At 34.7% G+C, this 576,716-nt stretch overlaps 3 protein-coding genes across 7 annotated transcripts; 2 read left to right on the top strand and 1 right to left on the bottom strand.

Annotated features, from left to right (window-relative positions):
• Positions 1–89,519: 89,519 nt before the first annotated feature.
• LOC111056339 (protein fem-1 homolog CG6966) lies at positions 89,520–147,351 on the top strand. 2 transcript variants are annotated; one of them, XM_039435622.1, is made up of 8 exons: positions 89,520–89,701; positions 94,019–94,219; positions 106,746–106,964; positions 125,777–125,966; positions 131,582–131,742; positions 134,677–134,877; positions 137,687–138,035; positions 142,185–147,351. In XM_039435622.1, the coding sequence occupies exons 1-8, from the start codon at positions 89,527–89,529 to the stop codon at positions 142,525–142,527; spliced, it is 1,839 nt and encodes a 612-aa protein (XP_039291556.1). In that variant the 5' UTR covers positions 89,520–89,526; the 3' UTR covers positions 142,528–147,351. The 2 variants fall into 2 exon arrangements, with proteins under 2 accessions (XP_039291556.1, XP_039291555.1); XM_039435621.1 differs by lacking the exons at positions 89,520–89,701; positions 94,019–94,219 and adding an exon at positions 98,234–98,482.
• A 14,302-nt stretch (positions 147,352–161,653) lies between these two features.
• Positions 161,654–502,946, top strand: LOC111058703 (fibrillin-2). Its single transcript, XM_039435620.1, is given in 55 exon segments — positions 161,654–161,735; positions 179,638–179,833; positions 217,559–217,641; positions 220,364–220,468; positions 236,040–236,231; positions 238,778–238,873; positions 244,036–244,230; positions 247,498–247,758; positions 252,812–252,967; positions 258,254–258,544; positions 262,795–262,914; positions 266,233–266,355; positions 271,245–271,502; positions 273,990–274,109; positions 277,214–277,429; positions 278,824–279,020; positions 304,729–304,909; positions 306,200–306,369; positions 308,066–308,201; positions 314,315–314,532; positions 317,379–317,529; positions 322,425–322,550; positions 325,800–325,925; positions 326,641–326,766; positions 329,931–330,012; positions 332,801–332,967; positions 337,226–337,428; positions 340,794–340,928; positions 342,228–342,405; positions 346,495–346,608; positions 348,516–348,650; positions 354,086–354,304; positions 357,230–357,364; positions 360,354–360,410; positions 360,413–360,466; positions 362,895–363,053; positions 366,674–366,877; positions 370,913–371,041; positions 372,907–373,155; positions 377,935–378,080; positions 379,944–380,052; positions 384,120–384,284; positions 388,254–388,361; positions 410,340–410,519; positions 460,628–460,740; positions 461,544–461,676; positions 464,130–464,227; positions 466,592–466,760; positions 471,402–471,749; positions 472,845–473,087; positions 475,805–475,977; positions 477,705–477,908; positions 486,842–487,120; positions 498,495–498,758; positions 501,390–502,946. Coding segments are annotated over 54 exon segments (8,994 nt in total). The 5' UTR covers positions 161,654–161,735; positions 179,638–179,678; the 3' UTR covers positions 501,630–502,946.
• LOC111061361 (odorant receptor 43a-like) lies at positions 412,641–442,249 on the bottom strand. Of its 4 annotated transcripts, none has more exons than XM_039435619.1 (6): positions 442,171–442,249; positions 434,674–434,850; positions 421,576–421,675; positions 418,500–418,601; positions 414,782–414,937; positions 412,641–412,771 (listed from the first exon to the last, which is right to left on the bottom strand). In XM_039435619.1, exons 3-6 carry the CDS (start codon positions 421,627–421,629, stop codon positions 412,703–412,705), a joined length of 381 nt encoding a protein of 126 aa, XP_039291553.1. In that variant the 5' UTR covers positions 421,630–421,675; positions 434,674–434,850; positions 442,171–442,249; the 3' UTR covers positions 412,641–412,702. The 4 variants fall into 4 exon arrangements, with proteins under 4 accessions (XP_039291553.1, XP_039291551.1, XP_039291552.1 ...); XM_039435617.1 differs by having other exon boundaries at positions 442,047–442,218; XM_039435618.1 differs by lacking the exon at positions 434,674–434,850 and having other exon boundaries at positions 442,047–442,218.
• Positions 502,947–576,716: the final 73,770 nt, after the last annotated feature.

The raw sequence follows: 576,716 nt of genomic DNA, 5'->3' as shown, positions 1-576,716 counted from the left end.
TGCCTTTCAGTTTAAATTCTATTGCAGCACGTCAGAAACACCATCTATTATAAATAAATTAATATCATCCCGTATTCTGAATTCAAGGTCTTTATTCAAAAGTATACAGACTCCTCCTCTACTTTTAGATTTTCTGCAATAATGAGAAGCTAATAAATAATAATAATAATATTATTATAATGAGAAGCTATCTGATACTTGGGCAGTGTATTCAGAAGAAAAATATTAACAGAAGTCAACCAATGTTCTGTCAAAGTAACAGCTAAAGGACTAGTTTGACAAGTGAACAGCTGTTCAAGATCCTCAAGTTTGTTGCTTACTCCCTGTATATTCCAAGCGTTTTCTCAGCTTTATCGAGAACAAATGAACAGAAAATGTTCAAATTTAGTACAGAAGCTAAGCTAGGGTGTAATAATATTGTGTTAGAAGGAATTTGCAATAACGTCAAAGATACGCCCAAAATTAGCGGTTTTCCAGCGTTTTTTTTTGCTTTTTCTTAGATTTATCAAGAACCAATGAACAGAAATTGTTCAAATTTAGTACAGAAGCTCAGCTAGGGTGTAATAATGATTTGTCAGAAGGAATTTGCAATAACGTCAAAGATACGCCCAAAATGAGCGGTTTTCCAGTGTTTTTTGGTTTTTCTCAGATTTATCGAGAACCAATGAGCAGAAATTGATCAAATTTACTACAGAAGCTCAGCTGGGGTATAATAATGTTGTGTTAGAAGGAATTTGAAATAACGCCAAAGATACGCCCAAAATATGCGTTTTTTGCTTTTTCTCAGATTTATCGAGAACCAATGAACAGAAATTGTTCATATTTACTACAGAAGCTCAGCTGGGGTATAATAATGTTGTGTTAGAAGGAATTTGAAATAACGCCAAAGATACGCCCAAAATTAGCTGATCTCACTTTTGGACGATCCAGTCGGGGGTCCAGACGGATATGGCGAGCGAAGCGAACCCGCTGATCTCACTTTTGGACGATCCAGTCGGGGGTCCAGACGGATATGGCGAGCGAAGCGAGCCTGACGGCTAGTAATAATAATATCATCACTATCAAACCTATAAAGGTGCATTTTCGTTTGTGTGTAAACCTCCTTAGTCGACGACGTCAAGCATTGTTGACATTCATATTGTCCAAATTTCAAGTGTGCTAAAACAGCTGATCAAATAACTTTTCATTATTTGTGTTCATTATTCAAAAATCGAACATTTCTAATAATATCAACATAATGCCATTTAAAAATATGAAAAAGTTTAAACTCAACCTCCCCCATTAAAACATAATTGAACATAGATTACTTAGAGAAATTGAAATGTACCCAATCTGAGATCCTCTCCCTGTCGTGGTTGACGACGGCATTTACCCAGCTTTACAGGGGTCTACTCGCAATAGATTTTCAAAACTATGCTGTAATGAGGAATTTATGCAACGACTTGTACACGGTTTTCGATGCTGGTGGCATCAACATTGAAACACGGTTTGTGATACTGGCAGAAGGTTTCAGTATTTCCAATTCCCATTTCAACATGTTTCAGTTTATCAAGTTTTCAGTTCATCAAGTTACCAGTTTATCAAGTTTTCAGTTCGTTATGATTTCAGATTTTCAATTCTTCAAGTTCTCAGTTTATAAAGATGTCAGTAGGTCAAGTTTTCAATTTGTTAAGATCTCAGTTTGTCAAGTTTTCAGTTTGTCCACTTCTCATTTCGTCAAGCTTCAGTTCTTCAAGTTTTCAGTAAGTCATGTTTTCAGTCTATCAAGTTTTTAATTTTTGTTGTTTTCAGTATATCAAGTTTATTGCTCACTCTTTGAGTAGCTTTTTACCTATGGTTATTTCAATCTTTCTACCGTAGGAGCTAGTTGGTTTATGTGTAACCCTTACATTACAGTAAGTCAGCAATGTGATAATTTGCAACAGTGATCATAGATACAATAGTATATACAGGGTGTTAACGAACTTGCTACCAATATTCCTGAGTAAGAAACATTATCTAAATACAGCATATTTAAATTGTCCGGAAGTCTTCAGTTAGATTTGATCAATCAGCTTGAAACTTTGACAACAGCGTGCAATTTATAACAATTTTTCCATTCATTCATTCATAACATCAGCTGACGCTATTTGGAAGCTATCACACAGATAGACCTTCATGCGCTGACACATGATTTCAGCTGGTTAATTAATATACAAAATAATTATTTACAACTTTCACATCAACAAACTGATAAGGGTTGAGATATCAATGTGCGGGTTTCGCCATTCATTTTTAATTGAAACTCTGTATCGAGATCATCCATCACATTACCACCTTCCCATTAAAAAAAAAAAGAGAATTTTGATTCATATGAGGGACAGATATGTTGAAGCAACAGAGTAATTTTCATTTCAAATAGGATCCCCAATTGTCAAATTATTCTCGTAAAGGACATATTTAGCAGTCTCCATAATTTCCATCAACTCTGTATAATCAAAATTTGCGGGTTCTAAAGATTACGATACAACCGTTCTTGAGCGAGTTCTCCAACTGAGGGGGTCACTAGTATAGAATATTTCCAACTAGTTGATTTGCCACTCTATCTTTGTGATTGCTGAAGGTCGTCCCAATTTTAGTTGCTGTTATTTTAGTTAATTTATTTTAGCAGTGAGCTGGATGTTAGCAAAAGCAAACAAGAGTTCATTAACTTATCGGGTGGTAAGCATTTACAGCGTCATCTGAATCGTGTTTACAGTCTTTATTAGCGCCGCTTGTGAATTGGGCTTCCAGCCAAACTACCTGTTTCCAAAATAGATGCAAGTACTGTACTGAAAAATGAGAATATTTAACATTTATCTATCAAATGCGAGTATAGTTTAAAACATCACATATCTTCCTTTCAGAATCGATATAGACTACTGAACTTGAATAATGATACTTATTCTACAATTCATGTTTATATTTAGAAAATAACTAGTAGTTCTGTGAACAGTAAACCTCGCGCAGTTATAAACCACAGCCTCCTCTTATACTGTCCATCAGAGTAAATCCTGTCTGTATGTCGTGTCGGCGAGATATCGCTGTGAAAACGGGTAATGGCTGTTGGGTTTGCTGTGTCAAAAATGCTAACATCAAAAGCTAATCTCCTTCAAGTCATACTGACAACAGGTCAGCCCGAGTTGAAATGAAAGCAGATAAAGGTCGAGAGAAAAACTGTTACTTTGAGTTATTAATTGAATGCGTCATTGTATGCGATTAATAGTGCATTTAATACTATATAAAAATTTCATGCAATAACGCATGCGATTAATAATCCACTCGACTGATTTATGATGAATAACTCTATAGTCTGATTTTTACGGTAATATTGGCGTCCGAAGGAGGCTCCTTTTCCTTTTGTATTATCCATAAAATGCAAAATTTCAAAAAACCTTATAAATTATATACGTCGACGCGAAATTCAAAAAGGGACATACATGTCAATTTTCATAACATTTATTGCCGCGTTTAGTCGTAAATGCGGATCATATATAAACATGAAGGGAAATACAAAACCGTTGACTTGAATTTTAGCCCTCGGTCTACAAAACCAGCTGCATAATACATTGATGAATAGAACACGATAGAACGGATTGATTAATCTTGAAAAAATCATTAACAGGATGTAACACAAGCATTATCTTTATCTTTATATTATCTTGAAAATAAATGAATGAATGAATAAATAAATAGGTTAATAAATTCTATTTTCCATCAGACATAACACAAAAAAAAACAATCTTTCATAGCATAAAAAATGTGATAGGCCTAATATGAATACAACTTTTCATATTACTAGATTGCCAAATTAGGAGCATAAGAATTAAGAACCATAGATAATTCAGCATTCTAATGTTGACAATACCTAATATAATTTACTGATATGACAATACATATTCTTATTATCTTTGACTAGCAGGTAACCCGTGCTCCGCAAGGGTTTAATTAAGAACTTGACGACTGAAATCATGTAGAGTGTAAAATAGGCCTATAACCATCCTCGGTAAATTAAGAACCTATATGCAAAATTTAATTAGTCCAGTAGTTCAAGTAGTTCAGACGTGATGATGCGTCATTCGTGAATATTTCCTATCCCTTACGTGTTTAAGGGAAGTCAGTTCTTTCCTTTATTTCAAGATAGATAGTACTTTGTAGGGTGAATTTTGGCTGTAGTTCGATGGATTTCAGTATGCTCTGAAATAGCTTCGAACTTTTAGGACCTGTAAAGATGCATTGAAAAACTGTTGTCAATCTTTAATATTTCAATAGCAATCATTTGTATTGGTGGATTGGTTAGTTAATTTATCAGATTCATAGTGGCAGGTAAGCTAGTGATACTCAAAATGCTGCCCCGTTTTTTGAACCTTCAATCTACATCTTTGAATTAGAATTGATTGGATGGTTAAATTTAAAAAATGTTGAATAGACAGACTTGAAGTGTTCACAACTACTATTGTTTAAGGCTAAAAATAAACTTACTATTGGTGATATTTTTCAAAGTTTTTCTATTTGTAGTCTATATCATCATCAAGCTATGAAAATGAAATAGTTTTCTCAGGAAAACATTTTTCCGATTATTACTTTTCGAGATATGAGCGGCTAAAGTTTAAATTTTTGGGACAGAACATTTCGAATTCGGTAAGAGATAAATCCATGAGATTTTGAGGATAAATTCTCCATGATAATTTTGATTAAATAATACAAAAGTTTCTGAGAATATCAATTTTGAGGAAGTTATTCAATTTACTAAAAATGACCAAAAATAACTCTTAGTTAGTCATTGAAACTTTTAAGTTATCTTTGGTAAATTTAATAACTTTCTCAAAAATTGATATTTTCTAAAGAATTTTGTTTTATTCAATCAACAATATTTATCCTCTCAATCTCACGAATTTAATAACTCTTACAGAATTTGAAATGTTCTCTCCCAAAAATTTTAACTTGCGCTCATATCTCAAAAAGTAATGATCGCAAAAAAATGTTTTCTGAGAAACCTTTTTCATTTTTATAGCTTGATGATATATACAAATCAAAAACTTTGAAAAATATACCAGTAGAAAGTTTATTTTAGCCTTTAAAAAACGGGAAACTTGTTTTCATTTTTGTTGCATTATCAATTCAGTAAACCGTATTTATAAACGATTCTCAATAACGAATTTAATAAGCTTGAGGTGTAGTCTTGCCTCAATAGTAAGTAGTAAAAAATAGGCTACAGCCGATTATGCGATAGTATGTGTCACAGAAACTGGTACTGTGTGAAAATATTCAAAATTGAACACTGTTCAACAATGACTTATTTGCACCGTAATTTGTATATTATTTAGTAATCAGTCACAAAACAACTTACTATTGTTAGAACAGAAACACCCGAAATCGACTAACGGAAGCTAGCTTACTAAAGAGTCTTTGTGATTTGGATTTGGTGTAATGAAATTAATTCGCCTGGTGAAGAAAATAATGCTTTTTTTCCACAATAAGGAAGTAATTTCATTGACGGCCATCCTGGTGCTATTTCTATTTCTAGTGAAGACCGGTTGCAATGGAACGTATAAAGAGACATGTGACTGTATGTAGGAGGAGGGGGAGGCGAGTGAAGAAATTATAAGCAGGCTAGAATCACGAAAAAGGAGGGAATGATGTGGTGTGCTAGTACAGCATAAGGAGTGAAAGAGAAGGAGAAGAATGAGAATTGCTGAAAGTGGAGGTGAGGGTCAGGAAGGGATTTAGCGAGTCAAGTTCAACTTTGGACTGGTATGGAAATAAGGTATTTCATCCAGGTAATAAAATGTGTGAGTGAGAGCGTGACAAGAGAGAGAGAGAAAGAGTGGGAGAGAGTTTATGCAGTGAACGAGAGCATGAGAGTAAAGAAGAAACGAATGGAGAAATAATAAAAGGAAGGGCCCGTTATACAGTCAATATGATCATATGATCATATAACATAAGTCACATAAATACATTTGACCAACTTTTATCAAAGCTTTGATTTTCGCCCTATTACCATAGGTAAGGAAACTATTGCTTTCCGAAAAAAATTGAGGTACCCGTACCCCAATTTCTAAATTTCTATACGTTTCAAGGTCCCCTGAGTCCAAAAAGTGGTTTTTGGGTATTGGTCTGTATGTGCAATATTTATTGTAGTTCTGATTTTTTGATATATTATTTGAATACATGAGAGAAGTCCAGAACCAATTTCTTCATGCAAAATTTTCTTGTGCTAAATACAGGATGGCCCAAAGACCTCGTATTTTTGGTTCATTTTCCAGTTTTCAGCTGTTTACGCCAAATCCAGTAATCGGACGGAAAAATTTGCTCTCGCCTTTTTTTAAGATTAATAAATTCTGAATAAAATTAGATCATTCGGAACTCTCATCTCTAATAAGTACTGAGTTATGATTTTTCAAAAATGAGTGAAATTTTAAGAAAAAAAATTTTGATGTATAAAAATTTTTGATCAACAATATCTTCCGATTGTTACCATTTAGATGTATAATTCCAAGTCCCTCTAGGCGTATTTTTGTGCTCTACAATCTGAGATCTCTATCTCATATAGATTTCCAGGTACACTTGACAACAATGCTTCTTGTATAGTGAAAAACACCTAATTTTCAGCTTCAACCATCATCACCAACTACATTGACCTCACATTGATATTCCGCACAATGACATAAGTTCATGAGAATCACCCGTTAGATGCACTTAATTTCAGTATTTCCTAGTCGAGAGGCGCGCATAAGGACAGCTCAAGGATCAACATTTCAAACACTTATAACTTTTGACACAATGTTCAGATTTCATTGTACTACGCTTCATTCTTCTCGGCTCGTCAAGGCGGTCCAAAATCATGCATCAGCATAACTCAAATTCGGTCGAAAAATGGAAAATTTATTGTTAAGTGTATTCAAGCCCAAATTCCAGTACACAAAAATGGCCAATTTCAATATTCAAAGCTGCATATCTTGTGAAATACTTGTGATTAAATTTCTAAATTTAGTGAGGATATGAAAATTTTTCCCCTCTTCCCACTTAAATAATACTTTAGATTCCAATACCATTCGAAAGTTACAAAAGATTTTAAAAATGGCGATTTAAGTTTTTTATTTTTTTTCGTGATTCTATCGTTAATCAAGAGTTTCTAAAACGAGTCTGATACATCATAGAAACTCACGATTGATTCCAAATAGTATATAAATTCATCCTCTACGAGCTCAGCTGCTTAAAATCCATTTTAAATCACTTTTGCATATCATAGAACTGCAAAGACCGTTAATATGAGGAAAATTTCTACAGTTTCCGGATTTTTCCAACAATCGAATCTTAATCTACGAACGTTTCTTTTCATGGAAAGATTACAGCAAATGAAAGTGAAGATTCTATTGTACATTCCAAGATCAAGTAATGTTTTTTATAATAACGGGTTACCGATATACATAGCTTTTAATATAGAAATAGGTATTTTCTCTGTATATTGAAATACCGGTTGAAGTACTCTCAAAAATTAATTTCCCATTTTCTCGACCGAATTTGACCATGATGCATGAATTAGAACCGCCTTGACGAGCTGGGAAGAATAAAGTGTACTAAGATGAGATCCGATCATTGTGTCAAAAGTTATGAGTGTTTGAAATTTTGATCCTTGGTGTGTCTTCATGCCCGCCGCTCCAGGAAATACTGAAATGAAGTGCATCTAACGGGTGATTCTCATAGGACATGTGTCCTGAAATCATAATCTAGGATTATTAAATTGCTGATTTCATTATTAATAGAAAAATTCATTTATATTGCAAATATTCATTAGAAAATGCGATAAGAAGAAGATGAAGAAAAAGAAGTAGAAGAAGAAGAAGAAAGTGTACTGGAATCTGACTGATGGGCCACATATTCAAATCAACCAAACTATTGCAGTGCATAAATTACATTTTCGCCACACTGCACAGAAAGCAGCTGTTTTCCAGTCCCTACGTGGATCTGAAAGACATAGTTTGCAGACGACTCTCGTCTGACGTAAGAAACAAGAGTACCCTTTCCGGCCGCTAACATGGAACTAAGAAAGGTGAAAGAGAAATGGTCTTTAGCATTGGGAGCTAATGTATTGGATTTTCGGATAGAAATGCATCTATTTATTGTCTCTTTTGATTTAAAAATCATCACCTAAGCCAAGCTAGATGGCAACTCTACTTGACAACATCAGCTGTTGGAACGCAAAAGAGACCCACGAAACCGCCTAACTTTTTGGCGTCAGCTATACCTGTAGTGTGGCGTTAAATATCATACGCGACTCTCTCAGAAAGGTGTTTACGGTATTCGGATAACATATTCCCGGGCTCGGCAAGCCTCTATCCTCATACCGTAAACACTAATTTTCTGTGCTTGTAGCGTGATATACTATTACGATTAATTATAAAATTGTACTTATCCTATTTTTCCTGCAGAGAATCCCTATTGCCAGCTTAATAATTCGTGGAAGGAAATGTCAATTCATGAGTTATTCTATCATTTATAGAAGATTCAGTTCTTATCTTCCATAAGAGATTGAAATCGGGGGGATTTGAAAATTACAATGAAAAGCTCTGGACAGATGACGAGCGTTCGTTCAAAGCTGGTATGCTAATAATATAAATAATGTATGCTATGGATAGAATCAATAATCATGAAAGAAAAAATCTTCTAAAACTCATATTATGGAATATTGTAAATAGATTACAACCCGAGATTTTAATAGATCAGTTGATAGAATATCAAATATATCAGCGACATTTTGAGCGAGCCCTTCAGCCCGGGGACTCAGTAGTGGTATACAGCATCATAACTCTATCATTGAGACAGTGTCTCTCGAGATTATGATGTTTTTGAGATTTTTTCTCGAATAAACCTTCAAAGATATAGAAACTCGTGATGAGATTCTATAAACGTGAAAAAATCACGAGATTTAGTCAGAAGGCCATTATTATCAACATGGACAGTTTTGAGATAAACTTGAAGCATGTGTTGCGTAACCAATCACTTACTAATTCATTTGCGTTCAATGTTCGCTATTATTAGTCGTTAATAGGTTAAAAAGCAACAATGCTATTTTTGTTTGTGTTTTCTTTGATAAAAGATTTTTTCAACGATGGAAATAGCTCAACTCACTCGAGAATTTATATGATGTTGCGTATTGTCTAATAACGAATTATCGTACTCTGTGTTAATTTAGATGTGGAATACTTTATTATGTCAATCATATTCTATAAATAATGATCTTGGTAATTTTCCATTGACATTGTATCTGTATCAATCAACTGATGCGATTGATGTTTTTTGTTTCGATTATTATCTTGGAAATATTTTTCAGTGGTATTAACTTTCCCAATAAAGTAGTCAATGTTTTTTTTAGATGGGTGTGTCGGACATCTGGTATCCATTTGTAGTCCACATGACATCTGATTTTTAACCAAGTTACATTGAGATATTAATTGCATGCGTCATTGCAATCCTCTTGACAGCTGATTTATTATGAATAATTCTAAAGTCTGATTTTTACGGTAATTTGACATTCGAAGAAGACTCCTTTTCCTTTTATATTATCCTTAAAATGCAAAATTTCAAAAAAAACTTTATGTATATGTCGACGCGAAATTCAAAAAGGAACATACCGGTCAAATCTCATGAAAATCCATTGCTGCGTTTCGCTGTAAACGCGGAACTTAAATATAAACATAAAACATAAAGAGAATGCAAAACCGTCGACTTGAATCCTAGACATCACTTCGCTCGGTCAATTAACTACTTCAACAAATTCTTCCGAGATTATAATACACATTTACACATTTAAACAATAAACAAACACGTTAATCTTGTGCCCTCGAGGCCCGAGGCTACCTCTGGATTTTTAATCTCTTTCGATTGGCGGCTTCATCCAGACTAATCTTTCCCACGCAAATTATGTTCCCAATCCACCAACGAGACAACGGTCCACGTGGAGACGAGCATAATTCCGTGGCAAAGGAAAATAAAGCAAGTTTGAAATACTCCCAAACACTCTTGTATTTTCCATCGTTAACGGAAATACAGTTCCGTGAGAATACCTGAACCCTGCATAAAATTTTAGTTTTCCAGGACGCAAGTTAGCAAAATCTTAATGTGAGTAAATGATTTTTCAACAGAAAAATAAATTTCTCATGACAAAAAAAGTCACACTGAAAATTTAAATAATAGAGCACAAGAGTATATGATTGAAAAAGTGCTAATTCTTCTTCTTCTTCTTCTTCTTCTATATGCCGGCTCCCACTCTCTCAGGTTCTTTAACCAGGATGTTTTCCTTCTTCCAGGCCGGCGTCTTCCTTCAATCTTGCCCTCCATGATCAACTGCAGGAATCTGTACTTCTCATTGCGCATCACATGTCCAAAATACTGAAGCTTCTGACTCTTAATACAGTAGAGAACCTCCACTGTAGTCCCAATTCGTTCTAATACCTCAGAATTCCTCACCCTTTCTGTACATGAAATACGAAGAATGCGCCGATACAACCACAGTTCAAACGCCTGCAGCTTTGCCTCCAATCCCTTCGTTAATGTTCTTCCCTCATGCCCATAACACAACACTGGAATGATGTAGCACTTCAACAAACGAATTCTAGTCTTGAGAGCAAGGTTCCGATTGCATAATACCCCTCTCATTCTGAAAAATGTTGCCCTTGCCTGCTCTATCCTACTCCTTACCTCCTGGTCGAAACTCCATTTCTCATTGACACAACATCCAAGATATTTGAAGCTTTGTACACGTTCCACCAACTTACCAGCAATTCTCACTGTTGCCTCAACACGTTCTCTGCTAACAACCATGAACTTTGTTTTGCGTACATTCATACACAATCCATGCTTATTGCTGGTTGTATTCACATGGTTCAACAGCAGTTGGAGATCATCTGCACTTCCAGCCAACAACACTGTGTCATCCGCATACCTGAGATTATTCACAACTTCACCGTTGACAACCAGTCCACATGTGCATCCATCAAGAGCCTCAGAGAGGATAGCTTCTGAATATAAATTGAATAATGTTGGTGATAACACACAGCCCTGTCTTACCACTCTATGAACTTCTACTTCTTTTCTACACCTGTCTAAATGAACCCAATCAATACATTTATTTCAATAATCATCATCATTACAGTGGTATTAGTAACAGTAGTTGAATTACTACCATTGTATTTATGTATGTGTCATGCTCATCAACGTGGGCTCCATTATTCAAATTTCCAGGGTAGCGTTTCACATCAAGACATTGTAAACTATGGCTTTATCCTCTATCATTGTGTTATCCTGTTACTGCATCCTGTTACTGTTGCTGAGAACCTATTATATAGTAGGCGTACCTGTAATTGGATATCGGATACATAGTTTGATCATTTGGTATTGGTAGGTCCTACAATTACAAACTCCAGTAGGGCTTGGAGCTCTGAACAATTAGTGGAACTAGCCTCAAACAGCGACCGCACTGGTTGGATTAGTAGGTTTGGTTGACCTCAAAGGCGGGAAAGTGCTGCTACACGCAACACACTAATTATGCACTAACCGAATTATCATAGACCATCATCGAGGAAATCGATGATTCTAGTCTAGTCAAAGGTCTGCTCTGTGATTGCTAACAATGTCTTTGTTGTAGGCACTTAAGCCAAAGCAAGGAGCTCTCTCAACCTCTCCCATCAAACCACCTCCCTTGTCGCGTTCCCCTCTTCATTACTGACCCACATCACAGAATAGCATCTTGGGCGGATATCTCGTTAGATGTTGGTGACAACTACACACTTTCAAGAGCGAATAACTCGAAAACTGTTGGAAATATCACAAAACTAGTAGGATATCTATCAAGCTTCTTTTATGTATGGTTTGTCAAATCAAATCAATTTATTCTCACAATTTACAAATAATACAGTTACAGTACATTTATATATAGGTACCCTTACGTTGTGAGAGTCTCACATGTAGGCTTAAGCCTGTGTTTGTGAGGGCCTGGCGTAATTCGCTGAATTTGAAATCAATAAACTAAATTACGAAAATTAATATTATATTAAACTAAATTTGAGAAAAATACAGATTAAAAATATATGAGGTGATATGTCATGACGTTAGAACATGTTGTTCTCAAGATATAAACATGTAAGCAAAAAACATCTCTTGAACCACCCTCTAGCATAATATAGGGATGAAAATTTTTAATATATGTTCACCTCCTTTTTAGTCTTATGAGGTCAAAAAGAGAAAAACGTTGGAAGCAAACTTGTTTTTATTTTCAAAAATTTCACACCTCAAAGAGCAAATGTATATGAAACTTCAAATTATATGGGAAAAAGTGTCAGATGAATTTTGCAGAAAATCTTGTAATCTCCAATTTTGTGTGAAATATTATGTTTGGATATCAGGCTGTGATATTTTGAAATATTCAATATTGGATTTCAGTAAGAAGGCAGAAGAAGCGTTGAGCTTGAAAGGAGAGTTGTCTGTTAGATAGGAAAGTATCAATAAATTCCAGAACGAATTGGATGGGCTTAGAGAATCTAAAATCAACATGCAGATGATTATTTATATTGTAATGAATGATTTATTGGAAAGTGAATTGGAATAGTAATTAATGATGCTTAAGCAGCACGGCCGTATGTGGTGAAGACCAATAGCGAAGAGAATTGAGGAAAAATGAGGTTTTCAAGTGGAAGATGATACGTAAAAAGTAGTCGTCATCTCTCATCATCATCCCTCTCACTTATTACCCACGCACAAGCCTAAGAGCTTATGTGGATATCACCCTCAGTATTATTATTATTTTTATTGAACCAAAGGAAGAGGTTGATAAGGTCAAAAGGGGGAAGATTTGTTGATTAGTTTGTTAAGTTTGTGTTTACAAGTTGTTGATTAATAAAAAAGTAAATTCGTATGGCTTTTGTTGATGGGGAGTCTCTTGCGGGAAGGTCCCAGCGCCTGAGTATATAATTTAAGCCGTCAATGGGCCTTACGACTGTCATACTTCAGCCGGGGCCAACTGTCTAACGTGCCCACCCGATAACACGGGCGTGATCTGGTTAAAAAACTTCTGTTAACGAGAGGGTTTGAACCCGGGATCTCTATGCTGCTATGCAATCACTCTATCCACTAGACCACGGATCACTCCTGTTGATTAGTTTTAGTTTGTTATTTAAAGTGATTAAAATTGTTCAATTGACCGAACGCGTGAGGTCTATGTTTTAACTCGGATTTTCTTTCGTCTGTATGTCTGAACGCATTTACGGCCAAACGCGTTGATAGAATTCTATGAAATTTGACAAGAACATTCCTTTTTTAACTGGAATATTCCTTTTTTAACTGATGTATAAACAACGTTTATTGAAATTTTGCATTTCAAGGATAATATGAGAGGAGAAGGAATTTCCTCCATACTTCGATATCACTATATATATCATGTAATCTGAAGATAGGATTAATCAGACCACGGTATATAGAAGAAGACGGTTGGTGTCACGCGCATGTTTGTGCTAAATTTCAGTTGTAGCTTTTGTCATTTTATATCCAATCATCTGTTTTTAACAAATAGGTTTTCCTCCACCCACTGTCTAAAGTACCTACTTTACTCCCTGAAACATAATACTAAAGTGTCACTTTTTCGCTCTCGGTAGTAAAAAACAGAAAAACTCCCTAGCGAGGAAAAGTAATTCCATTTAAATAACATGAGAAGCATCTCTATTTTAAAAACTTACATTGTAATAGGTTAGAATGTCCAAGCTCAGATGAGGAATCATATAGAGTAGTCAGTCATTGAGCCAACTAAATTCAATACCTCAACCAGATATGATCAACATATGAAATATATGTTTGTATGCTAAAATTATTACAAACTCCATATCACTATACTAAAAAAATGTATGAATATTTTTTTTATATTCCATGCTATACAAAATACCAGCCAACGAATATTCCTTATTAACTAATCAAATTTGAAACGGGTAACTTAATCATAGTAATTGTAGTTGTGGCGGCCATTGTTGTTACAACTTTTGCCGACAGGTAGCGCATAGCGCAGTCGGCGGAGAACTGTGATTGCAAGCCAGCCCAGCTGTTTTCATTTTAGATTAGATTACGTTTTTAAAAATGATTTTATTTGCAGTTTTTATAAAAAATGTAGGTGGAGGAAAAATGTGTATATCACGAGTGAAAAATGTTTTTTCTCTCTCAGGAAAATTGTTGCCCTCGGCTTCGCCTCGGGCTTCAAACTTTTCCCTCAGGGAGAAAAAACAGTACTTTTCACTCTAGATATACAAATAACTATTTATAAATTGCCAGTAGGAGTTGAAAACGTCGGTTGGTGGCGATGACGCAATCTAGCTGGCTGGCCACTGCGCACACATTTCGCGACCCTACCGTTTCCATCTAAATACCGTGAATCAGACTATAGAATTATTCATAATCAATCAGCTGGCAAGTGGATTATTCATCGCATGCATTACACATATGTCTGGAGAAGCCGGTGAACAGGTGACATCAGATACTTGTGGATGAGAAAACTGCGTGAGGTCTACTGTTCACAGAACTACTAGTATTCAAAGTGTTGATTTAGTCTGTTACACGAAGTGAGTCAGAATTTATCAATACATTTGAAACAACCCGAAAAATAGTACCATTAATCCATCCCTACCCCCTTATCACATTGGGTCATCACAGTGCTCTATCCAATATATAAATATCGGGGCACCGAGCTTCGCTCGTTATTTTTATTTATTGATAAACAGAACACAATTCTCTAAAATGATCGTGTTTATATTTCACAGCTGGCTATACGTCATCTTATTAATTTCGAGGATGCGATATTTTGATTTTTAACATACTCACTTTTTTACTATCCACAGCTGTTTCAGCCAAGGATGAATTATCCTTTTAATGTCGTTCAGCGAGTTTTCCCAAAGCTGAGACCTAGAGCAATCGAATCTTTATATCATAAACCTACTATGTTCCAAATCTCGTGAAAATCGTTAGAGCCGTTTTCGAGATCGGTTAAACATAAATAACCAGATATAAAAATAACCAGATATATAAAATAATACAGAAATTTCTCGCTTAATATAATAAGATAAGATATTGGTGTTCACCAGTTGGTAAGATTTGTAAGTTATTGGTGCAAATCTTCCTATAATCAAAATTGGAATTTTATATAGTTAATTCACACCAACAAAATAATATGCAAATTATTTTGAATATTATAAAAATAATGAAGTAAATTTGCTTTCCAACACAACGCATACAAAAATACACTATAAAACACAATAGGCACATTATCCAACTTCAATATATTCAGAATCGCCGTTATCTAAAAGAAAATCGATTTTCCATAAACTTGACTCAAATTTGAGTTGTAGACAACTGCATTCACTCCTGCAGTCGTTTCCTGTTTGGTACTGTTTATGTGGCTCGGATGGCGATTTGCTGTATCTCATTTCATATCCTGCATATCACTATTATAGGGTGGTTACAGGCCTATTTTTCATTCAATTATAGTCATCACATTGAATGATTTAATAAAGCAACCTGCGAAAATCCAATTCACATATGACTCAGTGTCGAAACAATTAATTCAGTCTAATTTTTCCCTCCTGTTACTTTCTCTAACCAGTTAATCGAAAGTTGATAAAACAAGAATAACTAATTGTCCTTGACTTTTGGTATCGATCCCAGTGTCTGAAATAATTCAATAGGTTTTGCCGTCTGCAGTCGTTCACTTCTGAATAATTCCATTCTATTTTTACTGAAGCATTTACAAGTTGGAGAGACTCGTAATTTTTCACAGGTTCAAGAGCAACAAAGTCCACCGTTTTCGCAGACATCGACTTCATATTATAGTATAGGCTAATATAACCACTGAGACAAGCCTTGTTTGTGATTTAACATTCAGAAACATCACTTTTCAGATTTAATTTTCAGATTTAAATCTGTGGATGTCGATGATCAATTAGCTCCAAACATGTTTTTTCTACAATACTAAACATTTCACTGATAAAACTGTACATTTCACGTAGCATTCCTTTCTTATATCATTTTTCCTGGTCAAGAATGGAAATTGATAATATGTTCAAACTTCTCCGTTCTATTTAACAAATGCTATCCGGTCTGACTCGTATCGCGCAATATTACATAATAGCCTAACCATCATATTATTACATATATCATCTTCTTACTATTGGAAAAACTCTTCAGTTTTTACTTCAATGGAATTATTGTCTATTTCGTTTAGTGTCATGATGAACTACTTTACATCTTCATCTATTATACTCCCATGTACTTTTCTGTATCTAAGTTACTAGTAGTTCTGTGAACAGTAGACCTCACGCATTTTCTCATCCACAAGTATCTGGTGTCACCTGTTCACCGGCTTCTCCAGACATCTGTGTAATGCATGCAATGAATAATCCACTTGTCAGCTGATTGATTATGAATAAATCTATTGTCTGTTTAATCCTATCTTTAGAGTAGATGATTATAGTGATATCGGAGTATGAAAGAAGTATTCCTTTCTTTCATATTATCCTTAAAATGCAAAATTTCAAAAACCTTGTGTATATATTGACGCGCAGTTAAAAAGGAATATTCGTGCCAAATTTCATAGAATTCTATCAACGCGTTGTATACATACATACAGACAGACGAAAGAAAATCAGAGTTAAAACCTCACTGCGTTCAGTCAACTAAGTTTCCGTATCTTCCTATCTTTTGCGTCTTCCCCTCTTTATCATCTTACTAATCTCAACAGCAAAACACTTACAAGACTTACAAAACGCACAGTGCTGCAAGTCTTGAGGATCCCGTCTTCACTATAGTAACGACTTATTGTTCAATAATAATTACTATTTAATGAGTGTACTACTTAGATTGAGTGCAGTGGTTGGAGTTAGTACCAAGTTACTTACTTCAGTTGGAGTTTTACGAATCCGCGCTGTTGTCTATACTTCACTGCGGATTTTATGAACGAGTACGGCTTCACATGAGTGCAGAAGCGATTAAACGAGTGTGTTTTGACGCCATTACCCGATATCAAATATTAACAAATGATAATTGAAATACCAAACTGTTCAGAAAGATACGAAGAACGTTATCAGCTCGGAACTTTCATATCTCTACTTTAGCTCTTTTCATATTATCTCTACAAAATCTTATCAACATAAACTTGTATATTAGCTACAATATAGTATATTCACGCACCACATATTTCCATATTCAATCTATGATGAAGATGTTTATAAAGATTAATTTATCAAGAACTGCCATTTTTATTTTGATTGGTCAGAATCAGAGTTACACCAATTACATAGTGATTATCCCATTATATTTCTGTATTAAGGTTATCTGGTTATGTATGTTCAACGGACCTTGAAAATGGCTCCAACGATTTTCACGAAATTTGGAACATAGTAGGTTTATGATATAAAAATTCGATTGCACTAGGTCTCATCCCTGGGAAAACTCGTTGAAGGATATGAAAAGGATAATAATTATTCATCCTTGGAAAAACAGATGATAATTTCGTCGTCTGTCGATAACAGAAGATGTGAGTGCCTGTGTGGAAGAGAGACATAATTATGTACCCCCTGTGTTAAAGAACTCGCTCATGAACTGTTGTATTGATCTCTGAGATCTTTTACAAGTATGATAATACAGTAGTAGGTTCCATGGGGATCCCATTCTAATTGAAAAAAAAAACTTATTGTCGCTTCAAAACTTTTGTCCGCCATCTTGGATACGGCATATGTATCCAACTTCATGTCGAATCTTGCTTCATTTTAAATCCAACTTCATTTTATTCAAATGGGAAGGTGGTCATGAGATACATGATTTCGATACAGAATTTTAAAGGAAAATTAATGGCGAAACCCGCACATCGATATCTCGAACTGCTTCATTGATCTCAACATTTGAAGACACTAATAAATTATACAAAAATGAAATGAATGAGTACCTACCTATACATTGAATAATCAAGTGGGAGTCCTATTATATTAAGCGAGCAATTTGTATATATTTTTGTATCTGGTTATTTATGTTTAACGGATCTCGAAAACGGCTCTAACGATTTTCAGGAAATTTGGAACACAGTAGGTTTAAGATATAAAAATTCGATTGCACTATGTCTCATCCCTGGGAAAACTCGCTGAAGGACATGAAAAGGATAACAATTATTCAGCCTTGGAAAAACAGATGATAATTTCGTCGTCTGTCGATAACAGTAGATGTGAGTGCCTGTGTGGAAGAGAGACATAATTATGTACCCCCTGTGTTAAAGAACTCGCTCATGAACTGTTGTATTGATCTCTGAGATCTTTTACAAGTATGATAATACAGTAGTAGGTTCCATGGGGATCCCATTCTAATTGAAAAAAAAAACTTATTGTCGCTTCAAAACTTTTGTCCGCCATCTTGGATACGGCATATGTATCCAACTTCATGTCGAATCTTGCTTCATTTTAAATCCAACTTCATTTTATTCAAATGGGAAGGTGGTCATGAGATACATGATTTCGATACAGAATTTTAAAGGAAAATTAATGGCGAAACCCGCACATCGATATCTCGAACTGCTTCATTGATCTCAACATTTGAAGACACTAATAAATTATACAAAAATGAAATGAATGAGTACCTACCTATACATTGAATAATCAAGTGGGAGTCCTATTATATTAAGCGAGCAATTTGTATATATTTTTGTATCTGGTTATTTATGTTTAACGGATCTCGAAAACGGCTCTAACGATTTTCAGGAAATTTGGAACACAGTAGGTTTAAGATATAAAAATTCGATTGCACTATGTCTCATCCCTGGGAAAACTCGCTGAAGGACATGAAAAGGATAACAATTATTCAGCCTTGGAAAAACAGATGATAATTTCGTCACCTGTCGATAACAGAAGATGTGAGTGCCTGTGTGGGAGAGAGACAGAATTATTTCCAGCTGTGTAATCAATCAGCGAGAAATTTTATCTAGTTAGACAATTTAATCGACTTGATCATCATAATCTGATTTGTTGACATGACATGATAATCCTCTTAAAATGGAGTGTATATATATATATATTATATATATATATATATATTATATATATATATATATATATATATATATCATAATTTTCAAAGTTGATCATTATTTGACAATTTTAAGTGATTAGTGAGTGTTATTTTGTTATTCAATTTGGTTTGTAAATAATCTAAATTGGAACTTTTTTGTTTTCAAATGTCTGAACTGAAAATTGAACCTAAATTCAAGTGTAACATAACCTACTTTCCGGACTATTTATAGTGTATAAATAAAAATTCAGTGAATAAACAGATTTAGGCTGTGCCTGTGAGTCCTTCCCCATTCATTTTAAAGAATTGTGTTCGGTTCATCAAAAGTCAATAAATAAATAACGAGCAAAGCTGGGTGCCCCAATATTTGGATATTAGTTTGTCCGTTTGGGCATCACCATCAGCAAAACATCTAACTTTGCTATACGAATTCCATTCTTTAGTATTGGTATAATTAGATTCACACAAGCATTGGTGTTATTTATAAGGACAGTCTGGAGTGTATCTTTCTGTTGTTTAATAGATAATGATTGATAATGGTGTAACGACCGGAAATATCATTCCAAATGGTTCCATAAATAATGTTTTTTTACAAAATAAAGTCGTTGTCATTCAATATGATGTGAATTTCACGATAGGTCCATCAAAGGAAATGAAGTTACTCTACGGCACTTACTCTGATATAAAAATTCGATTACACTAGGTCTCATCCTTGGGAAAACTAGCTGAACGATATTAAAAGGATAATTCATCCTTGGCTGAAACAGCTGTGGATAGTAAAAAAGTGAGTGAGCGAGTGAGTATGTGAAAAATCAAAATATCGCATCCCCGAAATTCATAAGCTGACATATAGCCAGCTATGAAATATAAACACGATCATTTTAGAGAATTGTGTTCTGTTTATCAATAAATTAATAAAAATAACGAGCGAAGCTCGGTGTCCCGATATTGAACACTTATTATGTAGTAGCTTCTACTCCGATTATATCTTCTAGCTTCTAAAAATCGATGTGTGTGTGTAACTTACCTCAGTCGCGGTTAAGATCAATACAACTAATTTCTTTGGTAGTCCAGTTGATATAGACATATTTAGAGGGATTTTGAATTATACATCTAAATGGTAACAATCGGAATATATTATTGATCAAAAACTAAAATTGATCACAATAAAAATCAATTATTGATTTTTTCTTGAATTTTACTCATTTTTGAAAAATCATAATTCAGTACTCATTGGAGATAGAGAGTTCCGAATGATCTCATTTTATTCAGAATTTTATAATCTAGAAAACGGTAACATAAAATTTTCCTGTCTGATTACTAGATTTGGCAGAAATGGCTGAAAACTGTAAAATGAACCGAAAATACGAGGTTTTTGGGCCACTCTGTATCTAGAACAAGGAAATTTTGCATGAAGAAATTGGTTCTGGACTTCTCTCATGTATCGAAATGATTTTATTAAAAAATCAGAACTACAATATAAATTGCAAGCACCAATGTATATAGTGACTGGACTAGTTGAGATAAGAGACGAAGATTTTCACAGTCTGATCTCACAAGACTAATTATCTCATTCTTTGTAGCTAACTCCTGTCTCAGTGTAAGCTGACTTGCTTTCAACGTCTTTATTTTTGATTCAAGGGATTTTATTTTTTCTTCATCAGCTAATTAATTCTTCGCAGTGACTTCAAAATGTTGCTTTGTTTTGTGTTTGTTGTCTTTGTTTTGTCTTCACCAGCGACTGATTTTCCTCAGCCATATCCTTGACATAATTTTGTAAGTCATATTATCCACCTTCACCGTCGCATCGTATTTGTTGAAAAGTGACGTAATTTCAGGCACTATAGGTCAATTATTGCTTTGCTTGAGTATTTATCACATATCATAGATAGTCCCGTGAACAGTTACTGCCAATTCCACTACTTCTTGGTTAATAAGGTAATTCTTCATATTATTTAAAATTTAGCCATCTATTTTACTATCCATGACGAACTGCAAGTTAATAATCCGTTCCATGTAAACTCACATGTGAGTACTAGTTTTTAATAACTAATATTCAAAAAGTAGACTGTAGTGTCGTCGATAATAGTTCAATACTGATTTAAATTTTGATGTATGTTACAACTCGCCTTGTCACATATGAGCTGAACTCTACATAAATTGACCTGACCGTTCTGTTCAAACCCTCAGACACTGTGATAGCAAAAAACTTATGCTATATTTTCTCTTTGCTGATATCAACTTTAATGATACTAGTTACCAGGATCGCTTTGTTCGCCCGATCCATCCCCTGGCCCTCGCATATCTTGTGAAATACTTCTGATAAAATTCCTAAATCTAGTACGGATGTGAGAAATTTCCCTCTCTTTCCACTCCAATAAGTAATACTTTCGATTCCAATACCATTCGAAAGTTACAGAACGTTTTAAGAATGGCGATTTCAGTTTTTAAATTTTTTCGTGATTCTACTGTTGATCAAGAGTTTCTGAAACGAGTCTGATACATCATAGAAACACACGATTGATTCCAAATTGTAGATGAATACATCCTCTACGAGCTCAGTTGCCTAAAATCCATCTAGAATCATTTTCCCCTATCATAGAACTGCCAAAACCGTTGATATGAGAAAAATATCTACAATTCTCGTACTTTTTTCAACAATCGATTACGAACATATTTTTCCATGAAACGTTTACAGCAAGTGAAGGAGAAGATTCTATTGTACATTTCAAGATCAAGTAATGTTTTATATAATCACGGGTTACCGAGATACATAGCTTTGAATATAAAAATTGGCCATTTTTTGTGTATTGGAATATGGGATTAAATACACTCAACAATAAATTTTCCATTTTATATTTTCGCTTTGTTCGCCCGATCCATCCCCTGCCCTGGCCCTCGCCTAATTCAGCCAGTAGTAGTGTATTGGAATATGGGATTAAATACACTCAACAATAAATTTTCCATTTTATATTTTCGCTTTGTTCGCCCGATCCATCCCCTGCCCTGCCCTCGCCTAATTCAGCCAGTAGTAGTGTATTGGAATATGGGATTAATACACTCAACAATAAATTTTCCATTTTATATTTTCGCTTTGTTCGCCCGATCCATCCCCTGCCCTGCCCTCGCCTAATTCAGCCAGTAGTAGTGTATTGGAATATGGGATTAATACACTCAACAATAAATTTTCCATTTTATATTTTCGCTTTGTTCGCCCGATCCATCCCCTGCCCTGGCCCTCGCCTAATTCAGCCAGTAGTAGTGTATTGGAATATGGGATTAAATACACTCAACAATAAATTTTCCATTTTATATTTTCGCTTTGTTCGCCCGATCCATCCCCTGCCCTGGCCCTCGCCTAATTCAGCCAGTAGTAAGAGCAGCTAGTACTCTTCGCTCACCTGAATGCTTCCTTACGTCTTCTAATACAGTCAATTGAGACTCTCAAGCTTGATTCAATCACTGCTTGATTTGAACTAGGCTGCTCAGGTCTGTCTGTCTCTGTCTGTCGTTTATTCTAATTAGATTGAATAAAAATATTACTTCTCACATCATTGAGATATTAAAGGATTATTGATTTGAAATTTAGAAATTTGAGATAGAATTAATGAAGAGAACTTACAAAACATTCATATCTTTCATCTTGAAGCTGAAAATCCTGTAAAAAACTTGATCCAAACGCAAAAAATATTGGTAATATTTTGAGCGTAATTTGACAATCCAACCTTTGCTGGAACTGTTTACCAAATTCCAACCATCTGCCCATTTTCTCTGGAAAAAGCAGAGGAAACGCAGAGAAATGTTGAAAAACACCGATTTCACGCATTCTTGGCGAATGTGCAAGCCTCCTCAACAATAGTTATTTGTGTATCTAGAGTGAAAAGTACGACTTTTTCTCCCTGTGGGAAAAAGTTTGAAGCCTGAGGCGAAGCCGAGGGCAGCAATTTTCCTGAGGGAGAAATAGTTATTTGTATATCTAGAGTGAAAGTATTACTTTTTCTCCCTGAGGGAAAAAGTTTGAAGCCTGAGGCGAAGCCGAGGGCAGCAATTTTCCTGAGGGAGAAATAGTTATTTGTATATCTAGAGTGAAAGTATTACTTTTTCTCCCTGAGGGAAAAAGTTTGAAGCCCGAGGCGAAGCCGAGGGCAACAATTTTCCTGAGGGAGAAAAAGTATTTTTCGCTCGTGATGTACACAATATTTTTCCTCCATCTACATTTTTTTATAGAAACTGCAAATTAATCATTCTAATAACTTACGTATTGGTGACAATGTTTCCTAACAACATAACCTAAAAACTAAAACCTAAAAACTGGTCGTCTGATAGGCACTGCTGATTGCGCTATCTATCGCCAAAGTTGTAACAATCATATCAGCTGAGCTACCAAAAATGGCTGACTCAGATGGCTGACGCGGTTCAGATTTGAATTGCAGAATGCAGATCAAAAATATTTGTTGGCTGGTATTTTGAATAGAATAAAATATTTTAAAAATTGTATAAATTTTTATCGTCTACCAATATTAAGAATATAATATCATACAAACATATATTTCATGAGTTGATCAAATTTCTGGTTGTGGTATTGAATTCAGTTGACTCAATGACAGACACCTCTATTACGCTTTCTCATCTGAGCTTTAGACCTTCTAACCTATTACCATGTAAGTTTTTTAAATAGAGTTATTTAAATGGAGTCACTTTTACTCCCTAGGGAGTTTTTCTGTTTTTTACTACCTAGAGCGAAAAAGTGACACTTTAGTATTATGTTTCAGGGAGTAAAGTAAGTACTTTAGACAGTAGGTGGAGGAAAAAGTATTTTTCGCTCGTGATGTACACAACATTTTTCCTCCATCTACATTTTTTTATAGAAACTGCAAATAAAATCATTCTAATAACTTACGTATTGGTGACTGATTCCCAACAACATAACCTAAATCTAAAACCTAAAAACTGGTCGTCTGATTGGCACTGCCGATTGCGCTATCTATCGGCAAAAGTTGTAACAATTATATCAGCTGAGCAGCTACCAAAAATGGCTGACTACAGATCACGCGGTTCAGATTTGAATTGCAGATCAAAAATATTTGTTGGCTGGTATTTTAAATAGAATAAAATATTTTAAAAATTGTATACATTTTTATCGTCTACTAATATTAAGAATATAATAATTATCATACACACATATATTTCATGAGTTGATCAAATTTCTGGTTATGGTATTGAATTCAGTTGACTCAATGACAGGCACCTCTATTATGCTTTCTCATTTGAGCTTAGACCTTCTAACCTATTGCAATGTAAGTTTCAAAATAGAGATGCTCCCCATGTTATTTAAATGGAGTCACTTTTACTCCCTAGGGAGTTTTTCTTTTTTTTACTACCGAGAGCGAAAAAGTGACACTTTAGTATTAGGTTTCAGGGAGTAAAGTAAGTACTTTAGACAGTAGGTGGAGGAAAAATATTGGTAATATTTTGAGCGTAATTTGACAATACAACCTTAGCTGGAACTGTTTTCCAAATTCTAACCATCTGCCCATTTTCTCTGGAAAAAGCAGAGGAAACGCAGAGAAATGTTGAAAAACACCGATTTCACGCATTCTTGGCGAATGTGCAAGCCCCCTCAACAAAAAATGTTTTGATTATCTGAACCTCTTCACAAAATTTGAACGTTTTCTGTTCATATCTCGACTTGTTCAGATGTCGGAACTAAGTGCGCATGTGCATGACCGTGGAATACAGATACTGTTTAAGGCTGTGCAAAGGCTAAAAATGAACTTTCCACTGGTGATATTTTCCAAAGTTTTGCGATTTGTATATCATCAAGCTATCAAAATGGAAAAGTTTTCCCAGGAAAATATTTTTTTCTCGATCATTACTTTTTGAGATATGAGCGCCTGAAGTTTAATTCTTTGGGACAGAACATTTCAAATTCAGTCAGAGATAAATCCATTAGATTTAGAGAATAAATTCTTCATGGTATTGCTAATTGAATAAAACATTTTTTTTAAATATCAATTTTTGAGAAAGTTATTCAATTTACCAACTGAACTGAACTCAAGTGAAAGTTATTTTTGGTCATTTTTAGTAAATTGAATAAGTAAAAAAATTGATATTTTCAGAAAATTTTTGTTTTATTCAATCAGCGATACCATGAAGAATTTTTCCTCCAAATCTCATGGATTTATCTCTTACCGAATTTGAAATGTTCTGTCCCAAAAATTTAAACTTTAGGGGCTCATATCTCGAAAAGTAATGAACGGAAAAGAAGGTTTTCCTGATAAAACTTTTCAATTTTGATAGTTTGATGATATACAAATCGAAAAGCTTTAAAAAATATCACCAGTGAAAGTTTTTTTTAGCCTTTGAACAGTATCAGTAATCTCTGGATTGACTAACTCGTGTGCAGTGTGAGTTCCAACTATCTATTCCAAATAATCCAGTTGTAGATAGTTCTCACATTTTTGTATTAATTTATTTACGAAAAAAATATCTCGTAAGAAGTGTGAGCGCGGCCTAGGACTTGGAGTAGAAGGAAAATAACAAAAATGACTAATACATTTGTTGCAACCAACTAATAACCAGAATTCCACAAAATCCAAACAAAATAGCGACATTATTATAGCATTTATCAGTGTATGTGTGTTGGAGCGGTTAACCTTGTGAGATGTTAATTTGGAGGTCAGCCGTATCAGAACAAAAACTGGATTAGCAATTGCTTTTTTATCGTTCAAATTGAAAACTGAGAAGTGAGAACAAAACTTTGATGTGTTTGTTTTCAGTAATTTCGCTGTTCTAGTGATACACATGATACGACTTGATTCAAATAAAATTAAAAAATGTCTTTATTAGGCGGAGTTAGGACTTTACGCCCTCTCTACCACTCAACCTCGACAATGACTTACACAATAACTAAGCTATTATTTATTCTTTCTGAATTGTTTGATTATTGTAATATCTATAAAATAATAATCATATTTTTGTTCAATATTTAATATTTGATAAAATAGCCTGTATCTATAAAAGCGAAATGGCACTGATTAAATAAATAAATAGCATTTTATTGCCATGGAACAATCAAGTCAGTTAAGCAACGTCAATAATCAATACATATCACAGAGTATTCATTAAACATACAATAAACAAAAAGCATGCAGTAAAATTAAAACATAAATTAGGATCCAATATGTTTTGGATATCAATTGTTGGTAAATTCACTTCAGCAATAATATGACCTTGGATTATATAACTAGCCAGTCATATAATTCTTTCTTAAACTTATTCGTATTTACATTATTTTTTATTTCCGCTGGCAGGTGATTATAAAGTCTAAAGGTGCGTACAGATTTACGCGCCGCGAACATGAGCAATTCACTTTTAATCAGCTGATGCCAAGCTTTTTATATCTGTATCTTACCGTTTCTGTAAAAATACAGATATAGTCAGCTGATTGAAAGTGAATTGTTCATGTTCGGGGCGCGTATATCTGTACGCACCTCAAGGCCTAAAGTGAGATATACATTCATTGACGTAGATAGCCTTTGATAGGGGTTATCCCGATGTTCTCTACTTCTAGTGTTGTGCGTGTGAATATTACCTCGTTTCTTCCAACTATCCATATTTTGTCGGACATAGAGTATGACATTGAAGATATATAGATTTATAACGTTCGGTATCTTCATATTTATGAATAAGGGACGGCAGTGATCAAGATAACCTGAATTGGATAGTAATTTGATTGCTTTTTTCTGTAATAAAAAAAATTGTGAATATGTTTGCTATTGCCATATATTAATAAAACCATATGATATAATACTTTGAAGAAATATTCATCTAAAACAAAATAATAAGTTAGGAGAGAAAATTTGCTTCTTGCGCTCGCTAGAAATAGCTTCGTTGCTTATTACCAGAGGATAAGAAGGTTTTAAGTGTTTACATGCTATTCTCTGCGTTATTTCCTAAGCCGTTTAATGACAGGGAAGGTAGGAACTTGAAATAAGAATCACTAGCCTCCAGCATCCACCCCTCTCTTCTTTCCTTCTCCGTAAGCAGTTGAAGCAAATCATATTCTCATAATAATGATGTTTGCATATCGTAGAAACATTGAATTTTCTTAAATTTTCACTTCTGCTTCTTCACCCTCAACCCCCTGATTATCTTCGTTGGAAAACGCTTATAGCTCCATCTATTTGAAAGTTTTAAGAATCACTTGTACAGGATAATTGTTCCTAACAACTAATTGTTTATTGCTCCCTTCGTACTTCAGCTTTTGAGATTATCAATCATTATTATTTCTACAGTATTTGAGAACATTGCATGGTACGAGGAATTACTAATTGAGTGATTTGAAAGTCTCATTATACTTTTTCAACAAATGAAAAATAATAAATCCCGATTTAATAAACTAGTAAGTCCCTCATGCTGAAGAACTTGATGTTAATTTCAGGATATAGACGACTCATTTATAGCTTAGTTTTCGTCAATTCTGAGAGAAGAATATAACAAAGAATATCTTCTTGAAATGTATGAATTCAGGGCTACTCTCTTGTATTTATAAAATATAAATATTGGGGCACCGAGCTTCGCTCGATATTTTTATTTAAAGTTTTTCTAAACAGAACACAATTCTCTAAAATGATCGTGTTTATATTTCACAGCTGGCTATATGTCATCTTATGAACTTCGGGGATGCGATATTTTGATTTTTCACATACTCACTGGCTCATTCACTTTTTTACTATCCACAGCTGTTTCAGCTTTTAAAGTCGTTCAGCCAGTTTTCCCAAGGATGAGGCCTAGTGCAATCGAATTTTTATATCATAAACCCACTATGTTCCAAATTTCGTGAAAATCTTTGAGCCTTTTCGAGATCCGTTGAACATAAATAACCAGGTATAAATATATAAAAATACAGAAATTGCTCGCTTCATATAGTAGTATTATAGTATTCTATGAAATTAATAAAATAATAATTGTATTCTTATTCTATCTACTATTATTTTTATAATTCTATTTTATAAGCAACTAGCCGTCAGGCTCGCTTCGCTCGCCATATCCGTCTAGCTCCGCCCCCTGGACCCCCGACTGGATCGTCCAAGAATGAGATGAGCAGGCTCGCTTCGCTCGCCTGCATTTTTCATTATTTGAGCATTTTTATCATATGTTAGGACAATCCAGTCGGGGTCCAGACTAAACGTCTGGCTAAACGGATATGGCGAGCGAAGCGAGCCTGACGGCTAGTAATATAATATTTCCAGGATTGAAGTAGCAGTGCCCAATCAATTTTTCCGCGATAAATGCATTTAAATCTTCAACTTGGTGCCAACCTAACAAAGTCAACTCAACTTAATGCCAACCTGACAAAATTATTAATTTAGTTGCCAGTTAACAACTGTTTCGAAGAGGTACTCTATCTAGATTATAGCTCTATAGTAACATATGATATATGATATGGAAATTCAATTATAATGAGAGATTGGGAGAAGAAGAATATACATGCTAAAAGACGAACTTTGAACCCTTAAAAACACCCTTAGAGTTAAAATATTTCTTAGTGCGCCTCTAAAGAGCCAACTGAACATACCAAATTTGAACGTTTTTGGTCCGGTAGATTTTTAGTTCTGCGAGTGAGTGAGTGAGTGAGTGAGTCAGTCAGTCAGTGAGTGAGTGCCATTTCGCTTTTATATATGTAGAAGAGCTAGTTTGAATACATGACAAAACTGACATTTTTGATGAAGTACATAGATGTGTTATTGTTATGCATGATTATCGAATGATAAAATTATAATATCATAATGATACTAATATGATTGTTTCAATAATGATAAACATTCAATTATTTTAAATGGTTAATGGGAAACTCATATTGATTATTATTGCTATGTTTTAAAAAATCTGATAGATTCTAATTTTTTAATCTCATTTAACTCGATTGAGATGTTTTGTATACCCTAAGTGAATTCCATGAATGCTTCACTATTCATTTAATAAAACGCTTGAACTATTCAAATTTCAAAATTATAAAATCATTGAAAATCAATAGTTGTTGGATGAAATCGCTCTGTTTTATAAGTGCTGTACAGGGTCAGTGTCGTAACACTGAAATTTACTTTTTTTCCATTAATATTTACGTTTCTCAACCGTTTGATTCATTACCAATAAAGGAACGGTCAATAAGTGAATAGAATAGAACGTATGTTGGTTAATTTATACTTGCAAATCAACACTTCCTGTGAGTTTTTGTTATGAAATGAGAGAGAGTGACACACCCGATATATCTAGTTAGCCAATATAATCCTTTTGTACTGTAATTTCAAACACCTCTATCCAATGAAGATTTTTCGTAATCTCCTCTGTTATTGGAATACTTTTTCTCCATTCGTGTGCTTGTGTCAGCTTGTGTCAATGCTGATATTTCGTACCGATGGTGATTGAATCAATTGCATTTTATTTCAAATCTACTTCAGTCTATAAAGACTTTGTTCCCAGTTAAAAAGAATCAGTTGAATCTGCAAGTTCTCTGTGTTCAGTTCAGGAAGTTTTAGTGATCGCAAATTTCATTGTGTCAAGTTTTCAATAAATACATTACAAGTGAGAGCTGACAACGTTCACATAGTTGTTGAGGAGTTTTGCGGTGAGTCTGTCATCTTTCTTCGTTATTTATTTGTTTATTGAAGGTTTTTTTCAGTTACCAATTTTTCAATGTTATTTTTATCGATATTATTTTTCTGATCCATAGTAACATACTGATGGCAACGATAGATACAATTTAGGGTGCAGAATGGGATTGCCTGAACCTATTATCAATTGAGTAGAATAACCTCAATTATTTTCTATCGAATATAATTATGGGCTAAATTGCAAAATATATGTTCTGAGTATGATATAAGTTATAAGTAGTATGCTTCATATTCCCTTGATACACAATTTTCTTTCAGCTGGTTTATATGAATATAGTCTCTATTATATGAAGAATAGTCTCTCAACTATTTTTACTTTCCTTGCCCTATTATAGGTAAGGAAAGTACCCAAATTTCTATATGTTTCAAGGTCCCCTGAGTCCCATATCTGTTGAAATTTCAGGAGCTCCGCCCCATCTATGCAAAGTTTGATTTTAGATTCCCAATTATTAGGCTTGAGATACAATTTAAACCAAAAAATTCAAGTGGAGAAGATTGAGCATGAAAATCTCTACAATTAATGTTCAGTAACATGTTCACCTGTTAAGCTAGAAATTTGAGAAAATGTGATTATTCAATATTGCAAACTGTTGGCAACTGTTGATTTTATTAAATCATTCACTATGAAGAGATAGCAGACCTCGTGTGTCTCCAGCGTTATTGTCCTGTCACCAGCTGGCTCAGATCTTTGAATAAGTAGAATTGAGATGCGCGTGAACACTAGCTTCAGGTGATCAATTTTTATAACGGGAAAGAAAGTTGTGTGAGTGCGCCACACCAGATTTTTTTGTTCTGATTCCTCTTCAATAAAAATAGGCAGTTTTACCAACAAAATCGTCGTCCTCATGGCTTAGGTTTCAATTAGCTGAACCTGTTCCGGCGCCACCTCTTCCTTGGTCTACCAATGCTCCTCCTCCCTATTCGTCGTCTATGGGGTAGACAATCCCGCGACATTCTTAAAACATGTTTAGAGCACTCTTCCATGATCATACTTAATAGCGGTTGTGTTCCGCATTCTCTCCTTATCAATTCATTTCGAGTATGATCTTCCCTAGAGCACCCCTTTACAGGTCTAGGGCCCGGTTGCACAAATGCCGGTTAAATTTTAACCGTGATTAATTCCACGAGAACCAATCAGAGAAGGCTTTTTTGAAAAGACGGCTGCTCTGATTGTTTCTCGTGGAACTAATTACGGTTAAAATATAACCGGCTTTTGTGCAACCGGCACTAAGAAACTTCATTTCAGTCGCCTGAATATTTTATTCTTGTTTCTTAGACCATACTCATGCTTCGCTTCCATAAGCTAAGGTAATCACATCCATAACTTTATAGAATTCTATAAAATTCTATTATTTTAAAAACAAAATTTTAAATGTCACAAAACGAGTGGTATCCTTTAAGAAAAATTAAGTATTTAATAGTTCTATTCAGCTTTTTGAACCCTCGTTAGATGCTTCTTGAATGAATCTCGTAGTTTAAAAGCTCTTAAGGACCGCCGCAAAGTAGACCCACGCTAATCCACGAAAAGCAACCCACGCCGTGGGATGTTTTGTAAACCATTGCTATAGAATTATTCATAATCAATCAACTGACAAGTGGATTATTCATTGCATGTATTATCATCATTACAAAGATGTCTGGAGAATCCTAGCAATGGTTTACTAAACATCCCACGGCGTGGGTTGCTTTTCATGGATTAGCGTGGGTCTACTTTGCGGCAGGTCTTATAATGAATGGTTGGGTGAAAAACAATTATTGTTATGAAGTTTGAGTGAAATTGCAATATTTTCGGAGATTATTCTATAGTGAGGTCCACGTTATAATGTCAGTAATTGATCAACTTTGGTTTTGCTATCCTTGTCTATGATTTGACAAAGCCGGTGGTACCATCCTTTTCCAGGTCCACAACGATGCCAATTATGTTTTTGACAGTGTAAAAATATAATTAATTAATGCAGAGAATCGGCATCGCTATTCTTCTATATTTATCCACTGCCATTATAACGTGGACCTCACTACATATTCTGGTATTCCATGTTGGATCATCCCAATTTTTCACTTATTTTCAATAAATTAATGTACAGGTGAATAAAAACAACCGTTCTATAGAATATTTTTAAGATTTATCTTCTTATTTACTCTGAATCTTATAAAATTGTAGTATCAATCTACAGTTCTGCTTAGAAATTAAGAAAGCTCCAACCAAACATTATTTGATGCCAGTTAATTTGGTTGAAGTGCTCGAAAGAGCTTGTGAGCGGTTCCATGTAAAATTTCAGTAAGAAATCCGATGTTGAAGATAAAATCATCTCAATTATTGGAAATGGCTCTTCATTTTGATCCATGAATATAACTCGGCATCTGCTTGTTGAAGTACATAATCCTTTCTTGACTCAAAATTGGGCATACTTCTGGACTGAGTTTTCCTCCCTGATGGAGAAAATTAATCTGAGGAAAACAGTTTAGAAAACACTTTAAAACAACCGTTCTATGAAATATTATTAAATTGCTCTTATAATTTACTACAGGATCTGATAAAATTGTAGTATCAATCTACAGGATCTTCGATTATTAGTGTGTTAATAACTGTGTTACTATAGCTGTCAATAGATTTAGAGTCGAGTACCTACTCTTCAAATATATCTCATAAAAGCGATCGCTTTTGGAGAGGATTCGCTCTCCTTCAGAACAAAGTCAATTAACAAGGGTAGGCTATTACCTTCCGGTACAGCAAGCATTATTGATTGCAGTGAGATTCACGTTGTAATGGCAGTGGAGAATGATAGGAGACCAGCGTTGCGCATACTCTGCTTTGCTACTGCCTTCTATAGAGGATGGCTGATACCGGTATAGGGCCTAATCAATAATATTTTATTATTCAAAAAAATTAAATGTTCAATGACAAAGGGCCAGTTGCACGTCCGTCTGTTGAATATGGACATTAACGTCGATTAACAAATCAGCGTTAGTTTTACGGATTCATTTCTGTTCCACCAAGATCGGTTAGTTTTTAATCCCGATTAAGTTTATCGGTTAACTAACCAAGATTTTAACGGTTTCACAATCCAGCAACACTGTAATTTAACTGACACAAAATAATTAAGGTTATGTTATTGAAGCGGTGAATTTGAAACTGAAAAAATATTAACAAACGAGATCATGATCCAATATTATTAGACAAAGAAAAAATGAGTTTGACTTCAATTCTAATGAGAGAAAATATTTACATAATAGAAAACTGATAATGATAGGTATGTTTCAAGGTAAAAATGAGGTTATGTTATTGAACCATTCAATACAGAGGCATGCGCCATAAGAATGCTCTGTCTGTCGCCAGTGTCAAGTGCTATGCTGCTAACAGACGACAACAGAACTAACCTCAAAAATCAGAATCTAATTTGAATGCTAATATCAGCTAAATACACTTCTCTATTTTATTAATGAATGAAATTCATTCATATATTTAGCCCATACTTTGATTTTTTTAGATTTTTTACCAAAAACTAATTGGAAGACAGCTATCAGTAGGTACCTAACCGGCGTTAGTTGGATTTAATTCCCCGTGAATGGCCTGTTAAAAATCTTTTACGTCGATCAGTTTAACCAGCGTTATTTTTCGATTTTTACCTTTGTGCAACCAAATTTTCTTCGTTTCAACTAATCGCGGTTGAAATGGTGCCAACTAATCAGAATTAAAAATTGTTTACGCCGGTTAGTTTAATCGCTTGAAATTTATGTTTTGTGAAACCAAAATGCATCGGTTATCACTAATCTTGATAAAAGTACAGCATTTAATCGTGATTAAACGTTAACCGACGTACGAAAAACTGGGGGTAAATAATGCATTTTAAGAATTGAGATTAAATATTTCAAATGATGGACAACGATAGCAACATTAATGTTAATCATATATATATATATATGTCATTATAACGTGGACCTCACTGTAGTTAATTAATAGTATATATACATAGCCTATCTGTATTGACGATAAGGTACTGAATACCCATAAAGGATTATGAATGAGTTTGTGTAAAGCAGGTTAAAATTATAGCCTTAGTAAAATCTTAAACGATCTCCATGCAAAATTTCCAATAATAGAAAGAATGTAGCGAGCTCTTACGCCTTTTTCAACTGTATTTGTGTTTTGAGGAAGTATTGATTCAATTTGAGAAAAAAATGATTAGATATTAATTATTGCATTCTGAAATATTCAATGTTTTGTACCTTATTATCAGCATCAGCATCAACTGTAGCAGAAAGCGATCCTGTATTCAGTATTCCTATTAATGAATTCAGAATATTGAGTCTTAATTACATTACAACTGACATCTACTCAATTGAAAATCTCATATTCTCAAATTGAAAATTATACCTCCTCAAATACAATTCACTTTCTCAATTACATTGTGTTAACTTCTCAAATACAAGTTCTGATAACGAAGACTGTACTATTTTAAAGCTGAATTTTTTTCAAATTCAAATGACTATTCTCAATAATTACTTACTACTATTACTGTTCACATCGTAGTTAGAAAATTTAGCTGGTTTACAATTAAGTTTTGAAGTTGATCGCTTCATTCCTTTGAAAATGTGAAAATGACAGAAATCTTTACAGTAGATTGAACATTAATAGCACAGCAGTGATATGAGTATAGTCTAGATTTTAATTATGTCCTATACTCTCTGTATACAACACGGTTTCATTGGCTTATCAGTAAACGTTTCCCACGGCTTTGAACAAATGTGTCAAGCGCACTGGAGACTGGACTTTGTGAGTTCCACGTTATACGGACAGATTTTGATTAACTTTGGTGTTGTTATCGTCTATTATTCGACAAAGCAGACAGCGCTTACCTTCTCTAGCTCCGCAATGTTGCAAGATCTATTTTCAACTTGATAGAAATATAATTAACAAAATACAGGGTGCGGCAGCGAAACTTCCTTTTTTAAGTAAATAAAACTCTTTGTATAGATCAGATAGTTTGTATTTATTTGTTGTAATGTAGACACATATATAACGTTCTGTTTCAATTAGTTTTTTATATTAAATCAGGTAGGTGACGTCCCCAATTCTCCATACACTGATGAGTTAACAGATTCTGGCGTTTGTCATGACTCCTGACAGCATTGCAGGCGTTAAGTTAGTAATTTTTCCCCGATATTGGTTTTCAAATCTATTAGGGTCCTTGGATGGTTCACGTAAACAAGGGACTCCAAAAACCCCCATAGAAAAAAATCACAAGGGTTCAAATCGGGCTGGCCATTCCAAATCGCTTCTAATTGAGATGTGGCGTCCTGGAAAGTGTTCTCTCATTTGAAGTCACGTTAAGAAAGTTCCTGCAAAATTGCCATCTTCTATGGATGGAAATGAAGATAGTTGTCTCACAGAACGATCGGAAAGTCCAAGAGCAGACTTATGTTTGCGCGCAGAACGCTGTGGTGATCGCAACATTGAAACTCTCACTGCCTCGACGTTCTCAGGTGACCTAATGGGCCGAGGGTCTTCAGTTCTTCGTCTTGTCGCACTTGCAGTTTCTCTGAACGTAGTGACCCACGTAAAAATTGATTTTATCTCCGTGACAGTAGCCAAAGGGGCTACTATATATATTATAGCGATTTCTGAATGCGCGCTGATCATAAAACATCGCTGGAAGAATAAGTCTCAGCGGCAAACGCACGCTTCTTATTGTTCCATTGCATGATGGAAACTGAACATGTCGGGAAAAAACTTTATGGTTTGGCCTCTCTAACGAGACCAAATTTGCTCTACTACGAAGCTGACTGAATGGCGTCACTTTAAAAAAGGAAGTTCTGCTGCCGCACCCGGTATTTAATCACTGAAATTATATTTTCTTGACGAATAAAATGTAATATTATTTTAAACAAGAAAGAACAGTTAATATCACATCAAATATATCGGTATCAGCTATCTTATATAGAAGACTGCAAAGAATCGACAATGCTGCTCTGCTATCTTTCTTTACTGCCATTATAACGTGACCTCACCAAAGTGTACCTATTATAATCGCAATTGCACATTCATTCTATAGTGTACGTGTGGTAATACGTCAAGTATTGGATGTCATAGTGATTTCGAATTCGCATAAATAAATAGCTACAGATGGAATTAAATAGAGAATGCATTTATTCAAATGCTAATTAATATATAATTATTATTTAACGAAAATCCTAAATAAATGCTGCAAATCACCCTGAAGAACTCTGCTACTGCAGACATTGACAACAGGGTTAACAGCTAGATGAAAATTCGATGAGAACTACTAGGATAAGGATTTTCGTTAAATAATAATTATATATTAATTAGCATTTGAATAAATGCATTCTCTATTTAATTCCATCTGTAACTGGTTGGCCGCTGTGGCTTTGTATAAAATGAGCGCTGCTATCCAGAGATTGTCAGTTTGGTGTAAGGGCAAGCATACCTGACTGGCAATTGGGAGGTACCGGGTTCGATTCCGGCTTTGAGCGTGTGAACTGGCATAATAATGACATTGATAATAATGGGAAGACAAATTCAAACCTGTCATACGCTATGAATATTTCCATAGCTTTGTTTGAAATAACTTTGCTGACTAAACTGTAATGGTGTGAGCATACCAGTGAGTACAGAATGTTACTCTGTGGGCCACACCAGTCTCTAGATGAACGCTATGCAATCACGGTGCTTAATTATGTATCGATCGCCTGCCGTGTTTGGAATATTGCCTATATCAGCATGATAGCAGCAGGTTCGTTTATGCTCTCCCGCTGTCAGACGTCTGCACTGACCTGACGCAATTATTACTCGCTTAAACCAACGTGTCGCTGGGATTGACACCGCTTTGTGTCTGGCGTTAACAGCGACACGTCTTTGTAGGTTAATAATTGATGAACGGAAACGACACGTCTTTGTATTAACTGATGAAAGGTAGCCACATCGCTGATTGGCAATCATGAGCTGTAATCGAACCCCCGCAACTAACTTGTTTTAGAAAATCGTGCAGGTGTAAAATCGGCGTCGAACGAGACCCGAATTACGATTTAGCGGATTTAGCGAGGTGTGAATTATATTCGCGAAATATCGCTTCACTGCAACAACAACGTTGTTCCAGCTTTGTCACTTGTTCTCTGAAAAGTTCACTTTGAAAATGTAAGAGTCTGGCGCACATCCGGCAGGTTATCCTCGTTCGGCCAACTTGTTTCTGCTGGAACAGTTGCAATACAATACAATAATATACAATTGTATATTGTATTATTTGCTGGGTCACTGATCATACAGCAAAATTAATGCAAGTTACGGTAACTAATTTCGTCGACAGAAACTGTTGTGTGCTCTTCATTATAATGACAGGTTGATCGTAGTTGCTATCCTTGTCTATCTTTCGGCAAAGCAGATAGCGCTATTCTATTCGTCGACAGAAACTGAAGTGAGGTCCACGTTATAATGGCAGTATTCAATGAACATTGGTGTTGCTATCCTTGTCTACCATTCGTCAAATCAGATAGCGCTATCCTATTCGTCGACAGAATCTGAAGTGAGGTCCACGTTATAATGGCAGTATTCCATTAACATTGGTGTTGCTATCCTTGTCTATCATTCGCAATGCAGATAGCACTATCCTTTTTTACGAAATTTTACAAGTTACTGGTATTATTAGCTTGTATTTTCTCATGCAAAAGGCTTCTGATATACCGCTATCAGCTATTTTTTTATAGAAGGAGGAGGCAACGCTGACGTGGATCTCACTATAGAACAATATCTTCTCATCAGTTTTTTCGTCAAAATCAATTCATTTTTCATCCCTACTGAATCTCTTTTTCAATTATACTTCCATTCCAGTTGGTCGTTATATGTACTTGTCTAATTTTCCTCATTCTCCTCCTCATCCTCCTTCTCCTCCCTACCCTCCACCCCTCCTCTTCCCCCAGCCACTACCCTCATAGGCCACTCCCACAAACTCGGGCCTCTCCACCTCCTTAACCCGTCTCGCCATCACTCCTTCACCTACCCCCCGTCCTAACTCGTCGTGATCCCCCCCTTTTGTTGAAAAAGGAATTCAATTCAATTTTCCGTTCTCAATGATTTCAATTAGTTGAATGTAATAATATGCATAACAATAGCATATTGCTATCGGATTAGAGTTTTCACTAATTGAACTGACGTTGCTGACGGGAGAAGGAAAACGAAACAGATCCATGAAGAATGATTTTATAATTAATTGCATTGCTGTAGGCTATTGTCAATTCATATGGTTATTAGCTTTAATGTTTTATGCTTAATCATGTCGGTGGATGCATTGTTTCCAAGATGAAAAGTACAAGCTTAATAAAATGAACTTCAAAAAAGCTTAAGGTCCTTTGCACACTGGGCCACCATGGAAGCGCTTCCACTGAAGCTTCCATGGAAGCGCCACTAGCAAAATTTGATAGCATTGCACACTAGAGCCACCACCACGCAGCCACCACTTGACTCATCACTCCAGTTCACTAGTTAACTCATGATCATCAGTTGAAAAATGGACGTGGAAGAAGCACGACTATTGGCATATGTTGAATAATATTATAATTAATAATGCTCAAGAAAAGTGGTTATATAACTTACCAAATTCATTTTGTTCATTTTCTGTGGGGTTATATTTTTCAATGAAAATATTTACCAGCTCCCTCCAAGAATTTTTCTTTACATCCCGGTCTGCATATAATTTTGAAGACATGTCCCATATAGCTGGTCTGCTTTCAACTTCAAGAATGAACCTTTCTGTATCTAATTTTTCACTATTCATTACGACGACTTCAACAGACAACTGTACTGAACTTGATTTGAATTGAAACTGAGCTGGAGATGATTTTATGGTGGTTCTAGTGTGCAATGACAGATAATACTCAATGGTATGACGTGGTGGCGCGACAGTCTGGTGGCGACACAAAATCGGCGGCTCGAGCCGCCACATTCCTGGAAGCTCTGCTGGTGGCTGTTGGCCGGTGGGTGGTGGCTCTAGTGTGCAGTGATAGATAAGAGACAATGCTACCACGTGGTGGCGCTTCCGTGGAAGCGCTTCCATGGTGGCCCAGTGTGCAAAGGACCTAATAATATACCAATTATAAATTCTCAGACCACCAGCTTCCAGTCCATGTGTGGAATAAAAATTGAGTTTTTTTGAAGACGATGGTACAATATTAGAGAATGATAAACAATGATTAAATACGATTGATTGAACGATGTCGAGAGAAGAACAAGATAGAAAAATAAAAATATGATAGAAAAAGAAGAAGAAGAAAGAGAAAAACAGGAACGAGCTATATTGCCAGCCCTTCCCGGGTTGAAAGTAGTTTCGAGGTGGATTAAATGTTGTAAAGATTTAAAAAAATTTTATGTTGATTGTCATAAAACTAGTCTCAGAGTAACCATCAATTTTCATTCCACTATAAGACTCAACTCACACTATCTTACGCGACTCAGGTCGAGAAGAGACTCGACTCTAGTCGAGAGCATGTGATTCCAAATGATGACACTTAGACCAGTCGATTCTAGTCTCCGCGACGTCACCATTTCAAAAACACATAGTCTCGACTACAGTCGAGTCTCTTCTCGACCTGATCCATTGATCCATTGATGGTCCAAGTAGTTCTCAAATTTTGAGAACAGTAGAAATGATATAGTCTGCGTACCCTATCACAAATTGATTTTGAACTAGTTCACGTTCATGTTGTAAAGATGTGTCATTATTGTCACATCCTCTGACATTGACAAAGTACTGAAATGCTTAATTCTGTCACATTGAAATCGATTGTATGTTAATGAGTTAGAATAATTAATCTTGACATATTGACCAATTGATTGCTAATTGATCGACTTGTTAATTGAACAGTTCGACTGTGAAAGATTTAAAGGCATATCGTTGACATATCACCTAAGTATTCAAGAAAATTTAATGTCATTCGACTGGCTACCTGAAATCCAAAATAGTTCATCTTTCATCTTCTTCTTCTCCTACTTCTTCTTTTCTTATTCCTCTTCATTTCTTTTTTTCTTCATCATCATCATCTTATTACTAGTAGTTCTGTGAACAGTAGACCTCACGCAGTATTCTCATCTACAAGTACCTGATTGAAACTATAGACCTTGTGGAAATACAGTAATAGACTGGCTTCTCCACACATCTGTGTAATCACTTTTCAGCTGATTTATGATGAATAATTCTATAGTCTGATTTTTACTTTCCTTGCCCTATTACCATAGTAAGAAAGTATTGCTTTCCGAAAAAAATTAAGGTACCCCAATTTCTAAATTTCTATACGTTTCAAGGTCCCCTGAGTCCAAAAAAGTGGTTCTAGGGTATTGGTCTGTATGTGTGTGTGTGTTCGTGCGTCTGTGTACACGATATCTCATCCCCCAATTAACGGAATGACTTGAAATTTGGAACTTAAGGTCCTTACAATATAAGGATCCGACACGAACAATTTCGATCAAATGCAATTCAAGATGGCGGCTGAAATGGCGAAAATGTTGTCAAAAACAGGGTTTTTCGCGATTTCCTCAAAAACGGCTCCAATGATTTCGATTAAATTTATACCAAAAGTAGTAATTGATAAGCTCTATCAACTGCCACAAGTCTCATATCTGTAAAAATTCCAGGAGCTCCGCCCCATCTATGCAAAGTTCGATTTTAGATTCCCAATTATCAGGCTTCAGATAAAATTTAAACAAAAAATTTTGAGTAGAAAAGATTTAGCATGAAAATCTCTACAATTAATGTTCAGTAACATTTTCACCTAAAATTGAAAATAAGCACGAAATTCGATAAAATGTTATTATTTCAATTGCAAACTGTTGGCAACTGTTTTGTAATTAAAAAAACAATTAAATGATTCACTATGAAGAGATAGCGACCTCGTATGCTCCCAGCGTTATTGTCCTGTCACCAGCTGGCTCAGATCTTTGTTTATAAGTAGACTTGAGATGCGCGTGCACACTAGCGTCAGGTGATCAATTTTCATAACGGCAAGGAAAGTTGTGTGAGTGCGCCACACCAGATTTTTACACTAATATTGGCGTATGACGGAAGTTCCTTTTTCCTTTTATATTATCCTTGAAATGCAAAATTTCCAAAAACCTTGTATATACGTCGACGTGCAATTAAAAAAGGAACATACCTGTCAAATCTCATGAAAATCTATTACCGCGTTTCGCCGTAAATGCGCAACATATAAACATACATTTAAACATTAAGAGAAATGCCAAATCGTCGACTTGAATCTTAGACCTCACTTCGTTCCGTCAATTATTATTATTATTCTCCTTCTTTTCTCATTTATCTTTCTCCTGCTTCTTCTTCTTTGCAGTTTAAACTAGTTGATAACGAATTCGGCAGCTGGGGGCTCCACCTTAGTTACTACGTAGGCCGGTTGTAGACATTGTAGGGCCGGTTTCCGAGCTCGGGATTTGGAAAAGTTCTAGACTTTAAGCAGCTGGAGTCAGAAAATTGGCTTTCCGAAACGGGGCGTAGTCGTAGTCATTGTCATAGTCTCGTTCGAATTGAATTTCGAAAAACTAGAAAATTGAACACAAAATAAAATAAAAAGAGAATAGTGTACATTTTGATTTTCATCAGCTGATGCTTTGCTATATTACTGTCCCTGTACAAATACATAACTATACAGAGTGAGTCATATGTATTGGAACCCTTCAATAAATTGGAGACTGTTGTGGATATAATACTATAACTTCCAGGATAAGTTATTGGTCAAATACTCTATACCTTTTGACATACACCTTATAAGTGGTTGAAATTCAGTTGTACGTCAAAAGTATTTGTCCAATAACTTATCCTGAAAGTTACAGTATTATATTCACAACAGTCTCCAATTCATTGAAGGGTTCCCATACATATGACTCACTCTGTATAAAAAGCATTATCATCAGCTGATGAAAAGAAAAATGCGTTTGTTGGTCGCGCTCAAGTCTGTACGCTCATTTTACACGTTACCAGTGCTTAAGGATTCTGCTGATAATAAAGAATCATTCCATTTTTATGGATCGTTCTCACTACTCACATGAAATCACACAACACACAGTATCTCCAAGCATTCTGGAAGTAGCATTAAGACTGGATTGCAATCAAAACATAGATCCGAAGATTGAATTTCACATCCTCGGAATTGTATGATTACACATCTCGAACGTTTTTCATTACACTGAGCCAGAACCTCGAGTTATCACAGTGACGGAATAGTATATTTCGCACCTAGGGCCGAAAATGAGACTTTTCTGGCTCGAAATCGGTTTTCAAGTCCGAGGCCGTAGGCCGAGGACTAGAAAAGATTGAGAGCCGGAAAAACATTTTTGCCCATGGTGAGAACGTAATTTTTCGCCACACAGAAAAATAAACAATATATATATGAGAATAATAATATTATTCTCATTGTCTATTATAAGCACTTCCGAAAGCAAAAGTGGAAGGTCATAGCTCTAGCAAATCTGAATATCAAGAAATTGTCCAAGTATTTTTATTTTTTATTCTGATCTGTCTAAATAACCTAAAATATTATGTTCAATTATGTAAGAGGTTGAGTTTATACTTTTTATTCTTCCAAATGACAATAAGATGATATTATTATAAATGTTTTAATTATTGAATGATAAACACAAATAATGAAAAGTTTTTGATCAGCTGGTTTATCACACTTGGAAAAAGTTTTTGATCAGCTGGTTTATCACACTTGAAAAAGTTTTTGATCAGCTGTTTTGGCACACTTGAAATTCGGCCAATCCGATGTGATCTGAATGTCAATGGAAGTTTAGGTTAGAAGTTCTATCCATCTATGAAAATCGAATTATTTGAATAGTTTATAATCTTATCTGTATTTTATTCATTTAAATAAAATGATAGTATATTATTACAGAATACTTTATTGAATTCTAGAAGCATAAAATGATTCCGTTTATCCACCATGTTCCGTGATAAACGCTTTACTAGGAGGTTTGAGGTTAGATTCTATTATACTCTGAAAATTGAATTTGAATAGTTTATAATATCTCATTTGTATTTCATTCATCCAAATAAAATGATAGTATCTTATTGCAAAAACTTTATTCAATTCTAGAAGCATAAACTGATTCCGTTTCATAAACTATTTTGTAAACATGTTCACATCAAATCAGAATCAGCTGACTTCAAGGTTATTTTACAGCCCTAGGGCCGTAAAAATTTTACCGGCCTGGTCAGAAAACAATCACTTTCGGCCTCCATATGACGCACGTAAACCAGCTCATTACATCCAAGTGGGGCGAAAAAGGAGTTATTCTCAAATGACTCTGTGGACATGATTGTAATTGGAATCGAAGCGCCAAGATTGTATTTTTCAATCATGAAGTCTAGAAGACCTTATTCGATTGGAATTTCATTTGCTATATATCATTTCACATAACGTTCCCACTAGTAATGAAATCCTTTTTACCTCGATGTTGGTCTGTGTGTGAACTTATAGAAATGGAAAATTGAGATGAAAGAGAACTGCTGCCACCTCTTCAATAGGTAACTACCTAGTAGACGTGCGCCTACATCTGCACCTGACTGCTATCAAAACACTTTTCATCCTTTTTCTAAAACACACAGTCATGCGAGAATGCAACGGAAATTGCAACGGAATGCAACCGAGTTCATTCAATTATTGAATCAAACATCGCGGTTCCACCAGTCAGTATAGAATGTAATTAACTGCATAGAATGTAATTCTATACTATTGCATTCCATACTCACTGGGTTCAAAATTATCTATTGTTGCAAAATTGAACGTTTCACCCCCCACATTCTTCTTCTTCTTCTTTGGCTGTGCCTTATGCCATTTAAATGGGGTAGGCATTCCTCTGCCGGGTGTACACTAAAACGATATTTGCGCAAACTTGACTCAAAGCCAGGCTTACGCAAATCTGGCTTTGAGCCAAGTTTGCGCAAACCTCTGTTCACACGACACCAACTTTAACACAAACCTTTATTATAAACTAAATCATATATAAATTCTATACGAAGTCTTTGAAGTAACACAAGCCTCCTCCTCCTCCTCCCCCCCCACTTCTGCTTCTCCCCAATAATAATAATCAAGAATACTGCTTATCAAGTGAAGAGTGAATAACTATATCTATCACATTACTATAGAGTAAATAAGATCTTCCTTGAGTAAAAAAATCTTCCTTGTTTTTGAGTATTTTTGAGAATTGACCTTTCACATATTTAATTTGAGGGTGCTGAATCTGAATCTGAAATCGCGAATTCTCTATCTTCATTTTGAAGCGAATTAGGTTTTGTTGGATAGATGAGACATAATCGTTTCCTAGAAAAATTGACGCAAACCTGGCTGAGATTGATCGAAGAAAGCACAAACCTTCAAACCTCAGAAATTTACAACGATCTCAAACCTGCCAGGTTTGCGCTAATATCGTTGTCGTGTAGACCGGGCATTAGTCTGCCTCTCCACAAAGCCCTATCCCCTATCCAATGCTTCCTCTCTCCTCCAACCACTCTCCCGCAAGTCAGCCGCTATTCTATCTCCCCACCTCATCCGAGGTCTACCTCGTCTTCTCATTCCATTTAATCCTGCACTCTTCGTCCAACATAATCCTCCTCCCGTCGCCGCACATGCCCAAACCACCTCATACTACTTGTCTCCTGCATTTTCTTTCCCAGTGGTCCAACTTTTACAGTGCCTCTGATCAATTCATTTCTTATTTTATCTTTTCTTGTAACCCCACACATCCATCTTAACATTCTCATCTCAGTCACTTCAATCTTACGTTCCTGTTTCTTTGAAATGGCGCATGTTTCTGTTCCTCCACATTAAACCTGCTTTATCAATGAGAAGAAAACATGATACATTGAAATCCATACTATAAAAAAGGAAAGAACTGGCTTATACACGTACGGGATAGGAAAATTATGTTTGACACATCATCACGTCTGAACTGCTCAACTGATTAACTTGAAATTTATACGCATATAGATTTTCAACTAACCAAGGATGGTTAAAGGCCTATTTTCAATTCTCCAAGATTTCATTATGTGAAGTTTTCAGTTTATCAATTTTTCAATTCGTCATGCTTCCAGTTTGTTATACTTTGCTTGATAGTGGTCATAGATAAAATGGTGTATTCAATGGTTTCATTTTCTATCTTCTCATTCTTCTTCTAAATCGATACAGATTGGAAGACTGTATATGACAGGGAGTCATATCTCCACTATACAGGATGGTTATAGGCCTATTTAGTCTAGTCACTATATACATTGGTGCATGCAATTTATATTGTAGTTATGATTTTTCAATATATTATTTTGGTACATAAGAGGAAGTCCAGAACCAATTCCTTCATGCAAAATTTCCTTGTGCTAGATAGAGGATGGCCCAAAAACCTCGTATTTTCGGCTCATTTTCCAGTTTTCAGATATTTCTGCCAAATATCTTAATAGGACAGAAAAATTTGCTCCCGCCTTTTTTTTAGAATATGGAAATCTGTATAAAATGAGATCATTCGGAACTCTCTATCTCCAATGAGTACTGAGTTATGATTTTTCAAAAATGAGTGAAATTTGAAGAGAGAATCAACTTTTATGAATTTTAGATTTAGATCAACAATATCTTCCGATTGTTACCATTTAGATGTATAATTCAAAATCCCTCTGGGCGTATTTTTGTGCTCTACAATCTGAGATCAGGTAGAGCGCTCTATCTCATATAGATTTCCAAGTACACCTGACAACAATGCTCCTTGCATTGTGAAAAACACCTAATTTTCAGCTTCAACCTTCATCATCAACTACATAGTCTTCACATTGATATTTCGCACAATGACATAAGTTCATAAAATTATGTTCTATGAGAATCACCCGTTAGATGCACTTCATTTCAGTATTTCCTAGTGGAGAGGCGCGCTTAACGACACCTCGTGGAACTATATACAAGGTTCTTATATAGAACTAGAAAACTAAAATTTAATAATAATAATATCGAGTGACCTGGCTGGCTCAGGACTGGTGTCAAAGTTTTTTGCTAGAAAACTGCTAGTACAAAACCAAAATTTATGAATTACAAGAATAAAAAAGCATTCAAGAGAAAATAATGCTCAAAGAATGAAAAATATGAAAATGAACAGTACTCGTTTATAGAAAATTTAGCTCAGAATTAAGTTGGGAGGTTGGACCACCACATATTCCGAAATATAAATAGTTTCAAGTGCATCAAAACATAGCCTAGATAGTGTAGACACATGTTACTATTTTGAACGATTTCAAAATTGATTCTATCAACTTTATTTTCAGGTTTGAAAGACCTTGACCAATATTCAGAATTTGCATAATGCAAGATGACACAACGAATTCACATAATAAAACATGGACATTCTCATATATTTACAAAAGAAATATGCTTGTCATGTTCAGAACGGCTTTAAACAGTAAACTGTGATACACTGATTTGATGTTTCAATTCTTGAGATTCAATTTTAGGATCAATACATTTGTAATGATCAAAATATAATTATGTCAATATGTAGAGTGTTTCTAAAATATATTATTTTAGGTGACGGTAGTAAATATTTAGTAGTGGCTGAGAAAGCAATGTTAGCTCTCAGCAGTATGTAAGAAGTTGATCTATTTTTGTCTTGAAATCTTGGCTATCTTGTAAATTGTATTGCATTACGCGTCTTCTCTACATTATACGAATAAGACGAGTTCAACTATAAAGGTTCGTACAGATATACGCGCCGCGAACATGAGCAATTCACTTTTAATCAGCTGATGCCAAGCTTTTTATATCTGTATCTTACCGTTTCTGTAAAAATACAGATATAGTCAGCTGATTAAAAGTCAATTGCTCATGTTCGCGGCGCGTATATCTCTGTACGCATCTTAAGATTAGCGTATACTGGGTTGGGCAATTAAATATGGAAATAATTTAATCATTATAATTTTTTTATGGAATAATTGTTACGGGCTTATTTGTGAAACAAATTTGAACTTTATCATGGAGATGTGTTGCTTAAACTATACTATTTAAAGTAAGAGTAAAAAAAATTGTTATGGAAGTAGCCACTATTCAACTTATTTATTGTTACTATCAAATTTTTTAAAACTTTAAAGTGAAAAAAGCACTCACATTCTTTGATGTAGCTGTTTATTTTGTGCTTTGATTATTTTATTGGTTATCCACAATAGATGACAAATTTTATACATTTTCCTCTCTTTTTACATGTAATGACAAATCTCAACTACACATTGTAGAGATAAAATTCGAGTTTGTTTGATGAATAAGCTCGTGACATATATTTCAAATTATCCATACTTCTTTGTTCATCTCTCCATCTCTGTCTATGATATACTATGAACCAAGGTACCTAGAATACATGTATTCTAAGTTCATTTCTATGAACTATCACATTTCAATCTTATTCCCGGTTTTAAGTCAATCGATTGATGATTCACTATGTGATTGAATTGGAATTGCTATGTAACTGTTCCAAGTCCCGCAGAGTAACTTTATATCCTTTGGATCGTTGATGGACCTATCGTGAAATTCACATCATATTGAATGACAACGACTTTATTTTGTAAAAAAACATTATTTATGGAACCATTTGGAATGATATTTCCGGTCGTTACACCATTATCAATCATTATCTATTAAACAACAGAAAGATACACTCCAGACTGTCCTTATAAATAACACCAATGCTTGTGTGAATCTAATTATACCAATACTAAAGAATGGAATTCGTATAGCAAAGTTAGATTTTTTGCTGATGGTGATGCCCAAACGGACAAACTAATATCCAAATATCGGGACACCGAGCTTTGCTCGTTATTTATTTATTGACTTTTGATGAACCGAACACAATTCTTTAAAATGAATGGGGAAGGACTAACAGGCACAGCCTAAATCTGTTTATTCACTGAATTTTTATTTATACACTATAAATAGTCCGGAAAGTAGGTTATGTTCCATACATTTCAGGTTCAATTTTCAGTTCAAACATTTGAAAACAAAAAAGTTCCAATTTAGATTATTTACAAACCAAATTGAATAACAAAATAACACTCACTAATCACTTAAATTTATTGAGATCTTTCAACCTTTACTGTACGAATTACTCTCCAACTAGGTATGAGTCATGTCTTGATAATGTAATTACAAATATATCTGCGGATTATTTTAGAGTAACGCTTTTAGAACAAGGTTTAATATCTGACCATTCTGGTGTTTGTGTTTCGTTTGATCTAGAAAGAAAGTCATCTTCAAAAATCTCTAATGAATGTAATAAATTAAATAGAGACATGACTATAAGACTTCTTACCAAGAAAAGATTGCTACATTTGAGAAAGTCTCTTATAAATATTTGTTGGGAGAAAATTTATAAAACTGACAATAATGTTGATATGGCAGTTAATAGTTTCTTAAATATCATAGTTGAATCCTTAAATCGCTCCTGCCCTAGAGTTTTGGTGAAAAATAAAAGTAAAAAACAATCCTCTTCAAAATGGCTCTCACCTGAACTGGAAAAAATACACATTCTATTATTGATTTCTTACAGTAGATTCAAGAATACACTTAGTGAATATGATAAAGAAGTCTATAAAAATATAAGAAAGCACTACCGATTCAAGTTGAAACAAGCGAAAATAAAGGTAAATAGTGAATTTATTGCAAATGCTAATAATAGGTGTAAGGCTGCTTGGTCAATAGTCAAGAGAGAATCTAATCTCATGCCTGCTTGTAAAAAACCAATACCAATCTCTCCAAATGTATTGAATGAGCTCTTTGTTAATGTACCAACCAGAAGGTTGGATGATAGACAGGACCAAATTGATACGTCATTTCAAAATTTCTGATTAATGCTCCAAAGCCTTCACACAATTTTAAACTTAAGACAATTGATAAGTTAACCGTTAAATCCATTGTTAATAGAATGAGTAATTCTCGTAGTGAGGATGTGTTGGAATGTCTAATTACTTGATCAAAGAAATAATTGACTCAACCTTGCTTCCTCTAACATACATTATAAATTTTATTATTGTCATGGGCTACTTTCCGGATTGTTTGAAAGTGTCCAGTGTTACACCTGTTTTGAAAAAAGGAGATCCAAAAAATCCTGAAAATTACAGACCAATTGCTCTTGTGCCTATCATCAGTAAAATAATAGAATTTTGTCTGCTAATGCAACTCTATGAATATTTCATTTTCAATGGCTTATTATATCCCATCAATATGGCTTTAGACCAGGTCACTCTACAATAGACGCTGTTGAGAAAATTGTAGACTTTGTACATCAATGTTTTGAAAATAAATGTGCAGTAGGGGCAACCCTGTTAGACCTTAGCAGAGCATTTGAGAGAGTTTCACATGTGATTCTCTGCAAAAAACTGGAGCATTATGGCATAGTAGATAGAGAGTTAAAGCTATTGAAAGGTTATTTGGTTGGCAGAAAACAAATGGTAAAGTGTGCAGGTAAATGCTCTGATGTATTGAACATAAATACAGGTGTACCTCAAGGATCTGTCCTTGGGCCCTTCCTTTTTCTGGTTTTCGTAAATGACTTCAGTTTCAATATACCAGGTCTTTCTGTATTGTATGCTGATGACACCTCAATAATCCAATCAGATGCTGAAATCGAAAAACTTCAGGATAAACTTGACATTTCCTTGAATCAGGCAAAATCATGGTATTTATCTAATGACCTAGAATTAAATGAGCAGAAAACAGAGAAAATAACATTTACATTAGGGCATACTCTGAACCACAATAATCTTAAGCCTGTCAAATTACTAGGTGTAATATTGGATGGTAAACTCTGTTGGGAGGAACATGTGAATAGTCTCTGTAAAAAACTTTCAAGGGTAACATACCTCCTCAAGAGATTAAATAGTTCTGTTAATCTGCAAGTATTGTTGATGACCTATCACGGACTTTTCCATTCTCATCTTAGTTATGGGATAAGAATGTGGGGCAATTGCCCAACACATAAAAAAGTTTTCATATGGCAGAAAAGGGCAGTTAGAGCTATTTTGAACCTTTCCCCAAGAGAAACTTGCAAGCCTCACTTCATCAAACTGGGTATACTGACTCTGCCATCTCTATATATATATTCCAATTTGATAAGTGTAAAGAAGAATTCTAACAACTTTCACAAACATAATGAATATCATGCTTACAATACTAGGAATAGGGAAAAAATTATGAAACCAAATCTCAGATTGAGTAAGAGCATGAAAAGCTACCCCTATTTACAGTTGTTATTTTACAATAAACTACCAATTGAAGTTAAGAACCTGCCACAAGAAAAATTTAAAGTTGCCATTTCACAAATGCTAAAAGAAAAGGCTTACTACTCTACTGAAGAGTTTTTAATTGATAGCATATAACGTTTTCTACTTAGAATAAAAATGTGACTTACATTGTAAGAATAGTATTGTGATTACTATATGTTATGACTTTATAATATAGTAGTACTAGTTGTAGTGTTAGTCTTTGTGTTACTCTTTTAATATATTACGAATTGCTATTTATCTATATGCTGTGTAAATGTAATGTTTCGAAATATTTTGCTATACCTACTGATGTTATTGAAAATGTTCATTCAAGTTTTATTAAGAATAAGATGTTGACGAAAAATGTATTTATGCTAGTGACTTACATCATGTAATCTTGAACTTTTGACGAGGCCTGAAATGTACTGTACAAATGTATTTATTGGTCAAAACAAAAATTGTCAAATAATGATCAACTTTGAAAATTATGATATATATATATATATATATATATATATATATATATATAATATATATATATATATATATAATATATATATATATAATTATACTCCAGTTTAAGAGGATTATCATGTCATGTCAACAAATCAGATTATGTTGATCAAGTCGATTAAATTGTCTGACTAGATAAAATTTCTCGCTGATTGATTACACAGCTGGAAATAATTCTGTCTCTTTCCCACACAGGCACTCACATCTTCTGTTATCGACAGACGACGAAATTATCATCTGTTTTTCCAATGATGAATAATTGTTATCCTTTTCATGCCATTCAGCGAGTTTTCCCAGGGATGAGACCTAGTGCAATCGAATTTTTATATCTTAAACCTACTATGTTCCAAATTTCGTGAAAATCGTTAGAGCCGTTTTCGAGATCCGTTGAACATAAATAACCAGATATAAAAATATAAAGTTTACAGATATACAGTAATTGCTCGCTTAATATAATAGGATATCGGGGCACCGAGCTTCGCTCGTTATTTTTATTTATTGATAAACAGAACTCAATTATCGAAAATGATCGTGTTTATATTTTACAGCTGGCTATACGTCAGCTTATGAATTTCGGGGATGCGATATTTTGATTTTCCACAGACTCTTTCGCTCATTCACTTTTTTACTATCCACAGACGACGAAAGTCTCAGCTGTTTCAGCAATGAGAGACAAAAAGGATGAGACCTAGTGCAATCGAATTTTGATATCATAAAACCTACTATGTTCCAAATTTCGTGAAAATCGTTAGAGCCGTCTTGGAGATCCGTTGGACATAAATAAATATAACCAATTAATATGAATAACCGAATATATAAATATATACAGATATACAGAAATTGCTGGCTTAATATAATAGGATATGGCCAGGCTTGTGTGTGGGTAATCAGACGGATGATGATTGATTGATTGATTGAGTACTTTATTTATGTAGATTACAATATATACTGTCTTATACACTTATATACAATAGCTTACAATACAGCAAAATTATAGATGAATTTACATGATATAGACTAAGAAAATAATTATTGAACTGTATATGATAATGATGAGAGATAAGTAGACCTATAGCTTTAGGTGGGTTCCGACAGCTAGGAAGCGATTTCTAAATTCATAAATAATATTTAGAGGAGACTGCTCCACAAGTGGTCACTCTACCAGAGTGAGAGAGAGTAGCAGAACTTAGCTAATCGATATAGTGAGGTCCACGTTATAATGGCCATGCCATTGCTATCCTTGTCTATCATTCAACAAAGCGGATAGCGCTATCTCTCTCTATCTCGCTATCTCTCTAAAATCTTTGTTTTTAGGGTTGTTTTGTGTGCATGTGTGAGTGAATGGCAACTTGATTGGATCTTCATTATCTTCATTTCTGATAGGTTTTCCTATAGGACTTATCTAGTGGATTTTGAAATATTGTTTCCAATTGTATTAATAAATTAAGTTTCAAATTATCTTTTATTATATGTTATTGTATTTTGATTAAGAGTTTTATTTACTTATGTAAGAATCTTATTACATGATATGTAATCTATTTTTACTTTCCTTGCCCTTACCATAGGTAAGGAAAGTATTGCTTTCCAAAAAAAATTAAGGTACCCAAATTTCTAAATTTCTATACGTTTCAGTGTCCCCCGAGTCCAAAAAAGTGGTTTTAGGGTATTTATTGGTCTGTATGTGTGTGTGTGTGTGTGTGTGTGTGTGTGTTTGTGTACACGATATCTCATCTCCCAATTAACGGAATGACTTGAGATTTGGAACTTGAGGTCCTTCCCCTATAAGGATCCGACACGAACAATATCGAACAAATCCAATTCAAGATGGCGGCAAAAATGGCGAAAATGTTGTCAAAAACAGGGTTTTTTGCGATTTTCTCGAAAACGGCTCTAACGATTTTGATCAAATTTATACCTAAAATAGACTATCAACTGCCACAATTCCCATATCTGTTAAAATTTCAGGAGCTCCGCTCCATCTATGAAAAGTTTGATTTCAGATTCTCAATTATCAGGCTTCAGATACAATTTAAACAAAAAATTTCAAGGGGTGGAAAAGATTGAGCATAAAAATCTCTACAATTAATGTTCAGTGACATTTTCACCTAAAATTGGAAATAAGCTCGAAATTGGAGAAAATCTGTTTATTCAATAATGCAAACGGTTGGCAACTGTTGATTCTATTAAATCATTCACTATGAAGATATAGCAGACTTCGTGTGTCTCCAGCGTTATTGTCCTGTCACCAGCTGGCAGATCTTTGAATAGTAGACTTGAGATGTGCGTGTACACTAGCGTCAGGTGATAAATTTTCATAACGGCAAGGAAAGTTGTGTGAGTGCGCCACACTAGATTTTTTCTGTTTTCTTATGTGAATTTGTCTTCTTTTGTAAAGAGTTGTGTGGCAGAGAGGACCAGGAGTCCTAACTCCGCCCTAATAAAGGCATATAATCAATCGCTTTGCTTTGTTGCCAGATCGGCTTTTAACGATGTAGAATTAATAATTAATTAACTAAATATTTCATCTTAATTATGAAAAATCATTATGAAGTTATTGAAAAATAAAATTCCTTGCTTAATAAAATATAATTGATTATTTTAAACGAGAATGAATCTTTAATATTACATCGATAAACCTATATCAGCTACCGTCTATAGAAGACATTGAGGATCGGCAACGTTGTTCTCCTATCTTTCTCCACTCCCATTATAACGTGGATCTCACTATAGCTTACAGCTCAGTCACAGAAGCCACCGCTCTTCTCCAGTTATGATCCATGTACGGCAGGTGGAAACTTATAATAGAAATTTAATAAATAAAAGTATTATAAATAACAAGGGCGTTTCTTCTAGTAATGAAAATAGTTCCATTTTCAAAATACTTTTCTCTTCTTGAAAAAATTCGTTCAATTATTATCCAACGAATTAATTCTTCAATGTTTTTATAATTCAAAGTTTGTTGCTTTTCAAAAGAAGTTTTTTCTTTAGCACTGCAACCCAATATGAGCTTTGGCCGCCTCTACTACAGCTCTCCACGTTTCTCGGTGCTCAGTCATTTGTCACCATCCTCTACATCCCATTTTTCAGAGATCTCTCTCACTTCATCCTCCCACTTTATGCTCGGTCTTCTTCAAAAGAAGTAGAAGGTGGCTTCAAAAAAGAGGGTAATATTTTTTTATTAGAAATGATATGTACAATCGGCAGTAACTATGTTCTAATGAACCGTTGATTGCTATGAAATGTATGTAAAATACGAAATAACTATGTTATTCAATAACCTAGTTAACATTATAGAAATGCGCATGTGATAGTTAGGTAGTGCTCATATTGGGATCGAATTCACAATAAACGCATTTATTCTCTCGAATTCTCATGTGATGTCGACAATTGTTTATAAAAGAACAGGAATGTTTCATGGATTGAATTCTGGGAATGAACGGTGGTGGAACGACAGAGAATGCAGCCCTCTTTCTGTCAAGAAAAAATATTGCAGGAAAAATATTTTGCAGGTAATTGAGGTATGCTGGTATCGTCCAGCTTCCATTGTTTCAATTAAGCCAATTTTCCATCTCATCGATATATGTGATATTCGTTACGAGGGGATTTTGAAAACATCGGAAACGCACGATTATCCTGTAGTACTTCGAGGAATTATTGTGAAAGAAATGAGGAAGTAAGGCATCAATTTTAAATTGGCAAGTACAGGGATTCTGTGTATCAAAAAACGCCAAATATCTCTTCATATATTGTCTCTTCAACTGTAAAAATGGAATAGCGCATTTTCTATCAATCCCTTGTTCCCAAACATTAATTGATTAAATGAACAAAATGAATAGTAGCTTTCAATAAAACTAGGAGAATATTCAAAAAAATCTGGTGCGGCGCACTCACACAACTTTCCTTGCCTATATGAAAATTGATCACCCGACGCTAGTGCTCACGCGCATCTCATGTCTACTATCCAAAGATCTGAGCCAGCTGGTGACAGACCAATAACACTGGAGACACACGAGGTCCACTGTCTCTTCATAGTGAATGATTTAATAGAATCAACAGTAGCCAACAGTTTGCAATTGAATAATCATATTTTCTCGAATTTCGAGCTTATTTTCAATTTTAGTTGAGAATGTTACAGAACATTAATTGTAGAGATTTTCATGTTCAATCTTTTCCACTTGAAATTTTTTGTTTAAATTGTATCTGTAGCCTGATAATTGGAAATCTAAAATCAAACTTTGCATAGTTTGGGCGGAGCTCCTGAAATTTTTACAGATATTGGACTTGTGACAGTTGATAGAGCTTATCAATTTGGTGTAGGTATAAATTTGATCAAAATCGTTCGAGCCGTTTTCGAGAAAAACCCCTGTTTTTGACAACATTTTCGCCATTTTGAATTGCATTTGATCGAAATTGTTCTTGTCGGATCCTTATATTGTAAGGACCTATACATATATTGTATTGCACACACACACACACACACACACACACACACACACACACACACACACACACACACCACACACCACACACACACACACACACACACACCACACACACACACACACACCACACACACCACACACACACACCACACACACACCACCACACACACACACACACACACACACCACACACACACACACACACACACCACACCACACACACACACCACACACACACACCACCACACACACACACACCACACCACACACACAACACACACACACACACACCACACACACACACACACACACACACACACCACCACACACACACACCACACACACACCACACCACACACACACACACACACACACACACACACACACCACACACACACACACACACACAACACACACACACACACACACACACACACACACACACACAAGTCAATTTCACTATTAAATCAATTCATAAGAGTAATTCAATAATTTGTAGTATTTGAGAACTGAAATACTGTAATTTAACAACAGGTTTGTGCAGTTCCCAAAGATGCATCTTCATCTTCTTCCAAGTAAACAAATTCAATTTCGAGTTGCTCTCTAATCTGTTAGCATTGGTTGGATGACAACTTCGCTTTGCGTCGCGTGATAATTGTTTTGCGCGAGCGATAAAGTCGCGCATTACGCTCTTAATACATAAATAGCTATTTTGGACTCTTCATGAACTCGGGCAAAATACATTAATGATTGACCCCATCTGTATTGGAATTTCTATCATTTACGACGTCACGTCGGCTTCTTTATCGCAGCTGTCAAATTGAAATAATCTGATCACTGAATAAATGAAATACATAAATCAGATAACTCCAACAATATTAAATATGCTAGTGACCCCCCGGGGTTGGAGAACTCGCTCAAGAACTGTTATATTGTAAATCTTTGAAACCCGCAACTTTTCATCATACAGAGTTCGTGAAAATTATGGAAACAGCTAATTATTTGATAGTGGTTTTCATCGAGGATCCTATTTGAAATGGAAAATTACTCTGTCGCTTCAACATTTTCGTCCTCCATATGAATCCAAATTCATTTTTTCAAATGAGGCTTGTTTTTTACATAAAGCTGTAAGCCTCTATAATATGTTGTAATTTTTATATTGATGTAAATAAAATGAGAAGGTGGTCATGTAATACATAATTTTGATTCATAATTTGCGAAAACCGCACATTGATATTTCAACGCAGTATCAGTTTGTTACACGCTGTAATCATGTGTCAGCGCATCGTGAAATCATGTCTGTGTGATTTCCTGTCCTCCCCTGTCCGCCTCAGCTGCAGTAATGCAATGAATTCATGCAATGAATTCTTCAGCTGTCTAAATCACAACAAATTTTTTTCTTATGTAGGTGCTTTCAATGTTATTTTCATATCCTGAAAAAGGACGAAGGAGTGAGATAATGTTCGTTGTCCAACGAACTTGACCTGTAGGAAGGTTCGAAGAATACGTGTTCAAAATTTGAAGCCGATCGATCAATTCTCTCTAAAACAAACAGATGGACAACGACTTTGGCCTTCAGTAAGTCCAAAGTAAGAACTCGCTAACGCTCGTTCCGTAAAAATGTTTATTAAAATGAGCTCACTTCGATTTATGATTGTAAGGTTGATTTCACAAACACTGTTCACAAGAAAAATGTTGTACCAAGTGGAGGCTGTATTGAATTGTGGCCTAATTTCTTTATTTGTTGCCGCGATATTGATTATCCGACAAAGGGCAGATGCCCATAGCCACTAGACAAGTCTTCTGGAAAAAGTTCCTACCCCAACCCTCCTTGCTACCCCTACAGAACATCTTCAGAGTTCCACTCTGCAAAGGCTTCTTAGACGTTGATATATTAGCTACTAGTAGTTCTGCGAACAGTAGACCTCGCTCATGAATACAACTTTCAATCTAATGAGAAGGGCCAGTACAGTTAGTACAGTATATTGTGAAGATTCAGCCATGTCATCTATTATTTTCTCCATTGAAAGTGCTGGAGACACTGTTTGCAGGGACACCGGACTTATCAAGGAGGTACCTTTATATCGTCTCCATATATACAATATAAACATATATTACAACTTTTCTAATAATTAATTATAAGAAATCGGTCAACTGACGGAAAAATGGAATATGCAGTAGTCAATTTAGAGGATGAATCGTCTCACAGACGATGGTGAGATGGAAAATGACCCTAAATAAGATGAGTTTGTTGGTGACAATGCCATTAGGTCGCTAATGATGTTTTTCATGAAAAGTGGATTCAATGTTATGGCTTGTTATGCCTATGCAGAATGTTAGTGCTTACAAATCGGTTTCCGATCTCATACCTAAAGGAAAACAAAAGACTTGACACTATAGAGCGACACAAAAATGCATACAATAAAATAATCATTGTACCTGAGTAGGAACATGAATTGCTGTATCTTCAGTTAGTTAGTTTACGGGTTTTTAAATATTACAAAAAAACCGGAGGTCTTACCAAAAACCGTTTCACATACGTTTTTGCGCCTTGTTTCAAAGAACTTGTATACCAAATTTCATCCAAATCGGACAATAACTGCGACTGTAACTGCGGTACAAACAAACAGACAAACGCCGATCTAGTCGAAACTAAGACCTAAGCTTCGCTTCGGTCAATTAATTGAGTTATCGACCTGGATTTGATTCCTTTTTACTCTCAGTGTAATGAGGCACCAAATAGAAATCAACAGCAGATATAGTCACTGCAGAGCAACTGATTCAATCGCCTTTACATTCACAACTTGAACGCATAGTGAATTTGCTATTTCTAATCAGTACTATAGCTTTTATTTAGCTACTGTTTCTATACATATGTTTGTATATACTCATAACTATGGAGTCTCAATGTTTGTGATTTATATTCTCTGATTTGCTAAAGAATGTTTATAAATTCAATTGTAATGGCTTTATATGTATAAAACATGAAAACATAAACACAATCAACTTGAAAGAACTCACTCTCCTCTCACAGACTCAAGTCTTTGTGGAGACTATTCACTGTTAAATGTTTGAATGAATTTCATAAATTTGTATTATGCTTTTGAGAATAAAAAGCTATTTGATTTTATTTGAGTTTGATATATGAAGGAATATTGTTTTTCTGAAGGTACATTATTATGTTAAAAAAAACACGGAAGTGAATGTGCTACCAATAGTACTGATATACCATCTTTTCGTAGTTCTCAACACTTTTTTATTAATGTATTTTTCAAATCCACCCATTCTACATGTGTGAACACTCGCATAAGAACAAAAGAGAATCTTTCTCTGCCCGGCCAGGCAGAATTCGTAGGGTAGCAGTCATTCAACAAGTTGGTAATCAATACTCTGTGAATTCGGCGGTGCATACCGATGAAACGCGATTTATGAAACCGAGCACAGGAAACGCTAAATTCGGTCCTAGTAAAACCATAGAGAAAGGATAGCAAAAGCTATTTCATGCTATGTTATACTTACGCTATGTTATGCTTATACTATCTTAGTTTTCTACTTTCCTTGCCCTATTACCATAGGTAAGAAAAGTATTGCTTCCCCAAAAAAATTAAGGTACCCTTATTTCAAGTATTCTATACGTTTCAAGGTCTCCTGAGTCCAAAAATATGATTTTTGGGTATTGGTCTGTGTGTTTGTGTGTATGTCTGTGAACACGATAACTCCATTCCTAATTTAACCGATTGACTTGAAATTTTAAACTTAAGGTATACGATGAGGATCTAACAATAAGAAATTCAATAAAATTCAATTCAAAATGGCGAATAATTACTAAAAAAACCATGTTTTTCACGGTTTTCTCGAAAACGGCTTCAACGATTTTCTTCAAATTCATACCATGGATAGCTATTTATAAGCCCTATTAACTGACATGTCTCATTTCTGGGAAAATTGCAAGAGCTTCGTAATATTCTTGAGAAAATGGCGAATAATTACTAAAAAAACATGTTTTTTACGATTTTCTCAAAAATAAGTTGACCGATTTTTTTTTCAAATTCTTACCCTGTATAGTATGTGTATATTCCCTGTATATTTATCTGCTCTATCAACTGGCATGAGTCTTTTTCCTGGGAAACTAATGGGGGCTCCATCCCATCCTTGAGAAATGGACTGTGTAACCTCCTTCTCGTGCATGTGGTAGGTAGGTGAGCAGTTTATAAAAAGGAAACATATAGTCGAGATATTTCATCTGTTGAACAGCTTTTTTGACGACTTTAAAAAAATCATCGAATTTCACAATTTACATAAAGGAAAAAGTACTCTAAAACAATTATAATATACACGTAATACATTAGTCTGATCGTAGTTGCAAATATGTTGCCGCCAATCGTCATTATGTTATTCTCCTAAATTATTCTCGTTTAAGAATGAGGCTTACAGTTCAATGAGCAAGGAAAGTTGTGTGAGTGTACCACACCAGATTTTTTATGCTACAGAACCGATGCATAAGATTAAACCAGAAGAGTGCACATGAAACAACATTTCTTGGATCGCATTGCAAGGAAACTTGATCATCATCATCATCATAATCATCTTCTCGTTGAATTCTTCCACCGAATATTAGCAATCATAATGGATGTTTATATGCACCTTGTAAACTGCTGCTCTGGATTTGATAAGCATTTCTTTGAAATAATTTCTATTACTACTGCACATTCAATGAACCTGGAGCCATTTAAAAGCAAAACTCAACCTAACTTAACCCTAACCATTCCTTAACTTCATCTACATCTTTAACATGTTGAATAAGTAACGTTTCCCCAAGCTCATTTACATTCAACATGTTAAATAAGTAATTTATTGTCAGAAACATAAAATGATGTTTATACAATATTAGACTAGTAGTTCTGTGAACAGTAGACCTCACGCAGTATTTTCATCCACAAGTAGGCAAGTACTTGATTGAAACTATTATAGTTTATAATAGGTCTATAATAGACCTTATGAAAATACAGCAATAGACTGGCTTCTCCACACATCAGTGTAATCACTTGTCAGCTGATTCATGATGAAAATACAGCAATAGACTGGCTTCTCCACACATCTGTGTAATCACTTGTCAGCTGATTCATGATGAATAATCTAGTCTGATTTTTTTACTCTAATATTGGCGTATGAAGGAGGCTCCTTTTTCCTTTTCCTTTTTCCTTGGAATGCAAAATTTTCAAAATTCTTGTATATACGTTGACGCGCAATTAAAAAAGGAACCTACGTGTCAAATTTTATGAAAATCTATTACAGCGTTTCGCCGTAAATGCGCTACATATAAACATTTAAACATTTAGAGAAATGCCAAATCGTCGACTTGAATCTTAGACCTCACTTCGCTCGGTCAATTAAATATTACGGTACATTTCAATCAAATTTTATTTCTGTTAAAATTATTATGATCTTATTTTCTAATTAAATAGAAAATTATACTATATTGAGGTCCACGTTATAATGGCAGTGTTTGATTAGCAATGGTATTGCTATCCTTGTCTATTCAAATTCAAATTCTTGATTAGCAATTTAAAACATCTATCATTCAACAAAGCAGATAGCGCATCTCTTTTTCGCTTTGCTCTGTTGCCAAATCGTCCTTTAACTATGTAGAATTAATAATTAATTAACAAAAAATTATCTCAATTATGTAAATTCATTATGGAATCATCAAAAATATAATTTCTTGCTTAATAAAATATAATTGATTATTTTAAACGAGAATGGACAGCTAATATTACATCAATAAACCTGTATCAGCTACTCTATAGAAGGCATTGACAAGACAGAAGATCGGCACCGTTTCCTCTTATCTTCCTCCACTTCCATTATAACGTGGACCTCGCTATAGGTAGGTACTGTTAGTCAGCTCTTGTGCTTGGACTGTGCCGTCTATTAGGCTACATAGGCTTTTGTTTGTTTCATTTGAAGGCTTGTCACTGATGGTAGCCCATCACTGATGGTTAATGGGTAGTCCATTAAGATGGTCTAGTCTAGGTCAGTCGGTGATCCTGTTAGTTAATGGATGCAATGGCTGGTTCCCATGCAAGGAAAACTAATACACTTGTCAAATATCATTTAGTCGAGTGAGACAGTATTAACATCCTGAACTGATGTTAGCCTTATGTTAGCCTTTCAAATCTGAATCGAATGCTCTCAAGCAGGCGTATTCATCCACTTAACATGTAGTTCATCCTATTATGTTGTTTTATAGCTACTCTATGTTTCCATCAGACTAGATGTTCTAGTCTGTATTACATTTGCAACTTTGTACACGGTGGCCCCATATCCTTCAATCAATTTCAATATTGACCAAGTTCTTGTCACTCTTTATCAACTATTTTAGGAGAGAGAGGGTTTCAGACATTCGAGGAATATTACATGGTAAATAGGCTCAGTGGCATATGCAAACTACTTCTAGGAAAATGTATTGAGAGGGTATTCGAATAACCTACCCCAACCCAACCCATCCTAACCTAGCCTAAAGTACCATTCGGGTAGCGAGACTTGTAAATAGCCCTTGTAGGAAAAGTTTCTTGAAATTAATAGAAATGAAATATTGATTTCATTCATTATTAATAATGAAATATTGATTACTCAGATGGATCTTGGAGAAACTTTTATTCTCCAATCGTGTCGATGAATTCCAAAATCTCTTATTGTGAATTTTTCCTGTTTTAATTCTGTTCTGTCCTGAGTATAATAAAACCTGATTCAAAACTCCTCGATCCCCGGTCACCGTTTGATTGGACTCGTTTTTCATTTATTTAAACTTTGTGACTTCTTTAGTTTCCTATTTTTAAATGTGCTTATAATCAGCATATTATTATTCAAAAATAAATTATATCACTTGTGTTATAATTGGTTGATTATCAAAAAGATTACACCCATTGCCTAATCCAGAGGTTCCCAAACTGTGCGCCGCGGCGCCCGGGGGCGCCGTAAACCAAGGTCTATAAAATACAGGTCATTACACAATCCCGTGATGCATTGCAAAATCGTCATTTTATGGGGTCCAAGTTCACCAAATTTCAAATTTATCAGCTGTTATGATTATAGATTGAACAACATGATGTGTTATTTTGTTACATTGTTCAAGAAATTTTGTTCGGCTTTGAATTGTAAAATAAATTTTCCCCACAGAATAATAATATTTAGATTCCAACTAGTAACTGAATTTTTGATTTTTAGATTGGGAACTTCAAACTCTTTTTGAGGTTAGCTTTTTGTCCCAATGCCTTATGAATATCATAACAAGTTACAAGAATAAGAACAATAATTTAATGATAAAAATGAATTATTGAACCATTTATTATTGAAATTTCATTATTAAAAAATCGAAAACCTGAATTTACATATTATCTGAACCAGAATATTGTTTTTAAAAAGCATAATGCATGATTTTGTTATGAGCAGATTGGAATATTTCAAATGTACCGCCATAAAGACCCCACAAAATGGCCGATCCATAAGAAACACGAGTGTCATGACCTGTATTTATAGACCTTGCCGTAAACTAGTCTCAGGTGCTGCGCCGCCGTTGTCTATCAAAGACTCACACTACAAATCAGTGCGGATCAGTCTGTGTGTGTGCCGTGAAAAAATATTAACAAACTTTCGTAAAGTAAGTCAATAATAAATTACTATAAAGAATATAAACTAAAAAAAAATGATTATAATAAATAATGCTATGCGATATAAAAAAATGATACTAGGTGCACCGCCAAGCCATATATCTGTTTTCAAAGGGAGCCGTGGGTCAAAAAAGTTTTGGAACCTCTGGCTCAATCAATACCATATTTCATTATTCAATACAATATTGATCTCTCATGTTTATTACATTTTATTGTCATTTCTTGCTTCATTTTTTTTGTTATCTCTGCATATTTTGTATTGTATTGTTTGCTAACGACGTGGTTAAGTGGAAGAGTGGACATTATTGTCCAAACTTCGCCACGTCAACAAAAATAAACAAGTCATTCTCACACCTCTCCAAAAACCCGCAGAGTTGCTTCTCTTTAGTCTCGTTAAAAAACATAACCTTTTTTTTTGGACATGTTATTCATTATCAAAACTTGGGAATAGAATAGTTCTGGGCCAACCCTGCTTTTCTTTCTAAATCATATAAATATATTCTGTGATTGTATCCACAGATAAATAAAATAAAAAAGACGCATCATTTCAGGAAGTGAACGCGGTTCTCCACGATATCGAATTGAAGATCAAAAACAATATAATCGTTGTTACAACTTGCAAATTTTCGTGATCTTGAAGCTGAAATGGATAATACTGATGAACTTGTTAAAACAGCTTGCGCGAAAATTATTAACTTGAACATGGATGAGTTGCATTTATTGATTATCGACTGCTCCCACCGTCTCGGCAGGAGGCAGGGTCTCCCCCCTCCCCACCCCGTACAGGCTACAGACCACAATCACGCCTCAAAACGCCCCTTCACGCCCCCAAGTCCGTCCCACCAGGGACGCAAACGGCTCGCAAACGGGTGCGATATTTCCCATATGAAAGAGACAACATCCTTCGTAGTAAAAGAAGATCTCACAAAGAAACCAACTGTTAATATGTTTCAAGGTTTTTGCATTTGGATACTATCGAGTTATCAGAATAGAAAAAGTTTCACAGGAAGAACTCTTTTCTGATTATTACTTTTCCATATATGAGCGCTTAAAGTTTAGACTTCCGAAACAGATCATTTCAAATTCGATGAGAGATAAATTCATGAAATTTTGAGGATAATAATTAGCAAGTATAAAGTTTGAGGATCATTGAAGTTTTATACATCTTTTGGAAAAAGAGTTGGAATATTTGAAAAGAAAGCAAATATGATTATAATATACTCCTTCATCTCTTTCATCATTTTTCCCTTTTCTCTTTGCTCCCCTGTAAATTCATTGATTCTTCTCATTTTTCAGCTCTTCTTTTCCTCCATGGATATTGGTAATTGGAAGGATATGTTCATCTTTCTCTGATTCTTCTAGTGAACTCTCGATTATTTTCTCTTTTTTTTTGTTCATTGTCTATGTTTTTCTTGTGTTTTTCATAGACATGAGCTCCGTGAATCATCGTAAATTGAGAAAATATAGAAACGTTAACAAGGAAAAGTTTTAAGGGAGAAGAATAGTCTTTAAAACAATGTAACATATGAAATTGAAGAGCATGTATCAGAATTTTCGTAATTTATTGTTGAATGGACCAATAATAGGATTTAAACAAAGATTATAGAATCAGAATGTCACTTACAAATTGAAATTGAAATTATCTTTATTCTTCTTCTTAGAAAGTACAAACAATATACATTATACAAAACTAGAAGAAGTCTGTGTGCGAGGAAAAAATAAAATCCATTTTTTACAAAAATAGAAATTGAATGTCATTTACATCCTATACTGTCTGGATTCAACCTATTGCACAAGCGCAATATTCTTCGATGGAAGCAATGACCTACATTTCATCCGAACCATACCATTTTTTCCATCATGCCGTTTTTCTCTTTTCCCCCAAGTCGTCAGTTTGTAATTGGCTTCTTGACTTGCTAAGGCAATTGGATTAAATGCTATTTTGAACGGCTTGCCTGAGGAAGACATCCTCTCATGCAATTATTGATCGGTGCATATATCCTGCATGTAACACCCATGACAGCTAACTCCAGATTCTCCTGGACATGCCGTAATCTGATTTGCCTCTAGAAATGTTCCACCTCTTGAATTTATTAAAAATTCGTCAATATCTCTTTTAAATCGTCATTCTCTTTATCTTCCACTTCTTTTTTCTCCCTCTTCATTTTCTTTTATCTTCCACTTCTTTTTTCTCACTATTCATTTTCTTTTTTCGTCTTCCTCTTCTTTTTCCTCCTCATTTTCATCCTCCTTGCTATTTTATTCTTGCTTCTTCCCCTTCTTCTTTTTTCTTGATTTTTTCCTTTTTCTTCTCCTTTTTCAAGTTTCTCTTATCATATTTCTTGTTTTTTGACCGAGCGTAGTGAGGTCATTGTTTTAACTTGCTTTTAAATTGCTTTTATATGTTAGTACGAGTATTTATGTCACGCATTTCGGTGAAACGCTCGTGTGAATAGATCTCCATGAGATTTGGCTAGAATGATCTTTTTGAATTGTGCGTCGACGTATTTGTGAGGTTCTTTGAAATTTTGTATTTGTATTGGATAGTATAAAGGAAGAGGAATTCACTTTTTGTGTAGTTGAGAAGTTGATATTGTGGTAATTATTCATATTGAATGAAAAAGACTAAGAAATTGTCAAAAAACCACTGATTTATTGATAATTAGAAAGACCGGTTTCGGTAATTACACCATCACTGATCTCTGATCAGAGATTGACAATGGTGTAATAACCGAAACCGGTCTTTCTAATTATCAATAAATCAGTGGTTTTTTGACAATTTCTTAGTCTTTTTCATTCAATCGAAGAGGAATTCCTTCTATACTCAAACTCCAATATTATCTTGCAGGGTTGGTGAAAATTATGGAAACAGCTTATTACAAGCATAATTTGACAGTAGGTTTCATTGGGGATCCTATTTGATTGAAAAAACTACTTTTCTGTGCTTCAAAATTTTGACCGGCATCTTGGAACCGCCATTCTGACTTGAACTTATTTTTTTAAATGGGAAGTTGGTCATATATGATGATTTCGATACAGAATTTCAAGAGAAATTCAATGGCGAAAACAGCTCATTGATATCTCAAACCACTCAGAAGATACTAATAAATCGTACATATAAATGAAATAAATAAGTAGATCAAACTTTTCTGTTAAACGTGTTAAAAATGTGAGTTGTTACTATAAGAGTGTTTACTTAAACCATAGAATAAAACAATCTTAAGCTACGTTTACTCCAAAGTTATTGACAAAATGTTTTTATTTCTCCGTCCTTAAAGATCTAAACGGAGCTTGACAAACACATATGCACATCGTGTGTATGATAAGTTATGTTCAATATTATAGAATCTGTAAGGATGGGAATAGTATATTACAAGCACAAGCACAGAAAGTTAGTGTTTACGGTATGAGGATAGTATGAGGAATATGTTATCTGAATACCGTAAACACCTTTCTGAGAGAGTCAGGTATAGCTGACGCCAAAAGTTAGGCGGTTTCGTGGGTCTCTTGTGCGTTCCAACAGCTGATGTTGTCAAGTAGAGTTGTCATCTAGCTTGGCTTAGGTGATTATTTTTAAATCAAAAGAGACAATAAATAGATGCATTGCATCAGCTGTGGGTATGTTACACCATTTGACCCACGAAGCCGTCTAACTTTTTGGCATCAGCTATATAAGAATAATAAATTGAATAAGAATGTTTCATGAGGGGTGGAGGAAACTTTGATGTCTCATATCTCAAGAAGCAGACGTCGTTGGGTACTCAAAGTGGGGTGGAAATTTCCGATCTCACCCTCCTGAACACAATGCACCATATGGCACAGTTGTCCAAACACATTTTCAAAAAAGTTTTTCGCAAATGTAGACTATTTGTAAATTGTATTAATTTGAATTTTTAATGCGTAAATGTATTATATATATAATCATTAGGCTATAAACCTTGATAAAAAAACCAAGATCATGAAAACTCTTTTCTCTTTCACCTTTCTTAGTTCCATGTTAGCGCCCGGAAAGGGTACTCCTTCCGGCCTTAGCCGGAAAGAAACCTGTTCTGACGTCAGACGAGAGTCGTCTGCAAACAATGTCTTTCAGATCTACGTAGGTACTGGAAAGCAGCTGCTTTCTGGGCAGTGTGGCGAAAAATAAACATTTTGTTTATCACTTTGGTGTGAACGCAGCTTTAGAATGAGAATAATCTTTAAAAAGGAAAATATGATGGTTTCGATCTCAGCTGATCGCGATTTTTCTGTAGCGGGCCATGTAGAGCACTTTTGAGTTATAAAAAATTATTATTTAATGTTTGAAAAATGTATTTTTTTTTTTTTTACTAATAAAATATAATTCATTATTGTACAAGAATGAACAGCTCATATACCGGTATCAGCTATCCTCTATAGAAGGCAGTGACAAGGTAGAGAATCGGCAACGATTTTCTCCTATCTTCCTCTATGAGCCTTTCTAATCTATCATGGACTCACTTGTACTGTATAAGCTATAGTTAGGTTCACGTTATAATGGCAGTGGAGATAGAAAGGAGAAAAACGTTGCCGAACCTCTGTCTTGTCAATGTCTTCTATAGACGGTAGCAGATACAGATTTATTGATGTAATATTAACTGTTTATTCTCTTTTAAAATAATCAATTATATTTTATTAAGCAATACATTATATTTTTAATAATTTCATAATGAATTTACATAATTAAGATGTTAATTGATTATTAATTATACATTGTTGAGAGACGATCTGGTAACAGAGCAAAGCGAGAAAGAGATAGCTCTATCCGCTCTGTTAAATGATAGACAAGGATAGCAATACCATTGCTAATAATCAAACACTGCCATTTAAACGTGGAGCTCACTATAGTAAATCTGTGTTTGACGTATCGTATGGTGATGTTACTACAACATTGCTCCGAAGTGATGTCTATGTCTAAATGAGGCAGATATCTTTTAAAAATGATGGTGTACCTGACCTTATACCATATATAGAGAGAATAAGGCCGACTTATGGCAAGCTACTTGTTTTCCTACATCGTGACTGAACAGAATCCAAGTAAATTATTATCCACTTCCTTGTAGTTGGTGAGTCAGAGACTCGAATTATGTGTGGAATTAAATTCTAGTCGGGTTTAATTTAGTTTAAAAAATGTAGATCTTAACTTAAGAAGACGAAGGAGAAGGGGAAAAGAAAATGGAAAAGTAGAAAAGAGGGAGAACAATAAGATGTGGAGGAAGAAGAAGAAGAAGAAGATGATGATGATGATGATGATGATGATGAAGTACCCCACAATGCTGCACCAGCGGACTAGCGCTTATCTTAAATCTCAACTTGATTTAGTTATCACCGTCCAATCCTACTCTGTCTGGCTTTCTATATCATTCCCTCATTGACCGAACGTAGTAAGGTCTATGTTTCAACTCGATTTGCTTTTGTCTGTCTGTATGTAACGCGATTACGGCCAAACGCGTAGATAGAATTCAATGAGATTTGGCAGGAATATTCCTTTTTCAACTGCGCGTCGATGTATACAAAACTTTTTGAAATGTTGCATTTTAAAGATAATATGAAGAGAAAAGGAATTCCTCCATACTCTGATATTACTATATATAATCGACTTTGAAGATAGGATTATCAGACTATAGAATTATTCATAATCAATCAGCTGACAAGTGGATTATTCATTGCATGCAATACACAGATGTATGGCCGTGTCTATTTCTATAAGATAGGGCTTCAATATTTTTTAATGATGCCTGCCTGCCCATCAGTATCAATATTCTCACATTTGAATAACGAATTTTAATAGGTGAGTGGAACTAAAATGAAAAATCATTAAATGAACTGAATAATGCTGAAGAAATTATAATATTTTTGATTGAAAAAAATTAATTTTTAAATAGTTGAGAAATATTTCTATCATGAGAAAGATTATCACGAAACTGCATAAATCATCATATGGGATACAAATTCAAACGTGAACTGAGTTAATTAACAATATCGGGAACCGAGCTTCGCTCTGGAGTACAAAAGCATAAAAAATTATTACGAAAGAATAAATTCATAACATTCATACAGAAATGTTCTATCTGATCACAGTAAATTGAGATTAATTCCCAGAGGAATGCAAAATTTTCCCTCCCAAAGGCCCAGTTTCACAGAAGCCGGTTAAATTTTAATTCTGATCAACTTCATGTGAACCAAATCAGAGAAGACCATTTTAAAAAGATTGATCCACTGGAATTGATCAGGTTTGAAAATAACCCGGCTTTTTTGCAACCGGCACTAAGTACCAGATTGAATGATTACAAAAGTTCAACAGCTGAGTCATAATTTTGACACATTCCCACACACATGAACTCGCTCACTCCCTTCCATCACCAACATACGACGAAATAATTATTATCAGCTGTTTTTCCAAGGGTGAATAATAATTATCCTTTTAATGTCCTTCAGCGAGTTTTCCCAGGGATGAGACCTAGTGCAATCGAATCTTTATATATTATAAACCTACTATGTTCTGAATTTCGTGAGAATCGTTGGAGCCGTTTTCGAGATCCCGTGAAATACAAACATATAAACATCTAAACAGAAGCTGCTCGTTCAATAGATTAGGATAAGTGAGTTTCTGATCTTGGAGAAAAAAAATAACAATTTTTAAGAGTAAATTATTATTCAACTGTGATTTGTGATTCAAGTGAATCAACTAGAACAGGTGACATCAGATACTTGGTGATGAGAAAATTGCGTGAGGTCCACTGTTCACAGAACTACTAGTATTCATACACCTCAAATAAAGAGACTTGTGAAACATGACAGGAACCAAAATATATCATCCTGGAGAGAGTAAGACATCACAATTGAAAGAGATGGATAGAAAAAAGAATAGAGTTGACGATTAGCCCAGTTGCCTATTGTTGGATTCACGGCAGCATTTCTCATAAAATGACACCATAGCTTCAAGCAACGTTGACAGTTTAAAGTTGATCTTACTATATAGTGAGGTCCACGTTGTAATGGTATTGCTATCCTTGTCTATCATTTAACAAAGCGAATAGCGCTATCTCTTTCTCGCTTTGCTCTGTTGCCAGATCGTCTTTTAACAATGTAGAATTGATGATTAATTAACAAAATATTTCATCTTAATTATGAAATAATTGAAAAAAATAACTTCTTGCTTAATAAAATATAATTGATTATTTTAAACGAGAATGAACAGTTAATATTACATCAATAAACCTGTATCAGCTACCGTCTATAGTAGGCATTGACAAGAAACGATCGGCAACGTTTTTATCCTATCTTTCTCCAATGCCATTATAACGTGGACCTCACTATAGTTGTAAATGGTTAGCTGAATTGGTTGTATATATAAAAATAGCAAACGGTTAGCAGCGGTAGTCTCAGAGCTTGTGAGTTCAAGGTGCGCTCACTCTACTATTGGAGCTCAGCTAATTTTATTTATTGATTGAAGGTCATTTCCTGCATTCGCCATTTGCCACTCCATATACTCTCTTGTATCGACTCTATTTCAGATTTCGCGCCATTTCCTGTAACCCGTTGACACTTTTGGCGGGAAACAAAGCTAACCTTGCTATGAGATTCACGTTATAAAGTTATAGTGAGGTTCAAGTTATAATGGCAGTGGAGAAAGATAGAAGAAAAACGTTGCCGATCCTCTGTCTTGTCAATGCCTTCTATAGACGGTAGCTGATACAGGTTTATTGATGTAATATTAACTGTTGATTCTCGTTTAAAATAATCAATTATATTTTTTATTAGTTATTAGTTACTTTACTTTATTTTTTTCAATTATTTCATAATTAAGATGAAATATTTTGTTAATTAACAATTCTACATTGTTAAAAGACGATCTGGCATCAGAGCAAAGCGAGAAAAAGATAGCGCTATCTATATTCACACGACAGTTGATTTTACTAAGTTACATTGAGATATTGATTGCATGCAATCCACTCGACAGCTGATTCATGATAATTTATAGTCTGATTTTTACGGTAATATTGGCGTTCGAAGGTGACCTTAAAATAGAAAACTTCAAAAAACCTTATATTTAAAACCTTACCTTTTCGACGCAAAATTCAAATGCCTGTCAAATTTCATGAAAACCTATTGCCGTATAAACGCAATTTGCCGTAAATGCGGAACATAAATATAAACATAAAGAGAAATGCAAAACCGTCTACTTGAATCTTAGACCTCACTTCGCTCATTTACCATACCTTTTGATGTAAAACTATTTTTAACTCCTCATAAGGGGGTGGGTTTGTTTCGCAAACATTATTGAGGAGCTCAGGGAGAAACATTTTAAAACGTTTGGACAATTTGGACGGACCACCGTTTTTCCAAACATTTTCTGAGTTGACAACTGTAAACAACTGTAAAACATAAGACCTGTTCTTCCCACTTACAAATATTCTGTTTGGTGACGCGTCCACACTGGCCACGGGCAAACATTGTTTGTCAAACATAATAAAATTTGCCCAAACTTTTTCAACAAACATGTTTGTCGAACATTTATTTGTTCAGTGTGGACACGGCTTTAGACCTCACTTCGCTCGGTTAACTAGTTTAACGAACACCACAGTCAAGCTTTTTGAATAAAATTTATTTTATTCCCTACTAGTTCTCACATGTGGAGCGCTTTCGGATCCGGAAGTGCTCCACATGTGAATACTAGTCTTAATAACTTCAAGGCTCAACTCACACTTACGCGACTCAGGTCGAGAAGAGACTCGTCTCTAGTCGAGAACATGTGTTTTCAAATGGTGACAGTCGCGGAGACTAGAATCGATTGGTCTGAGTGTCACCATTTGGAAACACATGTTCTCGACTAGAGACGAGTCTCTTCTCGACCTGAGTCGCGTAAGTGTGAGTTGAGCCTTGAAGTTATTAAGACTAGTATTCACATGTGGAGCACTTCCGGATCCGAAAGCGCTCCACATGTGAGAACTAGTAGGGAATAAAATAAATTTTATTCAAAAAGCTTGACTGTGGTGTTCGTTAAACTAGTTAACCGAGCGAAGTGAGGTCTAAAGCCGTGTCCACACTGAACAAATAAATGTTCGACAAACATGTTTGTTGAAAAAGTTTGGGCAAATTTTATTATGTTTGACAAACAATGTTTGCCCGAGGCCAGTGTGGACGCGTCACCAAACAGAATATTTGTAAGTGGGAAGACCTGAGTCGCATAAGTGTGAGTTGAGCCTTATTCAAAAACCTTGACTGTAGTGTCGTGAAAAGTATTTCAAATACGAATTATAAACTAGAAGCTCGTCATGTAATGTGAAATGACCATTTTTGATTTTAAAAATCGTAGTCAACTTGCAGAAGCTGCATAATGCCAATCTCATGGAATTATGTGTTATCACTCGCAGACAGTCAACACTCGACTATGATGATTGTTGACAATTGACAATCTATTGTTTTCATCCAGTTGAAATGAATGTGGGATTAGTGAGGCAGTCTACAGCTCTGTACTGTAACATAATTATCATATATGTCACGCTGGGCGTTCTAGGATTTAACGAACTGAAAACTTGTTGTACTGAAATCGCCACCCGGAATGATTATTTATCTACTGAGATATCGATGAAGTGAGTGTCACCCAAATTATTCTGTGTGCAATGAATTTAACGCGCTAATCAAACGGTAACTGCATTATAGTGTATGTGACACCCACTTCAAGTTTTGTTGATCCAATCTGCAGACCAACATCTGTTGATCAACATTTCAAGCTCTTCACATCCAGTTAACAGCTTAGGTTTACATCCAGTTAACAGCCGGCCACCAATCACGTATCATTCTCAATATCGGCACACCGAGCTTCGCTCCGGAGTACAAAAGCATGCAAGCATAAAAGCATAGTTTGTAATATTCATTTATTGATACACAGAACACAATTATTCCAATTGATTGGGGAAGGACCAACAGGCACAGCCCGATACTGTTTCTTCCCCGAATTTTTATGTATACACTATAAAGGTATGCGATAATCCAAAACGTAGGTTATGTTCCATACACTTTTGAATTCCAATTTTCAGTCCAAACATTTGAAAACAGAAAAGTTCGAATTTAGATTTTTCACAAACCAAATTTAATAACAAAATAACACTCACTAATCACTTAAAAAAGTAAAATAATGATTAGCTTTGAAAATTTTGATATAGGTACTCTAATTTAAATTAAAAAATACTGGATCTTGAATAAAATCAAATCGTTGGTCATGTCAACAAATCAGATAATGTTGATCAAGTCGGTTTATCTATATTGCCAAATAATACTTCTCATGAGATCCGGCCGCTGATTTATTGCAATAGTTCAACAGCTGAACATAATTCTGTCTCTCTCCCACACAGGCACTCGCATCTTCCGTTATCAACAGACGACGAAATTATCATGTGTTTTCCAAGGTTGAATAATTATTATCCTTTTCATCACCTTCAGCGAGTTTTCCCAGGGATGAGACCTAGTGTAATCGAATTTTTATATCATAAACCTACTATGTTCTAAATTACGTGAAAATCGTTAGAGCCGTTTTCGAGATCCGTTGGACATGAATATAATCATATACAACCATATAAATAACCAAATACTTGAATATATACAGAAATTGCTCGTTTAATATAATAGGATTACGGCTACAGTTTCACTGACGTTGAAACTGTATTACAAATAGCTGTATTTGTATTACAAATCGAAAGGTATAGAATAGTATTTACCCATCCATTTTTGCACAGTTTATATTAACTGAAAATATTTTCAAATTCATTATGACTACTTATTTCAGAAACGTTATGACTACTTGAATATATGAGGTAGATCCATAGATGGATGGTTCATCCACACATAAAAACATTTGAAAGGTTTTCTGAACTAGCTCTTTATCAGAGACTGGATTTCAATAAAAGGATTAGCTCTAATCAGAGAGTATAAAATGATACATTCTATACTCACTGGCTCTAATGGATCTTGTAGCGTGTAACTGGATATTATTAATTATTTGATCACGTCAGCTTTCTATCTACTGCTAGCCTAGCCAGTGAGCCTAGCATCCCATGCCTACATGAATCTGTCATCCAATCTAATATCTTATAATAAGGTAATTTAATCCACCTGATGGTCTTCGTCCCAAAGCACGTTAACAAAAGCACGTTAGCGTTCACTGATACCTTTCACATTGCACAATAGACGTGAATAATAATTGCAAGAATGAAACGTTGATTGGATTAGATTACTCTATTCATGTAAATAATTACAATGTATGCTTGTTCATAACCCAACTGACAATGTAGCAAACTATTGGATCTATTTTACTAATGACCAGACGTCCAGGAACCATGATGCTCTGGTCGCTGTCAGAGATTGTATTTCATTCATTGACATCCTATATTATCCAGAAAGTATGAATTACACTCTATACTGTCAGATATTCTCTGGCCTCTATTTGGCTCTCAGTAAGGAGTTATTGATCGGAATGCAATTCTAATCTGATATTCTATTGTAACTACAGTACATAAATTGACGGAGGATCCAAGATGGCGGACCAGATTTGTAAAATCATAGTAAAGTAGTATTTTAAATTTGAGTAAGATTCCCAATCACATCCACCATCAAATAATTACCTTTGTGTATGAGATATTAAGCCGTTCTCGGACTTTTTTCTCTCCTTTCTGCTTTAAATAATATCGATTTATAATGTGAATATTTTCTAAACGGTTTAAGATATTGATGTGCGGTTTTCGTCATTAATTTTATTTTTTCTTGAAATTCCGTATCGAAATCATGTATCGCATGACCACCTTCCTATTTTAAAAAATTAAGTTGCATTCAATATGGTGGAACAGATTTTTAAAGTCATAGTAAAGTAGTATTTTCAATTTGAGTCCCAATCACACCCAGCGTCAGATTACCTTAGTGTATGAGATATTGGCCATATGAATAAAACCAGAGCAAATGCTCATGAGCAAGAGCATGGAGCATAAGGTTTTGCTCATGAGCAAAAGGTAGAAGCAAAAGCATTTGCTCATTTTTATATGAATAAGCTTTACCTTATACTCTTACCTTATGCTCCTGAACTCTGGAGCGAATGCTCATGTTGTATTTTATGATTTTTCATCAGCTGATTCGCTTTTATAGCCTTAGTTTGTTTTTATAGCTCACGGAAGCGCTAAATATGCAAGTAGGGTGCACCGCTTGTGTTTGCGTCGTATTCTCTGTTTTCTATTTATGAATAGAGTTTTAGGTTAGTTGAGTTTAGAATTTTGAAATAATAGCGTGAAAAAATGTCATCTCTATAATAATTTTCAGCATATTCTTATAATATCAATAGCCTTTTTATAATCGTCTACACTCTCATCTTCTTAAATGCCTACTTCCTATTTTGTGATGGCTATCTTTATAACAGGTATCTTTTGTTTTCATTCTTTTGTAGGGATAATGGTGATATATATCATGGTTGAATCTAAAAAGAGTTTTATAGTTCTCAACTATTGGTTGTGATCGTATCTGGTATAGTTTCCTCTTCCTCATACGAATTAGTTGAGCCATTTTACTATGAGCAAAAGGTGATAAGCTGCTCTAGACTAGACTCACCTTTTTTGAAGCATTTGCTTCAAAAGTTGAGCAAATGCTCTAGTTTATTCATACAATTTTGAGCAAAAGCTTTTACTTTTGAGCAAATGCTCAAACTATTTTTTTGATGAGCATGAGCAAAAGCTTTTGCTCACGTTTATTCATAGAAAATGAAGCAAATGCTCCATATTTTAGAAGTATAAGCAAATGCTCAACTTTATTCATATGGCCTATTGAGCCGTTCTCGGACTTTTCACCCACTCTGTATATAATAAGCACAGCATCAGCTGATGAAAAATGAAATTCGCGTGTTCGCACAAGTCTTCACGCACCTTCATGGTGCGGGTGTTGATGGGCGACTCGGTATATGAGTTCAAAATTTGAAACCGATTGATCAAAGCGCTCGAAAGCTTTTGTAGAACATACAAACAGACGGTCAACGATTTTGGCCTTGAGTCAAAAGTAAGAACTCGCTAACGCTCGTTATCAAATCAAATCTTTATTTGGCCCAAAAACATAATCGACAAAAATGGTTATAAAAGAAAAAAGTAAAATACAATATGAAATGAAAAATACTATTAAATATAGGATTATACATTAAACTATATTATTAAAAACGGGAAGTCCCTGCAAGGTTCGAAGGAACCTGAGCGCAGAGGCTGAGTGTTCAATGATTAACATTAACTTACAAGAATATAATAATGGGATATTATTAAGAAATCGGGAAGAGAAAGAGCAGAGTGAAGGCATATGGGAAAGTAAAGAATAGTTGAAAATTACATAAAAAACATGAGAAGTCTTTATACTAAGCTATGAGGAAATTTCTCTAGATAAAAGCTACTTATACCAAAACTACATTGTTCGAGATTATCCATGTATGAATTTCAATTAGCAGTTTCAAATTCAAAGTGATAAAATGGTTGGGAAAAACATTGATGAGCTTTGATACCTTATATAAAAATATTTTTTTCTACAAATTGATAAAACAGTATCTTTAATTTGAAAATTAATAGATGAGGGAATATCGTTCAATGATATTCGTGTGTACTTCATTCTTATTTCATTGGTAGGAGTCCTTGACCGAAGTTCGACCTCTCCTATACATTATTTCAATTATCAAGCTGTATTCTGACTTGTACGCCACTAACACAAGCTGCTTTCCATCAGTTAATGATACGCTCATATTAAATCAGTATCTGTACAGATACTACAGATGCAGTGGGATACAGCATTAGCCGATTAAAGCGTGGTGTGTGTTTGTGTGTACACATCCTTATTTATACAGGCTTATTGTTTATTTCTCAATTGATTGCTTATCCAACTATTCAGAAATATTAGTGAACACTGTGATGCCATTGAAAATGATCGAAGCGAGATCCAACTCCTACTGATACTATAGTGAGGCCCACTTAATAATGGCAGTGTTTGATTGGCAATGGTATTGCTACCCTTGTCTATCATTCAACAAAGCGGATAGCGCTATCTCTTTCTCGCTTTGCTCTGTTGCCAGATCGTGTTTTAACAATGTACAATTAATAATTTAATTAACAAAAAATTTCTTACTTATGGAAATTCATTATGAAATTATTGAAAAATATAATTTCTTGTTTAATAAAACATAATTGATTATTTTAAACGAAAATGAACCGTTAATATTACATCAATAAACCTGTATCAGCTACCGTCCATAGAAGGCATTGACAAGACAGAGGATCGGCAACGTTGTTCTGCTATCTTTCTCCACTGCCATTATAACATGGACCTCACTATTGTTGAAGACCTCGCTCATGAACGGTTTTATATTGATCTTTGAAATCCGAAACTTTCAAATTTTATGTTGTGCATCCATAAAATCAAAATTCACAATCCCGAAACTAATAGTACTAAAGTTGTCATTGGAACAGCTATCACAAATAGTAAATTTAGTATTATTAGCTAATACTTCTATGAACAGTAGACCTCGTGCAGTTATTTTAAACCACAGCCTCCTCTACAGAACATATTCAAATAATCAATCATATTTTATTATACAATAAATTATATTTTTCAGTAATTTCATAATGAATTTTCATAATTGGGATAAAATATTTTCTTAATTCTACATTGTTAGAAGACGATCTGGCAACAGAGCAAAGCGAGAAAGAGATAACGCTATCCGATTTGTAGAATGATAGACAAGGATAGCAATACCATAGCTAATCAAACACTGCCATTATAACGTGGACCTCACTATAGAGGCTCGAGTCGCGTCCGTTAGGCCGCGGCTCCACTGGCTGTAGCTGATCGCGCTACAAAGTGCGGTTGGTAAGTCAGAGAAATGAGAAGGCAGGAAACAAAAGGAGGTGGCTTCACTAGCGACAGTCTGCAGCGTGAAACATTTGACGGCGCGCCACAGAATGTAGTGTCGCGCGCAAATGGAACCCGTCCTATTTTACTGCTACATTTTGCCGCCACTACCTTGGCGCCACTAGCTGTAGACTGCAGCGTTGGTTGCGTCTCAGTCCAGTGCCAACTACCGACCAAGTAGCAAGGATTTTTGAGACATTAGATAAAATTCAAAAAACTTGTCTGAATACTTTTATAACTTGCTATGCAACGTGTGGAACATGCTTTCAGACATCCTGTTGCTTAATATTGGATGAATCCACCATTTTCTCTTCTGTAACCGGCGTCGTCTCTAAACTAAAAGTAAACTGAGTACTACATTACGAATGTTAATGTGCGGCATGATCGTTCGTTGGTACCGGCACACTGACTGACTTCTACAGCAGCTTCTCTTTGTCTCAGAAACAGAGTAACAGCCAGCAACAGTCACAGTTATAACATAGTTATTTAAAAGTATTCTTTGAGTATGTATAGTGAGGTTCACATTATAATGGTAGTGTAGGATTTGCAATGGTGTTGCTATCCTTGTCTATCGTTCAACAAATGTGGAAGAGTTTGGGGTTAGTTTTTATTTAGGTTATATTAAATAATGTTTTATTAGGATAGGTTAGGTTTTTGCTTTAAAATTGCAATATGCTAGAAGGGGCTAGGGTCTAGGTAGAGTTATGTTTTTTGATGTTTCAAAGGTAAAAGGATAGGTTAGGGGGTTGGGATTTTGCTTTGAACCACATTTTTTTGAACATGTTCATGAAATGAACCACATGTTTATGTTTTGTTCTAAAGATGACGAATAAATCTAAAGTATCAAATGTGAAAGGGTAAGAGGTTAGGTTTTATTTAGGTTATATTTAATAATGTGTTATTGGGATAGGTTAGGTTTTTGCTTTGAAATTGCAATATGCTAGAAGGGGCTAGGGTGCAGTTAGAGTTATGTTTTTTGATGTGTCAAATGTGAAAGGATAGGTTAGGGGGTTAGGATTTTGCTTTGAAATCTAAATTATTGAATGTGAAGGGGTTAGGGGTGTTAGTGGTTAGGTTTTTTGGATTATATTTAATAATGTTCCATAAGGTGAGGTTAGGTTTTTGCTTTAAAATTGCAATATGCTGGAGGTCCAGGTAGAATTATGCTTTTTGATATTTCAAAGGTTAGATAGGTTAGGTTTTTGCATTGAAATTGCAATATGCTGGAAGGGATTAGAGGTTTTTCAAATAGTTATGTTTATTGATGTCTTAAATGTAAAAGGGGAGGTTGAGGGTTCAGTTTTTGTTTTGAAATGACAATATGCTGACTTAGTTATAGTATTTTTCAACATCAGTTGAATAACAACTGTTATATTTTATTAATTATATTTTTCAAAAGTACTCTCTCTTTTATTGAATAAAATGATAATATATTGATTATTATATTGAATTTAACGATAAATCATCATTGGATAATAATATCTTCATCAAATAGAATGACGATTGGCTCCAGTTACAGTGCTCGGTAACCATCATCACAAAGAACGTTACATTCAAAGATCTGACTGAATGGAACGGGAAAAACCCGTTGTTAACGTATGCGCGATACGGTGCTGTCTGAGACAGAGAGTGGTTTGTACTTCTACTGCTAGTGAAGCCACGGCGGCGCGACGGATTGCAGTTCGTTCTCTGTTGCCCGTGGAGCCACCGAACTGTCGCGTATAGCGCGCGAAAATTACGGCGCGATCAACTACGGCCAGTGGAGCCGCGGTGTTAGACGTTCCAATCAATAACTTGGATGTGGCTGGTAGTGTAGAGAGATTCCCTTTGAATAGTCACTAGGCCTATCCCTTCATTAATAACATGAATGCTTTTAATCCAACCAAAGCTAACCGTTCAAAGTGCCTTTCCGTAGCAAGTAGCAAGCGCAACACCGTCTGATCAATCAATTAAGTACAGTTTTTATATTTGAAATTCAAATGAAACGATGTAAAATAAATAAGCATTGGATTCTTATTTGTTTAAATAAAAGAAAATCAAGGATTTCTTACCAATTAATGTCTCTGACTATTTGAATTTCTTTCAACAGATAACTGAATATTTTATATTTATCTTACAATGTTGTCAACTACTTGATCATCCCCATCATCATTATCATCATCATCCTCCATCCTATGAATCAGCTCAGACACTGCTATGAATTGAGAATTTGACGTTGTGCTTCCTCATGTTTTTTAGATCTGCCAAGCCGGTTAGCTTTTTGGCCTGCTAAGTTTTGTGTTGACCTATCCAGCCGTAATTCGTTAGTGAACGGTTAATTATACAAGTTTAACTGCTAATTTTGTTTTGAAACGAGTTAGTTGCTGTGTTGATTTAAGTCTCAGACTACTTCTTTGCAATTAGTCAGTGAGACAAATAATAATAATACCTCTGTTGCTTTGAACTATCCAATTCCCTCAATCGCTTATATCTCTTCCAAGTTTTGTTCTGATGAATCCGTTTATCTGTCTGTTTGAACAAAACTCCATTAATAATATTCCTCTCTCTATAGTGAGGTCCACGTTATAATGGCAGTGTTTGATTAGCAATGGTATTGCTATCCTTGTCTATCATTCAACAAAGCGGATAACGCTATCTCTTTCTCGCTTTGCTCTGTTGCCAGATCGTCTTCTAACAATATAGAATTGATAATTAATCAACTAAATATTTCATCTCAATTATGAAAATTCATTATGAAATATTTGAAAATTTCTTGCCTCGTAAAATATAATTGATTATTTTGAACGGGAATGAACCGTTAATATTGCATCAATAAATCTGTATCAGCTAGCGTCTATAGAAGGCATTGACAAGACAGGGGATGCGCAACGTTTTTCTCCATTATAACGTGGACCTCACTATAGCTTCCTTCGCCGATCGCCGGATTCTATCCTGCTCTTCCCTCACTACATATATTCTGTACTACTTCTTTCCAGTTAGGAACTGTTTGACTTTTAATCTCATCTGTGTCTCTGATAGCTTTTTGATTTTTGTTCTGAATTCGTCACGCATTATCCCTCAGCCCATCTTTGAATGCTTTAAGGCTGTACGCCACGCCAGTACGAACTTTTTATTGGTGACATTTTCCAAAGTATTTCCATTTGGATAATATCAAAGTTACCTAAATGGAACACATTTTTGAGGACAAACTTTTTTATCAGTTTTACTTTTTGTGATATAAGCGCCTTAATTTTAAATTTTGGGGTGAGTTATTGCCAAATTGGTAGCAAATAAATTAATTAAATTTTGAGGATACTGTTCCAAGATCTCCAAGATATTGTTTATCTCTATCACATATTTTATTCCCCAGGATATCAATTTTAAAAAATCATTCAATTTTGAAAAACTTACTGCATTTAAGCTTTTTCCAATTATCCCAAGCCAGCAATATCTGTATATTTATTTATTTATGTCCAACGGATCTCGAGAACGGCTCTAACGATTTTCACGAAATTTGGAACATAGCAGGTTTATTATATAAAAATTTGATTGAACTAGGTCTCATCCCTGGGAAAACTTGCTGAAGGACATGAAAAAGATAATAATTATTCATCCTTGGAAAAACAGATGATAATTTCGTCGTCTGTCGATAACGGAAGATGCGAGAGCCTGTGTGGGAGAGAGACAGAATTATGTTCAGCTGTTGAACTATTGCAATCAATAAGCGGCCGGATCTTACGAGAAGTATTATCTGGCAATTATTATAGTTAAACCGATTTGAACAACATTATCTGATTTGTTGACATAACCAACGATATGATTTCATTCAAGATCCATTATTTATTTAAATTTAAGTACTTATATTAACATTTTCAAAGATAATAATTATATTACAGTTGTAAGTGATCAGTTGTGTTATTTTGTTATTTGAACATAACCTACTTTTCGGACTACCGTATTTATAGTCTATACATAGAAATTCGGTGAAGAAACAGTTTTGGGCTGTGCCTGTTGGTCCTTCTCCAATAAATTGAAAGAATTGTGTTTGTGTATCAATAAATAAATAAACTATGCTTTTGTACTCCGGAAGGAAGCTTGGTGTTCCGATATTAAATACTGAAATGATTAATGGAGTTTGAATGAGGAAACATTATAATTATAATAATTATAACTGAAATGTGGGCGGTGGTATAGTAATGTTATTCTCTTGAATTTGTCAGTATACTTTATATTATAACATCAATGCTTTCAGTTCAACTGATTCTGACAGTTGAAGGTGAGTTTTCTCCCTAGCAAGTAGCATTCGTGAGACCTCTGATTAATTAAGTACAGATTGTAATTTAAATATTTGTAATTCCAATGAACCGATGTACAATAAGTAAGCATCGAATCTAACTTTTGTTTGAAGAAAATCAAGGCTCCATTTACCAATTGATATTTCTGATTATTTGAATTTCTGTAGACAGATGAGTTAATATTTGATCGTTATATTATTGCCAACATTATCCTCATTCCCATCCACATTCGAGTGCTCATTTGAAGCCAATATGAATCGAGTTGTAAACAGTAAATTGATGATTGTCAATATGGTTTAATATGATAAATTGTGTGCGTTCATTCAACATTGAAAACGGGAACAACGGTTTATGTTATTATTTCAACGGGTTTGCCATTGTTTCAACGATTTTTAATTGAATTCAACTACTTTAGTTTGATATCTGTTGTGAAATCGTTTTTGAAAAAGGCACTCGAAGCCATCTGTATGACGAGCATGCCATTGCCATTGTCAAGTTCACGACTGATTGAGTGGTTGGCCGCCGCTTGACATGTTTTTGTAGCTACGACTCAAATCAATGTTTTGTCATCTATGTTATGGAAAAGTTGCAATAGTAGTAACAGTCATCGATGCCTCTGCAAAAATCACTGAAAATACTCTGCTTTTTTTAAAGTGATGCACTTTACCTATTCCAACAGTTTTTCACGTTGAAATGTAAAGGTTGGGGAAATGTTACGATTCCTCTCAATTAGTGTGTCCTTTGATCTCTATTTCTGTTATCCATGAGAGGGCACTTATCGGTATGTGTAATATGTTGAAAGGTGGGCAAGAGTTTCTAGTCGTTCTGAAAAAAAAAACTATGGAATGTCGTATTTTGAAAAAATATGGAAAACTAATATTACACTTTTCAAAGGTGAAAGGTGCCTATCGCTAGGTACTTACTTCCGTTGAGGGTGCTGTAGTTTGGGTTAGGTTTCCTTTAGAGGTAACCTTCAGACAACCTTCAGAGGTGTCGTCCAATTAGCGATCTCCGATGAGCAATCAGGGAAAAAGTAGTCCACTGAGCATTCCATTGTTCGGAATAACAGTAAGGTTGAATGTGAGGACTTGGGTGTCATTAATCATCAGGGACAGTGACGGAGGAAGGCCACAAGCGTATGTGTATACTCTGATGATGATTCAATCAGTACCTACCACCTCACATAAAAAGGGATCTCTGTTAAAGAATATTGTATTCAATGAACAATATATTTACAAACTGTTGAAAATTTCGAGGAAGGACAGTGACCTTCCTCTGGCACTGTACCTGATGATTAATGACACCCAAGTCCTCCCATTCATAGCTCAGTGGACTGCTAACCCCAAAAATTGCTCATCGGAAATCGCTCATCGGACGTAACCATTTCAGATGCAGTATCAGTAAACGATTTTTGAAACTAAATTCACCCAAGCAATACTTATTTGCTGGCAGCTAAGTACTATAGTGAGATCCACGTTATAATGGCAGTAGACAATGGTGTTGGTATCCTTTTCTATCATTCTAGAAAGCAGATAGCGTTATCCCTTTCTAGCTTTGCATTGTTGTCAGTTTGCCAGGAATAGTTCATTTTTTATTCTGTTAGTGACTGTGCAGAAGTAAACTAACAATATGCAGGTCATCCGTTATGTTTTATTTTGATTCTTATAAAACTAGTAGCTCTGTGAACAGAAGACCTCACGCAGTTTTCTCATCTACAAGTATCTGATGTCATCTGTTCTAGTTGATTCAGTTGAATAATAATTCACGGTTGAATCATGATTTACTCTTAAAAAATGTTATTTGTTTTCGCCAAGATAAAAAAGAAACTCACTTAATGTTAATAAACTCAGTTCACGTTTGAATTTGTATCCCATATGATGATTTATCCAGTTCCTTGATAATCTTTCCATCTGATATAGTTATTTGTGCAACTAGTGCGCAAAGTGACAGTTTGCTGCACCGAAAGGAAACGTTTACGCCCGAGCCGTAGGCGAGGGCGGAATGGTTTCTTGAGTGCAGCAGAGGAACTTTGCGCACGTATTTCACATTAAGTTTTTCCTACAGTTACCATTGAATATGAAAAGTGGGTAATTATGGGTAAAATTGCCTGAAATGCATCAAATGTTTTTTGTGTAATTTTATTATTGATAAAAACCTTAATCCTAAAATCCAAAAGTCCTCGTTGTCCTTGGTTATAATATCTACTTAATAATTTGCTCGTTGTGCTTCGTTGCACCTCTGCTCACTATAGCAGCCCAGTCACTGTTACCAACTTCATTTTGATTTTGCTGCACTGTTGCTCCATATAACATACTAAGTATTTTGCGTTGCCATGTTGCAAATCTGGAGTGCAGAAAAATTTTTCCCGCACTAGAGCGGAAAAGTGATTCTTTGCGTTCTGTAATCAGTGCAGCAATGGCCACTTTTCAACGTAACTGTAGGAAATAGTATATTTCGCACCTAGAGCAGAAAATGAGATTTTTCCAGCTCGAAATCGGTTTTCAAGTCCGAGGCCGTAGGCCGAGGACTAGAAAAGATTGAGAGCTGGAAAAACATTTTTGCCCGTGGTGCGAACGATATTTTTCGCCACACTACAGGTATTGCTGACAAAATAAATAAAGAATACAAAATAAAGAATACTCGTTAAGCTATCGTACCTATCTCTTGATTTTAGTGGTAGAAGATTTGCAGTCAGGATTTCAGATTCTTTTAAAATTTCACTTGGAATACCACAGTCATCTTCAAGCATTTTTGAAAATTCGGAATGCACTAATCAACAATAAATAATTGAATAAAACTGGTTGCGAAGCGAATTAGTTTGATTCGAAACTGGAACTAAAATCATGGCGACTTCAGCTTATTATGAAAGTGGACACATGCCCGATCTAGCGGATGACTTATTAATAATAATTAGCGCGTTGTTTCCAGCCATAAGCGGCTGGAAAGAGACAACTTTCTGGCCTAGACCGGAAAAGAAACCCTTTTCTGACGTCGTCTGCAAACAAGGTCTTTCAGATCTACGTAGGGACTGGAAAACAGCTGCTTTCTGTGCAGTGTGGCGAAAAAATATTTCTCAACTATTTAAAAAATTTTTTCCATCAAGAATATTATAATTTCGTCAGCATTATTAAGCTTATTTGATCAATTTTTATTCTATTTTCAGTCACCTATTAAATTTGTTTTTCAAATGTGAGAATATTGATACTGATGGGCAACCATCATAAAAAATATTAAAACCCTACCTTATAGAAATAGACACGGCCAGACATCTTTGTAATGCATGCAATGAATAATCCACTTGTCAGCTGACTGATTATGAATAATTCTATAGTCTGATTAATCCTATCTTCAAAGCAGATGATATATAATATAGTAATATCATAGTATGGAGGAATTCCTTTTCTTTTCATATTATCCTTAAAATGCAAAATTTCAAAAAACCTTGTGTATACATCAACGTGCAGTTGAGAAAGGAGTATTCCTGCCAAACATCATCGAATTCTATCAACGCGTTTGAACGTAATCGCGTTACATATAGACAGACAAAAGCAAATCGAGTTAAAACATAGACCTCACTACGCTCGGTCAATAATAATAATTATTAAACGAAAATCCCAATTTAATGTTGTCAATCACCCCGAAGACTTCTGCTAGTGCAAATATTGACAACAGGGTAAACAGCTAGATGGAAATACGATGAGCGATACTATTCAAAAATTATTTGTCAGCCCGGGAATCGAACCCGGTACCTCCTAATTGCCAGTCAGGAATTCTAACCCTTACACCAAACTAACAATCTCTGGATAGTAGCTCATTTCCATTTAGCTGTTTACCCTGTAGTCAATATTTGCAGTAGCAGAAGTCTTCTTCGGTGTGATTTACAGCATCTAATTTGGATTTTCGTTCAGTGACTTGAAATACTACATCAATGTTTTTTATTAGAAATAAAAAACATTGTATTTTCAAGAGCATTAAAATCATTTTCTCTTGAAATTCTATATCGAAATAACGTGTATAGTTTCAAAATGAAAGAAAGAAAGAAATTGCAGACCCGGGATGGTGGACCGTAGTTTTAAAGCCACATTAAGTTAATTTTTTAAATTACAATAGAATCCCTAATCAAACCTACAGTAAAATTATCCTTGAAAAAGGAATATTTCGCCTTTTCCATCACTCACATCAACATTGGATATCATAATATAACATGAAAATATCTGATATTCTATCTACCTTGATACATGATATCACTAATCATGCGAGGAAACATCATGTGATGACATACTGTTAATATCTATTACAACCAGAGATTTCGCTTGAAATCTGTCGGAATATCAGCGCGGAAGATCTCCATCCCGGGGGCTCATTGGCTCAATTACCACATATCAAATAAGGCAAGTCATATTGTCTGACAGCTTTCCGGGAAACCGGACTTCCCCTATTCACTCACACTCAGCTTTACCTGTAACTTGAGCAAACACTACAATCAAAACCCTTATTCCTCTCTGAATCAACTTAATTACTTTCAACTGGTTTATTCATCTACAGTACTAGTAATTTTAACTAGTTTATCGAAACGGCAGTTCAGTTTCGTTCCAGATGATTAAGTTTCGTTGACTGGAAGAAGTTAGGATTTTGAAATCGACTCCACAAATTTGAAAACCTAGTTAATTTCGACTCCAGAAATTTGAATTGCTAGTTGAGTTTATTATTTTCTCTATCCCATTGTTCTCTTCTTCCATTGTATGCATTGGAGTATTCTAGTGTATTGCGATGATTACAATAATGCAGCTTATAGATTGACCGCCGTCTCGTGGAAGCATGTAAACACTGCGTTGTAATCAAGTACAAACTTTGTATGATTTTTTATAAAATGAAAAAGTTGTTATTAAATGTAATATTTCCATTTCATTATTTTACATTTACAATGAAAAGGGAATAACACTGATTAAAAAACACTTATAAGGTTCAACTAGAAGATAATTTTTTAACACGCTTCAGTTAATGAAGTGTCAATGAAAATTATGAAAACAGCTTATTATTTCTTTTATAATATAATTTGAAATATAATTTCATATATTTAACAATGTTTGATAATATAATTTGAGATGAATAAGAAGAATATTGAGGATCTAAATGAAATATCGAATTTTACTTCACTAAGTATTAGGAAACACTTATGCTGGGCATACACCGGTTAGTCAAGACAAGACGATCAGACACGTTTAGTCACAATACTTCACATAGTTGCTTTTGAAGACATGTCTAATAATTTATTGCAATGACGATCAGTCACAATACTTCACATAGTTGCTTTTGAAGACATGTCTAATAATTTATTGCAATGACTAATCAGTGTGAGTTGCGTCATAAACAGTGAAGTATTGTGAAGTATTATGATTAAACGTTTCTGATCATGTCTTGTCTTGTCTTGACTAACTGGCACACACCAGTTAGTCAAGACAAGACAAGAGACATGATCAGACACACAATACTTCACATAGTTGCTTATGACGCAACACACACTGATTAGACATCAATAATCGATTGTACAAGAAAAAACAATTCGAATTTGTTGTTATTGTAGTCTCTCTTGTCATTTCCATATGATTCGAAGTCCACATTCTAATTTACATTCCTCGTTTATTCCTCGAGATTCATTAATTGAGTTTTTTATCTCTAAATATCACCAATCATGAATATTATCATTCTAAAAAATTAATTATTCTAGCTAAATTCGTTTGTTTCTTTTTTGAGGAATTGATGTTTCAATATTCCATATCAACATTATTTTTATGTAAAAAATTGAAGATTGTCAGTTCCAGTGATGGAATTGAATCACTTTATACTTTCAGCCTTCATGTTTTCTACATTTTAATCCTGTTTCAATTGGAATGATGAAATATAATTTTTGGAAAATAATTTATCAACGTAAACGGGTTTTTTAAACGTACAACGATTTATAGGAACGGTATGGATTATAAAATTAACACAATTTCGGTGATGTGATAAGGAAAAGATGAGTTTCTAGAATTGCGATGGTCATTCTCTGCTTTGGTGCCGACGGCAATGTTTTTCAACCTCAAATCTTTCATCTGCAGAAATGATCCATTAATTAGTTCTCTAGAGAATATTTCATTAATGAATGCTCTGAGGCATTGAATTTAAATGATTTTGAATGAATTTAAGAGGGTTTTAATTAATTCCAGTTCCACGAATGAACTTGAGTATGTGTAGGAGACAGTTCTATTATATATATGAAATGAACAAATTAATACTATTCCGGAAACCTTCCTTTCGAACAGTTTTAAGTGATACAGGATTGGATAAAATATGGTATATGAAGCTACATATATCTTCAATTTTTTTCTCTCTTTCTCCGATCTTCTTTTTCTCTCTACTTCTTCATTGGTTAACATTTGTTGGGTTGGTTGGCAGCAACTCTATATGCGTAAACTTGTGAAATTATACATCAAATTGAAGAAAATTTGATGCTCTATAAGCTTATAATCAGCATGGATTTTTCCATCGATATTTAAAAGTTAAAATAGCAAAAAAATTAAGGGAAATGTGCTTTTTCAAAAAATGTCACACCTTTAAGAGCGTATATCTCGAAAAGTAAAAGAGATAATATAGAAATGGTTGTGGAACAATATTGTGGAAAATGATGTAAGCTTTAATTTTGTGTAGAATAGTCTTATCCATAAGATGCATAGTTTTCTAGTTATATGCGAGTAACCAAAAAATGGTACCTTTGAACCACCTCCACCCCCTCAGCACAGGGGTAGTGGTGGAGGCTTTTGATATGTTTACCTCCTCACTACCCTTAACAAAACTGCGGGGTCAAAAATTGTCTTCCAAACTTTTCTCTGTATACCCTTTTTTGAGCATCCACTTGCCTGGCCCATAGCTGGGTCATAAGAGAATCTTTATTATATTAAGGCTGTGCAAAGGCTAAAAATAAACTTTCTACTGGTGATTTTTTCAAAGTTTTTCGATATGTATATCATCAAGCTATAAAAATGAAAAAGTTTTCTCAGGAAAACATTTTTTTTTCAATCATTACTTCTCGAGATGTGAGCGCAAGTTTAAATTTTTGGGACAGAACATTTCAAATTCGGTAAGAGATAAATCCATGAGATTTAGAAGATGAATTCTTCATGGTAATTTTGATTAAATAAAACAAAAATTTCCTGAAAATATCAATTTCTGAGAAAGTTATTCAATTTACTAAAAATGACCAAAAATAACTTTTAGTTGAGCTATTTTTGGTCATTTTTGGGTAATTGAATAACTTTCTCGAAAATCGATATTTCCAAAAGATTTTTGTTTTATTCAATCAACAATACCGTGAAGAATTTATCCTCTGAATCTCACACCGAATTTGAAATGTTCTGTCCCAAAAATTTAAACTTTTGGCGCTCATATCTCGAAAAGTAATGACTGGAAAAAAATGTTTCCCTGAGAAAACTATTCCATCTTGATAGCTTGATGATATACAAATCGAAAAAAATTGAAAAATATCACCAGTAAAAAGTTTATTTTCAGCCTTTGCAAAGCCTTAAAGCTACAAATGACTAAAAATTCACAGCCTGTTTTTTTTTAATTAATTGTTAATGAGTTGTATGTATGTGATGCAGGCTTTCCTCGACCACCGCAGCTCTTACGAGGTCCTGATGCTTGTAGTCAGCGAAACAAACGGAGCCACCCCCGTGCTGATGGCCTGCCGCAACGGTCACCTGGTGGTCGTGCAGTACCTTGTCGACAAATGCAACGCCGACTTTGAACAAACTGGTTCTGGTCAGTTACCTTTGCATACATCACCTATTCATAGTTGTTATTATTAAACGAAAAACCAAATTAATTGCTATAAATCACCCCGATGACTTATGCTACTGCAAATATTGACAACAGGGTAAACAGCTATAGTGAGGTCCACGTTATAATGGCAGTGAAGAAAGATAGAAGAAAAACGTTGCCAAGTCTCTCCATTTTGCCACTGACTGTACACAGCTGTTACTCAATTCATCCCATTAAATTTAATCTAATAATAATTATCATTTCCTTGATAAAATAATCAATTTAATGTCAAATTGACCAAGAAAATATATTTTTTCATAATTTGATTCAAAAATTTGCTTTCAAGACTGAGATCAGATTTTTATTTTTATACAAACCTGAAATGGCGGCTAATTTAAAAAGCTGTGATACAACAATCTGAATTTCAAAACAACATAAATTGAGTTATTTGGTAGATATTCTATTCCAATTTCCTTTAAAAATAATAGAAAAATAGAAATCCTATTTAGAAATAAGTAATTTCAATGGATTAATTCTGAAATAACTTTTCAATATTATTTATACCGGTACGAGTAGGTGTAACCTATACGGGTAGGCTAACTGAAGCATGGATGAAGTCTAGGATGGTTGGTTATCAACTTCTAAAATGTTATTTCAGGTATTTTAATTTGTGTTTCTCATACGGTAATCTCTAAAAATTATTTCATTGTTTCAAAAATACATTTTAAAACAATTATACGACTTGTGTACCAAAGTATTTTGATAGAATGAAAAATCAAATGGTGGCTGAGAATTGTTTGTTTAATTTTGTACAGTCACTGTCAAAAGTAAAAATAAAATATTGGCAAACTGACAACATTGCAAAACTAGAGAGAGATAGCGCTATCTGTTTCGTTGTATGATAGAAAAGGACAGCAACAGTATCGTCAATCGTACACTGCCATTGTAACGTGGACCTCACTATAGATGGAAATTCGATGAGTGCTATATCTGTGTACAGTCAGTGGCAAAATGGAGAGACTTGGCAACGTTTATCTCCTATTTTTGTTCACTGCCATTATAACGTGGACATCACTATAGTTTGCACGAGATTCCTCCTCCTCCTTCTCCTTCTCCTTCTTATCCTCCTTCTCTTCCTTCCTTCGTCCTTCCTTCTCTTCTACATCCTCCTCCATGTCGCTAGAATATCCATGTTGTCAAATTGCGCGAAATTCCAATCTCTTCTTGCAAGTTGCAAACCCATATGTTAAATGGATATCTATCAATCAGTCAATCATTTTATTCAGTAAAATGCATTACAAAATTGGTCCTGCTAAACATAAAAGATTCTACAGCAGGTGCCTACAAATAATAGAATACATAAAAAGAATGATATGCCAACTTTAACAATAGACTATGTAGATTTTACAGCAGGTGCCTACAAATAATAGAATACATAAAAAGAATGATACGCCAACTTTAACAATAAACTAAGTAGAACAAAATTTTTTCCCATGAAACTGGGTGTTTAGGAATTTTAAAAGGAGTGTGAGGTATTAGATGGTCTAAGGATGATTAATAGCACTAATAGGGTATAGGGTTAATGGAAATTGGAAAAAAAGGAAAACTCAAAAACTTCAAATCATAAAACTAAATTAAAATCAAAAGAAAATAGACTTGATACTCTATAGTAAGTAAGAAACAAAAGATATTAATTTACTTCAAAAGTAAGGACAGTACTAAACAAAAAAATACAATAAGTGATAGGGAGTCTCAAACGTTAATTATATATCCATAAAAATTAGTCACTCTAAGGCGGCGGTGTTTCAGAAATACTAAAATTAAAATTAAACAATATATTAAGGTACGTACAACAATAATTCTTAAAACAATATTTTCACTGAACTAGATACGAACACTGATACTGATACCAGAGAATCTGGCTTTATTTTCTATTGATAAGTTAGCAGCTCTCTTTAAAACTTTCCACAAGATACCTGAAAAGAATACATTTCATCTTTCAGTTTTTTTAGAACCTATTATAGTTTATAGCTGTTCAGAAATAGCTATAGCAATGAAAACTTACGATAAAAATTCCCAAATCTTGTCAATTATTTTTCCCATACATGGTGTGTTGCAAAACAATCATTCATCAATTCAAATGAAATATGTACTGATTTCATTAAACTACAATCAACAAGATCATATATTGAAAATACTCAATTCAATAATAGATAGAATTTCAAGTAGCTCATATATCATTATTAATGTGAATGTCTCCTGAGTGGGTTGAGGGCAGCTGTGCCCTGTGCCTGTTATTGTTTAGGGCAGCCGAGTCCGAGGACTTATTGTGTCCAACCGACACTTGAGAGAGGCAAATAGCAATATTCTACCGAACTTTGTTTACACTTGAGCATATTTGTAAACGCAAGAGTATATGTAGCAACCTATCGAAGCGTGCAAGACAATAGAGGGATTCAAAATCAGCGTCAAGTATTATATCGAGATCTCCTACACTCGACCCTCCGACCCTCCTCCAACCCTAGACCCTTGGACCCTCTTGTCAGTCTGAAAGGTGCTTAACAGGGAGAGGTTCTTCCATTTGAATTTACAGTTCAATTGGCTTGATCCATATTAGAACAGATGGACGACGATACACGGAAAACCGACGAGAAATACGACGAAATCAAATCATCGACCACTACAGTGCACACATCTTCAACTTCAAGAAACAAACACATTATTTCTATTCAGTCCTGATTCCCTGGCTGAAGATATGGATATTTGTACTTGAGATGATATGGCGAAGATATATTCGAAGAGCAAGCACGTGTAATATTGAATATTATTCAATTCTTGAGACATCATAATAACAGTGACCTAATCTATTCTGCTACATGAATGATGCGCGAATTTATCCAGTTGGGTGGGGATGGACCCTTATGGATAATTCATTTTATCATGTATCGAAACGTTTTCTTGAATTTTCCCTTAGTCCTTCAAATATTTCTCAAAGTTTCCCTGACCTCGAATTAAATATTCACAAATATTTATGACCCTTAGTTTCTTCTATTAAATAAGAGCTATTCTAAGGGAGCTAACTATAGAGAGTTGACTCAAGTCAATGCTCACTGACTCAACACTCAGATTCATAAATAAAAAACAATTTTGAAGTATTTTTGACTAAGCATTCTTCGGTGAAACAATCAGAACGATTCCATAGTACCTGAACTAGTTTAAATACATAGTGTATAGCCTGGAACCGAAGAGAGCCCATCGTTACATCGCTTACGACCTTCCCGAAGTTTGAAACTATCTGCAATGGTTTCATAAAACAAGTATATCTCGGCTCCAAATCAATATATTGATCATACTTTGATTAAATCCTTACAAGGATAAATAGATGATATGACAATTAATGTCATATAACATGCAATTGTATATCTATTGTTCAGGAAGGTATTCCCATACAAAACCAGAAAATTCGGAAATTCTCACCTTTCAATTTAGTCTAATAGAAGTTTACGCTTCCGTTTTTCAATAGAATTGTTGCGCTAAACCCTGTTCTTTGTCTTCTTCATTGACTGGGCTGCTATTTCACAAAATTGAGCCGTGTGATAAAGTGAGAATCAGAAAGTATAAAAATACTTTTGACAAGGGATACTCAGCCAATTGGACAAATGAACTGTTTACAGTAACACGTGTGGTTTTTTATCGAATGCATGGAGTTATAGTTTGTGTAAAATGAGTTGAGACTTCCATCTGAAGAAATTACAAGGTTGCCAATTCGTGTAAAATTGCAATTTTCTCAAATTTCCAATTCAACGTCAGAATTGGATATAGAATATCATCCCCGATATCCGAGTAGAGCTAAAAAAGTTTCAGGGTTGGAGGATTAAAAGGAAATTTAAATTTTATGATCAAATTGGAAACATTGCGAAGATTTGTTTTTCTTTTTAATAGCACTCCTCTCAAAATCATTGGGCGTCCACACCAATAGAAAAGAGACATTCTCCCCGTTGATTTGATATAAAATTGTTACGCATTACGACGCCCAATGATTCTGAGAGAAGTGATATTAAAAAGAAAAACAAATCTTCGCGATGTTTCCAATTTGATCATAAAATTGAATTTCCTTTTAATCCTTCAACCCTGAAACTTTTTCAGCTCTACTAGGATATCGGGAATGATATTCTACATCCAATTCTGACGTTGAATTGGAAATTTGAGAAAGTTGCAATTTTACTCGAATTGGCAACCTTGTAATTTCTTCGGATGGAGGGCCAAGTCTCAACTTATTTTACACAGACTATAGTATGAGATGTGTTGTGATTTCAGTTGTATTCGAGGGCGAGACGATAGAGGGCGCGCCCCCACTGTGGTGTGCTGCAGCCGCTGGACACCTGAGCGTTGTGCGTTTCCTGGTGCAGCGAGGGGCCAATATCAACGCCACCACACGCACGCACTCCACACCCCTGCGTGCGGCTTGCTTCGACGGTCACTTCGAAATTGTCAAGTTTCTCATCTCGAACGGAGCCAGTAAGTTGCATCTCTCACCTTCTAAATACAAAACAATCATGTTTTTGGACTCAGGGGACCTTGAAACGTATAGATAACTTCAAATTAGGGTACCTTTTTTGGAAAGCAATGTTAGTAGGTTGGGCAAGGAAATTAATAATAGATTTGTAAATGTTTTTAATGAAATAAAGTCGAGCTTCCTACTGACGAGAAGCCAAATGGCGTCATTGTAAATAAAATATAAGTTTACCAAGTAGCCTATGTTCTATATCATCAATAATCTCCGAAGAAGTAATTCGTTATTGTTTTTCATCTTCATAATATTGAGATGATAAAAATTTATACAATTTTAAAAATATTTTATCTATTCAAAATACCAGCCAACAAATATTTTTGATCTGCATTCTGCAATTCAAATCTGAACCGCGTGATCTGGAGTCAGCCATTTTTGGTAGCTCAGCTGATATGATTGTTACAACTTTGGCCGATAGATAGCGCAATCAGCAGTGCCTATCAGACGACCGGTTTTAGGTTTTAGTTTTTAGGTTATGTTGTTAGGAAACATTGTCACCAATACTTAAGTTATTAGAATGATTTAATTTGCAGTTTCTATAAAAAAAATGTAGATGGAGGAAAAATGTTGTGTACATAATGAGCGAAAAATACTTTTTTCTCCTCAGGAAAATTGTTGCCCTCGGCTTCGCCTCGGGCTTCAAACTTTTTCCCTCGGGGAGAAAAAGTTGTACTTTTCACTCTAGATATACAAATAACTATTTCCTCCACCTACTGTCAAAAGTACTTACTTTACTCCCTGAGACATGATACTAAACTGTCACTTTTTCGCTCTCGGTAATAAAAAACAGAAAAACTCCCTAGGGAGTAGAAGTGACTCCATTTAAATAACATGGGAAGCATCTCTATTTTAAAAACGTACATTTGGAATAGGTCAGAAGGTCTAAGCTCAGATGAGGAAGCATATAGAGTAGTCATTAAACCAACTAAATTCAAAACCTCAACTAGACATTTGATCGATATATAAAATTTATGTTTGTATGCTGAAATTACTATTACAAACTTCATATCACTATACTAAAAAAATGTATATATTTTTTTTCTTTTACTCCATGTTATTCAAAATATCAGCCAACGAATATTACTTATTAACTAATGAAATTTGAAACGGGAACTCTCTCATCATAGCTGTAGTTTTGGCTGTCATTGTTGTTACAACTTTAGCCGACAGATAGTGCTGTCGGAGGAGAACTGTGATTACAAGCCAGCTGTTTCTGTTTACTTTTTAGATTTGTTGTAACACATTGTTTGGTCACATACGTTTTTAAAAATTATTTTATTAGCAGTTTTTATAAAAATGTAGGTGGAGGAAAAATGTTGTGTATATCACGAGTGAAAAATGTTTTTTCTCCCTCAGGAAAATTGTTGCCCTCGGCTTCGCCTCAGGCTTCAAACTTTTCCCTCAGGGAGAAAAAACAGCACTTTTCACTCTAGATATACAAATAACTATTTCACTCGTGATATACACAACATTTTCCTCCACCTACATTTTTATAAAAACTGCTAATAAAATAATTTTCAAAAACGTATGTGACCAAACAATGTGTTACAACATGTCATAATCTAAAAAGTAAACAGAAACAGCTGGCTTGTAATCACAGTTCTCCTCCGACAGCACTATTTGTCGGCTAAAGTTGTAACAACAATGACAGCCAAAACTACAGCTATGATGAAGCTCCCGTTTCAAATTTGATTAGTTAATAAGTAATATTCGTTGGCTGATATTTTGAATAACATGGAATAAAAGAAAAAAATTCCCAAATCTTGTCAATTATTTTTCCCATACATGGTGTGTTGCAAAACAATCATTCATCAATTCAAATGAAATATGTACTGATTTCATTAAACTACAATCAACAAGATCATATATTGAAAATACTCAATTCAATAATAGATAGAATTTCAAGTAGCTCATATATCATTATTAATGTGAATGTCTCCTGAGTGGGTTGAGGGCAGCTGTGCCCTGTGCCTGTTATTGTTTAGGGCAGCCGAGTCCGAGGACTTATTGTGTCCAACCGACACTTGAGAGAGGCAAATAGCAATATTCTACCGAACTTTGTTTACACTTGAGCATATTTGTAAACGCAAGAGTATATGTAGCAACCTATCGAAGCGTGCAAGACAATAGAGGGATTCAAAATCAGCGTCAAGTATTATATCGAGATCTCCTACACTCGACCCTCCGACCCTCCTCCAACCCTAGACCCTTGGACCCTCTTGTCAGTCTGAAAGGTGCTTAACAGGGAGAGGTTCTTCCATTTGAATTTACAGTTCAATTGGCTTGATCCATATTAGAACAGATGGACGACGATACACGGAAAACCGACGAGAAATACGACGAAATCAAATCATCGACCACTACAGTGCACACATCTTCAACTTCAAGAAACAAACACATTATTTCTATTCAGTCCTGATTCCCTGGCTGAAGATATGGATATTTGTACTTGAGATGATATGGCGAAGATATATTCGAAGAGCAAGCACGTGTAATATTGAATATTATTCAATTCTTGAGACATCATAATAACAGTGACCTAATCTATTCTGCTACATGAATGATGCGCGAATTTATCCAGTTGGGTGGGGATGGACCCTTATGGATAATTCATTTTATCATGTATCGAAACGTTTTCTTGAATTTTCCCTTAGTCCTTCAAATATTTCTCAAAGTTTCCCTGACCTCGAATTAAATATTCACAAATATTTATGACCCTTAGTTTCTTCTATTAAATAAGAGCTATTCTAAGGAAGCTAACTATAGAGAGTTGACTCAAGTCAAAGCCTCACTGACTCAACACTCAGATTCATAAATAAAAAACAAATTTTGAAGTATTTTTGACTAAGCATTCTTCGGTGAAACAATCAGAACGATTCCATAGTACCTGAACTAGTTTAAATACATAGTGTATAGCCTGGAACCGAAGAGTGCCCATCGTTACATCGCTTACGACCTTCCCGAAGTTTGAAACTATCTGCAATGGTTTCATAAAACAAGTATATCTCGGCTCCAAATCAATATATTGATCATACTTTGATTAAATCCTTACAAGGATGAATAGATGATATGACAATTAATGTCATATAACATGCCATTGTATATCTATTGTTAAGGAAGGTATTCCCATACAAAACCAGAAAATTCGGAAATTCTCACCTTTCAATTTCATATTAATTTAGTCTAATAGAAGTTTACGCTTCCGTTTTTCAATAGAATTGTTGCGCTAAACCCTGTTCTTTGTCTTCTTCATTGACTGGGCTGCTATTCCACAAAATTGAGCCGGGTGATAAAGTGAGAATCAGAAAGTATAAAAAGACGTTTGACGAGGGATACTCAGCCAATTGGACAAATGAACTGTTTACAGTAACACGTGTGGTTTTTATCGAATGCATGGAGTTATAGTTTGTGTAAAATGAGTTGAGACTTCCATCTGAAGAAATTACAAGGTTGCCAATTCGTGTAAAATTGCAATTTTCTCAAATTTCCAATTCAACGTCAGAATTGGATATAGAATATCATCCCCGATATCCAAGTAGAGCTAAAAAAGTTTCAGGGTTGGAGGATTAAAAGGAAATTTAAATTTTATGATCAAATTGGAAACATTGCGAAGATTTGTTTTTCTTTTTAATAGCACTCCTCTCAAAATCATTGGGCGTCGACACCAATAGAAAAAAGACATTCTCCCCGTTGATTTGATATAAAATTGTTACGCATTACGACGCCCAATGATTCTGAGAGAAGTGATATTAAAGAGAAAAACAAATCTTCGCGATGTTTCCAATTTGATCATAAACGTTGAATTTCCTTTTAATCCTTCAACCCTGAAACTTTTTTAGCTCTACTAGGATATCGGGAATGATATTCTACATCCAATTCTGACGTTGAATTGGAAATTTGAGAAAGTTGCAATTTTACTCGAATTGGCAACCTTGTAATTTCTTCGGATGGAGGGCCAAGTCTCAACTTATTTTACACAGACTATAGTATGAGATGTGTTGTGATTTCAGTTGTATTCGAGGGCGAGACGATAGAGGGCGCGCCCCCACTGTGGTGTGCTGCAGCCGCTGGACACCTGAGCGTTGTGCGTTTCCTGGTGCAGCGAGGGGCCAATATCAACGCCACCACACGCACGCACTCCACACCCCTGCGTGCGGCTTGCTTCGACGGTCACTTCGAAATTGTCAAGTTTCTCATCTCGAACGGAGCCAGTAAGTTGCATCTCTCACCTTCTAAATACAAAACAATCATGTTTTTGGACTCAGGGGACCTTGAAACGTATAGATAACTTCAAATTAGGGTACCTTTTTTGGAAAGCAATGTTAGTAGGTTGGGCAAGGAAATTAATAATAGATTTGTAAATGTTTTTAATGAAATAAAGTCGAGCTTCCTACTGACGAGAAGCCAAATGGCGTCATTGTAAATAAAATATAAGTTTACCAAGTAGCCTATGTTCTATATCATCAATAATCTCCGAAGAAGTAATTCGTTATTGTTTTTCATCTTCATAAATTTTAAATGTTTGAAATCGTATAAAAAATGGATATTGGTTCGATTGAATAAAAACTATAGTGAGGTCCACGTTATAATGGCAGTGTTTGATTAGCAATGGTATTGCTATCCTTGTCTATCATTCAAGAAAGCGGATAGCGCTATCTCTTTCTCGCTTTGCTCTGTTGCCAGATCGTCTTTTAACAATGTAGAAATAATAATTAATTAACAAAATATTTCATCCTTATCATGAAAATTCATTATTAAATTATTAAAAAATATAATTTATTGCTTAATAAAATACAATTGATTATTTTAAACGAGAATGGACAGTTAATATTACATCAATAAACCTGTATTAGCTACCGTCCATAGAAGGCATTGACAATACTGAGGATCGGCAACGTTGTTCTACTATCTTTCTCCACTGCCATTATAACATGGACCTCACTATAGAATCACAAAGAAAAGAGAAATCATAAAAAGTTATCTCATGGTATAGTTTATGTTCCTTATTTCATACCGATTTTCTGTTAACTCAAGCTTATTACAGTCGACTACTGTCCATTTCCGTTTTTGCTGGGTGAGAGTGTAAGAACGGCACAGAATGAGTACAGTGACAATATAGCCTCTGTAACTATGAGAGACTACCAGTGTGACATAGCTTCACGAAAACGACTATCGGCTTGAGTTGAGAGTGAAATTTGGAGTTCAGAGTGAAACATAAACTATACCATGGTATATCTTCTTATGCTACTTTTTCTGTTTTCTCTATGCTAGAATCTAGTGATTAGAAACTAGTCACTAAAAATAATCCATATAATATAATAAAGGAAAGAACTGGCTTATCCATGTACGGGATAAGAAATTCACGAATGACGCTATGTCACGTCTGAACTAACTGGACCGATTAATTTGGAATTATGCATAATATAGATTCTTAATTTACCGAGGATAGTTAAAGGCCTATTTTTAATTCTTCAAGATTCCATTACGTCAAGTTTTTAGTTTATCAAGTTTTCATTTCGTCATGCTTCCAGTTTGTTATACTTTGCTTGAAAGTGGTTTTATTTTTCATCTTAAGTATGGAAACAGCCGAATATTAAAAGGGGAATTTGATGATAGTTCTAATTGGGGATCCTATTCCGATAGAATTAACTACTTTTCTGTTGCATCAAAATTTTGGTCCGTCATCTTCAAACCGTCATTTTGAGTCAAACTTCATTTTATTTAATTGGTAGGTGGTCATAATGATATATGATTTTGATACAGAATTCCAAGACTGAATGAATGGCAAAAACCGCATATCGATATCTGAAACCGTTAAAAAGTTATTCAAATTCAAATATATTTAATAAATCATTTATCATCTATCCAAAATATAATAATATAATGAAGAAAGCAATTAACTCATTCATGTACGGGATAGAAAATAAACGAATGTCGCATTATCACCTCTGAACTACTGAACTGATTAACTTGCAATTTTGCATGACGATTCTTAATTTAAGAATGTTTATAAGCCGATTTCAAATTCTTCAAGATTTCATTATGTCAAGTTTAGAATTCGACCCTTGCGGAGCACAGTTTACCAGCTAGTGATAAATAAATTTCATTTCCTTTGAAATAAAACAAGCAATGAAATTATGAAAATATATAATCATAATCCTATTATATTAAGCGAGCAATTTCTGTATATCTGTTTCTATTTTTCTATCTGGTTATCTATGTTCAACGGATCTCGAAAACGGCTCTAACGATTTTCACGAAATTTGGAATATAGTAGGTTTATGATATAAAAATTCGATTGCACTAGGTCTCATCCCTCGGAGAACTCGCTGAAGCACATGAAAAGGATAATTCATCCTTGGAAAAACAGATGATGATTTCGTCGTCTGTCGATAACAGAAGATGCGTGTGCCTGTGTGGGAGATCAGCTGTGTAATCAATTAGCTTACCGTATCTCGCGAGAAATCTATAATTTTTAACTGACTCGATCAAAATACAGTAATCTGATTTGTTGACATGAGATATGGTATATATCATAATATTCAAAGTTAATCATTATTTTTTACAGTTTCAAGTGATTAGTGAGTGTTATTTTGTTATTCAATTTGGTATGTAAACAATCTAAATTAGAACTTCTATGTTTTTAAATATTTGGACTGAAAATTTCACCTGAATTCAAGTGTATGGAACATAACCTACTTTATGGAATATTTATAGTATATAAATCAAAATTCGGGGAAGAAACAGTTTTGGGCTGTGCCTGTTAGTCCTTCCCCAATCATTTTAAAGAATTGAGTTCTGTTTATCAATAAATAAATAACGAGCAAAGCTCGGTGCCCCGATATTATTTAAAAATTATACAATAACATTTACAAAAAAAGAAAAACATTATAGAATATAACATTCACAACAGAAGTAGAGAAAATGTTATTCTTCCATAATTAACCCACTCACCTATGGGAAACCCTTGTACTAGGTGTTTGTAGCAGCAGCTTGATAAATTTTGGGTGGGGTGCAAATGCATTAGGTAAATTGACTCACATATTTTTCGAAATTATGTTTTCTATACAATGTCTTCAAGATAAAAATCCAGTTTTCAACGGCGCTTTTGAATTTTCTTGGGTTTTCTATTATTTTGAGGTGTGCAGTGATTATAGTGAGGTCCACGTTATAATGGCAGTGGAAAAAGATAGTAGAACAACATTGCCGATCCTCTGCCTAGTCAATGTCTTCTATAGACGGTAGCTGATACAGGCTTATTAATGTAATATTAACAGTTCTTTCTCGTTCAAAATAATCAATTATATTTTATTAAGAAAGAAATTATATTTTTCTATTATTTCATAATGAATTTCCATAATTGAGATGAAATATTTTGTTAATTAATTATTAATTGTACATTGCTAAAAGACGATCTGGCAACAGAGCAAAGCGAGAAAGAAATAGCGCTATCTGCTTTGTTGAATGATAGACAAGGATAGCAATACCATTGCTAATCAAACACTGCCGTTATAACGTGAACCTCACTATAGCTAGGTCAGCCGCCTAGTCAGAGTCGAGTTGGAACGTGAGGAGGGATGTTTGGTGGAAAAGCGTTCGTAGCGAGACTGAAAGATCCATCCTCTCCTACCCATGATGCTGACGTCATCGAGCATTCTATTCCTTGGTATTCGATATCATGCCCGTCAAAACATTGCCCGCCTTTGAAATTGTAATGTCAATAGGATTTGCTTACTGGAAGCATAATACACATGTCGGGATCAATAATTGGGTTTTACATCAATGGAACTGGAATGTCTACTGTATTATGAGTTATGATCAATATTACATCTTTCGTGGAAATTAATAAACCTGATCATTCTGGTGCAAAGCCTTTGATCTCATGTACCAATAATATAGAATTCAATAGGGAGCTCTACCTAAAGGAAAACTATTGCCGTATAGTGAATGGAATACCAGGATAATCAGGATAATAGACTGATTAGTTTTGGTCTCGTCATCAATCCAAGTTGAAATCCTATTATATTAATACTATTTTATTAAGCGAGCAATATCTATATATCTATTTGGCTATATGGGTTTATGGTTAATATCGGGGACCGAGCTTCGCTCTGGAGTACAAAAGCATAAACAATTTATTACGAAAGAAGAAAATATAATAACATGCATACAGAAATGCTCTATCTAATAACAGTAAATTGAGATTAATTTCCAGAGAAATGCAAAAATTTCCCTCACAAAGGCCCAGTTGCACAAAAGCCGATTAAATTTTAATCCTGATTAACTTCACGTGAACCAAATCAGAGAAGACCATTTCAAAAAGGTGGATGTACTGGAATTAATCAGGATTGAAAATAACCCGGCTATTTTTACAACCGGCACTAAGTACCTGATTGAATGATAACAAAAGATCAACAGCTGAGTCATAATTTGACACAGTCCCACACACATGAACTCGTTCACTCATTTCCATCATTAACAGACGACGAAATAACTATTATCAGCTGTTTTTCCAAAGATGAATAATAATTATCCTTTTAATGTCCGTCAGCGAGTTTTCCCAGGTATGAGACCTAGTGCAATCGAATCTTTATATTATAAACCTACTATGTTCTGAATTTCGTGAGAATCATTAGAGCCGTTTCCGAGATCCGGTGAAATACAAACATATAAACATCTAAACAGAAGATGCTCGTTCAATAGTATAGGATATATTTATGTCCAACGGAACTCGAAAACGGCTTCAACGATTTTCACTTAATTTGGAACATAGTAGGTTTATGATTAGAAAATTTGATTGCACTAGGTCTCATCCCTGGGAAAACTCGCTGAAGGACATGCAAGATAATAATTATTCTTCCTTGGAAAAATACATGATGATTTCGTCGTCTGTTGATAACGGAAGATGCGAGTGCCTGTGTGGGAGAGAGACAGAATATTATGTTGAGCTGTTGAGCTTTTGCAATCAATCAGCGGATCTCACGAAAAGTATTATCTGGCAATATAGATAAACCGACTTGATCAACCTTATCTGATTTGTTGACATGTCCAACGATATAACTCTATTCAAGAACCATTATTTTTTATTTAAATTAGAGTACCTAAATCAAAATTTTCAAAGCTAATCATTATTTTAAAGTTCTAAGTGATTAGTGAGTGTTATTAAATTTTGTTCGTGAAAAATCTAAATTCTAACTTTTCTGTTTTAAAATGTTGGAAAATTGGGTTGTGTTCTGTGTATCAATAAATAAATATTATAAACTACCCTTCTATGCTTTTGTACTCCGGAGCGATATCAAAAACTACCTGTCACAATGTCCTCTATTATTTGAATTTTCCATGTTCATTTTATTTCAAATCTTGGGAATGAGTTCTTCAAAAAAATGAATTAATTCCAATTACATTGATGGAATATAACAATTGGAAAAATAATTTATCAATGATAAATGTTTTTGTTGAACGTACAACGGTTTATAGAAACGTTATGGATTATAAGTGCAATACAATTTTGCTGCAATAGAATTAGCTCTGAGCTTTATATGAGTAATAAGTGTGAGATGAGAAGAGATTCAATAACTTCAGGTTGGTTCCAAGCTGACGCGAATCAATATTACAAGCGCTTGTCTCTCATCCTATCTGATAAATTAAAGATATGAAATGAAAAGAAACAACTTTATTATTGCCTTCGAATAATACACCAATAAAGGTGTTCAAGTCCAAGCAGTTTAATAACTGAACTTTGATTATTAAATTCCAGTAGGTGTAGGCTGATTCACTTCATCTGCGAAACAATCATTTGGATTGCCCAGTGGGGCTGACGGAACAATAGATTGGTTGAGTAGGGTGGGGTGGTTTAGCAAGCAGCCTCTGCGTTTTGCGCTCAGTGGGGTGGCGGGGAGTGACTCGATCCCCTTGTAAAATATCTCAGTGTACAGAACAAAGGGTATTGATTATTAATATTAGTAGCGGATTCCAGTTTATATCCAACGTTTTCTCGAAATGTGATTTTTCACAATATGTCTTTGTAATAGTCGATGTATCAAATAATTCCATGATTCACTCTTTTCTAAAGTTCGGACGCGTTTCGTAGCACTGCAACCCATCCTCAGCGTGCGAACTCATCTAGTAAATTAATTAGGAGTGAAAAGAGGGAAACATAAGAGTATTTATCTACCAATAGTTGAATTTGGGATGAAAACCTTAGAAGAATTCAATTTATTGTTGTATTGCAGACATAATTTTACATCACATTTCAATATGTAATATCGGGCACCGAGCTTCGCTCTGTATGTTTTTGAATGGGTAGTATTATAGTCAACTGTCTACTAACAATATTGGGGACCGAGCTCCGCTATGGAGTACAAAAGCATAAAAAATGTATTACGAAAGAAGAAATTATAATAACATTCATACAGAAATGTTCTATCTAATCACAGTAAATTGAGATTAATTCCCAGAGGAATGCAAAAATTTCCCTCACAAAGGCCCAGTTGCACAAAAGCCGATTAAATTTTAATCCTGATTAACTTCACGTGAACCAAATCAGAGAAGACCATTTCAAAAAGATGGATGTACTGGAATTAATCAGGATTGAAAATAACCCGGCTATTTTTACAACCGGCACTAAGTACCTGATTGAATGATTACAAAAGTTCAACAACTGAGTCATAATTTTGACACAGTCCCACACACATGAACTAGCTCACTCACTTCCATCACCAACAGACGACTAAATAATTATTATCAGCTGTTTTTCCAAGGATGAATATTAATTATCCTTTTAATGTCCTTCAGCGATTTTTTTCAGGGATGAGACCTAGTGCAATTGAATCTTTATATTATAAACCTACTATGTTCTGAATTTCGTGAAAATCGTTAAAGCCGTTTTCGAGATCCGGTGAAATACAAACATCTAAACATCATAAAGAGAAATTGCTCGTTTATATAGGATTAATTTTTTAATTCAATTTATAATTGCATCCTAAACATCTGATGATCAGACAGAGGATGAATAAAAATAGAGGAACCTTGGGATGGCTCTCAACCCATATCACAATCACAATGGTAAAATACTGTAATAGTCACATAAAATATATCAAATTCATCAATTTGTTGGCTGGGAAATATGAATTTCAAAACCACTGAGTTATCACAACAATTTGAGATACTATTCTCGGTTGATAGGTTATTTTCAAGATGAAATGTCTATGTTAGGGTCGAAACTAGTTGTTGAACTATTTTAAAGTTTTTAAAAAATAAAGGGTACTTCAAGATTTTTATATTGTTTTATTAATTTTTTAAGAAGTAGACCATATGAGTGAAGTGTTTTCAGTTTCGGTTGATACACCATGATGTATCAATTAGCTAGTTTAAGCTCTCAGGTTTCTAGAGAATAATGAATGATAATCGAAACTAGTATCTCGAATTGTTTTAATAAAAAGAAGTTTCGACAATATCAAGTAGTTCTCATTCAATATGGATATCTATCTACCACAGAAATTAATTTCAAAACCAATCAGATTATAGTGTAGTCTTGTGCATTTGATATGTTTGCAAAGCTTCTGGGCATAACATTGAATTAGAAGCTCACATGGATATCCCCACATTGAAAGTGTCTGCTCAAAATTAAGTAGGGTTATATTTATCTCCTTCGTAGTCTCAAGGACTTCAAATTATTGGAGAATGTGCTACTTTGCCTTTTTTATATGTATGGTTTAGTCTTGTGGGGCTGCGCCCCAGAGGTTCAAAAAGTATTCTTGCTTCAGAAAAAGGCTCTAAGAATTATATGCTATGTTGCTTATCTGTAACATTGCAAGACTTTTAGAAGATTGCAAGATTTATAAAACAGAAAATCCAAGTTTACAGCATGGTCGCTTTCAAACTTCTCCTACAAATAAAAATGTATTTAGGATCATATAGGTGCAGAACTGACATTCTCAGTCTTAACACTAGGAACAAATCAAAAATAGATGTACCATATACTAGATTAGATAGGATAGCAACCAGCCCGAATCATATATCATTGAAATTATTCAATAAATTGCCTATACTAGCCAGGAATCTACCAACTTAAGTTTATAAGCAGAACATAGAGCGCATCCTATTAGACAAAATCCACTGTACACTCACTTTCACATTTCTTTAATCTATCATTTGACAAATATTTTAATTGAAGCAGGGAAGAATATATCATTAAGTATAAGTGTTCTCAGTATTTTTTTATGTTTTTGATGAATTCTTTATTTTATTTTTCAATGACTATATTCTATTATGTTATATGACTTTATATTGTTTGGTGTATATTCTTTATTCTATTCAATGATACCTTGTATAGATAAATTATCATTATATTATGTACGTTTTACTATTGTGAGATTGAAACCTGAAGTTATGTACGGTATTATTATCAAGTTAACGTTTCCGATAGCATTGTTCAAGCATTGAAGGAATAAAAATTATTGTTATTCTTTGCAGACATAGAGGTGTCGAACCGACATGGGCACACGTGTCTGATGATCGCCTGCTATAAGGGCCACTACAAGATCGCGCAATACCTGTTGAGTCTCGGTGCCAAAGTGAACACCAAGAGCGTCAAAGGCAATACGGCGCTCCATGACTGCGCAGAGTCCGGCAGCCTCGACATTCTCAAAATGCTCATCCGGTTCGGAGCGACCATCGACGTCGACTGTTATGGTAACATTCTTATCATTTCTTCTATTAACATCTCTCTCAAATTGATCAATTATTAGGTGTAAGTTAGTTAACATCCAGCTCTCGATCCCTCACCACAATTTGGAGAGGCTGTTCAAGCTCCAAGAAAAGGCTGTTAGAGCAATCAAACATTTAGAGTCCTGCAGGAACCACTTCAAAGAATTAGGCATACTAATCGTCCCATACTGTATCTATATCTATGAGGTGATTATGCATGTTAAAGAAATGACTAGAAATGCTGATTCGCATGGATACAATACATGAAATAGAGGAGACTATGCTTCACTGTATCATAGAACAGCTCTTTTTGATAAAAAAACCAACACATATGGGCCTCAAATTTATTAGAAGGCTTCCTACTTATTTGAAAAATTGTGAAGATATCAATGTTTTTGAGAAGGAGTTGAAAAGCTTTTTGATGGTTGGAGTATTCTATACCACGGAATAGTTCGTGTGTAGAGAGGGTTCCTTTGTGTAATTTTTTTCTGTGTTACAACTCCTATACTCTAATTAGAGTCTCTGGGACGCTTTAAAAACAAAAAAAAATAGTTTTATTTGTATCTTTTTGTAGTCTTCTTCGTAATTCAATTCTATTTTTAGCTGATTTGTTCATTTCAAGGAGTGAAATCTGTTGTTTTCATTGTTAGCATTTCATGTATAGGCCGTGACATATAACTTGAACCTTCGACTCTCACCACATCAGACACAACTGTGAATTTTTGGGAATCTGCCCAGCTTTCAGAATGTGTTTGGGCACTCATAGATTGAACGTCCATGACGTCATCATGAGTGATTCGATTTCGCTCTCACTAGCAGCCGAGGATGCTTCAAGCAAAACACTACAATACGTTGTATTACGACAACGTATTAGCCTACTTAATGATATACAGATTTCTAACCTGTAATTCAATTTGAATTGATAATAAAAGATTGGGCTAGAAACATGATTGTACGATCAATCATTCATTAAGAATCATCTTCAATGAATGATCACTGTCAAATTGGTTGAAGCAACATATTGTCTCAATCATTCATTCTAATGTTTTGATTTTTCATTTTATTTGTCTTTATGACAGAGACAATGTGAAAAAATTATTAATTTGAACCATTATACAGATTGAGTTCGTTGTTCAAAAAAATTGTCTCACTCCTTCAAATTTTTTTTAGAAAATTACAGAAAGAACTAGACTCCATTACAAAAATTATCATGATATCTTAATCATGGTGTTTTATTACTCCATTTTTTATGAAAAAGGGAAATTACGCAACCGTATGCTGCACAATTCAAATCAACCGCCGATTCAATCAAGCCTTAAAGTATCTAATAAAAAAATGCTGGCGAGCGAAGAAGTCTGCTGGTCTTATTTCTAGATAATTCAGCAAGAGGTCTTGTTTGAAAGGATAAGGCGAATAGGGAGGAATGGTTGTTATACAGCGGATGGTTATCGAAAAGCATCTCTTCGACATAGAGAGTGAATGAGAGCGGGGCAAATAATGGGACTGGCAGTAATGACGTCACTACGTGGACAGTGTACTTGTGTAAGGGAGCCATGTATCACTCCCATTTGACCGCTGGGCGCAACTTGTGTATGTCCGAATTTTTAGGGTGGTGGAAGAGTTTTGGTGAGTTTGCTCTCGGTAGCCGGCCGGTCCCCTCACTTACAACATTCTCTCTATACTGGCCCTGAGAGGGGATGATGTGTGATTGATTGATTGAGTACTTTATTTATGTAGATTACAATATATACTGGCTTATACACTTATATACAATAGCTTACAATACAGCAAAGTTATAGATGAATTTACATAATATAGACTAAGAAAATAACTATTGAACTGTATATGATATGAAAAAGCAATTTGTAATATAATAACTATAGATAATAATCATATTGTTATGCATCTACATAAATTGGCGGAGCTTTGGACATATCAATGTCCATTCTTTGGGAAGAATATTAAAATATCCTCCCCACTAACTCTCTACCAAAACGTTAATTTCGTTATTTAAACTAAGGATTTATTTATTAATGGAAATATTGTAAAAGTTTTAATCAATATGAATATTGAAGAGAAAAAAACAAAAAATTGATAAAGTAAAATAATTATATAGGTAGATAAGATCAAATAATTGATTAATAAAATGAAGTAGGCTGAAAGTAGATCAGGGTTATCAAATTTCAGTAATATACAGCAGTATGCAGTGGATAATTGAAATAACATGAGTTTATATAATATATATATATACAATTCGTTCTATAACATGGTTTAAAGGTTTATATTGGTGGAATGGGTGAGGGATGGTTGTCATGTGATCGTTCTAGGGCCGGACAGTTTCAGTCATTTGTTCCAAAATATGTTTTTTTAAAGTCAGGTTGAAGCTCGCTCGGCTCTCGATAGACCTGATAGAAACAGGAAGTGTATTCCATGCACGACAGGCACAGACTAAGAAGTATTTTGTGAAAATAGTAGTTCGATGATTGGGTATCCTTAAAGTACTTTCTCCGGTTCTAGTATGTGAAGCATCTATCCTCCTACCTTCAGAGACAAATTTGAAATCATCTTTAAAATAGTTCGGATTACCGTATTTCAAGATATCTCTAACAAGCTTGACTATTCGAAAAAGCCTCTGATCGGGAAGCTTCAATGTTGAACTAGCAATGTGGGCTGGGGTGATATGATCATGGCGTTGGAGAGAGTAGACGAAACGTAGACAATAATTTTGGCAACGCTGTAGTTTATCATTCAGAGTGACTTGCATATCATTAAGAACAGAATTACAATACATTAAATGTGGGAAGATGAGAGATTGAACCAATAATAATTTAATGTTTCTAGGGAGGATATCGTGCATTTTCTTCAATGCATGCATGTGAAAGAGACATTCCGACCCCCTACACCCCTTCCACGTCAACCACTCTTTCTAGGTTCATGTAATAATAGTACTATATTGGGTGGCTCGTTGGAGTAAGTGATATCGCGCCAGTTTGATAATCAAGAGAACCGGGGCCAAAAGTTTTTAACACAGCACAAAGGCATGAATACGGCCACCCTGTCTTTCGGAGGAGGCGGCGATAAACCATCGGTCCCGACTACCTAAAAAGTAGTTGTCATCTCTCACTCATTACCTACGCACAAGCCTGAGAGCTCATGTGGGCATCACCCTCAGTATTATAATAACTCACAGTCTAAATCAAGGAGACATAAGGAGAAACTTGTTGTCTTCATTCCTGTAAATAAATAGTTGCCTGTAAAGTTGGTATACGGGCGAAAGTTTTATGTGACAACGACTTTGAGTGGTAAAATAATTTTAATGTGAATATTCATTCCTATAGTAGGAAGAAGGATGAAATAATAGTAACAATTTAAAACATTTATTTATACAAAGAATTATATTTAAAACATTAATTTATACAAAGAATCTCGCACTGAATTTCATATTAACAAAATTTTATTTTTACCTTCACACATCCTCAACAAAATCACTCTGTCTCTCTCGCTCTTAGGCGGGCTAACTGTGCTCGATTAAATTTTTTACATAGCAAGTCGCGCTCATTTTTTCAAGTTAAACAAATTATTATTGGCTGAGAAACGATTTATACTACTTTTGTGATTGAAAACTACCACAACATTGTGATTACTACAACATAACCTATTCACTTATACCTATTATACTTACACTTATACCTATTCACTTATACCACAGAATACAATTATAGGAGTTTTCTATAGAGATAGACATTATTATAGGAGTTTTCTCTGCTTATACTTATTCACATAACCTATTCACTAAGTAGTGGCACAGTCGCATGAGATTGCTCCGTTTCACTCTCTCTCCAGGTTGCTGCTGCGTTGCTCGCCACTGCTCCTATTCGTGCTCTTTCCAGACGACCGTGAACCGAAACGAACGCTCTCACTCGCTCTCATTGTGAGCGCATAACGTGGGAACGTAACGCAGTTTCTTGAAGTGTCACCCGGCAAATCAATTTATAAGACGTTGTCACGTAAATAAGTAAATAAAATGGATACACGCCAACCACATTAGCACAATAAGCTTACATCCGATTGCCCAAAATTATGACGAGAATCAATAAGCAAAAATTAATTTAACAGAAATTAATACGTGTCTGTAGCAATAGTAACATAACCTAAAAGGAAATGTTTTAAATGTAAAATATGAGGTTAGGGGTTAGAGGTTTTGCTTTTATGCTAATATTGATATAGTGAGGTCCACGTTGTAATGGCAGTGTTTAATTAGCAATGGTATTTCTATCCTTGTCTTTCATTCAACAAAGCGGATAGCGCTATCTCTCTCTCGCTTTTCTCTGTTGCCAGATCGGCTTTTGACAATGTAGAATTAATAATTAATTCACAAAATATTTCATCTTAATTATTAAATTATTGAAAAATATAATTTTTCTACAACTACGCATAAAAAAGAATTTACATACTCAATTCTCCTCGTAAAACAGCTTATTTCTGAGGAGAATCTACTTTTTCGCTCGCTAACCATCGGCGCATGGGCAGTAGATTTTCTTTGTCTTCATTGTTATCCAATTAGAGAAATTGATGTTGAGGGGTATTGTTCAGAATTGCATAATTAATTCGCCTGTGTGATTCTTCCTGTGCGGAGACTTGTTATATTGGCTGTATATCGATCACCAAATGGTGATTTGGGTTTGTTCTTTGCCAACTTTGACAGGCTCTTAACATCACTAGCTAAATATCGACCCGAATATGATTTGTTGTGGGGGGTGACTTTAATATAAATGTAATCGATTCTACTGCTAGGGAAACAATTGATTTCAGAAACACTTTACGCTTGCTAATCATTCGCGCATGCGCAGAAGAGTTTCTTTACGCTCGCTAATCAGCTGATGGTAAGCAGCTTGCTAAAAGCAGTGAACTCTATACTAACTGGAACGGGCTGTCCAATGCTAAGCTACAGCCAAAAGTGTGTAAGGCGGAGTGAGTGAGACAAGCTCACCGTGTGGGATTCCCTTCTCTCTTGTACTCATACATTTAAGCAGGTTGTTGCAGTTCTTGAGTACGATTTTTCATTTTTAAAGTTGAAAAACGGATTTGAATGAGTATTAGGGCTATCAGTATTAGATCACAACCTTTTCTCTTGAATATTGTGATGTATTTGCAAAATGCATAGAATTGAATAAAAATACGACCGAGAAATGGTGATGTATTGTGTTGCATTTGGATGCAAGAATGGGCATGTTGAAGGAAATGAAATATCATTTCACAGGTAAGTCAAACATTTTTAATCTATAAATTAATTTGAAGAAACCTTTCTGTTTTACATACATTTCCAATACTTTTTTCTATATTGATCAGTTTATTTGACCAAAAATAAAACAACAAATTTGTTACAAAAAAACAACAAACACAACAAAAATAGTTTCTAAGCTAATTGAAAATTTAGGCCTACTTTATAGCATCTGAAATAAAGAAACATAGTTGAAGAACAAATTAATCCTTATTGAGAAAAGAATAAATACAAAAAAAAAGATTAATAATTTTGTGTTATCATCATGAGATGACATAATTTATTTCAGGTACCTACTTTTATTTTGAAAAATATGATATTGCTTTCAGCTGAATTTTGATTAATTTTTGAAACCTTTCTGATTCAAATAAATAATCGTTCAATTTACAATATTATAATAATTATTTAGCATATTTTACTGTTTGCTTATCATATGGTCATAATTATAATACAATATTAATATAAATGTTTCTTCATAGATTTCTTTGCATCATTTCTGAAACTCCCACACTTACATGATTTGAAATGTAATCAGACTGTACCTAGTATATTGCTATCATTATATATTCAATAATCCTGTGTTATTGAATCATCATGAGTCCACATAATTCATTTTATTTACCTACTTTTATTTTAAAAAATATGAGATTTTTATCAGCTGAATTGTAATCAATTTTTGAAACCTTTTAATTTCAAATTGTTCATCTTACTCTGGTAATTATGTAGCATATTTTACTGTTTGCTTATCATAGTCATATAATATAATAAAATGTTTCTTCATTATTCGCTTCATTTCTAAAACTCCCACTCTTACATGATTTGAAATTACACCAATGCACACCTACCTAATTCTACATTCATAGCCTGCTGTAAGTAGGCCTATATTATTAAATTGAGATATTTTCTTAAACAATAAATCATAAATCTTTCCTTTAACAATAAATCATATAATCCAAAAAACAATAGTATATCCTATCAAAATAAATATGAGACTGTGTTTAATAGTTTCAATTAAACACAGCCCTCCTTTGGACTGTGTATGAACAAAATTCGGGATTGGAATAATAAGGACTATGAGCCTGTTTTTTCATTCCCAATCATTTGATGACAGTTTATTTTGTTGAATAAATAAAAATAAATAAATGATACGCTTCTCTGAAATCTGGCCCAAAGTTATTCCCTTGCTTGTGAAAAGTTGACAATACTAAAACTACTGCAGTCACAAATAAAAAAATCTTTTCTTTATTCATATTCAACCTATTTCATTATTTTTGCTCTCAAAAAGTTAACAATGAACTGCTTAATTAAGGAAAAATAACGCTTCCATGGAATAAGACATACAATATAGAAATAAAATAGAAATTGAAACTGTGCAATGCATTTTTCCATAAGAGCCAATGTGTTACAAAATGACGAATCCCACAGCAATGCGGGTTGCCTATCTTTACCAGCTGCCTCACTTTCTTTGTGTTGCTAGTCCATTCCAGTTAGTATAGAGTTCAGTGGCTAAAAGTAGGTCAGATCTTAACCTAAAAAGTCGGTAATTGTAGCGGTTCTGCACTATGCAGCCATGATGGATATCAGTGAAGACGAATTATTATTAACTCCGCCGATATAAGTAATTAACAGGTTTGGGCAGTTGTAGAAAAAAAATTGTATGTAATTCGCGCGTAATGCTTCTCGTAATCGATTCAATGTACATAAAACTCCGCTTCGCGTCGCGTGATAACTGTTTTGCGCGAGCGATAAAGTCGCGCATTACGCTTTCAATACATAAATAGCTATTCTTGCTCAATAAAATATAATTGATCATTTTAAACAAAGATGAGCAATTAATATCACATTAATAAACCTGTATCAACAATGCCAAGAAGGCATTGACTAGATAGTCAGGATCGGCAACATTGTTCTCCTATCTTTCTCCACTGCCATGCTAACATGGACCTCAGTATAGAAATGTTTGGATAATTTCAGAGCATAAACGCAAAACAGACCAAAAACAGGAATGTTAACCTCCAACGAAATCGTCAAATGTGTTTGCTTATTACTATTACAATGCATTGATGCCTATATATCCTTGTCATATACCCTGTTCATATTTCAATGAAAATAACTTGAATACGGTTATTTCCCAAATCGATATAAAAATACATTCTCCAAGTAATGAAAATTACTGACTTATTACTATTGATGACCGAGAGAAGTGATACTATGAAAAAGAAATACTATAAACCGACTATAGTTTGTATGATTCAAATGTTGCTGCTTACGATATTCGTATAATTCAAATGAAGATAAAACCAAATCTATTAGCCCAATTGAGGAAGATTATCAGATAGATTCCTATTGAAATTGTATTTTCTTTAGAAAGTATTGCAATTTTCAAAGGCTTACGCAACAAACTAATTATATTTTTCAATCCATCTCATTATGGAATCTAGTAGCTCCCTCCCTCTCTCTCTCTCTCTCTCTCTCTCTCTCTCTCTCTCTCTCTCTCTCTCTCTCTCTCTCTCTCTCTCTCTCTCTCTCTCTCTCTTTCTCTCTTTGATGTTTCAAATAATGATGTTCAATATAAATCGGTGATTCACTAGAAATCCTGTGAATTTGTTGAAAAATCATTTGACCATTTTTCCCGTACACATCTCTGAAGCCCATCAATAAATTGGACTATCGACCCGTCAATTGTATTCAGTCCAGTTGTTTTCCAAGCCAAATCAATCCAACGAACCGTTTTAACGATTCAATGGACATAATATTCCCCCTTCTATGTTACACACGTTCTTTGAAATGTAGGCTTTTGTAAAAAACTGATAGATTTGAAATAATAATTGGTATCAATTCGTAGGTTCTATGGCTTTGTAGTGTCCCATGAAAAACACCTTTATAGCTTCCAATTGAAGGAAAAGAAACGTATAGCTCGTTATTGTTGTTCATGTTTGTGAGGTTATCTGTTTGTTGAGAATACTTTTTTCATAAAGGACGGCAGAATAAATTAACACAAAGATATGAGTAGAATACTCGACTAGTGACAAATGATCACTGATTGACAATGTCCTGTCCTGATCAATCACTGGAAGTAACATATCAATTGAATCACTCGTTGGAAAAAGGGGTTGAGTTCACTGAATCCAATTTCCGGAAAAGAAAGAGCATGAAGCATGTTTGACATTTTTCATCATTTTTAATTTCTATTGATAGCATGCTGAATTGTTTTGATATTTGCATTTGAATCTCTTGGACCCATTCCCTTCTTCATGAACGTTAATTTGTACCAACTTCTTTCCATTAAATTAAGTTAATATTGGAAGTAATTGTGTTGGAAAGTCATTTGATTCAAACTGAGAACTGTAATTGAACTAAAATTATTCAAGAAGAATGCTACATACATGTCAATCGGAATTATCAAATCAATTGTACGAGCGTTAGCAAGCTCTCACTTTCGACTTACCAGAAGCCAAAGTCGTTGTCCGTGTGTTTGTATGTTCTACAAATAATTTAGAAAGAATTGATCAATCAGCTTCAAATTTTGAACACGTATTCTTCGAACAGGTCAAGTTCGTTGGACAACAAAATTTATTCTCACTCCTTCGTCCTTTTTCAGGATATGAAAATAAAAAAGCTGATGCTATTTGGGAGTTATCACACAGACTGACAGACTTTATGCGCCGAAACCTGAATAATACACAACATATTCAATTTATAAGTTCTCGCTTCCGTTAACGTCTGTCTGCCTGTCTGTAACATACGCGTAATTAATAATACTGCTTGTTATAGCAGTTGCTATGACGTTGACAAATTTGGTATGCATATTTTTGAGTTCAAAGTGTTGAATGTGTGAGTAGAAGCTACTATTAGTGTTCATTAACACTTGATTATCCATTAACACTTGATTATCTCATTTATTCCATTTTTGTAAAATTTATCAGTATATTTAAATGTTGAGATCATTGAAACGGTTCGAGATATCGATTTACGGGTTTTGCCATCAATTATGTATCACTTGACCACGCCTCTCATTTGAGAAAATGAAGTTGGATTCAAAATCAAGCTGTATTCCAAATGAAGTTGGATTCAGGATGGCGGACAAAAGTTTTGAAGTGACAGAAAGTTTATTTACTTTCCTTGCCCTATTACCATGAGTAAGGAAAGTATTGCTTTCCAAAAAAAATTAAGGTACCCTAATTTCAAGTTTTCTATACTTTTCAAGCCCCCTGATTCCAAAAACATGATTTTTGGGTGTTGGTCTGTGTGTGTGTGTGTAATGTGTGTATGTCTGTGATCACGATAACTCCATTCCTAATTAACCGATTGACTTGAAATTTTAACTTAAGGTCCTTATACCATGAGGATTCGACAGTAAGATATTCAATGAAATTCAATTCAATATGGCGGAAAAAATGGCGGATAATTATTAAAAAACCATGTTTTTCACGGTTTACTCGAAAACGGCTCTAACGATTTTCTTCAAATCTATACCATAGATAGCTTTTTATAAGCCCTATCAACTGACATGAGTCTCATTTCTGGGAAAATTGCAGGAGCTCCGTAATATTCTTGAGAAAAATGGTGGATAATTACTAAAAAACCATGTTTTTCACGGTTTTCTCGAAAGCTGCTCTAACGATTTTCCTCGAATTCATACCATTGATAGCTATTTATAAGCCCTATCGACTGACATGAGTCTCATTTCCGGGAAAATTGCAGGAGCTCCGTAATATTCTTGAGAAAAATGGCGGATAATTACTAAAAGAACCATGTTTTTCACGATTTTATCAAAAATTACTTTACAGATTTTTTCAAATTTATACCCTGAATAGTTATTTATCAGCTCTATTAACTGGCATGAGTCTCCTTTCTGGGAAACTGATGGGGGGTCCACCCCATCCTTGATAAATGGACAATCAATCCTTCTCGTGCATGAGGTAGGTAGGTAGCGCAGTTCATAAAAAGAACACATAGTCGAGATATTTTATCTGTAGAACAGCTGTTTTGACTACTTTAAAAAAATGAGGACTAAAAAAATCATCGAGTTTCACAATTTACACAAAGGAAAAAGTACTCTGAAAACAATTATATATGCACATATATAGAAGTCTGATCGTAGTTTCAAATATGAGCAAGGAAAGTTGTGTGAGTGCACCAGATTTTTTCAATTGGAATAGGATCCCATGAAACCTACTGGCATATCATTCTTGTAAAAGAGATATTCAGCTGTTTCCATAATGATTCTCACCAACTCTGTATAATTACATACAAGTTGCGGACTCAGAGATCCATACAACAGTTCATGAGCGAGCTCTTCAACCCAGGAGGTCGCTAGTTACTAGTGACCCCCTGAGCTGTAGAACTCGCTCAAGAACTGTTGTATTGTAATCTTTGAAGCCCGAATTTTTCAATCATACAGAGTTGATAAAAATCATGGAAACAACTGAATATTCCTCTAACAAGAATAATTCGACAGTAGGTTTCATTGAGGATCCTAATCAAAACGAAAAATTACTCTTCAAAAATTACAAGATAGCCTCAGCTGATGTTATGAATGGAAAAACTGTAGTAATTGCATGCAATGGATTCTTCAGCAGACTAAATCACAATTAATTTTTTTCTTATGCAATTTCAATGTTATTTTATATCCTGAAAAAGAACGAAGCAGGGAGTCAATTTTGTTTTACAACGAACTTGACATGTAAAAAGGTTTGAAGAATAAGTGTTAGAAATTTGAAGCTTATTGATCAATTCTATCTAAAGTTACTGTAGGACATACAAACGATTAGTTGCTGTCTACTGCCTACGCAAAATTGGATACTATGAATTGTATAAGGGAAAAAAGTAGTAAATATGAAATGTTATAACAAGTTAATACGATTAGATAATCAGCAAACAAAATATCACAGGAAGCCGACTATTCATAAACCAAGCCGCTATTGAGAGAGTTGATCACTGCAATTATCTAGGAACCATTATTAATGAGGACTGGAGCAATGCACAGGAAATAAAAGCACGCATAGGAAAGGCAAGATCTACCTTCAATTGCATGAGTGCCTTCTTCGAAAGTCACAACATCACCCTTGACACTAAATTGAGACTCCTGCGATGCTATGTCTTCTCCGTTCTCCTTTATGGTGCAGAATCCTGGACGCTTAATGAAACCACAACCAAAAAGATCAACGCTTTCGAGATGTGGCTATACAGGAGAATGATGAAAATCCCTTGGACTGCCAGGGTGACAAACGTAGAAGTTTTGAGGATGGTGAAAAAGGATCTGGAACTGATGAACATAATCAAGGCACGTAAGTTGGAATACCTGGGTCATATCATGAGAAACGAGGAGAGATACAGTTTGCTGCAGACAATTATGCAGGGGAAGATCTTTGGACGAAGAGGTCCAGGAAGACGCAGGGTATCGTGGCTTAAAAACCTCAGGACCTGGTTCAACAAAACATCTACCCAACTGTTCCGGATTGCTGCAAACAAAGCACGGATCGCTATGATGATCGCCAACATTCGTAACGGATTGGCACCCTAAGAAGAAATACGATTAAATTGAAGGGAAAAAAAATGCTTTCGAATAATTTTGTTGTATGTTTGCGTATCTCGTGATAGGATGATTGATGATCGAACCATCGAAAATATTTGTAATTTCGCAATGGTTATGAAGCGAGTTAAAGAGCAATTGGGAGAACATGCATAATACGGTGGGAATCTACCGATTGCGCCCAGCGGTCAGAATGTGTATTGCCACTCACATATTGAACGTAACAAAGTGAACGTCCGTGAATGACGTCATCACGAGTGAAGTCAATTCGCTCTCACTAGCAGCCACAGAGAAGAATTCCTTCTACTTTTTACTAGCAGCCGACATTACGTTCCCCGACTGAAGGAGTGAAATTCAAATTCACTACAGTATCCTAAGGAAGCTTCAAGCATAATACTACTGTATTATGACAACATTTTAGCCAAGTTAATGAGATACATATTTCTATCCTCTAATTCCATTCTAACTGATATTAAAAGAATCATGATTATATTAAGATACAGTCATCTTGAATGAATGATCTCTGTCAAATTGGTTCTAGCAAACACAACATCGTATCAATCATCATTCATTCTAATGTTTCGACTTTTCATTTCTGAATTTGTTTCAATGACAGAGACAATGTGATGGATATAGATATATTTTTGAAAATTTAAAACCATCAAACACTAATAACTTTGAACCTCCGTCACTCAGCATTGCAAACATATCACCACTGTTCTTATTCTCACTTTATGGTGACAGACTGAAAGAGTCAATATGTTCTAATTATCGAAAAGTTGATGGGGTGGTGTGGTTTTGACTAAGCGGGGGATTCCCTGTCGTTAACCGGTTCAACATGCTGTCAATCTAGCTCCGCACTGCACCTAGCTCCGCAGTGCAGGCTGGATGCTTGTCTGACTCGGAGTAGGCGCTGAGACAGCAAATAATAGCAGCGTTGGTGGGAATGCGAGCGGCCGCAGTAAGCTCTTCCACTCAGCAATGGTCGGCGTAGTTCCGCCTAGTGGACAGACGGAAGATCAATCCAGTCGGTTGTTTGATCCCTCCAGCCAGGCTCAGCCAAGCAGCCGAGACAATAGAACAATGGAGTGGCGGTCTTATTCGCGTTCATCAGCAGTTTTCTTTCTCACGATTATTTTGATTTTTGTGTTACATATAATCAATAATAACTCCAGTCACCAGTAAAAATTTTCCAGAAACGTGGTGTACTACCATATTAATGACTTTCCATGATGATTTTCAATGATTTAAAATTTGTTGACATTCTGAGCCTTCAGGCTAAACTTGGGGTCGCTGAGAACGAATCTGCAATCAGAATTTATCTATTACGAAAAATAACGAAAAAAACCCAGCTGTTGATCTTCCGGCAACCGTTAACAGTCATCCTGCAATGATGATTCAAGTTCATATATTACATCCCCTGATTAAGCTGATTTACGACTCACACTGGCGCACAAGGAATCTTCCTTTTGCCGGTGTTTTTGCCTCACCTACTGTACTTATGCATGTGATCATAAATTGAATTTTCATTTTAAAACTATTGTTTGTAATGTAAAGGATATCATTTCGTTATTATATCTAATTAAATAAATGTATGTATCTTGGTTTAAGTGCAGTAGCATATACTTATATTTATTTTTTGTAAAGCTTTTTTGTATTTTTTTTTTGGCAAATAAATTCATTCATTCATTCATTCATTCATTCATCCTGCAATGCGGCGGAAACACTTCCAAGCCAGACACCCATCTCAAATGACACCAACGCCAAGCTGTGAGAAACCATCCTGCACTTCGGCGCTAGGTTAAGAGTCGAATAGGAAGGAATGGTTGTTATAAAGCAGATGGTTATCGGAAAGTATAATTTTTATACCGTTATCACTTAGAGAGAGAGTGGGTGAGTGAGCGGGACAAATAATGATGTGTTTAGCAGTGATGACGTCAAGACGTGAACAGTGTACGTGTGTAAAGGAGCCATGTATCACTCTCATGTGACCGCTGGGCGCAATCAGTGTATGTCTAATATGGTAGCTTGGAAAAGAACGCGAAGATCCGAACAAAACGGAGAGGAGAAGAACGAGTTGACGATTTAGCGCCGGGAAAATAAATAGCAGGCTACTGAATCTGATGCTACGGACGGACGTACGATGCGAGAAGCCAATAAGAAGAAGAGAAGGAGACAACCGATGACCAACGGAAAAGCGTGTGAAAGGGAGAGCAAGAGAAGATCACTCAATGCGCCGGCTGGCTGCGCGGAATAATTTCCCTCTGCGATTGAAAAATTCCCTCCGGCCAGCGCTCAGGGAATTCCCTCCAGTGTGGTAAGAAATTTCCCTCCGCTTCCTGGGTAGGCTGCGGATAGTGAGGTCCACGTTATAATGGCAGTTATGAAAGATGGGAGAACAAGGTTGCCAAATCTCTTATGAGATTTCTATATTGGCTCCATTGGAGCTGTTACTCAATTCATCCCATTACATTATTTGATCTATTAGTTTTCATTTTATTTGACATTTATTTACATTCATTACTAAAATATCCTTTTTCATAATTTGATTCAAAACTTTGCTTTCTAACTGAGATCAGATTTTTATTCTCATACAAACCTGAAATCTTAACGGGTAATTTAAAAAGCTTTTATATAACAATGTAAACTTCAAATCAACAGAAATTAAGTTATTCTATAGGTATTCCATTTCAATTTCTCTTAATAATAATCAAAAATTGTTTATTTCATAAAATCGCTTTGAAATATGATCTATTCCCGTTTATTTAAAGTTTTTATCATCTTTTTTTCTGGGAGTTATGATTTTTTATGATGATTGTCATAAAAGCCGCTGAGTCAAGTAATTATAATTTAAAACTGAACTATAAAATCTATTTTTTCACAACTACTTGATGATAAATACTTGAAAATTGTCTCAATATATTCGTTACAACTTGCCAAATTGATGATGAAAGAAACAAAAATATTTTTCATATTATTTGATGAATTGAAGATGGCGGTCATAAGTGACAAAAACTTTTACATCAATTACTTTTCAGTTACAGAGATATCGGATCGATTCTACTATACATTATACAACATATTTTGGAATTCCCCTACTAGACTATCCATCTGTGTGTAGTGGGGGGGGGGGAGGTTAGTTCCACGTTATTACATAATCTTAATCTGCTCTTAGAAGTTAGAAGTAAATAATAGAGAAATGGACTACACAGCTCTGATAGCAAAGAATGCTAGACAAGCAAGCTGGGGGATAGGAAGAAAATGAATAGAAAAAGAATCTATCTGGTGTGGTACACTCACTCAAAACAATCCTTGATCATTGAACTGTAAGCCTCATTCTTAAACGAGGATAATTTAAGGGAATAACTTGATGACGATTGGCGGCTACACATTTATGTGTAGTATATGATCAAACTAGTGTATATATTGTTACATTGTATTGAGTTCATTTTTCTTGTGTTAATATTGTGAAACTTGATGATTTTTAAAAAGTCATCAGAACAGCTGTTCTACAAATGAAATATCTCGATTATGTGTTCTTTTGAATAAACTGCTCTATCTATCTACCTACCTACCTCATGCACGAGAAGGAGGTTACAAAGTCCATTTCTCAAGGATGTGGTGGACCCCCTGTTAATTTTCCAGGAAGGAGACTCATGCAGTTGATAGAGTTGATAAATAACTGTACAGGGTATGAATTTGAAAAAATCGGTCAAGTCATTTTTTAGAAAATCGTGAAAACATGGTTTTTCAGTAAATATCCGCCATTTTTCTCAAGAATATTACGAAGCTCCGGCAATTTTCCCAGAAATGAGACTCATGTTTATCTAAATCATAATTAAATAATAACTTATCATCATTTAATAATAAATAATGTTTATTTTCTATTGACAGTAATAATTATTTCAACTATAAGCAATGAGAAATGTAGCAAACACACATTATGAAATTCGAATTTTCAGGTTAAATAATTACCGTTCGAAATTCATGTCAATAAAATTAATAAAATAACATTAGAATATACTACAATAAAATATTTTCCGTTGTCTAGGCTATGTTATTTTATAAATATTTTTTAGTTTACTTATATTATGTCTCGGTAATTTAGTAAGTTAACCATGTCTAAATATCTGAATACTGTTTTTAGTTGGATGAAACTAAGTTAGGTACGATTCTCCCGCTAGGTCGCGCGCTTGTCGGCTCAGCCATTCTGCAGTCATCCCAATTTTGAATGCGAATTTTTTGTTTTATCTGTATTTTTTCTGATTCTTGAATGAATAAAGATGATAACTTTGGCTGAGAATTTTCAACTTCAATTGGATTGTTAATTTTTAAATGAATTTAAAATAAGCTAAAATTAGCTTCATGGGGTAGCCACAAAATCTTAATAATAATAGGAGATCTAAATTAATTCTTTCAGTTCTTACAGTTATCATTATTATCGTTATTATTATATTATGGAGATCTAAATAGATTCTCACGACATAATTATTTGATAAATATAAGATGTTATTATTTTATGATCAATCCATTGTAAACTATCATATTATGTAATGTGAGAAAAAATTGAATAAAAAAAAATTAAGGTTGTTATTAATAACAGCATCACACACACAAACATTTGATGGATTTCAGCCATCATTTTATCCATAATTACCCACTTTTTATATTCAATGGTAACTGTAGGAAAAATTAAATGTGAAATACGTGCATAAAGTTCCTCTGCTGCACTCAAGAAACCATTCCGCCCTCGCCTACGGCTCGGGCGTAAACGTTTCTTTTGGTGCAGCAAACTGTCACTTTGCGCACTAGTTGCACAAATAACTATTTTCAGTTGTATTTTATTTTTCTCCATCAGTTTATCAGGGACTACCAACTATAGGGACACTGAGCTATCAACCAGGTTTTCAGTCTTGTCCTAAAAATTGTCTGTGTTTGAGCCTCTTTCAAGTGGTTCGGCAACGAATTAAATACTTTCTTACCCATATGCTGTGAGCTAGATAGCTAGCCTAGAAAGTACAGCCTGGCCACCGACTTGGCAAGCCACTGGGCCAACGTGTATGAGGTACAGGGTACAGATATAATAATTATCGTAGCATCAGCTGATGAAAAGTGAAATACGCGTGTGTTTGTGGCGCTCAAGTCTGTACGCAGCCTAAGATAGATCAGGTTGGGGCAACCATTAATTTGTTGAGTGTTTTAGGCGGTTCAAGTCATGCATTGGATTGTAATGCAATTATGTTGAGTAAACCAAATTATGTTGAGTAAGGCTCAATTCTTACTTACGCGACTGAGGTCGAGAAGAGATTCGACTCTAGTCGAGACCATGTGTTTCCAAATTGTGACACTCAGACCACTCCGCGACTGTCACCATTCGAAAACACATGCTCTCGACCTGAGTCGCGTAGGTGTGAGTTGAGCCTAAAGTAATGTTCACATCAAACTCGGCAGCTCTGCAGAGTCTGTGAATGGATGGATGGAAAAGGATCTGTCGCCGGCTTAAGCAATGCAGTTGTTCACATCGCCCTCTGCGTATCTACCGATATCTGCCAGCTGACGTTTCCAAGAAAACTCTGCTGGCATGCAGATGTTTTCAAATCGCTCTGGGAGCGATTTTCTCCAGGCATCCGAGCGGACGTTTTCGATAAAGTTCTCTCATCAAAAACCTAAATCGCGTAAAAATGGAGATAGAAAAATTCTAATTTCAGATTCGGATTCAGCGCCTTGAAATTGATAACTTGGCTGGCGTTTGCTTGAAAAAATGAAAAATGAGGAATCGGCAGAGATCTTGAAGAAACGCCTTCTAAACATTACTACAACCATTACTATAAAGGATAAGCATAAGTTTCTTGTCTATATTTCTTGTCTCTGCTACAACTGAGAACAGAGCGAAAAGCTCTGTCGGTCTACGGATGTTTTTTGATGTGAATACAAACTCTGCGGACGCTCAAATATCTGTACTCTGTTGCTCTGCCACTCTGCTGGTCAAAATAGGTTGGTGTGAATAGATCATATATGTTTGTAAACCAAATTTGTTGAGTTGTTTTGACGGTTCAAGTCAATGGCCCATATGAATAAAACCAGAGCAAATGCTCATGAGCAAGAGCATGGAGCATAAGGTTTTGCTCATGAGCAAAAGGTAGAAGCAAAAGCATTTGCTCATTTTTATATGAATAAGCTTTACCTTATACTCTTACCTTATGCTCCTGAACTCTGGAGCAAATGCTCACGTATTTTAAAGATTTTTCATCATCTGATTCGCTTTTGTAGCCTTAATTTGTTTTTATAGCTCACGGAAGCGCTAAATATGCAAGTAGGGGGCACCGCTTGTGTTTGCGTCGTCTGCTCTGTTTTCTATTTATGAATAGAGTTTTAGGTTAGTTGAGTTTAGAATTTTGAAATAATAGCGTGAAAAAATTTCATCTTTATATTAATCTTCAGCATATTCTTATAATATCAATAGCCTTCTTCTAATCATCTACACTCTCATCTTCTTAAATGCCTATTTCCTATTTTGTGATGGCTATCTTTATATCAGGTATTATTATATCTTTTGTAGGGATAATGGTGATATATATCATGGTTGAATCTAAAAAGAGTTTTATAGTTCTCAACTATTGGTTGTTATTGTGTCTGGTATATAGTTTCCTCTTCCTCATAGGAATTAGTTGAGCCATTTTACTATGAGCAAAAGGTGATAAGCTGCTCTAGACAAGACAAAAGTTGAGCTTCAAAAGTTGAGCAAATGCTCTTGTTTATTCATACAATTCTGAGCAAAAGCTTTTACTTTTGAGCAAATGCTCAAACTATTTTTTTGATGAGCATGAGCAAAAGGTTTTGCTCACGTTCATTCATAGAAAATGAAGCAAATGCTCCTTATTTTAGAAGTATAAGTAAATGCTCAACTTTATTCATATGGCCCATTATTTGAGTGTTTTATTGATTGTATGTAATGCAAGTATGTTGTGGTGCTGTCCCTAGGTATGACACCTCTTCTAGCGGCCAGTGTCACCGGCCACACCGACATCGTGGAGTACTTGATAACACACGAGGATAGAGTCACCAGGCAGGAGTGTATTGATGCTTTGGAGCTATTGGGAGCAACCTATGTAGATAAAAAGCGAGACATGTTTGGCGCACTTGAGTTGTGGAAGAGAGCCATGCACCTAAGGTGAGTTTGGTTCCAGTTCACAGTTGATTTTCTTTACAGTAACTGATGAACGCTTTAAATAATTCACCTTAAATTTGGAACATGAATTCCTGGAAACACCCAATAGATCAAGTTTGTTGGCCAAAGAAATTAATTCACTCCTGCGAGGATATAACTGGAAAACATTGAAATTCTATGAGAAAAAAAATTGTAAGATATCTCATCTTTTGTAATCTGATATAGCATAAGAATAGAATAGAATATTTTATTTGTATTTGTTCCCATGAAACATACAAAGAGGTTGGTATACAATCAATATATTAATTGCAGTGTCAATGTGAATTGTGAACTTGAAAAGCAGAAGTATATCACTGCCAATTTAAATTGAAAAATAACATGCCAAAGCTAAGCCATCCAGAAAGTTTTTCCAGTTCAAATGTTTATAATCGTCTCTTGAGGATTTAAATCATTCAAAAATTACTGAGATATTGCAATTACAATTATTCAAATGCTATTGAATTAATTATTATTATTCAACGAAACTTTAATTATTATTATTCTTCAGGGTGAATTACAGCATTTAATTTGGATTTTCGTTTAATAATAATAATTCATTCAAAAATTGTATCCAATTTGGTAGCCGAGTCAATAAACAATAGATTTCCTTAGTTCCTCATTCCCTGACCCTCTTAAAGATAGATATTCAGCCCAGAACGTCCTTCTGCGATGTACAACCTACATAATTTCTCACAAACTTGCTGCTTTCAATAGCATGGTCTATAGAGCACTAACAATACCTATGAGCCATCATGATTTTGATATTGAGATCACTAAAATTAAACTGATAGCTGTCACAAATGGGTATGAAGAAAGTATGGTGGACAGATTATTGAGTAAAATTAATAGAAAAATTTCAATCAATTCTAGCTTTGTAGATTCAAACTGTGAGAAGAAGACTTGGATAACAATCCCATATTTAGGCCTTGTATCTGATAAGATAGGTAGGGAATTGAAGAGGAATGGATTTCATGTTGCTTTCAAGACTAAACCGATTTTAAATAGTCTATTTAGCTGGAGTAAAGACAAAATTGATATTTGGGATAAAAGCGGGGTGTACAAACTTAAATGTGATGATTGTAATGCTTGTTATGTGGGTCAGACTGGTAGAAGTTTCAAAAGTAGAATTAAAGAACACATCAGAGATTGGAATAAACAAAATGGGGAATCTAACTTTGCAGAACATTTGATAACAAATAATCACAAGTTCACAGTTGAGGAGAATGTTGAGTTTCTGCATGTTAATAACAAAGGCAGATCTTTGAATATTGTAGAGGCTTTAGAAATAACAAGAGTAATTAAGGAAAATTCCCAATATAGTTTAAATGGCCAGATTCATTTCAACCAATACAACACTACGAATTTAGTTTTATCATAAAATTGTAAGCATACATTAGTCAATAGTTTTTCCATTTACATATTTGTTTTATTATCTTTGTTTTCATTTACACTTGTTTTCTTGGTTCTTATTCTGTACTGAAAGTAAATTTTATTATCATGGCGATTCTGTTGCTTAAGCCGCCATTTTGTCACACCGTTGAGTGGGAGGAGACTGTCTAGCTAGGCCAATGGCAGGCGTTCATGCCCTCGACCAATAGAGGGCAATAGGGCTACTCACCTACTAGTATAAATTCTGCTGCTCTTGTTTTTAGTTTTATTTTATCAGAGATTGACAATGGTGTAATAACAGAAACCGGTCTTTCTAATTATCAATAAATCAGTGTTTTTTTTGACAATTTCTTAGTCTTTTTCATTCAATTTTTCATTCAGTATATCTCCTTGTTGTTGATTTTCCCGTGCAAATTCTAAATTTGCAGCATTTCGAGTTCTATAACCAAAGTTTGGACGTCGTTCATACCGCGGCATTATTAAGAATCAAAATTTTGTGAATTAGTAGAAAGAAAATTGAAAAACAGATCTACTGACGGCTGTTGGATGACGCAATGATTATAACAGCTGATTTTTATTTTTGTGTGTGGCCATCACAAATCTTCTCCCATAAAACTTGGTTTTCCTTTATGCGTAAATGCCGTCGTCGATCACGACAGGGAGAGAATCCCAGATTGGGTAGATTTCAATTTGTCTACATAAGCTAAAATATTATGTTCAATTATGTTTTAATGGGGCAGGTTGAGCTTATACTTTTTATTTTTAAATGGCAATATGTTGATATTATTAGAAATGTTTAATTATTTAATAATAAAGAAAAATATTGAAAAATTATTTGATCAGCTGTTTTAGCACACTTGAAATTTGGATAATGTGAATGTCAACAATGTTTGTCGTCGTTGAATGCGGAAATTTACGCATAAAGGAAAACGTAATATACATAAGGATAATATACAAAACGATAGATACATACAAAAGTTACTAATAATAAACTTAGTCGTAATCATGATACCCACTATAATAATATGCGTTGGGGTGATCATAATATTCTTTCCTAAAACATGTATGATACATTTAGTTAGTAATTTTAGTTATAACGGTTAGTTAGTTATTAAAGGTAGAATATAATACTTATAAGTAGCCTATATTATAAAAAGATGACAGTAGTTTACCCTATATCCTATTTACAATGAGCTCTTCAGTATGGTAGGTTCCAGTATCATATAACTAATTTCGTTCTGCTCTTTTGAATATATTTATACTAGCCGTCAGGCTCGCCATATCCGTCTAGCCAGGGGGCTCCGCCCCCTGGAACCCGACTGGATCGTCCAAAAATGAGATCAGCGGGCTCGCTTCGCTCGCCCAACGCTGGGAGAGCGCGGACTTTGGGCGTATCTTTGGCGTTATTTCAAATTCCTTCAAACATTCTTACACCCTAGCTTAGCCTCTGTACTAAATTTGAACAATTTCTGTTCATTTGTTTTTGATAAATGTGAGAAAAAGAAAAAAACGCTGGAAAACCCCTAATTTTGGGCGTATCTTTGACGTTATTGCAAATACCTTCTAGCACAACATTATTACACCCTAGCTGAGCTTCTGTAGTAAATTTGAACATTTTCTGTTCATTTGTTCTCGATAAAGCTGAGAAAACGCAAAAAACGCTGGAAAAACGCAGATTTTGGGCGTATCTTTGGCGTTATTTCAAATTCCTTCTAACACAACATTATTACACCGTAGCTTAGCTTCTGTACTAAATTTGAACAATTTCTGTTCATTTGTTTTCGATAAATCTGAGAAAAAGCAAAAAACGCTGGAAAACCCCTAATTTTGGGCGTATCTTTGACGTTATTGCAAATTCCTTTTAACATATTATTACACCCTAGCTGAGCTTCTGTACTAAATTTGAACATTTTCTGTTCATTTGTTCTCGATAAAGCTGAGAAAACGCTAAAAAACGCAGATTTTGGGCGTATCTTTGGGAATTTTTCCAAATCCGTTCTTAGTGCGCCTCCAAAGGGCCAACTCAACATACCTACCAAATTTGAACGTTTTTGGTCCGGTAGGTTTTTAGTTCTGCGAGTGTGTGAGTCAGTCAGTCAGTGAATGAGTTCCATTTCGCTTTTATAGGAACCTATAGATTTATTTCGTCCTCTGCGATCTGCTGGATTTTATCGTAAATTCAAGAACCTAAATATTGTACAGATCTGTTACCAAAAGCTGTGTTCATTCTGGGAACGTGAAGAAAATTCAGATTTCTAATTCTGGTGTTGTGGCTACGGAAAGTTTTATCAGTAAAATTTGTATTCTTCTTAATATAAGTTACTAAAACTAATACATATAAGTAGACGCTGAGAATCTAGACAGAATATGTATTTTAGATTCCTTGACAGAAGGTATTATGGATGTGAACAATTTTATAGAAATTGTGTTTATCTATATTATCTAATAAAACTGAGGAGAATCAAGAGAAATTAGTTTTGTGAGATTCTATTCTATGTCTCTTTGAAGACGTGTATATGTTTAAGGGCCCCATACACTAGGGAACTTGGTTCTTGTGAACTAAGTTCCTCTTTATATGTGAAAAATTGGCGAACCGCGAACCAAATTCGTGACGAATTTGGTTTTCAATCTGGATTGAAAACTTTGTTTGGTTTGTTGCGCTTGGGGTGATATTGCACATGTAAATTTCAGATCCTCCAAGCTCCTTCCAGTAGCTAGGTAGCGAAGTGTAGCTACGAGGCGGTCTTCAGGTGATAAAGCTGTTCTAAGTAGTGTAGTCTATCTCTCTTACTTATTGGAGGCGTTACAAGACCTAACAAGTAGTTAAATTCACTCTCACTCATTCTCAAATAATTGTTAAAGTCTCCTACGTTATTTTCTTCAAGATGGTGTAAAAGTTTCAAATGTGACCACTCCTCTCTCTCCCACAACCACCCTTTCGACCACTCACCTCTTCTCTTTCGCTTCCTCTTGAACACTCTACACTCATCTAAAACTAACACAGCAGCTGTAAACTTTGAAACACTCATCTCTAGACCTCGAAAGACACTGAAGTAACGAACGGTTGTTCGCTCTCCACACTACAGTGTGTGGGCAAATCCTACACAAACTTGGTTCGGGGATCCAAGTTCGCCGATCCAAGTTCCCTTGTGTATGTGGTCTTTTAGGGATCAAATCTCAGTACCGTATTTTAATTGGATGATATATAATTATGATTATAGGTTTTTTTGTTAAATGGATTAAATTTTTTTCAATATGAATGGGTTAGAGCATTGAAAGACCAAAGATAATGATCTATCTAGTTCATTCAAAAACATGAATCTATTGTTGTGGTGAATAAAGCATTGTCATGCTATCCTATTATATTAAGCGAGCAATTTCTGTATATTTTTATATCTGGATATTTTATATATGGTTTATGTTTTACGGATCTCGAAAACTGCTTTAACGATTTTCACGAAATTTGGAACATAGTAGGTTTATGATATAAAGATCCGATTGCACTAGGTCTCATTCTTTGGAAAACTCGCTGAACGACATTAAAAGAATAATAATTCATCCTTGGAAAACAGATGATAATTTCGTCGTCTCTCGATAACAGAAGATGCATGTGCCTGTGTGGGAGAGAGACAGAATTATTTCTAGCTGTGTAATCATAATCAATCAGCGAGAAATTTTATCTAGCTAGACAATTTTTAATCGATTTGATCAACATAATCTGATTTGTTGACATGACATAATAATCCTCCTAAACTAATAATTTTCAAAGTTGATCATTATTTGACAATTTCAAGCGATTAGTGAGTGTTTTTTTTTTATTCAATTTGGTTTGTATATAATCTAAATTATACATTTTTTGTTTTCAAACGTTTGAACAGAAAATTGAACCTGAATTCAAGTGTATGGAACATAACCTACTTTCTGGACTATTCATAGTCTATAAATCTAAATTCGGGAGAAACAGTTTTGGGCTGTGCCTGTTAGTACTTCCCCAATCATTTTAAAGAATTGTGTTCGGTTTATCAAAAGTCAATATATAGATAACGAGCGAAGCTCGGTGCTCCGATATTTGTTATAGTCAAACCAACTTGCCGTACTCAATACATTACTTATGATAATCAACTATGTTGACTTTTATATAGTACATTTCAATAAATAACGTTTCTAAACACGATGATTGTATACTTCAGATCAGACGAGAGGATGCCGATTGCAAAACCAGCACAACCGGTCACAGTGGAGGCCTATGAACATTCACGTGAGATCCGAACCCTGGAGGAACTGGACGACTTGCTGGCAGACCCAGACGAGATGCGAATGCAGTCACTGCTCATCAGGGAGCGCATTCTCGGTCAGTCCATGTTATCATTTATGAGTTTGAAAATTGTTTCTCTGTGGTTCGGAACACACCTTTAGCTGTAGGTCCACACATATCTCCGTCTCATTACTCACACATAAACCCAGAGCTTTAATATGTGGGCATCATCTTCAGCAAAAAAAAATTATTGACCGAACGTAGTGAGGTCTATGTTTTAACTCTGGTTTTCTTTTGTCTGTCTGTATGTAACGTGATTACGACCAAACGCTTTGATAGAATTCGATGAGATTTGGCAGGAATATTCCTTTTTCAACTGTGCGTCGATGTATACACAAGGTTTATTTGAAATTTTGTATTTTAAGGATAATATGAAAAGAAAAGGAACTCCATACTCTGATATTACTATATATATAATCTACTTTGAAGATAGGATTAATCAGGCTATAGAATTATTCATAATCAATCAGCTGACAAGTGGATTCATTGCATGCATGACACAGATGTCTGGCCGTGTCTATTTCTATAAGGTAGAGTTTCAATATTTTCTATGATTCATCAGTATCAATATTCTCACATTTGAAAAACAAATTTAATAGGTGAAAATAAAATAGAAAATGATATAGAATAAATAAATATAAAATATAATGATAAAGAAATTATAATATTCTCGATTGTAAAATAATAATATTTTATGAGATGGAAAGATTATCAGGGAACTGGATAAATTATCATATAGGATTCAAATTCAAACGTGAACTGAGTTTATTAACATGAGTGAGTTTTTGATCTTGGAGAAAACCAATAAAAGTTTTTTAATAGAAAAAATTATGATTCAACTGTGAATTGTGATTCAACTGAATCAACTAGAACAAGTGACATCAGATAAAGAAACCTTGTGCTATTTCTCTCCCAAATTTTAGATAACACATAGTCCGAAATAGGTTGAGTCTTGTAGTTCTTCAATTCACTAAATTTTCAGTCCTCAAGTATTTTCACAAAGTAGGTTTTCAAATTTAGAAGCTTCATAACTGAACATATAGAAGAAATATTTCACATTATAACTAAAATAGGAAATATTCACTTATAAAAAATATAGTTTTGAAGAATTACCAAAAAACAAACTTAATTCTAAAATCACAGGAACTTATATTGTGAATAATGAATAACATGTCCAAAAAAGTAGGTTATGTTTTTACTGTAGAGACTTATTGATTACTAGCTGGCCCGGCGAACTTCGTACCGCAAAATAGTTAATGCATCTCATGACAAACTTTAGCTGGATGCACACCTGAGGAGGCGCGATGCGGCATTTTGCATCCAGGTGCTTCTTGCTTATTGGTTTCAATGGAAGCACTCACACGCACTGAATCGGGCATTGCGTGGAACGGTGTGATAAGGCAATCTCCATAAGATCAACACTTTTATCATTAAGCCGCGCCTCCTCAGGTGTGCTTAGCCTTAGCTTAATTTGATGCACTATATTTCTATGAAAAATATCCAAAAATCAGTAATTACTTTTATATTTCAAAATGGACTTCCTATGTGCTTAGTTAGTTGTGCGACAGTTTGTATTTTTAGATATAGTTGAGTTCAGCTTGCTGGGAATTGGATGGTATATCTCCTTGCTACTGATTTTCTCGTGCATATTCTAAATTTACAGCACTTCGAGTTCTACGACCTAAGTGTGGACGTCGTTCGTACCGCGGCATTATTAAGAATTGAAATTTTGCGAATCAGTAGAAAGAGAATAGAAAAACAGATCTACCGACGGCTGTTGGATGACGCAATTATTATAACAGCTTATTTTTATCTCTGTGTGTGGTCAGCTCACAAATCTTCTCCCATGAGGATCTCAAGTAAACTTTGAAGGACCGTAGAAAAGAGTCCTGAAGTCGGATCATAAATTTGATAGGCCATAAACCTGGTCCTGAACATAACGAACACAACTAAAAATATCATCAAATTCGGTGTAACATGAAAAAGTTATTGAATTTTAAAAATTTGAGGATCAATTTTTATTTATATTGATGTCTAATTTTATCATTTTTTACTTTCCTTGCCATATTACCTTAGGTAAGGAAAGTATTGCTTTCCAAAAAAAATTAAGGTACCCCAATTTCTAAATTTCTATACGTTTCAAGGTCCCCTGAGTCCAAAAAAGTGGTTTTTGGGTATTGGTCTGTGTGTGTGTGTGTGTGTGTGTGTGTGTGTGTGTGTGTGTGTGTGTGTGTGTGTGTGTGTGTGTGTATGAGTGTATGTGCGTCTGTGTACACGATATCTCATCTCCCAGTTAACAAAATGACTTGAAATTTGGAACGTGAGATCCTTACACTATAAGGATCCGACACGAACAATTTCGATCAAATACAATCCAAGATGGCGGCTAAAATGGCAAAAATGTTGCCAAAAACAGGGTTTTTTGCGATTTTCTCGAAAACGGCTCCAACGATTTCTATTAAATTCATACCTGGAATAGTCATTGATAAGCTCTATCAACTGCAACAAGTCCTATATCCGTAAAAATTCCAGGAGCAAAGTTTGATTTTAGATTCTTAATTATCAAGCTTCAGATACAATTTTTAAAAAAAATTTTTAGTGGAATAGATTGAGCATGAGAATCTCTACAATTAATGTTCAGTAACATTTTCACCTAAAATTAAAAATAAACTCGAAAATCGAGAAAATGTGATAATCCAATTGCAAACTATTGGCAACTGTTGATTCTATTAAATGATTCACTATGAAGAGATGATAGCAGACCTCGTGTGTCTCCAGCGTTATTACCCTGGCACCAGCTGGCTCTAATCATTGAATAGTAGACTTGAGATGCGCGGGAACACTACCGTAGCGTCAGGTGATCAATTTTCATAACGGCAAGGAAAGTTGTGTGAGTGCGCCACACCAGATTTTTGTAATGTGAGATGCTTCATTTGAGATATTATTTGATTTGTTGATGAATTGATGTAGGACCGGCACACCCAGATACCAGCTACTACATCCGTTATCGCGGCGCTGTTTATGCTGACGCCGGAAAATTCTCTCGCTGTATCTCGCTGTGGTCTTATGCGCTGGATATGCAACAACAGATGCTCGACTCTCTCAACCCAATGACGCAATCTTCACTCTTCTCGTTCACCGAACTTTTTTCCTACATGATGGGCGAAGAAGGTATCAATTAACTTATAATTTGAAACTTACAAAAATTTAAACTTTAGGCGCTCATATCTTAAAAAGTAACGATCAGAAAAATTTTTTCCTGAGAAAACTTTTGATATACAAATTGAAAAATATCACGAGTAGAAAGTTTATTTTTAGCCTTTGCACAGCCTTAAACAGCTGGAGTCAGAAAACTGACTTTCCAAAACGGGGCGTGGTCGCAGTTTTTATCACAGTATTCACAGTTTCTATTTTCTCATTTCTATAATTGGAAACGTTTTTCCTTCACGATATTTAACATTCATCAATAATTCTAAATAGCTGAAACTTTATTCTCTTTATTTTATTTTGTGTTCAATTTTCTATTTTTTCGAAATTTAATTGACAATGACTACGACTAAGCCCCGTTTCGGAAAACCAATTTTCTGACTCCAGCTGTTTATAGTCTGGAACTTAGCTAAATGCCGAATTCGGAAACCGGCCCTAAGAAGCATAACAACATTAACAATGTATCACAGTAAGCTTCAGACTTAGACAAGAAGCTCTCTCATAGAATACATGCACCGTTCCAGCAGCAAAGCCCTCAAGTGAGTTTTGTATTGTAGAACGTTTAGCTTTACCGATGTGTATCTCCAATTTTTTTGAGAGCTTGTATATTGATTTCTCTCAATTTTAACATTAAGGCTGCCTTGTGGGATAACTTTGGATATCACTATCGACTCTAAAACTACACAGGTGCTTTTTAACATATAAACAACACGAAAGCACATAAAGAGAAGGCAGAGTCAATAACCTTAATTTACGGAATAGTGCTCTACATGAAGCTAGGGGTGGTTAATTACAGATAATTTGTTCATTACAGACTTGAATTATCAATTTAGGAAAGAAATAAACTGATCATTAGTCCTAGTACTAGTAAAAGATATATTCAACTATAAAAAAATAACTATGTTCTATTCCACAGATCAATTAAGAAAGAATGGCCTAGAAAGAAAAATAAAAATCTCAGTACCCTTTATGAATCACAACATGTTTCGGCCATTTTCAAGTGATATGAAGTAAAAAACATATAATTTTACTTCATATCACTTGAAAATGGCATCAATGTCCGAAACATGATGTGATTAAATAATTCATAAAGGGTACTGAGATTTTTATTTTTCTTTCTATTTCTATAAAAAGTAGCCCTATACAGAAAAGAGATAAAGAATGGCCTCAATTATCAAACAATTATATTGATTTTAAAAACGATGCAGACAAACAATTCTCACATAAAATTACTCACAGAAGAAGCATCAAGTTCAGTACAAAGGCACAAAGCTACGTTGAAAAGTACAAAGTACAGGGATTCATATTGGGTCCCTCCTTTTGTTGATTTACATAAATGACCAAGCATCTAGCAAAATCAGTTGTCTTCGCTGACGATTCAATTTTTTTTTAACAACAGCTAACGATACTGATGAACAGGAAACTGTGTCGTTTGTGAGGTGGCTCGTTGGTGCAGGGCAAACATGTTGTAGGTGAACATCACAAACACTTTTGAACACTTAAATTATGACATGAAAGTCTGATTTTTAAACATAAAAACTATTAGCGTCTACTTACGTTTGAAGAGCGTTTTCGGACACTAGGCCACTAGTAATTCATGTGTTCAAAAGTGAACAAGCAGTTCGTAATGGAAAAAACATTGAAGAGTATCACAAAGACCTTCTTATTCATTGAGTCTCAAGTACAGCGATTACTGCTCAGCTCCTTCCAATTTGATATTGACGGTGGGGGGGGGGGGTGCAAACCCTAATCTCAGCAGGTTCTCTAGGACTAACTCTCGACCAGGGTTTGGCATGTGGAATCACTCATCAAGAAACTAAACTCGGCATCTTTCATTATTCCAAGCCTCTTTTGGGTTCTGATCGGAGATGCTGTGATTACTACCTAGGGTATTTTGAGCCACTAAACTTGACTATCCGATGTACTTTCTCTGAAACGTGTAGTCTTACCATAGTATTTGACTTGTATTCAGAAAAAAATCCACAAATCGGATAAATATTTATTTTACAGCAGAGAATTTGTTTTATCCAATAAGAGCATGTTGTAATGCACACATCAAAACATCACAATCAATATCCTGTCTAATAGAATCAATCATGGAGAATAATAAATTAGTTCTATGTTAAAATTTCCATACTCTTTCATTCTTATTTTCTTCATTTTAATGATTTTCCCCATTTTTGACACCCCGTATTGGAAAGCCAATTTTCTGTCTCCAGCTGTTTAAAGTCTAGTACTTAGCTAAATCCCGAGCTCGGAAACCGGCCCTTCCCATTTCAAATTTGATTAGTTAATGAGGAATATTAGTTGGCTGGTATTTTGAATAACATGGAATATAAAAAATATTTATAAATTTTTTCATATGAAGTTTGTAATAATTTCAGCATACAAACATAAATTTCATAATATTGATTAAATGTCTGGTTGAGGTATTGCATTTAGTTGGTTTAATGACTACTCTATATGCTTCCTTATCTGAGCTTAGACCTTCCAACCTATTTCAAATGTACGTTTTTAAAATATAGATGCTACCCATGTTATTTAAATGAAGTTACTTTTACGCTCTAGGGAGTTTTCCTGCTTTTTCCTCCCGAGAGCGAAAAAGTGACACTTTAGTATCATGTTCCAGGGGGTAGTCATTAAAGTAAGCACTTTAGACAGGAGTTTGAGGAAAAGTTTATTTTTAGCCTACGTTCAACCCGTGCGTTAAAGATACTCATCATAAAACAGTTTTATGAACTACAAATATATAATTATTACACTGTGTTTGCAGGTAGGTCGAATGCTCGCGGCAGACGCGTGCCAACCGTGACGTTCGAGGACATAGTGCAAGTGCTGGAGCGAGCTGTGCGCGAGGTAGGCGCAGGTGTTCGCGCCGCAACCAAGCCAGGTGCCTCAGCCGACATCACCCAACACCTGAATCGGGTGCTGGTGATAGCGCTGCACCTAGCGTGTCTGTTTGGTCGCCTCAGCACTCCCATCACCAGCGACCAGCGTCACCTGGCGAACAGCTTAATATATCAGCTTGTCAAAATGAACGTCCGCGGTCTCAACGGGCAGACACCATTGCACATCGCCTGTAGTTCGGAGGCCACCCTCGTCGGACGATATCCTGCTTGCAGGTAGGTTCTAATTCATATTGCAGTCATTCCAATTTCAATACAATTCACAACTAGCTGGCCCGGCGAACTTCGTACCGCCAAATAGTTAATGAATCTCATGACAAACCTTAGCTGGATGCACACCTGAGGAGGCGCGATGCGGCATTTTGCATCCAGGTGCTTCTTGCTTATTGGTTTGAATGGAAGAACTCACACACACTGAATCTGGCATGGCGTGGAACGGTGTGATAAGGCAATCTCCATAAGATCAACACTTTGTATCACCAAGCCGCGCCTCCTCAGGTGTGCTTAGCCTTAGCTTAATCTGATTTACTATATTTTTATGAAATTTATCCAACAATCATTATTTACATTCATGTCTCAATATGGACTTCCTATGTGCTTAGTTAATTGTGCAGCAGTTTGTATTTTTAGTTATAGTTGAATGCAGCTTGCTGGGAATTGAATGGTATAATCTCCTTGCTGCTGATTTTTTCGTGCATATTCTAAATTTACAGCATTCGAGTTATAGGACCCAAGTTTGGACCTCATTCGTACCGCGGCATTATTAAGAATTGACATTTTGTAAATCAGTAGAAAGAAAATTGAAAACAGATCTATCGACGGCAGTTGGATGACGCAAATGATTATAACAGCAGATTTTTATTTCTGTGGGTGAACAGCTCACAAATCTTCTCCCATAAGGATTACCATGTGAACTTGAAAGGACTGTAGGAAAGAGTCTTGAAGTCGGATTATAAATTTGATAGGCCATAAACCTGGTCCTGAACATAACGAAAACAACTAAAAAAATCATTAAATTCACACATAAAAAAGTTATTGAATGTCAAAATTTGAGGCTCGATTTATATTTATATAGATTAGGCTCAACTCACACTTACGCGACTCAAGTCGAGAAGAGACTGCGACTCTAGTCTCTTCTCGAGGCAGCATGTTTTTTTCAAATGGTGACACTAGTCTGCGTGACCTCACGACTGTGAGACTGAGTCGAGCGTCGACTCGACATGTTGATCGAACCTCGACTTGAGTTTCATAGTATCGTGCATTTTTAATGAAAGTGAGGTTATGTTTTATGATGCTTTATCATTTCAGATTAGACAATAATAAGATTTGAATAATACAATATATTTATAGTAATTATTATACATTTTTTCTCATGCTAAGTAGTGACTAATTAGATTTTATATTTTCAATAAAATAAGGTTTGAAAATGGAGTAGCATGGAACTGAAGTAGTGACAATGAGCAAGAAAGTCGTAAGATCGAAAGACTAGAGTCTCTTCGACTGGAGTCGTACGATTTTAGTCGAGCCAGTGTGAGTTGAGTCTTACAGTAGTTCGTTTGCCTCCGTGACTTTGAAACGGCATATGGACAAGGTATGGTACGCGGGGTAATATTCCTACTTTTACAAAAACATATGGTTCCAGAGTACCTAGATCCTCAGATGGAGGAAGCTCACTACAGAGCTTTGTTGAAGGAAGCTCCATGCACATAGAGATTCTTCATGAATGACCAACGTTTCACCAACAATGGAAAAAGCATGTTGAACTAATGTCAGCTGATAGGCTTTGTTGTGCTAAAAGGACATAACTTCAAAAAGCTCCTTGTGTTTTTTATGCAACACTTTGCTTTTGAGAAGATACAAAAGTGCATATCTGTTGCTTATGAAAAGATACGTTGAAGCTCCTTGTGTATAATTTCGGATGCAACACGTTGCTTTTATGAAGATACAAAAGAGCTTCTGTTGCTTTTGGAAAGATACATTTTCAAAAATGTTGGATTGTAGTCTAGTGGCCCCTTCGCCGATAGGTAAATCTACAGGACGCAGACTGAACAAGCTATAGGATATCAAAATCACACGAAATGAAAAAAGAAGATAATACAGTGTAACCTGGTTATTGCGGCCTCGGTCATAGCGTCAACACGGATATAACGTCATTTATTTATAGGTCTCGCCAAACTTTGAGTAATTTACATTGTGAAATTACCGTCAGTAAATTATAAAACCTGTTATATAACGTCTTATAAATTTGGCCAAGAACTGAGAAGCAGCTCATCAAACATCTAAACACGACGGAGAAAATGATCTGTTTCTCTCAGAGGACTGTTCAGAAGAAAATTACAGACTAGGCCTACTTGTTTGTGCAGTAGGACTTCCTATGATCGTGCTGATGAATTGTGAATTGTTATTTCCATATTTGTACTTATCCTTCGGTAGTCGCGCCCTACTCAATCACACGAGCAGTCGCGTGATTGAGTAGGGCTAAAACATCCAATTTTTCAAGTGTTATCTGTTTAATTTCAAAACATATTAATTAAATGTATAATTACTTTTTCCATCTCCTTGGACTATTTTACGCCTATAAACATTTGAATGATTACCATTTCACAGCTCAATAATGTACACCAAGCAAAGCCATCAATTCTGTGTTATTGGTTCGTTTACAGTCCCCGTATACAGTCTTCCCCTATCTTATGCACTGTCGCGACTAAATGGCACCTAAAGACTTAACCATTGCTCGGTTGATACTGCAACTCAGTGGAGTGATGGGGGGGGGGGAAAGCTTTGGAATGCATAGGTGACTCATTCACTGACACCACCCCATTCAATAGTTTTGTGCAGCAAAAAACTGACACTGTTGTACTTTTTACAACAGCGCGACTGCCGGAAGGTTATACGTGTTTGTGTTTATGTTTGTTTATTTTAACCTAATTTTTATCTTTAAACTTGAGTTTTTAAATATTTATATTAATACAATAAGATATATTGGAATAACTCAATAATATTTCTTTCTAGCCCAATTTCGAATAATCGTTTCAATAATTACCTATTATTTGTACTTTCAACAGTTTTTGAGATAATATTCTTAAGTAATCTAAATAATGGAAAGAATTGGATATACACGTACGGGATAGGAAATTCAGGAATGACGCATCATTACGTCGTAACTACTGAACTGATTAACTTGAAATCTTTCATATAGATTCTTTATTTACCAAGGATTGTTATAGGTCTATTTTTAATTCTTCAACATTTTATTACATCATTTTTTATTTTGTCGAGCTTGAAAGTGGTCATAGATAAAATAGTATATTCAACGGTTGTATTCTCTATCTTCTCATTCTTCTTCTATCTATATATCCTCTTTTTCATATCTACATCTTCTGCCTTGTCAACTCTGGCCATATCACTTTTGGCCTTGAGTCAAAAGTAGGAACTCGCTAACACTCGTTCAATTAAAAAAATATTCATTCTCAATTATGAAAATTTATCTTTTAGTCATTGAAAAATATTTTTTTTAGACGAATATAATGTGATTAATAATTTGAAACAACAATGAACAGATGATATTAAATCAGGTATCAGCTATCCTCTATGCAAGGCAGAGAATCTCCTATCTTTCTCCACTGCCATTATAACGTGGACCTCAGTATAGGACAGTTAAATTAAATTGTTTATTAAAATGATTGAAGTTTATTTCCTTTAGGATAAATTTTTGAAAATTATAATTAACTAGCCGTCAGGCTCGCTTCGGTCGCCATATCCGTCTAACCAGGGGGCTCTGCCCCCTGGATCGTCCAAAAATTGGATCAGCGGGCTCGTTTCGCTCGCCAAAAGTGCAGATTTTGGGCGTATCTTTGGCGTTATTTCAAATTCCTTCTAACACAACATTATTACACCCTAGCTTAGCTTCTGTACTGAATTTGAACATTTTCTGTTCATTTGTTCTCAATAAAGCTGAGAAAATACAAAAAAAAAACGCTGGAAAAACAGTAATTTTGGGCGTATCTTCAACGTTATTGCAAATTCTTTCTAACACATTATTACACCCTAGTCTGAGCTTCTATAGAAAATTTGAACATTTTCTGTTCATTTGTTCTCGATAAAGCCGAGAAAACGCTGGGAAAACGCAGATTTTGGGCGTAGCTTTGGAAATTTTTCCAAATCCGTTCTTAGTGCGCCTCTAAAGGGCCAACTGAACATACCTACCAAATTTAAACGTTTTTGGTCCGGTAGATTTTTAGTTCTGCGAGTGAGTGAGTCAGTCAGTCAGTGAGTGCCATTTCGCTTTTATATAAATATAGATTAATATTATATCAATTTCAATGAATAAACTCAACCTAACCTAACCTAATCTGAATGTTGCAGTTTCCCTTCGGTGCAGCTGGTTAAAATGCTGATGGCTGTTGGGGCAGAACCGAACGCGACAGACGACCAGGGGAATACACCACTCCACATAGCCGCGCGACTGCAGCCGTGCTCCACAGCGCTGGCCAAGGCACTTCTGGACGGGGGAGCCCATCTGGACACCGTTGACCAGTCTGGACGCACCTTCCGCGACTACCAGCCCACCATCTACAACAGTGTGCAACCTCTCAACTATCTCAGGCTCACTTGTCTCGCCGCACAAGCCGTCAAACGCAACGCCATCAGCTGCACAGCCAACGGAGAGCTGCCTGTCACGTTGCTTTCGCTCTTGCATCACCACTGAATCACCGTTCAACAACTTTACCAACTCTCAATATCCCTTCAATCCAACTTACAAATCCCTTAATCAATTAGGTATCAGATTATCAACTTTAGGGCAGTTAAGAGACAATAGAAATCAACATGTGTGAACAGTTCAACACAGTGGCTGGATCCAGGATTGGCCTAAGGGGGGGCTAGGAGTTTGGGGGGTATGGATACCCCCCAGCAAGGCGGGGGGTCCGGGGGAATTGTCAAAATTTAAGTGTAAAATGACACATTTTAGACCGTTTTTAATTCTTTATTGACCTGAGTTTAGAGGCAAAAAATTATGGTTTGACTAAATTGAATAAAAATAAAAGGATTTTGAAGCCATTAGAATGTTTTTGCATTAACATATCATATCTGACCCTTTGACCATAATAATTTGAACGTTGAAAGCTATTACCTTTTCATTTCATGTACGGACATACTTTAAGTACTGATATTACTTTTTTGCAAATGATTAAGTTTTGAAAATAAACCTGTATGTACATTTTTAGTTATTCTACCTTATAATAAGTTCTTATAATGCATCACTTATTATAAAAGTATTGTGTAAGTTTTAGCTGGTTTATTCTTATCTTGAATTTAAAAGTTTACTGTTCAAAACAAAGAAATAAGTTGAATATTTCAAAGGGCAGTAAAAATGTAACAAAACGTATTCAAAAGAAACTTTAATGTTACATCCTTTGGCAACCGAACAAAACAAATTACCCATTTTATCTGCCCCCCCCCCTAGCCCCTCTTTGAATCCGCCACTGATTGAACATTTTAGAAAGAAAAATGGAAGTGCTAAAAAAACGGTTTGAAATGAAAAAGGGATTATGTAAGGAGGCTGAGTTGTATGTTAATTGAACTTTATTACAAAATCAGCATCGAAAATGGGAACTCTATTCAGCTTTGAAAAACTATAAAGTGTGTCATCAGAAAGCAGTTATGGTAAAAAAGTGCTTCAGGCGTTGTAGAATATTCAGCAAGGAAAAACATTCTAAATATGGCGTGATGTTGATTTCTGGACTAGTATGTATATTATTTTAATAATAAGTATATATCGATGTATCAAATTTTTTTTTATCATTGTACTATTTCTGTCTTTCATGTTTTGTTTTTTTTTAGTTTCATTTCAATAATAAATTATTGTTATTTTCATAACATATCATAAATCTTCATATTAAAATCAAACCACTCATATAATTTACTTTTCTAGTTTGTTTCTGAATTGATGCATCAAATTAGTTGCCATCACCTCATCTTTTTCTCTGATTATTACAGGAAAAATTCTTTAAAAATTATGATTGTTTATAATTTTTGGAAGAAAATGTTAATTTTACAGATTATATCACATATCAAAAGTTCATCAACCATCATAATAATATCAATGTATGGTAGGTCGCGTTTTCAGCGATAGGCTTACGGTAATAAAACGCTTTAAATGTAATTTAGAGATAGTACTGTTTGTTCTCCTGCCATGCTTCTGTCCTGACACTTAACACCCTTGATCAGAAATAGTTTAATCTATTGTCGATCCTATGAATAAAACCGCACGTATTTCACAATAAATTTCTCCTACAGTTACCATTGAATATGAAAAGTGAGTTAATATTGGGTAAAATGTCCTGAAATCTATCAACTGTTTGTCTATGTAATTTTGTTATTTATAACAACCTAAATTTAATTATGGATAATCCAATTGAAAATTCATAATTTATTTCAATTAATAATTAAATTAATCCTATCAATTTGAAAATTTAAATAATTTTCAATTTCTTAATAATTTATCAACCAATCAATTTATAAATAGAAAAATATTACTTGAAGTAATGAATAATTAATAATATTAAAAATGTATAATAAAATATTTATAAAAATAACAAAGACAACAGAGAATATTTATTGTAGTATTCTAATGTTTTTATATTATGTTTATTCACATGGATATCAAACGGTAATTATTTAACCTCAAAATTATAATTTAATAGAAGCATGTTGTTGTATAAAGCTAAATGTTGAGTTATGGATGATAAAAAAATTAATCTACGGTTGAATATTATAAAATTATTGTTGATAAAACACTTTGAACTCTGAATACACTTAGAATTCTCAACACTTACTATACATTTTGAATTCTTAAAACGTTACTATTCACAATTTGAATTTATTAAACACTTACTAAACTCTTTGAATACTAAAAAAATCTAATAATTTGAATCTCTATTACATCTTAAATAATCAATATTATAGAATAATAATTAATCAATTATAAAACACGTAAATATTATAAAGCCCGTGACATTTGTAAACAAACTTCACTTAACAACAACAAAATACTAAAAACTGATGACAGAATATCAGTGTCAGCTGAGTTGAGACTCCACCAACTATCGTCGCCATTTTACCTAGATTTTCACACAGGTGCAGGTCCGGTATTTAGGAGGTCCAGATACAACCCATCAACTATTTTGGTGTTGCAAATCTGGAGTATGTAAAGTAATCACTTTGCACACTAGTAAGGAAAAGTGATTCTTTGCATTCTGTAATCAGTACAGTAATGATCACTTTTCAAGGTAACTGTAGGAAAATAAAATTATTGTGAATAAAATTTACAATCATGGTAGAATACATTCGATATTCTGTAAAAAAATCAATATAGAATATCGAAGTAAATATTATAAAAACCCCATTTCTAAGGAATTGTAGTGAAAAATGTTATATTTTATTGAAAAATGTTATATTTTATTAAAAAAATGTTATATTTTATTAAAAAACTCCATTTCTAATAAATTGTAGTGAAAAATGTTATATTTTATTAATAAAATATTATATTTTATTGAACGAACGTTAGCAAGGCCACTATATAAAAACTATATATCTATATAAATAACTGTAATGCATATTTTTTTTAGGAGCAAATTTAATTAGATTGGATTTTCAAATTAGGGGGCCTTGAAGACCACATAAAATGTCCCGTCCTTAGACCGGTTATAGAATAGACACGCCCCATACTGAAAGTCGATGAAAGCAACATCTACTGCCATATCGCCCCATCGTTACGTCAGCATCATATAGAAAACTTTTCTGTAGAGTTTGTTTACATTAATAAAACAATATAAAATCTTATAGCACCCTTTATTTTTAAAAACTACTAGAGTTCTCGACTTTGGAGCGGATGTTGTTCCTCGGTTCGAATCCCGGCTCCATCCAATTTTATTTGTACTTGATTTTTTCCCTTAGAACGTATTATTATAAATTATTTTTTGATTGAAGTTGTTTTCAGTATGATTGAACTTAGATTTCATCAAATAATTATTTAATGTAAAATTTGCAACCAGTACAAATGAAATGGACATAGCATATGCTGTATCAATGGAATTCATAAGAAAAACATGAATAGATCACAATAAAATTAGTAATAATTTATATTCTTCAGTTATAATGTACTATCAGACACAAATTCGGAAACGAATATTTATTTATTTCTTACAAAAACGAGGAAGACTACAGGCATTAAGCCCAAAACAGTCTTCAATTTAGTATTGTAGGTTTTTTGTTAGGTACCGGTATTTGGGAAACAAATGGCTACCTGATTCAAATTAAGTAGGATCTAATCGATACTAAAATTGATGTATTGAAAAAAAATAATATTATACTGTTAGGTTTTCAAGTATTATGTCTTCTTCAGTTATCTATTAGATAATAATGGAAAGAATTGGCTTATACACTTATTATACACATACGGGATAGGAAATTCATGAATGACGCCTCATCTTGAAAATTTGCATATAAATTCTTGATTTTTACCAAGGATGATTGAAGGTCTATTTTAGATTCTTCAAGAATTCAGTAGCTCAAGTTTTTAATTAGACCCTTGCGCAGCACGGGTTACCTGCAAGTATATTATATAATGCTGACGTCACAATGGGGCGATATGGCAGTAGATGTTGGCTTCATCGACTTTCAGCATGAATATACAATGGGGCGTGTCTATTCTATAAGTGGTCTAAGGTCCCGTCAGAGCTAGTGGTAGCGCTGAGCTACTCCGATCCGATGTTAGGTAGTTATTTCTGTCGCTCCTTGTAAGAATTGTTTTTTCATTATAATAGTTCATATTTTTGTCAATAGAATATCTGATTTGTTGTTAATCACAATCATGTATGTGCAAGATGATTCAATTTCGTTGTTTCGTAAAGAAAAGTCAATCGTGGATTCAAAAAAGAAACAAGTGCTACAACTTTTGCCTGTCTACTTTAAATCATCTGAAGTCTGGATCATGGCAATTCAGCCATCTTTCCATCAATATTGATCACTTGGTTATTGTACAAGTCTCTTCATCAATATGTTAGCATTTTTGATGAAGATCTTCTCCAGGTAAAATAACTATTAAACCCCGGATAAAATCATTTCTGGTATTCCTATTATAACGCACATATTTTTATTAAATCCTTAATGCTACATTGCATAATTATTGCGGTATTATTCTACAGATAATTATACTTCTGTAGTCGGTTATCTCTATGGAAATAGAGAGTGCGCTTCTATGTTTTGATAAATAATTCAATAGAATCAACTACACAAATTTATGGTTATTCATGGCCATCAAGTTTTTCAAGTTTGACCCAAGCGAAACAAATGTTGGATCATATTGTACACCACTTGGCACTTTTATGATTTATGTAGTGCATTTTAATTATCATTAGTGTAAGTCGCTCGGGTCCATCCCGTGGCTTTATTTTGTGTAGACTATATATAATAAAATACCTAGTAGTATAGTGGATTATCTTCAATAAATATTCACTTAATTATCTTCAATAAATATTCACTTAATTATCTTCAATAAATATTCACTTAATTGATGGAAAAATATAAAATATTATCATCAAATTGTCTTTTTACTGTCCTTCCCCTATCACCATAGGTAAGGAAAGTTTGCTTTCCAAAAAAATTATGGTACCCTAATTTCAAGTTTACTATACATTTCAAGGTCTCCTGAGTACAAAAACACGATTTTTCGGAGTTGGTCTCTCTCTCCAAAGTTTGCTTTCCAAAAAAATTATGGTACCCTAATTTCAAGTTTACTATACATTTCAAGGTCTCCTGAGTACAAAAACACGATTTTTCGGAGTTGGTCTCTCTCTCCAAAGTTTGCTTTCCAAAAAAATTATGGTACCCTAATTTCAAGTTTACTATACATTTCAAGGTCTCCTGAGTACAAAAACACGATTTTTCGGAGTTGGTCTCTCTCTCCAAAGTTTGCTTTCCAAAAAAATTATGGTACCCTAATTTCAAGTTTACTATACATTTCAAGGTCTCCTGAGTACAAAAACACGATTTTTCGGAGTTGGTCTCTCTCTCCAAAGTTTGCTTTCCAAAAAAATTATGGTACCCTAATTTCAAGTTTACTATACATTTCAAGGTCTCCTGAGTACAAAAACACGATTTTTCGGAGTTGGTCTCTCTCTCCAAAGTTTGCTTTCCAAAAAAATTATGGTACCCTAATTTCAAGTTTACTATACATTTCAAGGTCTCCTGAGTACAAAAACACGATTTTTCGGAGTTGGTCTCTCTCTCCAAAGTTTGCTTTCCAAAAAAATTATGGTACCCTAATTCAAGTTTACTATACATTTCAAGGTCTCCTGAGTACAAAAACACGATTTTTCGGAGTTGGTCTCTCTCTCCAAAGTTTGCTTTCCAAAAAAATTATGGTACCCTAATTCAAGTTTACTATACATTTCAAGGTCTCCTGAGTACAAAAACACGATTTTTCGGAGTTGGTCTCTCTCTCCAAAGTTTGCTTTCCAAAAAAATTATGGTACCCTAATTTCAAGTTTACTATACATTTCAAGGTCTCCTGAGTACAAAAACACGATTTTTCAGTAGATGTTGGCTTCATCGACTTTCAGCATGAATATACAATGGGGCGTGTCTATTCTATAAGTGGTCTAAGGTCCCGTCAGAGCTAGTGGTAGCGCTGAGCTACTCCGATCCGATGTTAGGTAGTTATTTCTGTCGCTCCTTGTAAGAATTGTTTTTTCATTATAATAGTTCATATTTTTGTCAATAGAATATCTGATTTGTTGTTAATCACAATCATGTATGTGCAAGATGATTCAATTTCGTTGTTTCGTAAAGAAAAGTCAATCGTGGATTCAAAAAAGAAACAAGTGCTACAACTTTTGCCTGTCTACTTTAAATCATCTGAAGTCTGGATCATGGCAATTCAGCCATCTTTCCATCAATATTGATCACTTGGTTATTGTACAAGTCTCTTCATCAATATGTTAGCATTTTTGATGAAGATCTTCTCCAGGTAAAATAACTATTAAACCCCGGATAAAATCATTTCTGGTATTCCTATTATAACGCACATATTTTTATTAAATCCTTAATGCTACATTGCATAATTATTGCGGTATTATTCTACAGATAATTATACTTCTGTAGTCGGTTATCTCTATGGAAATAGAGAGTGCGCTTCTATGTTTTGATAAATAATTCAATAGAATCAACTACACAAATTTATGGTTATTCATGGCCATCAAGTTTTTCAAGTTTGACCCAAGCGAAACAAATGTTGGATCATATTGTACACCACTTGGCACTTTTATGATTTATGTAGTGCATTTTAATTATCATTAGTGTAAGTCGCTCGGGTCCATCCCGTGGCTTTATTTTGTGTAGACTATATAATAAAATACCTAGTAGTATAGTGGATTATCTTCAATAAATATTCACTTAATTATCTTCAATAAATATTCACTTAATTGATGGAAAAATATAAAATATTATCATCAAATTGTCTTTTTACTGTCCTTCCCCTATCACCATAGGTAAGGAAAGTTTGCTTTCCAAAAAAATTATGGTACCCTAATTTCAAGTTTACTATACATTTCAAGGTCTCCTGAGTACAAAAACACGATTTTTCGGAGTTGGTCTCTCTCTCTCTCTCTCTCTCTCTCTCTCTCTCTCTCTCTGTGTGTGTGTGTGTGTATGTGCACAATTTGATTCATGGGAAAATAACTTTGCAAGTCAGAGTAGTACTTTACTACAGAGTGGTTTAGATATAGTTGAAACTGTCAGAATTCCTTTTTATGAATAAATCAATACCACTACTTGACACAGTAGGCTACTTTCAATCCAACTAAAGCTGAAAGTATTAGTGAGGTACCGTAGTATCACTCTACGATTAATAGTATCTTAAGTCACAAGGACAGGAAGGGGCCTTTTGCAGGTGAGAATGCCTCAACTAGAATTTCATTCGAGCACTGCAAAAGACATTCACGTCCCAGTAACTTACACTATTTTTTGTCATAATAATCTAGAAAAGAATAATTGATAAACAGAAAACATTATACCTGCTTGTGCTGACATTACTACATGCATTCTATAAACATAAACTAGTTTAGAAGTTGAATCATGAATTTCTTGATTGTAGTTGACAAAACTTCCACCTGGAGCGTTAAAAGGCGGTTTTTTGTACCAGTTTTGCTGTTCCTAATTCGGAACTAGGAAATATACTCAACTGTAAAAAAACTTTATTTTATTACAATATAGTATGCTGTAATAAGAATCATGTTTATTTGTTCTACAATAAGCTGTTCACTGGCTTGATTTCATGGATGTAAAACAGCTGAAAATGTTTTTAAAAAGTGTTTTTGTCATAGTCATTCAATCTCAGCTGTTTTCCGTACAAGGAATCAAGCCGCTAAACATCTGTTGGCAGAACAAAGAAACCATATGTTTTCTTCACAGTCCAGTATGTTTCCTAGTTCCGAAATAGGAACAGCAAAAAACCACCTTCAGCACTCCAAGTGGAAGTTTTGTCAACTTTCACAAAATTCCTGATTCGGAATTTGTAAACTAGATTATGTTTATAGAATGCATGTAGTAATGTCAGCACAAGCAGGTAATGTTTTCTGTTTCTCAATTATTCTCTTCTAGATTATTATGACAAAAAATGGTGTTATTTACTTGGACGTGAATGTCTTTTGCAGTGCTCAAATGATATTCTAGTCTTGCCTCAGCTAGAAACATCATTCTCGCCTGCAAAGGGCCCCTTCCCGTCCATGTGACTTGAGATACTACTTTGTCATAGTCATTCAATCTCAGCTGTTTTCCATACAAGAAATCAAGCCGGTAAACAGCTGTTTGCAGAACAAATAAACATATGATTCTCATTACAGCATACTCTACTGTAATGAAACCATAAGTTTTCTTTTCAGCTAACCTCTCGACTAGAAACATCATTCTCACCTTCAAAAGGCCCCTTCCCGTCCATGTGATGTAAGATACTATTTTTTCTACAACCGCTTCTATAGTTCTTCTTTATGAACCGAGAACTCATCATAAAACAGCTGTTTTGTGAGGAGCAGCGAGAATCTATTTTACACTTGCCAGCTGTTCACTTTATGCTCGCTAACTGCAGCTCATGCGCAGTAGGCTACATTTTTTGTGTAAGCTAGATGTTAAGGTTATCATTATCTCAAGTCAACAATGAATTTACATTGATTTATCAAAATAATTAGATAGATTATTTCAAAATAAAATTATTTATTGTAATTCGAGCGGAAAGCTTCTTTATCACTCTCTTCAAAATTACCATGCTCCACTACACATCGCATGGTAACTGTTTTGGCTGGAGTGATAAAGTCACGTTTCACGCTCTTAATGCATAAATAACTATAGTTGTTTCTTTCCAAGTGTAAAAATCACTGTGAAAAATGTATTGAAGTTGGTTGAAGCATTTTGAACTTTCAAGTTTATAATCTAGGTGTAGTGTAAATATGTTTTCAATTGAATTGCAAAATAGATAAATCATAAATTTGCTAATTTGCTTCTATTTAACAAATATGAGGGTCATTTTCCCAACCGCCGATTGACCATAAATAATAGACAAATAGATGAATTAAAGATAATGCTTTTCTCACTAAAAGTTGCCTACAATTATGATTATTCTCTAACATAATTGCCGTGAAAGTTGGAGTATTTGACATACCAGTGGACCAGCCTACCAAAACCCTCTTCATAAAAATTGCCCGCCAAATGAGTTCCAGTGGGCTATGGCGTTGTTTTGGCGCTCCTTGTTAGTTTGGGAGCTCTGCCCTCGAAATCATGTCTGAGTTTGGAGAAATGGTCAGAGTAGATAGAAACTTTGTGAACATATTTAAGGACTAAAAATTTTGTCAAGTGAAGAACTACAAGACTTAACATACATTGGACTATATGTTACCCTATCTAAATCTGGGAGAGGAATAACAAAAGGTTACCTCATTTTCTCACTCCCTATCATTTTGATGATGTACTTATTATATGATTGATTGATTGGATAAAATATAGTGACCAAGTCAGGAGTGTATGGTGGGTGATCGAAATTATTATGGAGATGGTGTTTGGTTGCACCAGCACTGTAAGGCCGAGTTACCATCATTGATCATGACGATTCCTTTTAACTGACGTCTTAAATTTTCCAACACACAAAATCATCACCTATAACATTATGCACAAAATCATCACCTATAACATTTCCTAAATCATCACCTCTAACATTACACACAAAATCATCACCTATAACATTTCCTAAATCATCACCTCTAACATTACACACAAAATCACCACGCATAACATTTCCTAAATCATCACCTCTAACATTACACACAAAATCACCACGCATAACATTTCCTAAATCATCACCTCTAACATTACACACAAAATCACCACGCATACATTTCCTAAATCATCACCTCTAACATTACACACAAAATCACCACGCATAACATTTCCTAAATCATCACCTGAGTACAAAACACGATTTTTCGGAGTTGGTCTCTCTCTCTCTCTCTCTCTCTCTCTCTCTCTCTCTCTCTCTCTCTGTGTGTGTGTGTGTATGTGCACAATTTGATTCATGGGAAAATAACTTTGCAAGTCAGAGTAGTACTTTACTACAGAGTGGTTTAGATATAGTTGAAACTGTCAGAATTCGTTTTTATGAATAAATCAATACCACTACTTGGCACAGTAGGCTACTTTCAATCCAACTAAAGCTGAAAGTATTAGTGAGGTACCGTAGTATCTTAATAGTATCTTAAGTCACAAGGACAGGAAGGGGCCTTTTGCAGGTGAGAATGCCTCAACTAGAATTTCATTCGAGCACTGCAAAAGACATTCACGTCCAAGTAACTTACACTATTTTTTGTCATAATAATCTAGAAAAGAATAATTGATAAACAGAAAACATTATACCTGCTTGTGCTGACATTACTACATGCATTCTATAAATATAAACTAGTTTAGAAGTTTCGAATCAGGAATTTCTTGATTGTAGTTGACAAAACTTCCACCTGGAGCGTTAAAAGGCGGTTTTTTGTACCAGTTTTGCTGTTCCTAATTCGGAACTAGGAAATATACTCAACTGTAAAAAAACTTGATTTTATTACAATATAGTATGCTGTAATAAGAATCATGTTTATTTGTTCTACAATAAGCTGTTCACTGGCTTGATTTCATGGATGTAAAACAGCTGAAAATGTTTTTAAAAAGTGTTTTTGTCATAGTCATTCAATCTCAGCTGTTTTCCGTACAAGGAATCAAGCCGCTAAACATCTGTTGGCAGAACAAAGAAACCATATGTTTTCTTCACAGTCCAGTATGTTTCCTAGTTCCGAAATAGGAACAACAAAAAACCACCTTCAGCACTCCAGGTGGAAGTTTTGTCAACTTTCACAAAATTCCTGATTCGGAATTTGTAAACTAGATTATGTTTATAGAATGCATGTAGTAATGTCAGCACAAGCAGGTAATGTTTTCTGTTTCTCAATTATTCTCTTCTAGATTATAATGACAAAAAATAGTGTAAGTTACTTGGACGTGAATGTCTTTTGCAGTGCTCAAATGATATTCTAGTCTTGCCTCAACTAGAAACATCATTCTCGCCTGCAAAGGGCCCCTTCCCGTCCTTGTGACTTGAGATACCATCACCTATAACATTTCCTAAATCATCACCTATAACATTTCCTAAATCATCACCTATAACATTACTCACAAAATCATCACCTATAACATTTCCTAAGTCATCACCTATAACATTTCCTAAATCATCACCTCTAACATTACACACAAAATCATCACCTATAACATTTCCTAAATCATCACCTCTAACATTACACACAAAATCATCACCTATAACATTTCCTAAATCATCACCTATAACATTACGCACAAAATCATCACCTTTAACATTTCCTAAATCATCACCTATAACATTTCCTAAATCATCACCTATAACATTTCCTTCATAGAATAATTGAATAATTCTTACTTAGATTTATGCTTACCTATTTCCTTTTGCTGTCATAAACTAATAACGCTGCGCCATACTATAGTGAGGTCTACGTTATAATGACAGTGGTTAAAGTTATGAAAACAATGTTGCCGATTCTCTGTCTTGTCAATGCCTACTACAGACAATAGCTGATACAGGTTTTTTGATGTAATATTAACACTGTTCATTCTTGTTAAAAATAATCAATAATAATTTATTAGGCAAGAAATTATATTTTTAAATGATTTCACAATAAAGATTAAATCATTTTGTTAATTAATTATTAATTCTACATTGTTAAAAGACGATGTGGCAACAGAGCAAAGCGAGAAAGAGATAGTGCTATCCGCTTTGTTGAATGATAGACAAGGATCACAATACCATTGCTAATCTAACACTGCCATTATAACGTGGACCTCACTATAGCATACTCGATTGAGGCGGTCATGTTTGGGAGTCTATAGCTCGACAACAATATTGACGATCTGGCCGCACTGATCACAGGGTGCTTGGTGGGGATGACAAGCTGTTCAGCTCTGTGAAAATCATCCCTCTACCGCTTGCCTGTGTCTTATGATAATGTGATCGGAGGTTGTAAAAATGACCCTTCTTTCCCTTCACTGTATGTCTTGAATCCATTTTAACGGTCGAAAATGCCAGAGAAACATTCATAATAAGGAAATCTAAATTAGGAAGTGCGTCTGGAGATACTATGTCCTAGGACTCGCCATGATCACTGTCAATATGACAACAAGTGAACAAGCTGAATAACTAAGGGTTCGTTTATGTCGGAGCTGTGATAAACGATCCTAGCAACGATGAGAGAAGCGATGCTAGTAGGGAGTAGCGCTCAGCTTCTATCGACTGTTCATGCCGACAGTCGTGCTTAAAGCTTGATTCGTGAGTTCATGTTTTGAAAAACCAATTTGTGTATGCTATAATGAGTGATTCTGATGAAGATTTTTTTTGCATCGAATACAGTAAAGCATTACTTACTAGGTTGTAGAGAACGTGAATATTATGCACATACTATCAATGTGGAGAGGAATGTATTTGGGGAGTATCATCATTTGTATAAAGATTTAAGACAGCATCCAAAAAAATTTTCAACTATATGAGAATGGAAATAGAAACTTTCGACTACATTTTGACGAGAGTTTCCAATAATCTCCAAAAGGACTGGAATAATTATCACATAAGTCCTATCATGGCAGAGGAGCGATTAATGCTAACATTAAGGTAAGTAGGTTTATACAAAAAAGTTATATTCTTTGATAAAATAGAAACAATTGAATTTATTCTTGAAATGCATACATCAAGGTCTATATTATGTTTCATTATTATCATTGACAATAAGATAGAATTTTGTAATTGAATAAGAAATAGTTTAATAAAGTAAAGAAAATGTCACTTGCTTACGAAACTCCACATATAAATCAACCCAAATCATGAAAAAATATTGGTCCATGTTTGTACTTTGTAGTTTACAACTCGATACTAGCCTCGATACTAGCTTCGAAAATGGACCGAGCCATTATCGATGGTCAGGACCCAAGATCGATTTTCATCGCAGCTCCGACATAAACAGGCCTATTAGAAAGCACGTTGGTATTATCTACGCGTTGCTAGAATCGCAGCTTTTATCACTAATCGCAGCTCCGACATAAACGTACCCTTAGAAACGTTGTGACCACTGACCAGCCTGAGCACTAAGAATGAAGACTGACTTTTGGGTTGGTCGGTGGGTGAGTGACTTGTGTGTGGGGGTGGAAGGTGCCTGAGTGACGTGTGGATCGGGTGGAGGGTAGGAGCGCATGAAAAATCATAGAGATAAAACTTGTAAATATGATTTCAATGGAACCACTGGTTCGATCTTCAAGCTGAAAAATGGTCAAATTTTTTTCTCATCAAATCTTCAAAATGACTATACCTGTTTTTCTTGAAAAAATTGTTCCCTTTGAAATTAAGAAATTTATTTTTGTTTAAATAAAAAATAAAAATAGATCGACATGGAAGCGGCTTGGAGATAGATATTAGAAGAATAAATCAGTTTTCAAAACAAGTTCAACTCTAATAGTAAGCGAGTAATAGCATGAAGTATTTTACATGATTTTAAAGTGCTACGTGGTGGCAATTTTTACTTTCCTTGCCCTATTACCATAGGTAAGGAAAGTATTGCTTTCCGAAAAAAATCAAGGTACCCCAATTTCTAAATTTCTATACGTTTCAAGGTCCCCTGAGTCCAAAAAACTGGTTTTTGGGTATTTGGTCTGTATGTGTGTGTGTGTGTGTGTGTGTGTGTGTGTGTGTGTGTGAGTGTATGTGCGTCTGTATACACGATATCTCATCTCCCAATTAACGGAATGACTTGAAATTTGGAACTTAAGGTCCTTTCACTATAAGGATCCGACACGAACAATTTTCGATCAAATGCAATTCAAGATGTCGGCTAAAATGGCGAAAATGTTGTCAAAAACAGGGTTTTTCGTGATTTTCTCGGAAACGGCTCCAACGATTTTGATCAAATTCATACCTAAAATAGTCATCGATAAGCTCTATCAACTGCCACAAGTCCCATATCTGTAAAAATTTCAGGAGCTCCGCCCCATCAATGCAGATAGATTCCCAATTATCAGGCTTCAGATACAATTGAAACAAAAAAAATCAAGTGGAGTAGATTGAGCATGAAAATCTCTACAATTAATGTTCAGTAACATTTTCACCTAAAATTGAAAATAAGCTTTAAATTCGAGAAAATCTGATTATTCAATTGGAAATTATTGTTGATTCTATTAAATCATTCACTATGAAGAGATAGCAGACCTCATGTGTGTCTCCAGCGTTATTTCCCTGTCACCAGCTGGCTCAAATCTTTGAATAGTAGTCTTGAGATGCGCGGGAACACTAGCGTCAGGTGATCAATTTTCATAACGGCAAGGAAAGTTGTGCGAGTGCGCCACACCATATTTTTGAACTAGGGCCTGCGGTGTTTCGCCTTAAACGGTACCTACTCTGTAAACTCACATGAACTCTGAGAAGTGGTGTACCCACTTCCAGCGTGAGTTGAATGGGAGGAAATCAGTTGAATTAATGTTAATTATTAGGAATGATGAAAGTGTCAAGTGAATCTCAATATAGTGAGGTCCACTTTATAATGGCAGTGTTTGATTAGCAATGATATAGTTATCCTTGTCTATCATTTAAAAAAGCGGATAGCGCTATCTCTTTCTCGCTTTTCTCTGTTACCAGATCGTCTTTTAACAATTTAGAATTAATAATTAAATATCGGGGCACCTAGCTTCGCTCGTTATTTATTTATTGACTTTTGATAAACAGAACACAATTCTTTAAAATGATTGGGAAAGTACTAACAGGCACAGCCCAAAACTGTTTTTTCCCGAATTTTGATTTATACACTATAAATAGTCCAGAAAGTAGGTTATGTTCCATACACTTGAATTCAGGTTCAATTTTCTGTTCAAACATTTGAAAACAAAAAATTTTTAATTTAGATTATATACAAACCAAATATTGAATAACAAAATAACACTCACTAATCACTTGAAATTATGATATACTCTAGTTTAGGAGGATTATCATGTCATGTAAACTAATCAGATTATGTTGATCAAATCGATTAAAAATTGTCTAGCTAGATAAAATTTCTCGCTGATTGATTATCACAGCTTGAAATAATTCTGTCTCTCTCCCACACAGTCACACGCATCTTCTGTTATCGAGAGACGACGAAATTATCATGTTTTCCAAGGATGAATTATCCTTTTAATGTCGTTCAGCGAGTTTTCCAAAGAGTGAGACCTAGTGCAATCGAATCTTTATATCATAAACCTACTATGTTCCAAATTTCGTGAAAATCGTTAGAGCAGTTTTCGAGATCCGTAAAACATAAATAACCAGATATTATTATACAGAAATTGCTCGCTTAATATAATAGGATTAACAAAATATTTCATCTTAATTATGGAATTATTGAAAAATATAATTCCTTGCTTTAATAAAATATAATTGATTATTTTATACTAGAAGTTCTGTGAACAGTAGACCTTGCGCTTAGTAAGTTACATTGACCTGTTGTTATGTTTTCTCAAAAATCAATGAATGATTTATCAATTTAAAATGTCTAGAGAAAATCCTAAATAAACATAGAGCTTTCTGTCCTATCGTACCGTGACGTGTCGTCCCGGAGTGTGAGTGTGAGCGCTGTTATCAGGTCTGGCTGCAACTGTCTACAACGTTGATGGAAAGATACATTTTCAAGATGTTCGATGTTTTTGAATGGGTAGTATTATAGTCAACTGTCGTCTACTAACAATATTGGGGACCGAGTTTCGCTCTGGAGTACAAAAGCATAAAAAATTTATTACGGAAGAAGAAATTATAATAACATTCATAAAATTCATACAGAAATGTTCTATCTTATCACAGTAAATCGAGATTAATTCCCAGAGGAATGCAAAAAATTCCCTCACAAAGGACCAGTTGCACAAAAGCCGGTTAAATTTTAATCCTGATTAACCTCACGTGAACCAAATCAGAGAAGACGATTTCAAAAAGATGGATCTAATGGAATTAATCAGGATTGAAAATAACCTGGCTTTTTTGCAACCGGCACTAAGTACCTGATTGAATGATTACTAGTAGTTCTGTGAACAGTAGACCTCACGCAGTATTCTCATCCACAAGTACCTGATTGAAACTATAGACCTTATGGAAATACAGCAATAGACTGGCTTCTCCACACATCTGTGTAATCACTTGTCAGCTGATTTATGATGAATAATTCTATAGTCTGATTTTTACGGTAATATTGCCGTTCAAAGGAGACTCCTTTTCCTTTTGTATTATCCTTAAAATACAAAATTTCAAAAAACCGTATATATACGTCGACGCGGAATTCAAAAATGAACATTCATGTCAAATTTCATGAAAATCTATTGCTGCGTTTCGCCGTAAATGCGCAACATATAAACAAAAATATAAACATATTAACATAAAGAGAAAAGCAAAACCGTCGACTTGAATCTTAGACCTCACTTCGCTCGGTCAACAAGAATGAACAGTTAATATTACATTAATAAACCTGTATCAGGTACCGTCTATAGAAGGCATTGCAATACTGAATTTTTTCGTTGTTTTCCTATCTTTCTTCACTGCCATTATAACGTGGACCTCACTATACAGCTGAACTTTGGTAAAGTACTACTGTGACTTATTGTTTAATTTGAGTACTTCAACATAGGATTACCACACGTGACCTAGAAAAAATGTTTGTCACAGTCTACGTTGAGACTGTGTAACTGAAGAAGAAAGGACACAATAATAAATGAAGCAGAGAACGATATTCTAGTTTCTCCCGGCCGATGACTGTCTAGTTCACTGTACCTGTACCATTCTCGACAGTACATTATGTTGATCGAGTCGCATATGATTATATGCTGCTCTCCAACATATATTACCGTTTAATTTATTCACATCCGAAGGCTGAAATAAAAGGAGACCGTCAACCGATGAAAGGATGTGACGAAATGCTGTATGCTGAGCAGATGGATGGAAACTATTCTATTCTATTCAGGAGAAGAAGAACTCCTTAGAATAATAAGTACGGTATAGCTTATAGAATAGGGTACGTTGTCCTTTAAAATAATAGGATAACAGAAGAAGAAAAACAGTGATACGGGGAACAATTAGATAAAGGAGAGTAGGTGATAATATTATATCACTGAAAAGAGTTTACAATTAAAGAGTTACAATTAAAATTAATGGTAAAAGGTAGTAATAGAAATCTTATGCGAGATTCCAGTTGCAAGTCAGTTATCATGTAGCCTTATTCCGAGCGCAAATCTACTTCTGTGGTCATTATTTGCAGGTAGTAACCGTGGAAGATGTCTCAATTTGAGTTATATATGATAGACATTAGAACAGCGTATATGATCTGGTAAAAAAATAAACAGGGAATGTATTATTTTTTGTTGATGTATTATTTATACAGGATTGCATTTTCAACTATCCTTATGCATTATAGGCCTACATTCATAACCCTATACAACGCTCCATGCGAATTTACACAATTCTGAGCTTACAGAAATGGGAAATGTTTCCAACTACCGGTAGGCAGTGGAGAAAGATAGGATAACAATGTTGCCGTACCTCTGTCTTGTCAATGCCTTCTATGGACGGTAGCTGATACAGGTTTATTAATGTAATATTAACTGTTCATTCTCATTTTAAATAATCAATTATATTTCATTAAGCAAGAAATTATATTTCTCAATAATCTTATAAATGGATTTACATAATTTGTTTATCAATTTGAGATTTGTTTATTAATTCTACATTCTTAAAAGATGATCTGGCAACAGAGCAAAGCGAGAAAGAGATAGCGCTATTCGCTTTATTGAATGATAGACAAGGATAGCAATATCATTGCCAAACACTGCCATAATAACGTGGACCTCACTATACCTATGTAGCCAATGCATCTTTGCGAACTTCTATCTTTATTTGTATTCATTACTGAGTAGGTTACGGTTCTAGATAAGATTCTCATTTTTTTGGTACACCTTTATTTTTATGTATAAACTGTTTGGAATAAGGTCCGGATCAGGGCCGGATTCATAAACGATTTTAGGAACAGTGTTGATAAAAGCACTTGCAACCAATCAAGTGTTTGGCTTCATGATTAGTTATCGCTAAGGTAAGGTAAGGTAAGTTGTGAAAGTCAAGTTATTAGGGTAAGGTAAATAATTGAGAAACATGCGCCTGCTTTTCTCGTTGGACGGGTGAGCTCTTGAGGAGCAGACTCCGTTGAATATCAATATGAGTTTGAAAATCGCTTCCTGGTGGGTGGTTCGGAACCTACCTGAAGCTATGGGTCCCACCAGAATTCACCCTATTAAACCCACTACTAAACCTGGAGCTCAGGTATAGCTTTATCGTGGGTAGCCGTCAAGTTCTCCCCCCCGACTACTTGACACCTACTGGACCAAAGGTGCCAACTAGTCATGACCGTAAACGACTACTTGACACCCCAACTACTTGTCCCCTTTTAAACCTGTTTTTAGGGGACAAGTAGTTGGGGTGGCACCTAGTCGCGTACCCTTTATCGTTCACACTTGATTGCAATATAAATCAAATAAGAAACTGGAATAAGACAAAATTAATAAGATAATAATTGATTATAAGTCAATGAAAAATGTACCAAGACACTCTTACAAACCTGATGTTCTCGTCAAATGTTTTAGTGGTGAGACGAGGTAATGGTGTTCGGAGAAGTATTTATTTAAGTGTAATTTGAAGCACGATTTTTCATGAGTTTCAGGTGGTGTTCGATAAAACTACAGTTACTACTGTTGTTGCAGAAATAGTATCGTGACCTTTGCACTTTAATGAACAATTTCAAAAATCTAATTAATATTAACAAATAATGCTTTTTTTAAACTTGAACAATTTTACGGGTGGGGAGAGTCGAACGGGGGGGACCACCTCAATCAACCCCCCCCCCCCAAGGGTCCTGGATCCGCGCCTGCCGTTCAGGGCTGTCTGATACTCTAATTTTCCCGTTTTTGGATAAGTCTCAAGTTTTTCTTGGAACACACTCATCCCAGACCATGTGAAAATGATAGAAAAAGTCAGTCGCAATAATTATTATACCGAAACTGGAAGTAATTCGTATGTAAAATACAGTGGAAGGCGTGTAGCGCAGAATTGAAAGGGAAATTTCAGTCTGAAAAAGGGAAAAAAGTTGCCGAGGAGCGAGTGTTTCAAATCAAAAGTGACTTCAGTCTTTGACTTGGCGCGCCTGAAGTGCTTTGTGACAGTAAAGTGTTTTGGATCTTTTTCGGAGATCGTTCTGAGTTGACGTAAGTGACAACAATCAAATAATTCTATCCTTTTAGTAGACATATATTGTTTAAATTGGAATGAGATCATTCTCGCCTTGTTCTTTACAAACTTACTAAAAAAGTGTACAGTGTATTTCTAAAAACTATATCATTTACAGCTACCAGGACTTTGAGAGCCTGGGGGCAGTTACATATGAAATTCATTATTCATAAAAGCATGTTTTTTCAATTTGTGAACGAAGGTCATTATGATTTATGGAGAACTATCATGAAAATATTTCAAGTTATATTATGGACATTGCTGCATATTATAGACATTTAATTTATACTGTTCGCTTAAATTTAAAATTTTTATTTTTTATTGAAAATTTTCAAGTATTGTTTTACATTAGGTAAGCATAATGCTAATAAAAGTGGCTTCAGCTATGTCAGCATAGTTTTGGATTTTATGTGCTTCAAATTCATTCCACTTTAATGGCACACAAGTTCTTACAACATGAATCAAATAATGGCAAGGTTGAATCTACTATCTTTCAAGTCAATAAATAGTTAACAGTCATGATTGTACAGTAACATTAGCGTAACTTTCATTCTTTTATAATAAATTGTTGAACTCTGAAATAAATTACTCTACATTATACTCTATGAATTGACTTATGAGAAGTCATTTTTATGACTTTGTTTATGAAAGTTGTCCAGCTTCTACGAACGTTGCTTGGATGTGAAAGCGTCGCAAAGTCCCAGATTTGACTCTGATTTTATCTCGTATGTTCTACGATAACTGAAGAAAGCTTTGCTCAATCGACATTATTCTTGGAACGATTCTACAGATTAAGTTCATCAACCAACAAGAATATTCTCACTCTTTCGTTCATAACAGGATCTTTCCATATAACAGGATCACACTTGTACTTGTATGTGTGTGTGAAAATAAACTGAACGAGCATTGAACGTTTATAAGAAAAAATAATTATCAGTTGAACCAGTGTACGGTAGTGAGTTATTGTACTGATGATTTAGAGCCTCGAGTCGTCTGTTTGTTGGTTTGTTCTACGATTAGTGGACTTACTTTCAATTGCTTTCAACTTCGAATGTTCAACACAAATTCTATAAACAATTATAACATTGAGTTCGTTGGCCAACGAACTTCTTTGTCCTTGTTGAGGATTAATTTGTAGTGCTTTATCATCAAGCTGACTGCTGATTTGTATTTTGGGAGTTATCACTCTGACTGACTGCCCTTTATGTGCCGACAAGTGATTGCAACTGCTTTTTGGCATTCTGATTTATTTATCCATACTAAGTAAACTTATATTTCTATTGATTCACATAGTATAATTACAAATTGCGAGTCTCAAAGCATTAAACTAGTTTATGGGCGAATTCTGCAGGGCTCACTATAGTATGAATAGACTGTAATGATACTCTTTACTTTAGAAATTCCTAGTTAGAGATAATCCCTTGTTAATACATAGGGCTACTTAGTGCGAGTTTGGTGTTACACACTTTAAACTATAGTGTGAGGTCCACGTTATAATGGCAGTGGAAAAAAAGGAGAAAAACTTTGCCGATCATCTGTCTTCTATAGGCGGTAGCAGATGCAGGTTTATTGATGTAATACTAACTGTTCATTCTCGATAAAAATAATCAATTATATTTTACTAGTAGTTCTGTGAACAGTAGACCTCGCGCTCAGTGAGTTACATTGACCTGTTGTTTTGTTTTCTCAAAAATTGATAAATAATTTATCAATTAAAAATGTCTAGAAAAAATCCTAAATATAGAGATTTCTGTCCTATATTGTACCGTGACGTGTCGTCCCGGAATGTGAGTGTGAGCGCTGTTATCAGGTCTGGCTGCAACTGTCTACAACGTTGATGGAAAGATACAATTTTCAAGATGTTCGATGTTTTTAAACGGGTAGTATTATAGTCAACTGTCTACTAACGTTAATTGAAAGATATATTTTCAAGATGTTCGATGTTTTTGAACGGGTAGTATTATAGTCAACTGTCTACTAACGTTAATGGAAAGATACATTTTCAAGATGTTCGATGTTTTTGAACGGGTAGTCATATAGTCCACTAGACAGCTGATTTATGATGAATAATTCTATAATCTGATTTCTACTCTAATATTGGCAAATGAAGGAGGCTCATTTTTCCTTTTATATTATCCTTAAAATGCAAAATTTCAAAAACCTTGTATAATTGTCGACGCGCAATTTAAAAAAGAACATACCTGTCAAATTTCATGAAAATCTATTACCGCGTTTCGCCATAAATGCGCAACATAAAAACATATAAACATTTCAACATTTAAACATTTGAAAATTCAAATATTTAAACAGTATTAATATAATATTTAAATCATTAAGAGAAATGCCAAACCGTCGACTTGAATCTTAGACCTCTTTTCGCTCGGTCAATTAAGCAATAAATTATATTTTTCATAATGAATTTTTATAATGAGGATGCAATATTTTGTTAATTAATTATTAATTCTACATTGTTAAAAGACGATCTGGCAACAGAGCAAAGCGAGAAAGAGATAGCGCTATCCGCTTTGATGAATGATAGACAAGGATAACAATACCATTGCTAATCAAACTCTGCCATTATAACGTGGACCTCACCATATCAGCATTGCTGGTTAGGGAAGAGCTTATGTTATTCATTGGGAATGCTGACTGATTCAAGTGAACCTTATTGAAGCAGTTATGGAAGCATCAAAGACCATACAATCAGTACACTCTGTGTGTCTGTGAGTAGCGACAAACGTTTGGGTGTTTCCTTTGAAATTTAAATAGAGGAACAAGAAAGAGACTAGCAGGAATGAGAGAGAGAGAGAGTACGAAGGAAATAGAGTGAGAAATAAAGAAGGAAGATCACGCACGTGGCCTTGCAATGTCAAAGGAAAACTGAAAATTACTTATAGTTTGTGTACCATTCTCACATCTCAGGCTGGGCGTGGTGACTGTCTAAATAACTAATTAAATGCAAAACTGGACAATTTTATTTGCTCATGAATAAGCAAACTATATACTATAAAATATAATATACAGTAGAGTGAGTCATATGTATGGGAACCCTTCAATAAACTGGAGACTCAGGATAAGTCAAATACTCTATGTACCTTTTGACGTACAACTGAGTTTCAACCCCTCATAAGGGGTGACTTAGGGGATGTAAGTCGAATATTTTAAATGCAAAGAACCGTTGTTTGGTACATCATTTTAAAGGTCTTTCTGAAACAAGAAAGATGACACCAATAAAAATGTTCTATAATACTTTTATCCAAAATGGCGGCTGATTGAAGTTTTAGTTTTCAGAGAAATAATTGATAAATTTCAATGAGCCGCCATTTTGGATAAAAGTATTATAGAACCTTTTTATTGGTGCAATCTTTCACATTTTTAAAAGGCATTTGAAATGATGTACCACACAATGGGTATTAACAATCAAAATATTTGAGTTAAAACCCCTCATTTCTTTAAAAACTAAAACTTCAATCAGCTGCTATTTTAAATATAAGTATCATAGAACATTATTTTATCAATGCCATCTTTCTTGTTCTAAAAAAGCCTTTAAAATCAATTTGATATATCGCACAATGGGTGTTTACATTTAAAATATTCGACTTGCAGCCTTAAGCACCCACCTAGGAGGGGTTGAAATTCAGTTGTACTTCAAAAGGTATTGTCATAATTTGATAGTTAAACTACTACCTAACTGTCCTTTTTACTTTTTCAAGTTGATCTACATAAAGTAGCCTGCTGTGAAGTATGAAGAAGGCATCATGTATCTATAAATTATCGTTTAGATTCTAGAATGCAATTTATCTAGAGTCCACAGTCCATTTCTGGATGAAAAATGTGTATGGTATGATCCAGGAAGTCATAAATCATAAGTAACTCAGGGCCTACTTAGTTTGGAAGCTGAAATTCAATGAATATTGTTTATATAAGTTACATAAATAAGTGAATTATTTAAATGAGGTAGGTCTATTAATGTTTTCAATTGGCATTCAATAAAGGATATTGCTTATAACACTATAGAAATAATTCAAAGGAAACGAGGGGAAATAAATTCAGACACGTGGAATGTAGAAAGATTGATGAGTGTTGTAAATAAATATAGTAGACTAAAAATAATCGCAATGACAGTTAGAGAAAGCAAAAAGAACCTTATGTATAAAATAATATAAATTATATTTATATATATGTATGTTGAAAACAGTTTTCGAAACTGTTTTGCGCTCAGCGCGGACTTGTAAAAGTAAAACATCGATATTTAATCACATAATCGATAAAGTACATGTTATCGACTCTTGAAGAACAGAAAGGGTGACTTTCATATGAGCGACATCTCAAAAGTGCGAGTATTCTAAGTTATCATTATAATTTGCGTTTATGATCCAAAGTTAGTGAAACATTTTGCGTTTTCAAATTGTTCGCGTTTTCAAATTTGATCAATATAATTATATTGTCATTCAAAAGTCAAACCTCTACCTCTCCTTTCACCTTTAAATCCTAATTGAACAGTATTTTAGGTTATGTTTAACCAGTGGACATTTTCAAACTAGAGGATATGAAGCAATCACAAATCGAAATCATAAAAGTGAGGTTATAATAGAGAAATAGAGGCTATGCAATGCTTTGATTTAGTTTTAGATAACGGTGTGTTTGTGTTTGCTATTATTATTTGGAGAATGAATTTCCAAGATAAATTAATATTAATATTGCTGTGATTATTTTTGAAGATGTTTTAAGTTCTGCAGTCATTATGGTTCGCGAAACTCTATTATTACCGGTATTCGATTCTATGGATTAAAGCGATTTTTAGGTAGGTATCTGTGAAAAAACACAAATAGATTGAATTAGGCCTATTAATTCATACGAGGGTAATCTTTGGGGGGCACTTTAGTAGGCCTATATAGGCCGCGGAATCTAGCATTGAGACCTAAATAGATTGATAGAGGAGGTCAAGACAAGATCAACTATGTATAACATTGTTGTCGATTTCCAAGGATTAGCTGAAAAAACATGGCGGAAAGTTCACAATTTTTATATCAATTTTAATTTTTTATAATTTTTCTATGGCTACAATATGTGCAATCTTATGTAAAATTTGACGAGAAATTCACTGAAACCGGTTTCAGGTTCGTACCTTCAGTAGTTTTTGAGATATTGCAGAAAAAAGTGCAAATTTTTGCTTTAAAAGAGGTTACCCTATTTTTATGGTAATTGATAGGTATTTAAAACAATTGGATTCAGTAGAATAATAAATTCTAAAGAAAAAATGATCAGTCACTTCATAGCCTAAACTCAAAATTGTTCGAGATATTTGGGAAAAAAATTGCACACTCAATACTTTTCAATTTTCGTATTTAATCATTTTTTACTAATTTCAGTGAATATTGAATTGATAAAATCTTATTTAGATTTTTGCAGGGAAACCATTGTAATAGATTTGAGGTTAGAAGCTTTTATAATTTATTAAGATATTTGAAGAAAATGTAGTATTGTAGCTTTAGAAGAGTTCAATATGTTTGCATAGGCATAGTGCAGACCGATTGTGGATCACATTCTATTCAGCTTTCAATCCAATGCAGAAGCTTTAAAAGATAGTAAAAATAATTAAAGTAAACCAAACTTTTCCTAACCTAAGCCTTTTTGTAATCTAAGCTTTCCTTAATGTAAACTTTACCTAACCCTAGCTTTTCCTAACCTAAGCTTTCCCCATTCTATGCTTTTCCTGGTCCAAGCTCCTTGTAACCTAAGCTTACCCTAACCTGAGCTTCCCCTAACCTAAGCTTTTCCTAACCTTAGATTTTCCAACCTAAGCTTTTCCTAATCTAAGCTTTCCCTAACCTAAGCTTTTCCTAACCTAAGTTTTTCCTAACCTAAGCATTTCCTAACCTAAGCTTTTTTGTAATCTAAGCTTTTCCTAACCTAAGCTTTCCCTAACCTAAACTTTACCGGACCCTAGCTTCTCCTAACCTAAGCTTTCCCCATTCTAAGCTTTTCCTGGTCTAAGCTCCTTGTAACCTAAGCTTTCCCTAACCTAAGATTTTCCTAACCTGAGTTTTTCTGAACCTTCGATTTTCCTAACCTTCGATTTTCCTAACCTAAGCTTTTTCCTAATCTAAGTTTTTCCTAATGTGAGCTTCTCCCAACTTAAGCTTCTTCCTAATCTAAGCTTTTCCCAACCTAAGCTTTTCCTGACCCTAGCTTCTCCTAACCTAAGCTTTCCCCAACCCAAACTTTTTCTGACTCTTTCCCCAATCTAAGCATTTTAGAACCTAAGCTATTCCTAACCTGAGCAATTTCCAACCTAAGCTTTTTCACAATCTAAGCTTTTCCTAACCCAAGCTTTCCGTAATTTAAGCTTTTCCTAACCTAAGCTTTTCCAGACCATAGCTTCTCCTAACCTAAGCTTTTCCTAACCTCAGTTTTCCCTAACCAAAGTTTTTCCCGACCCTAGCTTCTCCTAACCTAAGCTCTCCCTAATCTGAGCTTTTCCTAATTCAAGCTTTTCCTAACCTGAACTATTCCTGATCCAAGCTTCTCCTAACCTAAACTTTTCCTAATCTAAGCTTTTCCCAACCTAAACTTTTCCTAACCTAAGCTTCTCCTAACCAAAGATTTTCCTATGTAGCAAATAGCCTAATAGAGTTGTAATATTTTTATTTGCCCAAATATCTCGAACAATTTTGAGTTAAGGCTATCAAGTGACTGATCATTTTTTCTTTAGAATTTATTATTCTACTGAATCAAATTGTTTTAAATATCTATCAATCACCATGAAAATAGGGTAACCTCTTTTAAAGCAGAAATTTGCACTTTTTTGTTCTTTTTTCTGCAATATCTCAAAAACTACTGAAGGTACAAACCTAAAAACGGTTTCAGTGAATTTCTCGTCAAATTTTACATAAGATATTGTAGCCATAGAAAAATTATAAAAAATAAAAATTGATATAAAATGTTTGAACTTTCCGCCATGTTTTTTCAGCTAATCCTTGGAAATCGACAACAATGTTATACATAGTTGATCTTGTCTTGACCTCATCTATCGATCTATTTAGGTCTCAATGCTGGATTCCGCGGCCCATATACTAAAGTGCAGCCATTTTTTTCAACCTCCGATTGGTCATAGATAAAAGACGAATATATAATATATTTCTATTTTGAGATAGCCTTCATATGATAGTACAAGGATAATATTCCATAATTGCTCTCTTTAACACAGTCATAATTCAAATAATAAGCTACAAATGCACAATTAAAAATGCAACATTTTATACAAGAATTAATCTGTAATTCATGTATTTTATATAATTAAATAACAATTAAATAACACAAAAAGCCTTTTTATGAAATGCTGCCGTCAAATTAGTTTAGGAGTGGGCCATGCCATAACGTTGTTTTGGAGCTCCTTGTTAGTTCAAAAGCTCTCAACCATAGTGTTCTCAAACTCATGTCTTGAGTTTGGGGGAAAGCTATAAATTAATTACTTGCTGCCAAGTCTGGTTTATATGATGGGTGATCAAAATTATCATCGCACTATTTTCGTTCGGTTGACTACGTGCACTTTTCGGGAGAGTGTGGCGGTCCCATTTCTGGGTCTATAATATAATCGACCACAATTCTGGCCGCACCAATCACAAGGCATTTGGTTGAGATGACAAGTTGTTCATCTTCTTGAAAATAGCCCCCCTTCTGATTGTCTGCCTTATGATAATTGATCGGAGATTGAGAAAAATGGGCCCCCGTAGCTCCATGGTGAAAATTAGAAATATGATTCTCTCAAAAATGAAATAAATAAATTGAAATTATTCTATCTAAATAGGCCTAGGTAAGTTGTACAAAAAAACAACGTTGCCGATCTTCACTGTCTTGTCAATGCCCCTTCTTGACGGTACTTGATACACGTTTATTAATGCAATGTTAATTTTTCATTCTCGTTTAAAATAATACAAAAAACAACGTTGCCGATCTTCACTGTCTTGTCAATGCCCCTTCTTGACGGTACTTGATACACGTTTATTAATGCAATGTTAATTTTTCATTCTCGTTTAAAATAATAAAATTTATTTTATTAAACAAGGAATTATATTTTTCACACACACACACACACACACAAATCATGTTTTTGACTCAGGGGACCTTGAAACGTATAGAAATTTGTAAATTGGGGTACCTTAATTTTTTTCGGAAAGCAATACTTTCCTTACCTATGGTAATAGGGCAAGGAAAGTAAAAATTGAATTGAATAATAATAATAAATTATATTTCCATTTATATACAAACAAGCAATCTAATCAATAAAATGTACATAATATTCAAAAATACAATATATGAATTTAACTACAAATATAAATAAATTGAATTTTTTAGGAAATTAACCCACTCAACTATGGGAAACTCATGTACTAGAGCAGGTGTAGTAGTAATACATTAAATTTAGAGTGGGGGAACAAATACATTGGGTGAGTGAGCCACATATTGTTCGAAATTATGTTTTCTATATTACCTATGTCTTCCAGTTGTTGTGATCCAGTTTTTAGCGGCGCATTTAAATTTTCTTGAGTTTTATATTATCTTGATGTGTACAGGAAGTGAATTGTGGAGTTTTGGTGCTAGGTGGTTGAAGTGTCGTTGGTATGTTGCCTTCCTAGCCACGTTCGTGATAAGAAGGCTTCTATTTCTTGTGTTGCAACAGTGGTTTTGAAAGCTTTCTGGGTTTTTGTGTAGTCTGCAAATAATTTCTAGGGAGTAGAGTTGTCTTGCGTCCATCACACCAAACTTATTGTAGAGCTGGTCTGATGGATAACGAGGTGGCTTCTGTTTGATGATTTTAATTATTAGTTTTTGTACTTTTATAAGGGGGTCGAGGTGAACGTAGTTTGTTCCTCTCCATCCTACAATTCCATAGGTAAGCAAAGACAACTAAGGAATAGTAGACCATCTTCATGTACTTCTCGTCTATAATTGTTCTCAGCATTTTCAACTTTAATATTTTTTTCTCAGCTTCTCCGTTCAATTTGATTCAAAGAACTAATAAATATAGTCTATTTCAATTGAATATAATATGAACATTTTTTGATATGTGAATTTTATATTTGAAAACTGGGGATAAATCAATCCAACTTTATTCAATCGTATTCAGCTTTTCAATACCAATCCACTGGCCTTTATAAACCAAGGCGAACTAAACTCACCAATTTTATAGAAGTACCGTATTGTACTCTTGCAGGAGTTGAATAAATTCCACACATTCAAGTTGGAACGCAATCCAAGTCTGTGCATTTCAATTGAATAGTCGTTCGACTATTTTATGAATGAATGGCTGCATTGATGAATGAAGTAGCGCACATTCCATTCAGTAAATGAGCTTTGAATGAGTAATAGCGTAATCTTAATGCGCTAGTGATTTATGTGGGCTTAAATGGGGTCGAAAAATTATTATATCATATCAAACTAGTTCCTGCATAGACTGCTACTTGCAGAATGTGACATTGTCGACTTTTCACTGTCCCTCTTACTCCAATCTTCTCTCTCTCTCTTACTCTTCCACTAGCTCCCTTGCTCTTAGTTTCTATTCTCTCTCTCTCCCTCTTCTCCATATTCTTTTCATCCCACGCTTCTACATTGCCATAGTATTTGATAATGAAAAATGTTCTTAAATCATTCAATGCAATTCATCTGATACTTCTAAGCATCATAGTCAAACTCTCTTCTCTTATCAGGAATTATAGTTATTAAAATCATTAATTTAGTTGAAGATTAAAATAATTTTAGATTGATCCCCCAAACTCATACAGTTAAAAAAAAAATTCAATGAAACCGTGAATTTATTCTAGATCAAAAGTAGGGTAATATTTTTGTGACCGAGGTTAAAATGGGGGAGATTTAGATTGTACATTAAATTTGACCACAATTTCAATTTTTTGTATTCTTAGCAACCTCATTCTCCTATGAAAATAATTGAACTTGTGTGAAGTTTGCTGATAAATCTAAAGCTGCGTTTAAACCAGAGTTATTAAAAAAATGTTTATTCCTCCGTCCTTATAGATTCTATTAGATTGAACATAACTTATCATACACATGATGAACATATGTGTTTGTCAAGTTCCGTTCAATCTAATAGAATCTATAATGACGGAAAAATAAACATTTTGTTAGCAACTTTGGTGGAAACACAGCTTTATGTAACCAAAGTTTGCAACACAAGTAACGATTGCAATAATGTATTTAGCAAACTGCTTAAAAAAACTATTCTTAAAAAATTAAATTGATTAGTTTATTGATAACCCGCTATTTTTTAATGGATGAATTCGCAAATAATTCTATCCTGTAGTGCAGATAAGAAGACTATGATTAACCATTTGAAGCGCTATTTGCTCAAGGAAAGGATAAATCACTTGAAAAACTGAAGCGAAAGATTGGATAAAAATAGAAATTGCATCAAGAGTTGTGGGGAGGTGCAGCTACAATCAGTGGAGAGTGCATTCAATTTATAAAAATGCACTTCCGTTGCATTAGTTACATTGAACTCATCAACTGACCCGTCAAATGTGGCTCAAAATCTAGTCTATTTTCTTCTTCGATTATGTTATCAGTTACAGTTAATTCTTTCACAATCAATTTTTTCTATCCTATTATATTAAGCGAGCAATTACTGTATATATTCATTTATTTATTATATGGGTATATAGGTATTTATTTATGTCCAACGGATCTCAAAATCTAATGATGTCCAACGGCTCTAATGGTTTTGATGAAATTTGCTATATAGGAGGTTCTTGATATAAAAATTCGATTGCACATGGTCTCATTCCTGGTAAAACTCGCTGAAGGACATGAAAAGGATAATAATTATTCATCCATGGAAAAAAAAGATAATTTCGTCGTCTGTCGATAACTGAAGATGCGAGTGCCTGTGTGGGAGTGAAACAGAGCTATGTTCAGCTGTTGAACTATGGCAATCAATCAGCGGATCTCACTTTCAGTATTATCTGGCAATTATAGATAAACCGACTAGATCAACATTATCTGATTTGCTTACATGATCAACGATATGATTTTATTCAAGATCCATTATTTTTTTATTTAAATTAAAGTAGCCTACATATATCAACATTTTCAAAGTTAATCATTATTTTACAGTTCTAAGTGTTTAGTGAGTGTTATTTTGTTATTAAATTTGGTTTGTAGAAAATCTATATTTGGGCTGAAAATTGGACTTAAATTCAAAAAAGTATGGAACATAACCTACTTTTTGGACTACCGTATTTATAGTGTATACATAAAAATTCGGGAAAAAAGTTTTGGGCTGAGCCTGTTCGTCCTTCCCCAATCAATTGAAAGAATTGTATTCTGTGTATTAATAAATAAATATAAACTATGCTTTTGTACTCCGGAGCGGAGCTCGGTGCCCCGATATATTTGTATCTAAAGCTGCGTACAGACAGTGCTGCGTACAGACAGTGCTGCGTACAGGCAGTGCTGCGTACAGACAGTGCTGCGTACAGACAGTGCTGCGTACAGACAGTGCTGCGTACGCGCATTAAATATGACGTGTATTCCACTGTTCATCAGCTGATGATAAGTTTATCCAAGGTAGATGGATAAAAGATATAACACTCGTTATCTGATCATAGCTTTTCATGGTCGATTTTATTTTGTGTGACATCAAATTTTCCCGGTTTCAATCTATCTACAGAGTTGGTGAAAATTATGGAAACTGCTTAATATTTCTTGGCAAAGGAAATTGGCCGACAGGTCTGATTGAGGATCACATTCTATTAAAAAAACTACATTTCGCACAATTTTGCACCACCGACATTTTGAATTCAAATTAATTTTATTAAATGAAAAGGTGGTCATATCATACATGATTTCGAAACAGAAAATGAATGGCGAGAACCGTCCGTCAATATCCCAAACCGTTTTAAAGTTCACAGATGGAAATTAATGAGAAATTTCATTTATTCAAATGCTAATTGATGAATAATTATTGACCGAGCGAAGTGAGGTCTAAGATTCAAGTCGACGGTTTTGCATTTCTCTTCATGTTTTTACTTTCCTTGCCCTATTACCATAGGTAAGGAAAGTATTGCTTTCCAATAAAATTAAGGTACCCTGATTTCAAGTTTACTATACGTTTCAAGGTCCCCTGAGTCCAAAAACATGATTTTTGGGTGTTGGTCTGTGTGTGTGTATGTGTGTGTGTGTGTGTGTTGTGTGTGTGTGGTGTGTGTGTGTGTGTGTGTATGTGTGTATGTCTGTGAACACGATAACTCCATTCCTAATTAACCGATTGACTTGAAATTTTAAACTTAAGGTTTTTATACCATAAGGATCCGACAATAAGAAATTCAATAAAATTCAATTCAAGATGGCGGATAATTACTAAAAAAACATGTTTTTCACGTTTTTCTCAAAAACGGCTCTAACGATTTTCTTCAAATTTATACCATGGATAGCTATTTATAAGCCCTATAAACTGACATGAGTCTCATTTCTGGGAAAATTCCAGGAGCTCCGTAATATTCTTGAGAAAAATGGCGGATAATGACTAAAAACCATGTTTTTCACGGTTTTATCGAAAATGGCTTCAACGATTTTGTTCAAATTTATACCATGGATAATAAGCCCTTTTATTCATAAGCCCTATCAACTGACATGAGTCTCATTTCTGGGAAAATTGCAGGAGCTCCGTAATATTCTTGAGAAAAATGGCAGATAATTACCAAAAAACCATGTTTTTCACGATTTTCTCAAAAATTACTTGACCGATTTTTTTCATATTCATACCCTGTATAGTTAGTTATTCATCAGCTCTATCAACTGGCATGAGTCTTTTTCCGGGGAAACTAATGGGGGGTCCACCCCATCCTTGAGAAATGGACTTTGTTACAAAGGAAAAAATCTGGTGTGGTACACTCACACAACTTTCCTTGCTCATATTCGAAACTACGATCAGACTTTTGTATATGTGTATATATAATTGTTTTCAGAGTACTTCTTCCTTTGTGTAAATTGTGAAATTCAATGATTTTTTTTAGTCGTCATTTTTTTAAAGTCGTCAAAACAGCTGTTCTACAGATGAAATATCTCGACTATGTGTTCTTTTTATGAACTGCTCTACCTACCTACCTCATGCACGAGAAGGAGGTTACAAAGTCCATTTCTCAAGGATGGGGTGGACCCCCTTAGTTTCCCAGAAAGAGACTCATGCCAGTTAATAGATCTGATAAACAACTATACAGAGTATGAATTTGAAAAAAATCGGTCAAGTTATTTTGAAAAAATCGTGAAAAACATGGTTTTTTAGTAATTATCCGCCATTTTTCTCAAGAATATTACGGAGCTCCTGCAATTTTCCAAAGAAAAAACTCATGTCATTTGATAGGACTTATGAATAGCTACCCATGGCTTGAATTTGAAGAAAATCGTTAGAGCCGTTTTCGAGAAAACCGTGAAAAACCTGGTTTTTGGTCATTATCCGCCATTTTTCTCAAGAATATTACGGAGCTCATGGAATTTTCCCAGAAATGAGACTTATGCTAGTTGATAGGGCTTATAAATAGCTATCCATGGTATAAATTTGAAGAAAATCGTTAGAGCCATTTTCGAGAAAAACGTGAAAAACATGGTTTTTTAGTAATTATCCGCCATTTTTTCCGCCATCTTGAATTGAATTTTATTGAATTTCTTATTGTCGGGTCCTCATGGTATAGGGACCTTAAGTTTAAAATTTCAAGTCGATCGGATAATTAGGAATGGAGTTATCGTGTTCACAGACACACACACACACACATACACACATACACACACACAGACCAATACCCAAAAATCATGTTTTTGGACTCAGGGGACCTTGAAACGTATAGAAAACCTGAAATTGGGGTACCTGAATTTTTTTTGGAAAGCAATACTTTCCTTACCTATGGTAGTAGGGCAAGGAAAGTAAAAGTACTCTGAAAACAATTATATATAATTATACACATACACAGTAGTCTGATTGTAGTTGCAAATATTTTTCCACCAGTCGTCATTATGTTATTGCCCTAAATTATTTTCGTCTAAGAATGAGGCTTACAGTTCAATGAGCAAGGAAAGTTGTGTGAGTGTACCACACCAGATTTTTATGTTTATATGTTTCGCGTTTACGGCGAAATGCGGTAATAGATTTTCATGAAAGTTGACTGGTATGTTCCTTTTTAATTAAATTGCGCGTCGACGTATATAAAAGGTTTTTGGAAAATTTAAATTTCAAGGATAATATAAAAGGAAAAGGACCCTCCTTCATACGCTAATATTAGAGTAAAAATCAGACTAATTTGTAATTTGTAATTTTTTTATTTGCCAAATAATTTTACAGACATAAATCTACAATCACAAAATAATAAAGTTAACAAAAGTACAAAATTTTAGAAGTATACAGTACAATAATGAAATTAATAATATCATAAGTAAATAAATTTATATAAAAAGGCACTACTCGCATAAGTGGAACTTGTTCGCCAGCAGTGAGTGCGATTGAAAAATACAAATATTATAATATTAATAAATACTTAAAGTGGATATATACTATAATACCTATCGTACAGAATCAAAAAAAACGTACTATAACAGACGGATTAAGTGGATATATACTATAATACCTATCGTACAGAATAAAAAAAAACGTACTATAACAGACGGATTATACACTATGTTCTCAAAATTATTACAAAATTATAATTTCATACACTTTTCTTGAAATAAACTCTAGCTTTTACCCTCTCTTCTATTTCACTACTTAGTTTTCTTATTATTCTATTGTTTATAAAGTGATATGGGACTATATTAGCAAAGTATTCCATGAAGTATGTGAATTGATGTTTATTTATAGTTAATCTTGTAAAGTTTCGAGTATAAGGATTGAGTACAGACGGACGAAGGTTGTGTAAATGTGTATTCAAAGTAAGATGCTGCTTATTTCTATTGGCATGTGTAATGATTTTCCCTACAAAGACCTGTCGTATAGCGTTGGAACCCCAAATTCAACAAACAAATTCCTGCTAGGATACAGTCTAGGCCGTTTAAGAGCGGCTCTAATTAAATGCTTTTGCAGGGTAAATATTCTATTAAAGTGCGTGTCAAAGGTACCTCCCACCATAATTCTATTCCATATTGGAACAAGGAGTGAGCGTATGCATGATATATGGTTCTTATGATTTTGATATCCTTTAGAGTATTAATTCTATAGAAAATTTTATATTAATATTATTAATTTTATTATATAAAATTATTTATAATTTATATTATAATTTTTTTATATTATTATTTTATATTATATAATTTATATTTTCTATAGAATATATACTTTAGACTATAGAATTATTCATCATAAATCAGCTGTCGAGTGGATCATAAATTACATGCAATGACGCATGCAATTCAATATCTCAATGTAACTCAGTGAAAAAACAGCTCTTGTGTGGACTATTAATTGCATGCCTCATTGAATGCAATTTTTATACACTATTGAATGAACTATTGATTGCATGCAATAACGCATGCAATTGATAACTTGAAGAAGCATAGTATTTTCTCCCGACTTTTCTCTGCTTTCAACTCGGTAAAGCACCGCACACACACAACGATTTTTGTTCGCAGGATATTTTGCCGTCCTTATAAATTGTAATTGATCAAATAGATGATTTGAAACAAATGACGTTTGTTAAGTTCCGTTTAATCCAATATAATTCATAAGGATGGCAAAATATCGTACGATCAAAAATCGATGTGTTTGTGCGGGGCTTTAGCTTTTGATGATAGTAGCATAGCTGTTTACATCAAATTATTAGAATTGTCGATACAACAACCCAAACAGCCATTAGTCGTTTATACACTGATATCTCGCCGACACTACAGGACATGAAAAAGTGTACTCTGATGGACAGTATTAGAGGAGACTGTGGTTTATAACTGCGCGAGGTCTACTGTTCACAGAACTAGTAGTTATTATTATACAAAAATCCAAATTATTCACATTTAAAATTAAAAAAATTAATCTTCCAAAAATGAAACAAAGGAGTACATAGAAAACCTAAAATATTAAATTTCACTTTTTTATGTGTTAGTAAACACTATCTTATAGTAGCCCAATCATGGGAAAATAATTATATTATCTTGATGAATAAACTATTGTGATTGAGTTGATCATAATAAATATCGGGGCACCGAGCTTCGCTTGTTTTTTTATTTATTGATAAACAGAACACAATTCTCTAAAATTATCGTGTTTATATTTCACAGCTGGCTATACGTCATCTTATGAATTTCGGGGATGCGATATTTTGAATTTTCACAAACTCACTGGCTCACTCACTTTTTTACTATCCACAGCTGTTTCAGCCAGATGAATTATCCTTTCAATGTCGTTCAGCGAGTTTTCCAAAGAATGAGACCTAGTGCAATCGAATCTTTATATCATAAACCTACTATGTTCCAAATTTCGTGGAAATCGTTAGAGCCGTTTTCGAGATCCGTTAGACATGAATAAAATTAGCCAGATATAAAAATAACCATATATAAAAATAACCATATATAAAAATAAACAGATTTATAAATACAGAAATTGCTCACTTAATATAATAGGATTACATCAGATATACCAGAGTAACTTGAATCACAGCTATCCAATACAGAAGGCTGTGGTTACACAAATCAACAATTTAATACTTGAATCACAGCTGCTATCTAATATACAGAGTGTTTCAGAAGTAGTGTCGAACATTTTAGGATATTGTTCCTTGATGATAGGAGACTACAAATGACATATTTGAAGTGTCCAAAACTCAGCGGTTATCCTTAAAGCTGCCATTTTTTTTCACTTATAAATTTTTATCTCAATAACGAAAATGTTATATTGATCTGAAATTTGGCATGAATATTTATGCTATAAAAACTCAACTTTAAAAAATAAAATGAAAAAAAATCGATGTACATATTCAAAATGGCAGTCATTTTTAATTTTTGATTGCAAATTTCACGAAAACCGTTCACTTTACAGAAAATTTACAACAGGCAAAAAAGTTAGCAAATTTCTTCAAGATTTCAAAGATACCTCATCTATTAAGATTGGTCTGAGAATAACAGAGAAATTAATCATTTTCGTACAGCATGCATGACCTTGAACAAAAAAGATCATCTGAAAAACATTGTAAAATCAGCTGGATGGCCATATGGAGCCATACCGAGTTTCAAAGCTTCATCTTAAATACAATTGGAATTAAAATTTAATATTAATGTTTTAATTGTGAAAAGTGGGCATGCATGCAATACGAAAATAATTAACTTCTCTGTTTTTATTTGAACATTCTTAATAAATGAGATATTCTTGAAATCTTGATAAAATTTGCCAACTTTTTTGTCTCTTGTAAATTTTCTGTCAAGTGAACGGTTTTCGTGAAATTTGCAATTAAAAATTTAAAATGGCCGCCATGTTGAAAATTTACATCGATAAGTCTTTATTTCATTTTTTGAAGTTTAGTCTTCATAGCATAATATTCATGCATTTCAGATCAATGCATCATTTCTTTCTTGAAATAAAAATTCCAAAGTGATAAAACAAAATGGCAGTTATAAGGATAACCGCTGAGTTTTGGACACTTGAAATACGACATTTGTAGTCTACTATCATCCAGGAACAATACCCTAAAATGTTCGATACTACTTCTGAAACACTCTGTAGAAGGCATTCATTGCAAAAATAGAACCGGCAATCCTGGTGCACTATCTTTTCCACTGACATTATAATGAGAATCGTTATAATGTGGTGGGAAAGTTATTTCGTTTACATTATTATTTTCAAAAAATATTATTGATTAATAGTGTAATCACTTGAATTTTGCTATTTGACAGGGATTGGCTGACCCCATGTGCAAGGTGAAGTGACCAATAGAATGAGAGCTCGACGAAAGCTCCATTCTGCTATGATCAGCGCGGCAGACCTCCTCACTTGGTCGGCCATTTTGTATTGTCTGTTACCGTCGTCTGCTGATGCCGCCAGTCCTGTTGCAGACGCCAATCATCTGCAGTCACCTGTTCCGGTTGGAGGGTGAGTATTAGGCCTACACTACTTATATTCATGCGTGTTATCACTTGCAAATCCTGAACTGTTCACTTATAAATATCTCGGGAACCGAGCTTTCTTCGATAGTACAAAGGGATTGAAATTTAGCATTCCTTCGTTTTACTCCAACTTCATGAAGATATTCAGGCCTACCTACAGTGTTGGGCAAAGAAGTTTGGGAAAGTTCTTTCATACTCATTTTTGAACAAAACTCAAATGACTTTTCCAGTATGTAGTACCTACCTTGGATGTTGCCATTTTGATAATTTGAGGGCAAAAAATTATGCACGAGAAATAACATCTGTTAAATTCTGTAAACATTATGAGAAATTGTCAGTAGGTTGTAGGTCAGTAGGTAAGTTGTGAGTAGTTGAAATAAATCAATATTTCCACTCTTCTGAAATATTGCTTGATTTTCTTGTGTTATTACCTGATCCAGGGGTTCAAATGTACGTGTTTTTCTTATGTATTCACATGCCTTTAGCGAGCCCATAATAGTATCTTACGTCACGTGGACGGAAAGGGGCCATTTGCAGGCGAGAATGATGTTCCTAGTCGAGGCGTTAGCCGAGACTAGAATTTTATTCGAGCACTGGAAACGACATTAACGTCCAAGTAACGTACACTATTTTTTGTCATAATAAAAGAAGAATAATTGAGAAATAGAACAAATTTCCTGCTTGTACTGAAGTTACTACATGCATTCTATAAACTTAACCTAGTTTACAAATTCAGAATCTGGAATTTTGTGGAAGTTGACAAAACTTCCACCTGGAGCGCTGAAGGTGGTTTTTTGCTGTTTCCTATTTCGGAACTAGGAAACATACTGGACTGTAAAGAAAACAATGGTTTCATTAGAGTAGGGTATGCTGTAATGAAAATAATATGTTTATTTGTTCTGCAAACAGCTGTTCACCGGCTTGATTTAATACAAGGAAAACAGCTGAGATTGAATGGCTATGACAAAAAAATAGTTACAAGTCAGCACAAGGTGACAGGCTCGGTAATCGAAGATACCGCTTCCACGTAACGACCTGGGAAGGTCTGCCTAAGAAATTCTGTAGTTTCTCTGGAAGAATGACATATTGGAACCATACGGTATTGAGGTTGATATTTCATCTTCTAAATTGTGGCAGAAAAATTACGCAGCATTGTTAGATGAAAATCTGAATTGACAATGACGTTTTCTCGGAAAAGTAAGGGCCAACGATGAAGTTTTGACTAATGCCTCACCAAATAGTCACTTATTCGCCATTGCTACAAAAACAACAATTACAAACACAAAACACCCAACCTTCAACCACCAAGGTTCCCTCCACGGAAGATGCTGCATGGTCAAGGTCTGTCGGCTCTTTAGGGATCTTGCGGCATAGTTATCTCTTGCACGGCACTCTGTCATCAACTTCTTAGTCGCCTTTTCTCTGTCATCAACTTAATGATAAAGATCAATCTCACTAAGTCTACAGAAGTGTTTCGACCGAAACGGAAACCACTTCGTATATGTTATTTTTGTTATATAATTAATTCCACTAGGATTTTTCCTCTATGATTATTATAATGGCATCATTTGAGCTACAGACTAGGTGAAATAAAATCAGTTTCGTTCAAAAATGAGTGTGAAACAGCTATTCCAAATCCTCCATACTTCATTGTCCAACTTTGCCGTCCAGACGCTCAACTTTAGCTTCAGTCTTTTGCTCAAGCAAAAGTCGGAGCATGTAAGTCGTTGCGTCTGGACGGTGAAACTGATGGGTCTTCAAGCTTAAGTCGTCAAACTTAAAATGTATTGGACGGGAATCTTTTTCCATCAAACTGTCCGTCTTTTGCCTATCCACCAAAACCTAAATCGCGTAAAAATGGAGATGGAGAAATTGTGATTTCAGCGCCCTCAAATTAATAAAATGCCTCGCAAGTACTTGAAAATAAGAATTTTTTTTATCGGTTGTATGTAACGCCGTTTAACCCTTCTTTTTCTTTCTTGATTCTCATGATACTATCAGTATTTGATGTTGGTATTATGATTCACTATCATGATATATTAAGATGTACTATATTGTTGATAACAATACTATCTTCAAAATTTCAATCCATTTACAACCACTGTGTCTCGAGATATTACATGTAAACAAAGCCATTTAGCGATTAACAGTAATATTTTTATCATTATGTTGTTAAATATAGCATTATCCAGTTGAATCAGCGAAAAAATACGATAGAATTATCACTCATCTACCGTATATATGACAACCGTACCGTATACAATTCAGACTCAATGAACCATATCAAGCCCGATTTCCATCGGTCAGTGAGCACAAAAATAGGAAAACGGACGACATAAGACGGATGCGTGTGGACGCAATTTTACATCCGTCTTTTGCTTGAACCAAACGATCCGTCTTTTGCTTGAGCAAAACACTGATGGTAAACTTGAGCGTCTTGATCGGGCTTTATGAAAATATTATAGTCTTCTATGGCTGCGTACATACAGAGATCAACTCGGATATAGCAATGCAACAGAAACTATAGCAACTCTGGTTCTAACATCAATCAGTCGATTCCTTCAATCTCACCATGTAGAAAATATTCAACTCAGTTGTGAAGGAGCAACTCAAATTTGCGTAGCGTTGCCCTCTCCCGGTATGCATAGGCCAAAATGGCCTATATAAAGTTTCAATTTCAATTCAATTTATTTCACCAAAACACAAAAACTTTACAAAGATGTGACAATCAGAAAAAAAACAATAATTATTATTCTAAATATCTATATCATCTATCTGTAAAATACGGCTGGAGGTGAAGAACTACTGGCATAAGTGAAACACTTGTTCGCCAGTAGGAGTAGAGACTTACCGTAACTGTTTCTTAATCTTCAATAAAGCTAATAATTTAAAATGGAATATTTTTATTCAAACAATGGTAAGTATATTTAAAATAAATGCTATTAATTGTGAATTAATCCAGACAATAATAAAAGTAGGCTAGAGTCTTGGTACTAGAACGGCTGATACTACTAACCACATTGAAAACATTGTCTGCTACTCTACTAATCCATTGCCACGATTCCAAACACTCTAGTGATAGAATCAATTCGACATCTCTCACTATAACTGGATAGCAACCGGTATAGATAATTCTACAAATATTTTGGTCGCAATCCTTAACTTGTCAATGATGACGAATATGTTTCCATCATACAAATGTTTATTCGGCGTATTGTTAGGAAGAGGTTAACACCATTTGAAAGACTTCATTATGAAGTAGTCATCGAAAAATCGATTTTATAGTTCTAGCTTGTTTCCTTATGCATATGGAAAAACTCACCACACACCATGTAAAGTTTTCTTTGGAGAGCGCTGGAGAACACATTTTATTGACGTACAGCGCATGAAGACATATCATTTTTCAATTCAATTCATTATTTTACACACACACACACATACAAGTTTTATAAAGATTAACAAAAAGAATACATGCAAACAACAACAATACACATTAAATAAAATAAAAAGAAACTGTGCAAAAAAATCTGGTGTGGCGCACTCAAACAACTTTCCTTGTCGTTATGGAAATTGATCACCTGACGCTAGTGTTCACGTGCATCTCAAGTCTACTATACAAAGATCTGAGCCAGCTGGTGACAGGACAATACTGGAGACACACGAGGTCTGCTATCTCTTCATTGTGAATGATTTAATAGAATCAACAGTTGCCAACAGTTTGCAATTGAATAATCAAATTTTCTCGAATTTCGAGCTTATTTTCAATTTTAGATGAAAATGTTACTGAAGAGATTTGTTAATTGTAGAGATTTTCATGCTCAATCTTTTCCACTTGAAATTTTTTGTTTAAATTATATCTAAGACCTGATAATTGGGAATCTTGAATCAAACTTGCATAGATGGGGCGGAGCTCCTGGAATTTTTACAGATATGGGACTTGTGGCAGTTGATAGAGCGGCCGTACCTCGGTACGGGCTCGGTGCGGTTGTATGTCAATCAATCAATCAATCAATCAAGAATCTTCTTTATTCCACAATACAGCAAATACAAAAATGATGAATAATATGAAATATGGAATACAAATTATTAAGTACTTAGATTAGGGTCATATTATACATTACGGAATGAGCCTACATGGGCACTGTGGCCTGTGCTTAGAATCGAGTTGGTATTCCAAGTAGAGTGAATCTCATGAAGGGGAAGAAGAAGGAGAGCCTAAATGAATTTAATTGATGAGGGTAATTTCATTCAAATGATTGTCATAGTTTCGTATTTTAGAAAGTCATTCTATATTGTTATGTCAGTCTGTAACGTATATAGCCAGTCTGTATCGTAAAGTATCTTGAAAATTGCAAAACAATTTGTTGTTGAGAAGGATCTCGTCAGCTGGATAGTTCTGATCCCAACTGTGGCTGCAAATCTCGTGTTATGAAAATGTAAAGATGGTAGGAAAATTGAACCAAAATGTTTATAAACATGAATGAGTAAATCCTTTATGTATAATTTTTTCATAGTTAAAACTCTAATTTCCTGAAATAGTAAAGATGAGGGATATCTTCGACATCTACGAAAGCCAGCTTTAAGGATTGCTTTTTGAATAACTTCTATTCTTCTTAGATGGGTGCGGTAGGCTGCTCCCCATGCTAAGATGAAGATGCCATATGAGAGGCGAGACTGTACAAAGGCAAAATAATCTGGTGTGGCGCACTCACACAACTTCCCTTGCCGTTATGAAAATTGATCACCTGACGCTAGTGTACCCGCGCATCTCAAGTCTACTATTCAAAGATTTGAGCCAGCTGGTGACAGGGAAATAACGCTGGAGACACACATGAGGTCTGCTATCTCTTCATAGTGAATGATTCAATTGAATCAACAATAATTTGCAATTGAATGATCACATTTTCTCGAATTTAAAGCTCATTTTCAATTTTAGGTGAAAATGTTACTGAACATTAATTGTAGAGATTTTCATGCTCAATCTACTCCACTAGATTTTTTTTGTTTCAATTGTATCTGAAGCCTGATAATTGGGAATCTATCTGCATTGATGGGGCGGAGCTCCTGAAATTTTTATAGATATGGGACTTGTGGCAGTTGATAGAGCTTATCGATTACTATTTTAGGTATGAATTTGATCATGAAATCGTTGGAGCCGTTTCCGAGAAAATCACGAAAAACCCTGTTTTTGACAACATTTTCGCCATTTTAGCCGCCATCTTGAATTGCATTTGATCGAAATTGTTCGTGTCGAATCCTTATAGTGAAAGGACCTTAAGTTCCAAATTTCAAGTCGTTCCGTTAAACGTATGAAACGTATAGAAATTTAGAAATTGGGGTACCTTAATTTTTTTTGGAAAGCAATACTTTCCTTACCTATGGTAATAGGGCAAGGAAAGTAATAAGCTACTCGTTCGTTAAAATTGAGAATTTCTCCAAGCTGCCTGAATGCAAATATATATTTAAGTATTTATTTGTCCCGAGCTTAAATCGTATGACCGCGGAGTCCTTTGTAATACATTTGCGCCTGAGTCTTGTCTTCACATCTTTAGTTTCAGTTGATTCTTCCCTGCCATATAAGTCATTAAATTATGTTATCTCAATTTTTCTTTCTCATTATCTTTTGGCTGTTTTGTTGAATAATTATCCCTCTGTACTACTCTCTTGTTTTCATTAAGAGATTTGTGTGTACTGTGTCTTTATCTTCAACAAATTAGAAGTTTATATCTTTCCTTAATTCATAATGGTGAATGACAAATATTGAAAAAAATGACATGTTTGCAACGGTCATTGGACAAAGTGACTCTAGCTTCTTCCAATTCTGCACCATTGCCAATCTGCCAGCAACGTTTGTAGACTACATACAAATATATTCTCTCTTTCTTTATAAGGCGACTACAATAATTAATAAAATGAAATGAAAATCATCTGGTAGCTATAGTGAGGTCCACGTTATAATGACAGTGGAGAAAGATAGCAGAACAACGTTGCCGAACCTCTGTCTTGTCAATGCCTTCTATACATGGTAGCTGATACAGGTTTATTGATGTAATATTAACTGTTCATTCTCGTTTTAAAAAATCTGGTGTGGTGCACTCACACAACTTTCCTTGCTGTTATGAAAATTGATCAACTGACGCTAGTGTTCCAGCGCATCTCAAATCCACTTTTCTGACTCCAGCTGTTTAAAGTCTAGAACTTAGCTAAATCCCGAGCTCGGAACCGGCCATAAGATTCACGATTTAAAATCAGTGGTTTCTTAGGAGAGTATACTTGTCACGTATCATTTTCCACTGCCTTAGATAAGATAGTTGTTAGTATTTGAATCATCTATATCTGATCTAATATTAATATTAATGATTGTGTTAATAATGATCAATTACGGTACACCTCAAATATATTTATTCGTAAAAAATCATATTTGTCATGATTTAATGATAAGTTTTTATAATTTAGATTAGGCTACATCTTATATTCCAGTAGATCATATACCTACATTTTACATATTGAAATACAATGTAAATGATCTAGTACCTTCTCTATTATTTTATTAATGCAAAACATGACTCATTAGAGCTATTTTCAATATAAAATCAAATTTAAATATAATGGCTCTCATGATTTGAAATACAAGCATTAATAAAAAAACTATAAAAAAGTATTAGCCTACAATGAAGTCCCCGTTATAATGGCAGTGTTTGATTATCAATGGTATTGCTATCCTAGACTATCAGTCAACAAGCGGATAGCGCTATCTCTTTCTCCCTTTTTCTGTAGAAAGAGATAGCGCTATCCGCTTTGTTGAATGATAGTCTAGGATAGCAATACCATTGCTAATCAAACACTGCCATTATAACGTGGACTTCATTGTAGGCTAATACTTTTTTATAGTTTTTTTATTAATGCTTGTATTTCAAATCATGAGAGCCATTTATATTTAAATTTGATTTATATTTGAAAATAGCTCTAATGAGTCAAAGCATGTTTTGCATTAATAAAATAATAGAGAAGGGTACTAGATCATTTACATTGTATTTCAATATGTAAAATGTAGGTATATGATCTACTGGAATATAAGATGTAGCCTAATCTAAATTATAAAAACTTATCATTAAATCATGACAAATATGATTTTTTACGAATAAAATATATTTGAGGTGTTCCGTAATTGATCATTATTAACAACAATCAACAATATTAATATTAGATCAGATATAGATGATTTAATTGCTAACAACTATCTTATCTAGAAGGCAGTGGAAAATGATACGTGACAAGTATACTCTCCTAAAGGTGCGTACAGACTTTCGTTCCGCTCCAAGACCGAACGTCACTCCAGCAGAGCGATTGATGATCGACCGGCGAGCAACAATGGTTCGACCGGGGAACGCGAGAAGATCTACCATCTTCCGTAACGTTCATGATCGGTGCGAGTAGAGAGCGGAGGCGGAGCGATTGCTGTGCGATGGTGGTACGTGGGCGGTACGAGGGAGGAGCGTGCTCGGTGCGGGTTGGAAGCACGAGTATGTGTACGCAGCTTAAGAAACCACTGATTTTAAATCGTGAATCTTATGGCCGGTTTCCGAGCTCGGGATTCAGCTAAGTTCTAGACTTTAAACAGCTGGAGTCAGAAAAATGGCTTTCCGAAACGGGGCGTACCGCAGTAAATAAATAGTTGCAGCAAAATAAATATTTATTTTCTTATTCTATAATACTGGAAACGTTTTTCCTTAACGAAATGAAACATTCCTAAATAATTCAAATTGCTGAAACTTTACACTACAATTTTTCTAGTTTTTCGAAATTCAATTTAAACGTGACTTTGACTATGACTACGACTATGCCCCGTTTTGGAAAGCCAATTTTCTGACTCCAGCTGTTTAAAGTCTAGAACTTAGCTAAATCCCGAGCTCGGAAACCGGCCCTTAAGGCTGTACAAAGGCTAAAAATAGACTTCCTACTGGTGATATTTTTAAAAGTTTTTAGATTTTTATATCATCAAGCTATCAAAATGAAAAAGTTTTCTCAGAAAAACATTTTTTATCCGATCATTAATTTTTGAAATATGAGCGGCTAAAGTTTAAATTTTCGGGACAGAACATTTCAAATTCGGTAAGAGATAAATTCATGAGATTTGAAAGATAAATTCTTCATGGTATTGTTGATCTAGAAAAACAAAAATTTTCTTAAAATATATCAATTTTTGAGAAAGTTATTCAAATTACCAAAAATGACCAAAAATAACTCAACTAAAAGTTATTTTTGATAAATTGAATAACCTTCTCAAAAATTGATATTTTAAGAAAATTTTTGTTTTACTAGATCAACAATACCATGAAGAATCTATCCTCTAAATCTCATGGATTTATCTCTCACCTAATTTGAAATGTTCTGTCCCAAAAATTAAAACTTTAGGCGCTCATATCTCAAAAAGTAATGACCGGAAAAAGAATGTTTTCTTGTGAAAACTTTCTCATTTTGATAGCTTGATGATGTAAAAATAGAAAAACTTTGAAAAATATCACCAGCAGAAACTTTATTTTTAGCCTTTGCACAGCCTTAATGTAGTAAGATGATAAAAATCATATCCACAAAGAGCTTTAAAAAGCAAGAAGAAATCTCTGTGTGGTCATCTGTTGAGAGTTGAAATGTATGGGAAAAACTATGGTTATCGTAGATGTTTAGTTTGTAATGAATAGTTTTTTCATTCGGTCTATTAGTTAGGCGACTGCTAGACTATAACAGGAGAGGACGATGATGATGGGATGAAAGATACAGTGAGAGTGAGTGAAGTAAAACGAGAAAGAAAAATAAGGTGCAGAGATATAGAGGATGAAGAAGAGAAAAAGCTGAAGACAGATAAGCGAAGAGAAGAAGTGAAGGAGTGGAGAAGCAGTGAAAAGAGAGAAGTCGATGTAGAAAAAGAGAGATTAAGCAGATGGAGAGAAAGAACAAGAATTCTTAGATGAGAAGAAGCGTGATGAAGAAGATGTTGTTGGAGAGTGAGGAGGAGGTGATGAAGAAGAAGAGAGAAAAAAAACAGTAGTAGTAGGATGATGATGATGATGATGGGATTGATGATTTGATTTTTAAATGGTGGCTACTGGCTGGCTCAATTGACATGTGTCAAATCAGATTGGCCCTGTTAAGAATGCAAAGCAGCTATCGGGCATACAACATTCATCATATTGGAAGCAAACAAATCGTTATCTCAACATAACTATGATCCAATCTCAATCCTCCATCTTTGATTTGATTGGGTGGCTAGAATCGAGTTATAGTTTTGTTGAATGACAAAGTTGATTTAAGGCTGTTTGGTACACTTTTCTCTATTTAAATTGGATAATCTTTCTCAATATAATTGTTAAGATCATTCATTATAAGAGTGAGAAAAAGTGGCAACTGAAATTTTCAAGTGGTCTAATAAGCGAGTTATGGGTTGTTGAAATGCTAACTCCATTTTCTTTCCAGATCATGAACGGTTTCGACTATATTAACAGAACTTCTCTTAAAATTCAAAAAATGTATCTATCCAAACTAAAACATTTTATTCCCCATATCGTTCATAAAATAATAAAAAAGTAACATTTTTTGTAAATTCGATAACTTGTTTATTTTGGCATAAACCGCATATTAGAACAAAGCCAAAATTATTAAAAAAACTCCAATGAAAAATTCGAAACTGTTTATGATCTGGAAAGAACAGGTTGGCTCTGAATTCGAACAAAACTAAGTATATGTGCTTTTCCTTGTCTACCTCGGTTGACCTCCCTACCCCGCTCAGGTATCATGATATGGATTGCTTGATGGGGCAGCGGAATTGTAATTGTGATGTTGTCTGCCGGACCAATTCTATCAAGTACCTGGGTTAATTTTAGATGATACTCTAACTTGGAGGCTCCATATCAAGAAGCTGAAGCAGGTTCTCTTTCTGATGCTGCGGAAATTCTATCACATAAGGCATCTGTTTCCCGTAATGTTGTCTCTAATATGTACTATGCATTTGTGCAGTCCAGACTTGGGTATGGTATTTCGTGCTGGGCATCCACTTATATATCTCATTTCTTGCCTTTGATTAGGCTGCAGAAGGCAATTATCCGTGTTATTTGCGGTGAGGGTGGGCGAGTCCACTCATTCCCACTTTTTAAAGCAAGATCCATCCTGCCGTTGAGATATCTGTATGTCTTCAAGGTTCTGGCACTATTTTATAAGAAAAGTGGTAACCATGGACCTGATGTAGGCCTACCCTATTACACTAGGAATGCTGAGAGGGGTTCATAACATTGCCTCGTTCTCATTGTACTTTGTTTCAGAAGAGCTTCGTTTTTTTGGGCCCGAAATTTTTCAACTGTCTTCCCACTGAAGTCAAAAATGTAGCTAGTATTGCTTCTTTTAAATCTAGATTAAGATTGTGGTTGATGAATCGTTCACCGGGAGAGATTGAGGATCTTTATGGAATTTTAATCTGAACTTTATTCACTCGTTCTTCTTTTTTTTTGATACACCATTGGAAGGTGTAAGCTATGATTTAACAAAATCAGCTCCATGTTGTATGAGTGTGTGTGTGGTTTTAATTATTTATTATATTTACTATTTGGTATCATTCATGTTCATTGTCATTATTATTTTATTCCCATTATTTTCAGTTTATAATATCTCATGTGTGTACGCTAAGCGAATTCCCTATTTTATTTTTAATTGTGAGATATGCTCCTGTTTGCAGACAAAGTTCACTCTTTAGCAAACAGTATTGTATTCTTTGACTGTACACTAAGCATTTTTGTTGAATTCAATATTTGATTATTGTTATTCTGTAATGTACTTGTCATAGAATAAAGATTTATTTATTATTTATTATTTATTATTTATTATTTATTATTTATTATTTATTATTTATTATTTATTATTTATTATTATTTATTATTTACAATAGTATAATCTTAGTTTTAAATAATTAGCCGCCAATCGGTATTATGTTATTCCCCTAAATTATTCTCGTTCAAGAATGAGGCTTATTAGATGAGCAAGGAAAGTTGTGTGAGTGTACCACACCAGATTTTTATTTATAGTGAGGTACAAGTTTTAATGGCAGTGGAGAAAGATAGAAGAACAGCGTTGCCTTGCCTCTGTCTTCTATAGGGGATAGCTGATACCGGTATAGGCCTATCTGATGTGATAATAACTGTTCATTCTTCTTTTAAATATTATATTTTTTCGTCAAGAAAATATATTTTCCAATTATCAAATATTAAATTTTCATAATTGAGGTTGAATATTTTGATAATTAATTATACCGTGTGTTTGAAAAAGAACTCTCTAGTTTAAGGGCCGGTTTCTAGGGTCCCGATTTCCGGGATTTAGCTAAGTTCTAGACTTTAAACAGCTGGAGTCAGAAAATTAGCTCTCCAAAACAGGGCGTAGTAGCAGTTTCTATAACAGTAGTCGCAGTTTTTATTTTTTCATTTCTATAATTGGAAACGCTTTTCCTTGACAAAATTAAACATTTCTAAATAATTCAAAATAGTTGAAACATTACACTATTATCTCTTTATTTTATTTGATGTTCAATTTTCTAGTTTTTCGAAATTTAATTGAAACGTGACTTTGACAATGACTACGACTACGCCCCGTTTCGGAAAGCAATTTTCTGACTCCAGCTGTTCTAAGTCTAGAGCTTAGCCAAATCCCGAGCTCGGAAACCGTCCCCGAGCTGTGTCATAGAATCTGTAAAAAGTGATATACACTATTCTTGTTTGTGGTGTTTGATTCAGCAACTGTCCAAGTTTTTCCCACTGCATCTGTAGGCTTCCAAGATGGCGCCCCTCCTCATTACAGTAACCATGTGCGCGCGGCTTAACTTTCGTATCAACAAAATTTGAAATCAAGAAAACTTGTAGAGGGGGTTACATTGGTCAAGTGGATTCAAGTTTCTGTCGTTCCTTGATTCAAGAAAACTTGACCAATTTAAACCCGCTTTAGAGTGAATTTCTTACGTGTAATATTGTAAGATCTTGTGCTTAGACATAATTATTATTGTAATCGTTTTCATAGGCTACCTGTGAAGTCTTATAAGATCTTTGAGTTTACACATAAATATTATTATAATTAAGATGAATAGATGAATATGATAAATTGCGGCTAAAATGGCGTAAATGTTGTCAAAAATAGGTTTTTTGCGATTTTCTCGAAAACGGCTCCAATGATTTTGATCAAATTCATACATAAAATAGTCATTGATAAGCTCTATCAACTGCCACAAGTCCCATATCTGTAAAAATTTCAGGAGCTCCGCCCCATCTTTGCAAAGTTTGACTTTAGATTCCCAATTATCAGGCTTCAAATACAATTTAAACAAAACTTTCAAGTGGAAAAGATTGAACATGAAAATCTCTTCAGTTAATGTGCAGTAACATTTTCACCTAGTATTAAAAATAAGATCGAAATTCGAGAAAATGTTATTATTCAATTGCAAACTGTTGGCAACTGTTGATTCTATTAAATCATTCACTATGAAGAGATAGCAGACCACGTGTGTCTCCAGCGTTATTGTCTTGTCACATCACCAGCTGGCTCAGATCTTTGAATGAATTGTAGACTTGAGATGCGCGTGAACACTAGCGTCAGTCGATCAATTTTCATAACGGCAAGGAAAGTTGTGTGAGAGCGCCACACCAGATTTTTTAATCTGATGATTAAAATTGCAACAAAAAATATTAACGGTATTGAAAAGAAATTGATTTCTAAAATCAAGAAAAGTGAGAAATGAAGTTTGTATAAAATCAGCATTATGGTAGTTTATTTTTTCAATTTCAACACACCGATTTTCCGCCAACACGACAACACAGAATGTTTTCTGATGGGTTGATTGGATTGGCGTATCGACGACAGCCAGACCTGATAACAGCGCTCACACTCGCATTCCGGGATGACACTTCACGGTACGATAGGACAGAAAGCTCTATGTTTATTTAGGATTTTTTCTAGACATTTTAAATTGATAAATTATGTATTAATTTTTGAGAAAACAAAAATTGATATACCTCAATATCAATAAGATACCTCTTATTGACATATAAGAAAAATATACTTCTTATAAATATACTTATTGACATATACTTCTTATTGACAATATATTAAAATTGATATACCTCAATATCAATAAGATACCTCTTATTAAGATTTAAGAGATATACCTCTCATTGACATACCTCAATTAATTAAGGTTAAGTGTAAGAGAGGGCCGACTGCGCCCTAACTTCGCCCTCCTAGGTCAAAATAAAGGCAGTCATTCAATTCAATTCAACAGGTCAATGTAACTTACTGAGCGCGAGGTCTACTGTTCACAGAACTACTAGTTTAAAATACTCCAGATGTGCTTCTCTAATCGTCAGTTACTTAGTCAAGTTTGAGATGTATTATGAAGGTGAATAGACAGACCCAGATTTGGTGCTGTTAGCACGGCTATTGTTGAAATGTGGTTGGGCTAGGTGTAGCATGCGTCTGAGGAGCTGCCCACTGCCCACGCCCCACACACTGACACTCCAGCTGCCTATTAGGACATGGAACCTGATACCATTGCTACTATCAACACACGCGCCAAATAGTTTTTAGGGAGTCCAATCCCACGTCTCTAATATCAGATGATAGATCACTATAGTGAGGTTCACGTTATAATGGCAGTGGAGAAAGATATCAGAACAACGTTGCTGATCCTCTGTCTTGTTAATGTCATCTATAGACGGTAGCTGATACAGGTTTCTATATATATATATATATAATATATATATATATATAATATATATAATATATATATATATATATATATATATATAAAAGCGAAATGGCACTCACTCACTGACTGACTGACTGACTCACTCACTCGCAGAACTAAAAATCTACCGAACCAAAAACGTTCAAATTTGGTAGGTATGCTCAGTTGGCCCTCTAGAGGCGCACTAAGAAATCTTTTGGCAATATTTTAACTCTAAGGGTGGTTTTTAAGGATTTAAAGTTCGTCTTTTAGCATGTATATTCTTCTCATTCTTTTAATTATAATTGAAAAAAGCCATACCATATGTTAATATAGAACTATAATCTAGAGAGAGTACCTCTTTGAAACAGTTGTTAACTGGTAACTAAATTAATAATTTTGTCAGGTTGGCATTAAGTTGAGTTGACTTTGTTAGGTTGGCACCAAGTTGAAGATTAAAATGCATTTATCGCGGAAAAATTGATTGGGCACTGCTACTTCAATTAGAGCTATTCCTGGGAATATTTTATTACTAGCCGTCAGGCTCGCTTCGCTCGCCATATCCGTTTAGCCAGACGTTTAGTCTGTACCCCCGACTGGATCGTCCTAACATATGATAAAAATCCTCAAATGAAAAATGCAGGCGAGCGAAGCGAGCCTGCTGATCTCATTCTTGGACAATCCAGTTGGGGATCCAGGGGGCGGAGCCCCCTGGCTAGATGGATATGGCACGCGAAGCGAGCCTGACGGCTAGTATCAATATAATATTAACTGTTCATTCTCGTTAAAAATAATCAATTATATTTTATTAAACAAGAAATTATATTTTTCAATAATTTTGTAATGAATTTTCATAATTAAGATGAAATATTTTGTTAATTAACTATCAATTCTACATTTTTAAAAGACGATCTGGTAACAGAGCAAAGCGAGAAAGAGATAGCTTCAAAATACAATTATTTACGCTCTTAAATACTCAGATAACGAGCAAATTTTGAATCAAATAGATTACTGAAAAATCTAGAACAGTAACTTGATAATTATTTAAAAAGTCTAAATTTTGAATGAAACTAGACATTTTTGAGCTAAAAACTACACACTATGCAGAAAACTACAGCTATTAACGGTTCATTCTCCTTTAAAATATTCAATTACATTTTTTCAATAATTTAATAATAAGTTTTCATAATTAAGATGAGTATTTTGTTAATTAATTATTAATACTACATTGTTAAAAGCCAATCTGGCAACAGAGCAAAGTGAGAGTGAGATAGCGCTATCCGCTTTGTTGAATGATAGACAAGGATAGCAATACCATTGCTAATCAAACACTGCCATTGTAACGTGGACCTCACTATAGCTGAGAAGTGCAGTTTGCACAGTGCCTGTTTAAACGAAATTTCATTTTAAACTGGATTTAATCCATATCAAGTCTCGTTTGATATAATGTGGTTCATTTTATGTCTAGCCACCAGCTGATTCATTTCATTTTAAGCTTTCACTGTGTAAACGGCCTTAATTGAAATTCCACTCTGAATATAACACCAAGTTGAGAGATTGGTACAAAATATCCTTTTGGCTAAACTAGTGACCCCCCTGGGTTGGAGAATTTACTTAGTTTTTATATATCAATTGAATTCAATTACAAAATAACAATTGCAGATTCATTCACTCGTGAGTTTACCACATTACTTAGAAACAAGTGGCTACTTACTTTTTCTCAGATAATAATCTGAGATTTGACAGGAATATTCCTTTTTTAACTGCGTGTCGAGTTACAAGGCTTAAAACAGAAGGTTTTTTGAAATTTTGCATTTTAAGGATAATATGAGAGGGAAAGGAATTTCCTCTATACTCCGATATCACTTAATCGTTGGCATACAAGGAAAATCCACTACGTCCATAAAAGTAAATTTGTCAGGAAATCAATAATTTCTAATTTCTAACATCAATCATAATTTCCTTATAATGCTTTTTCACAAAGTAATTCATACTGCAAGAAATTAAATATTCCTCATTATTTGTTTGATAGTTAATTTTAAAATTCATAGTTTAAATCAAATCATAGTTTATATAATTAAATTAAAAACTAATGGAAAAATCGACGTTTGGAAAATTGGACTTAGTGCATTTTCCTTGTACCCCCTTATCATCTACTCTGAAGATTAATCCAAAGTTAGTAGACAGATACTTAGTTAGTCTGTCTATTAACGTTGGGATATCAGACTATAGAATTATTCATAACGATAATTAATCAGCTGACAAGTGGATTATTTATTGCATGCATTACACACAGATGCCTGGAGAAGCCGGTGAACAGGTGACACCAGTCACTGCGTGAGATCTACTGTTCATAGAACTACTAGTCATTTTTAATCTACTACCAGTATATATCTTCGGAGTGATCCTATTGGAATGTGTAATAATTATTCAAAAAACCTGTGGGCGTGATTTGACACAATGCTCTATCTCAGATAGATTTCCAGGTACACCTGATATCAATGACCATTGACATTGAAAAAATGTCCAGGTAATTAAAAGTAGGGAAAAAGAAAAATTGAAAGAAGAAGAATAAGAAGATATAGGAGGAGTAATGGAATCTTACTTGGAATATGAAAATGGATTTATCCAATATTGAGAGTGTGAGATCAAAAGCTGATAGTCCAAAAGTTTTGAAAATTTAGTTTTATGCTTTTCTTCATATTTTCTCAGTCAGCTGCCTATAGTGAAGTCCACGTTATAATGGCAGTGTTTGATTAGCAATGGTATTGCTATCCTTGTCTATCATCCAACAAAGCGGATAGCGCTATCTCTCTCTCGCTTTGCTCTGTTGCCAGATCGGCTTTTAACTATGTAGAATTAATAATTAATTAACAAAATATTTCATCTTAATTATGAAAATATTGGAAAATATAATTTCTTGCTTAATAAAATATAATTGATTAACACACTTTTTTCTATGTATTTCAACACGACATGCAGTCAAATATTTAAGTAAATAATAAAAAATCAACACTGTTGAAAATGATCGCGAAACGGTCGAAAGTACTGCAGTCAGTGAGTAAAAATTTTTGATTATTCACTTAAATATTTGACTGCATGTCGTGTTGAAATACATAGAAAAAAAGTGTGTTAATTCATGGCAGCTCGTAATGGATCAAGAACCATCACCTATAATTGATTATTTTAAACGAGAATGAAAAATAATTAATATTACATCAATAAACCTGTATTAGCTACCGTCAAGAAGGCATTGAGAAGACAGTGAGGATCGGCAACGTTGTTCTCCGATATTTCGCCACTGCCATTATAACGTGGACCTCACTATAGTTTGCTTGTCCCTCCAATCCGGCTCTGTATGAAGTAATAATAGAATATAAATCGGTTTAGAATGGGCTAGGGTTGAGAGAGCATTCTTACTTTCCTTGCCCTATTACCATAGGTAAGGAAAGTATTGCTTTCCAAAAAAAATTAAGGTACCCAAATTTCAAGTTTTCTATATGTTTCAAGGTCCCCTGAGTCCAAAAACATGATTTTTACTTTCCTTGCACTACTACCATAGGTAAGGAAAGTATTGCTTTCCAAAAAAAATTAAGGTAACCTAATTTCAAGTTTTCTATACGTTTCAACGTCCCCTGAGTCCAAAAACATGATCTTTGGGTGTGTGTGTGTGTGTGTGTGTGTGTGGTGTGTGTGTGTGTGTGTGTGTGTGTGTGTGTGTGTATGTGTGTGTGTGTATGTGTGTATTTGTGTATGTCTGTGAACACGATAACTCCATTCCTAATCAACCGATTGACTTGAAATTTTAAACTTAAGGTCCTTATACCATGAGGATCTGACAATAAGAAATTCAATAAAATTGAATACAAAATGGCGGAAAAAATGGTGGATAATTACTAAAAAACCATGTTTTCCATGGTTTTCTCGAAAACGGCTCTAACGATTTTCTTCAATTTCATACCATGGATAGCTATTTATAAGCCCTATCAACTGACATGAGTCTCATTTCTGGGAAAATTGCAGGAGCTCCGTAATATTCTTTTGAAAAATGGCGGATAATCAAGTTTTCTATACGTTTCAAGGTCCCCTGAGTCCAAAAACATGGTTTTTGGGTATTGGTCTGTGTGTGTGTGTGTATGTGTGTGTGTGTGTGTATGTGTGTATGTGTGTATGTCTGTGAACACGATATCTCCATTCCTAATTAACCGATTGACTTGAAATTTTAAACTTAAGGTCCTTATACGACGAGGATCCGTCAACAAGAAATTCAATAAAATTCAGTCCAAAATGGCGGAAAAAATGGCGGATAATTACTAAAAAACCATGTTTTTCACGGTTTTCTCGAAAACGGCTCTAACGATTTTCTTCAAATTTCTACCCTGGATAGCTATTTATAAGCCCTATCAACTGACATGAGTCTCATTTCTGGGAAAATTGCAGGAGCTCAGTAATATTCTTTTGAAAAATGGCGGATAATCACTAAAAAACCATGTTATTCACGGTTTTCTAGAAAACGGCTCTAGCGATTCTCTTTAAATTCATACCATGGATAGCTATTTATAAGCCCTATCAACTGACATGAGTCTCATTTCTGAGAAAATTGCAGGAGCTCCATTATATACTTGAGAAAAATGGCGGATAATTACTAAAAAAAAACATGTTTTTCACGGTTTTCTCAAAATAACTTGACCGATTTTTTTCAAATTCATACTCTGTATAGTTATTTATCATCTCTATTAACTGGCATGAGTCTCCTTTCTAGGAAACTAATGGGGGGTCCACCCCATCCTTGAGAAATTGACTTTGTAACCTCCTTCTCGTGCATGAGGTAGGTAGGTAGAGCAATTCATAAAAAGAACACATAGTCGAGATATTTCATCTGTAGAACAGCTGTTTTGACGACTTTAAAAAAATGTCGTTAAAAAAAAATCATCGAATTTCACAATTTACACAAAGGAAAAAGTACTCTGAAAACAATTATATATATACATATACAAAAGTCTGATCGTAGTTTCAAATATGAGCAAGGAAAGTTGTGTGAGTGTACCACACCAGATTTTTGGGTGTTGGTCTGGGTGTATGTGTGTATGTCTGTGAACACGATAACTCCATTCCTAATTAACCGATTGACTTGAAATTTTAAACTTAAGGTCCTCGAAAACTGCTCTAACGATTTTTTTCAAATTCATACCCTGTATAGTTATTTATCAGCTCTATTAACTGGCATGAGTCTCCTTTCTGGGAAACTAATGGGGGGTCCACCCCATCCTTGAGAAATGGACTTTGTAACCTCCTTCTCGTGCATGAAGTAGGTAGGTAGAGCAGTTCATAAAAAGAACACATAGTCGAGATATTTCATCTGTAGAACAGCTGTTTTGACGACTTTTAAAAATATCATCGAATTTCACAATTTACACAAAGGAAAAAGTACTCTGAAAACAATTATAATTATAGTCTATACACATATACAGTAGTCTGATCGTAGTTTCAAATATGTTGCTGCCAATCGTCATTATGTTATTCCCCTAAATTATTCTCCTTTAAGAATGGGGCTTACAGTTCAATGAGCAAGGATAGTTGTGTGAGTGCGCCACACCAGATTTTTTTTTACATATTCTATGCCTATTCCTATTTTTTGTCCTTCTCAACAATCCTCTAAATTAATATGTAGCTGTTTGAATCGAAGACCCTCAGAAGCAGAGGCGTTAACGACATTACTTTCACGACCATATCTACTACCTCACTGAGTATATAGATATTTAGAAGGCAGGCAACGTCAACGCCTATAATTAAGAGTCAATCATCGACTCGCTTGTGGGCAACTCGCATATAAAATACTTGTTTGTTGAGGGAAGTGTCAGTCGAACTGGTTCCACTTTGAACTGTCACTGTTGTTTGAATTTACTGGAATCTCACTGAATTTACAGCATTACTGGAATTTTCTGAATTTACGACATAACTGGAATCTCGAAGAATTTAAAATACTCTTCTATAACCATCCTCCGTAAATTAAGATTCAATATGCAAAATTATAAGTTGATCAGTTGAGTAGTTCAAAAGTGATGATGCGCGTCATTCTTGTATTTCCTATCCCGTACGCGTGTATAAGCCAATTCTTTCCTTTTATAGATCTAAGGGATGGTGAAAGTTTTATAGCTGAATAAAAGTTTTTGCAATTGCAATTTTCGGGCAAAATAGGCTCAGTGAAATCTACTTGTATACCTTTGTTAACTTGTTATTCATTTATTGTTCACTTTATTAACCTTGTATATCTTCTAACTAATTTGATATAGGCCTACTAATGTCCGCCCGGTTCCATCAATATTGAATGAATAATTTGACTCATTCATCATCTTCTATAATCTACAGTATAATACAGGCTTTTTCTAAGTGATGGACTATAGACCCATTTTCAAAGAACTCATCTTTACTAAAGTACTGATCCAAATAGTCCAGTCACTATATACATTGGTGCATGCAATTTATATTGTAGTTCTGATTTTTTATATATTATTGGGGTACATAAGAGAAGTCCAGAACCAATTTCCTCGTGCTAGATACAGTGTGGCCCAAAAACCTCGTATTTTCGGCTCATTTTCAAGTTTTCAGCTATTTCTGCCAAATCTCGTAATCGGACAGAAAAATTTGCTCCCGCTTTTTTTCTAGAATATGACATTCTGAATAAAATGAGATCATTTGGAACTCTTTATCTTCAATGATTACTGAGTTACGATTTTTCAAAAATGAGTGAAATTTGAAGAGAAAAATCACTTTTGATGGATTTTGGTTTTTGATCAACAATATCTTCCGATTGTTACCATTTAGATGTATAATTCAAAATCCCCTGGGCGTATCTTTGTGCTCTACAATCTGAGATCAGGTAGAGCGCTCTATCTCATATAGATTTCCAGGTAAACCTGACAACAATGCTCCTTGTATTGTGAAAAATACCTAATTTTCAGCTTCAACCATCATCACCAACTACTTAGTCTCCACATTGATATTTCGCACAATGACAGAAGTTCATAAGATTATGTTCTATGGGAATCACCCGATAGATGCACTTTATTTCAGTATTTCCTAGTGGAGAGGCGCGCTTAAGGACACCTCAAGGATCGAAATTTCAAACACTTATAACTTCTGACACAATGCTCAGATTTTATCGTGCTACACTTCATTCTTCTCGGGCGGTCAAAAATCATGCATCATAAGTAAAATTCGGTCGAAAAGTGGAAAATGTATTGTTGAGTGTACTAAAGCCCATATTCCAATACACAAAAAATGACCAATTTATATATTCAAAGCTATGTATCTCGGTAACCCCTTATTATAAAAATCATTACTTGATCTTGAAATGTACAATATAATTTTCTCTTCCATCTGCTGTAAACGATTCATGGAAAAATATTTTCATAGAGTGAGATTTGATCGTTGAAAAAAATCCAGAAATTGTAGATATTTTCATCATATTAACGGTTTTGGCAGTACTATGATAGGGAAAAGTGATTCAAGATGGATTTTAGACAACTGAGCTCGTAGAGGATTAATTTATCTACAATTTGGAATCAATCAAGAGTTTCTATGATGTATCAGACTCGTTTTAGAAACTCTTGATCAACAGTAAAATCACGGAAAAATGTAAAAACTGAAATCGCCATTTTTGAAATCTTCTGTAACTTTCGAATGGTGTTGGAATTGAAAGTATTATTTATTTGAGTGGGTAGAGGGGGACAATTTTCACATCCTCACTAGATTCGGAAATTTTATCAGAAGTATTTCAAAAGACATGCAGCGCCTATCCACTAGGAAATACTGAAATTAAGTGCATCTATCGGGTAATTCTCATACAAAATAATCTTATGAACTTATGTAATTGAGCGAAATATCTATGTGAAGACTATGTAGTTGAGCGCGCCTCTCCACTAGGAAATACTGAAATTAAGTGCATCTATCGGGTGATTCTCATACAAAATAATCTCATGAACTCATGTCATTGAGCGAAATATCTATGTGAAGACTATGTAGTTGGTGATGATGGTTGAAGCTGAAAAATAGGTGTTTTTCACAATACAAGGAGCATTGTTGTCAGGTTTACCTGGAAATCTATATGAGATAGAGCGCTCTACCTGATCTCAGATTGTAGAGCACAAAAATACGCCCAGGGGATTTTGAATTATACATATAAATGGAAACAATCGGAAGATATTGTTGATCAAAAAATAAATTTCATCAAAATTGATTTTTCTCTTCAAATTTCACTCATTTTTGAAAACTCGTAACTCAGTACTCATTGGAGATAGTGAGTTCCGAATGATCTCATTTTATTCAGAATTTCATATTCTAAAAAAAAGGCGAGAGCAAATTTTTCTGTCCGATTACGAGATTTGGCAGAAATAGCTGAAAACTGGAAAATGAGCCGAAAATACGAGGTTTTTGGGCCACTCTGTATCTAGCACAAGGAAATCTTGCATGAAGAAACTGGTTCTGGACTTCTCTTATGTACCCCAATAATATATAAAAAAATCTGAACTACAATATAAATTGCAAGCACACCCCTTTTTTTATGTCTATATTGACTGGACTAAAAATAAAATTAATAATATTCATACCAATGGAAAGAAAAAAATCCTGTTTATCTTACAATAATATTTATGTTTATTATCTAAGGCCCGGTTGCACAAAAGCTTGTTAACTTTCAACCGTGAGAGGTTAGAAACAAACCATTCTCTGATTTGCTCTTGTTGAATTTAATCAAGATTAAAATTTAACAGGCTTTTATGCAACCGGACCCAGCACTATCAAAACATTTAGAATAACACTAGTTGTTCTGTGAACAGTGAACCTCACGCAGTTTTCTCATCCACAAATATCTGGTGTCACCTGTTCACCGGCTTCCCCAGACATCTGTGTAATGCATGCAATGAATAATCCACTTGTCAGTGATATCAGAGTATGGAGGAAATTCATTTTCCTTTAAATGCAAAAATTCAAAAAAACCTTGTGTATACATCGACGCGCAGTTGAAAAAGAATATTCCTGCCAAATCTCATAGTATTCTATCAACGCTTTTGGCCGTAAATGAGTTACGTACATAAATACATACATACAGACAGACAAAAGAAAATCCGAGTTAAAACATAGACCGAATGTAGTGAGGTTATCTTTTTAGGTTATCTAGCCTTATTTTTCTATTAGACAAATTGAAATCTAGCCGATCTGAGATCCCCCGACCGGTGTTAGCCAAACACAAAGACTACAGTATAAGAGAAGACTGGAGAGATTATGTGTGTTGTATAATAATTTGATTATGTTGTTGCTGGATGGAATATATTATCCTGTAACATGTTTAGTGGGTAAAAGACGTCATCTAACAGAACATCAGCGGTCAACTGTTTATCTCAAATTCCTATCTCTATAGTGAGGTCCACGTTATAATGGCAGTGGAGAAAGATAAGAGAACAACGTTGCCGATCCTCTGTCTTTTCAATGCCTTCTTGACGATAGCTGATACAGGTTTATTGATGTAATATTAATTGTTCATCCTCGTTTAAAATAATCAATCATAATTTATTAAGCAATAAATACTATTTTCATAATGAATTTCCATAATTATTAAGATGTAATATTTTGTGAATTAATTATTAATTCCATATTGTTAAAAGCCGATCTGGCAACAGAGGAAAGCGAGAAAGAGATAGCGCAATCTGCTTTGTTGAATGATAGACAAGGATAGCAATACCATTGCTAATCAAACACTGCCATTATAACGTGGACCTCACCATAGTGAGATTCACTTTGAACTGTCAACATCTTTTGAGACTTACATCAATGCTTTCCGTTCACCCAATGCTGACATTTTGAATTGAATCTCACCCACTATAGCAGATTGCCATTACCCTACCAACAAAACATGTAATTTGTCTTCTTCTACTCCTATTATTTCCTTAAGGTTCTCATATTTTCCCTCTCAGTTTATTCTTCAGCCTCTTTCCATCTCGCTTTTCATATTTCTCAGAGCAGTAACCAACCTCCTCTATTCACCTATAGCATAGAGAAACGATAGCGTAAGTAGATATCCCATGGTGATATGACATGAACGCCCTATGTCGCAACTTTTACTGTTATCTCAAGCCGATTACTGTCGATTATTGTCGAATTTTACTGTTATGTTGGGGTGAGAATGTATGAACGGCACAATATGAGAGACTACCAGCGTCACCCAGCTTCACGGGAAAGAACTACGTGGACTATCGGCTTGGGATAACAGTAAAAGTTGCGACATAAACGCCCTATACCATGGGATATCTACTTATACTATTGTTTCTCTATGCCTATAGTGAGGTCCAAGTTATAATGGCAGTGTTTGATTAGCAATGCATGGTATTGCTATCCTTGTGTATCATTCAACAAATCGAATAGCGCTACCTCTCTCTCGCTTTGCTCTGTTGCCAGATCGGCTTAAACAATGTAGAATTAATAAATAATTCACCAAATATTACATCTTAATTATGAAATTATTGAAAAATATAAATTATTGCTTAATAAAAATATATAATTGATTCTTTTAAACGAAGATGAACAATTAATATTACATTAATAAACCTGTATCAGCTACAAGGCATTGACTAGACAGTGAGGATCGGCAACGTTGTTCTCCTATCTTTCTCCACTGCCATTATAATCTGGACCTCAGTATAGGGTTGTATCAGTATCGAGAAATGAATTGATCTCAACTTGACATCCTCCAAGCTTAGTTGAAATATCAGTTGCATAACTTTTATATCGATGTCCCGAAAATGTAAAAAGGTTTGAAGAATATGTGTTCAAAAATTTGATGCCGATTGATCCAAACGTTTGAAAGTTATTTTAGAACATACAAACATAAGTAGAACGATTTTGGTCTTGAGTCAAAAGTAGTACATGGGGACTTGCGTATACATGTAGTCGGGGGAAAAACCTGATATGAAATTCAAGTTAACACATTTACTGGTGAACCTTTGAAACTCCCACATCATTCATATGTTTTTAATGTACATTAAAAATTTAATTTATTTGCTAGTTGTCTGATATAAATATGAGTGATTTACAAGTGAAAATACAAGTGATTTACAAGTGAAAATACGACTGATAATACGAGTGATTAACGAATAAAAATACAAGTGGAAAAATGAGTGATCCACGAGTAACAAATCAATTGATACACGTGTGAAAATACAAAATGATCACGAGCTAAAATACGAGTGATTTACGAGTGTAAATACGAATTATTTACTAGTAAAAAACAAGTGATTCACGAGTTGAAATGAGTAATTCATGAGTTGAAATGAGTGATTTTACTAGTGAACATACTAATTATTCATGAGTAAAAATAGAAGTGATAATACGAGAGAGAATACAAGTGACAATACGAGTGATTCACGAGTTAAACAAGTGAAAATACGAGTATTGAATAAAATACGAGATTTTTAAAAGAAGGATAGTTTTCTAGGAGAATGAGTTACATTCTAATATGTGAACATTAAATATTATTAAAATAATTATATTCAGGAAAACCTAGTAATAAACTCAACAGCATATGTAAGCTATAAATAACTTTTCAACCTTATCAACTGAATAAATAATAGCATCCTAAAAATATCTTCAAATCTAAATATTATAAACGCCAATACTTCAATTTTGTCTAGAAAAAAATCTGAAAGACTAGCAACTAGATAATATGTGTGTTTAATTATCAAGAGCTGCAACATATTGACTTCTTATTCACTACATAATGTAGGTGTAATGTTGCCCTTAAGTTGCAACTTATTGCAACATATTGCCCTCAAGAGATGCAACATATTGACTTCTTATTCACTACATAATGTAGGTGTAATGTTGCCCTTAAGTTGCAACTTATTGCAACATATTGCCCTCAATAGATGCAACATATTGACTTCTTATTCACTACATAATGTAGGTGTAATGTTGCCCTAATGTTACCGAGGGCTTCAGGATGATAGCAGATTTTACAGGTACTGGTAGATACAATAGGCGTGCCCATAGGCTCAGCTTCCTGTGGCTTGCACATTTTCCTTTCTTTCACTCATTCACACACAAACATAAACACACTCTCTCATTCGCTCTCTTTTTCCAGTTTACTCCTTTCTCAATGAACTTTTTCAAGTGGGATAGAGTGTAAAACGGCTTCCATACTATTCTATAGACCACTACTTAATGTACACATATACGTTAGCACAGTTCTGTGACGAAGCTACCCATTGTGCCCGCAAATAGTATGTATAGTATACTAATAATAAATGTATGTATACATAATATGTATATAGTCAACCGCAGCTTATCAATTGCATCAAAGTGGTCGCCACCACACACGCCCTCAAACCGAATTATCATCATCATCATCATCACTGCATCATCAACATCATCATCATCAACACCATCATCACTGCATCATCATCATCATCATCAGCATCATTGTCATTTCATTTCATTTATTTATCGTCACATTACATCAATTTTTGAGTAACACTCATTTGACTGGTGACATGTCAATACTAGAACAAAATTATATTTAAAAGACTTAGTTCTAACTTCTTGAAAGTAAAATAAATAAATACACTCTATGATGTATCTCATCAAATTCACATAAATGAAAGTCACAAAAAGTTAAGTTACACTCTACAGCCCCTTTTCACAAATTAAAATTCGGCAGCAGAGTATAGGGCTTTCTCTACTAGCATTTTTCTGACTGTTAGTTTGAATTTGTTTATTGAATCTAGATTTCTGATGGCTGCAGGTAATTTATTAAAATAACGTATTCCAGAGTAGAATGGAGTTTTTTCTAGAGCTGTGTGCCTATGTACTGGAAAAGCAATGATACTACTATTACGTGTATTATACCCGTGATTATCTGTACAGAATTGAAATTTATCTAAATTCTGTTTAACAAAAACCAACAATTGATAGATAAAAATAGATGGCAGCGTTAGAATGTTTAGGTTTTTGAAGAATGCTTTGCAAGAATCTCTTGATCTCAATCCACAAATGACTCTTACTATTTTTTTCTGGATTATAAAAATTTCACCGCTATCAACAGAATTTCCCCAGAAAATGGTTCCATAGCTCAGATATGAGTAGACATATGCGTAATAGACGGCCAATAGGGTGCTTTTGTCTAGTGAGTGAGAGAGGGTGAGAATTACAAAATAAGCTTGATTTAGTTTTTTTGCAAGGACCTGAATATGCTCCTTCCAAGTGAAGTGAACTCTGATCTATTATAAGTCCCAGGAATTTTGTTGAAGAGGACACTTTAACACTGTCTTCAATTATTGGAAGATGTACTCTGTTCACTGCTGTTTGATTATGAGCAGAGCTAAATTGAATAAGATGGCTTTTATTATAGTTTAACGATAGACAGTTTGCTTTAAACCACTTTTACATTGCTGACAGTGCACTTTTCAATTTACTTGCAAGAGTGATGTGATCGGGGCTTGTTGTCAGAGCAGTTGTGTCATCTGCATACATAATTAATCTTATATCAGGTGCAGCACCTGTCAGATCATTAATATATACTAGGAAAAGCAAAGGTCCTAGTACGCATCCTTGAGAGACTCCATTTGGGACTATAGCATATGAAGAAGATTTAGCGGACAATTTATCTCTCACACATTGTTGCCTATTATAAAGGTATGAGCTGAACCATTTTAGAGCGGTGCCATGTGTACCATAAAAGCTTAACTATCATCGTCGTCGTTGACGTCATCATCTTGATGATGAAATCGTTGACTTGAAATAGTTTGGTGGTTGACGATTTCAGTACGAACTAAACAAAATGAATAAGAAATATGCTCTAGTAGTTGAAAGGTGGGATTTCGTTTTCAGCACAAGCATGACCGATATGTAGCTGGATTTGATCAACTCATTAACTATAGAAAGGTCAACGTTATCATGGCAGTGGAGAAAGATAGGAGAACAACGTTGTCGATCCTCTGTCTTGTCAATGCCTTCTACAGGTTTATCCTATACTATTAAACGAGCAACTTCTGTATATATGTTTAGATGTTTATATGTTTGTATTTCACCGGATCTCGAAAACGGCTCTAACGATTCTCACGAAATTCAGAACATAGTAGGTTTATAATATAAACATTCGATTGCACTAGGTATCATTCCTGGGAAACCTCGCTGAAGGACATTGAAAGGATAATTATTATTCATCCTTGGAAAAACAGCTGATAATAATTATTTCGTCGTCTGTTGGTGATGGAAGTGAGTGAGCGAGTTCATGTGAGTGGGACTATGTCAAAATTATGACTCAGCTGCTGAACTTTTTTAATTCAATCAGGTACTTAGTGCCGGTTGCAAAAAAGCCGGGTTATTTTCAATCCTGATTGATTCCAGTAAATCCATCTTTTTGAAATGCTCTTCTCTGATTTGGTTCACGTGAAGTTAATCAGGATTAAACTTTAACCGGCTTTTGTGCAACTGGGCCTTTGTGAGGGAAATTTTCGCATTCCACTGGGGATCAATCTCAATTTACTGTGATTAAATAGTACATTTCTGTATGAACTATGAATGTTATTATAATTTCTTCTTTCGTAATTGTACTCTAGTACAAAATCGGTCCTCGATATTTGATGTAATATCAACTGTTCATTCTCGTTTAAAATAATCTATTATATTTTATTAAGCAAGAAATTATATTTTCAATAATTTCATAATGAATTTTTATAATTAAGATAAAATATTTTGTTAATTAATTGTTAATTCTACATTGTTAAAAGACGATCTGGCAACAGAGCAAAGCGAGAAAGAGATAGCGCTATTCGCTTTGTTGAATGATAGACAATATAGCAATATCATTACTAATCCAAATTGCCATTATAACGTGGACCTCACTAGAGTACCTGATGAAGTGAATTCCTGATGATCATATTGGTTAATCCGGATTATCCGTTGATCCGTCCTGCCGTCGGGTCGATTGTGCACATGTTTAACTAAGAACTTGAAATAGTGTTTAGGAATAAGATTCTATACGTTCTTAGGTACCGTTTTTCAAGGCCGATCTGTCCATAAATGCTCATATTCCATGTTTGATTCAATTGAGGATTTGGTAAGGTTGGGTCGAAGCGTTTGGAGATTTGCACTAGAAAACTATATTATGGCAATATTTTGTTATTATGACGCTCTTCAAATGTAGGTGGGCCGTCCACTAGAACCGTTTCTGTCCGAACTAGCATCAGCCGAAAACTACCGAACTCGTCCGAACGATCCCCCAACAAAGAAAGGAACAGATGCTCGTCCATTGCAACAGGTTCATACGGCCGTCTCCGGCCGATCAATTTTTTGTTCCAAATGAATGGAATTTTCCGGCTCTATCCGGCCGAACTAACTAGTCGAGCTGAGACAACAAAGTGTTCCTAACCTAAAATTGTTTCACAGTCTTATTTGTTTTTTGAAGTTCTGTTTTATAAAGTTGTAACTATGAACAATGAATAGTCGATAAGTTTGGTTCAAGAGAATGTTCCATTGTGGGTATGCGAGACAAAAGATATCAGATTTCATAGAAATCTGTGGACAAAGATTGCTGAACAAATAGGATCTGAAGGTAAAATTATTGTAACGAATAACTAATTTAGTGGATATTTGTTTATTCAATTTTCAAAATCTCAATATAATCATTGTTTATGAAAAATTTTGGTGGCTATGATAGTAGTTAATTCAATAATTGGCAACCAGCTAACTTCTGAACTAGATTGACGTAAACGGTTCGAATGGACAACCATATTCGGCCGAATTAACGGCAGGCAGATTCGTCCGATCCAACGGCCGAACGGATCGGTTGAATACGGTTCCAGTGGACGGTTACCTTTATGTGGTTGAAAACCAAATACTAAGGCGAGCAAAGCGCCTGTTGGTCTATCTAACATTTGAATTTTTAACCCTCCACGGATAAAAGACTGGGGTGAGTCTAGTCAGTATTTGAACTGGAGATGCTGGTAACTTCCTTTCCTTCATGGAACATATAGAATACGGACGACCCACCACAAAACCACAGGATAATTATTATTATTATTGTGATATTAGCTTATTGGGGCTAACAACCTGACACTCAAAACCGAGTTCATTTATTGCATAATAGTCAGGTGACCTACTTCGTTATTATCAACCTAGTTCATGAAAATTGTCGTGCAATACAAAGACAAAAACCCACTAGGCGTTTGGGTGTGCATTTAACAATTATTATTTCATTTGTCGAATAGCAAACAAATTAACTTTGTAGTCTGATGTTATGAACACATTTTATTCTCCATATTTTCTTTTGCTGATGGTGATGCTCATATCAGCTCTAGACTTGGGCATGAATGTTAGGAAGGATTACGATGAGTAAGGAATCACAACTCACAGCTTCATGCCTTGCGCACACCACTGCGAATTGCATGACGGTGACGGGGACAATTTCAACCATCTTGTCATGGAAAATGTTTAGAGAAGTATCGATATTCAGCGCATATATCTTGGTAACTAACAAAATTAAATGTAGAAAATGTAGGCTTTTTTATAAGCATTCATTTCTACGGCCAACCGTTCTCAAAATTTAAATTTTGTACTTTCGGAGTTTTATTTAGCAAGGAGCACGAGATTCAATGTGTTTGTTACAACCTTCTATCTCTCTCAAAAGCATGGTCTCCAGGTTTGGCATCTTGCAATTTTTTCAACAATTTACGTCAAACCCCTCAGCCATGTTGATCGATTACGGACCATAACACTTCACAAGAACAATATTTAAACGCCGTTGCTAACGTCTCGTCTACTATGCTGCAAAGAATATTGAGAACAACTAGTGGAATCGACTCAATAAGTTCATGCATTAAAAAACTTAGTATTAGAAACTTGAAAATATTAAAAATTCTTATCATATTGATAAAAATCTCCGCTATGTCTTTGCAAAGTTTTCTATTCCCAGGTAATTTGCGGAATACCTTTTGCTACTTTGCGGAAATGGGTTTTTCGTACAGCTCCAACGGCCAGAAAATAAAATAAAATTCAACCTCCGTTAAGTGATGTCACCTAATTGAACCAAGTTCATGAGAAGGTGTTGACGTAATTTCACGATGGTTAAATCCATTGAGATTTTCTTAACCCGCCAAAATACTGTTCTTTTAAAAAAAATAATAGCTGTTTTTATACCTTCTAGATTTAGTGCCGGTTGCACAAAAGCCAGTTAAATCTTAACCGTGATTAATTCTACGAGAACCAATCAGAGAAGTTGTCTTTTCAAAAACGCCTTCTCTGATTGGTTCTCGTGGAATTAATCACGGTTACAATTTAACCGGCTTCTGTGCAACCGGGCCTTTATCATTTAAAAGTAGTACACAAACTCTTCTTACAATATAAAATTAATAAAAGTGTCTAGTTCTTATTCCTTGTGATCTGGGTATCTAACTTGCTGCCAATTATTTGATTCCGTAGGATCTGTAAGTATGTGTATGTGTGTTGAGTTATCCAAAAACTTTGCTAAGTTTGAACAGTGTGCGTTTGCCCAAAATATTGTCAAGTAGTTTCATAAAATACAGCATGAATATAATGTTGTAAATCACAACTCACGCACTACCTCAGCTCTACCCACCTGGTTTATTTGACAATATCCGGCACTGTATTTTATTTTCTGTACTGTTCGAACATAGAGTGATTAATTTATCACTTAACACCTCTTTCTATACTGCCGTTTTTCTGTCTCATGTTTACCGTACAATACATGTATAGCGTACTAAATTATGTAATGCAATGGAACTGTACATTATCGTCTGCTGTGTGAATAAATTATTTGAGTGGAACCTAATCAGAGCTATGCTAATCAACATCTTGCCAACAGAAGGCACATTGTGTAGGATGGATAGGACTTGAAAATCTTGTTCTCAACTCGATCTTGTTCTTCCATCAAACTTGTTATTAATCAAACATCTGGTAATATTTTCATGTGTAAGGTTAAGGATAATCGTAGGACTAATAGAAGTTGATATGGTATTAAGTGCACAAGCCGGCCTTTGTAAGGAAATGGAATAAGAGTCCTATATAGTCCGTACAAAATAATTTCTGACTTGGAGGAATATGTGGTGCAGAGAAATGCAGAGAGAGTTGCACAAAAGCCTGTTAAATTCTAATCATAATTAAATTCCACGATAACCAATCAGAGACGGTTTTTTTAAAAGAAAGCTTCTCTGATTGGTGGTTTAATCGGGATTAAAAGGTAGCAGACTTTTGTGCAACCGGGTTTATGTTTAGGCCACAGTGAATTCCACGTTATAATGGTATTTTTTATTGCCGTCCTTGTCTATCATGCAACAAAGCGGATTTCTCCGCTCTTTCTCGCTTTGCTCAGTTGCCAGATCAGCTTTTAACAATGTAGAATTAATAATTGATTAACAAAATATTTCATCTTAATTATGAAAATTCATTATGAAATTATTGAAAAATATAATTTCTTGCTCAATGAAATATAATTGATTATTTTAAACAAGAATGAACAGCTAATATTACATCAATAAACCTGTATCAGCTACCGTCTATAGAAGGCATTGACAAGACATTGGATCGGCAACGTTGTTCTTCTATCTTTCTCCACTGTCATTATAACGTGGACCTCATTATAATATGAATAACACAGACTAAATTACGTTCAGGTTGAATTTTCACAGTTCAACACAATCTCTAGTCAAAAACTTAATATACAGAATTGTTAATTAAAATTCAAATTCTACTAAATTTAATTATTATAGTAGAATAACATCTGAAACATGTAGCCCAATATTGAGTGCAATATTCCAATATTTTTTGGTTTTTAATCCATTCAAATTCTAAATGTTTGGATTTTTCGGGGCTCAAAATTTCATTCATTGATTAAATTGATTAAATGAAGGATTATGATATATTTTCTGGAAATATTCCTATAAAAATTATGGAAAGATATGTTCTGGGGCTGTTGAGTCTATTGTCCCTTTCTAAATAATTCTTATGATTTGTGTATGTTAAATGTATGAATTATTATTGAACGATCGAAGTGAGGTCTAAGATTCAAGTATACAGTTTTGCATTTTTCTTTATGTTTATATTTTAGTTTAAATATGTTTATATGTTCCGCATTTACAGCGAAACGCAGCAATAGATTTTCATGAAATTTGACAGGTATGTTCCTTTTTGAAATTAGCGTTACGTATACATAAGGTTTTTTGAAATTTTGCATTTTAAGGATAATACAAAAGGAAAAGGAGTCTCCTTCGAACGCCAATATTACCGTAAAAATCAGATTAGAATTATTCATCATAAATCAGCTGTCGAGTGGATTATTAATCGCATTCAAGTAATATCTCAATGTAACTTGGTAATAAAATCAGCTGTAGTGTGGACTATTAATTGCAAGCAATATTGATAATTCGAAGTAGCTTATTATTTTGTTTACGGAGGTATTGGATGGAGGCTGTGGTTATTAACTGCGCGAGGTCTACTGTTCACAGAACTGCTAGTTATAAGTTTCGCGTTGCTGTGGGATAGGAACGATATCAAGGATATCGTCCACGTCTTGTGTGTGGGAATTTCATTTTGTGTTGTTTGTGTTCTGTACGGTTTTAACATTTCTTAAACCAGGCCTAGTTGAATAATGGTATTTTTTATACTGGCATATTGTGTGGTGTATGGTTTTTAGTTGACTTCTTTGGTAACGAGTTTGAAAAACATCGAAACAAACTAGATTGTATCAAGAGCTAATTGAATGTTCAGCCTGTCATCATTAGTATAAGTGGTTTTCTACATTAAAGGCGACCATGTGATTAGCATGTTGGATAAATGCCTCTTGAACTAATGAAACCAAAAAGAAACGATTTGAAAGACTTTTGGAGAGCTGATAAATTATAGGGCGCTTCAGTTAAATCAAATGCTCACCGAGGATCCAGCAATGGAAAGAGACTACTATCTTATTAAACTCCCACTCGATACTCTGTTAGTACAGTTTAATGAGTTGGTTCCACTCTTGTTTGATTATTGAGTATTTCGTTTTGTCAGGCTGGTCACCCTGATCTTATTCCAACTGCTAACTTTCTCAATTTCAATACGTAATAAATGTCAACAAACATACAATAGTATAGCAATGTGTAATAAATAAATATAATTTTATTGCCATAACATTCATAGAATAGAAGACAACGTCAATACACAAAATATAATCACTAATATAAGTGAGATATCACAGCTTACAGCATGATCTGTGACTCTTGACCACAAACTAATAATAGCTAAAAGTGCATGAATACAAAAAGCAAAAAATAAATACAACAAAGTATATATAAGATAAACATACACATACATTTATAAAGCTTGGCTTTCGTTTGTTCGTAAATGCCGTCGTCGACCACGACAGGGTGAGGATCTCAGATTGGATAGATTTCAATTTGTCTAAATAATCTAAAAGATTATGTTTTAATGGGGAGGTTGAGTTTATTCTTTTATATACTTTAAAATGGCAATATGTTGATATTATTAGAAATGCTTTGATACTTGAATAATAAACACAAATAATGAAAAGCTATTTGATCAGCATACTTGAAATTTGGACAATATGAATGTCAACAATGCTTGTCGTCGTCGACTGCTGAAGTTTGCGCACAAACGAAAATGCACCTTAACAGGTCACTAAGCAATGATTATTGGTTTTTCAAGGAATTCAGTTATACAATGAAAAGGATTCAATAACAGCCAATTTGCTAACCTACATTTAATTTTTTTCTCTGTCTCCAATATTAATGTAATGTGTTCGAAGGTAGTTTATTGTACATTTTGATACCGATAGTGTCATAACTGTTTGCTGTTTTGGATAGTCGATGGTAGGGAGTGTCAATTCTATTACAATTCCTTGTGTTGTAAGAATGTCTATCAAGTCTCAATTTCAAATTTGATTAATTTTTCTTTGCGTGTAATAAGACTGTATATATGTAATAATTGACTACTGTCATTATATTCAGATCAATAAAAAGGAGCTTAGCATTTGCTAATCTATCAGAACCCGTTAATACCCTGACCTCCCTTTTTTGTAACAATAAAATTATTTCAGCATGACAACTATAACTCCACATAAGTATGCCATAAAATAAAATCAAATCAAAATTTTTATTCACAATCCAAACAGTTGAGGGTCCTGCCAAACCCAAAGGTTTTTCGGCGGGTGCCCAGTTACAGGAAAAAAATGAGTTACAAAAGATAAATAAACTTAGACAAAATAAATATTACACTTCAAAGATTTTAAGTAAAAAATGAAAGAAAACTGATACAAAATGCAAAAATAAAATAAGAAATATACATCAGATTTTGATACAGAATTACAGTAACGAAAAAAGGGAAAAATGAAAAATTAATTAGAAAGGAATGAAATAATAGGAAAAGGGAAAAATTGTAGCATTACTTTGAAAGAAGGGTATAAACCATGCCCAGTGAAGCAAATCCCCCAATTTCAGAACAATTTAGCTTATTCCTCCTCCATGGAAAGGTCGTTAGTCCTCATGTTACACACCGCCGATGATTTTTGGGGCACCCACTTTCTGTGTATTATCGTAATACCTGTTGGTCTCAATATTATGTTGATCTCAATATAACAATTAAGATCATACTGCTATAAAATGATTCGAATTGAGTTGGATAAGAAAGCGAGCGAAGTGAGTACTGGCTATTTGAGCTATAGTTTAAGTTGATTTTCTTTATCTGGCGCTACAGCCCTAGGTGAGCTCTGGCCTCCTTCACAACACACCTCCATTCTTCCCTGTTCATGGCTCTTTCCTTCCATCCTCTTACCCCCATCTTTCTCAGGTCATCCATCACTTGGTCCACCCACCAGTTCCTTGGCCTACCTTTCTTTCTTCTGCTGTGCAACTTGCTATTAAAAACTATTTTCGGCATTCTAGCCTCACTCATCCTCATCACATGCCCCAACCACCTTATTCTTTGGGCTTTAATGAAGCGTACTATATTTTCTCCTTTTATTAATGCTTCTATTTCCTCATTTTTTCTTATTCGCCACTGCTGCTCATTAACCTGAACGGGACCGTAAATTCTTCTTAGTATGGATCTTTCAAAGATTTTTAACGCATTTTCGTCAGCCATATTCATCACCCAAGTTTCTGCCGCATATGTTGCCACTGGACGCACCAATGTTTTATATATTGTTATCTTGGTGCTCCTGCCGACCAACTTACTTTTAAATAATCTAACATCGGCATAGTAGGCCCTATTAGCTGCTTGAATCCTTTCTTTTATATAAGCATTATTACCTGTGGCATTTATTGGGCATCCTAGATACTTGAAGTTCTCTACACCTGCAAACTTTTTGTTATTCACGTAGATATTTCTTGGTACTCTGGACTTGACTGCTGACACACACAGATATTTACTCTTGTTCTCATTTACAACCAGTCCGACTTTTTGTGCTTCAATTTCCAGGATTTTATAAACTTCTTTCAAGCATGCCACACCTCTAGCCATTATTACCACGTCATCCGCATATGCACATACTTGATGCATCTTGTTGAATATGGTACCTCTCTGATCCACCCTTTCAATAGCTTTCTGGAGAGCAATGTCGAACAGTACTGCTGAGAGCCCATCACCCTGCTTTACACCAGCATTAAAATGAAAGCTTCTGCTCAGCCTATTTCCCATCTTCACTTTGGCTGTAGTAGCAGCCATTATCATTGTGATGAGGTTAACAAGCTTACTCGGAATACCAAAACTCTTGAGTATCTGACACAGCTTAGGCCTGATGAGACTATCAAAGGCAGTTTAAGTTGATACGATCACTAAACAGACGGACCTCATGTTTCTCTGCTTGACCGCTAATGTCCTGTTCAAAACTCATAGGCCCGGTTGCACAAAAGCCGGTTAAATTTTATTCGTGATTAATTTCACGAGCACCAATCAGAGAAGGCGTTTTTGATAAGACGGCTTCTCTGATTGGTTCTCGTGGAATTAATCACGATTAAAATTTAACCAGCTTTTGTGCAACCGGCACATACTCTTCGTCATGAATCACGTATTCACAAGCCATATATCTATATGATATAGTTATGATTGGGAAATAACATGCTAAGCCAAAACTATTATCCTCCAAAATTTAGTCTACATAAATAGTAACATGTGCCGAATGTTTTCATTGCTTGGAATGTCTGTCCTAAGGTACATAGAAACTAGAGATTTTGATGTTGAGTATGAACATGGCACCTTTAACGTGGGCCACTTTGTGTTGAAATGTATTCATATTTTTACTGTGTAATAGTTATTGCAAATATCCAATGAACGCTATAATTGGATATTTTAAATCTGGATATTTTATATTTCATTTTAAACAATACAGTATTTAAAATATATTTATCAAGTACTTGACTATTGATAAAATTCAACATCCATAGATTATCATCCATCAACAGAATTGTATCAATTGTACTGGCATAGAGAAACAATAGTGTAAGTAGATATCCCATGGTATAGGGAATTTATGTCGCAACTTTTACTGTTATCCCAAGCCGATTACTGTCGATTATTGTCAATTTTTACTGTTTTGTTGGGGTGATAGCGTATGAACGGCACAATTTGAGAGACTACCAGCGTCACACAGCTGCATAGGAAAGAACTACGTGAACTATCGGCTTGAGATAACAGTAAAAGTTGCGACAATACCATGGGATATCTACTTATGCTATCGTTTCTCTATGGTACTGGTGTTATTCGATTTATTTCTTATTTTTAGAACTCGTGGCTGGAGCTCAAGGCTTCTTTTTTCAGTCACGCCAAAAACTATTGTAATTTAATGATTATTTTGTTTGTAAAAATATTTCTTGTATTTGGCAATAAATTCATTATTATTATTTAAATAATATTTTTTTATTTTGATTGATGAATTTTTGACAACTTTTTCAATTTTTTCAGGCCGAATGTCTGTAGGAGTAGGTATCGCAATTACTGCTGTCCTGGCTGGAGTCTCAAACAAGCGACTGGCCTCTGTATTATACGTAAGTGGAAAATCATATCAAATGTAAGTATGAAAAAGATAAAAAACAGTTGCATGATTCTAAGGTGAATTTTTGAAATTATTAATCATTTACATTCCTAGCGTGATAGACAGTCACTATCAAGAGGATTGTATGCAGGTAGAGTAAGCAGAATATTCAAAAACACATTCTCATGGGTAGCATAAGTACCATAGTGAGGTTCACGTTATAATGGCAGTGTTTGATTAACAATGGTATTGCTATCCTATCATTCAACAGAGCGGATAGCGCTATCTCTCTCTCGCTTCGCTCTGTTGCCAGATCGGCTTTTAACACTGTAGAATTAATAATTAATTGACAAAATATTTCTTCTTAGTTATGAAAAATCATTATGAAATTATTTAGAAATATAATTCCTTGCTCAATAAAATATAATTGATTATTTTAAACGAGAATGAACAATTAGTATTACATTAATAAACCTGTGACAAGACAGTGAGGATCGGCAACGTTGTTCTCCTATATTTCTCCACTGTCATTATAACGTGAACCTCCCCATAGTATTTTTCCGTGAGGATTTTAGTAGGTCGAACAAATGTTCGACATGCATGTTTGGCAAACATGTTTGTTGAGGAGGTCAGGGACAAACATCTTAAAAGTTTCGACAATCATTGTTTGTCAAACAAAAAATTAATGTTTTTCCTAGCATTTTCAGTGTTCACAGCTGTAAAACATAAAACCTGTTCTCCCCACTTGAAAATATTTTGTTTGGTGACGCGTCCACACTGGCCACGGGCAAACATTGTTTGTCAAACATAATAAAATTGCTATAACTTTTTCAACGAACATTTTGTAGAGCATTTGTTCAATGTGGACACGGCTTTAGTAGTAGCATAATTGAAAAATCCAGTAATTGTTTTTTATGAAAAATAATAATAGTTTCCATAGTTTCACAAAACTGTTTACATAGAGAAAAATGTATTTTGTTTTAGTACATTACGTTACCAGTGCCCTGAGCTGGTGTTCACGGTACGAGTCCAGTAAAGTTCTATATTTTCCATCATACCAATCTATAAAATATGAATCGAAAAAAAGCAATGTGTAATCATTTCCTGAATATTATTAGCTGCATTTGTTTATTTTTGGGTTAATTTCATGTCCTCTATTCCTCAACCGATTTGATTCTTTATTGTCAAATGATCAAAAAATTATCTTCATTCTCCAATTTAGCAAGAAACTTTTTGAAGACTCTTTTTTCCCTCAGTTTTTCCTTACAATGCATCACCAGGTAATTTTTGCTGAAATAATTCCCAAACTAGCAAATAAATACTGAAATATCCCTTCTAAACCTTGATTTAAAAAAAACTGAGTGCCCCAGAACTTCGAAATTTACCTTCCTTTTTTATTCATGTGGCCTAATTCTCTAGAATCATTGCATGAAAAATTTAGATCACTATTGACTCCCAAAACGATTTATTTTGTACCTGGTGACTATAATTCACAATACGAGTATAATATTTAATAAATATTTGTGTCAAAGTGAATAATAATAGGTAATATCCCAAAGTGATATCTTGTCAATGTGAGTGTAGAATAATTGTCGCTTACTGAGCAAAGTTCTTTTTTCTATTCAAGTTATGGTGCAATGGACAAAACAAAACAATCAGTTACAAAAAAAAAAAAAATGAAGAAATATAATCAGGTTGATTAAAACAACAGAACTATTGTTATTCATTGTTTTATTGTGTGTAATGAATTATTTTTATACACACGTCAAATAGCTTACAGCTAGAGGAAAACTATCGCACTGTTGTAAGATTCAAATAAAATAAATATGTTCATGAATATCTATATAAATAAAAGTTGAGCCTCAAATTTCGACATTCAATAACTTTTTATGTGAGCACCGAATTTGATGATTTTGTTTAGTTGTGTTCGTTATGCTCATGACCAGGTTTATGGCCTATCAAATTCATAATCCGACTTCAGGACTCTTTCCTACGGTCCTTCAAAGTTTACATGTAATGCTTATGGGAGAAGATTTGTGAACTGGCCACAAACAGAAATAAAAATCAGCTGTTCCAATCATTGTGTCATCCAACAGCCGTCGGTAGATAGTAGACAAGAGTGTGTGCTGCTCCATAAACGCCCATATTTTATTCTAAACGCCCCGACTAAAAACAAAAGTGACTGTTTTGTGTGTAACCATCCAGCAGTGCGGCCTCAGGTTAAAGACTCATGCTCTAAAGACATTGCTTTGTTTCAAATAAGTGTGCTGTTTTCGGTGTTCAGAATTAGGTGTGCATCCAGCTAAAGTTTGTTATGATATGCATTAACTATTTGGCCGTACGAAGTTCGCCGGGCCAGCTAGTAGTACAGTATAATATAATTTGAAATTATGTATATGAACTTTAATGCAATTATTGCATGTTTTAATGTTTCAGAATTATTCTGCTGAAATTTATTTATTCAATCATTCAATCATTAATGATTTATTAAATTAATTTGAATAATACAACTTTTAGAAAAGTACCACAGCGGCTCAGCCTAAAACGGTTCCAATTCTAATTAATATAACTACAGTCCAAATATGTAGGTAGCTAGTTTAGGTGTCACTTTTAAATTTTTTAATCAAATTCCAAAACAACAAAAACACAGAATTTGAATTTGAAAAAAAAAATCAAAATGAATTAATACTATTACGAACAATGTATGAAGTATTAACTTTGAAATTTTTTTTCAGCCGTATGTACAAGAAAATGTGGCAAGGGACGTTGTATCAAACCAAATATCTGCCTTTGTGAAGATGGAAGACTCTCTCCGTCCTGTCCAGGCTCTAGTCATGGAGGTTAGTTAATAAAATAAACAAATTTTTGCATGATAAAATATTATACAAATAGAAATGAAATCTATCTTAATACGAAGATACTTTTGGTAGCATGCTTTATTATGTCTTGAGATACCTTCAATTTATATAATAATAGAGAGTAGGGTTGTGATTGTTCGTTTGTTCGCATCAAAACATGTCAACATTTGAATGTTAGTGTAGGTTCAATATCTGTTAATGAGACTATGACCGCTATAGGTGCCTTAAGGTCTGGCTGCTTTGAGGGCCCTGATGCAATACTCACGTTCATTTTAAAAGGTTGTGCTCCTGTTCTTGTGAAACCTCTTCATAATATTTTAAATCTATCTGTAAAATCTGGCAGATTTCCTCAAAAGTGGAAAACTGCTAGAATAACACCTTTTTTTAAGTCTGGTAAAAGAACTGATATTGTAAATTACAGACCAATTTCTATCTTAAATTGCTTTTCAAAAATATTCGAAAAAATTTTGCACTCAATTATATTTAGGCAGGTCAAGAGTACCATATCGGATGAGCAACATGGATTCTTGCCAGGTCGCTCGACGGTGACCAACCTAATGACTTTCAGTAATGAAATATCACAGGTATTGGATGGAGGAGGCCGTGATGTGTAATCTATACCGACTTGTCCAATGCTTTCGTTACTATTAGTCATAGGCTATTGTTGAGGAAGCTTGGGCAGATGGGTTTCAGTAATAATTTAGTGAGCCTTCTGCAGAGTTATCTACAATCAAGAATATGCATTATGTTAAAATTGAAAAATTAAATCTAGATTGTTCAAGTGTGCATCTGGGGTGCCTCAGGGTTCCAATCTTGGGTCCCTTTTATTCCTTATGTATATAAATGATCTCCCTTCTATTATTGAAAATTCCTCCTGCCTAATTTATGCAGATGATCTTAAATTGTATAAGGAGATCAGGAATGTGGATGATAGACTTGCATTGCTGGGTGATATTGACAATTTTTCCCATTGGTGTGAAGTTAATGAACTTAAAATAAATGTTCCAAAATGCAAATTCCCAAGTTTTAATCGCCAGATAAATCCACAGATAAATTCATACTACATAAACGATAGGCCATTGGAACAGGTGATGCACTTCAAAGACCTTGGAGTTGAGTTTGCTTTAGACTTATCATTCAACTTGCATATTGATTCAATGGCTTTTAGAGCTAATCAACAAATAGGTTTCATCCTTAGAACCTGTTAGCCGTTTAGTGATATGACCTTCTTGATTTTGATTTATAAGTCACTGGTGAGAAGTCTGCTTGAGTATGCATCCGAGATATGGAATCCATACCATGTGGATAGAATAAGTACTCTGTAACGGTTACAGAATAAATTTTTACGAACCATGTACTTCAAAAAATTCAATCATTTTTGTCCATTTGACTTCCCAACAGAGTCATTAAGAAGTTTATTCCATGTGTCATCCTTGAAAGTAAGGCGTGATGCTAGAGCGCTTATTTTCCTCTTTGGAATCTTAAATAATGAAATTGATTCACCATATTTACTCTCCAAAATGAATATAAATATATTTCACCAGTGACTCGACGCTCTGAGTTTTCTTTTTCGGTTCCTCGATCCAGAACACTTTGAAATTACAACTCTCCTCTTAATGCAAACAACTTATAACAGTTTGTCTGGGCGCCTAGATGTCTTCTGGTTTTCTCGCGCTAAATTCCAGAAAGCGTTATATGATAATCTTGTGTAAGCATGATCTGATCAAATAAATAGTTGGTGTGTCAGTGTGGATGTGCATATGGTTTCGGACGTCGTTCAGTTATAAATGTTATTTATTCTATTGATAAAAGTTTTGTTCATTATTTGTTGTTATTATATTCTTCAATTTTTATAAGTTTTTGAATTTTGAATTCTCAATTTGTTTTATTTTCATTTTTTCATAAGTATTTGAAATCTTTGAATTTTTCATTTTTGAATTAGGTGGTATTTATTTTTGTTTGTATTAGCTATTATTGCATAAGTTCGTAATCATTATTTTTCTTTTTTCATTTGTATCTGTACAATTTTTATTGTCAAGGAGACATATTTGGGGAAACCCGTCGTCTCCATTGTGAATAAATAATTAAATAAATAAACTTGTGGATTGCATACCGGATAAACGGGAATGATTTGGATCTCCAAATTTTGCACATAGATTCTAAAAATATCAATCTCGTGCACTTTTTTCTCGAAATTTCAATTTTCGGGGGGTTTGGTTTGTTTGTGTTTGTTGTAATGATGAAAATTTGAAATTCTCCTCCATTATTATCACAGTAATAAAGCATTTTAGGACCCTCACTTATTAGAACATTTTTGTTTATTTTGATGCAAGGAAACACCTTACCAAGTTTGACGGTTTGTTTCAGAAACACTCTGTGTAGTTTTTCACCAAACAGTGTAGAAATCAAAAGACACATGTCGTCATTCACTTTTAATTGATATGTAATCACGTCTCAATACTTTTCTGATGAATGAATCAGCTTTAAAACGTCAGGTTTGTCAACTACTACTCCATTCCTCTATTCCACTCTTTCTTCTAATTTGTTTCAATGTGATATACGGTTTAAAAAGTTATTTTTATTTTAAAAATATAAAAAAAACTTCGAAGTTAAAGATAGAAAATAGAATATAGCATTTAAAATATGGAACTTGCAAGAGCAAAACTCTGAAATGCTAAAACGGGACAAAGAAGCGTCCCGAGAGGTCTAGTGGGGACAACGGACAAGTCTCCAGAAAAACGGGACTGTCCCGTTTAAAACGGGACGTCTGGTCACCTTATATATATTGCCACTGAAAGCTCGTGTGAAAATGCCCGATGGAATGGGGGAATCAAACCCATGACCAGAAAAGCGATGGTAGATTCAAGTCTACCTCCATCGTCTCGCCAAGTCTATTAGGATATGAATATTTCCTATTTTAGTGATAATAATAACAATATTCGTATGGCTTTTATTGGTGGGGAGTCCCTGACGGAAGTTCCACCTCCCCTGACATATCATTTAAGCCTTACGTCTGTCATACTTCAGCCGGGACGGGCAGTTAAAGTGCCCATCTGATAACACTGGAGTGACATGTTCAAAAACCTTTGGTGGTGAGCGGGTTTGAACCGGGGATCTGTAGGCTCTGCTATGCAAGCACTCTATCCACTAGACCACGGATCACTCCATCTTAGTGATAAATATCGGGGCACCGAGCTTTGCTCGTTATTTTTATTTTCCTTGCCCTATTACCATAGAGAAGAAGATAATAAAGAAAGTATTGCTTTCCGAAAAATTAAGGTACCCCAATTTCTAGATTTCTGTATGATTAAAGGTCCCCTGAGTCCAAAAAAGTGTGTGTGTGTGTGTGTGGTGTGTGTGTTGTGTGTGTGTGTGTGGTGTGTGTGTGTGTGTGTGTGTGTGTGTGTGTTGTGTGTGTGTGTGTGTGTGTGTGTGTGTGTGTGTGTGTGTGGTGTGTGTGTGTATGAGTGTATGTGCGTCTGTGTACACGATATCTCATCTCCCAATTAACGGAATGACTTGACATTTGAAACTTAAGGTCCATGCAATATAAGGATCCGACACAAACAATTTCGATCAAATGCAATTCAAGATGGCGGCTAAAATGGAGAAAATGTTGTCAAAAACAGGATTTTTTGCGATTTTCTCGGAAACGGCTCCAACGATTTTGATGAAATTTATACCTAGAATAGTCATTGATAAGCTCTATCAACTACCACAAGTCCCATATCTGTAAAAATTTCAGGATCTTCGCCCCATATATGCAAAGTTTGATTTTAGATTCCCAATTATCAGGCTTCAGATACAATTCAAACAAAAAGATTGAGCATGAAAATCTCTCCAATTAATGTTCATGAACATTCCCACCTAAAATTTAAAATAAGCTCGAAATTCGAGAAAATGTGATTATCCAATTGATAAGTTGACAATGATAAAGTTGACAACTTTACTGTTGATTCTATTGAATGATTCACTATTAAGAGATAGCAGACCTCGTATGTCTCCAGCGTTATTGTTCTGTCACCAGCTGGCTCAGATCTTTATTTATAAGTAGATTTGAAACGCGCGTGAACACTAGCGTCAGGTGTTCAATTTTCATAACGGCAAGGAAAGTTGTGTGAGTGTGCCTCACCAGATTTTCATTTATTGATAAACAACACAATCCTCTAAAATGATCGTGTTTATATTTTACAGCTTGCTATACGTCAGCTTCTAAGAATTTCGGGGATGCGATATTTTGATTTTCCACAGAATCACTTGCTCACCTACTTTTTTACTATCCACAGACGACGAGAGTCTCAGCTGTTTCAGCCAAGGATGGAAATTATCCTTTTAATATCGTTCAGCGAGTTTTCGCAAGGATGAGACCTAGTGCAATCGAATTTTTATATCATAAACCTACCATGTTTCAAATTTCGTGAAAATCGTTAGAGCCGTTTTCGAGATCCATTGGACATTAATAAAAATAAATAAATATATATAACCAAATATAAAAAATAATTATAAATAACCAAATATAAAGATATATACAGAAATTGCTCGCTTAATATAATAGGATAATGTGAAATATTTTTTCTATGTTTGGTTTTGAAGCATCTATATTTGAAAATCTATGTTGTGAATATAATTAAGGACTGAGAAGTGAACAACTACAAGACTCAACCTATTTCGGACTTTGTGTAAACTTATCTAAATTTGGGAGAGGAATAGCACAAGGTTACCTTATTTTTCCTCTCCCTATCATTTTGATGATGTACTTATTGTATCAATCAATAAAGAATAAAGAATTTGTCGAATTGAAAATGAGTAGTCGATCATAGTTCATGTTTCATTCTCTGTCGTGAAAATAGTTAACCGTTAGAAAGAAAACAAGTAAAAGTCTGCTATAGTGAAGTCCACGCTATAATGGCAGTGAAGAAAGATAGCAGAACAACGTTGCCGATCCTCTGTCTTGTCATTGCCTTCTACAGACAGTAGCTGAAACAGTTTTATTGATGTGACATTAACTGTTCATTCTCGTTAAAAAAAATCAATTATATTTTATTAGGCAAGAAATTATATTTTTAAATAATTTCATAATTAAGATGTAATATATTGTCAATCAATTATAAATTCTTCATTGTTAAAAGATGATCTGGCAACAGAGCAAAGCGAGAAAGAGATAGCGCTATCCGCTTTGTTGAATGATAGACAAGGATAGCAATACAATTGCTGAACAAACACTGCCATTATAACGTGGACCTCACTATAGTTGACGGACTTTTCTACATTCTTCAGTTCAATTGCTGACTTCTCTGACAAAGGCTGTCTCATTTGCATCTACTTGAAATGTGAGCTGTTACCTACATCATGTAAATCAAGCCTGCTATTATCAACAACAAATTCCAATGTGTATCAGATCTATCTACTCTCTACAAATCTTGTTTCTGTTTCACGTCTGATTCAGAAGGAGATAAAGAAGAAGAAGAAGGAGAAGAAGAGGGAGGAGAAGGAGAAGAAGAAGAAGAAGAAGGAGAAGGAGAAGGAAGATGAGGAGAAGTAGAAGGAGAAAAAGAAGAAGAAGAAGAAGAAGAAGAAGAAGAGGGAGAGAAGAGGAAGAAGAAGAAGAAGAAGAAGAAGGATGAGGAGAAGTAGAAGGAGAAGTAGAAGGAGAAGAAGAAGAAGAAGAAGAAGAAGAAGAAGAAGAAGAAGAAGAAGAAGGAGAAGGAGGATGAGGAGAAGTAGAAGGAGAAAAAGAAGAAGAAGAAGAAGAAGAAGAAGATAAGAAGAAGAAGAAGAAGAAGAAGAAGAAAAGAAGAAGAAGAAGAAGAAGAAGAAGAAGAAGAAGAAGATGATGATGATGATGATGATGATGATGAAGAAGGAGGATGTGAAGGAGGAGAAGGAGAAGGAGAAGGATGAGGAGGAGAAGTAGATGAAGGAGGAGGAGGAGGAGGAAGAAGAGGAGAAGGATAAGGATGAGGAGGAAAACTAGATGACGAAGAAGGAGGAGGAAGAGTAGGAGGAGGAGAAGAAGAAGTAGAAGGAGAAAAAGAAGGAGAAGGATAAGGAGGAGGAAAAATAATTAAATATATATGATTGAAGAATATGATGATGAAGAGAAGAGGAAGGAGGACAAAAAGCAGTAATAGGAGGGGGAGATAAAGAAGATTCAAGGAAAATAAATTGAGTGTGGAAAAAAGTTGAATAATTGGTAGAAAATTTTTTTGATAAAATATAGGTAGAAATGAATGTAGGTTAAAAATAATAGTAGAAAAAAGTTGAACAATTGGTAGAAATATTTGCTGATAAAATATAGGTAGAAATGAATGTAGGTTAAAAATAATAGTAGAAAAAAGTTGAACAATGGTAGAAATATTTGCTGATAAAATATAGGTAGAAATGAATGTAGGTTAAAAATAATAGTAGAAAAAAGTTGAACAATTGTAGAAATATTTGCTGATAAAATATAGGTAGAAATGAATGTAGGTTAAAAATAATAGTAGAAAAAAGTTGAACAATTGGTAGAAATATTTGCTGATAAAATATAGGTAGAAATGAATGTAGGTTAAAAATAATAGTAGAAAAAAGTTGAACAATTGGTAGAAATATTTGCTGATAAAATATAGGTAGAAATGAATGTAGGTAAAAATAATAGTAGAAAAAATTTGAACAATTGGTAGAAATATTTGCTGATAAAATATAGGTAGAAATGAATGTAGGTTAAAAATAATAGTAGAAAAAAGTTGAACAATTGGTAGAAATATTTGCTGATAAAATATAGGTAGAAATGAATGTAGGTTAAAAATAATAGTAGAAAAAAGTTGAACAATTGGTAGAAATATTGCTGATAAAATATAGGTAGAAATGAATGTAGGTTAAAAATAATAGTAGAAAAAAGTTGAACAATTGGTAGAAATATTTGCTGATAAAATATAGGTAGAAATGAATGTAGGTTAAAAAAATAGTAGAAAAAAGTTGAACAATTGGTAGAAATATTTGCTGATAAAATATAGGTAGAAATGAATGTAGGTTAAAAATAATAGTAGAAAAAAGTTGAACAATTGGTAGAAATATTTGCTGATAAAATATAGGTAGAAATGAATGTAGGTTAAAAATAATAGTAGAAAAAAGTTGAACAATTGGTAGAAATATTTGCTGATAAAATATAGGTAGAAATGAATGTAGGTTAAAAATAATAGTAGAAAAAAGTTGAACAATTGGTAGAAATATTTGCTGATAAAATATAGGTAGAAATGAATGTAGGTTAAAAATAATAGTAGAAAAAATATATCAGGAAGATAAAGAATATTCAAGGAGAAGGAATAGGATGTGACAAAATTATTAAAAAATTAAAAAGTTAAATAAATGTCAGAGAAAAAATGCTATAAAATGAGATAAAAGTACAAATTAGCTTATCATAATAATTCAGTAGATTTCCAATTATCCGAATTAATGGGGAACGGGACACATTCGGATAATCAGAGTTTTTAAAAAAAATTGTCATTGGAGAGAAAAAAGGTACGTTTTGATATTGCACTATTTTTTTATTGAATTAAATGAAAGAAACATGATATTTTCACATGTTTTAAATATAAATAAAATGTACTTATGTACAATGGAAGGACAATAGTGAGCGAACGCGGAAAACACTGGTATCGCGGGGGGGGGGAAATAATAGCGCATAGCCTTTTTTTAGACACATTTTTTTCTGAAAGGGATTCGGATAATCGGCGATTCGGATAGTCGGAGTTCGGATAATTGGAGTTCCACTGTATTTATCATATATTCTAATAATGATTTGTGATTGTCAATTAAATAAATAAATTTGCGTGTATGTGAACTGTTTTGGCTTAATAAACTTTATTTGAAATAATTAATTCCTGTTATAACTTTATGAAGATGAAGTGAAATTCTATCATGTTCATAATTTATGTTGTTGAATCCAAATAAAACGGTGAAGTTTGGGCACATTTTACTCTTTTAGACACTATTAAACTAAAAATGAACAAAACTAAAAATAACAAAGACTACGGTATAAAATATTATTATTGTTATTATTATTATTATTCAAAACGTTGAATATTCGGAAGAAAAAATCCTACATCTATTTATTAAAAATACAGAGAGTATGAAGAATAAATTACTGTATTTAACCCAATATTGTACATATTGATTGTTAGCCAATTTCCCTAAATCATAGACAAATTTTGAATTTATAAGACCTAAAAACGCTTTATTCAACTACGCGGTATAAAGAATATAGGCAAAAACCAATCACATTTTACTCTTTTTTTTTTGAAATGAAATGAAATTTATTGCCAAAACAAAATTACAATATATTAAGTTACAAAGTGTTAAACAAATAAGCAAAACTCAAACTTAATTATTAGATCAAAACTTAATTTATCTTTATTTTGGCGACTGCTGGCATAAGTAAGAACTTGAGAGCCAGCAGTGAGTTTACATTATTAGATTAAAAACGTTTAGCGCTTAACTAAAATTTGTAGAATACTTATTCTATTTGGCTTTTTAAATAATTATATATATATATGATTGAACATCATCAAAAACTTACGAATAACTAAAGAATACTTAAGAGTAACTAAATCTATTGTAGCGTTAATTTAAAAAAGAAATTCCTGTTTATCCACTCTTCCACAGTTTTGTGATATTTACCAGTTGGTTTTTCTATAATGAAATTTGACGGAACTAAGTTGATAAAAGATTACAGTAATAAAAGAATTGATGCCTACATGTAGTGAGCTTGATCAAATGCATATTGTATCTATTGAAATGATTTACTCGCATATTGTAAGGGGTAGTGCGAGCTGGAAATAGAGAGTGATTCTTGTTTATGTAGAGTATTACGGTTTTCATGAACGTTTGCCTTAATGTTGGTACATCAAGTTCAATAAAAATATCTCGGCTTGGGTACAAACGTGGTCTCCCTAGAGCTGCTCTTATAATATGTTTTTGTAGGACAAACAGTTTTCTCAAGTGCGTAGAGAAAATAAACACTAAAAATTTAGACTTTTACACACTAAAATAAACTAAAAATTAACAAAATTAATGAACTGAAAATAGCATTAAGAATATCCAATACTACTCAAAAAGCCTACGTCTACTCACTTGAAATATAGAGAGTACTAGCCGTCAGGCTCGCTTCGCTCGCCATATCCGTCTAGACAGGGGGCTCCGCCCCCTGGACCCCCGACTGGAACGTCCAAGAATGAGATCTGGATTTTTCATTTAAGCATTTTTATCATATGTTAGGACGATCCAACCGGGGGTCCAGACTAAACGTCTGGCTGAACGGATATGGCGAGCGAAGCGAGCCTGACGGCTAGTAATATAATATTCCCAAGAATAACTCTGATTGAAGTAGCAGTGCCCAATCAATTTTTCCGCGATAAATGCATTTCAATCTTCAACTTGATGCCAACCTAACAAAAGCCAACTCAACTTAATGCCAATCTGACAAAATTATTAATTTAGTTACCAGTTAACAACTGTTTCGAAGAGGTACTCTCTCTAGATTATAGTTCTATATTAACTTATGGTATGGACATTTTTCAATATCATAATTAAAAGAATAAGAAGAACATACATGCTTAAAGACGAACTTTAAACCCTTAAAAACCACCCTTAGAGTTGAAATATTGTCAAAAGATTTCTTAGTGCGCCTCTAAAGGGCCAACTGAACATACCTACCAAATTTGAACGTTTTTGGTCCGGTAGATTTTTAGTTCTGCGAGTGAGTGAGTGAGTGAGTCAGACAGTCAGTGAGTGAGTGAGTGCCATTTCGTTTTTATATAGATAGATGAAGAATAACTATAATAAATAAATTACTGTCTTTAATACATATTTATTGATGACCAATGTCAAATTGAAATTATCATTCTCGACAAATTATTGGGGGCTCCGCCCCCCCCTCTCAATTAAATTTTTTGAGGGGGGGGGGATAGAGCTTCTCTGGCACCATGGAGTCGGTGCCTATGGCCGCATGTAAACGTTCATTCTTGAAGCATTAACACTCGGCCGTGATAAACGAAGAGAACAGAAGATAAATGAAGCTGCAGGGGAAAAAGAAAATGGAAAAGAACAACAAACAAGAGAAGAAAATACAGAATGAAAGGAAGTAGAAGTGACTGACAATGATTTAGGGAAGAAGAAGTAATGAAGATGATGATAAAGTAGACAGGATAAAAAAACCGTGACATTGTACTGGTAAGTTGTAATTCCGTTTTCTGGTTGGCATTCTCCCAAGCATTCCAAGTTTATTGCAATTTATAGGCAAAACATTTCAATAGTTACTGTGACCATAAATACGGTATTCTCATAGTTGAAATCTCCATACTTGTAGTTGATAGTTAAGAAGTTAACTATAGTGAGGTCCATGTTATAATGGCAGTGGAGAAAGATGGGAGAAAAACGTTGCCGATCCTCTGTCTTGTCAATGTCTTCTATAAACGGTAGCTGATACAGGTTTATTGATGTAATATTAACGGTGCAGTCTTGTTCAAAATATTCAATTATATTTTATTAAGCAAGAAATTATATTTTTCAATCTTTTCATAATGTTTTTCATAACTAGTAGTTCTGTGAACAGTAGACCTCACGCAGTATTCTCAGCCACAAGTACCTGATTGAAACTATAGACCTTATGGAAATACAGCAATAGACTGGCTTCTCCACACATCTGTGTAATCACTTGTCAGCTGATTTATGATGAATAATTCTATAGTCTGATTTTTACTTTCCTTGCCCTATTACCATAGGTAAGGAAAGTATTGCTCTCCGAAAAAAATTAAGGTACCAAAATTTCTAAATTTCTATACGTTTCAAGGTCCCCTGAGTCCAAAAAAGTGTTTTTTGGGTATTGTTATGTGTGTGTGTGTGTGTGTGTGTGTGTGTGTGTGTGTGTGTGTGTGTGTGTGTGTGTGTGTATGAGTGTATGTGCGTCTGTGTACACGATATCTCATCTCCCAATTTACGGAAAGACTTGAAATTTGGAACTTAAGGTCCTTACACTATAAGGATCCGATACGAACAATTTCGATAAAATGCAATTTAAGATGGCGGCTAAAATGGCGAAAATGTCGTCAAAAACAGGGTTTTTCGCGATTTTCTCGAAAACGGCTCAAACGATTTGGATCAAATTTATACCTAAAATAGTCATTGATAAGCTCTATCAACTCCCACAAGTCTCACATCTGTAAAAATTTCAGGAGCTCCGCTCCATCTATGCAAAGTTTGATTTTAGATTCTCAATTATCAGGCTTCAGATACAATTTAAACAGAACATTTTAAGTGGAAAAGATTGAGCATGAAGATCTCTACAATTAATTTTCAGTAATATTTTCACCCAAAATTGAAAATAAGCTCGAAATTCGATAACATTTGATTATTTCAATTGCAAAGTGTTGGCAACAGTTGATTCCATGAAATCATTCACTATGAAGAGATAGCAGACATCGTTGGTCTCCAGCGTTATTGTCCTGACACCAGCTGGCTCAGATCTTTGAATTAGTTGACTTCAGATGCGCGGGAACACTAGCGTCAGGTAATCAATTTCCGTAACGGCAAGAAAAGTTGTGTGAGTGCGCCACACGAGATTTTTACTCTAATATTGGCGTATGAAGGAGGCTCCTTTTCTCTTTTATATTATCCTTGAAATGCAAAATTTCCAAAAACCTTGTATATACGCGACGCGCAATTTAAAAAAGAACAAACCTGTGAAAATCTATTACCGCGTTTCGCCGTAAATGCGCAACATATAAACATTTAAACATTAAGAGAAATGCCAAACTGTCGACTTGAATCTTAGACCTCACTTCGCTCGGTCAATTAAGATGAACTAGTAGTTCTGTGAACAGTAGACCTCGCGCTCAGTAAGTTACATTGACCTGTTGTTATGTTTTCTCGAAAATTAATAAATAATTTATCAATTAAAAATGTCTAGAAAAAATCCTAAATAAACATAGAGCTTTCTGTCCTATATCGTACCGTGACGTGTCGTCCCGGAATGTGAGTGTGAGCGCTGTTATCAGGTCTGGCTGCAACTGTCTACAACGTTGATGGAAAGATACAATTATTTCGAAGATGTTTGATGTTTTTGAACGGGTAGTATTATAGTCCACTAGACAGTTGATTTATGATGAATAATTCTATAGTCTGATTTTTACGGTAATATTGGCATATGAAGGGGGCTCCTTTTTCCTTTTATATTATCCTTAAAAAGCAAAATTTCCAAAAACCTTGTATATACGTCGACGCACAATTTAAAAAAGAACATACCTGTCAAATTTCATGAAAATCTATTACCGCGTTTCGCCGTAAATGCGCAACATAAAAACATTCAAACATTTAAACATTCAAACATTTAACCATTAAGAGTTATGCTAAACCGTCGACTTGAATCTTAGACCTCACTTCGCTCGGTCAAATATTTTGTTAATTAATTATTAATTCTTCATTGTTAGAAGATGATCTGGCAACAGAGCAAAGCGAGAAAGAGATAGCGCTATCCGCTTTGTTGAATAATAGACAAGGATAGCAATACCATCGCTAATCAAACAATGCCATTATAACGTGGACCTCACTATAAATAGTTAACTATTGTTCAAGGCATAGTGAATTATTCATTTCTTAAGAGCTATCATTCAACTTAAGCTGTGACTTATTGTTGTTCATTGAACATTACTATTAAAATCACTTTGCAAGATCTATGCCATTTCTCATAGAAACTTCACATTGGTTGATGCATCTCTATTTTTATTCCAAGTTCAAAGCAATAAAACACTTGGTATTTATTGAAAGATTGGAACTGTTCATCTAACAATTGCTCTTGGTTTGTATTATTACTACAAATGCCTTCTCTATTTATTGTGATATTCGTACTTTATGTTTCAATTTTGCTTAAGTTTTTCTTCCTTATCAGTAGTGAAGTTCACGTTATAATGACAGTATTTGATTAACATTGGCATTGCTATCCTTGTTTATCATTCGACAAAACAGATAGCGCTATCATTTTCTAGCTTCGCAAAGATTCCAGATCGTTTTTTTAACAATGTAGAAATATAAATAATCAACAAAATATCCAATGTCAATTAGGCTTTGTATTGAAAACAAGAAATGAACAGTTAATATAACATAAGTTATACCAATATCAGCCATCCTCTTTAGAAGGCAGTGGCAATGCAGAGAATCGGCAACGTTGTTCTTCTATCTTACTCCACTGTCATTATCAAGTAGACCCCATTATACTCGTCTACATGATCAATAATGTTTTTACTACTTTCCTTGCCCTATTACCATAGGTAAGGAAAGTATTGCTTTCCCAAAAAAATTAAGGTACCCTAATTTCATGTTTTCTATACGTTTAAAGGTCCCCTGAGTCCAAAAACATAATTTTTTAGGTGTTGCTCTGTGTGTGTGTGTCTGTGAACACGATAACTCCATTCCTAATTAACCGATTGACTTGAAATTTTAAACTCAAGGTCCTTATACTATGAGGATCCGACAATAAGAAATTCAATAAAATTCAATTCAAAATGGCGGAAAAAATGGCGGATAATGGCTAAAAAACCATGTTTATCACGGTTTTCTCGAAAACGGCTCTAACGATTTCCTTCAAATTTATATTCTAGATAGCTATTTATAAGCCCTATCAACTGACATGAGTCTCATTTCTGGCAAAATTGCAGGAGCTCCGTAATATTCCTGAGAAGAATGAATTTTGTTAAATTTCTATCACGATTTTCTCAAAAATGACTTGACCGATTTTTTTTCAAATTCATACTCTGTATAGTTATATGTCAACTCTATTAACTGGCATGAGTCTCCTCCCTGGGAAACTAACAGGGGGTTCACCCCATCCTTGAGAAATTTACTTTGTAACCTCCTTCTCGTGCGTGAGGTAGGTAGGAGAGCAGTTTATTCAAAATAACACTTGTCGATATTTTATTTGTAGAACAGCTGTTTTTAAAAAATCCTCAAATTTCATAATTATTCAAAGGAATGTGTACTCTGAACACAATCACAATAGTATAATCGTAGTTTTAATTATTTAGCCGCCAATCGGCATAATGTTATTCTCTAAATTATCCTCGTTAATGAGGCTTATAGATCAATGAGCAAGAAAAGTTGTGTGAGTGTACCACACCAGATTTTTTATGAATGCACTAAAGTCCGAGAGATATTACTTTAAATTGAGGGTAAACCGATTTCTCGTTGCACAGTTTGTAGCATGGACAGAGAGCTGAGTGGGGAGGAGTAAGCATACTGCACACAATTGGATGCTAACACAAATGTAGGGAGAATGCTGTTAGGATAATTAGGATATTTTCTTAATTAACCATATTTCTACATGTTTGAAAACCGATCTGGCAATGTTGCAGAGGTAGAAAAAGATAGCGCTCTCTGCTTTGTCGAATGATAGACAAGGATAGCAACATCAGTGCTAATCAAATACTGCCATTATAACGAGGACCTAACCTTCCATGCCATATTTTTGATGAGACATGCCTTTGTAAATAGCATGCTGGCGCTAACGGTCAGACTAGTACGGTAGTTCTGTGAACAGTAGACCTCTCGCAGTTATAAACCACAGCCTCCTCTTATACTGTCCATCAGAGTAAATCCTGTCTGTATGTCGTGTCGGCGAGATATCGGCGTGAAAACGGCTAATGGCTGTTTGGGTTGGTGAATAAAAAATGCTAACATCAAAAACTAATCTCCTCCAAGACATACTGGCAACAGGTCAGCCCAAGTTCAAAGCAGAGAAATAATATTATGTTACTTTCAGTTATTAATTGCATGCGTCATTGCTTGCAATTAATAATCCACACGACAGCTTATTTACTGAGTTACATTGAGATACAAATTGCATGCATCATTGCATGCAATTAATAATCCACTCGACAGCTGATTAATCATGAATAATTCTGTAGTCTGTCTTTTTTCGTTAGGGCTCAGGGGTGCCCACAGCATGTTTTATGTTGCAAGTTGCGACATGAAGCTAAATTTTGGGGGGATTTTTAGAAAAAAAATAGAGAAAGTGGGGGGACTTTCTTAATTAACCGTTTTTAAGTGACTTTCTAGGAATTTGAGTATGGGAGGATGTGCACTCCTGTTAGGGCTACTCTTGAATAAAAAATATCTAATTCTAACAATTTTGAAAAATCATGTTTTTGGACTCGGGGACCTTGAAACGTATAGAAAACTTGAAATAGGGGCACCTTAATTTTTTTGGAAAGTAAAAAGGGTAGGCTACTTAGATTTTCATTTCCCATTTATGTAATCTGATTTTCACGGTAATATTGGCGTATGAAGGAAACTTTTTTCTTTTATATTATCCTTAGAATGCAACATTAAAAAAATTCTATATATCTACATCCACGCCCAATTCAAAAAGGAACATACCTGTAAAATTTCATCAAAATCTATTACAGCCTTTTTGCCGTAAAAGCGGAACATATATAAACATACATAAAGAGAAATGCTAAACCGTCGACTTAAATCTTAGAACTCACTTCACTCGGTCAATGATGTTTGTTATAATGTTTGGCAGGTGATAACCACACATCGAGCACAGCGCATGCGCTGACAGGTGGAGAGAGGAGTGAAGTGCACCATCGCGGGGACATTCCGTCGACACACGACGGTGACGTCATCTGTCGGCCGCCCTGTCTCAACAATGGCACCTGTCACAACGGGAAGTGCGTCTGTCGCCAAGGATACCAAGGCGACAATTGTGCCCAGCGTCAGTCACATTCAATTTATTTATCAAATAAAATAAGCATACAATAATTATATGAACAAGTGAATTCAAATCAAATCAAGTTATTCTCTCAATTCACAAATCATAGAGTAGGCTACAGTAACAGTACATTTATATATACCCTTACGTTGTGAGAGACTCACATGTAGGCTTAAGCCTGTGTTTGTGAGGGCCTGGCGTAATTCGCTGAATTATCAAATCAAATCGTTTATTGCACAAAAATATATACAGAATACAACTGAATGAAATTGACAACTTTGTGCTACACGTCGGCAAAAGAAAACTTGTACGCCGACGTGGAGTCTTAATATAACTTATTCACTTATACATTAATATTAATATATAAAATGATCCTACAATATTATAATATAGGCTAACAGTAATTAACATTCAACCAACTAAATATTCCATTCTAAGAAATAACAATAAATTAAAGATATACATAAAGCTGAATTTAAGATTCATACAACATCAATCAATATTAAACCAAATCATTAATTGAATAAAAATAATTTTCTTTCACCCAGGTATGGAAATCTTTTATTTTAGGCTTCTTTAACAACCATCCTCTTGGAACTTTATTATAGAGTTTATTTCTCAAATATGAAATACTTCTACGGGATAGGGTGCTATCAACTCTTTCAATTGTAATTAAGTTTTGAGCGACTTGTCTAGTTACTCTTTGAAAATTTTGAATATTTTTTAATTTGAGCACATATTTCTTAATAGTCTTTAAAATGAACAATTGTCTTATAGTGAACAGATTGGAATTTTGAAACAATGTGACACTTGGGAAATCTCTCGGATACCTCATTATTGTTTTGATAACTAACTTTTGTAAAACAAATAGAGGTTTTAAAGTTGAATCAAAAGTTCCTCCCCATATAGAATTACCATACTGAACTAAGGATTGGAATAGAGCAAAATAAACAGATTTTAGTAATTTTAGACTCAAAATACTTCTAAGCATGTACATTTTTAAATTGACCACCCTTAATTTTCTACAAAGGTAGCTAATCTGAGGTGACCAGCGTAGATGCTTATCAACAAAAATACCAAGATACTTGTAATTGTTGACACTCTCAATAACCTCATTGCAAGAATCACATGGATACCTGTTACAAGCATTATTCAAACAAAGCCTGTTCATATCTAGATCTCCTCTTGTTGTTGGACTGAAGGTCATACATTTTTAAAATCTATAAACTATTAAACTAAATTTGAGAAAAATACATATTAAAAATTTTGATAAATAAATGTAAATATTATAGAAAAAAACAGCCAGTTATAATTAATGACAAAAAATTTAGTAAAACTAAAAAAAATAGATACACTATACCAATGCAAATAATTAATCGCCCATACGGACGTCAAGGTCTGTATTTGGGTTGACGGGAAAGTAATCGATCTTGAGTTTCAGTAAACACTTTCGATATCATCTTCAACACTCTGAACAGTATAGTATCATCAGTAAAATTTTTAATGTAGTTAGCCCACTTGTTTATTTGCGTCTCTTGACCTACAGCCGTGGAAAAAAGACATACCGTTTTCAACTAAATGTAATTTTAAAGCTTTGGAAATATTCTACAAAAATGTCTGAATAATATGAGTGTTTGTCTGCTGCAAATACATTTACAGGTTGGAAAGTGTAATTTTGTCCTCGAAATTGGAAATCCGGCCAATTATAGCCGCCATCCACAGTTCATAGATTCAACATTTTACTGCATTTCTTGTACAACAAAATTTATAAGAGAAAGAAATTTGAGAAAATGTAGGAAAATATGTTTTGTAGGTAATAACTAATAAAATTAGCGTTTTAAAGGAAACCTTCTCATTACAATAATTATAACTGGAGATAAAGGTTTTCGGAATATTTTGGTGCAAAGAACAGTGATATATCATTAACGGTTATAAAAAAAACAAGTGATATAAAAAACCCTGAAAGTTTTTGCGCACATCTTGTTTCCGAAGTGTTTGCGTGTGATTTCGACTCATCATCATTGTGTTCCTCATTATAATAGTCCTAACGCATGAATTGAGACATCTTCCACGGTTGTTACCAAAAAATGACCACGGAAGTACATTTGCGCCTGGACTATAAGTAGTGAGACGTAGTTCGTAGTTCCTCAAACACTTATGTGTAGTACTTATGTACTGTGATGCATGCATACTGATAGGTTCAGTATTCTAGAATTAAAAAAACATAACAATCTAACGAAACCAAACTCACTGATTTAGGGCCGTTTGCACCGTGACAGTTCAAACTAAATTTCATTTTAAACTGAATTAAATCCGTATCAAGTCTAGTTTGTTATAATGTGTTTCATTTTGAGTTTAAGCCACTAGCTGATTAAATCGAGTTTAAGCTTTGACTGTGCAAACGGCCCTTACACAGCTCACTAGCTTTAATAGTTATATGTACAACTGTTGATCTTTTATGAGCTCCAACTACTCTCTTTTGTAACCGTGACACTTGTGTCCAAATCCGGATTAAATCCGGAACACGGATTAATTTGTGTTGTTTGCAGCGCACTGTCGTGAGCCATGCCTGAATGCGGGGAGATGCATTGGACCAGACAGGTGTGCCTGTGTCTACGGATTCACTGGACGCCGTTGTGAAGCAGGTAAACATATCAACTGAACATTCATTATTAATCTAATTATATAAAAGATGTCTACAAATAGATATCGGAGTTTCAAGGTTTCAACTCTCTATAATACTTGTTACATTGAAACTTCAGGTATTATAATATAGAGTGCGGCAGTGAAGTGGGTGATTTTCAAACCCTGCAAATAATCTATTGATGTCATGGTAGTGGAACGCGATTACTGCCATTGTGTAGCTCGTACACCACCATTTAGGCCCGCCGCAAAGTAGACCCACGCTAATCCACGAAAAGCAACCCACGCCGTGGGATGTTTTGTAAACCATTGCTAGGCTTCTTCAGATATCTGTTTAATGATAATAATAAATGCAATGAATTATCCACTTGTCAGCTGATTGATTATGAATAATTCTATAGCAATGGTTTACAAAAAATACCACGGCGTGGGTTGCATTGGCGTGGATTAGCGTGGGTCTACTTTGCGGCGGGCCTAAGTTCCGTCTGAACTAGTGTTGAAGATAGACTTGAATTTTCTCATGATACAGCCTTTTACTGTCACAGTTCGGGCAGTTTTAAAAAAAGTAGTAGTATTAGTGAAGACAGGTTTGAACCGACTCATTAGTTCAGATATTTTGATCTTAATTGTAAAATCGCCTAAACTATCAGTGGAGCCAAGCTGAGGGGTATCTCGAAAGGTAGGTGATTTTTATGATCAATTCATTTTATTTCCGACCACAAAAATTGAAATCTCGAAACTAAGCGAGTAGCGTTTTATATTTTGTTTGATGAGATGTTATTTCTTTATTTAAGAAACTTAAAGGCTAGTTTTTTGTGTAATTGATTTTAAAATATATTTTTCTACAACCGCTAGTAAATTTCTTCTTTACGAACTGAAAACTCATCATAAAACAGTTGTTTTGTGAGGAGCGAGCGATAATCTACTTTACGCTTGTAAAATTGTTTACTTTACGCTCGCTAACTATGCTACATTTTAGAAAAATGCAATTCCAATAAGTTCATGTCCCTACTTTTATGCTCAATTCCAACAGTCACGGTGGCAAATACAGATGGAGCGTTCACTTTCACGCTGAAGGACCCAGGTTCAAATCACAGTCCTACCAAATCTTTTTTGCAAATGTTTTATCTTATTCTAATAATAAATTACTATGATTAGATAGAATAATTAAGTTGTATCATTTTATTATTATTATATTGATTTATCAAAATAATTAATAAATTATTACAAAAAAACTGTTTATTGTATTGGAATCCAATACCGCAGTTGTAGAAAAGATTTTGTATGTAATTCGAGCGGAAAGATTTTTTATTGTTCTCGTCAAAGTTACCACGTTCTGCTACACGTCGCGTGGTAACTGTGACTCAAGCGATAAAGTCACGTTTTACGCTCTTAATACATAAATAGCTATTTTCATTTGAAATAGCCTAATTTTATCATTATTAAAAGTGTTAGTTATTAGTTTTTTTATTATTGTTATAATTTGCACTCACACATAAAACGAGTAATTTATTTCTTGTCGCCCATAGATATATTTGGAGACGCTTATTCCTCCATTACAATATGCACTCAAATGCCAACAAAAAAATTAGAAACTTTCGAAGAGTCAATAACTTGTTTGGTCTATGTAGCCGGGAGACATTGCTGTGTCTGGCCTGCAAAAACTGAGCTTCAAATTGATAATTAAAAATTCACTCATCATCTAATGCAAAATAAACACTGAGGTTGGAATACATCCGTGATCTTGACTTTCAAATCTCTTCGTAACCCTAGAACTGATCAATGCCGCCGTTGGCGGCTTATCTAGGACCTTCCTTAAGTGATAGGACCGCCCGCAGCGTTTTTTTAACATCGATCTTTTAGAATCAATTTTTCACCCTTAAGATTTGCTCAAAAAGCTTTCTACAATATATCGATCGATAGTCGATATTCCAATGCTTCTTTCCATACCATTTGCATAGACTGCCAGGTAACTAGACTGCCTTCTAAATGATTTCGAAGACAGCTGACTTTCTGGACTGAAAAACGGGCCATAAAAAGCCGGCCGGAAAGAAACATTGATCATCTATAATAATTAGTCCAGTCTAGGAAAGGTTATAGAGGGAAAAGTTGGGAAGACAATTTTTGACCCCCCAGTTCTGTTAAGAGTAGTAAGGAGGTAAACATATCAAAAGACCCCACCCCTACCCCCTGTGCTAAAGGGGTGGGGGTGGTTTAAAGATACAATTCTTTGGTTTCTCCCATAAAACTCAAAAACTATGTATCCTAAGGACTTGAATGTCATGTAACAAATTAAAGCTAACATAATTTCCTGCAATATTCAATCTACAACTTTTTTATATCTCCTCTATTTTTCGAAGTATCCGCTATTGAAGGTGTGACATTTTTGAAAAAACACGTTTGCCACCAATTTTTTTCTATTTTTGCTCTTATAACTTTTCAAACAACGATGGGAAAAATCCATGTTGATTATGAGCTTATAAGGCATTAAATTCTCTTCAATTTGATGCATAATTTCACACTCTCACGAATTTCCAAACACCTTTTGCAACAGCTTTAGTGTTGAGTGTGAAATCTCCATTATTGCAACAATAGACCAGTTGACAAGGGAATTTGGAGGAAATGTTTTTAAAAAAAAATTTGACTTGGCAGCTTTTTTGAGACTAGTAAGGAGGAGAACATATCAAAAGTCCCCATTCCTAACTCATATGCTAAGGGAATGAGGGTGGTTTAAAAGTTCAAAGTTAAACATTTCCTCCAAATTCCCTTGTCAACTAGTCTATTGTTGCAATAATGGAGATTTCACACTCAACACTAAAGCTGTTGCAAAAGGTTTAGGGAAATTCGTAAAAGTGTGAAATTATACATCAAATTGTAGGGAATTTAATGCCTTATAAGCTCATAATCAACATGGATTTCCCCCATCGATTTTTCAAAAGTTATAAGAGCACAAATAAAAACAATTAGGTGGCAAACGTGTTTTTTTTTAAATGTCACACCTTCAAGAGCGGATATCTCGAAAAATAGTGGAGATATAAAAAAGGTTGTAGAATAAATTTTGTGGAAATTTATGTTAGCTTCAATTTGTTATATGTCATTCAAGTACTTAAGATACATAGTTTTTGAGTTTTATGCGAGAAACCAAAAAATGGTACATTTAAACCACCCCCACCTCCTTAGCACAGGGGGTAGGGGTGGGGACTTTTGATATGTTTACCTCTTTACTACCCTTAACAGAACTGTGGGGTCAAAAATTGTCTACCAAACATTTCCCTCTATACCCTTTTTTAAGCATTCATTGCCTGGACTAAATTTATTCTTCACCCATAAGATATTATGCTCTATGAGATATAGTCCAGTCAATATAGACATAAAAAAGGGGGTGTGCTTGCAATTTATATTGTAGTTCTGATTTTTTAATATATTATTTGGGTAAATAAGAGAAGTCCAGAACCAATTTCTTCATGCAAAATTTCCATGTGCAAGATACAGGGTGGCCCAAAAACCTCGTATTTTCGTCTCATTTTCCAGTTTTCAGCTATTTCTGCCAAATCTCGTAATCGGACAGAAAAATTTGCTCTCGCTTTTTTTAGACTATAAAATTCTGAATAAAATGAAATCATTCGGAACTCTCTATCTCCAATAAATACTGAGTTATGATTTTTCACAAATGAGTGAAATTTGAAGAAAAAAATCAATTTTGATGAATTTTAGTTTTTGATCAACAATATCTTCCGATTGTTACCATTTAGATGTATAATTCAAAATCCCTCTGGGTGTATTTTTGTGCTCTACAATCTGAGATCAGATAGAGTGCTCTATCCCGATTTCCAGGTACACCTGACAACAATGCTCCTTGTATTGTGAAAAACACCTAATTTTCATCTTCAACCATCTTCATCAACTACATTGTCCTCACATTGATATTTCGCACAATGACATGAGTTCATGAGATTATGTTCTATGAGAATCACCCGTTAGATGCACTTCATTTCAGTATTTCCTAGTGGAGAGGCGTGCTTGAGAACACCTCAAGGATAAAAATTATAAATAAATAAACTCTATAGATAAAAACTTATATCATGATGCAAAATCTTAATGTGATGACAATGGAGAATTCATTATTAAAATTTTCATTATCTAAAAAAAGGCAAAAATAAGTTTTTGTGTCAGGATTTGGCGGAAATAGCTGAAAACTGGAAAATGAACCGAAAATAAGAGCTTTTTGGGCCATCGTGTATCTAACACATGGAAATTTTGCATGAAATAATTGGCTCTGGACTTCTTTTATGTATCCAAACAATAAACAAACAAACGAGCTTGTCTGTTCTGCTTTTCCTGACTTGAATTTGTTATTTAAATTGTAGCCTTCCTCGCTATTCCTTGGTTTTCATCATCTTTTATTTCTAAATTTAAAGTTATTTATAATTTATTTTTCCACTTTTTTATCCCTTCTTAATGCATGGGGATTATAGTTTCATTATTGAAAATTATTTTAATGTAGTTTAGATCTCTAATAAAAATTGAGATCTCTCTTTATAATTTATAGATATAACGCATATTGTTATGATAACTCGAGCTTACGCACAGGCCTTTGTTGCTTATGTAAGCTCTTTCCTATCTGATGCAAGAATTTTATACAAGAATAAAATTGTGATAGCTCAAGAGTTTTATTGTTTAGTATAGTTCTATATTTTGTTGTTTGTTTTTAGTAAGTATATTATATCGTTTCTTGAATTGTATAAACTCTATTGCTCAAGATTCTATGTAACAGCTTTGAATTGTATTCAGAAGGAAAAAATAAATTGAATTGAAATTGAATATTGAAAAATCAGAACTACAATATAAAATGCAAGCACACCTTATTTTTCATGTACATATTACCTGTACTTAAGTAACTGTAAATTTTTCAAACACCACTCGGAAAGTGATGGGGGGGGGAACGGAGCGATCGCCCCGATCCCCCCCCCCTGAATCCGCGCCTGGTGCGGCCTAGGGAAAATTCACGTTAAAAAAGTTTGTTCTCAATCCTTGAGAACTAGCTGATAAACGAATAATTATTTTAGATAATACACACAAGTAATGAAAAAATGGAATACAGAACAAACTGAAATACAGAATAAAAGGAATGTCACCCAATTTATTGACTGATGTTGGATTGTAGACTACCGCACGGGGCCCTGCTTCATGAGGATCGCCAACGACATGTGTCAAGGTCAGTTGCCGGGCGTGGTGTGTACCAAACAGCTGTGCTGTGCCACTGTGGGTCGAGCCTGGGGTCACCCCTGTGAGAAGTGTCCCTCACAGCTGCCCTGCGACGAAGGCCATCTCAAGAACATACACAGTGGACAGTGTGTCGGTAAGTCATTCATGTATTTATTTATTCATAAATCTATCATCTATGTTTTTCTATTTATTCATTCACAGAAAACATTTGATGTGAACTTCAAATTTTGCTTCACCTACGATCTAAAAATCTGGTGTGGCGCACTCACACAACTTTCCTTGCCGTTATGAAAATTGATCACCTGACGCTAGTGTTCCCGCGCATCACAAGTCTACTATTCAAAGATTTGAGCCAGCTGGTGACAGGGCAATAACGCTGGAGACACACATGAGGTCTGCTATCTCTTCATAGTGAATGATTTAATAGAATCAACAATAATTTGCAATTGAATAATCACATTTTCTCGAATTTAAAGCTTATTTTCAATTTTAGGTGAAAATGTTACTGAACATTAATTGTAGAGATTTTCATGCTCAATCTACTCCACTTGATTTTTTTTTCAATTGTATCTGAAGCCTGATAATTGGGAATCTATCTGCATTGCTGGGGCGGAGCTCCTGAAATTTTTACATATATGGGACTTGTGGCAGTTGATAGAGCATATCGATGACTATTTTAGGTATGAATTTGATCAAAATCGTTGGAGCCGTTTCCGAGAAAATCACGAAAAACCCTGTTTTTGACAACATTTTCGCCATTTTAGCCGCCATCTTGAACTGCATTTGATCGAAATTGTTCGTGTCGGATCCTTATAGTGAAAGGACCTTTAAGTTCCAAATTTCAAGTCATTCCGTTAATTGGGAGATGAGATATCGTGTACACAGACGCACATACACTCATACACACATACAATACCCAAAAATCAGTTTTTTGGACTCAGGGGACCTTGAAACGTATAGAAATTTAGAAATTGGGGTACCTTAATTTTTTTTGGAAAGCAATACTTTCCTTACCTATGGTAATAGGGCAAGGAAAGTAAAAAAATCTGGTGTGTCGCACTCACACAACTTTCCTTGCCGTTATGAAAATTTCCATTATAATTTAAAATCAATCAGCTGACGAGATCAATTCTGCTATCTCTCCGTGAATCTTCTTCTCTTCTATACATAAAAGCGAAATGGCACTCACTCACTGACTGACTGAATGACCTACTCACTCGCAGAACTAAAAATCTACCGGACCAAAAACGTTCAAATTTGATAGGTATGTTCAGTTGACCCTTTAGAGGCGCACTAAGAACGGATTTGAAAAAAAATTTCAAAGATACGCCCAAAATCTGCATTTTTTCAGCGTTTTTTAGCGCTTTCTCAGCTTTATCGAGAACAAATGAACAGAAAATGTTCAAATTTAGTACAGAAGCTCAGCTAGGGTGTAATAATGTTGTGTTAGAAGTAATTTGAAATAACTCCAAAGATACGACCAAAATTAGCGTTTTTTTGCGTTTTCTCAGTTCTTTCATCAAGTAATAGACAGAGGTTTAGGTTAGGTAGGGTCTAAAAATGTTGTGATGAGGTGACTTTAATATTTCATCAAAGATACGCCCAAAATCAGCGTTTTTCTCAGCTTCTCTGCGTTTTCTCAGTACTTTGACTTTCTGATGGAATGAAGCATGCTCAAATGAAAAATGCAGGCGAGCGAAGCGAGCCCGCTGATCTCATTTCTGGACGATCCAGTCGAGGGTCCAGGGGGCGGAGCCCCCTTGCTTGACGGATATGGCGAGCGAAGCGAGCCTGATGGCTAGTTATTCAATATAATCAACCAATGTATCTAGACTTACATTCTAGGCAACGTTAGTAGACAGAAGGTTGATCACTCACAGGTGTAAGATTCAGTGGTGGGGGGAACGCCAGCGTGACGTCACGTGTAGTAAAAAAGTGATAGAGTAACCACACTGATCACACAGTTTATTCACTGTAGCTTCAAATAGATCGTCGTTTAATCCCCTTAAGATTAACCTAGAACTTGAAAATTCTCCGTACTTATAGCGAATGAATTATCGATTCTAATGATGTTGTTAAATATATTTTAAGTTCATTCAACTTGTATGAATAAAATGAAGTTGAAGATTTTCAAAAATTCAAAACCGTGACATGAAAAAGTTGATACGCTGGAAAAGCGTCAGTAGACCACGTTATACTGTTATAATTTCAGATTAACCCATGAAACAATCTTGATAAACCAATGAATTGCAATAAACCGATTATCCGATCCCGATAAATCCGATGCATTGCATTCATATAAATGCACTTAACACATGCGGGTATCAAGCACTTGTTCTATGAGAATCAAGATATCTTATCCCCGAAATTCACAAGCTGATTTGTAGCCAAACTACAAAATATAAACACGACCTAGAAGATGAAGAAACCTTAAAGGTTTGAAAGGGTAGGTTAGGAGGTGAGGTTTTTGCTTTTAAATGGCAAAATGCTTGTATTATTCAAATGTTTTGATAATTATTGTAAAGCTGAAACAGAAAGCTTGCATGTCAGAACATGTTTGTATTAAGTTGATTAGATTTTCAAGAATGCGATATTCTGACTACTTTGTACTACAGCCTACGTCACGGCTGCAGTTTCCCCACTCCAATTGCATGATAACTTGAATTCAATAGATGAGTGACCAATCTTCTGTCTACTAACTTTGCATTCTAGGTACATTGGAATCAACAGTTGCCTCTCTCATTAAGTTATCATTTGAATGATAACATTTTCTCGAATGTCCATGCTCAATCTTTTCCACTTAAAATTTTTAGTTTAAATTGTATCTGAAGCCTGATGATTGGAAATCTAAAATCAATCTTTGCATAGATGGGGCTGAGCTCCAGAAGATTTTACAGATACGGGACTTGTGGCAGTTTATAGAGCTTATCAATTACTATTTTATGTATGAATTTGATCAAAATCGTTGGAGCTGTCTTCGAGAAAACCGCGAAAAACCCGGTTTTTGAAATAATTTTCGACATTTTAGCCGCCATCTTGAATTTTATTTGATTGAAATTGTTCGTGTCAAATCCTTATATTGTAAGGACCTTAAGTTTCTAATTTCAAGTCATTCCGTTAATTGATATCGTGTACACTAGAGAATTTATGAACCCAGAGTAAGGTCCCTCGACTCAAATGACTTTGGATGAATGCAAAATAGACCGTTCTCAGTACCTTAGAACTCACACACAGTCTTAATCTGTGAATCAGGAATATGCCTTTACTGATTTTGATTCAATTTTCATAATGTTTTACTCCCAATCCAGATTATCATCATAAATCCTAGAAAATTCACAGAATGACTAACAGATTTCATTACAGTGTATTTCATTTAATGTGGATGTTTTATTTGGCACAGACATAGACGAGTGTGAAGCGATTCCGGGCCTGTGTGTCGGCGGCAAGTGTCGCAACACTGTCGGCTCGTTCGAGTGTGAGTGTGCGGCCGGACATCAGCGTGACCCGGACAACAACGAGTGTCGCGACATCAACGAGTGTCTGCTGTCGTCCGGCCCGGACGCAGTCTGCGAGCACGGCCGCTGCGTCAACACCGATGGCAACTACTACTGCATTTGCAATGCCGGCTACATACCGTCGCCCAATCGCAAAAGCTGTATTGGTAAGAATCAAAACATAGTGAAACGTTATGCAGAGTGAGTCATATGTATAGGAACCCTTCAATAAATTGGATACTGTTGTAGTTATAATACTGTAACTTTTAGGATGAGTTATTGGTCGAATACTCTACCTTTTGACGTACAACTGAAATTCAAACCCTCATAAGGTGACTTAGGGGTTGTAATTCGAATATTTCAAATGTAATATGATACTTGTATCCATAATGGCGGCTGATTGAAGTTTTAGTGTTTTAGGAAATGAGGGGTTGTAACTCGAATATTTTGAATGTAAACATCCATTGTGTGGTACATCATTTTAAAGGCCTTTCCAAAACAAGAAAGATGACATCAATGGTATGTTCTATGATACTTTTATAAAAAATGGCGGCTGATTGAAGTTTTATTTTTTGAAGAAATAATTGATAAAATTTAATCAGCCGCCATTTTGGATAAAAGTATTATAGAACATTTTTATTGATGTAATCTTTCACATTTTTAAAAGGCCTTTCAAATGATGTACCACACAATGGGTGTTAACAATCAAAATATTTGAGTTACAACCCCTCATTTCTTTAAAAACTAAAACTTCAATCAGCTGCTATTTGAATACAAGTATCATATAGAACATTATTTTATCAATGCCATCTTTCTTGTTCTAAAAAAGCCTTTAAAACTATATACAGTATCGCACAATGGGTGTTTACATTTAAAATATTCGACTTGCAACCTTAAGTACCCCCCTAGGAGGGGTTGAAATTCAGTTGTACTTCAAAATGTATCGTCATAATTTTATAGTTAAACCACTACTACCTAACTGTCCTTTTTACTTTTTCAAGTTGATCTACATAAAGTAGCCTGCTGTGAAGTATGAAGAAGGCATCATGTATCTATAAAAAATGTGGTGTGGCGCACTCTCACAACTTTCCTTGCCGTTATGAAAATTGATCACCTGACGCTAGTGTTCCCGCGCATCTCAAGTCTACTATTCAAAGATTTGAGCCAGCTGGTGACAGGGCAATAACACTGGAGACACACGAGGTCTGCTATCTCTTCATAGTGAATCATTTAATAGAATCAACAGTTGCCAACAGATTAAATTGGTTATAAGTATCATAGAACATTTTTATCTATGCCTTCTTTCCTGTTTTAAAAAGTCCTTCAAAATGATGTACCACACAATGGGTGCTAACATTTAAAATATTCGAGTTACAACTCCTAAGTCACCCCCTTTATGAGGGGATGATATTCAGTTGTACGTGAAAAGGTAGAGTATTTGAACAATAACTTATCCTGAAAGTTACAGTATTATAGCTACAACAGTCTCCAACTCATTGAAGGGTTCCATACATATCACTCACTCTGTATATACCGTCGCCCAATCATAAAAGCTGTATTGGTACGGTTCAAAACAGAGTGAACAGTTAATAATTACATCAATAAACCTGTATCAGCTACCGTCTATATTTATTTATTTATTAGGTTAGCAAAAACAATACAACGATTGGGAAAGAAAAAACAGGGTTTGCCCAAAACTTCTTCAATTTCCCAATTTAGTTTCAAATTGTCCAATAATATTATACAAAGGTTACGTCTATTTCAATTTATACACCATCTCATAATCTGAAAATATAAATGTTTTGAACTAGTGGATGGCACAAAATTCTTAGGCCTTTATATTGATCAGTGGCGGCTCGTCCTATGTGTTCAATGGTTCATTGAACCCCTATAATTGAATCAACTTCCTATACAATGATGAATTTGCAACTCAAATAATTATATATTTTTTTATTTTATACTCATGAAATTACATCACAACATTTTCATCTACGTAAACTTAACGTCGATGTTTTGCGGCTGGTGCCTGAGAGCCCGGAGTGGCTTGCTTGAAACAGCATCGAATGGCATGATGAGACGTGTGGTGGTGGAAAGCAGTGTTCATTCCCCGATGTGAACCCAAAAACAGGGCTGGGTGAGGTAGTGGAGCAGAGGAGGGGAATCGGTTTGCTAGCACGGATTTGGTTCACAATCCTGTCTGAACCAAGTTTGCACGAGTTCATCCGAGAGTAGTAGCCGAACCTAGCCGAGGCAAGTGAAGCATTCGGTAATCCTCGGAATGAATCTTGAGTATTCGTGATACGGATACAGTGCCATCTTGAACTTGCTTATAACCAATATATTCAAATTTGGTGGCAGTAAACAGTAAAAAAAAGGTAAACAAGAAGTAGCCTAAGTGTGACAGTTTTGAGGTTATACGGTATGGTTTTGGGTATACACTGTATACAGTTTTGATAGATTTCACTGAATTTTACGTTATATAAATTTGTTTTGCGTGTAGAAGAATATAGTAATTTCTAGTGTGTCCATTTTCTTTTAGTGAGAGTGTGAATATAATTTGTTGTGTTACCGTAACAGCATTTTGATGAAGAAATATGAATAATTATGCAATAATCATATACAAATATGAATATTGTTAGTATTTGTTAAATACGAACAATATTAATATTGAGAATAGGTGTAAAATAAAACATAATGGTAGACCAACTCTCGAAGTAAAAATCAAACAAGAAAAATATGAACAGGACAAAAAATTTATATCTGTAGAAAATATGCTCAATCTTTTGGGTGTAATTCCTTGAAATTATTATTGATCACCTTTATACTTGATTATGCTCAATACTCTATATCCTCTTGACCTTTGTCCCCGATAGATCATGAGGTTGAACCCCCAAGCTAGAAGATCACGAGCCGCTACTGATATTGATAGCAGCTTATCATGGGATAAACATGTTTCTCAGGTTGTAAAAAAGATATCCCCCGACCTTTTTGCTTTGCGGCAATTGACAGATATCTGCAGTATACAGACAATGAAATCCCTGTACCACTCTTTAATACATTCTCATCTGGCATACGGACTTGCTATCTATGGAAGTACAACCAAGAGTAACCTCGATAAGATACTATTACAACAAAAAAGAGCTCTCAGAATAATAATGAAGTTAAAAAGATTAGACTCAGTAAAACTCGTTTTTCCACAGTTTGGAATCTTAACAATCTATGGGCAATATATTTTTGACGTAGTCATGTATTTAAAAAAATAATCGTCAACAGGATCAAGAAACGAAACACATGGCTACAACACCAGATTTGGAGGGATCGAGGAGAAGCATAGATTGGATTTCTTTAAGAAAAAAATACTTTTTATGGTAAGCTGATCTCCTGGTGACAAATGATTTTGTCGGAGAAGGCTTAGTTGTTGAAATTGTGCTAGGCCCTGAGGTCTGCGGACTTGAATCGTATCAATAAAGTTATCCTAATTCTAGTGGTTTGAGGGTCTTGGAAATAAAAACATAGATATGCGGTTGACTGACTGCTCTTATAATAATGAAAATAATATAGAAAATATTACAAAATAAATCTTTACATGGATAATCAAATAATCAATATGTCTTTAAGAGACCAACACAACATGTATTTAAGAGATCAAATACAATACGTCTTTAAGAGACCAAATACTCATGTCTTTAAGAGACCAAATTTACGGGGGCACATCTGATATTGCAGTGGGGGGTATCAAGTACTTATCTAAGATCTGTCGTCCTCGAGTCCGGTGTCCAGAGGGGATGGATGAGGGTGAAGGGTGATGGCCTCCAGGCATCGGCCTAGTGGCGTCAGATCGAAGATCGTCTTTCAGCCCCGCACGGCAAGGTCAGATGTCCGATATCACCGGCCATCTCGGTCGGCGAATTCGTCAGCCCTCTTTCGACAGCAAGGCATATTTACAGCTCGATCCTCGAATGAGTATTCAAGAATACACATACACAAACAAAAAAAAACCCTTAAATGGGTTTTCGACTGTTACTAATCCATAACCTACAATAATAATTAAGTGCAGCAGTCAACCGCTCTGAATGGAAATCAACTACGCCGTTAATAATAATTTAATAAAAATATTAGGGATTTCAAAACTGATCGGATAAATGATTCCGAATAATATCTTTAGTCTCCAGGAGAGAACAAAAAACAAAACGAATATGTCATGATTAAATCAGATAAGAAATAAATCAGCTCAGAAAATGATGTCTGTACTCTACAGAATCTACAAGCGGTCTCCTGTTCAGGTCTCCAAGTCGACCGAATCAGGCACAAAAAATAGGTATCAGGGCTAGCAATGAAGCCAAAAAAAATTACCAATTACAAAGACGTGGTGGGGACGACAATAAATTTCCCTCAATAGAGCGAGAAAGGAATAAAACTAACAAGGACAGAATACAGGAAAATTCCCTCAGTCAAAGTAGAGGACTCAGCAATAGAATGGACGTTAATCCGATTTTTATGATGATTTTGCGTCTACAACAATTCTAAGTACTCAGGGAAAAAGTTGGAAAACAATAGAGGAAATATTAGAATTTAATTACGTAATGTGCTGAATTACATCATGAAACCACTCCGATACCGTGAGAATCGCAAGTTAATCCAGCACTCTAATAAAATTTTATCTTGGAAAAGTTATAATTTAAAAAAATTTAAATTTCGGCACAATGGGGAGAAAATTTTTCAATATACTTCCTAGAGAGTTGAAAGAAATAGAGGAGGTTGAATACCTACAAAAAAAAATTAAAGGAATATTTGGTGGGACTATACTCCCTATACTCTTTGCAGGAGTATGTCAATTTGACTGTAAGATTTTAGAATCTTGTTTTTTATCAGAATTTTTGACTTCTGTATGTGTAAAGGATGATTTTGTGACGATATTAATAATTCTTGTTGTAATTTGACCCTGTTCAGATGTATTTTGTGCATTTTGAAGAATAAAGAAATTTTCAATTCAATTCAAATTAGAATAGAACAAACAATTTTGAATTTTGATAGATTGATAATAAAACTTCCGTAAAAACATATAGAAGGCATTGCCAAGACAGAGGAACGGCAACGTTTTTCTCCTATTCTTCTTCACTGCCATTATAACGTGGACCTCACTATAGGCCTATATGATTTGTTCTGTACAAGTACCATTACTATCTCAAAAGTTTTAATTCATTCATTTTTCATTTCCAGATGCAAGACAAGGCAACTGCTATACAACCGTTTCCCGAGGAGGAATATGCAGACAAAGCTTGAGCATGAGACTCTCGAAGAAAGATTGCTGCTGTGGCATAAATATGGGTAAAGGGTGGGGTGATGACTGTGAAAAATGTCCACTGCCTGGAGAGAGTAAGTAGAGAATTCACATTTTTTTCCTTAAATCCCTAATATTTAAAATTATATTTAAAAAATTCACATTTTTTTCCCTAATGTATGTAAAACATACATTAATTTTGAATTATATATAAATATGTCGTATGGATACAGTGGCAGAGACAAATAATAATAGAAAGAGATGAAAACAATTCATACAAGTATTTTCAAGTTTTTGAGCCAGAGTATGGCCTCGTCATCTGCTACATGCAATTTCTGTAGCCCTCCCTGGAATCTTGACAAAGAACACTCCGTAATGATGTGGTTAATACTTTGCTCCTCACCACATTCATAGAGAGGGGTGTCTGATATGCCCCATCGATGCATGTTTTTTGGCATCTCCCTTGTCCTGTTCTAAATCTGTTCAGTCTCACCCACAACTGTCGAGACAGCTCAAAACCATTCACCCTCCTAGTTGGATCATCAACTATTTCCTTGTTTCTCACTGAAACAGATTGCCAAGCTTCGGTCCACAGTTGATGTGTTTGAGGGTTTTCTGCCTGTGGGGGGATTTTCCAAAAAGGTTTTCTGGATTTGAGCCTCAGTGGAGTAGGCAAATCCAGGAGCAGATCTTTGTGGATTGGGAGCTCGCTTAGCTTGCATATCTTGCTCATTTCTTTGCTAGCTAACTCTTGCCTCCTAGATGTGGTGGAGAAATGTTACTGAGAACAGGGAGCCAGTCTGTCTCAGTCTGCATCAGGCAGCCAGTTATCACTCGTTCAAGGCTGCATCAATCTGTCGAGTGTGGCAGCTACCCAACCATACAGGAGCTGCATACTCAGCAGCACTGTAGATGACAATTTTGAATTTATTTATTTATTCATCCAATAGTAAAAAATCACAAATTATCAGATAGCCATATACATAATCTTGGTTTGAATGAAGATTGATCAAACCTTGAATGTAACACATTATAGCAAGACAACTATAGAACAGACCCCAACACTTGAGACGTTGAGGGTTGTAAACAAATCTATATAATAAGAGAGAGTAGGGTTGTGTTTGTTTGCATCAAAACATGTCAACTTTTGCACATAGATTCTAAAAATATCAATCTCTTGCACCTCGAAGCCAAAATTTCAAGTTTTAGTTTCAGAATTAATGTTCAAATTTCATTCATGGGACATGAAATTTCATACAGCACATATTGTTGTAAAATGTGTGTTTTTTTATAAGAAGGTTATAACGTTGTTACAAGACAATTAATATTTTGAGTGGAGCTCAAAAGTGTAGTGGTAGAGCACTTGACTTTGGAGCGAATGTCTCTCGGATCAAATCCTGATTCAATCTTTTTGTTCTTAATTTTTCCCTGGAAATGTATTATTATTAATTTCTTGAAGGAAGTTGTATTCATTACGATTGAACTTGGATTTCATCAAATAATTATATAATGTAAAGTTTTGCCACCAGTAAAAATGAAATGGACATAAGTTAAATGCTGTACCATTGGAATTCATAAGAAAAACATGAATAGATCACAATAAAATTAGTAATAATTTTTATTCTTCAGGTATAATGTACTATCAGACACGAATTCGGAGTGAAACGAATATTGTAGGTATTTTGTTTGGAATTGGGGAAACAAAAGGCTACCTAATTCAAATTGAGGGGGATCCAATCGATACTAAAATTGACGTATTGAAAAAATCAAGATGATACTGTGAGATTTTCAAGTATTATGTCTTCCTCAGTTATCTATACTATAAAATTTTTAAGATTGGGAAAACAAATCAATATAAGTTCAACTATAATAAAGGAAAGAACTGTCTTATACATGTATGGAATGGGAAATTAATGTTTGAAGCATCATCACGTCTGAACTACTCAACTGATTATCTTGAAATTTTGCTTCTAGATTCCTAATTAACCGAGGATGGTTATAGGCCTATTTCAATTCTTCAAGATTTAATTACATCAAGTTCGTGAAGTTTTCAATTTGTCATGCTTCCAGTTGTTGTATAGAAACAAGCTGAACGTATAGAACAAAGCTGAAACAATCTTTTAAAAGGGAGATTAGATGATAGGTATGATTGGAGATCCTATTCGAATAAAAATAACTGTCACATTTTTCTGTCGCATCATCATTTTGGACCACCATCTTGGAACCACAATTTTGAATTCAACTACATTCTTTTGAATTGAAAGGTGGTCATATGATACATGATTTTGATACGGAATTTCAAGAGAAAATGAATGGTGAAAACTGCACATCGATTTCTCAAACCATTAAAGGTATTCTCATTCAAAGATCATCCATAAATCATCCATCTATCCATAATCTATTCTATAATAATGGAAAGAACTGGCTTATACACTTACAGGATAGGAAAATAATGTTTGACGCATCATGTCTGAACTACTGGACTGATTGACTTGAAATTTTGCATAAAGATTCTTTATTAACTGAGGTTGGTTATAGAACTGTTTTCAATTCTTAAATATTTAATTACGTCAAGTTTTCAGTTTGTAAAGTTTTGAAATAGACCCTTGCAGAGCACGAGTTACCTGCTAGTACTGCATAATCCAGATAGCTACCAATTGACCCAACTCCCATTTATCCCAATCTATCAGCTGATCAAAATTGTAATCTGGATTATGCAGTATTTATTTATGACTGGTTCCATCTTGAATCAAAGGTTGGGGTCTGTTCTATAGTTGTCTTAATTATAATAAATGCAACCATTTGCTCATGTATACCTGGTTAGGGTTGAGCTTGGCCTCCTGTGGGTTGGGGGAGCTTAGAGTCGATCATCGTACTCAAGAATGTGTTGAAAACCAGAATTCACCCACAGTATTCATGCTTGTCGTAGGAGGCGACTAAAATGGACCTCAAGGCAACTCCAGAAGTTGCCTTGCCTTCAAACCCACGGGATTTGCCCCATCAGGGCAGTTTCGGAGGGGCAAAAAGAAAAACCCAAGAGACCAGAGGTGGGTGAAACTCCAGGCACAAATGAAGGTCAAGAGGCTAAGTCGAGGATGGCCGGGTGCCCTAGAGGCAATTTGGCGACCCCTCCTTCAGCGGAAGGACCTATAAAGAAGCTAGGAGTGAAACTCACGTTGGTCACGAGTTTGTGGGTGGAGAGACCAAAACTCACCACTGCTCAGAGAAAGGCGGCTATTCAGGCGAAACGTCTTGGGAGAGGTGAAGCTTCTGACCCTGCAGAGTTTCGGTGGGGCAAAAAGAAAAACTCAAGAGACCAGAGATGGGTGAAACTCCAGGCACAAATGTGGGTCAAGAGGCTGAGTCGAGGGTGGCCGGGCGCCCTAGAGGCAGTTTGGCGTCCCCTCTCTCAGTGGAAGGAGCTACAAAAAGGCCAGGAGTGGAACTCACGTAGGTCACAAGTTTTGGGTGGAGTGACCAAACCTCACCACTGCTCAAAGAAGGGCGGCCATTTAGGCAAAACTTCTTGGGAGAGGTGAGGCTTCTGACCCTGCAGAGTTTTAGAGGGGCAAAAACAAAAACCCAAGAGACCAGAGATGGGTGAAACTCCAGGCACAAATGTGGGTCAAGAGGCTGAGTCGAGGTTGGCCGGGCGCCCTAGAGGCAGTTTGGCGTCCCCTCTCTCAGCGGTAGGACCTTCAAAGTAGGCCAGGAGTGGAACTCACGTAGGTCACGAGGACAAATCAGTCTGAAGAGACTGCCAAGCATATCACACTGGATTGCAACAAGCAACCGGGTGATGGGATGTTAGTATAGGGAAAACTCCTGGTTCTTGTAAAGAACACAGGTACTGGTTTGCCCAACTAACATACTACTTGGGAACACAATAAGCTTCGGTTGACGTGTGGGGTTCTTTGAACCTTTGGATCCTTTAATCCATCCCTTCAAAAACAATAAACAATAGGGTTGAGCTTTTTTCAATTCAAGAAAAGGAATTGGCACTCCATGTCAATTAAGTCTTATAACTCTCCACCAGATACACATGACTTGTCACAATAATGTAGGTGTAGGTCAATTTCTGTATATTTTATAACATGAATCATTTACATATTTTCATCAATGCATTCAGTCATAAGTGATTTTCCTGATAGACCTATTGTATTAGTTTTCTCAGGTGATATACAGGGTGTTTCAGAAGTAGTGTCGAACATTTTAGGGTATTGTTCATGGATGATAGGAGACAACAAATGTTGTATTTTAAGTGTCCAAAACTCAGCGGTTATCCTTATAGCTGCCATTTTGTTTTTTCACTTAGGAATTATTATCTCAAGAACGAAATTTTGTATTGATCGGAAATTTGGCATGAATATTTATGCTATGAAGACTCAACTTTAAAAAATAAAATAAAAACTTTTTGATGTAAATTTTCAAAATGGCGGCCATTTTAAATTTTTGATTACAAATTTCACGAAAACCATTCACTTCAAAGAAAATTTACAAGAGAAAAAAGTAAGCAAATTTTATCAAGATTTCAAGGATACCTCATTTATTAAGATTGATTGAGTACTTTATTTATGTAGATTACAATATATACTGGCTTATACACTTAAATACAATAGCTTACAATACAGCAAAATTATAGATGAATTTACATAATACAGACTAAGAAAATTATTATTGAACTGTATATGATATGAAAAAAGCAATTTGTGATAACTATATATATATTATTGTTATTCATCTACATGGATTGGCAGAGCTTTGTACATATCAATGTCCATTCTTTGGAAAGAATATTCAAAATATCCTTCACACTAACTCTCTACCAAAAGATCAGAGAACAACAGAGGAATTGATTATTTTCTTACAGCATGCATGGTCATTAACAAACAAGATCAACTGAAAACATTGTAAAATCAGCTGGATGGCCATATGGAGTCATACCGAGTTTCAAAGCTTCATCTCAAATACAACTGGGATTGAAAATGTAATATTGATGTTTAAATAATTAATAATTGATAAATAATAATTTTCCCAATGATTGCGAAAAGTGGTCATGCATGCAATACGAAAATGATTAATTTCTTTGTTATTCTCTGATCAATCTTAATAAATGAGGTATCCTTGAAATCTTGATGAAATTTGCCAAGTTTTGTGTCTCTTGTAATTTTTCTGTAAAGTGAACGGTTTTTGTGAATTTTGCAATTGAAAATTTAAAATGGTGGCCATTTTGAAAATTTAAAATTAGACACTCAAAATACAACATTTGTAGACTCCTATCATCCTGGAACAATACCCTAAAATGTTTGATACTACATCTGAAACACTCTGTATAATTCATCCATTCTATTAATTGATTGAAACATTTATTCATTTTTCAGATGAGCACCGCAAGCTGTGTGAAGAGATCAGCAGCAGTGGGAGTGTGGGTGGGGGTGGTATCGGAGGCCTCACTCCTGGTGGTCTATCTTCAAAATCCGGCCCAGAGGGACCATTTAATGGCACTGCAACCGGTGCATCAGTGGGTCCTGTGCACCGGATGACACCTGTTGACGAGTGTGCCCTGCGCCCAGACATTTGTGGCACAGGGGGCCGCTGCCTTGACACACCTGAGGCCTACATATGCGAGTGCTATCCTGGATACTCGCAGGCCAGCTCACATGTGTGTGAAGGCCAGTTTACAACCATATAACATACAAGATAATTTTTTGTTCAAATCCAAACAGGATTACTGTAGACATCGCCAGTTTTATCAAGATATAAACTATTATAATTCTACAACATAGTACAGAATAATATTATACTATAGTTGGGTTCACATTATATTGGCAGTGGAGAATAATGTTGCCAATCCTCTGTCTTGTCAATGCCTGATCTGGCCATGTTCAAATAATGTCTAGACCGAGATTGGTGAAACTGAGCATCTTGGTGAGTCATCTTTCTTGATCAGGTAAGCTCATGAAAAGGGCATGCATCTATAGTGAGGTCCATGTTATAATGGCAGCGTAGAAAGATAGGAGAAAAATGTTGCCGATCTTGTCTTGTCAATGCCTTCTATAGATGGCAGCTGATACAGGTTTATTGATGTAATATTAACTGTTCATTCTCATTTAAAATAATCAATTATAATCCTTTGAGCAAGAAATTATTTTTTTCAATAATTCCATGATGCATTTTCATAATTAAGATGAAATATTTTGTCAATTAATTATTAATTCTACATTGTTAAAAGACGATCTGGCAACAGAGCAAAGTGAGAAAGAGATAGCACTATCAACTTTGTTGAATGATAGACAAGGATAGCAATACCATTGCCAATCAAACACTGCCATTATAACGTGGAACTCACTATAGAATATACCAATGACCAGTACAAGAATACAAGATGCCTCAAATTGAAACAGGCCTAAATCAGTCAATGTAAATTTTATAAAAATATTTTTCTTTATTCCTATTATTTGACACTGGAAATGAATAATTATCTACAGTATTTGATTCTGAAACAAGATTCTATAATAGACATTCCATCAAGCATATAGGGATAAGATAGGGAAGTGATTGTCTGCGTGGTCATGCTGACTTAAGTTTGTACTCTGATGAGTTGAGATTCATGCTCTTGCTACTCCCGTTGGATGGGTGACCACTCCAACAATCAACTCTGCTAGATATAATATATGAGTTTGAAGTTGGTTGTTTGGAGTCCACCTGAAGCTGTAGGTCAGTGTCCACTCATTTCTTAATATCATCATAATACTTACCATAACCCCCTTAACCCATGCCTGTGCTAGAAAATCTAGCCACTATGCACACCCTAGATGCCCGGGGTGAGAGTGCCTGCCAGTGGAGATGGCTCAACTCCCCTTCAGCCACCAGCTATAAAAGCCAACATGCTCAGACAGCATCAATCCGCTTCTACCCTTCCTCAGTACGTGAGAACCCCTGTCTGCGACCTGCTCTCTTCCTTGGAAGCGCAAGACCACCTGTCATTGACCTCTAGCCCTCCTCAAAATGCCAGACCTCCTGTCAGTGACCACTAACACCTACTTAGGATGAGAGACCTCCTGTAAGCGACCACTAAGCACTAACACTTACTTATGGCGCAAGACCTCCTGTCAGTGACCACTAACACCCACTCAGGACATGAGACTTCCTGTAAGTGACCTGCTCTCTTCCTTGGGGGCGAAAAACCTCCAATCAGCGACCACTAACACCCACCTGTCAGCAGCCTGTTCTTATTCTAGGAGACGTGAGACCTCTGTCAGCGACCTCTAAGGCGGGCTATACACTGGTCATGTCTTACACACATGATGTCTACGACAAATCTCATGTCCGAGGCATGTCGCCTATGAAACCAACCTGTGTTGTAAAATCAGAGCATACTCACTGCTTGCGACAGATGTTCAAAGCATCGCCTGTGTATCGGACAGGTGTCGCACGGAACCGGTTAGCCGGTTAGCCAGGTGTTGCTGGATGGTCTTTTAACAATGTAGAATTAATAATCAATTAACATAATATGTTTTTCTTAATTATAAAAATTCATTATAAATTATTGAAAAATATAATTTCTTGCTTAATCTATATATATATAAAAGCGAAATGGCACTCACTCACTGACTAACTGACTCACTCACTCACTCTAACTAAAAATCAACCGGACCAAAAACGTTCAAATTTGGTAGGTATGTTCAGTTGGCCCTTTAGAGGCGCACTAAGAAATCTTTTGGCTATAGTTTAACTCTAAGGGTGGTTTTTAAGGGTTTAAAGTTAGTCTAAAAGACTATGTATATTTTTCTTATTCTCTTAATTATAATTGAAAAATGTCCATACTATATGTTAATATAGAACTATAATCTAGAGAGAGTACCTCTTCGAAACAGTTGTTAACTGGTAACTAAATTAATAATTTTGTCAGGTTGGCATTAAGTTGAGTTGACTTTGTTAGGTTGGCACCAAGTTGAAGATTGAAATGCATTTATCGCGGAAAAATTGATTGGACACTGCTACTTCAATCACAGCTATTCCTGGAAATATTATATTACTAGCCGTCAGGCTCGCTTCGCTCGCCATATCCGTTTAGCCAGACGTTTAGTCTGGACTTCCGACTGAATTGTCCTAACACATGATAAAAATGCTCTAATGAAAAATGCAGGGAAGCGAAGCAAGCCTGCTGATCTCATTCTTGGACGATCCAGTGATCCAGTCGGGGGTCCAGGGGGCGGAGCCCCCTGGCTAGTCGGATACGGCGAGCGAAGCGAGCCTGACGGCTAGTAAAATATAAATTGATTATTCTAAACAAGAATGAACCGTTAATATTACATCAATAAACCTGTATCAGCTACCGTCTATAGAAGGCATTGACAAGACAAGATCGGCAACGTTTTTCTCCTATCTTTCTACGCTGCCATTTAAACGTGGACCTCACTATAGATGCATGTCCTTTTCATGAGCTTACCTGATCAAGAAAGATGACTTACCAAGGTGCCTAGTACCATCAAGCTCAGTCGAGACATTATTTGGACATGGCCAGATCAGGTATGCTTTACAACAAATACAGTGGAACATATGATTTCTATGATGATAGTTACTATTGATAACTCCAGTGCACACTTGTAAAACGTATCTGGCTTGACCTTAGACGAGTTATAGAATAGACACGCTGTGAAGTCTAGCCTCTGAAGCTAACATCTACTGCCATATCTCCAAATCTTGACGTCATCATCGGATAGAAAACTTTCAGATTGTGTCTATTTCAGAAGGATGTAAATTATTATTTATTAAAATGGTAAACTTCAGCTGCGCTCCTGCTGAAATAGACACAATCTGCTATGGAAAACAATGTAAACAAACTCTACAGAAAAGTTTTCTATCTGATGCTGACGTCACGATTTGGAGATATGGCAGTAGATGTTGGCTTCATCGACTTTCAGTATGAATATACAATGGGCCGTGTCTATTCTATAACTGGTCTAAGGGCTTGTTCAAATGTATTGAACGAGCTTAGTTAAACCGGGCATGAATGTTTTTAATCTATAAATTGCGTTTTCAGTATAAATAATTATTATAATAATCATTATTATGGATAAGTATATACATAAATAGAAATACAAATCTCAGTACCCTTTCAAATCATTTTATCACAACATGTTTCGGACATTAATGCCATTTTCAAGTGAAATTAAAAAGGGTACTGAAACTTGAATTTCTATTTATATTACATGTACCGTAGGCCTAAAGAAAAAAGACAATAAAATAGAGTATACACATCTATGTAGCCTCAATACTGTACATACACAATATACAGATAATTCAGGCCTTGAAGAATGCTTCTTCAAGGTCCATAACTATTTCTAGAAGGCTATGTTTCAACTTACACTGTGCAAACGATTCAATATCCACAAATAGGTTTGTTATTATTCCATATCAAGTAACAAGTAACACAGTTGAAAAGAAATATCAAGTCACAAAAATTACAATGTCAGCATATTTCAATTGGAAATGATTTGTTCAATAGGTTTTGTGTTAATGGGTTTGTTATTTTTCCATATCAAAAGTAACAAGTCACACGATTGGAAAGAGATATCAAGTCACAAAAATTACTATTCATGTTAGCATATTTCAATTGGAAATGAATTGTTCAATATGTTTTGTGTTAAATGGGTTTGTTATTTTTCCATATTAAAAGTAACAACTCACACAGTTGGAAAGAAATATCAAGTCACAAAAATTACAATGTCAGCATTATTTCAATTGGAAATGAGTTGTTCAATATGTTTTTTGTTAAATGGGTTTGTTATTTTTCCATATCAAAAGTAACAAGTCACACAGTTGGAAAGAAATATCAAGTCACAAAAATTACTATTCATGTTAGCATATTTGAATAGGAAATGAGTTGTTCAATGTGTTTTGTGTTTGGCTTTTGCAGATGTGGACGAGTGTAGCAAAGGTTTGTGTATGGGTGGTCACTGCACCAATACTCCTGGCAGTTTCAAATGCGAGTGTCCTGTAGGCTTTGATGTTTCCTCGGATGGGCGGCTTTGTATCGGTTAGTTGAACGAGCGAAGCAAACTTCTAGTTAAGAGTTGATTTTCTCACACCGATTTTTGGACTTACGATTTATTTTATTTCTATCAGATTAAACGGAACTTGACAAACATCATCTGTATCTATATATATATAAGCGAAATGGCACTGACTGACTGATAGAATGTAGAGTATACTATTCCAAAAGTTACCAAAGGTATTTTTATGTTAAGAAAGTTGAAGGAAATAGTATCTTTGAAAACATTATTAAACGTTTATTATAGTTATGTTCATTCTCATCTTCTTTATAGGACTATATTATGGGCGAATGGCAGCCATTCTCAATATTTATTTGTATTACAAAAAAGAGCTATTAAAACAATGTGTAATGTGCCTCCTTTAACTCACTGTAAACCGTTGTTCATTAGATTGGGAGCTCATGAGCTTACCTTGTATTTTTATGTTTAATTGTCTGCTTTTTGTAAAGTCAAATCCACATTTATTCTCAACTCATGACAACATTCATTCTTATAACACAAGGAATAAATCGAATCTGAGGAATGTACTGCTCTTACAAATCCAGCCATACGAGTTTTAAGGCCTTTTCAATAAAGTTTTATAACCATTTACCACCAAATGTTCGAGGTTTGACGCTCTGGCAATTTAAACTAAGAATTAAGAGTTTTTTTTTATAAAAAACTGTTTTTATAGTGTGGATGAATATTTCAATGTTAACATGGAGGCTATCTAGATTTTTAGGTAATTGCTATTGTTGTATGATCTCTAATATAGTTTGTAATATTGACGTGGCCGATACAAATTGTAAAGTGTTTGTCTGTGGCAATAAATTGAAAAAAATAAAAATAAATAAATAAAAAATACGCCCAAAATCTTCGTTTTTCCAGCGATTTTTTTTTGCTTCTTCTCAGATTTATCGAGAATAAATGAACAGAAAATGTTCAAATTTGGTACAGAGGTTTAGCTAGGGTATAAAAATTTTATGATGAGGTGATTTTAATATTTCATTAAAGATACGCCCAAAATCAGCGTTTTCCAACGTTTTTTTCAGCTTTTCTGCGTTTTCTCAGTACTTTGACTTTCTGATGGAATGAAGCATGCTCAAATTAAAAATGCAGGCGAGCAAAGAGAGCCCGCTGATCTCATTTGTGGACGATCCAGTCGGGGGTCCAGGGGGCGGAGCCCCCTGGCTAGACGGATATGGCGAGCGAAGCGAGCCTGACGGCTAGTAATCTAATAAAATGTATAGTGTCGGCAAAAAATAGTATGTCCAAAAATCGATGTGTGTGTAACTATAGTGAGGTCCACGTTATAATGGCAGTGTAATAGCAATGGTATTGCTATCCTTGTCTTTCATTCAACAAACCGGATAGTGCTATCTCTTTTTCGCTTTGCTCTGTTGCCAGATCATCTTTTAACAATGTAGAATTGATAATTAATTAGCAATATATTTTATCTTGATTATGTAAATTTATTATGAAATTAATAAAAAATAAAATTTATTGCTTAATAAAATATAACTGATTATTTCAAACGAGAATGAATAGTTAATATTACATAAATAAACCTGTATCAGCTACCGTCTATAGAAGGCATTGACAAGACAGAGGTTCGGCAACGTTTTTCTCCACTGCCATTATAACGTGGACCTCACTATAGCTGACCTATGCTTTGCCTAATCGACTTCAAATTCATAGCTGAACGTTATTTTGTTATGCTTGCGTTCACTGTCAATATTAGAGTACCGTATACATTTTTTGACCCTCTGTATATTTCTAAGACATCATCAATCCATATTTTATGACCATCTTGAATTTGCACAAAAACCACTTCTATCTATGAAATGAACACTTTTTTATTTAACATGACTTATTATTTACTTCCACTACATTATTTTGCAAAGGAAGAATCAAACAGAGTTAGCTCTGTGAGTGTTTTACTTTACATTGATATTTTTATATATTTTAGGATCGTGGAAGATATAAGTAAAAGTAGACAAAACATGTAGCCTATATTTGTCCGTATACTACACCTTTTCCAACTGTATTTGAGAAAGTATCAATTGTAATTGAGAAAAGTCATTTGTATTTGAGAAACATTAGATGTAATTGAGAATAGTCAATTGAATTTGAGAAGTCATCACTTGTAATTATTGAGAATAGTGAATTTTATTTGAGAAAGTATCATTTCAATTTGAGAACATGTGATTTGAAATCGAGAAGTTGTCAGTTGTAATTGGGAAATGATTTTAAAAAACCAGTTCTTCCAGTACTTATATTTTTCATAACTGTACTCATTTAAAATAATATAATATTTAATATTCCAATAAAACGTTTAGTTTTTTAATAAAACATTATTTTCAAGTCCAAAAATCCATTGAAGAATTGCCGAATTGTTTGATCAAGAGATTCAATTGATTGATGATAAAGTTCAATTGCGCCGTAAACGTACAGAATTTGATCTTCATCAAGTGCAATGTTTCACAAAATGTTTGGAGACAAAAGTCGCGTTGCCAATACATACATAGAAATAATACTCATTAACCATAATACTTCCACCATTAAAAATATCAATTTTCCACCATGCAAAGCCTATGGTAGTAATTGGAATACTGTGTATGTAGTACAGTATTCTTTCCTGATCAAATCAAACCTGTACTGTAGGCTACAGAAGAGTTACGACATGTCAATTGGAAAATTTTCTCATTTTCAATTGATATGTTCTCATTTACATTTGACGATTTCTCAAATACAATTCACTACTCTCAATTACATGTGATGACTTCCCAAATATAATTGACTTTTCTCATCTACATCTGACATTCTCTCTATGACAAGTGACTATTCTCAAATACAATTGATAATTTCTCAAATTAACTTGATACTTTCTCAAATGAAATTGGAAAAGGTGTAGTCAAGTATATAAAATATCAGAAATGCATTGTTAGACTGCATAGTGAATATAATATTGTCCAAGTCGAATGTAAGCTATTTTTCACTTAGTTTCAGTTTTTTTTATCAGTTTTGTAGTAGAAATAGTTCAAAACGGATTATTACTTACAGTACGTAATGGATAGTAAAATAGATGTTTTTTTTTGAGTTTTATAGTCGTTGTATGGTAACTGACTAAAATCCAATCCAGCATACATTGTGATCCAAGACTACCGTACATCAATAAACTGTTATACCCTGCTTCTGATCCACAGTTTGAATAGCTTCTCAATATCTCAATTCTTTCTCCCTCTGCTTTGTTCTTGCTTGATCTATTTAATTATTTACTTTACTACTTGTTCTTCATTATTTCCAATTGTTTTCAATTGCAGATCACGATGAGTGCAGTCAAACCGGAATGTGTGCTAATGGTTTATGTATCAACATGGATGGTTCTTTCAAGTGTCAGTGTAAGCATGGATTCATACTCTCTCCAACCGGCCATGCTTGTATTGGTGAGTCATGTCGAATTTCTTTTTGGTATTTAATAATATTTATCTGAGACATTTTCAACAAATGCAGAGTGTCCCACTAAAAGTGTAACAAAAGATCAGAGATTCTTCATGAATTTGCAACAAAAAATGTCCAGTGAAATTACCTTATATCGACCATAGTTTTCGAGATTTATGAAGATTTTTTGATATTTTTGTAAAAAGGTCAATAACTAGAAATCTATCAGTCAAAATATAATTCCAAGGATATGGTTGAAAAGAGGAAGAAGTTTCCAATGAGATTTATAATTTGTTATTTTGTTTGACATTTTTGAAATTTTTTATGGGCGTTCAGACTGTTTGTAATTTGGCTTTGAACTCGAAGAATGTATTTTTTTAACTTTGAGCGCTCTTAAAAATTTCAAAAAACAACAAACAAAGGAACAAATTATGCAAGATTAATTGGAAATTTCTTCCTCTTTCCAATGATACTTATAATTAGATTTTGACTGATAGATTTCTAGTTATTGACAAAAATATCGCAAAATCTTTATACTGTATCTCGAAAACTATGGTTGATATAGGGAAATATTTGTTGCAAATTTCATTTAGAATCTATGGTCTTCGGCTGTTACACCTTTCTCATAAATTCTCATTACACTCCTTCACAACTCATTAAACAACTTTCTCATTACACTCTTTCTTTATATATTTTTAATTCAAAAACTTTTGATTTTAATTTGAGAATCATTGAAGCCAGAAGGAAACTTCACATTTCACTCTACAGTGCAGTTTTGGAAATGCATTGCGAAAATACACCTTCTATGGCATTGAATGTGATGTTGTGATGTTCACATTATAGTTTATAGCATAGAGAATTATTTTAGGCTGATCAATAATGGTAGAGCATGAATATGCATAATCGCAAACGGTAGAACATGCATATGAATAAAACATATGTTTATCATGCACATACACTTGTTCATCATGCCTGTTTTGCCATAAGCAAGATGCTTCCAACCTAAAATAAGCAACCAATAACAATGAATAAACCCCTGGAAAATTATTTAACCTCACATAGAGCAGTGAAGAAAAATAAAAAACAAAAATTCGGAGATACAAAAAACTACATTGTTATGCTTCCAGCATAAAATAAGCAACCAATAACAATGAATAAACCCCTGGAAAATTATTTTTCGCCACACTTGGATGTAATGAGCTGGTTTACGTGCGTCATATGGAGGCCGAAAGTGATTGTTTTCCGACCAGGCCGGTAAAACTTTACGGCCCTAGGGCTGTAAAATGACCTTGAATAACAGCTGATCGTGTCCGATCTCACAAAAATCATAGAGATAATCTCATAACGACTGTAATAATCTATATAATTATGTATCGTGAATCGCGGTATCATGTCTATAATATATTTTATGAATTACTGTTTCATAATTTAATATTTATTATTGTGTTTTTGATATCAAACAATAGAATACGATGATATCTCCATAGCCTCAACAATATAATGTTGGCTGCATTGTTTATTGTCAGAAAGGTAAGTATCGCAAGTCTTTAAAAGTGAAGAATCGAATTTGAAATCAAAGTACTATAATTGTATCAATATTTAAAAGTGAGGTAGAGTAATAATTGTTTCTTTTTTATTATCGAATTCCACTTCTTAATGCAATACAATCAACAATAATAATAGGAAAATACAGCAGAGATCTAAAGTTTAAGGTAAGCCTACTGGTGAAACTCAGCCTTGACTGAAAAATTCCTAGTAATTTTTCCGTAATTCATTATTAAAACTTTTAGATAATTTTTCTTCAATATCAAACCATATAGAGAAAACATTCGAAGATTCAATCTTGAGTGGGCCTAATGTTATATGAAATATCTCATTTTCGGCCCTAGGTGCGAAATATACTATAACATCACATAGAGCAGTGGAGAAAAAAAATCTGGTGTGGCGCACGCACTCACACAACTTTCCTTGCTCATTGAACTGTAAGCCCCATTCTTAAACGAGAATAATTTAGGGGAATAACATAATGACGATTGGCAGCAACATATATTTGAAACTACGATCAGACTACTGTATATGTATATTTGTAATTGTTTTCAGAGTACTTTTATTTTTGTGTAAATTGTGAAATTCGATTATATTTTTTAATAGTCGTCAAAATAGCTGTTCTACAGATGAAATATCTCGACTATGTGTTCTTTTTATGAACTGCTCTACCTACCTACCTCATGCACGAGAAGGAGGCTACAAAGTCCATTTCCCAAGGATGGGGTGGACCCCCATTAGTTTCCCAGAAAGGAGACTCATGCCAGTTAATAGAGCTGATGAATAACTATACAGAGTATGACTTTGAAAAAAATCGGTCAAGTCATTTTTGAGAAAATCGTGAAAAACATGGTTTTTTAGTAACTATCCGCCATTTTTCTCAAGAATATTACAGAGCTCCTGCAATTTTCCCAGAAATGAGACTCATGTCAGTCGATAGGGCTTACGAATCCATGGTATAAATTTGAAGAAAATCGTTAGAGCCGTTTTCGATAAAACCGTGAAAAACATGGTTTTTAGTAATTATCCGCCATCTTAAATTGAATTTTATTGAATTTCTTATTGTCGGATCCTCGGTATGAGGACCTTGAGTTTGAAATTCCAAGTCAATCGGTTAATTAGGAATGGAGTTATCGTGTTCACAGACATACACACATACACACACACAGACCAACACCCAAAAATCATGTTTTTGGACTCAGGGGACCTTGAAACGTATAGAAAACTTGAAATTAGGGTACCTTAATTTTTTTTGGAAAGCAATACTTTCCTTACCTATGGTAATAGGTCAAGGAAAGTAATAAACAACAAAAATTCGGAGATACAAAAAACTACATTAAAAAATTTCTCTGTGATCAAGCCTTTCGTTGTGATGACATAGAAATGCATGTCGACTTCGTATCATGCCTGTTTATCATGCATGTTCTACCGTTAGTGGCCAGCCTTAAGCTATCTTTCATCCATGATATAGCATGGTCGTAGATGAACTACTATAACTGAATTATATTCAACAAACAACACAAGATAAAAAAACAACACAAGATAAAAAACAACACAATAAAAATACAAAATCAGGCTTTATGGTAGGGTGTGCTGAAATGAAAGAGAGAAGGGAAATACCCAATCAACTATGATTTCTCATGTAATAGACTTGTAGAGGGTATAAAAGTAAGGAATAAAGGGAGAAGAGGAGCGAAAAAGGGAAGTATGGGAGAAAAAGATGGGCAAAATGTGTAAGCTAGTCCACTTCTAACAATATATCTAAAAAATGGCATTGCAATCAGTAGTTTGAGCAGAAATCTCGAGCCACATATGTCGATATGGAAGAAAAAATTACTGTAGGTCCATTTTTTATATCCAGTCTAATTTTTTCCTGATCTTTGAGTCTGTAAGTGGTCCGGAATAAAGGTTTTTTAGTTTAGTACCTACAAATCTAGGGTTGTTTAGAATATATTTTAATGATCAGTTTTTTGCTTCAACTAATTCCTCAATATGACAGTTGAAACAACCCCCCCCCCCCAATAATTGATTTAACTAGAGCATGATATACCATTTCCAAATTTTTCTTATTTAGAATTATGATTATTTGGTAAAATTTGTAAAATAAAAGTCCAATTCTTCTACAGACGGACTTTATAAGTACATCCCACTTTATATGATAATCTATTATGATTCCCAAATATTTAAGGCTGTGCAAAGGCTGAAAAAACTTTCAAATAGCGACATTTTTCAAAGTGTTTGATTTGTATACTATCAAGCTATCAAAATGAAGTTTTTTCTCAGGAAAAAATTGTTTTCTGATAATTACTTTTTGAGATATGAGCGCATAAAGTTCAAATTTTTGGGACAGATCATGTCAAATTCGGTAAGAGATAAACTCATGAAATTTCAAGGATTAATTTTTCATTTGTCATTTAATTATTCAATTTACCCAATTACTGCAGGTAAATTACTTTTAGTTGAGTTATTTCTTGGTAAATTGAATATTTTTCTTTAGAATTTATATTTTCAGAAAATTTTTGTTTTATTCAATCAACAATACCATGAAGAAATTATTCTCAAAATTTCATGGATTAATCTCACACCGAATTTGAAATGACCTGTCCCAAAAATTTCAACTTTAGGCGCTCTTATCTTCAAAACGATTGAAAAAAAAATGTTTTCCTGAGAAAACTTTTTCATTTTGATAGCTTGATAGTATACAAATCGAAAACCATTGAAAAATCACGAGTAAAGCTAGGTTCTCGTTTGTGCGTAAATGCCGTCGTCGACTAGGACAGGGTGAGGATCTCAGATTGGATAGATTTCAATTTGTCTGAATAACCTCAAATATTATGTTTTAATAGGGGAGGTTGAGTTTATACTTTTAAATGGCAATATGTAAATATTATTAGAAATGTTTTGATTCTTGAATAATAAACACAATTAATGAAAAAATTAATAAAAAAACACATAATAATTAAAAAACACAATTAATGAATTGAAATTTGGGCAATATGAATGTCAACAATGCTTGTCGTCGTCGACTGCGGAAGTTTACGCACAAACGAAAATGCAACTTTAAAAGTTTCTTTAGCTTCTTGCACATTAGTGAATTTTTTTATTATTATAGTCATTTACTTTCAAAGGCAACTCTCTATGAGTATTTTAGTATGATGAGGATATAAATAATAATACCATAAAAACATTTCTATTTCATTCATTTATTGTATAAAGCATTATAATCATAATACAATTATGACATTATTATACAATTATATATTATATTTCTAATGATTAATAGAGTTGATAAATAGATGAAATTAATTTTTCTTTTAATGAATGGTTTTTCCATATAAATGAATTGCAGACGTAGACGAGTGTTACGAGAATCCACGCATCTGCCTGAACGGACGCTGCGAGAACATAGACGGCTCGTACCGGTGCGAGTGTGAGGCGGGCTTCACGGCGTCGGCAGACGGTGCGTTCTGCGTCGACGAGGACGAATGCAGCCGGCGTCACGACGCAGACGTCTGCCTCAACGGCAAGTGCGTCAACACAGACGGCTCGTTTCGCTGCGTCTGCGACTCGGGCTTCCGTCTGTCGCCCGACAGAAAAACCTGTCAAGGTTCGTTCAAAAACATTCATCATTGTCATTATATATTTTCAAAGATGAGAAAATAATTTCATCATGACGTGGAAATCGAACTAATAAAATAGTGTTATCGGATGTCACGTTAAACGTCTATTATACTATAGTGAGGGCCCCGTTACATTGGCAGTGGAGAAAGATAGGAGAAAAAAGTTGCCGAACCTCTGCCTTGTCAATGCCTTCTATAGACGGTAGCTGATACAGGTTTATTAATGTAGCCTAATATTAACTGTAAATTCTCGTTTAAAATAATCAATTATATTTATTAAGCAAGAAATTATATTTTTGAATAATTTCATAATGAATTTACATAATTAAGATGAAATATTTTGTGAATAAATAAATAATTCTACATTGTTGAAAGACGATTTGGTAACACAAGCAAAGCGATAAAGATATAACGCTATCCGCTTTGTTGAATGATAGACAAGGATAGTAATGACATTACTAATCAGACACTGCCATTATAATGTGGACCTCACTATAGTTGAACGAGCATTAGCGAGTTCTCACTTGTGTTTTACTGAAGGCCAAAGTCGTTGTCCGTCTGTTTGTATGTTCTACAATAACTTTAGAAAGAATTGATCAATCAGCTTCAAATTTTGAACACGTATTCTTCAAACCTTTTTACAGGTCAAGTTTGTTGGACAAAAAAAATCTACTCCCTCCTTCGTCCTTTTTCAGGATATAAAAATATCATTGAAAGCGCAAAAAATTGTTATGATTTATCATTTAGTCAGCTGAATAATATTCATTGCATGCAATTAGTACAGTTAGTTTTTCCAATCATTCATTCATAACATCAGCTGAGGCTATTTGGGAGCTATCACAGCGCTGTCACATTATTTAAGCTGATTAATATACAACATAATTTACAACTTCTACATCAAAAAAGTGATATGGGTTTATGTTTATGTTTTGAAGGGACGGATTCAAAGATCCAAAGGTTCGAAGAACCTCACATGTCAACCGAAGCTTATTGTGTGTCCCAAAAGTATGTTAGTTAGGCAAACCAACTCCCGTGTCCTTTACAAGATCCAGGAGTTTCTTCCATATACCAACATCCCATTCCTCACCTGGTTGCTTGCAGACAAACAGAGCACTTCTTCTAGCTCCAAGACTTTCGCAATCCAGTATGATTTACTTAGCAGTCTCTTCAGACTGATTACAAAGCCTACACATCTGGCTTTCATTTCTGAGTCCAATTGTGTAGAGATGTTTCCTGAAGTGGCCATGTCCAGTTATCAGGGCAATTACCTGCTTGACCTGACCTCTACCCAGACTCACCAGCCACCTGGTGGAGCGAGGGCTTGTGTCTGCCAGCAGTCTTTTGCCAAGTGCTCGACCAGGGTGACCCTGCCATTGCTGGTGGTATAAGTCCCTGGACCATTTATTTATTGTGTGGAAGGCAGTTGTTTTACTTATGCCACAGCCCGGTTCTGGGCCAAGGAATGGCATACTAGAACCCCGCTTAGCAAGCTCATCTGCACGCTCATTACCTCCTATGCCTACATGGCCAGGTACCCAACCAAGATGCACAGAGTTGAGCGTTGCAAGCCTGCTGAGCGTTTTGTGGCACTCCCACACCAATTTGGACTTGATTTCGTTGGAGTCAAGAGCCTTGAGGGCTGCCTGGCAGTCTGACAGGATTACTATATGCTTATTGCAGTAGCGCCTGGCAATGCCTATGTTGGCACAAGCCATGATGCCCCAAATCTCTGCCAGAAAGATGGTGCAGTGTTGTCCCAGACTTGCATAGACTTGTGTTCTAGGTGAATCACTGTACACCCCGTAGCCAGATTTCCCTTCAATGAGAGAACCGTCTGTGTACCAGACAAGGGCCCTATTTGAAGTGGAAATTGGACTTTTTGAAGTGAGAAGTGAAATCATAAACTCATTATTTTTTGAAACTTTTATTTGTAAAAATTTGGGAGAAGACAGTTTTGAGCTATGCCTGTTGTCTCCTCCCAATCATATTATATTGTAATTATGATTTGAAATAATTAAAAGTTGCGGGTTTCAAAGATTACAATACAAATTTCTTGAGCGAGTTCTCCAACCGAGGGTGTCACTAGTATTATACTAGTAGGCCTCGCGCAATTATAAACCACATCCTCTTCTAATACTGTTGTCCATTAGAGTAAATTTTTTCCTGTCCTGTCGTGTCGGCAATATATCGGTGTGAAAACGGCTAATGGCACAGCTTTGGTGTGAAACCCCACTAAGGCTTTATTCAAATAATATTAGTAACTTGATATTATGTTATTAATCCATATTAACTTGTTCCTCTTAGATAATTCTAATTTATTACCTTTAAAATTTGAATTTAGAACATTCATAATAGTACTGTAGTGATAATAATTGCTGTAAGATGACGTTTAAAGTGAATGTAATATACAGTACACCTTTGTAATACTGTTTTTGTAGACTATAATTTAATATTGAGTACGTTGATGTTCGCAGATATCGATGAGTGTTTGAGTAGTCCATGCCAGAACGGACGCTGTGTCAACACTATTGGAAACTTCCGCTGTGAATGTCAACCAGGATTCATTCTCGGCCTTGATGGAAGATCTTGTCAAGGTAATAATAATTTTCTTATTCTTGTTCTCATAAGATAGATTTAGCTTGTACATGTTAGGCCGGTTGCAGACGAACCACAATCGCATGTGGGATGTGGGACCGACATGCCACAGAACAAAAGCAGAGAGTACACACTACATTTGAGAAAATGCTCATTAGTGCGATTGTGGTATAGAAGCTAGGGGAAGCGAGGTGATCAAGCTAGTGGTACCACAATCGCAAAGGATATAATCGCTACCACAGCGTGCAACGCCATGTGGAAGTATCATTCCATGCCTGCCAATGCATTCCATATGCGCTGCGTTTGTGGTACCACAGAAACAAATCTGGTGTGGTACACTCCCTTGCTCATTGAACTGTAAGCATCATTCTCAAACGAGAAAAAGTTAGGGGAATAACATAATGATGATTGGCAGTGTTTTATTAGCTATCCTTGCCTATCATTAAACAAAGCGGATAGCGCCATCTCTCTCTCGCTTTGCCCTGTTGCCAGATAGTCTTTTTAAAATGTAGAATTAATAAATATTTAACATAAGATTTCATCTTGATTATGAAAATTCAATATTAAATTATTCAAAAATATAATTTCTTGCTTAATAAAATATGATTGATCATTTTAAACGAGAATAAGAACAGTTACATCAATAAACCTATATCAGCTACCGCCTATAGGAGGCATTGACAATACAGAGGCAACGGCAACATTGATCTCCTATCTTTCTGCACTGTCATTATAACGTGGACTTCACTATAGTAATCTATACCTTTTTCCAAACTCAAGACTTGACTTTGAGGGCAGAGCTTCCAAAACATTTTAATTGCTCACTTGTTGATTTACTTTAGTGTTGAAAAATTGACGAAGTCCATGTTTCATGTGAATTTTTTACGACCAATAACATTCTATTCTACTTTAACTCATTTGGCGGCAGCATTTATGAAGAGGTATGATATTATGGTTTCTGGACTTAGCCAAAGCATTTGATACTGTCCCACACATCAACCTGCTTGAAAAACTTGAAAAATATGGATTTCGTGGTCCGCAACAATGTTGGTGAACTTTCCCTGTACCATGAGGACTATGTCATCAGCATAGCCCTGTACAAAGACACCTTTACTTGTGAGTTCATTAAGGAGACCATCGACCACAAGGTTCCACAGAAGGGGTGAAAGCACACCTCCCTGCGGACAGCCCCTCGCAGGCGCAATCACCATCGACTCACCTTGAAGATCAGCCATGATCCGCCTGGAGCAGAGCATGACCTCAACCCAACTACATATGGCAGGCTCAAGACCACGCCCCTGGACCGCTTGGACCATGGCCTTGTAAGTGACATTGTCAAATGCGCCCTCAATGTCCATGAAGGCACACAAGGCAATCTCCCTGGCAGCAAGGCTGTCCTCCACCCTGCTCACAAGCTGATGCAGGGCTGTTTCACAGGACTTGCCAGGCTGATAAGCATGCTGATTCCTGTGGAGGGGAGTGTCTGAAAGCACTCCCTTCCTTAGATGTCTTTCCACCAGTCTTTCCAGCGTCTTCAAGAGAAACGATGTGAGATTGATGGGACGAAATGATTTTGCAGTTGAGTAGTCTGCTCTTCCTCTTCCTCTCTTTGGAATGAAGAGATATGGGTTGATTTATATCAATGTACGAATTTCGCCATTTATTTTTTCTTGGAACTCTGTATCGAAATCATGTATAACATAACCACCTTCTCCCGGGTTCAAACCCTCTCATTATCAAAAGTTTTTTTAACCAGATCACTCCCGTGTTATCGGATGGGCACCTTGAACGGTCGGTGCCTGCTGAAGTATGACAGTCGTAAGGCCCATTGATGGCTTAAATTATATATTCAGGAGAGGCGGGGCCTCTCCACAAGGGACTACCCACCAACAAAAGCCATACGAATTCACTTTTTACCTTCTCATTGAAAAAATTAATTTTAATTCATTTGATGGTCAAAGATGTTGAAGCGACAGAGTAATATTTGAAGAGTATTTTTTCATTTCAAATAAGATCCCCAATGAAACTTATTGTCGAATTACTCGTATTCTTGTAAGATAAAAATTATTTATATGTTTAGATAATTTTCATCAACTCTCTATAAAATCTAAAGATCAGCTGTGCTAATAGTGAAGTTGTTTCTTTTCTGGCTCAAAATTTTGCAAAATTACTCAAAAATTTTCAATTTGTAGAGATTTGAGTGAAATATTTTTGGCTTTTAATTAGTTGTTAAATACAGTAACAAAATTTAAAATTTTTAGTTCAGTCATTAGATTTGAAGTGGAAATTGGACTTTTTGAAGTGAGAAGTGAAATCATAAACTCATTATTTTTTGAAAATTTTATTTGTAAAAATTTGGGAGAAGACAGTTTTGAGCTATGCCTGTTGTCTCCTCCCAATCATATTATATTGTAATTATGATTTGAAATAATTAAAAGTTGATATTACATCAATAAACCTGTATCAGCTACCGCCTATAGGAGGCATTGACAATACAGAGGCAACGGCAACATTGATCTCCTATCTTTCTGCACTGTCATTATAACGTGGACTTCACTATAGTAATCTATACCTTTTTCCCAAACTCAAGACATGACTTTGAGGGCAGAGCTTCCAAAACATTCTAATTGCTCACTTGTTGACTTACTTTAGTGTTGAAAAATTGACGAAGTCCATGTTTCATGTGAATTTTTTACGACCAATAACATTCTATTCTACTTTAACTCATTTGGCGGCAGCATTTATGAAGAGGTTTGATATGGCAATTATGTTGAAGAATAATGATAAGTGTCAGTAACTTTTGGTGAAAAATTATTCTTTTATATAAATTCCTCTTTCATTTAGATAATAAATAATACTCCAAATAGTCTCATGAATCACAAAATTACCAAATATGTCACATCCAATGTAAAAAACTGCATAATAATACTTCGGCTACTATTTCAATATTTACATAATTTAGACTAGATTATTTATCTGATCCACTATTTTTTCGATAAATTTTTGTTAGAATAGGGTTTACTGCACTTGAATGAACTAGGTTGAAAAAAATGACCCTCTTATAATGTGAAATTGTATTTATCATTTGGCAATGACTGTGCAGATTCGAGACGAGACCTGTGCTATGCTGTGTATAGAGACGGCCAATGCTCGGGCCAGTCATCGACACCAGTCACCAAGTCCAGTTGTTGCTGCTGCACCGTGGTGCTGGGCCAGCCCCTTGCCTGGGGCACGCCCTGCCAGCCCTGCCCCGCTCTCCACTCCCCCGAGTTCAACGCCCTCTGTCCACACGGACCGGGACTCACCTACAGCGGAGATGGTAACTGTCAACCCATCATTTCGGTTTAAGGCTGTGCAAAGGCTAAAGATTAACTTTCTTCTGGTGATATTTCCTGATGAAGTTTTTCGATTTGAATATCATCAAGCTATCAAAATGGTAAAGTTATCTCAGGAAAACATTTTTTTCGAACATTACTTTTTGAGATATAAAGCGCCTCAAGTTTAAATTTTTGGGACAGAACATTTCAAATTCGGTAATAGATAAAAATCCATGAGATTTAGAGGATAAATTCTTCAAGGTATTGTTGATTGAATAAAACAAACATTTTCTGAAAATATAATTTTTTGCGAAAGTTATTCAATTTACTAAAAATTACCAAAAAAAACTTTCAGTTTTTGGTAAATTGTATAACTTTCTCAAAAATTGATATTTTCATTTTTTTTTTTGTTTTATCTCTTACTGAAATTCTTATCACATTTCACTAAACTGTTGTGGGGGGGGGGCAAACACCAATGGGTAAGGAAAATAATATATTAAAAGATGTAGTTACATGCTTCATTTTTCCTATTTGAAGTTTTAACAGTTAAATATCGGGGTACCGAGCTTTGCTCATTATTTATTCATAAACTATTGATAAACAGAACACAATTCTTTAAAATGATTGGGGAAGTACTAACAGGCACAGCCCAAAACTGTTTCTTCCCCGAATTTTCATTTATACACTATAAATAGTCCAGAAAGTAGGTTATGTTCCATACACTTGAATTCAGGTTCAATTTTCAGTCCAAACATTTAAAAACAAAAAAGGTTCTAATTTAGATTATTTACAAACCAGATGAATAACTAAATAACACTCACTAATCACTTAAAATTGTCAAATAATGATTAACTTTGAAAACTATGATGTACTGTAGTTTAGAATGATTATCATGTCATGTCAACAAAAATCAGATTATTTTGATCAATTCGATTAAAATTTCTAGATAATATTTCTCGCTGATTGATTACACAGCTGGAAATAATTCTCTCTCCCTCCCACACGCATCTTCTGTTCCACGTAATTATCATATGTTTTCCCAAGGATGAATAATTGTTATCCTTTCCATGTCCTTCAACAAGTTTTCCCAGGGATGAGACCTAGTGCAATAGAATTTTTATATCATAAACCTACCATGTTTCAAATTTTGTGAAAATCGTTAGAGCCGTTTTCGAGATCCGTTGAACATAAATAACCAGATAACCAGCTATAAAAATATAAACAGATATACAGAAATTGCTCGCTTAATATAATAGGATATTACATCAGATTTACCGGTATCAGCTATCTTCTATAGAAAGTAGAGAATTGGCAACACTGTTTTCCTATCTTTCTCCACTGTCATTATAATGTGGAGCTCACTATTATAGCTGTACTAATAAATGCACTTTTGCAGACATAAACGAGTGCGCCCAAAACCCGAACATCTGCGTGAACGGTGCGTGTGAGAACCAGATGGGCTCCCACCGGTGCGTGTGCAACGCCGGCTTCGAGGCCGACCCGTCCGGCAAATTGTGCCTCGACATCGATGAGTGCCGTGACGAGCTCGTCTGCAGTGGTGGACAGTGTCGCAACACGCCCGGAAGCTATCAGGTCAGTCACTCTTCTATAGTGAGGTCCGTGTTTGATTACCAATGGTATTGCTATCCTTGTCTATCATTCAACAAAGCGGATAGCGCTATCTCTCTCCCCGGTCGTGTGTTGATGGGAAGGATATTATTTTATATCCTTCTTATAGAATCGACAATTATTTGTTGAAACACCGCCGAATTATGATGTTACATTAAAATTTTATATTATTGTTATTCTAATTGCATTTTAGTTATTTGTGCAACTAGTGCGCAAAGTGACAGTTTGCTGCACCGAAAGAAACGTTTACGCCCGAGCCGTAGGCGAGGGCGGAATGGTTTGTTGAGTGCAGCAGAGGAACTTTGCGCACGTATTTCACATTAAGTTTTTCCTACTGTTACCATTGAATATGAAAAGTGGGTAATTATGGGTAAAATTGCCTGAAATGCATCAAATGTTTTTCTGTGTAATTTTATTATTGATAAAAACCTTAATTTTATTGTCAAATTGAATAAAAATGTTGTCTTTGGTTATAATATATAATAGTAATAATTAGCGCGTTGTGCTTGGTTGCACCTCTGCTCATTATAGCAGCCACAGCAGTCACTGTTACCAACTTCATTTTGATTTTGCTGCACTGTTGCTCCATATAACCTACTAAGTATTTTGCGTTGCCATGTTGCAAATCTGGAGTGCAGAAAAATTTTTCCCGCACTAGAGCGGAAAAGTGATTCTTTGCGTTCTGTAATCAGTGCAGCAATGGCCACTTTTCAACGTAACTGTAGGAAAAATCTTTATTCTCATTGATTAATTTTTTATACTTTGTAAAATTAGTTGAATAATTAGCAGTACCGTCATTTAATGTAAATTAGTGTATTTTTATAAGCCATTAATTATTGTAACATACATAAATAAATAAATCCAATCCAATCTAATCTCGCTTTGCTCTGTTGCCAGATCGGCTTTTAACAATGTAGAATCGATAATTAATTAACAAAATATTTCATCTTAATTATAAAAATTCATTATTGAAAAATATAATTTCTTGCTTAATAAAATATAATTGATGATTTTAAACGAGGATTAACAATTAATATTACATCAATAAAGCTGTATCAGCTACCTCCTATAGAAGGCATTGACAAGACAGTGGATCGGCAACGTTGTTCTCCTACCTTTCTTCACTGCCATCATAACGTGGACCTCACTAAAGTGTCTTGCGTTACGTCCTACTTTCTCGGGTTCAATTTTTTATACATGTTCTCTTAAGGGGGATAAAGACTAAATCTCTTATTGTCGGAGCGTTAGTGAGTTCTCACTTTCAACTCACTCAAGGCCAAAGTCGTTGTCCGTCTGTCTGTATGTTCTACCATAGATAAACAATAGCATAAGTAGATATCCCATGGTATAGGGCGTTTATATCGCAATTTTTACTGTTATCTCAAGCCGATAGTCCACGTAGTTCTTTCCTGTGAAACTTCATGACGCTGGTAGTCTCTCATATTGTTCCGTTCATACACTCTTACCCGGTCAAACCAGTAAAAATCGACAATAATCGGCTTCAGATAACAGTAAAAGTTGCGTCATAAACACCCTATACCATGGGATATCTACTTACGTTATTGTTACTCTATGGTTCTATAATAACTTTGGAAAGAGTTTATCAATCAGCTTGAAATTTTGAACACGTATTCTTCGAACCTTTTTACAGATTTTTACCTTTTTCGCTGGAAAACAAAATTGACTCACTCCTTCGTCGTTTCTTCTGGATATAACAAAGTTCATAAGAAAAACAATTGTTGTGATTTAGTCAGCTGAAGAATTCATTGCATGCAGTCACAACAGTTTTTCCATTCATTCAAAACATCAGCTGAGACTATCTGGAAGCTATCACACAGATAAAGATGTTGAAGTGACAGAGTAATTTTTCTAGATCTTTTAAAAATTTGTATTAGAGGTGGCTATGCTAGGCACAACAGGCCTATGCTCAAAACTGTCCCTTTTCAAATCTATTCTACAGTCCAAATCAAAATCTAGATTAAATAACACTTATTAAAGTTTGCATGCGGGCTACTCATCCCACACTATCTTTTGACAAAACATAGAACTACAATGCAAAGTAAGATTCCTAGTTGTTCTCTTTTACGTTCACAGTAAATCAGTGAAGGCTATACATTTTTCGGTCCCCTCTAGGTTGTAAAATAGTTTTAAATTCCATGTTAAAATAAAGTTTCACAAGAAATTCGAAAATTCACACAATGTATTATTGAGATTTTATCAATTGGGACTAATAACTTAGAAACTGATGATTTCAACTTTTTTTACTCTGAAATTCGATTAATTTGAGGGACTCAGTCGAACTGAGCGTTATTGAATTCGTTCCTTTGTAGTTATTTGAATCTGCTGATTTGATTTTCAAATAATTTGGCTCTGAGTTCTGCTTGTAGTATCTGTAAAAGTAAAACAAATATTGGATTAAACAATAGTTACGGTACCGTACTCTAAACCAACTAACATTTTACAGTTACTATTATATATACGGAGTTAAGCTGCGTTTATACCGGAGTTAATAACACAAGTTTCTAACATTTTTGTTAGCAACTGATGTTGATTACAAAAGTTAATAACATCATGTTGTGTTGCGTTTACATCGGAGTTGATAACATGAGTTATTAATAAAAAGTTGTCAACTTGACTGAATCCACAAAAAATTCTCTTGAAAAAAGTTGATAACTCGTGTTTTCAACAGAAAATTCCTTGTTATTAACAAGATTCATGTTATCCATCGAGAGTCGGTAACTTTTGTTATAGTTGGCCAAACGAAAATGGGTCCCTCAAGGTCAAAGCTTGCTCTTGACACCATCACCCGTCTCTACCAACACTGTTGCCACTTTGTACTAAGGATGGCTAGTAAGAGAGAAAGTGAATGTGTGTGTGTGAGTGTACATAGGTACTAAAATAATAAACCTCATTCCAAATCACTTTCTCATGGACAATAAGATCAGCGGAAAAATTAAACTGGATATAAAAAACTGGACATACAGTAACTTCTTCTTCCATTTAGATATATGACTCGAGATTTCTGCTCCAGCATTGTTTTTTCATTTTTTAGTGGACTCGCTTACCTTTATTCTGAGTACCTATTCCTCTGTTTTCTTCCTTCCCCCCATTTCTCCCTTACCTTTTTCCCTCATTACTTCTCTTCTCTTCTTTGCCTGCCTATTACATGGGAAACCATAGTTGGCTAGGTATCTTCCTCTCTTTTTTTCTCTTCTCCAACACACCCAACCACAAAGCCCATGGTTTTTTATATTTGTAACATTTTATTGTGTTTTATTTGTTTCATAATTCTTTGTAATTTTGTTTTGTCTTGTTTTGTGTGTTTTTAATAAATTGAATTGAAATTGAAAATTGAATTGAGAGGGCGTGATAGTGAAGTATTGTTATTGTGTGGAGTTTTGTTTGTCTTCTCTGTCCAAAGCCTGGATGAAGTGTGATGGGAATCAAATGAGAATTCATGCAAATTGAAAATTGCAGAGTGAAGTGGGCACTACAAGAATATTGACTAAAATAAATAAAATTACATCACTCCACTTCCAATTGATTATTATAAAAGTCATCAAGTAACCTTTATGAAATAATAGCTCAGTTTATAAATAGTTGCATTTATAAAAAAAATCTAATCATCATTATAAAATTGGATTTCTTGATGTCATGACTCAAGAAAGAGTTATACATTATATATAACAATATTCTTTCCTTCATTTCATGATGTTGAAGAATATAGCGGATGATGGGAGGAGGTAACGGGGGATGTTATTGTTCTAACTTCAAAGAATGACACAATAGAACTTTTGAACCTGACGTGCTCAAAAGAATTTGTGACAGGTAGTGACGGAAAAGAGGAAGAGGGAAGGTATGAGAAGGAAAGAGCGATGTTCAGGGTGCAGAAATATAGTCAATGTATATAGACTGGTCGAGTGAGAGGTGGCCACCAGTGGCAACATTGCAGTGGCCTTGAGAGACCCATTTTCGCTTGGTCAACTATAATAACAGGTTACTATCTTCCCCGCAACCCCCTCGCCCAGGATCCCTACCCTACAACTACAGCTGTTCCCTAATAACTACAGATGCAGACAAAACACGTGACAAAGTTTTGTTGATAACAAAACTAGCTGCCAAAAGAAAATGTTATTAACTTATGTTGAAAACTTTTGTTTTAAACTCTGGCGTAAACACATTATAATTTATTTACATTAGATCAGATGAAGATAATTATTTTAATGATCACACACATGTTTTAATTCAAATTTGAAGACAATTTTTTGCTTTTTATTCCGGCTAATAATATATCATAATGAATACTCTCGTTAAATGAAATCATATGGAAGTCAATTATATTGATAACAATATGTTGTTAATAACAAGGAATTTTCTGTTAGAAACATGAGTTATTAACTTTTGTCAAGTGAAAATTTTGACGATTCAGTCAAGTTAATAACTTTTTGTTAATAATTCGTGTTATCAACTCCGGTGTGAACGCAGCTTTAGTGAGAACTATTTTGGAAACAGCTAAATATTTTTTACAAGTATGATATGACTGTAGGTTCTATGGGGTACTAATAAATTATGCAAAAATGAATTAAATGAGATTGAATAATCAAGTGTTAGTGAACTCCTACTCACAAATTTTACACTTTGAATAACAAATTTTTCATAGAAAATTTTTCAACGTCAAAGCAACTGCTATCACAAGTAGTATTAATAATCACGCCTATGCTACAGATAGAGAATAGACAGACAGACAGACGTTTACGGAAGCGAAATAATATAGAACTTATAAATGAATATGTTTTGTATTATTCATCTGAAATCATGTGTCGGCGCATAAAGGACAGCATCAGATTTTTAAATTAATGGAAAATTACAGAAATGGCATGCAATTGATTCCAGCTGACTAAATGATAAATCACAATAATGTTTTACTCATGCACTTTGAATGTTATTCATTTTTATATAATTAAAAAGGACGAAGGAGTAAGTTGATTTTGTTGTTTAACGAATTTGACCTGTAAAAATGTTCGAAGAATACGTGTTAAATATTTGAAGCTGATTGATCAATTCTTTCTAAAGTTATTGTAGAACATACAAACAAACAGAACAGACACTTCACTTATATGAGCTACTTTTTAACAAATTAATATTATTATTATTCAAACATAAATAGAAATGCAAAACCGTCGACTTGAATATCAGACCTCACTTCGCTCGGTCAATAAAACTTGTAGTACCCTTTATTATTAAAAAGTAAAAAATATTTTAACGAGTAGTTTCGATATAGGTCATTTTCATGTTAAAATTCCAAGTTACATTCGTCTCAAGAACAGGATATACAACAAGGATATACAGAACAAGAATATATTAATATATTAATTAATATATAATATTAAATATATTATATGAAATATCTCACCTGGTACAGCAGTTCTTCAATGCCATCAAATTTTTGTAAACGAAAATTATGATTGGAACAATAAAAATAATTAGCAATAGCACTGTACTGAATAAAGTTACTATTCCGATGCGACCAATCAATTTCTGCCATATTTGTGGTTGTTGGTCAGATTTGATTGTTTGATTATTTTGAAAAATCAGCATTTTGCTGTGCGCTCTCACAGCGATGTCATGCTCCTCCTCAGCTGAAGTTTGTTGTTGTTCATGGAACTTATTCATTTCGAAATCATTATTGTTGATGGAGTCTGCAGAATAAGTTGAAAACTATATAAATATAAATATATTGAAAAAATAATACAATGTAACAAGACAAATAAGAAATTGTACAGTAGAATTTCGATAATCTGTCCGTCTTCTACATTATGGGACGGGAGGCTTGACTGCAAAATAAATAGATGACCGAACGTTGTGAGGTCTATTTTTTAACTCTTATCTTGTTTTGTCTGTATGAATTTCTTTATGTAACGCAATTATGGCCAAACGCGTTGATAGAATTCGATGAGATTTGGCAGGAATATTCCTTTCCAACTGCGCGTCGATGAATGCACAAGGTTTTTTTGAAATTTTACATTTTAAGGATAATATGAAAATAAAAAGAATTCCTCCATACTCCGATATCACTATATATATATATATATATATATATATATATATATATATATATATATATATATATAATATATATATATATAATGTTGTATTCTGAAGATAGGATTAATCAGACTATAGAATTATTCATAATCAATCAGCTGAACAGTGGATTACACAGATGTCTGGAGAAGCCGTGTCTATTTCTAAGGTCTATAGTTTCAATCAAATACCTTAAAGAGGTATGCATCTTTAAGGTTTTTGGTTTCAATATTTTGTTTTGCAGTCATGGTATTATTATGCGTGCCCATCAGTATCAATATACTCACATTTTAATAAACTATAGGTAACTTCAATGGGTGATTAAAAATAATAAAATGAGCTAGATAATGCTGAAACAATTATAATATTTTTTATTGAAAAAATTAATTTTCATCAGATGGAAAGATTATCACGGAACTGGATGAATTATATTATTATTATGGAATACAAATTCAAACGTGAACAGAGTTTTTTAACATTTCAAACAGGTGACATCAGATACTTGTGGATGAGAAAACTGCGTGAGGTCTACTGTTCACAGAACTACTAGTATCGATTGTCACATCAATTAGTTTTCTGCATAGAAACATACATCAATAAATGATCAAGAATACTCAAATTGATTGTAGAAGCATACATCAGTGGGATGTTAGGATATTCCTCACAAAGCCGAACAAATTAATAGGAGAATAAGAAGAAGAAAAAAGGAAAGAACTACAACAAGACAGAAGATGGTGATGATGATGATGATATTTATTTATTTATTTATTACAGAACAACTATTACAGACTACAGGCATTAAGCCCAAAACAGTCTTCACTACCATTTACAATCGAATAAAGTAAGTTACTAAAAGAAATAAAAATGAGAGATACAGTTCATGCAATTCACAAATACATAAGAAAGATGATAAGTATGAGTAAATCATTAGTAATTGTAAGTAGTCTAAGTATAAATAAAAAATACAGAATAAAACTAATCTAACTTATCCAAACTTATCTGAAACTTATCCAATAAGTTATAAAAAGAATAGGCCTACAATTGAGCATAGAAAAAGGTTAAGGGAAAACATGTGCCACTGTGGGAAGAAAATTGATGAAAGCAGAGAAGAAAAAGAAAAAGTTTTAACAACAAATATTCAAGTATAAAAGTTGAGTGATTTTAACTGTAGGTTTGATCAACTCTATAAAATTAATAAGAATCACGGACATCATATTAATTGAATCAATTCAGAAACTGAATTCAAATTCAATTATGAATAGCCTCAATAATGCGCCTTCTAACCTCACTAACGGGGTCATGCACATCAACACCTTCACAAACGCTATTGAATAGCCTCAGAACCCTATTAAGTGGAGAGCAGAAGTTATGAAGGGTCCTTGATCTTGGTACATGAAAGGTCCTAACTCTTCTGACATTGAACGTGGGTACCTGGAAACCAATCCTAGAGAGAAGAGCGGGTGAATTAATGTAATTTTTCAAAAGTGACACCACAAACATCAATGATGATGATGATGATGATGAAGTAGATAGTGTAAAAATAATAATAAAGAAAAACTAATAATAAGAAAAACCAGAAGAAAAAGATGGAAAAACAAGAACATCAACAACGATAAGAAGAACAAGATAATTAGGTGGAAAAATAATAATTTTATATTTTAGTAAGAACCAAAGTCAGCTCTGAACTTTGTTCTTTGTGCAACTTGAGGGAAGAAGAGGATATTGTTCATTTCATTGGCAGGTGCCCTATTCTTAGTTTCCACAGGCGAAAGCATCTGGGAAAATCGTGTCTTCCTTGGTCAGAGATGAAAACGCTTTTGAATGGTGAGAACTGGCTGAAAGTGAGTGGGTACTGTGCGGATGCATGGAAATATAGACATTTTCTGACAACTGAATTCAATTATTAGTGCCTAATTTCGAAATTGTGAGAGACTTTATTCATTGAAAAATTTATTTCTTGTATTAAAGGAAGATTTACAAAAAACTCTTTAAAAGTCATGTATACATCTCAACTCACCCTGACGGTCAAGTACCAAGGGTTATCAGCTTGCATTTGTTTATTATAAATTTATTTACTTGTATAATATTTGCTCAATACAATAAAAGCTATTCTATTCTATTCTATTCTATATTCAAAGTCAGCTCTGATTAAAATAATTGGGTTGTTATCCTTATCAGTAATTGGACGAAGAAAATAGTGTAGCTCTAAGTTATTCCTACTCTGCACTGTTCCAAACCAAATTCATACAAAAGTTTTTAGACAGTCGAAGTATTAAAATGAACTACAGTAGTACCAGTCTACCAGAAGAGTATTTTATCTCAATCTTAAAATATATATTCTCTTGATGAATAAAATATACATGAGGTTTAATAATAACATTACTAACAAGAATCAACAATAACTAGTAGTTCTGTGAACAGTAGACCTCGCGCTGTTAAAATCCACAGCCTCCTCTAATACTGTCCATCAGAGTGAATAAAATTATCTCCTGTCCTGATGTGTCGGTTTTGGTGTAAAGTTATATATAGCTTTAAAATTAAAAAGGAAAACAGAAGAAAATAATATCGCATTTTATTAAATATTTACAACGATTCAGTATAACTAATAAGATTAGAAGGGAACGATATTTGAGTTAGATTCAGGAAAGTTAGTGAAGGGATATGAAAAATATGTATATACAAAGAAAGAAGAAACAATTAAAAAAAATAAAGAGTTAGTAGAGCTCAAAAATAATAATTTAATCATCAATTGAGCAGCATAATTTTTCGCAAGATTTTTTTCACCAAGAAGTCTTGGTCTATTGCATGGAACATGGAAATTTTACAAAATGATTACTGGCATGAATATATTATTATTTAGAATTTCATATAATACGGTAACATTAATGCTCTAATGGATCTTCTGGTTTTTAATTCTTGGACTTTAAATGATAACCTCGAAATTTCAGTGGAAAAAGCTATTGGACAAAATGTATTATACTTTTTGAAATAAAGATACCTCAATAACGTATTTTGAATAATCTCCAAATCATTAACGGCAGTGCTTGACAGCATATCGGTGTGTAAATAACTAATGGCTGTTTGGGTTGTTGTATCGACAATACTGTAATTTGTTGTAAACAACTATGCTACTATCATCAAAAGCTTACCAAGTTGAAAGCAGAGAAAAGTCGGGAGAAAATCAATCAATAAATCATTTATTTCTTTCCAAAACATACATGAAAAAGTCAAAAACTAAAACTAACTTAAAGCTAAAGAGAAATTAGTGACTGTATAAAATTCATTTTTTTACAGTAAACTCGTTTATACTGTAGCATGCTAAATCCATCAAATATGCTCTCAGCAATTCCTTAAATTTTGATCTATCAGGTTCATGTCTTATGCAACCTGGGAGACAACCAATAAATTTTATTCCCATGTACGTTGGACTTTGTTTATATTTTTCCTTATTGTGTTTCTTTACTGTAAAATTATTTTTATTTCTTGTGTTGTAATTATGTATATCTACTTGCCGTGGGAATCTAGATTCGTTAGTTTTTATATATAATATTGTCCTATAAATGTACAGGCTTTACACCGTCATGAACTTTAACTTACTGAAGAATGGCTTGCATGATTGCTCTCTATCAAGATTTAGAATTATTCTTATTGCTTCTTTTTGTAATAGGAATATTTTATTTAAGTTTGAGATGCTTGTTCCTCCATATATTTCAATTCCATATGAAATGTGGGAGTGGATCATTGCAAAGTACACTGCTTTTAACGTTTCTAAGTTGGAAATTTTTGCTAGTCGTCTCAGCGCGAAAATTCCTGAGCTTAATTTTTTACATATTTTTTGAATGTGAACGGACCAACTAAGTGTGTTTTCAAGATATAGGCCTAAAAATTTAATTTCTTTCTTATTATCTACGGAATTAAGTTGTTTTACCTCTGAATTTCTACAAGTAAAATGGAGGAACTTTGTTTTGTTATCATTAAGTAGCAGATGTCTGTGATTTAGGTACTTTTTAGTTAATGATATAGAATTGTTACATTTAATTTCTGTTGTGTTCCAGTCCTTATCAGCAATGCACAGACTTATATCGTCAGCGTATAAGCATAATTTACTATTTTCAACTAAATCGCACATGTATTTAGGCAACCCCCCTAAGTAGCACAGAAACAAAAATGGACCTAACACCGATCCTTGTGGTACAGAATAGTTATTACATTTTAAGTTTGATCCAATATTGTACTGATTTTATTGCTTGTATACTTTATATTTACATACTGTTGCCGTCCTTCTAGATATGACTTGATCCAGCTAAGCTCTTTACCTCTAATTCCGTAATTTTGAAGTTTATTTAATAATAATTTATGATTCACACTGTCAAATGCTTTGGTTAGATCCAGGAATGCTCCCACAGTATTTAATCCCTCATCTAAGTTTTCTAAAATGTTTTCTATGAACTCTATCAAAGCAGTAATGGTTGACCTGTTTTTTCTATAGCCATGTTGTTCTTTGTCAAGTATACCATTAGTTTCAAAATAATCAATTAACTGAACTAGTACACACTTTTCAAATATTTTAGATAGGGCAGGTTGGATGGCCAAAGGTCTGTAGTTGAGAGGGTCAGATGGATCTCCTTTCGTATATGCTGGTATTACTTTTGATATCTTTAATTCGTTTGGGTACACTCCAGTTATAATTGAGGCATTGATTACGTGCAAAAGAGGTTTGATGAGTGATGAATTAGTATCCTTCATTATTTTTATTGGTATGTCATCATAGCCGGCTGACCATTTTGGTTTTATCGAATCTATTATTTTACTTAAGTCCTTCTCTTCAATTGTTTTACATCTAAATGATAATTTTGTAACTTTTTCATTTTTCTCATCTGTTACGTCACTTTTGGTTAGATAAGGGATGACATGAGTGTCAACCATCCCTACAAAATCATTGTTTTGTATGTTTGAAATTTTATACGGATCATCTATGTCTATACCATTCTCTTTAAGTACAATATTTTTAATAACTTTCTTGTCCTTTTTGTTTGTTGTTTCATTGTTAACTATTTGCCATATTGTTCTGTTTACATTTGTTGATTTTTTTATTTTTGAGTCAATATAATTCTTTTTTTTGTAGAGGATAATTCTTTTTAGATGCTTTTTATGTGCTTTTATAGTTTTCTTTAAGTTTATATTACTTTGGCCTTTCCTGTATCGCTGATGCATTTCAATTAGCCTTTTATGTTCGTCTACAATCTCATTATCAATCCACTTATTACTACATTGTTTCGCTCTTACTATTCTACCAAACGGAAAGTGAAGATCAAAATAATATTTGAGCAAATTGTAAAAGTATGAAAATTTGTTTTCTACAGGACTCTGATAAAGTTCAGTCCAATCCAATTTATCTAGATCATTTATAAAGCGCTGAATTTGGGACTTCCCAAACTTCCTACCCATTGTTTTAGTCTTTAAGCCTTCACCCTTATTATTTGTGTTTAAAATAATATTCTTATTCTTGTCATAATTTATTGTATTTTCCAGTTTTATTGACAGCCCAATAGCGAAATGATCTGAGAAAATTGTGTTTATTATTTTACTTTCCCATCTACTAAAATGAATGGGAAAAATTCTACTAAAATAATATTCAACTTTTACTTATCAATTGATCGCTTGCAATTAATTAATTGTCCACACGACAGCTGATTTTTACCAAGTTACATTGAGATATAAATTGCATGCGTCACTGCATGCAATTTATAATCCACTTGACAGCTGATTTACGATGAATAATATTCTACCGTGAATTTTTACGGTAATATTGGCGTTGGAGACTCCTTTTCCTTTTATATTACCCTTAGAATGCAAAATTTCAAAAAACCGTGTGCATACATCGACGCGCAGTTGGAAAAGGAATATTCCTGCCAAATCTCATCGAATTCTATCAACGCGTTTGGCCGTAATTGCGTTACATAAAGAAATTCATACAGACAAAACAAAATCCGAGTAAAAACATAGACCTCACTACGTTCGGTCAACTATTTTATTTACCTGTCAAATTACATGAAAATCTATTGCTGCGTTTCTCGGTAAATGCGGAACATAGATATAAACATAAAAACATATAAACATGAAGAGAAATGCGAAACCCGCGACTTGAATCTTAGACCTCACTTCCCTCGGTCAATTAATATTAGGACTTTATCAGATATATCGGGATGACTTGCAGTCTTGGATGACAGCAGGTCGATTTGAATCATATCTATAGTGAGGTCCACGTTATAATGGCAGTGAAGAAAGATAGGAAAACACGTTGCCGATCCTGTCTTTTCAATGCCTTCTGTAGACGGTAGCTGATACAGATTTATTGATGTAATTTCAAATGTTCATTCTCGTTTAGAATAATCAATTATATTCTACTAAGCAAGAGATTATATTTTTCAATCATTTTATAATGATTTTTCATGATTAAGATGATTAATTTTTCATGGTTATTTTGTTGATTAATTATCAATTCTACATTGTTAAAAGACGATCTGGCAACAGAGCAAAGCGAGAAAGAGATAGCGCTATCCGCTTTGTTGAATGATAGACAAGGATAGCAATACTATTGCTAATGAAACAGTGCCATCATATCGTGGACCTCACTATCCACTATAGCAGGCGGTGGAAAAATAAATTATGTGAACCATGCGTTCCTATCATTTCAACTAAAGGTGGGTTTTCGTATGTGCGGATCTGCGTCCGGCTGCATATAGTCAAAATAGCAACTTTCCCAATCAATTAATTGTATCTATTAGTATCATTGACCGAACGAAGTGAGGTCCAAGATTCAAGTCGACGGTTTGGCATTTCTCTTAATGTTTAAATGTTTATAAATTTATATGTTGTGCATTTACGGCGAGACCCGGTAATAGATTTTCATGAAATTTGACAGGTATGTTCCTTTTTAAATAGGTATTGCGCGTCGACGTATATACAAGGTTTTTGGAAATTTTGCATTTCAAGGATAATATAAAAGGAAAAAGGAGCCTCCTTCATACGCCAATATTAGAGTAAAAATCAGTCTATAGAATTATTCATCATAAATCAGCTGACAAGTGTTTACACAGATGTGTGGAGAAGCCAGTCTATTACTGTATTTGTATAAGGTCTATAGTTTCAATCAAAGACATTAAAGAGGTATGCATCTTTAAGCTGGGTTTACACCAAAGTTATTAACAAAATGGTTATAACTTAATCCTTATAGATTCTATCAGATTGAACGGAAGTTGACAAACACATATATGTGTATGATAAGTTATGTTCAATCTAATATAATCTAAAAGGATTGAGTTATTAACCATTTTTTAATAAATTTCGTCTAATCGCAGCTTTAAGGTCTTTGGTTTCAATATTTTGTTTTGCAGTCATGGTATTATTATGCGTGCCCATCAGTATCAATATTCTCACATTCGAAAAAACTAATTTAATAGTTGAATAAAAATAAACAAATGAACTAAATAATGCTGGAGAAATTATAATATTTTTGATTCTAAAAAATTAATTTTCATCAGATAGAAAGATCATCACGGAACTGGATGAATGATATCATATGAAATACAAATTCAAACGTGAACTTAGTTTGTTAACATTTAAAACAGTTGACATCTGGTACTTGTGGATGAGAATACTGCGTGAGGTCTACTGTTCACAGAACTACTAGTATTCACTCAGTTGATATCGTACGTGGTTCCATTCAATATAAAAGTAATTTCAATACTGAATACGATATCAACTGAATGGACATGATACAAATAGATACGATTTATTGTTTGGGAAAGTTGCTATTTTGACTAATCGCATACGCAGCCGAACGCGGATCCGCACAAACGAAAACCCACCTTGACTTTAAAAAGTGTAGGCTATCCCACTTTTTATGTGCGTTGAAGTGGTGTTGAAAAATGATGAAATCCACTGGCCTTTGGAATGCTTAGAGATTGTGATGAGAATCCTGTACAGTCCACTGAACGCCGGATACCATTCAACACCTGTGTGAAGATGCGGTACTACCTGAAAGCAGACATTTGACAATGTTACCAATTAAGACAAATTACATTCGTCACAAGGACAGTGTAATGGTAGTTACTGTAAGGTTATTTTACTGTATAGGTATGATTATCTATGGCATACACGAAGTTGGGGCTAAAATTATAATATGCTTACAGTAAAGACATCAAGTCATTGAACAAATTGTTGTCCAACTTCTATCTAACTTTGAATATTAGTCGTCTAAGAATCATCAATTGAATTAAAAAGAAAAACTACTTGGAGATCATAGCATTTGACAAATTTAGAGATGGATGTGGCTCAATATTGGGGCACCGAGCTTCGCTCCGGAGTACAAAAGCATAGAAGCATAAAATCATAGTTTATATTTATTTATTTATCGATAAACAGAACACAATTCTTTAAGATGATTAGGGAAGGACTAACAGGCACAGCCAAAACTGTTTCTTCCCCGAATTTTGATTTATACAGTATAAATATTCCAAAAAGTAGGTTATGTTCCATATACACTTGAATTCAGGTCTAATTTTCAGTCCAAACATTTGAATCAAAAAAGTTCGAAATTAGATTGTTTACAAACCAAATTGAATTAGGAAAGAACATTAAAATTGTTACGGCCACCGAGGTGGGCGCAATAACAAATTATGATTAGCTTTGAACATTTCGATAAACTTCAATTTAGAGTGATATACCATGTTTGCTACAATATTTGTTAATATAAATAAAAAATAATGGATCTTGAATAAAATCATATCGTTGGTCATTTCAGATCATATTAGATATTTTGATCAAGCCGATTAAAATTTCTAGATAATATATTTCTCGTGAGATAAGCTGATTGATTGCAATAGTTCAACAGCTGAACATAATTCTGTCGTACTCCCACACACGCACTCCCATCTTCCGTTATCGACAGACGACGAAATTATCATCTGTTTTTCCAAGGATGAATTATCCTTCAGCGAGTTTTACCAGGGATGAGACCTAGTGCAATCGAATTTTTATATCATGAACCTACTATGTTCCAAATTTCACGAAAATCGTTAGAGCCGTTTTTGAGATCCGTTGGACATAAATAAATATATACAGAAATTGCTCGCTTAACATAATAGGATATTAATTTGTTCAAATTTATGAAATTTAATAGAATTTTTCACTCATCTAGAACACAATTATTTTCAAGCCGTTTTTGAGATCCGTTGGACATAAATAAATATATACAGAAATTGCTCGCTTAATATAATAGGATATAAATTTGTTTAAATTAATGAAATTGAAATTAGAAAATTTCCACTCATCTAGAACACAATTTTCGTCGATATTAGTACTTCCAAATACCACTTACATTTTTCACCATCCAGCTTCTGAAAGTGTTATCAAAGTCTGCCACCAAACTGTTATCGTACCAATCACGAGACAACCGTTTGAGACAAACTGTGCTTCGAATGTAGTACTCCAGCAATAAGTTGTGTCCATTTTCGGTGGTTAAGCTGGCAAATCGGCGCTCTTTCAAAGGGAGGATGACCGCTTTGGGATGCATGTAGTTGTCGAATATTGGCAGAGGTATTGGAAAACTTCCTCCCCGCCTCGATTCATTATACATTTCAAATCCTCCATTAGAAGCTGTTGAAATAATAATAAACAATTCTCTCAGTAGACGTGTCCAGTACAGGGAGAATATTATTCCTAAAGGATTTATAAATTCACTGTACCATTTACTAACTATGATACTCAGGGCCGGTTCCCGAGCTCGGGATTTAGCTAAGTTCTAGATTTTGAACAGTTGGAGTCAGAAATTTGATTTCCGAAACGGGACGTAGTCGCAGTTTTTATGATAATCTTTATTTTATAATTTCTATAATTTGACCGGGTACAACATGACAAAATGATGGAAATACTAAAGAATACAGGTATTGATACAAGGGACCTGAATATAATAGGTAGTTTGTACTGGGGTCAGTCCGCAACAATGAGAGTTGGCAGTGAAACAACTGAGGCCGTCAAAATAATGCGAGGAGTGAGGCAAGGATGTGTGCTCTCGCCCCTGCTATTCAACATCTACTCTGAACAGATATTCAAAGAAGCACTAGATGAAGAGGAGGAGTGAGAGGGAGGCATCTCAATAAATGGGAAGAAGTTGAGTAATATAAGATATGCGGATGACACCATTGTGTTTGCTGATAGCCCACAAGCACTGCAACGACTTATAAACAAAATAGCAAGAGTTAGTAAGGAATATGGATTGCACATGAACATACAAAAGACCAAAATCATGGTTATCAGCAAAAACAAGATTGACAACATCCAGCTATTCATCAACGATCAGCCAATAGAGAGAGTTAAACACACCACATACCTGGGAACATGCACAAATGAGAACTGGGATACAACTCAAGAAATCAAATCACGAATTGCCAAAGCCACAGCCGCCTTTAACAAAATGAGTAAACTCTTCAGAAGCCATGATCTTGCTCTTGAAACAAAGGTGAGACTTCTGAGATGTTACATTTTTTCTGTTTTCTTGTATGGAGCAGAATCTTGGACACTCAATGAAAACATATCCAAGAGAATAGAAGCCTTTGAAATGCGACTTTATCGAAGAATGCTAAGGATCTCATGGACTGAACATGTCACTAATGAAGAGGTACTTAGAAGAATGAATAAACAAAGGAAAATTATGAACACTATCAAGATCCGGAAACTGCAATATCTGGGCCACATCATGAGGAACGACTCCAGGTACTTTATACTACAGACAATCATCCAAGGAAAAATCGATGGAAAAAGAGGTCCTGGAAGGAGAAGAATATCTTGGCTGCATAACCTTAGAAAATGGACGGGAAAAACATCAGCTGAACTCTTCCGCATGGCTGTGGACAAAATTAGGCTTGCCATGCTGGTTGCCAACATCCGAAACGGATAGGAACTACAAGAAGAAGATAATTGGAAAGGGTTTTCCTTGACGAAATGGAACATTCCTGAATAATTCAAAATAGCTGGAACTTCACACTATTTTCTATTTATTATAAAGGGTGACACAGAAAAACGGAAACTTTCAAAAACGCCATAAAACATTAGTAGGAAGGGCAAAAATGATTTTATTCAAACTAATATAAAGTTCAAGACTTGCCATTTGAGAATTATTAATAACATCTATCACTTTTTGACAATTACTTCTTCAAGATGGCTTCCTCCTGCACGAATACACTCTTGAAATCTGTGTTGAGATTCCAGAACGATTGCTGCAACATTTCAGCGGGGATATTGTTAATTTCATTTTGAATTGTCTGTTATGATTAAACCACAGTTATTGGTCAAGTTGTGAAACGTTTGATTTGAGATAGCTCCACAAACAGAGAATCGCAGGTGGACAGATCATGGGACCAGGAAACGCAGATGTTGCAGCGGACAATGTATTCGTTCAGGAGGAAGCCATCTTAAAGAAGTAATTGTCAAAAAGTGATAGATGTTATCAATAATTCTTAAATGGCAAGTCTTGAACTTTACATTCTTTTGGATAAAATCATTTTTGCCCTTCCCACTAATGTTTTATGGCGTTTTTAAAAGTTTCCGTTTTTCTTTGTCACCCTATATTTTGTGTTCAATTTTCTAGTTTTTCCGAAATGTGATTTAAACGTGGGCTGCGACTACGTCCCGTTTCAGTTGGAAACGGGATGGAAATGCAGATATTTTGGATAGATGGAAATGCAATTTCTCATTGATTTCCATCTGTAATTCTTTTATTTGAAATGGTGTACGGTATTCCGTATTGGTTCTATAATTGATTATTTTCAAGATCCAATAAAAATAGGTCTGGACACCTGGCCATATTGAGAGGTTAATAACTTGCCTGAGCTGATGAACAGTAGAAAATGTATTATTAGTATGAACATAAAAACATTTAGGACCAGTTTCCAAGCTCGGGATTCAGCTAAGTTATGGACTTAAAACAGCTGGAGTCAGAAAAATTGGCTCTCCAAAACATGGCATAGTCGTAGTCCACGTTTAAATTAAATTTTTAAAAACTAGGAAATTGAACACAAAATAAAATAAAGAGAAAATAGTGTAAAGCTTCAGCTATTTTGAATTATTTAGGAATAATTCGTTTCGTCAAGGAGAAACGTTCCTAATCATAGAAATGAGAATATAAAAATATCATAAAAACTACGACTACGCCCCGTTTCGGAAAGCTAATTTCTAACTTCAGCTGTTTAAAGTCTGGAACTTGGCTAAATCCCGAGCTCGGAGACGGGCCCTTAGTAAAAAAGGATAGTGGGCTATACTGTTCAAAGTATAGTGTTTTTAATTTAATAAAATATAGTTCAAGCTTCCAGGAATTAGTATAAATCCTGATTTGAGACTCAATACGGCCGTTCCGTAATTAGCATTTGTAAGTGGTGTCCTGACCTCTTTATATAGACATTGTTTGAGAAGGGAGTTTCCAGAAAGTGAAACATTCTATAGTGAGGTCCACGTTATAATGGCAGTGGAGAAAAATAGGAGAAAAACGTTGTCTATCCTCTGTCTAGTCAATGCCTCTACTATAGACGGTAGCCGATACAGGTCTATTGATGTAATATTAACTGTTCATTCTCTTTTAAAATAATCAATTATATTTTATTAAGCAAGAAATTATATGTTATAGTGAATTTTCATAATTAGGATAAAATATTTTGATAATTAATTATCGATTCTACATTGAAAGACAATCTAGAAACAGAGCAAAGGGAGAATGAGATAGCGCTATCCGCTTTGTTGAATGATAGACAAGGATAGCAATACCATTTCTAATTTAAAAATGCCATTATAATGTGAAACTCACTATAGGATTTGAGTTCTATCTATTCAACTACAATATTCTATATAGTTCAAGACCTAACAATTCTATTTTATCCGAATACCTATATTTCTATAGTAAACACTTACATTCTCTCGGGTCTCTTAGAAATACGTTGGTGCATGGCTTTTCTCTCCCTTCATTGACTGTCATATTCAGCTCTCTCACTTTCGTCAAAGTGTTCCTGAAAGCTACAGGTGGAGACCATTTCAATCCATCTGTGTTCAGAAGAATTTTCAACTCATCCTGCATCCTAAAACAGTTATCGACAGATTTGAAGTCGATATTTCCTTCGTAACTCAACTGTTTCAACAGTGGCAGACCATATGTATGCTGGTATCCTCCAAACATGTCAGCCATCACCTGTAAAATGCATCGTTGAGGATTAGGTGTAATAAAGGCTTACTATAGTAAGATTCAAAAAAGAAAAAATGTGGAAAGTGTGTTGATGAACTAAAAAACAGGATCTTCAAAAAATAGGCTTAGAAGTTGAGGATGCCATTGAAAATGAACTTACTTTAAACGCACATACAGAGTGATTCACATAAGGTGTAACAATAGGTAACTTGTTAACCGTTCATTTTAAAGAGAACTTTAAATGGGCAACTTCCCATAATTAATTTGATTATTTCAACTGTGTAAATGCTTTTTGCTTTCTTCTCTTTTATTTACTATATTTCATAATGTTAAATTGTTGTTTCATTTACTTGTGTAAATAAGGCTCTTTATGGATTTCTGTGAGCCTTTGTATGTAAAGAAAATGAATAAATAAATATTTACTTCAGTTACCATTGTATTGAGTTTCCAAGTTCGCGGAGTTTGGAACACCTGACCATGTGTGTGCATATACCCTGAACACTAATTCTACAAAATTTGGTATGTTTTAAACATGATAGATACTTCAGGGTTAAAATTTACCCTCAATACAGCAATCTTCACAGAAGTATCATTCAGCTCTAGTTTGGTGGTCTCTATACACAGTCTGATAAAACTGTACAACAATGCCGCATTATCAGTTGTCATTCTCACAGGAAGAAGATCTTGTAGTAAAAGACGAGTGTGAAGTTTTGCGATTTGAATTCTTGACCAACATCTAATAATCAAATAGAAAGTAGATTGAATAGGAAGCCTAACAGTGCCTACTGTTACCATCAACATTTATTTATTATAATATATATAATAATAATAATGTTTTATTAACTCAAGAGCTAAATACATAGAGTTTCGTCATACAGTAATTTAGAGTCAATACAATATTAATATAAGTTCCATTCCATAGTATATTCAATATAAATCTTATCACAGCTTATTTGTTCCACTGCTTAATCAGTCTAGATCATAATTCAATTTAACTATAACAGAAAAACAACAACAACATATCTATTAATGATTAAAACAGTACCAATTGATAACATTTATATCACAGTCAGTTAAATGAATATCAGGAAATTTGATATTTATCTACAATGCAAATACACAGATATATGCATCTACATGTAGATAGAATAATAAGGTAGTCCTTGTGCTATTTTTCTTCCAAATTTATTGGTGGAAAAGTCCAAGATAAGGTTAGAATTTCATGGTATTCTCAAGATGATAATTCCCTATGGATACTTTCAGAATGGTCTTACTGTAGTGAGGTCCACGTTATAATGACAGTATTTGATGTTGCTGTCTTTGTCTATCGTTCGACAAAGCAGGTAGTACTATCCTTTTCTAGCTCCACAACAAAGCCAAATCTGTTTTTGACGATGTAGAAATATAATTAATTAAGGCAGAGTATAGGCAACGCTGTTCTTCCATCTCTATCCACTGCCATTATAACGTGGACCTCACTATAATACTTTATGGCATTTTTCTATAGTAAGATTCATGTTTTGGAGTCAGTGGATTTTATAGGACAGCATGCATAGTTGCAACGTTTCCTTTTCCATTACCTTCTATGATACATATCTGTATTCAAGTTATCCTGATAAATTTATGTGATATCGATAATTGCTTATTTTATTTCTCAATAATTGTAATTGTAGGCCTCAAAAATTCAGATGGGTGAAACTACAGGCACAGATGTGGTTCGAGAGGCTTAATCGAGGGTGGTCAAGTGCCCTAGAGGCAATTTTGCGACCCCTCTCTCAGCGGAAGGACCTACAAAGAAGACCAGGAGTGGAACTAAGTATAGTCCGTACAAAATAACGTTCGACTTGGGATGGACATTCGTAGCAGAGAAAGCATACAGCGGGAGGGATACAAAGGCGCGATGTTGCCGTTTTGAAGCGGCCAGCGTTCTCCAACTTCTAGTGACTGTTCATGTGCTCATGCTACACATGCGAAGTTTCCTGTCTGAAAGCAGTCAGACGACTGACAAATTGGCAACTGCGCCTCTACTTATTACTCTATTAATCAATGTAATTGGCTGATCTCCCTCCATTTCTCTGCGCAGCATATTCCACCAAGTCAGAAGTAATTTTGTACGGACTATAGGACCAATCAGTCTGAAGAGACTGCCAATCATATCATACTTGATAAACTAGGGATAAGGAAAGGGGGTCTGTTTGGCTGCAAGCAACCAGGTGATGAATGGGATTTTAGAATATGGGGAAAAACACCTGGATCTTGTAAAGAACACAGGTATTGATTTGCCCAACTAACGTACTTTGGACACATAATAAGTTTCGGTTGACATATGAGGTTCTTTAAACCTTTGGATCCTTGAATTCGTCCCTTCAAACATGAATGAATAACATAACATCTCAAAAATGATATACCAATTACTGATATTATATTGATCAAGGTTATTAAATCTCAATTATTAGCCCAGTCAACGAAGTGTTATAGAGGGAAAAGTTTGAAAGACAATTTTTAACTCCGCAGTTCTGTTTAGGGTAGTGAGGAGGTAAACATATCAAAAGTCCCCACCCCTACCCCCTGTGCGGGTTTTTTTGGTTTCTCGCATAAAAGTCAAAAACGATGTATCTTAGGGACTTGACTGTCATATAACAAATTAAAGCTTACATAATCTTTTACAAATTTCTAACAACTTTTTCTATATCTCTTTCACTTTTCGAGATATCCGCTCTAAAAGATGTGACATTTTTGAAAAAACACATTTTCCTTTAATTTTTTGCTATTTTTGCTCTTATAAACTTTTTGAATATCGATGGGAAAAATCCATGCTAATCATGAGCTTATAGAGCATCAAATTCTCTTCAATTTGATGTATAATTTCACAAGTTTACGCACATGTTGAGTGTGAGATCTTCAGTTATGCAAAAATAGACCAATTGACAAAGGAATTTGGAGAGAATGTTTTGAACACAATTTTTGACTTCGCAGCTTTGTTGGGACCAGTTAGAGGGTGAAATATCAAAAGTCCTCATCTCTACCCCTTGTGCTAAAGGGATGAAGGTGGTTTAAAAGTTGCACTTTTCAATATTTTACTTGCACGCTCATATCTTGAGAAAAATGAGTTCAACCGACATGACTAACTATTCGGAAATGAAGCTTGATAAATTATCTACAATATTTGTTCTCTGGTGATTCGTCATATCTCTAACAGCTTTCGAGATATACGCTCTTAAAAGTGTAAAATTGTTAAAATAACAGCTTTTAATCCTATTTTTTTGTTGTTCCAGGGCCTACAACTCTCCAACAATGCATCGTAAAAATGAATGCTAACTTTAGATTTATAGAGCTTTGTTTTCTCTTCAATTTGATTATTTCATTACTTAATGTTCTCCTTCTATTATTAAAGCAGATTCAATGTGGGGGGTGAAATTCTCAACTCTGCAACAAGTGTCAACTTAGCAGTTGCACACCTTCAATAGACGGGCTAGAGATGCGTATTTTTGCTATGTTCAACTTCCAACTAGTCTTCATTAAGCTACAAAGTCAAAAATTATTGACTCAAATTACATTGTCAAGTGATCAATAAATTGTTACAAAATTAAAATTTCAACCCCCACATTGAATCTGCTATAACAATAGAAGGAAAACATTAAGTAGTGGAATAATACATCAAATTAAAGAGAAAACAAAGCTCTACAAATCTACGGTTAGCATTCATTTATACGATGGTTATTAAATAAGTTACCAATTTTAACCATCTGTTTTGAAGAGGTAGTTTCTCTATATTATAGTTAGGCCTATATAAGATATATACGATATGGTATGTATTCATGTTCCATGAATAAAATTTAAATATTAATTCTAGAAAATCTAGAAGGAGGATTAAAATTTGGGCTTGGAGGTGCACGATATATTTTTAAAAGGATATATTTAGATCTAAATCTGGGTTTACACCAAATTTATTAACAAAATGTTGAAAACTTAATTCTTATCGATTCTATCAGATTGAACATAACTTATCATACACATGATAAACATAATGTGTTTATCAAGTTCCGTTCAATCCAATATAATCTATAAGGATTCAGTTATTAATTTTGTTAATAACGTTGGTGTAAACCCAGCTTAAATCATTCCCGTTTTTCCGGTATGCAATCCACAAGTTGACATGTTTTGATGCAAACAAACACAACTCTCTTGTATTATATAGATGCCAGAATCACTCGACTCACAGCTATTTACTACAGAAAAAAGGAACATGGCAACAGTTTCTTGTGCAACATTATGCCCTGTGGTGTTCTATTTTTTCCACTACTTCAAAACGTGAACCTCACTACGGTATAGGTTATGACACAACAGCAAACCTTTCTGAGTTCAATAAACTTTCATCGAACAGAACACTTGTTATTATCGGCTTCCCAAAAGAGTAGCTGTCACTTATATTATTATTAACATCATTGCTCAATGTATCACACTTAACAAAACAGAATTGCAATGTTATGATAAGAAGTGCGTCTTCAAATTTTGAATTCAACAGAATCATGACAGTGGCAGGCTACTAGATCTAAAACAAAACTTATTCTAGTAGCTTATCATAATATTATCCATCTGTGTTAAATCATCTGATGATAAATACTCAATACTGAAGCCGCGTTTACAAGAAAGGTATTAACAAAAAGTTTATTTCTCCTATCTTATAGATTCTATTAGATTGAACTTAACTTATCAAACACATGATGAGCATATGTGTTTGTCAAGTTCCGTTCTAATCCTATACTATCAAACGAGCAATTTCTGTTTATATGTTTGTATTTCACCGGATCTCGAAAACGGCTCTAACGATTCTCACGAGATTCGTAGGTTTATAATATAAAAATTCGATTGCACTAGGTCTCATCCCTGGGAAAACTTGTTGAAGGACATTATTAAAAGGATAATTATTATTCATCCTTGGAAAAACAGCTGATAGTAATTATTTCGTCGTCTGTTGATGATGGAAGTGAGTGAGCGAGTTCATGTGTGTGGGACAGTGTCAAAATTATGACTCAGCTGTTGAACTTTTGTAAACATTCAATAAGGTACTTGGTGCCGGTTGCAAAAAAGCCAGGATATTTTTAATCCCGATTAATTCCAGTAGAAACATCTTTTTTTAATGGTCTTCTCTGATATGGTTCACGTTAAATTAATCAGGATTCAAATTAACCGGCTTTTGTGCAACTGGGCCTTTGTGAGGGAAATTTTTGCATTCCTCTGGGAATTAGTCTCAATTCACTGTGATTGGATAGAACATTTCTGTATGAACTAAAAATAATATTATAATTTCTTCTTCCGCAATACATTTGTTATGCTTTTTTACTCCAAAGCGAAGCTCGGTCCACGATATTAGAATAAATGAGGACGGAAAAATAAACATTTTGTTAATAAGTTTGGTGTAAACGCAGCTTGAGGGATTCACGTTTCAAAGTCAGCATCTGATTAAAATTGGTTTGCTTTATTGTCTGTCACGATAGTGAGGTCCACGTTATAATGGTAGTGGAGAAAGATGTTGCCGATCCTCTGTCTTGTCAATGCCTTCAACAGACGGTAGCTAATACAGGTTTATTGATGTAATATTAACTGTTCATTCTCGTTCAAAATAATCAATTATATTTTATTAAGCAAGAAATTATATTTTTCAATAATTTCATAATGAGTTTTCAAAATTAAGATGAAATATTTTGTTAATTAATTATTAATCCTACATTGTTAAAAGACGATCTGGCAACAGAGCAAAGCGTGAAAGTGATAGCGCTATCTGTTTTGTAGATTAATAGACAAGGATGGCAATACCATTGCTAATCAAACACTGTCATCATAACGTGGACCTCACTATACCGCTGAAGAAGTGTTGGTATCAAAATGATACTGCGTCCTGTGTTCAAATTTAATGAATGTAGATGTGACAAAAATAAAACTCTTTGTTTCTTCAATAATGCAGAAATTCCACAATATCAATTCCTATTGAAGAAATGTTATCGAGATTTCATAAGTTGGTAGTCCATTAAGTTTCTAAATAGTTAAGAGGTTTCTATTTGTATTTATGAATTTTTCAAAGGCTCGAATCGTGCTTTAAGGAATATGTTTTGTGCATTCAAATGAATTGATTACTGTATTTGAAAATCTAATTGACTTACTGTTCACTTACTGTATTATTTTTAAGACTCAGTAATGTAATTTATGTGTGTACAGTTGCTGTAAAACTCAATTATATCTTTCGTCTTACTCTATTCAATATTTGAATTTATCTATTGTTCATAACGGCAATAAAATCATATTTATTTTATTTATTCAGTTATATATTGAAGTGTTGCATGTGAACGTCTGTTGCAGTGCATCTGCCCTGTGGGCACACGGCTGAACGCGGAGAGGCAGACGTGTGAGGATGTGGACGAATGCCGTGAACTGGGGCCTGACGCCTGCTTCAACGGAGAGTGCCTCAACACGCTTGGCTCCTATGAGTGCGATTGTCCTCCCGGCTCCATTGTCGATAACACCGGTCGCATCTGTCTCGGTAACAATCTTAAATCGAATTAAATTTAATTGAGTCGCACATAACCTTCATTTGGACAATTTATTTTATGAAATGGGGACGAAAAGAAATTTTGGACTGTAGTCTGTTTCTTTGTCCTTAAGTTGATTGTAAATGATAAATAATTGAATTTATTGCCAAAAATCACATACAAATACTTGTACAATACAATCATTAGAGTATTCAATACAAATAGACATTGATTGTAACTTTCTCTCCCACACACGCATCTTCTGTTTCGACAGACGACGAAATTATCATCTGTTTTTCCAAGGATGAATAATTGTTATCCTTTTTATGTCTTTCAGCGAGTTTTCCCAGGGATGAGACCTAGTGCAATCGAATTTTCATATCATAAACCTACTATGTTCCAAAGTTAGTGAAAATCGTTAGAGCCGTTTCTGAGATTCCTTGGACATAAATAAATATAAATAACCAAATATAAAAAAATAAACAGATTCACAAAAATTGCTCGCTCAATATAATAGGATTGTCCAAAAATAGGTTATGTTTATACTTCATGATTTTTGTCCAATTTCGAGTCCAAAAATATAATCTATATATATAAAAGCGAAATAGCACTCACTCACTGACTGACTGACTGACTGACTCACTCACTCGCAGAACTAAAAATCTACCGGACCAAAAACTTTCAAATTTGGTAGGTATGTTCAGTTGGCCCTTTAGAGGCGCATTAAGAAATCTTTTGGCAATATTTTAACTCTAATGGTGGTTTTTAAGAGTTTAAAGTTCGTCATTTAGCATGTATATTCTTCTTATTATCTTAATTGATTATAATTGAAAAATATTAATATAGACTAGAACTATAATCTAGAGAGAGTACCTCTTCAAAACAGTTGTTAACGGGTGACTAAATTAATAATTTTGTTAGATTGACACCAAGTTGAAGATTGAAATGCATTTATCGCGGAAAAATTGATTGGGCACTGCTACTTCAATCAGAGCTATTCCTGGGAATATTATATTACTAGCCGTCAGGTTCGCTTCGCTCGCCATATCCGTTTAGCCAGTCGTTTAGTCTGGACCCCCGACTGGATCGTCCTAACATATGATAAAAATGCTCAAATGAAAAATGCAGGCGAGCGAAGCTAGCCTGCTGATCTTATTCTTGGACGAACCAGTCGGGGGTCCAGGGGGCGGAGCCTGACGGCTAGTATATCTATATTATAAACTAGGAATTTATAATTTAGAAAAGTTGAAAACAAAAATAAATAAGAATACTTGACTGGACTATCAGTGATTTGTTGACAGACAACCGGCGAGGCACGTGCTGGTCGCGACTGGTGGCTGGTCGCTGCGAGAGCAATCTGCCCAAGCTGACTCTCAAGTCGGAGTGCTGCTGCTCCATCGGCCTCGCCTGGGGAAGTCCCTGTCAACTGTGCCATCCACAGGAATGCGACTGTCCCAAGGGATTCGCCAAGGTACCAACCCAAAATGCCAGGCCTTCATGATGCACACTTCAGAAAATCTTTTTCCTCCACCTACTGTCTAAAGTGCTTACTGTACTCCTTGGAACATAATACTAAAGTGTCACTTTTTCGCTCTCGGGACCAAAAAACAGAAAAACTCCCTAGGCCGTTATAGTATATTTTGCACCTAGAGCAGAAAATGATACTTTTCCGGCTCGAAATCGGGTTTCAAGTCCGAGGCCGAGTTAACCAAAACTTTATGCGAGACTTGTTTTTACTATCTGTGTTGTAGTAAAGGTTTTTTGACTTCTCACATGATACGATGAAATGAATAATAGGCCTACTCCAGTAATGACTCACAAGCTCATATAGTGCTATTTATTTCATTGACAATCACAAATCATAGTTATAATATATAATATTATTGAGAGAAGACAACAGGCATAGCCCAAAACTGTCTTCTCCCAAATTTTTACAAATAAAATAAAAGTTTCAAAAAAGAAATATAAGGTTGAGATTTCACTTTCCACTTCAAAAAGTCCAATTTCCACTTCAAAACTAATGACTAAACTAAACATTTCAATTTTTTGTGTAATTGAGAAGTTGATATTGTGGTAAATTATTCATATTAAATGAAAAAGACTAAGAAATTGTCAAAAAAACACAGATTTATTTATACTTAGAAAGACCGGTTTCGGTTATTACACCATTGTCAATTTCTGATAAACCCTCATATGGTTTATCAAAGATTGACAATGGTGTAAAAACCCTCATATGGTTTATCAGAGATTGACAATGATGTAATAACCGAAACCGGTCTTTCTAAGTATCACTAAATCTGTGGCTTTTTGACAATTTCCTAGTCTTTTTCATTCAATAAAAATTCTAAATATATTTAAACGTATATTTAATGCATCTTTCTTTATTTTGATTGTATTTATTCGAAAGCTTCTCAAGTGCAGCAATAATAGTTTTCACAAATAACTCTTACCTACAGCTATAGTGAGGTCCACGTTATAATGGCAGTGTTTGATTAGCAAATTGCTATCCTTGTCTATCATTCAACAAAACAGATAGCGCTTTCTCTTTCTCGCTTTGCTCTGTTGCCATATCGTCTTTTAACAATATGAAATTAACAATTAACAAACTATTTCATATTAATTATTATGAAATTATTGAGAAATATAATTTCTTGCTTAATAAAATATAATTGAATATTTTAAACGAGAATGAAAAGTTAATATTACATTAATAAACCTGTATCAGATACCGTTTATAGAAGGCATATTTTTATTCTTAGTTCAAGTCACTTAGTTGATTAATTTAATTAATTTGATTAATTAATTTGATTAATTTTTGCTCATAATTTCCAATTTCTTATTCTATTAGTTATTTTTTAGCTACTAGATTTTTATAGTTTTCAGTATCAATAAAGTATAGTTATGATTGAAAAATATAATTTCTTGCTTAATAAAATATAATTGATTATTTTAAACGAGAATAAACCGTTTATATTACATCAATAAACATGTATCCTGTATCAGCTACCGTCTATAGAAGGCATTGACAAGACAGAGGATCGGCAACGTTTTTCTCCTATCTTTCTCCACTGCCATTATAACGTGGACCTCACTATGTAGGAAAAACATTTGTATTGTTTTGATAATTATTTGTATTACTGATTTGTGTGTTGTGTGTGTGTTTGCAGGTGGACGGGCGTGTGTGCAGTGACATCAACGAGTGTGAGCTGAATGCGGGCGTGTGTCGTGGTGGGGGAACGTGTGTCAACACAGACGGCTCCTACACGTGTGTGTGTCCACCTGGGCTTACACTTGACTCCACTGGTCAGCTGCTTTATCAACTTTATCAACATTTAGGCTCTATCACTTACACTTACGCGACTCAGGTCGAGAAGAGACTCGACTCGAGAGTCGAGAGCATGTGCTTCCAAATGGTGACACTCAGACCAGTCGACTCTAGTCTCCGCGACGTCACCATTTGAAAACACATGCCCTCGACTAGAATCTCTTCTCGACCTAAGTCGCGTAAGTGTGAGTTGAGCCTTATTCTTTTTCTCCTTTTTCGTCTCATCCTCTTTCTCCATTTTCCTCCTCAATTAGATTATGCGAGAACATAGTCACGGCCAAGTTGCATACATTATTACATTCATTGAAAATTCCTCCACCTACTGTCTAAAGTGTTCACTGTACTCCCTGGAACATAATACTAAAGTGTCACTTTTCGCTCTCGGGACGAAAAAACAGAAAAACTCCCTAGGGCGTAAAAGTAGCTCCATTTAAATAACATGGGAAGCATCTCTATTTTAAAAACTTACATTTGAAATAGGTTAGAAGGTCTAAGCTCAGATGAGGAAACATAATAGAGGTGTCTGTCATTGAGTCAACTGAATTCAATACCTCAACCAGAAATTTGATTAACTCATGAAATATATGATATATTTAATGAATAATCATTTCATTCAAATGAATGTGATAGTCCAATAAACTGCACCTGTGAAAAATTTCAGAAGCACCCCAAGTTAAATATCTAGGTATTATAATTGATTCCAAGCTTACTGGAACCAACAAATAATTAAATTGAAGAGGGAATTACGTGTGTATGCAGAAAATTTTACTATAAAAATTTATGACCCGAATATGTCATGGAATCGCTGTACTATGCACTCGTAAACAGTATACTACATATGGAATAGCGGTATGGGGAGGAGCTTATTTTAAAACATTAAACCTCTTGTCACCGGGCAAAAATACATATTGAGGACCATAGACAAAAAACCAAGATTATTTAGCTCTTTGCCAATTTTCAGAAAATGGGGATTTCTACCACTAAGGTATCTGTATTTCTTCAAAGTATTGTCAATTTTCTTTTTAGAAGTGGGCAAGTGAACGTTGCTAACCACGAATATTATCTCCGATCCGCAAGTAATTTAACCAGGCCAAGACCACACAAGAAATCTTTAAAAGTTTTTATTATTTTAGCCCCAAAAGTATACAATGAAATTCCATTAGCATAAGGCAGCAAAAAATCCGAGAAGTTTCAAGTTTTTTCTGAAGAATTGGTTATTGGAAAGCAGGATGTTGAAGTGTGTTTAGAGATCTCAGATAAAAACTTAATAATATTGCAATAGAAATATAGTTACAGGTCATTTAAAGAAATCTATTCAATGTGTGAAATATTCAAATCTAATCTTGGTAGGTATTTGTTTCTGTTTGTGATGTAAATAGATATTATTATTCAAGGTAAAACAACCCAAGTTGGAAGTGTAGATATATGATTAAGTGCCCTAAGATTGCTCTGGAATAGATAGATGGCAAGGGATACGTTGAGTTGAATTTTCACCTTATGATGAATGGATATAAGTGGAAGAGTAATTATATTGTTTGTTTCTAAATAGAGAAGACAAGTTTTGTTGATTCTAGTACCTAACAGTTTTCTTCGCGACAGGGATGTAGTAATTATTATTTATAGGTTTATAATTTTTCTAAATGACTAAAACTATTTGCTGGTAACTCCCATAAAGGAATCCTCGGGAGTAAAATGGAGTGAAAAATGTTTTTTCTCCCCAGGGAAATTGTCTCTAAACTTTTCCCCTCAGGGAGAAAAATGACACTTTTCACTCTAGATATAGACCTACCAATAACTATTACTATCAAACGTAGAATTTAGTTTGTTCATACAATTAACACAGACCAGTGCACGCCGAGCTAAATAATATTCCGGTACCAAGGAAAATTATTAAACGAAAATCCCAATTAAATGCTGTAAATCACCCCGAAGATTTCTGCTACTGCAAATATGACAACATGGTTAACAGCTAGATAGAAATCCGATGAGCGCTACTATACAGAAATTATTTGTCAGCCCGGGAATCGAACTCAGTACCTCCTAATTGCCGGTCAGGAATGCTTACCCTTATACCAAACTCACAATCTCTGGATAGCAGCGCTCATTCAATACAAAGCCATAGCGGCCAGCCAGTCTACAGATGGAAATAGATCCATCCATAAATACATCCATCAGTGATTTACAGCATTTAATTGGGATTTTCGTTTAATAATAATTATTCATTAATAAGCATTTGAACAAATGCAACTTCCAATTTATTTCCATTTGTAGACTGGCTGGCCGCAATGGCTTTGTATTGAATGAGCGCTGCTATCCAGAGATTGTCAGTTTGGTGTAAGGGTAAGCATTACTAACCGGCAATTAGGAGTTACTGGGTTCGATTCCCGGGCTGACAAATAATTTGCTGTATAGTAGCGCTCATCGGATTTCCATCTTGTTGTTTACCCTGTTGTCATATTTGCAGTAGCAGAAATCTTCGGGGTGATTTACAGCATTTAATTGGGATTTTCGTTTAATAATTTTCCTTGGTACCGGAGTATCATTTAGCTCCACATAACTGCTGTAATAAAATGCTGTTCTGGTAAAATCATTCAGCAGATGTCATTCGCAATTACCAGAATCCTACAAGTATTAAAAACTGTTTGTTATACAGTTGTGTGTTGGCTACTTTATTGCTTTTAAGATTCATATCCATTCACTAATCAAATCTGATTAATTTATAGGTTGTGTTCTAGCCTGGAGTCTGTATTAGCAGCTAAAAGTTCTGTAAACCATTCAATATTAATATCGTTAGGACAATTTTGAATTTTTGAAAGAAGATTAAATTGTGTACTGTGATTAGTGACCCATCTTTTTCATCGGAATACATTGTAAAACTGAAGTAGGCCTAAATAAGGTTTCTTCGGTGTGTATGCGTAGGCCTAGATGTAATGGTTTTATCATACGGATGGAAAATAAAGTTAACCAAAACTTTATGCGAGTCGTGTTTTTACTATCTGTGTTGTAGTAAAGGTTTTTGACTTCTCACGTGATACGATGAAATGATTAATAGGCCTACTCCAGTAACGACTCAGAAGCTCATATAGTGCTATTTATTTATTTATTTTATTGACAATCACAAATCATAGTTATAATATATAATATTAAGAAAAGACAACAAGCATAGCCCAAAACTGTCTTCTCCCAAATTTTTACAAATAAAATAACAGTTTCAAAAAAATAATTATAAGGCTAAGATTTCACTTTCCACTTCAAAAAGTCCAATTTCCATTTCAAAACTAATAACTAAACTAAAAATTTCAATTTTTGTGTAGGTAGTTGAGAAGTTGATATCGTGGTAATTATCCATATTAAATGTAAAAGACTAAGAAATTGTCAAAAAACACATATTTATTGATACTTGAAAAGACCGGTTTCGGTTATTACACCATTGTCAATCTCTGATAAACCCTCATATGGTTCATCAGAGATTGACAATGATGTAATAACCGAAACCGGTCTTTCTAAGTATCACTAAATCTGTTGGTTTTTTGACAATTTCCTAGTCTTTTTCATTCAATAAAAATTCTAAATATATTTAAACGTATGTTTAATGCATCTTTCTTCATTTTGATTGTATTTATTCGAAAGCTTCTCAAGTGCAGCAATAATAGTTTGCAAAAATAACTCTTACCTACAGCTGTAGTGAGGTCCACGTTATAATGGCAGTGTTTGATTAGCAAATTGCTATCCTTGTCTATCATTCAACAAAACAGATAGCGCTTTCTCTTTCTCGCTTTGCTCTGTTGCCATATCGTCTTTTAACAATATGAAATTAACAATTAACAAACTATTTCATATTAATTATTATGAAATTATTGAGAAATATAATTTCTTGCTTAATAAAATATAATTGAATATTTTAAACGAGAATGAAAAGTTAATATTACATTAATAAACCTGTATCAGATACCGTTTATAGAAGGCATATTTTTATTCTTAGTTCAAGTCACTTAGTTGATTAATTTAATTAATTTGATTAATTAATTTGATTAATTTTTGCTCATAATTTCCAATTTCTTATTCTATTAGTTATTTTTTAGCTACTAGATTTTTATAGTTTTCAGTATCAATAAAGTATAGTTATGATTGAAAAATATAATTTCTTGCTTAATAAAATATAATTGATTATTTTAAACGAGAATAAACCGTTTATATTACATCAATAAACATGTATCCTGTATCAGCTACCGTCTATAGAAGGCATTGACAAGACAGAGGATCGGCAACGTTTTTCTCCTATCTTTCTCCACTGCCATTATAACGTGGACCTCACTAGTGTGAGCTGAATGCGGGCGTGTGTCGTGGTGGGGGAACGTGTGTCAACACAGACGGCTCCTACACGTGTGTGTGTCCACCTGGGCTTACACTTGACTCCACTGGTCAGCTGCTTTATCAACTTTATCAACATTTAGGCTCTATCACTTACACTTACGCGACTCAGGTCGAGAAGAGACTCGACTCGAGAGTCGAGAGCATGTGCTTCCAAATGGTGACACTCAGACCAGTCGACTCTAGTCTCCGCGACGTCACCATTTGAAAACACATGCCCTCGACTAGAATCTCTTCTCGACCTAAGTCGCGTAAGTGTGAGTTGAGCCTTATTCTTTTTCTCCTTTTTCGTCTCATCCTCTTTCTCCATTTTCCTCCTCAAATTAGATTATGCGAGAACATAGTCACGGCCAAGTTGCATACATTATTACATTCATTGAAAATAGAAACTATGTAAAACCATAACCTGCTGGATTGGAGTCTATGAAGCTTTAAACCTGTTGACCTGTTGTAACAGCGCAGCAGCACTTCATGAACTATAGTCAACCACTCAAAAATAGTCCGATGGAAATTGGAATGGCTGAACACCTCCTCAGACCCCCCCCCTACCATAGACATTGCCAATTCGTCAGGTGATAATTTACTTCCTCTTTATAATGTGGATAAATTCTAATTTATCATCTGTGGGCAACGTTGATCATCTCTCATCTTTTCACATTTCAATTGGACTACTTTCGTGCGGTTGACTATAGAAATAGGAAGGGCATGAATGGATTCGCAAAAACATTTTATAGTGAGGTCCACGTTATAATGGCAGTGTTTGGTTTGCAATGGTATTGTTATCCTTGTTTATCATTCAACATTCAGCTATCTCTTTCTCGCTTTGCTCTGCTGCCAGATCGCCTTTAACCATGTAGAATTAATAATTAATTATCAAAATATTTCATCTTAATTATGTAAATTAATTATTTATTGCTTAATAAAATATAATTGATTATTTTAAACGAGAATGAACAGTTAATATCACATCAATAAACCTGTATCAGCTACCGTCTATAGAAGGCATTGACAAGACAGAGGTGCGGCAACGTTGTTCTCCACTGCCATTATAACGTGGACCTCACTATAGAGTCTATACTGTACAATCAGCTGTTTAGGATTTTTTTCAAACATCTGTTCACCTACTTTATGTCATGTTTGTGAAACAGCTGAGTTACTTACTTGTTACTTGTTCAGTCTTCTCCACAATCAGAGACCAGGGAATCGTCATTTTTGCCTCAGTATTGAACGATTATGACGAGAATTAGGCCCGCCGCAAAGTAGACCCACGCTAATCCACGAAAAGCAACCCACGCCATGGGATGTTTTGTAAACCATTGCTAGGCTTCTCCATACATCTGTGTAATGATAATAATACATATGCAATGAACAATCCACTTGTCAGCTGATTGATTATGAATAATTCTATAGCAATGGTTTACAAAACATTCTACGGCGTGGGTTGCTTTTCGTGGATTAGCGTGGGTCTACTTTGCGGCGGGCCTTAGGCTAGGCGCACACTATTTAGTCCAGACAAGACATGATCAGACACGTTTAGTCACAATACTTCACATAGCTGCTTGTGACGCAACTCATACTGATTAGTCATTGCAATTAGACATGTCTTCATTAGCAACTATGTGAAGTATTGTGACTGAACGTGTCTGATCATGTCTTGTCTTGTCTTGACTAACTGGTGTGCGCCTACCCTAAGTTGAAATGCGAGTTATAACAATTTCAGGGTCGACATGCATCGACGTGAGACAAGAGGCATGCTTCACAGAGGTGCGGCCCGGCGGATCGGTGGCCCTAGGCAAAGGTCACCTGGACGGCATATATTCGCGCGCCGTCTGCTGCTGCTCAATGGTGGGCCGCGCCTGGGGGGGACCGCCTGATGGGTCGCGCTGTGAGCTGTGTCCCCGCCAGGGCACTAACACTTTCAACGAGCTCTGTTCCAAGGTAAACCATTCATTTTTGCTAATTCAATAAAATTATTGATTGATTTTGTCTTCAAAAAACCAATACAACATGAATCAATCAATCAATCAAATTATTTATTTACACATTGTTATACAAAAAGTTGATTGTATCAAATAGTGAAATGTCAAAACATATAACATTTATATGCTATACAGTTTAGGCCACTACATCAATCATGTATAGTATGAGTAATTTCTTATATTATTGTAAGGTTCCATTATCAAAGAACTCGTCAACACTATAAAATGCCCCTTTTATCAAAAAAAGAAAATACTTATTTTTTGAAATATCTGCGATTTCTACACTTGAAATACAAACAAACAAGATCCTTTTCAATGACAAATTGCTTTTACATGTCTCATATTTTATTCCGAAATTTCCTTCTCCGTTCCAACCAGAATATATTGTTGGATGTAGTTTCTAACTCTGCGTTCAAGTGGCACTTGAAGAACTGGCTGTTTGATATCAGTGAGGGATCATGCCGTCTCACTCATTGTTACTGGGGGGTGCGCGTGTTTGATTCAATTTGGGCGCCTTGAGAGAGATTTTTTTCTGTTCTGTCATGCTTGTCTGTTCTGATTTTCCTGACTTGAATTTGTTATTTAAATTGTAGCCTTCCTCGCTATTCCTTGGTTTTTCATTATCTTTTATTTATAAATTTTAAGTTATTTATAATTTAGTTTTCCTCTTTTTTTATCCCTTCTTAATGCATGGGGATTATAGATTCATCATTGAAAATTATTCTAATGTAGTCTAGATCTCTAATAAAAATTGAGATCTCTCTTTATAATTATAGATATAACGCATATTGTTATGATAACTCGAGCTTACGCCTTTGTTGCTTATGTAAGCTCTTTCCTATCTGATACAAGAATTTTATACAAGAATAAAAATGTGATAGCTCAAGAGTTTTATTGTTTAGTATAGTTCTATATTTTGTTGTTTGTTTTTAGTAAGTATATTATATCGTTTCTTGAATTGTATAAACTTTATTGCTCAAGATTCTATGTAACTGCTTTGAATTGTATTCAGAAGGAAAAAAAAATAAATTGAATTGAATTGAAAAATTGATTGCAGATGGCAGGTGATTAAAGAGCTTGACTCCCATGTAACTAGGCTTCTTCTCAAAAAGCCTTAACCTATGTGAGACAACACACAAGTTACCCCTGCCTCTAGTATTGTGTTGGTGAACCTGTGAGTTTGTTGAAAACTTTCCTTTATTATCATATGTTAGCAAGAGTAATAAAATTGATAAATATAGATGCAAGGCACAGTCAGAATACCCTGAGTTACGAAAGCTCAAGTCCAGCAAGGCATCTAACAGCTTTTTTCTGTATGAGAAAAATTTTATCTAAATTGTTTTACTGGCGCTACCCCAGAGTTCAATGCCGTAACCCAAATAAGAATATATTAACGAGTAGTATAAAGTTTTTCCAGTACAAGTGGAGTATTACTTTCCTTGCCCTATTACCATAGGTAATTTAGAAAATCATTTTGGAAAAATTGAGCATGAAAATCTCTACAATTAATGTTCAGTAACATTTCCACCTAAAATTGAAAATAGGCTCGAAATTCGAGAAATGTGATTATCCAATTGCAAACTGTTGGCAACTGTTGATTCTATTAAATGATTCACTATGAAGAGATAGCAGACCTCGTATGTCTCCAGCGTTATTGTCCTGTCAACAGCTGGTTCAGATCTTTGTTTATAAGTAGACTTGAGATGAGCGTGAACACTAGCGTCAGGTGATCAATTTTCATAACGGCAAGGAAAGTTGTGTGTGCGCCACACCAGATTTTTTTATTAAAGTGCGTAACAAGAATATACTTTTGAGATTTTACTAATGAGATTCTTTATATGTGGCACGAAAGTGAACTTGCTGTCCAGAAGCATTCCATGTATCTTCACTACACATTCGAACTTTCTATAGGTTGAGATTGTTTGCAGCCGGTCCGATTATTGGGGTTCACTCTTGATGCCAAGTTACTGTGGAAACCTCATATAGACATGGTGTGCTCCAGTCGCAGCAGCAGCAGCAGCAGCATTGTCTATCTACTGAGAAGGCTGATGTCTCAACTGCCAATTTCGGTGGTCAGACAGGCCTATTTTGTTTTTTTTTTCATTCGAGAATGAGTTATGGTTTGAAATTGTGGGGTCATGCATCCAGCACTTCTAAAGTGCTGTTAATTCAGAAGAGAGTGGTCCGGGTGATTTCTGGCGCGGGCTATCTCGATCACTGTAAGCCCCTTCTTTCTAAAAATGGCATTCTATCCGTCATTAATGAATTCATCTACCAATAATGTTTGAAGGATGTACATCATCAGATACAGGATAGGCCATTCACAGTCACTTCACAAGAAACCGTGAGAGTGTATTTATTCCAAGATGCAGACTTGAAAAGTCTTAGTCGAGCTACCCTGTAATAGGCTACAAATTCCATAACTTGCTTCCAGCTCAAGTTAAATCCTTACCAATTAAACGTTTTCTCCAAGTTCTTAGATCCTGGTTGATTGTTAATCCATTTTATTCAGTGGAGGAATTCATTACTGCTGATCACAACATCCTAGTCAATTTAATATAATGTTATTTTTTGTCTATTAATATCCACTAAATTATCTGATCTAATTGTAAATTTGCTTCAACTGATCTGTTTTATTTATTATTGTCTATTATATTTGTAGTACCATTGCAATTTATTGTATGTTTCTTTAATGTGAATTGTGACTTGGCTATATGTAACTTCTATGTTCAACTGGCCCAATAAAAACTTGAAACTTGTATGATGGAAATAAGTAATTGATTTGTTTATGATGTGGGTGGTCAGGGTCCGGGCTTTGTGGACCGCAAGGACATCAACGAGTGTACTGAATTCCCCTCGATGTGCAGCAATGGCCGATGTCGCAACACGATTGGTGGCTTCAGCTGCAACTGCAACCAAGGCTATGCACTCGACGAGAATGGCATCCGATGCAACGGTACAGTAAATGCAATATTCACTAATATTTATTTATCGACAAAGTTTGTAAAGTGAATATTGTGATTATTATATACAGGGTGTTTCAGAAGTAGTGTCGAACATTTAGGTTCCTGGATGATAGGAGTCTACAAATGTCGTATTTCAACTGTCCAAAACTTAGCAGTTATCCTTATAGCTGCCATTTTGTTTTTTCACTTAGGAATTTTCATATCAAAAACGAAATGTTGTATTGATATGAAATTTGGCATGAATATTTATGCTATGAAGACTCAACTTAAAAAAATATAATAAAATATTTTCTATGTACATATTCGAAATGGCAGCCATTTTAAATTTTTGATGGCAAATTTCACGAAAACTGTTTACTTTACAGAAAATTTACAAAAGACAAAAAAGTTAGCAAATTTTATCAATATTTCAAGGATACCTTATTTATTAAGATTGGTCAAAGAATAACAAAGAAATTAATTCTTTTCGTACTGCATGAATGCACAAGATAAATAAGATAATCTGAAAAACATTGTAAAATCAGCTGGATGGCCATATGGAGACATACCGAGTTTCAAAGCTTCATCTTGAATACAATTTTAATAAAAAAATTAATATTGATGTTTGAATGGTGAAAAGTGGTCATGCATGCAGTACAAAAATATATAATTTCTCTGTTATTCTTCGACCAATCTTAATAAATAAGGTATCCTTGAAATCTTGATAAAATTAGCTAACGTTTTTGTCTCTTGTAAATTTCCTGTAAAGTGAATGGTTTTCGTAAAATTTTCCATCAAAACATTGAGATAAAAATTCCCAAGTAAAAAAAAACAAAATGGCAGCTATAAGGATAACCGTTGAGTTTTGGACACTTCAAATACGACATTTGTAGTCTCCTATCATCCAGGAAAAATACTCTAAAAGGTTCGACACTACCTCTGAAACACCCTGTATATTATTTGGATACATGAGGGAAGTCCAGAACCAATTTCTTCATACAAAATTTCCTTGTGCTAGATACAGAGTGGCCCAAAAACCTCGTATTTTCGGTTTATTTTTCAGTTTTCAGCTATTTAATATAATAAATCGGCCATTTGTTGTGTATTATAATATGCGCTTAAGTACACTCAACAATCAATTTCCCATTTTTCGACCGAATTCGACTCATGATGCATGATTTTGGACCGCCTTGACGAGCCGAGAAGAATGAAGTGTAGTACGATAAAATCTGAGCATTGTGTCAAAAGTTATAAGTGTTTGATCCTCGAGGTGTCCTTATGCGCGCCTCTCCACTAGGAAATACTGGAATGAAGTGCATTCAATGGGTCATTCTCATAGAACATGATCTGAAGAACGTATATCAATGTGAGGTTAATGTAGTTGGTGATCATGATTGTCGCTGAAAATGAGGTGTTTTTCACATTACAAGGAGCATTATTGTCAGGTGTACCTAGAAATCTATATGAGATAAAGCGCTCTACCTGATCTCAGATTGTAGAGCACAAAAATACGATTTTGAATTATACATCTAAAATTCTAAATGGTAACAATCGGAAGATATTGTTGATGAAAAACTAAAATTCAACAAAATTGATTTTCTCTTTAAAATTCACTCATTTTTGGAAAATCATAACTCTGTACTCATTGGAGATAGAGAATTCCGAATGATCCCATTTTATTCTCAAATTTTTAATCTGGAAAAAGGCGAGAGCAAATTTTTCAGTCCGATTAACGGATTTGGCGGAAATAGCTGAAAACTGGAAAATGAACCGAAAATGGGAGGTTTTTGGCCACTCTGTATCTAGCACAAGGAAATTTTGCATGAAGAAATTGGTTCTGGACTTCTCTCATGTATCCAAATAATATATAAAAATCAGAACTACAATATATATTGCAAGCACACATCCTTTATATGTCCATATTGACTGGACTATTGTGAGCTGAGAGTGTAGAGACTAAACTAAGGGGCAGAACGTTTAGAAGTGCGCTAGAGGAAGGTTGTGTGAGAGAATCTGTATTAGAGATGTGATTGAAGTAAAGCCGTGTCCACACTGAACAAATGTTCGACAAACATTTTCACTTCCCTTGCCCTATTACCATAGGTAAGGAAAGTATTGCTTTCCAAAAAATTTTAGGTGCCCTAATTTTATGTTTTCTTTAAGTTTCAAGGTCCCCTGAGTCCAAAAACATGATTTTTGGGTGTTTGTGTGTGTGTGTGTGTGTGTGTGTGTGTGTGTGTGTGTGTGTTGTGTGTGTGTGTGTGTGTGTGTGTGTGTGTGTGTGTGTGTCTGTGTCTGTCTGTCTGTGAACACGATAACTCCATCCATAATTAACCGATTGACTTGAAATTTTAAACTTAAGGTCCTTATACCATGAGGATCCGACAATAAGAAATTCAATTCAAAATGGCGGATAATGGCTAAAAAACCATATTTTTCACGGTTTTATCGAAAACGGCTCTAACAATTTTCTTCAAATTTATACCCTAGATAGCTAGCTATTTATAAGCCCTATCAACTGACATGAGTCTCATTTCTGGGAAAATTGCAGGAGCTCCGTAATATTCCTGAGATGAATGAATTTTGTTAAATTTCTATCACGATTTTCTCAAAAATGACTGGACCGATTTTTTTCAAATTAATACCCTGTATAGTTATTTATCAGCTCTATCAACTGGCATGAGTCTCCTCCCTGGGAAACTAACAGGGGGTCCACCCCATCCCTGAGAAATTTACTTTGTAACCTCTTTCTCGTGCGTGAGGTAGGTAGGTAGAGCAGTTTATTCAAAAGAACACATGTCGATATTTTATTTGTAGAACAGCTGTTATGACAACTTTTAAAAAATCCTCAAATTTCATAATTCAAACAAAGGAAAATGTACTGTGAAAACAATATCAATAGTATAATCATAGTTTTAATTATTTAGCCGCCAATCGGCATAATGTTATTCCCCGAAATTATCCTCTTTTAAGAATTAGGCTTATAGATCAATGAGCAAGATAAGTTGTGTGAGTGTACCACACCAGATTTTTTTTAAAGTTTGGGAAAATTTTATTATGTTTGACATACAATGTTTGCCCGTGGCCAGTGTGGACGCGTCACCTAACAAAATATTTGTAAGTGGGAAGAACAGGTTTTATGTTTTACAGCTGTCAAAACTGAAAATGTTTGGAAAAACAGTAATTTTTGTTTGACAAACAATGATTGTCCAAACTTTTTAAAATGTTTGTCCCTGAGTTCCTCAACAAGCATATGTTTGCCGAACAAGTATGTCGAACATTTGTTCAGTGTGAACACGGCTTTATAGTAGTATTCTTAGGAAAGAGAGTAGTTGTGACTATAATGATATTTAATAATAGAGGGTCTTCGAATTCGTAAAGTTCGTGATATATTTCTTAAATTATCTATAATATAATTAAGGAAATAATCGGCTTATACACACGTACGGGATAGGATAATCATGTTTGACGCATCATCACGTCTAAACTACTAGACTGAAATTAACTTGAAATTTTGCATATAGATTATCAATTTACCGAAGATGGTTATTGGTCTATTCTTTATTCTCTAAGATTTTAGTAGTTCAAGTTCTCAGTAGGTCAAGATTTTAATTAGACCCTTGCGGAGCACGGGTTACCTGCCAGTCTTATATAAAGTAGCAGGACCCAGGACCGTGAAAACCTGGTGGTGGGAGCACTACTGGAGAGCACTGTCATGCTCGCCACATGTATTACTTTAGAGGTCACTTCCTCCAAAACGTTCAACTAATGCACTAGCTTGAACCATCATTTGAATACATTGGAACACAATGATACTAAATCTCTAAATCTTAATAGAGAGCAAGCCATTTTTCAGTGAGTTAAAGTTCATGACGGTGTATAGCCTGTACATTTATGGGACAATATTTAAAAAACTAACGAATCTAAATTCCCACGGCAAGTAGATATACATAATTACAACCCAAGAAATTAAAATAATTTTACAAAAAAAAAATAAAAATAAGGGAAAATATAAACAAAGTCCAACGTACATGAGAATAAAATTTGTTGGTTGTCTCCCAGGTTGCATAAGGCATGAACGTGATAGTTCAAAATTCGAGGAATTGTTGAGAGGATATTTGATAGATTTAGCATGCTACACTATAAGCGAGTTTACTGTAAAAAATGAATTTTAAATTGTCACTTTTTCTCTTTAGCGTTAAGTTAGTTTTAGTTTTGACGTTCATGTACATTTTCATGTATGTTTTAAAAATAACTGATTGATTGATACATCAATTAAACAGGTTTAATACTTGAACTAACTTTGGAGAAAGCGACCCTGGATATACTCTTGTTTTTTTCATGAAAACAATATAAAAACATGAAGTAGCCTACCCTTTTTATTTGAAACATTTTAAAACTTGAAAACATTTCAACAACTACAGTGAGGTCCACGTTATAATGGCAGTGGAGAAAGATAGGAGAAACAATGTTGCCGATCCTCTGTATTGTCAAAACCTTCTATATACGGTAGCTGATACAGGTTTATTGATGTAATATTAACGGTTCTTTCTCGTTTAAAATAATTATATTTTATTGAGCAAGAAATTATAATTCTCAAATATTCCATTATGAATTTTCATAACTAAGATGGAATATTTTGTTAATTAGTTATTAATTCTACATTGTTAAAAAACTATCTGACAACAGAGCAAAACGAGAAAGAGATAGCTCTATCCGCTTTGTTGAATGATAGACAAGAATAGCAATAACATTGCTAATCAAACACCATTATAACGTGGATGGCCACGTTATATTTTCAAGTTTAAATGAAAAAATAAATAAGATGATACTAGATAATATTTTATGTTGTTGTTTTTCATTATTTGTTGGTACTAATATATTTCAAATATAATGTAAATTGCAGATATTGATGAGTGCAACATAATGCATGGCGTGTGTGGTGACGGTGATTGCAAGAACACGCCGGGAAACTTTGAGTGTGACTGCAAGCCGGGATATGAGAGCTCAACCATGATGCAGGTGTGCATGGGTAAGCATCCATTCCAATTGAGAAGTATTCGTAAATAAACTAAATCTCCAAATTAATTCATTCAAGCACATAATTTATGGTCATTAAGGGCCGGGTTCCGAGCTCGGGATTCAGCCAAGCTCTATACTTTAAACAGCTGGAGTTAGAAAATTTGCTTTCCGAACCGGGGCATAAGACAAAATGTCTGCCTATTTTCACCAGAAAACCGAACCAGGGGGGCATGAACTGCGATTGCATGTGTGTGGTGAGCAACGGTCGACTACCTGTAACTGCCGTATTGTTGAACGTGTGGAGGAATTCAGATATTTGGGGGTTATCTTGAATAATAAATTAAATTGGGTACCTCATATCCAGCAAGTCAAAATTAAAATAAGAAGATTACTGTATGCATTCGGTCGAATTAGTCGGGTGTTGACTGTGGCTCAGTGCAGAACCGTATATTATGCATATGTTCAGTCCCTCCTGGAATATGGTATCCTAGCATGGGGTGGTTCATCTTCAGCTGTTTTGAAACCTCTTTCTGTCTCACAGAAGGCTATTATGAAAAAAAATCCTCAAGAAGAGTGCAAGATATCCCATAAACTTACTGTTTCAAGATTTTCCCGTTCATAATATAAGGCAGCTGTACATAGAAAGTCTTGCAGTTTATATATAAAAAACAGCAATATTTTCACAAACATTGAACATAACTATCCGACCAGAAATATATTACATATAGGCATCCAGATTCCTATACTCATCCATCACCTATAATCATCCAATTCTTTTTACCTGGCTCATTGCCTTTGCCGTAACCCTCCCTGGGACGTGTTGCACTCCGAGGGGGCCAGCATTGCTGTCTTTTAAGCGCGTGTTGGGGAGGTGGCTGCTCAGCATTGGACATGATGCCAGCCAACAATTAATTAGGTCACCATATATTTAGTGTCAATCTCTGTTTCTCCTTTACCTTAATCTGAAATTTTCAAATCTCCCTTCTTATTTTCTTCTCCTGTACTGTTGAATAACATATGATAGGTTCTAATAGAATATATTTTTTTATCTGCACACGACAACATAATTCATTAACCAATAAGTTTTTACATAACTCTATAGTGTGATTATAGCCGATTATTTTTTAAATAGTTATAATTTATATACAGACATTTTTCTTAAGTGTTAAGTGCTACACAAATTGATTTATATAATGTATTGTACACGACCCTCCTCACACACAGACTCGTTCTAGGTGAGGAGTACTATTCTTTCAAATTATTGTAAAGTTAGCATTTCAAATGTTTGTAACATTTTGCTTTTTCTGAATAAAAACTTTTTTTATTCATTCATAGTCGCAGTTTTTATGATAATCTTTATTTTCTCATTTCTATAATTAGAAACATTTTTCCTTGACGAAATGAAACATTCCTAAATAATTCAAAATAGCTGAAACTTTACACTACCGTATTTTATCTTTATTTTATGTTCAATTTTCGAAATTTAATTTAAACATGGACTGCGACTACACCCCGTCTCGGATAGCCAATTTTCTGACTCCAGCTGTTTAAAGTCTAGAACTTAACTAAATCTCGAGCTTGGGAACCGGCCCTAATTGTCGCTCGTACAAAAGGTTGGCTCCCATAAGGCCGCTGCAATTTTAAGCGTTTTCTAGTGAGGAGGTCTTTAGAAAGGTCTGGACTTGTGGCCATATTGAGTCTCGTTGAGAAGTTTGTTTAATTTCTGTTCGTCTGAGCTGATTACTAGATAACGTGTTATTAGTATGAGGAATACAGTGTAATATAATACTGTACCATAGTATAGCCTATAGCTTATTTAAATATAATAAAATGTAGTATAAAAAGAAATCCTGATTTTAACCTCAATATGAGCAAATTAACATTTTTGTCCCGACCTGACTGAACAATCTTCACACAGCCCACCTTAATCAACTCAAGAATCATGTCTCAGACCCTCATCTTCAGGACATATAACATGCCATTGTTATGATCATAATTATCTTATGAAATTGATAATATTATATTAAAATATATTGAACTTAACCTAACACATAACCTGTGCTCATTTTGAGTGTGTTCGCTTCAAACAAACATTTGTTTTTCATTTATTGAATGTAGCCTATTTTCAAATTAATGGTGATTTGTTAGTTTTGATTGAACACCATAATCTTCATTGTTTATTTATCTGTTCTAAATTATAAATTTCAAATACATATCTTTTTTGGCAGCTAATTTTGATGTGGAGTGTAATGTGTCTAAACATTATTCCGAACTTATATCAATCTAAATTTGGGAGAAGAATATTAAAAGGTTCGCCTGTTTTTCCTATCCCAATGAGGAAAAAGTATGATATAAGGGAGAAACAGGTGAGCATTTTCTAATATTTCTCTCTCAATATCATTTCACTCAATATCAAGTTATACTATTGAATGAATAAATAAGTCACACATTGTTAAAGTGAATGTAAGTTATCGAATGGACATGTTAAATTGTCGGTCCCGGACGAATTATAGCAATCTCGTAAGACTATAGATTTAAGAATAAATCTGTATAGTAAGAGAAAGTAGGGCTGAGTTTGTTCGCATCAAAACATGTCAACTTGTGGATTGCGTACCGGAAAACGGGAATGATTTATATCTCTAAATTTTGCACATAAATTCGAAAAATATCAATCTTGTGCACCACGAGACCCAAATTTCAATTTCCCTTCTAGGTTTTTCAGAATGTTGTAATTTAATTCATGGGACATACATACCATTCATACCATAATATGTTAATATAGAACTAATATCTAGAGAGACTACCTCTTCGAAACAGATGCTCAAAATTGACAACTTAACTAATAACTAGTCCAATTTTGTCAGGTTAGCATAAGGTTGAGAAAGGTTTCTAAACAAGATTTGAGTTCAGTCACTTTATTAGGTTAGCACCAAGTTGAAAAACTCATCTATACTATAATAAAGGAAAGAACTGGCTCATACTCGTACGGGATAGGAAAATTATGTTTGACGCATCATCACGTCTAAACTACCAGACTGATTAACTTGAAATTTTTGCATATAAATTCCTTATTAACCGAGGATGTTCAAGGCCTATTTCAAACCTGTTCAAGATTCCACTCGGTCAAGTTTTCAGTTTGTCAACTTTCAAAATGAATCCTTGCGGAGCACGGGTTACCCGCTAGTATTGAATAAATAATGAATAACGAAATATTTGCTTTGATTTGTTTATGATGTTTGGTGATTTATGAATGTTGCAGATATAAACGAGTGCGAAAGAGTGCCAGGATTGTGCAGAGGTGGAACCTGCCGCAACACGCCGGGTAGCTTCATTTGCGATTGTCCGCCGGGTCATGAGTTGGCCACTGACAAGAAATCTTGCAAAGGTTTGAAGTATTTCAATTCATCTCATAGATCAAAAACCACAGTTACTCATACGATCGAATTCCTCCAGTTTGGAATGAACCGTGGTATTCAAATCAATTTTAGTTTCTAAACACATATACAGAGTGATCGAAAAGTCGCGCACATCATAAGATATAAAGAAGTATAGTGAGGTCCACGTTATAATGGTAGTGAAGAAAGATAGGAGAAAAACGTTGCCGATCTTCTGTCCTGTCAATGCCTTCTATAGACAGTAGCTGATACAGGTTTATTGATGTAATATTAACTGTTCATTCTCCTTAAAAATAATCAATTATATTTTACTAAGCAAGAAATATATTTTTCAATAATATTCATAATGAATTTTCTTAATTAAGATAAACTATTTTGTTCATTGATTATTAATTCTTCATTGTTAAAAGACGATCTGGCAACAGAGCAAAGCGAGAAAGAGATAGCGCTTTCCGCTTTGTTGAATTATAGGCAAGGATAGCAATATTATTGCTAATCAAACACTGCCATTATAACGTGGACATCACTATAGTATCATCTTGTTTATTTTTGCATTTAAACTTGAAAATGGCCAAAGTAGGCCAGAGTTCGTAAACACTCTGTATTAATAAATATCATTATTTTAGTAATGATAATCTATAAATAAAAATCTCTACAGTTTATCCTGAAACACTTGTAATAATTATTGATGTATTGTTTGACCAGATATCGATGAGTGCTCAAGAACCAGTGGAATATGCTCGAACGGAGTCTGCGAGAATATGATGGGAACTTATCAGTGCATATGCGACGATGGCTATCAGCAAACTGGTCTAAAATCGCATTGCGAAGGTGAGTCAATTTATGAGTCACAAATGAGTCATAAAATCTTATATACTTTTCAGGTACCGTCGACCGTGGTGACTTTGTCCCACCCCGCAGAAAAATATTCAGATCAGTTTATCTCCGATCTCTGTTATCCGAAATTGATGTTCATTATTGATAGCCGTAGCCCTGATCATTATCGAGGTTTTACAATCGATATCTTGTCGAATCTCGATATATTAGTTGAATAATTATCGACATAAAATCTAACTGCTTGCTTCATCTTGTGATTTCGTTGTCGGAAAACTTCATATTGGAATTTTTATTTCTAAAGATCTAATTTTTATATTATATTTCAATTGGTATATCTATAATATCCATAGTTGAACTGGTTAGGGTTCTGTTACTTGTTAAATACAACAAGGTCACTTTCAGGCTAAACTTATTGGGGTGACTTCGTCCCAATATAAAAATTGTGGTATTATGCAGGATATGATGCAAATACAATTACAAATCTGATGAATATCATGTATTCTACCTAATAGAACAAAATAATCACCTTGCCTGAGATTAATACGATGTTAATATTCATTCTTAGTATTAGATTGTGCAGCTGGAGCTAACATGCTTCGACGCTAAAATAGATCTTTAGGCAGCAGAAACTGAAAAAAAAATTCAAAAAATAATTCGCGAGTTTTTGAAGTATATTTCATTATTTGTTTTCAATGTCATTATTCATTTAAAGGTTAACAATTGGTTTCATTTTGTCTAACTCTTGAAAATGAACTTTTTTCCATATATTTTCAAAGTGAGACAGTCACCCCAACCCCTGATTGACGTTGTCTCTTAATTTAAAAAAATATAAGCTATCTCTGTTAAAGTAGAGAAAAATATTAAATTTAATAATGAAAAATACTCTTCAAACATTGTAGAATACAAGAAAAAATATCGCAAGATATTTGTTGCAACTCAAGTATTGATTGCAAGCGGTTTAACATCTCAACTCCCCAAAGCTGGGGCAGTCACTCCAGTTTACCAGTATACAAAGTTTGTTGAATGTTATAAAATGTTCGAAATGCTCTGCTCTGGTGTCACAGTTTTCAGGTCGCTCCTGATCAGTTTCAGGAAATCTTACTGTTCTAACGATTGATTTTAGGCAGCCGTGACCGTCGTTTTAATGTGTCCATCCGAAAAAATCATTATTATCCAACAGCCCACGTTCATTCAACTTGTGTGAAGGTTCATTATAATATTTAGCAGAGAATATTTATCTATCTATTTATTCATAGATAAATAGATACAATTCAGGTGTAAACAACTACAGGCATCCGTCCAAAACTGCCTATTGATTTGATTACAATATATTGAGTTGCTTTCTTCGTCATTATTTTCAATTTTTAGAACACAATTACACGTTATTTTTTATGTACTTACCTGATAATGGGAATTTTCATTTATATACTTCATCAATGGATGGATTTGCACAGGTTTTCGAGGTAACCAGAAGCAGTTTTGGCTGTGATTTTTTTATTGTTAAAATATGTTGAATGAATTGATATCGTGGAAATTCTCCATAATTGAAAAACACAATTTTTATATTGTCACATCCACATTATTTATTTAATTTGTTAACAGGACTGTGGTTTTGTGTCTAATAAATATGTGAATGTGACAAAATTGAAACTTGTTTTTCTTCTAAGGCAGCTCTAATATAGTGAAGATTACCTCTGTTTTGATGCATATCTCACCTGGTAACTAAGGTAATACAGAAAAGATAGCGTTAGAAGATATCCCATGGTATGTTATAATTAGTTTTTGTTCCAATTTTCTAGCCGATTATTGTCGATTACTATCTATTACTATTGTTTTGTTGGGGTGAGAGTGTAAGAAGGGCACAGTATGTGAGACTACCATAGCGTCACTTAGATTCACGATAAATAACTACTAGGACTATCGGCTTGAGTTAACATTGAATTTTGCAACATAAACTCCCTATACCATTGGATATCTTCTATGCTAAAGTTGAGCTTGAGGTCAACTTATGTTAATGAATATACCTATTTATCTTTCACATCACTTACCAGGCTAGTCTAGTTTTCATTGAATCTCCATTATTAAATTTGAACTAATCAATCACTCAGTTCTACGTGATTTATTGCTTAAAGTGATAAAATCACTGCATATTTAAACGTTTCGTTGTGAAATGTGATGAACTAGAATAATCACGTCATAGGCTTGACATCCAATAATTTCAAATTATACTACGATGTATTATATGTCTATAACATGTTTATTCTATAGTGAGGTTCACGTTATAATGGCTTGTGTTTGATTATCCTTGTCCACCATTCAACAAAGCGGATAAAGCTATCTCTTTCTCACTTTGCTCTGTTGCCAGATCGTCTTTCAACAATGTAGAATTAATAATTAATGAACAAAATATTTCATCTTAATAATTATGAAAAATCATTATGAAATTATTGAAAAATATAATTTCTTGCTTAATAAAATATAATTGATTATTTTCTACGATAATTAACAGTTAATATTACATCAATAAACTGGTATTAGCTACCGTCTATAGAAGGCTTTGACAAGACAGATGATCGGCAACATTGTTCTCCTATCTTTCTCCACTGCTATTATAACGTGGACCTTACTATAGTTGTAGAGCCTGATGTTGTAAAGCTGAGTTTACATCAAAGTTAACAAAATGTTAATAACTTAATCCTTATAGATTCTATTAGATTGAACATAACTTATCTTACACATGATAAACATAATATATATATATATATATATATATATATATATATATATATATATATATATGTATGTGTGTGTGTGTGTTTTATAAGTTCCGTTGAATCTAATAGAATCTATGAGGACGGAAAAATAAACATTTTGTTAATAACTTTGGTGTAAACGCAGCTTTAATAGGTCAACGAAGTCAACCATTTTGATATGTAAAAATCAGATCTGGAAAATATTAAATAATAACCAATATTTATCATAGTAATCAACTGATACCTTGTTGATATTGTTGTCTCTAAACAGGGAGAATAATGGTGTATGAAAGAAGTAGTCAATATAATGAAAGCTCCCCTTATCAGGAATGAACTGATTATTTTTGTTATCGTCTTTATTTACTTGATTTTTCCATTTATTTAATCAATTTGTTCATTTTCTAGATGTAAATGAATGCAATGCCCACAATGGCGGCTGTGAGGACATGTGTGTTAATTCACCAGGCAGTTACTCTTGTGCTTGTAGGTTGGTATTTTCTGTTCATATTTTTAGTTTTGGTATATTTGTTCAAATAATCTGTTTTTCTCAATAATTGTAATCATTTTCCCTCTAAAATCAATCTTAATTCATTGTAAATACAACGAAAATATGTTTACTTTTTCCATTCAAGAAGAAAAGTAGGTAACTATAATATTAAACGATCAATAAATAAATAAATAATTTCTGTTAATATGTTTAGATGTTTTATGTTTATATATCTGTATGTGACCGGATCTTGAAAACGGCTATAACGATTTCAATGAAATTTGGAGCATAGTAGGTTTATGATATAAAAATTCGATTGCACTAGGTCTCATCCCTGGGAAAACTTTCTGAAGGACATTAAAAGGATAATTCATCCTTGGAAAAACAGCTGATATTTTAGTCGTTTTTGGATATGAAAATAAGTGAGCGAGTGCGTCTGTGGAAAATCAAAATATCTCATCCCCAAAATTCATAAACTGACGTATAGCCAGCTGTAAAATATAAACACGACCTAAAAGATAAAGAAACTTGAAGGGTTTTAAAGGTAAAATTATTCAAAAATAATAATCATATTTAACATTTTTGGGCTGTGCATATTAGTCCTTTCCCAATCATTTTAAAGATTTGTCCTTTGTTTATCAATAAATAAATAACGAGCGATGCTTCGTGCCCCGATATTAGTATTGATGTAGGCTAGCCCTACATGGATACTTACATGGCCACCTCTAATACAAGGCCCCGACCTACGATATTGCAACGTCGCAGCGTAGGCCTAGAATCTAATACATGATTGGTGAAAAAGATCAGCTGGTATTTTTTTAAAAACTTTTTCACTAATCATGTAAGTTATTAGATTCTAGAGCTGCGTACACATATACGCGCTTCCAACCCGCGCCGAGCACGCTCCGCCCTCGTTCCTCCATCGTACCGCAGTCGCTCCGCCCCCGCTCTGCAGTCGCACCCATCATGAACGTTACGGAAGATGTTAGATCTTCTCGCGTTCCCCGTTCGAACCACTCTTGCTCCCCGGTCGATAATCAATCGCTCTGCTGGAGTGACGTTCGGTTGCGGAGCAGAGCGAAAGTCTGTACGCACCTTAGGCCTACGCTGCGACGTTGCAATATCGTAGGCCGGGGCCTTGTATTAGAGGTGACTATGATACTTATCATGTAAGCACAGTTAGTTGTCCAGGTGACTGTTTTGGCAACCAACTGTTTACAAGATAACAAGTTGGAGTTTCATGAGATATGTTCAAAGATGATGTTGTATTTTATTACTTTCCTTGCCCTATTACCATAGGTAAGGAAAGTATTGCTTTCCGAAAAAATAAGATACATGGCATGTATCTATCAACTGGCATGAGTCTCATTTCTGGGAAAATTTCAGGAGCTCAGTAATATTCTTGAGAAAAATGGAGGATAATAACTAAAAAAAAAAATGTTTTTCACGGTTTTCTCGAAAACGGCTCTAACGATTTTCTTCAAATTTATACCATGGATAGCTATTCATAAGCCCTATCAACTGACATGAGTCTCATTTCTGGGAAAATTGCAGGAGCTCCGTAATATTCTTGAGAAAAATGGAGGATAATGACTAAAAACCATAAAATCCAGTTTTAAATAAAATTGAGTTTAAATTGAAACTTAGCAAACGGCACTTAATGTGCAAACGGTCCTTAAAGCCTAATTTACACATCGCCAATTGGCGAGACAGTTGTCTTTGGACAATTATTGTATGTATTTGTATTGCATGTGGACAATTATTGTCCAAAGACAACTGTCTCGCCAATTGGCGATGTGTAAATTAGGCTTTAAGGACCGTTTGCACATTAAGTGCCGTTTGCTAAGTTTCAATTTAAACTCAATTTTATTTAAAACTGGATTAAATCTATAAGTCTCATTCATTATTATGTGGTCATTTTGAGTTTTAGCATAGAGAAACAATAGCGTAAGTAGATATCCCATGGTATAGGGCGTTTATGTCGCAACTTTTTCTGTTATCTCAAGCCGATTATTGTCGATTTTTACTGTTTTGACCGGGTAAGAATGTATGAACGGCACAATATGAGAGACTACCACTGTCATAAAGCTTCACAGGAAAGAACTACGTGGACTATAAGCTTGAGATAACAGTAAAAGTTGCGACATAAACGCCCTATACCATGGAATATCTACTTATGCTATTGTTTCTCTATGGTTTTAGCCACCTGCTGATTAAATTCAGTTCAAGCTTTGACTGTGCAAACGCGCCTAAGAGCTTAAATTGATCTGAATCAGCTGGATGATTGCAGGTCGTGCGATACCGATTCGCTTGCTCAGCTGACAACAATGAAGTGTGGAACGATCACTGTCATAGCCACCTCTAATACAAGGCCCCGGCCTACGATATTGCAACGTCGCAGTGTAGGCCTAGTATCTAATACATGATTAGTGAGAAAGATCATCTGGTATTTTAAAAAATCTTTTTCACCAATCATGTATTAGATACTAGGCCTACACTGCGACTTTGCAATATCGTAGGCCGGGGCCTTGTATTAGAGGTGGCTATGTCACTGTACTTCGAGAAATGCACGTTTGTCACTCAACGCATTAGTATGTAGAACTAGATGAAAGATAAATAGATTTTTTTATTTATTTATTTTCATTTATTATTTTACAAAGGCGACTTTCTAGAAGTATTTTAAGCCTAGGTGATGATGATGGGATGAATGATAATACAATGAAGGTAGATTTGTTTTGATTTGTTGTTATTTGAAATGAATTTTTGGCTGCCATGAGTGTGCTTCCAGGCCAGGCTATGCACTGTTGCCAGACGGTCGCAGCTGTCACGATTTGGACGAGTGCACACAAAACCCGCGCATCTGTAATGGCGGCAACTGCACCAACCTGGCGGGGGGTTTCATGTGTCACTGCACTGACGGCTTACTTCCCGGCGCTAATCTCACCTCCTGTTTAGGTCAGTACAAAACTTAATGGTAATAATTTGAAGACAGAAAATGACAGAACAGTCAGTTCCTTCTAAATAATACAGTCAAGCCGGGCCCAGACGCTCAAGTTTACCATCTACCATCTTTTGCTCAAGCAAAAGACTGATCGTTTGGTTCAAGCAAAAGACTGATCGTTTGGTTCAAGCAAAAGACGGATGTGAAATGGCGTCCACACGCATCCGTCTTATGTCGTCCGTTTTCCTATTTTTGTGCTCACAAGCTCAGTTCGTCATCAACTATGGAAGAGCAAGTACTCTTGGCCACTCTAGTTTTGACATAATCTGACATAATAAGAATAACTATATAAACCAACTAACTGATAAATAAAATGAAATAACTAACTGATATATAAATACTGATTCACCTCAGTCAATTGTTTAAGATAATAGACCGGACACTTGACAGCTCAATATACACTCACTCATCGAGAAGTTAATGAATACTGGAATCTGCAATAGAAACCAAGTAGGCTACTGTATGTCCTGCGCATGTCATATAATTAAACATTGGCAACAAGCCAAGGGCATTGTACTTATACAATACAAGGGTATTGAGTGGAATGATTTTTATAATTTCATGGTTGGTGTGCCTGTCATCGCTTTGTTTACATATCATATCTCGAGACACAGTAATTTTAAATGGATTGAAATTTTGTAGATAGTATTCTTATCAACAATATAGTACATCTAGTACATGATAGTACATAATATATCAGTATATAATATATACACATAATATATCTAGTACATAGTGAATCATGATATCAACATCAAATTCTGAGAGTATCATGAGAATCAAGAAAAGGCGATAAATCGAATATCGAATACAATCGATAAAAAACTTGCTTATTTTCAAGTACTCGCGAGGCATTTTATTAATTTGAGGGCGCTGAATCCGAATCTGAAATCACAATTTCTCTATCTCCATTTTTACGCGATTTAGGTTTTGGTGGATAGGCAAAAGACGGACGGTTTGATGGAAAAAGATTGCCGGCCGATACATTTCAAGTTTGACGACTTAAGCTTGAAGACCCATCCGTTTTACCGTCCAGACGCAACGACTTACATGATCCGACCTTTGCTTGAGCAAAAGACTGAAGCTAAACTTGAGCGTTTGGATCGGTCTTTAAACCTCAACAGCTCACTTCTGTTCACTTTCATATACAGAGTGTTTCAGAAGTAGTGTCGAATATTCTAGAGTATTGTTCCTGGAAGATATGAGACTACAAATGTCGTATTTGAAATGTCCAAAACTCAGCGGTTATCCTTATAGCTGCCAGTTTGTTTTTCAACTTAGGAATTTTTATCTCAAGAACGAAATGTTGTATTGATTTGAAATTTGGCATGGATATTTATGCAATGAAGACTCAACTTTAAAAAATAAAATAGACAAATTTGATGTACATATTCAAAATGACAGCCATTTTTAATTTTTGATTGCAAATTTCACGAAAACCGTTCACTTTAAAGAAATTTACAAGAGACAAAAAAGTAGGCAAATTCTATCAAGATTTCAAGGATACCTTATTTATCAAGATTGATCGAAGAATAACAGAGAAATTTTTTTTTTCGTACTGCATGCATGACCATTTTTACCATTTAGACATCAATATTAAATTTTTTATTCAAATTGTATTTAAGAAACTGAAGCTTTGAAACTCGGTATGGCTCCATATCGCCATCCAACTGATTTTACAATGTTTTTCAGATGATCTTGTTTGTTCATGGTCATGCAAGCAGTACGAAATTAATTAATTTCTCTGTTATTCTTCGACTTATCTTAATAAGTATGGTATCCTTAAAATCTTGATAAAATTTGTCAACTTTTCTGTCTCTTGTAAATTTTTTGAAAGTCAACGGTTTTCGTGAAAATTGCCATCAAAAATTTAAAATGGCCACCATTTTGAAAATTTACATAGATTTTTTTTATGTTGAGTCTTTATAGCATAAATATTCATTCCAAATTTTAGATCAATACAACATTTCGTTCTTGAGATAAAAATTCCTAAGTGAAAAAAAACAAAATGGCAGCTATTAGGATAACCGCTGAGTTTTGGACACTTCAATACGACATTTGTAGACTCCTATCATCCAGGAACAATACCCTAAAATGTTCGACACTATTTCTGAAACACTCTGTATAACATCAACATTCACTACTTCTGAAACACCCTGTTAATATTACTTTCTACTCTAGCATGTCATGTTCAATTCAAATTCAAATTTCCACTCAGAAAGAATAAATAATACAAATACAAGATGCAATGTGAATACTAAACTAAAAGATTACAAATTCTTAAAATATTATAGTTATCATTCCACATAAACATTATTATTCCATTGAAGGAGTAGAATAAACTGGAAATTGAGAGTAAAATTAATAAAAAAGGTTTAGGAGGAGAATTGCTTCACTATTCAGCTGATTCGAATCTATCCAATCCAATCTATAAAATAATTTAAAATCATGATGTTTTGAGATGAATTATATTCATCTCTCTACTATTCAATTCATTTTCATGCATTATTACGAGTGATAACTGAAACAAATGAAAATTGGTGTTGAACACAACCTCAAGGAGTGCTCTAACAAATGTAGTTCTAACAAAATTTATTTATAAAGAAATTATAGCTGTATAAAAATAGGTAGTGACTTATCAGACACCCCTGTAGTGTAAATATAGTGATGATTGAAACTAGGTTATTCTATTGTATTCAGATAGTTCAAACTGTTTTGTTTACTTGAAGTCATTTTCTTTTTCTAACTTATTATTCTATAACATTTTTTTTATATTTCATCTTGTTATTTATATTTCAATATATTAATTGCTTATTTTCCAATACTTCTGTCTGCAGGCAGAAATTTATTCCTTTGTGCACAGTACATTTGTCACATTTATATTTTCATCATAATCATTTTTACTTTCCTTGCCCCATTACCATAGGTAAGGAAAGTATTGTTTTCCAAAAAAAAATAAGGTACCCTAATTTCAAGTTTTCTATATATTTCAAGGTCTATACATTTCAGAGTCCAAAAAACATGATTTTTGGGTGCTGGTCTGTGTGTATGTCTGTGAACACGATAACTCCATTCCTAATTAACCGATTGACTTGAAATTTTAAACTTAAGGTCCTCATACCACGAGGATCCGACAATAAGAAATTCAATAAAATTCAACTCAAGATGGCGGATAATTACTAAAAAACCATGTTTTTCACGGTTTTCTCGAAAAAGGTTCTAACGATTTTCTTCAAATTTATACCATGGATAGCTATTTATAAGTCCTAACAACTGACATGAGTCTCATTTCTGGGAAAATTGCAGGAGCTCCGTAATATTCTTGAGAAAAATGGCGGATAATTACTAAAAAACCATGTTTCCACGATTTTCTAAAAAATGACGACCGATTTTTTTCAAATGCATACCCTGTATAGTTATTTATCAGCTCTATCAACTGGCATGAGTCTCGTTTCTGGGAAACTAATGGGAGGGTCCACCCTATGTTTGATAAATGTACTTAGTAACCTCCTTCTCGTGCATGAGGTAGGTAGGTAGAGCAGTCTATAAAAAGTACACATAGTCGAGATATTTCATCTGTAAAACAGCTGTTTTGACGACTTTAAAAAAAATCATCGAATTTCACAATTTACACGTAAAGGAAGAAGTACTCTGAAAACAATTATATATACACATATACAGTAGTCTGATCTTAGCTTCAAATATGTTGCCGCCAATCGTCATTATGTTATTCCCCTAAATTATTCTCGTTTAAGAATGAGGCTTACAGTTCAATTAGCAAGGAAAGTTGTGTGAGTGTACCACACCAGATTTTCTTTTTATTTTTTTGTATTTCAAACTGTATTGTTAGTTTTTTTGTGACGAGTAAAGTTTCTATTCTATTCGAGTGTACAGTTGTAAAGTGTTCCCTATTCTCTAAGGCAATGAACTATTTGAATTTTGGTTGAATGCTCAAATGTAGACCACTGAAACAAAAATAATCCATATTTTTATTGCAATCGCTTCCAGTTTTATGAAAAATAAAGTATTTGAATTGTGATTGAATGCTCAAATATGAAGGACTGAAACAAAGATAATATACTTAAATTGCAATTGCTAAGAAATGAAATATATCTATATTGCAATTATTGCTTTCAGTTTTCTGGAAAATTAACTATTTGAATTGTGAACTACGTATATTATGTATGTATGTAATTGTGTTTGAATGTTTAGATGTGAACGAATGCGACAAAGAGAAGGACATTTGCGGCCAAGGCGAGTGCCACAACACGATTGGCTCGTACATGTGTCACTGCGAGCTCGGCTACTCGATGAAGCCCGAGGCCGAGTCGACTCGACGAGGATGCTCGGACGATGACGAATGTCAGCTGGGAACCTCAGAGTGCGACGTCAACGCCGACTGCATCAACAATCCCGTCAGTTGGCCACAATTCATCAATTCTAGAATGCTTTCACAATAGCCAAGTTTACTTGAATTCAAGCTTTGTATAAAATTAATGTTCAGAGAGGGGCAGAGCCGATTGACGAGTTTGGAAGGGCGAAGTTTTTATTTAGGCCCAGTTTTTGTATAAACTTCTGTATAAAAATGTATAAAATTCTACATTGTACATTTCCGTTTGTAGGTTGGATTGAACCTTCAAGATTCGAGTTGAATCTGAAAGCCAAACATGTTCAACATATCTACAAAACTTGAAGAAACTTGAAACTTGAATCCACTCTACATTGGTAGAGTGGATTCAAGTTACTATTCTTGTAAACTTGACTCCAAGTTTGCAAAATACAGGATGGGGCAGAGCCGATTGACGAGTTTTGAAGGGTTGTAAATAATGAACCGTTCAAATTGGAAGAACATTTTTAATGGGTTCAATTCAGTTTGAAATATACTTTTTATTGTTAATTTTTTGCAAATTGTATCAGTTAAATGGCGGCCATGAGCTGCAATACACTAATGTAGCGTATTTAAAAAAAATTAAAACGCATTTTGGCTCACTTCGATTGGTAAGGCTTGGATTTCTTCTCTGATTCGCTCCTTTAGTTCTTCAAGGTGTGTGGGCGATCTTTGAAAGCTTTATTTTTGAGTAACCCCATAGAAAAAATCTAATATGCTTAAATCGGGTGAGCGTGCCGGCCACCTCAAGTCCATCCTTGAGATAAGCCGCCCTGGGAACATTTGCCTCAACACATCAATCAATCAATCAATTTTATTCAAATCAATACAATATACATAAAATAAATCAAAATACAAAAATCTGGTGTAGTGCACTCACACAACTTTCCTTGCCGTTATGAAAATTGATCAACTGACGCTAGTGTTCCCGCGCATCTCAAGTCTTCTTTTCTAAGATCTAAGCCAGCTGGTGACAGGACAATAGCGCTGCAGACACACGAAGTCTGCTATCTCTTCATAGTGAATGATTTAATATAATCAAAGTTACCAACAGTTTGCAATTGGATAATCACATTTTGTAGAATTTCGTGCTTATTTTCAATTTAAAGTGAAAATGTTACTGAACATTAAATGTAATGATTTTCATGCTCAATCTTTTCCATTCAAAATTATTTTTCGTTTAAATTGTATCTAAAGCCTGATAATTGGGAATCTAAAATCAAACTTTGCATAGATGGTGCAGTGCTACTGAATTTTTTACAGATATGAGACTTGTGGCAGTTGATAGAGCTTATCAATGACTTTTTTAGGTATGAATTTGATCAAAATCGTTGGAGCCGTTTTCGAGAAAATCGCGAAAACCCCTGTTTTTGACAACATTTTTGCCATTTTAGCCACCATCTTGAATTGCATTTTATCGAAAATGTTCGTGTCGGATCCTTACAGTGTAAGGACCTTATGTTCCAAATTTCAAGTCATTCCGTTAATTGGGAGATGAGATATCGTGTACACAGACGCACATACACTCATACACACACACACACACACACACACACACACACACACACACACACACACACACACACACCACACACACACACACACACACACACACACACACACACACACACACACACACACACACACCACACACACACACACACACACACCACACACACACACACACACACACACACACACACACACACACACAACACACACACACACACACACACACACACACACACACACACACACACACACACACACACACACACACACATACAGACCAATACCCAAAAACCACTTTTTTGGACTCAGGGGACCTTGAAACGTATAGAAATTTAGAAATTGGGGTACCTTAATTTTTTCGGAAAGCAATACTTTCCTTACCTATGGTAATAGGGCAAGGAAAGTAAAAAATCACAATCAAAAATAAATTTCAACATTCATTGAATTGCGCCCTGTGTGGGCTGTAGCTTCATCCTGCCAAACCATATTTCTCCCAATCCATGTTCCTCAGCAAGCTCTTCCAATTTGGGGCGCAGAATCGTTTGTAACATTGTCACATAACGCTGGGAGGTGACATTGACGGTGATGTTGCCATTATTAAAGAACTATGGCCAGCACGCTCACCCGATTTAAGCATATGAGATTTTTTCTATGGGTCACCTCAAAAATAAAGCTTTCAAAGATCGCCCACACAACTTTAAGAACTAAAGGAGCGAATCAGAGAAGAAAACCAAGCCTTATCAATCGCAGTGAGCCAAAATGCGTTTTAATTTTTTTTTAAATACGCTACATTAGTGTATTGCTGCTTATGACACACAGCATTACCACATAGTTTGAGTACCACAAACGCAGCGCATATGGAGTGCATTGGCAGGCATGGCAGTGGCACTGATACTTCCACATGACGTTGCGCGCTATGGTATCCTTGCGATTGTGGTACCACTGGTTTGAGCACTACCCTTCCCTTAGCTTCTATACCAAAATCGCACTAATGAGCGTTTTCTCGAATGTAGTGTGAAAGTCCCTCTGTGCTAGTCGTATTGTTCTTTGGTATGTCGGTCTCACATCCCACATGCGATATTGGTTTGTTTGCAACCGGCCAAATGCCCGATTGCAGAGTCGTCACATAAAGTTAAAATCAGGCATTTAACTTATTTATGAAGCCATAACTCCACTTTTCGTTGCACAGATTTCAAAGTGAACTATAGCTCTTATAAAACTAAAAACGCCCAATTAAACACATGATTTCGTTGCACAGTCGTCAAAAAGAGCTCACTTGTGTCCCCAATAGCTAAAACGGTCAGTTAAGTTATGGGCTTGAAGTCGTGCTGTTAAATCCAATATCTACTCCCGCCTAATGCATTTTAGAGGTTGTGATAGCTTTTTTGAAATGTGTTTATAAAAAACCAACTGTATATAAGTAAATTATTTTTTCTCCCTATGTTTTTTTAAGTTGTTTATAACCTCCAAATCGCTAAATATGGTGAGAAATCTCGCCAAAAGCCAAGATACGCCATATTGTTTATCAATTTTATGTGAGTTCTTTCAGGTCTGTTCACAGTGATGTTGATTGAAACTTGCCCCGATGCGAAGACATTGGTTGGATAGAAGCATGTACGGAAAAAGTGAGTAGAGCTGCAGTGTCACTTATGTGTGATGTTAATTCGAAATATAGCTAAATGGGCTTCGGCAAACGACTGTGCAACGACCAACCATTTATGTCAGTGATTTTAAACTATGTGTCACATAGCTATGTTTGATTTTATGTAACGACTCTGCAACCGGGCATAAGTCCGGTATTCTGTACCTTTTTCATTAAAATGGTATATTGTCAGCTGTGTTCTATGATTATAGAATGAATAATGTGATTATTGTTTGTAGGGTTCATACGCGTGTCGATGCCGCGACGGCTTCAACGGCGACGGAATCAACTGTCGTGACATCAACGAATGCCTCACCAACAATGGCGGATGTGACCAGAACGCGCAGTGCATCAATACGGATGGCTCGTTCAAGGTCACTCATTATTCATTCATTTCTTTTCCTTCGCCATCTCCTTCTTCCTCCTTTCCTCCTTCTCGTCCTTTTTTCTTGTTTCTTCTTCCTTTTCTCCCTCTCCTTTTCATCCTCCTTCTCCTCTTTCTCTCTTCCTTCCGTCTCAATTCTCCTGTATCCAATCTGTCTTTTTTCCCTATTCTCCTTTTTATCCTCCTCTTCCTTCTTCTCCTCCTCTTCCTCTCCCCTTTCACCACACCTCATCCTCCTTCTCTTACTTCTTCTCCTTTTTCTCACTCCCTTCACCTCTTACTTCTCCAGTTTTCTTCTACTGGTTCTTCGTCTTTATTCTGTGCTTTTTCCTGTTTTCTTCTTCCTTTTCTCCTTCTTCTCATCCTACTCCTCTTTCTCTTTTCCCTATTCTCATTTTCATGCTCCTCTTTCTCTTCCTTCATCTCCTCTTTCTTTCCCCCTTCACCTCTTCCTCCTCCACCTATTTTCTTCTACTGGTTATTTGTCTTTATTTTGTTTAATTAGTTATAAACGCTTATTTAGGAGAACATTTCTTCCGATCATTACTTTTTGAGATATGAGCGTATAAAGTTTAAATTTTTGGACAAATCATTGAAAATTCGGTAAGAATTAGATCCATGAAGTTTTGGGAATAAATTCTCTATAGTATTGGTATTGTTGATTGAATAGAACAAAAATTTTCTGAAATTATTAATTTTTGAGAAAGTTATTCAATTTATCAAAAATAACTCAACTGAATGTTGTTTTTGGTCATTTTTAGTAAATTGAATCACTTTATAAAAAAAATATTGATTTTTTTCAGGAAATTTTTGTTTTATTCAATCAACAATACCATGAAACTGTTACACCAATAAGGCTGTGCAAAGGCTAAAACAAAATCTACTGGTGATATTTTTCAAAGTTCTCTAATTCGTATACGAACAAGCTATCAAAATGAAAAAGTTTTCTCAGGAAATTGTTTTTTCTCGATCATTACTTTTTGAGATATGAGCTCTTAAAGTTTGAATTTATATGAAAATGCAACTTTATGGGCTCAAAAAGTAATGATAGGTAAAAAGCAATTTCCTGATAAAACATTTCATTTTGATAGCTTGTTAGTATACAAATTACAAAACTTTGAAAAATATCATCACTAGATTTTTTTTAGCCTTTGAACATTGGTGTAACAGTTGGAAATGGAATAAATGAATAATTATTCTTGTTTGTTTGCAGTGTTTTTTTTTTAATTTGCTCATCATTAATTGGTGTAACAGTTGGGAGTGAATAAAAATTATTGTGTGTTTGCAGTGCGTGTGTGACGGTGGCTTTAAGGGCGATGGCTACTCGTGCCAGGATGTTGACGAGTGCTTGGAGGACGGAGGCTTGTGCGAGAACGGACACTGCCTCAACTACGCGGGCTCGTTCCGCTGTGAGTGCGAAATGGGATTCATGCACCCCGACGACCACAGCGAGACCTCGTGTGTTGGTCAGTAGTACACCACAGTCTCACTTAATTACACTAATAATTATTCTAATAAGCTGGATTACTTTATACAATATTACTTGAAATGTTGCATATAAATTCTCAATTAACCGAGTATTTTTATAGGCCTATTTTCAATTCTTCTAGATTTAATTACGTCTAGTTTTCAGTTTGTTGTTTTTAAATAGACCCTTGCGAAGCACGGGTTACCTGCTAGTTATTCTAATAAGCTGAATTACTTTTTACAATATTGATAGAATATATGCTAGTGACCCCCTGGGTTGGAGAACTCACTCAAGAGCTGTTCAATTTTTAATTTTAACATGAGTATAATTTTGTGGATTTAAGTAAAATTTTTAATATCTCTTAGTGATTGTGAAGGAAGATTCTTGTTTGGATTTTTATTTTGAAATTAATTAAACTGATAAATTCAAAATTGTAGTAGATACATTTTTATGGACTTAAAATAGTGTGTGAATTAAGTTATCATTTACATAACCTTTAGACTGTGTATTCCAAATTAAGGTTTAGAACAGTTTTGGGCGAATGCCTGTTGTTTTTACCTTAATTGTATTTGTATATGAATAAATATTCAAATAAAAAATAAAATTTCAATTCATTTATGATTTGCCGCAGGCTAAACAACAGTAGACATTGACAATAGTTATGTACATTAAAAACATAAAAATTATAACATTCATATACAAAGTTGAACTTGATAAATTCTTAAAATAGTGAAAATATAAATATAAAAATAACATTTAAATAGTAAAAATGGCAGTTACAGCCCAATCCTATATAGAAACAGTCATCAATAAAATCTGGAAACATGAACATTATACTCGAAAGTAACACGTAAGAGTCTTAATATATTTTTTCTCCATCAGTTTATCAGGGATTGCCAACTATAGTGACACTGGGCTATCAACCAGCTTTCCAGTCTTGTCCTAATAATTGTCAGTGTTTGAACCTCTTTCACGTGGTTCGGAAACGAATTAAATATTTTCTTACCCATATGCTGTGAGCTAGATTTGTAAAAGGTCGTTCTGTGTGGTTCAATTAGCAATGCAGATCTGAATCTTGTGTTATGATTATGGATATTTGACCCTGTAGTCCAATTTGTCTCGTATTCAAAGGCAAAGATAGATAAGTAGTAAATATAAAGAGCAGGTGTAGTCATTATTGCCGCTGATCGGAACTGTTGTATTGTAATCTTTGAAACACGCAACATTTAATTTTTCGGAGTTGGTGAAAATCATGAAAACAGCGAAATATTCCTTCAACAAGAGTAATTTTACAGTAGGGATCCTATTTGTCATGAAAAATTACTCTGTCGCTTCAACATCTTTGTTCCTCATATGAATCTAAATTCATATCATGTGGTCATGTGATACATGATTTCGATATAGAGTTCCAAGAGAAAATATTGTGGATCACATCCACATTTCTCTGTTTTAATCGAACAACAGTTATTGTTCGAGATAGGTTCACAAAAAAACTCAGGCGAACAAATCTGGTAATATAGGGGGCCAGAAAACGTTACCGAATTGTAATGTAATGTGTGGTGATATTACTAACACTACCCTAAACCTGACACCATTGTATTGGATGGAGGTATCTATAATATTACCCCACACATGCCTTACATACATCATTTGTAACGGTTGGAGGCCAGGGGACTTTATGATAGAAACCCCACTTTGTAACGAGTAAAAAAAATATGATAATTGCTTTAAAAATCTCCACTCAACTGTTTAAATTATTTGAATCCACGGTTGGGAGCTTTGGATGGATTCGTTCATGCAAATTCCAAGATCTTCACTATTAACAACACCTGTTTTAGCAACTAAGTAACTTATCACGAGCCAGGAACGTAAAATAAAAGATTTTGTATAAATGCTACTGACATTAATTTATTAGTTGCATTCAAACAATTCAATGATTATGAATATTCAGATAAGAATTTGATATTTAGACAAGAATTTGCTAACTCACTCTACAATAAATTTAGGGCCTCGGTCAATCTATTTGAGCTTAATAAAATAATTTTGGCACCATGCAATCGAAAATTTAACAAATAAATTGGCACTCACAATCACTCACGTTTACATTTTAACTATGGTACTATTTTTCAAACTACATGCTTTCAAATTATACAAAATAAAAATAATAATATTTTCCTTCTAAATAGGCCGAAGCCTAGTTTAGAGGCCGAGACAAGTTCTATGACTACATCTTCTCGCGGTGACGACTCGATTAGAACTACCGCTCTTACACTCAAATTTTCCAATTTTCAAGAAAACACGTGGAGAGCCCGGCCTAATTTCTGGTTGAAACGTCGTGGGGTCGCACGGTTCAAATACATTTCTAAATAAGTTTGCATTAATTTCATTACGAAATCCGAGCCAGTACTATGGAAATGCTAGAAGACTGCAATATTTTGAATGGATAAGAAGCAAGTTAGCAAATCTTTTATGGCAACACAAAATTTAGGTGCTTACTTTGTGCATGAATACATTCTTTAAATGTGAAAAACAAGGTTCACTAGAGTTCATATTGGAAAAATTTAGTTCAATTTTGATCACTTCAACAACCTGAAAGAAAGGCACAAAAAACTACAATTTAAACCTCTCAATATTCACCATATTACAGTAAGATGACCGGGTAGTCAGTAGTCACTTAACAATACTTACATTGATTCCATTGACTGCCACTGAATTTTGCAAAATAAACATCACAATTCATAAATATTTATTTTGTTTTTAAATATCACTTTTCATCCTCGATATTAAAGGAAAATTTAACGTTAAAAGTTGCAAGTGAATAAGTTATGATCATGCCACCTCAATTTGTCTTATACATTTCATTTTCATGATGTATAACACAACATTATAATATTTTAGTCACTTGAATTGTTCAAACTCTGTTCTATCATTGAAAACCGTATTATATTATGTTTTTTTTGTGAAATAAAATTGATTTGATTTGACTGTAATGTGTGTCATGAGAATGGTTACAGGTCAGAGGGAAGAAATCTCATTCATTGTTTTTAGTGATAGTATTTTATAGGCCTACTGGTGATATCCAACATACAATTCCTCACATACAGAGTGTTTACGAACTCCCTACCAAAACTCTAGGGCATTGTTCCTGGGTAAAAAACATATCTAAATATCATATTTAAATTGTCTGGAAGTCTTCAGTTACTCACACAGCGGCCATTTTAATTTTTCACTTATTATTTTTTTTTCTAAATAATGGTTAAATTGATTCTTTGCACAATCATTAATAACAACTAGACAAAGCTACAAAAAATTTTGAAAATTTTTCAAATTCATAAAACAAAATGGCGGCCATTTAAAATGTTGTTTCTCAAATAACTCAGAAAATGTTGATTTTACTAAAAATTTACAAGAATAACTTTTTTAGTAAATTTAATTACCCAGCGTATCGATTGGTACCTGATTTTTTAAGATTGGACCAATATTAACTGAGATATGACAGCTTTAGTGAACTTATGCCAAGACCAAGAGGGTTATGTAACATCAATCATTGTTTGAAATAATCTAAAATAACTTACAAATGACATGCAAAGCAGCCGGAGACTGTTGCATTGTTGCAACTAGCCCCCAGAGGTGTCCTATCACTAAAGCTGCCATATCTCAGTCAATATTGGTCCAATCTTGAAAATCTGGTTCCAATCGATAGGTAATTAAATTTACTAAAAAAAGTTATTCTTGTAATTTTTTTGTAAAACCAACCGTTTATGAATTATTTGAGAAACAACATTTTAAATGCCAGCCATTTTGTTTTATGAATTTGAAAAATTATCATAATTTTTGTAGCTTTGTCTAGTTGTTATAAATGATTGTACGATTCCTTATGTTCAACCATTATTTATAAAAAATTAATAGGTGAAAAAAGCAAAATGACCGCTGTGTGAGTAACTGAAGACTTCATGATAATTTAAATATGATATTCAGATATGTTTCTCACCCAGGAACAATGTCCTAGGGTATTGGTAGGGAGCTCGTAAAAACCCTGTATAATATGATGTTTAGTATTTTTAATATTTATGCAAATCTTTTCCAGATATAAATGAATGTCAGATGTTCAACAACCTATGTGTATTTGGACGCTGTGAGAATGTGTTTGGAATGTTCCGATGCGAATGCAACGAGGGATATCAACTGGACAATTCTGGAGGTAAATTAATGACACTTCATTTTTGACTCATCAATTCATTATTTTTTATTTACAATCAATGCAATAGAAAACAAGAAACATCCAGAATACAAAATTCTTCTTCATCCAAAATAGAAATATTCTTTGTAAATTGTCCAAACGAACGTTATGTAATTGTATTCTGTTTTTAATGCTTATTAGAAAATATAGAAACCATACAATGTCACCTAATAAATCTCTTTCCCCTTCTCATTAATTGCTCTCTTCTGTCTTCATAACTATGTAAAAAATTATTTTCATTATTCCATCATCTTACCTGTTCAAGTGCTCTTTTCTGTTAGATGATTGACCGAGCGAAGTGAGGTCTAAGATTCAAGTCGACTGTTTTGCATTTCTCTTTATGTTCATATGTTTAAATGTTTATGTTTCGCATTTACAGCGAAACGCAGTAATAGATTTTTATGAAATTTGACAGGTATGTTCCTTTCCGAATTTCGCGTCGACGTATACATAAGGATTTTAAAAATTTTGCATTTAAAGGATAATACGAAAGGAAAAGGAGTCTCCTACGCCAATATTACCGTAAAAATCATACTATAGAATATTATCATAGCCACCTCTAATACAAGGCCCCGGCCTACGATATTGCAACGTCGCAGTGTAGGCCTAGAATCTAATACATGATTGAAGAAAAAGATTTCAAAAATATACCAGCTGATCTTTTTCACCAATCAGGTATTAGATTCTAGGCCAACGTTGCGACGTTGCAATATCGTAGGCCGGGGCCTTGTATTAGAGGTGGCTATGATATTATTCATCATAAATCAGCTGTCTAGTGAACTATATTATATATTATATACATAGTGAACTAATACATATATATATATATAATACTACCCGTTCAAAAACATCGAACATTCTTGAAAATGTATCTTTCCAAAAGCTGAGGCCAAGTTTGGAGTTGTTGATAGAAAACCTTTTTTTACATTTTTCTTTTTGAATCTGATGATTAAAATTGCAACAAATATTATTGAAAAAAAATGATTTCTAAAATAATGAAAATTGAGAGATGGAGTTTGTAGGAAATCAGCATTATGGTAGTTTATTTTGTTAATTTCAACACACCGATTTTTCGCCGTCATGAAAACACAGAATGTTCTCTGATGGGTTGATAGGTTTCACGTATCGACGACAGCCAGACCTGATAACAGCGCTCACACTCAGATTCCGGGACGACACGTGATGGTACGATAGGACAGAAAGCTCTATGTTCATTTAGGATTTTTTTAGACATTTTAAATTGATAAATTATTTATTTATTTTCGAGAAAACAACATGTAACTTACAGAGCGCGAGGTCTACTGTTCACAGAACTACTAGTATATTACATATTTTCTATCGAATGTATAAATTTTCTACCACGTCGCTGTGGCAAAACACTATACCAGTATCAAACTGAAAGTTTCATTGAATTTCTGCCCATGATTAACAGCATAACTTGGCTGCCCGTGTGTATAAAATACAAATAGAATACTGTGTGAAACAACGCGTCTTTTTTGGGATAGGAAGGTTTATCAGGGACAAAAGTTCTTTTCTTTAATTATAAAACATATGAAGGCTGGGACACTAGTGGTGTCCACCAGCGGTGGCCGGGTTAGCGATCGAGTGGGACACCAGCAACAACATGGTGTCCAATCTGGCCTGTCTAGTGTAATGAACGCAATAAAAAGTAATGCCCCGCTACTAGCTCGGATACTTGATTTCCCATTGGTGTTCTAATGTGATATGGGCCTGATGATGGTATAACCATTCTAAAAATATTTATTTTTATTTGTAATGAGAAAAAAATATTTTTTAGATAAGTTATGTTGTTTGATTTGTTGAGTGTATAAATCTTGAGTGATTCAGTGTGAATTTATGTTTTGTAGGAAATTGTACCGATATAAACGAGTGTGAGAGCCCACAGGCCTGTCTCTATGGTAAATGTATCAACACTCAAGGAAAGTTCATCTGTGAATGCCCTCCCAACTACCAACTTGTCCCCGCTGGCAATGCTTGTATTGGTAAGCTCATTCATTCATGAAATCAAAATTTTATCTAATCAAACTTTATGCGTTTCAATTTACGATCATACATATGTACATTATCAACAAGTAGTGTTGACCAGATACAGAATAGACCAGATACGGAAGTCAAACCTCTGAAGCTAACATGTATGACGTCATACTGGGGCATTTCACGTTATAATGGCAGTGAAGAAAGATAGGAGGAAAACGTTGCAGAGTCTCTTAAATTGACTCCATTTCGCCACTGAGTGTACACAGCTGTTACTCAATATTCATCCCATTAAATTTGATCTAATATTAGTCTCCATTTCCTTGATAAGATAATCAATTTCATGTAATATCAATTAAATTCATCAATGAAATATCTTTTTTCGTATTTTGATTAAAAACTTTGCTTTGGAATCAGATTTTTATGTTCATACAAATCTGAAATGGCGGCTAATTAAAAAAGCTGTGATACACCAATCTGAACTTCAAAACAACAGAAATAAAGCTGCTCGGTGGGTATTCTATTTCAAATTCTCTTGAAAATAATAGAAAAATAGATTTTTTTTTCAATTATAATAAGATGATTTGAATTAAAGTAATTTTGATATAACCTTTCAATATTATATATACAAAACAAACTACAATGTAAGCAAACTACAGAAAAGTTTTCTATCCGATGCTGACGTCACGATGGGGCGATATGGCAGTAGTGATGTTGGCATCATCGACTTTCAGTATGGGCCGTGTCTATTCTATATCTGGTCTAAGTTTCAATACAATCACATATTGTAATGAATGTATAAGATACACATGAGCATGAAAGCCTGTGCGCGAGAATGATTTTATACTTAACAGTGAATGAGAACTTATAAATTATCAATTAACTAAATTTTGATACAATACTAAATTGATAATAATACAGTATTAAATATTGAAAGACATAATTAATTGAAGAAAAAATATTGAGTTTTTTGTTATGGAAGAGGAAACGTTTTTTGCAACTTATCTATCCAAATTTACATTGTACAAGGTGCGTCAGAGAAACTTAGCCTACTTATTTGAAAGGTCAATAAAAACAAAAGTACTTCAGATATTTTTTCAATATATTTTTATATGAGAAAACAATATCTCAATTTTTTTCCATGCAGTCTTGAAAATTACATCAGACCAATGGCGACCCCCATTGCGTATACACTGATAAAGTCGATTTTTGAAATTTCGTTGCAGTATATCAATCAGTATGTTGGCAACGGCGTCGCGAAAGTTGTTCTTGAGGTGTGCTATGGTCCGTGGTCGATCGACATAAACCAGGGATTTCAAATAACCCCATAAAAGAGTCGCATTGAGGAAACACATGTGAAAATGAGCCTTGTCAAATGACCGCGTCTTCAGGCAGGTTGTCAATCAAATATCACATGCATTTTGACGGACAACAAAATCGCCTTCAGTCAATTCTTGAACAACAGCCAATTTATAGGGATAAATTTGAAAGTCTTCATGCGAAATTCATCGAACAGTGGAGTCAGAAATTGTCATAGCAATTGCGAGCCGAATGCCGGGGAGAACGCACAACTGACTGTCTCACTTTTTCGATATTTTTTGGAGTTCTGATGGTTCGTTTAAGTCCATTTCTGGGTTTAGCGACACTTCCACACTCCCGAAAAGAGTTAGCTTTCACACTGCCAGGAACGTGTCTGTGATGAGTAATTTCAAATCGAGCGTGGAAGGCACGTTGTATAGCAACAAGTGTTCGACCATTAGAAAAGAAGCTCTCAACTGCGAAGGCCCGCTGCTCTCTAGACCGGAGCATGATGGCTATTTACTTGAGGGAGGATAAATTTGAGAACTTCCCCCTCCAGATGCGCCCCCTCCTGCCCCTCTACACGACCAATTTAACGTACGGGAATTTTTTCAAATAAGTAAGTTTCTCTGACGCACTTTGTAGAAGGGAAATTATTGAAAAATCAACCAACTCTATTGAATTTCTTATTGGAACAACAGATAGAAGAAAATAGCTAGGATAGGGAAGAAATAGGGAAGAGAAAATGCAAAGACGACTGTAAAAAGAAAGCTGAAATGAATCGTAAATTTTAATTGACATACTGATATTGAATAATCTGTCATTGTGCAAATTCTATCATCTATTGCTTTAAACCCGATAATTCTGTCTTTGTAGTTTTTATGTACAAAAAATCCTGTTCCAAATGTTAAATAAAAATAATAAGAAATTGTCAAAAACTACAGATTTATTGATTCTTAGAAAAACCGGTTTCGGTTGTTACACCAATCTCTGATAAAATAATAGAGTTTCATTTATCAGAGATTGACAAGGGTGTAACAACTGAAACCGGTTTTTCTAAGTATCAATAAATCTTTGGTTTTTGACAATTTCTTAGTATTTTTATTCAATATGAATAACTAGTAGTTCTGTGAACCAGTAGACCTCACGCAGTATTCTCATCCACAAGTACCTGATTGAAACTATAGACCTTATGGAAATACAGCAATAGACTGGCTTCTCCACACATCTCTGTAATCACTTGTCAGCTGATTTATGATGAATAATCTATTCTATAGTCTGATTTTTACTCTAATATTGGCGTATGAAGGAGGCTCCTTTCTCCTTTTATATTATCCTTGAATGCAAAATTTCCAAAAACCTTTTATATAAGTCGACGCGCAATAAAAAAAGGAACATACTTGTCAAATTTCATGAAAATCGTAAATCGAAATCGTTTCGCCGTGAGTGCGCAACATTTAAACATTTAAACATTTTAACATTTTAACATTTCAACATTTTAACATTTTAACATTTTAACATTTTAACATTTTAACATTTTAACATTTTAACATTTTAACATTTTAACATTTTAACATTTCAACATTTCAACATTTTAACATTTTAACATTTTAACATTTTAACATTTTAACATTAAGAGAAATGCCAAACCGTCGACTTGAATCTTAGACCTCACTTCGCTCGGTCAATCACCACAATATCAACTTCTCAACTACACAAAAAGTGTTCCAAATGTGTTCTGGTCATGTCCACTGTAGAAAATAGTGTGATCTCCTAGGTCTATAATTCCTTCCCCTTTCCATCTTATTTCTTGAAGGGCCACAATTCCTATTTTATATTTTTCTAGCTGCTGTCTCAGTTTCATAGTTGCACTGGTAACAGTCCAGTAGGCAATCCATGAATCACGTCATTTTTTCTTTCTTATTTATCATCACATTAAAAACTTAAAATTTTTGATGGCAAATTTCACGAAAACCGTTCACTTTACAGAAAATTTACAAGAGACAAAAAAGTTAGTAAATTTTATCAAGACTTCAAGGATACCTTATTTATTAAGATTGATCGGAGAATAACAGAGAAATTAATTCTTTACGTACTGCATGCTTGACCACTTTTCACCATTTAGAAATTAAATTTTTAATTCCAATTGTATTTAAGACTAGCCGTCAGGCTCGCTTCGCTCGCCATATCCGTCTAGCCAGGGGCCCCCTGGACCCCCGACTGGATCGTCCAAAAATGAGATCAGCGGGCTCGCTTCGCTCGCCTGCATGTAGACCTCAGCGGAACCTCTGTACCGAATTCTGGACCCCCGACTGGATTGTCCAAAAATGAGATCAGCGGGCTCGCTTCGCTCGCCTGCATGTAGACCTCAGCGAAACCTCTGTACCGAATTTGAACGTAATTATGTCAATTTGATCTCGAAAAACACCTGTTACTATATCGGCGTATCTTTGGCGAACAAAATTCTTCCACCTCAGCTAAACCTGTGTACTGAATTTTTTTAAATATATTTCCATCAATTATTGAAAAAGGTGAGGAAACGCAGAAAAGCTGAGAAAACGCTAATTTTGGGCGTATCTTTGGCGTTATTTCAAATAATTCCTTCCAACACAACATTATTGCACCCAGCTGAGCTTCTGTAGTAAATTTGAACATTTTCTGTTCATTTGTTATTGATAAAGCTGAGAAATCGCAAAAAAAACGCTGGAAAACGCAGATTTTGGGCGTATCTTTGGCGTTATTTCAAATTCCTTCTAACACAACATTATTGCATCCCAGCTGAGCTTCTGTAGTAAATTTGAACATTTTCTGTTTATTTGTTCTCGATAAAGCTGAGAAAACGCTAAAAAACGCAGATTTTGGGCGTATATTTGGAAATTTTTCCAAAACCGTTTTTATTGCGCTTCTAAAGGGCCAACTGAACACACCTACCAAATTTGAAATGTTACTGTATGTCATATTTTTATCATATGTTAGGACGATCCAGTCGGGGTTCCAGACTAAACGTCTGGCTAAACGGATATGGCGAGCGAAGCGAGCCTGACGGCTAGTAATATAATATTCCCAGGAATAGCTCTGATTGAAGTAGCAGTACCCAATCAATTTTTCCGCGATAAATCAGTACCTCCTAAATAGGAATTGAGGAGGTACTGGATAAATTGGTATTTAGGAGGTCCTGGATAAATGCATTTCAATCTTCAACTTGGTGCCAACCTAACAAAGTCAACTCAACTTAATGCCAACCTGACAAAATTTTTAATTTAGTTACCAGAACAACTAACTGTTTCGAAGAGGTACTCTCACTAGATTATAGTTTTATATCAACATATGGTATGGACATTTCAATTTTAATTTCAAGATATTGGAATAAGAAGAATATACATGCTAAAAGACGAACTTTAAACACTTGAAAACCACCCTTAGAGTTGAAATATCGCCAAAAGATTTCTTAGTGCGCCTCTAAAGGGCCAACTGAACATACCTTCCAAATTTGAACGTTTTGGTCCGGTCCGGTAGATTTTTAGTTCTGCGAGTGAGTGATTCAGTCAGTCAGTCAGTCAGTGAGTGCCATTTCGCTTATATATATATATATATATATATATATATAGAGAGAGAGAGAGAGAGAGTGAGAGAGAGATGAAGCTTTGGAACTCTGTATGGCTCCATATGGCCATCCAACTGATTTTACAATGTTTTTCAGATGATCTTGTTTGTTCATGGTCATGTAAGCAGTACGAAATTAATTAATTTATCTTTTATTCTTTGATCAATTTTAATAAATAAGGTAAAATTTGCCAACTTTTTTGTCTCTTGTAAATTTTTTGTAAAGTGAACGATTTTCGTGAAATTTGCCATTAACAATTTTAAATGGCCGCCATTTTAGAAATTAGCATAGAACATTTTTCATTTTATTTTTTAAAGTTGAGTTTCTATAGCATAAATATCCATGCCAAATTTCAGATCAATTCAACATTTCGTTCTTGAGATAAAATTCTTAAGTGAAAAAAAATGGCAGCTATAAGGACAATCGCTGAGTTTAGGGCACTTCAAATATGACATTTGTAGTCTCCTATCATCCAGAAACAATACCCTAAAATGTTGGACATTACTTCTGAAACACTCTGTATGTTTGTGATGTTTGCAGACAAACGCGAGTCGCAGTGTTACCTGAGCGTGGAGCAGATCGAAGGCCGGAGCCGATGCTCGATGGAGACGGGTAGTCCAATGTCCAAGTCGGCTTGCTGCTGCAGCGTCGGCAAAGCGTGGGGCAGCTACTGCGAGGCCTGTCCACCCCCACACTCCGACCAGTACCGCACCCTCTGCCCCAGCGGCCCCGGCTACAAACCCAACACCGTCACCGTCAGTAACTCCATCCAAAACAAGTTCACACTAGACAACAAAATCTTTATAGTATATGTTTTTATTTCACAGAAAAACAAATAAAATACGGCACAACAATAGTAGATAGTGGACCCACAAATCCATGGAGCTTGGCACATAATAAATATGAGTAGGCATAATATTTATGATAATAAGAGAGAGTAGGGTTGTGTTTATTCGTTTGTTCGCATCAAAACATGTTAACTTGTGGGTTGCATACCGGAAAACGGGAATGATTTAGATCTCCAAATTTCGCACATAGATTCTGAAAATATCAATCACGTGCACCTCGAAGCCCAAATTTCAATTTTCCTTCTAGATTTTTCATAGTTAAGCTGCGTTTACACTGAAGTTATTAACAAAATGTTTGTTAAAATCTATTGCTGAGTTTCGCTGTAAATGCGCAACATATAAACATATAAACATAAAGAGAAATGCCAAACCGTCGACTTGAATCTTAGACCTCACTTCGCTCGGTCAAAAATTTTCTATGATACTTGTATCCAAAATGACGGCTGATTGAAGTTTTAGTTTTTAAAGAAATGATCGATAAAGTTCAATCAGCCGCCATTTTGGATAAAAGTATCATAGAACATTTATATTTATGGCATCTTTCTTGTTTCAAGGCCTTTAAAATGATGTATCACACAATGGGTGTTTACATTCAAAATATTAGAGCTACAACCACTCATTCCCTTAAAAAATAAAACTTCAATCAGCAGCCATTTTGGATACAAGAATGATAGAACATTTTTCATTTTATTTTTAAAGTTGAGTTTCTATAGCATAAATATCCATGCCAAATTTCAGATCAATTCAACATTTCGTTCTTGAGATAAAATTCTTAAGTGAAAAAAAATGGCAGCTATAAGCACATCACTAAGTTTAGGGCACTTCAAATACGACATTTGTAGTCTCCTATCATCCAGAAATAATACCCTAGAATGTTGGACATTACTTCTGAAACACTCTGTATGTTTGTGATGTTTGCAGACAAACGCGAGTCGCAGTGCTACCTGAGCGTGGAGCAGATCGAAGGCCGGAGCCGATGCTCGATGGAGACGGGAAGTCCGATGTCCAAGTCGGCCTGCTGCTGCAGCGTCGGCAAAGCGTGGGGCAGCTACTGCGAGGCCTGTCCACCCCCACACTCCGACCAGTACCGCACCCTCTGCCCCAGCGGCCCCGGCTACAAACCCAACACCGTCACCGTCAGTAACTCCATCCAAAACAAGTTCACACTAGACAACAAAATCTTTATAGTATATGTTTTTATTTCACAAAAAAACATATAAAATACGGCACAAGAATAGTAGATAGTGGACCTACAAATCCATGGAGCTTGGCACATAATAAATACGAGTAGGCATAATATTTATGATAATAAGAGAGAGTAGGGTTGTGTTTATTCGTTTGTTCGCATCAAAACATGTCAACTTGTAGATTGCATACCGGAAAACGGGAATGATTTAGATCTCCAAATTTCGCACATAGATTCTGAAAATATCAATCTCGTGCACCTCGAAGCCCAAATTTCAATTTTCCTTCTAGATTTTTCATAGTTAAGCCATAGAGAAACAATAGCGTAAGTAGATATCCTATGGTACCGTATAGGGCTTTTATGTCACAACTTTTACTGTTATCTCAAGCCGATTACTGTTGATTATTGTCGATTTTTACTGTTTTGTTGGGGTGAGAGTGTATGAACGGCACAATTTGAGAAACTACCAGCGTCACACAGCTTCACGGGAAAGAATTACATGAACTATTGGCTTGAAATGACAGTAAAAGTTGCGACATAAACGGCCTATACCATGGGATATCTACATTAACAAAATGTTAATAACTTTAACAAAATGTTAATAACTTTAACAAAAATTCCACTTTTGCCTGATAAACGAGACAAATGATTTGTAGTAAAATCCCACTTGTAGGATTTGCTAACCCATGTTATGATAAAAACCAAATGTGAATAAATTGGCCCAATATAACGTTCACATTCACATTAGAAAAATAGAGTGTCATTAAAAGTTAATAACTTTAACAATAATATTTACAAAATGTTAATAACTTAATCTTTGTAGATTGTAATCTTTGTTGGATTGAACGGAACTTGACAAACACATATGTTCATCATGTATATGATAAGTAATGTTCAATTTTGTACATAACTTTGGTGTAAACGCAGCTTTAATGTTCAAATTTCATTCATGGGACATGAATAAATACCATATGTTAATATAGAACTATAATCCAGAGAGATTACCTCTTCGAAATCGAGGGTTAAAATTTGGCAACTAAATTGATAACCAGTCCAATTTTGTCAGGTTGGCATCAAGTTGCGGAAGGTTCCTAAACAAAATTTGAGTTCTGTCACTTTATAAGGTTAGCAACAAGTTGAATAACTTATCTATACTATAATAAGGCCCGCCGCAAAGTAGACCCACGCTAATCCACGAAAAGCAACCCACGCCGTGGGATGTTTTGTAAACCATTGCTATAGAATTATTCATAATTAATCATGTCATAAGCTGACAAGTGGATTATTCATTGCACGTATTATTATCATTTCACAGATGTCTGGAGAAGCCTAGCAATGGTTTACAAAACATCCCACGGCATGGTTTGCTTTTCGTGGATTAGCGTGGGTCTACTTTGCGGCGGGCCTAATTCTAAAAAAATCAATATGTTACAAACACATTATAATGTGTTATAAACATATTGTAATTCATACAATAATTTTATAAGTATAGAATATTACCTTAGAGATGGGTCTATGTGTGAGGAGGGTCGTGCACATTATAAATCATCTTGCTGAACCTTTTCTAAGGTTCTATTTCATTCATAACTGATTCTGGTAATAATGTCTGTATTATTGAATGTTTTTGATGACGTTTATATTTTCAGCTAGTGGAGGGAGACATAAACGAATGCGAGGAGCATGACAGCATGTGCCAGAATGGACATTGCACCAATACATTTGGAAGTTTCATGTGCTCATGTAATGATGGTTTCAGGCTGGATAGCACCAATGTTTTTTGTGTCGGTCAGTATATTTTTCATCAATTCCGCCTTCACCGTCTTTCATACTTTCATGTGTTGAGAACACTTATGAAATAAAAAGTTATTATATTTTCATCATTGACTTATCATTCTATTCAATAACTAGTAGTTCTGTGAACAGTAGACCTCACGCAGTATTCTCATCCACAAGTACCTGATGGAAACTATAGACCTTATGGAATTACAGCAATAGACTGGCTTCTCCACACATCTGTGTAATCACTTGTCAGCTGATTTATGATGAATAATTCTATAGTCTGATTTTTACTCTAATATTGGCGTATGAAGGAGGCTCCTTTTTCCTTTTATATTATCCTTGAAATGCAAAATTTCCAAAAAACCTTGTATATACGTCGACGCGCAATTAAAAAAGGAACATACCTGTCAGATTTCATGAAAATCTATTACCGCGTTTCGCCGTAAATGCGCAACATATAAACATTTGAACATTAAGAGAAATTCCAAACCTGTCGACTTGAAACTTAGACCTCACTTCGCTCGGTCAATTAAAGAATATATCAGTTGATGATAAGAATATAATGATAACTTTTTATTGAAGAATAAAAATCTGGTGTGGCGCAATCACACAACTTTCCTTGCCGTTATGAAAATTGATCACCTGACGCTAGTGTTCCCGCGCATCTCAAGTCTACTATTCAAAGTTTGAGCCAGCTGGTGACAGGGTAATAACGCTGGAGACACACGAGGTCTGCTATCTCTTCATAGTGAATGATTTAATAGAATCAACAATAATTTGCAATTGAATAATCACATTTTCTCAAATTTAAAGCTTATTTTCAATTTAAGGTGAAAATGTTACTGAACATTAATTGTAGAGATTTTCATGCTTAATCTACTCCACTTGATTTTTTTTGTTCAAATTGTATCTGAAGCCTGATAATTGGGAATCTAAAATCGAACTTTGCATTGATGGGGCGGAGCTCTTGAAATTTTTACAGATATGGGACTTGTAGCAGTTGATAGAGCTTATCGATGACTATTCTAGGTATGAATTTGATCAAAATCGTTGGAGCCGTTTCCGAGAAAATCACGAAAAACCCTGTTTTTTACAACATTTTCGCCATTTTAGCCGCCATCTTGAATTGCATTTGATCGAAATTGTTCGTGTCGGATCCTTATAGTGAAAGGACCTTAAGTTCCAATTTTCAAGTCATTCCGTTAATTGGGAGATGAGATATCGTGTACACACACACACACCACACACACACACACACACACACACAAACACACACATACAGACCAATACCCCAAAAACCACTTTTTTAGATTCAGGGTACCTTGAAACGTATAGAAATTTAGAAATTGGGGTACCCTAATATTTTTTCGGTAAGCAATACTACTTTCCTTACCTATGGTAATAGGGCAAGGAAAGTAAAAATGAGTCATAGCAACTGCTATCACAAGTAGTATTAATTACGTGTATGTTACAGACAGGCGACAGACGTTAACGGAAGCGAGTTGATATAGAAATTATAAAATTAATGCTGTCTATTATTCAGCTGAAATCATGTGTCGGGCATAAAGTTTGTCAGTCTGTGTGATAACTCCCAAATAGCATCAGCTTTTTCAAATGAATGGAAAAATTACAGAAATGGCATGCAATTAATTCCAGCTGACTAAATGATGAATCAAAACAATTTTTTTCCTTATGCACTTTCAATGCTATTTTTATAACTTCTAAAATAATTTCTCAGATTTAAATTGAATGGTTCCTTTTTACATTTGTTAAATAAAGCTTGCTTTCTTCTAATAGAAAATACTAGAAATTTTAACCGACTTGATCAAAATATCTGATTTGTTGACATTAGCAACGATATTATTTTATTCAAGATCCATTACTTTTTATTTATACTAACAAATATTGTAGCAAATATAGTATATCAAAATTTTCAATATTAATCATTATTTTACAGTTTTAAGTGACTATTGATTGTTATTTTGTTATTCAATTGATTTGTGAACAATCTAAATTCGAACTTTTCTGTTTTCAAATGTTTGGACTGGAAATTGGACCTGAATTCAAGTGTATGGAACCTAGCCTACTTTTGGACTATTTTTAGTGTAAAAATTCAGGGAAGAAACAGTTTTGGGCTGTGCCTGTGGTCCTTCCCCAATCATTTTGAAGAATTGTGTCCTGCTTATCCATAAATAAATATAAACTATACTTTTATACTGCTATGCTTTTGTAATCCGGAGCGAAACTCCGTGCCCCGATATTCCACTCTTAACTCGGAAACTCGCAGCTACTGACATCCAAAGTTCAAGCAGAAAGGTTTCACAAATCAATATCAAAGAAATTAGTACAAGTTTTAAATACTTTTGATTAGGTGGACCACAGGATCCTTCTGAAGAAGAAATTACAAAGCAAAAAGGACAAGAAAACTTGAATTTAAATTTAATAGGCTACTTGAGATCAGATTTGTGGAAAAATATTGAATTTTGGTAAAAAACTTGTTACAAAGAGGCAAAATACTCACTGTTATTTGGTAGAGGCATGTACTTGTCGGGGCAAATACAACGATAGCTACCAGGCTCATTGACGCATTGGCCTACCCCACAGATATCAGGCTTGTCAGAGCACTCGTTGATATCTAAAAATACAAAAGTTCAATTCAATTCACTTCTATCATGTAATTATCATCGTAAAAACAGACATACTGACAAAAAATACAAATAGAATAATTTTATTTTTAATAAAATATGACTTACTGTGAGAGACTTACAATGATCGATCAGCTTCAAATTTTCAACACGTATTCCTCGAAACTTTTTTCAGGTAAAAAAGTTCGAGGAATACGTGTTGAGAATTTGAAGCTGATCGATCAATTCTCTCTCAGTTAGTCATATATTATTAAAAATAAAAATATTCTATTGCATTTTTGTTAGTATGTTTGTTTTTACGCTGATAATTACATGATATAAGTGAATTGAATTAAACTTTGTATCTTCAGATATCAACGAGTGCTCTGACAAGCCCGATATCTGTGGGGTAGGCCAATGCGTCAATGAGCTGGTAGCTATCGTTGTATTTGCCCCGACAAGTACATGCCTCTACCAAATAACAGTGAGTATTTTGCCTCTTTGTAACAAGTTTTTTACCAAAATTCAATATTTTTCCACAAATCTGATCTCAAGTAGCCTATTAAATTTAAATTCAAGTTTTCTTGTCCTTTTTGCTTTGTAATTCTTCTTCAGAAGGATCCTGTGGTCCACCTTATCAAAAGTATTTAAAATTGTACTAATTTCTTTGATATTGATTTGTGAAACCTTCTGCTTGAACTTTGGATGTCAGTAGCTGCGAGTTTCCGAGTTAAAAGAGTGGAAGATCGGGGCACGGAGCTTCGCTCCGGATTACAAAAGCATAGCAGTATAAAAGTATAGTTTATATTTATTTATGGATAAGCAGGACACAATTCTTCAAAATGATTGGGGAAGGACTAACAGGCACAGCCCAAAACTGTTTCTTCCCTGAATTTTTACACTAAAAATAGTCCAAAAGTAGGCTAGGTTCCATACACTTGAATTCAGGTCCAATTTCCAGTCCAAACATTTGAAAACAGAAAAGTTCGAATTTAGATTGTTCACAAATCAAATTGAATAACAAAATAACAATCAATAGTCACTTAAAACTGTAAAATAATGATTAATATTGAAAATTTTGATATACTATATTTGCTACAATATTTGTTAGTATAAATAAAAAGTAATGGATCTTGAATAAAATAATATCGTTGCTAATGTCAACAAATCAGATATTTTGATCAAGTCGGTTAAAATTTCTAGTATTTTCTATTAGAAGAAAGCAAGCTTTATTTAACAAATGTAAAAAGGAACCATTCAATTTAAATCTGAGAAATTATTTTAGAAGTTATCGAAATAGATTGACAGTCCTTATAAGAGAAGCTAAACGATTGTATTATAGCAGAAAAATTGAGGAGGCTGGAAATGATGTAAAACGGACTTGGAATGTAGTTAGGGAGGTAGCTGGTTGTAAAATAAATGCTCTTCAGCGAGTTTTCCCAGGGATGAGACCTAGTGCAATCGAATTTTATATCATAAACCTACTATATGTTCCAAATTTCGTGAAAATCGTTAGAGCCGTTTTCGAGATCCGTTGGACAAAAATAAATACCCAAATAAATAAATATACCGTGTTCTGAAAAATGCTGCCCATAAGTCAGGGCGTGATTCCTCACATCAAAAGAAGAAAAAAGTTCCAATTAACATAGGTCCGAAAATTCTTTGTTACCAATTTATACAGGGTGTAAGATTTCGTCTGCATTCCTTTGCCCCTGCTGAAACGAAGCCCAACGGGTATTTGGTAAATGTTAATCAAGATATACAATTTAGCGTACTTTATGAAAAATTGAATAAAACCGTTTCCAGACTTTCAGCTACAGAACTTCTAAGATATGTGACGAAATACGAAAAACTTAGTCCCGAAAAACGAGTTCCTTTAAGATTTGAAGCAGATTTACTTTGTTTAATGTACAATAAACACAAGATATTTTTTCACAGAACTTGTAGAAAATTTGTTTTCGAAGAGAAAGATGTAGAAGTCTATGATAGACAAACGCAACCTCGAACAAGTAATCCTCAATTTTATACAATACACATGAAAAATAGAGAGCTTACCAGATTTTGTCTATTTTCATGCGTTTTGTATGTAATTAAGGATTATTTTTCTAAGGTTGCGTTTGTCTATTATAGGACTCATTCTACATCTTTCTCTTCGAAATTAAATTTTCTACAAGTTCTGTAGAAAAATATTTTGTGTTTATCATACACCTAACATAGTAAATCTGCTTCAAACCTTGAAGGAACTTGTTTTTCGGGACCAAATTTCGCGTGATTTGTCACATATCTTGAAAATTACTGTAGCTACAGGTCTGGAAACCGTTTTATCCCATTTTTCAGTATATTTTACATAAAGTAAGCTAAATTGTACATCTTAATTAACAGCCAACAAATACCCGTAGGGCTTCGTTTCGGCAGGGGACTGAAATCTTCCTCATCCTTGGGGAAGGACATGAAAATGATAATAATTATTCATCCTTGGAAAAACAGATAATAATTTCATCGTCTGTCGATAACAGAAGATGCGTGTGCCTGTGTGGGAGATCAGCCGTGTAATCAATCAGTTTACTGTATCTCACGATAAATATAATCTAGAAATTTTAATAGACTTGATCAAAATAATCTGATTTGTTGACATGACATGGTATATCATCTTGCGATCTGCTTGTGTAACGTTCGTTTGCGGAGCAGAGCGTAAGTCTGAACGCACCTTTTCAGATTATGATATCTATTACAATAGATCATTGTAATCTTTATTATACAAAGCTGCAGGGGAAAGTTTTGGTTAGGCTAGATTTGTCTAGGTTGGGTTAGGTTTGCGTTTTTTCAGATTATGATATCTATTATCATAGATCATTGTAATATGAATGAATGGCTGATTGATTGTTGTATTGTTACAATGCTTGTGTTTGCAGAGGGTTGTGTGGACATGCGGAAGGAGGAGTGCTACATGGAGTACAGTGGAGGCGCATGCTCATCAGCCATGTCCAACGAGCAGACCAAGATAGTGTGCTGCTGCTCCATGGGGGCCGCCTGGGGTCACAACTGCGAGCCCTGCCCGGCCACTGGAACACGTCAGTACCCTTTCACTTGAATATGCCATGCTCTATATACAGCGTGTTTGAAAAAGAACTCCCTTGTTTTGATGTGTCATAGAATCTGTAAAAAGTTATATACACTATTCTAGTTTGTGGTGTTTCAGCAACTGACCCAATTTTTCCCCCCTGCAGTTGGCATACCTGCTTGACCTTAAGACGGCGCCAGAGAACAGTTCCTTCAGTTGACACTCGCTCTCCGGGAAGGTGGATAGGGAGAGCTCGCCCAATTGCTTGCTTGGCAACCACGAAGCCCGGACTAACCCCTCAGAACTTTTTCTTTTGGAGACACATAAAAAATGCTGTGTACAGTGAAAAAATCATTTTTCAATCAAAAAAGACATAAACCATTTACGGAAAAGAATCGTCACGGCTGTTGGGACAGTTACACCTGATATGTTGGTGAATATATGGCGAGAGCTTGAATATCGTCTCGACGTGAGCAGGGCAACAAATGGATCCCATGTTGAAATGTACTGATGTTGAACAAAACTTGAAGATTCTCTCTCTCATTATGTACTTGTTGATGAAGTTTTCCATTAATTTTACACATTATAGCTATACCTAAAAGTGGGGAGTTATTTTTCAAACTAGTATACAAAACTAGTATAGTGAGGTCCACGTTATAATGGCAGTGTTTGATTAGCAATGGTATTGCTATCCTTGTCTATCATTTAACAAAGTGGATAACGCTATCTCTTTCTCGCTTCGCCCTGTTGCTAGATCGTCTTTGAACAATGTAGAATTAATATTTAATTAACAAAATATTTCATCTTAATTATGAAAATTCATTATTAAATTATTGAAAAAATGTAATTGATTACATTATTTTAAAGAAGAATGAACCGTTAATAGCTGTAGTTTTCTGCAAAGTGTGAAGTTTTTAGCTCAAAAATTTCTAGTTTCATTCAAAATTTAGACTCTTTAAATAATTATCAAGTTACTGTTCTAGATCTGTTAGTATCTATTTGATTCAAAATTTGCTCGTTATCTGAGTATTTAAGAGCGTAAATTGTATTTTGAAAAGTGAAAGTGACATAACCAACATTTTGATTTGAACAGTATACAGTAGTATAAATTGGAAATGGGACAGTTTTGGGCATGAGCCTGTTGTGCCTTTCCTCATGTTAAGTATTTGTACACAATGTGATAAATAAATGAATAAATATTACATCAATAAACCTGTATCAGCTTCCGTATTAGTTCAAAATTTAAATAATCTTTATCCACAAAAAAGTAAATACGTCAGCAGAGACAATGTATTGTACTGTTACAGTTTGTTGCAAAGACCTTAAAGATGCAACTATCTCTTTGGTTTGTTGATTGTATCGCAATGTCAAATAATAATATATCGATATTGATGTACGGTATCGATAGTAATATGAATATTGAATATTGATTAATATCGATATTGGATTACCAAGTAAACAGCTGGTTTGTCTGGTTAAACTTTATGAAATAAAGTGTAATCAATTTGTTTGTTTGTTATATTTGAATTTGATTGCAAAACGCTTCATTTCTATCTTTGATGTTTGTGAATTCAATTTGTAATAATAATATTGATAATAAAAAAATAAGTTTCAAAAAGAGAGTAATGTTTCAATATGCATAGTGAATATCCCCCACAAAGACAACAAGTCTGGGTGTGGGGAATTCCATTAACTGCATTATGGAAACAATAACAGTTGAAGATCTACAATAAATATAATAAAACAAAAGAATAAAGCTGGGTTTACACCAAAGTTATTAACAAAATGTTAATAACATAATCCTTATAGATTCTATTAGATTGAACGGAACTTGACAAACACATATGTTCATCATGTGTATAATAAGTTATACATTCAATCTCATAGAATCTATAAGGATTATGTTATTAACATTTTGTTAATAGCTTTGGTGTAAACCCAGCTTAAGTACACGGTATTGTAGATATAGAAGGCATTGACAAGACAGAGGATCGGCAAAGTTTTTCTCCTATCTTTCTCCACTGCCATTATAACGTGGACCTCACTATAGTCCAGTCAAATGCTCATTTTCCCAACATTTTGGAATTTTCATAAAATTTTACCATTTTATTTCGAAAACCACTAGGGCTCATCCCTGGGAAAACTCGTTGAAGGACATGAAAAGGATGATCCTTGGAAAAGCAGATGATAATTTCGTGTTGATGTTGCTTTCCATGACGAAACACTATATAATAACTCTGTTGTAGTTCAGACACTTAACACTGTTGTGTTACTTGTAAATATTTGAAAAACACTTACTTTTGTTGGAGTATTGAGGAATGCATTTCACTCCTGAAGAGGAGCTTCATCAGCCTGCAGGAGTGAAATGCATTCCTCAATACTCCAACAAAAGTGAGTGTTTTCTCAAATATTTACAAGTAACACAGTGTCTGAATTACAACAGAGATAATTTTCGTCATCTGTCGATAACAAAAGATGCGAGTGCCTGAGTGGGAGAGAGACAGAATCATGTTCAACAAAACAGTTTTGGGCTGTGCCTGTTAGTCCTTCCCCAATCATTTTAAAGAATTGTGTTCTATCAATAAATAAATAACGAGCGAAGCTCGGTGCCCCGATATTTATAGTGATATCGTAATATCGGAGTATGGAGGAAATTCCTTTTCCTTTCATAAAATGTAAAATTTCAAAAAAAAACTTGTGTATACATCGACACGCAGTTGAAAAAAGAATATTCCTGCCAAATCTCATAGATTCTATCAACGGTTTGGCCGCAAATGAATTACATACATACAGACAAAAGAAAATCAGAGTTATAACATAGACCTCACTGCGTTAGGTCAATGAAAGTGGTTGACAATTTTAATTTGTGTTTTCATTATTTATTTATCCATCATTTACAATCAACTTAAGGACAAAGTAACAGACTACAGCCCAAAACTTCTTTTCATCATAATTTCATAAAATAAATTATGATAAAGTACTACAACATATCACACAACAAAACTGTGATGACAAAAAATGAAATGTTGATTTATCTCTTTTCTGTATAGGGCTACTTGTAATATAAATACTAGTAGTTCTGTAAACAGTAGACCTCACGCAGTATTCTCATCCATAAGTACCTGATTGAAACTGTAGACCTAATGGAAATACAGCCATAGACTGGCTTCTCCACATATCTGTGTAATCACTTGTCAGCTGATTTATGATGAATAATTCTATAGTCTGATTTTTACTCTAATATTGGCTTTTGAAGGAGGCTCCTTTTTCCTTTTATATTATCCTTGAAATGCAAAATTCCCAAAAACCTTGTATATACGTCGACGCGCAATTAAAAAAGGAACATACTTGTCAAATTTCATGACAATCTATTACCGCGTTTCGCCGTAAATGCGCGACATATAAACATTTAAACATTAAGAGAAATGCCAAACCATCGAATTGAATCTTAGACCTCACTTCGCTCGGTCAAAAATATAAAGAAAATATAAATCAAAATAAAAATAAAAAGTGATATCACTTGAAAATGGCATCAATGTTGAAACATGTTGTGATAAAATAATTCAAAAAGGGTACTGAGATTTCTATTTTCTTTATATTTGAAATGTTGATTGTTTGTTTGATTGTCAGGTGAGTACACAGTGCTGTGCGGCTGGCCGCAGCCGAACGGTCGTGTCGTCAACCCGATGACCAATCAGACAGAGGAGATAGACGAGTGCGCTCTGATGCCTGGCATGTGCTCCAGTCACGGCAGATGCCTCAACACTCCCGGCAGCTTCGAGTGCCACTGCAACCGTGGATTTGTCTACGACCACGACTCTCACCAGTGTATAGGTCAGTCTCCTCATCCTTATCCTCCCCTACCCCTCCTCATCCTCCTCCTATTCTTCCTCCTCATCCATCTCTATCAGTCTCCGTTTCCTCCTCCTACTTCTTCTTTTCTTTTTCCTCTTTTTCTTCTCATCCTTCTTCTCCACCACCTCCCTCCCCTTCTCCTTCTCCTCCTACTTCCCATAATTTAATAGAATAGAATAGAATAGAACTTTATTAACATAATTCAGATAATACAAAAAAGAGAAAAAGAAAACTCATTCACAAAAACACCTCGTTTGAAAAATGAATTCAAAATAACATAATATGTTCTCTTTCGACAAAGTAAAAAAGTTCTTTAGGCTTGGCCGAAGCCGTCAGCCGGGTTGATAGTTTACAGTCCTTATAATGTAAATTTATTGCAGACACAACACCATGCTCACACACTAAATGCTCAGAATGCTTACACATTCTCACTATGACACTAATCAAGTTCAGTATGGGCGTCAATGTGGCTGGACTGATCAAAGACAAATAAAAACTTTAATTATATTTTTTTTATTTGAAATGAATAATATAATACATGTTTTATAATAATTTATGATAAATAAATGACACAATAATCTATCAAACTATCAACGACTTTATTATTTACGAATCAAAAATTAAATTCCCTTATCAACTCTTTTCTATAAGCCCAAGCCTCTCTCAAAAACCCGACCAGACTTTGCCAACATTTACCGTTTAAGTAATCTATCACTGCCTCTCTTTCCATTGACCTTCTTTTTAGCCATTTCATCCTTATCTCTAACAGTATAGAGCAGCTACCAATAAAATGAAAGATATCCTCTGTTTCTTTGCTGTTACACATTGAACAAATAACAATTTCTTCTCTATGTGGGCTATGATATAATGAAAATAATCCCCCTCTGGCTTCAAATATAAATGATATAACGTTGCGCCTATTCTCATCATTGATATAATCTATCGTATTATCAATTTTGACAGCTGCGTACACCTTATGGAACTGGGAACGCTCTCGTCTTTCTAGCCATTTATTTTGAAAATTTGTTTTCATTTTTATCAGTGCCCGCTCCCATGTTGCTTCCCACCCCGCTTGCCAGTTGCGCGCTGCTATCGGCAATTCGATATCATTATCACTCAATATCCTAGTCCATTCCGAATACCATCCACACGTTTCTTCTAAATAGTACTTCGCAATCATTGATCGATATCACTCAGCCGGTAGCTCGAAAGAGTGCAATGTGTATTTAGTGTGTGCTCGCAACGTATACAGCCACAAAATATCTTTTCCGGTCTCCAGATAAATCATATAATTTGGCGTGTTTTTTGGCAAACCATACATTCTCTTAACAAATGATCTTAAAAATATCTCCAACTCTTCTCTCTCCATATACCCCCAAACCTGAGCCGCTTTTGTCACGACTGCTTTACATATTGTTTCAAATATCACCCACTTCATGGATAAAGGTGCCTCTTCATTCAAGATAAGTCTGCGCCATACGCTAATAATTCCAAATTTTGCTGCTGTCAATCTGCCCTTGAAATGCTCGGTAAGTGACAATCTCGAGGAAAAAACTACGCCTAGATATTTATAAGTATTCACATTATTCAATAATTAAAACATTAATATATGCATAAAATGAAAACAACCCTGAAAAGTAAGAATCATTATTAGACAAGATAGATGAATCATCTATTCATATATATTTTTAATCTAATGTTTCCAGAAATGGCATTAGGTAATACAGAACAAACTACAAGTATAAATATTTCAATAATACACATAGCATAAATAAGTAATCCGTTGTTCTATTTCTAATATGTTTCCTGTTTTATTTGGTTTGAATCTTTTAGAACATAGAAATTGTCCATTTTTTGTGTATTAGAATATGGGCTTAAGTACACTCAACAATACATTTTCCATTTTTCGACCGAATTTGATTTATAATGCATGATTTTGAACTTTATAATGCATGATTTTGGACCGCCTTGACGAGCCGAGAAGAATGAAGTGTAGTACGATGAAATCTGAGCATTGTGTCAAAAGTTATTAGTGTTTGAAATTTTGATCCTTGAGGTGTCCTTAAGCGCGCTTCTCCACTAGGAAATACTGAAATGAAGTGCATCTAACGGGTGATAAATCTCATAAGAACATAATCTCATGAACTTATGTCATTGTGCGAAATACCAATGTGAGGACAATATAGTTGGTGATGATGGTTGAAGCTGAAAATTTGGTGTTTTTCACAATACAAGGACCATTGTTGTCAGGTGTACCTGGAAATCTATATGAGATAGAGCGCTTTACCTGATCTCAGATTGTAGAGCACACAAATACGCCCAGAGGGATTTTGAATTATCGGAATATATTGTTGATCAAAAACAAAAATTCATCAAAATTGATTTTTTCTTCAAATTTCACTCTTTTAGCAAAATGAAATTTTGCATGAAGAAATTGGTTCTGGACTTCTCTTATGCACCCAAATAATATATTAAAAAATCAGAACTACAATATAAATTGCATGCATCAATGTATAATATCGGGGCACCGAGCTTCGCTCGTTATTTCTATACATTGATTAACAGAACACAATTCTCCAGAATGATCATGTTTATATTTTACGTCAGCTTATGAATTTCGAGGATGCGATATTTTCATTTTCCACTGACTCACTCGCTCACTCACCTTTTTACTATCCACAGCTGTTTCAGCCAAGGATGAATTATCCTTTTAATGTTCTATCTAATCACAGTAAATTGAGATTGATTCCCAGTGGAATGCGAAAATTTCACTCACAAAGGCCCAGTTGCACAAAAGCCGGTTAAATTTTAATCCTGTTTAACTTCACGTGAACCAAATCAGAGAAGACCATTTCAAAAAGATGGATCCACTGGAATTAATCAGGATTGAAAATAACCCGGCTTTTTTGCAACCGGCACTAAGTACCTGATTGAATTAAAAAAGTTCAGCAGCTGAGTCATAATTTTGACATAGTCCCACTCACATGAACTCACTCACTCACTTCCATCACCAACAGACGACGAAATAATTATTATCAGCTGTTTTTCCAAGGATGAATAATAATTATCCTTTTAATGTCCTTCAGCGAGTTTTCCCAAGGATGAGACCTAGTGCAATCGAATTTTTATATCATAAATCTACTATGTTCCAAATTTCGTGAAAATCGTTAGAGTCGTTTTCGAGATCCGTTGAACATAAATAACCCGATATAAAAATAACCAGATATATAAATTGCTCGCTTAATATAATAGGATAGTGACTAGACTAGTTGGAATACATTCGTAATCTTGCCTTTGAAATTTCTTCATGAAAAAATTCACTTCCGAAAAATAGTAATATTGTGAAAGTAATAAATTATAACTCTTGACACAACCCATCCGGCCTTGCTGATATTGGTGACTAGCAGGTAGCCCGTGCTCCGCAAGGGTCTATTTCAAAACTTGACAAACTGAAAACTTGTAACGAATTCTTGAAGAATTGAAAATAGTCCTATAACCATCCTCGGTTAATTAAGAATCTATATGCGAAATTTCAAGTTAATCAGTCCAGTAGTTCAGACGTGATGATGCGTCTAACATAATTTTCCTATCCCGTACGTGTATAAGCCAGTTCTTTCCTTTATTATAGTATAGAAGAGAAAGGTAATTCAGGTAATATTCACTTTTTTCTTCATTGGAGCTTCGCCAATTGTTATTGAATGAGATTAAAATCATCAAGTAGGCCTACCCTTACGATAATTCAGTTTTATAATTATTAATTCATTTATATTTTCCTAATTTATATCAATTTAACTGATTCAACTCTGAAATTAAACTCATTCATATCAATTCAACTCTTAAATTCAAATATAAAAAGGATACTTTAGTTTCATTTCTTTGTTATTTTAATCTTCCCTACTTCCTAATACTAATAAATTGTCCAATGCTGGTTGTGTAATTATTTTTATTATAATTTATTCTAAATTGTATAGCTTCTTGAAAAAACATCCATAAATTATGTTTGTTTTTTTTAAGATGACAACGAATGCCAAAGAATACCGAGTCCATGCCGGGGAAACGCCCAGTGTGTCAATTCAGTAGGAAGCTTCGACTGTATCTGCCCAGAGGGGTATAAGCTGGCAGTTAGTATGCGAGAATGTACTGGTAAGATATTTCATGTTGAATTATTTTTTATATCATGCAACAAATAAGTATCAAAGTAACTCAAGTATAAAATATATTGAAAATCAGTTTCAGCTTCTATATGAACTTATGATTGATCTGCTCTAGTGAATGTCTATTTTGCACACATCCAAAGTCTTTCAGGGCCGGTTTCCGAGCTCGGGATTTAGCTAAGTTCTAGACTTTAAACGGCTGGAATCAGAAAATTGGCTTTCCGAAACGGGGCGTAATCGTAGTCATAGTCGAAATCACGTTTAAATTAAATTTCGAAAAACTAGAAAATTGAAATCAAAATAAAATAAAGAGAAAATAGTGTAAAGTTTCAGCTATTTTGAACTATTTAGGAATGATTAGTTTCGTCAAGGAAAAACGTTTCCAATTATAGAAATAAAAAAATAGAGATTTATTTTGCTGCAAATATTTACTGCGACTATGCCCCGTTTTGGAAAGCCAATTTTCTGACTCCAGCCGTTTAAAGTCTAGAACTTACCTAAATCCCGAGCTCGGAAACCAGCCATTAATGTGGTGTAGCTCTAAAGATTATTGACTATTGTGTGTTTCAAATTACAGTTGTGTTGTGTATGATGTTGTAGTACTCTTTCATAATGAAAACACTAATTGAAATTGTCAACCACAGAACCTGGTTTCATGGCTTTATCAGCCACATCTTCAGATGTTTGTTTACAAATAACTGTCTACACAAGAGAAAATGGTATCCTCCGCCATTTATATTGTGTAGACAGTTAGTTGCAAACAAACGGCTGATAAAGCCACGAAACCAGGCTCTGTTCATGTGGGAGGTGCTTACAGACTTACGCTCTGCTCCGCAAACGATCGTTACACGAGCAGATCGCAAGATGATCGCAGGTCGAGCAAGAGCAGAACGCGAACAGAGCGCGAGCTTGGCAAGTTCCTAGGGCGAACTGAAATTTAGTCGACTGTCTACTAACGTTGTGGCGAACTAACCAATAGTTGCGCATGCGCGGTTAACGTTTTTGTTGGATCAGTTACGACATAGAGAAACAATAGCGTAAGTAGATATCCCATGGTATAGGGAATTTATGTCGCAACTTTTACTGCTATCCCAAGCCGATTACTGTCGATTATTGTCAATTTTTACTGTTTTGTTGGAGTGAGAGTGTATGAACGGCACAATTTGAGAGACTACCAGCGTCACACAGCTGCATGGGAGAGAGCTACGTGAACTATCGGCTTGGGATAACAGTAAAAGTTGCGACATAAACGCCCTATACCATGGGATATCTACTTATGCTATCGTTTCTCTTTGGTTATGATCTCTGTGTTAGCATATAAAATTATCAAAATTAATATTCAATTATTAAATCATCAAAATTAAATAATATAAAATTATAAAAACATTTCTAATAATAGGTACCAGTATTTTAGAATTTAGATGAAAGAAGCCGAACTCCCCCAACCAAGCGTTTTACCTTTCAAAACATTGACAGACATAACCTTTTTTGCAATATACATAATATTTATCATCAATCTATTATATAAGCATAATGTTTCATTAGGCTACCCAGCAATCCCCTGGTCAGAATATTTCATTTAGTTTTGTCACCCAATCAACTGGATTGAACGTTTCACATTTGTAAGGTTAGGTTGTAGCGAAGTCAACAATACGACAAGCGCGCGATCATCCTTCGAACATATTGCGAACCTCAAGCGAACATCTCGCATAACGTGCATGTTCGGAGTTTGTTCAAAGCGCATATATCTGTACGTACCTTATTATTATTCAATAATAAAAGTGGTTGACAATTTCAATTAGTGTTTTCATTTTATTATGTGTTTTTAAATTTATTTATTTATTTATTTGATAGACCTGGACGAATGCTATGAGAAGTCGGGTGTGTGTGTCGACGGCACATGTAACAACTTCGAGGGCAGCTTCCAGTGTGTGTGTCACAATGGCTACCAGCTGACTCCGTCACGTGACACATGCCTCGATGTGGACGAGTGTCAGCGACACCCCAACATCTGCAACAATGGCACATGTGTCAACACTGTGGGCAGCTTCCAGTGCCATTGCTTCCCCGGCTTCAAGCTCAGTCACAACAACGACTGTATAGGTAAACATATCCACTCCATTCAAATCTCAACTGTAGCTATTGGCTACCAGGTTGGGTTAGGTTGGGCTAGGCTTAATCAATCAATCAAATGATTTATTTACACATTGTTGTACAAGTTGTTTGTATCATCAAAATACTAGTAGTTCTGTGAACAGTAGACTTCGCGCTCAGTAAGTTACATTGACCTGTTGTTATGTTTTCTCAAAAATAAATAATTTATCAATTTAAAATGTCTAGAAAAATCCTAAATAAACATGGAGCTTTCTGTCCTATCGTACCGTGACGTGTCGTCCCGGAATGTGAGTGTGAGCGCTGTTATCAGGTCTGGCTGCCGTCGATACGCCAATCCAATCAACCCATCAGAGAACATTCTGTGTTGTCGTGTTGGTGAAAAATCGGTGTGTTGAAATTAACAAAATAAACTACCATAATGCTGATTTCCTACAAACTTCATTTCTCACTTTTCATGATTTTAAAAATCAATTTCTTTTCAATAATATTTGTTGCAATTTTAATCATCAGATTAAAAAATAAAAATGTAAAAAAATATTTTTTATCAATAACTCCAAACTCCAAATTAGAATCATGGACTCAGCTTATGGAAAGACAAAGTAAGTAGACAAAATTCATACAACTGTCTACTAACGTTGATGGAAAGATACATTTTCAAGATGTTTGATGTTTTTGAACGGGTAGTATTATAGTCCACTGGACAGCTGATTTATGTTAAATAATATTCTAAAGTCTGATTTTTACGGTAATATTGGCGTACAAAGGAGACCCCTTTTACTTTTGTATTATCCTTAAAATGCAAAATTATTTCAAAAAACCGTATGTATACGTCGACTCGAAATTCAAAAAGGTTACCTGTCAAATTTCATGAATTTCATCTATTGCTTCGTTTCGCTGTAAATGTGGAACATAAATATAAACATAAAAACATGAAGAGAAATGCAAAATCGTCGATTTGAATCTTCACTTCGCTCGGTCAGTAAAATAAATAAAAACATAGAAGATTTATATGCTATGAAGTAGGGAAGTACATCAATCCTATACTATTAAACGAGCAATTTCTGCCATTTTGTTTTATGATTTTGAAGAATAATTATCGTAATTTTTTTGTAGCTTTGTCTAGTTGTTATGAATTATTGTGCAGTTTCAATTCCGTATGTTAAACCATTATTTAGGAAAAAAATGATAAGTGAAAAAAGCAAAATGGCTGTTGTGTAACTGAAGACTTCCGGACAATTTAAAAATGTTTCTCAATCAGGAACAATTCCTAGAAAATTGGTAGGGAGCTCGTAACCACCCTGTATAATTATTAATGCTTTTTATCAACATTAATTTTTATTTATTGCCTATTATAATTGCCCCTAAGTCATGACATCCAAATATTTTAATACCTGCAGTGTAGTATAGTCTCTGGGTTTGTGTAGTATAGTTTCAATAAGGTACACCCTTTTGTGTTATGAATAGACTATTTAAGTGAGAATTGTATGTTCACCCCTATACTGTGATGCCATATCTTAGTATTCATTCAACTAAAGTGAATAACTTTCATTTGCTTTCTGCCAAATATTTTACTAATTTTATAGAACTTATAATTTACTAGCAGGGCACCCGTGCTTCGCTTCGGGAATTAAAAGATAAGATTATTTTTGTGAACCATTATAATCTAAATTCTACCAACATTGTTATAATCGTTTTTGAGATTAGGCCACAACTTGGCATGAAAACTATTGAGTCAAATCATTCGATTAATCATTGATGTGTTGGAAGTGCTCTGTAGAATAGTAGTCCAATTGCAGCGAAGTTTGTAGAATATTGGGAAAAGGAACAACAGCTATTTGGCTGTTTTAATAAATGACCCCTTTCTCTCGCCCAAGCTAAATTTTGGCCGAATTTCCTCATTCTTTGCAAACAGATTCCGCAACGGACACTTCTGAAGTTTTGAAAATACCCTCCATATATCATACTGAATTATTATAATTTCATCGAAATTGTTTAAGCAGTTATCGCGATCGGATATACAAACAAAATTAAATTAGTCTTGATAGAATAGGATCACTTCATAGAAGCAACTCCCATCATAAAAGTTTGTTGAAAAATAAAAACTATCTATACTCCCAGGAATAGCTCTGATTGAAGCAGCAGTGCCCAATCAATTTGCTCTCGATAAATGCATTTTGATTCGTTCTTCAACTTGGTGCCAACCAAATGAAGTCATCTCAACTTAATGCCAACTTGTCAAAATTATTAATTAAGTTGCCAGTTAACAACTGTTTCGAAGAGATACTCTCTCTAGATAAAAGATCTATAATAACATATGATATGGACATTTCTATTATAATAAGGAGATTGGGAGAAGAAGAATATACATGCTAAAAGACAAACTTTAAACCCTTAAAAACCACCCTTAGAGTTGAAATATCGCCAAAAGATTTGTTAGTGAGCACGTAGGACGTTTAAGGAAGCTATATTCCAAGTTTTGTTGCAATCCATCCAGTAGTTTTCCAGAAATCGTGATCAGTGAGTCAGTGAGATAAGAATTTCATAAGTATAGATTAATATAAGTATATGATTAATAGTTTGAACACTAATTCTGAAAAATCCAGAAGGAAAATTGAAATTTGGGCTTCCAGGTGCACGAGATTGATATTTTTAGAATCTATATTTAAAATTTGGAGATCTAAATCATTCCCGTTTTTCGGGTATGCAATCCACAAATTGACATGTTTTGATGCGAACAAACGAACACACGAACAAACACAACCCTACTCTCTCTTATTATATAGATAAATCTCAAGTTTTTATTGATGAAGTTTATGTGATGATTGCATCTTAAGCACTCGTAATAAGCGATAATAACACATATCTAATAGAATTCTCATTTTCAAAGACAGGACAGTGGCAATCAAAACTAAAGCTGCGTTTATACCAAAGTTAATAACTTAATTCTTATAGATTCTATTAGATTGAACATCTTATCATACCTACACATGATGAACATATGTGTTTGTCAAGCTCTGTTCAATCTAATAGAATCTATAAGGATCAAGCTATTAACATTTTGTTAATAACTTTGGTGTAAACTCAGCTTAACAGTTGTATTTTGTTTCCCTAAAGCTATTTGATACGTACATCTCCCTGAAGTTAGTCGTACAGCGTCAATGTTTATGTGCATATTGAGGTCCACGTTATAATGGCAGTGGAGAAAGATGGCAGAACAACGTTGCCGATCCTCTGTCTTGTCAATGCCTTCTATAGACGGTAGCTGTTACACGTTTATTAATGTAATATTAACTGTTTATTCTCGTTCAAAATAATCTATTATATTTTATCAAGCAATACATATTTTGCAATGATTTCATAGTGAATTTTCATAATAAGATTAAATATTTTGTTAATTAATACATTGTTAAAATACGATCTAGCAACAGAGCAAAGCGAGAAAGAGATAGCGCTATCCGCTTTGTTGACTGATAGACAAGGATAGCAATACCATTGCTTTATAAGATCTTTATAAGTTCCTTGTTGAAAGAATTTTTTATAGTGTAAATGAATTTTTATGTGTGATATCATATAGGCTATATCTATATTTTTATTATGTTAAATATTGAAGAGATTTTTTTTTACATGACAATGTTCAATTGTATAGTTGTGATTCATAATGACTGTACTGTATTGAACAAATAAAAAATATTATTATTATTATTATTGAAAAATATTTTTTGTCTTAATAGCTAAGTAGCCGGAGATCAATTCTGATCTCAAGACTAAAATAGTTGCAATTCAAAGCAGAGACTCATTCACTCTTTTCCAGATCAGAGGCTTAGAAACTTGCCTACAATATTAGTTGTACCAAGAACTGCTGCTCTCTGCATAATTTTCATATGCCAGTTCTCCAACTGCAGTTGTTCCATTGCTTGTCTCCATTCTTTTGTGGCCAGTCCATTGGCAGACACTACTATAGGAATTATTACCACCTTCCTTAATCTATACATATCTTTAATTTCAACTGACAGGGGCTGGTATTTTCTTTCCTTTTCAGCAATGGTACTCACAAGATTCTCATCAAGGGGCACTGCCACATCAATAAATTATGTAAGCCTCTCTATTCTTTCTGTCAAACAAGACAATGTCTGGCCTGTTAGCCTCCACTGCTCTGTCAGTTGTCATACAACAATCCCAAAGAAGTCTTCCCTTTTCACCATTCAAGACCATTTCTGGCTTACACTTGTAATAGGGCACCTCAATCGCTATAAACTCATATCTTTTCGCCAATGCCTGATGAAACACTTTGGCCACAAAGTATTATTAGTATTATTATTATTATTATTATTATTATTATTATCCCTTTTATAAGCACGCTCTTGCGGAAATATTTTCAAAGAAGGGGCACTTTAATGCAACCTTCCTTTCATCTTTATAACACTGTTTGACTATTTTATGAACTTGCGCACAATACGTGCAGTGTCAAGGAGGACAGATTTTTGCATTCTCTTTAGCACCTCGTCTACCAAGTCAATACTTCGACATATTTCCACAACCGACTTGAGTATTAGGCCATTGACTGTTATTACAATTGGAAGTACTCTCACTGTATTCAGCCCATACATTTCCTTCAGCTCAAATGATAGCTCTTAGTATTCTCTGATTTTCTCGCCTCTGGTCTTCTGAGCATTCTATTATTATTATTATTATCATTATTATTGCCAATCAAGCACTGCCATTATAACGTGGACCTCACTATAGTAATTGTGTGTTTGCGTTTGTCAGATGTGGACGAGTGTCACGCAATGCCGCTGCTCTGTCGCAACGGCAGATGTCGCAACACGATTGGGTCGTTCAGGTGTGAATGCGCACAGGGCTACACACTCTCCACCGACCGACAACACTGCCGTGACATCGACGAGTGTCAAGAGGTCAACTACATTAACTAAACTTGTTAATAAAATAACTAGACTAACTAAAGGTCAACTAGATAAACTAACTAGATTAACTAAACTATATTTAAAATAATAGTTAATAAATTAACCAGACTAACTAAAGATTAACCTGATTAACTATTCAATTAGATTAATCAACTATATTTAAAATAATAGTTGAATAAACTAACTATAGTGAGGTCCACGTTATAATGACAGTATTTGTTCAACTTTGGAATTGGTACTATCCTTTTCTAGGTCCACAACGATGCCAATAATGTTTTTGACAGTGTAGAAATATAATTAATTAATGCAGAGAATCAGCATCACTATTCTCCTATCTTTATTCACTGCCATTATAACGTGGACCACACTATAGATTAACTAAACTATATTTTAAATAATAGTTAAAAAACTAACCAGACTAACTAAAGATTAACCTGATTAACTATTCAACTAGATTAATCAACTATATTTAAAATAATAGTTAAATAAACTAACTAGATTAACTAAACTATATTAAAAAAAAATTAATGAACAAATTGGAAATGCAAAATTGATTAACATCTTCTAGCTTAAGATGAATGAAAGATGAGAACATGTAATTCATTTTTTTATTTTCAATTTTCATTCATTGGATTAGAATTATTGTAAGGGATTTAATTTTAGTAGTTAATTAATGGATCAGATTTTAGTTCTTGAATAGAACGACTAGCAGTTGTAGAATTTCAAATAAACGTATGATAATTAACAGTTAATTTTATTCATTCATTAATAATAATAATTATTCACTTACTTACCGTAAGTAAGGATCTATTTTAAAACTTGACTAACTGAAAACTTGAATTACTGAAATCTTGAAGAATTCAAAAAAGCCTATAACGATCCTCGGTAAAACAAGAACCTATATGCTGAATTTAAAGTTAATCACGCCAGTACTTCAGACGTGATGATACGTCATCCGTGAATTTCCTATCCCGTACGTGTATAATTCAATTTTTCCCTTCATTATACCGGGTGATTCGAAAAGGACTTAACAACTTTGAAAATTCATATAAATCTTATTAAACAAGGTACACAGCTGGGTTTGGTGTTGTTTCAAAGGAAAACACTTCAAGTTTTTTTACCTTAGAATAAAGAGGTTCTATGTGACTTCCGTTGGTAATCATGCAGACATCCCATAGATAGTCGATTTCTTCCCAGACTCGTACTAACATTTCAGGTGTAAATTGCTCAACAGCAGCGCAAATCCTTGCTCTAAGTTCAGGTAGAGTGGCTGGCAAAGGAGGAACGTACACCATATCTTTTATGAAACCCCACAAGAGAGAATCCAGCGGTGTTAGGTGTGGGGAACGAGGCGCCATGCAATTGGCGCATTACGGCCAATCCACTGATTTGGAAAGCGGACATTAAGAAAATCCCGGACGTCAGTCAGATAGTGTGGTGGTGCCCCATCTTGCATATAGAAAATATTTCGTTCTCGGTCATCCTCATCGTTCTCTGGTATCAAAAAATTTTTGCAACATATCAAGGTACACTTAGTCGTTTTTCAAACCGAAACACACAGCTAGCACGCTCGGGTCCAGTGAAGGCAGCCATCTTTGATGTAACTGCCACTAGCGCTTGTGCGGCGCGACCAGTTACTAGTGGATTACGCGAGTAAAAACTTGGAGTGTTTTCCTTCAAAACAACACCAAAACCAGCTGTGTACCTTGTTTAATAAGATTTATATGAATTTTCAAAGTTGTCAAGTCCTTTTTGAATCACTCGATATTATAGATTAAGATTTTTATAATGCCAGATCAACGTTGATTAAAAGGTATTATCCTTATTTGCAGAGATAATTTGAATTTGTTGCAGATAGCTGGGACTTGTCCACCTCCCGGCAACTGTCAGAATCTGATGGGCTCATTCCTCTGCACGTGCATATCTGGATACCGACTCAATCCACAGAAAACAGCATGTGAAGGTAGATCATTATCATCCTATTGTACAGAGAGGTTCTTGTGTTTATGATTGGTATATCAAATCATCAAATTTAGTGAAAGAATTTAAACTTTATGAGAGATGAAAATAGATTGGAAGTTGCATTTGTTCAAATGCTAATCAATGAATAATTATTATTAAACGAAAATCCCAATTAAATGCTGTAAATCACCCCGAAGACTTCTGCTACTGAAAATATTGACAACAGGGTAAACAGCTAGATGGAAATTCGATGAGCGCTACTATACAAAAATTATTTGTCAGCCTCCTAATTGCCGGTCAGGAATGCTTACCCTTACACCAAACTGACAATATCATCGAATTTCCATCTACCTGTTTACCCTGTTGTCAATATTTTCAGTAGCAGAAGTCTTCAGGGTGCTTTGCAGCATTTAATTAGGATTTTCGTTTAATAATAATTATGTATTAATTAGCATTTGAACAAATGCAATTTCTAAATTATTTCCATCTGTAGACTGCTGGTCGCTTTGGCTTTGCATAAAATGAGCGTTGCTATCCAGAGATTGCGTGGGGTCCCAATTGACAGAATCCCAAACGACCGAAACGCTATATTTTCCCAAACGGCCGAAAACTACTTTTTCCCAATTGGCAGAACGATTTCTGTCATTTGCGACAAACTAGAGAAACTTTCTGTCGTTTGGGAAACCTATCACTTTCGGTCGTTTGGGACTCACCACTTTCGGCTCAATGGGACAAACCACCTTTTCTGTCGATTGGGAAAATTCTCAAAAGTTTCTGTCATTTGGGATTCGGCTGAATGAGAAAGTTCCAGTTTCAATATTTCAAAAGAAACGTTCTCTGCTTAATCTTATCAGTCGATTGCGAGCAACTTTCGTTTCACGTTTCCTGAAACTTTTTTCACGAAACGCGTTTCTCCGGTGTGCATCCCGAGGTGATTTACAGCATTCAATTGGGGTTTTAGTTTAATAATAATTATTCATGAGAGAATTTCTAGATGATCATATTGCTGACAGATCCCATTGATTGTCAGCATTTTATAGTTCGTTGATAAGAGTGTAAGGCATTGTTCAAGTTTGGAAACATGAATTTGAGTTGTTCGACTGACAACAACAACGTTGTTGAAGTTGTTATTTGAAATCATGTTTGGGTCATATCATTCTGTGCGAGAATACAAGCTTCATGAGAAATTGACTTTTGATTCATCGAAAGAAGAGTCAACAATAATAACATGGAGCTTGCATTTGTGTGCGTATAAAAGTGATGACTCAAATCCGCAGTCAATTGCTGGGGCTTATTTCACAAAGGTACAGGCATTGTTACCAACCATGGTTTACAAGTTTACAAGTACTAACGTTTCACAAAAAATTATGATCTACAAGTTTACAAGTGCTCCAATAGTAAACATAACCCATTTTGATGATAATTCCCTTTTTTCATGCATTAAAAAGGTTACTTGTACTTTTTAATAATTACTTTGAAATTATTTGAAAACAATATAATGTTTTTTGTACAGTCTACTTCATTGATTGCTGACTTTGTAACCTACACAGTATGTACTCTATATAATGTATACTATATATATACTGTGTATTTATAATATAGTACACATAACCCATGAGGTACCGCATTAATGACTATTTTGGAGATTTATTAAACTTGATTTCCCAATGCATATATTTCCAAAATAATGAATTATAGAGGGATATAGGGCATTTTTGAATATTAGAAATAATTATTGAATATTTTAAGTAATTTTAATGATCACTTGTAAAACCTATAGCCTACATAGCTTTCCACTTTGGTAAAAATTTCATGGTTACGAACAATTCATTTTGAGAAAAACTGTTGGCTACAATGAAAATCTTTGTGAAACAGGCAAAATAACTTGTTTTTAACAAGCAAATCACTTGCAAACTTGTAGAAATTCATTGTAACTACAAGTTTACAATTCTGCTTTTGTGAAACGCTTGTAATCAGCTGTTCTCCAAAACCATGGTTGACAACAAGACTTGTAACCTACTTGTACCTTTGTGAAACAGGCCCCTAAACTCTTGAATTTCAGTTTACAATACTCCGTCACATTTTGTGATTATTCAGTTCAGTCTATGACAGGTGCTAACTATTGACTGTGATTCGGTCTAGCTCACTACCTCCTTAAACAAAGCCGTAGTGCATTCTGGTGACGTCAGCACAGGTAGGGCTCATACACCAATAGAAATTCGTTGATTTCAGCTGATCTATATCAGCTATGCCCGGTTTCACCAACCTTGATCAAATATAGCTAGCCATGGTCAATTAGACCATAGTCAAAATTCGATCACTCGTTCAAACATACAACTGTTCCACCAACCTCGGGATTGACCAAAACTCCGTCGGTCAAATCTGAACATGGTCAACTCTTGTAGCTGTAATTTTCTGAAGTTGGCCAACATGTTCGCTGGCTTGCTATTGGCTACATCTGATTTTGATGGAAGGAAATTACTTAGATATTGCAATTATTCAAATGCTTATGAATTAATAATTATTATTAAACGAAAATCCAAATTAAATGTTGTAATATAGTAACACCCCATGATACTTAATACCAGTTTTGCTGCTCATATTAAGAGGGTAATTTGCGCTAAATGCCCTTTTTACTTCACCGTCAGGCCCGCCGTCAAAAATTCAGATTACTGTACTTTTTTTCTGTAATTACTGTACTGATTTTTTTTTCATATTCATTGTTTCCGGCGGGACGCCCCTGGCACAGACGTTTTGTATGGTCACACATCTATAATAATAATTCAAATATGAATTATTTCTCTAGTACAAAGAGATTTACAAATCACCATCAATTTTGACAATTTTTTATGAACAAAAGAACATTCCAATTCTAATGAGATACATTGAAGCAGCAACGTTGATCTAAGGATTGATTAATATAGGCCCACTGTGTAATAGAATAGTAAAGCAAAAAAATCTTTTCCAAAACCTTCGTTTATTTTCTATACTTTAATAATTTACTAATTAAAAGAGTCTGAGAACGAACCTAATAAGTAACTTACTACAGCTAGATTCAATCGCACTAGATACTTTGACATTTTTCATTGCATCAAAAAAATAACCCACAAACAAGCAAGGAAACTGATCGAACCAGTCTTTTGACCGTGTTCAAAATAATTTGATCGCCCGTTCGGCGGCAGTCAAACATAACCATTGGATTGACTGTGGTCAAACGTAACTGGTGTTGATAGAACGAATTATTTCTGATAGACTTGAACCATGTTCAAATGCCTTGACCAAGGTTGGTGAAACGGAGCACTAGTGTTTTTATTGGTGTAGGAGCCCTACCTGTGCTGACGTCACCAGATCGAATGCACTACGGCTTTGTTTACGGAGGTGCTCTGACCCACTCATGTTTGTTCACATGGAGTCTCGGCTCCTATAGTGAGGTCCACGTTATAATGGCAGTGAAGAAAGATAGCAGAACAACGTTGCCGATCTTCTTTCTTGTTAATGCCTTCTATAGACGGTAGCTGATACAGGTTTATTGATGTAATATTAATTGTCCATTCTCGTTTAAAATAATCAATTATATTTTATTAAGCAAGAAATTAAATTTTCCAATAATTTCATATTGAATTTTCATAATCAACATAAGATATTTTGTTAATAATTATTAATTCTACATTGTTAAAATACGATCTGGCAACAGAGCAAAGCAGAGATAACGCTATCTGCTTGGTTGAATGATAGACAAGAATAGCAATACCATTGCTAATCAAACACTGTCATAACAACGTGGACCTTACTATGTAACTCCTATAGTGAGTTCCACGTTATAATGACAGTGGAAAAGGATAAGATAGAATCGCGTTGCTGATTCTCTGGCTTGCCATATTACATTTCTACATTGTTGAATAACGATCTGGCAGCGTTGCGGAGCTATAAAAGGATAGTGCTATCTGCTTTGTTGAATGGTAGACAAGGAAAGCAATACCATTGCTAATCAAACACTGCTATTATAACGTGGACCTCACAATAGAACTCCTAGAACAGACTATAGGATAATGATGGCATTGTTGGCAGATATCAATGAGTGTGAGGAGAGTGCGACCATCTGCGAAGGAGGAGCGTGCATCAACACGGATGGCGGAGTGATCTGTGACTGTCCCGAGGGCTTCCTGCTCAGTCCGAATGGCATGAAGTGCATTGACGTAAGGCAGGATGTGTGCTACGATATATTCTTCAGAGGTATCATATTTCATTTTCGATTTCATTTCAATTTTGTTTTTCGGTCTCTCTTCAAAATTATTTATTTAATATTCATTTATACATTGATAGATACAATATAATTCTCAACTATGAATGATTGGGAAAGGAACAACAGGCTTGAAGCCCGAAACTGTTCCTTTCCCAAATTTAGATAGAAATTGTCCAAAAATAGGTTATGTTTACACTTCATGATTTTTGTCCATTATGTGAATATTTCTTATTTCAGCGATAATAATGTGAAATTTTTTCACATTACTTTTTTCTACAACTGCGCGTAATACAAGAATTTACATACTCAATTCTCCTCGTAAAACAGCTCATTTCTGAGGAGACTCTACTATTTCGCTCGCTAACCATCTGCGCATGCGCAGTAGAGTTTCTTTATGCTCGCTAATCAGCTGATGATAAGCAGCTCGTCAAAAGTAGGTCAGATCTTAACCTAAAAAGTCGGTAATTGTACCGGACTGCCGGCTCTGCAGCCATAATGGATATCAGTGTAGACGAATTATTATTAACTCCACCAGATATAAGTAATTGAACAGGTTTGTGCAGTTGTAGGAAAATTTTGTATGTAATTCGCGCGTAATGCTTCTTTATCGCTCTGCAAAATTATCACGCTCCGCTTCGCGTCACGTGATAAATGTTTTGCGCGAGGGATAAAGTCGCGCATTACTCTCTTATACATAAATAGCTAATCTATGTTTGAAATTCTGCTTTGTGAAAATTATTAAGGACAGAAAATGTTGTGAAGTGAAGAACTAGGCACAAGAATTAACCTTTTTCGGACTATGTGTAACCATATCCAAATTTGGGAGAGGAATAGAACAAGGTTACCTTATTTCTCCTCTCCCTGTCATTTTGATTATGTACTTATTGTATAAATGAATAAAGATAGAAGAATTACTGAAGCACTGACTGTGTAATTCAGGATAAGGTACATAATCAGCTGTGTCAGTAGATACAGAGATAAAATATTACAGAGACAAGTAATTGATAAATAAATTACATATTAATTATTTATAGTAATGAGCATTTTCATAGCCACCTCTAATACAATGCCCTGGCCTACGATATTGCAATGTCGCAGTGTAGGCCTAGAATCTAATACATGATTGGAGAAAAAGATCAGCTGGTATTTTTTTAAATCTTTTCCACCAATCATGTATTAGATTCCAGGCCTACACTGCAACATTGCAATATCGTAGGCCAGGGCCTTGTATTAGAGGTGGCTATGGCATTTTACACAAATACATGGACATCGACAGGTACATAAGAGCAAATATCACAAAACAATCACTGTCATATAGATATTAGATACCTTGATAATTACTACAGTCACATAGAATCTTATATTATTCATCTACTATTTTATTTTATTATTATAGATTTTATTTCAATTTGTGATACATTATATTCCTTTGAGTTATTATTTTATTCTCGATTTCATGTAGACCTATTTCATTCTATGGCAGCCTATTCAATTATTTTCCAATTACATTCATTCTGCAAAAGCGGGCTATTAGATGTTTAGTGGGATTGGGGTTCAATCATCCTTGTCGAGATTATTTTAAAAGGCTGTGCATACTCACTGTACCTTGTATTTTTATAAACTCAAAGTATGAAGGCACCACAACATTCCTCCATTGTATAGGGACACGCTTCCACAAGTACATTAGTAATTGAAGACAAGAAAAGCCTATGACTACCACATAACCGTATTCTTTCAGGTAGACAATTGAAGAGCTTCAGTCCCGAATAATATGGTCCTTTTTCCAAAAGTGTCAGTCTGTGAGCGGGGTACTGATATACAGCTGAACTCTTTGCTCTTGTGCTATAGCCATGGCAAACTTCATTTCCCTCAAATCTCTCTGAATTTCTGAAGACAAAATTTACAGTCTCAAGGAAGTGCAATGCTGGGACCGTGAGAAACCTGTATTTTCTAAAAATGGGCCTACATGAATTGGATGGCCGCAAGCCCTCCAAAACACGAACAGCTTTCTTTTGCATCTTAAATATTTTATATAAATTATTTTTACTATTCCCCCAAAAGAAGATGCTGTAGCGTATTAGGGCTAAAAAATATCCATGATACACCTTCTGAGCTGTCTTTATAGTGGATGCAGTCCTCACAGTTCTCAGTGCAAAAAGTGCATGATAGAGCTGTTTTATAAGTTTTTCCAAGTGTTTATCCCATTTCATATTTTTTTGCAATTCCACTCCAAGAAAACTAGTCACTTCAACAGACAAGCACTCCCTCCCATTTGAAGCATTCAGGTTTGAAGGTTCAGCATGATGTCCCGTCACGGCAAACCTGATATAGTTGGATTTAGTCATATTCAACTTCAATGCATTATGACCAAACCAATTGTTGAGTTGATGCATAGCCGTTTCAGCCCTAATCATAACTTCGCTATCATCCTTACCAGTAACCAGAACCGTTGTATCGTCAGCATATAAAATGAGCTTGCCATCTACATTATTTGGCAGGTCGTTTATAAATAAATTGAAAAGAGTCGGTCCAAGCACAGAGCCCTGTGGCACACCTTGCTTTACTCTTTCCCATGCTGAAAATACCAGTGAACTCCCATTACTCAATTTAACTGACTGATATCTATTTTCCAAATAGGACACGAAAAATTTCCATGAACTACCAACAAATCCATAGAATCCAAGCTTATTCAACAACAGCTCATGGTCCACCATATCAAACGCCCTGGATAAATCGCAGAAAAGCCCTAAAGCCTTCCGCGATCCATCCAGAGCATCCAACACATCTGATACAACTTCAAATATAGCAGACTTAGTTGACAATCCCCTCCTGAATCCAAATTGTTTGTCATGAAAAATGTTATTCTCATCTAAGTGAACCATCATCTGCTCAAACACAATCTTCTCAAATATCTTGGAGAATACAGTTAAGAGGGCAATTGGTCGATAATTTTTAAGATCCTTCCTATCTCCCTTCTTGTGAATTGGTTTGATCAGAGCATACTTTAATTTTTGGGGAAAGATTCCTTCCTGCAAACACCTATTAATAATAAATGTTAGAGGCTCCAAGATAATGGGACTAACCTTCTTTATCACTCGTGATGAAATCTCGTCCCACCCAGTTGAGCCAGAATTTTTCAAGCTATTTATAGCTTTCCTAACTACACTTATTGAGACACTTCTGAACTTGAATGGAGGATACTGCCTATTTATTTGCTTGAGGTACTCTCTGCTCTCACATGTTCTAGCAGAGCCGGACATTTCAGATGCACATTCAACAAAATACTCATTGAACAAGGAAGCTATGCATTGTGGATTAGAGTACCTCCTATTGTCAGCTGTAGTCAACTCTATCTTCTGCTCATCCCTATTTAATAGCCCCAGTTCATTTCTGACGATTGTCCAAGTGCCTCTATTAATATTGTTGGACTGTGCAATGAACATTTCATTGGTTTTTTGCTTAGCTAGTAGTATTGTCTTCTTTAAAGTTTTCTTATATTTGGCAAAATAGGACAGAAATTCAGGATGTCTGTTAGTCTTACTCTCAATGTGTAACTCTCTTTTCTTTATTTGCAGTAGCAGACGTTTTCGGGGTGATTTGAAGCATGTAATTGGGATTTTCGTTTAATAATAATTATTCATAATCAGCATTTGAACAAATGCAACTTCACGTTTATTTCCATCTGTAGAAAAGTCAGAATTCATTAAAATAACAAAGTACCGGTTTCATTTGTTCCATCATAGTCGAACTGTTTAAACCAACTCATTCCAATTAATTTATTTTAATTCCAATGATAAAGTTACAGCGTTAGCAAACATATAATGTAGATAACATATACATAGGCTACTCTCCACATTCCTGTGCATGGAAAAGAGTAAACTGTAACCGACTTTTTGTTATTTCACTGTTGTAACATCCGGTACCGTAAATTTATTCGATCTCTTGGTTTCTTGTTTCAGAACAGTGTTCTGTAGCACGCAAAGAGATGATCACTGTCAAAGAATGCTGCTGCTCCATGGGAGCTGCATGGGGAAGGAACTGTGAACCTTGTCCTGTGGAATTCTCAGGTAAATCAATATTTTTTCCTACAGTTACCTTGAAAAGTGACCATTCCTGCACTGATTACAGAACGCGAAAAATCACTTTTCCGCACTAGTGCGCAAAGTATTACTTTGTGTACTCCAGATTTGCAACATGGCAACACAAAATAGTTATAGGTTATTGGTAGGTTATATGGAGGATTAGTGCGCAAAAACCAAAATTACGTTGGTAACAATGACTGTGGTTAGATAACAATCATGTCATTTCAATGGCTACATTTATGATGAAATCCCAATCTAGAAATCCAAAACAAGAATAATGTTAATCTAAATCATAATTGAATAATTACTTTCCATCATTTAATAATAAATAATGTTTCTTTTCAAATTTCAAATTCATTTATTTGCCATAAAATAATACAGATTGATAAAATAAACATTCTTACTTACAAAATGGCACTACCGGCAAAGAAAACTTGTGCGCCGGCAGTGAGTCGAACAACTAGGTACAGAAAACATGTCAATAGAAAGAGAAAGAGCTTATTCAAACCACTAGAATAACTAAAATTATGGAAACCAGGTCACATCTCAATACTTACAAACGATAAGACAAAGTAACAAAATCACAAGCAAGTGACAAACTAAAAAAGACCAATTCAAGGAAGCCATGACAATAATATCTTTTAAAATTTATAATATAAGAATGAAACACTACATAATGGATATAGATAATTTAAAATAAACATTTATCCTAATCCAATCCAGTATAAGATTCATTATGGATTTTGTAATTCTATTAATAATGAAATCAGTTGGGACTTTATTTATAAACAAGTAACACTGATATTCAAACTGACGTCTACATACACTTAAGCTGGTAAAGTCAATATCAAATTGTAATGGATTGGGGGACGCAAATTATATGGACTATTCCTTAAGTTGAATGTATCACTATTCTTATTAATGAATAATATGATTCTAATAACATATGTTTGCCTTACTGTAAGCACCTGGAATTTTTGAAAAAGAAGTCTACTAGGGTACAATCTTGGCCTGTATAATGCAGCTCTGATAAGGTGTTCCTGTAATGTGAATAATTTGTTCATATGGATATCATAAGCAGCCCCCCATATCTCAATTCCATATTGGAAAAGTGATTGCGCATAAGCATAATAAATCTTTTTCATTATTACCATATCAGCTATTTGATTTAGTTTATAAAACTTATAAATTAGATATTTAAGCCGTCTGCACATATATTCAATATGAATATCCCATTTTATATGATCATCCATCATTATACCCAAATATTTTAAGGATTTCACCTTTTCAATACAAGGGCAATCACAATACACATGATTTAACATAGCGTGAGAATGCCTATGTAAAGACAAGGTTTGTACTGGTTGAGCTACTTCAGTAAGAGAAAAAGTCATAAATTTAGTCTTCTTCAGGTTCATGGTGAGTAGGCCTACATGTCTATCAAACCATGATTTTACAATTCTCAAACCCTCATTTGCATTGTTATATACACCCCCCATGACACACCAGAAAAAACAAGAACCGTGTCATCAGCAAATGAAATTACTCTGCAGTTGGGTATTTTCAGATTCAAAAGGTCATTAACATAAATAAAAAAGAGCAATGGTGAAAGGACTGAGCCTTGAGGAAGACCAAATACAGAAAGACTTTTCAAACTTGTTTTACCATTAATTGTCAAATATTGAGAGCGATCCGTTAGATAACTCGCAAACAGATCGTTTGCTATGCCCCTAACTCCACAATTATGTAATTTTTGCAATAGTATTTTGTGTGGTATGGAATCAAACGCCTTTGCAAGGTCTAAAAAAACTGATAGTGTTTTATGATTGGATTTGAAATTGTTATTTATGATGTTAGTTAAGTGAAGTACAGCATCAGTGGTTGACTTACCAGATTGAAACCCATATTGATTACTATGAATAAATTTTATTTTATCTAGGAAACAAACTAATCTAATTTTGATCAATTTTTCAAATATTTTTGAAAAACTACTTAAAAGACTTATAGGTCTTTAATTTTCGTGTTGTGTAAGATCACCAGCTTTGTGAAGAGCTAACACTTTTGCAATTTTGAACCTTTTTGGGAAGTAGCCTGATAGAAAACATTTATTAATTATATATTCCAACGGTTTAACTATGAACTGAGAAATTTTTTTCAAGAACACCCCTGACATACCATCAACACCTATTGCTGCATTGTTTTTCAAAGATTTTATCACTTCAAGTATTTCAGTGCTGTTAGTTGGGTTGAAAAAAATGCTGTTATTAGGACTGGGGGATAATGAGTCAGGTATTTCAATAGTATGGATATCATCCAGGATTTGACTCGCATATTTTTCACCAATTCTTATGAAATGATCATTCAAAATATCTGGATCTATATTTGGCTGAACGTGTTTTTATCTATATCAAGCATTTCATTAATACAATCCCATGTCTTTCTAGAGTTGTTTTTGCTATTTTCCAGTTTCAGCTTGAAATAATCTGATTTAGCCTTTTTTATTGTATTATTTAATACATTTCGATACGCTATATAATCCTCTTTCAATTTTATATTAAAAGGTTGTTTACTGAGTTTCCTATACATATTGTCTCTCTTTCTTATAGATTCAACTAAACTCTTAGTAATCCATTTTTTCAACGGTTTCATTTTTTTGGGGAATTTTGACAATAAAAGAATGCTTCTCGATATAGTAAGTCAACCTGTTAATGAACGTGTCAACCAGGGAATCAATATCATCAGCACCGCTGTAAATATCTTCCCATGTTTCATTCTCTAGATCGGAAATGATACTGGACAAATTCATTTTAGTGACATTACTACTTAAAGGACTGGGATTTTTCTTTGCTTGGCTTTATTTATATGTAGAGAAGTAGAATAATGGTCGGTTATGGATATTTTTAGTATTGCACCAACAACCTCACCATCATTGACAGTATCTTGTTTTAAAAATACATTATCTATACAATTATGTAATCTTGTGGGTTTATTTATGTAGGATGAAAACTGTTTAAAAACAGTCAAAAAACAAATAACGATTTTTTAGTAAATTGGCTCAAAACAGGGAAAGGGAAATAGCTACAAATGCTAGAGATAGAGTAGCACAAGATGGTAAGGTTTTTAGTATTTATCATCAAAATATTCAGTATCTTCGCAACAAAATTGACAGATTAGAAGTATTTCTTAAACAGGAGGATCCTGACATTGTTATTTTCACAGAGCATGGCTTAAAAATAAAGGAAATAAATCAAGTTAGGATTCCAGGCTATTCACTGAGATCAGAATTTTGTAGAATAGCTCATAGAAGTGGTGGTGTATGTATATTCACTAGCAATGCTAAACATACCCAAACTTATGAACTGGATTTTGTAAAGATATTTTCTGTTGAGATGGATTTAGAGGTGACGGGACTAAGGTTAAAAATTGATGATCGATTTGAGGTAGTAGTGTTAGGTATCTATAGGTCACCAAATGGAGACTGGCAAAAATTTTGTGAGCTGCTCCATACACTTTTGGAAATTACAACCGCTCGTTTCACAAATGTTATAGTAGTAGGAGATTTCAATACCGATTTTGCCAGGCAGGATAAAACGACAGAGGATATTAGAGATATTATTAATATGAATAATTTAGAAATTAAGGTCCACGAATATACAAGAGTAACTCGAACTTCACAGACAATTATTGATAATATCCTCACAAATATAGAAGGTTGTAATGTCAGGTTAGGTAGCTCAGATCTATCAGATCATAACTATCAAATTTTAGATGTTAAGTTGCAGGGCCAGAATCCAAGCAGAAAAAAAACTTTTGTGAAAGAAATTCAGCAATATGAGCTGGGAAATATAAATTGTTTGAAGCAGGAACTGCTTCAAGAAAATTGGAGTAGTGTTTATAAGTAAACATAATAATGATAAATGGAGGAAACTTAGAACTCAGTAATTTGAAGGACGAACTTTGTAATGAGGTAGTAATTGAATTTGCGATAAATATAAGAAGAACACTTGCAATTATTGCCGATTTATGCACAAACGATTCAATCGCTGACTTGATTCCAAATATTGTTGAAGTATTAAACAAACTGGATAAGTCTATTTCAGACAATAATGATCTGAGAATAACACTGACGGATATCTCAGATGAAAATAAAGCATTGTCTAGGCTTCTGGACGAGGAAAGAAATAAAAGGAAGGAAAATTTTGAGGACTCTCTGTTGTATGAGGATAAGACTGAGGAAGAGATTAGACTGTTGAAATCGCGTATTGAGATTCTAGAGATGGATAAAAAACGACTAAAAGAAGATCTACTGGATAAAACTGCGAAAATTGATATAATCCAAACCGAAAACGATAATTTACAGGAGAGAGGAAATATTAATTTTAGAAAGAATGATCCCGGAAATGAAATATTACTATCTCATGATGGCGTCAATCACTCGATTGATAAAGTAGAATCTACTGCTACGAAGCAATTGATTGAACTGCACAATAGAAGCTTGGAATATTACAAAGATTACAATAGTAAGATTCAAAAAGAAATTACTGATTTGCAGAGCTGTTTGGAGGGATGTATAAGAGAAATAAAAGAGGCAGATCGACTCAACATTTCGCTTCAGGAGACAATTGAAGAGTTGAAAAGGGAAGTAACTTTTCTCCGAAGCCCCCTTCTAAAGCTATAAAAGGATGTCCACCGACAGAGGACTGCGATGGAAATATCAACATATGGGCTGATAGTCACGGCAGGGGAATCAGAGAGCTTCTACAACGCTTGCTACCTTCCTATAAGTGCACGGCCTACATTTCTTCTGGGGCCCCGTTTCAAAAACTTTCAAATACTTTTCTTAGTGCAGATCATAGTCATCAGTCGAAAAATGATTGGAATATCATAATAGGAGGAACAAATAGTGTAGATAAATATTTTAGTGATAGAGATATTGAAGAATATGCAGATCATCTTGTGAGAACTGTAAGAGCAAATTGTGATAAGAATATCATAGTAACCACGGTGCCTTACAGATATGACTTGCAAGCTGACTCAAATGAGAACAAAATGATTTCTAAATTGAATCGTGTGATTTGTAGTCTACCTTACATGTTCAATGTAAACATCATCAATATATGGATGTTTGAAAGAAATAAGCACACGCGACATGGACTTCATATGAATAGAAAGGGAAAGGTCGAACTAAGCAAATTAATTTACAATCAAATCAAGCAGCAGGCAATCAGCGATCAGGTACAGCCGTGTAATCATAGGGAAAAAAGTCAATGTTTGAGTAGTAATGCTGATGTCACTTCAGATTATGATAATGAAGAGGAAGCCTATTTGAATTATGAAACTGATAAAGATGTATCTCTTGATTTAAACTTGTAAACATTGACAAAAATGATAATTTGGCTAATTTTTCAACTAATGTAAGGAATCACTCTAATGTTTCAATTTATCATGCAAGTAGTATTAAACCTCTAGATAGCGTGAGATATCAGGATTCTGATGTGAATCTACTCTCCTGGAATGTTCAGGGACTAGGTAATAAAATTGATTACCTGGAAACTATTTTGCATGAGAATAATACTGAAATTGTATTGTTGAGCGAGCATTGGCTGAAAAAGGATGATATAATCTATGTAAGTGTTGATAGATTCAAGTTAGGTTCATATTTTGTTAGAAACAATAGAATTCATGGAGGGGCTGCTATCTTTTTGAGAAATGAGCTTGAATTCAGGGAAATAGAGAAAATAAGGGATTTGTCAGTGGAAATGATATGTGAAGCATGCGCTATTAGAATACCGGAATTGAATATTATTGTTGTATCTGTTTATAGGCCATATAGTGTTTCAACGAGCAATTTTAGAAAATTCCTAGAGGTGCTTAATGAAATTTTGAGTTATTTGTTTAATTTTAATTGTAATGTTATTTTGGGAGCTGATTTTAATGTCGATTTCAATGTTGAATCAGAGAACAGAGATGAACTATGTACCTTGTTGGCTAGTTTTAATATGTCTATTACAACTAAGGAAATAACCAGACCAAACATTAATAATATTAATTCACAAGGATCGTGTATAGACAACATTGCCACTGATTTACATTTCAGCCGATGGGAGAGTAAAGTATTACATACAATTTTTTCAGATCATTATGCCTTGAGTCTAAAAGTTAAAATTGAAAAAAAGTCTTGTATCGATAAAAAGAAAAAAACAATACTACTAAGACAAATTAGTGCAGATAGGACAAACCTATTCCTGGCATATCTAGAATCCTTAAACTGGATTTCAGTCTATGAGCTTGATGATATTAGTCATAAAATACAAAAATTTCAAAGCTTGTTTATGGGGGCGGTTAATATGGCTTATCCGCTAGTTAAAAGGAAGATATATCAGAGTAGAGATTATAATAAATGGTATACACCTGAACTGCAAATGTTAAAAATAAAGTGTGAACAATTATTCTATTTGTATAAAGACTGCCTTAGTGACACAATAAAAGAGGAGTATAATAATAGTAAAAAGCAATATAAATTAGCAATAAAAAAAGCCAAACTTGAATTTAACAGTAAATTTATTTCAGATAGTAAAAACAAAACTAAAGCGGCTTGGGAAATAGTTAACAGACATGTTTGTAGGAATAGTAAATCTTCCAAAATTGAATGTGATATGCCAATCAATGACAAAAATAGATTTTTTATAGATAGAGTGGACAAGCAGATAGGAACCATTCCCAAGAGCAATTTTGATTCCAGCTATTATGTCAAGAAAATACCACAACCAGTTACGAAGTTCAGCTTCAGTCATGTTAAAGTTGAAGAGGTATTTGCTGCTATTAATGGAATAGGTAACAGTAACTGCTTAGATGTATATGGCTTAAACTCTTTTATTGTGAAATTAGCTGCTAATAGGGTCTCTGAAGTATTGACACACTTATTCAATAAATGTATAGACTTTGGCATATTCCCTGACGGCCTAAAAAAAGTTAAAATGATGCCTACTCATAAGAAAGGTGACAAGTCGAAAATAGAAAATTACAGACCCATTTGCATAGTGCAGATATTTTCCAAGATATTTGAAAAGCTCCTCCACAAGCAACTAGCTGAATACTTCGAAAATAGCAAATTACTATCAAAAAATCAGTACGGATTCAGAAAAAACTTGAGTACATGCGACAATGTGTTGGATCTAGTACATGATATTATAAGTAGTTTGGAACAAAAGAGAAAAGTTAATCTAAGATCCTTTGATCTGTCACGTGCATTTGACACAGTAGAGCATGGAAAATTATGTGATAAGCTATCTTACTATGGTCTTGACAGGGCAGCAGTAAATCTCATTGACTCCTATCTCAGCAACAGGCTACAATATGTAATTGAAAATGGGGAATTCTCAAGTGGTGAGATGATAAATTTCGGGGTCCCACAGGGATCTATACTGGGACCACTTCTATTTATAATCTATATAAATGACTTGCCTAATTTTATCAATGAATGTTGTAATGATAGTCACCCATACCTTTTTGCAGATGATTTAGGACTAAGAGTTAGTGGTCTTAATGAAGCTTCAATCAACACTACAACTGAGAATTGCACAACAGCAATTGAAGATTGGTGTGCTTCTAACGCTCTATGTCTTAACAAGCTTAAAACAAAGGACCTGCAATTCACTTTCAGCAGAAAATCAGAAAAACTCAGTTCCTTCAAATTTCTAGGATTAACACTTGACACCAATCTTAATTGGAAAGATCATGTTCTTGATGTATGTAGTAAGCTTGCAAAGGGAATTTTCATGTTACGTAGGTTAAGAAATATTGTAAGACATGAGGTGATGATAAATGTATATTATGCTCATATTTATAGTCATTTGGCATACGGTATTCAATTGTGGGGAAATAGCTCTATGTCACCGACACTCTTCAAGCTTCAGAAGAAAGCAATAAGAATAATTTGTCATGCGCCACCACTGGCAACTTGTAAGCCCCTTTTCTTGAACTTAAAAATGTTGACTCTTCCCTCTCTATATATATTTACATGCTTGTTATATATGAGGAAGCATGTGCACAAATATACTCTGAATGCCGAGACTCACGATTACAATACAAGAAGTAGGCTAAATATAAGGATTGACTCTCACTATTGGACTACTGCTCAGAAAAATTGGCGTTACATGACTATTAAGCTGTTTAATAAATTACCATTTGAGGTTAGAATTATGGATAAAAATCATTTTAAGTCTTTTATAAAGAAAATACTGATTGAAAAGTGTTTTTACTCTATTGAAGATTATTTGAATTCTGATTTTACAATAAGTAGAGAGAGTTAGAGTGTCTTTAAGTTTGCTACTGTTACATGTTTCTTGTATCATTTGTATAATTTTAACCTTATTCTTCTGTAATATTTTAGCTACTGTTCTGACGTTGTTATAACATTGTTAAGTGTTTTCAACAATAAAGATTTTGACTTTGACTTTGACTTTGACTATAACAGTTGTAACCTAAATTACAAATATAAGCAATTCATTGATACTCTAAGATTTTACATTAGTGTATGCTGTCCGATAAAAAAAAGTCAAAGTAAAAAGTAAATTAAACAAAGTAGATGAATGGATAACTGAAGATATCCTTACTCAAAGAAATATTGTTAGGGAAGCTTATGAGGAATTTAAATTAGTGAGGGATGTTCCGAGTGAGGTCAAATACAAATGTCTAAAGAAAAACTATGCAAAAGAAGTGAGGAAAGCTAAGTGTAAGAAAACAGCTGAAATATTAACAACTAGTACCAATTTTAACTCTGCTGTTTGGGAGGTAATTAATAGAAATAGGAGAGCAGCTCAAAAGGATACAGTTACTAATGTCCCTAGGATAATCGATGAACATGGAAATTATATGGATGATAGTATAGACATTTGTAACTTTTTCAATAAATATTATCAACAGGTTGCATATAATCTCCAAAAGTCACTGAACACTAATACTTATAATACAACTACATTAAATGCTGAGCCAATTGAAAAGGTATTTAAATTTCATCCATTATCAAGAGATGAGTTGTCAAGAATAATAAAAAATTTGAATAACAAAAAAACAGTAGGATTGGATAGGGTCTCAAGCAAAATTTTAAAAGAATGTGAAAATGAATTACTGGACCCTTTATTGCATCTCCTTAATACTTCACTAGAGCAGGGTATTTTCCCTGATGATCTGAAACAAGGAAAAATTTTGCCAATTTTCAAGAGCGGTGATTCTGAAAGAGTTGAAAATTATAGACCCATTAGTATTCTAAATGTAATAAGTAAAATTTTTGAAAGAGTAGTTTTAAATAGGTTATTGATGCACCTGGAAGAAATTAATTTCATATGTGATGAACAGCATGGGTTCCAGAAAGGGAAATCTACTAAGACTGCAATAGTATCCCTTGTTGAAAGACTAATAGATATAATAGATTCAGGTGAGAAGGCAGCCGCAATATTTCTTGATTTATCCAAAGCTTTTGATTGTGTGAACCATAGAATATTATTGGAAATACTAAAAACTGTAGGTGTGAATGGTATAGAACTAAAATGGTTTGAATCATATCTCATAGGTAGAAACCAGTGTGTTGAGCTTACCAAGGTGGATGGGAATGAAATAGTAAAAATTAAATCTCAAAAGCTGGAGGTCCAGGCTGGAGTACCTCAAGGCTCAATTCTGGGTCCCTTACTGTTTCTGTTGTATGTGAACCAATTACCAAAAGAGTTAAAAGATCACAGAGCTCTGTTGTTTGCTGATGACACATCGCTTATCTTTAACAATTATTTATTAGATAGTCTAGAAATAAATGCGTTTACTGGAGTACAGTCAATTGTCCAATTCTTGAAGCAAAGGCAATTAACAATAAATAGTAAGAAATGTCAATTCCTACAATTCAAAAGTAAATATAATTCAGTAGAGGATAGAGAAATAAATGTGTTTGTAGAGGAAAATGAATTAGACCAAGAAGAGAAAGTAGCATTCTTGGGAATTTTATTGGACAGGAAATTAACATGGCATCCTTACATTGAGAGGATATGTAATAATATATCATCTGGGGTATTTGTCCTGTGGCAGCTTGCTAGGCTGAATGATAAAAAACTACTGTTAACTGCTTACCATGGACTTATACTATCTCATATTAGGTATGCTATTTTAGTATGGGGTAATTCATCTCAACAAAATATGGACAGAGTGTTTAAGATTCAAAAGAAGGCACTCAGATGTATAGAGAAAGTGAATAGGTTAGACTCTTGTAGGCCTTTATTTAAAAAGCTTGGTCTATTAACTGTGCCATCTTTGTATGTATATGAAGCATGTGAAAAAGAGTGGTGTGATCCAGAATTCAGATGTTCATGAGTATAATACGCGAAACAGAGCAGATTATCATATAATGGGTCACAATAGTAGGTTATTTGAACAAAAACCAGATTATATTGGTAGGAAATTTTATAACAAGCTACCTCAAATCTTGAAAAGTAATGATGATTTGAAGATTTTCAAAAAGCAAATGAAAAAATATTTAGTTGATAAAGCTTTTTATAGTGTACAAGAATTCCTTTCAAACCTAAACTAGGTTGAACTACTAGTGTTAGAATTATTATGTAATAACATGACTTGTCTTATACTCCATGACTGGAGTCTTTAGGACGTAATCTAAAAAAAAAAAAAAAAAAAAAAAAATTTCAACGAGTCAACGTCTTCCTTCAAAGATTTAATTTCCTCCTTGCAACTGACAAGTTCGTTCTTAAACGAATCGAACTCATCAGACATGAATTCTATAGAGACTTTCATAGAATAAAAATCCTCTTTTGAAAGTAGGAGACAGTTCAGCACTTATAATTTCTCTCACGACATTAGAAATAGCCTGTAAATCCAATTGAGAAAGCGATTGTCTGTTATCAGTAGCCGTTGCCCTTGAGCCATCCTCGCCGGCAGAAAGACGATGACTGTACTGCCGCTGACGCAGCGATAGCCGACGATGCGCCCGACCCTGTTTTACAAGTTATGCACTTCCACTTGGCCTTATTTTCAATGGACATTTTTCGAAAATTAGACTCTTTCATTAATTGACACAAAAAATGGCATTTTGTGTTACACGAGTTACATGTTAAAAAGTCCTGTTTAGGAGCATCCGTATCACACTTCAAACACAACCGGTGAACTAAAATTTTCTTTGATTGATAATAATCATTTCAACTGCAAGCAATGAGAAATGTAGTAAACACACATTATAACATTCGAATTTTGAGGTTAAATAATCACCATTTCAAGTGAATCAGTCCAGTAGTTCAGACGTGATGATACGTCAAACATAATTTTCCCATCCTCTACACGTGTATACGTGTTCAAGCCTGTTCTTTCATTTATTATAGTATCGAAGATGATAGATAGGTGGATGATATATCCATCTTTCTATCATTTTTATACTATAATAAAGGAAATTAATGAGAATAAATTTTGAAACGTTTAGGATATCGATGTGCGGTTTTCACCATACCTTTTCTCTGGAAATCCTGTATGAGAATCATGTATCATATGACCACCTTTCAATTAAAAAAAGAAGTTGGATTCAAAATGGCGGAAAAAATTTGGGTGCGACGGAAAACCTGTTTTTATCATTCGAAAAGGATCCCCAATCTAATACCTATCTTCTAATTTCCCTTTTAAGAGAATGTTCTGCTGCTTCCTTACAACTGAAAGCATGACAAATAATTGAAACTTGACAAAGTGAAAACTTGATGTAATCAAATCTTGAAGAATTTAAAATAGGTTTATAACCATTCTCGGTTAATCTTCGTCCTTTTGCGACAGTTGAGATTTTCGGCCAAATGAGATTACTATTAAAACTTTTCGATCATTTGGGATTCGACCATTTGGGAAAGTATGAGTTTCAATTCTACCATTTGGGATTCTTCAATTTTCGATCTTTTGCGACAAAATAATAATTTCGATCAAATGGGAATCGGTCATTTGGCATGCCACCAAACTTGTACTTTCCCAAATGGTCGAATCCCAAATGATCGAAAAGTTTTAATAGTAATCCCATTTGGCCGAAAATCTCAACTATCGCAAAAGGTCGAAGATTTGATTTTCCCATCTAACCGATTCTCGAACAGTCGAATCCCATTTGATAGAAAAATGTTGTAGTTTGTCGCAATTGATCGAATCTCATCGGCTAGATGGGATTCGATTATATGGGAAAGTATACTTTTCGACCTTTTGGGATTCGGTCAGATGGGACCCCACGCATGTATCCAAATAATATATGAAAAATCAGAACTACAATATAAATTGCAAGCACACCCCCTTTTTCTTATGTCTATATTGACTGGACTATATAGCAAGCGTTGGTTTTTCTTGAAGAAACAGCATAGAGCATAGTAAATTGATGAAATGCCAGATGTAAAATTTCGAGTTCAGCTAGAAAATTAGTTTGGTACAAACATGTATTATTATTTACCTTTGTTTTAAAATGGTTTACGGTTTTTTTATTGAGGTGTGCGGTATCTTTTCAAACACCTTTCCTAACACTGTCAAACTTTTTTATATATTTATAGCACCTAGTTAAAGACTAATAAGCTATTCTATTTAAATTGATACGATTTTTTGTGAAGGTAAACCCATTGGTTAAGTCTTCTGTATTGGTCAAGGATTAAATTATTACTTATTTGTATATCTAGAGTGAAAAGTACTGTTTTTTCTCCCTGAGGGAAAAGTTTGAAGCCCGAGGCAAAGCCGATGGCAACAATTTTCAAGAGGGAGAAAAAACATTTTTCACTCGTGATATACACAACATTTTTCCTCCATCTACATTTTTATAAAAACTGCAAATAAAATAATTTAAAAAAACATACGTGACCCAACAATGTGTTACAACATAATCTAAAAAGTAAACAGAAACAGCTGGCTTGTAATCACAGTTCTCCGCGGACAGTGCTATCTGTCAGCAAAAGTTGTAACAACAATGGCCGCCACAACTACAGCTATGATAAAGTTCCCGTTTCAGATTTGATTAGTTGATGAGGAATATTCGTTGGCTGGTATTTTGAATAACATGGAAAAAAATATACATTTTTTTAGTATACTGATATGAAGTTTGTAATAATATTGCAGCATACAAACATAAATTTCATATATTGATCAAATGTCTGATTGAGGTATTGAATTTAGTTGGTTTAATGACTACTCTATATGCTTCCTCATCTGAGCTTAGACCTTCTAACCTATTTCAAATGTACGTTTTTAAAATAGAGATGCTTCCCATGTGATTTAAATGGAGTCACTTTTACGCTCTAGGGTGTTTTCCTTTTTTTTCCGCCCGATAGCGAAAAAGAAACACTTTAGTATTATGTTCCAGGGAGTAAAGTAAGCACTTTAGACAGGAGGTGGAGGAAAAGGTTATTTTTCACTTAAAATGATACAGTATTCTGCTTTTACACTTCCATTTGAACACTTTAGCACTTGACTAATTCGTGTGGCTTTCTGCGTTGTAGTCTTCTTACTCCATGCACGTTGAGCAGCTCGATTGCATCCACGTTCACATGTTGATGAAGTCTTTCCTCATGTTTTTCTGCAAATCTTTGGATTTCACTGATGACTGTCGCCGCTCCCAGGTGAAAGGAGCATGTGAAGAAGAAAAGAGAACAACTTGGCATAAAATTCAAGAAAATGTACTGGCTACTTGGGAGGACATCAAAGTTGTCAAATTATAACAAATTGCTTCTATACAAGCAGATTCTCAAGCCGGTGTGGAACTATGGAATTCAACTGTCAAACTGTTCTTGATTTTGACAATCTCTGGTGCTGAATTCAATTAAATTCAATTTGAATTCTCAATTCAATTAAAAAAAGTTTTTTATTCCCCATAAAAACAAAACAATATGATTCACAATCTGCTGTCAGTTCTACATACTCTTACAAGAACTCATACATGAGAATAATACTTTTGTACATAAAAAACTCAAACAAAATAGTTGAAATTAAATCCTCAAAGAATATAGTATAGATAGTTGAAAGTGATCCTCAGTAAATCTTTATCTTAGTTTTAATCATGATTGAGATTCATAACTCATCAGGATTGAATTCATCAGGAAATAGTCGTGAACCGACAGTGCTTTATTCAGGAATGATCTTCAAATGGACCTGAGGTCTGTGTGTGAAGACTAGTTATTCCGATTGCCAATCCGTTTGGAAGATTTCGAGTAATGATTCAGATTTTTGTAAGTTAAACATTCACAGAATAAGGATTGAATTTTTTTAATAGATAATACAGTAAATGTGAGGGGTATTGATAACATTATACTAGAATATCGGGGCACCGAGCTTCGCTCGTTATTTATTTATTGATAAACAGAACACAATTCTTCAAAATGATTGGGGAAGGACAAACAGGCACAGCCTAAAACTGTTTCTTCCCCGAATTTTGATTTATACACTATAAATGGTCCAAAAAGTAGGTTATGTTTCTTACACTTGAATTCTGGTCCAATTTTAAGTCAAAATATTTAAAAACAGAAAAGTTCTAATTTAGATTGTTTACAAACCAAATTGAATAACAAAATAACACTCAGCACTAATCACTTAGAACTGTAAAATAATGATTAATTTTGAATATTATGATATACTGTAATTTCGAGTGATAAACCATGTCATGTCAACAAATCAGATTATTTTGATAACATTTCTAGATAATATTTCTCGCGAGATACGGTAAGCTGATTAAATGATTACATAGCTGATCTCCCACACAGGCACACGCATCTTCTGTTATCGACAGACGACGAAATTATCATCAGTTCTTTCAAGGATGATTTATCCTTTTAATGTCCTTCAGCGAGTTTTCTCAGGGATGAGACATAGTGCAAATGAATTTGTATATCATAAACCTACTATGTTCCAAATTTCGTTAAAATCGTTAGAGCCGTTTTCGAGATCCATTGAACAACCCTCTACTGCCTACATTATTAAATTTGAAAGAGAAAAAAATAATTTCAGTATTATTAACCTTACATATATTAGTTTTGATTGTCCTGACATTTTTTTTTCAATTTTCCTTCAAAGGGGGCTCCCAGGAGGGAGCGTGACTTGAGAGTCACAATGGCCCTCAGTGGTCTGAGTGCAAACAAACAGTTAGATAGTGACAGACAACTTCCATTACTATTTTCTTGAATATCAGAGTCCCGTAAATCAAATTCAATGGATAATATTATATAATAATATTATTACTAATATTATAATGATACTACTTACTATTTACTTAATATTACTTACTTCATTGAAACCAAAAAAAGTTTTTAGCCAAGTTTAGTTGTAAATCAGACATACATTTCCCTGTGATCTGATTTAGAACTAGCCTGTTGTATTATATTCACCTACAAGGATATTATTGTAATGAAATGTGCTATTTGGGAGACCAAATAACAAAATAGTAGAGTACGCAAGAAAAAGTGGAAAATATAATGAGTAAATATGTACAAATATCTTTAAAAAATGCATGGATCAATTGTTATGGAATGTATAAAAACAGTTCTTGTCAGGTGTGAAGCACAAATGCACCAGGCATTTTTGACAAAACACTTTTGGTGCTGCATTGCACTGTGGTATTTTGCACCTTTCCCTCTTCTTCGAAAACATTGGCCAATGTCCTACTTCGTCCATTCGAATCTCCTTCTGTGGAACTGGAGCCATGGGTCCTCGTTTTGCCTTCTCCTTGAATTCTTTCTCCAGACTACAGCTGGGCCTTCCTCTCTTCTTTGATGATACACTTTTGCCTTGTTGACACAAAGCATCAGCAACTTGAGCCTTGAATTGAAGGAGGCTGAGATGCTTCTCAGACCCCAAATGTAGTGTTCTATGATGCCTCCTATACATGAGCCATGAGTTGACCAACGTTTGGTCCATGAGGTGAAAATAAATTCGCATGCACCACTTTTTTGATCGGATCTCAGTACGGTAGAGTGAGATCAGAGAGTCCAGCAAATCAACCCCACCCATACTTTTATTATAGATCGAAACAATACTGGGACAAACTAAATCAATTTTGTTTTTTTGTTTAGCATCATATCGTTTCACTTGCTGCTCCGGATACGTCCCAACAAATGAACTGAGCAAATGTACTGATTTATTGTCGTACCATTCCACTGCACTAAGCCGGATACTGCCATCAACTACTGCTGTTTTCTCCTCCATTGCTCCTCTGTCCTTCTTCTTCATTATTTTGTCGTCTGTAAATTTGCATCCTTGTAATCTGTTTGGGCGCACAGTCCCTACACATTCGATGCCCATTTTGCACAAGATTATTACAAGACTAGTTCCAGTGAACCAATTATCAAAAAACAGTTTATGGTTCATATTTTTAGGAATTATTGAACTCAACCGAAGCACAACGTTGCCACTGGCGCCTATATCTGGCAGGAAACGGGGTTGTATTACCTTCCCAGTATAAAATTCAAAATTGTACACAATACCTTTATCATCACACAAAAGAAAGCACTTATATCCCCACTTCTTTGGTTTTTTCTGCACATACACCTTTGGAGAATGTTTGCCTTTAAAAGGTATCATCTGTTCATCAACTGATAATTTCTCATCCATTTCAATTGCCTGGAATTTTTCTAGTAGAGCATCAATAAAGGGACGCAACTTATATAGTTTATCTTCTGAGCCATTGAGAAAGCATTGTTATTAAAATTAAGATTATTTTTTATGGTTTCCACATTGTCCTTGACATTAGATCAGCTATTTTGGGTAGTTGAGTTTCAGCTTGCCAATACATGCGCGTGTGTGGTAAACCATAGATACTCATATGAAAACAGGTACCTATAAATTGTTCTAATAAATTTCTGTCCAGCTCCAGTGGTTTATTGGTATTTTTCTGAAGAGCATAAATTTTTGATTCTTCAACTATTCTATCCAGAGTGGTGTTGTCTACAAAGTCTCTGAAATAGTTGATTGGTTCCTTTAGGGGTTCATCAATTTGAGGTGGAGTTGACTTCCACTTGGGGACCGGTCTGCAAAGTCTTGATGTGGGATTTTTCCAAGTGAGAGGAGTAAATATAAATTCTTCATTGCCTTCTTCTTCTGGATTTGTAGCTGCTGATTCTTCTCTTTCTTCTGCATTGTCTGTTGCCTCATGAGTTTCTGCTGGTTCGTCAGGTTCTGCTTCTAAAACTGTTTCTTCATTACTTTCATTGTCACTTTCACTTAAATATTCATCATCAGAACTAAGGAATTCCAGTTGTCTAGTAACAACCTCTTCAGTCAAATCCTTACCTGCCCAATTCATAATTATTTACTTCATAATTCTATTGCATTGCAGCACAAACGACACACATTTTTCACTCAGACCAAATAACCTCACTTTCTTCTCCAACTTGCTGTTGTAGTGTTGTCAGCTGTGATTAGAAGTTACAAACCAGTATCAAGTCATATAAAACTACTGAATCAGAATTTTAGCATTTTTATGTAATTTTTATAAATTTCATAATATTCTGAGATAGTCTTAATGTTCTGAGACTTCTAGCTCGATAGATAACAAGAACTTGCATGTTGATTGTGACCGTGTTGTTGGCTTTTCGAATTCTAAGCAGCGCCTGCCGGTGCCGGTAAGCTCGGGTCGACAAACATCGAGACCAGGCCGATCGACTGGCTGGAAAAAGTCGACAGATACTGTCGATCTTTCTAACAATGATCAATCTGTCTGCGATACTGTGAATCAACTTGAGAATCAGCGACCAAGTGTCAATCAGGCTGAAGACCTGACTTTAGTAAATCTAAATAGATCTAGCAATCTAAATTCTTGTAACGTGAATGATAGCATTGATAATGTTCAAACTCATGCTAAAATCAATGACACAAACTCTAATAGTTTGACCAAGTGGGTAAAAGTTGACGACACAAACGGATCGAACAAGTGGGTAAAATCGACTTCTACTATCGATGTCGTTACTGTTGACACTTCAAACAATCGACTTACTGAACAAGTTGACTTTGACAATTCGGCTGTTGAGGTTAGGCGTGATTTCACACCTACGGTGACTGTAAATAATGATTTTAATGTGACAAACAACAACGCATGGTCTGATGTTGTAAAGAGATCAAGGAAAGCTAAAATGACTATTCCTGTAAGTACAGGACAACCGTCCACGAGTGCCAAATTGAAATGTGACGTAAGTAAGAATTCGATTACTAAAAATTCAATTGCTGTAAATCAAAAAACTGCAAGTAGGCTTGCTAAAAAAGGTATGATTATAGGTACATCTGAGCATGAATCTAGTCTCCTGTCAGCAGGTAATAAGAGAGCATGGTTTTATGTAGGTAGAGTGAAAAGTGATGTTAGTGTTGACACAGTAAGAGAGTTTATCGTGAAATCCTTTCCGGGATCAGACCCAGTAGTTGAAAAATTACCAAGCAAAGGTGTAAATGCAAGTTTCAAATTTGGAATTAATTTTGATAAGAGGGCGGAAATCATGACTAGCTCTGTTTGGCCAAAAAACCTAGTCTTGAAGCGTTTTTTATTCAGGAGAGACTCCAAGAAGACAGTCAGCTAGCTAGTACAAACGGATCTGACTTGAAAACTGTACAAATTGTAAATAAAATTCTCAAGTTTGTCTATGTGAATGTTCAATGTCTTAGAACCAAATTTAATTTAGTGTCTCTATTTGTTGACAATGTATGTCCTGATATTTTGTGTTTGAGTGAGCATCATTTGGTGCAGTCTGAAACCAATCACTACAACTCCATTTCTCATTTGAGTCTGGCAGCTGTTTATGCTAGGACAAATCACAAAAATGGTGGTGCTGCTATTTATGTTAACAAAAATTTGGATTACAAACCTATTGATGTAACACAATACTGTGTTGAATTTGAAATTGAATTGGCTTGTGTGGAACTCAGTGCTTTGTCCATTATAGTGGTCTCTGTCTACCGTGCTCCAAGTGGAAACCTGGATAAATTCTTCGATTTGTTGGATGGATGCTTGGTGTTCTTGTCTAGGCTGGGCAGGCGGATGATACTGGGAGGAGACATGAACATACATCTGCAAGTTGAGGATGAAAAGTACTCTATCTTCAAGTATCTTCTCCAGAGTCATGGTCTATTTATCACAAACCGTGAACCGACTCGTGGTAGCTCCTGCTTGGACACAATTGCAACATCCTTGAACACCTGGGAATATGAAGTGACTGTTGTTGATCCAGTTATTGCTGACCATGATGCAGTTGTGATGGACCTGCACCTGGGGCTGGTGAGTGATTCTGGAGCTGGGCAGCCTGATACTGGACCAATCACATATCGTACTATCAGGGCAGACCGACTGCCTCTCTTCAAGGCTGCTCTTGATGGTGTTGACTGGAGCAATGTTCTGAACTGTTATCAGCCAGAGAACGCATTTGGTGTTTTCTTTGAGTCTTTTATGGATGTGTTCAACAGTCATTTTCCTTTAAAAGCCAGAACTTCCAGGAAATTTGCAAGGAATCATGGAAAGTCTGTAAAGATTCTCAATGACAAATCCTGGTACACACCAAGGCTGGCACAAATCAGAAATTTGATTGTTGCTCTCCATGCGAGGATGGGGCTCATTGATGATGAGGGGGACAGACTTCATCTCCGCAACCAGTACCTGAGAGCAAAGAGCATTTATCGAGCTGAGGTTGATGCTGCTAAAAGGGCGGCCAACATGTCAAAAATTGAATCTGCAGGAAACCCATGTAAAGCTGCCTGGGACCTCATAAACCAGATCTCCAAAGATTGTTCGAGACCTAAATGTAAAGCTACACCGGATGAATTCAACAGCTTTTTTATTGGTGAGGTGGAAAAGATAGTTGCTTCCATGAATGATGTGAGATACAATGCTCCTGGTTACAATAACAACCGAGTGAAGTTAGAACGGTGGAAGGAGGTCAGACCTGCGGATGTTGTTCGTGTTATTCGCGGCTTCAAGAACTCCCACAGTCCTGACGTCCATGGAGTTACAGTTGGTGTGCTGAAGTGTGTTGCGGATGGGATTGCTCTTCCCCTGTCTCATGTGCTCAATGTCTGTATGCGACATGGCTGTTTTCCTGATGTCCTGAAGTTATCCCGCACGATTCCAGTCTTCAAAAAGGGTGACCCTGAGTCTATGAACAACTATAGACCTATATCAATCATTCCTGTATTGGGTAAGGTGTTTGAGGTCCTAATGAAGGAGCAACTTGTGTTCCACTTCGAGAGAAATAATCTTTTTTCTGACGCACAGCATGGCTTTAGAAGTGGAAGGTCTACGTTTACAGCTGTCTCAGAGATGATTGATTTTATTGTTAAAGCCTTTGAGGAGAGAGATCTTGTTCACCTGGTCCTTGCTGATCTGAGTAAGGCATTTGATTGCGTGCCTCATGGAATTCTTCTTGAGAAGCTTGCTGGGTATGGACTGGGTGGTGAGGTGCTTGTGACCCTCAGATCCTACTTGACTGGAAGGAAGCAGATCATATCCATTGGAGGTGCTCTCTCACAGCCTATGCAGGTGGATCATGGTGTGCCACAGGGATCGGTGATGGGCCCACTACTCTTCCTGGTCATGATCAATGATCTTGGGCTTCTTGGACCGGTGCTGATGTTTGCGGATGACACCACAATTTACTCTAGGGGGCGGACGGTTGAACAAGCTGGCTTGCAGGCTCAGCAAGTTTTTGATGATGCCAAGCAGTGGTTTGAGAGAAACAGACTCTGCTTGAATGAGGGGAAGACTCAGCAACTGGTTTGTGGACTTCGCAGCCTTGCTGACTCTGCCCATAAATCAGTGGTGAAACTCCTGGGATTTGTCATTGACTCAAAATTGACATGGGCAGGCCATATTGATGGAGTTTGCACCAGGCTGGCACGAGTAATCTACTTGCTGCGTAGACTCAGAGCCCTTCTCAGCAGGAAAGATATGGTGATGGTATACTTTGCCCTTTTCCATTCCCATCTGCTGTATGGACTCCTGCTGTGGGGGCATGCAGCGGGCTGCAGGAGTGTGCTGATGCTCCAGAAGAAAGCACTTCGAGTGATCACCTCAGCAGGGCATCGTGAGCACTGTAGGCCTATCTTCATTGACCTGGGCATCCTTACGGTCTTCAACCAGTACATACTGTTGAGTCTGTTGCATGTTAAGGACACCGAGGGCAGTCATGTGCTGAGGGCTGATCGTCATGTGCACGCTACAAGGAGGAGACTTGACATTGACATACCTCGCTGCAGAACCAACAAGAGAAAAGACTCCTTCCCAATATTTGCACTGCGCCTATACAATGACCTGCCTGCTGGTGTGAAGAACCTGCAGGGTATTGCTTTTAAAAACCGAGTTGAGATCTGGCTGAAGAGGAACCCATTCTACTCAGTCAATGAGTATTTTAATGCTCACAAGGACAATATAGTTTGACCTGTCATCTTACCATTCGACGCCATCTATCCAGTTCCCTGGTCATGGATGTAGAAGGAGGAATTAAGTCAGTAATTTTTATTTTAGCGGAATATTTAATTGAAGAATATAATTTACTTATATAGTATGGCTGTCAGCTGTTCACTCAATGTCCCGGGAAGATGATTTTTGAAACAGAAGTTCTATAAATTGTCAACAGATAGCACTAAATTTCTTTCAGCCAGTCAACCATTTGTATCTTGGGAGTCACTCTGAGCAGTTACTGATAGTGATAATATCACATAACTAATATTATCCGTTCTCAAACGGCTTGTGACTTGAAAGTCACATGTGGCAGTAGAGGGTAACCAGATATAAAAATATAAACAGACATACATAAATTGCTCGGTTAATATAATAGGATATTAAAAATAGCGACAGTTACAATAATATGATGATGATTGTGTTTAATAGCACAATGTCAAAGGGTATTGGTACGCAGACCTGTTGTCTGGATGATGATGACTGATCCACAAGAAACAATTCTTTTATTGATACAATGAATAAATTGTTGATTAATGATGTTGCAGATGAGTTCAACCGTATGTGCCCGCAAGGCAGGGGTCGATTGGAGTCCGGGGAGGATCTGAACGAATGCTCGTTCATGCCAAACGCATGCGACGGCGGTGATTGCATCAACACAGACGGCTCATTCAGATGCGAATGTCCCACTGGATACATTCTCGACTCTACTGGCAAGCGATGTATTGGTTAGTACTATTCATACATTCATTTATTAATAATATCGGGGCACCGAGCTTCGCTCCGGAGTACAAAAGCATAGAAGCCTAAAATCATAGTTAATAAGTATTTATTGATAACCGAACACAATTCTTTAAAATGATTGGGGAAGGACCAACAGGCACAGCCCAAAACTGTTTCTTCCCTGAATTTTTACACTAAAAATAGTCCATAAAGTAGGCTAGGTTCCATACACTTGAATTCAGGTCCAATTTCCAGTCCAAACATTTGAAAACAGAAAAGTTCGAATTTAGATTGTTTACAAATCAAATTGAATAACAAAATAACAATCAATAATCACTTAAAACTGTAAAATAATGATTAATTTTGAAAATTTTGATATACTATATTTGCTACAATATTTGTTAATATAAATAAAAAGTAATGGATCTTGAATAAAATAATATCGTTGCTAATGTCAACAAATCAGATATTTTGATCAAGTCGGTTAAAATTTCTAGATAATATTTCTTATGAGATAAGCTGATTGATTGCAATAGTTCAACAGCTGAACAAAATTCTGTCTCACTCCCACACACGCACTCGCATCTTCCATTATCGTCAGATGACGAAATCATCATCTGTTTCTCCAAGGATGAATAATTATTATCCTTTTCATGTCCTTCAGCGAGTTTTCCCAGGAATGAGACCTAGTGCAATCGAATTTTTATATCATAAACCTATTTATAAATTTTATATTTCGTGGAAATCGTTAGATCCGTTTTCGAGATCCGTTCGACATAAATAAATACCGAAATAAATAAATATATACAGAAATTGCTCGCTTAATATAATAGGATATGTACATGCACATGTCGTTTCAGTACGAGGGCTATTCACAAAGTAAAACAAACGTTTGCATGATTGTGACGCCGCTAGTCAGACCAGTAATACGGGTTTTGTGAATCAGAAACCTAAAACCGATTGAAATTTATTGCCAGTTGTACAGAATGTACTGAAACGACATTATAAATAAAAGTTGGGTCCGGAGATTGTGTACACTGTTCAAAAATTTCGCACTATAGTGAGGTCCACGTTATAATGGCAGTGGAGAAAGATAGGAGAAAAACGTTTCCGATCCTCAGTCTTGTCAATGCCTTCTATAGACGGTAGCTGATACAGGTTTATTGATGTAATATTAATTGTTCATTCTCGTTTAAATTAATCAATTATATTTTATCTAGCAAGAAATTATATGCTTCAATAATTTCACAATGAATTTTCATAATTAGGATGAAATATTTTGTTAATTAACTATTAATTCTAAATTTTTAAAAGACGATTTGGCAACAGAGCAAAGCGAGAAAGAGATAGCGCTATCTGCTTTGTTGAATGATAGACAAGGATAGCAATACCATTGCTAATGAAACCTGCTATTATAACGTGGACCTCACTACATGTTTCATGACGAGGAGAGGAGTGGACGATCGAGTGTTGTCACATATGAACTGGTTGCCAAAGTCGATCAGTTCAGACCTTGCTCCAAGTGACTTTCAATTGTTGCCGAAAATGAAGGCTTGGTTAACAGAACAGCGCTTCGGTGACGACAAGGAGTTGCAGTTGTGAGTGACTGGGTGGCTGACGTCACAGGTGGTGTAATTCTATGACAAGGCAATTTCAAAGCTCGTTCACCTTTATGATTAGTGCCTCATTATTTTTGTTGACTATGTAGAAAAATAGTATTTTTTCTGCTTTTTAAAATTTATATATTACAATGTATTTATTCATCTATTTATTTGTTGATACAATATTACAAATCATATGAGTATGATCAGGAAAGAACAACTGGTATAACCCAATACCATTCTGTTCCCAAATTTTGATAAAGAATAACAAGTCCAAGAATCTGGTGTGGCGCACTCACACAACTTTCCTTGTCGTTAAGGAGAGGGGAGGAGGTACTCTCTTCGACCACGTGGAAGAACTTCCAAACACACGCAGGAGTCAGTGTAGCTAAAACTGCGCTCCAAGGATGTCATTTGTTATAATGGCGAAACAAATTTCAATTTCATGTGAGTGTAATGGAAATCGTATGAATGGTGGGACATTATACAGTAGCTTATGAATCAATCCAAGTAAATTTGAAGACATAAATTATATTTCCAACTCAATTTAATTTCAAATTACAAGTTTACATCCACCAAATTTGTAATTAAGTTTGACTTGTTAGCTGTTTCCTTGTATATAATACGTTTCCAACTGAGAAGGTGAATTTCATCAACTGTAACAAATATCAAACAACAAAGTTAACTACTGTACAACTGTTACAAACATTGATAAACATGAAACATGAACTAATAATATTGGAATTATTGATCATATTTTAAAAAGCATACATTATTCACTAATATTATTTAAATGCTGATAAGCTGAATAATGAACAAATTAACAGGAAATCTAAAATGTGTCGATATTCTCCCATAAGCTCTCACAGTTCTCAACAATTTCATCGTGAATAATAAATAAGCTGAATAAGGCTAGTCGTATAATGTGACGTCACGCGACGTGACCTGACGTGACCCAAGTCTGCTACATGAGTTAATATCATATGGTCGTGGCCACCTCGTGATGTGAACATCATAATACTAGTGAGCCCCTGGGTTGGAGAACTCGCTCATGAACTGTTGTATTGCAATCTTCGAAACCAGCAACTTTCAATTATACAGAGTTGGTGAAAATTATGGAAACAACTAAAAATTTCTTTCATAATATTTTACAGTAGGTTCCATTGGGGATCCTATTTGAAATGAAAAATTACTCTCCAAAAATCACTCTGTTACTTCAACAATTTGTCGCTCATATCAATCCGAACTCGTTTTTTAAAATGAGAAGGTGGTCATGTGATACATCATTTCAACATAGACTTCCAAGAGAAAATATATGGCGAAAACCGCACATTGATACTATCTCAACCTGTATCAGTTTGTTGATGTAAAAGTTGTAAATCATGTTCTATATTAACCAGCTGAAATCATACGTCCGGATTGTCTGTGTGATAGCTTCCAAATAGCCTCAGCTGATGTTATGAACGATTGGATGGAAAAACTGTTGCAATTGCATGTAATGAATTCTTCAGCTGACTAAATTATAAATCAAAACAAAATTTCTCCTTATGCACTATCAATGTTATTTTCATATCCTGAAAAAGGACGAAGGAGTGAGTCAATTTTGTTGTCCAACGAACTCGACCTGTAAAAAGGTTCAGAGAATACGTGTTTGAAATTTGAAGCTGGTTAATCAATTACCTCTAAAGTTACTGTAGAACATACAAACAGACGGACATCGACTTTGGCCTTCAGTGAGACGAAAGTGAGAGCTCGCTGACGCTCGTTCAATTATTATCATGATTATGATTGATATGATATAAACTCATCTAGAGACCCACGTCAAGTCGCGATGCGTCTCAATTTTCGACATACCCATGTGTCACATGTAAAGCCTTTGTAGGCCTATTCAAACTAGATCTAGTTTCTGAATATTTGAATGAATAAGTGCTTGTTTTAAAATTATACATTTTTAAATACAATTTCAATAAAAACCGTATACAGTAGATACATCTTAATCCTTCTAGCTATTGACTACTTCAAGTCGTTCTAATCTATACTATAATGATTAAGTAGAGAACTGGCTTATACACGTACGGGATAGGAAAATTATGTTTGACGTAGCATCACGTCCAAGTACTGGACTGATTGGCTTGACATTTTGTGTATAAATTCTTAAATAACTGAGGATCGTTATAGGCCTATTTTCAATAATTCTTCAAGATTTCATTACGTCAAGTTTTAAAATAGGCCCTTGCTGGCACGGGCTACCTGCTTGAAAAAAATATAGAAATCTACCACAACATAACTTTGGTTTCTTCTTATTTATTGATTCTTCTCAGTTCTAACTTCATTATCATCTATCACCTTCACTTCATAATTTTTTCAACTCCACATTAATATTCATTTGCAGGAAACCCGAGCTCCGCAAGGGTCTATTTTAAAACTTGACAAACTAAAAACTTGACGTAATAAAATCTTGAAAAATCAAAAATAGGTCTATAACCATCCTTGGTTGATTAAGAATCTATATGCAAAATTTCAAGTTAATCAGCTCAGTAGTTCAGACGTGATGATGCGCCAAACATAATTTTCCTATACCGTACGTGTTTAAGCCAATTCTTTCCTTTATTGTAGTATAGATTATTCAATCTTCACTCTACACTATAGAATAACCAGTGACTCACATCTGCGAAGGACATGTAGTTGAGTACAAAAATGCCGTATGGTTTGATTTGAACGTCTCGATTAGCCTGAGTCAGCATAATATGCATCGACTGTCTCAACCATCGGGGCTTGTCTGTCCAAGGAACCTCCAGTAGTGATTTTCGCAGTCTATCATTCTGAAATGATATGAGGATAGAATGAAAATGTCATGGCTGATTTCCCAATTCTCTACAAGAATAGGTAAGAGCAAGGGTGATGAAAACCTATATTTTTTAACATGTCACTATATCTAGTAAATTCGAGAGAATTTTACAGTTCTCTGGACTTGTTGTCCAGTCTCGATCATGATTTGTAAAAATTCGATGATTTCAATAGATGAATGAATAATGTCAACCAAGTGACAAGATATTTGGTGAGCTATGAAGAAATACCGGGTGTTTCAAAAAGAATGGGTGTTTCAAAATTGGGTGAAACGGGTCGCTGTCTACGTGTCACCCCGACAACCTGACACCTGGTCATTTTGGCCATAGGAGACAACCCTCCCTCGAAAATATATACCATTACCGTCAAGTTGTCACCCCGACTACTTGACACCTACAGGGCACCAGTTGGCACAACTTATAGCCCCGCGGCGTGAGGAGGGATGGTCAAGAAATTTCTATTACTGGCTATGATGTAGAATCAAATTCTAAGCACTTTTGGTTCAGTAACATTTTTCCATCAAGCGCACGGTTTGGGAGATTGTCGCCGTTTTTTGCTAATTTAAGGACACATTTTTTCGAGTTGGTTGAGAACAGAAAAAGGTGAATGATAAGCCCTCTTGATGACTGAACGAGATGTAGAACACAATTCTAAACACATTTTGTTCAGTTATTATTTTATTCCCATCGGAAGCATCGATTGCGCGTATTGAACCTGATGCTGGACCAGTAAAGAAAGTAGTTTATGTTCCATACACATTTGAATTCCAATTTTCAGTCCAAACATTTGAAAACCGAATAGTTCGAATTGAAGCTGCGTTTACACCAAAGTTATTAACAAAATTCTAACAACTTAATCCTTAAACCTGGATGGGGGCATGGAACGGTCAAGAGAGAACAATACCCCTCTTTCAACGCCGATGGAATGGGAAACAATAACTGTCAACCCATTCCAATGTTCAACCAATATTGAACAATAGATTTCTCTATGCCCCCTTCCAGATAGGTTCAGAAACATAAGATATTATTTTCAAAACCTACTCCAAAATCCAACACTCTGGTCTGCAACTTGCAACTCGATATAATATATGTATTGTTTGAAAAATATCAATTAGCACTAAGAAATTAGTTCTTTGATAATATTAGAATAGGCTCAAAATTGTGTCTCATAATGATTGAATCCAACTATTTTTCTAAATGTAATAAGATTGACTTGAGAATTCTGTTTTGAAACAATATGTACATCTCTGATAACCTGAAATGAGTCATAAAATCGCTATATACTGAACTCATTTATTGCATAAAACACAACATTTGATTGCAGGGTTTTGTATTAACCACACGACTGGCATATTGACATTGGAATTGAGAGCAATATTCGAATTATAGTGCATAGAATTTAAGGAAGTGACATCAGTGTTTGTTTCTCAATTTAATTAAGTTTGACGTTTCTAATTGTATATTGTGTATACTTGCTTGAAGGAATAAACTTTAATCTCTCCTATTCTATCTTAAGTTGATTGATTTATTCAACTTATATTTTTCATGAACAGGAATAAAAATAGGCTACTATATCAAAATAAATCATACAATGCATTCAAAATATCTGGCTACCTGCTAGTAAATCTATAATAGTTATTTGTATATCTAGAGTGAAAAGTACTGTTTTTTCTCCCTGAGGGAAAAGTTTGAAGCCCGAGGCGAAGCCGAGGGCAACAATTTTCCTGAGGGAGAAAAAACATTTTTCACTCGTGATGTACACAGCATTTTTCCTCCACCTACATTCTTATAAAAACTGCAAATAAAATAATTTTTAAAAACGTACGTGACCAAACAATGTGTTACAACATAATCTAAAAAGTAAACAGAAACAGCTGGCTTGTAATCACAGTTCTCCGCCGACAGCGCTATCTGTTGGCAAAAGTTTAATAACAATGGCCGCTACAACTACAGCTATGATGAATTCCCGTTGGGGAATATTCTTTGTCCTTTATTTCGAATAACATGGAATAAAAAGAAAATTTATACATTTCTTCAGTATCGTGATATGAAGTTTGTAATAATTTTAGCATACAAACATAAATTTCATATATTGATCAAATGTCTGGTTGAGGTATTGTATTTAGTTGGTTTAATGACTACTCTATATGCTTCCTCATCTTAACTTAGACCTTCTAACCTATTTCAAATGTACGTTTTTAGAATAGAGATGCTTCCCATGTTATTTAAATGAAGTCACTTTTACGCTCTAGGGAGTTTTTCCTCCCGAGAGCGAAAAAGTGACACTTTAGTATTATGTTCCAGGGAGTAAAGTGAGCAATTCAGACAGGAGGTGGAGGAAAAATTGAAATTTATCTAGTAAATCCTTTGATTCGCAATTCGATTGTACATCAATAAAAACTGGTATATGCCTTTACGGTTTAGATGTTTGTCGCATCTTGATAAGCTTTGCAGGAACTCCATGTTACACCAAGAGCTTCAGAGTATAGACTGTCTAATAGTTGGTAATTATAACTTCGATGGACCTGTACAGACCACGGAAATGAGATTCCCCGAGTAAAAGTCTAAGTATGGAATAACGTCACTAAACTTTACAGGATGGGGACATACGCTTCATTGCACAGGGGTCGAAAATATGCTAAATTAACTGCCAAAGGGTCTCGAATGGAATTGTTTTCGCGTGATCATCTCATGCCCACATTGAGATACGTTTCACCCTCCCAATTTTAAAAACAGTTATATTTATTTTCAAAAATGGTGCACAAAACCAATTCTACATCAAATTACTCACAGAAGTATCGAGCTTATTATGATGATGTATTATAAGTTTTCTATGTGCTCGTACGACATCTAGACAGTAGGCAAATTCATCCCAGACTGTTCGCAAGATGTCTTCTCGGACTGTAGCTACTGCATCAGTTATCCTGGTTTTAAGCCCCTCAGTATCAAGTGCTAAGGGAGGAACAATGTTAAAGATAGTGTTTATGTTCCCCCCTTAGCATTTGATATCGAGGAGTTAGAAAACAGGATAACTGATGCAGTAGTTACAGTCCGAGAAGACATCTTGCGAACAGTTTGGGAAGAATTTGGCTACCGTCTAGATGTCGTCCGAGCCTCAAAGGGAGGGCACATAGAACACTTATAATACATCATCATAAACTCGATTCTTCTGTGAGTAATTTGATGTGAAATTGGTTTGTGTGCACCATTTTTTAAAATAAATATAACTGGTTAAATTTGGGTCATTCTTTTTGAAACATCCGGTATAATGAACTACCAGAATATTCAAGTGTGAAAATATGTATTATCAATTTATGAAAAGATACATAATTTTTGGGGATATGATATTATATTTTGAGATACAATTAATTAATCAGTATTTTCCTGAAAGAACAGTTATCATTATATCAGATATGACTTGAATCAGATCCATCCAGTGTGGAAGGCGGTGTGAAAAGAACTTGACAACTATGTCGTTCTATCATTCCCACTGACTTAATAGCTTGAATCTTACTATAGGAATATTATGTTACTCTACCTCGTTGAAGATTTGTTGTCCATTATTATAGATTGTGAATAGAATCAGATTGGTGAAGAAAAACATTATAACAGAAACGGCAGCTTTTCTTAATTCAGTTGCCTGTAAAAACAAGGAGAACATTAATTCAATTTGAATTATTTATAGTTTAAATGTTTGTCCCACGTTTATTCATTTGAATATACTGAGATTTAATGGAGAACCAATGAAAGGAGCGGATATACAGTATAATAAGTATAAGTTTTTCCATTCACATGTTTGTTTTATTATATCTTTTACTTGTTTTCTTTGGTATTATTTTGTACTGTAAGTAAATTTTGTTATTATGGCGAATCTGTAGCTTTGAACCGCCATTTTGTGACGTTTCTATCATATGCACAGTTGAGTGGGAGGAGAGTGTCCAGCTGGGCCAATGGCAGGCCTTCGTGCCCTTGACCAATAGCAATACTCACCTACTAGTTCAAATTCTGCTGCTCTTGTATTTAGTTTGAGTTTATCAGAGATTGACATGGTGTAACAACCGAAACCGGTCATTCTACTTTCAATAAAATCTGTGTTTTTTTGACAATTTCTTAGTCTTTTTATTCAAAACTAGCTGGCCCGGCGAACTTCGTACCGCCAAATAGTAAATGCATCTCATGACAAACTTTAGCTGGATGCACACCTGAGGAGGCGTGATGCGGAATTTTGCATCCAGGTGCTTCTTGCTTAATGGTTTGAATGGAAGAACTCACACACACTGAATCGAGCATGGCGTGGAACTATGTGATAAGGCAATCTCCATAAGATCAACACTTTTATCATTAAGCCGCGCCTCCTCAGGTGTGCTTAGCCTTAGCTGAATCTGATGCACTATATTTTTATAAAAATTATCCAACAATCAGTATTTACATTCATATCTCAATGTGGACTTCCTATGTGGTTAGTTAGCTCTACAGCAGTTTGTATTTTTGGATATAGTTGAATTGGGAAATTAAATGGTATATTTCCTTGCTGCTTATTTCCCCGTGCATATTCTAAATTTACTGCATTTCGAGTTCTACGACCCAAGTTTGGACGTCGTTCGTACCGCGACATTATTATTAGAATTGAAATTTTGTGAATCAGTAGAAAGAAAATAGAAAAAATCTGGTGTGGCGCACTCACACAACTTTCCTTGCCGTTATGGATATTGATCACGTGACGCTAGTGTTCCCGCGCATCTCAAGTCTACTATTCAAAGATTTGAGCCAGCTGGTGACAGGGCAATAACGCTGGAGACACACGAGGTCTGCTATCTCTTCATTTAATAGAATCAACAGTTCTCAACAGTTTGCAATTGGATAATCACATTTTCTCGAATTTTGAGCCTATTTTCAATTCTAGGTGAAAATGCTACTGAACATTAATTGTAGAGATTTTCATGCTCAATCTTTTCCACTCAAAATTTTTTGTTCAAATTGTATCTGAAGCCTGATAATTGAGAATCTAAAATCAAACTTTGCATAGATGGGGCGGAGCTCCTGAAATTTTCACAGATATGGGACTAGTGGCAGTTGATAAAGCTTATCGATGACTATTTTAGGTATAACTTTAATCAAAATCGTTGGAGCCGTTTTCGAGAAAATCGCGAAAAACCTTGTTTTTAACAACATTTTCGCCGCCATCTTGAATCGCATTTGATCGAAATTGTTCGTGTCGGATCCTCATATTATAAGGACCTATTTTGTGCACTATTTCATATCAACACTTGATTGGTCAGTGTTGGAAAGACTAGGAGGAGCTACAGAATTACGTCCAATCAGGAGAGGTTAGGAGGATGAATTTTACAATGGAGCTTATATGGGATTATAAGTAAAATCGCTTGCTTTTATTTATTTAAGTATATTTTTGTGATTATTAACTTCGATATAATTTCTTTCATGTTTTTTTCTATATTCCCAATATAGTTTTGGAACTTGAAAATAGTAAATCGTAGATAATAGCGAGTAAAAATGGAAGGTAGGTAACGTAACCTGAAAGCTGAATTTAAAAAAAAAAAAACTATTGAAATGTGTCATAATATTGTAATATTTTTTTTTCCATTGACAAATAATAAAGTTCTCATATATATTTCTAGAAGCATGATGGAAGTCTCATCACAATAGATTCCATAACATTTAAATAGTTTGTTTTATTCAGCTAATAAGTCTGACGAAAATATTGTAAAGCACAAAATTGAATATAAACTGTGGAAGAGCCAATTATTCTAGCCATAGTAATACTTGATGATTTTAATAAACATGTAAGAAATTGAAAAATAACACACATATCCATTATTATTTATATTTAGTGATATTTCTAATCTTAACCACTGCTCGTGGTAATGCAACTCGAAAATCATATCAATAACTATTGTACCAACATGTTATGGGTAGGGTACTCAGTACTGAAGAGAATCAATCAGAGAAGTGAAGATGTCTTTAATCAGCACTTAATCATGGTTAAATATTTCCTAAAATGATATATTCAATTGAGCCACAAAAAATATTTTGAAATTGGATTATTTGATGTTTGATCCAATAAATGGGATGAGGAAATACACAAAATTGAAATTTATCTCTCTACATATTTATATAGATCACTGGTTCCCAATAAGTTGTCCGCGAAAGCTCTAGAAGTGGTCCGCGAGGAGTCCGAGGGAAGGAAAATTTATGTTTTAAGCTTTATTAGTGTTTTTTAAAGTTATACTTTTTGTCTATATTCAAGTATAAGTCAATTTCTCTTCGAAAATGATATATCAAACTCATCTGAAGTTCATAATATGTTTCCAATCGGTAAAATAAGTGATAAGTTACAAATGTCTGATGCTATAAGATAGGACTTGAGACTTTGTTTGGAATCTTAATGGCGGATTTGTACCATGTGACCGAGCTAACCAATCAGAAGCGTGACAGTCAATGGCCATACTGTGGGTAATATAGTTACTGTAGTTCCAGTGATCTACAACATCACTGTTTTTGAAAAATAGCTATATTTATCCTTGATCTTGGCCAACATTATTGTCTTTATATTATAGAGTGAATTGATTTATGTTATACATGATTAAAATTCTCACCTTTAGAATAGAATATGCATCTACACAGGAGGGTAGCATTATAGTAACTTGCATACAGCAAATCAAAAATTGGGAATTATCGGCACAAGTCCTGATGTTCCTGAAAAATTAAATTTCATCAATAATAATGCACTATATGGGTTGTATATATTTTTGATAATAACTATCATAATGATAATGATGCTATTACTTGTCATTAACCTCCATGATTTGAAATAACGTTCCTATAATATATTCTACAGCCTTGCTCAGCCTTGTTTTTCCATCAGTTTAATGTACAGCTTAATGGCTGCTTACTAATGTATTCTGTACAGGCAGGCTGAGGAAACAAACCAATGGTTTGAAATTAATCAGAACCTTTTTCAAAAATACCCTTTTTTCAAAAGTAATAGATGATTTTTTAAGAATACAAATTAGCATCGAGAAAGCCCATCAAATTGATTTTAGAATTTGATTCCAATCAACATGAAACAGAACCAGTCACTAGTGAATTTGAAATCTTACCACATATTTACATCATTCGAACTCAGTTTCCCATCATTATAGCCTATGGCATAACTATCCATAAAAGCCAGGGTCTTAGCCTCAACAATTGTATGGCAGATATAGGTGAAAAAGTGTTTGCATGTGGACAAAGTTATGTTGAATGAAAAAGACTAAGAAATTGTCAAAAACCACAGATTCATTGATACTTAGAGAGACCGGTTTCGGTTATTACACCATTGTCAATCTCTGATAAACTTTAAGTTTGATAAGTAATCTCTGTGACAATTTCTTAGTCTTTTTCATTCAATATGAATAATTACCACAATATCAACTTTTCAACTACACAAAAAAGACAAAGTCATGTTGCATTGCCTAGGGTTTGGAAATTAGAAGGTTCACATTTGATAAATTTTAATCCAAAATCTGTCAAAGATCTCAAAAGCTATCCTGGAATATGAGAGGCTTAATAAATTGAATAGTATTACATCTCTATCAGACGATGCCCTCAAAGCCCAAGATAGGAGACGTAAAATACGAGAGCTGTGTGTTACAAAACTCGAAATAGAAACATTGAAAACATTCAAAATGGTGTAATGGAAGCAGAAATTAGTAGGATAATAATGACAGAGAAGAATCAACAATGATGTCACACCCCCCACCCCCCTCTCCCAGCAGTGTCACTTCTAAGTTACAACTAAAACAACATAATAAACAATGAACTAAAGTAAAAGTAAACAATAATTTAGAAAACAAATTAACAAGAAAAAAAATATAAATATAATAAAAATTAAAAAAGAGAAAACTTGAACTCCTTTCGAATTTAAGTATGTAAAAGGGGTTATGCAAAAGGAAGAAGAGAAAAGTGAATGCAGTTGAGAATTTTCAGTCCAAATCCATAGATTATTCCGGTTGAAGTAAGGGAAGAAGGAAAAAGAAAGGAAAGAAAAGGAAGGGAGAAAGAAGGAAGAAAGAGAGGAACACACACATACATACACACATACACCCACACACACCCCCACACACACACACACACATACAGAGTTGAATTACGGGTTAGGGAGCATTCCATCAGAGTCCACCACCTCTGATCCACCGCAAGACAGCCGTGCCAAACTGGCGATGTCCCTCAACTAGCTTCAGCTCAGCAGGCAAAGAATTCCATAAACTAGTCACAAGGAACGACTTATTGAACATAACAGTCCTATGTGTTGGGACAGCCAGCAGATGGGATCCATGCCGCGTTCCTCCATGGCCAAAATCACCCAAGTAACGGTACTCCACTGCCAGATACTTAGGTGTTTTGGTTTTCAATATCTTATGCAGCAAGCACAAAGCATGATGTGATCTACTCTCACGCAGCTCCATGAGTTCAAGTCTGTTAAAGTATTCAGTCACATGGTCGTCACGTCTCAGGTTGAAGATAAAGCGGACACAATAATTATGTGCACGCTGCATCCTCTGCAAAAGTTGAACTGTCATGTCATTTATGTAAATGCTGAACAGTAGAGGACCCAATACCGAACCCTGAGGAACTCCTCTGTCCACTTCACGCCACCGTGAAGAGGCATCCCCAACTCTCACTCACTGACACCGACCCCGAAGATAGGACCTCACCCATGCCACAGTGGAGTTGGAAAAACCTAAGTTTCTGAGTTTGTAGAGTAGAGTAGGATGGAAAATACTGTCGAATGCCTTGCTAAAATCTATTAGGACTAGAACTGTTAGCTCTCTATTATCCATGGCCCTACGGATGTCATCAGTGACTCTCAGGAGTGCAGAGGTGGTGCTATGACCGCTGCGGAACCCCGATTGAAAGTCACCAATCAATCCAGAGCCATGGACGAATGTGCTCAATTGGGAGTGAACAATGATTTCCAGAACCTTGGACAAGACAGACAATAAGCTGATAGGCCTGTAATCTGATGGAGAGAGAGGGTTAGGGATCTTGTTCAAGGGAATTACTATAGATGACTCCCAGTCATTAGGAAAAACCGACGTTAAAAGTGAGGTATTGATTGAATGAGTGAGGAAAGGAAGGATGAGAGGAAGGATAATCTTGATAAATTTGATTGGGATACCATCTGCACCAACAGCATTACTCTTTACTCTATGAACAGCCAAGAAGACCTCTTGCTCCGTGACATTGGAGAAGTAGAAATCCTCATTGGGATGACAATCAGGCAGAGAGTCAAAGTGAGCACGAGCTTGGTCCAAACTTACAGGGATGTCAGTGAAGAAATCATTGAGATCATCCAGCGAGTGAGCAACAGTCGGTACCTGCCTCTCCTTGCCAGCCCCAATCTCCCTCAGAGCACGCCACAGAGATGAAGTTGATGATCGCTTTGAGGAGATCAAGTTTCGGTAAAATGAAGCTTTAGAATTTCTAATTGTTTGCTTACAAGAGTTTCTCAAACGCTTATAATGATTGAAATCATTGGGGCTTTTTGACGCTCTTGCTTTTTTGCACCAATAATCTCGATCCCTCATCAGCTGGCGTATCTCATCAGTGAGCCATGGAGCAGGATCCCTGGTTATTCTGCGATTTTTCAAAGGAACATGTTTTTCAAAAAGAGAGATTATATTGTGATTCAAAATGTTCAACATAACATTAACATCGTTAGTATGGAATATGTGTAGCCAGTCAAGGTTAATTGCATCATTAAACAAGTTGTGGTAGTTAATATTCTTATAATCTCTATAAGTGATTATTTCAGGTTTAGGCTTAGGCCTCTTGATATTATAAACAAAGAATATCATATCATGTGCAGAAAGGCCTGGAAAAGGGATCTGCCCATGGCACACAGCTGATTTCTTATCAGCAACTGCAATAAGATCAAGCAATGTGTCAGAAGTGGATGTATGGTGCGTAGCTTGGAGAGGCAGCAAGGTCATACCATTAGCAAAAACATAGTGGTCAGTTGTATTTTGTCATGAGTATCAGGTCCAAGTAAGTCAGTATTGAAGTCACCCATGATAGTCACATGTTCATAGGGCACCATCAGCTCAAGTAGTGCTTCCTCAAATTCTGACATATACCCAATATGAGGCGGCCTGTAGCAAACTGCTATTAACATTTTAACTCCGTTACACTTTACCTCAATAAACATGTATTGAGGTCTAGCTGCACGGGAGGTATCAGAGGAAAACTTATGAACAGGCAACAGAGAGCGCTAGACAAACGCGGCAACCCCTCCACCATTCTTGTGTAACCGGTCATTCCTAATGAGCACATAATCCTCGAGTGCAACAAGTCGATTAGGAATTGTAAGTTTTTGCCAGATTTCAGATATAAGAATGATGTCACAATCTTTGCCCTCGAGAGTGTGCCTAAATTCATCTATATGGCAGAGAAGGGATTGTGCATTGACATGAGCGACTTTAAGACGATCAGGGAAAGGAGAGACAGCCCGCTTGAGGGAATCGCCGACACTCAGCGCGGCCGCGCCGTCATCCTGCTGTATAGACAAGGTGGCTGCGACGAAGCAGCAAGGCAGAAGAGAGGGGTGAAACGGCGAAACAACAAGAAGATACAAAAAAGACACTCACCACATTCATACTGGCACACACACAAAGAAAGAAATGAGAGAAGAATATAGAATCATAAGAGATAACAGAAAATGAAAAAAAAACCAAGTGAAGAAGTCGAGCGCTATGAACAATAGGATAACGTTGAATTAGATGGCCAAGGCGGTTCGGCTCCATTGATATAAGCATACTAATACTGTTAATCAAATACAAGTACCACAGGAATAGTGAATATTGAGAAGAAAAAAGAAGCAGGAGGCTGATAACTTAATCAAAATACTGTAATTAGCAAAATAATTAGAGAGAGAGAAAAAATATATATACATACATATATTAGTCAATAAACTGCATACTGATAAAAATATAGGTATGAGCGGTAACTTATTTCCATTGTGACACAGAAAAATGAGATGATCGCCCTAAAAAACATACATAAACATTTACTAATATATGATAATAATAATAACATAATAAATAGTCTAAAATAATAATGATAATAGAAAAGTAAAAAGTGTTATCATGTACTCCTGACAAAGAGGTAAACCCTACCGATTAGGAAGAATCAGAACAGAGAGCGGAGGCAACAGACAAGTTAGGCGTAGTCATGATAACGGGATGAGAAAGACAACTAGATAACAATCACGCGAACAAGTGAAATTCTACTATTCATTCACACGCAGAAATATAATACAAAAGTAACATCAAGATAATATATGGATTTGACTGAATGGTATCGTTCTGTTGAAGAGAAATGTTATACTGAATCATATTTCATTCATCTAGCCGACCGACAATAAAGAGAAATAAAGTAATAAAATTCTAAGAAAAAACAAATAATAATAATAGTAATAATAATGATGATGATGATAATAATAATAATAATAATAATAATAATAATAATAATAATAATAATAATAATTAATGATTCATTGAATGAAATTAAGTGGACAGAAAGTATGAAATATGAAATCAAATAAATATGCTGTATATAGTGTTAAATAAATGGAACAAATAAATTAAATTAAATCATATTATTCATGGAAATTTAAAACTCAAAGCATAAATACATTTATCAGACATGGTTGGCTGCACTATGCTTTTTACCCTCAGTGTCAGTCCAATAAATGATTCAATCAAAGGACCATACGTTTTTATATCCAAATTTTTCGACCATTGAATTATATAATTGTAATTAGAGAGAGAGAGACAATAAAATAATATATATTGGTTTAGCACACACACACACATAATTACACACACAAAGTATATTTATATATACGATAGTTATTACATAAATCAATTACATATTCATATTTAATCTCAACATTGATTTTTTGATGTAGCCCTGCAAAGCATGGACAATCTGCAATGAACATCTATAGTTATGTCTATCAACACCCAACAATGATGATGATGAAGACAGCGCCGCACGCTTACCCCTGATTTTTACCCTTGGTTAACATGACACTAAGAGCTATTGATTTTCTCCCTTGGCTAACAAGCTGTGAGGAAGGGAGGGGGGTGGTGGTGGAGAAGAAGTGGCATCGGGAGAATTCTCGTCTGTTAATAGAGGAATCCTATAATGACCTAAAGCTAATGTACTAAGTTCTCTTTGCAAATATATCTTTTTTCATCCTGCCAATTGAGCGCCTTTTTATTTTGACTAATTGTGGTTAGTTGATGTTTTCTAGATCTAATCAAATTCTGTTTTCTGTACACTTCTTTTCCTTCGAATAGACAATTTAAATAGTCTTGAAATGGAATGTATCGATTTGACTTGGGATGTTGAGCTGTTCATTCGCGTGAGGAGATGGAAGGGGGTTTATGATATTATTTATTCACAATAACTATTCAAATAGAAATTGAGAAAATTGTATATTGATAAAATAGTCTATAATTGTTGGTTTAGCAGAGAAAACAAGCTTCTATGAAAATACAAAATAATAATATTAGTACTAAAGGAAAAGTGGTTATCAACTTTAGCATTAAAGGAAAAAAAGGATTTAAAAAGGATAATATAATAAAAGATTATTGAGTGCAATTGTCAAGTTAATTCTCTTTAAAATGAGGTCTTCCCATTTCAACAGTCAGCTGCACACCGAAGAAACGCCCCCTAGACCTCCAACAACACTGTCATCTACTACCGGTAAGGTATGATGAAAGAAAACATGGAAGCACTGGAAAATGATAGCTATTGAAGCCACCTTAAAAGAACAAATATGCAGAAGTGCGGTATGTTATGCCGCTATGCATGTAATTGAGGGTTAACTATATAAATTAACTATATAACAGTTCACATTCTAGGAAAGAATATTATATTCTCTAGCCTACAGGAAAAAATTAATTTCTATCTGCTCTATTCCCGGATTAGCACAATGCTAAGTGAGTATTCCCAAATATGAGTGAGCATAGTGAATCATTTAATAGAATCAACAGTTTGCAATTGGATAATCACATTTTCTCGAATTTCGAGCTTATTTTTAATTTTTGGTGAACATTTTACTGAACATTAATTGTAGAGATTTTCATGCTCAATCTTTTCCACTCAAAATTTTTCGTTTAAATTGTATCTGAAGCCTGATTATTAGGAATCTAAAATCAAACTTTGCATAGATGGGGCGGAGCTCCTGAAATTTTTACAGATATGGGACTTGTGGCAGTTGATAAGAGCTTATCAATGACTATTCTAGGTATGAATTTAATCAAAATCGTTGAAGCCGTTTTTGAGAAAATCGCGGAAAACCCTGTTTTTGACTACATTATAGCCATTTCAGCCGCCATCTTGAATTGCATTTGATTGAAATTGTTCGTGTCGGATCCTTATACTGTAAGGACCTTAAGTTTCAAATTTCAAGTCATTCCGTTAATTGGGAGATGAGATATCGTGTACACAGACGAACATACACTCATACACACACACACACACACACCACACACACACACACACACACACACACACACACACACACACACACACTCACACATACACGCACACACACACACACACACACACATTTAAACATCCAAACATTCAAACATTTGAACATCAAGAGAAATGCCAAACCGTCGACTTGAATCTTAGACCTCACTTCGCTCGGTCAAAAATGATTTATGAAGCAGCAGGGAAACAGGCGCATCAGACAAAAGGGAATGGGAAATCTTGTAAACAAATGTGGTTTGACTGGGGCTAGGATAAGGCTGGGGATAGAAGTTTTGCTAATTTGAAATTAAATAGAGCCTGTAATAATGAAGAAACTAGAAGCATGTATCTCTCTGGCCGACGGCTTCGGTCATGCCTTGGAATTTTTGATTGTGTCAGTTTTCATATTATGTTGTTGGAACTTGTATCTAGTGTATTCGATTTGTATTGTATGCTTGAATTGAAGAATAAGAATACTCTATCCATCTATTTATCTATCTATCTATCTATAAAAGGAGGCAAAGAAGCTGCAGATTCACTAGATAATTATTTTTTAAATACTCCTCTGAGAATACAACAAGCTATCTGTAAATATACTGAAGTGGATGATTTTTTAAAGTTTTTTAGCAGTGTTCATCAACAGTCGCGAACTTTCCACTTGAAATAATTTGATCCAATAAGTGGAACAGAACTCAGAAAGATAATTAAACCATTAAGAAATGAAAAATCCAATGATCATTACAGTTTTTCAAACATCCAGTAAAACAAACAGCCGAACATATAATTGAACCCCTGACTTATATCTTTAACTGGCAGGAACCCGTCCTCCGCAAGGATCTATTTTAAAACTTGACAACCTGAAATTTGACGTAATGAAATTTTGAAAATAGGCCTATAACCATCCTTGGTTAATTTAGAATCTATATGCAAAATTTCTAGTTAATTAGTCCAGTAGATCAGATGTGATGATGCGTCATACAAAATTTTCCTATCCCGCACGTGTAAAAACCAGCTTTTTAACTTATTATAGATATAATAGTTGATGACATAACGACTGCAAGAGATAGGACTGTGGAACAGAATAGTGGTGAAACTATGATAGCGCCAGAAGTGTTTCAAACACAATAGTAGGTACTACATGAACTTTTTGAAAGTGATTTGAAAAAAAAAATGTTGAAACAACAGAACTAAAAGTTGTCAACCTTATCATTCTACCTCCATTTAGAGAGGCTTTTGTTTGAGCCGAATGTAAATCCATATATATTAAAATGAATGTCCGTTTGTGTGTTTGTTTGTTCCCTATAGACTTGAAAACTACTTGACATAACGGCATGAAACTTTTGGTATATGTTGTGTGAATATTGGGAATGGTTTCTGAACAGAAATTTTTCCCCTATCATTGAGAAACTGGAAAATGTTGGGGAAGAATTATTCACCTCATGGAAGAGAGTTGTTCATATTGCATTCATTAATTAGGTACTGAGGAATGACAGAATAATTAACAATTTTTTTTTTGAATTTAGCTTAGCTTATATTCATCCTAAAATGGAAGATGGTAAGAATATGGAATTCGGTGTGATTCATTGTACATTGCATTTTTAGAAAATTTTTATGTAAAATCACACTACAGCTCAAACTAATTGGCCTACAGACCTAAAACTTTGCACAAATATTCTTCAAACATGCTAGACGCGCACTAAGAACGGATTTTGAGATATTTTGCCTCTAAGGGTTTCAAAGGATGAAAAAGGATCCTATTAAGTAAGGTTATGAACATGGTAAAGTGAACGCCATATGGAACTGAGATAATTGACACATGATATTCTAACATATGTTGTAATCATTAGAAAGCTTAAAATAATTTTGTCAATCAGCTGATCAAATTAATTTAGCGCAAGCTTGCCCCGTGTGTATTCCATGGTTGTATGCTTGGCCACGCAGTTCGGATTGCACCTTCTATCAGCTGTATGGAGTCATATACATTCCGATTGGAAAAGAGCACATAGATTTTCTTTGGTTAGGGGTTTGTTGATAATTATTTTTTCAAATTCAAATTTTATTGCTATCAAAAATCACATTGAAAACGTTCTTAATATACAACAAGATTACAATCATATACCTACATTAAATTTATTTGTAGCACGGCCAGAAAAAGACAAATTTGAGTACTAGCCGTGAGTTCATTAAATATAACTTATATATTATTTTTCCTTAATATTTTGTGAATAAAAAGTACGAGTTGATGAGAGATATGCGTAACTCCTCATATTATTGATCCAAATGGTTATTCATATTGTAGTAGTCAGGGTCACTGCAATCAAAAGTTTTTTATTCTGTGGCTTATTAATTATTCTGTCATTTTTCAGTACCTAATTAATGAATGCAATACGAACAACTCTCTCTCATGAGGTGAATAATTTTTTTTTCAACATTTCCCATTTTCTCAATGATAGGGGAGTGATTATTATTTGTATAAGTCTTCTAAGGAACATTATCGACACAGCTGGTACCAATCAACTACACTTCAACTCCAAACTACCGTTTCAATACCAGTACACAATTTATCACAGGGTGACATGTTTATTACAGCTGGTAACTTTAGATGCTGAAATCATATTATCATATTATCATGATCATCTTTCCATTCTTCAGTAGCCGCTCGGCTGACAATTTCGAAAACATAGGTCTGTAAAATAGATTAAATAATTATTATTAGCCCCCCCCCCTATTAAAATTTCTGTTCAGAAACCATCCCCAATATTCACACAACATATTCCCAAAGTTACATGCCGTTATGTCAAGTAGTTTTCAAGTCTATAGGGTACAAACATACAAACATACATTCATCTTTATCTATATAGATTTACATTCAAATGAAAGCCTCTCTAAAAGGAGGTAGATTGATAAGGTTGACAACTTTCAGTTCTGTTGTTTTAACTTTTTTTTCAAATCACTTTCAAAAATTTCATGTAGTACTATACCCACTGTTGTTTTTGAGCCACTTCTGGCGCTATCATAATTTCACCACTATTCTGTTCCACAGTCCTATCACTTGCAGTCATTAACTATATATCTATAATTAATAAAGTGAAGAACTGGCTTATACAGGTACGGGAAAGGAAAATTATGTTTGACGCATCATCACGTCTGAACTACTGGACTAATTTAATTGAAATTTTGCATATAGATTCTTAATTAACCAAGGATGGTTATAGGCCTATTTCCAATTCTTCAAAATTTCATTATGTCAAAGTTTCAGTTTGTCAAGTTCAAAAATAGATCCTTGCGGAGCACGGGTTCCTGCTAGTATATAAGTTATATTAAATGATCTCACGAATAATACTCAAATTTGTCTTTTTCTGGCCGTGCTACAAATAAATGTAGGAATATGTTTGTAATCTTGTTGTATATTAAGAAAGTTTTCAATGTGATTTTTGATAGCAATAAAATTTGAATTTGAAAAAAGAATTATCAACAAACCCCTAACCAAAGAAAATCTATGTGCTCTTTTCCAATCGGAATGTATGAGACTCCATTATACAGCTGATAGAAGGCAAAAACCGAACTGGCCAAGCATACAACAATGAAATACACATGTGGCGAATATACACATACAATACGCTCGCGCTCTCAACGCAAAATTAATTTGATCAGCTGATTGATAAAATCATTTTAAGATTTCCAATGATTACAACATAATATGTTAGAGTATCATGTGTCAATTATCTCAGTTCCATATGGCGTTCACCTTACCATGTTCATAACCTTACTTAATAGGATCCTTTTTTATCCTTTGAAACCCTTAGAGGCAAAATATCTCAAAATCCGTTCTTAGTGTGCGCCTAGCATGTTTGAAGAATATTTGTGCAAAGTTTTAGGTCTGTAGGCCAATTAGTTTGAGCTGTAGTGTGATTTTACAACAAAATTTTCAAAAAATGCCCTCCCCTGGACCCCTCTCTGCTCCTGGTCGGAATTTTTCTGCATAGATCTAATTTTTTTCGTAGCTGAACAAAAAAGTTTTTCATGACTTTGCTGTGCAATGAGCGGTTAAAAAGTACAAAATTTTTGGGGGGCCCCAGCTCCCTCAGGGGTCAAATTTCTGAAAATCCTTTCTTAGTGGATGTTTTGAGGCTATCATAAACAATTGTGCAAAATTTCAAGTTTGTAGGCTCAGTAGTTTGGGCTATGGTGTGATTTCAGTCTGTCGGGGCTTAGCCTTTTATAGATATATAAGAGAGATAAATCAATGAAAGCCGGTTGTGTACTGTTAAAGTTGAAATATTCTAAGGTAGTCCCCATTCATACGAAAGGTAACCACAAGCTTCCTGAAAATCACAGACCGATTGCCAATCCACCTGTATTTCTAAAGGTAAGTACAGACTTTCGCTCTGCTCCGCAATCGTACTTCACTCCAGCAGATCGATTGATGATCGACCGGGAATGGAACGCGAGAAGAGCTAACATCTCCCGTAGGTGAACACTTTTCCACAAGGAGGAGAGCAGAGTCTTGACATCATGATAAAATGACGTCATGGATACTTATAATACTTTGATTTTAATCTTTGTTGATTGGCAGTTGCTTGTTGAAAGAATTGGTTATGTTTATGTTGTGATGCTGAAAGTGCCTTGAAATTTAAGAATCATGCTCTGGTGAAATACTTTGATTAATTTTCTTACTTGAACTGTCCACTTGTCATTCATGTTAATGACCGGATAATTTTTAGACTACAGAGACTTCATAAAAAATTTAAAAATAAAAATGCAAGTTTGTAACCCTATTCAGTTGTATTCATTTTGCTTACCTGTACTTGTCATTTATTTTATTACCTTTAATTATAAAGATAGGCTACTCACCGCATTGTGAACGCACCTTGAATTCATTTAATCGTATTTGAATAACAAGAGAATAAACAGGCCTACCCGCGTTAATCCATACTTTTATAATTTTCCAAATAAGAATGCGAACTGGAAAACGTTGGTTTAAGTACCTTAATCAAGCTACTAAAGAATTCAATTGTTGGCATTGAATGAGAAAATTCAACTGTTAATTCATCTCATATAGTAAATACTATATTTATAAGAAAGTGAATCAATAGTTGAGTTTCTCTTTTCCTTTTTTGCTCTTGATGATGCCCACATAAGCCCTATGCTTGTTCTTAATGCGAAGGGTGATGATGAGTGATGAAAAGTTTTAGGTCGATTCTAAACCACCCTCTACCAGAAAAATCCCAATTGAATAAATATTACAAGAGAATAAAAATAACTTATTCATTATGTACTACCTAAGAGTTTAGTAAGGCGTATTTACATGATCAAATGTTTCACCCAAAAAATGAGAGAACTTCAAATCTTATACAATATTTGACAAGACAAAAAGGTCGCTAGACACTAGTAAGTTACTTTGAAAGAAAAAATATTTAAAGCTTCAAATCTTGTTCTTTTAAATGATCTTCGAGTCTTGTACAAGACTTAAAGATCGCTATGGTAGTGAATTTACTATAAAAGATAAGCTACTTTAAATGAACATGATTTTAAGCTCTTCAATCTTAATATCAGAAATTCATAACAGTCGCACTGCCAACTAGGCTGCTAAACCACGGAGTCACGGAGTACATACAGTGATTCTGTAAATACTTCAACTATCGATTCTAAGCAACTATGGATATCAATATATGTTTCCATGACGTCATACTGATCGTGACGTCGAGACTCTGCTCTCCCAATACCTACTATTACTTGATAGTAATAGTAGCTCTAGTAATAGTGGCTCTCCTCCTTGTGAAAAAGTGTTCACCTCACCCGTAACATTCATGATCGGAGCGATTGCGGAGCGTGTTGGAGGCACGTATATCTGTACGCACCTTTAAGATATTCGAATAGGTAGTGCTCCATAGATTAAGAAAGTAATTAAACAAGTTGAAATTGCTGTCTCCTAAACAGTTTTGGTCCGGCACTTCTACAGGTGATGCGCTTTTTTATTTTATAAATGAAGTGCTGAATTCTGTGGATGGAGGATCCAGGGTATGTGACCTGATTGCCGATCTTTCCAAAGCTTTCGATCTTGTGAACATTGAAATTTTATTGAAAAATATGAAATTATATGGTTTCTCAAGTGGTTTGTATCATACTTTGATGAGAGATATCAGCGGGTGGAAATACAGTCTCACCTTAGTCGGAACGGTTACAGGCGAGGAGTGGGGTCCCTCAGGGATCAGTCCTTGGTCCTCTGCTTTTCCTTCTATATATTAATGACTTGCCATCACACCTTGAGCCAGCACACTGTGTTTCATACGCTGATGATGTGAGTATTTTATTGAAAAGTAACAGTCAGCATGATATGGAATCTGAAAGTAGAAGAGCTCTTCAGAAACTGGAAGAATGGCTGGCCTCAAATATGTTGGTACTACAATCAATGCAGCTAAAACCTCCTACTCAAACATCTCTTTTTCAGCAACTTTCAATTTCTCAGATCCTATTAAATACAATCAATTTGAATGTGATTCGGTGGGTTGTGACTGAAGTTATAAAACAAACAGAATCCGTCAAATATTAAGGATTGGTTTGGACCAGAGTATAACTTGGGACTTCCCAAGCTAAGTGATGAATCTCCTGAATTGGTAAACCAATTAATTGAGGTATTTGAAAATAACAAAGATATTTTCTCTGATAGTCCTGGATCTGCAAAAGATTATTTATGTCAACTTAAAATGAAAGACGATGTAAAATTAGATAAGAAGAGTTATCCGATTCCATATCAGTATAGAGATCAAGTTAAGAAAGAATTGAAGAAAATGTTAGATCAGAAAATCATTGAACTGAATAGCCTGAAACCTACCTGAAACCAGGTAGCTCTGAATATACAAGCCCTATGGTAGTGATAAAAAAGCCAAATAATGAAATTCGATTATGTTTAGATGGAAGAGAGATAAATAAGTACATGATAAAGGATTTTACAGAAACTGAACCAATAGATAACCTACTCATTCGATTCAATAAGTGCAACTACATTAGCAGTTTTGATCTCACTCTAGGTTTCAATCAGGTAAAATTAACTGAAGATAGTAAAAAATATGTAGCTTTCAATGTTTTTGATCAGACTTGTCAATATACACATTTACCATTTGGTTTGAATATTAGTGGATCTGAATTTATCAAATGCTTGTACAATGTGATAGGTGAAGAAGTCTGTGAGTTTATCATTGCTTATATTGATGATCTTGCCATTTCTAGTCTATTTCTTCAACAACATATCAGTAGAATTGAATTAGGCCTATTATTCAATGAGTTAAGGGAAAGTAACTTGAAGTTGAAACTGAATAAATCGAAATTTATTGCAGACAAGATGAAGTATTTGGGTTTTATTATAAGTAAAAATGGTATTGAAGCAGATGACTCTAAGCAAGATGCTATTCAGAAATTTCCCATTCCAATGTAAGAGATAAATTAGAGACAGGTAATTTGAATATCAACACATTTTTTAAAGTAAATGATGATCTTTTGTTCACTAGAAAATCTGGAAAAAAAGTTTTTGGAAAGTGTGTGTGCCTTCAGCAATGTATGAAGAATTAATAGTTGAGTTTCATGGAAGATTAGGTCATGTAGTTATATCAAAAACATGTAAATTTATTGAAGAAACTTTTTACATGAAAGATTGTTACAGACTCGTTATCAAACTATAAGTATTGTCAACTTGTAAAGACAAAAAATGAAAAGAAATTATTATAAATGCATACCATAATTTCTGAGAAAAAACATCACAAAGTATTCATTGATGTTTATGGAGAATTACCAGGTGGCAAATACAAATGGATGTGCATTATTCATGATGGCTTTACTAAGTTTACAAAGTTGTATCCTATAGTTAAGGCTAACGCTCATAATTTAGTAAAAGTTGTTGAAAAATATGTAAATGAATTTGGTAAATTTGAATATACTGGGTGCGGCAGGAAGGGTGGATGTTTTTAGAACAGATAGTATTCTGATTTGGGTAGTCGGATTGGGCTAGCTGAAGTGAACATGTGTTCGGTAGATCATACCATTTTTTCCAGTCATTGTTTAATCGGCATCATGGATTCGTGGAATGTGCAACATCGTGTGTTTACTTACGACAGTTTTGTGCGTAATAATGAGAGTATCATTACAGTTCAGCGCGAGTTTTGTCGTCATTTCAATCTTGCGAGAAATGAAAATGTACCCACTCGTAACACCATTTCACGTTGGGTAAAATCATTTCGTTCAGTAGGAACAGTAATGAATAAACGACCACCAGGGGCTCATCGCACTGTACGCACTCCACAAAATGTGGAAAGAGTTCGGCAAGCCATACTCCGTAGTCCTAATCGATCTGCTAGGAGACATTCTTCTGAACTGAACATCAGTGATCGGTCAGTAAGGCGTATTTTACATAAAGATCTAGGATTTCATCCCTACAAAATGGCCATGGTTCAACAATTGAATCCTGGCGATTATGTAAAGCGGCTGAATTTTGCTCGAGAAATGGAGGCCATATTTGACCAAAATGAAAACATCATTTTGTTTACGACAGATGAAGCACATTTTCATTTGAATGGTACCGTTAATCAGCAGAACTATCGTTATTGGTCAGATGAAAATCCAAAATTAATGCATGAGAGACAATTACACAGTCCCAAGGTGACATTTTGGTGTGCTGTGAGCAGTATATTTGTTATTGGTCCATACTTTTTTGAAGACGACAACGGGACCACTGTAACTGTAACCTCAGAACGTTATAGACAGATGTTCACTGAATTCTTCCTTCCTGAATTAAGAAGGAAACGTATTCCTATCCGGCAAGTATGGTTTCAGCAGGACGGGGCGACAGCTCACACAGCAAGAAATTCAATGGAAGCAATTCGGGTTGTTTTTCGTGGTCGCATCATTTTTCGGTTTGGTGACATTGATTGGCCTCCTCGTTCTCCAGACCTGTCCATGTGCGACTACTTGTTGTGGGGTTTCCTGAAGTCACGTGTTTACCAGCATAAACCACGTACACTTCAAGAACAAAGGGAGCAATTCGTGAGGAAGTCGAACAAATTGGCAGGGCAATGTTGGAAAGAGTACAATCCAACTTCCGAGAGCGGCTTGTAAAGTGCATTGCTGAAAACGGCCGTCACCTGTCAGATATTGTTTTCAAACATTAATTTTCTAAAATTGTAAAATAATGTGAATATTGTTCTGTAGATAAATGTTTTTTTTATGCATAGGTAACGACATATTACTTTTTTGAAACCGTTCATCCTTTCTGCCGCACCTTGTATAATCAGTGATAATGGTACTTGTTTTCAAAGCAGATTGTGGAAAAAATCTATGGAAAGATTAGGTATAAAATATTACTACATTTCAGTTTATCATCCCCAGGCAAATCTTAGTGAAAGACCATTGAAAGAGGTAAATCGCATATTGAGAACCTATGTTCCAATAAATAAGCATAATATTTGGTACAAGTATATTGATAAGGTTGAATTTGTCATCAACAACAATTTTCATGAATCAACTGGTCACATACACATGGAGCTTATGATGAATCATAAATTGTCACATCTTGTTTTTAAGTATATCATATATCCTGTAGAAGAAAAGTTTGAACTTGAAGAAGAAGGTATCAGAAACAAACGAATACTGTACAGAATAAAGAAAAGAGGTGTCATCAGAAGATTCAAACGGAACATGCATTATAAACCCAAGTATAAGTTCAAGGTTGATGATTTAGTTGTAATTCGAAATTACATTTTGTCGAGCAAGCTGAAGAAGTTATCTGCCAAGCTGAGTCCTAAATATCGTGGACCTTACATAGTTAGAGATGATCTCAATAAAGGGTGTTTCAAACTTGAAGAAATAAGAACAGGTAAAATTATGAGAGTCAATCAATATATGATGGAGAGATACCATCAGAAAGCACATAATGATTAGGAATCCTGTGTTATGCCGGGATTCAGAATAGCATAATCGCCACTCTGTGTATGGTAAGAGTCCATTCTTTTTCCTTTCCTGTAGCCATATTGCTCTTTTTTTGCTTCTTCGATCCTATCATTCCGTCATAAATGTTGTATTCATTTCCTTTGTTATTTTACATTTTAAGAATGCTCTACTTTTAAGTTATGTACATTTTTAACAGAAACTTCGAAAAATATACAAATTGACTTCTAGATCTCTATTTCAATGACATTATTGATAATAAAAATAAATTCCTAGTTCAAGATAGGAATACTGACCCTGAGTAGGATGATAGTGGAACCAATGAACTTCATGTGATCCTAGGGATACTAAACTACCCCTTAAAGTGAACTTCATATGACCTTATATATTTTTCATGCTCTAGGATGAGCATAGGTTCCATATAGGTTCTAGGATTTATAATAGTGTTCATCACTATAATTTCATAAATTTTGCAAAGATTGTGCAACATGAACTTGAGGGTAGGGTAAAAACTACCCTTAGAGTGAACTATGACCATCATATTTTTTTCCTGTTTTTCTAGTGGTGTTGCATGTAAGATCCATTATAGTATTCATCATTATAATTTTTTCTTTACTTAATATAAAATAATAACCAAACGTTGCTTTTCACAACCATAAAAATGCAAGGTTTTATAAATTTATTTTTATAATTATAATAATAATCGATTTCTGGTTTACATAAGTGCTCATTGCGTTCATTAATAACCCTTGAACATATCAGAATCATAGAATAACACTATATCTCGAAATATATTGAAATATTCAATATGAAAGAAGCAGGTCCCTGGGACCCAGAGTCACGTCCAACGTCAGAAAAAAATAGGGTCACGATTGGAAGGTAAAAGGAGGACATAAATATCATTTCTTAGGAAGATGTTCTATTTTATAAGAAATCAGATGGGAGGTTTGGGGTAGACGTGAATTGACCGAGCAGCAACTAATAGAGCAGTTGAATGGTGAAAGCTGGGAGAAATTAATGAAATATGTGAGAAGTGCATGGAGATATCTTTCGCTAGTCATTGAGGATTTTAACACATGAAATAGTGATAAAATAGGAATTTACAAATAGGAAGGACACAATCATTGATTAATTGAATATCTATTATTTTGTAAATTCTTCAGGTTTGCTGATGAAATGTATGTATAATTAATAAAATAAAGGGAAATTGTATTATTCAAAAGCCAACTCCTGGCAGACGGCCGTGTGGCCATTGCTGTAAAAAATGTTTTCTCTTCAACTATGAATGTACGAAAGCGAAATAAAGATTTTATTATTATTAGTAATATTATTGTTATTATTATTATTATTATTATTAGTAGTAGTAGTAGTAGTAGTAATTTTTAAAGAAATGGTAGAGCGTGAAAAAGTTAGGATAACAGCAGTTCCAAACACAATACTTGTTGTAGAAAATAAGAGATATCAATTCAATTCGGTGATATCTGCATCAAAAAGCTCGGATTTGAAAAGTAGTGAAACATATTCATCTATACTGCGTGTACAAAATAAATGGTATTTGGTAAACAAAGACATTAAATGTGTGAAATGGCCGACAGGTGGTAAAAACATAAGGTATTTATTTTATGAGAAAATTAAAAAGTAGGGATAAAAATTTAGAATGAAAAGTTAGGAAAATGATGAACAATAGCAAGTTTCTTTATCATTTTAATGTACAGCTTAATGGCTGCTTACTAATGTATTCTGTACAGGCAGGCTGAGGAAAACCAATCGTTTAAAATGAATCAGAACTGGAAATTTATAAAATAGAATTATAGTACCCTGTTTTCAAAAATTATAGATGATTAAGAATACAAATTAATTTCCAATTATTTTCAAAAAAGGGTAAAATTTAAAAAATAAAAGTAAGTAGCCCTAATTTCATACATTCCAGAACTGGAATATTTTAATTTAGATGGACATTATAATAAGCAATGAAAGATGCAAATTCAGGGCTGATATTCGATATTCGTTCTGAATCCCTTAGGTGAATATCATGATATATCCTACATTTCTCAATTATGATGAAGCCAATTGTTACAAAAAGATTCAATGCATTGATATTCCTGTGATACTGTATAATTAAGATTTTCAAGGTGAGTTTAGACCTACATTTGGATTAGACGACCTACATTGTTGACAAATAATAGGAATGCAATACTATAATGGCTTCTTATGGAGAAAATAAAAATTATCAATATTCATTCTTTTTGATCGAAAATTCTTGAATTTACCACAGCTAGAAATGACTAAGAATAAATTCTCGAGGTTACCGAGGTTTGGAAAAATTTCTACTTGAATTTGAAATGTTCAATATGTTCATCACTAGTCAATGGATTGGAATTTCGAAATAAACTAACCGTATAATGCGCTGATGGCATCTCACTATTCTTGCCATGTCTGTCTTCAACTGAAACATCCATTTAGAATCTTCACTCTGATTGAGATCATTGAATTCCTTGCTGAGATTATCGATCAGTATATAGATTGTATCAAATTCAACCAACACCCTCGCTATGGGGATAAATGAAACGATAATTATCAGGTATCCCTCAATGAAAACAATCATGATTACAGAAATTCCCAGTATGTAGCAGTATATGGAGAAGATGGGCTGATCGAATTCTGGTGGCATGTAGTATAAGAACGGAATCATCTCAAACGATTCAGGTAGTTCTCCCGGGTAAAATGGAACTTGGAACCATGAGTAGAGAGTATTTCTCAAGAAAAACCCACAAAACAGGCACTTGTTTACCAGTGATATGCACTTGCATGTGAAGGTGGTTCTCGAGAGGAATCTTCTATGGAGAGCATCAATTTCTTGCCAAGTTCGCTCCCTATCTATGAAATCTTCCCTGCTCAAGTGAAAATCCTCCTCGATCAATTCTATCAGTTTTCTGATTTTTTTCGGTTTAAAATAGTTTTCTACAACACAAAGATATAGCAGTGACGACGCTATTCCGACTACAAATGCATGAATTGCAATGTCAGTATTTTCCACTGCTGGAATCGCTGTGAACATACCACCCAACACAATTGTCACAATTGAAGTCATCAGGTAAAACGGTATTGAAGTGTGTTGTTTGTCGTAAGCTACCAAGTTCATAAAGTCCTTGAAAAATGATGTGCTCTCCATCTCTGTTCTCCAAAACACTGCCAATTTTGTCCTTTGTTTCCAGTTTATCTTGCTATCTAAAAGCTAAACTTTCTAAGTTTTGTGTGAGTTATATACTCATTTCCCGAAAATAATGTTATGTCCACTCTATTAAATTGTGGAAAATCATTGAAATTGAGATATTGAATGACGGGGGATACTGTGACAATTCCAAAACTGAAAAGATTTAAGTCAATTTAAAAAAAAAATCAAAAGATTGAATTTCCAGCCAAAATTGTGACGACTTGAAGTCGTATAATATCAACTTTAGTGGAGCTCAATTATTGCTGGAAATAATATAAACTCAAATATCACAATATCTCTATATAAATGGATAGTTTCCAACTGAGGAAAGTAAGTTTAGTGCTATCGATATTTACTTAGAAAAATATCGAAACAACAATAAAACCATACCCTATCACGTTTTTAACTGTTTATAGTTTGTTACAACCCCACTCAATTACTTATGCACAATTCAGATATTCATATGGGCATCATCAAAAAAATGAAAAAACTACCCATCTTCAACTCTACTAACTTCAAATAACGAAGAAACAGTGTCCAAGTTGAAAATTCGCCAACTGAGTTGTCACCTCTTTGAAGCCCAAGAAAGCAATGTGAGTCTCGGGATTTCCTTTCGTGAAAAAACAGAGATGACTGACAAATCATAATTATAGATTGAGGAGAACTTTGCTGTTCTAAAGATGCTCTAAGGTGTACTTATCGGTTCTTAACGATTATATTTGAAAAATATGTACATGATTGACAAGATAATAATGGAACTTTTCAAGATGTTATTCTTGTCCAAAATTATAGACAACAGAGCAATATTGCCAACCAATTATATGAATAATAAAGTGGAAAACTGAGATAATAACCTGATGTATTAGGAGCTGGAAATAATCCCAGAAAATTATTTTTCTTCTCTCTTTAAAGAGTAGTTTCAATTGAGACGTCTTGCAGTGCGGTTGCATTCTTATCTCCCTCTTATGTCAGTGGTTATCAGTGGAGGTTTTCGAGAAGAAGAATTGAAGTTGACTAGATTCACTGTATCTATAGTATTGTGAATTAAACTGGTATTGTCCAGGTCTTAGGATTTAGCTAAGTTCTAGACTTTAAACATCTGTAGCCAGAAAATTGGCTTTCTGAAACGGGGCATATAGTCCAGTCAACGAAAGATTATAGAGAGAAAAGTTTGGAACACAATTTTCAACTCCACAGCTCTTTTAAGGATAGTAAGAGGATTAACATATCAAAAGTCCTCAACCCTAACCCCTGTGCTAAAGGGGTGGGGGTGGTTAGAAAGTACCATTTTTTCATTTTTCGCATATATCTCGGAAACTATGCATCGTATGAACATTCATATTCCATGCAAAATTGAAGCTTACAAAATTACCAACAAGTTTTGTCCTTTACATTTTTCCCATATCTCTCATAGTTTCTGAGATATTCGCTCTTGAAGCTGAGAAATTTTTTGAAAAAACACTTTTGCCTCCAATTTTTTAATCTTATCGACCTTACATTTTTTGAACGATTGGTGAAAAAAATCCGTGCTGATTATGAGCTGATAGAGCATTAAATTATCTTTAATTTGATGTATATTTTCACTATTTTACGCATTTCCCTACGACTGTTGCAGGAGTTCTAGTGTTGACGAGAGTGAAATTTTCTATTCAGCAACAATAGATCAGTTGACAATGGGATTTGGAGGGAATGTTTGGAACACAATTTTCGACTTTGCAGCTTTGTTGAGACTAGTTTGGAGGTGAGCATATCAAAAATCCCAACCCCTACATCATGTGCTGAAGGAATGAGGGTGGTTTGAAAGTTGCATTTTCCACTTACTACTTACATGTTCATATCTTGGAAACAATGAATTCTATTGACATAATTAACTACATAAAAATGAAGCTTAATAAATTTTCTACAAGTTTTGTTCAGTAAGGATTTTCGATAGATCCGATACTTTTCGAGGTATTTATGTTCTAAAGTGATGAATTTTTAAAAAACTAGATTTTCTTATATTTTTTCGCTTTTTCAAGTCTTATAACTTTTCAAAAATTGATGAGACAAGAATGTGCTGACCACGAGATTGTAAAGCATTAAATTGTCTTTCATTTAATGTATAATTCGACTATTTCACGCATTCCCATTCGACTGTTGCAGCAGTTTTAGTTTTGGAAAATGCAACTTTCAAACCACCCTCATCCCTTCAGCACATGATGTAGGGGTTGGGATTTTTGATATGCTCACCTCCAAACTAGTCTCAACAAAGCTGCGAAGTCGAAAATTTTGTTCCAAACATTCCCTCCAAATCCCATTGTCAACTGATCTATTGTTGCTGAATAGAAAATTTCACTCTCAACACTAGAACTCCTGCAACAGTCGTAGGGAAATGCGTAAAATAGTGAAAATATACATCAAATTAAAGATAATTTAATGCTCTATCAGCTCATAATCAGCACGGATTTTTTTCATCAATCGTTCAAAAATTATAAGGTCGATAAGATTAAAAAATGTGGTGTGGCGCACTCACACAACTTTCCTTGCCATTATGAAAATTGATCATCTGACGCTAGTGTATATGCGCATCTCAAGTCTACTATTCTAAGATCTGAGCCAGCTGCTGACAAGACTATAACGGTAGAGACACACGAGGTCTGCTATCTCTTCATAGTAAATGATTTAATAGAATCAATAGTTGCCAACAGTTTGCAATTGGATAATCACATTTTCTCGAATTTTCAGCTTATTTCCATTCTTAGATGAAAATGTTACTGAACATCAATTGTAGAGATTTTCATGCCCAATCCTTTCCATTTGAAATTTTGTGTTTGAATTATATCTGAAGACTGATAATTGGGAATCTAAAATCAAACTTTACATAGATGGGGCAAAGCTCCTGAAATTTTTACAGATATAGGACTTGCGGCAGTTGATAGAGCTTATCAATGGCTATTATAGGTATAAATTTGATCAAAATCGTTGGAGCCGTTTTCGAGAAGATCGCGAAAAACCCTGTTTTTGACAACATTATCGCAATTTTAGCCGCCATCTTTAATTGCATTTGATTGAAATTGTAGTTCCAAATTTCAAGTAATTCCGTTGATTGGGTGACGAGATATCATGTACACAGACGCACATACACTCATATATATATATATATATATATATATATATATATATATATATATATATATATATATATATATATATACACACACACACACACACACACACACACACACACACATATACAGACCAATACCCAAAAACCACTTTTTTGGACTCAGGGGACCTTGAAACGTATAGAAATATAGAAATTGGGGTACCTTAATTTTTTTCGGAAAGCAATACTTTCTTTATTTCTTTACCTATGGTAATAGGGCAAGGAAAGTAAAAATTGGAGGCAAAAGTTTTTTTTCAAAAAATTTCTCACCTTCAAGAGCGGATATCTCAGAAACTATGAGAGATATGGGAAAAATGTAAAGGACAAAACTTGTTGGTAATTTTGTAAGCTTCAATTTTGCATAGAATATAAATGTTCATACAGTGCATAGTTTCCGAGATATATGCCAAAAATAAAACAATGGTACTTTCAAACCACCCCCACCCCTCTAGCACAGGGGGTAGGGGTGAGGACTTTTGATATGTTAATCCTTAAAAAACCTGTGGAGTTGAAAATTGTGTTCCAAACTTTCCCTTCTATACCTTTATTTGAGCATTCGTTGCCTGGACTAATAGTCACAGTTTTTATGATAATCTTTATTTTCTCATTTCTATAATTGGGAATGTTTTTCCTTGACGAAATTAAACATTCCTAATAAATCGAAATAGCTGAAACTTTGCACTATTTTCTCTTTATTTTATTTCGTGTCCAATTTACTAGTTTTTTGAAATTTGATTTGAACGTGGACTGCGACTACGCCCCGTTTTGGAAAGCCAATTTTCTGATTACAGCTGTCTAGAACTTATCTGAATCCCGACCTTGGGAACCGGCCCTAAGTGAACTTGCATAATACTAGTAGTTCTATTAACAGTAGACCTCGCGCTCAGTTAGTTACATTTACCTGTTGTTATGTTTCCTCAAAAATTGATAAATAATTTATCAATTTTAAATGTCTAGAAAAAATCCTAAATAAACATAGAGCTTTCTGTCCTATCGTACCGTGACGTGTCGTCCCGGAATGTGAGCGCTGTTATCAGGTCTAGCTGCCGTTGATACGCCAATCCAATCAACCCATCAGAGAACATTCTGTGCTGTCGTGTTGGCGAAAAGTCGGTGTGTTGAAATTAACAAAATAAACTACCATAATGCTGACTCCCTATAAACTTCATTTCTCACTTTTCATGATTCTAGAAATCTTTTCAATAATATTTTTTTGCGATTTTAATCATCAGATTAAAAGAGAAAATTGTTAAAAAAATGTTTTCTATCAATAATTCTAAACTCCAAACTAGAATCATGGCCTCAGCTTAATACTCCACAAAGAAAATTTATACTATAGACTCCTTGCTCCTCCCTCACCCTACAATTTAAGATCTCCGTCAATATATGTAGTACCCAGATTCAATAATATTTATGGTAAGAGATCCCTATATTATGTAATTCCCTACTCATTCAACAGACTTACTCCAAATATTCGTGATTACTCTAAGAAGGATGTAATTTTGTATCTCATTAATAACAGCACAATCAATTTATAAAACTAATAATATTACAAACGTACACATAATTTGAGAAACGTCAAGTTAAAAAACTGACAGCATATGCTTACATTATCAGAATTCTTCAATTTTTGCTGGCTGAAGCTTTAAAATTTTCCTTTTATTGTTACTGCCGCCTGCCTCAACGATAGAAATGTTCTATCACTTGTGTAATAGTATATTTCGCACCTAGGGTCGAAAATCAGTGTCTGTTTTGACTCGATGAGTGAGTAGACGTGCTTTTGAAGTCTCCGTAAGAAAGTCATTTCTGTGAAGGATTTCTATGGTGATTTGTGGTGAAAGTTAGCAATCATATGTAGTTTTCTGTGGACATCTCAAAAATCAAGTGAGCTTTTGTGTTTGAGTGATATATCAGGCAAAAATCAAAATCATTATTTAAGCGTTTTTACTGACAGGTATTTTTCTGTTTTATAGTAGTAAAGCTTTTATAATTTCGAATCATGGGCAAGAATGATAAAGTGGTAAGGTCAGGCCTACGATCGGACAGCGATAGTGATAAAAACATCTCAGATAAATGTAAACAAATTCCTTTCTCTTTCTTTGGATGACAAATTAGCGACTATATTTAATGAAATAAAAAGTGTGAATGAAGAACAAAAATCTATTATTGTGTCCGTCGAAGACATTTGCCGAGATTTGATAAACCATGACTTAGCTTTATCAAATCATACAGAACAATTGGACAACCTGAGTGTAGAAATTACTAATCTTAAACGCGATAACGACAAGCTTAAATCCGAGTTAAATGACTCTCTACAGTATAGTAGGAAAAATAGCTTAGAAATAACTGGCTTGCCGATTAATAAAGGGGATTTGTCTGCGGTATTGAAAAAACTGTTTGCTTTCCTCAAATACGAATTCTCACCTGATATGATTGATATGATGCACCCTCTCCCATCTAAAAAGGATAGTAGCAGCAGTATTATAGTGGAATTTGTAAGACGTACTGATGCTCTTGCTGTGTTAGAACTTGGCAAAAAGGTCAGAGGTTTGGAAGCTTGCGATTTGGGATTCGAATCTCAGAATCCTATTTTTATCAATCCATCACTAACTAAAGCTAATAGGCAATTGTTTAATGAAGCTCGAGCAATGAAAAAATCCCATAGTGTTAAGTAGTATGTTTGGATACAGAACTGTAAAATACTAGTGCGGAAGGGTGACGGTGATAGAGTCCATGCTATCAATAGTTATAGTGATTTGGATGACCTGAAGAAGAAATTTGAAACATAGACTGAAAATTGAGTGGTCTAATTCTATTTCAAGAACTTTTCGAATACGAAGAATGAGTCTCATAATACTATTTCATTTCCATTTAACTTATTATTTCGATTTTCGAATGATGGTTCCGTTCAATCTAACATTTCAATTTTGTTTCCATGTTTTCAGATTCTATTGAAATGTATAAAAATAATAATTATTACCAAAAGAAAAGTGAATTTTTTTTTATTATATGTTGTTTTTCTTGTGATTTTTGTATCTATCTTCTTATCACAAGATTTAGATAGAGAATTTTCTTTTTTTCTGTTTTGTAAACTAATATTCCTTTGCCATTGTAAAAAGACTACCTCTCTCTTTTTTTACTTTTTTAAATGTTCCTATCTTATTGCATTAATTCATATTTTTTATAATATATAATATTCTAACAAGCTTTTAACTTCAACTCATATGCAATTGCATATAATCTTTCGACACAAAAATGTAGTCTCCTTCAATTTTAGAAAAACTTTTTCAATTATTACGGAGACTTGAGAAAAATCCACGTTTTATTGTCATTCTAATGAGTCACTATTTTATTTTTGTTTGTGTGAATGTGCGTGTGAATTTTGTTAAATTCTTTTCTATTAAGATTGAATTATTCTTATCTCATGTGTACAATAACTTAATGTATAATTTGCCAATTTCATTGTATGCAAGAAACTGATAGTGAAACTTGTTTACTACTTAGAAGTATAGATGAGGTGAATGACTCTCAAATTTCTGTGTCTTCGAACATTACTGTTCTGCATCACAACATACAAGGTGTTAATAGTAATTTTGATTATTTTTTGACCCTTATAAGCAGTTGGAAAAATAAACCTGCTGTTATCGTGTTGTCAGAGGTGTGGTTGAATACAAGTGGAGAGGCTTCACAGTTCTATATTGATGGATACAACCAGCATTCAAATATTTTTGTTTTCTCCACCAGAGCCACTGGTTTGATTGTTTATTATTCTAACGATTTGGTTGATTTCTCTTGTACGATTAGGGATAGTCTCATGGAGGGTGCTGATATTATTACTCTGGAATGTGATTATTCAAACTTCAAATTCAATATTGTATGCCTGTATCGCTGGCATGGTTTTGATTCTGAGCGCTTCCTTGCCAGTTTTAATTCTACCTTGGAGAGTCTGCCACAGAGTGACTCTATTATTATAGGTGATATTAACATCAATATACTTGATTATAATGATAATAAAGCTGCCAGCTATTTGGAAATTTTGAGCTCGTTAGGTTATGAGCAAGTAATCAACATAAGTACTAGGGTTACTGATACATCCTCAACTTGTATCGACCATATATTTATCAGATCACAGGATTATTCCCATTTTTTGAATGGCGCAGTTATAGAGACATCGATAAGCGATCATAAAGCCGTTGCTGTAACTCTCAGTAAAAATAATACCATGCGAAATAATAACAATTGCCAATAAGAGGGTAAGTCATTTATAGATTATGATGCTATATATATGATTTATTGATTCATCATGATTGGTATGTATATCATATATATGATTGGTATGTATGTAAATCATATATATGATTTATTGATTCATCATGATTGGTATGATGTTATTAGTAGTAATGATATCAACTACAAATTTGATAAATTCATAGAAACTTTTAATCTCTTCATTGTCAATTCAACTCAATCTACTGATATCAGAACAAACAAAACGACCCATACGTAAATTGAAACCTTGGATATCTGATGGGTTGTGTTCAGCAATTGTCACCCGTGATAACCTAGCTAAAATATCTAAAAGAAATCCAGAAAATTGCAGATTAAAAACGAATTTGAAAGCTTATTCCAAAAAATTCTGGGTACAATTAGAAAAAACAAATATCACTCTTCAATTAACGAGCTACCATCACGTCAAAAATGGTCAATTCTCAATAAATTATGTGGTAATCCCAATAAAAAAAAGTAAAATAACATGAAGATTGAAAATGGAGACAGGATTATTACTGATGAAAGTGAATTAGCTGATCTCTTCAATAACTTTTTTGTTAATGTGCCCAAAGAAGTGGCAACAATGATAGAAAATGACAAAATAACTTGGGAGGAGTATAGAGATATGTTTAGGGTGAGACAATGTCCAAGATCTATCTTTTTTGAGCCTGTAACTTACAATGAACTTTCACAAATAAAATTGGATCTAAGAAATGGTAAAGCCTCTGGGAATGATGGAATCACTGCAAAAATTCTAAAACATGTTGCTGTGGCTATTGTACCAATTCTTGTACATATTTTTAATTTTAGTTTATCTAGTGGTCAATTTCCAAATGGACTAAAGTTGGCCAAGGTAATACCTATTTTCAAGAATGGCTCTCATTCCATTCTGGGCAATTATAGACCTATCTCTTTGGTTTCAGTGTTTTCTGAATTATTAGAGAAAATAATAAAAAAAAAGATTGTTAAAATTTCTAAACATGAACAATTTTTTCTACAGTCGCCAGTTTGGCTTCCGAGAGGGCTTCAGTACTGAGATGGCTCTTGAAAGCTTTATGGCTACTATATATGTTAGTCTTAACTCTAAAACTACACTCTGTGTTGCTGGTCTTTTTCTCGACATAAAGAAAGCGTTCGATACAGTGAACCACTCTGTATTACTTGAGAAATTGTACAGAGCGGGCATAAGAGGTGTGGCGCACAATTGGTTTGCCTCATATTTGAGTGGTCGATCACAGTATGTAGTGAGTGGGAATGCTAAGAGTGAGATCCTGAATGTTGAATATGGAGTGCCACAGGGCTCAGTTTTGGGTCCTGTGCTATTTTTAATTTTCATAAATGACCTTTTTCAGGGCAACTTCAATGGATCCCCCCGTTTCATTTGCTGATAATACAGCTTTCTCATATTGTAGCCAAGATAGTGAAAATCTTTATATTAAGATTCAGGAAGATTTAAATAGATTGCTTGTGTGGTTCAATTTCAATGGGCTCGCTCTCAATGTATCAAAAACTAAATATTTGCTTTTCTCCATGTCTAACGCCTGGCAGTTTCAATCACAATTGAAATTTCATAATGGTGCTTGTGATAAGAGAAGAAACTGTGAATGCGACATTGTAATACAGTCCGACTCCATAAAATATCTTGGTGTTGTGCTTGATGATAAACACAAGTTATGTTGGGGCTTGTCAAAACAATCAATCAATTAATTTATTTATTTCACAAACAAACATAATACAGAATAAAAAAGAAAGATATAAAAATGTGAAATAAAAGTGGACAACCCTAGGCATAAGCCCGATTGGGGTGTACTACTCCTAATAAAACAACTAAGAATGCTCAGAGGAGTAAGGTTATAAATAAACTTGGCATAATAAATCATAACTTAAAAGAAAATACATTTTTTCTGCTATGGTAGCCCATCAGATGAAAACAAGGATGAAGTAATTACATTATGAAAAATAAAAGGCATACAGAGATAAAACCAAAAATAGAAAATTTACAATGCAAAATGCATACTCTAAGAAAGGATACGTTAATTAGATTATTATTTAGGGTTTAATAGTCTAATAATAAATGATGAAATTTCTTATTTGAGAATATCATCTTACAATTTTCAGAAATGATTCACAATCATTAACACTGAGCAGGTAGTTTTTCAAACATTTCAGAAATTAATGTGAAAGTTCCTGGCAATTTAGATATTGTGACACTAGATTGAACAATCTAGGACCAATAAAATAATATGAATGTTGAAATATCGTTAGATTCGATTGTGGAACCTGAACCATAAACCGTCTAAAGTTGTATCTCACATCTCTAATGAGATTTTCATTCAAACTCCTAAGAAAAAAAAGCTTCAATACCTTATAAACATAAAGATTTCTTATTGGAAGTATTTCGAGATGAACAAATATCGGCCATGAATGATCAGTTCTAGGTGTTCTGGTTATAATACGAATGAAGGACTTTTGGAAAATTATTATGGGATAAAGTGTTGAGACATAAGTCCCACCCCATAATACGAGCCCATAACTCATCCTGGAACTAATGAGAGCATGATAAGCATTTATCATCACACCAGTGGGGCACAGCTCTCTCAACATGTAAAAACTCCTAATCCCTCTACAGAACTCTTTTTTTAATTTAGCTACATGTTTCTTCCAAGATAGATTTGAGTCAATAACTAGACCAAGGTATTTAGTATTGCTCACAGTCTCAATTGTCGGGCAGTTGCAGTTATCTAAAGCAGCGCATGAGTAACGGTGATACGACAATGGTGTATTGAAGAATAGATCTCCTCTTAGGTTGAAAATCATATATTTAGTTTTTTTCACTCATTAGACTACCATGTAATTCTTACTAAACCAGTAGTTTAAGACTCTCAAGTCGGCACTCATTTTCACATATAATGCGTCACAATGAATTCCTGAATATGTAAGTGCTGTATCATCTGCAAAAGCAGTCAATTTCTCATCTAGTTCAGCATTACATAGATCATTGATATACACAAGAAATAGAATAGGCCCTAATACAGAACCCTGAAGCACTCCATATACAATGTTTTCAATATTACTATAACATCCAACAATTCTTACACACTGCTTTCTGTTTGTGAGATAACTTTCAAACCATTTATAAGGTAAACCTCGTACTCCTGCTGCATACAACTTTCCAATTATATTGAGTGTATCGAATGCTTCAGTGATCTACATACAGGGCTAAACATTTTTCACCTTCATCAATACTATTATAAATATCCTCAAGAAATGTAACCAGACCATCTTCAATACTCAAGCCCTCTCTAAAACCAAATTGAATTTTACTAAAAAATCAAATCTTTTGAGAAAAAATATTAATTGTATTTTTATTATCTTTTCGAAAATCTTGGCAAAAACAGGCAACAGCGATATTGGGCTGTAACAATTCAATTCTTCTCTGTTACCATGCTTGAAGATTGGGATCACAATTGGATTCTTCAAACATTCAGGAAATTCACCAGTCTTCATGCTCCAATTGAAAAGTTCACTCAGAGCTCCAGCAATATGAATGGCAATTTTTTCACAATATAACTATTAATGTTGTCAATCCCAGGGGCTTTATTGCTTTTTAGACCAGCTATTATTTTTAAAACTTACTACAAGTGAAGCGGGAATCTTACTTTTACTTTTTTTTTTCTTTTGGTCTTAGTGGATGATTTCGTTGATAATTTAGTTGATATGAGAGACGTGTATACTAGCATTTTTGAAGATTTTAGTTTGTTTAATTTTTTTACTGGGGAGCAGGGTGAGATTGGGAACATTAGTTTTTTAAGCTTGAATATAAGAAGCTATAATAAACATATAGATGAATTGATAGTGATTCTGAACAGTTACAATAAAAAATTTGACATTATAGTTCTTACTATAATGATGGTAGCTGCGTGACAGTGAATATGGAAGGATATGATGTATTTTTAAATAAGAATAGTCGAAATCAGAACGATGGAGTGATAGTCTTATGTTAATAAATGTTTTGCTGTGTGCCAGGGGGATGTAAGTCATGATGGTGCGTCATGTGTGAAATTGAACCTTTCTCTCAATGCCGAACGTTTCTGTTTGATAGCAATCTACAGAAGCCCCTCTGCTGACATAGAACCTTTTATTAATGATCTTGAGACTTACATCATTAACAGGAATCGAAACTGTACACATTTTATAATGGGTGATATTAATTGTTGTATTTTGCCTCGTGAAATACCTACCTGATCACACGGCGGAGCGGTACCTGGATGTTCTCTATGCTGCTGGCTTTGTCAGATGCATAAACGTACCTACCAGGATTACTGACATGACAGCCGCCTGCCTTGATCATGTTTTCACAGATGTAAAGAATACTAATACTATAAGGTCAGCCGTAATCAGATGCAGCATGACTGATCATGATTTTACCGTATGCCAAATTCAAATGTTAAATAATAAAAAACAGTCTCAATTTAATCACAATCGACGGGTTACAGTTTTAGATGAAGATCTAGTTTCTCAGCTCATTGCTGATTGTGATTGGTCCGATGTAACAAGTACACCAGATGTGAATTCCAGTTGCGAAATTTTTATTAACAAACTCAAACAAATTATTTCTCAGGCCACAGAAACTAAAACTATTTCAACTAAAAACTTCAAAATTAAACCGTGGATCTCTATTGGTTTACTTAAATGCATCCGTCAGAGAAATAAATTAAGCAAAAAATTAAAACAACAGCCTTTCAATGCTACTCTAAGAGAACAATCCAAACAATACAGAAATCACCTTACTAAGTTATTAAAGAGAGCCAAAGAGACTTATTTTCGAAAAAAGTAGCCAATGCTGGCAGTGATAGCAAAAAACTTTGGAGTAGTATTAAAGAAATCACTGGATTAGGTAAAAATGCCGACAGATTCCCTATTTAAACAATAGAGGTAATGATAATTTGGAACCTGGTGAAATAGGAAATGTTGCTAATAATTTCAACAATTATTATGTAAATGTAGGTGCTAATCTTGCTGGGGCCATACCCAATATTGCTGAAGGACCAGTAAATGATGCGGATTTCAGTGTGGATTTGAATTTTGAACTGTTGCCTGTTTGTGATGTGGAATTAATAAGAATTATAGGTGATCTTAAAGGTGGATCTGCGCCGGGCATTGATAAAATTCCAGCTTCGTTAATTAAGAAAAATATTAATTCTTTGAAAATACCATTACTTCATATAATTAATTGTAGCTTTTTGCAAGGAGTCTTCACTAAAAACTTAAAAGTTGGAAAAGTCGTTCCCATACATAAGTCTGGCCCTAAAAGTCATTTTGTTAGTTACCGACCTATCAATTTAGTCAGTGTCATATCCAAAGTCATCGAGAAAGCAGTTAGGCATCAATTAGAGAAATACTTGATAAATAATAACATTCTATTTGAGAATCCATTTGGTTTCAGAAAGGACAAAAATCTTAATGACAACCTTTTCCTCTTAACCAATGAAATACATAATTTAATTTCTGTTAACAAAAAAGTTCTTCTGACCTTCATTGGAGGTCACTCCAACCACTTTGGAGTGATTCAGGGTAGCACTCAGGGCCCAATACTGTTTTTAATTTATATAAATAACCTGAGTAAGGTAAATATTGATAATAGTCATATATATTTGTATGCAGACGATACCGCGTCGCTTTTTGAGGGAAACAACTGGGATGAGGTTTTTCACGCAGCTGAGGTAGGATTGGGTGTTGTGAAGGACTGGTTTGATGATAATCGACTAACCATCAATATCAGCAAGACGAAATACCTACCTATTTCCATTAGAGCCAATGGTGATCCAATCGGTCTAGAACTGAAATTACACACCTGTGGCGCACAGAATAATTATACACAATGTCAGTGTGAGTGTATTGAACGAGTATATGAGTATAAATACCTCGGCGTGATATTTGATTGTCGGCTGAAATGGAGCAATCATATACACTTCCTCAGAAATAGGCTCCGAAAATTTATTTATGTATTTGCATCATTAAGCGGAATCCTTACACCCACTATAATAAAACAAGTTTATTTTGCTTACAGTCAGTCCATCTTACAGTATGGTATTATAGCTTGGGGTGGTACATTCAAAACTACATTGGCTCCTTTATCAACTGTTCAGAAACATATCAGATTATCTCTTTGAAGAATTTAAGGTATTAAATGTAGACTACAACAATTATACATAAGAACCCTAACCTTGTATATATTCAAACACAAAGTAGCTATATTTTCTAATATCATTCACAATTATAACACAAGAACAGCTGTAAATATCGGTATCGTCAACCCCAGACTTACTAGAACTTTCTCCTCCACTTCGTCACATTATAAAATGCATTTCCTTTTTCAAAAACTGCCCGTCTATTTGAAAAATCCTGTCAATTTGAGAATAAGTCACTATAAAAAAATAGTCAACGATTGGGTGACTTCCCTAAACCCAGAGGAGCAGGAAGGTATTTTAGTATCACCTTACTCTTTCCGATGATTGTACCTTTTTTTGGCTAATAATTGTAGACCCTATATTGCCTAAACATTGAGGGTGAGTGACTGATGAGTGAATGAGTACGCTTGTTGGATGTGAGTGTTCTCGATCCTTGGTCAAAAAAGCAGGTTTTCAACAATTATTGTATCTTTTTTACGATTTTATTTTGTTCGTCGATCTCACCGTGCTCCCCACTTCGTTTTTAGTTTTGGTTTATTTTATTTTCATTCATAATAATACCTCTCTCCAGATTGAGTTTTGTTTTATTTGTTACACTAGTTCTATTCTTTCTTAAATAATTTTTTTCTATTTTTATTGTATTTATAGTCATATTTTTCATAGCTATGAATAGTTAAATTTAAGATTATGTATATTGGATGCTACTAGACAACTCGCTCCTCTCTCACAGGCATGTGCCCATAAGAGGAGCCTCCAATGGAATGTATTTTTATTTTTTACATACAGATGTATTGTTAATCTTTTTTGGAGAATAAAGAATTTCAATTTCAATTTAAATTCCTTCGTGATATTCTGTAAAAATAACTGAGTTTCGTAACTGTCGAGAAACGTTAATAAAAAATGAATTGAATTCTTTAGAAATATGTTCTTTGTCCGTGAAAGTCTGCGAATTTACTACTAAGCTAGTAACTTCTACCTTGAGTTCTCGTTCCTCTATCAATCTATTTACTATTCTCCATTGATTCCTCACATTACCAGAACAATCATCAAATTTATTCATGTAGTACTCTTCCTTAGCTTTTCTCAAACCAGATTTCAACCTGTTTCTGAATGATTTGTAATACTCTTTAAGATTTACATCATATGGTCTTAAAATCATCAATTTGTACAATTTTTTTCTCCTATCAATACCTCTAAATAAATAATCTGAAATCCATGGAGTTAATTTATCAGGTAGTGCATTGGAACTGTTTTTAGATTCACTATATTTACATTTTTCTATCAGATCTGATAACTGGTTGACTGTTATTGCACGGAGACACGATGGCTACGGTTCTATTTAAGCAGCTCTGAAAACTGGCAACACGGCCGGACGCTGAAAACGCTGCAATGTGAAAATTTCAAGTACTGTATATTAAACCGGGCTTCAGATTGTCGGCAAAGTATATGCGCCGGACGCACCTCTGTCTTCATAGTGAAAGGAGCTGGAATTGCTGACGGGGTGGATAGAGAAAAATCAATTTTTATTTTCAAGATTTTCAATAGACCTAAGTAAAAAATCGAAGTGGAACACATACAAAACCCCAATATACTCCTCAATTTTGTGGGGATGCCCCAAAATGTAGGCATTATGAGAAGATGCCAAAATGATAGCGGGATATATATATATATATATATATATATATATATATAATATATATATATATATATATATATATATATAGAAGACACTTTAAAGTTTGTAATATAAATTAAAACAGGAGACACGATATAAATAGATTGAAAACACTTAGAAACTTACATTAGAAATGGGGGAAATTTTCGGAGACTGTGTCTCCTTTCTCAACCGAGAAGACTGCAGTTTTGAATCCAACGGTTGTGACCACAGAGTACGCACGGAGCCTCAATTGTAGCAGCAGAAACCACAGATTACGTGGTGCAGACGGATGGAGAGAAAAAGGGTACAGATTCAGGAGACATTGTGGGGTATTTAGGTGGCGGTTACAAACGGGATATTCAAGATTTGAGTGAGTTATGAATAAGGAAAGGAAATAAAGAATATAATAATTCCTTATTCATAACTCACTCAAATCTTAAATATCCCGTTTGTAACCGCCACCTAAATACCCCACAATATCTCCTGAATCTGTACCCTTTTTCTCTCCATCCGTCTGCACCGCGTAATCTGTGGTTTCTGCTGCTACAATTGAGGCTCCGTGCGTACTCTGTGGTCACACAACCGTTGGATTCAAAACTGCAGTCTTCTCGGTTGAGAAAGGAGACACAGTCTCCGAAAATTTCCCCCATTTCTAATGTAAGTTTTTAAGTGTTTTCAATCTATTTATATCGTGTCTCCTGTTTTAATTATATATATATATATATAGAAAATCGCAAAAACCCTTGTTTTTGACAACATTTTCACCATTTTAGCCGCCATCTTGAATTGGATTTGTTCGAAATTGTTCGTGTCGGATCCTTATAGGGGAAGGACCTTAAGTTCCAAATGTTAAGTCATTCCGTTAATTGGGAGATGAGATATTGTGTACAAAGACGCACATATACACACACACACACACACACACACACACACACACACACACACACACACACACACACACACACACATACAGACCAATACCCAAAAACCACTTTTTTGGACTCAGGGGACCTTGAAACGTATAGAAATTTGGAAATTGGGGTACCTTAATTTTTTCGGAAAGCAATACTTCCTTACCTATGGTAATAGGGCAAGGAAAGTAAAACAGTAGGTTATGATCTCAATGTGGAAAATTGAAGTTTAATTTCTGTCCAAAAATATATATGAGCTAGAAATTTCAAATTTAGAATGATTAAAATGTCAAATATTGCACTTAATATCACCGCACTTTGAATAATAATGTAGTTATCTCAGAAAACTTTGAAGCCAAAAATACACACTGTCCACTAAGCACAGCTGTTACAACATTCAATTATTGTCTCATTCAATGTTTTCATATTATTTCTAAACGTTTGTTTTTTTCTGAAGAGCCCTTGTAATTCCATTTTGAAATTTAGTTGAAAAAAACTTGTAACTATGGTGAAATTCCTCAATGATGGCAAATAAGTATTATTGCTAATTTATTGTGCAACTCTTGCTTAGAAAATGTCAAATGTATATTTCTGGAATATATATATGATCTACTGTAGTTTTTATATATTATAATTTGCATGATTATTTTGAACAAATTGTATAAAAATGGTGCGTGAAAGATTTAATTTTCCTCCGGTATTTTCAACTGTTTTTGTCATTTCTTTTATCATTCCTCTCTCTCCCTCTCTCACACTCTCTCTTTGTTTCTGTTTCTCCCTCCTTGTCACGCCATCACTTATTTTGGACTTTGTCATGTCCAGAATTTGGAAGAAAAATAGCACTAGGACTACCTTATTATTTAATTCTATCTACTTATGTTATTACATCAGAGTCATTTTCAATTCTTACAATCTTAACTCTGAGGCTCAACTCACACTACCTCGACTCAAATCGTACGACTCCAGTCTCTCGACCTTACGACTTTCTCGCTCATTGTCACTACTTCAGTTCCATGCTACTCTATTTTCTAACCATACTTCATCAAAAATATAAGATCTAATTATTCTTTACAAATTTGCATGTAACAAATGTTATAATAATGTTATTATGAACTAACTGGCCCGATGAACTTCGTACCGCCAAATAGTTTAATGCATCTAATGACAAATTTTAGCTGGATGCACATCTGAGGCGCGATGCGGCATTGTATTTATATAGATAATTTTCCAACTGCAAATAAATAATTTACTGAAAATCAATTAATTCTGAACACCGAAGACAGCACAATTATTCGAAACAAATCAATGTCTTTAGAGCATGTAAGCCTCTAAACTGAGGCCGCACTGCTGGATGGTTACACACAGAACAGTAATTTTGTTTTTAGTCGGGGCGTTTAGAATAAAATACATGGGCGGTTATGGAGCAGCACACACTCTTGTCTAACTGTCTACCGAAGGCTGTTGTATGACGCAATGTATATAACAGCTGATTTTTATTTCTGTGTATGACCAGCTCATAAATCTTCTCCCCTAAGGATTACATGTAAACTTTGAAGGACCGCAGGAAAAAGTTCTGAAGTCGGATTACAAATTTGAAAAAATAATCTCAATTCTGTCTTCAAAAAGCAAAAAAAAGCCTTCAGAATTGTCGACAACTTGAAGCCTTATGAATCTTGTAAAAACTCTTTCAGAAGACTTAGAATTTTAACAGTTCCTGCACTGTACTTCCTCGAAATTGCAACTATGACATAAGATATTAAGAGAGAGTCACATCCATCATAGTTACAATACTAGAAACCAGATAGTTCATCTTCAGCACCCGCAACACAGAACAGCAAGCTTAGAGAAAGGGCCACATTATAGCGGATTAAGAGCTTATAACTCTCTTCCTATTGAAATAAAATGTATTGAGAGCCCAAAAAGGTTTAAGAATGCATTAAAAGCTAAATTGATCAATGCATCTCTGTACAGTTTGGAGGAAAGCTTCAACTGTTGGCGCGTGTAGGTATTTTTTGCTAGCATATATTTTCAACTATTTTGTATGTTCTGATTTTCTTCTTTTTTTCTCTATTTTATGATTACTTTTTTTGAGTATTGTATTCAATACTCTTTGACGTGTCATATACTATCAAGCTTTGCTTGATTATGTAGTGTTACATGACGAAAATTGAACTAAACTAAACTAAACTTTGATAGGCCATAAACCTGATCCTGAACATAACGAACATAACTAATAAAAAATCATCAAAATTGGTGCACACATAAAAATGTTATTGAATGTCAAAATTTGAGGCTCGATTTTTATTTATATAGATATATTGTCTCATCTAATTCGTATTATTGTCTTATCTGGAATGATAAACCACACTTTCATGAAACATAACCTCACCTTCATTAAAAATACACGGTACTAAGCAACTCAAGTCGAGGCTCGACCAACATGTCGAGTCGACGCTCGACTCAGTCTCACAGTCGCGAGGTCGCGGAGATTAGAGTCAACTGGTCTGAGTGTCATCATTTGAAATACATGCTGCCTCGAGAAGAGACTGGAGTCTTAGTCTCGTCTCGACTTGAGTCGCTTAAGTGTGAGTTGAGCCTAACTGGCAGCGTATGTAAAACATTGCTGCTACTATAATTCTGCTAGACAAGGGGACTATATAATATAATAAAATAATATGTATATAATTGAATAATTAAATTGATAAATACTTGTATTTTTTATGCTTAAGACATACTATTAAGATCATTTACATTTTTATTTAATATTCAAATATTTATTTTGTTTTACTTCTTTTTAGATGATAATGAATGTAACAGTGGTACCAACATATGCGGCAATGGAACGTGTACTAACTTGGATGGAGGTTTTGAGTGCTCTTGTAGTGAAGGATTCACTGCTGGACCCATGCAGGTATATATATATAGCCCAGAATTTTGATATCAACTGTATCACATGCATTAGATACAACCATAGAGAAACAATAGCGTAAGTAGATATCCCATGGTATAGGGCGTTTATGTCGCAACTTTTAATGTTATCTCAAGCCTATAGTCCAAGCAGTTCTTTCCCGTGAAGCTTTATGACCCTGGTAATCTCTCATATTGTGCCGTTCATAGACTCTTACCCGGTCAAAACAGTAAAAATTGACAATAATCAACAGTAATCGGCTTGAGATAACAGTAAAAGTTGCGACATAAACGCCCTATACCATCGGATATCTACTTACGCTATTGTTTCTCTATGATACAACTGTATATACAGAGTAAGTCATATGTATGGGAACCCTTCAATAAATTGGAGACTGTTGTAGATTGGTAAAAAGATAGATGGAAATTCGATGAGCGCTTCTATTCAAAAATTATATGTTATACTATAGCTGTTTACTCTGTTGTCAATATTTGCAGTAGCAGAAGTCTTCGGGGTGAATTACAGCATTTAATTTGGATTCTCGTTTGATAATAATAATAATTTCATAATTAAGATGAAATATTTTGTTAATTAATTATTAATTCTACAATGTTGAAAGACGATCTATCTGGCAAGAGAGCAAAGCGAGAAAGAGATAGCGCTATTATCCGCTTTGTTGAATGATAGACAAGGATAGCAATACCATTGCTAATCAAACACTGCCATTATAACGTGGACCTCAGTACAGTAATATGTGATGGAAGGTTGCAAAAAACGGCGCTCGTAATTTGTTTGTTGGTGTGCAGGTGTGTGAGGACGTGAACGAGTGCGTGGAGATGACCAACCAGTGCGCCTTCCGCTGTCACAATGTACCCGGCTCCTTCCGCTGCATCTGCCCCTATGGCTACTCGCTCGCCCCCGATGGACGGCATTGTCAGGGTAGGCCTACTTATCATATTATCTACATCATACTTAGGCTACTATTATCATAGAGAAACGATTGCATAAGTAGATATCCCATGGTATAGGGCGTTTATGTCGCAACTTTTAATGTTATCTCAAGCCGATATTTCACGTAGTTCTTTCCCATGCAGCTGTGTGACGCTGGTAGCCTCTCAAATTGTGCCGTTCATACACTCTTACCCCAACAAAACAGTAAAAATTAACAGTAATCGGCTTGAGATAACAGTAAAAGTTGCGACATAAATGCCCTATAACATGGGATATCTACTTATGATTTACGCTATTGTTCCTCTATGCTATTATTAAGGCTGTGCAAATGCGAAAATAGACTTTCTACTGGTGATATTTTTCAAAGATTTTCGATTGTTATATTATCAAAATGAAAAAGTTTTCTCAGGAAAACATTTTTTCCGATCATTACTTTTTGAGATATGAGCGCCTAAAGTTTAAATTTTGGGGCAACATTTCAAATTCGGTAAGAGATAAATCCATGAGATTCAGAGGATAAATTCTTCATGGTATTGTTGATTGAATAAAACAAAAATGTTTTGAGAATATCACTTTTTGAGAAAGCTGTTCAATTTACAAAAAATAAATTTTCGTTGAGTTATTTTTGGTCATTTTTAGTAAAATTTTGTTTTATTCAATCAACAATACCATGAAGAATTTATCCTCTGAATCTCATGAATTATTGATATCATTGGAAGATCAGTGAATGATATGAAGGAAGCCTTTAAAAATATCAAAAATGCAGCCTCGCAAATGGGCCTCAGCATAAATGAAAACAAAACAAAGGTCATGTTCACATCAACGAACCACAACATCGGGGAGAGGCTTCAGATAGATGATAACTGTTTTGAGGTTAAAGATGATTTTGTATACCTGGGCTCCCTCGTCGATGGTAAAAACGAAACACCAAACGAGGTGGAAAGGAGAATTCTCCTGTCCAGCAGATGCTTCTATGGTCTCTTCAATTATATAATAAACAAAGTGCTGAGCAGAGCCACAAAATTTGAAATATATCGCTCGCTAATCCTGCCAGTAATCATGTATGGCAGTGAAACATTGACACTGTCCAAAGAAGACGAGAGCCTGCTCAAAGTTTTTGAGAGGAGGGTACTTCGAAGCATCTGTAGTGGAATAAAAGTGGATGAGACCTGGCAGAGGAGGAAGAATGAGGAGCTCTACCAAGTATATCGTGAACCTGATGTGGTTAAAATTGGTAGACTGCGATGGGCTGGCTGGCAACCTTATTGGGGCAGATGAGACATACCCACCAGCATAGGAGACTCATGCTGTACTCATGCTGGAAGGGAGGCGAAGACCAGGAAGGCCTGTTGGTGGGCGCTGGATGAACGCTGTTGACAGGGATGCACAAAGGATTGCAGCCACAGGTTGGAAAGCGAGGGCGGAAGACAGAGGCGAATGGAGGCGAATACTGGAGGAGGACAAGACCTGTAGCGGGTTGTAACGCCACGGATGATGATGATGAATCTCATGGATTTATCTGTTAACGAATTTGAAATGTTCTGTCCCAAAAATTTAAACTTCAGGCGGACATATTTCAAAAAGTAATGATCGGAAAAAAATAACAGCTCTTATCGTTCCAGAGTGAAAAACGCTCTAAATTTCATAGATTTAAAATTTCTCTGTATCTTTTGCACAAAAAAGTTATAATGGAATGAAATTTGAAAAAAAGTAGAAAAAAGTTTTTTTTGGGCTTTTGAAGGTTATAACTAAAAAATATGCGTTTTAGAGGAAAATTTTATAGAACAAAAATTGTAGAGGAAAGTTTTAAAATTATTTTCGTCTAAAAAAACCGTTGAATATCTTGAACGGTTATTGAAATACAAGCGATATAGCAAAACCCTGGAAATTTTGGCGGCCATCTTGTTCCCGAGGTGTTTGCCTGTGATTTCGACTTATCATCATCACGATCCTTATTATGCTAGACCTAACGAAGAAATTGAGACATTTTACACGGCTGTTACCCAAAAACGACCACAGAGTGCCTTATTCATGACATTTGCGCCCGGACTATTATATGTATAAACTTACCGTATCGTATCGATTTCCAAAATGAATTTGATGACAATAAAATTCTATTTATTTATTACTACCTATTGTATTTCATAGAACTTGAAAGTGAAAAAAACACTCACATTCTTTGATGTGGCGACGTCCGTTTCGTGCTGGTGTTGCACATTTTCAAGCCAAACAGAAACTGAAGTATTTAATGTTATGAAGGTTATATTTGGTCTAAGTGGGGGTGGAGGGTTGTTTTGGCGGTTAAAACTCCCCTCCACCCCCACTCTGACCAAATCTCATTCGATTAGACGTTTTTTGAATGAATGAATTCTACAATTTATTGAAAATGCATTATAAATTATTTATGATATTCCTGCAATTAATTTAAATTTCAATTGCAGACGTGGATGAGTGCGTAACTCCGGCCAACAACTGCAAGTACAAATGCAAGAACCTGATTGGATCATTCATGTGTATATGTCCAGAGGGCTACAGCCAGGTAAATATTAACCAAAGAGTTTTTCATTGAAGATTTCTAAACTTTGACAGTTGATTGCACTAGTAGTTCTGAAAACAGTAAACCTCGCGCAGCTATCAACCACAGTCTCCTCTAATACTGTCCATCAGAGTAAATTCTGTCCTGTCCTGTCGTGTCGGCGAGATATCGGTGTATAAACAACACTATAATGGCTGTTTGAGTTGTTGTATCGACAATGCTAATAATTTTATTTAAACAGCTATGCTACTATCATCAAAAGCTTACCGAGTTGAAAGCAGAGGAAAGCTGGGAGAAAATACTATGCTACTTCGAGTTATCGATTTCATGCCGCACTGCATGCAATTGATAGTCCACACAACAGCTGATTTTTTACTAAGTTACATTGAGATATTAAATTGCATGCAATTAATAATCCACTCGACAGCTGATTTATGATGAATAATTCTATAGTCTGATCTTCACTCTTAAGGTGCGTACAGATATACGCGCCGCGAAAATGAGCAATTCACTTTTAATCAGCTGACTATATCTGTATTTTTACAGAAACGGTAAGATACAGATATAAAAAGCTTGGCATCAGCTGATTGAAAGTAAATTGCTCATGTTCGCAGCGCGTATATCTGTACGCACCTTATTAATATTGACGTATGAAGGAGGCTCCTTTTCCTTCTATATTATCTTTAAAATGCAAAATTTCCAAAAACCTTGTACCAGGGTGATTCTTAATTATGGTAAAATAATTTAATACGTGATAGTAGAGGTAAAAATAAGAAAAGAAGCTCTATAAACATATATCCATAAACGCTTCATTAGCGAGCTATACAGGGTGAAAGATTTTGCCCGGAATTCAGTTCCTCTGTTGAAATACACCGATGCTGAATTGTTTGGAGACTAGTTTTTGATGAAATTATGGTGGATTCATATGGAAAAATATCTGAAAAATTGAATAAAACTAGTCTGGAAGCTGTAGTGTGAGTAGTTTTTGAGAAAAAAGTTGAAATATGCAAAAAATCTAAGTAGAAAAACACAGACTTCTACGTTTGATGCCAAATAACTTTCTTTAATGACCAGTAAACAAATAATTTTTCTCAATAAAAATTGTAGAGAATTAATTCTGAGAAGAATTATGTAAGCTGTGTGAACTAAATTTAAATAAAAGTTAAATAAAATGTATTCTTATGTAGTACATTACGCCACAAAAATTTGCTGTTTTATGAGGAGAGAACTAATAACTCATAGGCTGTAGCTGATTGCAAAAAAATATTCGGGTTTTTTATGAAAAGTTTTATTTTTATATGAAAGTAACATCTCTTAATGACATTAAACTTAATACCAAAAGACTGACGACGATGTTCAAAGTGACCTCCGTTGTTCTTAATGCATATGTTCAGACGTCTTCTTATCGATTGTCGGACCCGTTAAAATATTTCAGGAGTCTGCTTTATCATTTCTATTCCGTTCAAAATCCTTAATCGGAGTTCTTCAATGGTATCAATCGGAGTATTGTATACTAAGGTTTTCAGTGTCCACAAAAATAAAAATCCAAAGGATTTAAGTGTGGTGACCTAGCTGGCCATGGTACTGGCCCACCTCGGCCTATCCATCGATTTGGAAAGTTGTGATTGAGGTTCACGAACATTTAAATATTTAAAAATTCAAACATTTAAACATTAAGATAAATGTCAAACCGTCGACTTGAATCTTAGACCTTACTTCGCTCGGTCAATTGAATTTGTTTTTCAAATTTGAGAATATTGATACTGATGGGCACGCATCATAAAAAATATTGAAATATTATAGAAATAGACACGGCCAGACATCTGTGTAATGCATGCAATCCACTTGTCAGCTGATTGATTATGAATAATTCTAGTCTGATTGATCCTATCTTCAAAGTAGATTATATCATAGAGGAATAATAGCGTAACTTATGCTATCGTTTCTCCATGATTATATTATAATTATAATTATAGTGATATCAGAGTATGGAGGAATTCCTTTTCTTTTCATATCATCCTTAAAATGCAAAATTTTAAAAACCCTTGTGTATACATCGACGCGCAGTTAAAAAAGGAATATTCCTGCCAAATCGCATCGAATTCTATGAACGCGTTTGGCCGTAATCGCGTTAAATACAGACAGACAAAAGCAAATCGAGTTGAAACATTGACCTCACTACGTTCCATCAATTATAAAAATATTTGTAATGAGACATTATGATAATAAAAATGTTCAACTCACCTTGATGGTCATTGACCAATGGTTAAATGCTTACATGGATTGGAATTAATAATTTGTAATGTATGTTTCTTGATTAATAAGAAAAAGCTATTCTATTTTAGTAATGTTTGTGAATGATTTTAGGTTGTAGGTGGGGGTGGGGGTGGGGACGAGTGCCGTGACATCAACGAGTGTCTGTCTGCGAATGCGAGTGTGTGTGCGGGTGGCGGTGCGTGCGTCAATCTGCCCGGCAGTTATCGGTGTGAGTGTCGCGACGGATATCGGCCCAGCTTTGACGGCAAACAGTGTTTGGGTGAGTTACGAAACTCTCAACAAATTGAATAGGCTATTACATCCATATCATCTTTCTATAATCAAGATTGTCTGTAATGTAGTTGTTTTGTGAACACTTACTTTTCTCTATAAGGCTTTTGAAATTATTGAAAGACAATAAATATTATTATTTATGGTTTGTAGTTTCTTTGTAATGAGTCTACTCACTTATAGGGCTTTTGAAATAAATTGAAACATAATTAAATTTATCAAGTACCCTTTGATATTCCATCAAATCATAACCAGTTTCGACTCATCAGAACCATTTCAAGTGTAAGGCCGCGTTCATACGAGAGTTGTCAAATCAAATCAAATAAAGTTTTATTCACAAAATCACTACAGACATAATAAAAATATATATAACACTTCCCCACATAGACAGGTCTGTTTCTTGTGAAACATCACTTATTACTAAAAATAAAATAATGAATATTTACAATTTAACTTTATACAGAAAGTTGATTAAATTTAGTGAAGAAAATATATGTTTGAAATGAAGTAGCACAATATAAATATCACGGTAAAGAGCTTCAACACAGCACAAGATAAAATTTAAAACTTCAAGAATGATATGAGCAATATCTTCGATTATTAATATAAGAAAAATATAAGCATCTTATTAAAATCGTTAAGATTAGATGATGAAAATAAGAAAAATATAAACATCTTATTAAAAACTGTAAGATAAGTAGATGAGCTAATCAGCGGCATCCCTGTCGGTTTCAAATAACCACATATTTAAAGATCGTTTGTAAATTTCAAGGCTAAAGGGTTCTATTTGCTTTATGTAGGCGGGTATATTTCTATAAAGAATGTGGCATATGTAAGGACTATTAAATCTGTTGCTACTGCTAACTAATCTGGGTTGTAAAATTCCAAATGTATTCATATTTCGTGTTCTCAAACTGCGCTTTCAACAAATTACGACAATATTTTGTCAATTCATAAAAAGCACATCAAAATTTTGTCGTCAACTTGAAGAAATCCTTGTTTTCAACGATGTTTTTGTTTCTCACTCGGTGTGGGGAAAGGAAAATGCTGAGAAAGTTGCCAATTAAATGTCCCCCTCTACAAGTCCAGGACGACTTTGCTCTCTAGGCCAATTCTTTGGCAACGAGTTTTCTACTTTGTGGCTCAACATATGAGAACAACAACTTCTATTCTACAAATAACATTGAAAAATATATTAAATATATAAATCAATTTGTGGGAAACATTTTGATGTCAACTCTGGCTTCGCGTTTACACCATATTTTTCAACTAGGTTTTTCAAACAAATTCCGGCAATTCATTGCCAATTTCTTGAAAAGTACAGAACATTTTGTCAACTTTTGGAAGACTTTGTATTCTAAAAAATCTTTGTTTCCCACTTAGTTTGGGTGAAAATCAAAGAAAGTTGTTTATAAAACATTGAAAACATTCTAACACCACTGCCTAATTCTACAGTCTAACAAGTTTGTACTGCGCACCAATTCTTTTGCAACAAATTTTCCACTTCGAAGTTCTACATATTTGAGAACAACATTCCATTTATTATTTCCACAAGAGAGAGAGAAAAAAAAACTAAGGATACTCCTTGTACTATTTCTCTCCCAAATTTTGATTGAATTTAGAAAGTTCGAAATAGGTTTACCTTTTTGAAATTTAGTTTATTTCCACTTAAAAACAACAAAATCTAAGAATTTACATTTTTTTCAAACACAAAAATATTACACTCTAATCACCATGAATTGAAAACTGTTTTTCACTCTTAGTACTTCTTCTTGGCCGTTAGGTAGTGAGGCTGCTTGATTCTATTATTGGCAAATATAAGAGTGTATGGGATTTGAAGACAAGAGCAATCATCAAATATGAAATATTCAGAACTAAATGAATTTGGAGATGTTTTTAATTGATAGGTGTAATCTATACTATAATGAAGGAAAAAACTGGCGTATTCACGTACGGGATAGGAAAGTTATGTTTGACGCATCATCACGTCTGAAATACTGTACTCGAAATTTTACTGGAAATTTTTCATATAGATTCTTAATTAATCAAGGATGGTTATAGGCCTATTTTTAATTCTTCAAGATTTCATTAAGTCAAGTTTTCAGTTTGTCAATTTTTAAAATAGACCCTTGCGGACCACGGGTTACCTGTTAGTGGACAATAACGTTGAAAGAGAAACTAAACAATTTATTCTGATTCGCTAATAAATAAACGAATTCTAATAGTTTTAGATTAACAATGAATTTAATTGAATGAATTTATTCATTTGTCAAAAACAGAATACTATAGGAAATACTAAGGGTTGTTTCCGAGCTCGGGATTTAGCTAAGTTCTAGACTTTAAACAGCTGGAGTCAGAAAATTGGCTTTCCAAAACGGGGCGTAGTCGCAGTAAATAGTTGCAGCAAAATAATCTTTATTTTCTCATTTCTATAATTGGAAACATTTTTCCTTGACGAAATGAAACATTCCTAAATAATTGAAAATAGCTGTGCGTAACTGTACACCATTTTCTCTTTATTTCATTCTGTGTTCAACTTTCTATAGTTTTTCGAAATTCAATTAAAACATGGACTGCGACTACGCCTTATTTCGGAAAGCCAATTTCATGACTCCAGTGGTGCCTGTTTCATAAAAGTTACAAGTTCTGTAATACAGGAAAAGTTCCTGTATTACAAGTAAAATTTAGAAGTTTGTGTTTCATAAACAATTTTCCCTGTAAAACAATTTACAAGACATTTGCCTGTATTACAAGTAAATAATACAGGAATTTATCATAGTTGTGTTTCATAAAGAGAAACTTCCTGTATTACTGGACCTGTAAGATGTTGAATAGTTTATCATTGTTTAGACCATCCTAAAACTTTTACAAGTGTAGGTAGAATCTTGAAAAGCGACATTTTGTTGAAAAGTCAACGTGTTGAAATGGATGAAGGTAGTAGTTCTAGCTCTGGTAAAGATGACTATGTTATTATTCAATACCGTACAATATGATGATTTGAATTTCATACAATATGATGCAGGAAACTTATCAATATTATGAACGGTTTAGATTAAGCTTTCCTCAATAAAGCGTTATTTGAAATATTCAGAAAATGTACGTCCATAATGTTTTATGTTTCTTATTAACAAATTTAATGTTGTTAATTTAATTATTAACATTTGATAATTAACTTTTTTTGAAAAATTACTACTCACATAACTGTTATAATAAGTTATGTATGAATGCAATCTGTCCATTGTCAGAAATTTGATAATGTGGATTTTCCACCAAAACATCTTAAGTAGCACTTTTTGCAAATATTATATTAGGCTCGCTGGCCAATGAAAACATTAATTCAAAATAAAGGAACTGTGATACAGGCGAATATTACAGGTGATTTTACAAGTGTAGAATTATTTTTATGAAACATATTTTTACAGGATTGTAAATTTTAATTTATAAGTCCTGTAATACAGGCCCTGTATTACAAGGGTTTTATGAAACAGGCCTAGATGTTTAAAGTCTTGAACTTGGCCAAATCCCGAGCTCGAAAACCAGCCCTTAGTATTTCCTATAGTATTCTGTTTTTGACAAATGAATAAATTCATTCAATTAAATTCATTGTTAATCTAAAACTATTCGAATTCGTTCATTTATTAGCAACTCAGAATAAATTGTTTAGTTTTCTCTTCCAACGTTATTGTCCACTAACAGGTAACCCGTGGTCCGCAATAGTCTATTTTAAAAATTGACAAACTGAAAACTTGACGTGATGAAATCTTGAAGAATTGAAAATAAGCCTACAACCATCCTCGGTTAATTAAGAATCTATATGCAAAATTTCCAGTTAATCAGTCCAGTAGTTTTTCTTAAGAAAAAGCTATGAAATACAAAATAATTTTGCAAAATATTTTTCAATGTTAATTGACATGACATGTCACTTTCAACTCAGATTTGTGTGATATACAGAGTGATTCATAATTATGGTAAGTAATATTATGAGTTATTAGCTCTCTCCTCATAAAACAGTAAATTTTTGTGGTGTAATGTACTACATAAGAATACATTTTATTCAACTTTTAGTTGCTTACTAATGCTTATTATAGCGTACTTTATAGCTTACATGATTATTTTCAGAATTAAATTCTCTACAATTTTTATTGCGAAAAATTATTTGTTTACTGGTCATTAAAGAAAGTTATTGGGCATCAAACGTGGAAGTCTGTGTTTTTCTACTTAGATTTTTTGCATATTTCAACTTTTTCTCAAAAACTACTCACACTACAGCTTCCAGACTAGTCTTATTCAATTTATCAGTTTTTTCCATATGAATCCAGCATAAGTTTTTCAAAAACTAGTCCCCAAACAATTCAGCATCGGTGTATTTCACCAGAGGAACTGAATTCCAGGCGAAATCTTTCACTCTGTATAGCTCGCTAATGAAGCGTTTATGAATATATGTTTATAAGAACTTTTTTTCTTATTTTTACCTCTACTATCACGTATTATATTATTTTACCATAATTATGAATCACCCTGTATATTTTATGATGTTATATTGTTATCTGTACAATCTTGACGTTGTCAGTGTTCAATGAATTAGATGGCGATATAATTCTATTCATTTATTTATGGACTCGAATTGTAGACGAGCGCAAAGGCTACTGCTACCAGCGGCTGGTGGGCGGGGCAAAGGGTCGCTGTCAACACCAGCCGGACGCGGATGCGGCTCTGGTGACACGCAGCCACTGCTGCTGCTCGATGGGGGTCGCGTGGGGGCCGCACTGCGAGCACTGTCCCGGTCGCGCGACCGACGCCTATCAGCAGCTGTGCGGCAGCTGGGAGAGCGGCTACGACTCGGTCGGACACGACATCGACGAGTGTCGCACTGTGCCGGGTCTGTGTCGCAACGGTCGCTGCATCAACACGCTCGGCTCCTATCGCTGCATCTGCAACAAGGGCTACAGGCCTGATGCCGCTGGCACTAGGTGTCAAGGTAACATAACCTCTTCTTCTTTCAAACAGGGATTAGACTATTGCCTGTTCCGACTCACATTCAGCTTGTGATTAGAATAGAAGAAAATTAAATAAAAATGTATAAATTAATAACATCAATATAATCTAATCTAATATCATCATAAGCATAACTACAATCTACTGTTTTTATTTTATAATAAATAATGATCATTGTCATCTTTTTCGTGGCCTGCCTATGTCTCTTTTGCCTAAAAACCGTAATTGAGTACTTGATAAAATATAGATCCGGTTTTCCTCTCACAATAAACTCTACTCTTAATTATTATAATCTAAGAGCCACTGCTAACAAATATGTAACCTATAACACTAATATTGAATGTATAAGGAGGCAATTAATTTACATAGGTACTAAAATAATAAACCTCATTCCAAATCACTTTCTCATGGACAATAAGATCAGCGGAAAAATTAAACTGGATATAAAAAACTGGACTACTATATAAAAATATAGTACATCAGATTAAGCTAAGGCTAAGCACACCTGAGGAGGCGCAGCTTGGTGATACAAAGTGTTGATCTTATGGAGATTGCCTTATCACACCGTTCCACGCCATGCCCGATTCAGTTTGTTTGAGTTCTTCCATTCAAACCAATAAGCAAGAATCACCTGGATGCAAAATTCCGCATTGCGCCTCCTCAGGTGTGCATCCAGCTAAAGTTAGTCATGAGATGCATTAAGTATTTGGCGGTACGAAGTTCACCGGGCCAGCTAGTTCATTATAAAATTATTGAGAAATATTATTTCTTGCTCAATAAAATATAATTGGTTATTTTAAACGAGAATGAACTGTTATTATTACATCAATATTATAAGCCAGTATATATTGTAATCTACATAAATAAAGTACTCAATCAATCAATCAATCAATCAATAAACCTTTATCAGCTACCCTTTTTAGAAGGCATTGACAAGATAGAGGATTGGCAACGTTTTTCTCCTTTCTTCCTCCACTGCCATTATAACGTGGACATCACTATAGAATACGTATTATTTATCAAGATTCTGGCATGCATTGTTGTATTTGTATTGTTTGATGTGTTTTGTTGTGTGCAGACGTGAACGAATGCGAGCAGACACCCGGGCCATGTCAGTTCTCGTGCGTGAACACGGCCGGCTCGTTCGAATGCGCATGCGCGGCTGGCTACCGTCTGCACACAGACGGCACGAGTTGTGTGGACGTGGACGAGTGTGCTACGGGCCAACACGTGTGTCAGCACGCGTGCGTCAACACCGAGGGCAGCTACGAGTGTGCGTGTCCCGCCAAAGGGTATCGCAAGGTTGGCGATCGCTGTCTCGGTCAGTTCACGCTCACAAACTAACCTTAAATTTGAAATCACTTTCACACTGACTAAAGCTACGTTTACACTATGTAGCTGGTGAGCTATATAGCTGTACTATATAGCTGAGCTATTTAAAATTTGAGCTACATATAGCTCTGTCAGCTACATATAGATCTGCTAGATGTAGCTCTGCTATAAGTAGATTAAACGCTAATTTTATGTAGCAGAGCTATATGTAGCTCTGCTAGATGTAGCTCTGCTAGATGTAGCTCTGCTATATGTAGCTCTGCTACATGTCAATTTTTGTTTATAGCAGAGCTAGATGTAGCTGCTCTGTCCTTGAATGAAGGATGCCACAGCTGTTTACTGCTGTTTGCAGCTGTTTGTAGCTGTTTAGTGCCTGCTGGGTTTACACCAGATATCTGTACTCATTTGTTGTCAGAGTGCTAGTAGGTTACTGTGCATTGCGAGCATTGTTTTATTGACCGAGCGAAGTGAGGTCTAAGATTCATAGTCGACGGTTTGGCATTTCTCTTAATGTTTAAATGTTTGAATGTTTATATGTTCATATGTTGCGCATTTACGGCAAAACGCGGTAATAGATTCTCATGAATTTTGACAGGTATGTTCCTTTTTCAATTGCGCGTAGACGTATATACAAGGTTTTTGGAAATTTTGCATTCCAAGGATAATATAAAAGGAAAAAGGAGCCTACTTCATACGCCAATATTAGTGTAAAAATCAGACTATAGAATTATTCATCATAAATCAGCTGACAAGTGATTACACAGATGTGTGGAGAAGCCAGTCTATTGCTGTATTTCCATAAGGTCTATAGTTTCAATCAGGTACTTATAGATGGGAATACTGCGTGAGGTCTACTGTTCACAGAACTAGACTGTATATTATTGTGCAATGATGGAGAGTGAATTTGACTGGAATAGAGACAAAATAATCCAATATATTATTTTTCTCTTTCCCAGACTAGGCACTAAACAGCTGCAAACAGCAGTAAACAGCTGTGGCAGCCTTCATTTAAGGACAGAGCAGCTACATCTAGCTCTGCTTTAAACAAAAATTGACATGTAGCAGAGCTATATGTAGCAGATATAGCTACATATAGCTCAGATTCTCTTTGATGTTTACCGACAATTTTGGATAGCTCATTTTCTGCTATATAACTGAGAAAATAGGCTTAAAACTGCTGTATAGACAGGCTTCATAGCAGATCTCCAGTGTCACTTTTTGAACTTTTGGCAGAGCTACATGTATAGGTGGTGGGGCTTTGTTGGTGCGGCTAAATATCTACTTAGATATGTATGGCCATGACTGTAAGTTGGTAGCCGTGGGCGATTGGTACCACTGATAACGTATGCCAGCCTGCCAACAAAGCCTTGCCATTAAGGGCCGGTTTCCGAACTCGGCATTTAGTTGAGTTCTAGACTTTAAACAGCTGGATTCAGAAAATTAGCTTTCCAAAACGGGGCGTAGTCGCAGTTTTTATTTTCTTATTTCTATAATTGGAAACGTTTTTCCTTGACGAAATTAAACATTTCTGAATAATTCAAAACAGCTGAAACTTTACACTACTTTCTCTTTATTTTATTTTATGTTCAATTTTCTAGTTTTTTGAAATTTGATTCAAACGTGACTTTGACAATGACTACGACCACGCCCCGTTTCGGAAAGCCAATTTTCTTACTCAGGCTGTTTAAAGTCTAGAACTTGGCCAAATCCCGAGCTCGGAAACCAGCCCTTATTAGGGAACTATAAATACCTCTTTAAAGTCTTTATAGTTCCTTAGCCCTTAGTTATCATGGATGCACTACGTCACACACACTGCACGAATATTGATGACAGCTGTACACCAATTGTTTGGGGAACGTGTAATTTCGAGAAATGGTAGCATTCCATGGCCTCCCAGATCCACTGATTTTACAGCTTGGGATTTCTTCTTGTGGGGTCGGTCACCACAAGCAAAGTGTTCCTTAGTCGACCTGCAACAATGGAAAAATTGAAAGCCACGATTTGAGAAGCGATTTCAGAAATTCCAGTTGTAATGTTACGTCAAACCATGGACAATGTAACGAAGAGACTACAGGAATGTTTGTGTAGAAAAGGAACACACCTGCAAGATGTCATCTTAAAAATGAATGTTACGGTTTAATTTCATCAAACTATCAAAATGAAAAAGTTTTCTCAAGAAAACATTTTTTTCCGATCATTACTTTTTGAGATATGAGCGCCTTAAGTTCAAATGTCTGGGACAGAGAACATTTCAAATTCGGTAAGAAATAAATTCATGATAATATTTAGTTGATACATTCTTCATGGTATTGATGATTGGATAAAACCAAAATTTCCTGAAAATATCAATTTTTGATGAAGTTTTCAATTTACCAAAAATAACTTTTTTTTAGTCATTTTTAGTAAATTGAATAACTTTCTCAAAAATCGATATTTTTAAAACATTTTTGTTTTATTAAATCAACAGTACAATGAAGGAAGAATTTATCCTCCGAATCTCATGGATTTATCTCTTATCGAATTTGAAATGTTCTGTCCCAAAAATTTGAACTTTAGGCGCTTATATCTCAAAAAGAGTAACAGCTGTGGAGCTCAAAATGGAGTCAAATATGGAGATTTGGCAACACTGTTGTCCCATCTTTTTTCACTGCTATTATAACGTGGTAGTTATAATATAGTAGTTGATTGAATTGTGTATGTTTGCAGACATCGACGAGTGCAAGAACTCGACAGTGTGCCCGTCGCCCGGCAACTGCATCAACACACTGGGCAGCTTCCGGTGCCTCTGTCCACGTGGCTTCCGCCTTCACAGTTCCGGTATCTTCTGCACTGACTCAGACGAATGCTCTGACGACTCCAAGTGCGAGCACGGCTGTCAGGTCAGTCACCAAAATCACTTATTTAGTCCAGTCACTATATACATTGGAACATGCAATTTATATTGTAGTTCTGATTTTTTAAAATATTATTTGGGTGTATAAAAGAAGTCCAGAATCAATTTCTTCATGCAAAATTTCCTTGTGCTAGATACAGAGTGGCCCAAAAGCCTCATATTTTCGGCTCATTTTCCAGTTTTCAGCTATTTCTGCCAAATCTCGTAATCGGACAGAAAAATTGCTCTGGTCTTTTTCGTAGATTATAAAATTCTGAATGAAATGAGATCATTCGGAACTCTCTATCTCCAATGAGTACTGAGTTATGATTTTACAAAAATGAGTGAAATTTGAAGAATAAATCAATTTTGATGAATTTCAGTTTTTGATCAACAATATCTTTCGATTGTTACAATTTAGATGTATAATTCAAAATCCATCTGGGCGTATTCTTGTGCTCTACAATCTGAGATTAGGTAGAGCGCTCTATCTCATATATATTTCCAGATACACCTGACAACAATGCACCATGTATTGTGAAAAACACCTAATTTTCAGCTTCAACCATCATCACCAACAAAATTGTCCTCACATTGATATTTCGCACAATGACATAAGTTCATGAGATTATGATTTATGAGAATCACCCGTTAGATGCGCTTCATATCAGTATTTCCTAGTGGAGAGGCGCGCTTAAGAACACCTCAAAGATCAAAATTTCAAACACTCATAACTTTTGATTAAATGCTAATATTTCATCGTACTATACTTTATTCTTCTCTGCTCGTCAAGGCAGTTCAAAATCATGCATCATAAGTCAAATTCGGTCGAAAAATGGGAAAATTATTGTTGAGTGTACTTAATCCCATATTCCAATACACAAAAAATGGCCAATTTCTATATTCAAAAGGGGGTGTCTTTTTTATGTCTATTTCGACTGGACTAATTACATTGCTATTCCTTTTCTTTGAAAAAAACCCGTACAATCTTATTTGACGTCCTCTCCCGTGCTATCGGATGGGCACGTTAAACCAATCTGAGACATTTCTGCTCTGCGGACTCATCTGAAAACGCCCAAAATAACGCTCGTGTGACCTAGACCTAAAGCCTGGTTTTCATCAGTAGAGTGAGTGGTAGAGTTCCCTGGGCAAGTACTAACTATCTTGTGAACTCTCCCGAAGAAAACGTTCATGGTAGAGTACTAGTTTTTAGTAGAGTAGAGTGGGATAGCATCGCGGACTAGTGCTCTACCACTTGCCTTCCCCCACCACCGGTTCTCACTCTACTCTACCACTAATATGCTTATGAAAACAGATTCGAGCTAGTAGAGAAGAATCGTGCCATAGGCTATCAATTTTAAGAAGTATTGTTATTTATTAAAAAGTGTTTTAAGTGTTAATTTATTAAAAAGTATTTACATTTTATTAGATTTTATAATCAGTTACCGTTACATATAAGAGGTTTACTAGTGAGTGAATATAAACTTGAAATTGAAGATTTTCTAATAAGAAACTTTTTTTATACCAATGATGAATATTCTGCCTTCAATAAGGAGAATTTTTAACACATTGATGTGATGACTTCTTGTTGTTTTTATGTGGTATGATTATATATGTAATGATATGTATTTTTTTAATGACGTGGCCTATACAAATTGTAATTTGTCTTTGTGACAACAAATTTTGATTTGTTTTGGACCTCACTATAGGTGCATTATTGTATTGTATGTGCAGAATGTGATGGGTAGCTACCGGTGTGGATGCCCTGACGGATTCCTGCAGCACATCTACTACAACCAGTGTGTGGACGAGAACGAGTGTGCCGGTGGGGACAACCCATGCGGGGAGGGCAGCACCTGCCTCAACACACTCGGCAGCTTCCGGTGCGGTTGCCCGGACGGATTCCAGCATGACGCCACCAGAGCGCTCTGCATACAGGTAACTAGGACAAGGTCTATAAAAACCAGGTCAAGACACCTTTGTTCCTTATGGAGCGGCCATTTTTTGGGGGTTTTATGGCGGTACATTTCAAAATCCAATATAATTCAACTCATAACAAAATCTCCATTATAAAAACTCCATTAAAAGCATTATACAAACTAATGCAAATAATGCATAGTGCAAACTAATGCATTATAAAAAACTAGCATGCAATGCATACATTATAAAAACAAATAATATGCATTTTAAAAACAATATTCTAGTTCAGATAATATGTAAATTCAGGGTTTCAATTTTTTAATAATGAGATTTCAATAATAAAAGGTTTGACAATTTATTTATTATTAGAAATTGATCTTATTCTCAACCTATAGATTATGATTCATAAGGCATTGGGACAATACACAAAAATATGCAAGGCTAACCTAATAGTTAAAAGTTCCTGATCAATTAAATCTAAAAATCAATAATTCAGTTTCTAGTATTTTCCTAAATAGGCTACTATAATCTGTCAGAAGATTTTTTTACAATTCCAATTATTACTAATAACACATCATGTTATGTTCAATCTACAATGATAACAGCTGAAAATAAATTTCAAAATATTGTTGAACTAGAATCTCACAAAATGGCGATTTTGCAATACATCACGGGATCATGTCATGACCTCGTGTGTCTCCAGCTTTATTGTTCTGTCACCAGCTGGCTCATCGTTGGTAGCACTGGGCTGCCTTGTTGGTTTAAAGTATTTGGTGCTCTGTAATTTCTCTCGTTTACGTGCTAATTAGTGGAAAAGTTATCCTATAGAGTACAGTGATTGTAATTATTAGGTTGTGAAGTACCTGTTTCGTGAATCCAATATTTTCAAGCGTGGGCTGGGGTGAAAGCGTTTACTTCTGAAAGTGACCCGTACAACGAAGTTTTGACTCCATTTTGTGGTTGGTTTTTGCTTGTTGTTTGTTTACGTGGGATAAATCGTGAGATTGAGGCCTTTTAGGGTGGATTTCAGTCGAATATGATAACGCCGGTTGAAGCCGACTCGAACTGATTATCTATCTCTATATTAGAGCTGTCAGAGCTTCACTCGCGATCAGCTGATCTACCGCGTCTCATCTCTATGGCAACGGCTGACGCTTTACTGTGAGCCAGGCAGTACCGTTACCATTAACCTATCATTGCGAACTGCGCAAGTCTGCTATTTCGGCGGCAGTTTTTGAAAGCTACTCGCGGCTCCTATTCGTCTTAACGGCGGTATTGAAAATCTACGTTACACCTGTCTTAATTTGATTCTCTCTTCCTCTTCCTATATTCCTTTTCTTTTCAGGAGCTTCCCTATTTCCTGCTTTGACCGCTCTCTTAGCACATTCTCTTCCCTTTTATTTTCCTTTTACCCTAGTAATGGAAATACTGTACTAGACATCAATCATTTTCAAAGCAGGTAACTCTTTATAATTTTGATCTTCGCTTACTGGTTGGACTTCTACTGCAAGAGACTATCAAAGAAAATGGCAGATGACATTATTAAATTCAAAACTACAAAGGGCAAACCGGGAATTATTTACAAAAGCCAAAAGTACCGTTGTTCTTTTCGCTCAATTGCTACCAATACTATCACATGGAGATGCCTTTATAAGGAGTGTTCGGCTTCTATTAAAACAAAAATTTCTTGTGATGGAACTGTGGAGGTATGTGGTGCGCACAAACATCATAATACAGACCCAGATCATGCTTCACCACCTCTGCCTTCTCCAAATAGTTCTCATGTTAGTGATGCTACTGAACAGGAAAGTGTATTAGATCAATCGTCCACCTCTGAAAGCCCTGCTCATGAATTTATGGATGAAAAGTTGCTGCTTCTGGAGGAAGAAAATGAACAGTTAAAAAGTCGACTTCGGGAGATGGAGGTGCAGCGGAATGCCGCCCTGAATCGGTCCATTGAGCTGGATCTCCAACGTATGCAGCGTATTGATGCTGCAAGTGCCAAGGATGCAGAGACTCAAACTGATGCTTATACCCACACCGCCAAAGCCCAGGACGGCACAATGACAAAACGGTTGTCTTCATTTATCAGTAAGGAATGGCTAAGTGATGACGATATAAGTGTTTATACTGAGTCATTGTTCTCTAGCTATAATGGCCTAGTTGTGGTGGACCCGGTTGTAGTTGCACTCTTAATTAACGATGGTGACTATGCTCACTCTTTTTTCAATTCAGGTATGTACGTCAACAAGAATGTTGCTTTCATACTTAATGACAATTATTGTTCTGTTGATTCAAATTCGAGGTGGAACGGCACACATTGGAGCCTGGTTATTTATGATTACGTTGACAAATCCTTCTATAATTTTGACTCGCTATCGAATTTTAATAAGCGAACACTGGATGCACTAGTGGAAAGACTGAATCCCATTTTTGATACAAAAAAGGTGACTCATGTGAATTGCTTGCAGCAGACAAATTCATATGACTGTGGAATTTTTGTTCTCTTCCACCTCGAAAGTTATGTAAAATCTAGATCTGAAGATATGAATAGCTGCCTTGATAAGATTATTAAGTTTGATAATTTTGACACTAATATGTATAGATGGCATGTCCTGAAGATAATATGTAATTACTTGAAACCTCAAAATAGCTATAATATGGCACTCCCAATAATATCAGTAAATGCCTCAGTACCTTCCAAAATTAGTGTAACAAACAAAACCCGCCTAGCAACTAGAAACAATTTTTCACAGACTTTGAGTAGTGAGCCTACTAAGAAGAGGAGGATAAATTCAAAGCCTAGTCAACCCAATAAACAACCTCTTTCTTCCACAACACCCGCAACAAAAATATCAGCACCCAAAACAAAAATCAGGCTGTACATGGATAGTCAGGGCAGAAATGTTGTTAATAAACTAATTAATAAAAGTAATAATTCAGACATTAAAAGTATTCTAAAGCCTGGTGCTAGATTTCAGGATGTAACCAAAGAATCTATAACTGATTGTTCTAACCTTGGACCAAGAGATGTAGCTGTATTCGTAGCGGGGACAATTGATGTGTCTAGGAATGAAGCCAAGGAATTCATATCAACACTGCGTCGTAGGCTTCAAGAGATGAGGCATACAAGAGTTTTTGTCTTTGATGTCCCCTACAGATATGATCTTCCTAAATGGTCTTGTGTGAATGAAGCTATTACGTGGACAAATAAAGAGATTGATAAAATAAGTAAGCATTTTAAAAATGTTACAGTTTTCAAGTTGAGTGGGCTTGGAATCGAGTTTCATACACAGCATGGTCTGCACCTGAATTATTGGGGTAAAGAATATATTGTCAAGTGTATTTTAAATGAGCTGAATTATAACTCAGTTGCTAGCTGTAGGGAGCCGATAATTCTAAAAAACTAGGAGAGCTATCCGATGTTGAGTATGATCAATTTCGGTTATCAGATAATGGGTGTAGATCTAAAGAAGATGATAATTCAACTTCAATATCATTGTGTGAAGATTTGAGCATTTTATCTCATATCTCCAGGCCTATCAATAACAATTCACGAGCAAACTTGAACAACATACATAAGAAAAAAACTGAATCATGTAAAAGGTATATCTCTATTGTTGGTTGGAACACTCAAGGATTTAATAGTAGTTATGATGAACTGACATGTTTGATAAAGGAGAGTTCATTCGATATAATATGTATAAGCGAGCATTGGTTAGTAAATAGAGCTGAGGTTGAGTCTATAGGTATTCCTGGATATAAGATTGCAAGTTACTATTGTAGAGCCAATATGACTAGAGGAGGAACAATGATTATAGTTAAGAATTGTCTTGACACTATAAAATTAAATAAAATTAATGAATTGTCTGTAGAGCATGTTTGTGAAATATCAGCTATTGAGATTCCTATCCTAAATGTAATATGTTTGTCCATATACAGACCTGACACTAATCTTGAATTGTTCTTCTCTGTGTTTGAGGATGTATTATGTTCGCTAAATTGTGGAAATAAGTCATTGATAGTGTCAGAAGACTTCAATATCAATATCAAAGAAAGCAATAGAATTACAAGGAGTTTAATGGCTCTGACTGAAGCCTTTAACTTACAACCTGTAACCTTTGAAATTACCCGGCCAGGAAGAGATAATAGTGGAACATGCATAGATAACATTTTCACAACAATTCAAGAGGAGAATCGCATCTCATCGGTTCTGCATACAGTCATGTCTGATCATGATGCAGTTGTGCTGAAAATTAACAATGATGGTCAAGTACCAAGCCCTGTTGCATCTTATAGATTTCTTAGAGTAATAAATAGTTCCCACTGTCATCATTTCTGTCATTTATTGAATAACTTCAATTGGTTGCCAATTTATACTTTCAAAACAATCACTGAAAAGGTAGAGTATTTTTTCCATCATTTCATGCAACAGGTTGAGGTAGCCTTTCCAAGTAGAAAAATAAAGTGCAAGGGACGCTTAAATGGTCAAATGAACAGATGGTATAATGCAGAGTTAAAGAAGCTTAGAACTCAGTGTCTGACATTGTATAGAACGCATAGTTATACTGGAATAGAGAGGTATAATGCAGAATACAAATATTATAAGAATAAATATAGAGCTGCAATACATAATACTAAGCTTGAATACAACAAAAATTTTATAGGCAGTTCTAATAATAAGGCTAAGGCTATGTGGGATATAATAAATAACTCTTTGAATAGGAAAGATAAGAAAGAGCCGGCAGGAAGAGATATATCTCCTGATATGTTCAATAATTTTTTTGTAAATAGACACAATATAAATTATAATGTCTCTGAGTGTAATAGTAGAAATGATGTGCCACTTTTTAATAATAATAGATGTATAAGTGAAAAATTCAAGTTCCCAGAATTCACAGTTACCAAAGTGTACAATACCTTGATGAAGTTGAAAAATAGCGAATCATATGATGTATATGGTTTAAAATCATTAATAATAAAGACTGCAGCCCCTTACATAGCGGAAATTGTCACCTACCTGTTCAATGAATGTATAAATAACTGCATCTACCCAGATTTCCTAAAATATAGTAAAGTATTACCAATACATAAGGGAGGCTCTAAAGGTGACGTCAGAAACTTTCGACCCATAACCATCATTCCAATTTTTGGTAAGGCTTTTGAATACCTAGTTAGTGAACCTCTTGTACAGTATTTTGAAGAGAATAAACTTTTTAGTTCAAGTCAATTTGGGTTTAGAGGTAATTTGAGCACAACATCTGCCATATCTGAGTTTATGGAGTTTGTAATGAACGGAATTGAGGACAAGAAGAGCAATGTTGCCAGAATGTACGATTATTCATGTGCTTTTGATACGGTCTCGCATGAAATACTATTAACAAAACTTTCTTTCTACAATATCGATCATAAAGTATTGAAGTTTTTCAAAACATATCTAGAGGGGAGGTTCCAGTCAGTTTACCATTGTGGTCTGAGTTCTGATTTCTTATCAGTAGAACGAGGGGTACCTCAGGGATCTATACTGGGACCAATACTGTTCTCAATTTATATTAATGACTTACCTACTTACTTGGAAGGCAATGGAAGAAGAATATTTTTATATGCAGATGACCTGGCAGTTATTATTAGCGATGGAAATCAGACAGATGCAAAGTCCAATTTGGAACAATGTAATCTTTTGATTGACAGTTGGAGTAAGGAAAATAAGTTAGCTATCAATGATAAAAAAACACTACTATAAGTTTCAGTCTAGCCAACAGCCCAAACATTGAATCTACCCTGTTCCTCGGAGTTTTTTTGCAATCTAATCTTAAATGGAATACCCATATAGGAAATATATATAATAGAGTACTAAGAGGGCTTTCTATGTTGAGAAGGTTGGCTGGAAGTGTGACAATAGAGGTCTTGAAAACAGTTTACTTTGCGATTATCCACAGTCACCTAGCCTATGGTATAATTTTGTGGGGAAATAGTCCTTTGGCTGGTAAACTTTTCCTGCTACACAAGAGAGCCATTAGAATATTAAACAATGAAGAGCCACGTAGTCATTGTAGACCATTGTTTATTAAGAATAAAATTCTGACTCTTCCTTCTATGTATGTCCTGGAATGTCTGTGTTATGTCAAAAAGAACCTGGATAAATTTAGCCTCAACTCTGATAGGCATACATACAATACAAGAGGGGCAAGTAATATAGGTGTTGAATGGTGCTCTTCCAGCGCATCATTGAGAAGTTTCAGGGCCCAATCTCTCAGATTTTATAATGCCCTTCCGTCATTGGTAAGAGACCTAGATGCCACCCAATTTAAAGATAGAGTTAGGAAAGGCCTAATAAGAGGGGGACTTTACAAGGTACCTGAATTTTATAAAATTTCACAGTCTATGTAAATCTGTTACTATTGTGTATGTTTAGGCTGTGTATACTTAGTTTGTGTGATCTTGTTTAATAGGTGGGTTTTAGATGTGATTGTGTTTTGGCTGTGTAGTCTTTTGTATTGTTAATTATTATGTATATGTATTTGTTTATATTATATTTATTTGTTTATGTATTTGTTTATATTTTGTATGCTTGTGATGATGACCAATGTTTGTTGTGAACCAGATGGTAATAAATATATTATTATTTTATTATTATTATTTGAATAGTAGACTTGAGATGCGCGTGAACACTAGCGTCAGGTGATCAATTTTCATAATGGCATGGAAAGTTGTGTGAGTGCGCCACACCAGATTTTTACAATTTATGACTGAAATACATCGGATTTATTGGGATCGGTTTATTGCAATTCATTGGTTTATCAAGATTTTTTATGGGTTAATCTGAAATTATAATAGTATAACGTTGTCTACTAATGCTTTTCCAGCTTATTAAATTTTTCGTGTCACGTTTTTAGATTCTTGAAAAACTTTCAATTTTATTCATACAAGTTGAATGATCTTAAAATATTTAACAACATCATTAGAATTGGTGATTCATTCGCTATAAGTATGGAGAATTTTACAGTCCTAGGTCAATCTTGAGGGGATTAAATGACGATGTATTTGAAGATACAGTGAATATACTGTATGCTCAGTGTCGTTACTCTATCACTTCCTTACTACACGTGACGTCACGCTGGCGTTCCCCCCACCACTTTGAATCTTACACCTGTGAGTGATCAACCTTCTGTCCACTTACGTTGATAGAAACCAAAGACCTTGAAGATGCATAGACTCACATGCAGCCCTAGTGTCGTACTTGGAATTGAAATCGGCCATTGAGGGGGCAACCTATAAGATTATTACGTCATACCAATGCCTTTGTAATCTATAATATTACAAATATATAGATATAATATATAAATAATAGTAATAAATGTAACTAAATGGTAATAATAAAACATAAAAACTAATAGTAATAATGAAAACAGAAAAAATCACACAAAATAAAACATAAATAATAGTAATAAAAATTGCTGTATCGGGAGAAATTTTTCAATAGGTTTCTTTTGTTATTCATTTTTAGTTATATGTCAATTATAAGTAATTTTTAGTAATATTGTATTTTTTGTTTTTGTTCTTAGAATAGAATTATAATTTCTTTTTAGTTTTATGAAATAGCACAACTCGCATCCGCGCTCAGATTCTTTCTTTGCGGATGCTAATCTTTCCATGAAATGTAATTTATATTAATTTTTGTTAACTGTTTTTGAATGGAAATAAATTTGATTTGATTTGAATATCTCGTGCTAAAATACCCCAATGGCGACCTTCAATTTCAAGTAAGAGCTATCATTGGAGAAGGCATAGGCATTGTGGGTCTATATCTCTTTAAGGTCTTTAATAGAAACCTACTCGGAATCATTTATTTTCTCTATGAAGCGGGCAAATCTTTTTTCCTACAGCTACCTCGAAAAGTTCCTGTTCCTGTACTGATTACAATACCCAAAGATTCACTTTTCCGATCTAGTGCGGGAAAAATTTTTTCTGCACTCCAGATTTGCAACATGGCAACACAAAATAGTTGGTTGGTTATATGGAGGATTAGTGCACGAAAACAAAAATTAAGTTGGTAACAATTACTGTGGTTAGATTTAGATAAGAATCATTTCAATGGCTACCCTACATTTATGATGAAATCCCAATCTAGAAATCCAAAACAAAAATAATGTTCATCTAAATCATAATTAAATAATCATCATTTAATAATAAATGATATTTATTTTCTATTGATAATTATTATTTCAACTGCAAGAAATGAGAAGAGTAGCAAATATATATTATAAAATTCGAATTTTGAGGTTAAATGATTACTGTTCGATATTCATATAATGAAAATAATAAAAAAACATAAAAATACTACAATAAATATCCTCTGTTGTCTATGTTATTTTTATGAATATTTTTCAGTTTACTTTGAGCATTTTTCTCGGTAATTTGAGCAAAAGTCTAAATTTCTGAATCCTGTTTCAGTAGCTGGATGAAACAAACTTAGGTACGATTCTTCCCGCTAGGTTGCGTGCTTGTCGGTTCAGCCATCTTGCAGCCATCCCAATCAGCTGTTGGCATGTATTTTGAATGCGAATTTTCTGTTCTATCTGTATTTTTTCTGATTCTTGAATGAATAAAAAATGAGAACTTTGGCTGAGAATTTTCAACTTCAATTGGATTATTAATTTTTAAATGAATTAAGGTTGTTGTTATTAATAACAGCATCACACACACAAACATTTGATGGATTTCAGCTATCATTTTACCCATAATCATTCAATCAACCACTTCTCATATTCAATGGTAACTGTAGGAAAAGTTTAATGTGAAATACCTGAGCAAAGTTCCTCTGCTGCACTCAAGAAGCCATTCCGCCCTCGCCTATGGCTCGGGCATAAACGTTCTTTCGGTGCAGAAAACTGTCACTTTGCACACTAGTTGCACAAATAACTATTTCAATTGAATGTTTGATTTTGCAGATAAGCTCGGCATGTGTGGGCAGTCCTTGTTCGTTCGGCTGCCTGCCGCTAGGCGGCGCTTCGTTCGCATGTGGCTGCCCCAGCGGCTATCAGCGCATCGGCCAAGGCCACTGCTTGGCCACCATCAATCCCCTGGGGGGGTCAGGGGGTGCCAACAGCTACAGTCGCCCCGACCTCGGCTCAGGCGTGCCAACCTATCCAATTGCAGGTAGCGAGCCCGATCCCTATGTGCCATCCCACGACCGCATCATATCCACTGAAGGCTGCTTCTCCTGCAAGGTAAACAACATAGATGGGTTAGGTTTGGTTAGTTTAGGTTAGGTATGGTTAGTTTAGTTTAGGTTTGGTTAGTTTAGTTTAGGTTATGGTTAGGTTAAGATATTTAAGATAAATGCATAGATTAGGAATACATTGGGTATAGTAACGTCCACGTTATAATATATATATATATATATATATATATATATATATATATATTATATATATATATATATATATATATATATATATGCATAAGCACTCATAGGCCAATACAAAAATTGAAAACTTTAAAATTTAAAAACATTAAGGGCCGGTTTCCAAGCTCGGGATTTAGCTGAGTCCTAGACTTTAAACAGCTGGAGTCGGAAGATTGGTTTTCCCAAACGGGGCGTAGTCGCAGTCATGTCATAGTCACAATTGAATTAAATTTCGAAAACTATAAAATTGAACACAAAATAAAATAAAGAGAAAATAGTGTAAAGTTTCAGCTATTTTGATTATTTAGGAATGTCTAATTTCATCAAGGAAAAACGTTTCCAATTATAGAAATGAGAAAATAAAATCTACGACTACTGTTATAAAAGCTGCAACTATGCCCCGTTTTGGAAAGCCAATTTTCTGACTCCAGCTGTTTAAAGTCCAGGACTAGATAAATTCCGAGCTCGGAAACCGGCACTAAAAGAGTTAATAACTACTTTGGCCTAAGTAGCCGGGAGACATTGCTGTGTCCGGCCTGCAGAAACTGAGCTTCAAATTGAAAATTCAAAATCCACATATAATGTAATGCACAATAACACTTTCATTTTAAGGTTGGAATCATAAGGTCGTAATCTTGCTTTTGAAATTTCTTCATGAAAAATTCATTCCCAAAAAAGACTTTTTGTTATAAAACCTTTAGAACTATTTGATAAACACATATAGAACAGAAAATTTGTCCAAAAAATGAGATAAATATTAACTTGAATTGTGTTATAAAACTGGGAATTTAAAAATTTACAACTCTGTTGCTAAGGCAACAACAAAAAACGTTATTATAATGGCAGTGTTTGATTAGCAATGGTATTGCTATCCTTGTCTATCATTCAACAAAGCAGATAGCGCTATCTCTTTTACGCTTTGCTCTATTGCCAGATCGTCTTTTAACAATGTAGAATTAATTAAGAAAAATACTCATCTTAATTACGAAAACTTATTATGAAATTATTGAAGAATATAATTTCTTGCTTAATAAAATATAATTAATTATTTCAAACAAGAATGAATTGTTAATATTACATCAATAAAACTGTATTAGCTACCGTCTGTGACAAGACAGAGGATTGACAACGTTGTTCTCCTATCTTTCTCCACTGCCATTATAACGTGGACCTCACTATAGACGTCTGGATGTCTCCCGTCAGGATGTTGAGGGTGTTGAGGTGACCGGCTGATGTCAACACTCTAAGGAGGTGACATGCAGACGGGATGACCAGGTGACACGTGCTAAGCAACGACATGTGCGATTTCAGTAGGTGTCATGCAAACGAGTTGTCAAAACTGATGTTTTCCTTCAATCTAAAGGTGGGTACAGATATACGCGCCGCGAACATGAGCAATTCACTTTTAATCAGCTAATTATATCTGTAATTTTACAGAAACGGTAAGATACAGATATGAAAAGCTTGGCATCAGCTGATTAAAAGTGAATTGCTCATGTTTGCGGCGCGTAAATCTGTACGCACCTTTAGAGTTTATAAGGAGTATGCGACCTTTTAGGGGTATTCACCCGTCTACTTGGCACCCACTAACTGGAGAATATTGCAAGAAAAAAAAACTCTGGTTGCCTGTAAAGTCGGTATACAGGCGAACGTTTTATGTGACAACGACTTTGAGTGGTAAAATAATTTTAATGTGAATATTCATTCGTATAGTAGGAAGAAGGATGAAATAATAGTAACAATTTAAAAAATTTATTTATACAAAGAATTATATTTAAAACATCAATTTATACAAAGAATCTCGCACTGAATAACCTAAAATCTCGCAGTGAAATAAAATCTCTTACAGTGAATCTCACACTGTAGCAACATAACCTACAACACAAATCAAAAAAGCCTGGGAAGTAGTGGCGCAGTCGCAGGAGATTGCTTGCGGCGCCTGCGCAGGTTGACTGCTCCGTTTCACTCTCTCTCCAGGTGAATGCCTTCGGGTTGCTGCTGCGTTGCTCGCCACTGCTCCTATTCGTGCTCTTTCCAGACGACCGTGAACCGAAACGAACGCTCTCACTCGCTCTCATTGTGAGCGCATAACGCGGAGCGTAACGCAGTTTCTTCAAGTGTCACCCGGCAAACCAATTTATAAGACGTTGTCACGTCAAAAATATCCAATTATCTCACCATAATACAATGTAAAGCATCGAATTTGGGTAGATAAAAATCCCTAACCGAAATAGTAATAGGTCTGAAAATAAAGTAACTGGCTAATATCGCCAAATAGATAATAATTAAGATTAGATAGCATCAGCTTGTTCTGGCTAAACGGTACAAAAACCTAAAAAGGATTTGAAGGAATTTGTTGCTAATAAATATATTATTATATAAAATATTTTGAAGATTGAGGTTAGGTATATGCATTCAGGGATCGGCGACCTAGAGATCGATCAAATCGAGCAACGTAGAATCTGACCAAAACCCCTTGGCAGAGCTCTATTGCAATCAAACAGTATGCAATGTGAAAAAACACATGATCACGTGGCAAACTATCAGGTAGCATGAAACAAATATTAGTGTATAGAATATTAGCTAGCATGTAGAGAGCATAAATAAAAAACCAAATAAAAATAATTAAGTGTATTCAGGAAATAGGAGGTACCAGGCGCATGAATACTGAGTCAAATTTGCATGCACCAATAGCACAACGGCAGTTAATAGGCGGTAACTGTAGGCCAATTCAAAAATATTTCTATATATTTATATAAATGTTCTGGATTTATGTTAGAATATTGTATAGTCTATGTTATCGATATGGCTCGAAGGCAAAGAAATTATTAAACACCCAACCTAAGTAATAATTTGATATTTTTGTACGATCTATTTGAACCTAAATGGCGGAGGACTAAGATATTCAAATTTTATGTTAATTTGAAAGTCGGAAATAAGATTTGTAAAATTGAGAAAGGAGAACCAGCACTCGCCAGCCAAATGCCACCATGAGAGGACCCCAAATATTTTAGAGCGTAGTACCTTGCTAATAAATTGTAAAAGTTAAAGTTAGATCAAATTATTAAATTTCTTAAAAGACTTTGTGATGCTCTTGTAAAGCAGAAGTCATTTTTAATTTCAAATATTTTATAACCCCTTGGAAGAGACGATTCCGACTACCATATTCCAGGACCATAAGGAGTTGGATCGACATCGGCGGCTTATAAGAAGATTTTCGACACGTGAGTGATAAATATTGAATTAGTGATGGGCGCCCTAGTGCTTCGAATTAATCTAATAATCAAAGCTAGCTCGTCGAAAGGGTTTTTATTATAAATTAAGAATTTAATAAGAAAAATACTTGCGCAAGTAAAATTAGTATTAAAGGTATTTTATTGAAGAAAAAAGATAGATCAATACATTTCAGAAAATTCCATTTGGATCAAAGAAGTATAAAATCTAGGCTATTAAAACACATTCATATGGTCTTTAAATTTTGCAGTATAATTTGCGATAGTTTGTTATAGCTCTAATTCACTAGATGAATGGCTCTACCTATTCCGTCAGGTGCCGAATCTTGCACCCTGAGATAAAATATATATTCAATACAAAGAAATCTACTAAGTACTAGAGATTTTAATATATATATATATATTTGGATTATTAGTGGCTAATTTATCAAGTTGATCTTAAAGAACCTACTTTTTAATTGAATTGTCCAAGTCGACAAGTATTAGCAAGCGTATATCGCAGCTACATGCAAAAGAATGCATATGATTTTAAGATAAAGGCACATGGTAATGATTCGTGCCATAAATCTAGAATATAAAGTTTAGCCTGTGATATTTTACTGATTTCAATTATTGTTCTATTTTTATATTATATTTTTTATCGCTCTTTATATATTTTTTGCCTCGATCTATTTTTTGCATTATTGTTTAATATATGTATCAAAATGTTTATGGTGTGCAATTTATTTTTATTCCTCAACACTATAGTATAAGTATCATATTTATATATATTTATTTTTAATGAATTACAAGAGTTATAGGGAAGCCCATACCTAGGCCTAGAAAGATTTTTATGAGACTGAATCCTATTAAAAAACTCGAAACAGGTGTGACTTTACTGATTTTATATTCGCCTCCCAAAGACCGCCGAAGTGAGGTGAACCTGGCGGGATGAAATTCCACTCAATGCTATGATCAGCAAGTTCATTCTGGAGCAGGTTTTGATATTCCTTGGAGTTCAGCATCCGTGACAATTTATTAGCTCATCATAGGCGCCGACGAAGTTGGTACCATATCGGAATACATGACCTTACAAGGACCTCGTCGAGCAAGGAAACGGCGAAAAGCTGATAAGAACATTTGGGTCGATAAGTCCGAAACTAATTCAATGTGAACGGCTTTAGTTGCCATACAGACAAAAAGACAAATGTACGATTTAAATATGAAAGGATTCCGACGCCTGGCCATGGTGATTCGAATGGGTCCACCATAATCAACTCCACATTGGACGAATGGTTTAGACGACAGAGTTCTACAGGCTGGCAGATTGCCCATTTTCGGCGGTGTAAGAGTGGGACGATAGTGAAAACACTTGTTACATTTTCGTACATGACTCCTTATAAGGACACGGGCTGATAAAATCCAATATTTTTGTCTCAAAATAGACGCTGATAATTCAGCGAGCAAGAGCGCCGCGCATAATTCAAGCCTAGGTATGGATAAAGTCTTAGATGGCGCGACTTTTGATTTAGCGCACAACAATGTGATAGTTGCAGGTTGCATATCCATTTGAGATTTTATGTAGATCACACCACCATAACCTAAAGTCGATGCATCACAGAAACCAATGACAGTAATTTTCGAATCATTCATCACTCCTAAATGACGTGGTATGAAGAGATTGGACAATAAAGGGAACTCCTTCTGACATGTCTCCCATTGAAGCGCAATAGAGGGAGGTACTGAATCGTCCCAATCAAGACCAGCATTCCATAATTGTTTAATTAAACATTTAAGAAACAAAGTTAGGGGTGACAAGAGTCCCAAAGGATCGAAAATGCGTGCTACTACCGATAAAATGTGACGTTTGGTAGGAACAGACTGATTAGGATTCACTGAAAAACAAAACGAATCACTACCAGGTTGCCATTTCAAACCTAGGACAGCCAACAAATTTCCCATCTCGAAATCTTTAGACAAGGCCGATTTTTCATCTTCCGAGAAATCATTCATCAATTCAGGTGAATTGGAACTCCATTTAGTAAGTTCGAATCCGCCTCTCTCGAACAATTCTTTAGCCTGACTACAAAGACGATTTGCTTCACCTAAAGAAGACACACTTGTCACCAAATCATCCATAAACATGTCACTCGGAATACGAGCTTTAGCATCAGGGAAATTTTCACCTTCTTCTTGAACAAGTTGATGGACAGTTCTGAGAGCTAGAAACGGTGACTCACTCAGACCAAATACGACAGTTTTTAATTCAAAAATTTGTATGGGATCATTGGACGAAAATCTTCATCGACAAGAATCTGTCTATACATCTGCTTTATATCAGCAGTTACAGCGATAGAAAATAACCGAAAATTGACTAACAGAACGAAAATATCCGTTTGCAACTTGGGGCCGATATGAAGTATATCATTCAATGATACTCCAGTAGTAGTTTTCGCGCCTGCGTCAAAGACAATACGCAAAGGCGTTGATTGACTCTGAGTTTTGATTACAGCATGATGAGGTATAAAATAACCACTTTTATCACTCTGATTTTTTATCAATTCCATGTGTCCTTGTTTGAGATAATCCAAGAGGACATCGTGATACACTAAACGCATGTTTGGATCACGTGCCAGTCGTTTCTCCAAACTGATGAGTCGACGTTCTGACATAGCATAAGAATCACCAAGACAATCAGGGATTTTGAAAACGATAATGAGACAACGAATCTACCCGAATTTTCACGACGAACGGACGATGCAAAATCCTTCTCGCATTCCAACTCATCAGCAGTGAGTTGTTTTCCTACATCTGGAACGCTTTCCACTTCCCAAAATTTTCGAACTAACTTATCCAACGGTGATGTTAGACAAGTCATCAAACACGTTGAATTTTCTGAAGATTGAGTTAAAATAGGGGCTCTACCCATCAAAATATAACCGAAAACACTTTCCAAGGCCATCAAATAATTCGAATCAATTTCCACACGACCATTTCGGAAAATATGGGGCACTAATTCAGCTCCTATAATAGCGTCAATTTCGCTGGGAATGTGATAACTTTCATCAGCAAGTCGAAGACCAAACAAATTTGATAATTTAGAATTATCAATTTTACTAGTGGGAAGCTGTTCCATGATTTTTTCGACAACTAATGGTTCAATGGAAAATTTAACACTAGAATCGAGTCGAGATTGAAGCGTGACAAAAGTACGACCAAAAACTGATTGCGAATTTCCGCCAAAACCATTCACAATTAATTGGAAAGAGAAATCGATAGTTGCAATTTACGACAAAGTTTACGAGTAATGAAATGACTTTGACTAGCTGAATCAACTAAAACTCTTATTTTGTGCAATCTACCTCTCTTATCAGGTACCTCGACTTGAGCAGTTGATAGTAGAACACTATACGGTGCCGACTTCGAATCGATAGAACAACAGGTAATAGTATTATTTTCTACCTTTTTCGCATCCGAATTTGATGACGAATTTGAAGCATTTCCGAAATGTAAAAGCGAATTATGCTTCTGACTACATTCCTCGCAGTTGGAAGAAGTACAATCTTTACTACGATGGCTGGCGAGAAACATTTCAAACAGCAACCCTTCTCCTTAACAAAACGAAAACGGTCCCAAGGTGATAACTGACGAAAAAGACGACAATTGATCAATTTATGATTTGTCATCGAACATTTCAGACATTCTGATATTTTTACCGGTGATTTGGTCACTTGCGAATTCGATTGAACAACCAACACTTTGGATTTTGGTATTGGTTTCACTACTGGCTTGCATTGTTTAGACGATTCGTCATGCGGTAACGATTTAATCTGCCTTTCGATGAATGAAACAAAATCAGTATATGTGGGATCATCCTTAGTATGAACTGAAGCTTCAAATGCCTTTCGAGAAACAGGATCTAAAATTTTCAACGCTTGGAACAGAAATATTGCATCAGATACATCTTCACCTCGTAGGCGTTTTAAAGCAGTAATTGAACCACAGAACTGATCGACTATAGAAACTAAACCTGCACGAGACTCAGATTTTAGACAATTGAATTCGAAAATTTGTTTCAAGTACACATTTGAGAGTGAGCGGGGGTCATTGAACCGCTTAATTAATGCATCCCAAATAATTTCATAATTATTAGCAATAGGTGGTAGATGACGTGAAATATTAGCCGCTTCTCCAGATAGTTTGGACACCAGATATTGGACCTTTTGTTGATTTGGAATCGATTTGTTGTCATGAATCATGCATTTAAACATTTCGTAGAATACCGCCCATTTTGATTGATCTCCGTCGAACACAGGAATTTCAATTTTCGGTAAAATATTAGACGAATCCTTATTGGAAGATACAGGTTGAGCCGGGGTAGAAACACTAGGTACAACCTGACTGCGTTTTTTCAATTCACTAGCAATTGCTTCCATATGTTCGAACATTTCCATATGTGAACTACTAAATTTGGGTACAAATTCCGGGTCTTTTTCCATTTCAAGCTCCTGTATTTCCATTTCAACAGCTTCATAATCCTGAACAGTTTTAAGAGTGGAACTATAGAGAATTAGAAATTTTTAGCACTAGCTTCTTCTTTTAAAGCCTTTTTCGACAATTCGAAAGTACGTTGAATACGATAGAAATATTGCTCAAGTTTAGCTCGTTTGAGCTTTAACTTCTTTTCACTCATGATTGGATATTGGAAGGTCTTAATGATTTTCATTTACTAATTTTCGAATAAAATTACGAATGCAACAATGAACGATTTTCATTGATGATTCAAGCAAGCAAAATGATAATGTTAGTACAAATTGAACAGAGAAAGCTCAATAGACGAAGCAAGCTAAGCGATAACGTTATCAGCATTGCAAAGTAACGGTTCCGATCGGACAATAGAGATAAGAGTGAACCAACTTGATCGGCTCAATTCATAATGTACAAACAGGTTTGAACCCTAGCATGCACAAACGATTTACAATAAAATTGGATAAGTGCTTGCCAAATATTTGAATAAAAAATAGCCAATAAAATCTGGCCTGGTGGACCAATGTAAACTCTAAGGTTCAACTTAAGAAATTTATATTGATTTTAAATTGGTAATCAATAATTTTGATGTAAAGTGGACTGTATTGAATAGAAAAGAAACAAGTGATATCTCTACAGAAACAAGTACATGCAATGAATATATAAAAGAACAACTCACCGAAAATCTGCAGAGTACCTAATGTAATATTTATATTATTGAGCTTACAACTCCCAGGTAAGGTATTCAGGTGTCCCCGAGGTAGGAGATGAATCAAGGATGGTGAAAAGGCAAGCTTAATTGTCATCTACTGTTGGTAAATTCGGCTTCCATCATATACGTTGCACATATATTTCTGACGAGATATTTACAATGTCTTTAAAGACTATAGATCGTGAACTTTCCAATCGAAAAATAATAGTTTAAAACTTTCAACTAAAGGGAGTTTGGCAAACACTCTTCCAAACGTAGGTTTATGGTGTACGATTTAACCTTAACGAAAAAATAATAATTTGAAGAACAATTTTCTTCTGGGAATGATCGACGAATAATAATTATCAATTCCCGACTCGAGGCAAGCTATTACGAAGCAAGACTGAACTGAAAGAAAAAACCTACCGGCAAGTGAGCGCGACGCACTCAAGTGAAAGAAATACGAACTGAACGAGGAGCGCGCGTCCAATTCAAAAACGAAAAATGAAAACTAGAGCTGGCTCCAACAAGAAAGAAACGAGAACAACGTTGCCGATCCCCTGTCTTGTCAATGCCTTCCATATGGTAGCTGATACAGGTTTATTGATGTGATCTTAACTGTTTATTCTCGTTTAAAATAATCAATTATATTTTTATTAAACAAGAAATTATATTTTTCAATAATTCCATAATAATTAAGATGAAATATTTTTTTGAAAATAATAATAATATTGTGTGACCTGGCTGGCTCAGGTCTGGTGTCAGAGTTTTCAGGTCGCAACTGATCGATTCAGGGCCTCTGACATGACCTAACGACTGCTTTTTAGGCAGCCGGGACCGACGGTTAACGTGTCCATCCGAAACACGGAGTGGCCCGAGATAGATATCTTAAAATAATTAATATATATTTTTAATAAATATATATATATATATATATATATATATATTTGGATTATTAGTGGCTAATTTATCAAGTTGATCTTAAAGAACCTACTTTTTAATTGAATTGTCCAAGTCGACAAGTATTAGCAAGCGTATATCGCAGCTACATGCAAAAGAATGCATATGATTTAAGATAAAGGCACATGGTAATGATTCGTGCCATAAATCTAGAATATAAAGTTTAGCCTGTGATATTTTACTGATTTCAATTATTGTTCTATTTTTATATTATATTTTTTATCGCTCTTTATATATTTTTTGCCTCGATCTATTTTTTGCATTATTGTTTAATATATGTATCAAAATGTTTATGGTGTGCAATTTATTTTTATTCCTCAACACTATAGTATAAGTATCATATTTATATATATTTATTTTTAATGAATTACAAGAGTTATAGGGGAAGCCCATACCTAGGCCTAGAAAGATTTTTATGAGACTGAATCCTATTAAAAAACCACGACCTAATTATATAATTATATCAAATTTTCATGCTCTACCGACTGATGCCAAGCAGGAGGCTAATCGTTATTTAAATATAAAGAATAACGTCATAACAAATACAACAATACATGGCAGAATCTTGATGAAAAATAAGTTTACTATAGTGATGTCCACTTTATAATGGCAGTGAATAAAGAAACGAGAACAACGTTGCCGATCCCCTGTCTTGTCAATGCCTTCTATATATGGCAGCTGATACAGGATTATTGATGTAATATTAACTGTTTATTCTCGTTTAAAATAATCAATTATATTTTATTAAACAAGAAATTATATTTTTCAATAATTCCATAATAATTAAGATGAAATATTTTGTTAAAATAATAATAATATTGTGTGACCTGGCTGGCTCAGGTCTGGTGTCAGAGTTTTCAGGTCGCAACTGATCAATTTCAGGGCCTCTGACATGACCTAACGACTGCTTCTTAGGCAGCCGGGACCGACGGCTAACGTGTCCATCCGAAACACGGAGTGGCCCGAGATAGATATCTTAAAATAATATATATTTTTAATAAATATATATATACGAGATAAATATTTTGTTAATTAATTATTGATTCTACATTGTTAAAAGGCGATCTGACAACAGAGGAAAGCGAAAAAGAGATAGTGCTATCCGCTTTGTTGAATGTAGACAAGGATAGCAATACCATTGCTAATCGAACACTGCCATAATAAGGCCCGCCGCAAAGTATACCCACGCTAATCCACGAAAAGCTACCCACGCCGTGGGATGTTTTGTTAACCATTGCTATAGAATTATTCATAATCAATCAGCTGACAAGTGGATTGTTCATTGCATATATGAATTATTATCATTACACAGATGTCTGGAGAAGCCTAGCAATGGTTTAAAAAACATCCCACGACGTGGGTTGCTTTTCGTGGATTAGCGTGGGTCTACTTTGTGGCGGGCCTATCTTGGACCTCACTATAGACTAGAACTGTAGGGAATTCTATTCTCTTCAAACTTTTTTGTCTCAAATTCAACTTCAACCATTCTATTCGATTGAAATGTGATTTAAAATATGCAGAGAGGATGAAAATACTAATTTTTTTATTCGGAAATAAATAATAATGGATTGGCTGGATATTTACAGAGAGCAACGCTGCACTATTTCAAATTGCTCTTTCAAAACACAAAGTTAAATCTATTTTTCAAAGTGAATCACCTCACTTTTCACTGTAGCAAAGCAACTAATTAATGTTGAAACATAGATGCTAAATACAAAGCTGTAAAAGACAAGTATTCTAAATCAATCTGAGTATTTGATGTATATCATCAATCTGATGTACTTATTTATTTTCGGCTATTTTAGGTAAACGGCAGACACCGTCGAATGGCCGTCAATTCAACCAACTCTCTTCTACCACCGAATTGGGAAAAGTGGATGAAAAAGATGCGTAAAGAGAGGAGGAATGGTGGTGAAGGAGGAGGAGAAGGAGGGGTAAACAGACATCGTAGACATCATCACGGTGAATTTCCCCCCTCCCACTCAACATCCCCGCATCGCGTGCTCACAATCAGTCTGGCCCAAACCAAGCACAGGTTGCGTATCATCAAATTGCAGCCAGCTGTTAAGGTGATTCAATTCAAATAATATTATTAACAAACTCATATTAAATATAATATCGGGGCACCGAGCTTCGCTCGTTATTTATTTATTAATAAACAGAACTCAATTCTTTAAAATGATTGGGGAAGGACTAACAGGCACAGCCCAAAACTGGTTTTTCCCGAATTTTGATTTATACACTGTGATAATAATCTGTTTATGCAAACAAAATGATGCGGGTTGATAATAATCCTATCCTATACTATTAAACGAACAATTTCTGTTTATATATTTAGATGTCTATATGTTTATATATATATATCTGTATGTGACCGGATCTCGAAAACGGCTCTAACGATTCTCACGAAATTTGGAACAAAGTAGGTTTATGATATGAAAATTCAATTGCACTAGGTCTCAACCCTGGGATAACTCGCTGAAGGACATTAAAAGGATAAATACGTCCTTGGAAAAACAGCTTGAATTTTTGTCGTCTGTCGATGATGGAAGTGAGTGAGCAAGTGCATGTGTGTGGGACTGAGACGAAATTATGACTCAGCTGTTGAACTTTTGTAATCATTCAATCAGGTACTTAGTGCCGGTTGTACAAAAACCGGTTAAATTTTAATCCTGATCAATTCCAGAAGAACAAATCAGATAAGCTATCTTTTTGAAAAGGTCTTCTCTGATTTGGTTCACGTGAAATTATTCAGGATTAAAATTTAATATGCTTTTGAGAGAGAAATTTTTGCATTCCTCTGAGAATTAATCTCAATCCATTGTGATTGGATAGCACCTTTCTGTATGAACTGTAAATAATTATATTATAATTTCTTCTTTCGTAATAAATTGTGTATGCTTTTGTACTCCAGAGCGGAGGTCGGTGCCCCGATATTTTATTTTGTCGTGGGACTATTCATCAAAATCATGCATCACATGACCACCTTCTCATTTAAAAAATGAATTTGGATTCATATGAAGGTCAAAAATGTAGAAGCGACACAGTAATATTTGAAGAGTAATTTTTCATTTCAAATAGGATCCCCAATGATACCCACTATCAAATTTATTTTGTGAGAAAAATATTTAGCTGTTCATGGTCACTGTTACATACCGATCACTGTGGTAAAGTCGTCTAGAAGCGAACGCACACTGCAGCAGACAGATGTGGGAAAAAATCCTTCCTAGGAAAAAAGGTTTTCAAAAGTTGCAATAAGTATCTAATAAATCTTGATAATCTAAAAAAAAGGTGAGAGCAAATTTTTCTGCCAGATTACTGGATTTGGCATAAATAGCTGAAAACTGGAAAATGAACCGAAAATACTATGTTTTTGAGCCACTCTGTATCTAGCACAAGGAAATTTTGCAAGGCGCACTCGCATCGTCCATTACCAACAGACGACGAAAGTCTCAGCTGTTTTCCGAGGAAGAATATATATCATTTTAAATCAAGAACCTTCTATATTGCAAATTTCATCAAAATCGTTAAAGCGCTTTTCGAGATCCGTTGAACATAAATAAATACCTACCAAAATAGCCTACATAAATAAAAAATATATACAGAAATTGCTCGCTTAACCTTCCGGCAGTCGCGCTGTTGTAAAAAGTACAACAGTGTCAGTTTTTTTTTGCTGCACAAAACTATTGAATGAGGTGGTGTCAGTGAATGAGTCACCTATGCATTCCAAAACTTTCCCCTCCCCATCACGCCACTGAGTTGCAGTATCAACCGAGCAATGGTTCAGTCTTTAGGTGCCATTCAGTCGCCACAGTGCATAAGATAGCGAAAGACTGTATACGGGGACTGTAAACAAACCAATAATACAGAATTGACGGCTTTGCTTGATGTACCTTATTCGGCTATGAAATGGTAATCATCCAAATGTTCATAGGCGTAAAATAATCGAAGAAGAGTAATTAAACAATTTATTGATATGTTTCGATAGTAAACAGAGTACATAACACTTCAAAAATTGGATGTTGTAAAAAATACAACACGCGACTGCTCGTGTGACTACCGTGTAGGGCGTACTACTCGTGTAGAGCGCGACTACCGGAAGTTTAATATAATAGGATTGTAGCAAACATAGTATATTAATCTAAATTAAAGTACCTATATAAAAATTTTCAAATTTATTTCACAGTTTTAAGTGATTAGTGAGTGTTATTTTGTTATTCAATTTGGTTTGTAAAAAATGTAAATGGAGGAACTTTTCTGTTTTCAAAAGATTGGATTGAAAATTAGACTTAAATCCAAAAGTATATGGAACATTACCTACTTTTTAGACTACCGTATTTATAGTGTATACAGTTTTGGGCTTCACCTGTTAGTCCTTCCCCAGTTATAAATAGATTTAATAGACAAATTTTTAATTATTTAGACTAAATTAATTTTGATTTAATAGACTAAGGCCCGGTTGTACAACAGCCGATTAAATTTTACTCGTGATTATTTTCACGAGATCCAATAAGAGAAGGCGTTTTTGAAAAGACGGCTTCTCTGATTTGTTCTCATGAAATTAATCACGGTTAAAATTTAACCGGCTGTTGTGCAACCGGCACTAAATTTTAATAATTATAATACATTCAGGGCTTAAGCGTTTGCTCACTTTTTATGAATGTAGATGATTAATGATTTATATTATCTTTTATTCGCAGAATGACTTTGAGTACACAATAAGCACTGGAAACGAACAGAATCAGTTCGAGATGAAAAATGAGCATGGCATTTGGAGTCTGCACTTCCACCGACGACTCAAGACTCCCGGCTTGTTTCACTTGGAGATTAGAGCCAAAACTCGAAATTCAGATATGACTTTCAATCACAACAACAACAACAGCAGCACAAGCCACGAGTTCCCACTAGTGCTTCATGTAAAACTCATAGTTACGCAATAAAATCGCCAAATATCCTAGGTTAGGTTAGTCAACGGAAAAGCGAAACACTTTCCTGATTATTTCTACATTTTTTCTCTTAAGGCCGGTCCAGACGCTCAAGTTGACCGTCAGTCTTCCACTCAAGCAAAAGACGGATCGTTCGGTTCAAGCAAAAGAAGGATGTAAAATCGCGTCCACACGCATCCGTCTTTTGTCGGTCCGTTTTCCTATTTTTGTGCTCACAAGCTCAGTTATCCCATATATCCGATTGATGAGTAATAATTATATCGTATTTTTTCGCTGATTCAACTGGATGATGCTATATTTGTCTTCTAATCATGTTATTCTAAGTATTTAACAACATAATGACAGATGATAATATTACTGCTGATCGGTAAATGGCTTTGTTTACATGCCATATCTTGAGACACAGTGATTGTAAATGGATTGAAATTTTTTAGATAGTATTTTTAATATCAACAATATAGTATATCTTAATATATCATGATAGTACATCATAATATCAACATCAAATTCTGAGAGTATTATGAGAATCAAGAACGAAAAAAATGATTAAATGACTTTTTATACAATCGAGAAAAAACTTACTACGGTAATCTTCAAGTATTCACAAGGCATTTTATTAATTTGAGAGCGCTGATTCCGAATCTACTTACTTTACTTAATCCGGCTCTACAGTCCTGGGTGGACTTTGGCTTCCTCAACATAGCGCCTCCATTCGTCTCTATCCTGTGCCCTCCGTCGCCAGTTTGCCACTTCCAGCACACGGAGGTTTCCAATCGCGTCGTTCATTCGTTTTTTGTTTGTATTTCCATTACTCCTGTCCGTCCGAGGCTCATTTTGAGGCTTCACAATAACAATTTTTTTCCGTTGAGGGGTTATTAGCCCCTCGCCAAACCCCCAACCTGGAGGACCAGGTCATTTTTTCGGGTTTCCCTCCCTAGCCTTTGATAAGCCAATACCAAACTACAAGGAAGCAGTCAATTTTCTTTCGGGGTTTTCTTCCCTTAGCCTTTGAATATCCATTGATCTCCGTCTGCAAGGCAGACGGTACCCCCATATCTAGAAGGCATTCCCGGCCAATAGTTTTTAAGCTTGACGACTTGAGCTTGACGACCCATCTATTTTACCGTCCACACGCAATGACTTCCATGTTCCGACTATTGAGCAAAACTTCAGCCATGAGCAAAAACTTGAGCGTCTGGACCAGCATTTATATTTCTTATTACTGGATCACTCTCTCTCTCTCTCTCTCACCCTCTCTCTCTCTCTCTCTCTCTCTCTCTCTCTCTCTCTCTCTCTCTCTCTCTCTCTCTCCTCTCTCTCTCTCTCTCTCTCTCTCTTCTCTCTCTCTCTCTCTCTCTCTCTCTCTCTCTGTTTGTTTCTCTCCTGATCTTTCCCTCTTATTCACTCCTCTAGATACCAGATACCAGTAATTTTAAGAGATATGTAATAAAATAATATCCTCTACTAAAACGTGATTGGTAGTTAAAGAATATTTAACGTAGATTTAATGGATATTTTTTATTAACTTTTAACAAATGAACATTTTCTGCGTACCGTATGTTATGTGTTCAATAAATTTTAAATAGGCCTAATATAATTATAATTTCTCATTTGTCTGGCTAAACCATTGATTGTATTGTAAATAATAAATATATATTATTGTTTAGTAGTTTGGTCTTTCCTTCCAAATCTATAATATTTGTAATAGTGGGGGAAAAAGAAAAAAGTGGTCGTTCCACTTTTTTAATAAAACCCAAGATGGCAATCACTGGCGACTAAGATCCAGGAGATCCGACCCCAAATAATGGGAAAAAAGGCAAGGAAGAAGAAGAAGAAGGAGTTCCACTTTTTTAATAAACAAAAATCATTATTTAAAATTATAGGTCTGGAAAAAGAATGTACAATGAACTATTATCTCAACTTTACCTTGAAATTGTCCCTTGGCCTGATTCTCTTGAAATGTCCGGTTAAACCACTCTCGGCTTTAAATAAATATATAAAAAACTTCTGCCAGCTGTTTGAATCAAAGCACCAGCTTTCCCTAAAGATTCAAATCCTGAAAACACAATTATGCAGGTTTAAACTGCCCGAACTGTGACAGCCTATAATTGAATTTTCAAGACAGAATCCTTCAGGTAAGCAATGCCTTACTTAACTCAACAAACTATACTTCACAAACGGTTTAAAGAATACGGGCCTCGGAAGAAAAATTCAAAATCTATGTGAAAAAAACATGCAGCCTTGATTCACAGACCAAAAGTCGACTTACTCTTGTTTGTATAGCATGGAGCTAAAAACCATAATATTACCTTCACGAAACGTGATAAAACACACGTTTCATTTTTGCACATTGGAGATCTTCTCGCTTTATCAATTACATTTAATAATTAAATACGCGACTAGATTTCCAACTCACAAAATAATATTTCAATAAAATTGAATGGGTTTTGATGTCATGTATGACATATTATTTACTTCTTATGCCAGTTACACACACATGGACGTCTGAATTTTTGCAATCCTTAATCATACCTACTAGATTGAACGAAACTTGGTGAACATAATTATTATGTGTGCAGATACACATCATGCGATGAGTTCATCAGGCTATGTTTGATCCAATAGAATTTATAAGGAGCGCAAAAAGGACATCCAAAAATCGATCTAACTTATGTATACTTATACATATTGTTGAACTGAGGAATTTCTGTAACCTGCATGTTCTTATCTGAAACAGTTGTATTTCAAATTCAATGGTTATCCCTTATGATAATTATGAATAGGAAAAGCCAGGTGCAGAGTTCAGTTAATAAGAGACATGACAGAGTTTAGATCGGTGCGGATCCAATTTTCTTCATATTTTTCAACATTCCCAACCGGCATGGATGTGATGAAATTTTGTGGAATACTATTAAAAAATTCTATTTCAATATTATGCATATATTGTTTTCTGCAAATTTTTCCTTCTACACCCTCTTTTGAGCATTCATTGCCTGGACTATTAGCGGAATTTTCTTCAGTCAGCATTCAGCATTCACAATAGTGAAACCACTAACCTGACTAACATAATATGCTATCCATGTCTGTCATCAGATAAAGCAGATAACTCTATTATTCTCCGTTTCCGCACCATTGTCAAATCGTTTGTGGGCTGTGTAGAAATATAATTGACCGAGCGAAGTGAGGTCTAGGATTCAAGTTGACGGTTTTGCATTTCTCTTTATGTTTGTATTTATGTTCCGCATTTACGGCGAAACGCGGCAATTGATTTTCATGAAATTTGACAGGTACCTATGTTCCTTTTTAAATTTCGTGTTGACGTATACATAAGGTTTTTTGAAATTCTGCATCTTAAGGATAATACAAAAGGAAAAGGAGTCTCCTTCTAACGCCAATATTACCGTAAAAATCAGACTATAGAATAATTTTCCATAAATCAGCTGTCGAGTGGATTATCTCAATGTAACTTGGTAAAAAATCAGGTGTTGTGTGGACTATTAATTGCATGCTTATCACATGCAATTTTTATGCACTATTAAATGCACTATTGATTTCATGCAATTAATAACTAAAATAACATAGTATTGTCTCTCGACCTTTCTCTGCTTTCAACTCCGGCTGACCTGTTGCCAGTATGTCTTGTAGAAGATTAGCTTTTGATGTTAGCATTTCTGATACACCAACCCCAACAGCCATTATCGTTTGCACACCGATATCTTGCCGACACGACATACAGCCATGATTTACTATCATGGACAGTATAAGAGGAGGCTGTGGTTTATAACTGCGCGAGGTCTACTATTCACAGAACTACTAGTAAATATACCAAAGTGGCTTACCTCAAAATTACTAGTTGACCGAATGTAGTGAGCTATGTTTTAACTCGGATTTTGTTTTGTCTGTCTGTATGTAATGCGATTACGACCAAACGCGTTGATAGAATTCTATGAGATTTGGCAGGAATATTCCTTTTTTAACTGCGCGTCCATGTATACACAAGGTTTTTTGTAATTTTCGCTTTTTACGAGTAATATGAAAAGAAAAGGAATTCCTCCATACTCTGATATCACTGTATATAATCTACTTTGAAGATAGGATCAATCAGACTATAGAATCATTCATAATCAATCAGCTGACAAGTGGATTATTTATTGCATGCATTACACAGATGTCTGGCCGTGTCTATTTCTAAAAGGTAGTGTTTCAATATTTTTTATGATGCGTGTCCATCAGTATCAATACTCTCATATTTGGGAAATAAATTTAATAGGTGATTGAAAATAAAATAAAAAATGATTAAATTGACTAAATAATGCTGGAGAAATTATAATATTCTTGATTGAAAAAAATTAATTCTAAAATAGTTGAGAAATATTTTTATCAGATGGAAAGATTATCACAGAACTGGATAAATTGTCATATGGGATAAAAATGTAAACGTGAACTGAGTTTATTAACATGAGTGAGTTTTTGATCTTGAAGAAAACAAATAACAGTTTTTAAGAGTGAATTATGAATCAACTTTGTATAGTGATTCAACTGAATCAACTAGGACAGGTGAGATTAGATACTTGTGGATGAGAAAACTGTGTGAGCTCTACTGTTCACAGAACTACTAGTAGTTCGGAGAACAGTAGAACTCGCTACACTCACTAACATCCTTACTCACACACGCCCGCCTATTCACACACTTACGAATTGGATGTAGAGTATGATGATACATGCAATAGGATCGGTGGAGGACGCTAAGAAATAGAAGTTCTTTACGCTTTTGAACTGAAACTTGAAATTTGGGGAACAAATAATTATCAAATTTTAATTTTTTACTTTCCTTGCCCTATTACCATAGGTGAGGAAAGTATTGCTTCCCGAAAAAAATTAAGGTACCCCAATTTCTAAATTTCTATACGTTTCAAAGTCCCCTGAGTCCAAAAAAGTGTTTTTTGGGTATTGGTCTGTATGTGTGTGTGTGTGTGTGTATGAGTGTATGTGCGTCTGTGTACACGATATCTCATCTCCCAATTAACGGAATGACTTGAAATTTGGAACGTACAATATAAGGATCCGACACGAACAATTTCGATCAAATGCGATACAAGATGGCGGCTAAAATGGCGAAAATGTCAAAAACAGGGGTTTTCGCGATTTTCTCGAAAACAGCTGCAACGATTTTGATCAAATTCATACCTAGGAAAGTCATTGATAAGCTCTATCAACTGCCACAAATCTCATATCTGTAAAAATTTCAGGATCTCGCCTCATTTATGCAAAGTTTGATTTTAGATTCCCAATTATCAGGCTTCAGATACAATTCAAACAAAAAATTTCAAGTGGAAAAGATTGAGCATAAAAATCTCTACAATTAATGTTCAGTAGCATTTTCACCTGAAATTGAAAATAAGCTCGAAACAAGAGAAAATAAGATTATTCAATTGCAAACTGTTGGCAACTGTTGATTCTATTAAATCATTCACTATGAAGAGATGGCAGACCTCGTGTCTCCAGCGTTATAGTCCTGTCACCAGCTGGCTTGGATCTTTGAATAGTAGACTTGAGATGCGCGGGAACACTAGCGTCAGGTGATAAATTTCCATAACGGCAAGGAAAGTTGTGTGAGTGCACCATTCCAGATTTTTAAAAATTTTGAACATGTGATATATGAAATAAGACCACGTAGGAGCGCTGAAGAATAAAGGTCCTCTACACTTTTTAGTTCTGAAGCACGGTTGAAGTGATAAAAAATCTGAAACTCATATTGGGACTTGAAAAAAGTTCGAATTCCAAAAAAAATAAAATTTTGAACATGTGATACCTGAAATAATACCGCTTTGAAACGCCGAGAAAAATGAGCCCAATTTAAACCTGATCCGATAAATTATTGAAATCTACCTAGGTTGATTTTTAGGATAAAACTTCCGAATAAAGGACCGCCATCTTGAAACGGGGATGAATTTAAATTTCTTTCAAGAGTATATGAGCTTCTGCGCCTTGTTTCAAAGTACTTGTATGCCAAATTTCATCCAAATCGGACCACAACTGCGACTGTAACTGTGGTACAAACAAACAAACAAACAGACAAACGCCGATTGACTTGAAACATAGAATTCGCTTCGCTCATTCAATAAGAATATTCTAATTTTCTTGGTGAATATAATATTGAGATCATCATTAACAAGATTGTAACAATTTAGTCTGAGAGCTTAAATTTTGGGCATATTGGAATCAGTTCTCATCCACAGGTGTGAAGCCGAAAAAGTGCACATCAACCCCAATGTTGTGTAAATCACAGTCAACATTTTTTTAATTCTTTTTACCCGGAAATTATGACGACAGGTGGGGTTGACCACACAAAAGTCTTTGTGTGACACAAGTTGGAGGGAGAATGAGAACGAGGGAGAAGTAATTAAGAATGCGGATGTCTGCATATCCACCTATTTACACGCCTTACATTCAATTTCCGGGGTTGGAAAAAACCATGAAATATGTTCAACATTTTCACTTGGTTTTCACCCCTTTTCCACATAGATTCATTTCCGGCCATTCATATATGGTCAACTGGCAATGAGGGTGGAAACAATTTTCATTACTGAACAATACTAACTTTATATGTAGCCATATGTGCAGTCAATTAGAGTGATTCTCTTGAGAATTGTATCTCTTCTCTCTCCGCTCTCCCTTGTTTAAATATGTCTATAATGAGATCCACTCTACTAGTAGCTCTGTGAACAGTAGACCTCGCGCAGTTATAAGCCACAGTCTCCTCTAATACTGTCCATCAGAGTGTCTCTAAAATAATACTGTCCTGTCCTGTAGTGACGGCGAGATATCGGTGTATAAAACAGACTAATGTCTCTTTGGGTTGTTGTATCGACAATGCTAATAATTTGAAGTAAACAGCTATGCTACTATCAACAAAAGCTTACCGAGTTGAAAGCAGAGAAGAGTCGGGAGAAAATACTATGCTACTTCAAGTTATCAATTGCATGCCTCACTGCATGCAATTAATAGTCCACACAACAGCTGTGTTTTCAATAAGTTACGTTGAGATATTGAATCGCATGCGTCATTGCATGCAATTTATAATCCACTTGACAGCTGATTTATGATGAAAAATTCTATAGTCTGAATTTTACGGTAATATTGGCGTTCAAAGGAGACTCCTTTTCCTTTTGTATTATCCTTAAAATGCAAAATTTCAAAAAACCGTATATGTATACGTCGACGCGAAATTCAAAAAGGAACAAACCTGTTAAATTTTATGAAAATCTATTGCTGCGTTTCGCTGTAAATGCGGAACATAAATATAAACAAAAATATAAACATAGGGAGAAATGCAAAACCGTCGACTTGAATCTTAGACCTCACTTCGCTCGGTCAATAATGAGATCCACGTTATTGAAATGGACATAACCTGCATAATATAGTTATGACATTGGAGGAAAAACTAGGCTGAGCCTGTACTTTTTCTCTCTAAAATTTTTTGATAGAATGTTTATGTTGTCCAAAGTTTATGAAATCACACACTACTTCGTCACTTGATTTTCGGTCCAGGAATAATGTTGAAAATTTTAATTTTTTGACAATTTGAGACAAAATTAGGAAATTGAAGAAGTTTTGGGCAATAGCCTGTTTGTTCTTTTCCGACTATTGTGTTGTTTGCTCTATCCAATAAAAAAATAGTCTGATCAACATTGATTTTCTATCCTTGTCATCTCATCAGACAAAGCAGATAGCTCTATCCTCTTCCCAACATCGCACCGTTGCTAAATTTCTTGTAGACTTGTTATTTATTCATTCTATAAAACATCCTATAATTATAATTATGACATTGGAGGAAAAACTAGGCTGAGCCTGTACTATTACTCTTGAATGACTCTATTGCATATCAAGTTACACTCAATCTCATTCAAGTTTTTATGTGAAATAAATTGCTCTACCTACCTACCTCACGCACGAGAAGGAGGTTACATAGTAAATTTCTCAGGGATGGGGTGGACCCCTTGTTAGTTTCCCAGGGATGAGACTCATGCCAGTTAATAGAGCACACCCACACACACACACACCACACACACACACACACACACACACACCACACACACACACACACACACACACACACACACACCCACACACACACACCACACACACACACACCCACACACACACACACACCACACACACACACACACACACACACACACACACACAAACACACACACACACACACACACACCCACACACACACACACCACACACACACACACACAACACACACACACACACACACCACACACACACACACACACACACACACACACACACCACACACACACACACACATACACACACACACACACCACACACACACCCACACACACACACACACACACCACACACACACACACACACACACACACACACACACACACACACACCACACACACACCCACACACACACACACACCACACACACCACACACACACACACACAACACACACACACACACACACACACCCACACACACACACACACACACACACACACATACACACCCAAAAATCATGTTTTTGGACTCAGGGGACCTTGAAACGTATAGAAAACATGAAATTAGGGTACCTTAAATTTTTTTGGAAAGCAATACTTTCTCACCTATGGTAATAGGGCAAGGAAAGTAATGAAACGTATAGAAAACATGAAATTAGGGTACCTTAAATTTTTTTGGAAAGCAATACTTTCCTTACCAATGGTAATAGGGCAAGCAAAGTAAAATAAAAGAACAAGTGAACAAATGTCATCTATATAGGCTACAGTATAAAGAGAAGTGTTCCTAGAATAGATCCCTGTGGTACCCCTGTTGATATTCTGATTAGGTTTGAAGCTGATTGTCCGTCACTACCATGAATTGAAACATACTGATACCGATCAGAAAGGTAAGAGCATATTGAATCATGCACTTTTCCTCTTAAACCAAGCCTAGTTAATTTTTCCAAAGGCAACTCATGATCTACACACTGGAAAGTTTAGAGAGGTCGAGCAGTAGGTCCAGAGTGTAGTTGCCACCTTGTATATCTTTTATTATACATTCAAAAACCTCGATGAGGGCTGTACTAGTTGACCTATTCTTTACAAATCCATGCTGGTTTGGTGAAATTGGATTATGTTCAGAGAGGTAAGTTACCAATTCAATGAGTATTATTGTTTCAAAAATCTTTGAAAAAGCTGTCAATAACGAAATCGGTCTTATTAATTTAATGTTTGCTGCCATTTTTTGAAAGTGGAAGTACCTTGGCAATCTTCAAAATGTTGGGAAATACCTCTCATTCGAGCATGGAGTTGATAATGCAAACAAGCGGCTGGACAACCTCCTCACAACAGCTCTTTAATACCCTCAACGGGATGTCATCATGTCCTGTGCTATTTTTGGCCTGAAACTATTGATTATACGTGGGATTTCCTCTTCATTTGTAGGTGTTACAATAAAGTGATGGCAAAACATGAAAGCTAGGGACGCTATCAGGAGTACTATTAGGTAAGTGTTGTGTTTTTTCATTTTCTTATTATTTATTCTTTGAGCAGGAGTCGCAAAGAATTTTTGAATTCAGCTGCAATTTTCTCTAGATTAGTTATAAGTAGTCTATGTTCTCAATATCAAGTGCTAAAGATTCCATTCTCTTTCCAGTACATTCACCTCTAAATTGATCAATCACATTCCAACTAGTTCTAGATTTATTTGATGAATTTTTTATCATATCTCCATTGTAACGTTTTCAGCTTCAGTTACAAGCTGATCATAATGCTTTTTTGCTTTCCTTGCCCTACTATACCATAGGTAAGGAAAGTATTGCTTTCCAAAAATTAAGATACCCTAATTTCAAGTTTTCTATACGTTTCAAGGTCCCCTGAGTCCAAAAACATGATTTTTGGGTGTTGGTCTGTGTGTGTGTATGTCTGTGAACACGATAACTCCATTTCTAGTTAACCGATTGACTTGAAATTTTAAACTTAAGGTCCTTATACCATGAGGATCCGACAATAAGAGATTCAATAAAATTCAATCCAAGATGGCGCAAAAAATTGCGGATCATTACTAAAAAACCATGTTTTTCAGGATTTTCTCAAAAACGGCTCTAACGATCTTCTTCAAGTTTATACCATGGATAGCTATTTATAAGCCCTATCAACTGACATGAGTCTCATTTCTGGGAAAATTGCAGGAGCTCCTTAATATTATTGAGAAAAATGGCGGATAGTTACTAAAAAACCATGTTTTTCACGATTTTCTCAAAAATGACTTGACCGATTTATTTCAAATTCATATCCTCTATACTTATTTATCAGCTCTATCAACTGACATGAGTCTTTTTCCTGGGAAACCAATGGGGTCCACCCCATCCTTGAGAAATGGACTTTGTAAACTCCTTCTCGTGCATGAGGTAGGTGGATAGAGCAGTTTATAAAAAGAACACAACATAGTCGAGATATTTCATCTGTAGAACAGCTGTTTTGACGACTTTCGTGTGTGTGTGTGTGTGTGTGTGTGTGTGGTGTGTGTGTGGTGTGTGTGTGTGTGGTGTGGTGTGTGTGTGGTGTGTGTGTGTGTGTGTGTGGTGTGGTGTGTGTGTGTGTGTGTGTGTGTGTGGGTGTGTGTGTGTGTGTGTGTGTGTGTGTGTGTGTTGTGTGGTGTGTGTGTGTGTGTGTGTGTTGTGTGTGTGGGTGTGGGTGTGTGTGTGTGTGTGGTGTGGTGTGTGGTGTGTGTGTGTGTTGTGGTGTGTGTGTTGTGTGTGTGTGTGTGTGTGTGGGTGTGTGTGTGTGTGTGTGTTGAGTGTATGAGTGTGTGGGTGTGTGTGTGTGTTGTGTGTGTGGGTGTGTGTGTGTGTGTGTGTGTGTGTGTGGTGTGTGTGTGTGTGTGTATGAGTGTATGTGCGTCTGTGTACACGATATCTCATCTCCAATTAACGGAATGACTTGAAATTTGGAAATAAGGTCCTTCACTATACGGATCTGACACGAACAATTTCGATCAAATGCAATTCAAGATGGCGGCTAAAATGGCGAAATGTTGTCAAAAACAGGGTTTTTCGTGATTTTCTCGGAAACGGCTCCACAACGATTTTGATCAAATTCATACCTAATATAGTCATCGATAAGCTCTATCAACTGCCACAAGTCCCATATCTGTAAAAATTTCAGGAGCTCCGCACCAGCAATGCAGATAGATTCCCAATTATCAGGCTTCAGATACAATTGAAACAATAAAATTCAAGTGGAGTAGATTGAGCATGAAAATCTCTACAATTAAGGTTCAGTAACATCTTCACCTAAAATTGAAAATAAGCTTTAAATTCGAGAAAATGTGGTTATTCAATAATGCAAATTGTTGGCAACTGTTGATTCTATTAAATCATTCACTATGAAGAGATAGCAGACCTCATGTGTGTCTCTAGCGTTATTGCCCTGTCACCAGCTGGCTCAAATCTTTGAATAGTAGACTTGTGATGCGAGGGAACACTAGCGTCAGGTGATCCATTTTTCATAACGGCAAGGAAAGTTGTGTGAGTGCGCCACACCAGATTTTTACTTTCCTTGCCCTACTACCATAGATAAGGAAAGTATTGCTTTCCAAAAAAAATTAAGGTACCCAATTTCAAGTTTTCTATACGTTTCAAGGTCCCCTGAGTCCAAAAACATGATTTTTGGGTATTGGTCTGTGTGTGTGTGTATGTGTGTGTGTGTGTGTGTGTGGTGTGTGTGTGTTATGTCTGTGAACACGATAACTCCATTCCTAATTAACCGATCGACTTGAAATTTTAAACTTAAGGTCCCTATACCATGAGGACCCGACAATAAGAAATTCAATAAAATTCAATTCAAGATGGCGGAAAAAATGGCGGATAATTACTAAAAAACCATGGTTTTTACGGTTTTCTCGAAAACGGCTCCAACGATTTTCTTCAAATTTATACCATGGATAGCTATTTATAAGCCCTATCAACTGGCATAAGTCTCATTTCTGGGAAAATTTCAGGAGCTCCGTAATATTCTTGAGAATGACTAAAAACCATGTTTTTTACGGTTTTCTCGAAAACGGCTCCAACGATTTTCTTCAAATTTATACCATGGATAGCTATTTATAAGCCCTATCAACTGGCATAAGTCTCATTTCTGGGAAATTCCATGAGCTCCGTAATATTCTTGAGAATGACTAAAAACCATGTTTTTCACCGTTTTCTCGAAAACGGCTCTAACGATTTTCTTTAAATTCATACCATGGATAGATATTCATAAGCACTATCAACTGACATGAGTCTCATTTCTGGGAAATTCCATGAGCTCCGTAATATTCTTGAGAAAAATGGCGGAATGACCAAAAAAACCAGTTTTTCACGGTTTTCTCGAAAACGGCTTTAACGATTTTCTTCAAATTCAAACCATGGATAGCTATTCATAAGCCCTATCAAATGACATGAGTTTTTTCCTTGGAAAATTGCAGGAGCTCCGTAATATCTTGAGAAAAATGGCGGATAATTACTAAAAAACCATGTTTTTCACGATTTCTCAAAAATAACTTACCGATTTTTTTAAATTCATTGAATTTCTTATTGTCGGATCCTCATGGTATAAGGACCTTAAGTTTAAAATTTCAAGTCAATTGGTTAATTAGGAATGGAGTTATCGTGTTCACACACACACACACACACACACACACACACACACCACACACACACCACACACACACACACACACACACACAACACACACACACACACACACACCTCACACACACACACACACCACAACACACACACACACACACACACCACAACACACACACACACAACACACACACACACACACACACACCACACACACACACACACACACACACCCACACACACCACACACAACACACACACACACACACCCACACACACACACACACACACACACACACACACCACACACACACACACACACACACACACCACACACACACACAACACACACACACACACACACATACACACACACACACACACACACACACACACACACACACACACACACACACACACACACACACACACACACACACACACACACACACACACACACACACACAACACACACACACACCACACACCACACACACACACACACACACACACACACACACCACACACACACACACACACACACACACACACACACACACACACACACACACACACATACACACCCAAAAATCATGTTTTTGGACTCAGGGGACCTTGAAACGTATAGAAAACATGAAATTAGGGTACCTTAAATTTTTTTGGAAAGCAATACTTTCTCACCTATGGTAATAGGGCAAGGAAAGTAATGAAACGTATAGAAAACATGAAATTAGGGTACCTTAAATTTTTTTGGAAAGCAATACTTTCCTTACCAATGGTAATAGGGCAAGCAAAGTAAAAATAAAAGAACAAGTGAACAAATGTCATCTATATAGGCTACAGTATAAAGAGAAGTGTTCCTAGAATAGATCCCTGTGGTACCCCTGTTGATATTCTGATTAGGTTTGAAGCTGATTGTCCGTCACTACCATGAATTGAAACATACTGATACCGATCAGAAAGGTAAGAGCATATTGAATCATGCACTTTTCCTCTTAAACCAAGCCTAGTTAATTTTTCCAAAGGCAACTCATGATCTACACACTGGAAAGTTTAGAGAGGTCGAGCAGTAGGTCCAGAGTGTAGTTGCCACCTTGTATATCTTTTATTATACATTCAAAAACCTCGATGAGGGCTGTACTAGTTGACCTATTCTTTACAAATCCATGCTGGTTTGGTGAAATTGGATTATGTTCAGAGAGGTAAGTTACCAATTCAATGAGTATTATTGTTTCAAAAATCTTTGAAAAAGCTGTCAATAACGAAATCGGTCTTATTAATTTAATGTTTGCTGCCATTTTTTGAAAGTGGAAGTACCTTGGCAATCTTCAAAATGTTGGGAAATACCTCTCATTCGAGCATGGAGTTGATAATGCAAACAAGCGGCTGGACAACCTCCTCACAACAGCTCTTTAATACCCTCAACGGGATGTCATCATGTCCTGTGCTATTTTTGGCCTGAAACTATTGATTATACGTGGGATTTCCTCTTCATTTGTAGGTGTTACAATAAAGTGATGGCAAAACATGAAAGCTAGGGACGCTATCAGGAGTACTATTAGGTAAGTGTTGTGTTTTTTCATTTTCTTATTATTTATTCTTTGAGCAGGAGTCGCAAAGAATTTTTGAATTCAGCTGCAATTTTCTCTAGATTAGTTATAAGTAGTCTATGTTCTCAATATCAAGTGCTAAAGATTCCATTCTCTTTCCAGTACATTCACCTCTAAATTGATCAATCACATTCCAACTAGTTCTAGATTTATTTGATGAATTTTTTATCATATCTCCATTGTAACGTTTTCAGCTTCAGTTACAAGCTGATCATAATGCTTTTTTGCTTTCCTTGCCCTACTATACCATAGGTAAGGAAAGTATTGCTTTCCAAAAAATTAAGATACCCTAATTTCAAGTTTTCTATACGTTTCAAGGTCCCCTGAGTCCAAAAACATGATTTTTGGGTGTTGGTCTGTGTGTGTGTATGTCTGTGAACACGATAACTCCATTTCTAGTTAACCGATTGACTTGAAATTTTAAACTTAAGGTCCTTATACCATGAGGATCCGACAATAAGAGATTCAATAAAATTCAATCCAAGATGGCGCAAAAAATTGCGGATCATTACTAAAAAACCATGTTTTTCAGGATTTTCTCAAAAACGGCTCTAACGATCTTCTTCAAGTTTATACCATGGATAGCTATTTATAAGCCCTATCAACTGACATGAGTCTCATTTCTGGGAAAATTGCAGGAGCTCCTTAATATTATTGAGAAAAATGGCGGATAGTTACTAAAAAACCATGTTTTTCACGATTTTCTCAAAAATGACTTGACCGATTTATTTCAAATTCATATCCTCTATACTTATTTATCAGCTCTATCAACTGACATGAGTCTTTTTCCTGGGAAACCAATGGGGTCCACCCCATCCTTGAGAAATGGACTTTGTAAACTCCTTCTCGTGCATGAGGTAGGTGGATAGAGCAGTTTATAAAAAGAACACAACATAGTCGAGATATTTCATCTGTAGAACAGCTGTTTTGACGACTTTCAAAAAATCATCGAATTTCAAAATTTACACAAAGGAAAAAGTACTCTGAAAACAATATTATATTATATACCCATATACAGTAGTCTGACCATAGTTTCAAATATGTAGCCGCCAATCGTCATTATGTTATTCCCCTAAATTATTCTCGTCAAAGAATGAGGCTTACAGTTCAATGAGCAAGGGAAGTTGTGTGAGTGTGCCACACCAGATTTTTTGTTTTAATGAGGGATGAATTGAAATTGGGAATAGTGTGCGCATTCTCCGTTGCAAATTTAAGTAATATAGTCTAATTATAAATTGTCTAAAATTATCAATAGTCTTACGCTTCAAAAATGAATGTTAAAGAATAAGTTCTTGATCAGATGCTTTTGGCCTAACATACAAAAACTATGCTATTGGAAAATAATTCAGCTTTCAGTGTAAGTCGCGATGTTTCAATAGTAACTTTACGAAGCAAAGCATTGTACATGAACAGTATAATATGTTGAGCCTTGAGAAATGATTATATCATAGATTCCAGCGACATGAAAGGAGAGGAGGGATGGAAATGGTTGAAAACGTGGTGGGGGGGAATGATTTTCAGACCTCGTTAATTTCCCAAGCACGTCCTGTAGGTTTTACTTTTCTTGTGAGGGTAAGTATGATCTTGGAAATGGTTGACTGTTTTTGGGGGTGGACAATATTCCGAGATGATGCCTCTTTGGCGTAACACCCTATTTTGTCTCCGGGGACAGATTCTCTCCCCCGCCCACAGCCCACCACGCCAAAGATAAGGAGTGCATTGTTTCTGTTTGGCCACCAATTTTAGACCTCAAGCTTGATGTTGAAGCTACCATAAGCTTAAGCTACAACTTGAACCTTGTGTAAAAGGGGATATCACTTTCTAAGGGCGCACTTTATGGTGTTTACTCTCATGGGTATGCGTCGTAAAGGATTGCTCTGGATGAGAAAATTGATAGTGTTATCAGTATAAAGTTACTAAAGGCCAGTGTCTCTCTCAGCTGATAAACTCAGTACCTCATTATTGACTGAACCTTATTTATAAACAAGTCCGAACACTTTCTATTTTCACTTCTATCGCGCCTATCACTTCATAAATTAGAACAGTTATTCATAGTTGAATGTCGTCATCCATTGTCGAGTTGACAGCACTGTCAAGTAGATCAGTCTATGAATTTTTATTCAATTTAGTGGTGGAAAGGAGGGTGATATAAAAACAATATCGAGTGACCTGGCTGGCTCAGGTCTGGTATCAGAGTTTTCAGGTTGCAACTGATCAATATTTCAGGGCCGCTGACATGACCTAACGACTGCTTTCTAGGCAGCCGGGACCGAGGGTTAGGAGGGTCATGGAACAGTCTTTATGGATACAAAGTCTTTGTCGCACTCAATTCTACATTCCCGCACTGGGTGTGGGAATAAGGTATTTTGCATACGGGAATGAGCACTTTTTCGGGTAACTGTAGGAAAAAGTATTAATAAGTTCTCTATAAATGGAATATGGTTACTTCCACTTCCCATCAATACAAATAAATGTTTTCAGCTTCCATTTCAATGAAGAACTTGAATAGGAATGAAAAGTTGAAAAATGGGTGTTTACACTATTTGGTATTTTTTAAAAATACGATATGTTAGGAGAAGACATTTTTGACGTACGACGTATTATTTACCCATAATTTTATCAAGTTGGAACATTCTATTCAACTTAACACTTCTCTCTATTATTGTTCATTCCGGTTGATTTAGACTCTTTGGAATCGATATGAGTTTATTGCAATAAGATTTTATAGCCAGATAAAATTCAAAAAGAAATGAATCACTCCGAATAAAACTTGTTGATTGGTGAAAATTAAAAAATCAAAGTGCCCTTTCGAACTTTATTCTCTCTATTTCTCACAACATTTTTCCTGTTATTTTTGAGTGAATATTGTTAATTTGTATTTGTGTCGGTAACGAGTGCTCACATCAGCACGTTTCAATATGTACTCGGCTCTTTTCAAAGGTTTCAATATCTAAAAGACCGATTGTACAAAAGCCTGTTGAATTATAATCATGATTGAATATCACGAGAACCAATCAGAGAAGCTGATTTCAAAATCTTCGAACTTTTAGAACTCTTGGTATTTTCATAATACACAGAGAAGCTGGATGAGAGCACATCCCTGTGATGTCATCTTTAAACTAGTAATTCTGTGAACATTTTACCTCACGCAGTTTTCTCATCCACAAGTATCTGATGTCACCTGTTCTAGTTGATTCAGTTGAATCATAATTTACTCTTAAGAACTGTTATTCATTTTCTCCAACATCAAAACCTCACTTACTTTAATAAACTCAGTTCACGTTTACATTTTTATCCCATATGACAATTTATACAGTTCCGTGATAATCTTTCCATATGATAAAAGTATTTCTCAACTATTTAAAATTAATTATTTTTAATCAAGAATATTATAATTTCTTCAGCATTATGTAGTTCATTTAATCATTTTTTTTATTTTCAATCACCTATTAAATTTATTTTGCAAATGTGAGAATATTGATACTGATGGGCATGCATCATAAAAAATATTGAAACCCTACCTTATAGAAATAGACACGGCCATACATCTTTGTAATACATACAATGGATAATCCACTTTTCAGCTGATCCATTATGAATAATTCTATAGTCTGATTGATTCTATCTTCAAAGTAGATGATATAAATAGTGATATCAGAGTAGATAGTGATTCCTTTCCTTTTCATATTATCCTTATCCTTATAATGCAAAATTTCAAAAAACCTTGTGTATACATCGACGTGCAGTTGAAAAGGAATATTCCTGCGAAGTCTAATCGAATTCTATCAACGCGTTTGGTCGTAATCGCTTTACATACAGACAGACAAAAGAAAATCCGAGTTTGAAATTTTGATCCTTGAGGTGTCCTTAAGCGCGCCTCTCCACTAGGAAATACTGAAATTAAGTGCATCTAACGGGTGATTCTCATAGAACATAATCTTATGAACTTATGTCATTGTGCGAAATATCAATGTGAAAAGACTATGTAGTTGGTGATGATGATTGATGCTGAAAATTAGGTGTTTATCACAATACAAGGAGCATTGTTGTCAGGTGTACCTGGAAATCTATATGAGATAGAGCGCTCTACCTGATCTCAGATTGTAGAGCACAAAAATACGCCCAGAGGGTTTTTGAATTTTACATCTTAATGGTAACAATCGGAAGATATTGTTGATCAAAATCTAAAATTCATCAAAAATTGATTCTCTCTTCAAATTTCACTCGTTTTTAAAAAATCATAACTCAGATAGTACTCATTGGAGATGGAGAGTTCCGAATGATCTCATTTTATTCAGAATTCTATATTCTAGAAAAAAGGCGGGAGCAAATTTTTCTGTCCGATTACGAGATTTGGCAGAAATAGCTGAATACTGGAAAATGAGCCGGAAATACAAGGTTTTTGGGCCACCCTGTATCTAGCACAAGGAAATTTTGCATGAAGAAATTGGTTCTGGACTTCTCTTATGTACCCAAATAATTTATTAAAAAATCAGAACTACAATATAAATTGCAAGCACACCCCCTTTTTTATTGACTGGACTACATTGACTGGACTAATATTATGGAATACGAATTCAAACGTGAACTGAGTTTGTTAACATTTAAAACAGGTGACATCAGGTACTTTTGGATGAGAATACTGCGTTAGGTCTGCTGTTTACAGAACTACTAGTATGTAATAAACTAAATATGAAAACAATAAACTGAAGTCGATATTGTTTGAGAAGCAGGGGTGAGTAGTTGAGTGAGAAGAGGGTGAGTTCTAGGAGAAGATGTATGGTTGAGGGAGGGTGGATGGAATAGTTTGGATTGTTGTCATGGGAGTTTTGGTTGCAGTTTTGACTGATCGTGTATTATTGGCCATCCATCACCGACCTGATCAATCACTCTACCACCATTCTGTAATCGGCAGAAATACCACAGCGATTCCCCTTGTGCTGGCAAGCGGTGGGAAGCAAGAAGAAGTAGTGGAGGTGGTGGAAGAGAAGGTGGATCAGGAGGAGGAGGAGTGGTGGTGGAGGAGAAGGAGATGGATTAGACGGGGAGGAAAAGGACGAGGAGGAGGAGAAGAAGAATTTATAAACATGCATTGTGAATATTGATTCAATAGATTTCAATTGAATGGGATAAACTGTATCTGCATTATTTTACATCTTGATTCTACATCAAAAATACTGAAAAAATGAAGTTCTTGTGAGTTTTTTCCTATCTTCCTTCGTCTTCGACTCCACCATTTTCTTCTTCTTCTTCTTCTTCTTCTTCTTCTTCTTCTTCTTCTCCTTCTTCTTCTTCTTCTTCTTTTTCTTCTTCTTCTTCTTCTTCTTTTTCTTGTCATTCTTCACATTTTCCTTCCCCGATTCTTCATTCTACAATCCCAATCTATTGTAAATCTGAATCCTCTCTCCCTTATTCTTCTTATTCTTAACACGGTTGGACACTTACTATGAATTGGCACGCGGCATTATTACACCCATCTCTCTCTCACTCTTTCTCTCTCTCTCTCTCTCACTCTCTCTCTCTCATTCCCTCTTTCTCTCTCACCCGGTCTTGTGTTAATGGGGAGGATATTTTATATCCTTCTTAGAGAATCGACATTTATTTGTTGAAACACCGCCGATTTATGAAATTACATCACATTATTATATCATTGTAATTGCATTCTATATTTATTCTCATTGATTAGTTATTCAGACTTCGTGTTATTTGTTGAATAACTAGCATTATCATCATTTAATGTAAATTAGTGTATAAGCCAGTGAATATTGTAACATACTTAAATAAAGAAGCCTAATCTAATCTAATCTCTCTCTACCTCTCTCTCTCTCTCTATCTGGTAGGTCAAGTGGAATGTGTTTGGCCACTCCCATATTGAACGTATCAAAGTGAACGACGTCATTCCGCTCTCTCCTCCTTCGTTCCCTGACTGAAGGAGCGATATTCAAATTCACTCCATTATTCTAAAGAAGCTTCAAGCAAAACACTACTGTATTATGACAACATATTAGCCTAGTTAATGATATACAGATTTCTATTCTATAATTCCATTCTAATTTATATTGAAAGACTAGGCTACAATAAAGATTTAATATAATAGATCAATCTTTCATTAAGATACAGTCATCTTGAATGAATGATCTCCGTCAAATTGGTTCTAGCAAACACATCGTCTCAATTATTCATTCTAATGTTTCGACATATCATTTCTGAATTTGTTTCAACGGCAAAGATAATCTGGGTGATGAATATAGATATATTTTTTGAAAACCTAAATCCTTCAAACACTAATAACTTTGAACCTCCGTCACTCAGCATAGCAAACACTGTTCTTATTCTAGAAACAGACAGTCAGAAATGGACAGACTGAAAGAGTCAACATGTGCTAATTATCGAACAGTTAATGGGGGTTGTGTAGTTTTGACAAAGCGGGGGATTCCCGGTCGTTAACCGATTCATCATACTGTCAGAGCTGGAAATTCCATGTATTCATGATTTCAAAATTCATCACAAGTCGAAATAAATCAATGGAGCACTTCTAGAGCCGCGTAGGAAGGAATGGTCGTTGTGAAGCAGATGGTTATCGGAAAGTATATATAGCGCTATCACCTTGTCAGATAAAGAGAGCGGGACAAATAATGTGTTTAGCATTGATTAAATCACGACGTAAACAGTGTACGTGTGTATAGGAGCCATGTATCACTCCTATTTGACCGCTGAGCGCAATCGGTGTAAGTCCAGAATTGTCCACGTTCTCAGCTACTCTGTCCGTTCCAAGAGAGGTCCCAAGAGAGTGAGTGAGAGAGACGATAGAGAAAGACACAAAGAGATAGTGTGAGTAAGAGCTAGTAAGAGAGAAAGAGAAAGAGAAAGAGAGAGAGAGTGAAAGAGAGATTGATTGATTTTATTATAATGTGAGAGAGAGAGAGATTGTTAGTCAGGGAATAGCGGCACCTTAGCTTCTAGAACGTCATCAATATTTTTGATTCGATTTAGTTATAAATTTATAGGGTTTTCGCTCAACTGGGAGCCCTATCGTTGCATTGAGTGACTGGATGACTGACTTACGTTGACAGTGCTAGAGAAGGAGGGTATACAGTAGAACCTTGATAACTCGGACCTCGTCTATCATCTATAATCCTCTATAATTCGTAGTGGGAGCTCGGTTCCTTGAAAACACCTCTATAATTCGTTGTAAAGCAATATATTCCGGCCCCCTCGATAATCCGTAGTGAAAAGAAGCGTTGGCTGATCGTTGACTTCTATAATCCGTAGTTTTGTATGCGAAAGCACTCTATGATTCGTATTGTCTGGATTTTTCTATACAACATGGAATAATAATTATTACAGTGTACTATGCTGTCGCTAACTAATCCTTCAGAAATGAAAACATCAACCGGAAAATACATAGACTGCAGGACGAAATAATTTTTTTCGGAGATGATAGAATGGTTAAATGGAAAAGATTGGAGTATGCTAGCGCGGTATGTGGAAAGGGCAGCTTCTATTAGAAATGAGTTAATAAGGGAGTTCAATTATTGAAATATGTAGTCGTCGAGCAAGTAGTATTATATTTATTTTTCGGTTTATAGTAAGTTATGATTTTTCTGAAAAGGTTGATAGATTATTTTTGTTCTGTTTAATCATTTAATTGCATGTGTGTAAATTTTTGCATTATTTTGAAATTTTTAGTAGATGGAAGTGAAATGATAGCATGATACCGACTCCTGGCAGACAACCTTTCGGGTTATGTCAAAACTTTTGTCTTGTGTTACATTTCTGATATACATTCTCTTGTAGTGTATGGTTTTATTGTTTTATTATGTGAATAAAGGCATTTTCAATTCAATTCAATTCAAAAAAAAATCGAGTGGAGAAGATTGAACATAAAAATCTCTACAATTAATGTTGAGTAACATTTTCACCTAAAATTGAAATTAAGCTCGAAATTTGAGAAAATGTGATCATCCAATTGCAAACTGTTGGCAACTGTTGATTCTATTAAATGATTCACTATGAAGAGATAGCAGACCTCGTATGTCTCCAGCGTTATTGTCCTGTCACCAGATGGCTCAGATCTTTGTCTATAAGTAGACTTGAGATGTGCGTGAACACTAGCGTCAGGTGATCAATTTTTATAACGGCAAGGAAAGTTGTGTGAGTGCAACACACCAGATTTTTTCGTTCGATTTCAAATTTCTGTTCGATAATGGTATTCTGTTCAGGAAGACTAGCGCAAAACACTAGGCTACTCCTAGTTTGTAACTAACGTACACAAACTGATCAAGCTCAACTAATTTTCTACGCTGACATACAATATCGAATTGTATTGAATAGTTTGTCAATAGAAAATTATTTCGTCCTGCAGTCTATGTATTTCCCGGTTGATGTTTTCATGTCTGAAGGATTAGTTAGCGACAGCATAGTACACTGTAATAATTATTATTCCATGTTGTATAGAAAAATCCAGACAATACGAATCATAGAGTGCTTTCGCATACAAAACTACGGATTATAGAAGTCAATGATCAGCCAACGCTTCTTTTCACTACGGATTATCGAGGGGGCCGGAATACATTGCTTTACAACGAATTATAGAGGTGTTTTCAAGGAACCGAGCTTCCACTACGAATTATAGAGGATTATAGATGATAGACGAGGTCCGAGTTATCAAGGTTCAACTGTATACCCTCCTTCTCTAGCACTGTCAACGTAAGTCAGTCATCCAGTCACTCAATGCAACGATAGGGCTCCCAGTTGAGCGAAAACCCTATAAATTTATAACTAAATCGAATCAAAAATATTGATGACGTTCTAGAAGCTAAGGTGCCGCTATTCCCTGACTAACAATCACTCTCTCTCTCTCTCACATTATAATAAAAACAATCAATCTCTCTTTCACTCTCTCTCTTTCTCTTTCTCTTTCTCTCTTACCAGCTCTTACTCACACTATCTCTTTGTGTCTTTCTCTATCGTCTCTCTCACTCACTCTCTTGGGACCTCTCTTGGAACGGACAGAGTAGCTGAGAACGTGGACAATTCTGGACTTACACCGATGAATATAGTTGGGTGAATATAGTTTTTTTGCTTGTTAGAGAGTCGTTTTCACGCTTAATTATTTCAGGGAACTCTGATAACAATTCCATAATGAATTCTCTTTCTTCTTCGTTCATGTGAGATGTACAAATTAGAGAGGGTATTTCATTGTGTATTTCATCTAATGTATTTCACTAAAAGAGTGGAACAATTCCTGCATATCGAGGCTAGAGACCGAGATATTTTTTGTATCAGGTATTATTCCATGATTGAGTACACGATGCACTTCTTCAATGTCAAGGGGATCAAGATAAACAGTCTTGTCCTGGTTGGCATGAATCATACAATATGTAAATTGTTCATCAATTTGCACGAGGGAATCTTCGATTGTGAAATCATTATTTTCGATTTTTTGAACGACTCCATATTTGAGGTTACCTTTTACGGGAAGTTGGTATTTATGCAATCCTCGTTTCAGGTCAACTTTAGTTTTTTCACGTTTTAGGGGAATAAAGATACCATTTTCGAATTCAAGTTGCATTTTTGACGAATTAATGGAGGCTTTAAGTTGTTCTAATGTTTCGCAACCCAATAATGCATCATAGCCATTGGAAAAAGGAAATACTTGCAAAGGAACTATGAGTCGAGTGCCAAATGTTTCGAAAGTGTCAAATTTTATAAAATTGTGACCCATTTTTGCCCCTGTGGCGGTCTTAACTATAAAATCTTTCTTAATTAGTTGGTCATCTTTGGTAAGAATGCTCGGGTGAATATAGTTTTTTTCGAAGCCTGTATCTATTAGCCATTTGCGGTTTTTGTAGTCAATAAAATAGGGTAGACTCGAAAGGTTTGTACAATTATTTAAGTTAAATTCTTCGAGTCCCTGCCTGTTTCTAAAAAATGATCAGTAAGTGAGGTCATTTTTTCAGTCAAAAGGTTCATATGTTTGGTTAACGTGGAGAGCTGTTCTTCAACTGAAGAGTTTTCATCAGACTCTTCTACAATGTAATGATTTTGATAATATGCTCTGTTTGAAACAGTGCGCATTGACACGGTGTTGGAATCAGAATGATTCCGATTTGCAAAAGCACTACCATTGTGATTGTTACTGAATTGTCTGCCATTTTGGAATTTAGGAGGATTTTCAAAATTTGGGGTGTTGTGTCTGGTGAAGCCAGGATGAACGTTTCGTTGCTGATTATTGTAGTGATTGTTTCTGTTGGGATTATTACGACCGTCATTAAAGTGATTGGAGCAATTATTACGATTGTCTTCAAAGTTACGATAGTTATTGTTACGGGAGTTACCAAATGAGGGTTTGGAATCAAATGACTCGTCGAAATCATGCAATAAGCTGTTTTGAGCATCTTCAATTGTTAGAATTTTGTGTACCCTAAGGAAAGCAGCAAAGTCTGCTGGTACATTTCGAATGAGAGTGGTCATCAATGTGCGATCAAGTTGACTAGTCAAGTAAGTGATTGCGTCATCAGAGAGTTTCTCCATGCTATAGCGATCGATTATAACACTATTTTTGTACTTAAGCTTATCAAGAAAATCATTGGTTGACTCGTTACTGAATGGTTTGAGCATCATGGCTTGTATTACTAAGTCAGCTATAGGTCTTTTTTCGCGAAAATTATTTTTAATTGCAGTCAATAAGTCAGGAATAGTTCTACAACCTCGGGCAGCCGTACGGACTTTCCCTGAGAGATGACTGTAAGTGTGGTGGAATAAAAGCCAGTGGTTAGTCTCTCGTGCTTCCACATTTTGGCTACAGAATTCATCATATATTTCTTGACAAATTCTTAAAAAATAGGGGAGTTCTAGAAGATCGCCATTAAATAATGGTACTAAATTAGTAATGCTGGCTGATAGGATTTTTGAAGCCATTGTACCTTTTTCAAGCTGGTGAGATCCGTGAAGTTCTTGAAGTTGAGGTTGCAGGAGATGTGGAGGGTCCGGACGTGGAGCACTGATATTGTGGGTCGCTGGAGCTAGTTGGTTCGGCACGTCAGATGTCGACTGTTCTGGTTCGAGGCCACTTAAGATTTTTTCGAGAGGTTCGTCCAGGAATCTCCCGGCTGGAACTCGTGTTGGAATTGGTGAAAATCTATTTAGGTGTTGGCCCGCAATGGTGGATAGCAGATGATTGAGATGATAACGTCTGCGGGTTCCAATCTGTGTGAGTATTGGAGTCTTGCAGTTCTTGTTGTTGCTTTTCGTGGCTGGCTACTTAGTCTTTGCACGGTGTCTTGCTGTAGGGTTTCGTAGTTCTCTTATGAAAAACTCGGCGGAGTGCTGAGGAAAAAAAAATTTGGCCTGGGAGAGTTCACAGAACACGAATAATAGAACTAAGTACACTAAGTACATAGAAAGTTATAATCCAACTGACGTCATCTTTCTTGTTTTAGAAAGGCCTTTAAAATGATGTACCACGCAATGGATGTTTACATTTAAAATATTCGAGTTACAACCCCTAAGTCACCCCCTCATGAAGGATTGAAATTCAGTTGTACATCAAACATCAAAAGGTAGAGTATTTGACCAATATCTTATGCTGAAAGATACAGTATGATATCTACAACAGTCTCCAATTTATTGAAGGGTTCTCATACATATGACTCACTTTGTATAATAACAACACTTGTCACGTGGTATTTTAACACCACAAAATACTTTTAATATAAACTATTGAGCTTTAATAGAATTGTAAAATAGAAAGAATAGATAGCCTAGTCAAGTTACCGCTCAAGTAAGGTCAAATGTTATTCATGATAAAGAGAAATCAGGTTATCTTTAAGCGATAAGAAAATCATGCAAAATTGTAATTCAACAATAATGAGAATTCCATGGCAGAAATAGAAATTATGAAGCGGCTTATTCATTATTGGCAGATCATAAAAAATAAAAGTTTGCATGTATATTTTGAGGTTAGAATTCTTTTGTTTTGTTCTGATGAATCAATCGATCTAGGATCAATTGACAGTTCTTTGAATCGATACCTAACGAATCAGCTGATTGTTCGATCAATCATTATGAATTGAAGTGTAATGTTACTCACAAAATATATATTATATACACTAGGGAAGGTTTATGTAAATAGATAAGGACAACTATTATTGTTACACGATTATTTATTGCAATCTAAAAAAGTATGAAAACCAAGAGTACACAAAACTCACATAAAAAATTAAATGTATATAATTTTGTAGCATCATATATCAAGATTTAATGATTAAAATACTCTTAGTCTATCACTTAATTTATTTGTATAAAAACTTTTTATTTATCTTTGTATAAAAAAGTTAGGAAAACCCTGAATCTTGAAGAACCAATTACATTGAGTCTTACTGAGATGAGAAAGCCAATCAGAGGGAAGCTTATAAATCGTTCAAGGAAGAGATGAAACTTTTCTAGAAATCACTCTCTCTGGCTTGTGATTTCGACCTGTGAGGAGCACATGGAGATTAGGGTTCTTTCTTCCTATTAATTTTTAAAAGCATCAAGCCAATCCCTATTTAAATGTGAGGTATATGTAATTAATGTTTATTTATCTGTGAACTCAGTATTGCTAGAGAGTTCTTAATTGTAATTTATTCCAGTAAATATATTTTCGATACTGATAGAAATTCATAAGAAATCTGGACCATGCGTGAGCCCAGCAGAGACGAAAAGGACCTGCCCAATTAATTATTGGGAATAATTAATTTACTCTACAAGACCTTCAAGAACATCATTATAGTGAGTGTGCGAAATTTGTCTTAAATGAGCTCATTTTAAGAAGGCCTTTAGCAGTGGATTGGGGAATTGATCAAAGTGCTATATAAATTTATTCAAGTTTAAGAAATTTGCAACATGTTGAATGCTATCATATAGTTCATAAGAACGTTCTATGAATTTACTTGATTTATGTAGGAAGCTTATTTCCATGCATGGCACGAACTCAAAAAACCCTGAGATTTTTAAATTGTTATTTTTATTAATTATCATTTGCTCATTGATCAAAGCATGTCCTGTTAAATCTACAGACCGAACAGGTTTTAAGTTGTAGAATTCTGAATTGACTTATGGACTGAATTCTGAAAAGTCCAAGTATCAGTATTAAATATAATATATATATTTTTAAAGCTCACAACTCTGAATGCTAATAAACCTGGTGAGAATTATTAAAATATTAAAGAATCTATTTATATTGGAATTATAGATATAAGAATATTTCATATACATTATTTCATGGGAATATATTTTATGTTTTATGTCAGCATACAAAATCTTAGAAGTTTTTATTATATCCCAACTCATCTCATGATATACAGTTTGAGCTGCCTTGATACCAAGAAAAAATCTTCTGCAGCATATAAAATCAGTGAATCAATTAATATTGATCCTATTCGAAGCATTCATTACTTATCATCCTTTGATGATAGACACACTATTCAGCCAGAAAGATCTTACCGATAATTATATTAATAAGTACACAATATATCATATAAGGATCCAGAGAACTTCAAGAACTGGCGTTGTAAGTTCCAAGGAATTTCAGAAGGGTAAATTGGTGAATACCTGTATTCATGACAAGCGTTTTAAAAATCAACTAGAAAAAAACATAGTTGGTCTTCATTATTCTCGATTGGATACATGGTTACTGGTAATCAGTCACCAACTATCTTTTTGATTTCCTTATTGGTATTCTTCCAGAACTTCACGGAAGCAGCAGTAAGAATTTTTAATAACAAATCATTGAACCTTGTGGTGATTAATTATATTTGGAAAATACATGCGTCTACCACTGAGCTAGAGCTGTGGTCTGAACCCAGCATATTTGCGAGCCAGATGGCCCTAACTTTTTGCGAATTTATTTGCTAAATAGGGATTTTAGCAACCGCTCTTATAAATATCAAAAATACCGCACCACATATGAATGGTTGGCAGTCCACACCACCACATAATGTCACCCAACACGTGGGGCAAAAATCTACATCTTTACATCATGGCACCACAAGCGTGAGGCATGATGAGAAGCTTACCTACTCAACTTTACTATCAATGCTAAATAAAACTGTTTATAAAACTGAAAGGTAGGAAAACAGGTGGACATATTAGGTAAAGAGCTAGGTACCACTATCATAGGAACTGTAATGGAAAAAGTATTAGAAAATAAATGTGAGATAGAGTCAAAGGTGGAAGAAAATAATAAGAAAATAGTAAAGATAGTCAAAGAACAGAGTAACATGAGTAGATCCTATTTGCCGGAACCAAGAAGCTTTTTTACAACTTTTCCCAACCTCCCCCCTCCCCCAGCACCCATCTTACATACCCCCACCACCCCCGCTCCTGCCGCACCTCTCCTGCCCCCTCCGCCGCTCCTTAGAAGGAGAAGAACCTCTCCCTCTCTCTCTAGAAGAAGGAGATGTGGAAGAAGAAGGAGAAGAAGAAGAGGAAGGAGAAGGAGAGGTCGAAGAAGAAGGAGAGGTGGAAGAAGAAGGAGAGGTGGAAGAAGAAGAAGAAGATGATAACGATGATACTCTCTCTCTCACTCTCTCTCTCTCTCTCTCTCTCTCTCACTTTCTCTAGTCATGCTCCATTTATTATAGTCATGCTCCAATTACATTCAGTCAAGCCCAATTACATTTAGTCACGGTCTATTTGATGATGATTTATAGCAGAGGAAGAGATATGTGTGAGAGAGAGAGAGGAAATCTACTGACAGATTTAAGTGAAACGAACTTCTGCCAGATTTAAGTGAAACGAACATCTTACTGTCATAAATTCTAGATGTGCTTGACAACTAGGATGAGATTTTACCATTCTTTCAAGAATACACGTCCAGCAGTAACATTCAAATCCCATCTTTTGCTTTTAAAACTCTTTATGTTATGTGTGTATTCAGCACAGTTGAATATTCTTTTGGAAGAATAATAGTGAATTCAAAGTTGTCTTCTGAATCTATATTGATATAAATTGAATCATCCTCACCAAATCTTACATTCTTAACATAGAACCAATCAAACTGAAAAACATTATGTAATGCTTTAATGGGATAAGTCTCCAATGAAAGTTCATTGAAAATTGACATATCGAAGTGTGTCATTTCTTGTTGTAGTTTTCACTCATCTCACAGCACTATGTAGCAACGTTTATAGATAAGGATATACTAATTACAATCATATACAAGCTTCCTGTGAGACAACCTTGGACATTATCATTATGCACCAATTCTCCTCTCAGTCGAAGATTAACACGTTTCAAAATTTCACTTCAGAGACCTTACAAGGACAAATGCGGTTCCAGTCTAATTCAATACTTGATCATTAACACGTTTTGCAATTTTACTTCACAGAGCTCACAAGGATGAATGCATCTCTGCTCTAATTCATCTCAAATTCGACCATTAACACGTTTCGTGCATAATCTTGTTTCACCTTGGAAAAAATGGTTGTGAAGTAGAGAACACTCTCTCACGTTGAAATAGAATGTAGCTATATATTTCTCATGCAATTTCTCCCAAGCAATTTGCATAGTGAAAATCGGTTAAAGATTGATGTGATTCTAAATTGAGGGTTTTAGAACATTCCAGTAGATACTTAAACCCATTCTATCGGTAATTAAATCACCTACTTGATCTTCTGTCAAATTATGCTGTTTTGCCTCAATCCAATTCATATGAAAGCTAACTCTCGGTTCCGAACTATTTGGTAGGCTATTCGATGTATAAATAAAGTGAGATAATTGGTGAATGCAGCTGAACATTGTAATCTTGTCACTTCATCATTCTCAGTATTTTTAATTGAAGATGCTATTTCCTTACAAATTGATTTGACTGAAGCTTGTAATTCATCTTTCTTAATAAATGCTTGCATTTCACTACTCAGATCATTTTTCAATACATAAGTTTTGCTAAATGTAGTTAGCAATGTATTTAAATCATTTTTTGAAACAAATTGTTCAATCCCCTCCATAAGATTTGTCTTTATCGTATTAGTCATTGCGGATAATCGATCTTCAAACTCTTGTTTTGTTATAACAATGTTATTCAATGCCTGCACAGTTTTATCCAAATATTCCTTATCAACCGATAATGTATGAGTTTCATCTACTCTAGTAAAAAGTTCTGTGCTAAGCTGTTTCAATCTGGTATTTAGATAATTTCTATCTAATACTTGCAAATTTTTAATCTTGTCTGAGATAACTTTTCATTTCTCTTCCAAATAATTCTTGTCAACTTTATTATTGTTGATCGTATTCAAGAGCGATCTGAATATCTCTGTTGTTGATTTGAGATCATGTAGAGAATTCTCCAAATTGATAGATTTCTCTTTAACTCCCCTATTGATATTGTCAGATAACTGTTGTAATGTACTGAAGATGTGTTCCTTTTCGATCTTGTTCAATCCAATATTCTTAACTATATTAGATAATTGTGAATCTAAATATGAATGCAGAGATTCACTAACACCCTGTTGATTAATTGCCTGGATTATTCTCTCACTAAAACTGTCAAGATCTGGTTCATTCCATACAATCTCTTTCTTCGCAGCGACTCTCTCGCTTTTACCTCCGAATCTGTGCACGCTCATTCTGCAACTAAACAATAAATTCTACCTTCACATAATTCTTCTATAATTGATGCAATCTCAACATCATGACCCGAGTGTCCAGCAAGTTTTGATGATTTTAATAAATGAAGTCTCTGAACCAATTCATCAAAGTTGTCATAATATTGGTAAATTCTATTGCTAGAAGTATTTTTTGCAAATTTCAATAACCCTGAACCTCTCTTACTTGCTTTTTTAACAGGAAACAGCATTTGAATTAAGCAAACTTTACACCAGTGTTACATTTCACATATCCTCGTCTATCCAAATGAACTTTTGTTATTGATAAAATCTTCTTGTATTTATTTAGATCTTTTTCATCAAAGAGATATGAATTTGGTCTTGGGGCAAATAACAGTTCTAATGGACCACGTGTAATTCAGAATTTTTCGTTATCAATATAAAAGAAGTAGTTATCAAAGCTAACAACCATCTCACCCATAAAATATAATTTTCGGTGAGAATCATAGGAAATTCCATAAGGAATAGAGTTATCCAATTTTTCACTATGAAATGTATACAAATATTGTGCAAGCACTTGATTCTTTATCTTCTCTATTTTTCTGCTTGTATCACTCTCAAGCCTAGTTGAATTAAATATACTTGAATTGATCATGCTTAGATCTTTTTCAGCTGCTGATGGTGATGCTACTTCTATTGTTACACTAATATCATCATGCTTTTCTCCTAGATTCATACTTTCTTCATCTTCATCTTCTTCTTCTTCTTCTTGTTCCTCCTTTTTTGGTATAAAACTCTGATTGGATTGGTGAGAAGATTTCGTTTCCCCCATTCCAACTAGAGGTGTGATAATCGGTTTAAAAAGTTTTTCTCTGTAATCGTCAGATTGCTTTTCAAAATGTACAATGCTTCTATGTTTATCTCTAATAACTTTCCACAATATCTTAATCTTATCGATTAGAGCAACACTAGCATTTTGTCTTCTATGAGACATCCTCATTCTTTCACTGCTACTCACTCTCTACTGAATGTCAATAAAGTTATCCAGACCCTGCCTATATTTTCCACTATTAGCTACACATTCAGTCATAATAGTAAGAAAACTATGCTTCTTAGAATTCCACACATTTGAACACAACTTACTGAAATCTCTGAAGCAAATATCTTCACCCACATAGTCTCTATGTATTAATTTGAGTGATAATTGATCAATTTTGAATATAACAATCATATTTGCATTATCTCTGGTGAAATGTTTCTGTGTTGCACCATAACTTTGAATTAAATATGCTGTATCAATATTTTGATGTCTACCCATAGTAAAATAATCCCTTATTTGAGGTGTGTGACTAAGTTGTAAATCATTAAATATAACTAGAGAATATTGTGGTATATTGTTTGGATGTGGAATGCTATCGGGAATATCATTCACATGAAATTCAATACCTTCCATTTTTGAAAAGACTTTTCTTAAAAACAAGTACTTATCTTGATATTGACTTTTAGTATTTCAATAAATATGTATAAATCTCAATCCATTTTCGGAAAAAATCAAGTTGAACAATAAATTTGTTTTACCGCATGCAGATGGGCCCACGATGAGAATTCTAGCATTATGTGGCATCAATGCCCCATTCTTACACCATACAGGCTTTTCCTCTTGTGCAATTATCTTATAGAAATTTACAATGACGAGTTTGTTCATGTTGAGAAAGTGAGATATACAAACAGAACCAACTGTTTCATGTGTCTGGTTCACTCGCTAATGAAGCGTTTCTAGGTGACACACATACATGTACTCACCCATTCAACAACTACACACGTACCACATGATACTACTTCACACTTCTCTATGACAAAATGAGAAATGAAAGAGCGAACATTCAATTCAAGTTGTTTTTATTTAGAAAACACACACAATGTAAAGAATATTACAATGATTAACCACAACATATGTGGATAGATAATTATACAATGTACATTATTTACATCATATGATCTTACTCTAATTATTTACAACAAATGTGGATAGATAATTATACAATGTACATTATTTACATCATATGATCTTCCTCTAATTATTTACAACAAATGTGAATCAATAAAATTATACCATGTACATTATTTACAACATATGATCTTACTCTGATTATTTACAATCTTACTCTAATAAGTTCTCTCAATTTATGAATGATGGTTGTGGAAATCCAATCCATTTCACAAGCAACTTATCCTTATCTTGTCTCAATATTTTCTCTATCAAATAAACATCTCTTTCAGATTCATTCAAATGTGTTTTTTCAATTTCTTCTTGATAAAACCTACCCTGTATTATCTCACCACTAAGATCTTCTAATGAGTAAGTGATAGGTCTTGTGGGATGTATGCTCACAATTCGGAAATATTCAGGTGACCAATTCATTAGATATTTTTTATCAAATATCTGTTTCTTTTTAGAAATTCTCACAATATCACCTAGCTTATATTTTTGTTTCAACACTTTTAATTTGAATCGTCTATTAAATGCAGAGTTTAGTGATTCTAAAATGCATTTACGATGTTTTTTAGTTACATCGTTAGGTCGCATTCCAATGGAACTGTGTACTGTATTGTTATAATCATCTACAATATTTTGTAAGTTATTAACCCAGTTTTTTCTCCCACGTTCAGTTAAAGATTGATATTTTTTTGATTTTATTGTATGATTAAATCTCTCAGCGATACTAGCTTTCTTATCAGTAAAAAAAGGATAATGCTTGATATTATACTTATCTAACAAATCTCTCACATGCTTATTAAAATACTCCTTCCCTCCATTTGTCTGGAAAAATATGTTATTTCTTATGCATATGTTTATTCTTACGAATAACGGGTTCCAGTGCATTATAAACACTTTGTGCAGTCTTATTCTTTAAAGGTATACAATAAGCGTACTTAGTAAAACAATTAATAACAACTAAAATATAATGATATCCTTTATTGAATTTAGATAAGCTACCCATCTCAATCAGATCTGATTGATATAAATCGTTCTCGTTCTTCAACTCATATCTACATGTGGGGTAATTTACACGTGCAGCAGAGTGAAGCTCTGCTGCTAATTTTGCTCTAATATTACTCATTCTTCTTCTTCTTCTTTGTGTGAAGACACACATGAAACAGAATTCGATGTGTTGGTCACTACCTCGTTACACACACACTGATCTGTGCAATCAGTTTGCTATTTTGTAGTGACCGAATGGTAATGTATCGATTCCATTCTCTGCAATAAAGCGCTTGTCATCGAACGGGCTTAAACAAACCTTTTTGCATTCAATTTGATGTATGGAGGATTCGATAAAGGATCTTAACATATTACATTTTTCTATATGTTGGCATCGTTCAATCAAACATTTCTTATATAAGTCAAAACTAAGTTTTCTATTTTTTACATGTGTCTTCACACCTTTTGCTACACACTTATTTACAGTTTCCTCCTTCTCATTATTTACAAGATATGAATACAATTTTTCCCGTAATCCCAGAAAAGATTTTAAAGGAATTGAAGCTGCCTCATCCTTAAATTTCCCTACAACTTTATTCCTCTCATTGGAGAAGCATTTGTGCTTAGGATTCCAGGATTCCATTCAAAGCTGAATGCTTTCTCCTACCATCAACAGGTTCTTGACCTGTTTTTACTTTACACAAATGACTTACCTAGATATTTGATTCACTGTAATATTTTTATGTTTGCAGATGATATTTTGTTGATTTCCTCTCATAGATCGTTAGATGTGGCCGAAACCCGGTTACAACATGATACCAATACTCTAGCTAAATGGTCTCATAATAATTGTCTAAATATAAATGTCACCAAAACCAAGGTGCTACATATAACCTCATCCTACATGAAAAGAATTCGGGAACCCAAAATTAAGCTCCATTGCTGTGAATGTTTCCAACTGCAGGAGCAAGATATTTTCATATGTACAAGAGATTGTCAGTTTATATCGAATTGTATAAATTATAAGTATTTAGGAGTAACAGTTGACAGTCATTTTCGTTAGGATATTCATATAAAAAATGTTTGTTATAGACTCAAACAGGTATTGGCCAAAATGTATTATATTAAAGATTTAATACCTAATAAAGTGAAGAGGATGATGTATATAGCCTTGAGAGAGTCTGTTATGAGATATGGATTGCAAGGGTGGGGATTTGCTAGCAATGTTTATCTTAGAAGAATATCTTCGGTACAGAGGAAGATTTTACGTTTGGTCAGTAATTCTCAGGGAGATATTTCATATGAGAACCTTTTGAATAGATGCAAGGTTTTGAATATGAAAGGTATATTTCTGTTTACTTTGATTTTAGAAAATTACTTCTGCAAAAAATATTTAGTTATGAAAGTTAATCGATATGATTCAAGGAATGAGAGGTATGTTGTACGTTGTACCAGAGAAAACTCCTATAATGAGAATAACAACGTAGTGCATTTATAATATCACGCATAAGTTAGCATAAGTTAGTTCTGCATTGTCCCACCAGATCGCATAAGCATGTCAACAGTCGCTTGTAACGGCTTGAAATGAGTGGAAGGGGAAAAGTGGGCTGGCATGGGAATATGGAAGGAGAGTGTCAGTCTTTTGATCCGGTTTTTTATAGCTGCATCTGGCAGCCTGCCAGGCTTTCAACTCTTTTCTGAGGAAGCCTCAACAATAATAATTATTGCAAGCACAACCAAAGGCCAATTAGTGGCCTATTATAAAAGACAAACAATTTCATTCCTTTGTGACATGTAGCTTTCTGCTCTGACAACACTAGAGCTGAATTATGAATATATATAATTTCTATTTTTCTATAATCTGTTGATATGATAAGTTCTTTAATATGATAAGGAGAAGAAAAGGAGGATGATAAGAATAATGAGAAAAATAAGAAGATTTTATTATTATTCTCAGCTCTTCATCTTCTTCACGTTCTCTTCCTCTTCCTCCTCCATTCTCATCTTCATTTTCTTCTTCTTCTCCTTATTCTTCTTCTGCTATTTCTTTGTTTCTTCTTTTTCTCCTCCTCTTCTTCCTCCTCCTAGAAGAATAAGAAGACACGAAGAAATAGCAGAAGAAGAATAAGATGGAGATGAATAAAATGAAGATAAAAATGGAGGAGGAGGAGCTGAAGGAAGAGGAGGAGAAGGAGAAGAAGAAGAAGAATAAGAAGAAGAGGAAGGAGAAGAAGAGGAAGAAGAAGAAGGGGAAGAAGAAGAAGAAGAAGGGGAAGAAGGAGGTGATGGAGTAGGAGGAAGTGTGAGTGTTAACTATTGTTAACTATTATTAGGAGGAGAATCTCTTTTTTCAGAAAATTTATGGCTTCCATATACTTGATCAGGAAATAGTTTTCTGGTTGAATCTCTCTAATTAGAAACTACAACAAAATATAAGGGTGAATATAATTATATTAAAGCATGCATACCGCGTGGGGAATTTTCAGTAATTATTGAGAATTGTATTGAATACTTGCTCTCGTATTGTGAAACACATATTTCTCATTTATAATTTGTGAGAGGAATTCTCAAATGATACTTGTTCTCTTATTGTTAAACTCTCATTCTTTATTTTTTATTTGTGAAAAGGAAAACCAACTCTTCATGATCCAATAATAATGTATTTAATAAAAATGAATCATTAATTGAAAAGTATATGTATGATTATGAATTCATACTATAAGTACCCTACAATATATATTCCTTCTGAAAAAATGATAATTCTCTAAGACAAGTGGATTGGTTGAATGCCTGTTTGAAAGACTACGAAAGGATGACAACCTCTTCAACCAACTCGGAGGGCATTTCTATTCTAGAAATTTAACTCTCATACACTTAAAACAGGATAATGTGTGGTAAATTCCAATTTCTTCCAAACTCCACATTATTTTCCTATAATCGGAGTAATTCTGTGGTTGTACCATTAACTTCGAATAATTTAGCCAGAAACACCTTAATCTACATTGTACCAGGAACTTTCAATGATTTACCCGATAATTGTGCTGAGTTTGTTAATATGCGCCTGTTGTAAAGAAATTTGAAGATTTGGTTGAATAATTACACTTTAGATGTAACATAATGTAACTCATTATTAATGTATTGTATTGTTGTAATTCATTCTGTTCTATTTTTTGTATGTAAGTTCAGGTTGACTATATATTATAATACTCTTTAGATTTTTGAGAGCTGAGCCAAAAATTAATTAATTAATATCATGATAATTTTAACTGTTAAGTAAATTCTGTAAGTAAATTTGACAGTGTAATAAACTGATAAGTGAATTTAACTGTTAGGTAAAAATAAAGTTCACTGACGATATATGTAAGATTATATTTGAATTTACATGTTTTGTATAATAGTACCTTGTCAAGCAGCCTCTTTGAGGTTCGCTTAAGGTAGCTTATTTATTCAATAAACGTTTTTTCTATTCTATTCTATTCTATTCTATTGACACCCTCCACTGAATCTTCTGTCTTTGTCCCTCAATGAACAGCGTTGAAAATAATACATTTCCTCGATATTGTTCTGATTTTTCAGAGTTCTAAGGGCGAAAATGACGCAGGTACGTTTGTTATGTCAATCACATTAGTCAAAGTCATGGATCCTCTCTACAAATTTTGAATAATCACTTTAGTGGGGATTTTGGCACAGTGGTATGGCCTGTGATGAGTAATCGCCAGACAATACAGTTGACCTGTGCAGGCGTCACAAAACAAGAGTTTATTGTTAGGGAAAACCTGATTTCTGTAAAACCCTTCAACATTTCCAAATGACGACCCTCCCTTTCTTGGATCAGTCCCTTCTTCTTGGAAATATTTCTTCAAGGATGCCGATTCTATTATTAATATATTGATAAATTCCTAAAACTTCTTATTGTTTCAATGAACAAGAGAGCCTTGTAAATATGATCTATACAATTTTCAAACATTCAAGTCAATCTTGGGGCTGGTGTGAAGTTGGCTGGTAGTAATAATATTCTAACTCTCAAATCTAAAACCTAGAAATCTGAACAAACGTCACATTTTTCAAAATAACCAAAACTAATTATGTATATTATTATTTTCAGCGTTTTTTTTTGCGTTTTCTCAGCTTTATCGAGAACAAATGAACAGAAAATATCCAAATTTAGTGCAGAAGCTCAGCTAGGGAGTGAGAATGTAGTAATAGGAGGACTTTGGAATAATGCAAAAGATACACCTAAAATAAGCGGGTTTTCCAGCGTTTAAGAACATTTCTGCGTTTTCTAACGTAACATGATAGAGTAACATAATTCTAACATAACGTAACATAATTCTGACATAATAGAGGCTTATAAAACAATAAATTACCTCCGGTTTTTGGGTCCTCTTGCTCTCCCACTCTAGATATCAAGCTACCCAACACTATATTATGTTATCAATTATAATTCACCTACTGTTATCTGAATCTTAGTTTTGTAATTTTAATCACACATATTGTAATTTATAGTAAATATAATACCATATAACTTCTGAATAATACTGCTTGCAGGAACTGTCCCCCAATCTCAGACGCATAGTCTTACTGGGGGAATTCCACTCAATCAATATGTTCCTTGTACTATTTTTGTAAAAATGTGATTCTTATTTTGTTGAATTTCAAATATGAATATGTACATGTATTGTATGCCAAGTGGAAATAAACGAATTGAATAGAATTGAATTTCTCGGTTTTAAAAAGAAGTAATAGACAGAAAATGTTCAAATTTGGTAAACAGGTGCGTACAGATTCACGCTCCGCGAGCACGACCAATTCACTTTCCATCAGCTGATTATATCTGTATTCGTAAAGAAACGGATATAAAAAGATACATATATAAAAAGCTTGGCATCAGCTGTTAAAAAATGAATTGCACGTGTTTGTGGCGCGTAAATCTGTACGCACCTCAAGGTCCATGTTATACGAGCGCTGATAAATTGACTTAGCAATGTTACTTTTATAGTGCGCGCTAACAACGCTGTGTATAACTTGGTTCAGCGCTGCCAGCGCCGCGTTAACGCCGCGGCATTAGCGCTCGTATAACATGGGCTTTAGGCAATACCTACTATTACCATTACTAAAGTAATAGTAGGTATTGCTTCAGGTGTACAAAATGTTTTATTGGAAGAGCTGTGGTATAACGTCAAACACAAGCCCAAAATAAGTGTTTTTCTTATTTTTCTCAGCTTTTTCGAGAACAAAAAACGTTTAAATTAGGTACAAATGTTCAGCTAGGGTCTAAAAATATTATGTTGAGAGGTGCCCAATATTTCACCAAAGATACGCTCAAAGCTGGCGTTTTCCAACATTTTTCTATATTTTTCGGTTTTTCAGTACTTTATGGACAGAAATTGTTTGAATATGTTCCACAGGTCCGTGTAATATTTTTTTAAGTTCAGAGTAAGTTGTTTTTCCAGGGTTTTCAGGAACAACTGAATTTGAAAGTGTAAACTTGAGGTAATGGCGGTGATAAATCAGAGGGATTCTTTTCTCCAGTTTTTCATTTAGTTTTCTATGCATATTTCTCCATTTATCGGAAAATTCATACTTGAGAGAGTTTGATATGAATGTTTTGTAAGTTGACCACGTCATTCCTATAATCACGTACAAGCCTGTGGTACTTTTCTGTAAGTTGTGTAATTCTCATTGATTAAATAAATAAATTCCTATCTCAAATTTTAAAGGCCTGATCTGAATACAATAATTTCCATAATATCTCAACAAAGTCTCTACAGAGAAATATTCATTCATACCAATAGAAACACGATTTTTTCCATCCTGCACTACATAATTCGAATCAAACAGTTCCTGAAAGTCTCTTTTGACTTTTTGATGGAAAGGAGCATGCCCATATGAAAAATGCAGACGAGCGAAGCGAGCCTGCCGACTAGTCTCAAATAATTCCATCGATAAAACCTATAATATTCTACTTTGAAATTTTTCAATTCACTCAAGTTTTTTATATTATTGCTGCTGGATCCTCCTTGATCCATCCATCCGCCACTGCCTGTAATTCCATGACCCCTGGACCCCGGCATTGTCAATGGGACTCACTTCGCTCGCCTGCAAATCCCATTGAACCGGATCTCTCTTGTACATCATATCAGTCAAAAGGGTATTTTGAACTTGCTTCACTCGCTTGTTGTTTTGAAATGTGGCGCTTGGATAAGAACATCAAAATATGAACCAATACCTAAGCTGAACCTCATTATGAAGTTTGAACTATTGGTTCTTGAAAAATGTGATATAAATCTTAAAAAAGCTATGAATGACTGGGAACACCAGGCGTGATTTGAGGAAATCCATAGAGTAAGTGCATGAAATATATATGTCAGTTTCTTCTTCTGATAGTGCCTATTCGTTCCGAATATTGGCGATCAGCCTGACTATGGTTATCTTATTTACAGCCATCCTGAAAAGTTCTGTTGTAGTTTTGGAGAACCAGGTACGCAGGTTTTTCAGCCATGATATTCTCCTTCTTCCTGGTCCTCTTCTGCCATAGATCTTTCCTTGGAGAACGGATTTCAGCAGGCCGTATTTTACTTCATTACGCATTATATGGCCGAAATATGCAAGCTTCCTGCTCTTGATGATGTTCATCACTTCCAAATCCTTATCCATTCGCTCCAATACAGCTTTGTTGGTCACTCTGTCCATCCATGAAATTCTCAACACTCTTCTATACAGCCACATCTCAAAAGCCTCGAGTCTTTTTTCAGTTGACTTGCCAATGTCCATACTCCATCCCATAGAAGAGTATTGAGAAAATGTAGCAGTGGAGGAGTTTGATTTTGATGTGCATATTAAGGTTGTGACTCTTGAACAGTTTTGCCATCTGATTGAATGCAGCCCTCGCTTTTTCTATTCTGCATTTCACCTCTTGAGAATGATCCCATTTCTCATTGATCAAGGTTCCCAGATACGTGAACTGTTGTACCCTCTCTATCGGCTTGGTGTTAAGCATCAAGTCACATCCTCCCACTGCTCCCTTACTTATCACCATGAACTTTGTTTTGTTTACATTTATCTCCAAGCCATATTGTTCACTGACGCCTCCTATCTTGTTCACAAGCTCCTGCAGGCTGTTCATGTTGTCAGCAAAAATTACAGTATCATCTGCATATCGGATGTTGTTCAAGCTTTCTCCATTTAACAATACTCCCATTTCAGTATTCTCAAGGGCCTCCCTGAAGATTTCCTCTGAATAAAGATTGAATATCAATGGTGAAAGGATGCAGCCCTGCCTAACGCCTCGAAGAATGTCAACTGCATTGGTCTGCTCCTCTGCACTGATCCTTATAGTAGAAGACTGATTCCAATACAGGTTTTGAATGATTTGAAGATCTTTCTCATCCATTCCTGTGCTCCTCAAGATCTCCATCATTTTCACATGCTGAATCCTATCGAATGCCTTCTTGTAATCGATGAAACATGCGAAAACATTACAGTTCATGTCTCTACAGCGTTGGAACAAGACCTGTAGACAAAACAAGGCATCTCTTGTACCAACTCCCTTCATGAAGCCGAACTGTGTGTCTGCGACTCTTTCTTCACAAATCTTGTAGATTCTCCGATGAATAATTTTAAGGATGAATAATTATGTCAGTTTACTCGCGAAAACTCCGGCGCTCAGAGCGAGCGAGGAGCTTGGTTGTCGGGTTCGGTGAGGACAACCAAACTCCTTGCACGCTAGCGTCAACTAGTCTCCCCGACAGTAAATCCCCTACTGGTTCAGAGGGGACTAGCTGTCGGGACCGTAGACGACAACTGAGCTCCTCGGTCGCTGACGACAACTAGTCTCCCCGTCAGTAAAGCTCCTCTTTCAGGAGCTTAGTTGACGCCGTCAGTAAATCCCCTCGAATGTGGTTTCAAAAGGAGCTTTACTGTCTGGGAGACTAGTTGTCGGGGAGACTAGTTGACACGTTCCCGCATAAATATATCAAAGAGATTATTTTTAGCAGAAATTTCCCTTATAGAAGTTTACTAGCCCAAAGAAAAAAACAAGCCTTGTACGTAAAATTTACGTTTAGGTAGTAAAACAGGCAGCTGTTCGACAAATAAAATATCGACATGTTGTGTTCTTTTGAATAAACTGCTCTACCTACCTACCTCACGCACGAGAAAGAGATTACAAAGTAAATTTCTCAGGGATGGGTGGACCCCCTGTTAGTTTCTCAGGGAGGAGACTCATTCCAGTTAATAGAGCTGATATATAACTATACAGGGTATGAATTTAGAAAAAATCGGTCAAGTCATTTTCGAGAAAATCGTGGTAGAAATTTAACAAAATTCATTCTTCTCAGGAATATTACGGAGCTCCTGCAATTTTTCCAGAAATGAGACTCATGTCAGTTGATGGGACTTATAAATAGCTATCTATGGTATAAATTTGAAGAGAATCGTTCTAGCCGTTTTTGAGAAAACTGTGAAAAACATTGTTTTTTAGTAATTATCCGCCATTTTTCTCAAGAATATTACGGAGCTCCTGCAATTTTCCCAAAAATGAGACTCATGTCAGTTGATAGGGCTTTCAAATAGCTATCTATGGTATAAATTTGAAGAGAAATCGTTGGAGCCGTTTTCGAGAAAACCGTGAAAAACATGGTTTTTTAGTAATTATCCGCCATTTTTCCCGCCATCTTGAATTGAATTTTATTGAATTTCTTATTGTCGTGTTCTCATGGTATAAGGACCTTAAGTTTAAAATTTCAAGTCAATCGGTTGATTAGAAATGGAGTTATCGTGTTCACAGACACGATACACACACACACACACACACACACACACACACACACACACAGACCAACACCCAAAAATCATGTTTTTGCTTTGGACTCAGGGGACCTTGAAACGTATAGAAAACTTGAAATTGGGGTACCTTAATTTTTTTTGGAAAGCAATACTTTCCTTACCTATGGTAGTAGGGCAAGGAAAGTAAAAAGGAAATAGTCACATGGTTGGTATTGGTCGGGAGGCATCAGACGCCCTCATAAACTCGCCCTATATGTAGATTCTGATTCAAACTCAGTTAACTCTGGTACTGTGATGCAGCACTCTGAACATTATAATAAGTAATTTAAAAACTTTAGGAGATAGGTACTCCAACATAATACTAAGTCTTCAATAAAAGAAACCCTCGACATCATGCTCTGTTTATTAAAAAAAATGATTAATAATTTATATTTATTTTTCTTTATATAACATATTTCCAATATTGTGATAGTTAAGTGAGAATAATATTAAGGTGGAATTCTGCAGAATTTTTTATTTTACAATTATTATAGATAGGAAATCTTCCCCCACACACGGACCAATAGTCTATGTGGGGGAATATTTATTTCCTGAAAATATTTGTTATTGAATTGAGATGTAAATGTTTTATTTATGTATTTTTTGATGGAAATAAATTGATGATAAAATAAAATAAATAAAATAAAAACTTGATGTAAATGGAAAAACAACTTAGAAAGTAACTATCTGGATTGCCCTGAAAAGGACTTTCGCCTATGTAGCCAGGAGACATTACTGGAATGTGTCCGGCTTGCAAAAAAATGAGCTTCAAAAAGTGGCTCCAGAACGTTTTAAATTCTATCAGTATTTGAAATATTAAGTGTAAAAGTAAAATTATGTTTTTTTCTAATTTTGGCCTATGTATGCATATATATATATATAATATATATATATATATATATATAATATATATATATATATATATATATATATATAATATATATATATATATATATTCTTGAAAAGTTAAAAAAAATTATTATTTATTGTATGTTTGAAAGATTTAAAGTTTAAATTCATTAATTAATTTTTTTAAGACTTAGTGATGCTTTATTAAAGCATAAGTCATTCAGATATTTATTTATTTCCTTGGAGAAGAAAACTTCGGTCACCAGCAAATCCAGGACGACAGGAAATTCGGATCGCCACCATCATCTTGAGAAATTCAGCACATGAGTGATAATTACCGAGAACTATATAAATCTAGGGCGCCCTCAGTGCTTCAAGTGAGATAAGATTTAAAAAGCTAGCTCATTGAAGGTTATATAAATATTGAAATTATTATAAAACTTGTGCAAGTATTGAAAAGTACAAAAAAATATTCTATTAATTAAGAACTATATCAGATTTACATGTCTAAGGATGCACAGATGAAAGAAATAATTAAATTTAATGTTGTAATATAAATATGCTCACTCAATCATTGATTTATTAGCAAATTATAAAGATATAAATGAAGCTCATGTTCACGGGATGAATTAATTTATCTAATTTCCATCAGAGGCCGAACCTTAAGCCCTGAGATATATACAGATATATACATATATATATATATATATATATATTTACGTTTTTGTGCCTGTTGTGGGTCCAGTAAAATTTCAACTCTTATGTAGTTCCCCGGGACCCCCCATTTTAAATTTGATCAGATAGTCACAAAATGAAACTATTATGTTATACCTGAAGAACTTGACTTGCTGAATGGTTATATTCCACTCAATTTATGATATATTCATCCATAATTAATCTAGATCCTTGTGAAGTTATTCACCTCATGATGGTCCTTTCTAACCTCCAAAGTGCTTATATAATTCTGCTATATAAAATCTACTCCTATGTTGGGTCTTGAGTGATTTGGCGCCAACATTGGAGTTGCATGCAAATTTTACTCCTCAAGAAGGTCCTTCAATATTATAATTGCTGCGTGAAATGTGCTCCTATGTTTGGTCTGCTGAGCTGTGTTGCCAATTCTCATATATAGTAAATAAATTCCACTCCTCATGAAGGTCCATCAAACGTTGCCATACTTCGTCTTTGTAATAATGATTCGAGATTTGTTTGAATCAACCAGCGACCGGCTCCATGAACTTGTATTGCACATAACTCAAAACATTTTGTAGAGCATTGTCAATAGACTAAGATTTTCATGTTGTCAGAATATGTAAAGGAAAAAAATTGTACAAGCACCGTTTTTTTATGCATTTAAAGTTGATTAATAAAGTTGATTTATTTATTTATTTGAGGTTGCATAATAAGTCAAGCATGCTCAATAAATGTAGAAATCTAGGAGATTACCCTGAAAACCCCAATGAGCTGTATCAGTTGAAAGGGAATTACCGAATTAAGAGTCATTTGCACAGTCAAAGCTTAAACTGGATTTAATCAGCTGGTGGCTTAAACTCAAAATGTAACACATTATAACAAACAAGACTTGATATGGATTTAATCCAGTTTAAGATGGAATTTTCGTTTAAACTGTCACTGTGCAAATGGCCCTTCTATCAATTATTGGAAATTAAAAAAAATGTTTTTGACTTTCTCATCAGAAATTAACCACACTAATCTTAAGGTATGAACATCTGAATAAAATTGGGGAATGGCCGTGAAATTCAAACTTATTTGCTGGAATAATATCAAGGTTTCGATTGTTAAAACTGAATGAAGACTTTTGGGCAGCATGCCAGGTCTTTGAATGAATTTTAATCACAATACCATCTTTACCGAACACTGCCTATTGTTATATTGATTTTAGAATTATTTCGTGTATCAATAAATTCAGTTCATTGCAGTGACATACACAAGAAAGTACAATAATGAAGGACTACTGGAATCATTAAAACATCGAATGCTACAAACTGTTACTACATTTACATTATAATGAGCAATGTACTCCAACATCTTCCAAGTATGACAATTATTCCTTATAGAATATTAGTGAGTATAACTCCAATCTCTAGAATATTATCAAATTATCTGATATTAATTGATTTGTATATGAAGTATTCATCCATAGAAGTGTAGGTTCATTCCTTAACACAAGGTGGGTCTTTTGTTTAAATCTCTACAATTCGTGTTGGTCTGTTCAATGGTAAGAATATACTCAAGTATGTAATTTATATAATGTATATATTTATTAATTTATATATGTAATGTATGTATTTATGTAATAGAAATCTTAATTACTGCATCACTGTATATTATATAAATTGTACCTGATTGGATAAAGATATGAAGAAACATTTGAAAAATATGATTCCAAGCTCAGAAATGCTAAAAATGCATTCATTTTTCCATAGAATAAAATGAGAACTCAAAGTTCAGCTGAATGTCTGGTAGGGAATATGGATATTACTCTATTTTTATTCTTAACCAGCATCACATTTGAAAATGCTTATAACTTTGTTAAATTTGGACAGATTGATTTAAAAATTTAGAAGAATCTCAAATATATGAAAAAAAATTCACGACTTTTTGTAGAATTTTCCCATGACTCCTTCACCTTCCTAAGCCGAAAAAACATAATTATTATGAGAGTTGTGACGCTAGGCAAAAATTTTCAAAAGTCGCGCTTCGTTCAGCTGTCGCCCGCCAAGGAACTGAATTGGATAACTTTTCCCGCGTAACAACGCTACAACGCTATTGGGTAGTTGAACTTGAACCGGCAAGTTCAAACGATATGCATTCATTTTATCTCTCTATAAAAGTGGAAGCTGTAGATAACACCAAGTTACTTGGAATACAAGGTACTGGCCACGTGCATCTCGATCTTTTAATGATCAGAGTCGGATGATCAGTGTGACATCATTGGTACTCTAAATATCTATTCTTCCTATATTTCCAATGTTAAATTTAGCAGCTTTGTAAGTCTTTTTCTCAAAAAGTAAATAACTTTCAAGTCCCATCGACATCTCCTACGACTCATACAATATTTATCTTTAATTTTTTTAGAAATTCAATACTTTTGGACGACTGGATCTTTCAGAATGATTGATTTTGTAAGAGCCTACATCGAATACCTGTTGCTCTCTTATTGAAAATTAACATGCTTTTCCTGGCTCTTTTGTAATTCAATTACTCAATGCTAATGAATTCGATAAATCGATCATCGAATAAGGTATTAAGAACATGAAACATGGATTGTACTATTATTTCTTTCACAATCCTTTATCTTGTCTGTGTACTGTATATCATATGTAGAATCAATAGAACTTCTTGCCTAATCCCTTAGGAGGAACTCTTTTTTCAGGAAAATTATGGCTTTCACATACTTGATGAGGAAATAGTTTTCTGGTTGAATCTTTCCAATTGAAAACTATAACAAAAAATATAAGGGCGAATATTATATTAAAGCATGGATTGCGCGTGAGGAATTCTCAATAATTGTATTGAATACTTGATCTCGTATTCTGAAACACATATTTCTAATTTAATTATTTGTAAGAGGAATTCTCAATTGGTACTTATTGTAGAACTCTCATTCTTTATTTATTTGTGAAAGGGAAAATCAACTCTTCATGATTCAATAATAATGAATTTAATGAAAATGAATCATACATTGAAAAGTATGCGTATGAATATGAATTCATACTATAAGTATCCTACAATATATTCCTTCTAATAAACTTGATAATTCTATAAGGCAAGTGATCGGTTGAATTCCTGTTTGAAAGAATAGAAAGGATGAAAATCTCTTTAATCAACTCGGAGGGCATTTCAATTCTAGAAATTGAACTCTCATAAACTTAAAACAGGATAATGTGCGTGGTAAATTCCAATTATTTTCAATCTCCACATTATTTTCCTATACCGGAAAGATAATATAGTTGGGCATATTTTAAGATATTTTTTCAAATAGCAAATTATTCAGTTTATAATGCATTTATGAATGTGAGTGTTATACTATCACCCCATACTTTCTTTTGTTCCATATATTGGGGCTTTCTACCACATAGAGTGTGAGTGATGTATATGTGATAAAAATTATGTTACTAGATTGTGCCTTGGTCACTGAGTGTAAATAATTTTGAAACCAATAAAGTTCTTTATCGAAAATAAAATTGGAATTTAATTGTTGATCAATCCAATTGATTGGTAATAACAAACGAAATCATCAAATATCATAATATAATATCATAAGGGAGGAAAGTGGTGCGCTTATCATCTTCATCCGTTGATCATCCACATTCTCCTTTCAAATCACTGATGGAATGCCCTGCACTAACAACCTTTATTCTCTGCAACCGCTCTTGATTTTACTTTTATCTAATTAATATTAGCTTTTCCTTTATATGTCTTCTGCATTGAGATTGGTATTAGAATCAATTTTGAAAGGATAGATATTGGTTGAGTTTGCAGAAGAATATCACAATGAACAAAGGAAACAGCTCGAATGTGTACAACGTAATAAATAACGAGAAAGCTCGAAATAACTATAAAGTATTCAAGCCAAGCCTAATTATTATGCTGATAAAAACAGTGATTGAAGAAGTATAGGTCTATATTATCACTCAAAGTATTAATAGGAGAAATAGGCTACATTCAGTACCTTTTTTCAACTTTATAATTGTTGGGGTATTAAAACTTTGAATAGAAAACCTCCAGTAGAAAACCTTTGAAGCCATTCATCTTTTCAAATGTTGACAAATAAAATCTATTCATTCATTCTACGAGTATCCCTTCTCGTAGTAACAAATGAGAGTTCTCTATCTCCAAACCGGTATGCCCTTACATTATCGAGAATTCTGGAAGATCTAGGAGTTCAAAGGTGATGAATTTCTAAAAAAAATTGAAGATAAATATTGTATAAATCGTAGGAGATGTCGATGGGACTTAAAAGTTATATACTTTTTAGAAAAAGACTTACAATGCTGCTCAAGAAAAAAGATAAATATTGTATGTGACCGTAACACACAACTATCACCTGGTTAAAGTATGTGTATATCATTTTTTTCCTGAATTAAGAGTGCACTCCTAAAGGATTAAAGATGTTGAACCGGCAAGATGTTCTACTGATTCTATGTAATATACAGACAAGATATGAAGGATGTTGAGAGAAATAATATTATACTCTAATTAATGTTTCCACGTTTTTAATTCCTTATTCAATGATCGCTTTATCAAATTGATCAGCATTGAGTAATTGAATTACAAAAGAGCCAGGGAAAGCATGTTAATTTTCAATAAGAGAGCAACAGTTATTCGATGAGCAGGCTCTTACAAAATCGATCATTCTGAAAGATCCAGCCGTCCAAAAGTATTGAATTTCTAAAAAAATTTAAGATAAATTCTTGTATTAATCGTAGGGGATGTCGATGGTACTGGAAAGTTATGTACTTTTTGAGAAAAAGACTTACAAAGCTGCTCAATTTAACATTGAAAAGATAGGAAGAATATACTTTTAGAGCACCAATGACGTTACACCGACCAGCTGGTTTGGATTTGTCAACGCGCATCTTTTCGTGGCCAGTACCTTGTATTCTGTATACCTTGTATTTTGTATACCAGTACCTTGTAGGTACATTGGATAAGACCTACTTTTTTCCCAACTTTTCTTTTTCTTCTGCTTCTCCTTCTTTGTCATCTTGTTCTTCTTTTTCTCCAAATTAGAGAATTCTTAATATTTGTCCTTTCATATTGAGTGATAGCTCATTTTACTCAGCTCTTCAAGGCGGTTTCAATGCATATTTCGGTTGCCTGACAAAACCTCACTAGTACCTCTAACCTCACCAGATAGGCTATGTATATTTTAATGAATTGCACTGTTGACTTATTTATTACACTGTTGAAGTATTTTTGGAGCAATCCCATTCCAAAAAGTTGAGTTTATAATCATTTCATTAAAATACACATGTCTGGTGAGGTTGGTCGTGGCGAAGGCATGCGTTAGGGTTAGGTAAGGTTCAATCAGGTAACCGATATGCATTGAACCTACCTTGAAGAGCTGAGTAAAATGAACAAATAATTAAATGAATGTTTATTTCCCCCCAAAAAAAACTACAAGATCAATTACGCAACATATTAGATAAATTACAATAAATTACATACAAAACCTAGTTAGTTACAAAAAAATTTTATAATGTGTCCTCTATTCTACTTGTTTAGTTTTTTCTGTGTGGAAATTGACCTACTCCACTATGGCATACCATGTTCTAGAGTAAAATGAGCTATCACTCGAATTGATAAGATAAATGATATTGAAAATTATTCTCAAATTAGGGCCCCACATCTTTTTGGACAAAAAAAATTAATAAGCTCAATGGCTACCATACATAACTTGTAGGTTCCGAATATAATAAAAGAGAAAATTCCGATCTACCTGTACAGACAATAGGGATGTCATAATTCCAAGTTCCAACACAAACGGCAAGTTGCACAAAAGAAAATGTAATTTAATTAACATAAGATGACGTCATCATACAGAGCTGAACAGGGAAGTGGCTGTAGTGGCTCCATTAAAGACGTCATCTTATGGTTTGATTTTCTTTTATGCAACTGGCTGATAGAATTTCAATTTTTGGTTCTCCGTTCCTCGCGATGTCTGTAAGGATTCTTCCAATAGGCATGGTTACAGTATTTTCTTTCGATTGAATTTATGATAATACATAATTTTCCAAGCTGATAGGCTGAATGCAGTTGATTTGTTGATGCACTTCATAGATTCAATTTATGATTTTTGAAGTGACATTGGAATTTTTTTCATTGATTTTCATTGTTAGCTTCATTAGTAATTTTGGAAGCTATTCTTCCAATAAGCTAGATTTCTTGTTTCAGGATTTGTTTCAATGTATAATTAGCTTTTCAAGTTTGATTAATTAACTGTTTCCATCTATTTCAATTAAACTAATATTTCTCGAAGAAAAAGATCATCACACTAGATGACACATTATTTTAATGTAGTCTTTGGAAGAAAAACAACAGCTAAAATACTTTTTTGATATGCATCATCGTTTTTCAATAAAGCATTCAAAGTTGCAATTTTCAAAAAAAGTTTTCCACAATAAGAAGGTTAGAACCAAAGAAGAGGTAGAGTTTGTAATCTAATAATATTGTATGTGCTAGAACCCACTACAATGTGCATTTTCCACAATTGTTTCACATGTATTTTCATGTGGTTTTCTAGAAAGTGAATATAAGATACTGTAGCAGCTATTCTCTATCTATGAAAATTGTTTATATTGAATATAACAGGAACTATTATAAAATAAATGAAATAATAAACAGGAATAAATTGTAGAAATAAAAAAAATACTGAAATTCAAAAACCATTTATAATTTCAAATTATTATGGGGGTTATTCATCCACTCATCCATGTGTAATAAGTTAATTTATTATAAGTAATAAATTTAATTAATACAGAAAGTATTTGTTCAATTCTCTCATTACTCACAAAGATGTAGGAAACTAGAATACAAACAAAAAATAAATATGAAATCCACTTTCAAAAATGAGCAAGCCTTTTTTTGTTCACATTCTTGAAAGAATAAGAATAAGAATCTATATTATCATAGACATTGTTAACAATGCATTGATAAATGTCAAAAATAGGTACTAGATATTACATAATACAATTAATATATACAAATAATATTAGCCTGACATTGAATTTAACATTGAATTTCTATCTCACGTAGTGATCTCCCTGCTCACAACCAGCCGTCTTTTTTGCACCTGTTGATTCTCTTCTCCTGTTCTGATAGTGGTGATTCACTGATTGCTTTTGTATTACACCCGAATGTTGTGAGTTTGGTCTATGATTTAACATTACATCGTCTTGAACCTGGTTTCTGCTTCTTCCATTTTCCTTTATCCTCTCAAATCCTTTCAGGAGCTTCCCGTTTTACCCTGCTTTGGTGGCTCTCTAAGCTTTCAATTTCCTTTCTCTTCCAATCCCATTTGACATACTCGATGAGATGTTGACACGAACTGGACGCAACTCCGTGAGGTCACAGATGGAGCGCAATTTGGTAGACCTTAAGGAGGGCTTGATTGACAGTGGTGTAATAGATATTGCGCTTAATATGCATGCTGTGTTGGACTCCATTTCCAACAAATTTTCGAAAGAGGTTGTGATAGATATAATTCCACAAGTTATTTCACTGTTGAATAAATACGATGCTGCAATAAAAGTGAATGAGGATTTAAAGGTTCATCTGACGAACGCCGCAGCCGAAAATAACTCTCTAAGAAATTCACTTGCACAAGAAAAGAGAATCAGAGCTAATGTTCTAAATGATTCTCTGTGCAACGAAGAGCGAGCTGATGTTGAGATAGATCAGTTGAAATTGAAACTGAAAGCCTTGAAGACTACTTCTGACGAATTAATGGTTGAGCTCAGTTCAAGAGATGAAATTATTAATCTTTTACAGAGTGATGCACAGTATACGGCTGATAAAATTTCTAAGTTAGAAACAGAATTAACTTTTTTGAAAAATACCAGAGCACTTCCAATGAAGTTCACCACTCCTAAATCAGCCTGTCGATTTCAACGACTTTCCAATGACAGCTCGATAGAGACTTCAAATCGTTTCTCAGTCTTGGATGCGGAGGAGATCGGGTCACCCATATCACAATTGGCTAGAGGAAAAACGACAACATTTGATGTAAGAGCCCAGGTGCATGTAAGTGCAACCGATGCATCTGCAGTCAGGAAGAAACCAAGGAGGCCTATCAAAGAATCATCATCATTATCATCTTCAAATTCAGTGAAGAGGCGTATTGTGATACTGGCTGCAAGTCAAGGTAGAGATATGCACAATTACCTAGGTCACTTGTCCGACTACTACGATATTGCAAATGGGATACAATTTATAAAGGATTTGACAAAGTTCGATTACGTGATTGTAATGGCGGGGTCCAATGACTTTGGCAACCATGAGCCATGTGATCTCAATATCCAACAAGGAATGGATAAGCTATTGACATCGGGAATAGATACCAACTTCATTGTTTGTGCAATACCTTTTAGGTATGATATGACTCACCACAATGATGAAATACATTTTGCTAACGAATCAATCTTCGCTAGAATACGGTCTTATTGTGGAGTATCAAGAGTGATATATGGAGAAGTCAATAATAACCTGCAAAGACACCATTTCACAAGGCATGGCCTGCATTACTCAAAGGGTGGAAAACGTTTTGTAGGAAAGTCTTTGTGCGATTTTGTGACAATTGATAGCGGCATTCTCTCTAAGAAAGTCAAATCAACGCGCTACGACTCACAAAAGAAGCAAACTGCCAAAAAACCAGTTCATTCCATTCAGATGGAAACCAACGTCGATGTGAATGCAATAATCAGCACTGATGATGACTCACTGACGTCAACATCAACGCCACTGATTAGTCAGCCTCGGACGATTCTGCGCGGAGGATCAACTCCAGATGTTCGCCATCATAGAGACGTTATTGCAGCTCATATCCCAGATGTTCCGGAATCCAGTACCAGTACTACTGTGTCCTTCCATGACTCACTCAAAAACGTATTACGTATTTTTAGCCAAATTGGAGGAATTGCTTCTATTTTTGTCTAGACGATGCTTTAATGACCATACTATTGTTCTTGGTGGAGATCTTAATTCTGCCTTTGATGTCAATCAGGAAACCTGTCATTCCAATAATTTGAAAAATCTATTGAGACAATTTAATCATCATATTTTCAATACTCTGCCCACTAGAGACCAAGCCTGTCTCGATAATATTATTTCAAACGTTCAACCTGATATGACAAATTCAAGTGTTATAGGATTTTCCTACTCTGATCATGATTGTGTCACGATATGTGTGCCCTGTGGTTCTGTTGAGTCTAGTTCTAACGATTTTGTCACTATTACTTCAAGACCTGTTACTAAAGATAAATTACTACAATTTGATTGGTCTCTGAATTTGGTGAATTGGAGTGCTGTCATGGAAAAGTCAGATGCAAGTGATATATTCGAATCCTTCCTCAATACAGTTTTATATTATTTCAATCTAACTATCCCTAGAAAGACCTGTAGAAAAAAAGTTTCCCAAGTTAATAATAGAAAGAATTTCAAATGTAAGGCTGACTGGTACACACCTGAACTTAGTAAGATTAAGATTCTGCTCACTCTCTTACATGAAAACTTCAAAAAACAAAAAACCGAACATTCGAAAACACTTTATCTTAGATGCAGAGCACTGTACAGAAATTCATTGGATGAAGCCAAGAGGGATTCTGTTGCATCAATCATTGAATCTTCTAATAACAAATGTAAGAAAGCATGGCAAATTATCAAAACTTTATCCTTCAACAAGAATGTTGTAAACTTATCTACTCCTGAACCAAACAAACTTAATAATTATTTCATTCAGTCAGTAGATGATGTGCACGAGAAGATAGACAAGCCATCAATTACAGCCAGTGCCTTGCTCAATGATAATGTAAATAAAGTGCAAAATAGCTTATTCTTTTTTCATGAGGTGAGTCAAGAGACGATTTTTAAAGTGGTTCATAATCTTAAAGTTTCGAAGAGTGAAGATTTCTATGGTCTATCAAGCTGTCTTCTCAAAACTATTGCTCACTCTGTAGTGCCAGTACTGACCATTTGTATAAACAGGTGTATTACACAGGGTGTTTTCCCCGATGTATTAAAAGTCTCCAAAGTTGTTCCCGTTCATAAGAAGGGCTCAAAAGAGGAACCTTCCAGTTATAGACCCATCCAAATAGTACCTGTCTTCTCCAAGGTTCTAGAGATTGTCATGTATATACAGGTGTATGAATACTTAGTAAATCTTGGGGTACTGTCTGAGCATCAATTTGGTTTTGTGAAGGGAAGATCCACTTCTGACGCCTTTGATGCACTAATAAAATTTGTAATTGAGTCTTTTGAAAACAGGTGCTTTGCTCAGGCTGCCTTCTGTGACCTGAGCAAGGCATTTGACTGCGTGAATCATGATATTTTGCTTGAAAAATTAGCTTATTATGGAGTCAGTGGAAGGAGCCTTAGTCTTTTTAGATCGTACCTTGGCGATCGCCAGCAAGTTGTTTGTGTAGGAAATGAGAGATCCGATCTTGCTAAAGTAAAGTACGGTGTCCCCCAAGGATCAATATTGGGACCACTCCTCTTTGTATTGATGATAAATGATCTTCCTCTCTCAATCAACAGCAAGACTGTGTTGTATGCTGATGACACCACTTTTCTTAATTCTCATTCAGATGTACACACTTTACATAACATGACAGCCGATACCTTGGCGGAGGCTTCCAAGTGGTTCACAGCGAATGGCTTTAAACTAAACGAGGATAAAACTCAGCTTATGACATTTGGTCTCAGGGACTATACACACAACAATAACAATAGTTTAAAGTTTTTGGGCTTAATGTTTGATTACAGGTTGACCTGGGAACCCCACATAAATTTCGTTTCTGCTAGGTTATCTAGGGTTATTTATCTGTTAAGGCAGTTGAAGAATCTTGTACCGGAAAAATACCTCAGAAACTCATATTTTGCTTTTTTCCAAAGCATAATTTCATACGGAATTTTAGTATATGGAAACAGCTGTCACATCAATAAGGTCTTGCTTTTGCAGAAAAATGCTATTAGAATATTGACCGGTGCAGGGTATCTAGATCACTGTCGACCTCTTTTCAAAAAAAAACAAAAATATTGACTGTCATAAACCTCTATATATTTCAAGTAATCATGCACACTAGAAAGAATCTCCATAGCTTGAATAAAAGATCCAATATTCATGCTTATAACACCAGGAAAAAAGACCTCATTGATATTCCACATCAACGTCTTGTCATAAGCATGAAACACTATGACAGCATAGGCTTGAGAATGTACAATAAGTTGCCATTGGATATGAAATGTTGTGAAAATATTGTTATTTTTAAAAAATTACTTTTTGAGTGGCTGGTTTTAAGACCTTTCTATTGTTTGACAGAGTTCTTCGATTCTACTTGATGTAATTTATTATACTGTGTGACTTTAAACTATTGCTTTGACTCTATTATTTTGTAATATTGTATTACTATGACTTTGTCAATTACCTATATTGGTCTACGACAATAAAATCTATTTATTTTTTATTATTATTATTATAGCCTACAAATATTTGGTCCAGTCAATTACATGAAATTCTTGGATGTTATCTTAAAAACTTTCAGCTTTCAGTACAGTTTTCAATTTCCTTTTGAAGAATGTAAGAGGCAGTGCCTTAATTTCTAGTGGTAATGAATTGTAAAGTTTAACAGATGTGTACAGAAGATTTTTTTGTGAAGTTGTGAACCTGAACTATTGAACTCTGATATTATTCCTATTTCTGGTTTCATATCCATGACAGTCACTATTTAATTTTAAAAAATCCAGATTACTATGTACTTAACTAACACTAAATAATACATACAAAGAATAGACAGTTAAATTTCCCAAATTTGTGAAAAAAGGTTTACAGTGGGTCCTCATATCAACATTACAAATCAATCTAATTGCTTTCTTTTGGAGTATAAATATTTTTGAGACATGAGTACTAGAGCCCCATAATAGTATACCATAGGACAGTAAACTTTGTATTTGAGAGAAATACACATTTAATAATATATTAATATCTACAGTTAACTTTAACCTTCTCAGCAAGTAGAGTACCTTTGCTATTTTTTCCACTAATTAACTCTGCATATTATGTGGTTGCCAATTAAGTTTGGGATCAAGAACAATACCTAGAAATTTTAAAGGTTCAGTCCCTACTTCATTGTTTGAATTTCTATTATCGGTGAACATAATAATTACTAGCACAACAATCATTAAGTAGTAGAGAGCTACCGTATCAACTAGACAATTTTTTACACCTGCTTCGGATTTACAACTAACTTTGAGACCAAAATCATCAGCAAAGAGAAATCCTGCTTCATCAGTGCCTTCTATATTACAAATTATGTTGTTAAGACTACTTATTTTCTGGTACACATAATCTGCAGTAACAGGTTGGAAAAAATGGTACATTAAGCCTCTTGCACTTATCGATGTAGTGAGAGGTGAGATGTTCACTAACTGGCACATTTTCACTAATTTCCTCAACTTTTTCAATGAAAAAGTTGTCAAATGAATCAGCGTTGTTATCATCATGTGAAGCAGCTTGCTAGGCTGAATGATAAAAAACTACTGTTAACTGCTTACCATGGACTTATACTATCTCATATTAGGTATGCTATTTTAGTATGGGGTAATTCATCTCAACAAAATATGGACAGAGTGTTTAAGATTCAAATGAAGGCACTCAGATTTATAGAGAAAGTGAATAGGTTAGACTCTTGTAGGCCTTTATTTAAAAAGCTTGGTCTATTAACTGTGCCATCTTTGTATGTATATGAAGTTGTAATGCATGTGAAAACGAGTGGTGTGATCCAGAATTCAGATGTTCATGAGTATAATATGCGAAACAGAGCAGATTATCATATAATGGGTCACAATAGTAGGTTATTTGAACAAAAACCAGATTATATTGGTAAGAAATTTTATAACAAGCTACCTCAAATCTTGAAAAGTAATGATGATTTGAAGATTTTCAAAAAACAAATGAAAAAATATTTAGTTGATAGAGCTTTTTATAGTGTACAAGAATTCCTTTCAAACCTAAACTAGGTTGAACTACTTAGTGTTAGAATTATTATGTAATAACATGTCTTGTCTTATACTCTCCATGACTGGAGTCTTTAGGACGTAATCTCAAAAAAAAAATCAATAGCTTCATTGTTGACATTTGTAAGAATTTTAACTACCTTCCATGCAGCTTGAGTTTTATTTTTTGAGTGCTCTATTTTGTTGTTGAAATAATTCATTTTTGCATTCTTAATAGCAATTCTATACTCTTTCTTACAGCTTTTATATTTATCTCTAAACTGATTAGTCTTAAAAAATTCAGTGAGCTATAATATTCATCACAACTATGTTTGAGTTTCATTAAATCAGCAGTATACCATCCATCATCCAGCTTAGGCTTACTAACTTTGAAACCTCTAAGAGGATAAGCAGCATTAACAGCTGACATATACAAATCAAAAAACTTCTTAAACTTATCATTAGCATCATTAAGCAAATACACCACACTCCAGTGTATGATACTAATATTAGCCTAACAAATAAATAAGTGTTCTGATCATTAACTAACCTAACTAGCTTTTTGTTTACACTAGAAAAACTTTGAGAGTCATTTTTCACATTTATTATATATTTAAATAGTAGGGCATGATGATCTGACAGTAGATGTGTATTGATAGCTTGGGTCACATGTCTGCTATCATGAATATCAGTCACAACATTATCTATACAGTGGCCATCATTCAGTGTGCCTGGTCTAGTGATTTCATTTGTAGAAATATGGATACCAAAACATTCAAACAAATTGCAAAGATCTCTATTAAAATTATCATTCACATTAAAGTTGACATTGAAATCAGCACATAATATTAAATTATAGTTACATTTATAAATGGCACATAATATATCATTAAGACAGGATAGAGAGTTGTTAAAAAACTAACATCATTATTATAGGGTCTGTACAATGACAAAACAATTATTTTCTCATTTGGAAGTTCAATTGCAGCAGCTTCACAAATTATTTCTATAGAAAGTTCCTTTACTATGCTTAATTCTTTGAATTCCAATCCATTAATTAGAAAAATTGCTGCTCCACCATGAATGGAATTTTTTCTTCCATAGAAGGACCCAAGTTCATAGCCAGGTATTGTAAGATAGCTACAGTCATCGTTTGTTAACCAGTGTTCACAAACAGTAATAATTATCTTAGCATTATAGTTATAACATAAGAGGGAAATATATTTTAATTTGTTTGATATAGCCTATCCTGGACATTCAAAAATGTAGTGTTTAGAAAAGCTTCATTAGCTGTTTATCATTAGTCCCAGGCCCAGGATTGATATCGTTTGCATATAAATTCCTAACTTTCGACCTATTAACAGAGTTATTTATATTAAATTACATGGCTGAAGAGGAATGATTTTAGGACTAACTTGACTTTTATGATCTAAATATTTATTTACACAATTGAGAATTTCATTGCCAATGAGCTTCTTACCAATTATTCTATTCAGGTATATATTTACAGAATATATCCTAATAGAATAAGATTCTTGTGCAGATTTAGTTGAGCTTGTAAGTAGTGATAGAAATGAAGGAATTACATTTACGATTTAATTTTTTGTTACATTTATTTATTTCGAATCACTCAATTACATAGGTACACTCTGTGAGTAGTGATGCGGTTTACTTTTAATTTCTACTTTTGATGTGTCTTATTCTTGATTTCGTTTCAAAATGTTGATAACCTTAAAGCATTACTAAATCTCATAAGGAAATAATTGAACAAGAAGCAAGCTGAATAGTACAAGTAATTATAATAATTCAAGTAAAAGTTATAATTCTATAACTGACTTACCTTTAAAGCAATTCAAAATTTGATCACTGCTTGAATAATCTTTTTGGACATTTTGACACAATCACAACATCACAAAACACAATATCACTTTCACTCTGCAGACAACAATCAGCTGACAGACGAGGACAAGAGAAGAATATTATTCCATTCACAACAGAAACGGCGCGAACTTCAATACATAACCTCAAATCAAGTTCAGTCTGAATAAATGGCGCGAAAGCTCAGACCCACGGGAGTCAACTATTATACTCCATTACACAAACGCCATCACATGATAGGTCTGTGGAGCAACTAAAGATGCTTGGACCAACTTACTCGAACAGACCAACACGAGTTGTACAAATTTATGCAAACGACCCACTTTGTGTTAAGGAATGAACCTATATATATATATATATATATATATATATATATATATATATATATATATATATATATATATATATATATATATATATATATATATTGAGATTTGTAATTTATCAATTGATTATTTTTTATTAATTTGGAAAGAAGATACCGGTATATATTGAGATTTTTCATCGACAAGCAGCAGCAAGTCGATAACTGAGCTACATAATCTGAATGCATATGGTTAATGATTCAAGAAGCACATGGTAACGTTTCGTGCTAAAAAACTAAAAACAAATTTTGAGCTGATCTGTGATACTTTATTTTTTGATATATTTTTTGTTCTTATATTTACTATTTTTGCTTGTTGCTCTATACATATCTATATTTATTTATTCGTTGATTTTTTGTGTAATATACGTATATAAATTTTTATGGTGTATCATTTATTTTGTTTCCCTACATCCATGCATGACCAATCTCATTTTTATCTATCAAGTTACCAGTATTGAAGTATTGAATGAAAAAGACTAAGAAATTGTCAAAAAACCACTGATTTATTGATAATAAGAAATACCGGTTTCGGTTATTACACCATTGTCAATCTCTGATAAACTAAAACTAAATACAAGAGCAGCAGAATTTATACTGGTAGGCGAGTACTGCTATTGGTCGAGGGCATGAACGCCTGCCATTGGCCTAGCTAGACAGTCTCCTCCCCCTCAACGGTGTGACAAAATGGCGGCTTAAGCCGCAGAATCGCCATGATAATAAAATTTACTTTGAGTACAAAATAAGAACCAAGAAAACAAGTGTGAAAGATAATAAAACAAATATGTAAATGGAAAAACTATTGACTAATGTATGCTTACAATTTTATGATAAAACTAAATTCGTAGTGTTGTACTGGTTGAAATGAATCTGGTCATTTAAACTATACTGGGAATTTTCCTTAATTACTCTTGTTATTTCTAAAGCCTCTAGAATATTCAAAGATCTGCCTTTGTTATTAACATGCAGAAACTCAACATTCTCCTTAACTGTGAACTTGTGATTATTTGTTATCAAATGTTCTGCAAAGTTAGATTCCCCATTCTACTATTGCACAGAAGAGCATAAAAACCGCCCAGAAATTTTGGATTAAGAAGGAGATCAGTCACTGGTATAAAATAAGGGATAGCTTATCTTTCTACATTTATATTCTTCACATACAACTGGCGAGCAAACTGCACAAGGCTGAGTGGGATTTCCTAGACAACAAATGTAGGGAACAACTTTTTAGGAGATTGAGTGAGAAAACAGTCACTCAAAACAAAAAACTGCAGAAACTTCTCAAAGATCAACATCCGACACTAAATAATAGGCCTATCATTCATCATCAACACAAGTTTGCTGATAGAGTAGCTAATTTCTCACAAGTCCAATTTTCATCCTCAGAGACAGAGTTACTAGGACGAGGTAACAAATACAGTAGTCATAACTATTTGGATAACCAACAACTTGAACGACTAGCATGCAGCATTGATAGCAATTGGGAAGCCTCAAAGAACAAAATACTAACTAACAGATGTGCTGACATAATTCTTCAAGAAAAGACAAGGGAACTTCGACCAGAGATCACAGAAACGGTGGACATCATGAAGAATTTAAAGAAGAAGATGAAAACCAATGACCTGATGATTTTGAAAGCTGACAAAGGATGCACTACAGTAATAATGGATAAGGACGAATATCTAAGTAAGGTAAACCATTTCATTGCAGATAACAATTTTATTGAGATTAACTCCAATTCCACCACCAAAATCAATAGCTTGATTAGAAATAAGTTGACCACCACCACCAAATTATTCAACAAGAAAGAAACTAAGTATCTAACAGTTATGAATCCATATCCACCTAGACTTTTCGGTCAACCTAAATTACACAAAACTAATGTTCCAATAAGACCAGTGGTATCTTTTGTTAATTCCCCCTGCTCTAAATTAGCTCACAAACTGAATAGCACCTTTCGGTCTTTAACAGGTTTTCAACCAAAGTTTAGTATTAAAAATTCATTGGAGTTGGTCAACAATATAAAACATATTCCTGTTCTATCATCCTATAAACTTGTGTCATCTGATGTTACTAATTTATTCACTAACATTCCGATGGGAGAAAGTCTTGAAAGAGCTGAGGAAATAATGGAAGCCTCTATAAATGATCATACACTCAGAGAAGAACTGATAGGATTGATGAAGTTATGCACTCAGCATAATTATTTCAAATTTAACAATAGATTTTTTGAACAAAGAGAGGGGTTGGCAATGGGGTCACTCCTCTCACCACTCCTAGCTGAATTATTTATGGATAAGTTAGAAAGTAGAATCATTGAAAATAGTCATTTCAAAGATAAAATTGTTTACTGGTTTCGATATGTTGATGATATTATTTGCTTATGGAAAGGAAGTAACAGACAACTGGACAATTTTCTTTCCTATCTGAATGGATTACATCAGAGTATAAAATTCACTGTAGAGGTAGAACAGGATTGTGTATTGAATTTTCTAGATTTAAGAATAGATCATAGCACTGGTTTTCACAAGTTTTCCATTTTCAGAAAACCAACCCATACTGATGTTATCATTCCTCTTCATTCTTGTCATCCTATTTCTCACAAACTTGCTGCTTTCAATAGTATGGTCTATAGAGCACTAACAATACCTATGAGCCATCATGATTTTGATATTGAGATCACTAAAATTAAACAGATAGCTGTCACAAATGGGTATGAAGAAAGTATGGTGGACAGATTATTGAGTAAAATTAATAGAAAAATTTCAATCAATTCTAGCTTTGTAGGCTTAAACTGTGAGGAGGAGACTTGGATAACAATCCCATATTTAGGCCTTGTATCTGATAAAATAGGTAGGGAATTGAAGAGGAATGGATTTCATGTTGCTTTCAAGACCAAACCGATTTTAAATAGTCTATTTAGCTGGAGTAAAGACAAAATTGATATTTGGGATAAAAGTGGGGTGTACAAACTTAAATGTGATGATTGTAATGCTTGTTACGTGGGTCAGACTGGTAGAAGTTTCAAAAGTAGAATTAAAGAACACATCAGAGATTGGAATAAACAAAATGGGGAATCTAACTTTGCAGAACATTTGATAACAAATAATCACAAGTTCACAGTTAAGGAGAATGTTGAGTTTCTGCATGTTAATAACAAAGGCAGATCTTTGAATATTCTAGAGGCTTTAGAAATAACAAGAGTAATTAAGGAAAATTCCCAGTATAGTTTAAATGACCAGATTCATTTCAACCAGTACAACACTACGAATTTAGTTTTATCATAAAATTGTAAGCATACATTAGTCAATAGTTTTTCCATTTACATATTTGTTTTATTATCTTTCACACTTGTTTTCTTGGTTCTTATTTTGTACTCAAAGTAAATTTTATTATCATGGCGATTCTGTTGCTTAAGCCGCCATTTTGTCACACCGTTGAGGGGGAGGAGACTGTCTAGCTAGGCCAATGGCAGGCGTTCATGCCCTCGACCAATAGCAGTACTCGCCTACTAGTATAAATTCTGCTGCTCTTGTATTTAGTTTTAGTTTATCAGAGATTGACAATGGTGTAATAACCGAAACCGGTCTTTCTTATTATCAATAAATCAGTGGTTTTTTTGGCAATTTCTTAGTCTTTTTCATTCAATATGAATAATTACCACAATATCAACTTCTCAACTACACAAAAAATATTGTAGTATTAATAAGATTACCATCCGACTTTATTCTTCACCGAATAAGTTTGTTGAGACAGCGATATACAGCCTTGATAGTCAAATCTTTGGAAATAATACTTTCCAGAGATTTATATAAATTATCCAATATCATTATATACGACCAGAAGAGTCTCAAAATTATAGCTTTAAGTTGTAGCAGTGCAAATTCTCGCATCTATATTTGCGGATTTCGACAAATCAGTCACAGAAATTGTGAACTGTTGGAGCAGCCGACGTCAGTAACCGGCAAGAGCAGAGGACTGCGGGAGCTCCTGGGCGAGTCAGTTAGAATTTGGTATAATATGTATTCTAAGAACCACAACAAGGGTTATATAATTTTATCACTCATGCTCTATCAACTGCAGCCAAGCGGGGCAACCCGTTATTGAAAAAAATAACGTGACAATATATATATATATATATAATATATATATATATATATTATATATATATATATATATATATATATATATATATATATATATATGTGACCAGATCTCGTGAATGGTTTTAACAATTCTCACGAAATTTGGAACAAAGCAGGTTAATGATATGAAATTTTTTTGAAGTGTGAATAAATTTTTATTTTGATGAGTGATAGTAGCTTAATCTAGATTTTGATTTGGACTGTAGTATAAATTTGAAAAGGGACAATTTTGGGCATAAGCCTGTTGTGCCTCCTTATTTAACTGTAAAAATTATTGTACGACTGAGAAAATGAATAAATATAAACTATAAATTCAATCTTTCGTTACAAATTTTACATGATTTTACACTCCAGAGCAAAGCTCGGTCCCCCGATATTAATTTATTGAGCAATAATTTTTTTTTCAATAATTTCATAATGAATTTTCATAATTAAGATGGAATTTTTTGTTAATTAATTATCACTTCTACATTGTTGAAAGACGAGAACAGAGCAAAGCGAGAAAGAGATAGCGCTATCCGCTTTGTTGAATGATAGACAAGGATAGCAATACCATTGCTAATCAAACACTGCCATTATAACGTGGACCTCACTATAGCAGAAGCTTTTCCAGGAATCTGGCATATTTACAACAATGTTATCTGATAATACTTGTCCGGTAACAGACGGCTTCAATTTGTTTTTGCTGTTTTGTAGTCTACGTGAGTAAATGAGGGTAGTGACTTAGGGGTTGACTGGAGGGTGGCATTTTTTTGGGTGGCTTAGAAGGTATGGGTGGTTTTGGAACTAGTGAATCTTATGGGTGAAACGTGAAGTCCCAGAAACACAAAAGCAGGAGGGTATGAAGCCATTTCAGCTTTGCGTGGTCTGAATACCTTACAACATACAATCTTCCCGGGGGGAGACCATGATTAATATTCAGCCAATATACTTGGAGTAGTGCGATATGTGGTAACAACTTGTAAGCATATATAATAGTACAACGAGTTTCTATATTTTCACTTTTCTTTTTACTTTCCTTGCCCTACTACCATAGGTAAGGAAAGTATTGCTTTCCAAAAAAAATTAAGGTACCCTAATTTCAAGTTTTCTATACGTTTCAAGGTCCCCTGAGTCCAAAAACATGATTTTTGGGTGTTGGTCTGTGTGTGTGTGTGTGTGTTGTGGTGTGTGTGTGGTGTGTGTGTGTTGTGTGTGTGTGTGTGTGTGTGGTGTGTGTGTGGTGTGTGTGTGTGTGTGTGTGTGTGGTGTGTGTGTGTGGTGTGTGTGTGTGTTGTGTGTGTGTGTGTGGTGTGTGTGTGTGTGTGTGTGTGTGTGTGTGTGTGTGTGTGTGTGTGTGTGGTGTGTGTGTGTGTGTGTGTGTGGTGTGTGTGTTGTGTGTGTGTGTGTGTGTGTGTGGTGTGTGTGTGGTGTGTGTGTGGTGTGTGTGTGTGTGGTGTGTGTGTGGTGTGTGTGGTGTGTGTGTGTGTGTGTGTGGTTGTGTGTGTGTGTGTGTGTGTGGTGTTGTGTGTGTGTGTGTGGTGTGTGTGTGTGTGTGTGTGTGTGTGTGTGTGTGTGTGTGGGTGTGTGTGTGTGTGTGTGTGTGTGTGTGTGTGTGTGTGTGTGTGGTGTGTGTGTGTGTGGTGTGTGTGTGTGTGTGTGTGTGGGTGTGTGTGTGTGTGTGGTGTGGTGTGTGTGTGTGTGTGTGTGTGTGTGTGTGTGTGTGGTGTGTGTGTGTGGTGTGTGTGTGTGTGGTGTGTGTGTGTGTGGTGTGTGGTGTGTGTGGTGTGTGTGGTGTGTGTGTGGTGTGTGTGTGTGTGTGTGTGTGTGGTGTGTGTGTGTGTGTGTGTGTGGGTGTGTGTGTGTGTGTGTGTGTGGTGTGTGTGTGTGTGTGTGTGTGGTGTGTTGTGTGTGTGTGGTGTGTGTGTGTATGTGTGTATGTCTGTGAACACGATAACTCCATTCCTAATCAACCGATTGACTTGAAATTTTAAACTTAAGGTCCTTATACCATGAGGATCTGACAATAAGAAATTCAATAGAATTGAATTCAAAATGGCGGAAAAAATGGCAGATAACCATGTTTTTCACGGTTTTCTCGAAAACGGCTCTAACGATTTTCTTCAAATTCATACCATGGATAGCTATTTATAAGCCCTATCAACTGACATGAGTCTCATTTCTGGGAAAATTGCAGGAGCTCCGTAATATTCTTTTGAAAAATGGCGGATAATCACTAAAAAACCATGTTATTCACGGTTTTCTCGAAAACGGCTCTAACGATTTTCTTTAAATTCATACCATGGATAGCTATTTATAAGCCCTATCAACTGACATGAGTCTCATTTCTGGGAAAATTGCAGGAGCTCCGTAATATACTTGAGAAAAATGGCGGATAATTACTAAAAAAACCATGTTTTTCACGATTTTTTCAAAATAACTTGACCGATTTTTTTCAAATTCATACTCTGTATAGTTATTTATCAGCTCTATTAACTGACATGAGTCTCCTTTCTGGGAAACTAATGGGGGGTCCACCCCATCCTTGAGAAATGGACTTTGTAACCTCCTTCTCGTGCATGAGGTAAGTAGGTAGAGCAGTTCATAAAAAGAGCACATAGTCGAGATATTTCATCTGTAGAACAGCTGTTTTGACGACTTTAAAAAATTACGACTAAAAAAAAATCATCGAATTTCACAATTTACACAAAGGAAAAAGTACTCTGAAAACAATTATATATACACATATACAAAAGTCTGATCTTAGTTTCGAATATGAGCAAGGAAAGTTGTGTGAGTGTACCACACCAGACTTTTTTCCATAATTTTCTATCTCATATTCTTCAATGCCCCAACAATATAGTTGTGTACTCACTTTCGACTGTCAGCATTCCTCATGAATACCATCAACACTTCCCATTGAAACAATTGTGACAGTTTACAGTGAATATCCAAGCTAGCAATGAAAGTTTATTTTGAATGAACAAGTGTCTATTTGGAAAATGACTGTGTTCTGTTTTTCAATGTAATTTTGCTATAATGAGTTTTTTGGAAGCGAAGTCTGTGACACTATAATTAACATAAATGAATTGAACTCAGTCTTCAACCATTGATGATTATTCTATAGTGAGGTCCACGTTATATTTGCAGTGGAGAAAGATAGGAGAACGACGTTGCCGTTCCTCTTGTATAGACGGTAGCTGATACGGGTTTATTGTAGAGATTAACTGTTTATTCTCCTTTAAAATAATCAATAATATTTTATCATGCAAGAAATAATATTTTTCAGTGATTTCATAATTGATTCTAGTGATCAAGATGAAATATTTTGTGAAATAATTATCCATTATATATATATTTTTAAAACGATCTGGCAACAGAGCGAAGCGGGAGAGAGATAGCGCTAGGATAGCAATACAATTGCTAATCATACACTGCCATTATAACATGGACCTCACTATATTGTCACAGACCTTTCTTCATTATAATATGGTCTTCCGCAAGGTACTGTGCCATCAACCATCCTCTTCATACTCTACTAGCAGGTAACCCGTGCTTCGCAAGGGACTATTTAAAAATTTGACAAATTGAAAACTTGACGTAATGAAATCTAGAAGAATTAAAAATATGCCTCCAAGAGTCATCGGTTATTAAAGAATCTTTACGCGGAATTTCAAATCAATCAGTCCAGTAGTTCAGACGTGATGATGCGTCAAATATAATATTCCTACATAATTTCCTGTACGTGTATAAACCATCTCTCTCCATTATTATAGTAAAGATGATGGATAGATGGATGATTTATCAGAATCTTTGAATGAGAATAACTTTTGAACGGTTTGAGAAATCGGTGCGGTTTTCACCATTCATTTTCTCTTGAAACTCTGTATCGAAATCATGTATCATAATAAATTATGACCAACGTTAGTTTTCTGTCTTCCTACTTTGTCATATGACTACCTTCCAATTTGAAAAAAATGAAGTTGAATTCAAAATGGCGGAACAAAATTTTGATGCGACAGAATATCAGTTATTTTTATTCGAATAGGATCCCCAATCAAACCTATCATCTAATGTCCCTTTTAAAAGAAATGTTCAGCTGTTTCTATACAATAACTGGAAGCATGACAAATTGAAAACTTGTAATTAAATCTTGAAGAACTGTAAATAGACATAGGTAACCATCAGGTATAAAAATTTATGCCTAGAATAGTTATATTGATAAGCTCTATCAACTGCCAAAAGTAACATATCTGTAAAAACTTCAGGAGCTCCGCCCCATCTATGCAAAATTTGATTTTAGTTTCCCAATTATTAGGCTTCAGATACAATTTAAACATAACATTTCAAGTGGAAAAGATTGAGCATGAAAATTTATACAATTAATGTCTTGTGTAACATTTTCACCTAAAATTGAAAATAAGCTTGAAATTCGAGAAATGTTATTATTCAATTGCAAACTGTTTGCAACTGTTAATTCTATTGAATGATTCACTATGAAGAGATAGCCGATCTCGTGTGTCTCCATCGTATTGTCCTGTCACCAGCTGGCTCAGATCTTTAAATACTAGACTTGAGATGTGCGTGAACACAAGCGTCAGGGGATCAATTTTCATAACGGCAAGGAAAGTTGTGTGAGTGCACCACACCAGATTTTTTAAGTTATTAAATGCATGCGTTACCGCATGAAATCAATAATGCATTTGATAGTGCATAAAAATTGCATGCAATTAATAGTCCACACAACACCTCCTGAGTTTTACCAAGTTACATTGAGATATTAATTGCATGCAATGACGAATGCAATTAATAATCCTAATTGCATGTAATGACGCATGCAATTAATAATCCACTCGACAGCTGATCTATGATAAATAATTCTATAGACTGATTTTTACGGTAATATGGCGTTAGATGGAGACTCCTTTTCCTTTTGTATTATCCTTAAAATGCAAATTTCAAAAAACCTCATATACATGGTGATTCATATTATGGTAAAATAATTTAATACGTGATAGTAGAGGTAAAAAATAAAGAAAAAGTTCATATAAACATATATCCATAACCGCTTCATTAGCAAGCTATACAGGGTGAAAGATTTCGCCGGAATTCAGTTCCTCTGGTGAAATACACCGATGCTGAATTGTTTGGCGACTAGTTTTTGAGAAAATTATGCTGGTTCATATGGAAAAATATCTGAAAAATGAATAAAACTAGTCTGGGAGCTGTAGTGTGATAGTTTTTGAGAAAAAGTTGAAATATGCAAAAAATCTAAGTAGAAAAAAACAGACTTCTGTTTGATGCCCAATAACTTTCTTTAATGATCAGTAAACAAATAATTCCTCGCAATAAAAATGTAGAGAATTTAATTCTGAAAAGAATGATGTAAGCTGTTGTGATGAATTTTTTAAATAGACCTCATGAGAAGAGAGGAAAATTGTGATTACCTTTTAAAACGAAAGAATTTGCTAAAGGAACGGTTAGCGACCGAGCGATAAAGCTTCCTTATCAGTAACTGTACATTAGATAAGAGTACCGTTCTGTACTGAATATTTTTAGAAAATTATTTAATAAAACTATAATTATTCTGCAAATAAAGCACGAACCATTTATGAACTGCTCATTGAATTTTGAGGTTACACTTTGTTTACTACCGATCAGGTTTTAAAGCAGCCCAACACAGCTGACTGATTCAACGAATTTTAAAATGTCATGCCAGATTCATGCAAGCTATAATTTTATTTCTAAAAAAGTAAAAACTATCAATAAAGGACCAAGAATCTCGAATAAAAATAAAATGTATGTATTATTGTTGAAATTATTTATTACTTAAAAAATTATATTATTGTAACTAACTAGGTCATAGCATGAACATTATATTATTGATAAAACGGCAGAAATTGATTATAACAGTCTCAAACATAATAAAAATTGTATAAGAATATTAATTTATTAACTATTACTTCACTGAACACATGGTGATTAAATCTTTTTGGCAAGCCTAAGCCAATCATAGTGCATAGAAATAGCACCAAAAGGTGATCGTTTGAAAGCAACACATGTTAATCTATTATCAGACAACAAACCTGCCTTATCATATACGCTAGCACATGTACATTGTATGAGAGGAACTATGTCTAGGAGATTAAGCAGTTTTAAGAATTATATAAATTGGATTATATCGGGATTAAAGGAATTATATTCTATTGCTTGCCACTGACGTCATGTCTACGTCACAATCGTTCCACCAATGGCAAATTTTTATGCAAATTTATTACACCGAGATTCTCAGAAGAAAGATTCTAGCCAGAAGCTTAGAGAAAAGACAGCACTTCCCTTTGAAATCCTCACCGTTCAGACCTCGTTAAAGTTACCAAGACCTATTTGTAAGATTTTCGTTCGATTTTATATGTTTTATTTGTGAGTTCGATTATTTCTTAAGCCTGTCAATTATTGTGTCTGATACGTTCTATATCATCAAGAACCGATCGAATACGATCATTGAAATAATTGAATTAAGCTGGATATTGGAACAGGTCTAAGTGGATGTAGTGAGTGGGGTCAGATCGAGATATTTGTTCTTTGTCCTTACCTGCTCATATATCAGCTTTTATCTGTTACCAACCTCGACTTAGGATCGAATACATCAATTGTATAGCAGATGCAGCCGGAGATCATATAATTTCCTACAATAGAGCTTAAAACCCGGCAAGACTCTGTTCTCGAAATATATTCTGAACGATATTTGGTCCAAGTACCGTATTTTAATCCTTCAGAACTTATTAGAGACGCAGTCCCGTAAATTATCTACATCGGGATTTTTGCTCGACCTGTATGATTTTGTATGCTCATTCTTCACAGGTAACAATTTTAAGGTATCCGTATTCAGTGTTTAGCGATCGCTACACTACTTATAAAAATTTCATCACCATACAATCTGTCATAAGAAGAATCAAGGGTGAGCGAGCGTTCAGGCCTCCCGCGATTCCGACAATTGTATTGAATCTTGTAGTGAATCAATCAGTCTGGTGTACACTTAGCGTCCATGCACGCAGTTACCAAATTTATAACCTCAACACCGTTGAATTAGTACAAGATTCACTCTATAAATGTGAAGCCGTTAAAAAACAGCACTACATGATTTGCAGACCTAACGTGTGGCATTTAAAAAACGCTTTACATGATTTGGCCAGTAACGTGGGACTATTTACATTCCACATCTGATTCTTTATATGTGTATCGACTTATCCTTGGAGGTGAGAGTGACTCCCCCAGGAAAAGCTTTACACTGTGTAAACTAAATTCAAATAAAAGTGGATAAAATGTATTCTTATGTAGTACATTACACCACAAATTTGCTGTTTTTATTAGGAGAGAACTAATAACTCATAGTTTGTAGCTGATTGCAATTAAAACATGGATTTTAATAACAGCTGTTCCAAAACAGCTGATTTATTATGTTTCAAATAAGAAAATATTTAAAAGAAATTATCAGCTGAAAATTAATTTCAGAAATATTTTAGCTCACTGTTGAACAAAAAGAAAAAACAAACTGTAAGTTAGGCCTACTGTAACCGCTCTGTGTTTTTTGTTTAATCTATTAACCAGTTATTTGTAACCATTCCACTTTGCTTTTGTGTTAAGTGCTAACTTTTTTAAAAATGGCAGGTAATCTTAGACATTATTCATACTCCGAATTAGCTGACATTCTTTTAATGTATGGAATGGGACACTACTGTAATAGTACTGAAGCAAGACGTTTGTATCAAGAGAGCTTTCCTAACCGAGTATGTCCAACTTCAAGGTTTTTTGCCACTATTCATCAAAGTCTGTCTGGAACAGATTCTTTGATATCCAAAGAGCACATTTATGCAGGCAGACCCCGATCTACTATGACTGTTGAGTTAGAAGAACAAGTTCTTAATGAAATTTATGAACATCCAGAGAAGAGCACTAGAGAATTGTCAGTGCAGTTTAATGTCAATCAATCTATCATTTGGAGGATACTAAATTAGCAACAATTACATCCATACCACCTCCAGAAAGTTCATACTCTATTTCCATGAGACTGTATTCCCCGTGCTGGTATTTGCCGATGGTTTTTAGTAAAACTTGTTTACCCAAACTTTTTAACAACCGTTTTATTTACCGACGAGGCACACTTTACAAGAACAGCTATCGTTAACGTCCACAACCAACATATTTGGGCAGCTGAGAATCCTCATGCCATCAATCCTAATCTTCCACAACATCAGTTTTCAGTAAACATTTGGGCAGGAATCATAGGAGATCATCTACTTGTGTTCGAGCTTCCTCCCAGGCTTAATGGCATGATCTACTAACTACTACTACTACTTCTATTACTATCTACTTTTGGTATAAGTTTAATGTCATTTAGATTTATGCTACTTCCATTAAAAAAAACTTTTTATAAAAAACCGAATATTTTATTTGCAATCAGCTACAACTTATGAGTTATTAGTTCTCTCCTCATAAAACAGCAAATTTTTGTGGTGTAATGTACTACATAAGAATACATTTTATCCAACTTTTATTTGAAGTTAGTTTACCCAGCTTACATCATTCTTTTCAGAATTAAATTCTCTACAATTTTTATTGCGAGGAATTATTTGTTTACTGGTCATTAAAGAAAGTTATTGGGCATCAAACGTAGAAGTCTGTGTTTTTCTACTTGATTTTTTCCATATTTCAACTTTTTTCTCAAAAACTACTCACACTACAGCTTCGAGACGAGTTTTATTCAATTTTTCAGATATTTTTCTATATGAATCCAGCATAATTTTCTCGAAAACTAGTCGCCAAACAATTCAGCATCGGTGTATTTCACCAGAGGAACTGAATTCCGGGCGAAATCTTTCACCCTGTATAGCTCGCTAATGAAGCGTTTGTGGATAAATGTTTTGTGAACTTTTTTTCTTATTTTTGCCTCTACTATCACGTATTAAATTATTTTACCATAATTATGAATCACTCTGTATACATCGACGAGAAATTCAAAAAGGAACATACCTGTCAAATTTCATGAACATATATTGCCACGTTTCGCTGTAAATGCGGAATTAAATATAAACATATAAACATAGTAACATAAAAACATAATTATAAACATAAAGAGAAATGCAATACCGTCGACTTGAATCTTAGACCTCACTCCGCTCGGTCAATTATTTCTACATTTTTTAAAAACTATCTGGAAACAGAGAATAATTGGGAAAGGGATAGCGCTATCCGCTTTGTTAGATAAATATAGAAATACAATTGCTAATCAAATACTGCCATTATAACGTGGACCTCACTATAGTGTGACAGACTTTTCTTCATTATAGTATGGTCTTCCGCAAGGTTCTGTGCTATCAACCATCCTCTTTAAACTCTATGTCAATAATCTCTATGTCAATAAAGCTTCTCTAAATTCAACTATGAAATCCTTTGCGGATGATACTGTGGCACATTTCCATTTGTGGCACTGTGATACACTTCCATGGTCGGATATGGGATGAAGTTCACACCATGGCTCACAAAACAAATTACAAATGACATTATCTAGATGAAAAACCTCATAATTAGAAAATGTAGATTAATCTCACTTCATAACCTTCTCAGTAAATAAAATAGGTGATGAATTAAAGCTCTGCTCCAGGTGCAATTCAAATTTGTGAAATTGTGATTGTCTCACCATAAAAATGTCACTGATAATAAATACTTGGGGGTTATAAAAGATGATTCATCAAATAACATAATTCTAAATGAGAAGAATTTGGAAATGGTAATTATATTATAGTTAAAATCAATTCTTCAATATGACACAGCTGTTATGGTCGGGGGGTTGTTTCAACTGTCATTTTAATGGTAGCGAAAAAACTGTCAATTAAAATTATTCTAGTCAAACATAGATTGTATTCAACCAAAATGGTTTTTAGTGACTTTGAGGTAATGACAATACGAAGATTTGTTGACAGATTTTTAATTCAACTCATATTTCACTTTCCTTGCCCTATTACCATAGGTAAGGAAACTATTGCTTTCCGAAAAGAATTAAGGTACACCAATTTCTAAATTTCTATACGTTTCAAGGTTCCCGGAGTCCAAAAAAGTGTTTTTTTTTGGGTATTGGTCTGTATGTGTGTGTTTGTGTATGAGTGTATGTGCGTCTGTGCGTCTGTGTACACGATATCTCATCTCCCAATCAACGGAATGACTTGAAATTTGGAACGTAAGGTCCTCACACTATAAGGATCCGACACGAACAATTTCGATCAAATGCAATCCAAGATGGCGGCCAAAATGGCGAAAATGTTGTCAAAAACAGGGGTTTTTGCGATTTTCTCAAAAACGGCTCCAACGCTTTTGATCAAATTCATACCTGGAGTAGTCATTGATAAGCTCTATCAACTGCAACAAGTCCTATATTTGTAAAAATTTCAGGAGCTCCGCCCCATCTATGCAAAGTTTTATTTTAGATTCTCAATTATCAGCCTTCATATACAATTCAACAAATTTCAATTGGAAAAGATAGCAAATCTCTGCAATTAATGTTAAGTAACATTTTCGCCTGAAATTGAAAATAAGCTTGAAATTCGAGAAAATGTGATTAATAAATTGCAAACTGTTGGCAAGTGTTGGTTCTATTAAATCATTCACTACGAAGAGATAGCAGACCTCGTGTGTCTCCAGCGTTATTGTCCTATCACCAGCTGTCTCAAATCTTTGAATAGTAGACTTGAGATGCGCGAGAACACTAGCGTCAGGTGATCAATTTTCATAACGGCATGAAAAGTTGTGTGAGTGCGCCACACCAGATTGGAATGTGAGTGTAAGCACTTTTATCAGGTCTAGCTGCAACTGTCTTCAACGTTGATGGAAACATACATTTTCAAGATGTTCGATGCTTTTGAACGGGTAGTATCATAGTCAACTGTCTACTAACGTTGATGGGAAGATATAATTATGTTAAGATGTTTGATGTTTTTGATGTTCGCCATACTGCACAGAAAGCAGCTGTTTTCCAGTCCCTACGTAGATCTGAAAGACATTGTTAATGGTTGAGTTCAAAGCCACTGATCAGTGAGTGAACGATGAGATCGGTGAGTGAACGTGGCTGTAAACGAAGTACTGTTTTGTCGTTGAACGATGCATAGATATTGAACATATCTATATCATATCATATTATATCATACATATCATAGATATTTACATAGAACATGCAGCGCTAGATTATTCGGAATTGAAATCGGCCATTAAGGGGACAGCCTGGAAGATTTTTATATACTAAAGATCTTGAAGATTTTTGTGATCTATAATATTACAAAAAAATATATATTATATAATATCTTGTGCTAAAATACATCAATGGAACCTTTTATTTCAAGTAAGAGCTAGCATTGGGAAGGCATAGGTATTGTGCGTTTATACCTCTTCAAAGTCTTGGTCTAACTGATAAGAAAAAAAA

Source organism: Nilaparvata lugens, chromosome 9 (genome assembly GCF_014356525.2).
Source record: "Nilaparvata lugens isolate BPH chromosome 9, ASM1435652v1, whole genome shotgun sequence".
NCBI classification, from domain to species: Eukaryota; Metazoa; Arthropoda; class Insecta; order Hemiptera; family Delphacidae; genus Nilaparvata; species Nilaparvata lugens.
Note: the sequence above shows the minus strand (reverse complement) of the source record. Positions and strands in the feature narration are given on the sequence as shown.

Excerpts from the sequence above, each read along its gene's own strand:
- LOC111056339 (XM_039435622.1), top strand. The coding sequence starts at position 89,527 with ATGTATGTGATGCAGGCTTTCCTCGACCACCGCAGCTCTTACGAGGTC. Across the intron at positions 106,965-125,776 it reads CATCGACGTCGACTGTTATG|GTATGACACCTCTTCTAGCG; the intron begins GTAACATTCTTA and ends TGCTGTCCCTAG. Across the intron at positions 134,878-137,686 it reads CTACATGATGGGCGAAGAAG|GTAGGTCGAATGCTCGCGGC; the intron begins GTATCAATTAAC and ends CTGTGTTTGCAG.
- LOC111061361 (XM_039435616.1), bottom strand. The coding sequence starts at position 440,876 with ATGGCAAGAATAGTGAGATGCCATCAGCGCATTATACG. Across the intron at positions 418,602-421,575 it reads ATGCATATTCTATTCTAAAG|GCAACTGAATTAAGAAAAGC; the intron begins GTGAGAATTTTA and ends TTGTTTTTACAG. Across the intron at positions 412,772-414,781 it reads ACTACATGTCCTTCGCAGAT|TTGATGAAATTCACCTTCTC; the intron begins GTGAGTCACTGG and ends TATTTGTTACAG.